The sequence below is a fragment of the Bos grunniens genome, chromosome 14, assembly GCF_055505025.1.
Source record: "Bos grunniens cultivar Pamir isolate PY7600 chromosome 14, Bosgru_T2T1.0, whole genome shotgun sequence".
Taxonomy (NCBI): domain Eukaryota; kingdom Metazoa; phylum Chordata; class Mammalia; order Artiodactyla; family Bovidae; genus Bos; species Bos grunniens.
The window spans coordinates 50423833-50912912 of record NC_141178.1 but is presented as its reverse complement, the minus strand read 5'-3'; the positions used below and the strand labels follow the sequence as shown (position 1 = coordinate 50912912).

Genomic DNA, 489080 nt, shown 5'->3' with positions numbered 1-489080 from the left:
GCAGTAGCAGCAGGTTAAGTCAAGATCACATGTGACTTAGGAGCTTGCAGTATATAGTAGGGAAAAAGATACTAAACAAGTAAATCATTAGTGAATATATAATTAAAAATGTATTATTAAGGTGCTATGAGGAAATCTACTTTAGATTTGGGGTTCAGAGATGATTCCCTGAGGAAGTAACATTTAACTGAGGCCTGAAGGAAGAGGAAAAATTAGTCAAACTAAGCCGGAAAAGAACATTCCTGGCAGTCTCTTGGGGTTGGGGAGAAGTTTGCAAGTTTCAGGAACCAAAATAAGGCAGCATGGCTGAAAGTTATCAAGGGGAAATGGTGCTAGTAAAGATAAAGAGGGAACCAGGTCATACAGGCATGTTAAGGATTATGGACTTCATGTTAAGGGTTTAGGATTTCATACCACTAGCAATGGAAATCTATTGAGTTAAGTTATCAAATTGGCAATATAAAAGTAGCCCCTCTATCTGTAGAATGAATTGGAAGGGGATGAGTTTGTATGTGGACAGAACAGTGAGGAGATGGTTACGACAGTGCCTCGTGGTTTAGGCTGGGGTCCTGGACTATCATGCAAAGCTTGGGAGACCACACCCTGCACAGAGCAAAATGGGGCTGGACTTGAGCCCCAGCATCTGCCAAGGGGAAGGGGCTCCTTTTTCTAACTTGGATAAATGTTAGCTCAACCAGTACTGTGAGTGATGGCAGTGGCGATGGAGCAGAGTGGACAGATCTGAGTTGTACTTTGGTAGCAGAATGGACAGGATCTAGTAATGAATTGGAGGGAAGATAAGAGAAAGGAAGAGATCACAATGAATGCCATGTTTCTGACCGGAATCCATGGATGAGTAGAAATGCTGTTTATAGAGAGGGCCTAGACTGGGATAAGAGCATGTCTGAGGGTGAGGGTACAATTTTTAGAAGAATCTACACCTGTGAAACATGACCTGACCATCAGAAGTAATGGCCTCCACCCTCCTTTCTCCCAGAGGACCATCCATCTTCCCCTTTGCTGAGTCTAGGATGTCATCCAAAATGTGGTAGGGATAGGGGTGGGATGGGGTGGGTTATGGGGGGTTGGTGCACAGCCTTGGGAGTTGGAGACCTGTTACCCAACTTGAAACTCAAGATATTAACTCTTACCTGTCTGGAGCAAAAAGTAAGTATGACGCTAAAGCAGGTGCCTTTTAAAGATAAGGGAAAGATAATATTTTTACTCTTTTATTCTCAGTTGTAGTGGAAGGGATGTCAGGCTCAGGCAAATTTTACACTAAATTTGAGTATATTTCCCTGTACATATGTTTCCTTTTTTTAAAATTAATGTCGCTGCTTGGTGCTTATCTAATCTATTTAAATAAGTTCAATTTCAGTATTTACTTATATTTGACTCATTGTTTTCCACACACTTAAATTCTACCAATTTCTATCCTTTAAATGTTAAAATATATATTTTTTATACATGATTGCTTTACTGAGTCTATTTTTGCCTCTGTCTGCAATCTCACCTTCCTATCATTAATTACCACTCATCATTTTCTCTTTCATCTATAACTTTGTTGTATATTAGTTGCCTTGACTTTTTGGGTATTAGTCCCACCTTGGTTCTAGATCGTTAAGTAATATCAAACAATGAAAGACTTTGACCCAGATCTTAGAGTCTTGGTTGCTTTATCATCCTTTTAAATATAGATGTAGCATGAAAATTAAAATGTGAATAAAATTTTAATTAATGCTGAGTATATCTGATGTTAAAAGCCAAGACTGGTTAACATCCAAAAATAGCATCATATTCACTTGACTAAAAAGAAGTTATGATGCCTCCAGTAGTCTCACATGATCTCAAAACATTCTGTAATCTGACCCTTCTCTGACCTTCCAACTAATGTCTCAATGGCAATGGCAATAATTATTAACATTTATATAGAACTTAATATAGTATAGGCTTCCCTCATAGCTCAGTCAGTAAATCATCTGCCTGCAATGCAGGAGACCCAGCTTCGATTCCTGGGTCAGGAAGATCCCCTGGGGAAGAAGATGGCTACCCACTCCAGTATTCTTGCCTGGAGAATCCCAGGGACAGAGGAGCCTGGCAGGCTACAGTCCATGGGTTCACAAGAGTCAGACACAACTTAGCGACTAAACCACCACCACATTATAAGCCAAGCACAATAACTCAAATGAAGTTTCCATTATTATTTCTGATTTATACATGAAGAAACTGAGACATAGGAGAATTTAGATGACTTGTCCACATCATGTAGATTATATGTGGTAGAGCCAGGATTCCAGTTTGGAAAGTCTGGCTCCAGAGCCCATACTCTAAACAACTAAGCTATACTGCCTCTGAACAGTCTTGTAACCTCCTTCCTTGTCCACTCCCTCCTCCACTGAAGTACAGATGTAGATTTTCAAGTTCCAACCCATTCCTCCTTCATGCCCACCTCCTTCCTTCCTCTCATCCCCACACCACACGTCCATACAAACACAAAGCTTTCCTGCCCCTGTATGCCTTTGTTCATCATTCAGCAATCCAGAGCACCCACCACCACCTCTCTTTTTTTGCTCTCCCCAAAGTCTTCCCAACCTTCCAAACCTCAGTGAAATTCATCCACTTCTAAGTTTTCTCCTTTTACCTCCAACAGCACAAATCCCTCCCTTTTCTAGCCTTGTATAACTTTGTCTGGGCTTCCCAGGTGGCTCAGTGTTAAAGAATCCACTAGCCAATGCAAGGAGACCTGGATTCAATCCCTGTGTCAGCAACATCCCCCAGAGGATGAAATGGCAACCCACTCCAGTATTCTTGCCTGGGAGGGGTTGCAAAGAATCGGACACAATTGAGCAACTGAGCACACACGCATATCTTTGTCTACCTCATACTTTATTCCTAAGTATATAACCATAGTGGCACTTAATCAGACTGCAAATTTTTGAGACCAGGGATTTAAGAAAAGATAAAGAAGGCAACAGAGAAGGAAATGGCAACCCACTCCAGTATTCTTGCCTGGAGAATTCCATGGACAGAGGAGCCTGGCAGGCTCCAATCCATGGAGTTGCAAAGAGTCAGACAGGACTGAGAAACTAACACACACAAAGAAGGCAGCTTAGTAAAAGATGGGAAACATGGATTAAATCCAGAAACATGATCAGTTTTGCTGAGACCTCGATAATGACATGAATGAGACAGGCCATCTCCAAAGTCACTCGTCTGTTTTCTTGCTTTTCATTTAGAGTTTAGTCTGAAAACTTGATATTCCTTATTTATCAATCTGCTTGTTTTCATCTTGTTTATTAAGGAAGTAAATGAATAAAATTTGTCTTTAAACTCAGAGGTCCTGCTCACTATTCTGCAGAAAAAATGTCAAAATACACTGAACAGCACAGATAAAAGAAGAGCATGGTAGGCTGAAGAAATTCATCTAGAAAATATAAGAAGAGCAAACAAATTTGTAATTAAATTTGTGTCTATATTAAATACCAAGAGGTGGTATTTGATAAAGTGAAGTTTCAAAAAAATTAAATGTTGTGGTTAAAAAAAAATTACAAATCTAGAGCTGGAAGTCGGAAGTAATATAATTTTCCATAAATTTTAAATCATTCAGTGCTAAATATTTACAGAATAATAAAACTGAAAATATAAGCACTTAGATTTCATAAAAACTTTAAAGTTATATAATTCTCTCTAGAGGGATGGAAAGCACTTACTTTCAATCCATGGTACAGTTCTTTTCTGTATACATTGTTATAATTTTTCCTGTAAAGTCACACTAATGTTAAATACTACTTATTAGGTGTTTACTTTGTATGAAGCCCTTGACAAGCATTAACTCATTTAATTCTTACAACTCAGCCATGTACATGTTATTATTCTTCTTTTACAAACGAGGAAAAAATGGTTAGAGAAGTTAATAGTACCAAACATAAACTTGTCCCTTGCCCAAGTTCATGCATGTTCTTATCCATTGTTCTATACTTTCTTCTTAGTCACACATTTGAATAATCCATTTGAAAGTGCTTTTTGGCTAATGCTGTGCCATAATTATATTAAGGCAGGCCCATATCTTTCTTTCCTTTGAAAGTACTCTCAATAACTAGTAAACATTAATTACTCAGTTGCTTAGTCATGTCTAACTCTTTGTGACCCCATGGACTGTAGCCACCAGGCTTCTCTGTACATGGGATTTTCCAGGCAAGAATACTGGAGTGGGTTGCCATTTCCTTCTCCAGAGGATCTTCCTGACCCAGGGATCGAACCCATGTCTCCTGCATTGGCAGGTGGAGTCTTTACCACTGTGCCACATGGGAAGCAGACCCATATCTTTTATTTCCTTGGAACAACTGCCAACTACAAGTACACATTAATTACTAAGTGAGAATTAATTTTCTGGAGGTCAGGTTTTTTAAGAAAATTTTTACATGGAGATTTTCATTTAAAGCCTGTCTTTTAAAGAAACTGTAATCTGAAGCCTACTGAAAAAAGAAATTTCTAGGCCCAGATAGAATTTACTAGTGAAACTATCAAACATTTAAAGAAGAAATAACATCAACTCTATCTCCTTCAAAAAATAGAAGGGGGGAACACTTCTCAAATCGTAAGGCCAGCATAAACCTGAAACCAAAGCTAGATAAAAATAATACAAAAAGACAATTATAGACCATATCCCCTATGAATATAGATGTAAAAATCCTCAACAAAATATTAGCAAATCAGATTCAGCAGTATATGAAAGTTCACCACAACCAATAGGAGGGGTTCATCCTGAGGATGCAGGTAGGTTCAATATTAGAAAACCAAGCAATGTAATTGATCACAGACAGATGAAAAGATAAAAACTACATGATCTTATCAACAGGTCAGGGGAAAGCAAGTGGTAACATTCAACACTCATTCATTATAAAAACTCTGAGCAGGCATCCTCAACTCGATTAGGGACATCTTTGAAAAAAGCCAACTATTACCCTCCAATTTAAAAAAAAAAAAAAAAAAGGTCACTGCTCAATGAATATTGAATAATGAAGAAAATTGAAAAAATATATATCCTTGGAAAAAAAATTTTTTAAAGCTATAGTCAACATCATACTCAAATGTGAAAAGATTCAACAGTGAAAACCTGAATGCTAATATTGGAAACAAGGCAAGGGTATACATTCTCACTACTCCTATTTAGTATCACACTGAAGGTCCTAGCCAGTACAGTAAAACGAAGCAAACGGCACACAGAATGGAAGAAACAGGCTTTCCTCGTTGACAGTCAGCATAATTGTCTATGCAGAAAATCCCAAGGAATCTACCCAAATATATCTAGAACTTATCACTGAGTTTAATAATGTCGGATACAAAGTCAATGTACAAAAATCTATTTTATATTTACATATTATTCATATGCATTGGAAACCAACATTTTAAAAACACCATTTAAAATAAAGGCAGAAATAAAAGGTTTAATTGTAAATCTAACAAAATATACAAGATCTTATGATGAAAATTTTGAAGTGCTCATGAAAGAGCTCAGAGAGGACCTAAAGAAATGGGGAGACATCATAGTCATGGATTGAAAGACAGGTGTAAAGATGTCATCTATAGGTATAGTATAATTCTAAATCTGTAGTTATAGAGAAGCTGATTCTAGGATTTATATGGAAAGGCAATGTAACTAGAAGAGTAATAAATTTTTTTTAAAGAATAGAAATGGATGAATCATAATACCCAATATGAAGTCTTAATATAAAGTTGTGATAATCAAGACATACAGCATTGGCTAGAGGATAGAAATTCAGGTCACAGAACAGAATAGAAAGCCCAGGTATAGACTCATAGAAATATAGCCAGTTGATTTTTGACTAAGGTTCAAAGACAATTCAGTGAAGAAAGGATAGTCTTTTCAATCAATAGTGTTGAAAAAATTAAGACATCCATATGTGGGAGAAATAAACAGCCTCAACCTAAAGGTCATACTTTGTACATAAATGAACTCAAAATAGGTCATAGACCTAAATGTAAAATACAAAGCTATTAAACTTTCAAAAATAAACATAAGATAAAATCTTCATGAGCTAGGGTTAGGCAAAAGTTTCTTCTTCATGACACCAAAAGCATGATCTATAAAAGAAAATAATTAACAAATTGGACTTGACAAAATTTAAAACGTTTGCTCTGTGAAAGACATTGCTAAAGGACAAGTTACAAAATGGAAGGAAATGCTTGAAAATCAAGTATCTGACAAGTAACTTGTATTCAGAATATATATTTTTAAAATTCCTGAAACTTACTAAAAAAACAACAACCCAATTTTCAAAAATGGGTAAAAAACTTGGACATTTCACTAAAGAGGATATACAATGGCAAATAAGCTTTAAAAGGGCTTCCCTGATGACTCAGTGGATAAAGAATACACCTCCAATGCAGGAGACAGAGGAAATTCAGGTTCAATCCCTGGGTCGGGAAGACCCCCTGGAGAAGGAAATGGCACTCACTCCAGTATTCTTGCCTTAAAAACCCGATTAACAGAGGAGCCTGGCAGGCTACAAATTAACCTGGCAGGTCACAAATTAACCATTAATACAAATTAATCAAAATTGTTTTCTTTTCAAAATATCACCACTGATGTGCAGCTAAGTAAAATCTCTTAAGTTTTTTAAATACTTAAGACAAATTAAAACCACAATGAGATACTGCTGCTGCTGCTGCTAAGTCGCTTAAGTTGTGTCCAACTCTGTGCGACCCCAGAGATGGCAGCCCACAAGGCTCCCCTGTCCCTGAGATTTTCCAGGCAAGAACACTGGAGTGGGTTCCCATTTCCTTCTCCAATGCATGAAAGTGAAAAGTTAAAGTGAAGTCACTCAGTCGTGTCCTACTCTTAGCGACCCCATGGACTGCAGCCTACAAGGCTCCTCCGTCCATGGGATTTTCCAGGCAAGAGTACTGGAGTCGGTTGCCATTGCCTTCTCCTAATGAGATACTACTACACAGCTATTAAAATGACTAAAAAAAAATGACAATATCAGGTGCCAGAGAGCACGTGGAAGAATTTGAACCCACATTGCTATCAGAAATGCAAAATGTACACAGCAACTCTGGAGAAACAGTTTGGTAGTTTCTTATAAAGTTAAACACTTACCCTGTGACCCAGCAATCCCTCTCTATTTATCCAAGGGAGATTAACAGTTATAGCCACAAAAAAAGCATGTACACATATATTTTTGCTTCCCTGATGGCTCAGACAGTAAAGAATCTGCCTGTAATGTGGGAGACCTGGGTTTGATCCCTGGGATGGGACCATCCCCTGGAGAAGAGAATGGCTACCCACTCCAGTATTCTTGCCTGGAGAATTCCATGGACAGAGGAGCCTGGTGAGCTATAGTCCATGGGGTGGCAGAGTCAGACACGACTGAGTGACTTTCACTCATATATCTAACACACATTTATAGAAATTCTATTCATACTCCCTAAAATTGGAAACAACTCATATCTTTTTCACTGCGTAAATGGATGAACAGTAGTACAAAACTACTGGGGTGAAAATCTGTGTTTATGGACATATGGACAGCACAAAAGAGGTTTTTAATTTTATTTTGTTTCCTTTTGCACAGGGAGAGAGGATGTCAGTACTTAAAATGTTCTGTATTCTGATTATGGTGGTGATTACATGAATCTGTACATACATGTGTTCACATTTATAGAAATGCTCACTGGAAAAAGTCAGTTTTACCATATGATAATTTAAGAAGCCCTCTTATTTGCTCAGCTGTGTCCAACTCTTTGCAACCTATTGGCCTGTAACCCGCCAGGCTCCTCTGTCCATGGGATTTCCCAGGCAAAAATACTGGAGTAGGTTGCCATTTCCTTCTCCAGGGGATCTTCCCAACCCAGGGATTGAATCTGAGTCTGCTGTGTCTCCCGCATTGCAGGGGGATTCTTTATCTGCTGAGCCCTTGGAAAAGCCCTCTATTTTTAACACCAAATATCAATTTTACCTCAATGAAACTACTAAATCAGGACCCATTGGACAGAAGATAGAGATAAATGACATTCTAAAGATATTTTAGGTACTTGAAAGAAACAGATTTGCTGTCTCAAGCAGTAAAAAAAAAAATGTAAGTAGGATTGGTGAGGGCAGGTGTCTGGTTAATAAAATCATCATCTCAATCATCCAGATAGGCCATGAATGGAATGTTTTGGATCATTACACAAGATCCCACTCACCTGTAAGTAAAAAAGACTCTTGAAGTGCATTAATCATTCCACAGCAATCAATTATATTTTTTGAAACACCAGGTGGCTCAGTAGTAAAGAGTCTGCCTACCAAGCAGGAAATGCAGGTTTGATACTTGGATTGGGAAGATATCCTGGAGAAAGAAATGGCAACTGACGCCAGTGTTCTTAGAGAAGGAAATGGCAACCCACTCCAGTATTCTTGCCTGGAGAATTCCATAGACAGAGGAGCCTGGCAGGCTATGGTCCATGGGGTGGCAAAAGAGTCAGACATGACTTAATGACTAAACAACTACAGGAACACTTACTTCCAAAGCTCATTTTGGTGATTTACCACTGTTTTCAAGCTGAAAGAGTTTCTGCAATTTCCTAACACACTATTCATAATCCCAAAGGAATTCCTTAAATACTAGAAGATATCAAAATTGTTTTCTTTTCAAAATATCACCACTGATGTGCAGCTAAGTAAAATCTCTTAAGTTTTTTAAATACTTAAGACAAATTTGCATTTATTATAGGAACAATTTAGTCTTTATCTCGTGTATAAATATGTTTCCTCTGTGGTTGGAAAACTGAATTATAATTGTTTTCATTTGCAGTTTTTAGAGTTGTCAGTTCCAATTATATTAATTTAAAGCTACCTTTTGAGACTAGTTAAATAAACTACGGCACATGCATCTAATGGCATATTCCAAAACCATAATAAGGAATGAGAATGCTTTTAATGTACTGATATGAAATTACACCTAATACATATTAGATGTAAAAAAAGCAAACCAGAATAGTAGACTTAATACACTATGAATTGTGCAAAAACGGGGGAAAAGCTTGTATATATACATACACACACATGCATGTGTATTTATAGTATTTGCTTAGACTGTTTCTGGAAGAATATAGAAGTGGAGAATTAAGCGTTCAGGAGTGAGAGTTGGAATATACCACTGATGACCATTTTATGTATTTTATATTTTAAACCCTGTAAATACATTGCTTATTACAAAAATAAATGTTATTCCCTCTTCTTTGCAAAGAATACCTGTGCATTTTATAAAAACTGCCTAGAAAAAGGAGAAACAATAATTTGATTTCTTTATTGGGGCCAAAAATTCTCACTCAATAGAAAAATGCTGAAGAATAGATTTCTCATAGTGATTCCAGTACTGAAAAGCTGGAATAAGGACCTTGGTTCTTATCTTCTTTGAAGAAGGAATTCAGCAAAGAGACCAAGATTATGAAAAAGATAAAAATTTTTATCAGCAGCAAAGTACGTTTGGAAAAAGCAAAATATGTATGAAAGAACACACAGGTGAGCTCAGAGTGAGTTGCACCCAATGGGGTGGCTTAGATTGCTTACCCGGGGGCAGGTTTCCGGGTTATCTTTGGCCAGTCGTCTCCACATTTGATCCTGGTGTGAGCACACATCTCTCAGCTAAGATGGATTCCTGCTGGCCTCTCCCTCCTTTTGTCCTTCCCCTAGATTAAGGGCCTTCTCTGTGCATGTGTTGGGTGGGGAAATTCACGAGACTGCACCCAAGTGGGGCCGATGCTCCTCCTGGTACCCCATCTTGAAGCATCGGCAGGAGGCCAGCTACAGCTGCTCAGCCTGGGGCCTCTCTACCTACTACCTCAATTGCATACATTTGTCTGATTTTTTTTCTTCACAAAAAGAATATCTAAAGTGTGTAAAATCCTTTGAATCGTATTTTGCTCTTCAAAATATTGGCTGAGGATAGATAGTACTGGGAGCTGGCTAGAAATGCAGACTCCTTGTGACCTACCCCAGATCTACCAAATCAGAATCAGCATTTTAATTAAAGACCCTCCTAGGGGATTTATGTGCACCTTCAAGCGTGAAAAAATACAGCCAAAGGAAAGCTGGAGTTGGAGGAAGATGGTGCCAACAGCCCTACATTATTAGGCAAGTTGATAATATATCAAAATAGAGAAAGGTCAGTGAGCAGACTTTGTGAAATTTACTGAAGAACCAAAAGGAATCCAGAAAGACCCAGAACCAAAGGTCAAAAAAGAAAATCCAAGCTCCTGGGTGTAAGTGTGTGTGTGTGTGCACGCGCGTGCTAGCATGCATATGCTCGATCACGCAGTCATGTCTGATTCTCTGAGGCCCCTGGACTGGAGCCCATCAAGCTCTTCTGCTCATGGAATTTTCCAGGCAAGAATGCTGGGCTGGGTTGCCATTTCTTACTCCAGGGAATCTTCCTAACCCAGGGATTGAACCCATGTCTCCTACATTGTCAGGGGGATTCTTTACCACTAGCACCACCTGGGAAACCCTGGATGTAAATATATAGTCTCCTTCATTTGAATAACCCAAGATTCAAACAAAATCACCTTTGAAGACTCCTAAAGACATGTATCCATTAGCTGTTTCAAAAGTCAAGCCAAAATAAATAAAATCACTTAGTTTAAGAATAAGCCCATCTCCCTATCTTCCATCCAGTCTCCCTGCATATGGCCTTTTCCCCATCCACCACCATTTCCCCAGCAGTAAGAACGATTCTCCTAACATAGAAATCAATCTCATCACTCCTGCAGTCACAGCCTTCAATGGTACCCATTTCTCAGAGTAAGAAGCAGAGTCCTAAAGCAGACCTAGTTGGCTCTGTGCATAACTTGCCTCCCCCAACCAGCACGTAACCGCTCTTCTTGGCTGGCTTAGCTCCAGCCACCTGGCCTCCTTGCTATTCCCTGAACTTGTCAGCTTCCAGATCTTTGCACTTGTTCCTCTGCTTAGGATCCTCTTCCTTCAGAGAATCCAAGGCTCACTTCCGGTCTCTGTTGGAGCTTTATCTGACCACACTGCATGAGACACCCACTTCCCACTCCTCTGTCCCTCTCACTCTCCTTTATTTTCCTCATGGCAGTTACCATTTCTCACACTACATATTGCTTTGATTTTTGTTGGTTTTTTTTGGCCTGTCTTTAGAATATAAGCTGCTCAAAGGCTGGAACTTTATTTCCAGAGTGCCTGAAAGAAAGATAGTTGTTGAATAAATGAATGAACAAACAAATGATCCTGTCTTAGCTCAGGACGCTGTAACAAAATACCATAGACCATGTGGCTTAAACCACAGAAACCCATTTCTCACAGTTCTGGAAAATGGAAATCCAAGATCAAGGTGCTGGCTGATTTGGTTTCTGGTGACGACGCTCATTTCATGCAAAGATGGACTTGATAAAGGACAGAAATGGTACGGACCTAACAGAAGCAGAAGACATTAAGAAGAGATGGCAAGAATACACAGAAGAACTGTACAAAAAAGATCTTCATGACCCAGATAATCACAATGCTGTGATCACTGACCTAGAGCCAGACATCCTGAATGTGAAGTCAAGTGGGCCTTAGGAAGAATCACTACGAACAAAGCTAGTGGAGGTGATGGAATTCCAGTGGAGCTATTTCAAATCCTGAAAGATGATGCTATGAAAGTGCTGCACTCAATATGCCAGCACATTTGGAAAACTCAGCAGTGGCCACAGGACTGGAAAAGGTCAGTTTTCATTCCAATCCCAAAGAAAGGCAATGCCAAAGAATGCTCAAACTACTGCACAATTGCACTCATCTCACACACTAGTAAAGTAATGCTCAAAATTCTCCAAGCCAGGCTTCAGCAGTATGTGAACCCTGAACTTCCAGATGTTCAAGCTGGTTTTAGAAAAGGCAGAGGAACCAGAGATCAAATTGCCAACATCCGCTGGATCATGGAAAAAGCAAGAGAGTTCCAGAAAAACATCTATTTCTGCTTTATTGACTATGCCAAAGCCTTTGATTGTGTGGATCACAATAAACTGTGGAAAATTCTGAAAGAGATGGGAATACCAGACCACCTGACCTGCCTCTTGAGAAATTTGTATGCAGGTCAGGAAGCAACAGTTAGAACTGGAAATGGAACAACAGACTGGTTCCAAACAGGAAAAGGAGTACATCAAGGCTTTATATTGTCACCCTGCTTATTTAACTTATACACAGAGTACATCATGAGAAATGTTGGGCTGGAAGAAGCACAAGCTGGAACCAAGAATGCTGGGAGAAATATCAATAACCTCAGATATGCAGATGACACCACCCTTATGGCAGAAAGTGAAGAGGAACTAAAAAGCCTCCTGATGAAAGTGAAAGAGGAGAGTTAAAAAGTTGGCTTAAAGCTCAACATTCAGGAAACGAAGATCATGGCATCCGGTCCCATCACTTCATGGGAAATAGATGGGGAAACAGTGGAAACAGTGTCAGACTTTATTTTTGGGGGCTCCAAAATCACTACAGATGGTGACTGCAGCCATGAAATTAAAAGATGCTTACTCCTTGGAAGAAAAGTTATGACCAACCTCGACAGCATATTAAAAAGCAGAGATATTACTTTGCCAACAAAGGTCCATCTAGTCAAGGCTATGGTTTTTCCTGTGGTCATGTATGGATGTGAGAGTTGGACTATGAAGAAAGCTGAGGGCTGAAGAATTGATGATTTTGAACAGTGGTGTTGGAGAAGACTCCTGAGTGTCCCTTGGACAGCAAGGAGATCCAGCCAGTCCATCCTAAAGGAGATCAGTCCTGGATGTTCATTGGAAGGACTGATGCTGAGGCTGAAACTCCAATACTTTGGCCACCCCATGCGAAGAGTTGACTCATTGGAAAAGACCCTGATGCTGGGAGGGATTGGGGGCAGAAGGAGAAGGGGACGACAGAGGATGAGATGGCTGGATGGCATCATCTACTCAATGCACGTGAGTTTGAGTGAACTCTGGGAGTTGGTGATGGACAGGGAGGCCTGGTGTGCTGCGATTCATGGGGTCGCAAAGAATCGGACACGACTGAGCAACTCAACTGAACTGATGACCCTCTTTCTGGCTCATAGGTGGCCACCTTTTTGCTGTGTCTTCTCTTCTCACAGCCTTTCCTCAGTGTGTGAGCATGGAGACATCTTCCCCTCTCTCCTTTTTGCTTCCTTCCTTTCTTTTTATCTTTTCTCTCTCTTTCTCCCTCTCTCTCTTCTTATAAAACCACTAATCCTGTTGGATTAGGATTCTACCCTAATGACCTCACTCACCCTTTGTTTCAGTCGCTCAGGTGCATTCGACTTTTTGTGATCCCCATCGACTGCAGCACGCCAGGCTTCCCTGTCCATCACCAACTCCCAGAGCTTGCTCAAACTCATGTCCATCAAGTTGCTGATGGCATCCAAACATCTCATCCTCTGTTGTCCTCTTCTCCTCCTGCCTTCAATCTTTCCCAGCATCAGGGCCTTTTCCAATGAATCAGCTCTTTGCATTAGGTGGCCAAAGTATTGGAGCTTCAATTTCAGCATCAGTCCTTCCAATTAATATTCAGGACTGATTTCCTTTAGGATTGACTAGTTTGATCTCCTTACAGTCCAAGGGACTCTCAACAGTCTTCTCCAACACCACAGTTCAAAAGCATCAATTCTTTGGCCCTCAGCTTTCCTCATGGTCCAGCTCTCATATCTATACACAACTATTGGAAAAACCGTAGCTTTGACTATATGGACTTTTGTCAGCAAAGTAACATCTCTGCTTTTAACCTTAACGTTCAACCTTAATTACCTCTTAAAGCTATATCTCCAAATAGTCACATTGGAGGTTAGGGTTTCAACACATGAATTTCAGAAGGACTCAATTAATTCAGTCCTCAGCAGATCCCACAAAGAATTCCACTCCCACGATCATCAAAGAAATTGCCTCTTAGCCTACATGTCCTTTGGAATTCTTATCCCAATCAAGACTGTGCTTGCTCTTTGCACACGTGTGTGCAAAGTTGCTTCAGTTATGTCTGACTCTTCGTGACTCCATACACTGTAGCCCGCCAGGCTCCTCTGTCCATGGGATTCTCCATGCAAGAATGTTGGAGTGGGCTGCCATTCCCTTCTCCAGAGGATCTTTCTGACCCAGAGATTGAACCTGTGTCTCTTAGGTCTCCTGCACTAGAAGGTGGGTCCTTTACCCCTAGCACCACCTGGGAAGCCCCGTGCTTACTCTTTATTTAAACATAATTTTCCTGAACAAAAATGCTGCAGCCAGGGGGTGTCACTTGGTCTGCTTTTCCCTGGGAATGTATAGCAGTGGCTCTGGACTTGGGAGACACAGGGGCTTGGCCTAGGTCTTCCACAGTTAGCAATCACATGTCCTTAAGTAAATATTTTTAAATATTGGGAAAAAGGTTCAGGGTGGTTTTGGCAGTTACTTCTCAGTCCCTTATCTTCCTTGACTTGGAACTTCTTGAAATGTTATTTTATAAAATATAAGGTGACTGTAGCTGCTCTGAAATGCTATGTGTCCACACCATAGAGAAGTGCAGAAATCTTTCCTGTTTGCCAATTACTCCTGAAGTTGTGTAAGTATTAGGAACAACTTATAAAAGAAATACATCAAAGCAAACATTACCTCTCATCTAGAACTGTAAATCTCCTTATTGTACGAATTGCCTTTCAACCCTGGTCATTAAAATAATCTATGGACAGTTTTCACAGTTTCAATGTACAGATGCCTGCACTAACAAAGATTCTTTCCTTGACCAAAGTCCAGTCAGGCTCTTCTGATGCCTGTTCTTAACCAGACTCTCAGCATAAATGATTTGCTGTCTCCCACCCCTTAAACCTCATATTCTAGAGAACTGAAGAAACACTATACTAGTTTCTAAAAACTCAAGGCTGTGTCCCCTTAAATTCCTTCCTGAGCAAGCTCAGGGCTGCCAGGACAATTTACTGTTTGTTCCAACTCAAACTGGTGATAGGCAGATAGACTCCCTAAACTCCTTCTTAGAGCAGTTACTTTAGGAAAAATGTTAGTTGCTCAATCGTGTCTGACTCTTTGTGACCCCATGGACTGTAGCCTGCTAGGCTCCTCTGTCCATGGAATTCTCCAGTCAAGAATATTAGAGTGGGTTGGTTGCCATCCCCTTTTCCATGAGATCTTCTTGACCCAAGAATTGAACCCAGGTCTCCTGAATTGCAGGCAGATTCTTTATCATCTGAGTCACCAGGGAACCCCAACTTTAGGAAGCTTGCAATTATAAATCCTCTCACTCCCACTTTGAGCCATTAATCTCTACCACCCAGAATTATTTTCTCAAGAATCTCAAGGAAAAAAAAAAGAAGTTGTGGGTGGAAGGATGAGGAGGGGAAAAAAAGGAATCTCAAGAATCTTTCTTTGAAATGTAAACTTTTAAGGAGCTACCTTTCAATCTGGCTCCCAGTCCTTCAGGGAGAGTAAGGGCGGAACTTTGGTGGGTTCAGGGCATCAACTTGCACCACTGCCTCCTGTTTTTTTTAAGACTTTTTTTTTTTTTAATGTGGACCATTTTTCAAGTCTCTATTGAATGTGTTGGGCTTCCCTGGAGTCGCAGTGATAAAGAACCTGCCTGCCAATGCAAGAGACACAGAAGACTCGGGTTCGATCCCTGGGTTGGGAAGATCCCCTGCAGCAGGAAATGGCAACCCACTCCAGTATTCTTGCCTGGAAAATTCCATGGACAGAGAAGCCTGGTGGGCTACAGTCCATGGGGTCACACAGAGTCAGACTTGATTTAGCCACTAAACAACAACAATTGGATTTGTTACAATATTGCTGGTTTTTCACTCTATATATTTTGTTTTTTTGGCCATCAGGCATATGGGATCTGAGCTCCCCGACCAGGGATTGAACCAGTACCTCTGGCATTGGAAAGCGAAGTCTTAACCACTAGGCCACCAGGGATGTCCCAACCTCCTGTTGTAAAGCGAGGAGAAGTTTGCTTCTCCCCTGGGTAAGCACCACTTAACAAACCCAAATGGCCTAGTCACGTGGACCCTTAATGCCACTTGATTCCTCTCCCTATGATACCCTATCTTTAAGAAGTCTCTTAGGTTGTTTCCATGTCTGGCCTATTGTAAACAGTGCTGCAATGAACACCGGGATAAAGAAGATGTGGTACATATATGCAGTGGAATATCACTCAGCCATTAAAAAGAAAGAAAGAATGTTACTGCCATTTGCAGCAACATGGCTGGACCTAGAGAGTGTGATACTAAGTGAGGTCAGTCAGTCAGAGAAGGAGAGGTATCACAGGGCACCCCTTACGTGTGAAATCTAAGAAGAAATGATACAAATGAACTTACAAAACAGAAAGAGAGTCACAGACTTAGAAGATGAATTTATGGTTGTCAGGGGGAAGGGATAGCTGGGAAAGTCACCTACACACTGCTATATTTAAAATGGGTAACCAACAAAGACCTATTGTGTAGCACATAACTCTGCTCAGTGTGCCAGCCTGGATGGGAGTTTGGGGGAGAATGAATACATAAATCAAGGCAAATTGGAAGTGGTCAAACAGGAGATGGCAAGAATGAATGTTGACATTCTAGGAATCAGCGAACTGAAATGGACTGGAATGGGTGAATTTAACTCAGATGACCATTATATCTACCACTGTGGGCAGGAATCCCTCAGAAGAAATGGAGTGGCCATCATGGTCAACAAGAGTCCGAAATGCAGTACTTGGATGCAATCTCAAAAACAGAATGATCTCTGTTTGTTTCCAAGGCAAACCATTCAATATCACAGTAATCCAAGTCTATGCCCCAACCAGTAATGCTGAAGAAGCTGAAGCTGAATGGTTCTAAGAAGACCTACAAGACCTTTTAGAACTAACACCCCAAAAAGATGTCCTTTTCATTATAGGGGATTGGAATGCAAAAGTAGGAAGTGAAGAAACACCTGGAGTAACAGGCAAATTTGGCCTTGGAATACCGAATGAAGCAGGGAAAAGACTAATAGAGTTTTGCCAAGAAAATGCACTGGTCATAACAAACACCCTCTTCCAACAACACAAGAGAAGACTCTACACATGGACATCAGCAGATGGTCAACACTGAAATCAGATTGATTATATTCTTTGCAGCCAAAGATGGAGAAGCTCTATACAGTCAGCAAAAACAAGACCAGGAGCTGACTGTGGCTCAGATCATGAACTCCTTATTGCCAAATTCAGACTTAAATTGAAGAAAGTAGGGAAAACCACTAGACCATTCAGGTATGACCTAAATCAAATCCCTTATGATTATACAGTGGAAGTGAGAAATAGATTTAAGGGCCTAGATCTGATAGATAGAGTGCCTGATGAACTATGGAATGAGGTTCGTGACATTGTACAGGAGACAGGGATCAAGACCATCCCCATAGAAAAGAAATGCAAAAAAGCAAAATGGCTGTCTGAGGAGGCCTTACAAATAGCTGTGAAAAGAGAAGCAAAAAGCAAAGGAGAAAAGGAAAGATATAAACATCTGAATGCAGAGTTCCAAAGAATAGCAAGAAGAGATAAGAAAGCTTTCTTCAGCAATCAGTGCAAAGAAATAGAGGAAAACAACAGAATGGGAAAGACTAGGGATCTCTTCAAGAAAATCAGAGATACCAAAGGAACATTTCATGCAAAGATGAGCTCGATAAAGGACAGAAATGGTATGGACCTAACAGAAGCAGAAGACATTAAGAAGAGATGGCAATAATACACAGAAGAACTGTATAAAAAAGATCTTCACGACCCAGATAATCACAATGGTGTGATCACTGACCTAGAGCCAGACATCCTGGAATGTGAAGTCAAGTGGGCCTTAGAAAGCATCACTACAAACAAAGCTAGTGGAGGTGATGGAATTCCAGTTGAGCTATTCCAAATCCTGAAAGATGATGCTGTGGAAGTGCTGCACTCAATATGCCAGCACATTTGGAAAACTCAGCAGTGGCCACAGGACTGGAAAAGGCCAGTTTTCATTCCAATCCCAAAGAAATGCAATGCCAAAGAATGCTCAAACTACCGCACAATTGCACTCGTCTCACATGCTAGTAAAGTAATGCTCAAAATTCTCCAAGCCAGGCTTCAGCAATATGTGAACCGTGAACTTCCTGATGTTCAAGCTGGTTTTAGAAAAGGCAGAGGAACCAGAGATCAAATTGCCAACATCCGCTGGATCATGGAAAAAGCAAGAGAGTTCCAGAAAAACATCTATTTCTGCTTTATTGCCTATGCCAAAGCCTTTGACTGTGTGGATCACAATAAACTGTGCAGACCACCTGATCTGCATCTTAAGAAATCTGTATGCAGGTCAGGAAGCAACAGTTAGAACTGGACATGAAACAACAGACTGGTTCCAAATAGGAAAAGGAATTCATCAAGGCTGTATATTGTCACCCTGTTTATTTAACTTATATGCAGAGTACATCATAAGAAACGCTGGACTGGAAGAAACACAAGCTAGAATCAAGATTGCTGGGAGAAATATCAATAACCTCAGATACGCAGATGACACCACCCTTATGGCAGAAAGTGAAGAGGAACTCAAAAGCCTCTTGATGAAAGTGAAAGTGGAGAGTGAAAAAGTTGGCTTAAAGCTCAACATTCAGAAAACGAAGATCATGGCATCCAGTCCCACCACTTCATGAGAAATAGATGGGGAAACAGTGGAAACAGTGTCAGACTTTATTTTTCTGGGCTCCAAAATCACTGCAGATGGTGACTGCAGCCATGAAATTAAAAGACGCTTACTCCTTGGAAGGAAAGTTATGACCAACCTAGATAGCATATTCAAAAGCAAAGACATTACTTGGCCAACAAAGGTTCGTCTAGTCAAGGCTATGGTTTTTCCTGTGGTCATGTATGGATGTGAGAGTTGGACTGTGAAGAAGGCTGACTGTCGAAGAATTGATGCTTTTGAACTGTGGTGTTGGAGAAGACTCTTGAGAGTGCCTTGGACTGCAAGGAGATCCAACCAGTCCATTCTGAAGGAGATCAGCCCTGGGATTTCTTTGGAAGGAATGATGCTAAAGCTGAAACTCCAGTACTTTGGCCACCTCATGCCAAGAGTTGACTCATTGGAAAAGACTCTGATGCTGGGAGGGATTGGGGGCAGGAGGAGAAGGGGAGGACAGAGGATGAGATGGCTGGATGGCATCACTGACTCGATGGACGTGAGTCTGAGTGAACTCTGGAGTTGGTGAGGGACAGGGAGGCCTGGTGTGCTGCGATTCATGGGGTCACAAAGAGTCGGACAGGACTGAGCAACTGATCTGATCTGATCTGAATACATGTATATGGATGGCTGAGTCCCTTCACTGTTCACCTAAAGCTACCACAACATTGTTAATCGCCTCACCCCAGTACCAAATAAATGCATACCAAAAAAAAAAAAAGAAGAAGTCTCTTGCCTTTAGTTTCAACAAAGTTGATTTCCATTCATGCTGAGCCCTCTTCCCTGTTACAGCTGTTATTACTGAATAAACTCTATCCTTACAGCTTTAACTGGTATATAGATTTGTCTTTGACAAGAGTTACCCCTGAGATTCTATTTCTATGGATCTAAGGTGGGGCCTAGGAATCAGGATTTTATAAACCCTCTAAGAAGAATCTTCTGATGCAAGACAGGATTGCAAATAGCTGCTGCTAAAGGACAGCAGCTCTCAAAGTGGGGCCCCTGAACCAACAGCAGCAGCATCACCTGGGAACCTGTTAGAGAGGCAGGTTCTCTGGCCCTGCTCCAAATCTGCTGAATCTGAGACTCCGAGGTTTGCCGTTGTTTTAGTCACTAAGTAGTGTCTGACTCTTTTGTGACCCTATGGACTCTAGCCCACCAGGCTTCTCTGTCTATGGGATTTCCCAGGCAAGAATGCTGGAGTGGGTTGCCATTTCCCTCTCCAGGGTTCTTTCTGGCCCAGGGATGGAACTTGTGCTTTCTTCATTGGCAGACAGGCTCTTTACCATTGAGCCAACAAGGAAGTCTAATTCTGAGAGTAGGGCCCAGCTGTGTGTTAATAAGATCCTGTAGTGATTCTGATGGTTTGAGCACTACTGCTGTAGGGGGTTAAATTTGCTCCACGAAATATAATTAGGACTTGGTTAGTTAACCGTGACTTGGAATCTAGTTATGTTAATAAACATTAGCCTGAAGAATACGGCTGCAAACTTTCCTACTCCTGCTCCACTCCTTCCCCTTGCTTTTTTCCATTTTTCTTTTTCCTTCTAAAATGAAAGCTAGAAGGATCCTGGTCCACCAACACTCTTGGAAACCATTCATTTTTGAAATTGTAACACAATTGCTAAATGACAAAATTGGCCATTGGCAAGGGTGAGTAGAATCTAGAGTTCATAAAATGGACTCTCATTTTCCTTTCCTTTAAAAATTCCTCCATATTCTAAAATGTGCCCAGGGCTAACATGTGTATAACTGGTTATATATTTCAGAGAGAAAGACTGGGGAAGAAAGATGGTGGTATTCGTATGTGATTGCCTTTCCTTTCTGCTTTTATAGTTGAAGATTAAGTATGTGTTGTTCCAGAGAATTTAGCACCAGTTCTTTGTCAGCCTCCTCCTTCTGACCACAGAGATCAGGGGGCATGGATGCTAGGATAATCATGCCTTCCTGATGGAGAAGAGGAGGTCACTGAGAGAGTGTAGAGGGAAAAAAAATGACTGTTTTTTCCTACTTTCTGCTCTAGCCAGCAACAGACAGTTATGGCTCTTTTAATTCATTCCTTCTCGCAAGTGGAAAAACACATTCCACAAAAAGAAGTCTCTGTTTCTGGAAACACTTGTTTTAGGAAAAAAAAAAAAAAGTCTGGTATGAGGAAGCTTTATTTTTGGGGAAATATATTCTCTTTTTTATTTCTAATTTAAATATTTATGTAGTTTTGCAAAATACATGATATGGTAAAATAAATGAAAAAATATTTACTTTTACACACATACACACAAAGAGAGAAAGAGGAAGAGAAAAATTTCAAAGCATAGAATTTAACCCTGAACTTTGGAAACAAACAGATTTTGACAAAAGAGCTATCTCTTTGTGTTGCTTATGTTAGAATTTTTATTTTGTAAATATGTACTTGTTTCTAGGGTCTTGCCTCACTTAGTGGCAAATGAACAAAATAATTTGGGGAGATGCCATTCCTGAAAGGCATCTACAAATTATTTCTTCTAAGAATGATCAGACCCCCTTGCTCTTCAAATGATGGAAAATGTTTGTGTGAAATTGACATGTTAATAGTTTTCATTTATATCAGTGCTGCTTTTAATTGGCTTTGAATCTCTTTCATTTCCCAGGTGGCACAGTGGTAAAGAATCTGCCTGCCAATTCAGGAGACACAGGAGATGTGGGTTCAATCCCTGGGTCAGGAAGATCTACTGGAGAAGGAAATGACAACCCACTCTGGTATTCTTGCCTGGAAAATCCCATAGACAGAGGAGTCTGGTGGGCTATAGTCCATGGGGTCACAAAGAGAATCTCTTTAGTAACTGCGTGCAGAGTCTCAAATCTGGTTTGTACTTCCGTTGCTTTTATTAGTCTGAATATTAGAGCCAACAGGTTAAACCAGTCTCCCAGAATCTGTCATCCCCAATCCCTTCTTCCCCGACATGTTTTATAAGAGAAAAGTAAGTTCAGCTGGTAGGGGTGGGAGTGGTCTCTGCTTGGTTATTGAAGTTAATTATGCTGCGTCGGACCGCGCAGAAGCGTGGCCGAGAGGAGCTACCCCATGTCCAAGGAGCTGTGGCCGTGCGGGCGCAGGAGGGCCGGGAGGAGCTACTCCACGTTCAAGGTCAGGAGGGGTGGCCCTGAGGAGATACCCCTCATTCAAGGTAAGGAGCAGCGGCTGCGCTTTGCTGGAGCAGCCGTGAAGAGATACCCCACGTCCAAGGTAAGAGAAACCCAAGTAAGACAGTAGGTGTTGCGAGAGAGCATCAGAAGACAGACACACTGAAACCATATTCACAGAAAACTAGTCAATCTGATCACACTAGGACCACAGCCTTGTCTAACTCAGTGAAACTAAGCCATGCCGTGTGGGGCCACCCAAGACGGGAGGGTCATGGTGGAGAGGTCTGACACAATGTGGTCCCCTGGAGAAGGGAATGGCAAACCACTTCAGTATTCTTGCCTTGAGAACCCCATGAATAGAATGAAAAGGCAAAATGATAGGATACTGAAAAAGGAACTCCCCAGGTGGGTAGGTGCCCAATATGCTACTGGAGATCAGTGGAGAAATAACTCCAGAAAGAATGAAGGGATGGAGCCAAAGCAAAAACAATACCCAGTTGTGGATGTGACAAAAGCAAGGTCCAATGCTGTAAAGAGCAATATTGCATAGGAACCTGGAATGTCAGGTCCATGAATCAAGGCAAATTGGAAGTGGTCAAACAGGAGATGGCAAGAGTGAACATCGACATTCTAGGAATCAGTGAACTAAAATGGACTGGAATGGGTGAATTTAACTCAGATGACCATTATATCTGTTACTCTGGGCAGGAATTCCTTAGAAGAAATGGAGTAGCCATCATGGTCAACAAGAGTCCAAAATACAGTACTTGGATGCGATCTCAAAAACAACAGAATGATCTCTGTTCGTTTCCAAGGCAAACCATTCAATATCATGGTAATCCAAGCCTATGCCCCAACCAGTAACACTGAAGAAGCTGAATTTGAACGGTTCTATGAAGACCTACAAGACCTTTTAGAACTAACACACCAAAAAGATGTCCTTTTCATTATAGGGGACTGGAGTGCAAAAGTAGGAAGTCAAGAAACAGCTGGAGTAACAGGAAAATTTGGCCTTGGAGTATGGAATGAAGCAGGGCAAAGGCTAATAGAGTTTTGCCAAGAGAATGCCACTGGTCATAGCAAACACCCTCTTCCAACAACACAAGAGAAGACTTTACACATGGACATCACCAAATGGTCAACACTGAAATCAGATTGATTATATTCTTTGCAGCCAACGATGGAGAAGCGCTATACAGTCAGCAAAAACGAGACCGGCAGCTGACTGTGGCTCAGATTATGAACTCCTTATTGCCAAATTCAGACTTAAATTGAAGAAAGTAGGGAAAACCACTAGACCATTCAGGATTGCTCTAAATCAAATCCCTTATGACTATACAGTGGAAGCGAGAAATAGAATTAAGGGACTAGATCTGATAGACAGAATGCCTGATGAACTATGGAATGAGGTTCGTGACATTGTACAGGAGACAGGGATCAAGACCATCCCCATGGAAAAGAGATGCAAAAAAGCAAAATGGCTGTCTGAGGAGGCCTTACAAATAGCTGTGAAAAGAAGAGAAGCGAAAAGCAAAGGAGAAAAGGAAAGATATAAGCATCTGAATGCAGAGTTCCAAAGAATGGCAAGGAAAGATAAGAAAGGCTTCCTCAGTGATCAATGCAAAGAAATAGAGGAAAACAACAGAATAGGAAATACTAGAGATGTCTTCAAGAAAATTAGAGATACCAAGGGAACACTTTATGCAAAGATGGGCTCGATAAAGGACAGAAATGGTATGGACCTAACAGAAGCAGAAGATATTAAGAAGAGGTGGCAAGAATGCACAGAAGAACTGTACAAAAAAGATCTTCACAACCCAGCTAATCACAATGGTGTGATCACTGACCTAGAGCCAGACATCCTGGAATGTGAAGTCAAGTGGGCCTTAGGAAGCATCACTACGGACAAAGCTAGTGGAGGTGATGGAATTCCAGTGGAGATATTTCAAATCCTGAAAGGTGATGTTGTGAAAGTGCTGCACTCAATATGCCAGCACATTTGGAAAACTCAGCAGTGGCCACAGGACTGGAAAAGGCCAGTTTTCATTCCAATCCCAAAGAAAGGCAATGCCAAAGAATGCTCAAACTACTGTACAATTGCACTCGTCTCACATGCTAGTAAAGTAATGCTCAAAATTCTCTAAGTAGGCTTCAGCAATATGTGAACCATGAACTTCCTGATGTTCAAGCTGATTTTAGAAAAGGCAGAGGAACCAGAGATCAAATTGCCAACATCTGCTGGATCATGGAAAAAGCAAGAGAGTTCCAGAAAAACATCTATTTCCGCTTTATTGCCTATGCCAAAGCCTTGACTGTGTGGATCACAATAAACTGTGGAAAATTCTTCAAGAGATGGGAATACCAGACTACCTGATCTGCCTCTTGAGAAATCTGTATTCAGATCAGGAAGCAACAGTTAGAACTGGACATGGAACAACAGACTGGTTCCAAATAGGAAAAGTAGTCCATCAAGGCTGTATATTGTCACCGTGCTTATTTAACTTTTACACAGAGTACATCATGAGAAACGCTGGACTGGAGGAAGCACAAGCTGGAATCAAGATTGTTGGGAGAAATATCAATAACCTCAGATATGCAGATGACACCACCCTTATGGCAGAAAGTGAAGGGGAACTAAAAAGCCTTTTGATGAAAGTGAAAGAGGAGAGTGAAAAAGTTGGCTTAAAGCTCAACATTCAGAAAACAAAGATCATGGCATCTGGTCCCATCACTTCATGGGAAATAGATGGGGAAACAGTGGAAACAGTGTCAGACTTTATTTTTCTGGGCTCCAAAATCACTACAGATGGTGACTGCAGCCATGAAATTAAAAGACGCTTACTCCTTGGAAGGAAAGTTATGACCAACCTAGATAGTGTATTAAAAAGCAGAGATATTACTTTGCTAACAAAGGACCATCTAGTCAAGGTTTTTCCTGTGGTCATGTATGGATGTGAGAGTTGGACTGTGAAGAAAGCTGAGCGCCAAAGAATTGATGCTTTTGAACTGTGGTGTTGGAGAAGACTGTTGAGAGTCCCTTGGACTGCAAGGAGATCCAGCCAGTCCATCCTAAAGGAGATCAGTCCTGGGTGCTCATTGGAAGGACTGATACTAAAGCTGAGATTCCAATACTTTGGCCACCTCATGCGAAGAGTTGACTCGTTTGAAAAGACCCTGATGCTGGGAGGTATGGGGGCAAAAGGAGAAGGGGACGACAGAGGATGAGATGGCTGGATGGCATCACCGACTCGATGGACATGAGTTTGAGTGAACTCTGGGAGTTGGTGATGGACAGGGAGGCCTGGTGTGCTGTGATTCATGGGGTCGCAAAGAATCAGACACGACTGAGCGACTGAACTTAACTGACTGAATTCCCTATACTTCCTCCAGTGATGTTATCTCTGACTCCACCTTGAAATCCTAGAGCCATTTCTCCAAGGTTCATTTCTCCACTTCATTAAGCAACAGGTCTTACTGGCTCAAGGCTTTACACGAAACAGTAGCAGCAAGCAATCGTTTTAGTACCATTTCCTGACTCCAGTGTGTGACACATCGATGAACTTTCTACATTAATTGGCAGTGGTAGCACAGAGGGAAAATTCTAACCTTTTTGAAACCTTGTGACTCTGTCAAAGTTCATGGTTACGAGAAGAAACTGGAGAAGAAACCCCTGATCTATAAATATATTTGTGTTTTCTTTGTACGCGTGTATCACCAGTGGAGTCCAAAGGGAGAATGCAAATATGTAAAATGGTAGCTAATTATGAAGCAGTGTAAAATCAGTGATAATACTTATACCTTGAGCTATGGGAGCAAAGAGGAAAGAGAGACCCACTGAAGGGAGATTTTGTGCAGCCACAGGCAATAGGGGACTGATCCCAGGTTCGAATAAACACACTGTCGGATGAGAAAGCAACACTCAGATCGAATGGATCCAATCATACACTGGATATCAAAGTCCTTGGCACACGGTTTAACTTACTGTTGCAAGAAGCCATTGGCATTGGCGTTGAGCAGCTCCGAAGGATAAAATAATTCTTGAATAGGGAGAAGGATATTCCAAGCTGAAGGAACAGCCTGGAGACAGAGGACTGAATGTGTGGGGCTCAGGTGTGAGGGCTTGAGGGGTTGATGGTGTCCTTTCACCAAACGGTGCCTGGAGAGAGAAGACAGGACACGGAGAGTTGTGGGCCTGAGAGACAATGAAGAAAAAGCTAGTTACCCTACTTCTGCCTTCAGCCATCTCATTAGCTTCCCTCTGGTCCTCCTGACCTGGCCAGAAATTACCAAAGGAAAGTAAGGACATCCACATGTTGCCACAAACAAGGCTATCTTGGAGGTGCCTTTTCAGTGTCCTAAATAAGGAATTATGAAACAGTCCATCATCTCTGCTATCCCCTCTCCTGCCAGTGCCTTCACCCCGTGCCATCACCTCCTCCTCTGTCCCAAGAGCATCGACTCCACCCCTGGCCATGACTGACAACCTCTTCCCCCAGCAGCTCTGACTGCTGGAAGCACCACCAGCCACCGGGCACAAAGCTTAGGCACTGGAAAGATGTCAGAAAGCGGCTGCACACTGGCCTGTGCAGAGAGAATGTTACATTCTGTCCTTTAAAGAAGTCTGTTAAAAAGATACCCCTGATGGATCCAGATAGTGTCTGATACCCAACAGGTCCTTGATAAATGTCTAATAAATTGAGTTTTATTTGTTTATGAGCTCTTGATTAAAATAAACTCTGCCACTTGTCGTTTCGTGAATCTTCATAAGTTGATTTTCTCAGTAAATGACACTAGACTCTAAGGACTGGAGTGTTGTCAGTTTGAGTCTCAGTGCTTAAAACTTTCTACCACAGCTCCCATTACCATGTTAGTATTTTGGGAGAAAATAATAAACCTGATATTTTTCTGATTATGAAGGTAATGCATACATATATGTGTATACCTGTGGCTGATTCTTGTTGATGTATGGCAGAAACCAACAAAATATAGTAAAGCAATATCCTCCAGTTAAAAAAGAAGGACTTCAGTAAAAAATAAATAAATAAATAAAAGTAATGTATATACATCATGGGTATACCTAGGAGATATTGCAGTTTCAGTTCTAGACCAGACAATAAAGCAAATATTGCAATAAAGTAAGTCACACATTTGTTTGTTTGTTTCCCAGTGCATATAAAAGTTAGATTTACATTATAATATGTAATTTAATATATAATGTAATAATTACATTATTCTAATGTAAATTAGAATTCTGTCTAAAAAACATAGTGGACATACTTTAATTTAAAAATACTTTCTGGCCAAAAATTGCAAACTATTGTTGGACAATGCAGGGTTGCCACGAACCTTCAATAGATTAAAAAATGCCGTATCTGCAAAGCATAATAAACTGAAGCACAATAAAATGAGATATGTCTGTATATAAAATCTGAGAAATATCAAACTCCCTTTCTTTCAAAACCCCCAGGAAAGATAACCAGAATTACCCATTGTACTAGTTTCCTACTGCCATAGCATATTACCACAAATTTCCTGCCTTGAAACACCTTAGTTGGGACTTCCCTGGTGGTCCAGTGGTTAAGACTTTGCCTTACAATTCAGGGGATGTGGTTTGATCCCAGGTGAGGGAGCTAAGATCCCACATGCCTCGGGATCAAAACACCGAAATATTAAAAAAAAAGAAGCAGCAGCAATATTGTAACAAATTCAATAAAGACTTTAAAATGGTCCACATCAAAAAGAAAAAAAAGAAAATGTTAAACAACAACACTTTAGTTATAATCAATAAAGCTACTTTGGATGTAAGTGGTCAGTCCAGTTGGCCCTGCATGTTCTGAATTCCGAGGCCAGTGGAAGTAGAGTGAATGTGTTAGTGTGTGTTGAGTTATGAGTTGACCGAATTTTGGCAAGAAAGGTTGCAAACTCTCTTTCTGGGAAGAATCAGGGTTGTTCCAATGAAAACAGCCGCCATTGGCAGCCGTGAAACCCTTCTGTGTCCACACTTGTAACATAACCTTGTATAAAGCATGCTTCAGCCTATCGAGCTCTGTGAAAATGAAGAGACCCAGCTTATATACTTATTCTAACAATTTATGTCTGACTGGGCAACTGTTTCCTTCCTCCTGAAGTGATCTAAGATTACACAAATGTACAGAATAGTACTCTTGATATCAGATATTTTTCTCCTGGCAGGTCACTCATGAGTCATCATCAAAGATCTTCATAGGACTGTCCTTACAGATTCCCTAGGTAGGGAGCTGAAAACAGTAATGCAATTCATACTCCAAAGAAATTTCCAAGTGGCAAAAATCTGTTTGAGTAATCAAGTAAAATCAAGAAAACCATGTGGCATTTACTTTAAGTAACAATTATAACTGCAAAGGATACGCTGCTTATTTATAGAGTACCTTTCCCCAAAAGACGTTCAACCACGAAATTGCTATGTTCTGTCTTCTAAGACAAGGAGGAAGGGACTTGTTAGTGAGGCTGAGTTTATCTGATGATAAAAGAAAAGGGTCTCTCATTCCTTTTTTTCCTTTCCCCATTTTTCTCAATCTTTCAGACCCCAAATTCCACATTGCTGAAAGGATGACTGCAACCTAAACCAGAACTGGGGTAATAAGTAAGAGGAGTCCCTGGTTGTTTTAATCCAGGGGTGTCCCTGTCCCTTGAGGTCTGTGTGGAATGAAATCAGTTCTCCAATTCCAAGGCTTGTGGCTGGTTTCCTTAAATACCTAGGCAGTTAACTGTCTTAAAGTCCTCTGGCTCCAAACTTTTATTTCCTCAGTTTATGGATTGTTCTGGTGTCTCATGTGTTTGGTTCTGTTCAGCAATGTATTGACTCAGATGTCACATTCAGGCTCTTTCCCAGTTTTCTTACCCACACACAGCTCCCACAAGGTGATTTTCACGGTGTGTTCATATGTGTTCAGTCATGTTCGACTCTTTGCAACCCCATGGACTGTAGCCACGAGGCTCAGGCTCCTCTGTCTACGGGATTTCCCAGGCAAGAATACTGGAGTAGGTTGCCATTTCCTCATCTAGGGGAACTTCCCAACCCAAGGACTGAAACTGCGTCTCCTGAGTCTCCTGCATCAGGTAGTGTTCTAAGATTACACAAATGTACAGAATAGTGCTTTACCACTAGCACCATGTGGGAAGCCCCAGTTTGCATAGTAAGTGGACCTTACTGAAAATCTAAGAGAGAGATGGAAGTAGAGAATTCCAAGGGAAATTTTACTCTCTCTCACTCTCCCCATCTTACCTGGTGCCCTGGTTTCACATTCTCATCACCTGGGCTCCTCCTGCCACTCTGAAGCAAAACAAATTCCTCTTGCTGTGTCATTCAGAACCTGTAAGTCATTTCTGTTGTCTCAGCACCTTCCCACAGACCGCAGGTGTTCACCTCCTCCTCCTTATCAAGGTGTTTCCCTTCCTAAGAAGAGTTCTGGTGCAGCTTTAAGAAAATAAAAATTTCGACGCTTTATAATTTATTTTTAAACCCCAGTGTTTTCAGTCAAAAGAAGACTAATCTTTCTTTCATTCAACAAGTAAAAGAAATTTCTGTGTACTTATTTCATGCCAGGCATTATTCCTGGAGCTGGGAACTCAGCAGGGAATACAACATAGTCTTATTACAGAGTTTTGGTCTCCTGGAGGAGAAATGTTTTAAACAAATGATGATGTGAATAATCTAGTAACCACTACAGTGGTTACCACAGAGGGAAATTTCTGAGTATTATCTGGAAGGGTGTGGCAGTGGCAGAAAGGAGAGAGGGGTGAGGAGTGAGGCAAGGTTTTCCTGACATATTTAATCTGCCCAGGATTAGAAAAGGCTGGTTTACTCCTAAACCAATGTGTTTTTCTTTGCAGTTGCTGCCTCTGAGGAGACAATTAAAATAAGAACAACAGTATTTGTTGACTTTCTGTCCTGAATTAACTGATTAATTCAAACACGTGTGTGTGTGTGTGTGTGTGTGTGTGTGTGCACGCGCGCTTAGTCATTCAGTCATGTCTGGCTGTTTGCAACCCTATGGATTGTAGCCCACCAGGCTCAGGCTCCTCTGCTTATGGGATTTACCAGGCAAAAATACTGGAGTAGGTTGCTAGGTCCTTCTCCAGGGGATTTTCCCAACGTAGGGATTGAATCTGGGTCTCCTGCATTTCAGGTGGATTCTTTATCATCTGAGCCACCAGGGAAGTCTGATATTCCACTAAGAGTACATATAGCATCTTATATGTAACCTAGGGAGAGTGACAGAAAATATTCAGAAAATTAAAATAAATAAATATGGTATTATCAGGCAGTATGAAGTAAATAACTGAAAAGAGGTGGTTGGGTGGGTAGTCAGGAAAGGACCCACAGGGCACAGAGGCCTGGATGGTGAGGAGCTTGCTACAGAGTGTCTGGTTAAAAAGTGTGTTCAAAGGCCCTGATGCAGAAACCATACTGTTGACATGTCTGACCACAGAGAAATGTGAAGCTAGAGTAAATAAGTGAGAGGAGGAAGGGGAAGAGGTTCTTGGCCAGGAGCCAGGGTTCTATTTTAGGTAGGGTTTTATAGGCTAAGGGAGGAGTTAGTCTTTTTCCCAAGAGAAAAATGAAATGATCAGTAGGGGAATAACTTACCTAGTTTATGTTTTAAAAATTCATTCTGGGTACAGAATAGAGGATTGATAGATTGCTTATCACAGTTTTATAATAAACAACCTAAAAATCTACTGATGCAGAATTGGTTAATAAAACAATGGTATGATGGTTTCTCAGAAAACTAAAAATGTAAATATATGATCCAGCAATTCCACTCTTAGATATATTTCCAAAGAAAATGAAGGCACTAATCTGAAAAGATACATGGACTCCAATGTTCATAGCAGCATTATTTACAATAGGCTAGATATGGAATCAACATAAGTGTCCATCAATGGATAAATGGGTAAAGAAAATACTACATATATATATGTGTATATATAAATACACACACATATGTACATACATACACACAATGGAATACTATTTAGCAGTAAAAAAGAATGAGATTTTGCCATTTGCAACAACATGGACAGTCCTAGAAGGTATTAATGCTTAGTGAAATACAAACACTTATATGTATAGAGAGTGACGAATGCTGAATGTTATCACTCATGTGGAATCTAAAAAATAAAATAAATGAACAAATATAACAAAACAGAAACAGATCCACAGATATAGAGGACAAACTAGTGGTTACCAGTGCTTAAGAGATACAAACTACCATGTACATAGTAATAATACACAAGCAACAATTATAATTATTAATACCATGTATTAGTAAAATAAGCAACAAGGATATATCCATTATTTTATAATAATTTAAATGGATTATAATCTTTTAAAATGTTGAATTACTATGTTGTACACCTGAAACTAACAGTGTAAATCGACTATACTTCGATTTTAAAAGAAGGAAAAAAATGATGGTGTGTCTATATGCTGATATGGAAAGATGTTCATATTGTAGTAATTGGGGAAAAATCAACGTACAATATGATGAATGTATTGAGCTTTAGTTACTCTGAAAGGACATAAATAAAAATGTTTATATTGCTTATCTCTGGATGGTAACAATATACAATTTTTTCTTTTTTGCTTGTCTATATTTTCTAGTTTTTCCATGTGAGTATTTTTTTAATGGTCTAAGGTTTCCAAAGTGCTTCGCATACATCGTGGATAAAATGTTTTCAAAGATGTCCACGTCCGTTATTGTGAAAGCCTGAACTGCTTAGCTGCCGTGTAGTTTTTAATGTTTGCCTGTGCTGGGTCTTTGTTGCTGCCAGGGCTTTCTCCAGCTGTAGCGAGCGGGGGCTACTTTTTAGCTGTGGTGCACAGGCTTCTCATTGCTGTGGCTTCTCTTGTTGCAGAGAATGGGCTCTAGGGCGCTCCACCTTCAGTAGTTGTGGTGCGAGGGCTCAAAAGTTGTGGTTCCCGGGTTCTAGGGCACAGGCTCAATAGTTGTGACGCAGGGGCTTAGTTGCTCCAAGGCATGTGGGGTTTTCCCAGATCAGGGATGGAAACCATGTCTCCTGCATTGGCTGGACGATTCTTTACTGCTGAGCCACCAGGGAAGCCCTGCCACGTAGTTTTAAAGACCATGTGACACAGACTCACTATTCTTATAGTTGTTATTAACCTAAACATCAACTTAGCAGGTTTTTACTCCAATCAACAAACATGCATTGAATATTTGCTATTTCTAAGCACCAGCACATAACTTAAGGGGTACAAATATGATTAAAATTAATGGCTGCCCTCAAGAGACCAGCAATATGAAACATTTTAAACAACTAATCACAACATGAAAATATAACGAAACATATTCAGTAGAAGTACATTTATGGATATAAAGTGGAGAGGACAATGAATTTTGACAAGAAGGATCAGAGAAAGCTTTATAGAGAGGTGGTCTTTGATCTAAGTCATATTAAAACAAAATAAAAACAGAAAACAATGACCAGAGTGGTGCATCAAAGATCTGCTTAGGAGACTAAATTTCCATTCCAATGTCTGGACTGGTGATCAAAGTATTTTAGAGATTACCTCTAGAGCCTGTTTCTGTGTTACCGGATAACCAAGCCCATTTCACTGTAGTCACTCTCTAGTTTTTCAATATGCTGCCCTCCTGTCAGCTCCAGCAGGTAGGGTTTCTCCCTTCAGAGGAGTTGGGACTTGTCTGGAACCAGGGACTCCTGGCCTCTACTCAAGAAGGGATGATTCTGAGAATTTGCAGATCGTGAAGCTTTTTTTTTCTATCTGTCATTGAACCTGGATGACCTGTAGAATTTCAGAGACAATTGTTGGTGTGAAGGAGGCCAGCCTGTCTGAAGAGGACATATTTATTTTGTCCTGGACAAAATAAATTAGGGCTTCCCAGGTGGTTCAGTGGGTAAAGAATCTGTGTGCAATGCAGGAGACGTAGGAGTTGTGGGTTCAATCCCTGGGTAGGGAAGATCCCCTGGAGGAGGGCATGGCAACTCACTCCAGTATTTTTGCCTGGAGAATTCCCTGGACAGAGGAGCCTGGTGGGTTATAGTCCATGGAGTTGCAAAGAGTCGGACTCTAGTGAAGTGACTGAGCACTCAACGTAAGTTAAGAATCAAGGAGGCTCCAGAGGGAAGGGATATATGTATACTTCTCGCTGATTCACATTGTCCTATAGCAGAAAGTGACACAACATTGTAAAGCAGTTATACTCCAATTTAAAAATAAATAAAAACAGATGGTGGAACTCACAAGAGATTTTCGAGGAAGGGAAAACAGAAACTTGAACAGAGTTAAGAGATTTTTATAAGATGATAGATCTTATATATAATAGTGGAAACAAAATCACCAATGCATTCTTTGATCCTGTATCACCTTTCTAAAAGTTACATTGTGTTTTTTTTTTAATTTTATTTTATTTTTAAACTTTACATAATTGTATTAGTTTTGCCAAATATCAAAATGAATCCGCCACAGGTATACATGTGTTCCCCATCCTGAACCCTCCTCCCTCCCCATATCATTCCTCTGGGTCGTCCCAGTGCACTAGCCCCAAGCATCCAGTATCGTGCATCGAACCTGGACTGGCATCTCGTTTCATACATGATATTTTACATGTTTCAATGCCATTCTCCCAAATCTCCCCACCCTCTCCCTCTCCCACAGAGTCCATAAGACTGTTCTATACATCAGTGTCTCTTTTGCTGTCTTGTACACAGGGTTATTGTTACCATCTTTCTAAATTCCATATATATGCGTTAGTATACTGTATTGGTGTTTTCCCTTCTGGCTTACTTCACTCTGTATAATAGGCTCCAGTTTCATCCACCTCATTAGAACTGATTCAAATGTATTCTTTTTAATGGCTGAGTAATACTCCATTGTGTATATGTACCACAGCTTTCTTATCCATTCATCTGCTGATGGACATCTAGGTTGCTTCCATGTCCTGGCTATTATAAACAGTGCTGCGATGAACATTGGGGTACACGTGTCTCTTTCCCTTCTGGTTTCCTCAGTGTGTATGCCCAGCAGTGCGATTGCTGGATTGTGTTTATTAATAAAATGTTCACCCTAAATAAAAAAAGGTTGAGGGTTGTCAGCCATTTCCACTGAACTTTGCCACAGGTGAAGGACAGAAGAAAGAGGATCTGCTATTGCTTTGTATACAGTTAAAACAGGCTGGTCTTCTCTCAGAGAAGTACTTGTTGAAATCAGAAAAGTGTGGACAGAGCATAAGTTTCCCAACATTGTTAGATCCTGCACTTCTCACCATGCTGCCACAAGGGATGAGAAAGCTATTGTTTTCTTTTCTTTTCTTTTTTTCCTGTTTGTGACTTCTATTCCATACAAAATGAGTCAAAGGTAAAGGGCAGGGCTTCTCTGGTGGCTCAGTGGTAAAGAATCCACCCGCCAAGGCAGACGACATGAGTTCGATCCCTGATCCAGGAAAATCCCACATGCCTTGGAGCAACAAAGCCAGTGTGCCACAACCATTGAGCCTATGCTCAAGAACCCAGGAGCAGCAGCTACTGAAGCCCCACATGCCCTAGAGCCTGTGCTCTGCAACAAGAGAAGCCACTGCAATAAGAAGCTCGTGCACCGCAACTAGAGAATACACTCCTCTTGCTGCAACTACAGAAAAAGTCCACAAGCAATAAAGACCCAGAACAGACATAATAAGTAAACATTAGGAAAAAAATAATAAAGGGCCATCTGAAATGATTTGGACATGTACTTTGAATTCATGTAATGTCCAGTTAAGACATCTATTTCTGTTTCATTGACTACGCTAAAACCTTTGATTGTGTGGATCACAACAAACTGGAAAATTCTTAAAGGGATGGGAATACCAGACCACCTGACCTGCCTCCAGAGAAATCTGTATGCAGGTCAAGAAGAAACAGTAATAACTGGACATGGAACAACGGACTGGTTCAAAATTGGGAATGGACTACATCAACGCTGTATATTGTCACCTTGCTTATTTAACTTATATGCAGAGGACGTCATGCGAAATGCTGGGCTGAATGAAGCACAAGCTGGAATCAAGATTGTCAGGAGAAATATCAATAACTTCAGATATGCAGATGACACCCATCTTACGGCAGAAAGTGAAGAGGAACTAAGAGCCTCTTGATGAAGGTGAAAGAGGAGAGTGAAAAAGTTGGCTTAAAATTCAACATTCAGAAAATGAATCACTTCATGACAAATATATGGGGAAACAATGGAAACAGTGACAGCCTTTATTTTCTTGGACTCCAAACTCATGCAGATGGAGACTGCAGCCATAAAGTTAAAAGACACTTGCTCCTTGGAAGAAATGCTATGAGAAACTTGGAAAGCGTATTAAAAAGCAGAGACATTATTTTGCCAACAAAGGTCCATATAATCAAAGCTATGGTTTTTCCAGTAGTCCTGTATGTATGTGAGAGTTGGACCATAAAGAAGGCTGAGCTCTGAAGAATTGATGCTTCTGAACTGTGGTGTTGGAGAAGACTCTTGAAAGTCCCTTGGACTGCAAGGAGATCAAACCAGTCAATCCTAAAGGAAAACAATCCTGAATATCCATTGGAGGGACTGCTGCTGAAGCTGAAACTCAAATACTTTGGCCATCTGATGGGAAGAGCCGACTCACTAGAAAAGACCTTGATGCTGGGAAAGATTGAAGGCAGCAGGAGAAGGGGATGACAGAGGATGTTTGGATGGCATCACTGACTCAATGAGCATGAGTTTGAGCAAGCTCCTGGACATGGTGAAGGACAAAGAAACCTGGTGTGCTGCAGTCCATGGGATCACAAAGAGTAGGACATGACTGAGTGACTGAACAGCAACAAGCACAAATTAGGGCAAGTGTGAGTCTGGAGGATTCTGACATTAAAAAGGGGGTCTTTTCATTAACCAAAATTGGGAAATGTTGCTCTAAACTGCAGTGGAAAATTGTTATTACCCCAGTGGCTAAATAATATCAAATTATGGACCAATACTATTAAACTAGAAAGTTCTGTCAAATTTGAATCATGATAAAATAGCATGGAAACATATACACTACCATATGTAAAATAGATAGCCAATGGGAATTTGCTGTATGACTCAGGGAACTGAAATTGAAGCTCTGTAATAACCAAGAGGGGTCAGATAGGGTGGGAGGTGGAAGGGAGGTTCAACAGAGAGGGGACACGTATGTATACCTGTGGCTGATTCATGTTGATGTATGGCAGAAACCAATACAATATTGTAAAGCAATTACCCTCCAATTACAAAATAAATTTAAAAAATTGAATCATGATTGAGTTTTGGCTTTTTAAAAAATTACTTCATAGGAGTTTTGTATTCATTTTCAATTACTATTTAGGGGCAATGGGTCTTAATAGCCTTGCTTTAATTTTTTTCTCCTTTTAGTAGTTCTGAAAACAAATTGTTAGTGATAAAAAGTACTGACTGTTTAAAATGTCCATTCATTATTTTAGTAATGTTGATATTTGTCAAATGGAAAGTATTGCCAGTCAAATTAGTTATGTAAATTTATATTATTTATAAATTTATATAAATATTAAGTATATAAATGTGTATGTTTATAATAAATATATAAAGCAAATAAAATATATACATACATTTATATATGCAAATTGATTATTATAGATTGATCAATAGATCTAGATAGATAAATCATGATTCTTGGGCTTGAGAAGCTCAAAATTTAGCAGATGAGATAATGTAAAAACATATAATTACAAAACAATAGAAATTATTGCTATGATACATATGTGGACTGAAGTAAAGAGAGAAATCAACTTTGCCTGCAGGTGGAAAAGAAGGAATTCACTTGTATTAGGACTTGTCATTCCTCTTACCTGTGTTATAAATTACGATTTTTCACATTCCAGAGTAAGAGGAGAACATCTGTGTAGGCTTTTTCAGCTTTATTGAGGTACTATTGACATAGAACATGTAAGTTTAAGGTGTACAGCATAGTGAGTTGATGCGCATACATATTGTGAAATGATTACCACGATAAGGTTTGTTAACATCTTCATCCTGTGTAGTGTTTAAAAAATTTATCTTATTAAGGAAACAGGCCTGCAATAGCGTTGAGAATATGATACAAGAATTTGCTTCCCATGATAACAATTGCATAATGTGCCCAGGAAATGTTGCAGTGGCTCCTATCACATAAACCACAGCTTAATTGTATGATGGCAGATGTAAATAGAACACAGTGGATCATATGAGGCACAGCACAAATGATCACTTCATTCATTCATGCCTTTGAAAAACTACCTTCTGTTGGCAAAATGTTGCATAGGTGCTAATGTGAAAACAAAATTTAAAATAATTTTATTTTATATTGAAGCATAGTTGATTAACAATGTTGTATTTGTTTCAGTTGTACAGCAAAGTTATTCAGTCATACATATACATATGTATATTCTTTTTCAAATTCTTTTCCCATTTAGGTTATTACAGAATATTGAGCAGACTTCCTTATGCTATAGACTTCCAACAGACTTCCTTGTTGGCTATCTATTTTAAATATAGCAGTGTGTATCTGTCCATCTTAAACTTCCAGTCTATCATTTTCCCCCACACTTCCCCCCTGGTAACTGTAAGTTTGTTCTGCAAATTTGTGAGTCTGTTTCGGTTTTACAAGTAAGTTTATTTGTATCGTTGAGAAAACAAAAACTAATAAGGCATTTTTCCTACTTCAATGAGATTGTAAGCTAGTAAGGAAGGTAAAAAGATATTCAAGTGACCATGATCCAGAGCAGATTGTTTTAAGTGTCCTAAAAACCATGTAATCAAAATATGGAGAAGGCCAGAGAAAATGCTCAGTTTGGGCATGTGGGATGGCATCTTGGGAGAATTTGGATCTGAGTGAGGTTGTTTGGGATGGGCAGAATATTGTGGAAGACTTTCAGGGAGACAAGATGGATGTCCCAAATGTAAGAATCCTTTGAATCACATGAGCACATTTGTAGAGGTGGGAAAGGAGAAGTCATGTTTCAAGAACAGCAAGAGGTCTGACTGGGTTTGAGTACAAAGCACATGTAAGCAGAGTGGTGGGAAATGATTTTCAAAAGATCAGTTAGCAACAGGTCATAGATGGCCTATGAAATCTCGGGAAAAACTGTCCTACAAACATTTATTGAGGACTTGTAATATCTCAAGAATTGAGAGCTCAAAGAAGCAAACCTCTCAATATCTCAGACACACAACCTTTGATGCCTTGGAGATAGCAGAGTGCACTGATTACCTGTTGATGAAAGGAGTACGTCAAGGCTATATACTGTTACCCTACTTATTTAACTTATGCAAAGTACATCATGAGAAATGCCAACCTGGATGAGGCACAGCTGGAATCCAAGATTGCGGGGAGAAATATCAATAACCTCAGATATGCAGATGACACCACCCTTATGGCAGAAAATGAAGAGGAACTAAAGAGCCTCTTGATTAAAATGAAAGAGGAGAGTGAAAAAGCTGGCTTAAAACTCAACATTCAAAAACAAAGATCATGGCATCCGGTCCTATCACTTCATGACAAATAGATGAGGAAACAACAGAAACAGTGACATACTTTATTTTTTTGGACTCCAAAATCACTGCAGATGGTGACTGCAGTCACAAAATTAAAAGACGCATGCTCCTTGGAAGAAAAGTTATGACCAATCTAGATAGTATAATAAAAAGCAGAGATAGCAATTTGCCAACAAAGGTCCATCTAGTCAAAGCTATGGTTTTTCCAGTGGTCATGTATGGATGTGAGAGTTGGACCATAGAGAAAGCTGAGCACCGAAGAACTGATGCTTTTGAACTGTAGTGTTGGAGAAGGCTCTTGAGAGTCCCTTGGACTGCAAGGAGATCAAACCAGTCAATCCTAAAAGATATGAATCCTGAATATTCATGGCAAGGACTGCTGCTGAAGCTGAAGTGCCAATACTTTGGCCACCTGATTCGAAGAACTGACTCATAGGTCAAGACCCTGATGCTGGGAAAAATTGAAGGCAGGAGAATAAGGGGACAATAGAGGATGAGATGGCTGGATGGCATCACTGACTTGATGGACATGAGTTTTAGCAAGCTTTGGGAGTTGGTGATGGACAGGGAAGCCTGGTGTGCTGCAGACAAAGAGTCGGACATGACCGAGTGACTAAACTGAACTGAACTGATTACAAAAAGTGAATGTGTTAACTTACATGTTGTGAGAAGGAACCCACTCCAGTGTTCTTGCCTGGAGAATCCCAGGGACGGGGGAGCCTAGTGGGCTGCCGTCTATGGGGTCACACAGAGTCGGACATGACTGAAGTGACTTAGCAGCAGCATGAAGATCCATCTGAAGAATTTGGGAGCAATCACCTCTCATGGGGAGAGTCAGAGAAAACACCAGAGAGGAGATGCCATTGTAACTGGGTCTTGATGAATGAGTACAGAAAAAATAAGAACATAGCATTTCTCCTGCATACAAAGTCCCAAAGACCATGGCCGGCTTAGTCAAAGAGCAACATGTGGTCCCATGTGACCCAAGGGGAAAGTGTTGGGAGCTGAGGCAGGAAAGGAAGGTTGGGGTCAAAGTGAGAAGCGCTTTGTGGATTGTGGTAAGGAATTTGGACTTAAGTCTTACTGGCCAGTGATTCTGTCTTTTGAGTTGGTGCTATAACTTTAAAAACTAGACTTTGTTGCAGGACAGTGGAAAAGATTAAAAGTCTAGGAACAGTAAACAAGCCAGCAGCACTTCTAGCACAAGCCATGGTGTGGTACAATGAAGGTCTAACAGTGTTTATGAAAGCATCCATAGATACTGCACTGCTCACTTGGTTGGCCTTCAGCGTGTTTCTTTGGTTTACTCTCACATGGTGCATCTTAAATACCTGCTGATGTCACAAGTTCCAGTAAGCCCAAGATCATTCCCTTGGCATATTCTTGATGTTACTTTAAGCCTCTTGCCTCCCACTCAAGTGGTCCTCTAGGTAACACCGCCCCCAAGTTGCTCAGATCAGCATTCTGTTTGACAGAAACTGCTGTTAAAAGTTTGAATGCTGGGGAAACCAACATTTACCTTATTGGTCAAAAGGTGGCAGGATGTTTGCAAAGCATGCAACGAACAGGGACAAAGTGTTGTGTGTTATCAGATGAAAAACCTTGCTGCAGAAAATAGAAAGTCCCGGGGCTTTCCTGGTGGTCCAGTGGTTAAGAATCTGCTTTGCAGTGTAAGAGACACTGGTTCAATCCTTGTGCGGGGAAGAACCCACATGCAGAGGAGCAACTAAGCCTGTGAGACAACTACTGAGCCTGAGTGCCCTAGTGCCTGTGCACTAGGAAACAAGAGAAGCCAGCGCAATGAGCAGCCCTCCCACTGCAACTAGCCCCCTCTTGCTGCAACTAGAGAAAGCTGGCATGCAGCAATCTTCATAGCTGCAAAAAATAAATAAGAACAGCCAAAAATAAATAAGTAAATCTTAAAAAAAAAAAAAGAGTCCTGAAGAACTTTTAAACACATGGGTCCTAAAACCAAAATGATGAAACGGGCAGATTAATCAAACTGCCATTTGCCAAATGGAGGTAGGAAAGGCCTGGAGCTGGGAGACCATTTAAAGCCAGATAGGATCAGAACTAGGGTATTAGAAGAAGGGAAGACTATTTTATTAAGGAATCAGGGGACTTGATGGGGCTTTGCTTGTGGGTCGGTGGTAAAGATTCTGCGTGCAATGCAGGAGACATGGGTTAGAACCCTGGGTTGGGAAGATCCCCTGGAGGAGGAAATGACAACCCACTGCAGTATTCTTGCCTGGGAAATTCCACGGACAGAGGAGCCTGGCAGGGTACAGTCTGGGGGGTCGCAAAGAGCTGAACATGACTGAAAGACTCAATTACCACCACCAGGGGATTTGACAACTGATTGGGTGGGGAAGGGCCTCATGAAGAGGAGTCAGAGATGATCTGATACTTTATGCCTGGATGAACAAAAGAATATTGGTGCCATTAACATAAATACGATGATTAGGGATAACAGCTATTTGGAATTACATGAGAAATGTGGCTCAGGTAATTGAGTTTTAAATGGTACTTATGAATTGGTCAAGGGGCTTCCCAGGTGGTGCAATGGCAAAGAATCTGCCTGTCCATGCAGGAGATGCAAGAGACGAGGCTTCAACCCCTGGGTCAGAAAGATTCCCTGGATAAGGAAATGGCAGCCCACTCTAGTATTCTTGTCTGGAGAATCCCATGGACAGAGGAGTCTGGCAGGCTACAGGCCATAGAGTTACAAAGAGATGGACACGATTGAGCACAGCACACAAATTAGCCAAGATTAGGAATTCTAGTAAGTCGACTTCTCCTGAGAAACATGTATGTAAGCCTGTTTCTGTGACCCTTACCTTTCCACCCTGGGGTGGGGCTTGTGCAGATACTGCTCTAGAGAACCCGGGAAAGTACCAGCCCTACTAGGCAAACTTTAAGCAAAGTGGAAACTAGGTGACCCTCATTTTTGAGTCCTGTTATATTACTTTTCTTACTACAAATGAAGAAGTTAAAAACAGCTTTCCCTTGTTAGTTATTTCCCCAATTTGAAAGGATAGAAGCGAAACTCCCAGAAGGCTTTATCTGGCTTAGCCCAGAATAACCCAAACCCACAACTAGTGGACATAAGCACCACCCTGAATGACTGGTAAGAGAGACTTTTATTAGGATGCGTAGACCAGAGATTTCCTTGGGGTACCTGTGATGGCTTTGTCAGTGGTCCTCATCTTATTACCCAAGCACACAAGATGGTGCTGGGGATGATGTCATTGGTCTTCACACCACTAGATCAGATTGCAGCACAGAACATGATGTATATCCTTGACAGTATGGGATCACAGCCATCTTCCCTGTTGGAGCTGTCAATGGGATCCTGTAAGGGGATAGGAATTTGGAGGGGAGGTAAAAGACCCTGCCTTATAGAATAGGGAAGATGAATAGGGGAGGGAAGTATTGAGACTGGTGAGTTTTCCTTTTTTCCTGAACTGTTTTTGTTTTCAACAGCATTTCCCATTTCTCATCCACCACGGAATCTAGAGTTCTCTAAATGAATGATCTAATTAGTCAAGGCTAATGGTTTAACACAATTTCATTTTTCCTGGCCCCTGAGCTATCATGAAGGTTATTGGTGGAGTGAGAGTTACAATTGGCACATGAAGCTTTGAAGGAGAAGGTACCTTGCCGTTCCAGCTTTGTGGTAAAAAGAGGAGGTGGGGCTTCCCTGGTGGTGCAGTGGATAAGAATCTGCCTGCCAATGCAGGGAACTTGGGTTCGATCCCTGGTCCGGGAAGATTCCACATACCGCAGAGCAGCTAAGCCCATGCACTACAACTCCTGGGCCTGGGCTCTAGAGCCCATGAGCTGCAACTACTGAAGCCCTTGAGCCTAGAGCCTGTGCTCCATAAGAGAGGCCGTTGCAATAAGAAGCCCACACACCACAAGGAAGAGTAGCCCCCACTCACCACAACTAGAGAAAGCCTGAGAGCAGTGGTGAAGACCCAGCATAGCCCTAAACAAACAAACAAACAAACAAATTATTGAATAAAAAGGATAGATGGGTGCCATTGACAATGGCCAAAATAGAGAACATGCTAGGTCATTTCTGCATTTCCCACTCCTCTGTCAGTAGTTCTTCTGTGTGTTCTTGCCACTTTTCTTAAATATCTTCTGCTTCTCTTAGGTCCATACTGCTTCTGTCATTTATTGTGCCCATCTTTGCATGAAATGTTCCCTTGGTATCTCTGATTTTCTTGTAGAGATCTCTAGTCTTTCCCATTCTACTATTTTCCTCTATTTTTTTGCATTGATCACTGAGGAAGGCTCTCATATCTCCTTGCTATTCTTTGGAACTCTGCATTCAGATGGGTATATCTTTCCTTTTCACCTTTGCCTTTTCTTCTTCTTTGCTTCTTTCTTCACTTACTCCTTGGAAGAAAAGCTATGATAAACCTAGACAGCATATTAAAAAGCAGAGACATTACTTTGCTGACAAAGGTCTGTCTAGTCAAAGCTGTGGTTTTTCCGATAGTCATGTATGGATGTGAAAGCTGGAGCATAAAGAAAGCTGAGCTCCGAAGAATTGATGTTTTTGAATTGTGGTGTTGGAGAAGACTCTTGAGAGTCCCTTGGACTGCAAGGAGATCCAACCAGTCCATCCTAAAGGAAATGAGTCCTGAATATTCACTGGAAGGACTAATGCTGAAGCTGAAGCTCCAATACTTTGGCCACCTGATTCGAAGAACTGACTCATTGGAAAAGACCCTGATGCTGGGAAAAATTGAAGGCAGGAGGAGAAGGGATGAGATGGTTGGATAGCATCACTGACTTCATGGTCATGAGTTTGAACAAGCTCTGGGAGTTGTTGATGGATAGGGCAGCCTGGTGTGCTGCAGTCCATGGGGTCGCAAAGAGTCAGACACGACTGAGTGACTGAACTGAACTGAACTGTGTCAGTAGTGGAGGCAGCACTGAAAGCCTGAATAAAGCTCATGGGAGTTATCTACCCGCCTCCCAGAGCCCCAAGATACAGATTCTGGTTTGAGCCTTAGTAAGGGGAGTACAGCATAGGTGCCAAAATTATGAAGATATCCTTTCCTCCAGTTATTAGAAGACTCATCTTTCCTCTTTTCATGTTGCTTTGATTAATGGTATTTTCATGGTTCCTGTTTCCTTCTTTCAAATGTTGGAAAAAATAAGGAAGGCAGATTAAGATTGAATAAAATGTGCAATGTTCTCTTAAGCCATTCCAAATTTTGGAATGTTTTGGCTAGACATCCTTTTCTTATTCAACTTTCCACCTAAATTGAGCTCTGGAGCCAGGGTGTGAGGTGAAGGGTGCTGCTTGGAACACAGACACATAGCGCTGAAACCTTGGGGTGATCTCATGGGTCACCATGCCATCAGGGACTGAGGGATGGAATCTACCTCCTGCATTTAACAAAAGGTTCATTTCCAGCAGGAACTCAGCCCTGTACATGTGTGTGTTAGTCACTCAGTCGTGTCCGACTCTTTGTGACCCCATGGACTATAGACCGCCAGGCTCCTCTGTCCCCGGAATTCTCCACGCAAGAATACTGGAATGGGTAGCCATTTCCTTCTCCAGGGGATCTTCCCGACCCAGGGATCAAACCCAAGTCTCCTGCATTGCAGGCAGATTCTTCACCATCTGAGCCACCAGGAAAGCCCCTAGCCTTGTGCATATGCTATCTCAAAAATCAGTTGCATATTTTATCAACATAAATCTGATTTCAAACATGAGAGTCTTTGACTTTAGTTAATTTAAATACAAGCGTTCAACTAGTTTTGAAGTGAATAGAATACATTATTCCTTCTTTCCCTACTTCTTGGGCAGGAGGAAGTATTTCTTGTACCATCCATTAGTGAGGTGACTCTGGCTTCCACCTGGCACACCAACCTGTTGCCTTTGGCTAGAGATGCTTATTATTTCATGATATCCCCACTACTGGGGCTTTCTAACAGCTGCTTCTGTTTGTTACTTTGCATTTTTTTCAGTTTCTCTTCATGATCTCATAACCAAGTAAGAGTCTATTAATGCATTTATTTTTTTTCAGCTTATTAATATACTGCCATGCCTTCTGGCTGCAAAGACATGATAGAATCACTGGGAAAAAATTCAATAATTAATGAGAGTTTTTATTCCCCCCAGCTTACAACATTCAGAAAAAAAAATCATTCAAAATGTTGAAATGTAGACTCAACCTTCAATTCTTAAGGATGGAAAACATATACTATGGACTAGAAAAACTATGCTTTCAAATGGATTTTTTTAAGCCTAAGAATTGTTAACAGGATCATGCTGGCCAGATGTAATTGACATGAGCAAGGTTGTATGTTTGTGTTGGTTACTTAGTCATGTCCCACTCTTTGCAACCCATGGACCGCTGCCGGCCAGCTCCTTTGTCCATGAAATTTCCCAGGCAAGAATACTGGAGTGGATTGCCATTTCCTTCTCCAGGAGATCTTCCCGATGCAGGGATCAAACCTGCATCTCCTGCATTGCAGGCAGATTCTTTACCATCTGAGCCACTGGGGAAACCTGAAGCAAGATGGAAACAGCCTAACACTGTCACTCTGATTATCCCAGTCTTCAGCGCACCAGTCATTTCAGGAACACTTGCCTTGTGGCTCAGCTGGTAAAGAATCCACCTGCAATGTGAGAGGCCTGGGTTTGATCCCTGGGTTGGGAAGATTCCCTGGAGAAAGGAATGTCTACCCACTCCAGCCTCCTGGCCTGGAGAATTCCATGGTCTGTATAGTCCATGGGGGTCACAAAGAGTCAGACACGACTGAGTGACTTTCACTTTGGCCTTAGACAATGAAAGAACAGTCTCCCTTTGTCTATTCTATTTAAATAGGCCCAGTTCTAGGGGACAGTGAAGCAGTTCTCAGAGCACAGACCTTTACTAAACGGAAAATATTTATTTGACACATTTTATTTTAACATCTCCCATGTGCCATAAACCATGCCCTCCTGTAATAATATTTTATTTGTGCAAATATTGTGGGATCACAGATAGAAGAGGCCACAGACCTTGTCTGGAAAGAAGGAAAACTATCAAGGTCTGTGAAAAATATGGGATTTTGCCCTACTTGGAGGGGCTTCCCTGGTGGCTCAGTAGTAAAGAATCTGCCTGCCAATGCAGGAGACTTGGGTTTGATCCCAGGGTCTGGAAGATCCCCTGGGAAAGGAAATGGCAACCCACTCCAGTATTCTTGCCCAGGAATCCCATGGACAGAGGAGCCTGGTGGGCTACAGTCCATGGGATTGCAAAAGAGTTGGACATGACTAGCAACTAAACAACAACCCTACTTGGAAGTTAACAGGCTAGACTGGTAATGTTTCATAGTTACTGGGAGAAGATACACGATTTCTAGGACAGAGGCAAATGACTATTAATCACAGCACAGTGACCAGCACTAGCATGACATTGACATCAGAACCCCTTGCCTCTGAAATCCCATGGGGCATGCAGGTGGGGCTAGACGTATGGACGTTTGCACATGCCAAGTGTTGTGTTATAGGAGAGGAACCCTGAGCTTAAGGAATTAATCTTTTTTATAGTGAGCAGCAAGCAAGATGCTGCATCAGCCCTCAAGACGGCTCTCTGTAAGCACAAAGCTGAGAACTTAACCAGGGTAAAGAGCAGTCAGAGATTTTGTGTTCTTGGCATCCCTGGCAAAAATGCAACGGATGGATGCTCGGCACCCAAGATGGATTAACTCTTCTAGCAGAAAATTCACTGAGATGGTATTTAGGATGGATTGAAATGATAATTGATGAGGACAAACAGGACAAGGGAAGAGTGTTCACAAAGGCCCTGAGGCATGAGAGACAATGGGATGTCTTAGGAACAATGCAGAGTCTTGTCTGATTGGGATGCTGGTGATCAGGCTTTCAATCCTCCAGGGCTTTGCAGGCCATTGAGATTACGGAGTGTGGCTCTTCTGTTTTATTTTAACCTAACACTTTTTATTAGAGCATTTTAAGCAGGGGAATGACAGGAGTGAACTTTATCATATGTTACCTGGTGACAAGGTGGGGAATGAACTGGAGTCAGAGATAAGTTACATGGGCATTTTACCAGATGTCCCTGGAACATTTTCTTTCTTTTATGTCTGTAAACCCCCTTCCTTTTTTTCTTCTTATATTTTTCTAAGACCTTATCCCACCCTGTGTCCCATTCTCATCTTTAGGAACCTCACACTCTCCCCTTTATGCCTGGCAGCCCTCTTCCTTCAACTCACATTGAATTTGCTCAGATATTTGATTATATGTAGTAGGAATATTTCTGTTTAATTTACTGAATTTTACACTATTTTTAGAGTTGTAAACATGTTATTTTCATGGAATTCATCCATTGTTTTTTCATATGTTAACATTACAAGAAGAATATTTACTTGGCATGACAAGATTTGTAAATCCAAAGCCTAAATTTCAACCTTCAATTTATAAAATTTTTTAAAAAGCACACACACAAATACTTTCAAGTCATATTTATTTTAAAAAGGAATCATACAAAGAAAGTAAAAGTATGGTATTTGAGGAGATTAAAAAATAGATTAAGTACACCCAGGTACAAAAATCTTATTTTCTTTATATTTAATTTTTAAGATCCTTTCAGTAGGGGATTACTGAATCATACAGTAGTTCTATTTTTAGTTTTTAAAGGAACCTCAGTAGTTTTCCATAGTGGCCGTATCAATTCCACTCCCACCAATAGTACATGGTGTTGTTTGGTCATTAAACTGTGTCTGACTCTTTGTGACCCCATGTACTGTAGTGTCCACCAAGCTCCTCTGTCCATGGGATTTTGTAGGCAAGAATACTGAGGTGGGTTGCCATTTCCTTCTCCAGGTGACCTTCCCGACCCAAGGATTGAACCCACGTCTCCAGCATCGGCAGGCAGATTCTTTACCACTGAACCACCAGGGAAGCACATAGGGTTCCCTTTTCCCCACACCCTGCCTAGCATTTATTGTTTACAGATTTTTTGATGATGGCCATTCTGACTGGTGTGAGGTGATACCTCATTTCAGTTATGATTTGTATTTCTCTAATAGCTAGTGACATTGAGCATATACCCCAAGAAAACCATAATTCAAAAAGATACATGCAACCCAGTGTTCACAGAAGCACTATGCACAATAGCCAGTACATGAAGCAACATAAATGTCCATCAGCAGAAGAATGGATAAAGAAAATGTAGTACATGGTTGGATGGCATCACTGACTCGATGGACATGAGTTTGAGTAAGTTCTGAGAGTTGGTGATAGACAGGGAAACCTGGCTTGCTGCAGCCCATGGGGTCGCAAAGAGTTGGACACAACTGAGTGACTGAACTGAATATTCCATTATATATATATATGTATGTATGTATATACACTCAGTTCAGTATATATATATACTCATCCTCTGTTGTTCCCTTCTCCTCCTCCCTTCAATCTTTCCCAGTATCAAGGTCTTTTCCAATGAGTTGGCTGTTTGCAAAGGGTGGCCAAAGTATCGGAGCTTCAGCTTCAGCATAAGTCCTTCCAATGAATATTCAGGACTGATTTCCTTTAGGATGGACTGGTTTAATCTCCTTGCTGTCCAAGGGACTCTCAAGAGTCTTCTCCAACACCACAGTTCAAGAACATCAATTCTTTGGTGCTCAGCTTTCTTTATGGTCCAACTCTCACATCCATACATGACTACTGGAAAACCATAGCTTTGATTAGACAGACCTTTGTCAGCAAAGCAATGTCTCTGCTTTTTATTATGCTCTCTAGGTTGGTCATAGCTTTTTTTCCAAGGAGCAAGCATCTTTTAATTTCATGGCTGCAGTCACCATCTGCAGTGATGTTTGAGCTCAAGAAAATAAAGTCTGCCACTGTTTCCATTATTTCCCCACCTATTTGCCATGAAGTGATGGGACCGGATGCCATGATCTTTGTTTTGAATGTTGAGTTTTAAGCCAGCTTTTTCACTCTCCTCTTTCACTTTCATCAAGAGGCTCTTCAGTTCTTCACTTTCTGTCATAAGGGTGAGCTCCTCCATAACAAGGAACAAAACTGGGTCATTTATAGAGATGTGGATGGACCTAGAATGTCATACAGAGTAAAATAAGTCAGAAAAACAAATACCATATATTAAGTCATAAATGTGGAATCTGGAAAAATGGTATAGGTAATCCTATTTGCAAAGCAGAAATAGAGGCACAGACTTAGAGAACAAATGTATGGATAACAGGGTGAAAGGGTGGTTGGGAGATATTAGGAGATCAGGATTGACATATATATGCTATTGATAGTTTGTATAAAATAGATAATAAAAACATACTGTATAGCACAGGGAACTCTACTTAGGGCAGTGTGGTGAGCTGAATGTGTAGGATGTCCAGAAGAGAGCAGAAATGTGTATAAGTGTGGCCAATTCATTTTGCTGTACAATAGAAACTAAGACAACTTTGCAAAGAAACTTCAATATAAATTAATTAAAAAAAAAGACTCTTCCAAAGATTGCAATGTATTCTGGAAAAGAAAGGATGGCAATTTTTTTTCAAACCCATTTTGGGAAAGTACTCTCCAATGGTCCCTGTATTAGTTTCCATTACTACTGCCACAGGTGATGCCATGGTAAAGAATCTGCCCGCCAGTACAGGAGATGCTAGAGACTTGGGTTTGTTCCCTGGGTTGGGAAGATTCTCTTTTCCAGGGAATGGCAACCCTCTCTAGTATTCTTGACTGGGAAATCCCATGGATAGAGGATCCTGGCAGGCTACCATCCACGAGGTTGCAGAGTCAGACATGACTGAGTATATGGCACCAGTGCCATGCTGCTGCTGCTACTGCTAAGTCGCTTCAGTTGTGTCCGACTCTGTGCGACCCCATAGACGGCAGCCCACCAGACTCCCCTGTCCCTGGGATTATCCAGGCAAGAACACTGGAGTGGGTTGCCATTTCCTTCTCCAATGCATGAAAGTGAAAAGTGAAAGTAAAGCTGTTCAGTCGTATCCGACTCTTAGCGACCCCATGGACTGCAGCCTACCAGGGATTTTCCAGGCAAGAGTACTAGAGTGGGGTGCTGTTGCCTTCTCCCTACCACTGCCATAAACTACCACAAATTTAGTGGCTGAAAACAAAGTGCATTTACCCTGTTACAGCTGTGGAGGTCAGCAGTCTGCAGTCATTTTTAATGGACTAAAGTCAAGATATTGGCAGGACTGGTTCCTTCTGGAACCTCTGAGGAAGGATTGTGTTGTTGCCTTTTTCTCCTTCTAGTGGCGTTCATACTCCTTGACTGATGGCCCCTCGCTCCATCTTCAAAGTACATCACCCTGATCTCTGCCTCTGTGGTCATAATCTCCTTCTCTGGCTCTAATTTTCCTTTGTCCCTCTCATAAAAATTGTGAGATTGGGACTTCCTTGGCAGTCCAGTGGCTAAGACTCTGTGTTCCCAATGCAGGGGCCCTGGGGTTAGATCCTTGGTTGGGGAATTAGATCCCACGTACTGCAACTAAGAGTCCACAGGCAGCAACTAAAGATCTCAGATTCACAACTCCAGAACCCTCATGTATGTGTGCTAAGTCACTCCAGTTGTGTCCAACTCTTTGGGATGCCATGGCCTGTAGCCTACCAGGCTTCTCTGTCCAAGGGATTTCGCAGGCAAGAATACTGGAGTGGGTTGCCATTTCCTCCTCCAGGGGATCTTTGCAATGCAGGGATCGAATGCACGTCTTTTATGTCTCTTTCACTGGCAGGCAAGTTCTTTACCACTTGCACCACCTGGAAAGCCCGTTAAAGAACTCTCATGCCACAACTAAAGATCCTGCATGCCACAACTAACACCTGATGCAGCCAAATAAAGAAATAAATATTTAAAAAATAAAAAGCTAACCCTAAATACAAGTGTGACTCTATTGAGCCCACTTGGGTACTTCAGGATAATTTCCCCATTTCAAGATCCTTAATCTAACCACACCTGTAAAGTCCCTTTTACCTTAAAATGGAACATTTGCAGATTCTGAGGATTAGGATGCAGACATAATCGGGGATGTTGGGGTCCTTATTCTACCTAAAATCCCACTTTGGTCTGAATGCTTTGTGCTTGTCTCCTTCCTCAGCTTTTCTTGATTTGGGGTTACAACTGAGATAAAGGGACTCCCCAAACACGTCATCCATGTACTGATCTGTTTAGGAATACATTTATAAAGATAAGTTCTTAGATTTGGAAGCTTCTAAGTGAACCCTCCTTCTTCACAGAATGGCTCATCTGTGAATATGCTGGGCAGGTATGTGAGGTCCATCTCTCAGGTACCAAATGCAGCAGGTCCTATCTGTGCCCCACCTGCAGCCCCTCATCCCTGCCATTTCAGTACATCCTGCCTCCAGACTACAAGTGCTGGCTGGTACCTACATCTCTTTGCCAGAGGGCACCACTGGAGAAGGGAATAGTTATCCACTTCAGTATCCTTGCCTGGAGAATCTCAGAAAGAGGAGAAAGAGGAGCTTGGTGGGCGACAGTCCATAGGGTCGTAGGACTCAGACACGACTGATGACTAACCACACACACACAGCCCTGACCTCAGAGTCTGTTCTGCCTGAGCTTGAATGAGCTGTGGAAATAAACATCCCATTCCCCAGTAGCCCTGATTATTGAATGGAGCTAATCCCATGGGCGGAGGAGCCTGGTAGGCTGCAGTCCATGGGGTTGCTAAGAGTCGGACACGACTGAGTGACTTCACTTTCACTTTTCACTTTCATGCATTGGAGAAGGAAATGGCAACCCACTCCAGTGTTCTTGCCTGGAGAATCCCAGGGACAGGGGAGCCTGGTGGGCTGCCGTCTATGGGGTCGCACAGAGTCGGACACAGCAGCAATGTATTAATATAAATATAAATATCCCAGCTCCCTCATTTATTTATTGCAATTTATTTTTATTGAGATATAACTAACAAAACATAAAGTTACCAAGCAATGTAATAAGCATAGAGGAAATGTTCAGTGTATATATCTGATAAATGGATTACTTAACTGGATATATCTAGTGTTCGGTTTAGGTTCTCCCAGAAGCAGATCCGAAAGCAAGGATTTGAGCCAAGACCTTTCTTTGAGACATGATTCTAGGAAACATGGGGGCGGGGTGGGGGTGGGAAGTAGGAGAATGAAATCAGAAAAGTAAAGCAGCCAATTAACTACCCATCACCACTGTGGGTGGGGCCTCCCTGGTGGCTCAGCAGTAAAGAATCTGCCTATAATGCAGGAGTCGCAGGATCAGGTTCAATCCCTGGGTCTGGAAGATTCCCACAGAGGAGGAAATGGCAATCCACTCCAGTATCCTTGCCTGGGAATCTAATGGAGAGAGGAGCCTGGTGGGCTACAGTCTGCAGGGGTCACAAGAGTCAGACATGACTTAGCAAATAAACCACCATCACCACACCACTGTGGGCAGCAAGCTTCATCCTCCTGGGGAAATCTGAGAACCAGTGCTGGACATGTGCCTTGAAATTACATGCCCAGAAATGAGTGACCACTTACTATATGATTCCATCTATCGGAAATGTCCGAAATAGGCCAATTTATAGAGACAGAAAGTAGATGAGTGGTTGCCAGGGGAGCAGGGAGGGGAGGGTTGGGCATAATTGCTTACAGGTATGGGGTTTCTATAGTCAGCTCCTCAGGTGTGCCTCATTTCCTGAGCTGATTGGCCCGAGATTCCACCCTTCCTGGAGCTGCCTGCATGGGGTGATGGGAGAGAGAGGGATCTGGAGACAGGGCAGGGGTCAGAGGCAGGGGTCAGGGGTCAAGGAGTTCTCAGCCCAGAGTTTTCAGCCATGTTTGCTGGGCTTGCCTGGTTGTTCTCCTACTTCCTCTAAGTCAGCTTGTGCCCCTTCCTTTCACAGCTGTTGATCCTTGACAAGCATCTTGCTCTACAAACTCTGCCAGAACGCTCTCCAGGAGGACTCAGCCTCTGACAGCAAAGAAGGAGGAAGGCTTTTTGTCTTCTGTGATGGTCCTACAAGGCCTCTCCTCTGACCTAGGGGAGGTGATGGTCTTGGGAACCTGACAGAGATAGATTCTACCATCCAGTGAGCAAGAACAGCTTTGGAGTTTTCATGGAAGGAGCCACAGGTAAGTCTGCCTTTGGGAGATTCTAGAAGTCTGAGAACAACTCCGGGTTGGGGGGCAGAAGGGCTGTTGATTATTTGTGATGAGCGTCAATGTCGTGGGGGGGTGTCTTTAAAATAATTTTATTCTTTGTATTTTTCTAAATTTGCCTCATATATAACATGTGTATACACCAATTTAAATTAACCATTCCAGCAATGTGTCTGTTTGGATTTATATATTTTTTCATCCCTGGATTCCCCCTGGGGATGTGAACAAAAGTGAAATAGAGGATAATATTAGATTACATACTTCTGGTATTTAAAATTTTATGTTCTGTCTGGGTAGTAGACTTTTAAAATAATAATTAGAGACTACTCCAGTGGGTACTTTGAAAAGCACTAAAATATTAAATAACTCATATGTTTAACTTATATTAGCTGGAGCAGGGGCAGCTACATTTCTCTGCTGTTGCTGTAGGGAGTCTGGTCTGGGCTAGTCTGTCCCCAAAGTACAGACATAGGAACACACTCCCATGCTGCAGAGTCTGGTTTTCATTGCAGATACCATGGAGTACACGGGCAACCGCTGTAGGCCTAGAAGCCTAGTGATGGGAGCTGACCTAAAGGCGATGGTGCAGTACCTCACGCAGCCCACGGGGGCGCTGGAGGAGCTCCCCATCCAGCACAGCCCCTAGACGTTCTCTTTGTTGATTAGTCGCTGGTCTCGTGTCAGATTCTTTTGTGACCCCCTGGACTGTAGCCCGCCAAGCTCCTCCGGTTGCCATTCCTCCCCCGCCCCCCTTCCTGGGTTCCCTGACCCAAGTGCTTCTTGCCTTGGGAACCTGTCTCAGGAGGCCATTAGGGAACCCTGGCCTATTTCTGTTCCTTTCAGACCAGAAAAATATCCAGCACCCATCCTGCCTCTTGAGAGTGAGGCCTGAGATCCTAACTTTATATCTTTTCAGAGAATTTCAGAGGAGAGAAATAAAAACACATTAAAAGTCCCCTGCCACAGAGCCAAATGTTTTGAATATGTGAAAGGGAAAGCAGTTCTGTTTATATGAAGTTCTAGAACACACAAAACTAATGTAGGGTGATAAAAATCCGAGCGGTGGTTGCCTCTGGGGGGTGTGTGGTGGTTGACTGGAAAGGGACCTGAGGATCTTTTCTAGAGAGAAGAAAATAAAATGTTCTGTATGTTAATGGGGTGAAGATGCATGTCTGTCAAAACATATTGAACTGTGTATTTAAAATCTATTTTATGTAAATTCAAAAAGGAAACAGGGTGACAATTCAAAAATGAAAAATGAGTATAAAACCAATTTGGGAAGGATTTATGTTTCACAGTTGCTGGGTTTTGGTTGTCTGACTTAAATAGAACAGTTGTAGGAAAGAACCCACCGTCAGCATACAGCTCTGCTAAGAGATACACAAACATTTTTCATCCACAGTTAATTATTCCTTATTAGTAATCCAGAATCATGCGTGAAATGCAAAGCTCTTTAAACAGAAAAAAAGTTTTTCATTAATTAAAGTTAGCTAGGTGAAATTTGGTGTATGTTTCTTTAGCTCTTGTCTTCAGCTGACACCCAATATTTCTACCTCCAGAGTGGTCACAAGTATAAACGTAGGTGACTCTGTTCTGTTTGACCATGTTAGATCAGATCAGATCAGTTGCTCAGTCCTGTCCGACTCTTTGCGACCCCATGAATCCAAGCACGCCAGGCCTCCCTGTCCATCACCAACTCCCGGAGTTCACTCAAACTCACGTCCATCGAGTCAGTGATGCCATCCAGCCATCTCATCCTCTGTCGTCCCCTTCTCCTCTTGCCCTCAATCCCTCCCAGCATCAAAGTCTTTTCCAATGAGTCAACTCTTCGCATGAGGTGGCCAAAGTACTGGAGTTTCAGCTTTAGCATCATTCCTTCCAAAGAAATCCCAGGGCTGATCTCCTTCGGAATGGACTGGTTGGATCTCCTTGCAGTCCAAGGGACTCTCAAGAGTCTTCTCCAACACCACAGTTCAAAAGCATCAATTCTTTGGCACTCAGCCTTCTTCACAGTCCAACTCTCACATCCATACATGACTACTGGAAAAACCATAGCTTTGACTAGACGGACTTTGTTGGCAAAGTAATGTCTCTGCTTTTCAATATGCTATCTAGCTTGGTCATAACTTTTCTTCCAAGGAGTAAGCGTCTTTTAATTTCATGGCTGCAGTCACCATCTGTAGTGATTTTGGAGCCCAGAAAAATAAAGTCTGACACTGTTTCCACTGTTTCCCCATCTATTTCCCATGAAGTGATGGGACCGGATGCCATGATCTTCGTTTTCTGAATGTTGAGCTTTAAGCCAACTTTTTCACTCTCCACTTTCACTTTCATCAAGAGGCTTTTTAGTTCCTCTTCACTATCTGTACCAATTAGTGTGCATACTCTGACAGGCGAGGGAAGGTCACTCTGAGAGCAACCGTCATGTGACCCCTGGGGTGGTGAGAGGCTGGTAAGGTGATAAACTCTAAAACGGGATTGGATGATGTAACCCTGTGGAGAATGCCGAGGGCTGGCCAGATCAGAACATCCTTGGGTGTGGAGGCCAGAAAACCTCAGGACACAGGATGAAAAGTTCAATTTGAATATCAGATAAGCAACAAATAATTTTTTAGTATAAGTATGCACAGAGATACCTATATATCCCCCTGTATAAGTGGTGTGTGTGTGTATATATATATATACGTATATGGGACATAACTGCAAGAACATAATTATACTAAAATTTTACGTTTTTATTTGAAATGTAACTGGTGTCCTCTTATTTTTATTTGCTAAATCTGGCAACTATGATTGGGGTGTGCAGAAAGGGCAGGGTTTGGGGTTTGTTTTTGTGTTCAGTGAAAATCAGGCACAAATAATGAGCCTGTGGTTATCAAACCATAGCTTGCATTAAAATCACCTGCTGCTGCTGCTCTAAGTCACTTCAGTCGTGTCCGACTCTGTGCGACCCCATAGACAGCAGCCCACCAGGCTCCCCTGTCCCTGGGATTCTCCAGGCAAGAACACTGGAGTGGGTTGCCATTTCCTTCTCCTGTGCATGAAAGTGAAAAGTGAAAGTGAAGTTGCTCAGTCGTGTCTGACTCAGTGACCCCATGGACTGCAGCCTACCGGGCTCCTCTGTCCATGGGATTTTCCAGGCAGAGCTTGTTAAAACAATTGAGTCCAAATTTCTGATTCAGTAGGTCTGGGTGAGGTCCTGAAAATTTGCATTTTTAATGTTCCCAGGCATTGCTAATTCTGTTGATTCCAGGTATTGCTAATTCTGTTGATTCCAGGTATTGTTTGAAAACTAATGATTGGCGTCAATGCACTGCAGATGTATGTATAAGACTTGCTAGAAATGTGGCGTTAACGTATCCTAGTATCCTGTCCATTGCCAGTCTGCCTAACACACTAAACTATGCATCATTAATGAAGGACAACATTCAAACATAATGTATTGTCACGTCATTTCAATAAACCACTTATATATGGTTGCCTCCATTGCCAGGCATTATGGCTACTCTACAGGTCAGTTATTTGCCTCTGTAGTGAGTGAATTTCCTTTTTAAAAATTATAAAATGTATTTCTAGTTGAAGGATGATTGCTTTAGAATATTGGTTTAGTTTCTGCCATACAATAATATGAATTAGCCGTGCTGTTGCTGCTGCTAAGTTGCTTCAGTTGTGTCCGACTCTGTGCAACCCCTAGACGGCAGCCCACCAGGCTTCCCCATCCCTGGGATTCTCCAGGCAAGAACACTGGAGTGGGTTGCCATTTCCTTCTCCAATGCATGAAAGTGAAAAGTGAAAGTGAAGACGCTCAGTCGTGTCTGACTCTTAGCGACCCCATGGACTGCAGCCTACCAGACTCCTCCGTCCATAGGATTTTCCAGGCAAGAGTACTAGAGTGGGGTGTCATTGCCTTCTTCATGAATTAGCCATAGGTATACATATTTCTCTTCCCTTTTGAAGCTCCCTTCCACCCTGGATTGCCTTTTAATGAGTGTGAAATGAAAATTCCATACTAAAATGAGAATAAATTGAAAATTTGATAAACTCATAAGACAGTAATATCAGAGAACCTTTGTTAAATTATATACCAAATATTTAACAAGGTGACACACTCCGGAATTATTTACATTTTATTAAATACCTCCATAATTTCCATACCCAATTATATATATATATAGCTTTGATACAACCTTAGGAGTTTTGAAGTACCCAGATAGGCATTTCCACACATGACTTTTTCCAGGGACCTGATTTCTTGGAGGGAAATGGTGGGATTTGCTTGCACTTTTCATGGAAATGGAACATATTAAAATGTTTTAAAATAACCTTAAAGCTGACATTTTAAATTTCTACCATCAAGATTATTGCATTTTATTTTATTTTTTACTCCTCTGTTTATTGACCCATTAAAATTGATTTGGTCTCCCTGTTGTGAGGGAGAGAAGTACATAGAGGGAAAAAAAGTTCGGAGAAGGCAATGGCAAGCCACTCCAGTACTCTTACCTGGAAAATCCCATGGATGGAGGAGCCTGGTGGGCCGCAGTCCATGGGATCGCTAAGAGTCGGACAAGACTCAGCGACTTCACTTTCACTTTTCACTTTCATGCATTGGAGAAAGAAATGGCAACCCACTCCAGTGTTCTTGCCTGGAGAATCCCAGGGACGGGGGAGCCTGGTGGGCTGCCGCCTATGGGGTCACACAGAGTCGGACACGACTGAAGTGACTTAGCAGCAGCAGCAGCAGTAGCTGCTGATGTAGCGTTTGGTCAGATTCCTATGTGAGACTAGGACAGCGGGAAAAAAAGTAATGTCACACACACATCTTGGCTCTTTCTCTATTCTGATGTACAGGCCATGCAACCTTTAAGATTTCTAAACACCATCTGTATCTACTACAAGGTAATATAATTTAACTCCCCCAAAGGCAGGTAAAGGTAGAAGGAAAAGCTTACAAGTTAAGAATACGCAAGTTTGTCTGTTGCTGTATATGCACAAGCATAAATGATTTAGAAAATTTGGAATACGGGCCAGGCATGGCTGTATGGTGTACTGCCAGACTAGGGGACATGATGTACCCCTTCTTATTTGTGGACTTATAGTCTTGGCAAAGTTCAGGACCAGAGATGACCTGTGGCCTGAAGGTCTGGGGATGGAGTGTGTGCCTGCGTGCCCCGCCATCAGTGGAGTGGTTTATTGCATATTCTTGACCCACACTGAAGAAGCGGGAACAGTGAGACAGCTGCAAACCAGGATGAGAGTGAGCCTTGCACCCAGTGGAGTCAGGAGGACACAGGGGCCATGTGAAGTGAAGGCTGTACTTCCCTCCTGTTTTGTTGTTCAGTTGCTAAGTCATATGCGACTGTTTGTGACCCCATGGACTGCCGCATGCCAGGCTTCCCTGTTCTTCACTACCTTCTGGAGTTTGCTCAGACTCATGTTCATTGAGTCAGTGATGCTATCTAACTAACTATCTCATCCATTCCACTTTCTTTTCCTCCTGCTGTCAATCTTTCCCAGCATCAGGGTCTTTTCCAATGAGTTAGCTCTTCACATCAGGTGGCCAAAGTATAAGAGATTCAGCATCAGTCCTTCCAATGAATATTCAGGATTGATTTCCTTTAAGATTGACTGGTTTTCTCTCCTTGCTGTCCAAGGGACTCTCAAGAGTCTTCTCCAACACCACAGATCAAAAGCATCAATTCTTTGGTGTTCAGCCTTCTTTATGGTCCAACTCTCACATCTGTACATGACTGCTGGAAAAACCATGGCTTTGAACATAAGGACCTTTGTTGGAAAGTGATGTCTCTGCTTTTTAATGTGCTGTCTAGGCTAGTCATAGCTTTTCTTCCAAGGAGCAAGCATATTTTAATTTCATGGCTGCAGTTGTTGTCCTCAGTGATTTTGGAGCTCAAGAAAATAAAATCTGTGACTGCATCCACTTTTCCCCCTTCTATTTGCCTTGAAGTGATGGGACCAGCTGCCATTTTGAATGTTGAGTTTCAAGCCTTTTTCACACTTTTCTTTGACTCTCATCAAAGTTACCCACTGAATCACTAGAAATTCTTTCCCATGGTAATTGAGGGATTATTCCCTGCCAGAAGGTGCATTCTGTGCAAAGAGGGCTAAAATCCTTTCATCATGTGGTTTATTTGAGTTAACTGTATGTCTTCTGTTATCTGAATATGTGTGTTTCCAGCCTCTACAGATTCATATGTTGAAGCCCTAACTCCCAGTGTGGATGTATTTGGTGATGGAGCCTCTGAGGAAGCAATTAAGGTTAAATGAGGTCACAGGGGTGTGGCCCTGATTGAATAGGATTTGTGTGCTTATGAAAAGAGATACCAGAGTGTTCACTCTCTCTGTCTCTTCCCCCCACCCCGTGTGTGCTTGCATGTTATGTTCCTTCAGTTTTGTCCAACTCTTTGTGACCCTGTGGACTATAACCCACCAAGCTACCATGCATCAAGAAAGGCCAGGAACTATGATCTTAGAATCCAGGCTCTGGATCTGTGAAAAAATGGGTGCTATTTAAGTCACCCAGTCTGCAGTATTTTGCTATGGTTGCAAGAGCTGACTAATAACCTTTCAAAAGACAGATAAGAGGACTTCCTTCGGGGACAGAAGATTTGGTCTTTTCAGGAAGAGGAGTGGAGAGAGATCTAGAGGTAGAGACCTATCTGGAAAGGCAGGCCATCGGTGGGTGCTTCAGCTGGGGCTCATGGTGGTGGTGGTGGGATTTCTTGAGCAGTGGGAGGCAACAGAGGGAGCTGGATATCTAGAGGAGATAGAGGTAGCCAAGAGAGGAGGCACTGTTGATAACTTTATACCTTCTTGATTTTGCTCGTGAATCATTTGGGCAGGAGGCACAGAGCAGTTGCTCAATAAACCTTTGGGTAACTACATTAACTCCTTTGAGGCATGGATTTGCTCTGGCATGATTGCTTATTTGTCACACATGCAGAATGGTAAATGTATCCAGTAACTGGTTTAGTCTTGTTAGTTTAAGCTTTTAAGAATAAAATCTTTATTATCCCCAGGAATACCAAACAGGGAGATTTCTTCTCAGCAAAGCCTGTATTTAAATCATTTCCTCCTTTTTTTAGATGAGATAGTTACTGAAATGTTTTTCTTCTAAGTTGACTTGCATTGTCAACAGTGTGCTATACAAAAAAAAAAAAAAAAAGAATTTCCTTTGGCTAAACAAGGCAACCAGTAGCTTGACTATGCTAAAAGTAGATCAAGGTGAAATCCTAATGATCATTTACCCATAATCGATGAGGACCTCTGCAAGCTTTGATTAGATTAATATCCTCCACCATCACCATACCCACCCCTTGGTCCAGTAAAATTTGCCTGCATCTCCTACCCTGTGTTTTTACATATTTGTAAAATTTGGAGACTGTTGCTTGGTAGGAATGATATGAAGCTCAGGTCCTGCGTAATATGTGCTTATTGCTCAGAAAAATATTAAAGGAAGACTCCTCTGGAGTATGACTAAGAGACCCAGTCAGAATCTTCTCTTTCTAAATATAAAGCCAAACATACTTCTTGTCTCACTGTGCCCTCTCTTTATGAGTAGTTACATTTGGAATTTTGAAGACACTTTATTCCATGGTATACTCATGCCATTTTCATTAACATTGTGGAAATACAATCTAACTTTGAACTAAAAGCCACTGATTAAAATCTCCAAGTAATATTATGCAGCAAATAATGCCTGGGTTAAATATAAAAGCAGAGTAACTATGGAAAACTGGGCCATTCTTCTCATATGCAACCCCACAAGAGTTTTAATAAAATGTTTTGTATGGCACCAGAAATTGGTGCTGGCTGATCAAACAGGAAAGGAGTTTATTGTATAAATATTTATGGGAGAACAGGCTCACAGCTAAGAATCTGGGGATGATGTCCAACTACAGGCTGCAGAACAGGCCTGCTGAGTTTAACCATAACCTTCACTGTAGCTGCCCCCACCCCACCACCACTGTTTCTGTAGCGTGAGTTTGGCTGCTATTTTTAAAAAAATTATTTTACTGAAGTATACCTGACTTACAATGTGTTTAATTTTGGCTGTGCAGCAAAGTGACTTAGTTATACACATGTAATTTTTCCATTATGGTTTATTATAGGATATTGAATATAGTTCTCTGTGCTTATACAGTAGGGCCTTGTTTATCCATCCGTATATAAAACTTTTATCTGCTAACCTCAACCTCTCACTTAGTCTCTCCCTCAACCCCCTCCCCCTTGGCAACCACAGTTCTGTTCTCTATGTCTGTGAGTCTGTTTCAGTTTTATAGATGAGTTCATTTGTGTCCTATTTTAAATTCCACATGTAATTCATGATATATGGTATTTGTTTTTCTCTTTTTGACTTCACTTAGTACGATAATCTCTAGGTCCTTCCATGTTGCTACAGTTCAGTTCAGTTGCTCAGTCATGTCTGACTCTTTGTGACCCCATGGACCACAGCACACCAGGCTACCATGTCCATCACCAATTTCCAGAGTTTACCCAAACTCCTCTCCATTGAGTCGGTGATGCCATTCAACCATCTCACTCTCTATCGTCCCCTTCTCATTCCACCTTAAATCTTTCCCAGCATCAGGTGGCCAAAGTATTGGAGTTTCATTCAGCTTTAACATCAGTCCTTCCAATGAATATTTAGGATGGATTTCCTTTAGGATGGACTGGTTGGATATCCTTGCAGTCCAAGGCACTCTCAAGAGTCCTCTCTAACACCACAGCTCAAAAGCATCAATTCTTCGGCACTCAGCTTTCTTTATAGTCCAACTCTCACATCCATACATGACTACTGGAAAAACCAATGCCTTGACTAGATCAACCTTTGTTTTCAAAGTAATATCTCTGCTTTTTAATATGCTGTCTAGATTGGTCATAGCTTTTCTCCCAAGGAGCAAGCATCTTTTAATTTCATGGCTACAGTCACCATCTGTAGTGATTTTGGAGCCCCCAAAAATAAAGTCTGCCACTGTTTCCACTGTTTCCCCATCTATTTGCCATGAAGTGATGGGACCAGATGCTATGATCTTCGTTTTCTAAATGTTGAGTTTTCAGCCAACTTTTTCACTCTCCTCTTTCACTTTCATCAAGAGGCTTTTTAGTTCTTCTTAGCTTTCTGCCATAAGGGTGGTGTCATCTGCATATCTGAGGTTATTGATATTTCTCCCAGCAATCTTGATTCCAGCTTGTGCTTCCTTCCTTGTGCCCAGCGTTTGTCATTATCTACTCTGCATATATGTTAAATAAGCACGGTGACAATATACAGCCTCGATGAACTCCTTTTCCTATTTGGTATCAGTCTGTTGTTCCATGTCCAGTTCTAACTGTTGCTTCCTGACCTGCATACAGATTCTCAGGAGGCAGGTCAGGTGGTCTGGTATTCCCATCTCTTTAAGAATTTTCCAGAGTCTGTTGGTGGTCCACACAGTCAAAGGCTTTAGCATAGTCAATAAAGCAGAAATAGATGTTTTTCTGGAACTCTCTTGCTTTTTTGATGATCCAGTGGATGTTGGCAATTTGATCTCTGGTTCCTCTGCCTTTTCTAAAACCAGCTTGAACATCTGGAAGTTCATGGTTCATGTGTTGTTGTAGCCTGGCTTGGAGAATTTTGAGCATTACTTTACTAGCTTGTGAGATGAGTTCAATTGTGCAGTAGTTTGAGCATTCTTTGGCATTGCCTTTCTTTGGGATTGGAATGAAAACTGATCTTTTCCGGTACTGTGGCCACTGCTGAGTTTTCCAAATTTGCTGGCATATGGAGTGAAGCACTTTCACAGCTTCATCTTTTAGGATCTGAAATAGCTCTACTGGAATTCTATCACCTCCACTAGCTTTGTTCGTAGTGATGCTTCCTAAGGCCCACTTGACTTCATATTCCAGTATGTCTGGCTCTAGGTGAGTGATCACACCATCTCAGTTATCTGGGTTATGAAGCTCTTTTTTGTACAGTTCTTCTGTGTATTCTTGCCACCTCTTTTTAATATCTTCTGCTTCTGTTGGGTCCATACCATTTCTGTCCTTTATTGAGCCCATCTTTGCATGAAATGTTCCTTTGGCATCTCTAATTTTCTTGAAGGGATCTCTAGTCTTTCCCATTCTGTTGTTTTCCTCTATTCCTTTGCATTGATCACTGAAGAAGGCTTTCTTATCTCTTCTTGCTGTTCTTTGGAACTCTGCATTCAAAAGGATATATCTTTCCTTTTCTCCTTTGCTTGTTGCTTCTCTTCTTTTCACAGCTATTTGTAAGGCCTCCTCAGACAACCAGTTTGCCTTTTTGCATTTCTTTTTCTTGGGGTTGGTCTTGATCCCTGTCTCCTGTACAGTGTCATGAATCTCCGTCCATAGTTCATCAGGCACTCTATCAGATCTAGTCCCTTAAATCTATTTCTCACTTCCACTGTATAATCATAAGGGATTTGATTTAGGTCATACCTGAATGGTCTAGTGGTTTCCCCTACTTTCTTCAATTTAAGTCTGAAATTGGCAATAAGGAGTTCATGATCTGAGTCACAGTCAGCTGCTGGTCTTGTTTTTGTTGACTGTATAGCACTTCTCCATTTTTGGCTGCAAAGAATATAATCAATCTGATTTCGGTGTTGACCATCTGGTGATATCCATGTGTAGAGTCTTCTCTTGTGTTGTTGGAAGAGGGTGTTTGCTATGACCAGTGCATTCTCTTGGCAAAACTCTATTAGCCTTTGCCCTGCTTCATTCTGTACTCCAGGGCCAAATTTGCCTGTTACTCCATGTTGCTACAAAAGACTTTATTTCATTCTTTGTTATAGCTGGGTAACATTCCATTGTATGTGTATGTGTATACACACCACATCTTCTTTAGCCATTCATCTGTCAGTGGATATTTGGTTTGTTTCTATGTCTTGGCTATTGTGAACAGTGCTGCTCTGAACACTGGGGTGCATGTATCTTTTTTGAATTAGAGTTTTGTCTGGTTGGCTGCTATTTTTGCCACCTCATGGATGCTGAGCGGTACTTACTCTTCCTCAAGTTGCTCACTTAAAAAAAAAAATTCCTGTATTAAAAAATTGTTACAAACATATAATATGAGACTTACCCTCTTACTGCATTTTTATGTGTGTAATCCAGTATTGTTAACTATAGGCATGATGTTATAAAGAGATCTCTAGGGCTTATCTTACATAACTGAAACTTAATGACTATTGAATAGCAACTCTCACTTCTGGGCCTATTATCAGGGGAGCCTAAGTCACATGCTTGTATTCTGTGTGTTGGGCAAATGATACTAAGCTTATTTCTGGGTTTCACCTTGGGAACCCAGGATTTTTACATCTTCATATTTCCCTAGACATGGGCAAGGGTATTCTAGGGTGCTAACCAAACAGAAATTATAATAAACATCCAGTATAGAGTTTAATGTTTTTAACTAGGATCCAAATGGTTCATTTTCAAATAATGTATATTTATATATTCAAACGAATAAGGCCCAGTAATTTCAAAGTCCTTGTTGACCAAGACAAAGCCATGTATAATCTTCAGCAATGATTCTTTTTTATAAATGTATGTATTTAATTCTTTATTTTTGACTGCACTGGGTCTTCGTTGCTGTGCATGTGCATTCTCTAGTTGTGGTGGGTGGGGGCTACTTTCTAGCTGTGCGCTAGTTTCTCAGTGTAGTGGCTTCTCGTTGCAGAGCATGGGCTCTAAGTGTGTGGGCTCAGTCATTGTGGCCCACAGGCTTAGTTGCTCCCGGCATGTGGGGTCTTGCTGGACCAGGGATCCAACTAGTGTCCCTTGCATTGCAAAGTGAACTCTTAGCCACTGAGCCACCAGGAGAGCCCCAGAAATGATTTCTAGAATTCCTTCTTTACTCTCCTATCCGTTATCCTATGAACTGCAGCTGCCTGTGCCTCCTGCCCTCAAAGGCCCTGGGAAAGTTCCCATCTGTCAAAGGAGCCTCCCACTCCTCTTCTGCTTTCTTCACTTCTTCCCCCAGTTCCCTATCGCAAAAACTTAAGAAGGGTCTGCTAGGGAAGAATGCACGTTGGAGGGAGGCAGAGAAAAGAGACTAAGACACATGAAGCTAGAATTCTCTTTAGCCTTTAAAAGAAGGGGAATAGATAGGGAAAGACAGTGGTATGCTGAAAATTTGTATCCAGGTATAAGAGAAACACTTGTAGTAGTATACTTGGAATGATTAATTGGCTAACAAAATATGCAGATTGCTATAAGATCTGTGGTTGAAATGTTGTTTGTGACTCAAAGTCTTCTATATAAAAGCAGCTTAAAGATGATAAAAAAGAACAGACTGAAGTTATTGTAAAGGAAACATAAAGGCTAGTGTTCATATTTGAAAGTCTTTCAGTTGTGTCCAACTCTTAGTGACCCTCTGGATTGTAGCTCACTAGGCTCCTCTGTCCATGGAATTCTCCAGGCAAGAATACTGGAGTGAGTTGCCATTACCTTCTCCAAGGAATCTTCCTAACCCAAGGATTGAAACCTTGGCATCCTGCATTGCAGGCAGATATTTTTTACTGTCTGAGCCACCAGGGAAGCCCAGTGTTCATATTTATGACAGTAAAAAAAAAATTGATTTCAAGTTCCCAGTATAGAATTCTTTAGTTAATAGTATCTCAGAGTTACTATTATTGTTCTAAATGATTGATTGATTCTTGGACACTCCTGCTTAGCTCGGTTCTACCTCTTTAGGATCTCCCCTGATAGTTGGTGATAGGTGCTGCAGTGGCACTTACTTCAAATATTCATTCTTTTATGAAATTCCCTTGACACTGGCACAAAGCCATTGAAGTGTCTCTTTATGTCTGCTGCTCTACCAAATGAAAACCTTACACAAGATTTCAGACCACTGTTGCTTGAGATAGGACAGCTGGATCTGAAAACATCCAGCAACACAATTTCTACTGAGCAGATGTCAGATAGCTTCCTTTAGAATAGTGGATACAGCTTTACATTACTGAAGAATTCTACCTAGGGTAGCAGAGATCTGTGCTTCTGCCAGAAGTATAACTGCAGAAATAGAAATTCAATAACTGAACCTAACAGTAGTCCTTTGGTTGTTGCAAATGATTTCTTCCAGAGCATTTGCCCTGAACTGTTGGCTCATTTTCTTGGGGTGGTGGGGCTGGGTGTCTTTGTTATCTTTTAGATCTTGCCAACTGGGGCAGCATTTACTTGTGAGACAGTTTAAACATTCAAACACACTGTTTCAGTGTTTTGTGGGAAGCTCTCCTGTTAGTTGAACTCATAAATTATAAGGTGAATAGTACTCCAGAGTCTATATGCTATAACATCTCGTGTTTCTGATATGGTTCTCTCCCCTTGCCTGGGCTGGTGGAATAGGCATTGATGCTCCATGGCAGAAACTCCCGTAGTGCCTCTCCTGGGGAAAGAGGAAGTGGTCCTAAAAGTGATCATTGTGGAAATATGCGGGGGGTGGCGGTTGGGATTGGCAGTGCGTAGAAATGAAGAATGGAGCCTGCTTCAGAAGAACTTCAAGTCGCCTTTAGGTTCATGCGCATTTGTTCAGATGTCTTTGCAGTTCTCAGTGCAATTTGTTTTGTGAAATATATTTGGTATTCAGTGTAGCTGTTTTCAGGTTTATTATGCAATATTCTGATTCATAAAAATATTCCATTAAATGCAATCGCTCATGTAATTACTTTGCTTAATCTGCAGCATACTTTAATTAATGTTGCACAGAATTCTGATTTAATCAATTAGATTTGATCTAGTATAACTTAGCTATAAATACTTTTTATGATGCAGCAACCCCTAATAATTATTGGGAGCTAAGGTAATATGTGACCCTACCTAAAATGAACAAGCTTCCTATGTTAGGAAAAGTAAATCATCATTTGAACTATAATTTTAGTGTTTTAAAAAAGTAAACTATGAAGAGTGGATTGTTCTATTTCCATTAATCGTCTACTAAAAACAACCTCATTGGTAGTGTTAGGACTTAAAAATATGCTTATTTGCATCTATTCCCCAGCAACCTTGAGAACAAAATATTAAGCTCAAGCAAGATTCACCCACTTCCTTTAAAAAAATTTTTTTGGCAATGCCACCCAGTTTCTAGACTTGGGTTTGAACCTGGGCCACAGCACTGAAACCCTGGACTCCTAGCCATGAGGCCACCAGGGAACTCCCAAGATCCATCACTTCTGGGGTGTGTGAACAGTATCTCAGGATGTTTGTTCACTGTCCTGGGTTGAGTTTTCTCTTCCTCCCAGAAAAGATACTTTGAAGTTGTAACTCCCCTAGTACCTGGGGCTGTGACCTTGTTTGGAAATGGGGTCATTGCAGATAGAACTAGTTGAGATCATACTGAAGGAGGGTGGGTCCCCAGTGGCTGGTGGCCTTATAAGAGGACCGCCATATGACGACAGAGACACATGGGGAGAAGGCCATGTGAAAGAAGCTGAGTTTGAAGTTAAGTACTGCAAGTAAGGAACACTAAAGATTCTAGCAACCCACCAGAAACAAGGAAGAGCCAGAGAGGATTCTCCTTCAGGTTTCAGAGGGAGCACAGTCCTGCTGACACCTTGATTTTGGACTTTAGCCTTTTAGAACCCTGACACAACAGATTTCTGTGTTTGTTAAGCCACCCAATTTGTGGTGTTTTATTATAGTATTTCTTGGGAGTAAAAACAACCCAACATAACCAGGATTTGTTAAATTATTAACAAAAGTGAAGGATGGGGGTGTGTATCTTGCTAAACTATTAAAATTCAGGTGCTAAACTATTAAAAATTTTTTTAATTTGAAGTTAACCATTTACATTCCTAAGCAAGTATAGATGTAATTATAACACTTTTTGTTTCCAGCACACCCTCCTCACGCACACAGCACCTAGCAAAATGCTTTGAACGTAAATTATCCAACAGTACGGAATTTTAAAGCTCAGTTTAAAAAGATTAAAAAATGAAAATAGCCTATAAATATTAAAATACCCGCTTATAGAACTTGAGCTGTAAAATATATAGTGCTCCTGAAATGTGAGAATAAGCATTGAAAAGAATTTACATGAGGTTCATCAAGGCAAAATTTCATCTTGAATCTATTTGTGGATAACAAATTATATACCCAGCTAGTTTGTGGATTATTCAGATTCTATATTTTCTGTCACCCTTGTTTTGACTTTGAAAAAATTACCTTTAGCACCTATGCTATATGAAGGGCAGGGATAAATAATAAAAATTTAAGTTCTAGGTATTAACTTGCTAACAGATCTTATTTCAGAGGATATAGAAAAAGTAGAATTAAAAAAAATTATTTATTTGGCTGTGCTGGGTTTTAGTTGCCACACGTGGGATTTAATTCCCTGATGAGGGATCAAACTTGTGACCTCTGCTTTGGTAGCATGGAGTCTTAGCCACTGGACCACCAGGGAAGTCCCTAGAAATTTAAAATACAATGAAAAATGAATTTGGGGGATTATCTGTAAATTCTTTTTTTCTCCCTGAATATTCAAGAGTTGACTGTGGTTGGTTGTCATAGGGGTGATAAAGTTTGGAAAGGTATCAGTAGGCAAAGCATCTGGATCTAGACACAGGCAGCCAGCAGAACAAGGGCAACACAGCAGATTCCCAGTTGAAAGGATAAGGGTCCATGAAGGCCGCCAGAGGCCTCCAGGTGATGGTGTGCATCTTTGCCAGATCCTTTGAGAAGCAGCCCCTTTGCATTCTTGGGTCTTTATGACTTAGGGTCTCCTGGTTGCGTCTGGACACTTTGTGTGTGTGAAAGCGTTATTCTCTCAGTTGTGTCCAGCTCTGCAATCCCATGGACTGTAGACCGCCAGGCTCCTATGTCTATGGAATTCTCCAGGCAAGAATATTGGAGTGTGTTGCCATTCCCTTCTCCAGAGGATCTTCCTGACCCAGGGATCAAACCCCGGTCTTCTGCATTGCAGACAGATTCTTTGCACTTTGGCTTTTGCCTATTCTCTGGGTAGAAGTAAATAGTATAAACTAACCCCCAAACATACATGATTTCTGAACATTTACTGCCAGAAGGAATGAGTTGAAGTTTAAATTCCCAGGTGCAATCATCTTTAGCAGGACTGAGCCCCAAACCTGCCTGAGATTCATTTCTACAATATATAACTGGGACTATAAGATAAAAAAGATAAATCAGTTTTGTAAAACATAGATAAAGCTACTATTTCCTGTTTTTCTACTATAGTCTAGGTTCTATGCCAGGCATTCAACGGATAACCTTATTTAATATTAAATTAAATTTTGATTATTTTTTATTGAAATAATGTCTATTTTACAAACATCAACAGACAGGAAGGTGAGTAGTTTGAGAGTTTGTTTTTTAAAAAAAATACTCTTCCTAACTATCACAGCATTGTTAATTGGTTATACTCCAATATAATACAAAAAATTTTTTTTAAATCTTCCTTTTAAAAGGGATATACTTCATGATATTTTTCATAATTAAAAAGAGTCAAATAATATGACAAGTGAAAAGTGAAAATGTTAGTTGCTCAGTCATGTCTGACTCTTCGCGACCCCGTGGACTGTAGCCTTCCAGGGTCCTTTATCCATGGGATTTCCTACGCAAGAATACTGGAGTGGGTAGCCATTCCCTTCTCCAGGAGTTCTTCCCGACCCAGGGTTCAAACCGTGTCTCCTGCGTTGCAGTCAGATTCTTTACTGTCTGAGCTACCAGGGAAGCCCTAACATAACAAGGCTTATATCAAAAACAGCAATACCCTGCTCCATCCTCCTTATTTCCAGTTCTCTGTTATTAGTCCAATAATTCTTAATCATTAAAATTGCCTTCTAGAACTTACTTTATTATTTCTAAATAATATATGAATACTGATTTTTAAAAATTTTTTTGTTTGGTTTTAGATCTTGTCTATTGACCTATTACAGCAGACAAAGATTTAACTCTGTACACCCTCCTCTCATATACATTCACCTCTTTCTATCCTTCTCATATATTTATATCAGTTTTTGGTTAAATCAGTATTTAGAGCTGACATTTTAATGATATAGGTATTATTTATAGCTAAGTGACACAGTTCAGTTCAGTTGCTCAGTCATGTCCGACTCGTTGCGACCCCACGAATCGCAGCATGCCAGGCCTCCCTCTCTATCACCAACTCCCTGAGTCTACCCAAACCCATGTCCATTGAGTTGGTGATGCCATCCAGCCATCTCATCCTCTGTCGTCCCCTTCTTCTCCTGCCCCCAATCCCTCCCAGCATCAGGGCCTTTTCCAATGAGTCAACTCTTCGCATGAGGTGGCCAAAGTATTGGAATCTCAGCCTCAGCATCAGTCCTTCCAATGAACACCCAGGACTGATCTCCTTTAGGATGGACTGGTAGGATCTCCTTGAAGTTCAGGGGACTCTCATGAGTCTTCTCCAACACCACAGTTCAAAAGCATCAATTATTTGGCATTCAGCTTTCTTCACAGTCCAACTCTCACATCCATACATGACCACTGGAAAAACCATAGCTTTGACTAGACAGACCTTTTTTGGCAAAGTAATATCTCTGCTTTTCAATATGCTATCTGGGTTGGTCATAATTTGCCTTCCAAGGAGTAAGCGTCTTTTAATTTCATGGCTGCAGTCACCATCTGCAGTGATTTTGGAGACCAAAAAAATAAAGTCTGACACTGTTTCCACTGTTTCTCCATCTATTTGCCATGAAGTGATGGGACCAGATTGACTTGTTTTCTGTGATTATGGTTTCAGTGTGTCTGCCATAATCACAGAAAACTAATCTATCTGGTCCCATCACTTCATGGGAAATAGATGGGGAAACAGTGGAAACAGTGTCAGACTTTATTTTTTGGGGGGCTCCAAAATCCCTGCAGATGGTGATTGTAGCCATGAAATTAAAAAGACGCTTACTCCTTGGAAGAAAAGTTATGACCAACCTAGATAGCATATTCAAAAGCAGAGACATTACTTTGCCAACAAAGGTCCGTCTAGTCAAGGCTATGGTTTTCCCAGTGGTCATGTATGGATGTGAGAGTTGGACTGTGAAGAAGGCTGAGCGCCGAAGAATTGATGCTTTTGAACTGTGGTGTTGGAGAAGACTCTTGAGATTCCCTTGGACTGCAAGGAGATCCAACCAGTCCATCCTGAAGGAGATCAGCCCTGGGATTTCTTTGGAAGGAATGATGCTAAAGCTGAAACTCCAGTACTTTGGTCACCTCATGTGAAGAGTTGACTCATTGGAAAAGACTTTGATGCTGGGAGTGATTGGGGGCAGTAGGAGAAGGGGATGACAGAGAATAAGATAGCTGGATGGCATCACTGACTTGATGGATGTGAGTCTGAGTGAACTCTGGGAGTTGGTGATGGACAGGGAGGCCTGGTGTGCTATGATTCATGGGGTCGCAAAGAGTTGGACACGACTGAGCAACTGAAGTGAACTGAACTATACTGATGGGACCAGATGCCATGATCTTTGTTTTCTGAATGTTGAGCTTTAAGCCAACTTTTTCACTCTCCTCTTTCACTTTTATCAAGAGGCTTTTTAGTTCCTCTTCATTTTCTGCCATAAGGGTGGTATCATCTGCATATCTGAGGTTATTGATATTTCTCCCGGCAATCTTGATTCCAGCTAGTGCTTCTTCCAGCCCAGCATTTCTCATGATGTACTCTGCATTTAAGTTAAATAAGCAGGGTGACAATATACTGCCTTGACGTACTCCTTTTCCTATTTGCAACCAGTCTGTTGTTCCATGTCCAGTTCTAACTGTTGCTTCCTGACCTGCATACAGATTTCTCAAGAGGCAGATCAGGTGGTCTGGTATTCCCATCTCTTTCAGAATTTTCCACAGTTTATTGTGATCCACAAAGTCAAAGGCTTTGGCATAGTCAATAAAGCAGAAATAGATGTTTTTCTGGAATTCTCTTGCTTTTTCCATGATCCAGCGGATGTTGGCAATTTGATGTCTGGTTCCTCTGCCTTTTCTAAAACCAGCTTGAACATCTGGAAGTTCATGTTTCATGTATTGCTGAAGCCTGGCTTGGAGAATTTTGAGCATTACTTTTCTAGCATGTGAGATGAGTGCAATTGTGCAGTAGTTCAAACATTCTTTGGCATTGTCTTTCTTTGGGATTGGAATGACAACCCTTTTCCAGTCCTGTGGCCACTGCTGAGTTTTCCAAATTTGCTGGCCTATGGAGTGCAACACTTTCACAGCATCATCTTTCAGGATTTGGAATAGCTCCACTGGAATTCCATCGCCTCCACTAGCTTTGTTTGTAGTGATGCTTTCTAAGGCCCACTTGACTTCACATTCCAGGATGTCTGGCTCTAGGTCAGTGATCACATCATTGTGATTATCTGGGTCGTGAAGATCTTTTTTGCACAGTTGTGTGTGTTCTGGCCACCTCTTTTTAATATCTTCTGCTTCTGTTAGGTCCATACCATTTCTGTCCTTTATCAAGCCCATCTTTGCATGAAATGTTCCCTTGGAATCTCTAATTTTCCTGAAGAGATCTCTAGTCTTTCCCATTCTGTTGTTTTCCTCTATTTCTTTGCATTGTTCATTGAGGAAGGCTGTTTTTTTTAATCTCTCCTTGCTAGTCTTTGGAACTCTGCATTCAGATAAGAATAACTTTCCTTTTCTCCTTTTTTTTGGCTTCTCTTCTTTTCACAGCTATTTGTAAGGCCTCCTCAGACAGCCATTTTGCTTTTTTTGCATTTCCTTTCCATGGGGATGGTCTTGATCCCTGTCTCCTGTACAGTGTCACGAACCTCTGTTCATAGTTCACCAGGCACTCTTGTCTATCAGATCTAGTCCCTTAAATCTATTTCTCACTTCCAGTGTATAATCATAAGGGGTTTGATTTAGGTCATACCTGAACAGTCAAGTGGTTTTCCATACTTTCCTCAATTTAAGTCAGAATTTGGCAATAAGGAGTTCATGATCTGAGCCACAGTCAGCTCCTGGTCTTGTTTTTGCTGACTGTATATGATTATATTTCTTCTCAATTGCTGCTTGTTTTTGGTTAGCTTGGTTTCTGTGCTTTTATTACTAACTCATCCCTGAATTTTTGGATATAAGTGAAAATTGCCTCTGAGCATGTTTAAGTGTTCTGTTTCATATATATCTTGGAAAACTTCCTCTGAAGTCTTTAGTTTTCCTTCCCTTATGCCAAGTTAATCATTCTCTAAGGCTGGCACATGCTGTTGCTGGAAAGTTTCCCTTCACCATTATCTTGATTTTTTTTTTAAATGGAGAGGCAAATAATAATTTTATTTATTTTTAAACTGAGGTATAATTTATTTACAATGTTATGTTAGTTTCAGATGTACACCAAAGTGATTCAGTTATACGTTTATGTATTTTTCAGGTTGTGTTATATAATTTTGTTTGTTTGTTTTTGGCTGTGCTGGGTCTCTGTTGCTGTGCACGGGCTTTCTCTAGTCGTGCAGAGTGGGGGCTGTTCTCCGTGGGGTATGCCGGTTTCTCTTGCTGTGGAGCAGGGTTCTAGGTGCATGGGCTTCGGGAGTTGTGGCTCAGGGGCTCTAGCGTGCAGGCTCAATCGTTGTGGTGCACGGGCTTAGTTGCTCCATGGTAGGATCTTCCTGGACCAGGGATGGAACTGGTGTCCCTTGCATTGGCAGGTGGATTCTTACCCACTGTGCCACCAGAAAAGTCCCTTTTTCAGATTCTTTATCTTGAGATTTGTTTATTCTTTTTTATTTTTTAAAGCCAAATATAAATATTTATTAAGCAACCAAGCACAAGGCATGGACGTTCAAATCACACAACTGTAGAGATTTTTTTTCATTCTTTCCTCCTATGTTGAATTTCCTATTTTCTAGGATTTTACATTTTTATCTTCATTTAGACCCTTACTTTGGTAGAGCATATCCTTCAGGAGTTTTCAGAGAAAGATAACTAGGACTTCAGTTATATGAAAATGTCTATATTTTAGCCTGACATTTCATTGATTGTTTTGCTGGGTATAGATTTTTTTTCTGCTCGGCATGTGGGATCTTAGTTCTCCAACCAGGGATCGAATCTGCAACCCCCTACAGTGGAAGCACAGTCTTAACCACTGGACAGTCAGGGAAGGTGTGTTACAGATTTTTAGAATAGATTTTTCCTTCAAAAGTCTAAAGACATTTTTCTATCATCCAGCATCTGTGGTGCTGTTGAGACGTTTCCTGACACTCTGGTCCTTGTTTCTTTGCCATCACTTCTTTTTCTCTCTGGAACTTTTAAGGCTCATCCCTTTATCTTGGTGTTCATGATGTGTTTTGGTCAGCTAAATCCTCTGAGAGGATTTGCTTCTATCACATACTTGGAATGTATAACCAGTCTGGGATTAGTCAGAACTGAACTCTTGGCTAGAGGCCTATCAGACCATCTAGGTAGTCTGAATTGGGGTTGCAAACCTGGGTGAGGGCTCAGTGGCAGTCTGTCCCCTCTCTACTTTTGTCAGAATCTGAAATAATTAATTTGCCTTGGGGATCCATTGGTGGTAGTTTGGGCATTTATTTACACTGAAGGATTAGCACTTTGGAATTCCAGAATTTTGGTCAGAGGAGAATCTGCTATTAGATTTCCCACCCTGGACTCACGGTGGGCTTTGTTCTCTGTGACCACTCTCTGAAACGCTGTGGAAATCAGAGTCTGCACTCAGCTGATCTGACAGATGTTCTCAGTGGACCCCTTACCTTTCTAGGATCCTGTCTTCACTCAAAGCCTGCCCTGAGGTTTCTGTACTTCTTGATCTGATGTTTTAAATATGATTTTTAAAAATTACATATTGTCTAGAAGCTTGAGTTATTTCCACCAGTACAGATACTTATCCTATCATATTCTTAAAAATGGGAATCTATATCACCTTTTTAAAAAACATTAAAAAAATTTTTTGTAACAGTTGCTTTCCAAAGTTGTGTTAGTTTCTGCTGTGTAGCAAAGTGAATCAGCCACACATATACATATATTAATATCTCCTCTTTTTTGGATTTCCTTCCTATTTAGGTCAACACAGCACTGAGTAGAGTTCCCTGTGCTATACAGTCATCAATGCTATTAGTTACCTATTTTATATATAGTAGGGTATATATTGGAGATGGAAATGGCAACCCACTCCAGTGTTTTTGCCTGGAGAATCCCAGAGACAAGGGAGCCTGGTGGGCTGCTGTCTATGGGGGTCACACAGAGTCAGATACGACTGAAGTGACTTAGCAGCAGCAGCAGCAGGGTATATATGCCAATCCCAATTACCCAATCTACCCTATCCCACCCCCTGCTTGATATCATCCTTTTAAACCACAATTTCCTCAATTGAAAAATGGGAATGACAGTCGTGTCTGAAAGTGAAAGGTCACTCACTCTGTCTGTCTCTTTGTGACCCCATGGACTGTAGCCTGCTGGGCTCCTCGTCCATGAAATTCTCCAGGCAAGAGTACTAGAATGGGTAGCCATTCCCTTCTCCAGGGGATATTCCTGACCCAGGGATCAAACCCAGGTCTTCTGCATTGCAGGAGCTGGGACTGCAGATTCTGAGCCACCAGGGAAACCCAATAGTATTTGAGGAATTGGTGAGATTGCTAGTAAGTGTAAAGCTCTTAACACTGTGTGGCTCCTCAATTAATGTTTACTCTATTTTTTTTTAAGTGGAATTCTTAAAGTCTGAACATAACTGCCCTTCCTTGCTACATCTTTATAGGTGTTTGGTGCACTAATGCCAGCAGGTGATATGAATAATCTGAGGTCTTATTAGCCTGTATATTTATGATATTAAGAAATATATTTCTTTCCATTCTAAAATTTTCATTTTACATGAGAACCAAGTGATAAAACATGATTAGTAGCCTAGATTTTAATTGAGAACATGAGATTTATTGAAGTAGAATCCCCAATTTGTACATTTCTTGAGACAAATCAGAAAACATCCCCTCCCCACTTAAACAAATAAGACTGTAAATGGATAGAAAATGGATGTCTTCTCTTACAACAAAGTAGGCTATATATATATATTTTAACCATTTTTTTAAATTGCCACAGAGAATGGGATTGCATGAGAAGATTTTAAAGTCCACAGTTAGGTTCCCTCTCAGCAGTTGCCCTTCTCTGTAACAATATCCACCCACTTTCACATGAATCTTGCACAGAATCGGCTCTTTCTGGTGGTTGACCTGCCCCTTGGGGTGGCTCAGGGGCACTTCTTTAGTAGGTGCATTGTGATGTTCTTCACAGCCAGCATGGTCTCTGTACAGGTGGGTTTGATGAGTGTCTCTGGGAGTAAAAAGCCAAAATGCCCAGTGTCACGTAGTTCAAAAGCAAACGTGTAGGGTATTCCATTTTTGTAGGCCCAATCCATTGAGCTACCAGAACTCACATCTAAAAGTTAAAAAAAAAATGTCAACTTCACTAGAGTATGTAATTTTCAAAATGTATATATAGTACTTGCTTACTAAGCTATACTAAATCTTTCCACTTAAATACCCTTTCAACAGGAGCAATTTAACCAGAGTTCCTTAACATTGAGCTCATGGAACTTATAAATCATACCTGCTACCATCATAAATCATCCTAGCCACTTTCAGTCTGGTTCTTGCCTCTGACATTTATGAAAACTTTGCTCTTGGAGGATCTAGTCTATGCAGCAATGCTTTTCCAGTACAATGACCTCAATTTCTCAGCTTCAATTTCAATATCATTTCTCTCCACCCTCACTTCATTCACCAAGAAACATACCCATATTGTGGGCTTTTTTCTTCTCTTCCAAGGTCTAGAATATTGAAATTGTGATCTCAGAAAACCTCATTTCTTCTATATCCCCTGTTTTTCACTCCTGATGAACTTGTTCTTTGCCTTTACTTATTGCAGTTTCTAAGACTGCCCACAGGCTTCTTAGAATTTCATTGAACTCTCTAGCTGACTATGAATTACACCACTAAATTTCTCACTAGACCCTTCTTTTCTAGCCCTTTTCTGCTTTTGATTTACTAATTCTCAATTCCGAAGTCCAGTTTTTCCATTTTCGATCTCAATAGGGAGATGGAGAAAATCTGTTGTTGTAAATTCATTCATTCTGAAGTTTTTCTCCATTACCAGTGGTATTATAGGTGCCTTTTTCTAGACCTTCACTTACAGACCCTTCGTCATTCTCTTCTGGCCCCGCCCCTTACTTTATCACTGTTTCCACTCTCATCATCGGTAGTTAACTCAGCACCTCCTCTGCTTCCATCCCACTCTTCACCTTTATCCTAGCTCAGGAAGAAATGCTGCTGTCTTTTACACGTGACATTGTCTAATACTATTTTTTGTTGCCTTCTCTGGTAGTGAGAGGGTCCCTTCTCCAGGACCTTGTTTTGCTAATAGACCACCCCTTCTCTTGCATCCTCATTGACCAAACTGTCCCAGCCCTACTTCCTTAGAGCACTTCCTTCTCAAGATCCCTATGATATATTATCTTCTTTTTCTTCTTTCTTTTGTTTAGCTCTCAAAAGATAATCTATATATGTTGCGTCTACATCCTCAACCACTTTCAATCTGGTTCTTGCCTCTACCAGACTATGAAGCCTTTGTTCTTGAAGGTCACCTCTGACAGCGGGCCTAATCTCCTTTTTTTGTTTTTTCCTTGCTCAGATCACACTTTTAGCCTCTCAGCAGCATTTAACCTAGCTGATAGTCCATTCTGGCAACTCTCTCCTTCTGGCTTCTGTGACCTTACACACTCCAGCTTTCCGGCACAGAACTGAAAGCCCACACTGTGGGCTTGTACTGTGTCCAATCCCAGCACCTTCTGGGATTCTCTGTGCCTCAGTCTTCCTTTTGAAAAAGGGATCATAGTACCTCCTGCATAGAGTTGTTTTGAAAATTAAAGCAATCAGGATGCATTTGGTGTTACTGTTTAGTACCTTTAACCCCAAAGTGCCTAGTATGCAGTTTTTAGCATAACATGTTTTTAGTAATTAACTCATAAATGAATAAATTTTCATAGAAGAATCTTTATATACTTCTTCCTGAAGTTTATATGATCCAGCCTAACATAACACCATTATTTTAAAATTTTGCCTCTCAAATGATACCACTTTTTGATGCCATTTTTGCTAGGACAAGTTAGACAGAATTACATGACGATGACAATCAAATGACTCTGCTGTTTCCAAGGACCCCTTTGCTTCAGTTGGGGCCAGAAGGTAGGCTGCGGCTTCCTTGTCCCTCTGGGTTAGAGTCAGTCACTGGAACTGCAAATAGTAGCCATAGTAGCCGAAGTCAGAGACAATATTTGCCAACCCTTACATCATGGCGATATGACAGCCTCATTTCTATGGTAACAGGTTGCTCTCAGTAAATATAACACTATGACTGTCTTAATACCAAGCTGAAAGGTGAACTGTGAGTAAGGCTTTTTAAAAATTAATGTTTTTAGATTGTTAATATATATTGTATTGGCATTAACTGGTAATGTTAAAAATGTTAAAAATGTTAAAAATACTATATTTCCCCTTTCAAAGTGGCTCTTTTAAAAGACAGTTATAGAAAGGTCAGCAATAGACCAATGATCATTAACTTAAAAAAAATTATTTCTGATACTTAAGATATCACCATTACCAGGATAAACTTATAAACAATGTTAATTAACAAGTCAAGCATTTCTTCTGAAGGCTGAAGAAGTGATTGGTTAGAAATGGATAAATTGGTTATAATGGATAAATTAAAGAAATTGAGAAATCTGCTAGCTCATTGAAAAGTATAATTGAATGTCAATGTCTGTACACCCACATATAATGTACATTATATGATCCACTATATGATCATGGTGAGCTTCTAGAATGATACTAGATATTCAGGAATATATGGTTTCTCACTAGATTTTCTAAATCATATAGTCAATGAATTTTACTTTTAAATTTATTTTCGGCTACACTGGGTCTTTGTACATGGGCTCTCTAGTTGTGGAGAGTGGGGTCTTCTCCTGTGGTGTGTGGACCTCTCATTGTGGTGGCATCTCTCGTGGCTCCCAGGCACTAGGTGCTCAGGCTTCAGTGGTTGGGACACTTGGCCTAGTTGGCCCAAGGCATTTGGGATCTTCCTGGATTAAACCTGTGTCCCTGGCATCGGCAGGCAGATTTTTAACCACTGGGTCACCAGAGAAGTCTGTTAATGAATTGCAGAGTTTGAAAGACTATGGGAAAGGACCTAGTCCCATTCCTCATGCATCAGTCGTGCAAACTGAAGCCCAGGATTATCGTCTTTGTCAGGATTCCATCTAACTAGTGGCAGAATTAAGACTAGAATCCATGTCTCCTGGTTCTATATATGTCCAAGTTATGTCCATACACTGGAAAGAACTTGTTACTCTTTATTTCACATGAAATAGATATTTTAATTACCGTTCAAGAAGAAATTCAGTTGACGGTGTTATGTAAGAAACAGAATGTCATAACAAGAATGGTGAAGGAAAGGGATAAAAAGGAAGCTCTTTCAGAGCTGAAACATTACTTCATTTTCTTCTCAAGGCCCATTACCATTTCACAGGAGTTACACCTGCTTAAGGAGCCCATTTGGGTACTTTGTACTGTCATGAGATCTCAGTTCAACTCTGTAGTCTTTATTATGTGCTTAGCATATTCTCTGTGTAGGATTTATTTGAATTGGGACAGTCATTTCTATCAAGCAGCGTAAAACTAGTCAGACATAAACTTCTGTCTTCCTTGGCTAATTTGGTAGTCAAAAATTTCATTTTGGGGAGTAGGGAACGTATTTTCTCTCTCTCTTTTTTTTAAAGGGAAGTCATTACACAGGATATTGTTTCAAGAGATGATTCCAACACAGCATCCAAAGGAAACTTACACAATGTGCTGGAGGCAGGCCCGTATCGGTACTGTACCCCATGAACTGACCGAAGTGCATTCACAGCCTTATAAGCTGCAGATTCCTATTAATTTAAATGGAGAAATTATATCACATACATCACTGCATTGAAACCTTTAGAAACACCGACATGTTGTCTGAGCATTATCAGTACTCAATTTAGAGAACTCTGGGCACACTGATGAATAGCTGTATTTAATAGTAATATTGTTATTCTTTGTTGCATATTGCATTTTGCAATATGTTTTAGAGCACACTATTTCCCTTAATTTCTACAGTGAGCCAGTGATCAGTAATATTTCCATATAGACAAGGAAAGGAAGGCTCATCAAGGTTCAGTGGTCAGACTGGGGTTACACTGCACAGAATGGTTGGGTTGAAATAAAGACATCTTCCGAGACTGATTTAGTGTTCTGCCCTCTTTATTTCGAACTAGTTCAGAGACAGCATTTCTATAAATTACAAAATGCTCGACAGGGCAGAGCTCATGTCAGTCTTACTCATAGCTACATACACACCATTTAGCAACATGGTTGTATATAACAGATGCTTAATCACTATTTTTAAGAGAAATTAAAAAAAACAGATTATTTTAATTAAAATTTTTTTTTTTAGCCACACAGCATGAGAGATCTTAGTTCCCTGACCAGGGATGGAACCTGCGCCCCCTGCAGGGAAAGCATGGAGTCTTTGCCGCTGGGCCATGAGGGAAGTCCCCTTAATCACTATTTCTTGCATGTATGTTGAATAAGCATAGATCTGCAAGAGCATCAAGATAATCTTATCAGTCCTTAAGTACATACTTCAGTGGCTAGGTTCAAGGTAGTTAAAACCCATTTGAATCAGTTCCCAAACCCTTTAATTCAGTGACTGCTCTTGTTCTGTGTGTTTATCCTTCGTGGGAATGGAAACACTTTCAGAATGCTTCCTGACTTCTAAGGTTACACACTCCTCTGGCAGAGCTCAGCCAGGTGTGGCTAAGATGTAGAAATTCTAAGGTGGAACTTCCTACCTATGCCAAAAAGCAGGAAAAATAAATGCCATCAAAATACCTAAAGGTGAATAGCCTAAGATGAACTCAAATGATAAAGACTACCCTGTGAAAACATTTTCAAATGGTGTGAAAGGACTAGTTTCAACAAGGAGTTAGAGACATATTGAGTGACCAGTGAGGGGAAAAGAAGTATGCTGAGACTGGTATATGACTCTCCCATTTCCACTTGCCTGTGAATAATTGAATGCAGCACACTGAAGCACTCTGGGCCACGTGGTGTTGTATGTTGGGCCCGGCTTCAGCCTGCTGTTCTCGCTTACCTCTGGGATGCAGAGAGCAGCATTTGCAGCAAACGCTACACAGGGCTATTTAGGGACCAGGCAGTAGGACCTGACAAACATTTATTATTGATCTTCCTGATGATGACATTCTGTGCGTGGGAGCCAACAGAATAGGAATGTAAACACCATAATGAGGTATCTTTATGGAGAATGTGCAAAGACTTAGCATTTTCTCCAATGGCCTCAGCAATAGTCCATGGCAAGGGCAGATATTTCTACATTTAGAAGATTACTGCATTCTGATATGAGCAGACGTTTTTCCCTTATTATTTCAGATGACTAAACCCAAGGGGGGAAAAAAAAACTATTGAGAGAAAAAAAAAAAGATAACCACTCTGCCTGTTTTCACAAAACATAGTTTTAGCCTTTTGTGATCACTGGACTTCTGCGACTGGGGTGTATGTTGATAAGAGGTTTAGGCATATTCCTTCCACAGAGTAGAAACTTCATCAAATTTTCTAAGAATTATTTTCCAGGGTGGCATCTATTTAGATGAGTTTAAGTGATTCTTCCTTTCTCCATTGCCTTTTTCCCCCCAGTTGTTCAGAAGGACCCAGGCCTCCTTTATTGGATCTCAGCTAAGTAAGGAGTATATTTGTTCTTTAAATATTTTTATATTTAAAGCAAGTTTGGGGACTTCTCTGGCAATCTGGTGGTTAAGACTCCATGCTCCCAGTGCAGAGGGTACAGGTTCCAACCCCAGTTAAGGAACTAAGATCTCATGTGCCACATGCTGTGGCATAGCATGGCCAAAAATAATAATCATTTTTTAAAAGTTAAAAAAAAAAAGATCTTCATGACCTAAATACGTTAGCAGAACCACAGACTCCTACATATTGATGGAATGCTTTTGAACAAGTTGAACAGAATTGAATGGTTTCTGGTTAACATTCACAGACTATCTAGTTTCTGAGAATTGTAATCTTGGTTTTAGCGATTTAGCTTATCTGCAACCCACGAACAGGATTTCTCAATAGGGTTGCTGCTGACAGTTTGGACTGAATTGCTCTTTGCTGTGGAAGACTGTCCTGTGTAATGTAGGATATTTCATAGCATCCTTGGCCTCTACCCACTAGATGCCAGTAACATCTTCCACCCCTGTGGTGGCAATCAAAAAATGTCCCTAACATTGTCCAGTGTCCCTTGGGAGGAGAGTTCATCACTGGCTGTGAACCACCGATCCAATTTTCATACCATATCCTCTAATCCAAGACAAAAAGAAAGTAATTTAACTGCTGGTGGGAAAATAAATTCAAAATATGGAGACCATTCTCATGTGATAGTTTGAATACATTGCATATTCTATATAATCAGTCGTGAGGATACAAACAGACGCTGTGCCCAGTTTAGAAAGGGATGAACAATTGCCTATAGAAATATTGCAGTACAAGGTGCTAGGCTGCCAGGTCACTAACACCGAAAATGAAAAGCGTCTTTGATCCACTGAGGAGCTGAAGAATAGCACCATCTAGCATCACTCCCACCTTTACAGTATTTCTCAAGAGAGAGAATTTGCTCAGAATTCTTGCACAAAATGCTAAGAACAGAGTTCCTCTTTTGGATAGGAAACAAGCCTTCCCCAGACCACCTTCTGACCACCTCATGTTCCTCATTCCTCCTAGGTCCTGGATATCTAGATCAGGGATTCCTGCAACCCCAAGCAACAGATGCAGGATTTGGAGATTGAGGTATAGGAAGAAAGGGGATGCTTTTATGAAAAAAACTTTTAAGTGTAACATACTTACAGAAGTGTATACAAATTAAATTTATAGCTTGATGAAGGATCACAAGTTGCACACACTCATCCAGTAACCAGCATCCAGACAAAGAACAGAACATCAACAGCAACCCAAAGCCTGCCTATGCCCCCTCCCAATCCCTTCTCCCTCCTTGTTCCTTACTTGTAACACAATCTATTAGCTTGGCCTGGCTTTGAACTTCATTGGCCTCTAGATACTATAGGCTCGGAACCAGACTCATTTACAAGGAATTAATTCCTGTAGTGGATAGCTTGTTGGGTTTCTGAGATGAGGAGAGGAAGGAACTCTGCTCTTTCACTTTCAAGTAATCTCATGCTTGAAAAGCTGTTCATTCTAAGCACCAACTTGTCAGATACATGCCCAGAGACTTAGTAGCATTAAGCGAATAGCACTTATAAATTAAAACTTGCTTTTAATTAATGAGAGTCAGACCATAATTTATGAACAATTATTTACTCAATAAAGTTAATTACACTCCTGCATATGCGACCGAAGCTGTAAAACAATCAAATCTATCCTGACATTTTCTAAATAACATGTGGTAAGAAAGTAAATAGTTTCAAATGATAGCATTTGAGAAGCAGTGTAGCACAGTGGTTAAAAGCAACAACATTGGAGCTAGATTTGGAGTGAATCCTGGGTATGACAGTGAGTAGTGGTGTGTTCTTATTTTAATTATTTAGTATGTTTAGGTTTCAGTTTCCTCATCTGTAAAATGAGGATAATAATAGTTACTGTATGTGATTAAGATCTTTCTTAATGTATATGTTATATATATGTAGCTATATATACTATATAGTTATATATATAGTATAGTATATAGTATATATATAATAGTTACTGTATATATATATATATACTATATATGTACTATATCTATATAACTATATATATGTATAACTATAGTTATACATATACTATATATACTATACTATACTATAGTTATACTATATAACTATATAGTATATATATATAGTATAGTATAGTATATATAGTATAGTGTGTGTATATATATACACAATGCTTGTTGCATCATTACATAGGACCATCTTAGCATTAGAAAAGCATGAAGCCCAACACACATATCCAGCTTCAAGTACTTACCACACAGCTAAAATTGGGGATTGTTGCATACTTGTAAGAATATGGATACAGCAACATCTGAGCATATGCGTGAAAAGATAGGTAAGCTGTGATGTGCTTCCTGTGTTTTCGGAGGAAGTTAGCTACAGCTTTCACTTCCGGCTCAGATTCTGGGAAAGGTCCACAGTATGTATCATCACAAGGATGCATGGAAGCTCCTTCATCTGCAAGTTAGAAAAGAAAATGGGGTGTAGGCACGGGCAGGCAAGAAGCAAGAAACGCAAATAGGCATTGTTAAACTGATTCTTCTGTTGTTTCTGTAAACACATGATATTATTAAGCAGTTCGTCTAACTTGTCATTTACTGAAATTAATACTGAAAAATCCAAGGTGCCTCAGGCCTCCATGTATATAATGGCCGGGCAGCCTGAATAGGAACTGGATGCTGCTTGTTTAGCTAAGCCTGCATAAAACACCCTAAAAGGAGGGCTCCAACAGTTGGAGAACTAATTCTGTATGATCCCCCCAGAGCAGGTAAGGCCTCTTGTTTATATACTCCATGACACTTGCACTTTCCCACTATAACACTCAACCCACTTGTCATAAGGGTCAATAGTTTACTCATTTAATATGCAGTCAATATTTACACTGACCTGGGTACCTGAGATATACTGGAAAACAACATAGGAAGAAATCCCTGCTATAACAGAACCCGCATTCAATCTGGATTCTTTGTTAGACTCTAATGCTCTGTGAAGGCAGGGACTGTGTCTTTCTTTTTGGGCACCTGACAACTAGAACAATAATATGCAAGTGTTCAACAAACAGTTGTTGAATAAGTAAATGTCAGATCAAAAGAAAAGGCTAAACAAAAGGGTTTATAAATGATAGCAAAAAAAAAAAAATAAAGTATGACACTAACTTAAAAAAAAAAGAAAAGGCTAGACATCTGTATAGATGTCTGGTAAGATACAAATATTGATATATTAAGAACAGGGAGGCAAAACAGAAATAATTCCACAGAACACGCCAATTTCTGTTATATTTTTAGATCAGCTATGGTCAAACTGGTTTAATAAAACCCAAGAGAGCTCTCTAGTGATCTTCAGGGTCAGTTCAGTTAAGAAATCCTCAAAAGTAAATTTTAATATTTTTGAATATTTTGAATATTTTGAAATTAAAAGATTATGCAAGTCCATGAAGGAGAGGGAGGAAAATAAGATTTACAGTAATAATCACAGAGGATTAAGGTTCCAAGAAATTTTGGAAATAATGGCATTTTCCATAGTGATTTGCCATTCTGAGTCCTTGCCATCTCTCCTATACCTGGAACGCTGTAACTCTTTCCATAAACAAATGGAAAATGGTTGGTAGGTCTATGACCTAGTCTAGCACTACTGAAAATGAAAAAACTAAGACCAGGCTAATTCTTGAGGACATTATGTCTCATTTATGCCTAAGCAGAGTCAGGATAGGGAACTTAAAGCAATTGTGGTTTTCTTCCTTTGAGTCTAATTTTGGACTCAAAGCCTCGAAAGCAACTGGGATATAGTTGGAACTCAGAACTTAATATAAAAACTATAGCTAATGCTCCAAAAGGAACAGAAAAAACTAGACCTTTGAGCAACACTGATGTAAAGGAGAGATCACAAACTGAGCAACTACTTCCAGAGGGAACAGAAGTAATGAGCTAGAGAAACAAGAGCTCACAACAACCATAATAAATATTCTCAACGGCATATGGGAGGGCACTGGAAACATTAGACAGGGGCAAGAAGTTATAAAAAAGAACCAATAAGATATAATGGAAAAAACTTAACTCATGGGTTGCATGAATGCAATCAATGTGTGAATTGATGAGATGGAGTGGATTTTGAAACATTCCCAGAGGTATTGAGAAGGGAACAAATAATTGTAAAAATGAAAAAAATGTTAAAGGACATGAAAAATAGAATCATCGCCAACATCTGATTAGTAGGGCTTCTAAATGAAAAAAAATCAAGTTAAACATTTGAGGAATTGCTAATTGAAATTTTGCCATGATTAAAGGTTAAATGGTCTTATTGTGTACCAACATGAGAGAGAAAAGGGAAAATATCAACATGATATAGTAAAGTGAAATTTAGGAGCAAGGAATCAATTCCAGAGAGAAAGCAGCAGACCATCTATAGAGGAATGAAATTAGATTCACATCTGACATTTTAAATAGCAGTACTTGTTCAGTCACTAAGTTGTGTTCCAATTCTTTTCGATCCCATGGACTGCAGCATGCCAGGCTTCCCTGTCCTTCACTATCTCCCAGAGTTTGCTTAAATTCACTAACTCATCTCCCCTGAGTTAGTGATGCCATCCAACAATCTCATCCTCTGTCGTCCCCTGTTCCTCCTGCCCTCAGTCTTTCCCAGCATCATGGTATTTTCCAGTGAGTCAGCTGTTCACATCAGGTGGCCAAAGTATTGGAGCTTCAGCATCAGGCCTTCCAGTAAATATTCATGGTTGGTTTCCTTTAGGATTGATTAATCTCCTTGTAGTCCAAGGGACTCTCAAGAGTCTTCACCACCACCATTATTTGAAACCATCAGTTCTTCAGGGCTCAGCTCATCTGACATTTTAAACAGCAAAACTAGAATAATATTTGCAGTTTTTTTGAAACAGGAAATTTGAGTCTAGACTTACAGCTGAATTCATTGAAATGCGAGAGTGAAATAAAGATGTCATAGTTATTGTCACATTTTCATTGGTTATTTTTTCATTTTATATGTGTACTTTTTTCACTTACAGTTTTTAAATTTCATGTATTACATAATTTTAAAGTTTTAAAAAGATTTTAGTTATCATCAGTTTTGTCAGATTGCTTACAAAGATTGTTATTGTTGATATTTTCACAAGCAATGGTCAAGAGCACTATCTCTTCTCTGCCAACAATACCCTGAAAGTGCATCAACTTTTGGTTTTTGCCTTTGATGGCAAAATTTAATTTGCCTTCCTTACTGCAAGTATGTTTGAACATTGATTTATAGGTTGAAATTGGATTGGACATGCCTCTGAATTGGTTAATCTTGTCTTTAGCTCATATTATTGTTGGGCTGTTTATCTTTTTTTGGTTGGTTGGTTTAGTTGCTAAAGTTATCTCCAACTCTTGCAACCCCATGGACCGTAGCCCCCCAGGTTCCCCTGTCCATGGGATTTCCCAGGCAAGAATATTGGAGAGTGTGGCCATTCCCTTCTCCAGGGGATCTTCCCGACCCAGGGAGCAAACCTGTGTCTCCTGCATTGGCAGTGGGGGAATGAGCCACAAGGGAAGCCCTACTCATGTATAAAAGAGCTCTGTATAGATGTTTGTCATCTGCACTGCATTTTATCCTCATATTTATATTTTCCAATTGTTTATGATAGCTTTTTGTAATTTTAGACATCTTAAATTTTATATAATTACTATGTCTTTTTCAATGGCTTTTGGGTTTCCTGTCCTGGTTAAGAATTTTTTCCTATTCTGAGGGATTATAGCTTGTTTATAGGTTTTCTTCTAAGAATGTTGTCATTAAAAAAAAATTATTTTTGGCTGTGCTGGGTCTTTGGTGCTGCGTAAGCTTTTCTGTAGTTGCAGTGCGCAGAGGCTGCTCCCTAGTTGCAGTGCGCAGGTTTCACTGCTGTGGCTTCTCCTGTTGCAGAGCATGGGCTCTCGGCGTGTGGGCTTCAGTAGTATGGCGCGTGTGCTCAGTAGTTGCAGCTCCCGGGCTCTGGAGCACAGGCGCAATAGAGGCGGCGCATGCGCTTAGTTGCTCAAGAGCATGTGGGATTTTCCCGTGTCAGGGATCAAGCCTATGTCTCCTGCATTAGTAGATGGATTCTTTGCCACTGAGCTACCAGGGAAACCTCAAGAATGTTATCATTTTATTTTATCGTTTTTCCATCTAAGTCTTTAATCCTTTTGGATTTATTTTTATACATATGTAACATACAGCTTTGTCTTCAGTTTTTCTATATTGATAGATAATTCATTCAGCATAATTTATTAAATATTCTACCATTTTCCCACTGAATTGAAACACCACCTTGGTCATATATTAAAATCTCTTGCATTTGTTCATCTATTCCTGGATTCTCTGTTCTGCTGTTCTATTAGTCTCTTTCCATATTGTCACCCTATTAGTCTATAGCAGCATTAAGATATGTGCTGATATCAGACAAGTTCCCTTACTGTTATTCTTTTTTTCAGTGTTTTTTAGGGTCTATTTGCTTTCCATATAGATTTAATGATCATTTTATCAGTCTCCCAAAACATAAATGAAAAACCCTGTTGAGACTCTAATTGGAATTGCACTAAATTTATACTGATTTTTTGAGGATATTATAATACTGAGTCACCCAATCCAAGGACATGTTACACCATTCCATTTGCTCAGATGGTGTTTTATGTTCATCATCAATATTTTATCACTCTTTTCTTCAGTATATCTTCTTTATTGTTATTATTACTATGAATTGGTAACTATTTCTTTTTAAAAATGTTTACACAATTTTAATGGTTACCTTTCATTTACAGTTATTATTAAATATTGCCATATTCCCCATGTTGTACAGTATATCCCTGAATTTATCTTACACCTAATGGTTTGTACCTTCCATTCCCTCATCCCATAACTGCCCCTCCATCCTCCTCCTAGTAACTATGCTTGTTCTCTATGAGTCTGCTTCTGTTTTTGTTATATTCATTAATTTGTTGTATTTTTATTTTACACGTATAAGTGGTATCATTCAATCTTCCTACTTCTGTATGACTTATTTAACGTAGCATAATGTCCTCTAAGTCCACGCATGTTGCTGAAAATGGCAAAATTTCATTATTTTTATGACTGAGCAGTATTCCAATGCATATGTATATCACATCTTCATCCATTCATCTGTTGATGGATACTTACATTGCTTCCATATTTTGGCAGTTATAAATAATGCTGCTCTGAACATTGGAGTGCATTCCTTCTTGAATAAGTGTTTTTTGTTTTTGATATGTACCCAGGAGTGAAATTGCTGGGTCATATGGTAATACTGTTTTTAGTTTTTTGAGAAACCATACTGTTTTCCCTAGTGGCTACCATTGGTAGCTATTTTCCAAATGGTCCTCTAAGAGTGTGGTGGTAGCAGTCACTTCATGATACCATGAGAACTCCTCCCATTCTCCCCCTTCCTGTCCTCTACCAGATCCATCAGATCTAACTAGGAATTAGTTGTCCAAACCATATGTTTAAACTTCATTTTGGAGCCTTCTGTGCTGTCAAAATAAAAAAAATGTGGCCCATTAAACAAATTTTATATTAAATATATATGTTATTTACATATATAAATAGTGTTTTCTGATAACTGTATCCTTAGATAATATCATAATTGGGATAATGAGTGACAGCTCAACTGACATTTCTTTAGAAAATCAGACCCTCTTCTAAATAACATTCTAAGTTGCTAAAGATAAATTACTGGCTTTGTTCAAACTGTCAAGAAAGAAGGCCCATAATTCTTTAGTATTCTCATTTTCCATTCTTTCTATAGATTGTGAAGTATTTCTAAGCCATTCCTGAATCTGTAGAAGCTAGAGATCTACTTGTTTTTCAGCTAATAGTGGGTAAGGATTGCCGTCTTCTATCCTTTATAAGGTAAGAAAAACCAAACAATGATTTTCTTTTTCAAGAAATAAAATTCTTCTGAGTAGCAAGAGGGATAAATACATTGTACTGAAGACAGAGCCAGTGCTATTATTCCTTTCTGGAATGGGGAGCATTTATGGCTAGATTGAGATAAGAATGGTGAGAGTCTTGTGTCCCTGGCTATGTGGCCACAGGGAGACACTATTCTTGACCTGAAGCACTTGCTTTCCCACATCTTCACTAAATCTTCTCTGGGTATATCTGAGGTTTTTGTAACATCGCTTACTAACATAGGTGCTACAGATCTAACACAGGATGGGAAGAACAGCAGGGTTTGGAATATAGAATAATTCTACAGATGACTATGTCTGGCTGTAAATTCAGTAGCATAAATGTTGTACTGTAGTTATTTATTTTTATAGACTCTACCACTTCTGTAGAGGGTGAACTCCTCTAGGACAGAAGTCATGCCTTATTATTCCCAGTACTTAGCAAAGTGGACACCTTTGCTCCACTCTAATTGTTGTTGAATGAATAAGCTGAGCTGACCCTCCTCATGGGGGGTGCTTATATCTTGGACTATTTCATTGAATCCAGGTTTTTGCTTAGACAACAACAGTTCATCTCCATGGAAGGCTGAGGACTCACCAGGGCAACACCACCACCACCACCACCACCAAACTACCTTCAAGAAGCCTGTTGGCCTATGAAAACACTCTATTACCTAAGCATTTCTTGAATAATTTCAAATCCGAAATTCTGAGCTTTCCCAAGATTGCTATTGCTAAGTCACTTCAGTCATGTCCGACTCTGTGTGACCCCATAGACGACAGCCCACCAGGCTCCCCTGTCCCTGGGATTCTCCAGGCAAGAGCACTGGAGTGGGTTGCCATTTCCTTCTCCAATGCATGAAAGTGAAAAGTGAAAGTGAAGTCGCTCAGTCATGTCTGACCCTCAGCGACCCCATGGACTGCAGCCTTCTAGGCTCCTCCATCCATGGTATTTTCCAGGCAAGAGTACTGGAGTGGGGTGCCATTGCCTTCTCCATTCCCAAGATTATACCTTAATAAATGTTTAGCAAGGAAATGGGATACTTCAAAACTTCTTCTCTATGGTGATGATCCCCAATTGTTTACGCATGTAGATGCAAATCCTCCCTTGCCCCTAACACAAGCTATCCTGAGTGATAGTTTCATGAGTGAGCTTTTAACAGGTCATAGCCAAAAAGGGCCATTAAGTTTCCTCTTAGACTGCATAAAAGCTGTGACAGTGTGCTGATACGTTTCTTTCAGAGGATGGATGGAGAGATATTCGTAACTGGAGGGGAGTGTTTACAACAGGAAGGCATTTTTTTTTCCTTTAGCCTCAGACTTTATTGTTTGAATATTTGCGACTGTTATTCTATACACAAATGTTAATTTCTTATAAAACTGTGTATTCTGTATTGCTTGGTCACCTCACTCTCCATTTTATGCCACATTTCCATCAAGAACTATTTCCTCAAGGAACGTGCAGAGAGAGCAGAGGGGTGTGGAGGGTGGACAGGGCCAGAAAAGGTATAGGCTGGCCAGCGAAGCAGGAAAACGGTCCATGGCTTAAGAAGGACCAGGTGATCCTTCAGGAGACCAGAAGCCTTACCTGGCTTCTCACAGAGCTTGAAATATTTTCCTCCCTTGGCTTCTGATACACTCTCCTCCTTTTTCCCATCTCTACTATTTTTTTCCATTTATTAATATCTTTATTGGAGTATAATTGCTTTACAATGTTGTGTTAGTTTCTGCTATACAACAGCATGCGCCAGCTATGCGTGTACATATATCCCCTCCCTGCTGAACCTCCCTCCCCTTCTCCCTGACATTCTCCTCTTATATTTTTCTTCCAACAACTATATTATTTCCTTCTCAGCCCTCTTTATGGGTTTGTCTTCCTCTTTTAGTCCTTGAAAGAGAAGTACCCAGGTGTTCTGCCCTTAGTCCATTTTCTCCAATAATCTCTCTTCAATGACGATGTCTTCTTCAGCTCCTGCTTATGTATTGATAGTTTCATTCATTTAGTTCTATGCACCTCAAACTAGGATGGGTCAGTGAACAAAATCAAGTTTTCTGCCAAATAGAATTTACATTTTAACGGTGGCAGTGACAGTGATGGGGAGAACAACACAGTGACTAAGTAATTGCACTGTGTAGTAGAAATGGAACAGAGAAAAGGCAGAGAGGAAAAGAAAGATCAGGAGTTCTGGGGATGTGAGTTGCGATTACAAAGATGGCACTGAGAGTTATTCTTAGTAGCTGAAGTTGAGCATTCTTGAAGAACACAGGGAGTCAGCCACTGCACCTGGGGAAGAGTGTTTTGGGTAGAGGTAACAGCCAATGTGATGGCTCCACAGCAGGCCTGGTGTGTGCCTGGCCAATGTGGATGGAGCCAAGTGTCGAGAGTGGGGTAGAAATCGATGAGATCAGACAGTCAACAGGGGACCAGGTCATGTGAAGTTTTTTTTTTTATTTGATTTTTATATTGGAGTACAGTTGCTTCACAACATTGTGTTAATTTCTGCTGTGCAGCAAAGTGGATCAATTATATGTATACATATATCCCCTCTTCCTTGGGTTTCCTTCCCATTTGGGTCACCACAGAGCACTGAGTAGAGTTCCCTGGGCTATACAGTAGGTTCTCATTAGTTATCTGTTTTATACACAGTAGCGTATATATGTTGATCCCAATCTCCCAACCATACCCCCTCTTTGGTACCCATATATTAGAGTCTGTGTGTCTGTTTCTGCTTTGCAAGTAAGTCAGAAGGAGACAAAAAAATACTGTATATTAATACATATACGTGGAATCTAGAAAAATGGTATATGTGTGTGTTTGTCTTAGTCGCTCATTCGTGTCCGACTCTTACCCCAAAAAATTAGAGTGAAAAAAATGACGAGGAAACCAGTGGGTTAGGAAGAGTTTTATATTATGGAGGTCAAGTGAAGCTAAATGTTTTGAAAAATAAAGCATGATTCACGTGGTCAAAGCAGCTTAGAAACTAAGTAAGGTGAGATCAAGACGTGACCATTGTATTTAGCAATGTGGGATTTGATTAGAGTATAATACATTGTGCAGTGACTTTATATAGTATAATATTATGTGTAGAGACTAGGAGAGGATGAGACTCTGCTAAAAAGGAACAAAGGCATGGGGCAGTAGCTGGTGGAAGAAGGGGAGACAGGATTTTTTCAGATGAGAGGAATAATGGCATGCTTTCATGCTGATGGGGGAAAGCCCAGTAGAGAACCAAACACACCAGCAAACCAGACAAACAGACAACAAAACAATAGAGATGGGAAAATTCCTGGAGCAATATTCTTGAGTAGGAAATATCTAGTTCAAGTCAATGTCTTGAATCTCTATCTCAAGCTTTCTGCATGTCTCCACCGGCTGGTCTCAGAGGCACTGGAAGCTCAAGCTGTCCTTGGATGAAATCATCTCTGTCTTTCCTACCCACCAAAGTGACCTCGTGCAATGTTTCTTAACCTATATTTCCCTCATTCATCAAGTGGCTCAAGTCAGAAACTTAGATGGAGAGACCCTGAAAGTTGCCCTCTTTCTAATCCCTCCATCCTGTTGGAGAGGAAATTCAGTCGATCCCATCTGTTCCACCTCTATGTGACTCCTACGAGCAAAGTGCAGACCCTCAGCATTATTCCCCTGCATTACCACAATAGTTCGTTGCCTTCAGTCTGGCTTGCCTTGAGTTCAGCCTTCTCAACAATGTCATTGTAATCTTCTAAAAACGTAAAACTGATCTTATTGCTCTGCTGCTTAAAAGCCCTTCAGTGGCTGCCTTCTAGATAAAGTTCTAAAGTCTTTGAGTGGGTGCTAAGTCACTTCAGTCGTGTCTGACTCTGTGCACCCCCATGGACCATAGCCCGCCAGGCTCCTCTGTCCATGCGATTCTCCAGGCAAGAATACTGGAGTGGCTTGCCATGCCCTCCTCCAGGGGATCTTCCTGACCCAGGGATGGAACCTGCGTCTCTTACATCTCCTGCATTGGCAGGTGGGTTCTTTACCACTAGCACCACCTGGGAGGGCTTTACTACGGCTTAAAGGCCATAGAGGTAGTGTGGTCAAGTGTCTGAAAATAGTAGAGAAAGGCATTACAGTCCATCTTGTTGTGTGTTTTTCTGTCTTAAAAAAAAAATGAATTTATGGGACTTGCCTGGGAGTCCTGTGGTTAAGACTCAGCACTTCCACTGCAGGGGGCATGGGTTCAATCCCTGGAAGGGGAACTAAGATCCCATATGCTGAGAGGCATGGCCAAAAATAAAAAAACCAAAACCCAGTTGGTGATTTGTATCCTGTTGCTATACAGAGAGCACTGTGATTGGTATTTAACCATTTACCAGATGATGTCATGGACCTTCTGTAGTTCTATAATAGTTTCAAGGTTACATAGTTCCCCCGTTTTTGGAATTCAGAATGTCAGAGGGTTATGCTTTCTCCTTCTGACCAGATACCTATGGGATAAGGCCCTTCATGATCTGTTCTGTTGATTTGCTTGAAATTTTAGGTTCTACCAGTCTGTCTTAAACATTCTACTTCTACTTTTAATACACTACACTCTTCACTACACTATTGGTCATTTTCCTGATATTCCACACACCTTTGTCTCATGACTTTGTACGTGCTGTTCCCTTGTCTGATGCATCTCTGTTCTTCCCAGTCTGATTTTACTTGTTCTTCAGATACCACTTCTTCTTGGCATCTTTTCCAGTGGCCCCCAGGCTGGGTTAGGTGCCTGTACTTTGTATGCCTGTAACACCCTTTATCTGCATTTGTCATAAAACTTAGTGCCTATGTTAAAATGTATGCAAACCCATTTCCCTACTCGATTAGGCAAAGCAGAGTGCTTGACCAATGTTGGGTGCAAAATAAACTCAAAAGCATTTTATTTCATAATTATCATATATAAGCTAAATGGTATAATATGGAGAAGGATTATCCCTCAATTTAATGCTGTTTGCCTGAGAAACACATTAGACACTGGAGTATTCTATAGCACTTTATGGTTTAATTTTATTGATTGGCATCCTGCCAAGGTTATTTACCACAGATTACGTATTGATTCAGCAGCAAAATGGGATATCACATTGAGAATGCTTTCTGCCAGTGTATCTCTAATTTTTTGCCTTACTCATTTGTCTTTAAAAATAAAATCAGAATCCTGAATAGTGGGGCTTCTAAGATGGAAATAAATTAATTCAGGTGCAAAGAAAACCACTAAAACAATCTAATTTTATTTATAGCCTTTTGGGGCACTATCCAGGCTTTACTAAAATGTGAAGAAACAGCTCACAAATATTATTGAACAGAAAGTCCCCGGCGGATTTTAAGTAACCATGTTGGATATACAATTTGAAGAGTCCTGTCCAAACCTAGCCTCAATTACACAGATTCTGATCAGAAATAGCTGCTGTACTCCAGAAGATCAAGATAGCAGAAAGCTAAAGTACCAGGACACATTTCAAAGAAACAACACCATAAAAGAATTCCATAGCCAGGAAACAATGATAAAACAGGCTTCTGAGGGAGAGGAACAAGAATCATCTAAGCCATCACTCTAGGTTTTAGGAGCATGAGAATGTACAGGTTATTAGTTTTCTCTCAGTTTATGGGAGCCAATATATTGTTTCTGAAGCTGAAACAACAGTCTCTTTCCCATCTTTACATGCAGAACAACTGCAGAATATATAACAGGATCTCTGCAGTGCAGAGTGGGGAGATGGTAGTCTCGCCAAAAAAGCAGCAGACATCTCTGTTCTGAATGCTTCAGCAGTTTAACTTCCACACCATAGATCACCTCTTTCATTTCTGAGGAATGAGATGCAAAACTCTACAAGGACCTCGTAAATCTAGGCAGAAGACAGTGTGTGCACATATAAGGAAACGAGAGGAGAAGACAACGTAGGATATAACAGTCATAAAGTGCGCGGTGCAGGCTGAGTGCATAGGAGCACAGAGGGAGGAGAGAGAGCGCGGGAGACCAGGGAAGGCCCACTGAGGCTGTAATAGCGAAGAAACTCAAGGGACTCAAGACAGATGAAACTTGAAAAGATACTACTTTACTGGGGAAAAAAAAAAAGACAAAAAATAAATTCTGTTGTTTCTATGAACCTTAGTCCTTGTGGATGGTAAAATGAGGTGGAAGGTAGTCTTTAGAGAAGAAATGGAGAAGGAACTGATACTAGAAGCAGCAATGGGCTGAAAATCACAAGACCGGGCTTGGTCAGAGCTGTCCTAATGAGCTCAGTGAACAGGCGTGTCACTGCTCTGGCTTCACTGGTCCTGGGTGGATTAGGGACCGAATTAGTGATTCTTATGTGCTGCTGTGATGTAACTGAAAGTGGGGTCTGGCTGCTCACTGCTCAAAAGCCAATAAAGAGGCCAGGTTGGTACAAAGTTTGCTGTATTTTAGATGCCAACAAACTTTCCACTTTGGAGGCTGGGGGAGTGAGGGAGAAGGCAGATGCCTGTCCAAAGGCTGACTCTGTTCACCCCCAACCAGTGGGCAAGAGTTTTTATAGACAGAGGGAGGAGGCTTGGTTACATGCAGAAACAGCACAGTCATCTCTGACAAGCATTTTGAAATTGGTCATCAGTGGTCTGACCAGCGCCATGATGATTGTTTTAAGTACAGTTAATCTTCAGTTCCAGGGTTTGTTTGTTTCCATTTCTTTGAGGCTGGTTCTCAGAATTATGGGAGCTTATGTCATGCTTATAGTCTGGCCTTCAAGTACTGCAATAGTTAACTTCCACCTTGTGGGGGTTTCAGTATCTATAAGACAGATCACAAGATATAGCTCAGAATATTATTAGTAGCTCTTGAGAAGGAACTAAATGTCCTTGACTATGCTTAGTGACTGTTCAGACACTGAGTCGTGTCCAACTCTTTGCAACCCCATGGACTGCAGCACACCAGGCCTCCCTGTCCTCTACTATCTCCCAGGGTTTGCTCAAGTTCATGTCCATTAAGTCAGTGATGCTATCTTTAGCTTAGTGACTAAATTATTATTATTTAGTTTGGTTGCCTGTTTTCCTTTGTTTCTGCGTTTTCTTACTTCTGTGATTCAACTTATCCTTTGGTTAAAGTTTTTTTTTTCACAGACCAAAGGCAGACTGAGGACACAAAGGGGTGGGGGAAGAGGGGCCAGGACCATAGGATCCTGCTCTATTTCTGTGACAATGTGTTGCTATCAGTCCTGGGGTTTGTCTGACAGTAGCTGGTTCTCACATTACAAAATTGTTGAACTAAAAGAATTGGTTTATTTATCCTGATAAATAACTCAATTTATTCTAACATAAGCTTGTAATGGGGGAGAAAAAAGGTCAATTAGAACATGTGTGTTGGAATGAACCAAAAGGAGTGTGCCCCTCTTTTCAGCTGGGCATGTAGCAGTGGAAAAAATAAACTGAGAACTATTGGATGAGAAAGATCGCTGTGACTCTTCACAGCATTCATAGTTTAGGGCAGGGGTCTCCAACCTCTGGGATCTAATGACTGATGATCTGAGGTGGAGCTGATGTAATGATAAAAGAAATAAAGTGGACAATACATGTAATGGGCTTGAATCATCCCCAAACCACCCCTGATGCCCCCAGTCCTTGGAAAAATTGTCTTCTATGAAACTGGTCCCTAATGCCAAAAAGGTTGGGGACTGTTAGTTGCAGATTCCAGGCCAGATGAAAAAAAATTCAGTATAATTACATGCTTATTTTTCTTTAACATCCGTAGATTATGTTCTAAGGATATGAGGATAAAACTTACTAACACAAGTAATGTAAATTGATTTCTGTTTGCAAGCACATTGTTTAATTCTCAGATTAGAAATACTTTTCTTCAATAAACACTTCCCTCCTTGCCTAAGGTCCTCCAACCCCTTTCCAAATCTGCTTCTCTTCTTGTATTACAGATTTTCATTTGTGGCACCTGATTGCCCAAACCAGAAATCATTTATTGTATCCAGCAGTGTGCAAAGGGCTGTTGGTGCCATCTTAATTTCCCACCAATACACCCAACCCAACTACTATGGTTTCAATCAAACTTTCCAGAATTATTGGAGGGGTTCCCTGATTCCAGGCTCTTCTTCTGCATCCTCAGAAGTTCCAAGTTAATCTTACTAAAATTCAAATCTTACCACATAGTTCCTTTGCTTAAAACTCACCACAGCCTTTAGGAGAAAGGGGCTGGTTGAGAGGCTTTTCTTCTATGCCCCTTGTGGTACGCTGAATAATGACCACCAAAGATTGCCAGGTTCTAGCCCATGGAATCTGTCAGTTTCCCCAAATGGAAAAGGGCCTCTGCAGATGTGATACACTGAGGAGTCTGACACGGGGGTGATTATCCTGGATTATCTGGGTAGGCCCTAATGTAATCACAAGTATCCTCTAAGAGTGAAATTTGATTAAAGACAGAGGGCATGTGACAGCAGAAGAAAGCCGAGTCAGAGAAGATGCTATGGTGCTGGCTTTGAAGGGGAAGGAAGAGGTCACAAGGAATACAAGAGGCCACTAGAAGCTGGAAAAAGCAAGGAAGTGTTTTCCTCTATAGTCTCCTGCAGGAATGGGGGCTTAGCACACCTTTAGCCTGGTGAAATCTGGCCTCCAGAACTGTAAGAAAGTAAATTTGTTTTGTTTTAGCTACTCAGTTTGTGGCAATTTGTTAGAGCAGACACTAAATGAAGTGAAGTGAAGTCGCTCAGTCGTGTCCAACTCTTTGCGACCCCATGGACACCAGGCTCCTCCGTCCATGGGATTTTCTAGGCAAGAGTACAGGAGTGGGTTGCCATTTCCTTCTCCAGGGAACTTCCTGACCCAGGGATCGAACCCAGGTCTCCCACATTGTAGACAGACGCTTTACCGTCTGAGCCACCAGGGAAGTCAATAGGACACAAATACACTCTTATAATCATCCTTTATTTATCCCTAAATAGCATTTATCATAGTTTAATTTAATTTTATTTTCACTTAACTGTCAGTCTTTTTTTATACTCCATTTATTTTTATTATAAAATATTGGCCATATTCCCTGTGTTGCACAATATATCCTTGTAGCTTATTTCATACAGTATAGTTTGCACCTCTTAATCCTCTATTCCTATATTGTCCCGCCCCACTTCCCTTTTCCCACTGATAACCCTAGTTTGTTCTTTACATTTCCTTTATCCATTCATCTCTTGTTGGACACTTGGGTTGCCTTCATATCTCAGCAATTATAAATAACATTGCTGTAAATATTGGGGTGCATGTATTGTTTCAAATTAGGGTTTTTGTTTTTTTCAGATATATACGTAGGGATGGAATTTCGGGGTTCTATGTTAGTCCGGAGAAGGCAATGGAACCCCACTCCAGTACTCTTGCCTGGAAAATCCCATGGACGGAGGAGTCTGGTAGGCTGCAGTCCATGGGGTCATTAAGAGTCGGAGACGACTGAACGACTTCACTTTCACTTTTCACTTTCATGCATTGGAGAAGGAAATGGCAACCCACTCCAGTGTTCTTTCCTGGAGAATCCCAGGGACGGGGGAGCCTGGTGGGTGCCGTCTCTGGGGTCGCACAGAGTCGGACACGACTGAAGGGACTTAGCAGCAGCAGCAGCATGTTAGTTCTACTTTTAGTTTTCTGAGAAACCTTCATAGTATTTTCCATGGAGGCAGCACCGATTTACATTCCCACCAACTATGTATAAAGGTTCCTTTTTCTCCACATCCTCCTCAACGTTTATTATTTTGGTTCTTTTTGATGATGGCCATTTTGACAGGTGTGAGGTAATATGTCGTTGTGATTTTGATTTGCATTTCTCTGATGATTAGTGATGCTGAGTGTCTGTTCATGTACCTGTTGACCATCTCTATGTCTTCTCTGGCAAATGCCTACTCAGATATTCTGCCCATTTTAATATGGTTGTTGGTTTTTTGATGTTGAGTTGTATGAGCTATTTATATATTTTGGATAAAATTAATCACTATTGGCCATATAATTTGCAAATATCTTCTCCTATTCAGTAGGTTGTCTTTTCATTTTGCAGATGGTTTCCTTTGCTGTGCAAAAGCTTTTAAGTTTAATTAAGTTCTATTTTTTATTTTTGATTTTTATTACTTCTGCTTTAGGAGACAGATACAAAAAATGTATTGCTACTATTTATGTCAAGCAGAGACATTACTTTGCCAACAAAGGTTCGTCTAGTCAAGGCTATGGTTTTTCCTGTGGTCATGTATTGATGTGAGAATTGGACTGTGAAGAAGGCTGAGTGCCAAAGAATTGATGCTTTTGAACTGTGGTGTTGGAGAAGACTCTTGAGAGTGCCTTGGACTGCAAGGAGATCCAGCCAGTCCATTCTGAAGGAGATCAGCCCTGGGATTTCTTTGGAAGGAATGATGGTAAAGCTGAAACTCCAGTACTTTGGCCGCCTCATGTGAAGAGTTGACTCATTGGAAAAGACTCTGATGCTGGGAGGGATTGGGGGCAGGAGGAGAAGGGGATGACAGAGGATGAGATGGCTGGATGGCATCACTGACTCGATGGACGTGAGTCTGAGTGAACTCTGGGAGTTGGTGATGGACAGGGAGGCCTGGCGTGCTGCGATTCATGGGGTCTCAAAGAGTCGGACACGACTGAGCGACTGATCTGATCTGATCTGATGTCAAAGAGTGTTCTGCCTATGTTTTCCTCTAGGAGTTTTATGTATGCTCAGTTGCTCCCATGGACTGTAGCCTGCCATGCTCCTCTGTCCATGGGATGTTCCAGGCAAGAATACTACAGTGGGTTGCCATTTCCTCTTCCAGAGGATCTTCCTGACTCAGGGATCAAACCCACGTCTCCTGCATTGGCAGGACGATTCTTTAGCACTGAGCCACTTGGGAAGCCAGGTCTAGGACTTTTATAGTTTCTGGTTTTATATTTGGGTCTTTAGTCCATTTTGAGTTTACTTTTGCATATGCTGTTAGAGTTCTAATTTCATCCTTTTACATGAAGCTGTCTAGTTTTCCCAGCACCACTTACTGAAGAGATTGTCTTTCTTCATTGTATATTGTTGCTTCCTTTGTCATAGATTAATTGGCCATGACTGTGTGGGCTTATTTGGGGCTCTCTATTCTGTTCCATGATCTGTGTATCTGTTTTTGTGCCCGTACCTACTGTTTTTCATTACTGTAGCTTTGTAGAATGGTCTGAAGTCAGGGAGCTCGATTCCTCCAGCTCTGTTCTTCTTTCTCAAGATTTTAACTATATTCTTGAGGGCAAGAATCATGTCTTTTTATTATTTGTATCCCTTTACATAGCATACTGCTTTTAGAAATATTAAGTAAATGAATGAATTTATTAATATGATTCAGACCAGAGGATGCTTCTACAAAATTATTATTTTTTCTCTCTTTTGACATTCTTTGGTTTGAGGGTCAAAGTTCTTTAACTGGATATATAAGGAAGCTAATTTTCTGGCTAAAGATCTGAGTTTTAAACTCCACTGTGCTCCATCCCTCCTCCAGTCAGTCACCATGTTTTATCCCTCCATCTTTCCAGTGTCCGCTTTCTCTCCTCTTTGGCTCTATCCTAATTTTGACATCCCTCATCTCTCACCTGGACAACACCATGCCCTCTCAGCTAGTCTCCCTGTCACCACACACTTTAATCATCCTTTCTACTGCTATCGGAGCCCTTTTCTAAAACACAAATAGATGGTGTTATCCTATCCAGCTCCCCTCCCCCCAGTTCTCATTGGCTCCTCATGGACACCACCACCAGCAACCACCCTCGGCACGGTGCCCAAGCCCAGGCCGACTGAACGTTTTTAGACTCACGTTCTCTCCTGCATACCCCACAGGCAGCCCCTGCTCTTTCTCGTCAGTTCCCGCTTCCTCATCCCCCCACACCTCCTTGCCTTTGTTCCTCTCCTTCAGCCTGGACTGTCTGGCTCCTCTGTTGCAACCTATCAAGGTCCTTCCACACCTGAAGGCTGAGCTCAAAAGCCACTGATCTGCAGCTTTTCCATCTCACGCTGGTCAGAATTTCTCTTCCCTCTTGCCTCTGTAAGGGGACACTTGTTCCTCTGTTTTTCAGTTTTCACTCAGTCTCAAAGCACAGCTGGTTGTTTACCTGCAATCTCCCTCATTGACCACCAGTTCCCAAGAACAAGAACTTGATAGTATTCCTATTTGCCTATCAGCCATAGCAGGGACTCAATAAATGTTTATTAAGTCAATCTGCCCTACAGCAAGGTCCCTCTTAGTCTATCACATTAAAATTCTACTTGTGTTTTATATTTTAAGGTCAGTTTTATTATAACTTAAGGTTGTAATAGAAGGTGAGAGACTGAACAAGAGCTGAACAAAGATGTTGCTTTTTAGCTTTCCAGTGTACTCTTAAAATATGTACAAATAAAACCATACCTGAGAATAAGAATAAGAATATACCTGAGAATGAGAATAAATTAAAAGGGAATCAATAGTTTTAAATCATATTACTGCTTTGTCTTTGATTGTTGCCCATGTCCTTCTCAATCTAGGGGTGATAAATGAAATGGATTAGTGCTATTTTGTTGTTGTTATGGAACTTGTTGGAAGCCCATTCTGGGATTTCTCTTTCAGAATTACTTAGTCTGGAATGACATGCTGGAACCTGATTTTAAACAGATGTCAGTGTAAGAAAATAGATATTGTATCCTAATGGAATATGTCACATTAATTAAAATATTTTTTGCTGATGTACATTTTCTGTATAACAAAGCATTTTTGTAAAATGTTTTGAATCAAAGTAAAACTTTTTCTCTCAATCTCTTTCACAGTCAACACTTCTAGGGTAGTACTGAGAGGGATGATGGGGAAGGCCAGATGGGTAGAGGACCATGCATTTGGTGTTAGATTTGTTGTTGTTGCTTAGTCATTAAGTCATGTCTGACTCTTTTGTGTCCCCATGGACTGTAGCCCATCAGGCTCCTCTGTCCATGGGATTTTCCAGGCAAGAATACTGGAGTGGGTTGCCATATCCTCCTCCAGGGGATCTTCTTGATGCAGGGATCGAACCAAGTCTCCTGTGTTGACAGGTGGATTCTTTACCACTGAGCCACCAGGGAAGTCTGTGTGTTAGATTAGATAGTCTGTGACTTACTACTCTCCACCCCATGTGGTGGGGCAGTGAGTGGAGGCAGTGAGGTATGCTGGTGGAAAATGTATGATATGACTTCTTTATAGGCCCATGAACTACTGCTTTTTGGCCTCACTCTCCTGTGTTTTACTAATAATAGTACCTTTGGAGCTTGATTTAGTTGAAATTTTATTTTGTTTTTTCAGAAAAGAATCTTATTTTTACTGCTTTAATTTTATTTTTGAAGGGCCAGTGGGTATACATGGTTTGCCATGTCAAGTGCTCCCGTTTCATCTGTCTAGCCATCATTTCTTTTCCTGAGAAGCAATCACTTTTACTACTTTCTTGTACTGTTCCATGGTTAGGCTTTGCATTGATAAGCAAAAAGCCAGTTAAAATACCCATTTTTGAGGAAAAACCCTTTTTTAAAACAAATAGTAGTATTCTTTATATATATTAATCTAAAGCCTTATTCTGTTCAACTGTGTGTGTTGATATGTGTAATTCTGGAGATTTTTCCATATCAGTCCATAAAATAGTTGTCTAATTCTGACAATTGCACTGTATAATTATAGCCTAACTTCCTTAACTAGTCCTTTGTTGGTGGAATTTGATGCTTCTGATCTTTTGTCATGACAAAAGAGTGCTGCAGTGGATATCCTTGTATATATGTTATTTTCTACACATGTGAATATAGCCATAGGACATATTCCTAAGAGTAAAATTATTTATTCAGTCAAAATGATGTGTATTTTAAAACAATTTTGGTAGACATTGCCAAATACCCTTTCAAAGAAGTTCTACTCATTCACATTCTTAACAGAAATGTATCAGATCAGATCAGATCAGTCGCTCAGTCGTGTCCGACTCTTTGCGACCCCATGAATCGCAGCATGCCAGGCCTCCTTGTCCATCACCAACTCCCAGAGTTCACTCAGACTCACATCCATCGAGTCAGTGATGCCATCCAGCCATCTCATCCTCTGTCGTCCCCTTCTCCTCCTGCCCCCAATCCCTCCCAGCATCAGAGTCTTTTCCAATGAGTCAACTCTTGGCATGAGGTGGCCAAAGTACTGGAGTTTCAGCTTTACCATCATTCCTTCCAAAGAAATCCCAGGGCTGATCTCCTTCAGAATGGACTGGCTGGATCTCCTTGCAGTCCAAGGCACTCTCAAGAGTCTTCTCCAACACCACAGTTCAAAAGCATCAATTCTTTGGCACTCAGCCTTCTTCACAGTCCAATTCTCACATCCATACATGACCACAGGAAAAACCATAGCCTTGACTAGACGAACCTTTGTTGGCAAAGTAATGTCTCTGCTTTTGAATATGCTATCTAGGTTGGTCATAACTTTCCTTCCAAGGAGTAAGTGTCTTTTAATTTCATGGCTGCAGTCACCATCTGCAGTGATTTTGGAGCCCAGAAAAATAGTCTGACACTGTTTCCACTGTTTCCCCATCTATTTCCCATTAAGTGATGGGACCAGATGCCATGATCTTAGTTTTCTGAATGTTGAGCTTTAAGTCAACTTTTTCACTCTCCACTTTCACTTTCATCAAGAGGCTTTTTAGTTCTTCTTCACTTTCTGCCATAAGGGTGGTGTCATCTGCATATCTGAGGTTGTTGATATTTCTCCTGGCAATCTTGATTCCAGTTTGTGTTTCTTCCAGTCCAGCGTTTCTCATGATGTACTCTGTGTATAAGTTAAACAAACAGGGTGACAATATACAGCCTTGACATACTCCTTTTCCTATTTGCAACCAGTCTGCTGTTCCATGTCCAGTTCTAACTGTTGCTTCCTGATCTGCATACAGATTTCTCAAGAGGCAGGTCAGGTGGTCTGGTATTCCCATCTCTTTCAGAATTTTCCACAGTTTATTGTGATCCACACAGTCAAAGGCTTTGGCATAGTCAATAAAGCAGAAATAGATGTTTTTCTGGAATTCTCTTGCTTTTCCCATGATCCAGTGGATGTTGGCAATTTGATCTCTGGTTCCTCTGCCTTTTCTAAAACCAGCTTGAACATCAGGAAGTTCACGGTTCACATATTGCTGAAGCTTGGCTTGGAGAATTTTGAGCATTATTTTACTAGTGTGTGAGATGAGTGCAATTGTGCAGTAGTTTGAGCATTCTTTGGCATTGCCTTTCTTTAGGATTGGAATGAAAACTGACCTTTTCCAGTCCTGTGGCCACTGCTGAGTTTTCCAAATTTGCTGGCATATTGAGTGCAGCACTTTCACAGCATTCTGTATCCTTCAAATTTTATTTTCTTTATGTCTTCTAACACACAGAAATGTAAATAGAATTATAAGAATATCAATAGGTCCAAGTTGGATAGTCAGCAAAGATGTTTTTATTTAAAGTGTCATTTGAACACAGATAAGCAGAGAAAAATACTTTGAAGAAGAAAATTGGAAAGTGTTTCCTTGATCTGGGGAAACATTTATTCCAAAATAGAATCCAAATAGAGTATCAGCATGTAGTAGGTGTTCAATAAATTTGTTGAATAAATTCTGTGCCTCTACTGAGTTTTTCTAAGTTCTCAGTAATAGGATGGGCTTATTTAAGGTTTCATTAGTGGCAACAAGAGCATATATTTAAATGACACTTATTTCTGGGATTCTTTTTCAAAATATACATCTTTAAAAAAACCCATGCCACTTGATTGGTTATTTGGCTTATCACTTGCTGGTTGTATGGGAGAAGTAAATACAGAATATACATTATTAAAGGCAAATTTATTTCTTAAAGTGAAATTCTAAAATTAAGTTTAGAAAACATTTAAAAGAAGAGAAAAACACCACTAGTCCTTTAATTCCAGCATTTTGGCATATTTTCGTCCAGTCTTTTTTCTCTTGTGTTAGTATGTAAATGTGTATATGTCATATACACGTATCTGTCATATGTACACATGGAATCATCACTATATGTTTTATAGAATTGTAATCACAGTGAAAAATTAGAATCCAACTCAATATTGTATCATAAGCTTTTTGTTATTTTTATTTTGTTTATTTAAAAAATTTTATTTTTTGGCCACATCATGGGCTTGTGGGATCCTAGTTCCCCAACCATGGATCAAACCCTCACCCTTGGCAGTGGAAGCACAGAGTCCCAACCATTGGGCCACTGGGGCATTCCCTTTTTGTTATTTAAAAATAAAAAAGTTTATTTATTTACATTTTTGGCTGTGCTGGGTCTTTGTTGCTGTACCAGCTTTTCTCTGGTTGCAGTGAGCCGGGGCTATTTTTCAGTTGCGGTGCACTGGCTTCTCACTGTGATGGCTTCTCTTGTTACAGAGTACAGGCTCTAGGGCACACGGGCTTCAGTAGTTGCTGCATGTGGGCTCAGCAGTTGTGGTTTCCGAGCTCTAGAGCACAGGCTCAATAGTTGTGGTGTAGAAGCATGTGGAATCTTCCTAGACCAGGGATCGAACCTATGTCTCCTGCATTGGCAGGCAGATTCTTAACCACTGAGCCACCAGGGAAGCCTCTCTCTTTTGTTGTTATTTTTAAGTGAACTTTTAATCCATTTAATGGTTTCCTAAAATTTCACCAAATGGGCATATATTAATGTGTTTAATCATTGCCTTGTTGTTCAACATTGGGTTGTTTTCAATCTTTTGTTGTTATAGATCACATTGTGATCAGCATCATCTTCTGTTTCCTTATAATGTGTTTTTAAAATGGAATCCTGAGTCCCAAGGGTATGCACAGGTTTAAGGTTCTGCTTTGACTTGCTTCTCTTTCTACTGTTCATGTGTACTGATCTAATCTGTCCCTGAAGTTTCAATTACTCTTGATGTGCTGAAGACCCACAAGCCTGTTTGTTCAGACTAGACCCCTTTCAATGCTCCAAGCCTATATCCAGCTACCTGCTGTACATCTTTCCCTAGATTCCCACAAGCATTTGAGATCTGTTGCCCCAAACTGGACTCTGATTTTCCACCAAATCCTCACCTCTTGGTAGATGCCAGATCTTGGCAGGTGATAACCCCATCCACCAGCCAGATCCTCTAACCAGAAATGGAATCATCCTAGGCTGCTCTCTTTTCCCTCTGACTTCATCATCTACATCTTACTGGGGTCCAGTGAGTGCATCTTTCCTCATTTCTCATGTGTGGGTTTCCTCTCCATTCTTGCCACTCCCCCAGGGTGATGGTCCTGCTGTAGTTTCATGACTGATCCTTTGTCTGACACTCCTGTTCAACTGACACTCAGAGATCAGTCATTTCCTTCCCAGCTTTAAAAGCTCCCAATGATCCTTCCTTTAAAAGGCCCCCAATTATCCAGTGTTGGTCAAACTTTCCCATCAAAATGCTCTGAGGAGGCAAAATCAACATAGACTCTGAGTCCATGACTTCTTTGAAATCTTTATTTTATGTTCAAAATTCATGTGACTTGTCTGGTTGACTCAATTATGTATTTGTGTTTGTTCTAACATAAAATAATAATTCCCCTTCTGAAATCTTCAAATGAAATTGATATGCCCTGAAGGGGTGCTATGGCTTTTTGGTGACTTTCTCTAGGATGTGTATCTATAAGCATATAACCTCAGTTCAGTTTGAAAAGCATGGCTTCTAGAATAAAATCTATAGAGCCCAGCACAGCCTTGAATCTCAGCATGTCCTTCATGACCTGTACACTGGGACCTTTTCCTGCCTCATCTCTCACCTGTCTTTCTAGGCATCCTGTGCCCTAGCCACCCAGGGTCACGTGATGCTCACATCCAAGCCTGTTTTATGTTACATGATGTGCTTAGTTGCTCAGTTGTGTCCGACTCTCTGTGATCCCATGGGCTGTAGCCCGCCAAGCTCCTCTGTCCATGGGGATTCTCCAGAAAGAATACTGGAGTGGGTTGCCATGCCCTCCTCCAGGGGATCTTCCTAATCCAGGGATTGAACCTAGGTCTCCTACATTGCAAGCAGATTCTTTACCGTGCTGCATATTCTTTTTTAAAAAAATTTCATACATAGACTTTATTCATGTTCCTGCACAAAATTCTGTAATTTATATTCTCATGAGTTTAAGACTCACATGAAAACAGCTACTTTTTTTCCTTTACTCACATTAAGGAATTTGAATTATTAAATGTTTATAAATGATTTAATGAATTGAGAGAGAGAGTATTGGCCATGATTGTTTTTGAAACTGAATTGCTATTAAAATCTAACAAAAACTTCAAACAGAGCAATTTATTACTTTCTATACTCTATTTTGATGAAAAACTATTTTAAAATTTAAATTAATATGTAGTTGAAAAATCTCATTTATTTTTTCTCAAGAATCTTACAAATTCACTATACTTATGACCTTGTAAAATAACTTCAAATATTGTGAAAGGTAGAAATGAAAACCACAGCCTAAGAACTGATGATAATTTTTCATATCGTAAATCATAATTTTTATTTTAATAGTGCCAAGATATTAAATCTATTTTCACATGTCATTAATTGCCTACTTATTCTTCTCCAGAACATACCTGTTTCCCCTCCCTGAATTCCCTTATAACTCTCAGTCTTTGCTGTGTTTACCTTTGCCCCACAGTTCAGTCTACCTGATGACAAATATATTTTTAATTTTTAAATGTGCTATTATCTCTTCTGTGAAGACTTTTCTGACTTCATCAAATAGCACTGGTTCCTTTTTCCTTTATAGCCTTACTATACAGATCTTCCCAGACTTCAGTGAGGTTACATGCAGATGGCATTAAACCCATCATAAATTGAAAATATTCTAAGTTGCAATGCATTTAATATACCTGAACTACAGGGCATTGTAGCTTACTTAGCCTAGCCCACTTGGAATATGCTCAGAACACTTACATTAGCCTACAGTTGGGTAAAATCATCTAACACAAAGCCTATTTTATAATAAGTTTTGAAGATCTCATGTAATTTATTGAATAATGTACTGAAAGTGAAAACTGGTTTTCTGGGCATACAATAGTTGCAAGTGTATCAGCTGTGTGGCTGACCTACCCACTGTCACTGCACAACATCATAGGAGAACATCATACCACGCATCACTGGCTCATGAAAACATCAACATTTAAAATTTGAAGTATATCCTTCATTAAATGTGTATTGCTTTCACACCATCGTAAGGGTGAAAAATTGTAAGTGGAACCATCATAAGTTGAGGATCATCTGTATGTGTGTATGTCTCTCTAGACCAGTGGTCCCCAACCTCTTTGACACCAGGGACTGCTTTTGTGGAAGATACTTTTTCCATGGACCCGGGTACAGGGGGTGGTTTTGTGATGATTCAAGCACATAACATCTCCTGTGCACTTTATTTCTATTATTACATCAGCCCCACCTTGGATTATCAGGCATTAGATCCTTGAGGTTGGGGACCCCTGCCCATACTATGTATATCTCTAACATTTTGCTCCTTTCTTCTTCTGTCCCTCCCCCCCTCCCCACCCTTCACTCTTTCTCCTTTGTCATTCTTCTGTTCACCTGCTTCAATCTCAAAGATTTCTAAACACCATGAGGGCAGGGAAACTGAAGGATTCATCTCTACTTGCTGGGTGCCTAACCTAGTGTGGCAAAAAGAATGCATGTGGTAACCTTTTCTTTTCTGAGTGAATAGAAGAATGAATGGCATTCTGGATGTGCGATCAAACTGCTTTCTAAAACCCACTCCAGTGTTCTTGCCTGGAGAATCCCAGGGACGGGGGAGCCTGGTGGGCTGCCGTCTATGGGGTCGCACAGAGTCGGACACGACTGAAGCGACAGCAGCAGCAGCAGCAGCAGCAAAGCCCCCAGAGGTACATGCTTTCCCAGGTTTACCATTGTTTCCAGTTTAGGTTATCACATCAAACAATTTGCGGAATAATTTAATGGATGGCATGGTATCTTATTTTACTTTAATATTGTTCTTTGATTACTGGGAGGTTGCCCATTTTATCATATGGCTTTATCTTCATGAATTATGACTGTTTTTAAAATCTCAGCCTCTAGAGTCTTTTTCTTTACGTTTTACGTGGACGCTTAAAATCACTTTTTACTATGTAATGTTTGATTCTGAAGTGTTTATGTAAAAATGATAGTAAAACTTTCTCTGCTTTATTTACTGCAAATATTTTTTCTCACACAGTTGCTTATCTTTGGTTCCTTAAACAAACACTTAGTTCTTTATATAATAAAGATATGTTAACATTTAGAATTCATTGTCGTATATGCCATGGTTGTCAATGGGAATAATATTCTTAGGTCAGACTTTTTTAAAGTTATATTTTAAAAACTAATACAATTATGTAAAGTTAAAAAGAAAAAAAAGCAGTGTTTTTAAATGGAAAAGTATTGGGTTGGCCAAAAAGTCTGTTTGGGTTTTTCTGTGACATCATACGGAAAAACCGGAACGAACTTTTTGGCCAAGACAATATAATTTGAATCCAAATATCTGTCTTCAACAGGGCTTCCCAGGTGATTCAGTGGTTAAGAATCCACCTGCCAATGCAGGAGAGGCAAGAGACGCAGGTTCGATCCCTGGGTTGGGAGGAACTCCCGGACTAGGAAATAGTAACCCACTCCAGTATTCTTGCCTGGAAAATTCCATGGACAGAGGAGCCTGGTGGGCTCATGGGGTCAGTTCATGGGGTCACAAAGAGTCAGAGACAACTGAGCATGCACCCACATCTGCATTCAGCAATCAATACCTGCTCTTAACAATCCATTTGATATAGAGAAACCAGAATAATTATCTTCAAAGTTCATTAGGTCATGTCACTTCTCAATTCAAAACTTTCCAGTAATTTTTTTTTTCCCCATCCCATTCAGAACATCATCCCAAGTCCTTCCTAAGATACTGGACCTACATCATCTCCCCTCTGTCTGCTTCTCTGATGTTATCTTCTACCTGTCTCTCCTTTCTCTTCCTCTCTCAGTTCCAGGCACGCAGCCCTCATTGCTCTCCCTTAAAAGATGCTCCTGACTCAAAGATTTTACACTGTTTTTCTCTCTACCTGCTTTTTCCCCAGCCCTCCTTCACTCTCAACTCTCATCAGATGAGATCATCTTCCCCATGTCACCTAAAAGTTAACCCACCCTCACTCTGTCACTCTCTATTACTTTCCTGGCATTTGTTTCTTCATAGCATGTACGACACTTGACTTTGTTTATTGCCGTTCTCTCAGTAATTAGCTCAGCAAATAGTGGTTACATAAATGAATGAATGAATTTGGTCACTCATCTGATAACTTCTGAGATGACAACTATATAAAATATAATTGGTATTTTTTCTTAGGTTGTGAAATAAAGTCTTTTTTTTTTTTTACAACCTAGAAATACTACTGGCCATCATCAAAAAATGAACAAACAGTACGCGCTGGAGAGGTTGTGGAGAAAAGGGAACCATCTTGCACTGTTGGTGGGAATGTAAATTGATACAGCCACAATGGAGAACAGTATTGAGGTTCCTTAAAAAAAACTAGGAATAAAAAATACTACCATCATTAGTATCAGTTATTGCTCTGGTTTAAATATTTGTGGTTCCCCCCTCCAAAGTTCATATGTTGAAATCCTAATGCCCAATGTGATAGTGTTAGGAGGTGAGGCCTTTGGGACAGAATAAGGTTATGAGGGCAGGGCACTCATGGATGGATAGTGACCTTATCAAAGAGAACCCAGAGAACTCTCTAGAACCTTCCACCAAGTGAGGACCCAGAGAGAAGCTGTTACTTATGGACCAGGAAGCCCTCGTAAACTATGGATCTGCTAGGAACATGATCCTGCACTTGCCAGCCTTTAGAACTGTGAGAAATAAATATTTGGTTTTTGTAAGCCACTTCATCTCTGGTACAGTTGACCCTTGAGCAACACGGGTTTTGAATTGCATGGGTTCACTTTATATACAGATTTTTTTCAATAGTAAGTCCATAGCACTCCATGATCCCTGGCTGGTTGAATCCTCTGATGCAGAACCTTTGATGTGGAGGAGCCGCAGATAAAGAGGGCAGACTATATGTTGTACCCGGACATCCAGCTGTGTGAAGGGTTGGCACCCCTAACCCCCATGTTGTTCAAGGGTCAACTGTATTAGGCTATGGCAGCCTGGAGAGACTAAGATAGTTTTTTGTGGGAGACACTTAATAACTTCTGGACCACTAGGGTTTTGCAGTTCTCTAGGATTTTTTATGGCTGGGGAATGCTGCTGTTTTGTGTAATTTGGGGAACGCTGTTCAAGAAGATGGTGTGAAGGCAAGGTAACTGCCCATGTGCTTCATGTCATTATTCAGCACATCACAGCTCTTCAATTATAAAAAGAATATCATTGTTTTCCTATTTCTTCATGTAAGAATAGCATTCAAAAGAGATTGCTTTAGTAACAGAAAAGTTACTTCAAAAGGAGTTTTCATTAAAAATAAGCATATAGACAGAAAGGAAACAGGAATCTGAAAACAAGGGAAATAACAACATTAGTGACCCAGAAGGAAGCTAATAATGTAGTAATGCTTATGTCATGTTAAAAACAGTAATGAGGACCCAAAAATTCAAAGTGATTAGATATGCATGAAATTTATGAAAATAAAAAATTACGTGACTTGTCAAATGCAAATGCTAACAGCTGGAGGAAAATGATCAGAGAGATATAGTTTGTTTCTAGTGAACTCAGAAATCCAGTAATGCTGAAGAGCAGCCAGCATAAGGGAACAAGAATAAGTTGATAAAAACCTTAAAATCCTCACTCTTATGCCCAGCATGGGCTTCCCAGGTGGTGCTAGTGGTAAAGAACTGCTTGCCAATGCTGGAGACGTTGAGTTTGATCTCTGGGTTGGGAAGATCCCCTGGAGGAGGGCATGGCAACCCACTCCAGTATTCTTTCTGGAGAACCCCATGTAGCCTGGTGGGCTACAGTCCCTAGGGTAGCAAAGAGTAGAATAATGACTGAAGTGGCTTAGCACACATGCCCAGCACAAGACTAGAAGTCTCCTAAAGATTTAGCAGCATGGGAGGCTTACCTGCTGAAACAGGTACAATAAAATTACTGGACTAAAAAATCAGTGCCAAATGAAAAATCAGGAGGTCAGTGTCCCAGGAACCAAGGGAGTAATTCTGAAACGTCCATCGTGCCTCACTTCATGCTACTTTCTTCACTGATTTTCGAAGATGAGCTGTTCATAAAAGGTTTCTAAACTTTGTGATGTCATTTTCAAAAGCTTCAACAAAGATATCTGAGCATGATGTTGGAAAATATGTTAAAAAATAAACTAAGATATTTTCATCCACCTTCTAATTCCTACATATTTATTCAGAAGAATGATCAGAGAAATAAAACAATATATCATTTTGTGTACAGTACACTCATGCAATCAATATCAAATGTTATTTAATTTGTTGTTACAAAAAACTAATTTTTGGATGTGCCTTGCACAAAGAACATGAAATATAAAATAGGGAGATGAAGTCAGTTTTACATATAATCAGTATCTGGATTAGGAAAAACTGGATTTACAAGTAATTTGCCAAAAGGTAAAATAAAATAGCTCTTTTTAGTGGTGCATTATTGGGAAATGTGTTTGAATTATGACAGAAGAAAATGAAGTGTTTTTTTGCATTTTCCTAAAGTGTTAGAAATAGGAGGATTTGCAGTTTAGCTTTGTGATCTTCTATCCTGGAAAGAAATAAGGTGCTCAATACATTTGTTTTGATTTAAAATTAGATTTATATACATACTACAGCCTCTTTATCCACTCATCTGTCAATGGACATCTAGGTTCCATGCTAGATGTCCATGCTTCCATGTCCTGGCCATTGTAAACAGCTGCAGTGAACATTGAAATACATATATCCTTTAAAATTATGGTTTTCTCAGGGTATATGCCCAGTAATGGAATTGCTAGGTATATGTGTGTGTGTGTGTGTGTATGTAATATTACTCAGCCATACAAAGAAATGAATGTGAATCAGTTGTAGGGAGGTAGATGAAATTAGAGTCTGTTATACAGAGGGAAGTAAGTCAGAAAGTGAAAAACAAATATATATTAATGTACATATGGAATCTAGAAAAACGGTACTGATGAGCCTGTTTTCAGGGCAGGAATAGAGATGCAGACATAGAGAACAGACTTGTGGACACAACAGGGGAAGGAGGGGCTGGCAGGAACTGAGAGAGCAGCACTGACATATATACACCACCATGTGTAAAATAGATAGTTAGTGGGAAGCTGCTGTATAAGCCAGGAAGCCCAGCCCAATGCTCTGTGACAAAATAGAGGGGTGGGATGGTGGTGGGTGGGAGGGAGGCTCCAGAAGGAGTTTCATTTCAGTTCAGTCGCTCAGTTGTGTCCGACTCTTTGCAGCCCCATGGACTGGAGCACGCCAGGCTTCCCTGTCCATCACCAACTCCTAGAACTTGCTCAAACTCATGTCCATTGAGTTGGTGATGCCATCCAACCATCTCATCCTCTGTCATCCCCTTCTCCTGCCTCCAATCCCTCCCAGCATCAGGGTCTTTTCCAATGAGTCAGTTCTTTGCATGAGGTGGCCAAAGTATTGGAGCTTCAGCTTCAGCATTAGTCCTTCCAATGAGTATTCAGGACTGATCTCCTTTAGGATGGACTGGTTGGATCTCCTTGCAGTCCAAGGGACTCTCAAGAGTCTTCTCCAACACCACAGTTCAAAAGCATCAATTCTTCAGTGTTCAGCTTTCTTTATAGTCCAACTCTCACATCCATACAGGACTACTGGAAAAACCATAGCCTTGACTAGATGGACCTTTGTTGGCACACTGCTGTCTCTGATTTTTAGTATGATATCTAGGTTGGTCATAGCTTTTTTTCCAAGGAGCAAGTGTCCTTTAATTTCATGGCTGCAGTCACCATCTACAGTGATTTTGGAGCCCAAGAAAATAAAGTCTCTCACTGTTTCTATTGTTTCCCTATCTATTTGCCATGAAGTGATGGGACCGGATGCCATGATCTTAGTGTTTTGAATGCTGAGTTTTAAGCCATATTTTTCACTCTCCTCTTTTACTTTCATCAAGAGGCTAAATTTTTAGTTCCTCTTCACTTTCTGCCATAAGAGTGGTGTCATCTGTGTATCAACCAGTCTGTTGTTCCATGTCCAGTTCTAACTGTTGCTTCTTGACCTCCATATAGATTTCTCAGGAGGCAGGTAAGGTGGTCTGGTATTTCCATCTCTTGAAGAATTTCCACAGTTTGTTGTGATCTACACAGTCAAAGGCTTTGGCATAATCAATAAAGCAGAAGTAGATGTTTTTCTGGAACTCTCTTGCTGTTTCGATGATCCAACAGATGTTTGCAATTTGATCTTTGGTTCCTCTGCCTTTTCTAAATCCAGACTGAACATCTGGAAGTTCATGGTTCATGCACTGTTGAAGCCTGGCTTGGGGAATTTTGAGTGTTACTTTGCTAGCGTGTGAGATGAGTGCAGTTGTGTGGTAGTTTAACATTCTTTGGCACTACTATTCTATGGGATTGGAATGAAAACTGACCACTTCCAATCCTGTGGCCACTGCTGAGTTTTCCAAATTTGCTGGCATATTGAGTGCAGCACTTTTACAGCATCATCTTTTAGGATCTGAAATAGCTCAACTGGAATTCCATCACCTCTACTAGCTTTGTTCATAGTGGTGCTTCCTAAGGTCCCCTTGACTTTGCATTCCAGGATGTCTGGCTCTAGGTGAATGATCACACCATATGGTTATCGGGTCATGAAGATCTTTTTTTGTATAGTTCTTCTGTGTATTCTTGCCACCTCTTCTTAATATCTTCTGTTTCTGTTAGGTTCATACCATTTCTGTCCTTTATTGTGCCCATCTTTGCATGAAATGTTCCCTGGGTATCTCTAATTTTCTTGATGAGATCTCTAGTCTTTCCCATTCTATTGTTTTCCTCTATTTCTTTGCACTGATCACTGAGGAAGGCTTTCTTATCTCTTCTTGCTGTTCTTTGGAACTCTGCATTCAAATGTGTGTATCTTTTCTTTTCTCCTTTGCCTTTAGCTTCTCTCCTTTTCTCAGCTATTTGTAAGGCCTCCTCAGACAACCATTTTGCCTTTTTGCATTTTTGGGGGTGTGTGGTTTTGATCACTGTCTCCTATACAATATCACGAACCTCTGGCTATAGTTCTTCAGGCACTCGATCAGATCTAATCCCTTGAATCTATTTGTCACTTCTACTGTATAATTGCAAGGGATTTGATTTAGGTCATTCTGAATGATCTAGTGAATGAATGGTCTAATATCCCCAGAGGGAGGGGATATATATGTGTGTTTGTGTGTATGACTGATTAGCATTATTGTATGGCAGAAACCAACACAACATTGTTAAGTGATTATCCTCCAGTTTTAAAAAATCAATTGGATTTACCTAGGTAGTGCTCAGAGAAGGCAACGGCACCCCACTCCAGTACTGTTGCCTGGAAAATCCCATGGACAGAGGAGCCTGGTAGGCTGCAGTTCATGGGGTCGCTAAGAGTCGGGCACAACTGAGTGACTTCCCTTTCACTTTTCACTTTCATGCATTGGAGAAGGAAATGGCAACCCACTCCAGTATTCTTGCCTGGAGAATCCCAGGGACAGAGGACCCTAGTGGGCTGCTGTCTATGGGGTCGCACAGAGTTGGACACGACTGAAGTGACGCAGCAGCAGCAGCAGGTAGTGCTAGTGGTAAAAAACCTGACTGCCAATGCAGTATCCTTGCCTGGAGAATCCCATGGACACAGGAGCCTGGCAGGCTATAGTCCCTAAGGTCACAAAGAGTCGGGTATGAATGAAGCGACTTAGCACATAGCACACAGAACGTATTAGAATCACCATTAACAGAGGTGGCTGGAATCTCAAGGATCTAGTTTGATCACCTAGTTGACATTTAATCCATCAGTCTCCACTCAGAATTATCCAACTCTTGTCTGTACATCTCTGATGATATAAATTCACTTGCACTCCTATTGTGTGTTCCATGCCTCTGGAACATTCGATGTGGAATAGTCTCTCCCTGAGCTTACCTGGAGGGCAGACTCAGCACTTGCTCATAGCCCCAAACAGCAGACCCAGTTCTGCAAAGCCTTAGTAAGTGAAGTAGATGGTGCTGAATCTGAACAATGGTGGTGGTTATGGAATACATACTGAAGACAATTTACATACTTAACTGCAAAATTTAATTAAAATCCTCATTAGATATCTTGGGATTCCAACCCCCTTTCTAGATATCGTAGCAACATTGCCTTTCTTTCCCTCTCCTTTCCCCAGTCCTTTGAAGTTTCCTGTCTTGGTAGCAGTGCAACCCGGGTTCTCAGCTAGAACAGCTCTCTAAAAACTAAAGCCCTTCAGCTGCAGAAATTCCCAAAAAACCACCCAGTGACCTTCTCTTGTACTTTCACAGGCATTGGCCGGGAACAACCACTAAGTGGCAGTTTCCCTTTTCATCTCAGGTGATCTGTCAAAATATTTGCCCTGTCAAAACATACCCCTCTTATTTTGATAGAGTGAGGGAGTGTTGGGAGGAGAAGGGCATATGTGGAGAGGTGCATATGTGATTGGGCTCCTACAAAATGTGGTTTTTCTCCATATGACATGTAATTTACAATATTAGGTAATGGAGTCTGCTACAAAGAGTAGTTATGTTTTAGTAAATGCCTAATTTCATCCTAAATGATAATTAAAATTCTTTAACAGTTTAACTGTAACAGTTTTATTGAGCTATGATTACATCCCATAAAACCCACTCTTTTGAAGTATACAGTTAAATGAATTTTAGTATATTCATTATCATTGCCACTATCTAATTAAAAAACATTTTCATCATCTCCCCCCCAAAACCCTTACCCATCACGGTCACTACCCCATCTCCCTCACCCTTGGCAACCACTTATCTACTCTCTGTCTATGGGTTTGTCTATTCTGGACATTTATATACATAAATGGAATCATACAATATTTGTTATTTCGTAACTAGTTTATTTCGTGTAGCATTCATGTATGAGTTATTTTATGGATGTGTGTTTTCGTTTCTCATGGGTATATACCTAGGAGCAGAATTGCTAGGCCATATGGCTACTCTGTATTTAACTTTTGAGAAACTATTAAAACATTTTTTCCAAAGTGGCCACATCATTTACATTCCCACCATCAAGTACTGAGTTCCAGTTTTTCCATACCCTCACTAATACTTGCTATACTTTTTTTTTTGTATTATAGCCATCTTAAAAAAAAAAAGTATATTTGCTTAACAATGTTGTACTAGTTTCTGGTATACAACAACGTGAATATATGAATACATATATATACTGCAAGGCAGCTATATGTATACATATATTCCTTCCTTCTTGAGCCTCCCATCCATACTCCCATCCCACCCCTCTAGGTCATCACAGAGCACCAAGCTGAGCTCCCTGTGCTATAGAGCAGCTTCCCACTAGTTACCTATTTTACACATAGTAGTGTGTATATGTCACACCTACTCTTCCAGTTTGTTCCACCCTCCCCTTCCCACCTTGTATTCACATGACCGTTCTCCATGTCTGCCTTGAAAATAGTTTCATCTGTACCATTTTTCTAGATTCTATACATATGCATTAATATACAATATTTATTTTTCTCTTTCTGACTTTGTATGACAGACTCTAGGTCCATCCACATCACTGCAAATCACTCAATTTCATTCCTTTTTATGGCTGAGTAATATTCTATCATATATATATTTCAGTTCAGTTGCTCAGCCGTGTCCAACTCCTTGTGACCCCATGAATTGCAGCACGCTAGGCCTCCCTGTCCATCACCAACTCCCAGAGTTTACCCGAACTCATGTCCATTGAGTTGGTGGTACCATCCAGCCATCTCATCCTCTGGCCTCCCCTTCTCCTCCTGCCCCCAATCCCTCCCAGCATCAGGGTCTTTTCCAGTGAGTCAACTCTTCGTGTGAGGTGGCCAAAATATTGGAATTTCAGCCTCAGCATCAGTCCTTCCAATGAACACTCAGGACTGATCTCCTTTAGGATGGACTGGTTGGATCTCCTTGCAGTCCAAGGGACTCTCAAGAGTCTTCTCCAACACCACAGTTCAAAAGCATCAATTCTTCGGTGCTCAGCTTTCTCCACCGTCGAACTCTCACATCCATACATGACTACTGGAAAAACCATAGCCTTGACTAGACGGACCTTTGTTGGCAAAGTAATGTCTCTGTTTTTGAATATGCTGTCTAGGTTGGTCATAACTTTCCTTTCAAGGAGTAAGCGTCTTTTAATTTCATGACTGCGCTCACCATCTGCAGTGATTTTGGAGCCCCCCAAAATAAAGTCTGTCACTGTTTCCACTGTTTCCCCATCTATTTGCCATGAAGTGATGGGACCGGATGCCATGATCTTCGTTTTCTGAATGTTGAGCTTTAAGCCAACTTTTTCACTCTCCTCTTTCACTTTCATCAAGAGGCTTTTTAGTTCCTCTTTACTTTCTGCCATAAGGGTGGTGTCATCTGCATATCTGAGGTTATTGATATTTCTCCCGGCAATCTTGATTCCAGCTTGTACTTCTTCCAGCCCAGCGTTTCTCATGATGTACTCTGCATATAAGTTAAACAAGCAGGGTGACAATATACAGCCTTCATGTACTCCTTTTCCTATTTGGAACCAGTTTGTTGTTCCGTGTCCAGTTTTAACTGTTGCTTCCTGACCTGCATATAGGTTTCTCAAGAGGCAGGTCAGGTGGTCTGGTATTCCCATCTCTTTCAGAATTTTCCACATATATATACACACACATGCATATATATATATATGAAAAATCTTCTTTATCCATTCACCTGTTGATGGGGTACATGTGTCTTTTTGAACAATGATTTTTTCAGGGTAAATGCCCAGAAATGGGATTTCTGGGTCATGTGGTAGTTCTGTATTTAGTTTTTTAAGGAACCTCTGTACTGTTCTCCATGGGTGATAAGTCGCTTCAGTTGTGTCCGACTCTTTGTGACCCCATGGACTGGGGTCGCCAAGCTCCTCTGCCCATGGGATTCTCGGGGCAAGAATACTGGAGTGGGTTGCCATTCCCTTCTCCACTCTTCTCCATAGTGGCTGTATCAATTTACATTCCCACCAACAGTACATGAAGGTTCCCTTTTCTCCACACCCTTTCCAGCATTTATTATTTGTAGATTTTTTGATGATGGCCCTTGTGATTGGTGTGAGGTGATACCTCACTGTAGTTTTAATTTGCATTTCTCTACTAATTAGTGATGTTGAGCATATTTTCATGTGTTTGTTGGCCACCTGTATGTCTTTTCTGGAGAAGTATCTGTGTAGGTCTTTTGCTCATTTTTTGATTGGGGTTTTTTTTTGTTTGTTTGTTTGTTTGATATTGAGTTACAAGAGCTGGTTGTATATTTTGGAGATTAATCCTTTTTCAGTTGCTTCATTTTAAAATGTTTTTTCCCATTTTGAGGGTTGTTTAGCCATTTTAGTGGGTGTGAAGTGGTACCTAGGTGTGAATTTTCCTTATGGCTAATGATGAGCATTTTTTTATGTGCTTATTCCAATTTGTATATCTTCTTTGGAAAAATGTCTGTTCCCAAATCATTTGTGTGTTTTAAATTTGGTCATCTTTTTATTGTTGACTTGTAAGAGTTCTTTTAATATTCTGAGTTCCTAATCAGATATATGATTTGCAAACATGTTCTCCCATCTGTAGGTTGTCCTAATAGTAATTTAAATTTAGGCAACACTTGAATTATTCATAGATTAAAGCTTAGTATGGGATTCATCCAAACTCTTTGGTTTTCTCCTGGATTTATTGCAATTTGGAAAATTATGTACTCACAGTATTCTCTAAAAAAGAGTGCATAGAGGAAGGAAAAAACAACAACAAAATGTCTAAGAGAGTGTATGTGCTCAGTTAACTTTGGCAAATGAATGAATGAAATTTATTCTTGGTTCCTACACTACTCTGCCTTGTTAAGTCCCTCTGCTGGACTTCCAGAAGAGTGATATTTATTTTATAGCCTGAAAGCCCCTGGGGGGTGCTCTAAAGTATTGGAAGTGAAAGTACTAGTCACTCAGTCATGTCTGACTCTTTGCCACACATGGACTCCTCTGTGCATGAAATTCTCCAGGCAAGAATACTGGAATGGGTAGCCGTTCCTTTCTCCAGGGGATCTTCCTGATCCAGGGATTGAACCTGGCTCTCCTGTATTGCAGGGAGATTCTTTACCATTTGAGCCACCAGGGAAGCCCAAGTATTGGACAGGTATACCTATTTCCATGTATATGGTCTAAGCTGTATTTTCCACATTGTATTCAGACTGTTATTTGCATGTCTACAGATTTTTTTTCATGATAAAACCATAGTTTCATGTTCTCCTCTTTTTAAGTCTGAAACTCACTAATTTCAGAGAAAGAAATACTGGTTTTTGTCAGTTCAGTGTTGACTCTATAGTGTTTTCACTGGTCTTGGGCTTTTCTATATTATAGATATTAATTTGAAGGTTCACTTAGGATTTGATTTCAGGTACCAAGATGCCCTTGATCTATGAGTGGTTCCCTCAGTGAAGCAGATGGATTAGATGCTGTGAGGGAGGAAGCCACAGCTGCCTGCAGGTCAGACCAGCTGAATCCACTTGAGAGACCTTGGTGGGGAGAAAGGTCCAGCCACACCTGCATTCCTGCATCACCTACAATGGTCCACCAGGGTCATTTTGCCACTGACATTTGACAAAATCCCCTGCACATCGTGAGTGCCAACTCATGGGAAGAATCATGGAGAGGATCAAAGGAATTCCAGCTGGGACTGTAGTTTGGAACTAAGAAATCAGAGAAGGTGCATGGCTGAAGGAAACAGTCTGGAGAAAGGAGGAAGCACAGGGGAGCGAGCCGCTTCTTTGTAACTGGATATAAACAAGAGTCTGGCTTTACCCTGCAGAGCTGGCTGGCCTGCTAGTGTGACTTGACTCAGTTACTATCCTGGGTGCTCACTCAGGTGATTGTGGGCATCTTGGCCATGACATACCTATGGATGCGGGCACCTGGCAGCTACTGAAACAGCACACATAATTATGAGCTTGCAAAAAGTTCCCATCTGAGAGATGGAAAAAAGGGAATTTTTAAAAGTTAGTGATCTCAGGGAGTTAATACGAACAAGTTTGCTTTCTCAGTCCAGGTTGAAGAAAAAAAATCTAAATAGGCATCAATAGTATCACTTTATAGTATTTTTTAAAAAGATTTTTTTGGTGTCTTTATTGAATTTGTTATAATATTGTTTCTGTTTTATGTTTTTGTTTTTTGGCTGTGAGGCATATGGGGTCTTAGCTCCCTGACTAGGGATTGAACACGTATTGGAAGGCAAAGTCTTAACCACTGGATTACCAGAGAAGTCTCCACTGTATAGTATTTATGTAATGCTTTTCTTTCTCTCATAAGTGCAAATACTTTAAAGCTTATCTCACGGCTCATCACCACAACAATCCCCTGAAGGAAAGAGGTAGTTTTACAAACAACTGACCTGAGGCTGAGGTGAACTGAGTGTTCTGGAAGGTGGGGAAGAATGGTTGGGTCACTGAGATGTCGACCCGTTTGGAGCTAGGACCGAATCATCTTTAAACATATGTTAAGTCCTTTAATTCCCTTAAGAACACAATGAGGTGGGTATTATTATTATTACTAATTTGGTAGGTTGGAGAAAATCACCCAAATCAATCTGCTAACAAGAGTAGAATGAAATTGTGAAAGTGAAGTGAAGGTATTTAGTCGCTCGGTCTATCGACTCTTTGCAACCCCATGGACTGCAACCCCTGCCAGGCTCCTCTGTCCATGGGATTTCCCAGGCAAGAATACTGGAGTAGGTAGCCATTTCCTTCTCCAGGGGATCTTCCTGACCCAGGGATCAAACTTGGGTCTCCTGCATTGCAGGCAAATTCTTTACTGTCTGAGCCACCAGGGAAGCCATCTATCTGAGATATTCTAAACCATATTCTTTCTGCTTTATCATATTCTGATTTGCCAGTTCTAATGGATTAAAGAGTGTTCTGTGGAAGGAGTCTCAAGCACACCCAGTTATCCTGCCTGATGCTGGTGGAGATGGAAGGAGTGGCATCTGGTACCGAACCAAAGCCTCACAGAAGGAAAGACTGTGATGAGCTTCATTGCTAAGAGACTCTCGTGAGACATACTATTGCACAACACTCTGGTCTGTATTTTGAGGGCGCTAGGGAAGGACTCTGAGAAAGGGTAGCTCTTTACAGCTGCATGTGGCTTACACTTGTTTCCCTCCCTGCTGTTGCCAACTAGGATACCTAGCAAAGTAAACCAGAATATGTCGCTTGCCCCCAAATATTGCCTCTTTGACATAAAAATTAATTTGAGTCCAAGGCAATTGAGCAGCAGCAAATGCAGAAGTTCTGTTCACCTTCCCCCTTTCTGCCTAAAGACAGGATATAAATTCTTCTACTGGAGAGAGGCCTTTAGCCCAGAGACAACACCAGAGGAATCTGCAAACAAACCTTCCCGCTTGAGTTTCTTCTCATATAATTATTTCCCAAGGTTGGCAGCCCTTGGAAACTTAAAACTGTTTTCCTTTGTCCTATTGTTTCTCTACAAGTTTATTGCTCTTCGTTGAAGACTCTGTATAATTTGGTGTTCTAAGTTGCCACTTGGAGTTACTTTTCATGAGCTTTCTCCTATGTATCCTGTGCAGAGTCCATTAATAAACTGTTTTTCCTTGTTAATCTGTCTTTCTGTTTAAGAGCCCCAGCTGAAAACCCAAGATGGGATGAGGTCAAGTTTTGCCTCTTCTATACTAGCTGTGGCTAATTTTCTGTTTCTCTCTTTTGCTGTCTACCTGCTTCTTTATTTTGCCACAAGAGTTTCCTTTCTTAAAATGATATCCTTTCCTTATTTAAAAGGTTACTGTCATGAAACATGGAATGTAGTGAAAATATATTTGCCAAATGAGTGCCCAGTCAGTACATGATTGGCAGGTTGGTAGAGTCTAGACAAGGATTTGGCAGCTGTGATCACCATAGACAGATGAAAACAGGATCAGCCTTACTCTCAGTGAAAGGATAAATTATGATGACTGGATTTATACCACAAACCACATTTCCTGTTTTAGTTTCTGAATGACAAATATCCCTTAGTTTTCTGCTTTTATGTCTGTGTTTAAATTTTCAATTTTCAGCATGAGGTTGCCAGATTTGAATCCTTTATGAAAATGCTTTCATTTTCTTTTGTGAATTACAGCTACAGTACATAACATAGGAGGTTTTCACATACACAAAGACATCAATGTTACATCAGAGCCCTAATGGGTTCATCATTTTTGAGAGTGAACGCGATGGATACCTCCGAATCCAGATCCCAGTTAGTCCCCAACATACCACACCATTTCACCCTCCAGTTTCGATTGGCATCCACTCCACGGCAGCGAAACCTTGAGTTCCTTGACCTTGTTTTTCTCCAAAATCGATCCTAGATGTAATTAAAAGAAAAGAGGTGCAGAATAAACACTTAAGAGCTTATGCCCATGCATTTTAGTAGTTCTTCAGTGAATGAATCACAGCAGTGAGGGGTGGGGGATTCCCTCCAGGAATAAACAAGTCCGTGGAGTGAGAAGAGGACAAGATGAGCATTGGACGCCCAGGTTCATGCTCCAATTCCTGCCACAGACTTCTCTCTTAGTTTCTCTTGGCCTCATTTCTTCACAGGCAAAATTGAATAAGCTGGACTAGACAAGTGACTTTTCATAATTTATTTGGAAGGAGACATCTTTCTTTAAACATGAAATCTTATGCAAAAGACAAACATATATAAACAAAATCAGAAGGTTGATGCTGTGCTAGGGAAGGGAGTGGAAATCTTTTATAGCTCTGGAAGTACTAGGCTGGCTGCCCACCAAGCATCCTTCCTGCTTTAGGACAATTTTCCATGTTTTTTTTCAGGTGGATAGGCAAAATGACTTACATTGGTCCAGCTAAAATGGTATCCATCGACGTTAAACACAGGCATGATATAGAAATACAGATGATTCAATGTTTTTCTCATGGTTGGGTCACTCCTATATGTTAGAAGAGCCTAAAAGACAGAGGTGACATGTTTCCTACAAATCAATCCCAAATAAAGATTTCAAAAAATAATATGAGAAATATTTTATATCTATGGGAAATACTAAATATATTGAGTTGAAAAGTAATAAGCTAATATGAGTTATAATTTGACATCACATGTTCTTTCTTGAGACTTCTGTCTCAAACTATTTCTGATAACATTTTAGCAAGGGTGCAAAACAGATTAATCGGGCAGCCTCTTGTAATATTTCAGATCTGGCTAAAGTTTAGGATGATTAAGAAAGCAGCAATTTAGATATGATTTTGTATTATCAGTTCTTTTTAAGATTCCATTCAGTTGTGGACAAAACAATTACCTAAATATTTTGCTATTCTTACATGATACATCACAACACAGGATAGTTATATGTGCCACTTAATTGTTTATGCGTAACTGGTAGCAGACTCAAGTTTTGGAACTTACTGCATGGACACTCTGTTCTTTCCTGACTTTTCTACAAAGAGTTAATGGACAATTATTTATTGTGTCACCTTTATCATGGTTCCTTTGAAATCTTGCTTCTGTGTGACTGATGCCAGGCTTGAAGATTTGGCCTCAAATAGAAAAGCATTAAATATGCTAAGCCAAGTTAAGAATATAAACATTTTGAAATACCATTCCTATGGAACGGACTTTTTAAATAAATCCTTTTTGATGCATATTTGTCTATTTATAAAGTACCTTAGACAAACATTTAGGATATTTGTAACAATGGCTGCCTTGGGGGAGGAGGCCTGGGGGACAATGTATAGGAAAGATTACCACCTCTCATTTTATATCCATTTGGATTGTTAGAATTTTACCATATTAAAATAATTCAAAATAATTCTTAAATTATATCTTGCTTTGGAAAATTTAATACTTGAAAGTTTCAATTTTCTTTTACATCCAGGTATGTAGAATTTCTGAACCAATCATAAGCAGCATTCTGTATTTATACAGTGAGAATTCTGTTAATAGACAGCAGCACTCCAATAATGCAATCTATTATGAGAAAGTCTCACTATATTAGAAATAATACTGAAAATATAGGAATATATTCAAGAACATAAGAAATGAGTTAAATACTATTTTATTAAATATAATTTAAATACTTATAAATTAATACAAGTCGATAAACATTGTTAATACAATTCTCTTTTGTTCTCCTTTAAGATTCAATAATTTGCTGGCCAAATAACTTTGGTAGAACTTTTGTATGTGCTTGAATTTCTATTAACAGTCCAATGTCTCAAACTAGAGGAAAGTTCCTGATATGTGATCAATTGTACATACCCTGGAATTTTGTTTTCCTCTAATAAAAGGAGGTCCCCCAAAGCCTGGAGGAAGTCTGCTGGTGGGATGGCAGAGACAGTTATATGATTAGCTAACTTTTCTCCCTTAACGTTAGAGGGTTGTGGTTTTCCATGCCACTCTAGAGAGGAAGAAGAGATGGAAGGAACGGAATTTGGAGCAGCAAGGCAGGAATGAAGAGATAGGAAAAGTTGTAATTTCTCTCCCTTCTCTCATAGCACTGGGATCCATGACTCATTCATCTCAGTCCAAAGTGGGGAAGTCTCACCTCTTCCAAGCACAGAAAATGTGCTACATGTTAGCACATTAAGCACTAGATTATGCTGGAGACTTGCATGTGGACCTTCTCATTTTATTCTGCCTTCTCCTCCTCCAATGCAATTGACTGCCATGCTTTTGTATTGGAGAAAATATTACTAACTTCCTTTTAAAAAAATCACAATATATTTTAAGCAAATATAAAAAATACAGAGAAGAAATTACATCCACTGCATCTTGTTGTATTTATCAAATATTTTTAAAAGAATATCAAGACATTATAGGTAAAACTAGAGCTCCCCCCCCCTTTTTTTTAATCACTCTCAGATCCCATTTTCCTCCCCTCCTTCAATAAGTGTCCTCAATTTGCCATTATCATTTCCGTGCATGATTTTCTAATTTAGTACATATGTGCGGATTCATGAACAATATATAATATGTGTATGCTTTGAAATTTCATGCAAATGAGATCATGATACGGCAATCTTCAGTTTGCTTTTCTCTCCAATGTTATATTTTGACACTTATTAAGTTGATTTGTTCATTTTTAACTATTACATGGAATTCCATTATAAATGGAATGCACACTATATCTATAAAGGTATATAGAGGCATTTATAAAGGTAAATGCACACTATATCTATCCCTTATTTTGTTGATGTATGGTTATGTTGTTTCTGATATTTCACTGTTACAAGATTGGCGGTGAACATTCCTGAACATTTTTCCTAGACATGTGTGAAAGTTTCTTTATTATATAAATCTAGGAATACCTTGCTGGGTCTTGGATTTCTGTGCCTTCCACTTTACTAAATGTTGCCATTTTCTGTCTAAATCAGTAAATATTTTCATTATCAGTAATGAGAATTCCCATTGCTCTACAACTTGCCAACCCTTGGTTTTGTTAGGCTTTCAATGAAAAAAAGTTAATGGGTATGAAAACATGTTTTGTCATTTTACTTCATATTTCCCTGCATACAATTTATATTGAACAGCATTTATATAATGATAGGCCATTCTAGGAATTGCTCACTCATATTATTGCCTATTTTTTCTATTAAACTCATTCTTATATTCTGAATATTAATCTTCATTTGATTATGTGTGTCATGATCATCTTCCTTTCTTGTGGCTTATTGCTTATGTTCATGTCCTTGTTGTATATAAGTTTTCAATTTTATTACCATTAAATATATACGTGTTACTTAAGAACCCATCTCTGTTTTAAGATTATAAAGCTATTACCTTGTATTTTCTTCAAATATCTAAAGTTTCTTTTTAAAGACCTTAAAACTGCTAGAAATGATTTTTTACATGATGTTCAGTTGAGATTTATTCATTAATGTTTCCATTATGGAAGGCCAATGGCTCTCTCGTACTCATTTGGATAAGTTGTCTTTTCCCCAATGAGTTAGTATGTCACCTCTGTTGAGGATCAAGTTTTCTTTCAAGGGAAGAATTGTTTTAATGCATTTTGGTTTATATCTATTCACCAAAACCACATCATGGTTTACCTAGAATCTGCCGAGTCTCGTTGAATGTCTCCCACATTCAGTTCCATTTCAAAATTAGCTTGGCTATTATTGACTCTTCTCCATTTATGTTAATTTTGAAACTGAGGTTGAGTACATGACAAATGTTCTCTTCTATATAAGGTTGTTTTTTTTTTTTTGCCATTAATTGATACTGAATTTTAACAAATAATCTTTCTTCATATAGTAACATAATCATGTTGTTATGGTCAATTTCAATAAGTAACTTTCTAACATTAAATTATCCCTCTATTTCTGGGATAAGCCCACTACGTTATGATATACACTGATATTATGTTGGCTGGATTTAGGTTGCTAATATTTACATCTATATTTTTGAGTGAGATAGACATATTTTTCTTTCTTGTTTTGGTATCAGAGTTATTACTCTATTATTTGGGGAGTAAACCATCTAGGCCTACAGCAGAAAGGAATTAAATACAAAATAAAGATATAGTAGGGAAGATGTATCTTTAATTTCTGTTTCATTGGTTTCTGCTCTTTATTCTTTCTTTCACTGACTCTTTTTCTAATTTCTTAAGAGTGGAAAGCTTAGCTCATCAACTTGGGCATCTTTATTCTTTTTCTAATATATTTATTTAAAATGATAAATTCCTCTTCAGTAGTACATTAGCTACATTTTATATGTTTTGGTATATAATAGTTTTGCTTCCATTCAGTTGTAAATATTGAAAAATTTCCTTGATTTCTTTAAACTATGAGTTATTTGTAAAGGTCTGTATATTTTAAATCATGTAAATTAACCATCTTTTTTATGTGAGCTTTTTTAAAGTCATATTTTTATAAATAATTTCTAACAACTGCATTGTAGCCAGAGGAGATGATCTATCTGATATAGGTTCTTGGTATCTCTTGATCTTGCTTTCGGCCTAGTATGTAGTCAATTTTTGCAAATGTTTCAATGGTGCTTGAAAACAATATACATTATCTAGTCACTGGGTATGTGTTCTATGTGTGTTTATTAGATTACGCTTATTAATTACACTGTTTTTGTCAGCTATATTCTTACTAAAATTTTTGCCTGTCTGCTGTCTTAATCACCGAATTGTGCTTAAAAACTCAATTATTTTATTTTTAGATTAATTTTTATCAGAGTATATCTATATTAGGTATATTTTTATCAGAGTATACCTATATTAGGCTCTACCGTACAGCAAATACATATCATATGTATTCATATGTATCAAATACATATGAATCAGCCATACATATACATATATCCTGTCCCTTTGGGAGTTGGTGCTGGACAGGGAGGCCTGGTGTGCTATGATTCATGGGGTCACAAAGAGTTGGACACGACTGGGCGACTGAACTGAACTGAACTGTCCCTTTGGACTTCCTTCCCATTCAGGTCACCTCAGTGCATTAACTAGAGTTCCCTGTGCTGTACAACATGTTCTCATTAGTTATCTATTTTATACATAGTATCGATAGTGTATATGTGTCAATCCAAGTCTGCCCATTCCTCCCCCTACCTTTCCCTTGGTAGCCATACATTTGGTCTCTCCATCTATCTTTATTTCTACTTTGCAAATGGGATTGATCATTTATACCATTTTTCTAGATTCCACAGACATGTGTTAATATACAACATTTGTTTTTCTCTTTCTGACTTACTTCTCTCTTCATGACACTGTCTAGGTCTATCCATGTCTCTACAAATGACCAATTATGTTCCTTTTTATGGCTGAGTACAAGGCTGTATATTGTCACCCTGCTTATTTAACTTATATGCAGAGTACATCATGAGAAACGCTGGACTGGAAGAAACACAAACTGGAATCAAGATTGCCGGGAGAAATATCAATAACCTCAGATATGCAGATGACACCACCCTTATGGCAGAAAGTGAAGAGGAACTCAAAAGCCGCTTGATGAAAGTGAAAGTGCAGAATGAAAAAGTTGGCTTAAAGCTCAACATTCAGAAAACGAAGATCATGGCATCCGGTCCCATCACTTCATGGGAAATAGATGGGGAAACAGTGGAAACAGTGTCAGACTTTATTTTTGGGGGCTCCAAAATCACTGTAGATGGTGATTGTAGCCATGAAATTAAAAGATGCTTACTCCTGGGAAGGAAAGTTATGACCAACCTAGATAGCATATTCAAGAGCAGAGACATTACTTTGCCAACAAAGGTTCATCTAGTCAAGGCTATGGTTTTTCCTGTGGCCATGTATGGATGTGAGAGTTGGACTGTGAAGAAGGCTGAGAGCCGAAGAATTGATGCTTTTGAACTGTGGTGTTGGAGAAGGCTTTTTTTTTTTTTTTATTTTTAAACTTTACATAATTGTATTAGTTTTGCCAAATATCAAAATGAATCCACCACAGGTATACATGTGTTCCCCATCCTGAACCCTCCTCCCTCCCCATACCATCCCTCTGGGTCATCCCAGTGCAGTAGCCCCACGCATCCAGTATCGTGCATCGAACCTGGACTGGAGAAGACTCTTGAGAGTCCCTTGGACTGCAAGGAGATCCAGCCAGTCCATTCTGAAGGAGATCAGCCCTGGGATTTCTTTGGAAGGAATGATGCTAAAGCTGAAACTCCAGTACTTAGGCCACCTCATGCAAAGAGTTGACTCATTGGAAAAGACTCTGATGCTGGGAGGGCTTGGGGGCAGGAGGAGAAGGGGATGACAGAGGATGAGATGGCTGGGTGGCATCACTGACTCGATGGATGTGAGTCTGAGTGAACTCCAGGAGTTGGTGATGGACAGGGAGGCCTGGCGTGCTGTGATTCATGGGATTGCAAAGAGTCGGACACAACTGAGCAACTGAACTGAACTGAATATTCCATAGTATATATGTACTACGTCTTCTTTATCCATTCCTCTGTTGATGGACATTTATGTTGCTTCCATGTCCTAGTTATTATAAGTAATGTTGCAGTGAACATGGGGGCTTGTGTATCTTCTTGAATTATGGTTTTCTTTGGGTATATGCGCAGTAGTGGGATTGCTGGGTCAAATGGTAGTTCTGTTTTTATTTTTTTGGGAAAACTTCATGTTGTTTTCCATAATGGCTGCATCAATTTATACTCCCACCAACACTTTTCCCCACACCCTCTCCTGCATTTATTGTTTGTAGATTTTTTTATTTTGGCCATTCTGACCAGTATGAGGTGATATCTCATTGTAGTTTTGATTTGCATTTCTGTGATAATTAGTGATGTTGAGAATCTTTTCCTGTTTTTGTTGACCATATCTATGTCTTTGGAGAAATGTATATCTAGATCTTCTGCCCATCTTTCATTTGGGTTGTTTTTTTAATATTTAGTTGCATGAACTGCTTGTATATTTACGAGATTAATCCTTTGTCATTTGCTTTGTTTGCAAATATTTTCTCCCATTCTGAGGATTGTATCTTCATCTTGTTTATGGTTTCCTTTGCTGTGCAAAAGCTTTTAAGTTTAATTAGGTCCCATTCGTTAATTTTTGTTTTTCTTACGCTAGGAGGTGGGTCAAAAAAGATCTTGCTGTGATTTATGTCATAAAGTGTTTTGCCTATGTTTTTCTCTTTGGGTTTTATAGCATCTGGCCTTACAGTCAAGGCTTTAATCCATTTTGAATTTATTTCTGTGTATGGTATTAGGGAGGCATTTCATGTGGCTCAGTGATAAAGAATTTGCCTGCCAAGTAGGAGACGTGCATTTGATCTTTGGGCTGGGAAGATCCCCTGGAGAAGGAAATGGCAACCCACTCCACATTCTTGCCTGGGAAATCCCATGGACAGAGGAACCTGGCACGCTACATCCATGGGGTCACAGAGAGTCAGATGGGATTGAGGGACTAAAACAGTAAAGAACATGGTGTAGGGAGTGTTCTGATTTCATTCTTTTACATGTAGCTTTCTGGTTTTCCCAGCACCACTTATCGAAGCCATTGTGTTTTCTCCATTGTATATTCTTGCCTCCTTTGTCATAGATTAGGTGGCCACAGGTGTGTGAGTTTATCTCTGGGCTTTCTATCATGTTGTTGATCTATATTTCTATTTTTGTGCCAGTACTATACTCCCTTGATTACTGTAGCTTTGTAGTATAGTCTGAAGTCGGGGAGCCTGATTTCTCCAGCTCCATTTGTCTTAAGACTTGTTTGGCTATTTGGAGACTTCTGTGTTTCCATACTAATTGTAAATTTTTTTGTTTTAGTTCTGTGAAAAATACCATTGGTTGTTTGATAGGGATTGCATTGAATCTGTAGATAACTTTGGGTAGTGGTCATTTTCACAATATTCTTCCGCTCCAAGAACATGGTATATTTCTCCATCAGTTCATGTCATCTTTGATTTCTTTCATCAGTGTTTTCTATGTACAGGTCTTTTGCCTCCTTAGGTAGGTTTATTCCTAGGTATTTTGTTCTTTATTCCTAGGTATTTTATTCTTTTTGTTTCAATGGTAAATGGGATTGTTTCCTGAATTTCTCTTTCTGATCTTTGTTAGTGCATGGGAATGCAAGATATTTCTGTATATTAATTTTGTATCCTGAGACTTTACTTAATTCATTCATTAGCCCTAGGAGTTTTCTGATGGCATCGTTAGGATTTCCTATGTATAATATCATGCTATCTGCAAAGATAACTTCTTCTTCTTCCAATTTGGATTCCTATTTTTTTTTTCTTTCCAATTCGGATTCCTATTATTTATTTTTTCTTTCCTTGTGATGGCAAGAACTTCCAAGACTATGTTGAGTAAAAGTGGTGAGAGTGGAGCTCCTTGCTTGTTGCTGATCTTAGAGTAAATGCTTTCAGCTTTTCACTGCTGAGAATAAGGTTTGCTGTGAGTTTGTCATATATGGCCTTTATTTTGCTGATGTAGGTTCCCTTTAGGCCCACTTTCTGGAAAGCTTTTATCATAAATGCTTGTTGAATTTTGTCAAAAGCTTTTTCTGCTCTATTGAGATGATCATATGGTTTTTATTCTTTAATTTGTTAATATGGTGTATAATATTGATTGATTTGCATATATTGAGTCTTTGCATCCCTGGGATAAATCCCAATTCATCTCAGTGTATGATCTTTTTAACATATTGTTGGATTTGGCTTGCTAGTATTTTGTTGAGTACTTTTGTGTCTATGTTCATCAGTGATATTGGCCAGTAATTTTCTTTTTTTTGTAATTTTGTCTGGTTTTGGTATCAAGGTGATGGTGGCCACATAGAATGAGTTTGGGAATATTCCACTTCTAAAACTTCATTTTAAAACGATTTATCACTTTTAATTATAACTGTCAAGTGTTTTTGTATATTTTGAGGCCATTAACATGGCTTGGTTTTAAATTTATTCATTTCCAAATAATGTATTAAGTAAGGAAGCTGTTTCCTAGCATTCTTTTCTGGAGTGGATTTAATATTTGAGATGTGCCGGAACATGTTCTTCCTCTGACAAATAAACAGAGTGTCATTGTTTTGCATATGCTATATTTGTGATTTTTATAACTCTAAGAATTGCAGCCATTCTCCATCTGGTCAGACAAAATGAGAATGATCACAATGTGATGACTGTTCAGAGCTGAATAGGACAATTCAGAAACCCCTTTCTTCAGTGCTTTAAATAATGGCTGTAGATGGCTTCTTGTATGGTTTAGGTGAAGTTTCTAGGAAAAAAAGATGATCATGTGACATTCTATCATACTCTAACATGATCATACTATCATACTTAAAAGATGATCATGTGACTGTCTATCATACTCTAACACAGGATAACCATAAAGAACACTGGGGCGTGCTTTCCTTCTAACACGTGGGACTCTTTTTAGCAATCAATTCCCACCATCCATACACACAGGAAAGGAGATACCTACTAATCGAGTTCCTTCCTGGTTTTCCAAGTTTAATTTCTTGACTACTGTTGTTGCTTAGAAGGAAGATTTAAGTAGGCATGACCTGAAAGCCAGTCACAAAACCATGTTCCACACGCCTCATTGTGGCAGTCTTTAGGTACTACACTCACCTCCATCAATTCACTTAAAAGTACTTTGCAGAGATGCATTTTAAGTTAAAAGGTACAGTTTTGAGTATAACATTCTGCTAGGAAAGTGATATGTTGGTATTAGGTTATGGAATTTCTGAACTTAATGAAGGGAGACAAAGAATGAATCTATTTGGTACCTACCAAGACTACTTTGGTTTCTGCATAAAGAGATGCATGTCATTTACCAGAATCAGAATCAGAATTCAGGAAATCAGTCCTGAATATTCATTGGAAGGACTGATGCTGAAGCTCCAATACTTTGGCCACCTGATGCGAAAAACCGACTCATTGGAAAAGACCCTGACGCTGGGAAAGATGGAAGGCAGGAGGAGAAGGGAATGACAGAGGATGAGATGGTTGGATGGCTTCACGGACTCAATGGACATGAGTTTGAGCAAGCTCCGGGAGTTGGTGATGGACAGGGAAGCCTGGCTGCAGTCCGTGGGGTCACAAAAAGTCAGACACAACTGAGTGACTGAACTGAACATATACCAGAATTCACCAAATAAACTTCAGTTAAATTCAAAGAAAAATTTTGCAATTATGAAAGTCTTTGTGTGGTAAGAGAAGGTTAGGCCCGAGAGTTCCCCCTTTTCATTGTTTTTGGATTTATTTGGTTGGATGTTGCTTTCTTAGAACTCTATGGCAACCTGGAATGTGACACTGTTTTTAGGATCAGTGGTGCTGGCTTTTAAAAAGGCAGCTTTAAAATTTTTTCCATTATTTTTCTTCTAGAATGACTACAGAAGACCTAAAAATACTCAGCTATTAAAAAGAATACATTTGAATCAGTTCTAATGAGATGGGTGAAACTGGAGCTTATTATATAGAGTGAAGTAAGCCAGAATGAAAAACACCAATGCAGTATGCTAACGCATATATATGGAATTTAGAAAGATGGTAACGATAACCCTATATGTGAGACAGCAAAAGAGACACAGATGTATAGAACAGTCTTTTGGACTCTGTTGGAGAGGGCGAGGGTGGGATGGTTTGGGAGAATGGCATTGAAACATGTATAATATCATATGTGAAATGAATTGCTAGTCCAGGTCTGATGCATGATACAGGGTGCTCAGGGCTGGTGCACTGGGATGACCCAGAGGGATGGTACGGGGAGGGAGGTGGGAGGGGGTTTCAGGATGGGGAACACGTGTACACACGTGGCGGATTCATGTTGATGTATGGCAAAACCAATACAATATTGTAAAGTAATTAGCCTCCAATTAAAGTAAATAAATTTATATATAAAAAAAGAAGACCTAAAAATAACAAGCACATATTGAGTGAAGTGCATGCTGGGAGAACTAGCTGTTATAACTGAGGTCAAAGGAACAGCACAGTCACCAGTCAAGTTGAAGGTTCTCACCTAGACTGGAGTGGAGTAAAACTATTTACGGTAGAAGAGTTGAAACACCAAAGTGGGTGCATCTTGACACAAAGGAGTTATTTATGATGCAGTAATTGGAGAATGAATTAGAGCAGGAGAGAGTTCCCAGGGAAATTTTTAAAAAGGGAGCTTAATGTATAATGTATTCAAAGTCATACTGTGAGAAGCTCCTTAAATACAATATGGTAACTAAATAATAGCTTGGAAGCAACATGAACAAAGGCTCTGTGAATGAATGGTGGAGAACTGGAAAATCATACGCAAATCTAGTTATTTTTATACTTAATTAATTTATACTGAGAACCTCTCAGAGACTGGCTAGTCTAACAGGGCAGGTGACTATTGAAAAATGTTATCTATTAATCTATATTTTCTATTAAGAGATATAGATAAACATTTGAAATATTTTGTATTAAGAGTCGGACATGACTGAGCGACTTCTCTTTCACTTTTCACTTTTATGCATTGGAGAAGGAAATGGCAACCCACTCCAGTGTTCTTGCCTGGAGAATCCCAGGGACAGGGAGCCTGGTGGGCTGCCTGAAGCGACTTAGCAGTAGCTGCATTACTTTTTCCTTAAATAAAACCACTTCACAATTCTAGAATTTTTGTACTGAGATAGCCTAATAACAATGGTTGGTTGTATTTAATCAGGGCGGTGGCATTGTTAAAATCTACTATGTAAGAATCATTAACCTACAAAAAGAAAGCATAGGCATCTTCAATCTGCATGGCTCTGATATACACAAATATCAGTAACCATGGTTTAGTTAAATAATAGCAGTCCTCCAAGTACAGTTCAAATTTGTTACTAGTGCTAGGTCTTAACTCTGCAAACCTCTTTGTAAATTATAGCTGTGCATCAAGACCTGTGACAAATTGTGCCACTTGTTTTAAAGTCTGTAGGTGTGTGATTGGCCACTGTGTGTGTTTACTCAGTTCATACACAGACAGAAAAGTGTGTAGCTGTGTTGCTCCCTTGTCTTCCGGTGAAAAAACTCATGTGGCATTTGGCAAAAATGGATATGGTTAGAGAGTATTGGCCAACAAGGCTTAAAGTGAAGCAGTAATGCAGATAATGCAGAAGGAAATATGAATCAAATGTAAATGGAGTTATAGTAGAAATAGCTGACCACAGGAATATGGACACTGCCTTAGGTAGCCTGAGGAACTAAGTGAAGACAAACTCACTGACATAAATGAGGGAAATGGTTGTAATGGAAAGGAGGAAGGTGTTCCAGAAAAAACGACGCTGTCAACATTTCACATTAAAGCAACAATGATTATAGTAAAGTTGCAGGATATAAAATCAACACACAGAAATCCCTTGCATTCCTATACACTAATAATGAGAAAACAGAAAGAGAAATTAAGGAAACAATTCCATTCACCATTGCAACGGAAAGAATAAAATACTTAGGAATATATCTACCTAAAGAAACTAAAGACCTGTATATAGAAAACTATAAAACACTGGTGAAAGAAATCAAAGAGGACACTAATAGATGGAGAAATATACCATGTTCATGGATTGGAAGAATCAATATAGTGAAAATGAATATACTACCCAAAGCAATTTATAGATTCAATGTGATAAAGATTTTTACAAAGAAATGACATTTAATTATCAATATCTTTAATGTTTTAAATTACAGTGTAATAAGCATTAGTTTCACTATTTTTGGTCAATGTCTTACATGCTTACAACAGAGTAAGAAAGTCTTTAATCTTTTGACAAAAATACATAAAGATCATAGAACAAACTTAATTTTCCATATTAGTTATCAAGATAGATTTTTATGGCTTCAGTTTGCATGATCACTTCTACAGTTGTACACACTTTTCTGTGCCAGAAAAGTGAAGACTGCCTGTATAAACACTGCCTGTATAAACAGTGCCCAAAACATTCTCAGATGTTGAATAGTGGAGCACGATGGATGCAATGGCTTTCAGTTTAATTAAAATGAACAAACATTAATATAGAGCCTGCTATATATAAGACATTACAAATTGAATTAAAAGGAAGAAAGAGCTTGGTTGGAGGATGCAAAGGATTAAAGAGAAGACTGGGGAGGGGGAGAAGGATAGGAGAATATAAGGAATTAAAGGTACTAAAAGACTGGCAGAAAAATTAAAATATTGCAATTAAAAGGGATGGTAGTGGACAAAATCAGAGAATTTTTACAAATGCAGATCTATGAACTGTTTTTTATTATACCATTAACAACAAAGACTTATTTGCTTACTCAACTGAACTTATTAGAAGTTTGGTCTGGAGTTAGTAACCCTCTCAATTACTTATTTATTCCCCAACCTTTGGTATATTTTATACAAAAACTTAAATTCTCTTCCTTAAAAGGTTTATTCTGATTTTAGTGATACATTTCTTAACCAAGACTTTGAGTTTCATGACTACATTTGAGGGTTTATATTGGTTTTTACCTTTAATTTCCAGTAATACATAATGAGGGGCTTCCTTCTAATGGTAAAGAAAAGTGAAAGTGAAGTCGTTCAGTTGTGTTGGACTCTGCGACCCCATGGACTGTAGCTCACCAGGTTCCTCTGTCCATGGGATTTCCCAGGCAAGAATACCGGAGTGGGTTGCCACTTCCTTCTCCAGGGGATTTTCCTGACCCAAGGATTGAACCCAGGTCTCCAGCATTGGGGACAGATGTTTTACTATCTGAGCCACCAGGGAATCCCAATGGTAAAGAACCCGCCTGACAATTCAGGAGATATAAGAGATACAGGTTCGATCCCTGGGTTGGGAAGATTCCCTGGAAAAGGCCATGGCTACTCACTCCAGTATTCTTGCCTGGAGAATCCCATGGACAGAGGAGCCTGGCATGCTACAGTCCATGGGATTGCAAAGAGTCAGACATGACTTAGCAACTCATTAATACCACCACCAACAATTACATACTACCCTGAATCGCATGCCAGGTTTTGGCACCAGGATTAGCCATCCTTAGTGCCTATTGTAGATGGCTAGGAGCGTGGAAACGGAGTTGGTTTTCCAGTGTAATCAGGTTGGGCCTGAAAGTGTGAGGTTTCATATTGTATAATAGCAGAAGAATACCATGATCCACCTGGGACATTAAGGAAGTTTTTTTTTCTCTCTCTCTCTTTCCCCCCTCCTTTTGGCTACCATTCTGTTAAAGGACCAAATTAGATCCACCTATATATTATGCCTCTTCAAAGTCTGGAAGAACTTTCCATTTCAGAGCATTCTTGTCCCAATTTTCCCATGGATCATCTTCTCACAAACCCTTGCTTTCTTTATCTTTGGTCTGCCGCTGAGTTAAATTAAATTCAATCACTGATTTTAAAATGAAGTGAAAGTGAAAGTCACTCAGTCATGTCCGACTCTTTGCGACCCCATGGTCTGTATAGTCCACGGAATTCTCCAGGCCAGAATACTGGAGTGGTAGCCTTTCCCTTCTCCAGGGGATCTTCCCAACCCAGGGACTGAACCCAGGTCTCCCACATTGCAGGCAGATTCTTTAACAGCTGAGCCACAAGGGAAGCCCGATTTTAAAATACCTGCAGGAATATACGACTCAAGTATAAATGAGTTTAATTTGAGAATGAAACTATTCAGTTTTGACTGGGTTAAATTCGTTTAAAACATGTCATTTTGGGTTCTGTTAATATAGAAAATATGGAAAATTCAAAAAATAAGAAAATAAAAATCATAATTTTTTAGTATTTAGTACATTTCTTATGTATATGTATCTCAAATATAGATTTTACAACATGGAAATTATAATGTCCATGCTGTTTTTCTCAGGTTGTAATAAGTGTAAAAGTTATTTAAATTTTTTTTTAAATTTATTTTTATTGGAGTATAGTTACTTTACAATATTGTGTTAGTTTCTGCTATACGACAGTTAATCAGTAATGCATATACACATATCCACTCTTTCTAAAATTCTATTTCCATATGGGTCATTACAGAGTATTGAGTAGAGTTCCCTGTTCTATACAGTAGCTTCTTATTAGTTATCTGTTTATATATTATAGTGTGTATACGTCAATTCCAATCTCCCAATTTATCAGTCCCCTGTCTCCAATCCCCCTTGGTAACCATAAGTTTATTTTCTACATCTGTGACTCTGTTTTATAAATAGGTTTATGTGTACCATTTTTTTAAGATTCCACATATAAATGATATTATATATCATTATTATATATAAATCATATTATATAAATGATATTTGTTCTTTTCTGGCTTACTTCACTCAGTGTGGCAATCTCTAGGTCTATCTCTGTTGCTGCAAGTGGCATTATTTTATTCCTTTTTATGGCTGAATAATATTCCATTGTATATATGTACTGCATCACCTTTTTCCATTCCTGTGTTGATGGACATTCAGATTGCTTCCATGTCCTGGCTATTGTAAATGGTGCTGCAATGAATACTGGGGTACATGTATATTTTTGAATTATGGTTTTATCTGGGTATATGTCTAGGAGTGGGATTGCTGGATCATATGGTAGCTCTATTTTTAGTTTTTTTAAGGAGCCTCAATACTGTTCTCCAGAGCGACTGTACCAATTTATATTTCCACCAACTATGTAGGAAGGTTCCCTTTTATCCATATCATCTCCAGTCTTTGTTGTTTGTAGATGTTTTGATGATGGCCGTTTTGACAGGTGTGAGGTGATACATCATTTAATTTGAATTTCTCTGATAATTAGTGATGTTGAGCATTTTTTCCTTTGCCTCTTGGCTATCTGTATATCTTCTTTGGAAAAAATGTCTATTTAGGTCTTGTGTCCATTTTTTGATTAGGTTGTTTGTTGACATCGAGTTTTGTGAGCTGTTTGTATATTTTGGAGATTACATTCCTGTTAGTCTCTTCATCTGAAAATATTTTCTTCCATTCTGAGGGTTGTTTTTTCATTTGCTTTAGGTTTACTTTGCTATGTGTCCATGCTGGCTTTTATTTATTTTTGATACAACAGCATGTCACAGGCATTTTTCCCATCCTAAATACTCCTTTAATATATTTAATGAAGTCAGGGCTATCAACCATTTCCTTTATACTTTTCTGCTTTACTTTGATATTTGGAGACATCTTACTTGGAAGTCAAATCAACGTTTTCCAGAGTTACTTATTTTATATTCTTTAAAAAAATATTTATTAGGCTGCACGTGATCTTCATTGTGGTATGTGGGATTTTTAGTTGTGGCATGTGGATTCTTAGCTGTGGCATGGGGGATCTAGTTCTCTGAACGTCCCCTGAACAAGGGACTGAGCCCCCAGGCCTTCTGAATTGGGAGGGCAGTCTTAGCCATTGAACCACCAGGGAAGTGCCACTTATTCTATATTTTGTAAGTAAAGACTCTGGTCAAATTTGCCCTAGTGCACTCAAAGCCGGTGCATTGGGACAACCCATAGGGATGGAATGGGGAGGGAGGTGGGAAGGGGTTTTGGGTGGGGAGACATATGTACACCTGTGGCTGATTCTTGTCAATGTATGGCAAAAACTACCACAATATTGTAAGGTAATTAGCCTCCAATTATAATAAATAATTTTAAAAATTTTGCTCTAGCAATGTAGAAATATTTGAGGCAAAAATTAAGTTATGTACATAACTCTGAGCCAGCTAGCCCCAGCTGTGGCTTGAGATACCCAGCCCTGGAGATAGACAATTTTAAACTCTCAAAAGTGCACAAAGCCCAGACGACCTCATTTGATTGGAGATGATTCTGAGAAACGAGCAAATGCTATTCCATCTGCACTGCCAACAAAGAATTAAGTGGCTTTTCCACAATTAAGAAAAAAACATGAAAAATTAAAAGATGTTAAATATAGGCTGCTGCTAAAAATTGCTTGCCTACCTCAACTACCATTATGATTCCCCTGAACTCGTGCCAGAGCTCAGAACAGGAGTGGTGAACTGTTTCAGTCCTCTACCTTTTTCCTGTCTCTTATCAGGTGGAGTAATACACTCAAGAAAAATATTTGAAACAATTCTGTTATGGTTGGCTAAATCACTGGGATGTTTTCTTGGATTTCTGTTTCCAAATTAAACCTGTAAACCAAGTATTGATTCTTTTGGTTGAGATACTCAACTCTGTTTACAGAGCCTCTTTAATCTCTCATCAGAGAGTATTTCCTCCTTTTGGTTTAGGAGAATCAAGCTGTAATAGAACAGAGTTTTGAAAATCCTGTCTCCCTCCCCACTACACACCCTGCCTGGGCTGGTGCATGATAGACACTTAGTAATTACTTGTTGACTACATCAATCATTTAACTTGCTTAATGGAGTGTGGTTTTGGGTTCTTCCCTTCAGACTAATAAAACTGCCAACATTTCAGCTGATGCTCCCACAGTTTCATCATTCTCTTGAGCATCTTGCCATCTTTGACTCATCCTGCACTTTCATCCCCATATCAAGCTGGTCATCAGTTCCTAAAGACTTTCTTTATTGCTGTTTTCTGTGTTTGTGTCTCATCTCCCCAGTAGAATTGTAGTAAAAGAATTGAGGGAAGCATTAATGTAACGTACATTACAGTACTTGTACTGTTCTAGAACTTTGCAAGCTGCCTTCACATAAAAAGAAGAGCTTAATAAGTCTTTGGTTGAATGAATGAATGATTTTTTCATTTGAACTATATAAACCTTTTCTTTACTTTCCATTCCTACATCCACTCTCCCTGTCCATGTGTGGAATTTTGCCCTAAACACTTCTAGTTAGTTGCCTCACTCTAGGCTCCTACTTCCTTCCATTCATATATCATTGTATTTCTCCTTTAAACTCTCATTTAATACTGATATGCTTTTCATGCATGAGAGTATTTTCTCATTTTTCTTTATTGGACCAAACTCTGGCTTCCAAGGCTAACTTTAATAATTTTTCAGTCAGTCTCAGATTGCACTAGAATCTACTCACACAGACTGTAGGATTTGGTCTTACTAATATATACCATGTCCTTAACGTTATTGGTCTTTTTTTTGAACATGATTATATCTCCCTGGTCACATTTCCATTCCTGAGTCAAGGTCTAATGAGACTCACTTCCCCAGAGATTTTTCCTAAAGCTTGTCATCTTTCAAAGTCTAATGGATTTCTCTGATTTCTTTTAAAGAATTTTTTTTTTTTTTTGGATGCGGACCATTTTAAAACTCTTGAAAACTATTTTTTTAAAAAACTATTTTTTTTTAAAACTCAAAACTATTGAATGTGTTACAATATTTCTTCTATTTTATGTTTTGTTTTTTTGGCCACGAGGCATGTGGGATCTTAGCTCCCTCACCAGGGATCGAACCCACACTCTCCTGCACTGGAAGGTGAGGTCTTAACCACTAGATCGCCAGGAAAGTCCGTCTCCGATTCTTGAATTCCTTCAGCTATTACAGTTAGTATAATTTAATCTCCAAAGATACACTGTTTTATGTTGTTTACTACTTCCTGCACACAAATATTTCTCCTCAAATAAAATGTAGACTCCTTGAGGGCTGGACCATGACTTACACTTCTGCTGACCCCACAGTGTTAAGAGCTGAAAATGTAGTGACCAACAAGAAATTGTTGGCTGATTAATATAAACATTCTCCAACAGGACCCTATTTAACACTGAGTTAAAGAAATAACAGCTTTATCAGGATATAATTCACACATTCTACAGTTCATCTTTTTAAAGTATACAATTAAGTGGCTTTTAATATATTCACAGAGTAATGCAACTGTCACCACTACCTAATTTTAGAATATTTTCATCACCAAAAAAGACACTTCATATCCTTTAGGTATCAACTCCCTGACCCCCCTCATTTTCCTAGCCATAGGTAACCACTAATCCACTTTCTGTCTGTAAATTAGCCTGTTTTGGACGTCCTGTACAAGAGGAACTGTGTACTGTGTGGTCTTTTGTGGCTGCTGTTTTCAGTTAGCTTAGTGCTTTCAAGGTTCATCTATGTTGTAGCATGTATCAACACTTCATTTCTTTTTTTTTTTTAATTGAGTGTAATTCATTTAAAAATGTACAGTTCAGTGGTTTTTTAGTATGTTCATAAATGTCATGTCGTCACTATCTAATTGCAGAACTTTTCCATCACCCCCCAAAAGAAACATGGTAGTCATTCCCAATTCCCCTCTCCCCGCATCCTCTGGCAACCACTAATCTACTTTCTGTTTCTATGGATTTGCCTGTTCTTGACATTTCATATATATTGAATGATACAATATATGGCCTTTTACTTCTGGTTTATTTCACGTAACATGTTTCAAGGTTCATCCATGTTGTGGTTTGTATTGTACTTTATTATGGTTGAATAATATTCCATGGCATGGATCTACCATATTTTGTTTATCCATCAGTTGATGGACCTCTGAGTTGCTTCCATTTTTTTGGCTATTAGGAAAATTTTGCTGTGAACATTCCTGTACACATTTCTGTGTGGATATATGTTTTCATTGTTCTTGGTTATATATACAGGAGTGGAATTTGGGGGTTGCATGAGTAACCATGTGTTTACTTTTTGAGGAAGTGCTAAACAGTTTTTAACTATTTTTAACTTGTTAGTTTCCTTTGCAATTTTATTTTTAACTCCATTACTTTTAAGCTTTGTGAGTGTTGCTTTTTATAAGTCTTGATTAGCTCTCTATTTTCTTTGTTCCCTGCCCTGTGTCTGTCCTCATATTTAAGTCTCTTGTGCCATGCTTAGTTGTTCAGTCATGTCTGACTCTTTGCAACCATGGACTGTAGCCCACCAGCCTCCTCTATCCACAGAAGTCTCTAGGAAAGAATACTGGAGTGGGTTGCCACGCCTTCTTCCAGGGGGTCTGCCCAACCCAGGGATCAAACCCAGGTCTCATGCATTGTAGGTAGATTCTTTACCGGCTGAGCCACTAGGGAAGCCCATTTAAGTCTCTTACTCATCTGCAAGTAGTATCTGTTCACTTTTGCAGACAGATAACTTCCAAGTTCTATATATTTACCTCTGTTTCTTTCCCTTTCTTAATCTATTCTAGTTTTTTTTCTTTGATGAATTTAGTATCTGTATCATCCCTTTTGGCCCATGACAAATTTAAGAAAACTTTATCACCAAAAGATAGTGTTTCTTAAATTTCCTTTTTGGATTCATGGTGAAGTGACATCTGTGATATGCATTTCAATAGTACATCTACCATGTTTTTTCCCCTTGGCTTCCTCCATCCGAAACCAGTTGTTGTGTTCAGTTGTTAAGTTTTGTCTGACTTTGCAACCCCATGGACTGCAGCACGCCAGGCTTCCCTGTCCTTCACTTTCTCCTGGAGTTTGCTCAAATTCATTTCCATTGATGCCATCCAACTGTCTTACCCTCTGTTGCCCCCTTCTGCTCCTGCTCTCAGTCTTTCCAATGTCTTTTGGACATTGGAATCAGGGTCTTTTCCAATGAGTCAGCTCTTCACATCAGGTGGCCAAAGTATACCCCTGAAGTGTAGTAATACCAATGAATTGAAAGTCACTCAGTCGTGTCCGACTGTAGTCCATGGAATTCTCCAGGCCAGAATACTGGAGTGGGTTGCTGTCCCCTTCTCCAGGGGATCTTCCCAACCCAGGGATCAAACCCAGGTCTCCCGCATTGCAGGAAGATTTTTTTACCAGCTGAGCCACAAGGGAAGCCCAAGAATACTGCAGTGGGTAGCCTATCCCTTCTCCGGTGGATCTTCCTGACCCAGGAATCGAACTGGGGTCTTCTGCATTGCAGGTGGATTCTTAACCAACTGAGCTATCTGCTGTACTATAAATACAACATTAATAATGGTTCTGTTAACCTGGTATAAAGACACATTGAAAAAGAGAAAGATTTTGCAACCCAAGCATATCTCCATTGCTTTTCTTTATTTTGCTTATATTAATAAGATATAAAAATTTATAATATGAATACTATAAAAAATAAGTGACAGGTATTGAAATTGAAAGTGATAGCTCTCTATTTTTCAACATAATTAAAAGATTTTCAATTTGAAAGATAAAACCCACAATCTTATCATGCATTTTGCATTTTAAAAACATCTGCCAGCCAGCAGTTATTTGTTGAGATAATGAATACAGTTATCAGTTATGTGTTGAGACAGTGAATTCACTTGAGCAGTTTTTAAAGTAAAATAATCAAGGCCATCTCACCAGTGAAGCAAGCCAGGTAGTTTGCTTCTCTGTCATTGCTTTCTAAGCTTTGTGTGTCCAAGACTCAGGGACTCATCCACTAAACTGGAGTAGGCAGCAGCAGTGGAAGTGGCTCCCAGGGCCTGACATGGGAGAGTCAAGCTGACTGAAGAGGAGAGGGACAGTCACAGCCACAACCAACACTCCTGGTGTCCATGGTGGAGTGAGTCAGGGTCAGTTGATGAAGTTTATACATAGCGGAGAGGAAAGGGCAAGAATAAACTTGGCTTCTGACCGCCCAGGAAGGAAAACAGTACCTGGTTCCAAAGAGAATGGAATCCAGGAGTATGGAGACCTGGTTACTCTTTTTACAATACATTTAACATTTTGAGATAGATATAGATTCACATGGGGCTTCCCTGGTGGCTCAGATGGTAAAGAATCTGCCTGCAATGCGGGAGACCCGGGTTTGGTCCCTGGGTCAGAAAGATCCCTTGTTGAAGGGAACGGCTACCCACTCCAGTATTCTTTCCTGAAGAGTTCCATGGACAGAGATTACAAATTCACATATAAGAATTAATACAGAGAAATCCCTTGTACCCTGGACCCACTTTCCCCCAATGGCAATATCTTATAAAACTATAGTATGAGGTACCATTTCACACCAGTCAGAATGGCTGTGATCCAAAAGTCTACAAATAATAAATGCTGGAGAGGGTGTGGAGAAAAGGGAACCCTCTTACACTGTTGGTGGGAATGCAAACTAGTACAGCCACTATGCAGAACAGTGTGGAGATTCCTTAAAAAACTGGAAATAGAACTGCCTTATGATCCAGCAATCCCACTGCTGGGCATACACACTGAGGAAACCAGAAGGGAAAGAGACACGTGTACCCCAATGTTCATCGCAGCACTGTTTATAATAGCCAGGACATGGAAGCAACCTAGATGTCCATCAGCAGATGAATGGATAAGAAAGCTGTGGTACATATACGCAATGGAGTATTACTCAGCCATTAAAAAGAATACATTTGAATTAGTTCTAATGAGGTGGATGAAACTGGAGCCTATTATACAGAGTGAAGTAAGCCAGAAGGAAAAACATAAATACAGTATACTAACGCATATATATGGAATTTAGAAAGATGGTAACAATAACCCGGTGTACGAAACAGCAAAAGAGACACTGATGTATAGAACAGTCTTATGGACTCTGTGGGAGAGGAAGAGGGTGGGAAGATTTGGGAGAATGGCATTGAAACATGTAAAATATCATGTAAGAAACAAGTTGCCAGTCCAGGTTCAATGCACAATACTGGATGCTTGGGGCTAGTGCACTGGGACGACCCAGAGGGATGGTATGGGGAGGGAGGAGGGAGGAGGGAGGAGGGTTCAGGATGGGGAACACATGTATACCTGTGGCGGATTCATTTTGATATTTGGCAAAACTAATACAATTATGTAAAGTTTAAAAAAAAAAAAAAGACTATAGTATAATATCCAGCTAGTATACTGAAATGGACAGTCAAGATACAGACCCTTACCATCACAACAAGGACCCCTCATGGTTGCCCTTTTATAGCCACATTCACTTTCCTTTCCTTAATCCCCAGAAAACACTAATATGTTATCTATTTCTATACAGTTGAACCTTAAACAACACGGGGATTGGGGTGCTGACCCTCCAAAAACAGTGGAAAATCCATATATGCGACTTCTCGGGAGGTCCAATGTTTAAGACTCCATGTTTCCAGTGCAAGGAACACAGGTTCAATCCCTGTCAGGAAACTAAGATCCCACAGGCCACACGGTATGGCCAGAAAAAAAAATCCACATATAATTTTACAATTGGTCCTCCATGTCTAGTGTTCCACACCCCTGGGTTCAACCAACCAAGGATCATGTACAACTGTGGTACATATTTATTGAAAAAAATCTGTATGAGTGGACCCTTGCAGTTTAAATCCATATTTGTTGTTGTTGTTCAGTCACTCAGTTATGTCCAACTTTGCGACCCCATGAACTGCAGCATGCCAGGCTTTTCTGTCCATCACCAACTCCTCGAGTTTGCTCAAACTCATCATGTCCATTGAGTTAATGATGCCATCCAACCATCTCATCCTCTGTTGTCACCCTCTCATCCTGCCTTCAATCTTTCCCAGCATCAGGGTCTTTTCCAATGAGTCAGTCTTTGCATCAGGTGGCCAAAGTATTGGAGTTTCAGCTTCAGCATCAGTCCTTCCAATGAATATTCAGGACTGATTTCCTTTAGGATGGACTGGTTTGATCTCCTTGCAGGCCAAGGGACTCTCAAGAGTCTTCTGCAACATCACAGTTCAAAAGCATCAATTCTTTGGCGCTCAGTTTTCTTTATGAGACTCGAACTCTCATATCCGTACATGACTACTGGAAAAACCATAGTTTTGTCTAGACAGACTTTTGTCAGCAAAGTAATTTCTCTGCTTTTTAATATGCTGTCTATTTGAGTCAACTGTAATTTTATCACCTCAAGAACATCCTATAAATGAGTAATGGCAACCCACTCCAGTGTTCTTGCCTGGAGAATCCCAGGGACGGGGCAGCCTAGCAGGCTGCCATCTATGGGGTCGCAGAGAGTCAGACACGACTGAAGCGACTTAGCAGCAGCAGCATAGTATGTGTCTATTTGGGACTAGTTTTTCATTCAGCATAATTCTCTGGAGATTCATTCATGTTGTGTGTTTCCATAGTTTGTTCCTTTTTTGCTGAGTAGTTTTCCATGGTATGCATGTACTAGTTTGTTTAACCATTTGCCCATTGAAGGATATCTGGATTCTTTCCAGTTTTTGGCTATTACAGATAAAGCTGCTGGAAACATTTGTATACAGTTTTTGAGTGAACACAAGTTTTAATTTCTCTGAGATAAATGCCAAGAGTGCAATTACTGGGTTATATGATAGTAGAAGCTGAAACTCCAATACTTTGGCCACCTGATGTGAAGAGCTGACTCATTTGAAAAGACCCTGATGCTGGGAAAGATTGAGGGCAGGAGGAGAAGGGGATGATAGAGGATGAGATGGTTGGATGGCATCACCGACTCAATGGACATGAGATTGGGTGAACTGCGGGAGTTAGTGATGGACAGGGAGGCCTGACGTGCTGCGGTTAATGGGGTCACAAAGAGTCGGACAGAACTGAGCGACTGAACTGAACCGAACTGATGATAGTTGCAAGTCTAGTTTTAAATGAAAGTGTTAACTGTTTTCAAGAGTAACTCCACCATTTTACATTCTCACTAGCAGTGTGTGAGTGATCCAGTTTTCCCCCATCTTCCCCAGCACTGGTTGGTGAGTCAGTCCCTCCCTGTACCTCCAGGGGTATGTGTGTATGTAATTTTAGCCATTCTGATGGGTGTCTAGTGATAGCTCATTGTGGTTTTAATTTGAATTGTCCTAATGGCATCTTTTTTCCTGGGCTTTCTTTATTTTGGCCATCTGTATACTCTTTGGTGAAATGTCTCTTCATGTCTCTTGCCCATTTTCTAATTGGATTACTTGCTTTCTTATTGTCAAGTTTTGAGTTTATATTCTCCAAATAGGGATCATTTATCAGATATGTGGCAAAGTTTGTAGCTTGTCTTTTTTTTCCTCTTAACAGGGTCTTTCACACAGTAAAATTTTAAATTTTGATTATGCTTGATAATGTTTATCAACTTTTCCTTATATGGAGCTTGCAATTGGTGTCAAGCCTAAGAACTTTTTGCCTAGTTTTAGATCCTGAAGATTTTTTTCCTATTTTTTTAAAAAAAAGTTTTTATAAATTTACATTTTCCATTTAAGTCTATGATCCACTTTGAGTTAATTTTTGTGTAAGAAATGAGACTTAGGTTGGAATTCATTTATTTGCCTATGGAAGTCCACTTGCTCCAGCACAATTTGTTGAAAAGCAAGTCTTTCCTTCACTGAATTGCTTTTACATCTTTGTTGAAAATCACTTGGGCACATTTTGTAGATCTGTATCTGAGTCTCCTGTTCCATTTTTCTGTGTGTCCCTTCACCAGCACTATATACTTTTGATTATTGTAGCTACATACCTTGAAGTTGAGTAAAATGATTCTTTTACAAAATAGTTTTAACTCTTCTGGTTCCTTTGCCTTTTCATATAAATTTTAGAATAATTTCACCTATATCTACAAAAAGTCTTGCTGGAATTTTTATAGGAATTATGTTAAACATTGGAGAAGGCAATGGCACCCCACTCCAGTACTCTTGCCTGGAGAGTCCCATGGACAGAGGAGCCTGGTGGGCTGCAGTCCATGGGGTCGCTAAGAGTTGGACACGACTGAGCGACTTCACTTTCACTTTTAACTTTCATGCATTGGAGAGGGAAATGGCAACCCACTCCAGTGTTCTTGCCTGGAGAATCCCAGGGACGGGGGAGCCTGGTGGGCTGCCATCTTGGGTCACACAGAGTTGGACATGACTGAAGCGACTTAGCAGCAGCAGCAGCATGTTAAACATTGATATCAATTGGAGAGAACTGATATTTTTCTATGTTGAGACTTCCAGTCCATGAATATGGCATATCTCTATATATTTAGATTTTTTTTTGATCAGTGTTTTATAGTTTTCAGCACATAATTCCTATACTTGTTTTGTGAGATTTATGCCTAAGTTTATTTCATTTGTTGAGTAAGTATAAATTATGTATTTTTAATTTCAGCATCCACATGTTCACTGCTAGTATATAGAAATACAGTTGATTTTTGTATGTTTATCTTGTGTCCTGTGATCTTGTTACTTCCATTTTCCTATAGATTCCTTGGGATTTTCTATGTAGACAATCATGTCATTAATGAATAGAAAAATTTTATTCATTCCTTTCAGATCTGTATGTCTTTTATTTCTTCCTCTTCTACTGACTAGAACTTTCAGCACTATGTTAATTAGGAGTGGTGAGAGTGGACATCCTTACCTTGTTCTTGATCCTAGGAGGAAGCATTTGCTTATCTACCACTAAGTGTAATGTTTGCAATATGATTTTCATAGATAGTTTTTATAAAGTTGAGGAAGTTCCACTCTATATCTGCTTTTCTGGGAGTTTTTATTATGAATGTCTATTAAATTTTGTCAAGGTATTTTTCTATATCAATTGATAAGATTAAATAGACTCTCTTCTTTAGCTAGTTAGTATGGTAGATTACATTGATTGAATTTCAAATATTAAGCCAGGTTTGGGTCTCTGAAATAAACCTCACTTGCTTGTGATGCAGAATTATTTTTATAGATAGATAAATTCTATTTGGAAATATTTTGTTAAGGATTTCTGAATCTATTTTCTAGTTTTTTTTTTTTTCCCTACTGTCTGTCTGATTTTGGTACTAGGGTAATACTAACTTTATAAAATGAATTGAAAATGTTTGCTCCTATTTTGTGAAAGTGAGTGTGTAGAATTGGTCTTATTCTTCTTTAAACATTTGGTAGAATTCTTTAGTGCAGCCATCTGGGTAGGGAGATTTATTCCTTTCTTTTTGAATTTTAAAATTATGAATTCACTGTCTTTAATAGTAGAGATATTCAACTTGCCTGTTGCATAATGGATGAGTTGTGAAAGTTTGTGTTTTTCCATTTACTGGTATATTTTTGCCTAAGTTGTCAAATTTATATGTGTAGAGTTATCCATAGTATTCTTTTATTATCCTTTTGATATCTGCAGGGTCTGTAATCATATATTTCATTCCTAAGTTGGTAATTTGTATGTTCTGTCTTTTTCTGTCTCTCTTGCTAGAACTTTGTTGATTTCACTGATCTTTTCAAGAACTAGCTCCTTGTTTCACTGATTCCTCTAACGATTTTCTGTTTTCAGTTTCATTGATTTTTACTCTTGTCCTTATTACCTCCTCCTCCTTGCTTTGCCTTTATTTTCTCTTTTTCTAGGTTCTTGAGTTGAGAGCTTATTGTTTTGAGAATTTCCCTCTTTTTTAATGTATACATTTAAGTGCTATAAATTTCCCTCATAGCATTGTTTTAGATGTATACCACAAATTTTAATATGCTGTATGTATTTTCATGTTCATTCAGTGCAATTTACTTTTTAAATTTCCCTTGAGATTTTATCCTTAACTTATAGGTAATTCAGAGGCATCTTAATTTCTCAGTGTTTGGAGGTTATCTTTCTGTTATCAATATCTAGTTTGATTTCCTTGTGGTCAGAAAACACAATCTGTATGATTTCACTTCCTTTAAATTTGTTGAGATTTGTTTCTTGGTGTGTGATATGGAATATTTTGGTATATGTTCTGTGTGTGTGTTCAGTTGTGTTCAATTATTTGAGACCCTATGGACATACCCACCAGGTTCATCTATCCATGGGATTTCCCAGATAAGAATAGCAGAGTGTGTTACCATTTCCTTCTTCAGGGAATCTTCCCAACCAAGGGATTGAACCTGTATCTCTTGCATCTCCTGCATTGGCAGGCTGGTTCTTTACCAGCTGAGCTGGGGTAAAGCCCCAGTATGTTCTGCAGGCACTCGAAAAGAATGCATATTCTGCTGTTATTGGTTGGGTGATCCATAAATGTGATTTAGATCCTGTTGGTTGGTGGTGTTAAGTTCTTTCACATCCTTGCTGATTTTCTTTCTAATGATGCTCTGGTCATTTTAAAATATCAACTTGCTGATACTACTCCTATTAAAAATGAATTTATTTTATTAACTGCTTATTATATGCCAAGCACTCTTGTCTTTTATAAACATTATATAATTGAATCCTCCCAATAACTGAGTGTGTCACATATTATGATTATGATTATGACTTGCCCACCAAGATCACACAGCTAGTAAATGGCAGAGCTGGCATTCCAACCCAGGGCTGTCTGACTACTACATGTGTTTATGTAACCTCTGTGCCATCTGCTGTTCTAGCAGGAACTTAAAAGGCTTGATAAGTTTTCTTCCAGTTCATGTTGAAGTAAGGATGCAAACATTACAGTGATGGCTACGGAGAAAGTCCCACCAGGTACAGCCGGCAGCCTCTAAGGTGCCAGATGGCCCCCAGTGATTCTCACTTCTTGGCACTTGTGCTCTTGTCTAATGCCCTCCCCTTGAATGCAGTCTGGACCTAGTGATGTATTCCATTGGACAGAATATGAAAAAGTGATAGGATATCACTTCTGAAATTAGGTTAAAAGAGACGTAGCTTCCATCTTGGGCTGCTCGCTCTTTCTCCGCCTCATCTTTTCTGAGGGTAGCCATGTGCTGGGTTGTGAGCTGTCCTGTGGTGATGCCCACGTGATGGGGAACTAATATCTCTGGCTCACAGCCAGTGAAGATGGAAGCTGCCAACAGTCACGTGACTGAGCTCTCAGATACAGATTCCCCACACAAGCCTGAGATGGCCCAATCTCCAGCTGACATCTTGACTTACCCGAGGCACTTGGCTAAGCTGCACCTGGATTGTGACCCACAGAAACTAGAAAGTAATCAATGTTTGCTGTTTTAAGCTGCTGAATTTGGGGAAAAGCACCAAAAAAGAGAGAGCAAAAGTTCAGTCACTCAGTCATGTCCGACTCTTTGCAACCCCATGGAGTGTAGCATGCCAGTCTTCCCTGCCCATTACCAACTCTCAAAGCTTACTCAAACTCATGTCCATCGAGTTGTTGATGCCATCCAACCATTTCATCCTTTGTCGTCCCCTTCGCCTCCTGCCTTCAATCTTTCACAGCATCAGGGTCTTTTCAAAAGAGTCAGTTCTTTGCATCAGGTAGCCCTAGTACTGGAGCTTCAGCTTCAGAATCAGTCCTTCCAATGAATATTCAGGACTGATTTCCTTTAGAATGGACTGGTTTGATTTCCTTGAAGTCCAAGGGACTCTCAAGAGTCTTCTCCAACACCACAGTTCAAAAGCATCAACTCTTTGGGACTCAATTTAGCTTGGGTTCTAGGGCTGCCATGTATGGCTATACATATTGCATACTGCAAAGTCCAGGTAGTACCATTCATATCCTTAGGAGATGAATTCCAAGTCATCTCCCAGAAATTTCTCATTATCATAACCACTGAATTCTCATTATCCCCATTTATTCACAGATAACTGAAGTATTATTGAGTTCCAGATGGTGTTCTAGGTGCTAGGGATTTGGCAATGAACAAGATAGGCTCTGTCCTCGGCACTGGGATAGGAAGAGACACAATTACCACATGGACATTAAGTTTAGGTGCTATAAAAAGGCTGCACATGTGAGGGTGAGATTAAATGTTTGGAAGATATATTTTATGTTCTATAATAACACACAGGACCATGCGTGCATGTGTGCTAAATCGCTCCAGTTGTGTCTGACTCTGTGCTACTCTATGGGCTACAGCCCACCAGGCTCCTCTGTCCATGGGATTCTCCAGGCAAGAATACTGGAATGGGTTGCCGTGCCCTTCTCCAGGGGATCTTCCTGACCCAGGGATCGAATCCGTGTCTCTTATGTCTCTTGCATTGGCAGCTGGGTTCTTTACCACTAGCACCACCTGGGAAGGACCATAGTCTATAAACAATAGATGTTCTGTTCTTAACCATTTATTCCCTTTTCATTTTTGAAACTTGAGACAGTAGAAAATGTTATATGTATATAATGGATATTTATACAAGATGCTAGGGTTAACAGTTTGTTAGCTTTTGCATTTGTCCTACTGGATAAAATGGTGTTTTAAGAGAACATGAATTGCTGAATACACTGAGTGGGAATACTTTGAAAATTTTATTATTACATTATAAAATGGATACTTGTGTGGGCTTGGTAGTAGTGGAGAAGCAGATTTTACAAATTTAGTACAGCATTGACATTTGTGAGGCATATTTTCTAAGACTAGGGGAGTCTTCAAAATCACAAACCGCACTAGGTCACTTTCCCATAAAACATAGTGAAATATAACTGAAATATTTCACTATCTTGTATCATTAATGGTTTTCCATAAATAATTTTTAGGGTTATTTTCTGGCTTAGAACCTCCTTTCCTTAGACTTTTTCACTTTTATTACCTGTACTAGTAGTTTGTTTTCTTTTAGGAGTCTTTAAAAAAACAAAACACTAAGAAGTTGAACTGAAAAAGAAAGCCATGAAAGTCATTACATTCTTGACAATAGAAAGATATCAGAACGTATTAAGATGTTAGCCCCTGAGGCTGACCCACTCTTAGGATAAGAACACATTCAATATACTAGCCTCATAAGGCTTATGGCTTAAATGAAGCCTCCAGAAAATGAGAAACCACTGTGAGTCACCAACCATTAGTCACTGAAAAGCACTGAAACAGCGAATGTTACATCCGCAAATGCTAAAGGTCTTTGGTGTCTAAATCACAGATCCATAGCAGGAGGGCATCTCTTTATTGCTATAGCATATGTGAGATCATTTTGAAGGAGAACAAAAGTCACGTAGAATTTTCCATGCTGAATGTCACATGATAAAATGTTTTGGAACACCATACGTTGAATTTTTAGCGTTTTGTCATACATCAGCTCCTATGGTTGGTTCCTAATTTGTCATAAATTCATAAACACTCTGAATCTCAAGTTCTTTCTCTTTAATGAGGGTTGGTAATTCCAGTCTCCAAGGGCAGAGGTGAAGCTAATCTGAGCCAGGGTTTTGAGAGGCCTTCATAAACATAAAAGCAACCCACAAAATTATGGTGTTATTTTCAGGTATCACTCGCTTCACATTCCCAGTTTTGTTCCTTGAGCAGAATAAAAACACTGGCTAGCTCAAATGGATACTGCATAAAGGGTTTAACTTACTTCTTTTACAAACCACTGACAGAAGGCAGGGCCAATCCATTCTCTTGCATGAATGCCACAGTCCATCCAGACAGCTCTTTTGTAAGCTCGTGATCTTCTGCCCAGCTGAAAACAAGAGTATTCATAGTTACCAAAGCAAGCTTTTATTTTTGGATTCACTGACCTGCATAATTTAATATGGTTTCAGCATAATACTTCACTAGAGTTGGGTTCATTAGGTAACCCATAAAAAAGACAAAGAGAGTTCCTATCGATTTCAGAAGTCAAGGCTTGTTTATGCAGAAACTGTAAATTTATTGCCTTAATTACAAATCAAAGGAGTGGAAAATACATAAGGCAAAGGCAGTTGGTTAAATAGGTGTGCTTCTCCATTTTAGGGCTTCCCAGGTGGTGCCAGTGGTAAAGAACTTGCTTGCCAATGCAAGAGATGTGAGAGATGCGGGTTCGATCCCTGGGTCGGGAAGATCCCCTGGAGGAGGGAATGGCAATCCATTCCAGTACTCTTGCTTGGAGAATCCCAAGGACAGTGGAGCCCGGAGGTCCCCAGTCCATAGGGTTGCAAAGAGTTGGACATGACTGAAGCGACTTAGCATGCACACATTCCATTTTAATATAGTATGTGGCGGTTAAGTAAGAAGCTGAATTTTTCCCTTCCTTTTCCTTGTCCTTGCCCTCTTTTTCTCAACCCCCCCTCCCCAGGCAAGGTAACAGAAATATTCCCAAGCAATATCTATTAAAGAAATAGCTATGTCTTATAGGAAGACAAAGTCGAATTTTATTACAGTACATAAAGGAAACACAAAACAATTTGATTTGTAGAATCAAGCAATAAACTTTTCTTTATAATCTTGTTATATAAATTTCATCTATAACATGGTTTCTTACCCACTAATTAGTAGGTGGCTTTTGACATTGATGGGAGATCTAGTTTTCATTCATTCATTAATTCACTCAACTTATATTAACACTTCAAGAAATCCTTTTAAACATCAGATACGGTGCTTGGCCTTGGAGATTCTGAGATGAGAAGATGAGGAATTTATATGGTAGTGGAGAAGGCAGAAATACCAGCAATTCATCACTATAATGTGAATATGCAGGAGTTACTTTGGGGACATTGGGTGCTATGTGTCATTTGCCTGTGGAACAAACGAGGGCTTCTCAGGAGAGAAAGACTTTGAGTAGGAGAGTAAGACTTGAAACTTGCTTGGCAGACAAGTGAAAGAAGACATCTATCTCAAGCTTGGAAGAGAAGCTGAGCACACCATATTTGAACCACTGCTTCTAAGATCTGAGGAAAGAAGGGAGATGAAGCTGACACAGAGGCAAGAGACAGATGACATTCCTGGATATGACATACAGATAAGGCTTCATCCTGTATTCTATGGGAGGGATGTGGGTGTGTGTGTATAGTTAGGTTAGAGGATGAGAGGATGGGGACTCATGAGGAAGTTCAGTCCTGAAGCCATGATTGTAATAGTCCAGGGAGAATAGATCCAGAAACAAGCCTAGGTCAACAGCAGTGAGGACAAGAGGAGAGGTTGTGATAAATCCAGAAGATAGAAGGAAAAAAAAAAAATAGTCAGTTCTTCATGTTCGATTTGAAGTGGTTAGAATAAGGAAGAGGAATTCGGGGTGGTTCATGTTTCCTGATCTGGAGCACAGTGGTGTCATCGTGAGTCTGAGGTGCTTTGGTGAGTGTCGAGATGAGGATGCCCAGCTCTAGAGAGCAGAGTCCACTGAACAGATAAGTCTGGAATGATAGCTGAAACCATGCGGTGGATGTGCTTCCGAGACAGCAGGTAGACACAGAGCACAGCTGGGGAGAGAACCCTGGGGTCACCAGCACGTATAGAAAGGACAAGGGAAGAGGATGCTCTGAGACGGGAAGAGAGCCAAGGAGAAGTCATGCAGAAGTTCTAGAGTCATCGTCGGGGCAAAGGTCAGGGAGTCCAGGGTCTGAATGGTTGGTGAGGAAGTAGAGACAGTGATGTAGGACAATCTTTTAAGATGTTTGGCTGAGAAGGAATGGAGAGCTATAGGTGAGTAGCTGGAAGAGAATGCAGGCTCAAGGGCTGGGAGTGACGCACACCTTCTGACACATTTATATAGTTTTGCTTCTGTTCATTGTAAGCAGCACCAGCCCACAAATAATTTTGAAGGTCATTATTTTTGAAGTTCATCAGTCACTCTGAATAAGTTAGAAATAGTATTCTTTGGAATACTTAAATGGCAAAAATTAAATATGGCTCAAAAACTTAAGGGAAAAAATATTTTTTCTTAAATTAGTGGAAAAAAAGTGAAAGTGTTAGTCACTCAGTCATGCCTGACACCTTATAACCCCATGGACTGACAGCCCACCAGGCTCCTCTGTCTGTGGTATTATCCAGCCTGGATACTGGAATGAGTTGCCATTCCCTTCTCCAGGGTATCTTCTGCACCCAGGGATCAAACCCGGGTCTCTTGTTTGTAGGCAGATTCTTTACTATCTAAGCCACCAGTCTTAAATTACCAGATGATGTTAAATACGAGACACTATGAAATATCATTTTGCTTCTTTTCCTTATAAGTCAAAGCTGAAAAAGATGAATAGTAAATATTCAGTTGCTAATTTCTTATTTTTTTTACCTTTAAAACATAAAGAGATCTTCCCTCATACGATTTTCCAATAGAGAACATGTGAATGAGACCTGAGTGTGTTTTATTCAAATGATGCATCCAATTTTGAATCTAAAAGCAAATAAATTAAAAACCATATTAGACTCACACAATTATGGAGCTTTTAATAAACAAAAGGTAACAGAAAGACAATAGGTCTTGGAACTCAAAAAGCATGTATGGAGTATAAAATTTAATGAAAAGCCAATTTTGTAGTCTTAATTTTCTTCAGGATACTAAAAATTACACTTTATTTTCTGCTCTCGTATATAGCTGCTTTGTCTTCATATTGTTCCCTTTTTAAAGCATACCTTTCTACTACTATTTGTCATTAACATCTTAATGGCAAAATTTTACAGAAAGTTAATCAATGTATTCTGGATTCTGTTTAAAAATAAAAATTTATTTCTTTCATCTCCAAGTGTTTAAGAGGAAAAGAAAGAAGTAAGCTTCAGAAAAACCATCCCAACTATTGGAAAGTGTTTAAGTCCTATACATTGTAATTTACCACTGAACAGAAGATGCTAAGAAAAAGGCATTATCTTTTGCATTTAAGATTTAGTCTATCCAGCCACACATCAGAGGGTATACCATGAATAATTTCCCCAGTAATAGCAATATACTGACACTGATCCATTCACACACATTTATCTGTCAGCAGGAAAAGGTATATTTGAGGTAGATAAATAAGGTATTTAGAAAGATGGGTAACATTTCTGACTTAAAAGCCCAATAGGAGAGGAAGGAAGTCACAAAAAAAGTGTCCCACTGTTTCAAGATGTGTACTGCTGCTGCTAAGTCACTTCAGTCGTGTCCGACTCTGTGTGATCCCACAGACGGCAGCTACCAGGCTCCCCCGTCCCTGGGATTCTCCAGGCAAGAACACTGGAGTGGGTTGCCATTTCCTTCTCCAATGCATGAAAGTGAAAAGTGAAAAGGAAGTCGCTCAGTCGTGCCCGACTCTTAGTGACCCCATGGACTGCAGCCTACCAGGCTCCTCCATCCATGGGATTTTCCAGGCAAAGTACTGTAAGAGTCTAAAAAAAAATTTGGAAAGTACTCATATTTTCCTTTTTTTTCTATCGCTGTTTAGTCTAATGAGCACATGAACACACATATATTTACGTATATGTATGTATGACTGAGTAACTCAACACACACAGGTATATGTACTTATCTATATTTATATATTTTAAAATTTTGACCTTTTTCTAGTGCATGTTAATAGCACTTTAATGTATCAAGTTATCGAAATCCTTTCCATTGCTGCTAACTCCAAGCTTCTAAAATGTATGTTAAAAACATAAAATATGTGCACGTAATTTTAAAAGTCATTATCAAGAGAACCAAACATTCTCTTAAGAATATAACAGGATCTCATTACTTCTATGACTGGCATTCCTTTGCTCAATTCAGAATTCAGGGGAAGAATGAAAAAATGTATGTACTCATTCATTTATTCATTCTGTCAACGACCCTCTATTTGGAAGTCTCTGCTTGACACTGGAGATACAGTGGTGAACAAGAAAGCAATGGCCAGCCCCCAGGGCCCTTGCAGCTTATTAGGAGAGGAAGGCATTAATCAAGTACTTAATCATAATTAAAAATTATGTTAGGTCTCACATCCATGTACTATGGGTGCAGGTAATATGCTGGGGCTGGGACAGGGAGTTCTGGCCCATCTGGGAGAGTAGAACCAGCTGTCTTCTTGCACAAACTGAGATTTGAAGGATAACTAGTTGTTGCCCAGATGTACAGCAGCAGCAATAGGATGGGTCCCTGTGTTTTCCAGATAAAATAAGTAACAACAAGCTAACAGGCTCTGAGGAGCCACACATGCCGTTTGGCTTTAGGGGGACTCAAATTTGCAGAGGGTATGGGGCCAACATCAAAATTTACTCCACTGCTCAGCCAAACCATTGCCCTCAAACTCTGGCTAGCTCTACATTCCATGGATTTCCAGTTAGGGTGTTTATTACTGTTATTACAGTTGGCCCTCCATATCCTTGGATGCTGAACTGGTGGATACTGAGGGCTGACTGTACCATGCCTTTGTACACGAGGGACTTGAGTATCCACGATTCTGGAATCCACAGGGGGTCCTGCACCCAATGTCCTTTGGATGCCAAGGGCTGACTATATAGCAGCATTACCACATTCTTCCATTGCACTTCTCCTGGCCATTGTAGGGGTGGGTTGGGTAAAGCACGTGAAATTAAAATTTTTTGCTACTTCTCGTATATACTTCTCATATAAAATGCTTAATGGAAGAGAACTGAGGTGCCTGGACATTGTAAGAGCTTAAGTATTCTTCACATAACTTCTGCCTGTGTCCCTGTGCTTCTCCCCAGTCCTGAGACCTGAATGATAAAGAGGCACTTGAAAAAAAGCCACAAAAAGTCCTTTGATTACATACTTCTTCTAAGGAGTGATAAACTTCATAATTATATCCAGAGAGGGATCTTCGACTTCTCCAGGCTGGCAAACTGCTTCCCTTTTCCAGTACTTTCTGAAGATCTTCTATGAGGATCCTGGATTTGAAATGATAGACATGATTACAGTTAAATGGAGAAAATATAAAAATGAGTCAAAAGAAAACCAGGACTGACATTTCTAAAAATACCAAATGTGGGGAAGATGTTCTTTTTCAGAAAATAACAATTCTTAAATAAATGGTATAATGAATATTAAATGTAAAATTACAGAACAGATGTTCCCAAGTAATAATGATACTAATAATAACCACCATTGATGGAGTAGCTACAAGAATGGAATGATGGGAACACTTATATTTACTGGGCATCTACCAGGTGGGAGGCACTGTGCTGTGTATTTTATTGGGTTGGTCAAAAGGTTTGTTCGTGTTTTTCCGTAACATCGTACAGAAAAACCTGAATGAACCTTTTGGCCATCCCAATACATACATCAACTGAGTTAATAAAACCTACCTCATATGGTTATTTCCACTTTGCAAATGGGGACACCAAACCTCAAAAGGGTTAAGAACTTGCCAATTGTCATTCTGCTAGTGATGCAAAGCCAGAATTTGAACTTGGAATGTGAACTCAAAACAGACTCAAGTCTAGTGCAACATTTTGAAAAATGAAGCTAGACAAGCTCCTCCACTCCCTTGCCGCAGCCTCCTTTTCAGCTGTTTCTATGTTTCTGTGCCATTTGTCACTGAAAGACTTTCCTTATGTCATTACCTAGCACACTTGACCCAGAGCTCAGAAAAGGGAAAGAAGAAGCTGCCAGCTTCAAGAGGAAACAGAAGAAACAACCAGAGTCAGAAAAAGCTACTTTTACTGCCTGACAGTATCAAGGATGCCAAGAGAAGACAAGTTCAGGTAAGCAAAGCGAATGCACTTGGGAACTGAAGGCTGTGGCGAGGGTCGGGGATTCCAGGGTCCCTGAAATGTGTGGAATAGCTCCAGCTGCAGTCATTGATATCCTTGATGAGATGTCCAAGCTAGATATGGCTCGTTCCCCCAGTGCTCACTCACCTCCACCAACTAGAGCACCATGAAGTAACAAGGTGCTCATTTATTTACTTAAAGATGTTAAAGAGCCTCTCACTGATTTTCCTGGGCTGGACAGGTAGCTAAAAGAAAAAAGAAAACCAAAAACTTTGCTTTCTTATTTTATATTCCAAAGAACTTGTTGCTTGGTGGTTTCAGGGCTATTAAAGCAATATATAATGGCATCTTTAAATGACTTTCAAAGCTGACCCATGAAAGCCACTTTATTCAAGAAATTCAAGACAATTTTTTGGTCTACAAAAGAAGTAGATTTACTTAGGGTCATGCTGGGTGTAGGACATTCCTTTTGATTTACTCATTCGTTATTTACTGAGGACGCACTGTGGACAAAGCATTTAATCGGGAATTTATCATCAGCTTACTGTCCTTTTGGTTTCAATGTTTGACTTCAGAAACATCAAAAATTAAGGTAAGGTGGCATGGCACAGAATTGGTAAACTTGTTTGGTAGCTGCTTGCTGGGGCTCAAAATATGAGTGGAGTTTAAATTGTCAGTCTGAACATGATCTGTATTAGTTCTTTCTTTCTTCCCTCAAGGAAACAAATTATAGATGAAAGTAGCTTTGCATGGGTAAAGAATTTTACAGTATTGCCAGTGTGGCCGTAAAGAACCAAATGAACGTCTTTGTCAATGTCCAGTCTTCTTGTGTTGTGAGCGAATCTGGGGTGGTCAAGAAAAATGCAAGTTTGATTAGAGCTGAGATGGTTATAAACTATCAACAAATTCCAGTTACTGCAGGCAATCTTTAGCTATGATTCCCTTACCAGTACCATCTATCCATTTCTCCTGGATACTTCTATCTCTTTCAGGAAACTAAGTGGGGGACGTTGGGGGTGGATAGTAAATAGATTTGTCAAACCCAGCAAACTACAGAAGAATCTCTGTGAAGTTTCAATTTAAAAACATAAGACACACAAACACACACAAGTTTTCAAAGGTATAAAGACCTTTACAGAATGTTTACAAAACGAAGCTCTAGTGTCCTGTTTTTGTATTATTTCCAAAGTGCGCAGACTTTTTAAACATAAACAAGCACAGATAATTTGTCTCCCCTTAAGGCAAGAGTGGGCTTCCCAGGTGGCTCAGTGGTAAAGAACCTACCTACCCATGCAGGATATGCAAGAGAGGCCAGTTCAATCCCTGGGTCTGGAAGGTCCCCTGGAGAAGGAAATGGCAACCCACTCCAGTATTCTTGCCTGGAGAATCCCATGGACAGAGGACCCTGATGGGCTACAGTTCATGGGATTGCAAAGATCAGACACGACTGAAGCGACTGAGCAGGCACAAGGTCATTCTTCATATTCATCCCCAGAAAATTTCTGAAGTTCTGATGCTGGTCCATCTGTTTGTTTGGCATTGTACCCCTTCAAAAGCTAATATTTTCCCAGGAGTTTCAGTATGAAAAATCATGCTTCTGAATGAATTCTTTATCATTATCAGTTGATAAATGACTTAACATATTGCTAATAATATAATGAAATCCCCATTCAGAGAATAATCAGAATAGTTCTAATTGATAATTGCTCCTATACAAGATTTACTGTAATATTTTCTAACTAGTGTTGTAACCAAAGTAAGAAAATTATGAAGTTTTTCAGTTTGAGGTTGTGGAATCAATCTAGTTGAGTATTAACTTCTTTGATGAATCAACACTTAAGCGCTTAGTCTTGTTTTAAAATTTCCAGGTGCCCTCAATTGAGCTGGTCTTTGGAGCTCTGCTATCTATCCATTCATTTAGGCCAGTGATTCTCAAGATAGGCTGCTTTAAAAATCACCCACGAGCTTTTAAAAAATATGCCACACTGAGCCCTACTTACACAAGAATCTCTGTGTAAAGGTATCAGGCCTTTATGAAAAGCTCACAAGGTGATTTTAATACATAGTTGAGCTCAAATTTAGGCTAACAATCTGGAAACCAGTAATTTAGGCTAATTAATCTGGAAACTGCTCTCAGTCTTCTCAGTTTCCACATTAAATAAAAATGGAAGAAAGCATTAGAATATGACTGGTCCGTGCATCCTCTTTGCTCCTGAGTGTCCGTGCTGGGTGTGGTCAACAGCATCTATTGTAGCTATGGTTCTGGGTACGAATTTGTGAACCCTGCCAAGAGAGGAAGTTACGAATAGGGCAGAGGCCATCTCTTGCTGGTGTGACCATGTTGAGGTGGCAGAAACATGACTGTTTAGAGGTTGTCAGGTGTCTGGACTCAGAACTCTGGGGTCCAGTCACCAGCTTCTTGACTTGAGAGGCAATTATGGTCACAAGAGTGGGAGCAGTTGTAGCCTGGGAACAGCTTCCTGACCGCCGCGCTGTCACACCAGGTCTGGCCCCATTTTTCTTGTCAAAGTGGCCAATGGAAACCAGCAGATTGACGAGAGGCCCATGAAATGGGGTCCAAATGGCTTTTTTTTTAAAAAAAAAAAAAAAACAGCTGTAGTTTCTTAGTTTCCTTATGGCTGATTACTCTTTCTACTCTAATCACGTGTGTGCTCAGCTGTGTCTGATTCTTTGCTACCCCATGGACTGTAGCCCTCCAGGGTCCTCTGTCCATGGAATTCTCCAGGCAAGAATACTGGAGTGGATTGCCATTTCCTTCTCCAGGGGATCTTCCTGACCTAGGGATCGAACCCACGTCTCTTGCATCCGTGCATTGGCAGGCAGATTCTTTACCACTGTGCCACCTGGGAAGCCCCAGTGTATAGCATATACTTCCTTAAAAAGTCAATGAACATGCCAAAGTGTACTGTTTCAAGCTTTTTTAATATGATTATATTTTCATTGAGTTGTTTTCCTTTTGAAATAGTCAAAAAATTTTTTTCTAGATCTATTAAGAACTATATATAAGTGATATTATCACTTAGTACAAAATCACCTTCCCAAAGCTTCTAGGGTGGACAAGGGAGTGTGTGTCAAACTTTGAAATTCCATTACCATTTTTTTTAAAGGTATTCAATTTAAAAAATTATTGAAATTTTTTTGTGGCAAAAGGAATCATTTCCTAGGTCATGTTGTTAAGAGGGGTTGATCACCCAGGGGCCAGACACATAAGGCCACATAATCTCTGCTATAAAGATGAGTATATCTATACATTATGTATAGTTGTACAGAGTAAATTATAATCTTTGGAAAATATCCCAGGCTACAATAATATAACTCAATTAGAATGATCTATACCTACCAGCCCTGGGGAATTTAATTGACCTATGTATTATTATCTTCATGCCAACAAAATGAATAATTCTAAATGATTGCTCTCCAGGAGGAGACCACTGGTTTAAAACTCTCATTTTTTAAAACTCTATTCTCTGTGGTATAAAGGGTATATTTTATTCTATAGCAGTTCCACATGACCTATGTTGAATGGAAATAGAGACTTGTTAAAATAACTGGTATATTCTTTTCTTCCAAATAATAATTAATGAGGCATTTGAGTTTTTTATTGAGGACCTATAGAAATAAGCTCTTCCCTGCTAGGCATTCAGAGAATCAAAGCCTGCCTTCAGAGCTACAGCAGTGATTAAAATGTGTTCAATGTGAACAATGGTTTTATGCATAGCTGTGACTCTGCCCTGTTATGGAGGCACAGATAAAATACCTTTCTGCAAAAAGCCCATCAGTACTTTCATAAAGCTGTGCCTATCGCTCTGAGAGCCAAATATCTCTGGGGCCAGGGAAGGATGTTACTGTCCCATTGAACCCTCTGTGCCAGGCTTTCACAGAGACTAGAGCTCTCTCCCTTGACTGAGAGAGCCTTGAACCCTTCCTGGGCCTCACCGGGGATCTCTGTGCCAGTTCTGGCAGTAAAAACACTAGCTTAAAAGTTGGAGTAGTTGAGAGGCTGCGTGTGCTCAGTCATGTCTGGCTCTCTGCGACCTCATGGACTGTAGCTGGCTGGGCTCCTCTGTCCATGGGATCTTCCAGGCAAGAATACTGGAGTGGGTTGCCATTTCCTTCTCCAGGTGATCTTCCTGACCCAGAGATCGAACCTGCATCTTTTGTGTCTCCTGCACTGGCAGGCGGGTTCTTTACCACTGGCAGCACCTGGTTAGTCATTTACAATTGTGGCCAAAATCATAGGGTTCCAAACCAAGAGCAAGTCACTCCTTCCCATCTCACTCATTCACTAGCCTGCATTTCTCCCCCCAGATTTTGCACTTTCTCTCCATCTCTTCCTCCCATCCTTTGCTTTTGTGCCCTCTGGAATTCTCTTTGATTGTAAATAAAATTCCTACATTCTCCAATCTCTTTAGAGAACTCCCTCTTCTCATATTCTTGCACCAGCAGAAACTGGACTCTTTCAAGGACACAGACTCTTCGGTGACTTTCTCTTCTACTTTGTCAGCATCCTTCTGGGTACCATTGGTACTGCTCCATTAACCTTCTAACTTCCAGGAAAAGTTCATCCTCCCTTCAGCATTGTGTCATTCCTGGTTGCTTACCTCTAACTCCTGGCTCCTCCCTGCTACTTCCTGTCTCAGGCATACATTCTCTTTCCCCACCTCTAATCTTGCCATCAGCCAAGGAAATTCAAGATTGCTGAGATGGCTTTATGGTGATTAACCTCACTCTGTCTTGACTGCATCAGCCTCAATGCTCTCCATTCCACTTCAGCCATCTCCTTCATTGCTCCCCCTATAATCCTGTCACCAGTCACAAGTATTCTACTCCAGAACTCTTAATGTCCAGCAGCCTACACTTTATCAAAATGCATTTTGTTCTAACTTGTTGCCCTCAGTCACACTAAACCTGTTTTCACTGTAAATATCTTAATGCCCTGATTCTTCCATTCTGTCCCATCATTAAAAAAATTTTTTTTTAATTGGAATATAGTTACTTTACAAAGTTGTTGGTTTCTGCTGTACAGCAAAGTGAATCAGTTAAACATATATCCACTCTTCAGATTCTTTTCCCATTTAGGTCATTACAGAGTATTGAGTAGAGTGCCCTGTGCTCTACAGTTAGATATTAAACAACAACAAAGGACCTAAGTCATGTCCAATACTTCTTTGACCCCATGGACTGTAGCCCTCCAGGCTCCTCTGTCCATGAGACTTCCCAGGCAAGAATACTGGAGTGGGTTGCCATTTCCTTTTCCATGGGATCTTCCTGACCCAGTGATTGAACCTGCATCCCCTGCATTGGTAGGCAGATTCTTTACCACTGAGTCATCAGGGAAGCCCCACAGTAGGTCCTAGTTTATTTAGTTAATTAGTCAGCTAGTTTATTTATAGTACTGTGTATGTGTCATTTGCTATGGAGAACAATATGGAGGATCCTTAAAAAACTAATAGAGTTACCGTATGTCCAGCAATCCCATACCTGGACATATATCTGAAGAAACCATAATTCAAAAAATAACATGCACCCCAGTGTTCCATCATTCCTCCTAGATCCTCCTCTAATCTAGACTATCCAGATTAGACCCCTCAGATGAATACTTGAGCTAGCATCTCACTAGAAACCTTAACTTCCTTATCACCTTGAGCTTTTTGTGGTTCTAACCAACAAAACGTCAACTCTGTATCAGTGCTACAATCTTTCTTCTCGGCAACAACCACTTTTATTGGTTCCTACCCCCATTTCTTTATTCTAAGTGATAAGTTTTGCTTCTCAGTTCATCCAGAAAACTGGGCTATTAGTTATGATCTCTTGCCCTGTTTCCCTGGTGACTCAAATGGAAAGAATCCACCTGCAATGCACAAGGCCTGGGTTCGATCCTCGAGTGAGGAAGATCCTCTGAAGAAGGAAATGACTACCCCTGCAGTATTCTCGCCTGGAGAATTCTGTGGACGGAGGAGCCAGGCGAGCTAGTCCACAGGGTCACAAGAGTCAGACACGACTGAGCCACTAGCGCCACTACTACGACGACTACTATCTCTTTAACCTGTTGACTCTCTTCCCCACAATCTTAACTAGACCCACACTTACCTCTTTGGTCTTATAGGATAAAGTACTTTTCCTACCGTTTAAAACTACTCCCTCACCTGTGCATTCTGTCTTTCATCATCAATTGCCTCCTTCCCTGCTGGTCACAGCACTTTCAGCCCCCTACCCACACTCCAAATCTCAGGCAGTCACTGAATTAACATCTTCCTCACCTCTGCCCTCTCCCTATTGTAACTTCTAAGAGTCACAGAATAGTCTGCTCTGCTGCTGTGTTCTCACCTCCTGTTCACTTCTCTGTCTTCTGCTCCTGACACTCTAATCCTACCATTAGGGTTACCAGTGAAACTTCCATTGCCAAATTTGAAGGTAACTGATCAGTCCTTTTCTTGCAGATCACTGTGGCACTGGGCACCACTGACATCCCTTATCTCAGAAGATTTTGTTTCTTATTTGATGATTGGGACTATCTTCCAGCTGTTTCACACTCACTGCTTAACTAATACTGTAAAAAAAACTCAAAGTATTCAAATCTATCCACTTGGTCACCAAAGACAGAAGACTTGGAATCACCCAAGAGTTCTTCCTCTTCCATCTACATCCCAATAAATGTAGAGTCCAGGTGGTTTTGCTTCTGAAATATTTTTTGGAATTCTCTTTTGATCCCACCACTCTGGTCCTGACTCACAGTCCTCATACTCTCACTTGGATTGCTGCTGTGGTCTCCTCCTACCCCACCACCCAGTTACACGTGGCTCCCTTGCTCACATCCTACGATTGTGCAGCGTCACCCATAAGATGAGGTCTGAGTTCCTAACTCTGAACAGCAGCTTCCCACAACCTGGCCCCTCGCCCTACCTCTCAGGCACCTTTTCTTCCTACTCCCTGACCTGCACTCACTGTGTTGCTTCTCGCCTTTGCTTGCATTTTCCCCTCTGCCTTCAAGGTCCCAAGTCTCACCCTTTGTCCAACCGATGCAGCTCCTGCAGAGTCTGGCTTTTGTCTGCCCACATCCACCTTCTAGGCGTGGATAAACTACTCTCCTCTTCCCACACAGTAAAACCCTCCCATGTGTACACTGATTACTTAGGTGAATGATAGAGAAGTGTGATTGCTCCCCCTCCACCGTTACACTAAGAAAGAAGCTCATGGCTGGTAAATAGAACTGTTCCACATCCATGTTGCCTTCCCCAACATGAAAAACAGAACCTGAAACCCTATTGTTGGCACTTAACACATAACCTAAATACAGTTGCCATTCAGTTCAATTGGGTATAAATGAATTAAGCAATGAAAAAGCACGCTTACTTGTACTGGATGTTGGCTTCCTGCAGGAAGGTTAACAGGGCTCGGGAGCCATTGTGGGGAATGTGGACATCGGTAACTGTTCCCTGTGATATCTGGGAGACACCTCCGGGCTGCCACAGGTCCACCTGTAGTGCAGGAACCAACCTATAATTCACAGTCAATGTCGGTGGGGAAAGATCCACGTCACAGTGTCAAACACATCATCTTGTTGGCTTACAGCAATACCAAAGCCATTTTAGAATTAGACTCAAGGCTTTCATCATCAGGGTCGAATTCTCAGTTGATTCTGAATTTAGTGTCCAAATGATATCACATCCATATAGAATCTGATCATAATTTACAAGTAATAAATACCAATCTATTAGTCATAAGATAAAAATGAGATAAACTAGTTTTAAGTATGACTTTGATATTGTTTAAAATTATTTACTGCACTAATATTTGTATAATAGCAAGAAAGAGGAATACATAGATGACCCTTCATCTTACTATAAAGCAGACTGTGGTCCCTTGACAACATTCGGTATCTTTAAATGGAGTGCTCTCCTAATGCTGCCTCCTCCCATGATGCAAGTTTGTTCACCGATTCATACTCAGCTTTCACATGCCAATAGAAACATCCCTTTCTCAGGTATGGTGGGTACTTGTCAGCCAGGGCAGGGCTCCTTGTCACAGTTCTTAGAGAATCTCGTGTGTCTTTCATCATGTGTGTCTCTTCCCAGAATGTAAGCTCCATGAGGGCAACAGATTTGTCTGCTTAGTTACCAACCCATTCCAAGTGCCTGGCATGATGCCTTGTGCATCTTAGCAACTCAGTCATCATTTGCTGCATAAGTGCAGACCCTGCAGGGTAACTGACCACGTGTTCATCACTCATTCAGTGTTTTGCCGGAAAGCAAAAGATCACTGTTTGGCTTACAGTAGAGTCTGTGGTACCCTGTCTAGTGCTCCATGCCTAGTGGGAGCTGCTCATTCATTGAAAGACTGAATTGGACTCAGCTGGGATGGAGGAGAGCCTCATTGCTATACAAGCCAAGAGCTGCACTTTCAGTAAGGCACAGTTTGTCTTTACAGGTCATGTCCATGTCTTCTGTTTGGGACTCCCTCTTCCTGCATTTCTGGTCTTGATCTGTTGCAGGATCATGCAACCCTCAGTTGTGTCTTTGTGACCCCATGGACTGTAGCCCACCAGGCTCCTCCATCCATGAAATTCTCCAGGCAAGAATACTAGAGCAGGTTGCTATTTCCTTCTCTAGGGGATCTTCCCAACCCAGGGACTGAACCCAGGTCTCCTGCATTGCAGGCAGATTTTTTACCCTCTGAGCTACCAGGGAAGCCCCCTGAAACAGAGGCATTTATTTTGGGGACAAAAAGAGTTTACCTGTTTTCTTTCAGGCAGCTGCCTCCTCCACTAACTTGCAAGGGCAAGTCTAATGCAGCTAACGTGCTAGTCCAACAAGCATAGGACGACAGAAGTGTGGGGCTGGGAGGGATGCTGAGAGGTCATTTGATCCATCTGCCAGCCCTTGGGCAAGGATATGTCCAGGCCTGGACCAGACTGTCCCCAATTGATGCATCTAAACCACATCTTTTATGTTTCCCAAAGATGAGAGTCGACACTATCCTGATTTAACTCATATCCACATTTAACCAGATTTTCAGACATTTTCTTAATCCCTACACTGAAGCACACTTTTTTTTTTCCTTGTTCTGTTCTTCAGTGGGGAATGACTGGTTTCTTGCTTTTGTGAGACAAAGTACCTTTCTGTCTTCTACTTTTCTTTATATGTTAAGACTTTCTAATCCTTTAATCATCTTTGCCTCTAAACCCATTACAGAGAGAGATCTTGCTATTAAGGTGTATCACCTAATACCTGTGGAGATGAGGAAATAGTGCTGTATTTAGAGGGTGGAGAGCCACAGGAACCTGAAATATCTGAATAACCACTCTGGTGATGAGTCTGTGAGTGCTGTTTTCTGGGGCATATGCTAAAATAAGAATCCTCACTCCACAGAAGAGCGTAGCTTCTCCATAGGAAAATTCCATGGAAGAAACGTCCCCTACTGCCTGACCTGGAGAAGCCTTCCTAGGAAACGTCACCAGAAAGCAGTTGGTCTAAAACAAACCAACAAAAAAGAATCTGCAAAAATCAGGAAGTGTATTTTGTTTTGGTATTAGTAAACTAAAACGAATTACCAGACTTTTCTCCAGTAATGTTTTAGGGAAAAGGTACTTGGGTAAGTAACATGGATATTTCAGTCTTGGGTGGCAGGCTGATGCCTACACTAAGATGCGGGAGACTCCTATGTCTAAGTTATAGTAATACCCCTGTAATACTCACATGAGCTTTGTAAAGTGCCACCCACCTTATAGGTAGTTCTAATTTTTTCTATAAGACCTTGGGAAACGAGTTGATTGTACATTTCATGAACAAGAAGACTCAGGTTCAGAGAGGCAGAGTCCTTTCCCAAGGATGCAGGGCTACTGAATGGTATTATAGAATGTGTTTAACTCCATTACCATCATTTACTGACTGGGTAAGTATCTCCAGGATTTCCTGCAAATATCCCAGAACTAGAAACAACTTCCAGTTTCCTGCCTTAGTGTTCAAGAGGATCTGCTTGGTGGCTTTCACATCCTGGTCTTTACCATTAAGGGCTTTTTGCCCTATGAATTCTATATGCAGGTATTTCAAAGTTCAAATCAGCCCACTGTGGGCAGGTTACCATCAGTCATTTCCTTAGGGCCTGATCCCATCTGGATGAAGCGATGAACCGGCTCTGAGCAGAAAAGCTGGGTGACCCTGGATACTGACCACAACCTAGAATCAGCAGCCTGGTCAGGATGGCCTAAGGCTGTTTGCAGACCAGCTGCCTCAGGTCTTTACTGCCATGGCCAACTGATATTCCAGGAAAGGATGCTCCTCTGCAGAGTCTCTCACCTTGGAACTGGGTGGGTGTTCCCACACATTCCTTTCCTTCTATGACCACCAGTCATAGCCAGATCTGTTTAAGAGGTGGAGGAACTTTAAAGTAAAAGTTCACAGCATGGACTTGGGAATCCAACGACTCTAGGCTGGAATGCTAGTGCTGGCAGCACGGGCTGTGTGACTTTGGATGAGGTTTTAACATTTCTGGGGGCTCCCCTCATAGTTCAGTTGGTAAAGAATCCGCTTGCAATGCAGGAGATCTGGGTTCAATCCCTGGGTTGGGAAGATCCCCTGGAGAAGGGAAAGACTACCCACTCCAGTATTCTGGCCTGGAGAATTCCATGGACTGAATAGTCCATGGGGTCGCAAAGAGTTGGACACAACTGAGTGGCTTTCACTTTCACATAACATTTCTGAATCTTAGTTTCCTCATCCAGTCTGTGAAGGTAAATCTAAAACCTACTCACAGGTTTTTTTTTTGTAACATTAACTGGAACAATAGAAGTAAAATACATAGCAGAGAGCCTGTCATAGTGACAGCTTGAAAACCCTTAACTACTTGTTGTTATTGTTACTTGAAAAGTACCTGGGTGGCCAACATGGTGGAGTAAGAGACCCTGCTTCACACAAGGGCACAGCAAAATTACAACAATTTATAGGGCAGCTATCAATGAAAATGACAGGAAATGCAGGAAAGAGTTTCTATAAGGAAAGGTATAGGAAGGAACCACAGTGAGACAGTAGGATGGATGGAGATGCTGTATAGTCACGACCACACCCCTGGGTAGGTGACCCACAAGCAGGAGGATAATCACAACTGCAGGAGTTCTTCCCAAGGAACAAGGGATCTGAGCCTCACTTTGGGCTCCTGCAAAGGAAACTGAGCCCCCAGAATGTCTGGCTTTGAAGGCCAGTGTAATGGGGACTCTCCCTGGGGACGCAGATACTGGTGGCAGGCCTTTGGAGGACCTCATGGCGCCATGAGGACACGGCTGCTCGCAGACTCTTCCCTCTAGCTTATCAGTGCAGGGTGCTCGCCTGCCCACGATGTAAGCAGTCCAGTGAGCTGAGGCAGGGCCGTAGCCCTGAAAGCAAATGCTTTAAAAAAGGAACAGTTAGAGAATAAAAAAGAGCAGAAACTTATAATCCAATATAATCTTAGAAAAAAGTTTAGAAAATTTCCCAGAATGTAGAGCAAAATAGTAAAAAGATAGAAAATAGAGAAAATACAGGAAAATATATCATATGCCCAACATCTGGTGAATTAAGAGCATAAAGACAGATTAGAGAAGAAAGGAGAACTCAGATCAATATATAAGGATTTTTAGAATACCAGGAATAAAGACAAGATCCTAAAAGTTTTTAGACAGTGTATGCTAATGACCCTGCTCCCAGTGCTAGGAGACCTGGGTTTGACCTTGGGATGGGAAAACCCTCTGGAGAAGGAAGTAGCTACCCACTAAAGTATTTGAAGAAAAGTTCTGACCAACCTAGACAGAATATTAAAAAGCAGAGACATTACTTTGCTAACAAAGGTCCATCTAGTCAAAGTTATGTTTATTCCAGTAGTCATGTATGGATGTGAGAGTTGGACCATAAAGAAAGCTGAGCACTGAAGAATTGATGCTTTTGAACTGTGATGTTGGAGAAGACTCTTGAGAGTCCCTTGGATAGCAAGGAGATCCAACCAGTCCATTCTAAAAGAGATCAGTCCTGAATATTCACTGGAAGGACTGATGCTAAAGCTGAAGCTCCAATACTTTGGCCACCTGATGCAAAGAACTAACTCATTTGAAAAGACCCTAATGCTGGGAAAGATTGAAGGCAGGAGGAGAAGGGGATGACAGAAGATGAGATGGTTGGATGGCATCACCAACTCGATGGACATGAGTTTGAGCAAGCTCTTGGAGTTGGTGATGGATAGGAAAGCCTGGCGTGCTGCAGTCCATGGGTTGCAAAGAGTTGGATATGACTGAGCAACTGAACTGAAAGTATTCTTGCCTAGAGAATTCCATGGACAGAGGAGCCTGGCAGGCTACAGTCCATGGGGTCACAAAGAGTTGGACACAACCGAGCAACTAACATTTTCATGCTAATGACCAACTTGCCATGGGATTTACTTTTCCAGCAATAAAGAGAGCTAGAAAACTTTAACACTCTTCTGCTGCAAGATAGCTAGAAAAAGCTGAATAAAATATAGCTACCATTCCTTCTAAAGTAGAGCGAAATGTAAAGCAAAATTCCCAGGGGCCTAAAATAAAGAAGAAAATGCCATTTAGAGCTGTGTGTACGTGAGCTGTGATGGTATCAGAATTGTGGGAATCTGTCACAACCACATGGGGAATCAGGCTGAGATCTGGGGTCCAAAGTTCAGAGCTGGAACCAAGCTTCTAGTATAAAACTAGACCTTCAAAGGACAATAGCCTCGGTTAAAGAGTAGGAATTAACAACTACACACCAGTAAGATTTGATAAGGTACTTTGTAGTTATAAATGCAAGACTTCTCCAGACAAAGATGTACCCTCAAGTCAGGCCATGCAGAATTCTTTCATCTGAAACTTTGCTGAAGAAGAGTTCATGAGAAAAAAATATGTAGAACACATGATCAAGGTATCTACTATAAGTAAAAGCCAACATATCCAACTCATAGCTAGAATGCTCAACTCGAGATCTTCATAGGGTCTGGCCATAAAAGACTGGCTAGAGGAAGTTCCTGAGAAGGAAAGGAAATGAAAGATACTTTGATGGGGTTATCAATTCCATATAGATGAAATATTTCAGACAAACAGGAGAAAGGTAAAGGAGTTCTGAGGGAAGTACAATGTCTGCAAGGCAGAAAAACACAGAAAAAGCATCAGGAAAAAATAGTTTCAAGAAAAAAATAAGACAACATGTCAGTAAATATAGTTAATTAAAAAGGATTACATTCTCCAGCTTAAAAGAGCCTGAATATTGAATAATAAGAAGTATTCTCCTAAGTACTGGTTACAAAAGACATAAAATAGAAACAGTGAAAACTAGCTCAGTTGGTAAAGAATCTGACTGCAATGCAGAAGACATGGGTTTGGTTCCTGAATCGGGAAGATCCCGTGGAAAAGGAAATGGCAACCCACTCCAGTATTCTTGCCTGGAGAATCCCATGGACAGAGGAACCTTGCGGGCTACAGTCCATGAGGTTGCAAGAGTCGGACACGACTGAGTGACTTTCACTTCACTCACTATACAAATACTAAAGGAAAAAAGCTAGTATAACTATATTAATAGCAAAACATTTAGGGCAAAACCATTTTGGGGGGATAATATATTAATATATATATATACATATCACTATATATAATGTAGAAATATAAAAATATCTTTATACATATGTATGTACATATGTACATCCCTATATACTAATAAAATTCTCAGTTTACTGGAAGACATAAATGCTACTAATCTGAATGCATTCAATTAAACAGCATCAAAATATGTATCACAAAAATGGATATCATAAGGATTTTAAATTAAAAATCTTATATCTCAGTAACCAAAAGATCAGACTTGCTTCGCAAGCACACTTAGAATTTTTATGAAAATTAACTCAATACCAGGCTACAAAATAAGTTTCAACAAATGTCAGAGACTTCATGTCAAACAAATGTTCTCTGATTACAGTGTAATTAAATTTAGAAATCAGTGACAAAATATATCTACATTTAGAAATTGAGAAAACAGACTTTAAATAACTTGTGGGTTAAGAAAGACACTGTAGTAAAGTTGCAACCAAATCAAAACTAAATAGGACATTTCTAAGAAATTTATAACTGTAAATGATCCTGTTGCAGAAGAATAAAGATGAGAAATTGATGTGTCTTACGTCTAAATCAAAACTTAAAAAAAGAACAATAGTATAAACTACAAAAGAATAGAATACAGGGCATTAGAAAAAAAGAGCATACATTAGTGAAAAGGAAAAAAAAAAAAAAAAGTAATCGTGAGGCTCACCAAAACCAAAGTTGGTCTTTGAAACATATTTCAAATAGAAAACTTGTTAGCACAATTGCTTAAGAGCAAAAGAATGAAGGTTCAGGTGACCAATATTATTAACAGTGATGAGACAGTCATAGCCTGAGAAAAAGAATGATAAGCCAATTTTATTTATAAACATGGGTGCCAACCCTAGAAATGTATGTTAGCAAACTATAGAAAAAGGTATTAATGTCATGACTGAATGCAATTAGTTTATCTTTAGTGTATTTCCTTATGTCAATGGTAATATATTAGAGAAACTATATGAGCATATCAATATACTCAGGAAGATAACTTTTCAAAGTCCTATGTCTATTAATTATAAAATATATATATAGAAATTAATACTGAAAAGTATACTTCCTTAGTCTATTAAATACTATCTACCAAAAATATATAGCAGGCACTTGCATACAGGAGTAGCATTAGAAGCATTCATTTTAAAGTCAGAAACAAAGTAAATGTACATTAATGCCAATTCCACAGATTTTCATACTGAGGCAGAAGTATATTCTTCACAGCCAGCAGAAGAATAAAGAAAAAAAGGCTAAGAGCTAGAAGGGAAGAAATAAGACTGTCATTATTTACAAATCACTGTGTACAGAGAAGGCAAGGGAGTCAACACAGGTAAACCATGAAAATTCAATGATCAGCAGCATTTAGAGATATAATATCAAAGTAAATATATACACATACATTAATCTAAGGCCAGACACTATAAAACTCTTAGAGGAAAACATAGAACATCCTGACGTAAATCCCAGCAAGATCTTTTTTGACCCACCTCCTAGAGAAATGAAAATAAAAACAAACAAATGGGACCTAATTAAACTCAAAAGCTTTTGTGCAGCAAAAGAAACCATAAATAAGACAAAAAGACAACCCTTGGAATGGGAGAAAATACTTGCAAACAAAACAACTGACAAGGGATTAATCTCCAAAATACACAAATAGCTCATGCAGCTCAATAACAAAAAAACCAAACAAACCAATGAAAAAAATGGATGGAAGACCTAAACAGACACTTCTCCAAAGAAGACATACACCTGTCAACAAATACATAAAAAGATGCTCAACGTGTCTAATTATCACAGAAATACAAATCAGAATTACAATGAGGTATCACCTCACACCAGTCAGAATGGCCATCATCAAAAAATCTCCAAACAATAAATGCTGGAGAGGGTGTGGAGAAAAGGGAAGCCTTCCCTACATTGTTGGTGGGAATGTAAATTGGTACAATCACTGTGGAGAACAGTATGGAGGTTCCTTAAGAAAACTAAACATAAAACTACCATATGACTTAGCAATCTCACTCCTGGGCATATTCTCAGAGAAAACCATAATTCAAATAGATACATGCACCCCAGTGTTCATTGCAGCACTATTTACAAAAGCCAGGACATGGAAGCAACCTAAATGTCAATCAACAGAAGAATAGGTAAAGAAGATGTGGTATATGTATATACATATATGTACACACATAATGGAATATTACTCAGCCATAAAAGGAATAAATAGTGCCATTTGCAGAAACATGGATGGACTTAGAGACTGTCATACAGAGTGAAGTATGTCAGAAAGAGAAAAACAAATATATAATATCGCGTATATGTGGAATCTAGAAAAATAGTACAGATGAACTTATCTGCAAAGCAGAAATTGAGACACATGTGGGGAACAAACGTATGGATACCAAGGATGGAAGTGGGGGTGGGATGAACTGGGAGGTTGGGATTAACATATGTGCACTACTATAGATAAATAATGAGAACCTACAGTACAGCACAGGGAACTCTACTCAAAGCTCTAAGGTAACCTAAATGAAAGAAATCTAAAAAAGGGAGGAGTATAGCAGAAAGTGAAGAGGAACTAAAAAGCCTCTTGATGAAATTGAAAGAGAAGAGTGAAAAAGTTGGCTTAAAACTCAACATTCAGAAAACGAAGATCATGGCATCTGGTCCCATCATTTCATGGCAAATAGATGGGGAAACAGTGGAAACGGTGTCAGACTTTATTTTTTGGGGCTCCAAAATCACTGCAGATGGCGATTGTAGCCATGAAATTAAAAGACGCTTATTCCTTGGAAGGAAAGTTATGACCAACCTAGATAGCACGTTGGAAAGCAGAGACATTACTTTGCCAACAAAGGTCCGTCTAGTCAAGGCTATGGTTTTTCCAGTGGTCATGTACGGATGTGAGAATTGGACTGTGAAGAAAGCTGAGCGCCGAAGAATTGATGCTTTTGAACTGTGGTGTTGGAGAAGACTCTTGAGAGTCCCTTGGACTGCAAGGAGATCCAGCCAGTCCATCCTAAAGGAGATCAGCCCTGGGATTTCTTTGGAAGGAATGATGCTAAAGCTGAAACTCCAGTACTTTGGCCACCTCATGCGAAGAGTTGACTCATTGGAAAGACCCTGATGCTGGGAGGGATTGGGGGAAGGAGGAGAAGGGGACGACAGAGGATGAGATGGCTGGATGGCATCACTGACTCAATGAACATGAGTTTGGGTGAACTCTGGGAGATGGTGATGGACAGGGAGGCCTGGTGTGCTGCGATTCGTGGGGTCGCAAAGAGTCGGACACGACTGAGCGACTGAACTGAACTGATATGTATATGGATAACTGATTCACTTTGCTTTACAGCAAAAACTAACAACATTGTAAAGCTATATATTCCAATAAAAAATTTAAAAATGTGTATTTGATGGGTCTTGAAATATCTCCATAAAATAGCATTAAGTGAAAAAGTGGGTTATTAGAAAAGTAGGTTTAGGTGATGTCACCAAAATGGTGACATAGGTAACCCCAGACTCCATCTTCCAACAAAAATCAACAGTTAGCCAGATATCCATGAATAAAAACAGCTCTGAGTGAGCTCTTGAGTCTACTTAAGAAGTTTCAGCAACACAGTGGAACAACAACAACAAAATGGGAATAACTGCACAAGAAGACAAGAAAGTCAGCTTCATTTTGCCTGCATCATCCCAGCCAAAACCCAGCACTGCTCAGTATCAAGAGGCAACATGGCAGCAAGACAGAGTTCTCCTTCTCTTTACCGTCTGAGATCTTAAAGAGAAACTGAGCTGTATTTACCACTGAAGAAGGAACCAATGGTCAACATGGCTGCCGCAGGCCTCCTGCAGATTTCACTGGCTTTTGCCCCCATAGGTATTCATACATACTAATGCCAGCTGAGCCCCTCCTGCTCCCCTTCCCCCACTCCGCACTCCAACATCGGCAGAGCCTAGTACACCTCCAGCTGCAGTAGCAGCCAGCTCAGGCCCCTGTGATGGTGCAAGTACGTGCATTTGACCTGCTTTAACTCCTGTGCCTGACCCCACCACTGTGCATGTACTTGGGGCTGCACCTCCAGCTGGGCACTTGCATGTGACTGAACTGAGGCCCAATACCAGGCTGCAGAGTGCACACCTTGAGGGAGATGGGACAGCCACAAGAGAGCATGCTGACAGCCACAAGCAAACCCCTGTGGCTGCTTGTGGGCACAGGTCAGGCCCTGTCTTCTGTCACTGGCCTGCACCATGATACTCATCTGGAGTTAACGTCTCCAGCTACACTCCTGCCTGGCCCAGCCCTGCCACCAGCCTCACTGTAGTACACGCACCTGGGAGAGATGGTGTAGTGACGGGAGGGCACACCAACCCGTAGGGCTCCTATAGTTGCCAGAAAGTTCACTGTTAACCCTGATCCTTGCTGCCTGCTTTGGCCCCTGTTACTACAAGTATATCTGCATTGAGCTCCTGCCACCACACAGGTTGGGCCTTTGCCTTCCCTAGTGGCTTAGATGGTAAAGAATTTGCCTGCCAGTTCAGGAGACATGGGTTCCAACCCTGGGTTGGGAAGATTCCCTGGAGAAGGAAGTGGCAACCCACTCCAGTACCCTCTCCTGGGAAGTCCCAGAGACAGAGGAGCCTGGAAGGCTACAGTCCATGGGGTCACCAGGAGTCAGACATGATTGATCGTAGGCATGCACACATGCGTGCACACTACAGAGGTACCTGCAGCTGGCCCCTAGAGTTGAATTTGTACATGCCACTGGCTCTGGTGACTTAAAATTTGTATGGAACCACAAAACACTTCAAATAGCCAAAGCAATCCTGAGAAAGAAGAACAAAGCTGAAGGTATCACACTTTCTGATTTCAAACTATATTATAAAGGGATAATAATAAAACAGAATGAAATTGGCATAAAACAGACATAGATTAATGAAACAGAAGAGAGCCTTGCAATAAACCTATGCATATATGGTCAATTAATTTACAACAGAGTAGCCAAAAATATACAATGGGAAAAGGACAGTCTCTTCAAACAAATGGTGCTGGAAAACTGGACAGCCACATGCAAAAGAATGAACTTGACCACTATCTTATACACGAAAGTCAACTCAAAATGGATTAAAGACTTGAACATAAGACCTGAATGCCATCAGGGAATAGATCATTGAAGATCATGTCTTCCCTAACATTCCTAATATTCCCAACAGTATCAGGCAGCATTAGCCTAAGAGTCGGACATGACTGAGCGACTGCACTTTCACTTTTCACTTTCCTGCATCGGAGAAGGAAATGGCAACCCACTCGGGTATTCTTGCCTGGAGAATCCCAGGGATGGGGGAGCCTGGTGGGCTGCCGTCTATGGGGTCACATAGAGTTGGACACGACTGAAGTGACTTAGCAGTAGCAGTTTCTTGTAATGCCTCTACCTTATCCAGAGCCTGTCAAAAAGATGTATCAGATTCTTAAGTAGTACATGCTTTGAAAAATACATTGTTAAACAGCTATTGCCTACTCTGTCCCTTTGCACCGTCTGGCAAGAGACCATTATGTTACTGCCTTTGAGACTTTAGAGAGTATCAGACTTATTAGCCTGATGGATAGCTTGACAATGAAAGACTTGAAGAAATGAAAGTCTTGAAAATGAAGACTCTTGGGACCGACTACCAGAAATCCTAATTTCAAGGGTTCCAAGAGAATCTGACTTTTTAACAAGTGCAGTAGGCAATTCTGAAATAGTTATTCTGAGGACCATGCTTTATGAAAGTCCCATGTGAGGACTGCTCTTTCAAGTGGGTGTTAATGACAACACCAGATTTAACTATAGTTCGAAGACTGAAATTTTCTCTGTTTACTTTGTACATCAAGAAACCCTTAGCAGCCCTTAATCAGCTACTCTTTTTCAGTGACTCTTAGAGAAAGCTTGTGTCTGGCACCAGTTTTAGAGGAAAAGTCATTTGTTTGGCAGCAGAAAAGGATATGCACAGAGATGTGGAGGCAGGAATAGGAACCAAGTCCATTCTCAAATTTTCCTGAGTCAAATCTACAAGTTCTCTGCATTTTCAGAAAACATTCAAATTCAGGTATAGTCTGTTTTTGTACGATGTGCATTTCCATAATTCAAAATAGCTTCGACATGACTGGAAATTTCTATAATGGACTGAAAGTTGTGAAATTGTTAGTTGCTCAGTCATGTCTAACTCTTTGTGACCCCATGGACTGTAGCCCACCAGGCTCCTCTGTCCATGGGATTCTCCAGGCAAGAGTACTGGGGTGGGTTGCCATTTCCTTCTCTAGGAAATACCCCAACCCTGGGGTCGAACCCGAGTCTCCCCTGTTGCACACAGATTCTTTACCGTCTGAGCCACTAGAGAAGGGTGGCTTATAAATGGTAAACATTTATTTCTCATAATTCTGGAAGCTGGGAAGTCCAAGATCAAGATGCCAGCAGATTAGATGTCTGGTGAGACCCTGCTTCCTGGTTCGTAAGTCTTATTGGTATGTTCTCACGGGATGGAAGGGGCAGGTAAGTGTTCTGGGCAAGGTCATGAGTACCATGCATGAGGGCTTCCCCTTCATCACCCAGTCACTTCCCCAAAGCCCTATCTTCTAACACCATCACATTGGTGATCAGTTTCAACATACGAATCTGGAGGGGACAAAAACATTCATTCAATAGCAGTAATCCAGGGTAATGTAAAAATAAAACTGAATTTGCATTGGTTCCTATATGATTTTCCCAGTGTGTTAATGTTTTACACTGACAAGTAATAGGAGCTGAACATAAGGGTACCCTGCAGAGGAACACAGCAAGGCTCAGAGGAATTCAGGACATTTCAAAATCCCATTCACCCCATGTTCTCACTCTTGGCTCAACTCGATCACTGCTTCGCCTTCAAAGTCCCCTTTGCTTGTTTTTTTCTGATCCTTCTGAATGTTGTCCTTGTCACTGTGAAGCTCAGTGGACTCCTGTCACCCCTTTCCATCTAGCCACTCTTATTTCCTGCGATAAATACCTATATTTACTGTCCCTGTGTCAACTGTGGTATTTATTCATTAGGAATCTAACATACCTTTTAAATCACACTAGTATTTTATTGTTTTGTTGTTGTTTTTGTTATTATTCTCTGTATAAAGTTGCATGGGTTTGAGTGGTCTGTCAATAATCTAATTTTCTTAGAAGCCCTGTTATTTTTAGTGTATAATTTTGTATAATGCAAGGTTTTCTGGAATGTAAATATCGTGTTCTAGCAAAAGCACCTATGTGTATATATGTGTGTGTGTTAGTCACTTACTCGTGTCTGACTCTTTGCAATCCCATAGACTGTAGTCCGCCAGGCTCCTCTGTCCATGGGATTCTCCAGGCAAGGATACTGGAGTGGGTTGCCATTTCCTTCTCCAAAAGCGCCTATATTCTCACACAAAATAGAAATAGTCATCTGTCTATGTGGTGTTTGAAATCATTTATGTCTTTGATCGTCTCTGTGAAGAAGAATACAGAAGAATGGGCAGGTTTTGGCTCTGAGTTTGGAATCACTAAGCATTGCTTTTCTGCACCATGCCATGGGATTTGGTTTAGGATCTCAACTACTTACAGTGGCAGATCCACACATCTTCTTTTAACCCACCTTTAGAGTGTATGCCTGTCAGCTGAACATGCTGCCCATCTGTTTGACAAATACACAGTTAAAGATCCAAGAACCAAACCAGATACTCTATACAAAAACAAGTATGGAAAGAAAGAGGTGGGTTTCTTTGGGTGAATCTTGAAACTGAATTACCCAGTGAGGGCCTGGGGCTTCTTGTGGCATAAAGTATGATGTAGGGCTTCCCTGGTGGCTCAGACAATAAAGAATCTGCCTGCAATATAGGAGACCCAGGTTCAACCTCTGGGTCAGGAAGATCCCCTGGAGAAGGGAATGACAACCCACTTCAGTATTCTTGCCTGGAGAATTCCTTCTTGTGGCATAATGTGTGATAAGAATGACAAATTTTACTCTATTTTTTAGACTGTCTTCACCATTTTTAAGTGCACGCAATTTAGTAGGGTTAACTACAGTCAAGCTGGGAACAGGTCTGCAGAACGTCATCTCTACCCATTAAACTATAACTTCCCTTTCCCCTCTCTCCACCATAATTTTTAAAAATTCCTGACCATTTGCCAATTGAACAGGTGGTAACTGTATGGTTATCTAAAATCGCCTTTAGCTTGCTGAGTCATAAAAAATTCAAAGAACCAAGGGAATTAACTTCAACCAGGTTTGAGATAAATCCAGGAAAAGAGAGAAATAACTTCTAATCCCAAGAGTAGAAATGCGGTCAGGATGTATCAATTCTTAATTCACAGCAAGGAACCCTTTGATCAGTATTAAGCTGGCCTGAGGACTTTCATGGCAATTCAGGAGCCTCCATGGCTGTTTTCTGTCTGGCAGCCCCATGGCTCTGCAGAGTACAGACTAGTAGTGGGGAGCCCGGGCAGCAGCTTGCCCCCTAAATGGCCATGAATAAATCATGAAGTCTAACAGGCTCTTCGAAGATCATGTACCCAAAACAGATGTCCTTTATCCTCAAGGAGTTTACTCTTTCAGAATAATCTCAGTGAGAAATCCTTGAGGGGTATTTAGATGACCTTCTTCTTGAGACATCATGCTGCTTTATGCTTTGCTAAATGTCTAATCCATATAATTATATCAAGGCGCCAAATCTGTCTTGTGTTCTTTGATGTGGAGTGCAAATATAATTCGCTGCTCTGTCACATATATCTCTGATATGGAACTTTAAACTTTCCTCCACCAACCTCCAACCTCCACTGGGCCCAAGCAGAGCCTACTGTTAACTTCTCCCCTTTACTATCCATTTAATGATATAAATGGACCTCTTCATCCTAGAAACTATTTGCAGATACTTTAGAACCATTTTTATAGCCATCCTACTGGAGTGGGTAGCCATTCCCTTCTCCAGGAGATCTTCCCGACCTAGGGATTGAACCCATGTTTCCTGCATTGCAGGCAAATTCTTTACTGCCTGAGCTACCAGAAAAGCCCTAGCCATCAAAGATTGTGCTAAATTATTTTAAAGGCTATTCAATTGATATGTAATCATCAAGAGAGACTGCTGCCTATGTATTTATATCCCATATTTTTTTGGAAATAACTAGTTGTTTAATGACCAAAGAATATAATTTTTAGAATAGTGATTCTGTGTAATTATAAAACACTGGCCCATGTCTAAGTGACTTTTCTTTTAAATGTGTAGTAGCTCTTTTCAAAAAGCATTTGGTTGAAATGATATATGTATTTCAGGATGATAGAAGCATCATGTAGAAAAAATCAGATGATTGAAAACGGGGCTCATTGTTTTTTCCATGAAACTCACTGCTCCTCTAATATTTTTCTTTGAGTTGAGAGGTTTATTGTCCACATTAAGGCACCCAAGCCACTCAAACTTTAAATCTAAAGTGTCACCTTTAACGCCTCTTCCCAATCTATCGGCCCCTAGGTGGACTGTCTCTTTGAAATGTCCCTCAAATTCACTCCTACTGTCTGTATCTGTACCTTCAACATTTCCCTCCTGGTTGGTTTCATTATGCTGCTGACCGATAACTCTGGTCTAGTCTTTCCCTTCACCTATCTGTTTTCTTGCACAGTTGCCTTTATTAAATGCAGGCACCTACTGACAAATCCCTAATGTTGTCTACTGCATAGAAGATCAGGTCCAGATCCCTTGGCAGCACATCCAAGGCCCCCGGTCATGCACCTGTTCAGCATCACCTTCCCCCGGTCACCAGGCAGGCTTGTCATTCTTGGCCTCCATCCCCTGGCATATACGGTTTCCTTTGCTGGAAGGTCCTACTTGCTTCCTCACTATTTCTCTCCTACTCCCAAACATGGCAAGTGTGAGACCGATCCAGGCTTTGTGGGGAACCTGAGGCTTATACAATCTGGGGAGTCCAGTGTAAGAAAAAGAAAACACTAAAGCAACTATACCGTAATAAAATTTTTTTTAAATGAAGAAAAAGAAAATGGCAACTCACTCCAATATTCTTGCCTGGGAAATCTCTTAGAGAAGCCTGGTGGGCTACAGTCCATGGGGTCGAGAAGAGCTGGACATGACTTAACTACTAAACAATAACAACAATGGCAGTTCTGGTCATTGTGTGAGAATATAAAGTTGTAAGGAATTGGGAGTTGGGGCTAAAACAAAAGTCCTATTGCTTACAGATGTGACTATCTATTTGGAAAAAACAAAAGCTACAGGCATATATATAAACTAAATTTTTTTTAATGAAAAAAGAAAAAGAGTACACAATTATGCCTTCTTGCATGTGTGTGTGTGCTCAGTCACTCAGGTATGTTCGACTCTTTTGTGACCCCACGGACTGTAGCCCGTGAGGCTCCTCTGGTCCATGGGATTCTCCAGGCAAGAACACTGGAGTAGGCTGACATGCCATCCTTCAGGGGATCTTCCCAACTCAGGGATCGAACCCGTATCTTGTGTCTCCTGCATTGGCAGGCTGGTTCTTTACCACTAGTGCCACCTGGGAAGTCTTGCATTCTCAGATTTTTGTATAATTATGAAAATAGGGGCAGGCATTGGTAGGGTTCCAGACAACTGAGGAAGCCCGAGCTTAAGCTTGGTTAGCTTCTTGGTAAATCTGCCTCTGAGCTATTCCTCAGTGACTCTTTTTGAACTGTTGTTTGTTAAACTTTCTCAGTCTGGTAGAGTAATGAGGATAGAGTGTGCTCAATAAAGATTTATTGAATTAAAGAATAAAATTCTACTCCCACCAAAGTTTGGGTCTGTCTTCCAGAATTTTCTCAAACAGTTAAATGTTGATTCTTCCTTTTCTCCAGGGTGCTTTGTAGACACGTTTAACATGGCACTTTGAACAGCAAGTCGCAATAGTGTGTTTTTATTTCTTGTGGATTGGGGACCTTATAATATACCAGTAAATCCCTAAACCTTATAGTACACCTGAAACAGCTTGAATAACTTGTGACTCTCACTCCCAGAGTTCCTGATTCAGTTGAGCTGGATGGAGCCGAGGATTTACGTTTTTGACAAGTTTCTGAGGGTGCTGGTGGCCAAGTTCTACAGGAATTACACCCCATTCACTCTAAGCTCATTCATTCTGAGCTCATGCTAGGTGCTTGAATATATATTAAACTGAAAAAGAATTAAGCATCTTATAAAATTTTATCTTTCTATACTTTCAGCAAGTAAAAAATTATGGAGTCTTACATGTAGTTTTTAAAAATTGAATTCTCTATTAATAATTAATGTAACTAACAAAATTTATTACATAACTATATATTACTTTGCAAATTAATAATCCTTTGTTGTTCCATTCTTAGATCATGTTTTAAAGGGAAGGAAAATAAAAAGAATTTTAAAGGTTCAGATTGTTCCTTATATATTTGCTATAGTACTTGGGGCTTTCCTGGTGCTTCAGATGGTAAAGAATCTGCCTGCAATGCAGGAGACCTAGGTTCAATTCCTGAGAAGGGCATGACAACCTATTTCAGTATTCTTGCCTGGAGAATCCCATAGACAGAGGAGCCTGGTGGGCTATGGTCCATGGGGTAGCAAAGAGTTGGACATGACTGAGCGACCAACACTACAAAAACTACTATAGTACTTGGGGAAATATTTAACAACAGTTACCAAATCTTTATTCTAGATTAGGGTGTATTGTTTTTCTTATTACAAAGATAACAACCAAAGACTAAAGAAAGGGAGAATATCATGAGGTTATTAAAATCGTATACATAATGACATGAGTTTTTACTGTTAAAATGTTAATATTTAAAAAGGTGGTACTTGATTAAAATCATACCCATAAGGATGTGAGTTTTTAATATGAAAACTGTTATATATGACAAAACATTTAATTCCACAGTACTTAAGATGTATACAATAATACAGAGACTAATATAGTTTTGAAAAAGCAAAGGAAGATGACAGAGTAGAGGCAAAGTAGAGCATAATGTTAAGAAAATTTTATGAAAAAATATTTATTCAACAAGGAAAGACTTTAAAAATTTTAGAGTAGTAATACCGGTGATTTGCTTTATTTATCTAAAAATTTAGATGAGTTTCTGAGGACCAAAAGGAAGAAAAGAGGAAAGACACACACACACACACACAAAAGGAAAAGGAAGAAAGAAAGAACTGAAAAGAGGCTTTGAAAGGTTATAAAGCCCAGGGAGTCCTTGTTGTTGCAGTGATAAAGAATCTGCCTTGGGAGCCAAGATCCCACAAAGCCTGAGCTCCACAACTAGAGAAACCCACACACTACAACTAGAGAAGCTGTGCACAGCAATGACGACCCAGCACACACATGCAAAAATTATGAAGCCCAGGCACTCTTACTCATAGAATCATTTCAGAAAGAAATTACCAAACTTTCTACCGGGAATAAAAGCTCTTTGTTTACCTGAAGCCTTGAGGTTATTAGGGATTAAGGACCAGGACTGCTCACCGTTCCCCATGGGGTGCATGTCCATGTGTGGAGATACCCTGGATGTGGAGTGGACTGGGCACTCTTGCCCAGTGTGCTGGCTCCCCCTTTAAGAGATCTTAGCATTTTTTTAACATCAAAATTGGAAACTTATAGGTAAAGTTTTTAAAGACCGTATGTATGTTAGTCACTCAGTTGTGTCTGACTCTTAGGCTCTAAATTACTGTTGAAACCCAAATCTAGAACTAAAGTTTAAAAAATTTATTAAAAATTTAATTTCAATTTTAATATGCAATAGAAGTTTGTATTATGTGAACTCATGACACGCCTGCAGCTGACAAAATGGTCCAGGAAAGACTTTCAGTGGGCATTTCTGATCATCTGCTATCAGAAGCAGATTGTTGCTTTAAGAATCAATTTTTTTTCTTTCATTTTCTTTCTTTCATATTTCATTCACAACATAAACATACTTAAAAAAATGCCTGTTTCCTTTCTTCTAAATCCTTTCAAATTAAACAAATGTGGTCATGCAGTTTATAATGAAATCTTTCTTCCCTCTAGCTATTGAAACAACCAGGCTTAACAAGTGGAGAATTAGAGAAACAAGGCAGTACATGCATATAAGTACACTTACAAAGAAATTCACAAAGAGAACAGAAGGGCAGCAGGTTACTAGTATTAAAGCCTGGGAGTGTGTGGACGTCACAATGTAGTGACCATTGCTTCACTTAGACAACTGTGAGTTGTTTATAGAGGCTTTGCCTGTGTCATAAGGGCCTCAGGTGACAAGGAGACGTGGGGATAGAAATATAACTGCACCTTCTCCCACCCGTCACCACGGCCATGTCTTTTAGCAGAATGTGTTACTCGCTCTATGTGTACTCAATATATGGACCATATCTGATCCTGGCCCCAGCTGAGCATGTACTGATCACGTGGCTGATCATGCACTGATCACGTGACTGAGCATGCACTGATCACGTGGCGATTAGCACTTGGATGTTAGAGAAGAATGAGACCTTTTTGTGCTAAGGCCTGAAGGAGTGAAGGAGAGATATTCTAAGCTACCTCTCTTTACCATGGTCCTACCAAACCTTGCAAGGACTTTCCAGGTAGGTCAGTGGTAAAGAATCTGCCTGTCAATGCGGGAGACATGGGTTCAATCTCTGGGTGGGGAAGATTCCCTGGAGGAGGAAATGGCAATCCACTCCAGTATTCTTGCCTGGAGAATCCCATGGACAGAGGAGTCTGGTGGGCTACAATCCATAGGATCACAGAATCAGATGCAACTGAGCACGCACACACACCAAACCTTTCAAGGGTAGGGAGGCAGATTGGATAACTAAAAGGAATTTTTACTCCCAGGTCTCATTTATAGCTCTTTACTTGTCCCATGTAAGTTGGAAGGCTTCACTGCATCTTTGACTGTTAATAGGACAAATGGTGAGGCTTGAGCAGGACCAGCAGTTAGTGCCCAAAACAGACTTAATTGAACTGATGTTAACCAGTTGCCAGATTAATGGATGGTCTCCATGCTCTCTGGAAAGGACACTGACTAAGGCCCAAAACTTACTGGACAGCTGAAGTCTGCAGGTTACTCTCTATGGAATATCTGTGCACCACTGCCCTGCTATTTGAATTGCACACTCACCAGTAATTAGTCATATTTCTTCTGAACCCTGTTGTTGCCTGTCATACCAAGAGAATAGGAGTGGAAGTGAGGCATGCACCTTCCATCTCACTCTTTAATGATGAAGTGGCTGCTGTGGGCCCCACCCCCCACCAACTCCCGCCACCCCATGTATCTGTTCCTGTAGCAGTTGTTTTTAGCAATAGCAGCTGGATTCAACCTGCAGTTTCTTCTGTCTTTTCAGCATATGTGTCACTGTACATCAGAGAGATCAGTACCATCTGCTCAGCAAACCCCTCCATCCTCAGAGGTCGGATCTCAGGTCTGCAGAGTGTCTGCCCAAAGCTCCTGGGACATCAGCATCAGCCAAGCAGTGGTCTGAATCCTCAGACTTCTGCATTCTGGCTCTGAGGGAGGCTTTGTTCGAGTCTCAAGTCTAATGTGCTGTGCTTAGTTGCTCAGTGGTGTCCAACTCTTTGCGACCCACTGGACTGTAGCCTACCAGGCTCCTCTGTCCGTGGAATTCTCCAGGCAAGAATACAGGAGTGGGTTGCCATTCCCTTCTACAGGGGATCTTCCCAACCTAGGGATCAAACCCTGGTTTCCTGCATTGCAGGCGGATTCCTTACTGTCTGAGCCATCAAGGAAGCCCTCAAGTCTAATAATCCGTACCTATTCCCTTTGTTCATATGTCCATGGATCAGACACTAAGCCCCTGTTGTACTGAATATTCAAGAGAAAGTAGACTTCTGATCACAGCTGTTGAGCCTTGGGTGGACCATTTTCAGCACTGGGTTTTGATTATGTCTAAGATTGTCCATTCCTGGAAGAAAGAGTCTTTTGCTTTAGATCACATCGTGCATGTGTGCTCTGTTTCTGACTTCTTGACTCCACGAGCTACAGACTGCCAGGCTCCTCTGTCCATGGAGTTCTCCAGGCAAGGATACTGGAGTGGGTTGTCATTTCCTTCACCAGGAGATCTTCCCAACCCAGGGACTGAACCTGCATTTCCCACATTAGTAGGCAGATTCTTTTTTTACTGAACCACCTGGGAAGCCTAGACCACATCATTCCTCAGCTTAAAAAGTCAGCTTTCCACTTTCCTCAGAACAAACCCCAGTTTTATATGGTTTTCTCCCAGGCCTTGAATGACCTTGCCCTGGGGTGTATCTCAGACCTCATGATTAACTCCTCTTCTTTCTATTTATTGCAATCCAGCCACACTAACTTTTTTTTCCATAAAGCAACTAAGCTCTGCTAGGCAAATCTGCCTTTGTGCTTACAATGGTATTTGTCTGGAATGTTTTCTTTTGAGACCTTCGCATGACAGGTTACAGTCTTATTATCACCTTTTAAAAGAGGCTTTTACTGAGCTTTCAAAGAATTCCATTCTCTCAATATAATCCCCTTTATTTCTCTCATAGCATTTACCATAATCCTTAATTACCTTGTTTTCTTCTGTATTTGCCTATTTTCTTCTCCATGACTAGAATATAAGCTTGTAGGAGCATCTATTTTGTCTACCTTGTTGATTACTTCTTTAAATAGCTATTGGATTAAAAAATAAATTTAGCTTTTGGCACTGTCTAAAATATGCAAATAAATGCAAATTATGAGTGTTATCCTTCAAAGGAACATAGAAATTCAAAGTACCTAAATATAAAGTTTTTATTCTTCTAAGTCTACCCAGAACAAGTGGACAGCTGTTTTCACAGGTTGGACCATTCATGTGCTACACTAAATCCTCTTGGAAAAAGAGATCAGCAGGAAGGGGGTTAAGCATAGTTTTGATGCAAGACTCTGTCAATGCAAAACAAAGTGAGGAAGAGCAGTTGCAAACCATTCACCAATGCATTTGCTCTCAGCAAATGAATATCACAAATCTTGTGGGCTTAGGCCGTTCATTCCATATGGTCACACTTCATCATCAGCCCGAAGGTGTCTGCAAACATGCTCTGAACACTGACTCAAAGGAAAAAGGTATAATCTTGTCACATAAGCAAAAATTTAAGGCAGAGTACAAGAATCAGTAAAACTGATGACATTTTCTTTCATGAAGCCCTATCAAGTTATATTAGTCCAAGGGGCTTATCAGACTGTCTGATATTGACTCATCTTCCTTTTCCAAACACATCTGAGGCCCCCCTTGAATCAAATGGTTGACCATAACATGTCATGCACCAAAGTCTGGGGTCTGACTAAAGACATTACACTTCTAGAGAACCGTATTTCATTAGGAAATTTCTCTTTGTCCCCATATCTTGGCACAGTCTTATAGTACCATAACTATACTATCCATGATATAGCATTTATATACATGTGAGTTAATAAAATCCATATGAAACTTTATCTAGACTACTCATAGAACGATTTCCCAATTGATAGATTATCCAACTTTTATACTTCTCCCACTGAAAGTATTTATTACCCCTCCTTGCAAATACACATATAATATACAGGGAAATTGGGTGGACAAAGTCAACAAGACGAATCTCATCTATGAATTCAGTCTCAGGAAGAATGATGCTAGCCTGCCCACAGCCCCGCTCACTACTCCATAGCCATGCTATCCTACAAAATTACTCCCTGTCGAGGTGGAGAATTTAGCTGTATAAGGACACAGTCTTCAGATTTCTGCTCATGTTCGGTCATTATGACCCTACCGTAAGAGTAGAACCGACTTTCTCCACTGTCAACATCCCAAGTCTATTCAAATTTTACAAGTGTGGAGATACAGGCAAGCTTTCTTCCTGATCCTACTGTTTATCTTTTTAAGGTCTTGACGAAGGTTAGTATAAACCTCTCCTAAATCACAACCTCTCACAACCATAGACGTCATGCTCTGAGTCACTGAGGGAAAGCAGTAAAATGAGAAACTTGTCTGTAACTTCATAAACAGAGGATTTAACACTAGGGCTTTCTACTGCTGATGATTTGGACCAAAGAGTCCTATTTCCCAGACGGACATTTGGCAGGACTCTGATTCTAAACCACTGCACAGTGAAATGGAGAGAACACAGTTGTTACAAAAGCAATGATCCTTCTCTGTGCTTGCTAGATGCCACCATTTATGACATTGGGGACATTCCTGATTTACATACAGTCTCCCTCAGTGGGACGAGGGCTACCTTTCTCAAGCTTGGACTTCTCAGACTTCCTATCCTTTAGTCCAGGTATGTGCCAGAAAGAAAGACAAAGCTTTCAAAAGCAGCAGACAGTTAACAGTGTCCTGCAAAACCTTATCTTCCCAGAGTTACACAGCCACGGTCCCTATGGATAGGAAAAGCCTTTGTGAAGAGCAGTAAACTGCATTGGTAAGAGGTGGGTGGGGGATGGGGCTCAAGGGTGAAGGGCCCTAGAATCGCTACTCATTCATTCACTCATTCTTTCTTCTCCTACCAGAAGAGGTTCACATTGGGGTGGGGTAAGGGTTGACTTGAAGGAAGCTGAGGTTTGCCAACTTTTCAAGTGTTCCTGACGTTTTAACTTAGGTATTGACATCCCCAGCAGTAAAGAACCCACCTGTTAATGCAGGAGATGCAGAGACATGGGTTTGATCCTTGGGTCAGGAAGATCCCCTGGAGGAGTGCATGCCAACCCACTTCAGTACTCTTGCTTGGAGAATTGCCATGGACAGAGGATCCTGGCCAGCTATGGTCCATAGAGTTGGCAAAGAGTTAGACACGACTGAGCACATTTGCGTTCACGCGTGCACACACACACACACACAAATGACTGAGCACATATGCATGTGCGCATGCACACACACACACACACACACGAGCATCTTAAGTGACCAACTGACACCAGGACTTTAAGCCAAATGGAAACTGTCGACTAGGTCCTCTCCCATTTTCCTTCTAGATCCCCTTTCCAGCCAGTTTTGTGAGTCAGAATCTTTATGGGAATTTCTGCTTAGCCCCATCCCTTATTCCTCATTCACCCTGACACTGCAAAAAAAAACACACACACACACATCTATCCACTCTTGCTGAAAACAATTATTGTTTAGAGAGTAAATGTAGTTTGGCTCACCAAAGCCTGATTATTTGAAACCACATTATAAACATGCAAATGTGGAAGATTCTATATAGTACACCAAATAAATAGACAATTTCTAAATCTCCACCTTCCATTCCTCTTGTAATTCATCTTGTATAGAACCAACCAATTAATCACTCTTTAACAACTCTTCCGATGTCTCTGCCATACCCTCAAATTTATAATGACTACAAATTGCCTATAGAACAAAACTCCCAGATTTTAATCTTGGTAATTTAAAGCTCTCCATTAATTTAGTGAAAAAAATACATGCCAAGAACTTCCCTAGGCATTGCTGAAGATACAAAATGAGCCTAAGAAGATTCCTGCTTTCAATGAATTTACAACCTAATTGAGAGAATGTAAGGGCAGAATACATGTGCCACACAGGAGGCATCCAGAAGAGCAGCGATTATACACTAAGCATTTATTTGTGTGGTGTGCCAGTGGTTCACATCTCGTATCATGAATCCTCATAACAACCCTAGAACCTGGAGGTTGATATCTCCATTTACAGATAACTATAGCAATAGCAACTGCCAGTTCCGGCCTGCACCAGGCACTTTGTATACAGCATCACACTTAACCCCTCTCATTTCACAATAAGTGTAGGTGATTTGCCTGAGGTCACGGAACTAGTCAGTGGCCACAATGTCTGAGCATGTGTGTCTGCCTCCCATACACACGTGTTGAAATTCTAATGCCCAGTGGGATGGTATTGGCAGGTCGGGACTTTGAGAGATGATTAGGTCATGAGAACAGGGTTTCCTGAAGGGGATTAGTGACTTAATAAGGAAGTCTGAGAGCTCCTGAGCCCCTTCCCACCACATGAGAAGACAGTGAGAAGCTAGCAGCCCGCGAACCAAAAGACTTCACCAGAACCGGACCATGCTGGCAACCTGGTCTTGGACTTCCAGCCTCCAGGACTGTGAGAAATAATTTCTGTTGTTTCTTAGTCACCCAGTCTTTGTTATTTTGTTATAGAAGCCTGGATAGACTGAGACAGTGGCAGAACCTGGTTTCAAAACAAGTCTCTGACTCCAAAGTCTTTCTTCCTTAGACTATGCCCTCTGCCTTCTTAGGGATAAAGCTCAGAGATGGTCAGCAGCTTTGCCAGAGTTCATCAAGCTCTTAAGCGGTGACAGGGATGGAAAGGCATATTTATTTTACTTCCAAGTACATGCTTGTTTCCTTTTCCTCTTTCTCCTTGTCTTCCCTTCCCTTCCTGAACAGTTCAACCCTAAGACCCTGAGGTGGGGCTGAGCAGCCCTGTTTGGGGGTGGGGGATGGAAACCCAGAACCTGGGCAGGATGTCTGTGGTAGGAAGGAGGGTGAGGAGGGTATCCTGCTGCAGCGGGGAGGGAGTGTGGTGTCAGAGCCTGGGCAGGGTCATGAGGGTGTCCACATATAGAGGGCTTGGCCAGGAGATGGATGTTGGAGCCCATGGAGGGTGAGGAGGGTGCGCACGTGGATAGGTGCTCACTCTGAGCATCAGCACTTGCATAGATTAAGAAGGGATTCTATATGGGGTAATTGGTGGCCTGGCACAGGGTTTTAGAGCCCAAATAGGGTGAGGAGGATGGTGTGTGTGTGTGTGTGTGTGTGTGTGTGTGTGTGTATGTGTAAAGTTGAGGAAATGATATGAGTAGGTTATACTCAAGGGGATTGGTCAAATAAGTAAATGCATTTCAGATAATGGGAGGCTGGTTTCTCAGTACCAAAGAAAGGAATTACAAACAGGACAAAAAATTAAAATAGGCTTTAATGTAAACCAATGCTTTTCAACATAAAAGCAGATACAAAAATAAATATTCAAATAAAAGTTGGAATGTGTGTATATATGTGTTTGTGTGTACACACACAGACACATATAATACATGCCTATGTTCCTTAGCTCTGTCTACCAGCATCAACGAGCATACCCAATGTCTAGACCTTGACTTCTAAAATACCAATTTGCACTAAAAGGAACCAGGACTCTTTGGAGAAATGGCTAATTCCAGGACTGGGGCAAGGGAAGTACAAGATGAATTGGGAACTCCCTCTTGTGCCAGAAAGAAAATAACCAAAGTATGATTAGAAGGATGGGAAAAGACACAGAGGCCAACTTAAAAGAGTTCCCACTGGTCTAATACAGAACAAATTTAGCATCACTATAGATCATGGTAATAATAGATTAGATCTCTTGAATAAGATAGGAAAACATGAGCCCATATTAATATATATTATACATAGATTAAAGTTTTATGAGAAATGGGAATTACACAGTTTCAAAATACCTCTCTACAAAGCACTTAGGAGAAGAAACAGTGGAGAAGCCTGGCAGACTCCTTTTCAGTTAATAGTTGCCGTGAACATCATCCGCCATGGGACACACAGAAATTTATGCTAGTAGATAGGATGCAACAAGAACACAGAGATGTGCTCTGATGTTTCTGCTGAAGAAGCATAACCAGATTCTAGACCCAAGGAAACATGAAACAAAACAAAAAATATTCTACAAAATAACTGACTTGAAAACTTCAGAAGTCTCAACGTCATGAAAGTTAAGGAAAGACTTGTTTCAGACTGAGGGCAACTAGAGAGAGATGACAATTTAATCCAATCACGTGACTCTGTACCAGATGCTTTTACTATAAAGGACATTTTTGGGAGAATTGGCAAAATCTGAGTGGGGCCTGAAGATTCAATGGTAGTAAGATATTAGTGTTAATTTCGGAGTTTGAGGGTCCTATTTTGGTTATTAGGAAACTCCAAATTGTTTGGAGGAAATATACTTGGAAGTGTTCAGCATAACGGGGAAACTTAGTTTCAGATGGTTTAGAAAAAAACCCTTTGTATTGACTATACTTCCATGTCTTCTGTAAGTTAAGACTGTTTCAAAATACAAATGATCAGAACAGTATATTCTCCTGTGCGCTATTTTGCTTTTCTTCATGGAAGAGATGGGATTGAGGGAGAATTTAAATAGGTAGTGATGTCTAGGAGGAAAACTTTTCATGTAAAGTGGTGTGTTCAAACACACTTAGTGCTTCCCTGTTGCCTTACAAATTCTCAGAGAAATGGGAGGAGGCAGGATAGAAAAATGGCTAAGATGAACATTGGAGTTAGACCCAGATTCAAATGCTGACTTTGTCTTTTTAATAAGCTGTGTGACTTGTGACTATTTAAATCTCAGTTTCATCATCTGTTGGAGAAGGAAATGGCAACCCACTCCAGCATTCCTGCCTGGAGAATCCCATGGACAGAGGAGCCTGGCGGGCTGCAGTCCGAGGGGTCGCAAAGAGTCGGACATGACTGAAGCGACTTAGCAGAGCGCTAGCACTTCATCATCTGTGAAGTGGAAATAAAGCTGATGTTTGTGTGTGGCAGCATACTTCCTGCCACATTCATCACTGATGAAGATGCAGATATGATATAATAATGATGATCTGAACTACAGTTTACAGAAGGTAATCTGTGTTGTGTAGAAGGGACGGGAGTTGGTGCAGAGCGACCTTGAAAGAAAGCAGAGCAGTTAGGAAGCTAATAGTGATTGTCTAGATGAGAGTAGAGTAATGGCTATTGGAATGGGAGGACTTGGGCAGATAAGAGTTTGTTAGGGTAAATTCTTCAGGTTTAAAACAATGAATTAGATCTCCAGGTGATCCCTAGAAGCGCCAAGACTGTTCTGAGATCCAGTCTCTGGTGGAGAGCAAGGAACAGTGCCCTTAGTGATTAGGGGAGCCAGAAGTTACTGGGGTTCCTTAAAGGAGAGCTCTAAGTCCAGTTCTCCACAACCAGCCCCTTCCGGCCTAAGTGAAAACATACAGACATACACTTTTCAGCTTATTATGTCCATTCTTCTGCTGCTGCATCTTGCCTTTCCCCACGTTTCTGTCCCTTTCTCCCTGAATATTTTACTCAGGCACTCAAAGCCCTATACTTTGTTGAGGTCTTGGCCAAGGTTTTGTGCCTTTTCTGGCTCTAAGAGAATGTCTGATTCAAGCGCCATAACAAGTGTTGATGGTTGGGAGCATGAAACTTCCTGATGACTGTTCAGTTCAGTCCCTCAGTCGTGTCCAACTCTTTGCGACCCTTGGACTGCAGCATGCCTGGCTTCCCTGTCCTGATGACTGTTAGGAAGACTTAGTCTGTGGGTACTTTCAATCAGCAACTTACTCCTTGCTCTGCAGTTCTACATGCAGCTGGCATGACACCGTCTTGCGTTTGCTGATACAATATATTGCAATTGTATGGCTCTCTCTTTCCTCTGTATTCATTTTGTCCCATTCACATGCTCTTCCTGGGCAGAGGCTGTGTTTCCATAGGAACACTGAATAGTTGCACAGAGTAGTTGCTCAATGAATGTCTGTAGAACTGAACTGAATCAAAAACTAGAATGATGACAAGAAAAAGAAAAGCAATTCTAAGCGAGTTGTGAAATCACAGTTTCCTTATTTAAATAAAACAGAAGCTACAGAAATAAATGCTTCAGCATTAGCAAAAACACAAAGCAACTGTCCCTTGGAAAATGAAGCATGTTTGAGAACACAGGCCTGGGGTCAGCTCCCAGGTTACATTTCGATCACTGCTCTGCTGCTTCCTAGCTTCAGAACCTGGAAATTAGTAATGTTTGCTGCCTAAGACTTTTGCATTAAATGAGATGACATAGGTAAAGAACACTGTGTGTTTGACTAATAATTAACAACTCGAGGACTGTTAGCTATTATGATTAATTTTTTCCTAAAATTTTTGAATAGAAAATGAAAAGATATTGCTCTGAAGTTCTCTCAAGGAGGTCAGGCTTCTCTAAGAGGATTCAGCTGGAAAGCCAGCTATTGGAATAACCCATGTAGTTCTAAGAAGGGAGAAGTCATCTCATATCCAGTTCCTTTCCCAGACTACAGTTATACAAGGTGGGTTGGGGAGTTCAGGCCTGAGTGTGTGTATATGTGTGCTCAGTTGTGTCCGACTCTTTGTGGCCCCACGGACTGTAGCATGCCAATGGGATTCTCCAGTCAAGAACACTGGAGTGGGTAGCCATTCCCTTCTCCAGGGGGATCTTCCCGAACTAGGGATCAAACCTGCATCTCTTGCATTGGCAGGCAGATTCTTTACCCCACTGAGCCATCAGGGATGATACCATATGACCTGACACTAACAGCCTTAAAATCCCATTCCTCTCCCACAGTAAGGCCACTGCATTTCGTCATGTTTCCATGCTTCTCTCTATGGGGGAAATTCTGCATGTTCAGCCTGTGTCCTTCAAGGATGCACTCAGTGCTAACTTTAACTGATCCCCACTGCATTCTCTGAGGCACGATTTAAATGATTTATTCACTTTCCCTTCCTGGACTCAGTTATCCTTCCTGGAGCAGTCATCCTGGGCTGGAAGACTCCTCCATTTTTGAGGGTTGGGGAGCACACTGGTAATCTACCTCTCCAGTTCTCTCAGTATGGGAGAGCTCCTTACTGGTTCAGGTTACTTCTACTAAGTATAAGTTAGGGGTCCTAGGACTTTGCATAAAGCTTTATTTCCAGTACTTAAAATTGAAGGAATGATATAACTGCCCCAGAGGAGGTTATCCTCTTGTTGGCAGGACAAAATGTATGTATAAGAAACAAAACCATGCAATTAGTCTTGCTTCTAGGAGTAAAGCTTGCTGAAGTCTGCAGTGGTCAAACCCACATTTCTCTCTCTATTCTCTGCCTATTTCCCCGCCCTGGCCCCCCCCTTTTTTTTTGGCAGCCTGTGCTTTGGCTGGGATACAAACTGAGCAGTGGCTACTAAAGATAATTTTTTGGAGATATAGGACAGTACCTACGGTATTAGTTTATTTAATTCAGACTTCCTGCTTGTGCAAGGATTCACCCTTTTGCAAAACTGTATTCTTCTCTTACATGAGTGAGTTCTGACAATAGCACATAGAGCTGTATCAAATATACAGAATGTTCTTGTAACCATCACATCAGTAAAATGGTTATACCAATCAGTATCCATTAGAAGGGATCTGTGTCTGTTTCCAACCATTATCCCTGCATAAAGTGAATTTTCTCATTTAAAAAGGCTGAATTGAGCTCATTATATACACTAAGTATGAAGTCAGTGTCCAAAACTTTGGCTGCCTGATGTGAAAAATGGACTCATTGGAAAAGACCCTGATGCTGGGAAATATTGAGGGCAGGACAAGAAGGGAGTGACTGAGGATGAGATAGTTGGATGCCATCACTGACTCAATGGACATGAGTTCGAGCAAACTCAGGAGACTGTGAAGGACAGGGAAGCCTGGCGTGCTACATACAGTCCATGGGGTTACAAGGCGTTGGACACGACAGTGACTGAACAACAGCAAAACAAATGAAGTCAGTGTATTTTAATTAGTAATTAAAACTGCCAATATACTTTTATGAGTTTCTTCAGATGTAAAATGATCCATAAAGTGGCAACAAGCTCATCCTAAATAAACAATGATGAGAATAATCATTGCAAATCACAAAGGGTAATGCTGCCGTCCTCTGAAGGAATCTTATAAGAAGTATTTTGACTCAGTGTCAAAAAATGATTACTACCGAGAAATGAATTAAGAATCACAGTGTGGTCTCCAAATCATTTAGTATGTGACATTTGGTCAGATTGGTCATGCTATTCTAATTAAAGCTAGAGACAAATTTAAATCTGCACGACCCCGAAACAAATATGCTGGGTAATGGAGAGCAGGTGGGAGACAATTAGATCTGGGATCATGGTGTGTCTTTCTTTTTTTTTCCCCCCAGAGTATCTTGCTCTGCTGTTAGGTATGCTGTAAACTACTGCAGAATCCCCCTTAAAACCCAGATGTAGAGATGGTGAGTAAACACTTCAAAGGGGGAAGGCTGGAAGGATAATGGGACATAGAAAAACAAAACCAATGATAAAGTTTCTGTCAGCGGCATGTGATTAAAAAAACCCATACAGACCCATTAGTGTGCTTATTTCTGAGAATGACAATCACTTTGAAGTCTGTCCTTTGAGGCAGACCTCTGATGGGCTAAGGGGCTTCCCTGACTGCTGACATGATAGATCAAAGGAAGCTCCTTGCACTGCACACAAGGTGCAGGGCTACCATGAAACACCCTAGAAATGGAGCAGCAGAGGAGCTAATGGACATGGAGCCAAAGCATTAGTTGCTCAGTCCTGTCTGACTCTTTGCAGTCCCATGGACTTCAGGCCACCAGGCTCCTCTGTCTATGGAATTCTCCAGGCAAGAATACTGGAGTGGGTTGCCATGCCCTTCTCCAGAGGATCGTCCCTGCCCAGGGATCGAACCTGGGTCTCCTGCATTGCAGGCAGATCCTTTACTGTCTGAGCCACCAGGGAAGCCCCAAAGTACAAAAGCACTATTTTTTTTTTTTTGCTCCTAAAGGATAAACTGCTTTGAAAAAGACCTTTAGGACAGCAAATTCAATGGTGATTATTTGCCAAGTTGCTATTAGATTTGTTCCCCCCACCCCCAGGGGAAACAGAATGAACAAATCATTTGTATGTATCAGTCAACTGTGGGAATCTACTGAAAACATGGTTGACTTGTGAAGCAGATTTTTCTCAGGTACCTGTACTCTCAGGCAGATGAGCTCTGTCTCTAAGATGCCATCTCTACTTTGCCAGACTTTTCAAGAGTACCAGGCTCCTTGTGTGCCACTCTGAAGAAGGCCTCCTGCAAACACTTGGACAGCAAGAATCACCATGACAAGTGGACCCTTCCTTTGCTGTTGCCAAGACTAAATTAAACTTTCAGAGAGAATTTCATTCGTAAATGGTTGCAACTGATTCATGATTTTCATTTCTTTGCCAGACACACAAATGGCTTCTGAAAAGCCTTCTAGAGCAAAACTAAATCCTCATATCTGGATAAATAGCTCAAATCTCATGGAAGTAATAGCCAATCTTCCATTTCTTCTCCTGCTTGGTATTTTCCCAGGTCCCCCTTATGGCTTCAATGCCTCTACTCTTTAGTTTTCTTCTAGAAGAGGAGTATCTTCCTCCAAAGATAATGCTACATGGATGCACTGCCATCTGTCCTGACTTGGTGCTGCCCTCTGCTGACCTTGTGGTCATTTTCCCTCATGCACTGGGATGGGGCACTTCCTCATGGTGTGCAGTCAGTACCCCACCTGCAGACAATATTCTAGAAGCAAGACAACATTCTAGAAACATCCGTAATTGACACCTGAACCTTCACCATCTTGACTACAATGATCCAGATCTCCACTCCACTCCAGACATGCACTTTGAGGACATCTTATGACACTTCCAAAATCTTAACCACTCATGGACCACAACAGATCCTGAGCCATGCTTTCACCTTTCTGAGTTTTAATCTCATTTACATATTGAATCCCTAGATTCTATTGCTTTCTCCTGGTTTCCAGTTCCCTTGCAGCCTTCACTCTTTCTTTACCAAACCCTATATTGTGGTTGACAGCACTTACAATCACCTCACTATGTGACCTCATGCCACTGCACCCTTACCAGCCAACCCCAGCCCTGGACCAATGCTGCAGCTTACCTTCTCTATCCCTACACCCAGAGAGCCAGGGCTGCTGGAGAAGGGCAGGGAGTGTGTGGATTGGCTCTGCTGCAGGTTCTCCAGCCTCAGTAGGGTACTCAATGCTGCTCATCAAGCCTCTTTCATATTCATGTACTGACTGGAGAGATGATTAAAGGAGATGCCCAGGAATACTGGTGAGGCTCAGAGTTGTTCTTTACAAAGGAATGGCCACTGTTTGGAGCAAAAGGGTGGTTACTCCATGGGCTCCTCAATAACCTATACTGTAGCCTAGAAAGAAAAGTTGAGTTAGACTTCTTCATGGGTAATTTGAAATTTAAGAATGGAACTAAGTCATCAGCTGGGATGTGAAGAGACTGAAAGAGGAGCAGATTTGTAGATAGTAAGAGTCACAGTAATAATAATAGAGTCTTTCCCCTACACCATCTTTCTCACAAATGTGTATTATTTATTATTTAGACAACAGAGTAGACCAACCAGTGCAACTCCTCTCTCATATTGGGAATCAGATGAGTGGACCTGGCCAGGGCAGGTATAGGTCTTGTGGATGCTTACACAGTTTGAGGTAGTCTCTTAAAAAATGCAAAATTAACATGGTTCACAAAGGCAATCCAAGAATGTCTTAAAATCACTCTTCCTTTGTATTGGGCTACAGTCAAATCACTCTTCAGTTCAGTTCAGTCGCTTAGTCTTTGTGACCTCATGGACTGCAGCACACCAGGCCTCCCTGTCCAGTGCCAACTCCCGGAGTTTACTCAAACTCATGTCCATTGAGTCGGTGAGGTCATCTAACCATCTTTATCCTCTGTCGTCCCCTTCTCCTCCTGCCCCCAATCCCTCCCAGCATCAGGGTCTTTTCAAATGAGTCAGCTCTTTGCATCAGGTGGCCAAAGTATTGGAGTTTCAGCTTCAGCATCAGTCCTTCCAATGAATATTCAGGACTGATTTCCTTTAGGATTGACTGGTTTGATCTCCTTGCAGTCCAAGCGACTCTCAAGAGTCTTCTCCAACACCACAGTTCAAAAGCATCAATTCTTCAGTGCTCAGCTTTCTTTATAGTCCAACTCTCACATCCATACATGACCACTGGAAAAACCATAGCTTTGACTAGATGGGCCCTTGTTGGCAAAGTAATGTCTCTGCTTTTTAATATGCTATCTAGGTTGGTCATAATTTTTATTCCAAGGAGTAAGTGTCTTTTAATTTCATGGCCGCAGTCACCATCTGTAGTGATTTTGGAGCCCAGAAAAATAAAGTCAGCTACGGTTTCCACTGTTTCCCCATCTATTTGCCATGAAGTGATGGGACCAGATGCCATGATCTTCATTTTCTGAATGTTGAGTTTTAAGCCAACTTTTTCACTCTCCTCCACTTTCATCAGAGGCTCTTTAGTTCTTCTTCACTTTCTGCCATAAGGGTGGTGTCATCTGCATATCTGAGGTTATTGATATTTCTCCAGGCAATCTTCATTCCAGCTTGTGCTTTATCCAGCCCAGCATTTCACATGATGTACTCTGCATATAAGTTAAATAAGCAGGGTGACAATATACAGCCTTGACGTACTCCTTGTCCTATTTGGAACCAGTCTGTTCTTCCATGTCCAGTTCTAACTGTTGCTTCCTGACCTGCATACAGATTTCTCAAGAGGTAGGTCAGGTGGTCTGTGATTCCCATCTCTCTAAGAATTTTCGACAGTTTTTTGTGGTCCACATAGTCAAAGGCTTTGGTATAGTCAATATAGGAAAAGTAGGTGTTTTTCTGGAACTCTCTTGCTTTTTTGATGATTCAACAGATGGCAGTTTGATCTCTGGTTCCTTTGCCTTTTCTAAATCCAGCTTAAACAATTCTCAGAGGGCTCAAACAAAGCTTGTGCGCACCAGGACCCAGAGACCCCACAGAGACTGAGGCAGAACTCTGAGTGTCTCCTGTGGAGGTATGGGTCAGCAGAGGACTGCCACAGGGGCAGGGGCTCTGGGTGCAGCAAACATGTGTATGGCATAAGCCCCCTTAGAGGAGGTCGCCACTGAGCCCACCATACAGCCACCAGGACTTAGGCAGGACTAGGAAACAAACTCTTGGTGGGCACAAACAGAATCCTGTGTGCACCAGGACCCAGGGGAAAGAAGCAGTGACCCCACAAGAGACTGATCCAGATGCAAGTTTATAGTTGGCCTCAGGTAAATAACAGGGAGGGAACACAGCCCCATCCATCAACAGAAAATTGGATTAAAGATTTACTGAACATGGCCCTGCCCATCAGAACAGGACCCAGTTTCCCCCTCAGTCAGTCTCTCCCATCAGGAAACTTCCATAATCCTCATACCCTTCTTCATCAGAGGGCAGACAGACTGAAAACCACAATCACAGGAAACTAACCAATCTGATCACATGGACTACAGCCATGTCTAACTCAATGACACTATGAGCCATGCCCGTGTAGGGCCACCCAAGACAGATGGGTCATGGTGGAGAGTTCTGACAAAACGTAGTCTGCTGGAGAAGGGAATGGCAAACCACTTCAGTGTTCTTGCCTTGAGAACTCTGTGAACAGTATGAAAAGGCAAAAAGATAGGACACTGAAAGATGAACTCCCCAGGTCAGTAGGTGCCCAATATGCTACTGGAGATCAGTGGAGAAATAACTCCAGAAAGAATGAAGAGACGGAACCAAAGCAAAAATAACACCCAGTTGTGGATGTGACTGGTGATGGAAGTAAAGACCGATGCTGTAAAGAGCAATATTGCATAGGAACCTGGAATGTTAGGTCCAAGAATCAAGGCAAATTGGAAGTGGTCAAACAGGAGATGGCAAGAGTGAACATCGACATTTTAGGAATCAACGGACTAAAATGGACTGGAATGGGTGAATTTAACTCAGATGACCATTATATCAGTACTGTGGGCAAGAATCCCTTAGAAGAAATAGATTAGCCATCATAGTCAACAAAAGAATCCGAAATGCAGTACTTGGATGCAGTCTCAAAAATGACAGAATGGTCTGTTTGTTTCCAAGGCAAATCACTCTTTCGTGGCAACTACTAACTTACTGAAGAATATATAGTTTTGCTACAAAAACAATGGTTTCTTCAAGCTACTTAACTGAGTTAGTGGTAGTTTTGCAAAGCATATTGTCTGGAACCATGAGCCTTAATCAGGCCACGATATGCTAAGTATGCACTAGGATTTGCTATGATACAGTGGAAGGCGTAAGACATGTGACCTATCACATGAATATACTCACTGCTGGCAGAAGTGCTACAGATTCATGCTTTAAAAACACTACTTTTGATCATATATTGACACATATATATGGAATCTAGAAAGATGGTACTGATGAACCTATATGCAGGGCAGCAATGAAGATGCAGACATAGAGAACGAACTTGTGGACAAGGGTGGGGGGGGAAGGAAGGAGAGGGTGAAATGAAAGGAGAAAGTAACATGGACATATACACTACCATATGCAAAATAGATAGCCAAAGGAAACTTGCTGTATAACTCGGGGAACTCAAACTGGGGCTCTGTAACAACCTAGAGGGGTAGGAAAGGGTGGGGGTGGGAGGGAGGTACAAGAGAGAGGAGACATATGTACACCTATGGCTAATTCATGTTGATATATGGCAGAAATCAAAACAATATTGTAAAGCAATTATCCTTCAATTAAAAATAAATAAATTAAAAAAACACAAATTCTGAAAACACAGAAATTTTACTTTAGATGCTGCTCGTTCTAAGTCACTTCAGTCGTGTCCGACTCTGTGCGACCCCATAGACGGCAGCCCACCAGGCTCCCCCATCCCTGGGATTCTCCAGGCAAGAACACTGGAGTGGGTTGCCATTTCCTTCTCCAATGCATGAAAGTGAAAAGTGAAAGTGAAGTTGCTCAGTATTGTCCGACTCTTAGCAACCCCATGGATTGCAGCCTACCAGGCTCCTCTGTCCATGGGATTTTCCAGGCAAGAGTACTGGAGTGGGGTGCCATTGCCTTCTCTGACTTGACTAGATGGTTAAAAAAAAAAAAAAAGCAAATCTTATGCTTACAACTATGCATGTCTGATGACATGAAGACTATTCTATAGAGCAGAATCTGGCTTTACACATCTTATACCCCTTGAATCCTACTTCCAGTCCTGGACATTATAGGATGAGTTTGTATCACTTTACTTCACCTGTCACAGAGTCATTATGTTGGCAGAATGGGTTGAAAAAGACAGCTAACAAGTATAGATCAGGTAACTCAAGTCATATAAATATAATCCCACTTATACCGAACTAACGGAGAAGGCAATAGCACCCAACTTTAGCACTCTTGCCTGGAAAATCCTATGGACTGAGAAGCCTGGTGGGCCGTAGTCTATGGGGTTGCTAAGAGTCAGACATGACTGAGCAACTTCATTTTCACTTTTCACTTTCACGCATTGGAGAAGGAAATGGCAACCCACTCCAGTGTTCTTGCCTGGAGAATCCCAGGGACAGGGGAGCCTGGTGGGCTGCCATCTATGGGGTCGCACAGAGTTGGACATAACTGAAACGACTTGGCAGCAGCATCCTGAACTAAACATAACCCAAATTCTACCTCCCTTTAGATGGATCCTTCAAGAACCATGGCCCTTCCAAAGACAAGGAGGTAGGAGTGACAGAAGGAATGTTCAAGTGGATTGAAGCATTGGTCTCAAAAGATTAGTTAAAAATCTTGCTTTTCCAATACAGATGAGCATGGAATGCATCAGAAATAGGCTGTCCTTCACTATGAAAAACAGCATGGATGTTTCTCAGAAAACTAAAAATAGAACTACCATCAGTTCAGTCGCTCAGTCGTGTCCGACTCTTTGCGACCCCACGAATCGCAGCACGCCAGGCCTCCCTGTCCATCACCATCTCCCGGAGTTCACCCAAACTCATGTTCATTGAGTCAGTGATGCCATCCAGCCATCTCATCCTCTGTCGTCCCCTTCTCCTCCTGCCCCCAATCCCTCCCAGCATCAGAGTCTTTCCAATGAGTCAACTCTTCGCATGAGGTGGCCAAAGTACTGGAGTTTCAGCTTTAGCATCATTCCTTCCAAAGAAATCCCAGGGCTGATCTCCTTCAGAATGGACTGGTTGGATCTCCTTGCAGTCCAAGGGACTCTCAAGAGTCTTCTCCAACACCACAGTTCAAAAGCATCAATTCTGGTGCTCAGCTTTCTTCACAGTCCAACTCTCACATCCATACATGACCACTGGAAAAACTATAGCCTTGACCAGACGGACCTTTGTTGGCAAAGTAATATCTCTGCTTTTCAATATGCTATCTAGGTTGGTCATAACTTTTATTCCAAGGAGTAAGTGTCTTTTAATTTCATGGCCGAAGTCACCATCTGCAGTGATTTTGGAGCCCCCAAAAATAAAGTCTGACACTGTTTCCACTGTTTCCCCATCTATTTGCCATGAAGTGATGGGACCAGATGCCATGATCTTCATTTTCTGAATGTTGAGTTTGAAGCCAACTTTTTCACTCTCCTCTTTCACCTTCATCAAGAATGACCCAGCAATTCCCACTCCTGGGTATATATGTGAAAAAGTCAAGAATACCACTTCAAAAAGATGCACATATCCCAGTGTTCAGAGCAGCATAAATAATAACAATTACCAATATGTGGATGCAATCTAAGTGTCCATTGACAGATGAAAGGATAAAGAAGATGTGATATATATGTGCAGTGGAATACTACTGAGCCATAAAAGAAGAATGAAATTTTTCCATTTGCAGCAACATGGATGGACTTGGAGGGCGTTATGCTAAGTGAAATCAGTCAGAGAAAGACAAAAACTGTATGATGTCACCTATATGTGGAACCTAAAAAATATGACAAACAAATGAATATAACAAAAATGATGCAGACTCAGATACAGAGAACAAGCTAGTGATTACCAGTCACAGGGAGACATTATACGGGTAGTAGGGAGTACAAACTATTGGGTGTAAACAGGCCTAGGGAGGTATTGTGCACCACAGGAAATAAAGTCAATATTTTGTTTCAACTGTAAGTGGAAAGTAACCTTAAAATTGTATAAAAATTAAAAAAAAAAAAAAAGGCTATCATGTGAGCATGCTAAAGTTCACACTTTATTAACCTAACAGTAAGTTCATATTTGCATCTGAACTCATAAGGCTTGACTGGCATATAACTTGGAGGTTCCTATTTGGGAAGATGGGCTACTCTAATATTAATACTAATTAAAGAACAAGAATTTTCTTTATCCTCTTTGAAGATGACTTGAATAAGAGGTAGTGGAAATCCAAAGAGTAAAGATTAAAATGTTTTTTGAGTTAAATGGGATACTAAAATTTCTTGAGAGCAAAGGTAAAGAGATTAGCTTTAATCTGCTGCTAACTCTCACAAGAGAGTAACTTAATCCGGGGAGAGGCCAACCTGCTTACATATTAATAACATGAATGAGGAGTCGCCTGGTGTCATGCAGAGCTGCCTGCCTGTTTGCAGCTCCAGGGGTTAGTTCCCCACCTCAAACCTCTGGCCAGTAAATCATCTCAGGCCACCTGGGATAAGAAATACGTGGTAGCCGTGGATTGTCCACGCAGCACATCAACTCTCTGGAGGTGATAAAGCTGTCCCACCTAGAGCAGGGTCTGGCAAACTTTATGAAGGATCAAGTAGTAAACGTTTTAGGTTTTGCAGGCCATATGGCCTCTGTCGCATCTGCTCAAGTCTGCCATTGTGAAACCAACACACAAAGCCAAAGAATGAGCATGGCTCTGTTTCAATTAAACTTTGTGATGGATGCTGAAATCTAAATTGGGTGTAATTTTTATGTGTCACAAAATATTATTTTGCTTTGATTTTAACTTTTAGAGATATAAAAACCATTTATTTTTTATTTTGAGGGCTGTACAAAAACAGGTGGCCAGCCAGATTTTGCCCCAGACTATAGTTTTGTGATCTCTGTTCTTAAAACATTCTCAGGAAAGCTTTGGGATTCGACTCATGGCAGGTTTAGACAAACACCACTTTCCTGTTCTACATTTCTATGCAGACGGTATTTCTCAAGTTACAGGGAATACTGTGCTCCAGCTACTTGGTGGCATCATGCTGAAGATCTAAAACATCTGTGGGTCTCCTTCCTCAAAGTGCTCAACAGCAACACTGACATCTTCCTGATCCATGACATTTGATTGGCTACTGGTGGCTTAGCTTGGCTATTGCTTGGGGTCAAGAGCATATCTTATGGAAACACATTACCAGTTAGCATCATGGGCACAGACCCAGTTGGTACAATATCATTGGCACCCTCGATTGTCAACGTGGACTGGCCAGTTTTGCTATCTGTACCTGGTGTCCTCTTCCTGTCATTGTGCTCTTTATGGGTCCCTCTTATCATCATGAGTTTTGAAGTTCAAGAAGCTTTTTCACAGAAAGGATTAGTCTCAGTTGTTCTTTCATTAATGTTTAGTTAAGTTGCATAGGATGTGTGCATGTACGCCCAGTCATGTCTGACTCTTGGTGACCCTATGACTATCGCCTTTCAGGTTTCTCTGTCCATGGGATTCTCCAGGGAAGAATACTGGAGTGGGTTGCCATTTCCTTCTCTGAGGGATCTTCAGGATAAACATCCTTAAATAGTCTTTAGTTTATCCAGTGTGTTTAAATATTTTACATTGTATTTATAAATGTACTCAATGAATTTTATTTCAATGTCTGACCAGGCAAGTTTACTACTTAAACAGATAAGTCCTTTTTACATACTTGAACAATATAAATTAAACTTGTAAATTTTAATATAAACTATTAAACTTATAGAGACTAAAGTTCTTCCAAGCATTTTGCTATCATTTGAGTGTAAAGTCTTTTCCAACTTTTAACTTAAAATCAGAAGTCACCTATAATCAATCATACATTTTAATTGGAATCTTCCTAACTAATCCATTAAATTCTCTATCACATCAAACATTACAAGTAAGTAAATATCAGATACACACAGATTGCCCCAATGAATTTAACACCTACACCTAAACTTAAACCCCAAAGTACAGGCACTATGGGTCAATCCATGCTGTGCTATGCTAAGTCACTCAGTTGTGTCCTACTCTTTGAGACCCCATGGACTGTAGCCCACCAGGCTCCTCTGTCCATGGGAATCTCGAGGCAAGAATACTGGAGTGGGTTGCCATGTCCTCCTTCAAGGGATCTTCCAGACCCAGGTCTCTGTCTCTCACATCTCCTGAATTGGCAGGTGGGTTCTTTACCACTAGCACCACCTGGAAAGCTCCAGGTGGGTCAATCTACCTTCATTAATTCTTAATTATTTTTATGTTATCTTGAAAATGTTATCTTGTTGTGTTTTTGATGTGCATTTTTTGACCATTAATAAGGTTATGCTTTCTTAAAAATAACCTCAATTTTAAAGCAAAAAGATCTTACTTTTTAAATCAAGGGTTAGAAAAATATGTATAGCTCATTGCCAAATTTGGCCTGCTGCCTATTTTGGTATGACCCCAAGCTAGGAATGGTCTTTACGTTTTTAAAGATAAGTGGAAAAAGAAATAAAAGAAGATTTCAGAATCCATAAATAAAGTTTTATGGGAACACAGTTACGCTCATTTATTTAAGTATTATCTATGACGGTTTTTGGGCTAAGACGTCAGTGTTGAGTGTTTAAGACAGAGACCATATGGCCATCAAACCTAAAACATTTACTCTCCCGCGCACTTTACTGAAAGTTTGCTCCCTATTACCTCCCCACCCTCCTTGTTTTTTTTTAGAAGATGCAAGTCATGCTGTGTCTTGAATTTCAAAAACCCCAATAAAGGATCATTGTAGCAGAAAATTTTGCCTGAAGGGTGTTTGGGAACTAAGAGAAAAGAGCTTCTTTTAAAAGATTGTTTATCCTCATCCTCCATTTACCCAGAGAACAATAAACAGTAAAGGCTGAGGATAGGAAAGCAGGGAAGGGAAAGGGCAGAGAAGTGTTTTTTTTTGGGGGGGGGGTGTGTGTATAAGGACAGAGGTTCCCTCTCCCCCTCATCTACCATCTTTATTGTTGCTGTTCAGTCGCTCAGTCATGTCTGACTCTTTGCGACTCCATGGACTGAAGCATACCAGGCTTCCCTGTCCTTCACTATTTTCCTGGGTTTGCTCAAACTCATGTCCATTGTCATGTATAGATGTGAGAGATGGACTATAAAGAAGGCTGAGCACCGAAGAATTGATGCTTTTGAACTGTGGTGTTGGAGAAGACTCTGGAGAGTCCCTTGGACTGCAAAGAGATCAAACCAGTCCATCCTAAAGGAAATCAACCCTGAATATTCATTGGAAGGACTGATGTTGAAGCTGCAGCTCTAGTACTTTGGCCACCTGATGCAAAGAGCCAACTCATTAGAAAAAACTCCAATGCTGGGAAAGATTGAAGGCAGGAGGAGAAGGGGACAACAGAGGGCAAGATGGTTGGATGGCATCACTGACTCCATAGACATGAGTTTGAGCAAACTCCGGGAGATGGTGAAGGAGATGGCTGCAGTCCATGAGGTTGCAAAGAGTCAAACATGACTGAGCGACTGAACAACAGCAACAAATGTCCGTTGAGTCAGTGATGCCATCCAACCATCTCATCCTCTGTTGCCCCCTTCTCCTCCTGCCCTCAATCTTTCTCATCTATCCTCTCACCCACCCATCAACTAAGATGCAGGATCCAAGTGGAGCCGCCCTGCCCAATGGTGAGGGTGCTTCTCCCTGAGCCCAGGAAGTGTTCTAGAAGCTTAGGAATCCACAAGTTCACTTTTTAGACCCAGCTCTAAAGCTCACATGCAGGGGATTCTGCTTTTCCTTCCTAGCCGCCTATAGGACCATTCATCCATCTTCTCTGTATTTGGTTCCTCTTGCCTTGACAGATGGTTTTAATTAAGTATCTCAGCTAAGTCTTTCCCTGTGTAGCATCCCAAACTCCAGTTTAATCTGAACTTATGACTGTCCTGTCCTCATATCAGGAAGTCTTAAAATGTAGTATTTGCCTATATGTTTTTAATATGAAATACAGGCATATATTTGATTCATTGAGTTTACAATTTGGATTCTTAGCCTTTCCTCAGAAGCAATATTTCTACAGCATTTCTGGACCAAAATTAAAATCACAACAAACCGATGTGTCATCTAGACAAGAACAGAAAAGGTTCTGGCTCTTCCATTGCTGTTAGCTTTGCCTTTCAGTTACCTCATAAAAAGAATTGTTGAAATGCCTCCAGACTTTTAAGGAGTCCAGTTTTCATATTCCAGAAAATCTAAAGTCTTAAAACTAAAGAAACTTAGAGAAGGAAGGAGGAAAACATAAGATAGAAGATAAAAATTTGTATGGAAAGGAAAAATAAGCCTGAGGATTAAAATAAATGTAATTTCTAATTGCAACACTGAAATCATGGCAGGAATCCTATTAAGCCCCTTTCACTGCTTAAACAATACTTTAAAAGAGAGAAATAGCCAGTGAACGGGCAAAACTCAAAATGCCCCCCAAACAGAAAATTATTCTCAAAGAAAAATCAGAGTAATTTGTTGAGTCTGAATGTCAAGTGTTTCTTACTTTTTGAGTTTTCACTTTGGCTCAGCCTGAAGGTATGGTTTGTTTATCAAGATCATGAGTGATGGAGACCAGAAGCCAGAGCTAGATTAAAGACTGATGTTGGGATGTTGTAATTTTTGGGACTTGTACAAGGAAGCTTCAGGTATGTTAGCTTGGAATGTGGTAGTTTTATAAGGTTTGAAACATTTCTTTGGCTTATTTCAAAATTTCTGTAAGCCTGTTATTTATTTTGCTATTTGCAGTTTTAGTTTTTTGTAGTGAGAACATTTAAGATCTATCCTTTTAGCAAACTACTGAAATAGTGTCTGTCAAATCTTTAAAAAATGAAAAAGTCTATTTTTTAAAAAATAGATCTGATCAAAACTCCTCCACAAATAGTTCTAGGCAGCACAGTGCCCTCACTTTTAGAAGGAATTTGTGTGAATGAAATGATAGGTTTTCTAATGAATGAAATACCTTGTTGAGAGAAAGCTTCACAGAAGGAAAAGGGAATATATAGATAGACATTTAATATCAAAGCAAGGGCGTAGTTTATAGAAAATCAGATCTTTCATGGGGTGTGGGTGAGAGTTTTTCTAAACTTTTTCTGATCCTCAAATGTACCTTGTGAGATCTTTCAGGAGTTTCAGGGGCCATTTAATCATTTTTATGTTTCTTGCAATGAGGCTGAGACAGAGTTGTCAAGTTTTAAAAACATTTTTGCTGCAAAAGAATACACCAAGCCAAACATAGCGCTTAAAGAATTATTACAATGTGAAAAATCCATGTAACCATACCTAGGTTAAGAAACAAAACCTCAGTAGCACCCTAGGACCCCTAATGAAGACCCTTCCCCCAATTTTTATAGGAATCACTTTTTTGTTGTTGTTCATTTCTAGTTTTAATCATCTAACAAGACAATTCTTTCTAATTGTCTCACCTATTGTGTGGTCAAGTCCTTCAATATAGCTATTCTCTTACTCTCTGCAGAACCCCTGCTTGACCAGTCCCCACTTCACTCACACAATTATCCAACCCTCTTATTATAGGACTTAATAGGTAACTGCCTAAATGCTTGTACCGAGCCCTAGTGGCTAATTGTCCTGGTAATTGATGAGCCAACTTAACATCCATTCCCCTTATAAAAAGGGGCTTCCCTGGTAGCTCAGACAGTAAAGAATCTGCCTGCAATGCAGAAGACCCAGGTTTGATCCCTGGGTCAAGAATACACCTGGAGAAGGAAACGGTAACCCACTCCAGTATTTTTGACTGGAAAATTCCATGGACAGAGGAGCCTGGCTGGCTATAATCCATAGGGTTGCAAAGAGTTGGACACAACTGAGCAACTAACACCCCCCATATAAATGGTAGTCTCCTTCTCCAAAGATTGTGGTTATGTCCTGCCTGCCATTCATGGTGGGGTGTCGCTCCAAGACCTTTATTTGGACATGAAGATCCCAGGTCCAGTAAACTCCTGCTATCTCTGTCACTGTCTCTGGGCTCTTTCTTTGGTCTGGAGGCTGGGCCTATGGGGTATAGCCCCAGACCTATTCCTTGATGCTGTTTTTCAATATTCTTGTCATTTCTGGGATTAATTTTTTGTTTGTATGCTTGTTCTATTTTTTCTCTTCATTAGTTTGGAAGTTACACCTTCCCCTAAAGAACAGCCTCCAACATTTCCTTTAGTGAGTGTTGCTGATGAAGTCTTCCAATTTTGTCTGACATACTCCATCTTCATTCTCAGAAGATATCTTTTGCTGGGTTTGCACTTAAAGGTTGGCATTGATAAAGATAATTTATTATACAGGACCCACAAAATGGAGGCTGTCCCAGTGGCCTGACCCACATCACAAGTCTAGACTAAGTCAGCCCATACTCACTGGAAACACCTGTCAAGGAAAGCTAACATGATACTAATCATGGTCCTCTAACTAAGCTCTAGCTAGGTTACCTTTGTTGTTTAGCTACTGGGTTGTGTCTGACTCTTTGTGTCCCCATGGACTGTATAGCCTGCCAGGCTCTTCTGTTCATGGGATTTCTCAGACAAGAATACTGGATTGGGTTGCCATTTTCCTCTCAAGGGTATCTTCCCAACCCAGGGATTGAACCCACATCTGTATTGGTAGACAGATTCGTTACCACTGAGCCACCAAGGAAGCCCTAGGTTACCTTACCCTGGAAAACAGGACCTACTAGCCTTGTAAAGAAATCCCTGACCTCCTAGTCAGTCGTGCCCATTGACACATTGCCTTTTTATTGTAAAACTTGCTGTTATCCAAAATTACTGGGCAGAGCACTCCACTGCCTGCGAGGCAATGTATTTCTCCAATTCATGCCTTGTTTTTCCTTGAATAAAAGACATCAAAATTTTATTACATTGCTTTAGTTTTGTCATATGACAGAATCTTATTGTTATAGTTATTATTTTGCAATTTAAAGCTGTTATCCCACTGACTTCTGGCTTCCAATTGCTTCTACTGAGAAATTAAGCAATTTCTCAAGCAGGCACACCTTGTTTTATTGTGCTTCAGTTCTCTTTTTTTAAACAAATTAAAGGCTGTGGCAACACTGCACTGAGCAAGTCTATCGGTGCCATTTCCCAGCCAGAGTTTTCTTACTTTGTGTCTGCATGTGACATGTTGGTAATTCTTTCAGTATCTCAGGCTGTTTTCATTATTATTTGTTACAGTGATCTGTGATCAGTGATCTTTGATATTACTATCCTAATTGTGTTTTTTAAAATTAAGGTATATATTTTAAAAACAGTGATATCACACACTTAATAGACTGCTGTATACTGTAAACATAACTATTATATGCACTGGGAAACCAAAAAATTAGTGTGATTCATTTTATTGTGATATTCGCTTTATTGATAGTCTCAAACTGAACCCACAATGCCTCCACGGTATGCCTCTATTAGGGCTTCCCTGGTTGCTCAGATGGTAAACCATCTGTCTCCAGTGCAGTAGACCTGAGTTCGATACCTGGGTCAGGAAGATCCCCTGGAGAAGGTAATGGCAACCCACTCCAGTATTCCTGCCTGGAGAATTCCATGGACAGAGGAGCCTGGCAGGCTGAAGTCCATGGGGTCACAAAGAGTCTGACACGACTGAGTGACTTTCACATTCACAGGACTATTGTAAAGTATTATTTACCATTATTAATATCACACTTGAGTGGGTTATGGGATCTGTTGAAAATCATCTTCAACAAAAGTTGTGTCTGAGTTAGTAATACTCCATTTTACCTTGTGGAGGTACCCTTTTTAAACTGAAGTAATATTATATTAATTTCAGGTGATTTAATAGTGATTCAATATTTTTATAGATGATACTCCATTTAAAATTATCATAAAATAATGGTTATGTTCCCCTGTACTGTATAATATATACTTGTAGCTTATTTATTTTATACATAGTGGTTGTATCTCTTTAATATAAATTTATTTTAATTGGAGGTTAATTACTTTACAATATTGTATTGGTTTTGCCAAACATCAACATGAATCCACCACAGGTATACACATGTTCCCTATCCTGAACCCCCCTCCCTTCAGAATCAAAAGAGACACATATACCCCAATGTTCATCGCAGCACTGTTTATAATAGCCAGGACATGGAAGCAACCTAGATGTCCATCAACAGATGAATGGATAAGAAAGCTGTGGTACATATACACAATGGAGTATTACTCAGCCATTAAAAACAATACATTTGAATGAGTTCTAATGAGGTGGATGAAATTGGAGCCTATTATACAGAGTGAAGTAAGCCAGAAAGAAAAACACCAATACAGTATACTAACACGTATATATGGAATTTAGAAAGATGGTAACGATAACCCTGTATGCAAGACAGCAAAAGAGACACAGATGTATAGAACAGTAGTTGTATCTCTTAATCTTCTACCCCTATATTACCCCTTCACCTTTCTTTCTCCCTGCTTGTAAACACTAATTTGTTCTCTATATCTGTGGGTCTATTGCTGTTTTGTTATATACATGCATTTAAAGTTTTTTTTCAGATTCCACATTTAAGTGATAATAGCATAATACCCCGGAGAAGGCAATGGCACCCCACTCCAGTACGCTTGCCTGGAAAATCCCATGGACAGAAGAGCCTGGAAGGCTGCAGTCCATGGGGTCGCTGAGGGTCAGACACGACTGAACGACTTCACTTTCACTTTTCACTTTCATGCATTGGAGAAGGAAATGGCAACCCACTCCAGTGTTCCTGCCTTGAGAATCCCAGGGATGGGGGAGCCTGGTGGGCTGCCGTCTATGGGGTCGCACAGAGTCGGACACGACTGAAGCGACTTAAGCAGCAGCAGCAGCATAATACCCTCTAGGTTCATCCCCGTTAATGAAAATAACAGTTTCATTCTTTTTTATAGCTGAAAAGTATTCTCTTGTATGTATGTATGTATGTGTATATATGTGTGTGTGTGTGTGTGTGTGACATCTTCTTCATCCATTCATCTCTTGATGGATGTGGTGCGTGCATGCTCAGTTGCTCAGTCATGTCTGCCTTTTTGTGACCCCATGGACTGTAGCCCACCAGGGTCCTCTGTCCAGGAGATTTCCCAGGCAAGAATACTGGAGTGGGTTGCCATTCCCTTCTCTAGGGGGCCTTCCTGACTCAGAAATTGAACCCATGTCTCTTATGTCTCTGCATTAGCAGGTGGATTCTTTACCACTAGCACCACCCAAGAAGTCATGTTCAGTTCAGTTCAGTCACTCAGTCGTGTCCAACTCTTTGCGACCCCATGAATCGCAGCACGCCAGGCCTCCCTGTCCATCACCAACTCTCAGAGTTCACTCAGACTCACGTCCATTGAGTCAGTGATGCCATCCAGCCATCTCATCCTCTGTCGTCCCCTTTTCCTCCTGCCCCCAATCCCTCCCAGCATCAGAGTCTTTTCCAATGAGTCAACTCTTCGCATGAGGTGGCCAAAGTACTGGAGTTTCAGCTTTAGTATCATTCCTTCCAAAGAACACCCAGGACTGATCTCCTTCAGAATGGTCGGGTTGGATCTCCTTGCAGTCCAAGGGACTCTCAAGAGTCTTCTCCAACACCACAGTTCAAAAGCATCAATTCTTCGGTGCTCAGCTTTCTTTACAGTCCAACTCTCCCATTCATATGTGACTACTGGAAAAACCATAGCCTTGACTAGATGGACCTTTGTTGGCAAAGTAATGTCTTTGCCAACAAAGTAACGACTTTGTTGGCAAAGAAGTCATGTAGATTACTTCTATATCTTGGCAACTGTAAATAATGTTGCTATAAATATTGGGGTGCATGTATCTTTTCAAATTAGTGTTTTTTTCATCTATAGACCCAGGAGTGAAATTGTTGGGTCATATGGTAGTTCTTTAGTTTTTGAGAAGCTTCCATACTGTTTTCCATAGTGACTATACCAATTTAGAATCTCACCATGGATGCACAAGGGCTCAATGGTTCCCTTTTCTGTATAAAAGGCTCTTAAGTTTAATTATATCCTATTTATTTATCTTTGCCTTTATTTCTTTTGCCTTAGGAGACAGATTAAAAAAATTATTGCTATGATTTGTGTCAAATAGTGTTCTGCCCATGTTCTATTCTAGGAGTTTTATGGTTTCAGCTCTTACATTTAGGTCTTTAATTCATTTTCAGTTTATTTTAAAAATTCTTAGTATCTAACTCAAATGGTGTCAAGGAATATTTGGTATTATAAACGTTTAAGTGAGAGGCAGTTTTTATGCCATATGAACTTCTAGCAATACCAATATAGACATGTTTTAATCTTTCCTCTTTAATATAACCACAAGAAGATTTCCTCAATAGCCTTATTTTGTAAGAACAAAGATTTTCAAGAGAAGGCCTTGAATGAATAGTGAACTTTTGTTGATATTACAGTATTAATCAAGTATTTTTACATTACTTATCAACGTCTGATACTTTAGAGCTTTGTCAAACACTACTTTCTGCGTAAAACAGCAAGGCTCTGGGGGCATACCTGTCCATACGTGTGTATAATAAAATCTTGAGAATTTCCTGTAATTGTAAATGGAGAGAGCTATTACAAGATATCTGTAACATAATTTATGGTTGAGTGCAAGTCCACATTTAGAATATTAGACATTTTGATTATATCTCTGCAAATGCTATATACATAATGTATAGTATACAGCAGGCTAGCTCTGTTGGAACATGCAACATACATTTAAACATCTCATAAAAACACTTCTCACTTGGCAGAACTTCACTGCACTTCAGCTTGTAATATCACAAATCCTAACCCATGCATATTTTAAAATGCCTACCCTGTACTACAGATACATACTTTAAATACCATATATGAAATAGTATTTTCTACTTTTCACTAGATTCAGGCATCCACATTTCCCTGAAAGTGACCACATTACAGTATAAGAGGCTCCAATATATTGTTCAGAATCTTCAATAGTACTAGAAATGTTTTCTATCAGATATTTATTGAAACAACTTGTTAGCTTGTTAAGGTTTAGAAATCTGACACACAAAATTGTTTCAGCAAAGCTATGTTCATAGAATTGATGCTTTTGAACTGTGGTGCTGGAGAAGACTCCTGAGAGTCCCTTGGACTGCAAGATCAAACCAGTCTATCTTATAGGAAATCAACCCTGAATATTTATTGGAAGTACTGAAGCTGAAGCTCCAATACTTTGGCCACCTGATGTCAAGAGCCGACTCACTGGAAAAGACCCTGATGCTGGGAAAGACTGAGGGCAGGAGGAGAAGGGGTGACAGAGGATGAGATGGTTGGATGGCATCATTGATTCAATGGACATGAGGTTGAGCAAACTCCTCGAGATAGTGAAGGACAGGGAAGCCTGGCATGCTGCAGTCCACGGGGTTGCAAAGAGTCAGACACGACTGAGCGACTGAACAACAATGGTCACAGTGCATGGGGTAGAGCTGTACTTATAAGCAATTTTACCTCAAGTTAAAATTTTTCAAAAACTTTTTTTTGAAAATAAGTACACAAGTTATTTTAAGTGTGTGGGCCTGTGGAAACATAAGATAGCCTTTGATGTATCAAGTATTTCCTTTAAGAATTGGGAACTCATTATTTAGTCTATATATAATTTGACTGAACACTATGTTGCCATGGATGTAGAGAAATAGAAATTCTTAGACATTTCTGGTGGGAGTGTGAATTGATAAATTCTCAGTGAACAATTTGAAAAATATCTATAAATGAAAGTATATATGCTCTTTGACCCAGTAATTCCATTTCTGAGAAATTATCCTACTGGTAAATGTGGGAAATGAATTTCCTATCAAGTCCTTCATTGTGACAATGTTCATAATAGCACAGTATTGGAATCAATCTTAACATCATCTGTGAAAGACTGGTTAAAGACAGTTTGGTATGTTGACACAATGAAAACTACAGAGCTACAAAAAAAGAATATGGGAGCATTTTTTATTTTGTTATGGAATGATTGCTAAGATATCTTAAGTGAAGAAAGTGCCTAGTAGAACAATGTGTATAGGTCTGTTATAATTTATGGAATATCTTTATCTATCCCTTCCCCTGCTACCTCCCTTCCTGGATTTGTGTTGAATATCTCTGTAAGAAACTGCTAACACTGGTTGCCTCTGTGGGAAGAACCTTATGATAAGAGAGGTAGGAGAGGATTTATTTTCATTGTGTCTCCTCTAAATATTTTGAATTTTGAACACTATATGTATTGTGTTTTACATTAAAAAAAATCCAACTTCTAATGAACATTTGAACCCTACATATGTCACAACAAAGAAGAATTCATCGTGTACTGAGACCTAGTACTCTGAAGCTATAACTACCCATAAAACAGAACAAAGCTGGTATCTTCTAAAAAGCTTTTACTTGCCTTCATCTCATCAAATCCAACATGGAGGCATAGACTATGACACTCCATTGCGAGACCTTAGTGAAATAGAAATAACAGCAAAACTGGAACATAACCACCCAACTCGGGGAGGTAGAATGAGTCAGATCAACTGCATATTAGGAAAGTATGGCTCCATTTCTGCTTCAAGAGTAACCATGACTCACAGTAGAAAATGAGATAAAGCCCATCACACATACCACTTGTCACTTCTTTACCTGCTTGGGAACTGTGATAATTAAACCAACTAACATTTTATAAAGAGTTTGGAATCCCTTGATAGCAAAGTGTTATATAAGAATTATATAATCTCATGAAGTTCATATAAGAATTTTATAAGCTTTCTAGTCTTTAAAAAAATGAAGTTAATGTTCTCATTATAAGCAAGAAATTAAATGTGACCCAAAATGGATCTCTGTGTTTCCGTCCTAGAAAAGAGGTAAGTTTCTATTTTAGAGGTTTGGTCTGAGTTTTGTCTATTATATCCTCATACAAAATGCTTTTATTTCCAAGGATCATTCTCTTTCTACGAAATATCCTTCTGTATGTACAAGAACTGCATTCCTTAAATGTTTGCGTTTAAGTACAGAGGCTCACTTTGAGCTTGCAATTATATGCAGGTACTCTTTACCTCCCAGGCAGAGATGGGTGCAGGATTTGTCCTTGAGCTGTTTTAATTTTAGCAATTATTCTTACAAAATTCCTTGAGAAGAAACATTTAGAAATCCATTCAAATTTAAACTACAAACTTATTTATTCTTGAAAGAGTTTGTCCTGTACTTTAACATACTTCTTTCAGGATTATGGTTTTCCAAGAGGAATGAGGTTGTTATTAAAAGAAAGAAAGCCTCTGTCAGTTTCAAAATGGATCCTGAATGAAACTGACAGCTGCTAAAGCATGTCCATGAATTTTTGTTAAACAGCATTAAATAAATAATTAGAGATTCTTTGAAGAGTATTGGAAACATTCAGATCTGTAGTCAGTATTTACTAAGTTTCCTTTCAGACAATCTGGAGTTACTGGTGGTGTATATTCAGTGAGACTGTCTGCAAATGATTCCCAGGCAAGTGAGATTTTTTCCCTCTACCCTTTTTCCTTTGAGAATAAGCAAGGACTTGAATCGCTAAGCATTATCTTCTCTCTAAAGCCTTCCTGTTAACCTCAGATTAAATTGAACCTAAATTCTGTAATTGCTTTGTTTTGCTCTGCTTTTGCCTTCACACTGTCTTATTGTAAGTCTGTCTCTTTTTGCCTATATACCATTCTGTCCCCTTGACTCAAGTTAAGCCTGTGGGTGTCCTTAACATTTTTCATCCTTTGTATTAACAAACATAGTATACATTTCTAAAAACGCGTGTTCTTTTTATATGTGTATGTACTCAGTCACTTAGTCCTGGCTGACTCTGTGACCTCATGGACAACAGCCTGCCCGGCTCCTCTGTCCATGGATTTCCCAGGCACAAATACTGGGATGGGTTGCCATTTCCTCCTTCAGGGGATCTTCCCAACCCAGGGATCAAACCCATGTCTCCTCCATTGGCAGGCAAATTCTTTCCCAGTGAGCCACCTGGGAAGAACATTCTTTGTATATGAGGCAGGGAAAGGTAGTATTTGTGTGGAATGGGTGTATAAACAGCAGTTTGGTTGGAAAGGTAAAAGGATGTTGAGAAATGTCAATCATCAATATCAAAATACATGGAGAGGTGATGGAGGTTGTGTGGTTAAGGAAAAGAGAGCTACAATTTATTAACCTTAGGTTATTCTTATTAAGTTGGGTGTGTCATTCTCCTATACTCACAAGTGAATGAGAACACGTGTAAGAAAACAAGAATGTGAGGACAGATTGTATGAGAGAATAACAGAGTTCTTCATGGGCTCAAGGAGAATGCATGCATCTAGTCATGGCAGTTGGCAAAAGCTTCTCATGAGTTAGCATCCAGGATGGTCCTTTTGACAGGTAAATATGAAAGGGGTGGGTATTCCCAAAGGTGTAGGAGTAAAACTCACCCTTACCTCCTTTAAAGCTTTGCTCAAAGGCCATCTTTTTAATGATATCTTTCTGACCATTCTATTTAAAATTACACTGCATGTCTTTCAGTGTTCTTCCTGCTTTACTTTTGCCCAACAAATATGACCATTTGATATTAATATTTTTTTAAACATTTTTTTGGATCAGGTCTATGATATTTTGGGCTATCTCTCAGAAACTAGATTCCGTAACCAAATCCTGAATCTAAACATAATTCTTAAATCTTATTATAATTTTTGGCTTCCTAGTCCTGGTCACTGTCCCCGCTCCCTAACTCAATGGGAGCCACTTTGAGGGTATTGGAAAAAGTAGGCTGAAGTGGAAAGGTAGAAAAAGAACTCGATCTAAGTCACTTTGCAGGAACTTCCCTGGCAGTCCAGTGGTTAAGACTTGGCCTTCCAATGCAGGGGGTGGAGGTCTGATCCCAGGGCAGAGACTAAGATCCCACTGCCTTGGGGCCAAAAAAACAAAACATAAAACAGAAGTGATACTGTAACAAATTCAATAAAGACTTTAAAAATGGTCCACATTAAAAAAAAAAAAAAAACCTTTAAAAAAAAAGTCACTTTGCAAATCTGAGAAATCTTAATGAACCCTTTTTTCTGAAAAGCTCTTTCAGTTTTATTTTCCTCTGTTTAGAATTTAGAAGCATTTTTCTTGCCTTTTTATTCCCCCAATTCCTTTTCATTTCTGTTTGTAAACTGGTCAGTTCCTGCCTGAATTCAGCTCCTTGTGATACCTTTCTGTAAACAAAGAAAAGAACCAATGCATGTTAATATTCTGGATATTTGCAACTACTTTCCTTAGAGCTATAGGATCAATGTAAAAGTCACTCAGTTGTGTCCAACTCTTTGCCACCCCATGGATGGTAGGCTGCCAGGCTTCTCTGTCCTGGGATTTCCCAGGTAAGAATACTGGAGCGGGTTGCCATTCCTTTCTCCAGGGAAACTTCCCGACCCAGGGATCAAACCCAGGTCTCCTGCATTGCAGGCAGATTCTTTACTGTCTGAGCCACCAGGGAAGCTGGATCAATAAGTACTTTTTTGGGGACAGCCTTCCAAGTTTAGCTGATAGTTTAAATGTTATTGTATAACATTGGTCTTTCTCTCTCCAGATGGTGATGTCTAGGTTCCTTCCATCTACTGCCCAGTTGCTAAGCTAATGCCATATATTTTTGTTTAAGATAGCACTCTGTTGTACCACCTTCAGTATTAGCTGTGATGATGCTGAAGGGCAGAATATACAACCCAGGGTGGTCTGGCTAAGACTCCATGTTCCCAGTGCAAGGGGCCAGGGTTTGATCCCTGGTCAGGGAACTAGATCCCACATGCCACAACTAAGACCCACTGCAGCCAAATAATTGAATAACTGTTTAAAAAAGAATATGCCATCCCAAAATATGAGGAGTTCAGGACAAGCCACTTTCAGGGGTGCTGCTGTTGTATTTTGATTATTTTAAGCCTTAAGCACTTGAAAACAGCAAATGCAGGGAGAAACTTTTTTATTTTCCTTATCTGCCTAAAAATATTAACACATTCTCTAAAAAAAAACATTCCTGTCAACAGTCATAACTCTCTTCCCTAGGAGTTTCCTCAACCAGGGAAGACTGACTCTTATCATAAGAGAGGAGACTAGAAACTGAAGGACAGTCAGCCTTGCACCCTAATAGGCACATCAACTTACAGACGTTTAATTCTACATTGCTTGTTAGTGATAAACTCATGTTTCACTATGGTCTTTGATTTTTTCCCCTTATGTGTGATATAGTCTAAAAGTTTGTAAGCATACTCTGCATTTGTCCTTAAGATAACTCTGGCTTTGTGTTTCTGAGTGCTCAGTTGCTCAGTCATGTCCGACTCTGTGCAACCCCATGGACTGTTGCCTGCCAGGCTCCTCTGTCCATGGAACTTTCCAGGCAAGAAAACTGGAGTAGGTTGCCACTTCCCACTCCAGGGGATCTTCCCGACCCAGGATCGAAATTACATCTCTTGAGTTTCCTGCAATGGTAGGCAGATTCTTTACCATCTACTATTTAATTACAGTTATCTGGAATTCTGATTATAATCCCAGCTTCCTGGACATTTTCTGGAGACCATAAGCATAGGTTTGATGAAGAGAATGAGGCTAGATATTATTCTTCAGAGAATTAACTTTTACGGCTATGTTTCTTACATTCCTTATCTGAGATGGAATCTACTTATAATTGTATGATATAGATGTCATTTGTATAATTTATGGAGAAATAAATTATCCTAGGTAATATCCTTAGTCCTGTGAAAGTCAACCTTTAGTATACATCATTTATCTTGATCAACTCTGATCAATTGATCTCTTGACCATTAAGGGCTCTGATACTCTTAAAAGAGATCAGGTGACCCCAAGAGATTGTTATGCCAAAATTAATGTTTGTTTCATAGTCTATAAATTGTTTTGCCTGATATTTTTGAAATACATATAATAAATAAGATCTGTGATACGTAGAGTCAACTTCACATTTGCTAAAATAGAAAGACCTCATTTGCTGCCACTATTTCTCCTCCGGTCTCTTAGCTGCTTCTCCCTTATTCACATAGTCATAGTAGAAAAATAATTTTTTAATGTTTGATGTCAATTATTTAGATATACTAAAATAAAATGTGCTGCCATGGTTTGAACACATTATTAATCAATAAATAAAGAAGCAGGCTTGTTGCTGGGGACGGCAGGAGAGATGGCTCACTGGCCAGGCCGTCAGCGCTTCTGGATAATATTGTGAAGGGAGCCAGGTTGGTCCGTGGCAAGCCCCCAGTTCCTTCCATCCAGACTCCTCCTTTTAGCACATCCACATCTCAGTGTTCTTTCGTGCTGTCAGCTGGCTGCTCGAATAATTTCAGCAAAAGTTTTTTTCCAAACCTGATCAAGATTTCAGATGAAACCTCCTGAAATCATGTTCAAAAGGAACTCCTTTAAATTAAAGTCTTTTGTGAAATGGATGCAGGATGACTCCATTTTTTTTTCATCTAAAAACTGGGATAATAATCCCAATCTTTAAATTGCAGCGATTACATGATAAATATTTGATACTTAGAATGTTTGGCACATAGTAAGTGAAGAACTGTTAAATCCCTTCTCTCTCTTTTTTTGGTGGGTGGAGGGATTCAAAGTCATCCTTTAATACGGCTTCCCTGGTGGCTCAGATGGTAAAGACTCTGCCTGCAGTGAAGGAGACCTGGGTCCAATTCTTGGGTTGGGAAGATCCCCTGGAGAAGGAAATGGCAACCCCCTCCAGTATTCTTGCCTGGAAAATCCCATAGACAGAGGAGCCTGACAGGTTACAGTACATGGGGTCACAAAGAGTCAGACACAACTGAGTAACTAACATTTTAATAGCTACTCCCTGCCATGACCTTTTTACTTCTATTTCTCTTCAGATGATAAGGTTAGTGAGAATAAAGACCTTAATTTATCTTGTTAACTACCATATCTCTGGAGCTAAAGCAAAGGTGCTGTGTTATGAATATACTGCCTTTTAACTGCAAGTCCACCCTCTTTTTGTCCTGCTTTGTGATACTCAAGCTGGGCCCTGCAAACATGTCTCCTCTGATGGCTGGTCAGTGCAGGCTTTGTCAGGAGAGGGCTGCAGAGATACAGCAGAGGAAGGAGCCTCTTCTGGTTCCCACGTGCTTTCTTCCCTCCCATGCTTTCGGTGGCATCTATGAGTCATGTCTGTGTGTGTGTGTATGTTGCTCAGTTGTGTCCGACTATTTGTGACCCCATGGACTGCAGCCTGCCAAGCTCCTCTGTCCATGTGTTTTCCAGGCAAGAATACTGGAGTGGGTTGCCATTTCCTTCTCCAGGGGATCTTCCCAACCCGAGGACTGAAGCCAGTTCTGCACTGCAGGCAGATTCTTTACTGTCTGAGCCACCCAACTTGACTCATGTGAGTCTGAGTTGCACTTACTCTGTCGGGTTTTTTGGACCCCACAGCTAACAGTTTCCTTTGGACCAGCTCTGGCCTGCAGGTATCCCGGCTCATTTCTCCACCCGTCGGTGAGCCACTGACTCCAGGGAGGACTGAATCTCTGCCTTGGGGTTGAGGATGGTGAAAAACACTGTCAAGTTCTTAGTCCCTTCGTCGGTTTCCTTCCTATCCCAGGGGTAGAGAGCCCAAGTGCAGTACTCTCTGCCCTTGTATTTGCTCTCTTATGCCTTTTAGTAGTTAGTCATCCTTTACTAAGTTAATACTATTGGGTTGGCCAAAAATCTCCTTTGGATTTTCCCATAACATCTGATAGAATGAACATTTTGGCCAACACAATACTTTACATAAAATTTTTCTGTTCAAATTATTAGTGTGGTTTCTGACTGGACCTTGGCTGATCTTGTTGACTAAACCAGTGGACTGTCTATTCTAAGCCAGACTCCTGATGTGGTGACTGAGGTTCTAGGACAAGGAAGGGTGGGACTACTGAATGAGAGAACACATCCTGCCCTTCTGTTGTTTATCCTCGCATCTAGTCACTCCTTCCTGAGAGCCCAGGGCTTGCTCCCTCATCGGATCACCGCCAGGCTCAGACTTGTCCACCAACACAGAGATGTCTTTTGCCTGTGATCCCAACGTTCTCTCTCTAAGGGGGTGAACAAACAAGACATGTGACTTCTTAAAGATCACTGAGCCCTGCACTGGGTCAATATCTTCTCCTTGTGAGAATATGATTGTGCCCTCTGAACCATCTCCTTTCTTCTTTCTCAAAAATCTGAGGCTGAGTCTCCGCCCAGATCACAGTCCACTTTCAAAATGTGACTAAAATGTGAGAGAACAGAAGAACACTCATGATCAGATAGCCTCAAAGCAAATGCAATTATCAGGAAAAGATCTAAGAGATATATCTGTGGGACCATGGGAATTTCAATCACTCCACAGTTACACAGCTATGAAAACAAAATGGTAGAAAACAGGAAATGTCTTTAATCAACTCAAATCTTTGTGGCTGATGAATATGCAGAAGCTGCTCTGAATTTCTTTAGGGCACAGAGAACTGCCACATAGGCATCCCTAATAACTGTTTTTAGGTTATAAGAAAGGCATGGATTTGTTCATCAAGCTCATCAAGGATGTCAGCACCTTAAAGAGATACAGACACTTTTGATTAAACAGAACAAATAGACTCCGAGAACACCTGAAATCTGATTTTCAAATTGAAGTATTTCTGGCTATTACCATTATTGCAGTCACTGAGTGAGTCAACGCCTGAAGGCAAAATTCTAACGTGACCTGAGACTCTAGCAGAAAGTGGCAGAACTTAAAGATGATTCTCTCAGAAAACTTACATCAAGCTTTTAGAGACATCCTACTTCCTTCATCAAACTTCCTTTTTAATTGAAGAGACAGATAATTTCCTTTACCTCACACCTTTGCCTATTTCTTGATACTCCCTTTAACCCATCTTTCTATCCAAAAGATGATCTATGATGATAATCTTTTGGATCCTGTTTAAAATATATTCAGTCATACTTATGTTCTTAATTAGAATCCAAGTTAGAGTTGCTTGCATTATAATCTAATAGGCAAGTAGATGAATGAATGACATCTGTTTATTCCTACAAGGTTTGTTGAGTGTTTACTACAGCCAAGTATTAGGGAGTGTCAGACATTGACTCCACCCAAAGAAGAATGGCAAGTACTCTCTGCTCTCAGAAGGTTCTCAGTCTACTGAGGGAGACACAGCATGTCAAAAATAACTGCAGTATACAAATATATTAATACATGTGCCAGCTATAGGGTAACCCAAGTGTGCAAATAATCAACTTTTTCTAAAATGTCCTACACTACAGGTTAGGAAGTAGGGGCACAGATAAATCAGATAATTTGCTGACACATACAACACGAAAGGGGCTTCCCAGATGGCTCAGTGGTAAAGAAACTGTCTGCTGATGCAGGAGATGCAGGAGACATCGGTTCAGTCCCTGGGTCGGGAAGATCCCCTGGAGAAGGAAATGGCAACCTACTCCAGTATTCTTGCCTGGGAAATCTCATGGACAGAGGAGCCGGGTGGGCTACAGTCCATGGGGTCACAGAGTCGGACATGACTGAGCATGCGCACATACAACATGAAAGAGCCTAGATATGAACCCAGGAAGTCTATCTCCAAGGGTTATACTCTCATTCATCACCATGCTAACTGCTTTCCCCAACTGACCTGTATAAGACCTCACATGGTTAAATATTTAATACATGTGTTTGGATGGTCATGGTCCACTCCTTTGAGTCACTGGTACTCATTTATATGCTGGTGCCCATTTCTTTAAAATGGGGTTCCGTCTTTCTCACTGAAAATGATCTCTAAAACCATGTAAGGCAGGGGAAATCACTCGACATTTATGTAACTAGAGAAAAAAATATACTAGAAAACAGGAAACTTCTAAAACCAAGCAAAGTCTTTGTGGCTGATGAATAGGCTATTGTAAGTTCATGGGTCTAGGAAATGGCACCAAAGTGTAGTCTATACATTTGGTCGGAAAGCTCTCAGCCACTAAGAAGCTTCATCTCTGCCCTTTAAAAGGAACTTACACATCCTTGATCCCATGTTCATGTTCTTTAAAAGCAGAAATAAATTCACATTTGACAAAGCAAAAATCACACCCTTCAATTCTTATTATTTTTGGGGTGAAATTATAAGAATAAATACAAAGGGTGATTTACAAAGGACAGGAAAAAAAAGTGGAGCCCAAAAGGTGGGTCTGGAAGGAGTAATGGTCTCTTGCATGTTTTGGCTGGGCTGCGTTCCTAGGAGTGCGTGCCTGGCTATGCACTTCTTTAGCACCAATGGAAGGCTCACTCGCTTCTCTCCCGTCAGTGCCTCCCTGTGTGTGTGTGCTTAGATACCCAGTCGTGCCCGACTCCTCTGACCCCACAGACTGGAGCCCGCCAGGCTCCTCTGTCCATGGGAGTCTCCAGGGAAGAATACTGGAGTGGTTGCCATTTTCTTCTCCAACCAGGATCTTCCCAACCCAGGAGTTAAACGCACTGACTGAAATTCAGGGATCTACTAAATTGCAGATCTGTAAGCAACTCGTTGCACTGGGGATGGACTGGGGGAGGGAAGATGTTGGTTAAGTACAAAGTGACATAGATGCCCAGATATACTGTCTGTAGAGGGTCAGAATTCAAGGAGAACCCTAAGTGTTAGCCTAATCTTCAGAGGTGTGTGATGTTTATGAGTAGGACAAAGAGGAGAAGAGCATTCTAGATAAGAGGAATAGCTTAGAAAAAGCCCCTCAGAGAGAAATGACAGGTCAGTACAGCAAGGGTTCTGAGCACTGAGCCAAGGACAAAATGGATGATGAGAAATGCTTAAGAGGCAGGCCGGGTGGGGTTTTCAAGGGATCTGTGTGTCATGCCAAAGAGTTTGAAGTTTATACCCTTGGCCAGTGCTTGATTCTCCTTACCACCTGTGAAGGCACCTAAGGAACTTTTCAAAACACTCTAATAACCAAGGTTCATCTGGAATTTGAGCCTTGGTTATCAGAATTGAATCTGAACTTCTGGCAGGTGTGGGGGCCAGATACCAGCTTTCAAGAAGACTCAGTGTACAGCCTGGACTAGAAATACTGCTACTGACAACTCATTGTCAGTAGCTCAGTCTTGTCTGACTCTTTGCGACCCCATAAACTGCAGCATGCCAGACTTCCCTGTCCATCACCAACTCCCAGAGTTTGCTCAGACTCATGTCCATTGAGTCAGTGATGCCATCTAACCATCTCATCCTCTGTTACCCCGTTCTCCTCCTCAATCTTTCCCAGCATCAGGGTCTTTTCCAGTTTTGACAATGGGGAACACTTCAAAAGCTTTAAGTAGAGATATGACACGGTCAGTTTTCAGTTCAGAAAGATCACCTTGACTACACTATCGGGAACAAATTGAAGTCATAAGTGAGTGATGGGAAGGCAGTTTGGGAGATGAGTGCAAACCAGGCTAGAGACCATAAGGCCAGAATCAAGGTAGTGGCAGCGAGACTATAGACAAGGTAGGGGCTGTCATCTTTCACTTCATATTTGGTGCAGACTGGAAAGGATATGTATGTGTGGGGTCTGAGGTTGCTTATAAAAATGACCACACATTTTTCTCATGTCTGTATTCACACCTTACATGCATACATCACTTCAGTCATGTCCGACTCTGTGATCCCATGAATTGTAACCCACCAGGCTCCTCTGTCCATGGGATTCTCCAGCCAAGAATACTATAGTGGGTTGCCATTCCCTTTCTCCAGGGAATCTTCCCAACCCAGGGATTGAACCTGAGTCTCATATGTCTCCTGCATTGGTTCTTTACCACTAGCGCCACCCAAAAGCCCACAGTTCACACCTTGAAATCATCTAATCAAGAACTGGAGTCTGTTGTACCTTGAGTCTGGATTGGCCATTTGACTTCCTTTGGCTGATGGAATGTGGAAGAAGTCCTGAGTTTTGAACTGGGTTTAAGAAGATTTGTAAGTTTGCTTTCAGATCCCCATGACATCCAGACTAGCTACCTAGACTAAGAGACACATGGTCCAGATGTCCTGTCATTCCAGCCTACAGCCAATCCCTAGCCATGAGAGTGATGGTAGGTAGATGAATGAGCCCAGTGGAGATCACCTTCTATGGGAGATTGCGCTGGATCTGGCCGCTTGAGCTGTCCAGTTTCAAGCACTTTAGGAATAACGATTACTATCATCCAACAAGAGCAACTACTTTTAAAGTTTAAAAACTCATCTCAGAACAGGTTGTTTAAAGATCAAAACTAAGAAGTCTTACAAACAGAAAAGAAACATGGTAAACTTAAAATACAGTGGTATTCCACCTTCTAAAGTAAGGGAAATAAAAATAAAAATTAACAAATGGAACTTAAACTTAAAAGCTTTTGCAAAGCAAAGGAAACTATAAACAAGATGGAAAGATGATCTTCAGAAAGGGAGAAAATAATTGCAAATGAAGCAAGTGATAAAGGATTAATTTCCAAAATATACAAGCCATTCACACAGTTCAATATCAGAAAAACAACCCAATCAAAAAAGAGACAGAAGACCTAAACAGACATTTCTCCAAAGAAGACTTACAGATGGCCAGTAAACACATGAAAAGATGCTCAACATCACTCATTGTTAGAAAAATACAAATCAAAACTACAATGAGGTATCACCTCACACCAGTCAGAATGGCCATCGTCAAAAATCTACAAAGAATAAGCCCTGGAGAGGATGTGTGCAATCCTCTTGCACCGTTGGTGGAAATGTAAATCGATACAGCCACTATGGAGAACAGTATGGAGATTCCTTTAAAAACTAGGAATAAAACTATCATATCACTCAGCAATCCCACTACTGGGCCTATCCTTGAGGAAACCAGAACTGAAAAAGACACATGTGCTCCAATGTTCATTGCAGCACTATTTAAAATAGCTAGGATGTGGAAACGACCCATATGTCCATCAATGGACAAATGGACAAGGAAGATATGGTACATATATACAATGGAATATTACTCAGCCATAAAAAGAAACAAGTTTGAGTCAGTTGAACTGAGTTAGATGAACCTAGAGCCTGTTATACCCAGTGAAGTAAGTCAGAAAGTAAAACAAATATCATATATTACTGCATTTATATGGAATCTAGAAAAATGGTATTTATGAATCTATTTGGAGGGCAGCAGTAGATATGCATACATAGAGACAAGACTTGTAGACACAGTGGGGGAAGGAAAGGGTGAGTTCAATTGAGATAGTAGCTTTGAAACATATACATTACCATGTGTAATATAGATAACTAATGGAAAGTTACTCCATAACACAGGGAGCTCAACCCAGTGCTCTGTGACAACCTAGAGAGGTGGGATGGGGGTGGGGCAGGAAGGAGGTTGAAGAGAGAGGGGATACACACACACGCACACTTATGACTGATTCACGTTGTTGTACAACAGAAACCAACACAACATTGTAAAGCAAATGTCATCCAATTAAAAATAAATTTAAAAATACAGTGGCATTAGTCCATGGTCATGTTGTCAACTTGAGTAAATTAAATGAAGGAGCAGGGTAATCAGAATAAGAATACTGTAGGATTTCTTTTTTTTTTTTTTACTTTTGAAAGAATGTTTCCAACGTATTCCTGTCTTTCCCACAGATTGTATTATTTCTCTTAATGTTTCTGTTATTGAGTTTACTAATTACCAATAGCCACAAAAAGGGAGGAAAAAACTGCATACCACCTCTGAAATTTGTATTCCTGAAATGTAATCCATAACTGCATTTGAACATCCTGCCTGGATTATAAGAAGCTTTCTTTCAAAAATCATGCCAGAGAAAGCAAAAGCAAAGTTGCTTCATTGCTTTACAAAGCCTTTAACAGAAAAATGTAAATGCTATTTCCTGCCCCAAACATTTTGACAGATTAAAGTTTTGGTCTCTTCTTCACATTTATCTTTCAATATCATTCAGAATGCTTGTGTGTATCATCAGCTAACTTACTGAGTCACTGGCTGTTTGAGGTTATCCTATTAGATTTTTATTGCTAAGTTACCATAAATTTAGTGGTGCAGTTTTTTACTTTACCATTTCTGTAGGTCAGAAGTGGCTTGGCTTTCTGCTTAGGGTGTCACAGGGCTGCAACTAAGGTGCCAGCTTAAAATGCAGTCTCATCTGGGGTTCAGGATCCTCTTACGTTCTCACCAGTTGATGGTAAAATTTACTTCACTGTGGTTGTAGGACTGAGGTCTCTGTTTTCCTTCTAGTCAACTGTCAAAAACTAGAGACCTCCTGCAGTTCCTTGCTACGTGGCGGCTCTCAGCCTAGATGTTTGATTTCCTCCAGGCCAGCAGGAGTCTTTCTGATTTCCTCTTTTTGCAATCATGTGGGGGAAAGCACTGTTTTTAAAGTCTTCATCTGATTAGGTCAGGCCCACCTGAGCAATCTCCCTACTTTAAGATCAACTGACTTGGTACCCTACTTACATTTGCAAAATCCTTTAAAAGCAGTGCCTAGATTAGTGTTTGATGGAATAGCTGGGAGAAGGTGTGTATATACCAGGGCTAAAAATCTTAAAGATCATCTTAGAATTCTGTCTCTCGTAGCAAGGCTTAAGAGATCCTCTAATGGCACAGTTTCTAATGAAACTCAGAACAAGTAACTCCTGCAGCAAGAATTCTATCATTTATCTTCTTCCTTACAAGTTCCCTAATCCATTAAACCGTCCAGTTGGATGTTGGAACTTGTGAGCTCCTAGGGACCACAGGTGTTCTGGACTCCTGTGGGTCCAGCTGCATGACTTGGGCGGGTACCAAGAAGGATTAAAAGAAGAGAGTGGTCAACTAGAGCACAAAGCTGAGGAGGGAGGTCACACCTGGGCAAGGCAGCAGCCAAGTTCACAACTGAGCAGAGAGAAAGGATAAAGCCTGCCTCATATGAAGTGCAGCTTTTTCCCCATGGAAATTTATGACTCTAGATATGTCACTCAAAGAAAACTAATATTTTTGAGGATATGTTTTAGTTGGAAAAAAATGATAAACTTTCAGACACAGGGCAGTTTTTTATCCTACAGATCTCTGAAGAGAAAATTGGAAACAAACATCATTAGTTTTTCTTTCACCAAGGCTGTGTCAATTCTCTAAGAGAAACTTTGTCTGTGATCTTACATAAAGCCATTTTTGTTTCTTCAGAGCACAGCGAATTTGCAAGGAAATGTAGGCAGACCATGGTGTTCAGACTTTAATTTTACTCACCTGCATACTGTCCCCTCTCCATCATAATTTTATTTAAATCATGATTATGCTCTTAATTAACAATTTAATTGGTTGGTGCTTTCTCAATCCAGTTCTCTGGAGGCATGGTTTTCTGTTTAACTTTCTTGTTTTAATTCTTCAGCGAAACCATGAAATTTAATTAGGAAAGTAACCAGCTTTGTAACAGCAGTTCTCTGTCTAATTAGCTATGCTCTGACAGTACCTTCTCAGATTCCATTCAGCATTGCACACACACTTTGCATTTGTTCAGGTTTCAAATGAGGCATTGTGAATTTAGCCTAAGCACATATTCCAATTGTTTTTCATTTTTCCATAAATGCTTGGTTATAGCCAGTGAAAACAGAAAAAGTAACTTAGAGCATTCCTGTGTGCATGTGCTAAGTCACTTCAGTCGTGTCTGACTCTGTACAACCCTATGAACCATAGCCCGCCAGGCTCCTCTGTCCATGGGATTTCTCAGGCAGGGATACTGGAGTGGGTTGCCATGCCCTCCTCCAGGGGATCTTCCTGACTCGGGGATTGAATTTGCATCTCTTAACATCTCCTGCATTGGCAGGTGAGTTCTGTATCACTAGTACTACCTTGGAAGTTCTAAAGCATTTATATATGCTGTTAAACCAAGAGCCATCAAAGCCCAAGATATAGAAACGTTACCTTACTGTGCTTATTCATTTCTATTGCTGCAGAACAAATGACCACAAGCTCAGCTTAAAACAATCCCTATTTATCATCTTACAATTCTATAGGTTGAAAGTCCAGATGCAGCTGGCTGGATTTTTTTCTTGAAGATTTCCCCAAGCAAAGATCAAGGTACAAGCTGGGCTGGAATTTCATCTGGACCTCAGGGTCGTTTTCCAAGCTTGTATGCTTGTGGCAGAATTCTTAATGGTTGTGGGACTGACATCTCCATCTCCATCTCCGTGCTGCCTATCACTGGGGAGGGCTCTGATGTCCTAGAGGCCACTCTCCTTATCACATGGCTCCCATGTGCGGTTCACAGCACAGCAGCTTGATTCTACGCCAGTGGGAGCACTTCTCTGACTTCTTCGTCTGTGAACAGCTGGGGAAAACGCTCTGCTTTTAAGAGGCTTGCCTGGTTAGGTCGGGCCCACCCTGGTACTCTCTCTTCTGCCACATAATACATTATATATCAAGACAATGACTATCTTATCGTATTAACAGGTCCCCCCGCCCCCGCCTCTCCACACACACACTCAGAGGAGGGATTATGCGGGATGTGTACACCATGGGGTAGAAATTGTGGGGCCACCTTAGGATTCTGCCCACCACACTATGCTGCAGGGAAAGAAGGCAACTGAAAGCCTCTGGCAAACTCTCCTCTCTCTCCGTGGAGGCAGTGCACAGGGTGTGCTGAAGAGCTGTTAACAATGGCCCCAATTCTGTCCCGCCAGCTCCACAGGGCATCGGATGGCAGACTGTCACATTCTTTCTTCTCTGCAGGCTGCTTTCTCTGCCTGGCCAGAATTGCCATTTTCAGCAGTGCAAGAGGATCACGGGATGAAATCACATGAATTTAAAAATTACATCAAGTTAACATGACACTTTTGGATAGAAATTTATTTAAGCTCCGGGCCTCAAACTTCAGCCCAATAAAACAATTTATAGGCTGAGCCATAAGAGTCTTCCAGCAATCACTGAAACTGGAGGTGGTCTTGGTGACCCCCTGACTCAAGGAATAAAGTAGGTAAGAGCATGATATTGATCACATTCTGAGACCAGGCTCCACTGCCCTGCAGACTCAGCTTTAATCCTCTCCATTGTGACTAGGATCAGAGAACACAGACTAGAGTCAGGAGGTGGGCTGACCTGGGCTCTAGAAGGCTTGGCACTGCCTAGATGTGTATTCCAGTTCTGCCCTGTGACATGGGCAAGTTCCTCAACCTCTATCTGTCTCTCCCAGTTTCTCTGTCTGTTCAGTTCAGTTGCTCAGTCATTCCAACTCTTTGCGACTCCATGGACTGCAGCATGCCAGGCTTTCCTGTCCATCACCAACTCCTGGAGCCTGCTCAAACTCATGTCCATCGAGTTAGTGATGCCATCCAACCATCTCATCCTCTGTCATCCCTTTCTCCTCCTGCCTTCAATCTTTCCCAGCATCAGGGTCTTTTCCAGTGAGTCAGTTCTTTGCATCAGGTGGCCAAAGTATTGGAGCTTCAGCTTCATCATCAGTTCTTTCAATGAATATTCAGGATTGATTTCCTTTAAACCAGTCAAGATTGACTGGTTTGATATCCTTGCAGTCAAAGGGACTCTCAAGAGTCTTCTCCAACACCACAGTTCAAAAGCATCAATTCTTCAGTGCTCAGCCTTCTTTATGGTCCAACTCTCACATCCATACATGACCACTGGAAAAACCATAGCTTTGACTAGATGGACCTTTGTTGGCCAAGTAATGTCTCTGCTTTTTAATATGCTGTCTAGGTTGGTCATAACACAGCAGTAATAACAATACCCAATTCATTGTGTTGTTGAAATGAGGCAATTCTGGAAAGCACTTAGCACTGTGACCATCACATGCTGACTGTGAGGGGCCGGATGTAATTGTCTGTGACATGGACTCAGAGTATCATCAACACTTGAAATATTAACTCCAACTCCCTCCCCTTCACTCTGCTCCCCTCTTTCCTCACCAGTCCCTTCCCCTAAGCCCCTTCACATCCAAATCATTTCCTTCCCTGGTTTACTCCCTTTCCTTAAGGACCTAATGAAAACAATATACAGGAACGTATTTTTCTGTACATATTTTTTCTGTATATGATTTTGTGTTTTTCTTAAGTACCAAAAGTCATGATGTGAATGTGCTGTTATCAGGGTCTACGGTCTTGTCTGCGCTTAGCATCTTTTGGTTTCATCTACAATGACTGATGAGTTTATGAGGAGTCCCCACAGTTCCCACTGATATAATGCTATTGCTTTTGATAATGGTAAGTGATTATCACATATAGAACTATGCAATTTCATTTTCATAACTCTATAAGGCCTACCAGGTAAATATATTAACAAAATGGGGGAAAAAGTCCTTTGATGAACAATTTTTTCCCCAATATTTGGTTCAGAATATTTGTTCCCTGAAATACTGCACACTAAAATGTAAAGGGGGCTCTTTTGCTTTTCTAGTGATATGTCTGTTACTGCTGCTGCTGCTAAGTCGCTTCAGTCATGTCCGACTCTGTGTGACCTCATAGACGGCAGCTCACCAGGCTCCCCCGTCCCTGGGATTCTCCAGGCAAGAACACCGGAGTGGGTTGCCATTTCCCTTTTCCAATGCAGGAAAGGGAAAAGTAAAAGTGAAGTTGCTCAGTCGTGTCCGACTCTTCGCGACCCCATGGACTGCAGCCCACCAGGCTCCTCTGTCCATGGGATTTTCCAGGCAAGAGTACTGGAGTGGGGTGCCATTGCCTTCTCCGAGTGATATGTCTACCACACGTCAATGGAGACAGACGCTTGTATTTGAACCTTGCTTTGTTTCACTGCAACTTTTGAGTCCCTGGGGTACTGTTCAAAGAGTGTTCAGGTATTGCTGCTAAAAAATCTATAATGGGGTTGATGATCATATGTAACCAGAGGTAGCTCAATGTCAGTACCCAGAATCAGGGATTCTTTTGAAGGGGAGAGGAGATTTAGGAAATGCCTGGCAAGCTCAGCCTCGTTGGTATTGGAGAAAATCACAAGAGTTTGGAATAAACTCCTGCCTCCTCATTCATGAGCCCTTGTCATGAGACTCCAACTTAAATTGGCACTGCCTGTGTAGGAACCATGGATGAGGAGGAAGCAAGCAATCAATAAAAGTTCAAATAAACTTCCTTTGCAAATAAAGTCAGTATCTGAAGGGAAAACGGCAAAGAGAAACATCAAACCAAAAATAAAACACCCCAAATCTGATAATTATACATATCTCCAGAAGCTACCGAATTTATCCTTCCTCTGTCATCCCCCTAACACCATCTCCAGGTAGAACTGTATGCCAGTCCTAGGACACTTGTTTGTCTATCCCACACTGAGGTTAATGAGATGCCCTGGTAAATATGCTTTGCTTTCCATTAAAATGAAGCTAGAGCACCACAAACTTTATGGGATGCTTCTGTGCTTTGTAGGCTTGGAAAAGAGACCATCAACCCCATTTCTCATCATAACCTTTTAGCTAAAGTTAACACTGAATTATGTATAGTAATAGGGAGATGAGAAATCCTCTAACTCTAAAATCCATAGAATTCATCAAAGATTGAATAATCAAAGTCATTCAACCTTTACCAACAGAATCCTCTTATCGGACTCACTGAAACATAGCAAAATTAATTAACTTGAGTTTCTAGCTTATTTTCCTCCGCTCACGTCTGCTTGAAGTTTTAATTAGAAGGAAAGTGTCTAGATAATCAGCAAGAAGATTTCAAGGAGGAGAAGTGAAGCTCTGGAAAATTACTAACTAAATTCTCTCATTCGTTAAGAAAACCTTACTGAGCTTCTAATGTTCAAGACACTCATTGAGAATAGAGCATCAAACAAAAATAGACAAGCTCTCTCATGAAGCTTACATGCTACTAAGGGAGATGGAAAATAGACTGGTAAATAGAAAACTGGTCAGATATATACAATTTGGAGTAACCTTAACTGTACGTTCAAGGCACTTCCAGGTTAGCTCTTAGCATTTTTTTCCCATGGCTAAGAGTCCAGTGATTTTTTCCCATGAGTCCAGTGATTCAACCTCAGTCAGCAAAGCCTTGTAAACACATATGAGCATAATGACAAATGAGTGGACACTTGCTTACCTTCAGTTGGTGGCATATTTTCTTCAGTACAAACGCTTCCTCTTCTGTATTGGGAGTAAGTCTTATCACCTTATCACTATAATAAAGGGGAAAAAATGGTGAGGTATACCCTTTAAAAATAAAGATACAGCCATTTCTATATATATATATATTTTTAAACTGCCTTTGCATTTAGAAAAAACAGCAAAATATTAGACTGGCCTATAGGAATTTTATTGCATTCTTGGTACTCTGTGATAGTTTTCATCTTTTTTTCCCCTCTGTCTTAAAACTATTAATTTATTTTTTCATCAGTTTTTGAAGATTACAAATTTACACTCAAGCAGAGAAAGGTAAAAAAACCAGTGACAGTGGCAACAGGACAAGAACTTCCATGATATCTCAGAGCAGACACTGAGAAGGAAAATTCCCGATGACAGGGAAAAAAAAAAAAAAGCAACAAAGCCTACTTAAAATTTTTAACTTTATGCTGAAAAGGAACGTGACTTTTGATAAAAGAACCCATGACATCCATACACAGTGGAACATTTCTGATTTGGATTCTTCCCCCATTGAGAACATAAAGATAAGCCCACCTCTAAGGGACACCTTATTTCTTGAGTACACAGCTTACCAACTGGTATGAGAGACCAAACTGGAGGGAACCCCCTGCCCCCATTGTTTGTGGCCATTAAATACCAATGGCTATAAAATTTTTGTTATTTAATTTTTATTTTTTAAAATTATTGAGGTATAGTTAATGTACAATGTTGTGTTGGTTTCTGGTGTACAGCTGTCATTCAGTTATATATATATATGTATATATATTTTTCTTTTTCATATTATTTTCCATTATGGTTTGTTACGCAACACTTTGAAAGTGATAAAAACTTAAAATTAATTTTTACAGCCATTAAAAATTTTCCACGGTTAAAATTACATCTGAACAGTCTACACAGATTCTGAATTGCCTAGGAAGACTAGAGGTGTCATGCTTTCCACCAGTGAGCTCTCTGCAGTGGTACTTTTCCCCCAGGTGTGCCAGACATGTATTATCACTTTCTAATTTTGTCATGATGAGCTTGAGAAGCACAGCGCACAACTATACATGTATAACCGAATGACTGTGCTGTACACCTGAAACTAACACACTGTAAATCAACTACACTTCAATAAAAAAATTAATTTATCATAGTAAAAAACCCCACAACTGTTCAATGAGTTTTTCATGGAGTAGAAACTTACTAAATATTTATTAGCAGATTGGTATAAAGGAGATCATTGAGAATAATTGGCTTCCAGAGGAAATGTAAGGAAAAATGAAGTATAAGAAGAATGAGTTTTTTCCATCATCTTCAATGGCATTTTACAATGACTGCAGACAAAATAGAATGTTATCAATACCACATATATAAAGCACAAAACAAAAACTCTAGCAGTTCAGCCACAGCTTCTTTCTCCAGCCTCAAAGTTGTATCAGAAGAAGGATGGAATTTATGAGCTTTTCCATGGTTTTACCACTTAGATGAATTGCAGTCTCAAAGACTAAGTTAAGATGAATATGGAGGACATCAGAGCCCAAGGGAGACTTTGGATTTGTGGGACAGTCATTCTTTAAGGCTGTGTGTCCATTTCCCATAGTTTTTACTTTATGCTTTCAAATGACCCTGTTATACCTTCCTTAGGCCTATGAGTTAAAAGACCCCTGGCTTGCTGAGTGATAATTTAGCATGTTGTACACACTCCTACTCAGTATGGTTTTGTAGCTTTTGCTTTTGTATGCCTCAAAAACATCATACAGAACAACCTCTTGATACCTGTGTCATAAAGTCCATTTTCCTGGAAAGAATAAAAAAGTAGAAGGAAAGGAAAAAAAAATTAAGTCACTATAAAAAAAAAAACTTCGAATATGACCTTTGGAATTTAAATGCAATTACACCTTTTCTTTCATTCTTTTTTTTTTTCTATTACACATTTCTCTGACCTTTGTTTTTTCTGGATTCATCATATCCTGGCCTCTCCCACCTGACCCAATATAATTCTTGGCAAAGAACAACTCCAATGGATGATACAGTTGTTTTTTGAGGGATGGATCGCTTGACAGGTTGCTGAAAAACACCTCCATCTGGGGCCCTGTCAGCTCCTCAAGAGTGCAAAGAAAGCAATCTGTAGCTGTTTTACAGCCATGGGTTGTTTTTTTTTTTTTTTTTAAGATGATGGATAATTCAACCTGGCAATTGGTTCCTCCTCTGTGAGTACAGTATAAAAGGGGACCACCCCTGGGATTATTAACCCTGAAAGTGATTGTTCAAACCCAGTTTTGTCATTTTTACCACAAGAACTCCACTTCATCTCAGCTTGTAGAAATTTTCAGGTGTGACTTGAGAAATGTGTTTATTACCATTTGATTACTTATCAAAGAACAGAGAATAAGGAAAGCTATTTTGCAAAGCCCATGAAATGTCATACTTTTTTGTAAGCTTATAAATTATATTGGTAACTAGCCAGTAACCAAAACCCAACAGCTCTTTATTCAGCATGTAAGACCAGTGCCTCCCAAGTGCCCCATTTGTTTTACCAAACAGAAAGCTTATTCTCCCTAGATCTGTTAGCTAGTCTTTTTCAAAGTGGTAAACAATAATTCTTGGACTGCAAGGAGATCAAACCAGTCAATCCTAAAGGAAATCAACCCTGAATATTCATTGGAAGGACGGATGCTGAAGCTGAAGTTCCAATACTCTGGCCATCTGATGCAAAGAGCTTCTCATTAGAAAAGACCCTGATGCTGGGAAAGACCGAAGGCAAAAAAAGAAGGGAGCAGCAGAGGATGGTTAGATAGCATCACCAACTCAATGGACATGAGTTTGAGCAAACTCCGGGAGATAGTGAAGGGCAGGAGAGCCTGTGTGTGCTGCAGTCCATGGGGTTGCAAAGACTCAGACATGATTTAGCAACTAAACAAAACCAGCAAAACAAAAATTCAGGACCACAAACAGGAAAGTTTCAGGAAGTCAAGTAGCTACTGAAATTAGGAAAACTAGCTGTGCACAACTATCAGAGAAGATGAACCGAGGCTTCCTTCATAAAGTGAAAGTGTTAGTGTCTCAGTCATGTCTGACTTTGCGACCCCATGGACTGTAGCTGCCAGGCTCCTCTACCCATGGGATTCTCCAGGCAAGAATACTGGAGTAGGTTGCCCTTCCCTTCTCCAGATTTTCCCACTCCTTTATAATGTATCAGTTTTTTTTCAACCACTAGGTGGCAACATCATTTTAAGGCCCCTTGGGATTAAAAACAGTGACTCAAAGGTCTGAATGCAGGTTAAGGTTAGAGGCATGAGTGGGCAACCAGCTACTCATACATATGGGCACTTGTAAGTCAGAGATTTCTAACTCAGCCTATATAAAGTTTCCAGAAAGATTGCACAGATGTTTTTAATTACAGTTTAAGGATGTAGTATAGACAACAGGTAAGTAATCTCCCAATATTTATTAATATGCATTCACTAATGCTATACTGATGTTCTGTCCCTTTATCTTACAGGGCAAATGAGGTTTTTTTGTAATGTTAGCATCAAGTCTGGTTGTAAATTTGATGACTAATTCTTATGTACCATGCGTGCATGCTAAATTGCTTCAGTTGTGTCCAACTCTTCACAACCCTGTGGACTGTAGCCCACCAGGTTCCTCAGTCCATAGGATTCTCCAGGCAAGAATACTGGAATGTATACTATGCCCTCCTCCAGGGGATCTTCCTGACCCCAGGGAGTGAACCTGCGTCTCTTATGTCTCCTGCATTGGCAGACAGGTTCTTTACCAGTAGCACCACCTAGGAAGCCCTTATGAACCATAGCAACCATATGAATAAGAATAAATAAACTTAATTGATTTAAAAACTATTATAACCTAGAGGGGTGGGATGGGTTGGGAGGTGGGAGGGAGGTTCAAGAGGGAGGGGACATATGTATAACTATGGCTGATTCATGTTGATGTATGACAGAAACCCATACAACGTTGTAAAGCAATTATCTTTTGATTAAAAATTAATTAAAAAGAAACTATTACTGAATGTTTAATGAGATACTAAGTGAAGCCAAACAGAAAGACAAATATACTGCTTATATGCAGAATCCAAAAAAAAGGATACAAATGAACTAATTTACAAAACAGAAATAGACTCACAGACACAGAGAACAGATTTATGATTACCAAAGGGGAAAAGGGTGGGATAAATTAGAAGATTGGGATTAACATCTACACACTATAATATGTAAAATAGATAACCAACAAGGACCTGCCATCAAGCACAAGATACTCGACGTCTTGGGCTTCCCTTGTGATTTGGCTGGTAAAGAACCCACCTGCAATGTGGGAGACCTGGGTTTGATCCCTGGGCTGGGAAGATCCCCTGGAGAAGGGATAGGCTACGCACTCCAGCATTCTTGCCTGGAGAATTCCATGGACTGTATAGCCAATGGGGTCTCAAAGAGTCAGATGACACTGAGTGACTTTCACTCAATGTCTTGCAGTAACCTTTAATGGAAGAGAATATAAAAAATGCGTGTATGTGCATAACTAAATCACTTCACTATACACCTGAAACTAATACAATATTGTAAATCAACTATATTTTAATAAAAAATTGTAAAAATGTCTAGTGAGAATATAATCTTAGAGAAGAGAATTCAGAAAGAGATTCCCATCTCAAACTTGTTACCATCAGTCTGGGTCTCAGGGTCCTTGTTGCAGGAGTGGGGGATGAACTCCCAGTTGCCTTTTCATTATATTTTAAAATTAAGTTTAATTATATATACATTTAAAAATTTTTGAAGTATGGTTGACTTACAACATTATATTATTTTCAGGTGCACAACATAGCGATTCAATTTTTTATATAGATGACACACCAAAGTTACAGAATATCGACTGTCTTCCCTGTGTTGTGTATCTCTGTGACCCATTTATAACTAGTAGTCTTTTTTAAACCCCTTCACTTGCTTCTCCCCTCTGCCCCACCTCTCTCAATTGTAACCACTAGCTTGTTCTCTGTATCTATGAGTCTATTTCTGTTTCATTTGTTCACTGGTCTTGTTGTTTGGAGAATCCCATGGATGGAGGAGCCTGGTGGGCTACAGTCCACGGGTCGCAAAGAGTCGGACACAACTAGCGACTTCACTTTCACTTCACTTGTTTTAAGTCACACATATAAGTCTCCTACAAGTTGCAATGCAGGAGACCCAGGTTTGATCCCTGGGTCAGAAAGATCCCCTGGAGAGAGCGGATGGCAACCCATTCCAGTGTTCTTGCCAGGAGAATCCCCATGGACACAGTAGCCTGGTGGGCTTCAATCCATGGGGTCACAAAGAGTCAGACATGACTGGGCAACTAGGCACACAGGCACAGAAGTGAAAACATATAGCATTTGTCTTTCTCTGACTTTTGTCACAAAGCAAAATAACAAAGAGTATATTGTTTGAGTTCAGTGCCTGCCGTAGTCATTGCTATGCCTTGATCACACCACAACTATAGAAGAACATCTGTTTATGTCAATTTGGGACTTCCCAGGTGGCTCAGTGGTAAAGAATCTGCCTGACAATGCAGGAGATGCAGGGTTTAATCCTGGGGTCAGGAAGATCCCCTGGAGAAGGAAATGGCAACCCACTCCAGTATTCTTGCCTGGAGAATCCCACCGGCAGAGGAGCCTGGTGGGTTACAACCCATAGGGTCACAAAAGAGTTAGACATGACTTAGCAACTAAACAACAACAAATGGGTGATTTGAGAGTCCTTTTCCTCAGCCTCTTTTTGAAAGACACAGATGTGAAGCTCCAGATTTTTCCTCTGTTTCCTGGCATGACCTTTCACAATTAATGCTTACATCAAACTCTACATTTCCTTGTAAGTTAACAGAGCTAGTATATGAATCCATGTTTATAAAAATCAAAATATTACAGAGGTACCTCTCATACCCACTTCCCTAGGAGACCAAAACCTTCCTCAATTTCTTCCAGCTGAGTGGAAAGTTTTTCTAGCTGCTTTGAGGTTATCTGCTTTATACACACTTGCTTCTAGAACCCCATTCCTGTTCCACTGCTGGCATTAGAACCCCATCTTCAGTTTGAGGGCCCCATTTCAAAGTCCTGACTCCCAGACTACAATGCATCAGTTTTTCTTTCCATTTCAGCTTTGGTTTTTCTTTTCCCTCAAATGTTTGGCACCTGTAAGTTTTCTCTTTTTTTCTTTCTCCAAAGCTCAGTTATCCACTAACTGATAGGGCAGTAGCATCATGCACTCTGAGGGCAAGTTGCCAACATCACCTGTGTGGCCTTAGGCAAGGTTCTTAACTTCTCTGTGTCTCAGTCCTTCTCTCAGTGGATTGGGGAGAATTGCACTTAATTCATGGGCTATTCAATGAGTAGGGTTAAAGGAGCATTCAAGTCAAGTGCTTAGAGTAATACCTGACATATAGTCAGATATCGGAGAAGGCAATGGCAACCCACTCCTGTACCCTTGCCTGAAAAATCCCATGGACGGAGGAGCCTGGTAGGCTGCAGTCCATGGGCTCGATAAGAGTCAGATACGACTAAGCGACTTCACTTTCACTTTTCACTTTCATGCATTGGAGAAGGAAATGGCAACCCACTCCAGTGTTCTTGCCTGGAGAATCCCAGGGACGGGGGAGCCTGGTGGGCTGCTGTCTATGGGGTCACACAGAGTCGGATACAACTGAAGCAACTTAGCAGCAGAAGCAGCATAGTCAGATATTATAGATGTTTGATATTATTATTACATTTTGGCATTTTCCCACTTTATCCAGTATTAATACTTTGAGAGTTCCTCACGCATCCTTCCTTCATATTCTCTCCTGTCCTAATCTGTCGAGCGGAAGAATGAATAAGTTTCTCAAGAAGAAACGGCTTGAAGCAGGCCTTCGGGGGGCCTCAGAATGTGTGACCTGTCTGCAGTCTCCCTTCCAGCTGTCTTTTTCTTGGTAACTGCTTCCCTGGGGACCATACCTAACTTGACACCTAACTTAAAGACAATCTGTGGATGGTAGGGTGGAATGACAAGTGAGTCCTGCCCAGCTGGGCTCCCTCTACCGCCAGCGGCAACAGGCGATCAGCTGACACAGTCAGATCCTGTCATGGGGAGTTTGCGCTTGAGACCTAGAGAACAGAGGATCAGTTAGCTTGTAGGGTCTGGAGCAGGGCACTGGACTCAGAACTGCCGAGTGACCAAAGTCATCAAGCAGGAAGCTCCGGACACAACCCTTCGTGATGATCGTTTGGTTTCAGGACCTGTGTTAGAAGCAGTTCCCCTCCTTTTGTGTTTCCTTATGATAAACTTCTGGGCTTCCCCGGTGGCACTAGTGTTAAAGAACCCGCCTGCCAGTGCAGGAGACATAGGAGCCACAGGTTCGATCCCTGGTCGGGCAGATCCCCTGGAGGACGGCAGGGCCACCCACTCCAGTTTCTTGCCTGGAGAATCCCATGGACAGAGGAGCCTGGCCGGCTACAGTCCATAGGGTTGCAAAGAGTTGGGCATGATTGAAGTGACTTAGCAAGCATGATAAACTTCTATCATCTGATGTATCGGGAACATGTCTTTTCTAAACCTAATAAATGCACCAGTATTAAGAACACAAACTCCAGTAATTCAGTTTTTCATTCCTGTCTCTAAGTCACTGAATTTATCTTTTCTGATCCAGTTCCCTCTCATTCAGGGAAGAAAAAAGACTAAGGTTGGATTCCAATCTGGGCTTCTCCACTTGACCAAGCTGTATAAACATTTAGAGCCAACAATACCTGATCCTTAATTGGGGAAACACTAAAATATTGTCATATAAGGTTTTTGTGAGAATTTTTCTTTTTTATTTAAAAAAATTATTTATTTTTAATTGGAGGATAATTGCTTTACAATGTTGTGCTGGTTTCTGCCTTACATCAGCATGAATCAGCCATGGGTATTCATACGTCCCCTCCCTCTTGAACCTCCCTCCCCCACCTCTAGGTTTCCACAGAATGCCAGGCTGAGCTCCCTGTGTTATAAGCAAATTCCCACTGGCTATCCATTTCAAGGATATGTGGTAAGGTATATGTCTCAAAGTTCCTTTCTTGATTCCTCCCAGCCTCTCCTTCCCCCACTGTGTCTACAAGTCTGTTCTCTATGTCTGCATCTCTACTGCTGACCTGCAAATAGGGTCATCAGTACCATTCTTCTAGCTTCCATATATATGTGTTAATATATGATATTTGTATAACAGACTCTAGGTTCATCCACCTCAACAGAACCGACTCAAATTCGTTTCTTTTTATGGCTGAGTAATATTCCATTGTGTGTGTGTGTATATATATACACACACACACACATACTGCAACTTCTTTATGCACTCATCTGTTGATGGACATCTGGGTTGCTTCCACATCCTGGCTACTGTGAATAGTGCTGCAATGACACTGGGGTACATGCATCTTTTACAACTGTGGTTGTAAAATTTCATTTGACCACACTTTTTAAAAGTTATGTTATATGCCAGGCCAGAGAAGGCAATGGCACCCCACTCCAGTACTCTTGCCTGGAGAATCCCAGGGACGGGGAGCCTGGTGGGCTGCCGTCTCTGGGGTCACACAGAGTCGGACATGACTGAAGTGACTTAGCATAGCATATGCCAGGCACAGTGGTGGGTGCTATGGATACAATAGTTCCTACCATGATGGGCTTATACTCATAGTCCTGGAGAGAAACACCTGTCTGAGATACACCTAACTTCTCACAGCCTTTCAGTGCATAGCTGCTGCTGCTAAGTCGCTTCAGTCGTGTCCGACTCTCTGCGACCCCATAGACGGCAGCCCATCAGGTTCCCCCATCCCTGGGGTTCTCCAGGCAAGAACACTGGAGTGGGTTGCCATTTCCTACTCCAATGCATGAAAGTGAAAGTGAAAGTGAAGTCGCTCAGTTGTGCCTGACTCTTAGTGACCCCATGGACTGCAGCCTACCAGGCTCCTCTGTTCATGGGGTTTTCCAGGCAAGAGTACTGGAGTGGGGTGCCATTGTCTTCTCCATCAGTGCATAGTAGCTACTATTATTACCTCTACAGAAAAATATTTTTCTCACCCTTTCAAACTTAAAGGGCTGAAATAGGTTGCTTTTCCAAGTGTGTTTCACTGTAAGTATCAGAAGCAACCCATGACTTAGTTGTGTGTATTTTTAACTTTCTTTGGTTATTGGTAGTGTTTTTATTTCTTAACATTTTCACATGTATTTGAATCTAATCATTGATCAGTTTCTCTGTTTGGGACTATTTCCTCTCTTCTCATTGGCATCTGAAACACACATACGGATAGTCTCATTATTTTCTACAACCATGATTTATATATAATGAAGAGGGAAAATTTCATAGTCTTGTAGTAATGGATTCTTTATTGGTACAAGCTACCCATGTTCAGTTTTTTAATAAAGGCAATTTACCAGATGTGGAAAAGGGCTTCTAATGTTGCCCTTCACAAGGTATTAGATAAGATGAGTGTAGTGGATGTTTTTGATTGCCCCTCCTAAATCTATTTCCCCTCTTTAAACCCTAACAGAACTGACTTGCTCAGAGAAACACCCCCAGCCCCATATCAGGAATGAGTCTTGTCAGTCAATTAGAGCTTGGATATCCCTTGCAGCTTTTGTTAGTCTGGAGGTCTGGAGATGGCCACGTGCTATAAATGGACTCAATCAGGTTTACGGGAAGGACTGATATTCCAAGGTTTAAGGGAAAATAAGATCCATTCTGTTGTTGGGCATAAACAATGTGTAACCCTGCTTGCCGTGGCAGCATAATTAAGAAGAGAGTGAACTTTGGGGAGAATCAGATTCTTTGGACCATTGGATAGAGAGACAGAAAACCCAGGTCTTTAATGATCTTAGAGAATCAACCAACTTTCAAGCTTGTTCTGCCTCCGGACTTCCTGTTATATAGCGTAAAATTTATAGTGTAACATTTTTCTTTATTCTGTAGGCCAGTTTGAGTCATCTGCTTGTAACCAAAAGCATGCTGCACAATAACAGTGATTTTACTTATGGCTCTTTGTAAGAATTATATAAGGAAAATCAATGGAATAATTACATTTAATGTTATTTAACAGTAAACACTCATCTCACACACTAGCAAAGTAATGCTCACAATTCTCCAAGCTAGGCTTCAACAGTATGTGAACCATGAACTTCCAGATGTTCAGGCTGGATTTAGAAAAGGCAGAGGAACCAGAGATTGAATTGCCAACATCCGTTGGATCATCAAAAAAGCAAGAAATTTCCAGAAAAACACCTACTTTTCCTTTATTGACTATGCCAAATCCTTTGACTGTGTGGATCACCACAAACTGTGGAAAATTCTTAAAGAGATGGGAATACCAGACCACTTGACCTGCCTCTTGAGAAATCTGTATGCAGGTCAGGAAGCAACAGTAAGAACTGGACATGGAACAACAGACTGGTTCCAAATAGAAAAAGGAGTACGTCAAGGCTGTATATTGTCACCCTGCTTATTTAACTTCTATGCAGAGTACATCACGAGAAATGCTGGGCTGGAGGAAGGACAAGCTGAAATCAAGATTGCCGGGAGACATATCAATAACCTCAGATATGTAGATGACACCACCCTTATGGCAGAAAGTGAAGAGGAACTAAAGAGCCTCTTGATGAAAGTGAAAGAGGAGAGTGAAGACGTTGGCTTAAAACTCAACATTCAGAAAACTTAGATCATGGCATCTGGTCCCATCACTTCAGGAAAAATAGATGGCAAAACAATGTCAACAGTGACAGACTTTATTTTTGGGCACTCAAAATCACTGCAGATGGTGACTGCAGCCATGAAATGAAAAGACACTTGCTCCCTGGAAGAAGCTATGACCAACCTAGACAGGATATTAAAAAGCAGAGACTTTACTTTACCAACAAAGGTCCATCTAGTCAAAGCTATGTAGTCATGTATGGATGTGAGAGTTGGACTGTAAAGAAAGCTGAGCACTGAAGAATTGATGCTTTTGAACTGTGGTGTTGGAAAAGACTCTCGAGAGTCCCTTGGACTGCAAGGAGATACAACCAGTCCATTCTAAAGGAAATTGGTCCTGAATATTCACTGGAAGGACTGATGCTGAAGCTGAAACTCCAATATGTTGACCACCTCATGTGAAGAACTGACTAATTAGAAAAGACCCTGATGCTGGGAAAGATTGAAGGCAGGAGGAGAAGGGGACAACAGAGGATGAGATGGTTGGGTGGCATCACCAACGTGATGGACATGAGTTTGACTAGGCTCCAGGGGTTGGCGATGGACAGGGAGACCTGGTGTGCTACGGTCCATGGGGTGGCAAAGAGTTGGACACGACTGAGCAGCTGAACCGAACTAAACTGTAAACAGGTGGCGCTAGTGGTAAAGAAGCCATCTGCCAATGCAGGAGCCATATGACTTGGGTTTGATCCCTGCGGGAATATCCCCTGGAGGAGGGCATGGCATCCCCCTCCAGTATTCTTGCCTGGAGAATCCCCATGGACAGAGGAGCCTGGTTGGCTACAGAGAGTCACATAGAATCAGACACAACTGAAGTGACTTAACATGCACACAATAGTAAACAACATATTTCACATGTGGGAAAACACATATTGATATTCTTTCTTTCCTCCCTGAATACCGTTCTCTAAAACACCCGTTTAATTTTGATGGCAGCTTAAAAAAACTGTGTGTGTTTTCAAAAGGGGAGATATACTCAATAGCTAAGACTCATCTTTCATTTGCAAGAAAAATAGGACAGTTTAAAATATTTGCTGAATTTTCTGAAAGCTTGTATCTTGTGGAAGAATGAATAATAGGCTGTTCACTTATTGAACAACAACAACAAAAAACCCCTCATGCCCAAGGACAAAGAAGTCTATTAAGTAATCCCATCTAGAAAAATTAATGTTCACATGTAGATTCTATATTAGAGAGGTCTCAGAGCTGTATTTCCCTTGTTGAAAGATTGTGTTTTGATGCACATGAAAAATTTCATTAAAAAGCAATAAATAAGAGGCAACTTGGCAGAGAATACTCAAGAGAGCTAAATGGAGACTCCCTTCTTTGGTCATAGTTTATAGTTGCAATATAAAGTACTCAGAACATGAAGAAGCTCCCTGTGGCAGTTTGCCTAGAACATGAACATTTAGACTTCACTCTTGGATCAACATTAGGCAGAAGTGACGACCTTCTTTTTGTTGTTGCTACAGTTATTTTCCCGAGAGAGAAAAGAAAAACATAATCTTCAAAAGCCTTACTCTTGTACTTCACTTTGTAGCAGACAATTTCTCAAGAGGTTGAATGCCTACCCTGACATCTCATATGTAATGGCTGATCAAGAAATATTTGCTGAATTGAAATTGGCTTTGTGTAAACTGCTTTTAAATTTCTGAAATTGGCTTCCATTGTGTGGTTTGAAAATTCCCTGCTCTCTTATTAGCACAGGTTGGAGAGGGAAAAAGCAATGAAATGTAACCCTACCATGAAGTTCTTTTTTTCTTACAGTAAAATATTATCTTTATTATGTCTCAAGGACTTTTGTGTATTATTGTCAAATAATTATTTGACAAGTTCTTGTGATATTGAATAGGACTCAATCAGAGAAAACTTTTACCACAACAGAGAACAAACCATTCATTCAACAGGTATCTATCCATGCAAGTCCCAAGGTGGCTATAGCCATGAAATTAAAAGACGCCTGCTCCTTGGGAAAAAAAAGCTATGACAAACTTTGTGTATTAAAAAGCAGAGACGTCACGTTGCAGACAAGGTCTGTATAGTCAAAGCAATGGTTTTTCCAGTAGTCATGTACATATGCAAGGGTTGCATCATAAAGAAGGCTGCACACCAAAGAATACTGATGCTTTTGAACTGTGGTATTGAAAAAGACTCTTGAGAGTCCCTTAGACAGCAAGGAGATCAAACCAGTCAATCCTAAAGGAATGCAAACCTGAATACTCATCGGAAGGACTGAAGCTGAAGCTGCAGCTCCAATACTTTGGCCACCTGATGCAAAGAGCTGACTCTTTGGAAAAGACCCTGATGCTAAGAAAGATTGAAGGCAGGAGGAGAAGGGGGTGACAGAGGATGAGATGGTTGGATGGCATCACTGACTCAATGGACATGAGTTTGAGCAAGCTCGAGGAGATGGTGAAGGACAGGGAAACCTGGTGTGCTGCAGTCCATGGGGTTGCAAAGAGTCAGACAGGACTTAGTGACTAAACAAGAAGGACAGAATTGGCTTACAAAGGGAGAGAGAGAGGCTAGATCCAGGTTAGACTAGAGGTAGAGACCACAGAACTCACTGCTGAGTTTATATATAACCAAAGCAGAATTAGAGAACAATCACAGACGTTTGGCCATTAGCTGAGACTGAGAAGACCGGAGGCAGGTTTGGTGGAAAGATCAAGCTCCTTTTTCTTTCTGGACATGCTATATTTGAGATCCTATCAGGCATTGGATAAGGTGATGAGTCAGTTGGATTATATGAATTTGGGGTTTGGCAGGGAGCTGAGGTCAGAAACGAAAATTTAGAATACATTAACATATGGTTGGGGCTTCCCAGGTGGCTCAATAGTAAAGAATACACCTGTCAATGCAGGAGATGCAGGTTCGATCTCTGGATTGGGAAATGGTGGGAAATGGCAACTTGCTCCAGTATTCTTGTCTGAAAAATCCCATGGACAGAGGAGCCTGACTAAAGTCTAGGCAGTCACAAAGAGTCAGACGCAACTGAGCAACTGAGCACAGGCATGTGCACACGCATGCACACACACAACATATGGTTAGTATTTAAAACCCCGATATGCATTTCTCCTAACTAGGGCAAAGAATGTTTAGAGAATAGTAAAATGTTGTAAATAGGATTTGGATTTCCCAGAAGCTGTTGGCCAGACTTTCTCTTTTCCTAGTTATTACTTCATTCTGTTTGTAACCTTAGGATTTGAGAGTTCAGTAGAAATCGTATGAGGCAGGAGAGCTGGGGAGAGAACAGCCCTGCTACTATGCCACAAGACACACCTCATACATACAATGCTGGTTTTTTATTACAGTGTCTCTCTCCACATACCTCAGCTCTAAATCTGAGTCAGGGTCAAATGCAACTCAAATCACATATGGAACCAAGGGAGCTTAGGTTTTTGTAGCCTTTGCTGGCCAGAAAGACACACAAGCAGAGGCTGCAGGAGGTGCTGAGAGAGCCAATCTAGTGTCCGCCCCGCTGATCAGCAAAACATGGGCACTGGCTTTTAATGAGGCTTTAATTCTACAAGAGATTTGAAGAACACTTATTAGAAATTTGACATGCAGAAGTATTTTTTCCTTCTGGTGCACTACTGGGATGAAGCAGTTATAGAAAGCTGTGGCAAATTTCCCTTGGAAGCTATGAGCCAGTTTTCTAAATTAGACTTTAATTTGTTAATCAAAAACAAGAATTGACTGAAATTACTGGGAACCGAACTGGGAGATATAGTCAATGAAACGGGAAAAACACAGCAAGATCTGTTTACATTCTTGCCAAATGTATTCCTCGGTTTGGAAATTTGGAGTTTTTGTTTTTTTGGTTTTTTATGATGTTAATTTTGTTTGGGAATGCTTTTTAACTGGGAAACATTCTCATATTGTGGAAAGGGATTGGTCTTTATATCTTTGGAGGTGAGTGAGTTTATTGCTTTGTGTATATACAATTAAGACAGAACGTGGGATTGAGAGGGCAAACTCATAAGTTCATTGCAGCATCATTCACAATAGCCAAGATGTGGAAATAACCCAAGTGTCCAGTGCTGGATGAATGGACAAAGAAAATGTGGTATGAAGATGCAATGGAGTAGTATTCAGCCCTAAGAAAGAAGGAAATCTTGCCATTTGCCACAATGTGAATTGACCCAGAGAGCATCACACTAAGTGAAATAAGCCAGACAGGGAAAGACAAGTACTATATGACCTCACTTGTGAATGGAAACTAAAAAAGCCAAACTCATAGAAATAGCAAGTAGAATGGTGGTTGCCAAGGGCTGAGGGGTGGGGGGCATGGGAGATTCAGGACAAAGTGTACAAGATCTCTGGGATCTGGGAATCTAGTGCACAGCTCTAGGTGACTATAGATAATAATATTGTATTGTATACTTGCAAGTTACTGAGAGAACAGAACTTTAATGTTCTTCCCACCCATAACAACAACAACAACAAAATTGTAATTTATGAGGTAAGGGATGTGTTTAACTAGCTCTATCATGGTAAACATTTCACATTATCATATTGTGATAATATGATATCACATTATGATATCATATCATTATGATATATAAATATGATATCACATATTTAAGGCATATTCACATTATGCCTTGCTGCTGCTGCTAACTCGCTTCAGTCATGTCTGACTCTGTGTGACCCCATAGATGGCAGCTTACACAAATTTAACATGTCAATTATATCTCAACAAAGTTAGAAGAACATCAGAAGTGCAAGTCTTGAATTTTTTTTTGAACTTTTTTTCTTTCTTTTTTTTTTAATTTTATTTTATTTTTAAACTTTACATAATTGTATTAGTTTTGCCAAATATCAAAATGAATCCACCACAGGTATACCTGTGTTCCCCATCCTGAACCCTCCTCCCTCCTCCCTCCCCATACCATCCCTCTGGGTCGTCCCAGTGCACTAGCCCCAAGCATTCAGTATCGTGCATCGAACCTGGACTGGCATCTCGTTTCATACATGATATTTTACATGTTTCAATGCCATTCTCCCAAATCTTCCCACCCTCTCCCTCTCCCACAGAGTCCATAAGACTGTTCTATACATCAGTGTCTCTTTTGCTGTCTCGTACACAGGGTTATTGTTACCATCTTTCTAAATTCCATATATATGCGTTAGTATACTGTATTGGTGTTTTTCCTTCTGGCTTACTTCACTCTGTATAATAGGCTCCAGTTTCATCCACCTCATTAGAACTGATTCAAATGTATTCTTTTTAATGGCTGAGTAATACTCCATTGTGTATATGTACCACAGCTTTCTTATCCATTCATCTGCTGATGGACATCTAGGTTGCTTCCATGTCCTGGCTATTATAAACAGTGCTGTGATGAACATTGGGGTACACGTGTCTCTTTCCCTTCTGGTTTCCTCAGTGTGTATGCCCAGCAGTGGGATTGCTGGATCATAAGGCAGTTCTATTTCCAGTTTTTTAAGGAATATCCACACTGTTCTCCATAGAGGCTGTACTAGTTTGCATTCTCACTATCTGGCTCTATAAATGTAACCAATTCTGGAACACTTCAGTCAGGGGTTAAGAAATATGATTGTGTAATTAACACCTCAGTTAAGATGCTTTTGGTTTCAAATAACAGACAATCCATCTTACAATGAACTAAATCCTATGGGAAATTATTTGCTTATCAATGAAAAGTCTGGCAATAAGTCAGCAGAGTTTGATCAGGGCTCCAGCTTGATTTCTCCACAATTCTCTTAACTTTGTTCACCCAAGCCCCCTTTACTCACTGTCACAAAATGGTTGCAGCAGGCCCAGGTCTCATATCCATACACCACACTGTTACCAAGAAGGGCTTGCTTTTCCTTTTCAACTACTGAAAGGAAAGAGTCCTACAGATTTGGATCATTAAGATGCTAAGCTCATCCTTGAACCAATCATGGTGGAAGAAGAATGTATTCTTCATGTTGTCTAGGCTCACTCCTGCAGATGATGATGGGAAGGTGGTGGTGATGGCGGTGGAGGTACCGTAAAAACACATGACTACTTCACGATGAGGAAATACACAATGTTTGTGTGTATAAACCAAGACGCAATCCCAAGTGCACTTTCTTTCCAATCTCTTGACAACTGCCTTTCCTAGATTGCACCCAGGATTAGTGGGATGCTCAGGGGGTGGAGCGTGGGTGGCAGTGTTGATTTGGCAGTTTTTAATGTCCATGCACATGAGGCACAAACTATAGGAGTGGGAGTGGAGAATATTTTTACAGGCTCCTACAAGCCAAAGCCTTCTGGAAGAATATTCTGAGGATACAGACATTTTGGCATTTAACAGTGACTCAGGAGTAAGTTTAATTAAGAATAATCAGTGAGGGGATGTTAATATTAGCAGTCTAAAATTAACCACACAAAAGCTGAAGAATCAAAGGATTGTCAGCTCTTTCAAAGGCAAAAACTAAACTGTATTTCTTTTGTCTCCCCAAAAGGAATTTACATGAAGCTTAATGGCTTTGTGATTCTATAAAGGCCTTGACTCTGCAGTGCCACCTGTTCAGGCTGCACTTTAGTGTCTTCTTACTAGGTACTTAACTTTCCCCATTCGATGGATAAAATCTATATGATGTAGGCTTTTTGCTTTATGAATGGCCAGATCTTGGGAAGAAACACAGATCTAAAATGTTATTGAAGTCTGGAAATTTGGAATAGTGGGGAATTTCTGGAATTCAAATGGCTTTATTTGTATTCTGCAGCACAGAATATGAAGGAGGCTGCTGCTGCTGCTGCTGCTGCTAAGTCGCTTCAGTCGTGTCCGACTCTGTGTGACCCCATAGACAGCAGCCCACCAGGCTCCCCTGTCCCTGGGATTCTCTAGGCAAGAACACTGGAGTGGGTTGCCATTTCCTTCTCCAATGCATGAAAGTGAAAAGTGAAAGTGAAGTTGCTCAGTCGTGTCTGACTCTTCGAGACCCCATGGACTGCAGCCTACCAGGCTCCTCTGTCCATGGGATTTTCCAGGCAAGAGGACTGGAGTGGGGTGCCATTGCCTTCTCCGATGAAGGAGGCTAGGGCCCCTGATTGACAAACATCAGAGACCTCAGCCCTCCTACTGGCTTCCCTCCTGCCCCGAGCCACACCCCTCTACCTTTTGTAATATGATATGGGTTGGAAGAGGATTGAAGGCAGTTGATGAAGAGGGTTTGGTACAGGGTGGGTGCCAATTTATGTAATCTTTTTGACGATATCCTTCTCTGAGTAAGGCTAGGATCAGAGCTCTGTGGGAATCATATTATTCTGACATGTCTATGCTGGCCTCTTCCTTTTCTACGTTACCCCAGGCCTGGAGGGCTCACAGCAACAGGAGCCCAGATACACCTCAACTTCCTCTTCTGCACTTTAAAATTCTAGTCCTGGCTTTCCCATCACTAGCTGTGAGACTCGAGGTGAATGACTTCACCTCTGTGATCTTTCTGTAAGACATGGTTAATGTTGCCCTACATTGTAGCACAGCCAGTTGGATCAAATTAGGGAGCATGGAGGCATTCTCTGCAAATTGTCAAGTTACACAATGGGAGAGAGTTATTTAGTCTCTCCAACACCAGCAATGGTCTGCAGTGTTTCAACCCTGCAGTCTTTCAATGTGCCTGAGGGTTTCTTTGTTGTGGTAGGAATTCTCATTGCAGTGATACAATTTGCTCATTCTAAAAAGCAAAGCACTAAGATGCTTCTACTTTATAAAATTAGATACAGGAGAAAAAGGCACATGCAAGTCTTTGAGCTGTTATCATCCAAGTAGAATAGCAGTCACATCTCTGATAAGAGGGTTCTGACTCTAGCATTAGCATGGTTTCTGCGATTTCAGTGGCTCTAATGAGATGGACAGAAAGGATGCCTACTGTGAAATACGTAACAGGAGTCAGGAGACATGGAGTTTGATGGAAGGATATGAGGATATAGTTCCCCTTTGAGAGTAATTCTAAAACCTCATTATGGTTGGCCACAAAAGACATTTCAAGTCCTTCCTTACTCAAACTGCTTAAATGTAACATTTTAGTCTGCTGCAATCTTTTGTTTTGCATTAATCAGGGTTCCTGAAGAAAAAGAAAGTGAACCAGCTTCTCTATCTCCACCTTAAGGGGGATCACATAGGCTGACTCTGATGCCCATTCAAAAGAGGAGGACGAGCTCATCTGGGAATGTGTGACTGTAATGGCATCAGTAAAAAGCTACGTTTAATCCCTGCAATCCTTGACTTTAAAACAGTCACACTGTGTGAGTCAGAAGACACAGCCCTGAGGAGGGATGGTGGCAAAGACAGAATTTCTTTTTTAAATACAATATATTTTTGTACAGAATCCTTCCCTGAGTTCATCCTTAGCTCTGCTTTCCCTGAGGTTATTTCTTGTCCATCTCCCTTCCTGGATGTAAAACACTTGGTCTTCATATTACCATAGGCTTATGGGTTTTGGTGTGTGTTGGAATCCAACTCCTTTGAGTGTCTGTGGAAACAGAGAGGCACACAAGGCGGGCGATTGGAGGAATTATTATTACTGCTATTTATTTTTGCCTCCTCTGCTGGACTATGCATGGAGTTGGGTGAGAAAAGGACTCTGGAGGTGAAAGGGCAGGCTGGATGTCCTTGCTTACCTAGCCCAGATCTACCAGAGCTGTAGCTGCTTCCCACCTCCAACCCTGACTTCAGAAGCCATTCTACCTCCCCATGAAAACTGCAACTGTAAATAAACATTGTTGAAGTGGTTTCTGTCTGAGACATTTCTATTTTCAGTACCCCATTCTTCTGCCTTCCAATATCCCCACAGCTGCCAGGGAGCAGGAAACATGGATTGATGCAGTGATGACTGATTAACCTCAAATCTACGTGATTTATAAATACTTGTGGAGCACATATCATGACAAAGAACTCACAGGAGGATGAAGAACCAGGAGGTGATGTGATCATAATTAACAACCGACGCCCAGTTGTAAACCTGACCTTACCAATGTGGAGGTGACAAGCGCCCTTGAATCCAGGTCATCAAGATGGATTCAAGGCTTGGCTCAGTTGCTTCACCTTCCCAACACCTGATCATCCTCACTAAGGAATGGAGTTTCGGGAGGGCTGAGTGAGAATAGAAATGAGGTTCTTTGTAAAGCAGTCACATGTCCTGTAACAATGAGGTTCTGTTTGGGCCTATAGCCCTTGGGATTTTAAAGATGGCCTTAATGGTCAAGAATAGTGTGCCAGAACCAAATAGACAGGCCCCTGTGCCTGGATCTCTGGATTCATGCAAAGTATCTCCAAGCAGTTTGGTCTTGAGGATTGAGTTGGGGAAACTGAGGCAATGTGATGCTCTCTTATCCTTTCCTCTCAAATATAAAACCAACAAAATAAAGAATACTACCCCACCTTCTACACCTACCATGTGTCTCTCCACCTCTTACCACTAGGTATGTTGTTATTTAGTTGCTAAGTCATGTCCAGCTATTTTGCGACCCCAGGGACTGTAGCCCACCAGGCTCCTCTGTCCATGGGATTTCCCAGGCAAGAATACTGGAGTGGATTGCCATTGCCTTCTCCAGTGAATCTTCCTGACCCAGAAACCAAGCCTGAGTCTCTTATAGCTCCTGCACTGGCAGGCGGATTCACCACTGAGCCACCCAGGAAGCCCAGCAATGACGACTGGTCCTACTTCTTTGCTATAGGGAAGCTCCATGCACACCTGAGGCATTGTGTTCACTGGTATCCCTCAACAAGTCCTGTCCCTGGTTCATGGGAGGTCTTCAGCAAACATTTGGTGAATTAAAGCTTCTTTAAATCTTGGAGGTTCTAAAGCTTTTGGTTTTCTTTTGTCTGTAGGTGGGATGATGATAGCACTCGGGCTGCCTATAGCTCTTCCGCAGCCCTGTCCCCTCTCCCTGACCCTCTGTCCACCTTCCTGTCTCTCTCTTATTGGTCCAAGCAAGGGCTCAGCTGGCTCTGCTGGTCTTGCTCCACTGTTTCCTTAGGCCCATGTTCTCTCTGCCGCCACAAGTGGGGTTTTGTGAAATGTAAATCTGATCATGTGTTCATTAAATCAACATTTACTGACTTCCTGTGCCTGCTAGCAACTATTCAGATTCTAAAGATCCCCTTGAACAACTTTCCATCACACGTGGAACTGCACGGTAACCAGGCTCCTCTCCTGGTTTCCTCCCCCATCTCAATGGCCGGCTTTTCAGCCACACCAGAGTCCTTCTCACTGCCTGAGAGCAGTGCTGACTCATCCCTTTCTTGATTTAGCTGTTCCCTCTGCAATGAAAACCCTTCCCTGCCTTGTTGGTCTGAAGAACTCCTATTTACCCTGTGACACCCAGCTACAGAGCTTTTCTGTAAAGGCCTCTCTGACTGCTTTTCCTACCCTAACCAGAATGATGACACCATTGTATCTTGCATATCCTGAATGCTACAGCTCTGCCAGCACATGCTTGTGTGTTACATCTGTGTATTGCACATACAGCATTGAATCTTAGTGCTTTCCTTCCCTGGCCATCTCCCTGGCTGCAGTGCCAGCCTCCTGAGGTCAGGCATTAGTTCTAGTGCATGCTGGCCTGCCCAGCACCTAGGGAGAGATGGAATACACATCTGCCCAAAGAATCACAGCAGAGGTGTAGCTTAAGAGATCAGCTTTCCCCGTGGATCCTCCTCCTGTACCAGCCTCTAAACATCCTTTCTCAGGGTCTCATTCCCTTTTCACCCTAAGACTCTTTCCCTTGACAATCTCACCTAATCCTATGACTTTGAAGCATCTGTATATTGATAGGTGAAGTGAAAGTATTGGTCGCTCAATCCTGTCTGACTCTGCAACCCAGGGACTGCAGCCCACCAGACTCCTCTGTCCATGGGATTCTCCAGGCAAGAATGCAGGAGTGGGTAGCCATTCCCTTCTCCATTGATAACCACCCCCCAAAAAAATTTATCTCTGCATCAAACCTTTCTTCGCAGTTCCTGCTCACTTCTCTGACTGTAGATCTAACTTATTATCTCTTCCTGGGTGTTTCCCAGACATCTCAAATATAATATCCAACAGCAAAGTTAATCTTTCCCTCAAATCCACTTATCCTATTTGTTAAATAAAACATCCAACTCTCTACTGTAAGTCAAGGCACCAAGACAAAGTCAGGAGCCATGACCTTGTCTTTGAAACTTCCTTCTCCTTTAACCCAATGTTCAACCCATTACCACATCTAGTTCATTCCACTTCTCTTACAGATCTTGATTCTTCCTCGCTTTCTTCATCTCCACTGCTTTTCCCTCCCTCCTCTCTCCTGCGTGGCCCACTTTCCCAGCCTCATGACTGGAGTCTCTGCTACCATCTTGCTCCCCTGCTTCCCCACAAGGCAGGTAAACCAATTTAAAGGAAAATGCAAACAGCATCCCATCTTTCCTTGCTTAAAACTCTTCAGTACCTTTCCACTCACAAAGAGAGAAAATTCTTCTAAAAAAATCTTAGCACGATCTGCAAAACACTATCCCAATAGGTCTCTACCTTCCTCTCCTTTCTTGCACTCCTTACACCCTCACTTTGTAGGTTTCAAATATACAGGCTTTGGGCTTCCCAGGCGGTGCTAGTAGTAAAGAACCAGCCTGCCAATGCAGTAGACATATGAATTCGATCCCTGGGTTGGGAAGATGCCCTAGAGGAGGGCATGGCAACCCACTCCAGTATTCTTGCCTGGAAAATTCCATGGACAGAGGAGCTTGTCAGGCCATAGTCCATGGGGTCGCAAAGAGTTGGACACGACTGAAACAATTTAGCACACGCGTACACACAGACACACACACATACAGATTTTACTTTTTGCTCTTAATTGGCCAGGAATCTCCGTACCAAATGGAAGCAGACATATAATAGAGTTCAAATTCAGATTATATCAGTTATCAGGGGATGCTGAGATTCTCCTAATTAAATTATGGCTGCCAGTCATCACTCAAACTAAGGATATTGTTAATTAAGATACAAAACAATGTGATACATATGTATAACTGGGCACTACCTAACATGGGAAAGGAATATACCAACCTATTTATTTCAGTTAGAATTAACTGGGCTCATTTTGGATATAGTTTATCTTGGGGGAAAAATGGAATAGATTAAGTTACAATGGCTGTTCTAAGATAGATAATTTTTTCTCTGATGCACACTAAAAAAAAAGATTATCACTTTTTTTCCCAGTCTCATTCAGAGAGTCTCCTGGCATCTGTATTATTATTCAAAATATATTATATATTGGGGAAGTTTGAATCTACATTTTAATAAGCTGCAAACCTAATTATATTTGCAAAACTGCCCCAAGGTCCTTACTCTACTTTTCAACAAAGTATTCAACCGGCTGAATGCTAGAAGCAAGACTTCACTTTACCAAAACTGTCTTATTCATGAATTCCACAAAAACAATTTATTCTCACATTTATCATCAGTAATAAATAAATCACATTGCTATCAAGATGCAAAGCACATTTTATGATACATTGCCTTTCTTTTTCATTGCATTTCTTTTATTACTTAGAGATTTCCCCCAGTGATAAGCCAAGATGATCTTCAAAACATGAATTGGAAAAGATAAGAGCCTTTGAAATATCATTTCCTTCTGCTGTGGAAAAGTTTCATCACTGTAGTCAGTGTTTTAGTAATACAGGTAGAAAGTTGTTGTAGAGGCTTGGTCATTTCAAATCTAGTTCAGGGTCAGCAAAAACAAATCCCAAATGGTATGATTTTATTATCTTTGGGAAGGCTTTGGATGGTAGATTTAGAAAACCTAAGTTTGAATCACATGGCAGAATAAATTTGGGAAAATGACTTCTGAGCCTCAGGTTTCTCTGAAGAATATTCCATCTACTACAGGGGTTTGTTGTTTAGTCACTCAGCTGTGTCTGACTCTTTTGTGACCCCATGAACTGTAGCCAGGTTCCTCTGTCCATGGGATTTCCCAGGTAAGAATACTGGAGTAGGTTATCATTTCCTTCTCCAGGGGACCTTTCTGTCCCCAGAGATCAAATCCTTATTTCCCAAGTCTCCTGCATTAGTAGGAGAATTCTTTACCACTGAGCCACCAGGGAAGCCCCCATTGGGGAGGCATAAATGATCTTACTGTCAGTGTAGAGTTGGGCAGGTGACAAGGGTTAAAAACTGCAGTTTCAATGACTTGTAATGATGCAAATTTTCCTGTCCTCTCCTGACCTTATTTATTTGCAAAAGAAAATGCCAAACTTCAGAGTTTGTATCATTGGAGAGTTGCAGTTGATAAGGAGACTCGATTCCATTAATTTCCCAGAGCATGTGGGTTTCCTGGGAAAGTTGGGTTTATTTTGCATTATGGTTCACTTGAAGGTCTAATGATTTTTACATTATTACTATTGTCAGTAATCTGGATTAACATACCCTGGTTGTCACAGAATTCTGGAATCACTGTGGACCTGTACAGATTCCATTTATAATTCCATTCTAAAGAGAGAGCATTTTGTGCAGCAATATGACTTCTAACCATTCTAGGGAGCAAACACTAGTTCATTCTTTTATTTAGTAATTTATTCAAATATTCACTGAGTGTGTACAACACACCACACACTGTTCTAAGCAAAGAGGAAACAGAAATGGTCAAAAATTCAAAAATCTCTGACCTCCATCAGGGAGGAACCATTCATACTTAATACATAAGTAAACCATACAGTCTGTGGATGGTAAGGGCCACTATGGAGACCAGAAGGCAGGGGAGGGTTCTACCAAGTGCCAGAGGAGGGTTGTTGAATTTTACATATGACAGTCAGGGATTTGCCTGATGGTCCAGTGCTTAAGAATCTGCCTTGCAAGGCAAGGGGTGTAGGTTCAATCCCTAGGTGGGGAACTAAGACTCCACCTGCTACAGTGCAACTAAGCCCATGTGTCATGACTAGAGAGTCTATGCACTGCAAGGAAAGATCCTGCATGAGACAACGAAGATCCTGCATGAGGCAACTAAGACCCAAAGCAGCCTATATGAATAAATAAATGTTTAAAAATATGGTGGTCAAGGAAGGTGTATTTGAGGAGGCAACACTAGCAAGAAAGCCATGTGGATTCCTATGGAAGGAATGTTCCAGGCAAAGGGAGGCCAAATGCAAAGGCTGAGGCATGGAAGCATGCTTGGGGATTAAGGAGTTAGGAGGAGCCTGGTGTGACTGGCAGAAGTGAGTCGTGGGCACCAGAAGGAGGCATCTGAAAGGCAGGGCCTTGAAGGCCATTGTAAAGATTTTGGCTTCTAATCTGAGCCAGAGATGAAGTCATCAGAGAGTTCTAAGCATAGGAATGATCTGATCCGAGTGCAGTAAGGGAATTTTTTTCAAAAGTTACCCTTTTCATGCAGCAGGAAGCATCCTGCCCCTACAGTTTCTGTAGCCCACCATGGGAGAGGCTGGTCCCCAAGCTGGACTCCTCAAGGCTCAAGCATCTGATAAACCCTTGGGCTCCAAGTACATGTCACATAACTTATGACCCGTTCCAACATGAAGACTCCTTTGTTACAGCACAGGAGAATCTGGGGTGAATGCTACAGGTGTCGATTACACAGCTCAGAGAGTATATTCTAAAAACTCCTGAGAGATGGGAAACCTGAAACAGAGCACACAGGGGCAGAGAGAACAAACACCAACTCCCCACATCTCCCGCCTCCCCAGGCCCTGGCAGCCACCATCCTACTTTCTGTCTCTGGATCTGATGACCCTGGGAATCTCATTTGAGAGGAATCATATGATATTATCTTTTTATGTCTGGCATTTTACTCAGTGAAATGTATTCAGGTTTCATCCATTCTGTAGCATGTGCCAGAATTTCATTCCTTTTTATGGTTGAATAAAATGTTCCTCCGTATGGGTAGAGTTGGCTTCCCAGGCTGTGCTGGTGGTAAAGAACCTGCCTGCCATTGCAGGAGATAGAAGAGACATGGATTCAATCCCTGGGTTGGGAAGATCCCCTGGAGGAGAATATCTGCTGTCAGAGCCCTGAGATTTAACTTTTCTGGTAGTGGTTGCCCCCCAAGAAGGGAGGGACTTCTCTGGTGGCTCAGATGGTAAAGAATCTGCCTGTAATGAGGGCAAACCGGGTTTGATCCCTGCATTGGGAAGATCCTCTGGAGAAGGCAATGGCAATCCACTCCAGTATTCTTGTCTGGAGAATCCCATGGACAGAGGAGCCTGGTGGGCTACAGTCTGTAGAGTCTCACAGAAGTGACTTAGCACGCATGCACACACGCACACATGGGTATATCCTTCAGCACTGCATCACCATCTTGGATATCATCCCTATGGGTCACTGCAACTTCCTCAGACAATGATTTTGGGGGTGGGAGTTGGAGGAGGCAATTAGTTGGAGTCAAGGCAGAGGAGTTCCACTCTTTCCTTTCAGAGGATGGCTGGGATTGTGGGCAACTTTAGGAGGGTAGCATGTGAGAATGGGAGCTCTTGATGGCTTCTATTTCCTCTTGTAGGATGTTGTTGTTTAGTTGCTGTCATATCCAGCTCTTTTGTGACCCCTTGAACTGTAGCCCACCAGGCTCCTCTGTCCTTGAGCTTTCCCAGGCAAGAGCACTGGAGTGGGTTGCCATTTCCTTCTCCAGGGAATCTTCCTGACCCAGTGATCAGACTCACATCTTCTGCATTGCAAGGCAGATCCTTTACCACTGTGCCACCCGGGAAACCCAACTTTGTAAGATGAGGGGGAATTTAATCTACATATAATGCATGAGGAGTTTGCAAGCCAACAACTTGCTGTGGGCAGTCCATCCCAATTCTATCTCCATCTCTGGTTCTAGCATTCATCTCTGGGTAGGAACAAAGTTACTACTCATGATACAGCTCTAAAAATATGAGATTGTGACTACATAGCTACTCAAAAGAAGTGAATATTACTCCTGCACCTAATGATTTATTGCTGATTTGGTCCTTACGATAAAGTACTTTGCTGTTGTGTTATTTTAATATGTGTCTCAAGGTAACACAATGCTCCACAGCCAGCACCTTGGAGAGTTATTTGGTGTCAGTAATACAGAAGCACATCTCTCCTGTCCTCCATATATCTTCCAAAAAATCAGTTTCTTGACATTCTCAATTAGAGCCGAATTATACTGAGGAGAAAGCGTGATGGGAGGAAAAAGAACTGGTGCCGTCAAAAGGCTCTCCTCTGGGAAAGGGGCTCGTGAGGCTGGTGGCTCTTGGTGGAGCCCCTAACACTCTCCAGAAAAGGGACAGGCAGGTTCCTACTATCTGCCCGTCCTATGAAGAATTCTCTATTCAGAACCTGAGAAATAAAACCCAATGTATATAGTACACTGCCCCAGAGAACAAAGCTCTAAACCTCAAAGCAAATACAAAACAGAGATGAAGCCATCAGCAAACACCAGTAAAGATCATTCTTCAGTTACAACAGGTAGGTACAGAAGATTCAGTTAAGTCTGGATAGTAGAACTCTTTTAGTCTATTATTAGCCAGTTATAAGAGCTATCTGACCAGCCTCTTCGAACTGCTTGATGTAGTGGGTGCAATTTTTATGAACAAGCTTGAAAGCCTGTTCATCAGCCTATGTTCCCACATCATGTTTTAGGCTATTAAGCAATGAATTCATTAAGACCCACTGTCCATGTAGAAACATAGGTTATGAGATGGAAGTAATGGACACCCTTTTCAAAGTAAGGAGGCAGAAAGGAACTTTACAGGGAAGATACTGGGTTGTCTATAGAATTTAAGAAGATGAGCAACCAAGGCTTGGATAGTACAGGAACTAAGGTGCTTCTAAGGTCTCATTCCAAAAGTCTGTGGACTATGCTTGTTGGCCCTACCATTGATAGCACTCAGGTCCTACATCAGCATGTTCTCAGCTTAAGTGGTCTGCAGAAGCTAAGATGGTCGTACCCAACTCCATACCCCAGGTGAGAGAATCACATTCAACGGTTTTGAGTCAGGTGTCAACCCAGACCCCTAACTTTTGATGGGCCTCAGCCAAGAGTCTAAAGGAGACCCCATGCCAAGCAAGTAAATACTAAAAGATGTAAATCAAGATGAAAAGATAATAAAATGTTCTATCCTCCCAGGTTGAGTGGCATACCTTTCTAACAGTCTGGAAATCCAGATTGAAATTTACAAATTAGATTCCAGGGGGTGCTGGGCCCAGACGTAGGAGCACAAGAGAGTGTTGGCTGCTAACATGCAGCCTTCTCCTACTCCTGGCTTGTGGGTACCCCAGTCTGCATATCCATGCTCCAAGAGCAGCCTGCACAAATATCTGCCTCTCTTACCATTTGGGTCTGGAGCTGGCAAATCTTATGTGGGCCCTGGAGGTGGGAAGGAGGCTGTTTGGGCATGGATTCCAAGGCTCTGGATTCCCAAAACAGTCCATGGAAAAAGGGTACACTTTGAGGAGGATGGAGATACAGTTGGAGGGGAGCCAGAGCAAGACACCCAGGGCAGATGATCCTCTCACCTAGCTAGTAGGATGTAATACTAGCTGTAATATCAGGAAATAGTATTACTTTGGTTACAGTTGGGTAATTATGGCTCATCTGATTGAAGAGCTAGTTGAACATGTCAAAGGCTAGGGAAGGAACATATATATATATAAATACTTGGTTTACTGTATCCTAAACCAAAAGAGATCAACATTACCTATCAACATTACCATGCTGTCCAGGAAAGGCGAAAATAAAATGGTTTCAGTAACACAATAAATCCTAAACAACTTATTTTCTTACTTCTGAAGTAAAAAACTGCTTATTCTTCTCCCAAAAATACCAGCAAAGGTTTCACTTTTAAAGGTCACGTAGACTGTCAGTACCAATCTTGTGGCTTTGTTCTACAAGATTTTTATTTCTGCTCAGGAAAACAAAACACAACAGCAGAACACAATTCAGGTTCAAAGTGTGCTAAGGTTTATTCCATTACTTTCCCCTTCTGGGCTCCTTAATAGGCATATCTGTGTGCAACTGAGATCTTCAGGACCTTACATGACTGATTCTCTACATGCAGTTGTAATTTCCTATTTTCTGACCTCAATTTCCACTGCTGAAATTGAATAGTATGACACCAAGAGAATGAAAAAAAAGGCACAGGAACAGATCTCTCAAGAAACAGGATAAGTATCTCCAGATATTGGGACTGAAAAGATGGAAAATACAGTTTGTACAAAGCTGTTTTGAAAATATTTTTAAAATTAAAAAGAAGTCCTTTAAAATTAATCATATATACCCATGGTTTCTCACTGCCTAAATAATGAGTCTGAATTCATTAACATTTTTATTGTTCGTCTCTTCTTGCTTCTTTATAGCCTTGCATGTACACTTTTTTCTATGGGTCTGTTTTTATTTACCATTCTTGTTTGAGAATCGTCAGTGGGGCCCAATTTGCTACAGCAGTGATTTTCAAGGATACAGGCAATACAGTTTGAGTATGAGCTTTAGACTCCAGAAAGACCTGGGCTTGAGTTCCAGTTATTCCACTGACAGAATGATTCTAGACAAGTTATTTAACTTTTCTAGTCTCTAGTTTCCTCATCTGTGAAATGGGAGTAAGAGTGCCTCTCTTATTAGATTGCAGTAGATATTAGATGAATTAATACAGGCACGGCCATAAGGCAGTGCCTGGAAAATATGAACGCTTTCACAGGTAATTAATAAAATATATGTGTCCTTTTAGGCTTTGTGGTCCTCTGCCATCCCTAGAGACTCATCTTTTGTTGTTTCCAGTCTTACAGCTTATGTTTCAGAACCACTGAACTACCTTGAGTTTTGCAAACATGCTAAACATGGCTTCTGTGTTGGGTGGCAGATTCATGTTCTTCCCAGGCGGGAACACAACCTCTTCAGTTCCCCCCTTTACCTAGGAACAAGTAACAGTTCCATCCTTAGGGCTAGTTCTATATGTACTCTCCTGCTACACTTTCTCAGTATAGAGGATTGTAAGCCCTTGCTTGGTGAGGAGAGTCACAGAAGTAAGCAAAACATGTCCATAAAGTCCTCCAAAGTAAGGTGTTACCCATTCCCTCAGAAAAACAGGTCCAAGGAGACCTTGGGGATTGGTGACAGAGGGAAAAGATGGTCACTCTCTACAATGGAGGAAAGACAGTCTCTTCAATAAGAGTATTGGGAAAACTGGACAGATACTTGTAAAAAAATGAAATTAGAACATTCTTTAACATCATGCACAAAAATTAACTCAAAATGGATTAAAGACCTAAAGGTAAGGCTGGGCACTATAAAATTAGTAGATGAAAACATAGGCAGAACATTCTGACACAAATAGCAACAATATCTTTTTTGAGCTGTCTCCTAGAATAATGGAAACTTTTATTTAATGTAAATTAAGCAACTGGGACCTAATTAAACTCAAAAAATTCTGCACAGCAAAGGAAATCATAAGTAAAAAGACAACCCACAGAATGGGAGAAAATAATCGCAAATGATGAGACTGACAAGGGATTAGCTTCCAAAATTTACAAACAGTTCATGTGGCTCCCTATCAAAATAACAAAAAACCCAATCAAAACATGGGTGGAAGATCTAAATAGACATTTATCTAAAAAAGACATACAGTTGGCCAAAAAGCATGTGAAAAGATGCTTAACATCCTTAATTAGAGAAAAACAAATCAAAACTACAATGTGATATGACCTAACACCAGTGAGAATGGCCATAGTCCAAAAATCTACAAACAACAAACGCTGGATAGGGTGTGGAGAAAAGGGAACCCTCCTACACCATTGGTGGGAATGTAAATTGGTACATCCACTGTGGAGAACAGTTTGGAGGTCCTTTAAAATGCTAAAACTAGAGCAACCATGTGACCTAGCAATCCCACTCCTGGGCATATATCTGGGGAAAAACATGTTTCAAAAATACACATGCACTCCAAGGTTCATCAGAGCACTATTTACAATAGCCAACCATGGAAGTGACCGATACGTCCATCAACAGAGGAATGGATAAAGTAGATGTGGTACATATATACCATGTAATATTACTCAGCCATTGAAAAGACTGGAAGAATGCCATTTGCAGCGACATGGATGGACCTGGAGATCATCATACTAAGTGAAGTGAGTCAGACAGAGACAGCTATCCTATGATATCACTTCTGTGAAGAATCTAAAAAAATTGATAGACATGAACTTACTTACCAAACAGAAACAGATTCACAGACTTAGAGAATGAATTTATGCTTACCAGTGGGGAAGGGTGGGAGAGATGAATAGATTGGGAATTTAGGATTGACATGTACACACTGCTGTATTGAAAAAAGATAATCTACGAGGACTTACTGTATAGCGCATGGAATTCTGCTCAGTAGTCTTTAATAATCCATAAGGTAAAGGATTTTAAAAAGAATATATATATATATATATATATAACTGAATCACTTTGCTATACATCTAAAACTAATACACCATTGTTAATCAACTATGCTTTAATATAAAAAAAACAAAAACAAAAAAAAACAGAGGGTTACTCTTGCCAGTGGAGGGCTCCGGTAGTGGTCAGTAAAGCTGGGCAGAGGGAGACATGACTTGGGGCCCTATAGCCTTAGTACCTGGACAGAAAGTCCCCCCTTGGCTCCTCCTTGTTATTGGTGATTAGAAGAAGGAAGCATTTGGGGTCAGTGGTCCAAAGAGAGGCAAGTCTTTGAAAAGCTTTTTACTTCAGAGCCCAGAACAGCAGCATGGTTAGGCTGGTGCTGGGGGGCCTCTGTGCTACTCTGATCGGGGATATGGGTTGCCTAGTGATAGGACTGTGAGGCTTGTCACTTATGACACTGTGGCCCTGGGTGAAGCCTTGCTACTGGGGGCAGTGGCAGAAAGGGAAGGGCCAAGTTCAGGTTCATGTCCATCTCTGGCACACACACATACAAGAACAGGAAATCGCTTTTGTTGCCACATATTGGTAAAATAGTTTCTCAAAGTAATTTCAATAGCCTCAAATTAATTAATCTATATTCTCTATTCACAACAGTTCCTAGAGCCATAAAAATGAATTTACACCCAATAAAAGGCTTTGGCATCACAGCTCCTCATCTGTTCTCCATTAGTTACACACACACAGGCAATTCTAAAGTACTTTGCTAGTGTGAAAGAATTGCTTCAATTAAAATGAGTTAAACAATGTCTCTAAATTAAAACAGGAATTACATTTGACCTTTAACAACACGAGTTGGAACTGAGTCCACTTTATGCAGATTTTTTTTGTTTCAATAAATAGGTACCACATCATCTGTGATTGCCTGGTTGAATCCATAGATGTGGGACCAGGAATCTGGAGGGCAAGCGGTAAAGTTATATGTAAAGTCTTGACTGGATGGGCCCTTCATCCCTGTATTGTTCAAGGGTCAATTGTATTTTTATTGGGTTGGCCTAAAAGTTCATTCAGGTTTTCCTGTAACATCTTACCACCATTCTTCCCAATAGAGTAATAGCTCCTCTCTAGTTACTTAGTATTTAAAAATAATATATTACAGCGAAAAACAGCATATCCCACTGAAGTTATGTTCTATTAGGAGAAATGGATAGCTGTTGGAAGGTATGATATTGATTTACTTCGGAAGTCCTTCTGGAGACTTAGGATTACAAAATCTCCCATTATTCAGTCATTCAAAAGACATTTCTAAGTGCCTCCTTGGCACCCAACAATACAACATGTTTTAAGTATGCAACAATGAAGCACGTAATTTAGAGAGGAAACTGACATGCAAATACACAATGACATGATGATATGTTTGTGGAAGTGGAGTACCATGGGAGCACCGGAATCCTCCTGAAAGGAAAGTTTCTTAACAGAGGCAGTCTTTGAGCTGAGGCTAGAACAACAGGTAACTGCTCCTTTGTAGGTAGATGGCGAGGAGAAGGTATAGGTTAGGGAGGTCATGGAGGAAGGAGCACTTCAATGTTAGTGGAAGGATGCACTGGAGGTGGGTCCTGGAGAACAAGTGCGGTGAAGGTGAGGTGAAAGTCGCTCAGTCGTGGCCGACTCTTTGTGACCCCATGGACTGTACAGTCCATGGAATTCTCCAGGCCGGAATACTGGAGTGGGTAGCCATTTCCTTCTCCAGGGAAAACCAGTTTAGATGTCAATAAGCTTTCTTCCCCCATTAGACAAAGATATATTGCCGAAGTCATCTAGAAAATCACCTAGGAAAGATGCTCTGAATTATGACCTGATTTATTCCAGTGCTAATTGCAATTGACTGTTCACACTATCACAGTTTTAAGTAAGTGCGTTTATTACTAGAGGCTGAAAGTAGTCCCCAACAAGAGGACTGTTCTAAGTGTGGCAATATATAACTGTAAAGAAACAACTCATTATTGTTTCAGAATTTTCTTCATATGCAGACTAAAGAGAGGAAAAGGTGAGTTTAAAAAAAATAGTCAGATGGTTAATTTAATCAAATTATACACATATCTCTATAGACAAATATGGTCTTTCCAGAACTCATCCCAGGAGTAAGAAATAAACAAAATCATCTCCCAGTTGCCAAGGGCAATATTATAGAATCTGTGCTGAGGTAACATAATTCAAGAACTTATTTACATTTAATTTAGAGATAATTCTAATAATTAGTAATCTAACTTCTTAGCTAATAACTTCCTTCCTGCCCTCTCCTTTTCTCTTCATTTCCTCCTTTCCTTCCTTCCTTCCCTCTTTTCCTCATTGGGTATCTATAATGTCCTATTACCATGCTAGAATAATAACAAGAGTAGACATTCAAAAGGGAGTGAAGAGTTTACTATAGACCTTTGGTGCTTCTTGCTTGTAATAGATATAACTAAGAGCCAAAAAGGATATAAGATACCAAAACTGACGTAAGGACAAGAGACAGCATCTGGGAGCTATATAACATGGAAGCCAGGAGACCACAGCACTTCAGTGCCTCTAAATAACTGACACTGACTATAGTCCGTCTTGGTTATAAAAGGTCAAGTATTTGCCTATGTTCAGTTAGGGCGTGTTATAGTTTAGAATGATTTCCTGCTAGAATAGTTAATGTAAAACATTGATGTTCATGTTGCTCCCAGCTCCTTTAAAACTAGTCTATATAGAAGAGCATTTTTCAAGGGGTCTGGGGAGTCTCTCCAGTTACCCATCCAAGACACAAGATACATCCCTTTTAGCAAAGTTAAACATAATTCTCTTTAACTCAAAGACTTATTATAGATTAGATCCCTGGCAAATAATTTACTACTGGTTTAAGCAAACATCACCCTTCCCATGTACAATGCTTCCTCAGATCTGGAAGTCCAACACTGACTTTACAAAGAGAGTAAAAGAAGACCCAAGTTTTCCACTATTACCAGAAGGAAAACAATGCACATGACAGTATCTATTAATAGCTTGTCTACTAGCATGATCTGTGAACACACACCTCTGTGTGTGTTGTGTGCATTTACAGGGAAGCAGTCAACACCAAGTACATGTCTTTGTCCGTTTTTCTTCAGGTTACCTGAACTGCTCTGTGGCCTGGAAAGTAATTCAGAGGAGTCCTGCATGGAGACAAAAATAAAGGCAGGGAAAGCTGCAGAGGAACCTAGTAGGGGATACTGCAAATAAAACATCAAATACCAATTTTAATACATTTAATCTATATTGTTGACATGATTCTGAATGTTCTGAAAAAGGAAACTCTTCTATGTTCATGATGCATCAAGTTCTGGTTCACAATTAAGAATTGAGGACCCTGAGCTCACCTTTTCCCATGGACATACCATCATAAGCTACATATGGAAAAATTTCTCATGAAAAACCCCCCAAACTGAGTGACTCCCACATGTTGGGTGAAATAATAAACCCACAAAGAACTAAAAAGAAAAGAACAAGTAAAGCCCATAGTTACTAAAGAAAGGATATAACAAAGAATGGAAATAAAACAGAGACTAAAAAGACAATAAAAGGATCAATGAAATTAAAAGTCTTTTTTTTGAAAAGATAAAACTGAAACACCTTTAGCAAGACTCACCAATAAAAAGAGAGAAAAGATGCAAAGTCATCAATGAGGAGACATTACAGTTGATTCTACAGAAAAATAAACTACAATGAGCAATTAAATGCCAACAAATGGAACAACCTAGAAGTGGATAAATTCCCAGAAACATACCACGTACTGAAACTGAATCATGAAAAAAAGGAGATCTGAACAAATTCATTACTAGTAAGGAAGTAATCAAACACTTTCCAACAAATCAAAGTCTAGAACCAGATGGCTTCACTGGTGAATTCTACCAAACATTTAAGAAGAATTAATACCAACTATTCTAAAACTTCTCCAAAAATAGAATAGGATGGAATATTTCCAAACTCATTTCAAGAGGCCAGCATTACTCTGATACTACAACCAGACAAGGATGCCACAGGAAGAGAAAATTAGAAGCCAATATCCCTGCTGTTGGGCTTCCTGGTGGCTCAGATGGTAAAGAATCCACCTGCAATGCAGGGGACCCAGGTTTGATCCCTGGGTCAGGAAGATGCCTTGGAAAAGGGAATGGCAACCCACTCCAGTATTCCTGTCTGGAGAATCTCAGGGACAGAGGAGCCTGGTAGGCTACAGTTCACGGGGTCGCAAAAGAGTCAGACATGACTTAGCGACTAAACAACATCCCTGATGAACACAGATGCAAAATCACTCAACCAAGTATTAGTGAACTACATTCAAACAACATCCTGAAAGAATCATACATCATGATAAAATAGGATTTATTCCAAAGATACAAAGATGCTTTAAGATCCACAAATCAATGAGATACATTAATGTGATAATGTGATATCCACATAATCCTTATTATAAAATAAGCATTAAAAATGGTATGCTCATCTCAATAAATGCAGAAAGAGCATGTGATAAAATTCAACATCTATTATGATAAGAACTCTCAACAAAGTGGATACAGAGGGAATATACCTCAACACAATAAAGGCCATATATGATTAATTCATAGCTAACCTCATACCCAATGGTAAAAAAATTTTCCTCTAAGATCAGGAAAATAACTGGGAGGTCCACTCTGCTACACTGATTCAATGTCATTTCTGGAGTCTTACCAGAGCAATTAGCCAAAATTAATTAATTAAATAATTAGAAAAGAAATTCAAATAGGAAATGAACTAAAATTGTCACTATTTACAGATAACATGATATTAAAACTGTTGGAATTAATAAAAATCAGTAAAGATGCATCTTACAAAATCAATATGCAAAAATGTGTTGTTTCTATATACTAAGAACAAACCATTAGAAAGAAAAATTAGGAAAACAATCCCACTGACAAGTGCATCAAAAAGAATACTAGGAATAAATTTAATTAAAGGGGTGGAAGACCTGTACACTGAAAACTGTAAGACACTAATGAAAGAAATTTAAGACACAAATAAATAGACACATATTCCATGTCCACAGATTGAGACAATTAGTATTAAAATGTTCACGCTACCCAAAGCAATCTACAGACGATCCTAAAATTTGTATGGAACCACAAAAGACTCCCACTAACTAAAGCAGTTTTCAGAGAGAGCAAAACATCATGTCATGCATTACAAGATTACATTAATTCACAACAAAGGAGCCAAGAATATGTAACAAGGAAAAGACAGTCTCTTCAGTAAATGATGTAGGGAAAACTGGACAGCTGCACGCAAAAGAATGAAACTAGGCCACTGTCTTACACTGGACACAGAAACAAACTCAACACAGATTAAAGACTTGAATGTAAGACTTGAAACCATAGAATTCCTAAAGAAAACATGGGGGATAAACTCCTTGACACTGGCTTCAGCAACGATATTTTTTGGATTTGACATCAAAAGCAAAGGTAACAAAAGCAAAAATAAACATGTGGGAATACATCAAACTAAAACATTTTTGGCACAGCAAAGGAAACCATTAGTAAAATGAAAAGGCAACTTATTGAATGGGAGAAAATATTTGTAAATCGCATATCTGATAAGGGATCCATATCTAAAATTGATTAAATACATGTAAGTCAATAGCAGAAAAACAAGTAATTCAATTAAAAAATAAGCAGAGGATCTGAATAGACATTTTCCCAAGGAAGACAGCTGGCCAGTAGGTAAATGTAGTCCTCAATACAGCTAATCATCAGGGAAACGCAAGTTGTGATCACCATGACTTATCACTTCATACCTGTTAGGATGTTTATTGTCAAAACAGCAAGAAATAAGTTTCGGTGAGGATGCAGAGAAAGTGGAACTCCTGTACCCTGTTGATGGGAATGTAAATTGGTACAGCTGCTATGAAAAACAGTAGGGAGTTTCCTCAAAAAACTACAAGTAGAACTACCATATGATCCAGCAATTCCACTTCTGAGGATTTATCCAAAGGTAAACACTAACTCCAAAAATAAAAGAAAGAGAGATGCACCCCCATGTTTGTTTACTGCAGCACTGTTTACAACAGCCAATACAGAGAAGCAACCTAAGTATCCACCAATGGGGGAATGGATAAAGAACATACACAAAGATAAAATAGAATATTTTTTCAGCCATAAAAGAAGGGAATCTTGCCATTTGTGACAACTTGGATGGACTTTGACGACTTTATGCTAGTGTATTAGGTCTGACAAGTCAGACAAAGACAAACAGTATATATATATACTGTCTCACTTATATGTGTAATCTAAAGCCCCCAAACAAACAAAATAATAAGCTCACAGATACAGAGAGCAGATTGGTGGTTGCCATATTGGAGGGGTAGATGTAGGGGGTAAGTAAAATGGGTGAAGCTCTTCATAAGAGACAAATTTCCAATTTCAAATAAGTCACGATGCTTACAAATAGCTGTGAAAAGAGAAGCGAAAAGGAAAGGAGAAAAGGAAAGATATACCCATTTGAATGCAGAGTTCCAAAGAATAGTAAGGAGAGATAAGAAAGCCTTCCTTGGTGATCGGTGCAAAAAATAGAGGAAAACAATAGAATGGGAAAGACTAGAGATCTCTTCAAGAAAATTAGAGATACCAAGGGGACATTTCATGCAAAGATGGGCTCAATAAAGGACAGAAATGATATGGACCTAACAGAAGCAGAAGGTATTAAGAAGAGGTGGCAAGAATACACAGAAGAACTGTACAAAAAAGATCTTCATGACCCAGATAATCACAAAGGTGTGATCACTCACACTCACTTAGAGCCAGACATCCTGGAATGTGAAGTCTAGTGGGCCTTAGGAAGCATCGCTAAGAACAAAGCTAGTGGAGGTGATGGAATTCCAGTTGAGCTATTTCAAATCCTAAAAGATGATGCTGTAAAAGTGTTGCACTCAATATGCCAGCAAATTTGGAAAACTCAGCAGTGGCCACAGGACTGGAAAAGGTCGGTTTTCATTCCAATCCCAAAGAAAGGTAATGCCAAAGAATGCTCAAACTACTGCACAATTGCACTCATCTCACATGCTAGTAAAGTAATGCTCAAAATTCTCCAAGCCAGGCTTCAGCAGTATGTGAACCGTGAACTTCCTGATGTTCAAGCTGGTTTTAGAAAAGGCAGAGGAACCAGAGGTCAAATTGCCAACATCCACTGGATCATTTAAAAAGCAAGAGAATTCCAGAAAAACATCTACTTCTGCTTTATTGACTATGCCAAAGCCTTTGACTGTGTGGATCACAATAAACTGTGGAAAATTCTGAAAGAGATGGGAATACCAGACCACCTGACCTGTCTCTTGAGAAACCTGTATACAGGTCAGGAAGCAACAGTTAGAACTGGATGTGGAACAACAGACTGGTTCCAAATTGGGAAAGGAGTACGTCAAGGCTGTATATTGTCACCCTGCTTATTTAACTTATATGCAGAGTACATCATGAGAAACGCTGGGCTGGAAGAAGCACAAGCTGGAATCAAGATATGCAGATGACACCACCCTTATGGCAGAAAGAGAAGAGGAATGAAAGAGCCTCTTGATAAAAGTGAAAGAGGAGCGTGAAAAAGTTGGCTTAAAGCTCAACATTCAGAAAACGAAGATCATGGCATCTGGTCCCATCACTTCATGGGAAATAGATGGGGAAACAGTGGAAACAATGGCTGACTTTATTTTTCTGGGCTCCAAAATCACTGCAGATGGTGATTGCAGCCATGAAATTAAAAGATGCTTGCTCCTTGGAAGGAAAGTTATGACCAACCTAGATAGCATATTAAAAAGCAGAGACATTACTTTGCCAACAAAGGTCCGTCTAGTCAAGGCTGTGGTTTTTCCAGTGGTCATGTATGGATGTGAGGGTTGGACTATAAAGAAAGCTGAGCGCCAAAGAATTGATGCTTTTGAACTGTGGTGTTGGAGAAGACTCTTGAGAGTCCCTTGGACTGCAAGGAGATCCAACCCATCCATCCTAAAGGAGATCAGTTTTGGGTGTTCATTGGAGGGACTGATGTTGAAGCTGAAACTCCAATACTTTGGCCACCTGATGGGAAGAGCTGACTCATTTGAAAAGACCCTGATGCTGGGAAAGATTGAGGGCAGGAGGAGAAGTGGACGACAGCAGATGAGATGGTTGGATGGCATCACGGACACAATGGACATGGGTTTGGGTGGACTCTGGGAGTTGGTGATGGACAGGGAGGCGTGCTGTGGTTCATGGTGTCTCAAAGAGTCGGACACGACTGAGAAACTGAACTGAACTCAACTGATGGTATAATGCACAGCATGGTGACCATAGTTAACACTATATAAGTACATTTGAAAGTTGCTAAGAGAATAGATTTAACAAGTTCTCATCACAAGAAAAAATTTATTAACAGTGTGGTAATGATGTTAATTTAACTAGACTCACTCTTATCATTTCAAAATATATACAAATAACAAATCACTATGTTATATGCCTGAAACTAACATAATGTTATATGTCAATTATCTCAATAAAAAAGCATCACCCTTGAATTAAAAAAATAATTCACCTATCCTGTATACATAAACACAAACTCACATATGTTTCACCATCTTTGTTTTATAGTCCAAGATGATAGCTCAGGAAATATCAGTTTTATTTGGGGAGGAAAAACAGTATTTTTCTATATGTTGATGTGAGTTCTTATTCTGACTACTGATTGCAGTTGCTGTGGAGCCAAGAATTGTTTTAAAAAATGAAGTATTGGCTGGCCAGCCTTGAAAGCCATCAGCCCAGTCTTGCTTACAGCCCACAAACGTGTTAAGTTCATATTAGGGTCTCATTAAATATTTTTTGGAATTAAAACCTGCCTGTACATTTATCTTTCAGTTGTCTGTAAATCTTGTACCTTCTCCCTGATCCTGGGCTCTGGGTCCCCCTGACAACATTTTATCTTCTCTTGTTAGGCCCCAGTCCCCACCCCAACACTGTAGCTCACTCAGCAGGAAGTGCTGTTCACAAAGGCCCTTCTCAGTGGCATCATATTACTGTATACATCTGTCCAAAACTAGCAGACACGCTATATTTTGGCTTCTTCATGTCAGCCAGTGTTCCATAGGGTTCATTGGTGATGCTAACAGAAATGATTCAGACTCAGGCTGAGATGCCTCAAATACAAAAATACATGAAACAAGATAGAATACTGCTGTCTCCCTATATGTCTTCATTCTGGCCTGTTATTTTATATAAATGTGGTACCAGCTCTGCCAGCTCACTAAAGAACATGATGTCCTTGAATCTGAAGCCCACTAGTGTGTACTTTGCTGCAGAATCAGGAGGTTTTGGAAAAGGCTTTCACTTTTTGATTGTTAAGAAAACAATTTGACATCAGATCTTTGTATAGGCTAGAATATTACCTTGGCTTTTTCCTGCCGTGGTCTTCAAATATTTTTGCTTACTTACACAAAAGAAAATTTTGAAGAACTATCTCCTCACATGTTTTAAAGTTGCCATCTAATATTTTCACAAGTTTAAATAGCCACAATGGATACAGTTTTAGTGTATCATAAATATTGACATTTTAAAAAATACATCACATTCAAAAATTATCTAAAGGAATCCAAGTATCATATAACAACGGGAAATTTAATAATCTTTTCCCTCTTTGAACTCACTTAAATTCCAATTCTACTATAAAATACTCTTCTTTGTGTGCATGCTAAGTCACTTCAGTCGCGTCCAACTCTTTTTGACCTTATGGATGTTAGCACACCAGGCCCCTCCATGGGACTCTGTAGGCAAGAATACTGGAGTGGGTTGACGTGCTCTCCTCCAGGGGATCTTCCCTACCCAGGGATCAAACCTGCTTCTCTTACGTCCCCTGCATTGGCAGGCTTGTTCTTTACCACTAGCACCACCTGGGAAGCCCATAAAATGTTCTTTGCTGCTGTTGCTGCTGCTAAGTTGCTTCAGTCGTGTCCGACTCTGTGCGACCCCATAGACGGCCTCCCACCAGGCTCCCCCGTCCCTGGGATTCTCCAGGCAAGAACACTGGAGTGGATTGCCATTTCCTTCTCCAATGCATGAAAGTGAAAAGTGAAAGTGAAGTCGCTCAGTCGTGTCGGACTCTTAGCGACCTCGTGGACTGCAGCCTACCAGGCTCCTCCATCCATGGGATTTTCCAGGCAAGAGTACTGGAGTGGGGTGCCATTGCCTTCTCCGAAAATGTTCTTTGGTTACCTGCAAATCATATAGATCACCCTTTCATAGTTCCATGCAACCCAAATGGTATCACTATTTAGGCAGGTCCTCATGCCAGTAACTTCAAAGTCATCCTTTCTTTTGTCTTCCTCACTCGTCCTATCCATCATCAAGTCTATTTCACCCCACCTCCAGTATCTAGAATCAAATTCATCCAAGTACGTCTAGCACCCCAGGGGTTTGCAGAACTCCTAAGAGGTGGTTTGTCAGTGAGCTGAGGTCCAGAAAGAACATGTAGGGACAAAAGCCTGAGCAATTTATATTTCATTTGTAAAGCATCATAGCGAAAATGCTATTAACCTAGGTACCAACCAGTCTGAATTCCTGCTCAGAACCCAATCAAGATGCTTTATTATAAGTCCCCAAAATGAGGTTTTGCTTTTAAAGCTGATGAAATATCAAATCAGAGGCTCTTTTGAACAAATATGCCCTAACTGCCTTGCTTTCTTTAAGCTTATAGCATGCTTATGGCACTAGAAGGAAGACATTATTCCTCTAAGTTTAAAAAAAAAAATCAAGTTTTTATGTAACAAAGTGAGTTTCAAAAGTGGTAGATTATAGCGAGTTGGGAGCAAATCTACAGTAACTAATAAGGCAACTAGCTGTGATTCGCAGGTGTGGGTACACAGGACAGCTAATCAAATGTAGCCCAGGGAGAAATAAAAAATATGAATTGTGATATACAGCTTTTATTATGTTGAGGTATGTTCCTTCTATTCCTGCTTTCTGGAGAGTTTTTATCATAAATGGATGTTGAATTTTGTCAAAGGCTTTCTCTGCATCTATTGAAATAATCATATGGGTTTATTTTTCAGTTTGTTAATGTAGTGTATTACATTGATTGATTTGTGGATATTGAAGAATCCTTGCATCCCTGGGATAAAGCCCACTTGGTCATGGTGTATGATCTTTTTAATGTGCTGTTGGATTCTGATTGCTAGAATTTTGTTAAGGATTTTTGCATCTATGTTCATCAGTGATATTGGCCTGTAGTTTTCTTTTTTGTGGGATCTTTGTCAGGTTTTGGTATTAGGGTGATGGTGGTCTCATAGAATGAGTTTGGAAGTTTACCTTCCTCTGCAATTTTCTGGAAGAGTTTGAGCAGGATAGATGTTAGCTCTTCTCTAAATTTTTGGTAGAATTCAGCTGTGAAGCTGTCTGGACCTGGGCTTTTGTTTGCTGGAAGATTTCTGATTACAGTTTCAATTTCCATGCTTGTGATGGGTCTGTTAAGATTTTCTATTTCTTCCTGGTCCAGTTTTGGAAAGTTGTACTTTTCTAAGAATTTGTCCATTTCTTCCACGTTGTCCATTTTATTGCCATATAATTGCTGATAGTAGTCTCTTATGATCCTTTGTATTTCTGTGTTTTCTGTTGTATCTCTCCATTTTCATTCCTAATTTTATTGATTTGATTTTTCTCCCTTTGTTTCTTGATGAGTCTGTCTAATGGTTTGTCAATTTTATTTATCGTCTCAAAGAACCAGCTTTTGGCTTTGTTGATTTTTGCTATGGTCTCTTTTGTTTCTTTTGCATTGATTTCTGCCCTAATTTTTAAGATTTCTTTCCTTCTACTAACCCTGGGGTTCTTCATTTATTCATTTTCTAGTTGCTTTAGGTATAGAGTTAGGTTATTTATTTGACTTTTTTCTTGTTTCTTGAGGTATGCCTGTATTGCCATGAACCTTCCCCTTAGCACTGCTTTTACAGTGTCCCACAGGTTTTGGGTTGTTGTGTTTTTGTTTTCATTCGTTTCCATGCATTTTTGATTTCTTCTGTGATTTGTTGGTTATTCAGCAGCATGTTGTTCAGCCTCCATATGTTGGAATTTTTAATATTAAAAGGGGTAATAAAGTCTCCCACTATTATTGTGTTATTGTTCATTTCAAGGAATGGTAAGGGGAGGGAGGTGGGAGGGGGGTTCAGGATGGGGAACACGTGTATACCCGTGGCAGATTCATGTTGATGTATGGCAAAACCAGTACATTATTGTAAAGTAATTAGCCTCCAATTAAAATAAATAAATTTATAAAAAAAATTAAAAAAATGAATTGTGGACAAGGAAAAAGACAGAAACTTCTGCCAAATAAAAGAAGCAGAATGTCACATCAGGCCTATATTCTTTGGTCCTGCTGTGGTTCATCGGTACAATGGAATATTACTCAGCCATTAAAAAGAATGAAATAATGCCATTTCCAGTAACATGGAGAGACCTAGAGAGTATCATACTGAGTGAAGTAAGTCAAATGGAGAAGGAGGAATGACAACCCTTATATGTGGAATCGAGAAAGAAATGATACAAATGAACTTTACTTAAAAAACAGAAGCAGACTCACAGACTTGGAGAACCAAACTATGGTTGCCAGGGGCAGGGGAAGGATGAGGGGATGGTATAGCTAGGGAGCTTTGGATAGACATGTACACACTGCTGTATTTAAAACGGATAACCAACAAGGACCTACTATATAGCACGGGGAACTCTGCTCAGTGTCATGTGGCAGCCAGGATGGGAGGGGAGTTTGGGAAGAATGGATACACATATATGTATGACTGAGTCCCTTCTCCGTTCACCTGAAACTATCACAGCATTGTTGTTAATTGGCTATATCCCAATACAAAAAATTTTTTAAGATAAATTCTTTTGTCCTGTTTGTCTTACATCTATCCCTTTCTCTCTATTTGGCAGCATTAAATCAGATCCTGAAGGGGCAGAATAAATGATGCACAAATTTTCTGACTGTAGGATATAAAAACAGTTTAAAATTTGAATATTCAAGGTTGTATTATTTTTATTTTTTAAAATTAATTTATTTACTTTAATTGGAGGTTAATTACTTTACAATACTGTGGTGGTTTTTGCCATACATTGACATGAATCGGCCACGAGTGCACACATGTCCCCCATCCTGAACTCCCTTCCCTCCTCTCCCCCAATCCCACCCTTCTGGGTTGTCCCAGTGCTTTGGCTTTGAGTGCCCTGTTTCATGGATCGATCTTGGACTGGTCGTCTATCTCACGTACGGTAATATACATGTTTCAATGCGATTCCCTCAAATCATCCCACCCTCACCTTCTCCTACAGAGTCCAAAAGTCTGTTCTTTACATCTGTGTCTCTTTTGCTGTCTCACATATAGGGTCATCATTACCGTCTTTCTAAATTCCATATGTATGCATTAATATACTGTATTGGTGTTTTTCTTTCTGACTTACTTCACTCCGTATAATAGGCTCCAGTTTCATCTACCTTAGTAGAACTGATTCAAATCCATTCTTTTTAATAGCTGAGTAATATTCCATTGTGTATATATGTACCACAGCTTTCTTATCCATTCGTCTGCATCTAGGTTGCTTCCATGTTCTAGCTAGTGCTGCGATGAACATTGAGGTCATGTGTCTCTTTCAATTCTGGTTTCCTCCATGTGTATGCCCAGCAGTGGGGTTTCTGGGTCATATGGCAGTTCTATTTCCAGTTTTTTTAAGGAATCTCCACACTGTTCTCCATAGTGGCTGTACTAGTTTGCATTCCCACCAACAGTGTAAGAGGGTTCCTTTTTCTTCACACCCTCTCCAGTGTTTATTGTTTGATAGCAGCCATTCTGACTGGTGTGAAATGGTACCTCATTGTCATTTTGATTTGCATTTCTCTGATAATGAATGATATTGAGCATCTTTTCATGTGTCTGTTAGCCACTTGTATGTCTTCTTTGGAGAAATGTCTGTTTAGTTCTTTGGCCCATTTTTTTGATTGGATCGTTTATTTTTCTGGTATTGAGCTGCATGAGCTGCTTGCATATTTTGGAGATTAATTCTTTGTCAGTTGCTTCGTTTGCTATTATTTTCTCCCATTCTGAAGGCTGTCTTTTCACCTTGCTTATAGTTTCCTTTGTTGTGGAGAAGCTTTTAATTTTAATTAAGTCCCATTTGTTTATTTTTGCTTTTATTTCCAATACTCTGGGAGGTGGGTCATAGAGGATCTTGCTGTGATCTATGTCAGAGAGTGTTTTGCCTATGTTTTCCTCTAGGAGTTTTACAGTTTCTGGTTTTTATTTTGTAGTCTCTTTCAATAGTTTTAATATTTTTTACCCTCAGAAAATAACATTTTAGCACTTGCAGGGAATGGAACAGACTTAATTCAGCAAAATTCATTGAACAAAATATTATTATATGCCTCCTATGCAAGAGGTACTATTTGAGGCATTGAGCATCTGATGTTGGTCAAAGACATACAAGATGGAGACAAAAAATACAAAGGCCTTTCCCCTCAAGAAGCTTTTCATAAAATTGTTATATATAGAACATTCTAGAAGACTTGCTTTATGAGGTAAAGGTAAATAAAGGGAGAATATTCAGGTAGATAATAATAATAATAGCTACTGACATATTCCATACTATTTTCTATGTACCATTTTTCTTAATTTTTAGAACAAGGCTATGATGTAGGAACTGTGAACTCTATTCTATAGTTGTAAAATCTGACAGAGGGGTTAAGCTGATGCCATCTAGCTAGGGAGCAGCTGAGCCAGGATTTGAACCGAGGTCTATCTGACTTCATGGTTCAGACTCAGGCAGGTTGTGCTGTAGAGGCTAACTGGACGTTTTCCAGGAACAATGTAGAGAAGATGCCCGCCTTGGGTGTTAAGATTGAGCTAGAACTCCAAGGTTGCTTTCATGCTAATTTCCCACAACTGTAATTAAGGCAAGCCTGTTATTTGCTTCTTAAGGCTCTCAACTGAAAACTACTGTTGACCAGCATCATATCCATATGATGCTGGAATCATGTGGATATCTGACTCTACTTGAAGTCTTCTGGGTAGGGATAGAGATTGTATGGCTGATTTTCTTTGCAGATTTACTGATCATTGAAAGCTTCCAAATAAATATTCCAGTATCACCAGAGTGAAACTGGCTCTGGGTTTGTTTTCCCACCAGACATATCCTGTCCCATTACTGGGCTGGTTGCCCTCCTCACTCCTGCTTGGACCTTCCTTTCTCCACAGAAGTGGGGGATTGCTTCCTTCAATTCTGAAAGCTATGATGAAAAAACATCTATTTCTGCTTCACTGACTATACTAAAGCCTCTGACTATGTGGATCACAATGAACTGTGGAAAATTCTTCAAGAGATGGGAATACCAGACCACCTTACCTGCCTCCTGAGAAATCTGTATGCAGGTCAAGAAGCAACAATTATAACTGAGTGTGGAACACTGGACTGGTTCCAAATTGAGAAAGGAGTTCATCAAGGGTGAATATTGTCACCCTGCTTATTTAACTTATATGCAGAGTACATCATGCAAAATGCTGGGCTAGATGAAGCACAAGCTGGAATCAAGATTGCTGGGAGAAATATCAATGACCTCAGATATGCAGATGATACCACCCTTATCTCAGAAAGTGAAAAACTAAGGAGCCTCTTGATGAAAGTGAAAAAGGAGAGTGAAGAAGCTGGTTTAAAACTCAGCATTCAAAAAACTAAGATTATGGCATCTGGTCCCATCACTTCATGGCAAATAGACGGGGAAACAATGGAGACAGTGACAGACTATTTCCTTGGGCTCCCAAATCACTGCAGATGGTGACTGCAGCCATGAAATTAAAAGACACTTGCTCCTTGGAGGAAGAACTATGACCAACGTAGACAGCATATTGAAAAGCAGAGACGTTACTTTGCCCACAAAGGTCTGTCTAGTCAAAGCTATGGTTTTTCCAGAAATCATGTATGGATGTGAGAGTTGAGAAGAAACTCTTTTTTCATAAAGAAAGCTGAGCCCTGAAGAACTGATGCTTTTGAACTGTGGTGTTGGAGAAAACTCTCGAGAGTCCCTTGGACAGCAAGGAGGTCAAACCAGTCAATCCTAAAGGAAATCAGTCCTGAATATTCATTGGGAGGACTGATGCTGAAGCTGAAGGTCCAATACTTTGGCTGCCTGATGCAAAGAACTCATTGGAAAAGACCCTGATGCTGAGAAAGATTGAAGGCAGGAGAAGGGGATGACAGAGGATGAGATTGTTGGATGGCATCACTGACTCAATGGTCATGAATTTGAGCAAGCTCTGGGAGTTGGTGATGGACAGCTAAGCCTGGTGTGCTGCAGTCCATAAGGTTGCAAAGAGTTGGACACGACTGAGCAACTGAACTGAACCGACGCCTGTATGATGGCACCTGTCGGAGATAGTTTTGTCCCTCTTTTTACTCATCCTATTTTCCCCCACAATTTTTATTCCAGTTACACTCTTCCCATTCAGTTCTTACCACTCTGGTACCCTGGTTTTTCACCCCTCCCCTATTCCAACAAAACAGACTCTATCTGACCCACTACTTTTCACTGGAGAGGATCTGATTACCTAATTCACTCAATGCTTCCTTCTCTTAGGCATTTGTCTTAAAAGAAGGCAATCCCTCAACCAACTGAACTGACATTTTTTTTGCAGTGAAAAGTCAAGGGTGATTTGATGTGAGAGCCATTTGTGGGGCTGGGGAAGAGGGGCTTTGTGTGAACCCTTAGATCACACCACTAATGCCTTACACACTTGTAATACTTGTTGTTTAGTTGCTAAGTCATGTCTGACTCTTTGTGATCCCATGGACTGTAGTCGGCCAGGCTCCCCTGTCCATGGGATTCTCCAGGCAAGAATACTTAAGTGGGTTGCCATGTCCTTCTCCAGGGGATCTTCCTAACCCAGAGATCAAACCTGGATCTCCTGCTTTGCAGGTGGATCCTTTACTGTCTGAGCCACTACAACACTTACACTGAAGGGCATCTTTGCTCTGAAACACATTTGCTTGTTTGGCAAATATCAAGGTCTTATTCATTTTAAGACCAGAAAAATCTTGTTTTTCTGCTGAGCCACATTCCTAAACTCAGTGCTTTCAGATATGGTGAGACACACTCTATTTCTATGTCAACCGTATAATTAGAGGAATATTTTTTGTTTTGCTTTTTTGGTCTTTTGCTTTTTTAATAGGGTTATGGGAGCATAAGCAGCAGAAGGTGAGAACATTTATTATTATTTAATGTGCCCAGTTACGGTTCTCTTGGACAGCTCATAAATACAGAGGGGCGGCTGTGCTTTCACTTCCCACCAAATGGCATCCAAAAGAGTCTGCATTTATAAGGTTTAACGCTCATTCAAATAAGGCTTAAAAGAAATCAGATCACATTTACTAAAATACCAAGCTTAGGCAAGCCTACAACTTCTTTTAAACCGCTGGTCTTAATTACTCTGTATGATTGTTTGGACATGTCAGATATTACTTTAGTTTTTAAGCTGATGATGGTAACTGCAGGAGCTTCAAAGGTATAGCTTCTGTCAGGCCACTATTTTACTGCATTGCCATTTAGTTTTCAACTTGGACACTCAGCTATGTTATAAAATTTTTATAGATTAATTGCAGAGAAATAACTGGTACTAGTTATAATAGGTTCATTTGAATTCTTTTCCTTAAACAGGCTTTTACATGCCTAGTGAACATTCCTTTAGAGCCCTGAACTTTAGCATCAGAAATAGTAAAAGAAGTTTGTGTTACTTGAAGAGTTATAGTGTATTATAAATGCTATCCTTTTATAAAAGTATATTGCTATTTTAAATGCTTCCAGTATAAAAGCCTTTGAATACTGAAATCCTTACTTATAACTATTAGTAAGGATATTATGTCTGCAAATTTTGACATTTCAATTTTAGCAACTACTCCCCCTGATACCTGAAAAGTTTGTATGGCATATCTATCTCCATAGATATATCTGTTTCCAGCTCAGCGGGACAACTGTCCTAAATTGTACTACATAGCTCTATAGGTACCGTTCAAGTCTGCCCCCTTCCCACAAGGTATGTAGCATAGTCTTCACAGTTTACCATGGAGGGCCTGGAATCTGCCAATACAATTTTTGCCTTGCCATGTGAGGCACTTAGTATTTCTCAATTCAGAACACTTGGGAAGAGGCAAAGACTTTGCTATACAGAAGTTATTAATGCGTTGTTACTGTTCCATGGTACCTACTTCACTCTTTCACACACCTTCCTGTTGAAGTCTATCTCTTTATTCACTCTGAAAGCACTATTTCATCTTGCTGCCAGCGAAATGGAAGATGTCCTGGGGTCCAGAACTGGAATTTGACTGCATCTTATACTTCACTGGAACAATGGGTGCCAACGAGGGTTATATAAGCTGTCCTGGAAATTAAATATTGATAACATTGGATGTAGAGGCATAAAAAACACCGCCTCACAAATGAATGTTTGCAGCACAATCTGCACCTCAACATATGTGTGTATAAATCTGTACATACATATGTGGGTATATATAAATATCTATATATTTGCACATACATATGTTATTGCAACTTACTGTTCTTGCTCCACTAGAGAAATAATCAAATGCCCAGACTGATAAATATCCAGGCAACAATGGATAGCCATATAGAAAAAAACAACTCTTGACTCGGTTTTCATAGTACACAAAGATTAATTCCATGTGGACTGTAGCTCTAAATGAGAAAACAATGATTTTGGAAAAAAAATAGAATATCTTCAAAGTCTCAGGGTAGGCAAAGATTTATTAAAAGGAACAGAGAAAGTGCCAAACCTAAAAAAATCTGATAAATTAGACTACAATAAAACAAAAAAAGTTCTCTTCATCAAAAGATACCATAGAAGGACCTACTGCATAGCGTAGGGAAATATACTCAATATTTTGTTATAACCTATGAGGAGAGAGAATCTAAAGAGTGTATATGTGTATATGTGTGTGTGTGTGTATTCATATATATACATAACTAAATCACTTTGCCATATACCTGAAACTAACACAACACTTTAAATCAACTTTATTTCAATAAATAGATAAGCTTTTTTAAAAGACAACTTAAAATGCAAGAGGAAATTTAGAATTTATTACAAATCATTATTACAGTTGGGCTTCCCTGGTGGCTCAGATGGTAAAGAATCCACCTGCCAATGCAGGAGACCCAGGTTGGATCCCTGGGTCAGGAAGATTCCCTGAAGAAGGGAATACAACCCGCTCCAGTATTTTTGCCTAGACAATCCCATGGACAGAGGAGCCTGGTGGTCCACGGGGTCGCAAATTTCTGACATGACTAAACGACTTTAAAAAATTATTATAATTACTCTACATGTAGCCAATAAAACCATATATCCAGAATATATAAAGGATTCCTAGAGCTTAACAGAAAACAATAATCCATTAGAAATATGAGCAAAGGATTTGAATAGGTTCTTCATGAAAGAAGACATCCAAAATAGCCAATAAACATACAAAATGGCATTTTGTTAGTCATCAGTAATGCAAGTCAAAACACAGAGCAATATCACCACTTGTTCACAGAAATAGCTCAGATGAAAGGCAAATTATGTCAAGGATTTGCCAAATTGTGCAACTATAACGCTTGCTGATGGAAGTGTAAATTGTTGCAACTATTTGAGAAAATTGTTTGTAGTAGTATCTACTAAAGCTACCCAATAACTCAGCAATTCCTACCATATTCCTGACAGAATGCATTCACATGTTCAGCAGAAGACACATACCGGCATGTTCATAGCAGTAATATTTGTTAGGCCCCAAGCTAGAAATAACCCAAGAGCGGGTATATTATTATATAAAAATAAAACACAATGACAGTGCACAGACATGGACACCCTTCCTGAATGTTGAGAGAAGGAAGCCCAGATACTAAGAGTATGATTCCCTTAATATAAAGTTCAGACACAGGTAAAACTAAGCAATGATGTTAACCTAGGATGCTGGTTATCCTTGAGGGGAGGGGCAGGGACTGAGAGGTGCTGGTAATACTCTGTGTCTTGGTCTGGTTATCAATTACATGGATCTGGTCACTTTCTGAAAAGTCATTCAACTGAACACCTATGGTTTGTGTGTATGAAACTTCTTTTTCGTATGTTATGCTTGCATACTATATGCCAATAAAAAGCGCACAGTAAAAAATAGCCTCAAACGTTCTAAGAACCAAAAGCATATCACATGTATTCTATCCATGAGAGCTTATTGATTAAACAGTTCTCGGTGTTACCCTGCTTTTTTGTAGAAAGGACATTTTTGCTCAGCTCAAACATATGCCTCTGTGTTAAAAACCTTACTTACTATTTGGAAGAGAAAACACTCTTGAGACAAAATGATTCTAGGCATCTGTTTTGAATGGATTTTAATGCCTCTGAAAGTCTTTTTATTGATAATGTGCTAAGCTAAACATTCTCAATTTTGCATCATTGACTTGAGTACTGCACACTATGCTTTTCACTACTAAAAGTTCAACAAAATGCTTATGCTAGTCGGTTTGATAGTTGGGATTCCAGAGTGGAAATCTCTTTACCTACGTAAAGTAATCAAATGGCAAAATAGCCAGGGATGTCAACAGCTATCATGATTTTGATGGATAGGAAGTCACAATCAAGAACTGTTTAGCCAAAGCACCCTCACCAAATTAATCAGCATTCTAGCGGGTTTTAGTCTGTTCTCCTGTGAATGGCTGTTTACTGCTTATAGAGCATTTCCTCACATAGCTCAATCTATTGTTAGGCTTAGATCCAAGAATGTTAGGACTTAATTGTCTCATTTCCTCAGTAAGTGGTGCATCCTGTTATTCCTTGGCTGCAATTGTTGATGGTGATCATAATATAGACTTGGAGGCGGGCTGTGCTGGGGATTATGCGTTGTTTTTGATGGAAGCCATGGAGTTGAGTACATGACACACATATAAAACTAACTTGTGTGCAGGCTGGACTTAAAGCTATTCATTGTCCTTTTCTTAAAGATTAGTATTAAAATTCATTTTCCCCAGGATTCCCATCTTTATGTCACTCTGAACAGAGGAATAGATTAGACATGAGTTGAGAATGCCATCTGTTTCCATTCACACAAAGTGTAATTTAACATGAGTGTTTGCTACTTTCAAGGCAGTAGGTAAACTTACAAGCCTTTCACATAACTATATATGTGAGCATACATGAAATACACACATACACATATATAGAAACATCTATTATCAAGAAAGAAATCATTGGGTATCGATTTTTTTTGTTTCTACTTTTAACAATTATATGTTCAGACGTCACCTGTCTTCCTAGTTCTAGTCTTATTTTTTCAATCTGTCTGTTAGATATTTCCACCCTGAATGTTTCTGTACCACAAAAGGAACACATTTAAAATTCAACCCTACACCTCCAGCCCTAATTGGCTCTCCTACTTTAGCTGTCATGTATACCATTTAACCTTTCTGTTATCCAAGATCCAAAACTTGAAGTCAACTTAACTGTCATTGTAGCTGTAATTAATCTCTGGCGTAGCCAATTATGTTGAATGCTTTTTTTCATGGGCTAATTTGGCCATTTGTATGTGTATCTTATTTGGCAAAGTGGTTAAAATTTTTCCAGTTTGTACACATTTTGGGCCACTATCTCTTCAAATGTTTTTTCTCTCTTCCCTACTATTTCCTTTCTCCTGGCCACTGGGGACTTTGGTTACATGTATATCAGGCTGCTTGATATTTTCTCATAGTTTACTAATGAGCCATTTTTTTCGGCACTTTTATCTCTGTTTCATTTAAAATGGTTTCTATTGTCATGTCTTCTTCAAGTTCACTAATCTCTTATTCAGCCTTATCTAGTTTGCTATTCATCTTATCCAGTGGTTTTTTTTTTTTCATTTTAGCCATTATAATTTTCATCTCTAGAATTTCAAAGTGTCTGTTTCATATTTTCCATGTTGCTACTTACATGCTTTATCTTTTGTCTGCCTTATTGAACACATGGAATACTGTTATAATGACTGGTGGCATTTGTAGGTCTGTTTCTATTAATTTTTCTCTTTATGGTTCATCTTTTTCTACTGTTTTTTTTTTTTTTTAAGGAGGCTAATTACTTTACAATATTGTAGTGGTTTTGCCATACATTGACATGAATCAGCCATGGGTGTATATGTGTTCCCCATCCTGAACCCCCCTCCCACCTCCTTCCCCATCCCATCCCTCTGGGTCATCCCAGTGCACCAGCCCTGAGCACCCTGTCTCATGCATCGAACACTCTTTTGCATGCCTGGTAATACTTGATTTGGACACCAGTCATTGGGTAAAAAATTCCAACTTGGGGGTCTTGGACATTTTTTGTATTCTAATATTTTTAAGTTCTGTCCTTAGAAGTTAAGGTACCTGGACACAATTCGATTCTCCTGTCTTGCTTTGAAGCATTGCTAGTCAGGATTAGAATAGCTTCTGTTCTACAGATCTTTTTTGTTCCACTACTACAGGAAGATCCTTCTGAGTTCTGTCCCTGAGGTCCTGTGAATGAAGAGGATTTTTCTACTCTATCCTCTGGGATACAAAGGTTCATATAGTCAAAGCTATGGTTTTTCTAGTAGTCATGTACAGATGTGAGAGCTGGACCATAAAGAAGGCTGAGCACTGAAGAACTGATGCTTTTGAACTGTGGTGTTAGAGAAGACTCTTGAGAGTCCCTTGGACTACAAGAAGGATCAAACCAGTCAATCCTAAAGGCAATCAATCCTGAATATTCATTGGAAGGACTGATGCTGAAGCTGAAGCTTCAATACTTTGGCCACCTGATGCAAAGAGCCAACTTATTGGAAAAGACTCTGATGCTGGGAAAGATTGAAAGCAGGAGGAGAAGGGGATGACAAAGGACGAGATGGTTGGATGGCATCACCAACTCAATGGACATGAGTTTGAGCAAACTCTGGGAGATGGTGAAGGACAGGGAAGCCTGGTGTGCTGCAGTCCACAGCGTGGCAAAGAGTTGGACACAACTGAGTGACTGAACAACAACAACAATCCTTTGGGAAGATAAACTATTCCTGCATTCCTGCCCTACCTGGAATACAGGGACTGTTCTCTTTAATCTTTGTGCTGGTTCTTTCTCCAAGGTTGAGTAGTTTCACATTGATTTGTTGATTAATACTCAGTGGAAGATTTGAAGAGCTCCCCGCAGATCTCTGAAACTTTCTTGTTTCCTGTATTTTCCCCATAAGCTATACCTTCCACTGCCTTTGTCTCCTCAACTCAGGGAGACTTTTAGGCTCTGCCTCAGCCCTCCCCCCACCCCTCCCCCCACTGCTTCCTGGCAACTCTCTCTAGTCAGGAAGCTGGAGCAATCAGACTACTAACCTTATTTGTTTCTTCTCATTGATCATTGTCAGGTCTGATGTTCAGTATCTGAATACCATTGTTTCATTTTGTTTTCTTAGTTGTTCTAGGCAAGAAGTTAGTTATAGCCAATCTCTGCTAATCCATCTTGGTTAAAAGTAGAAGTTGCGGTGCCCTGTTCAACCACTTGGGTCAATCTTTGTCCAACTCACCCAACTTGAAACATCATGTCTTCTGACACCTGAAACTACCGACTACAGTAATTTTTCTAACAACTCTTCTAGCTTTAGGTTCTGCTATTTGTCATCCCTTCCCTCTAACTCAGTCTCAGTAAATCTTTATATACCATGGCTTTCTTCAGAACCAGTAGCATCTGCCCGTGGCTTTAGGATGCAACTCAAATTCCTAGTCTGGCACACATGATCGTCCACCTTCTGACCTCCAATGTTTATTCCAAACTTACTTCTTACTATTACAGCCAGGCTGAACTAAACAGGTTTCCAACATTATCTGTGAATCATAGTCTCTTTGCCTGGTTACAATATTCTCCCCATGAGGAACACTCTCCTTTAAGCCTATTCAAGTTTACCAATTTTCAAGAAGCAGTTAAGTCCTATTTCCTTAATGGATCCTTTAAGACTCTAATCCATGAAGCTCCTGTATATATTTTTGCTTTTATTGCCTGAATTATTGACTTTGCCTACTAAGACAGAAAGTTTGTAAGTAACTTAATAGTTTTCCTAAGTTATCTAGAGCTTCTCAGAACAAAGCTCAAAAGTTCAGGTACTTTTCATCCTTAATTTTTGATAGGCAATTCTGATTTCTTTTTACACTGGATGAGAGTTCTTGACATCAGAAGCTTGTCTTATACACCATTCCCCTAGTGTTTAAGCTTATCACTGTCATGTGTCATGTTCAGTTCAGTTGCTCAGTCATGTCCAACCCTTTGTGACCCCATGGAATGCAGCACGCCAGGCTTCCCGGTCCATCACCAACTCCTGGAGCTTGCTCAAACTCATGTCCATTGAATTGGTGATGCCATCCAACCATCTCATACTCTGTCATCCATGTAGGAGCTTAATAAATGTTTCATGGTCATTTTCCATCCTGTTTTAGTCTCTCACTGAAAATGCAAATACAAGTTTCTTATCTCTGATAATCTGTCAGTTCTGCAAAGCTTCAAGGTGATGAGCTGTTGGAACTCTAAGTTCTTGCCTCCCTGACCATCAAGAACAAATCACCAGTATCCTCCCAAGTGGGATGATTTTTTACGACAGGCGAATGGATGCCAATGGAACAACCAAATGCCAACGAATTAGTGTAAAGACCACAGATTCTCCCCTGATCAAGACTGACCTGATGCCCGGGAAATCTATGCACTTGTACAGGTCTCAGCCAGCATCAACCCTAGAGAGTCAGGAACTTGTCCACTCTCTTTCAGGAGCAGTGGACACCCAGAGCAGGGTACTTTCTGGCTGGGTATCCAGATGTGTCAAAGAGTGATTGCTTGTGTGTGAAGTTGCTTCAGTTGCATCCAACTCTGTGATGCTATGGACTATAGGTGGTCAGGCTCCTCTGTCCATGGGATTCTCCAGGCAAGAATACCAGAGTGGGTTGCCATGCCCTCCTCCCGGGGATCTTCCCAACCTAGGGATCAAACCCACATCTCTTATGTCTGTTGCATTGGCAGGCAGGTTACCACTAGCACTTGAGAAGCCCCGTGTCAAAGAGTACCCTGTATCTTACAGGGATTTCTTTTTGTATCTCTATTTTTATATTGTCAGCATCTTCCTGATGTAACTCACCCTATGGCTACTTTTTGTACTATGGCACACATTTAAAGACCAGAATCATTAAATGCCATTATGGAATAACACCTCATGGTGTCTGTAAAAGGATCCACAGGTGCCATTCTCATAGTTACTTTCTAGCCATTTTCTAGTCTGTGGGATATATCACTATCTCCTTGAGTTGACCAAAGGTACTGATCTATATTCTAACTTTCTTTCTGCCTGGAAGATTCCTTCCTCAGACACAGGCATAGCTTACTTTCTCACTTCATTCAAAGTTCTAATCATTTCATTGGAGAAGACTTCTCCAATCTCAGTAGCTACAGTAGCCCTCCCTGGGACTTCCCTGATGGTCCAGTGGTTGAAACTACAGGTAGGGAGTATGGGTTTGATCCATGGTTGGGTAACTGGGATCCCACACGCAGTGTGGTATGGTCAATAAAAATAAAATAAAATAATAAAATAGCCCTCCCCCTCTATCCTTAACTTTATATCACCTTATACTGCTTGATAATAGCACATACATCTGTTTGATACATTTGTCTATTGTTTCTCCACCATAATATAGGTGAAGCCTACATGGCTAGAATGAAGCCAGGCACGTAGCAAATGCTCAGAAAAGTATCTGTTGAATGAATGAGAATCAGGAAATGGCTGGAACATGTTTTGCTTTGGTCAGGCTCTCATTTAGACTCATGAGGCAAACCTTTCTCATGTTCTGCTTAATACACAATCATTTTGATACCAGTACAGCATCACATGACCCTCTTCATGACTTCTCTTATCAAGTAGTACCCACATGAGTAGTTATCATGGGAGTGACCCAGCTCAACTGTCTATTTGAGAGAGATCATCATGATAGGAGATCAAGCCATTAGGATCTTTTTTGGGTCACATTCTCCCCTTAGCCAGGGCTGCTACCACCATCTGTCATTTAATTAATCAACTCTCATAAAACCCTGGTTCAGATCACTACAAATGACCCAATTTTGACCCTTCTTATGGCTGAGTATCTGATTTCAGTGTTGACCATCTGGTGATGTCCATGTGTAGAATCTTCTCTTGTGTTGTTGGAAGAGGGTGTTTGCTATGGCCAGTGCATTTTCTTGGCAAAACTCTATTAGTCTTTGCCCTGCTTCATTCTGTATTCCAAGGCCAAATTTGCCTGTTACTCCAGGTGTTTCGTGACTTCCTCCTTTTGCATTCCAGTCCCCTATAATGAAAAGGACATCTTTTTGGGTGTCAGTTATAAAAGGTCTTGTAGATCCTCAAATTTGGAAAAAGGTCTTGTTGGTCTGCAAATTTGGAAAACTCAGCAGTGGCCACAGGACTGGAAAAGGTCAGTTTTCATTCCAATCCCAAAGAAAGGCAATGCCAAAGAATGCTCAAACTATCGCACAATTGCACTCATCTCACATGCTAGTAAAGTAATGCTCAAAATTCTCCAAGCCAGGCTTCAGCAATACGTGAACCATGAACTTCTTGATGTTCAAGCTGGTTTTAGAAAAGGCAGAGGAACCAGAGATCAAATTTCCAACATCTTCTGGATCATGGAAAAAGCAAGAGAGTTCCAGAAAAACATCTATTTCTGCTTTATTGACTATGCCAAAGCCTTTGACTGTGTGGATCACAATAAACTGCTGAAAATTCTGAAAGAAATGGGAATACCAGACCACCTGACCTGCCTCTTGAGAAACCTATATGCAGGTCAGGAAGCAACAGTTAGAACTGGACATGGAACATCATCTGGTTTCAAATAGGAAAAGGAGTACGTCAGGGCTGTACATTGTCACCCTGCTTAACTTCTATGCAGAGTACATCATGAGAAATTCTGGGCTGGAAGAAGCACAAGCTGGAATCAAGATTGCCGGGAGAAATATCAATAACCTCAGATATGCAGATGACACCACCCTTATGGCAGAAAGTGAAGAGGAACTCAAAAGCCTCTTGATGAAAGTGAAAGTGGAGAGTGAAAAAGTTGGCTTAAAGCTCAACATTCAGAAAACGAAGATCATGGCATCTGGTCCCATCACTTCATGGGAAATAGATGGGGAAACAGTGGAAACAGTGTCAGACTTTATTTTTTGGGGCTCCAAAATCACTGCAGATGGTGATTGCAGCCATGAAATTAAAAGATGCTTACTCCTTGGAAGAAAAGTTATGACCAACCTAGACAGCATATTCAAAAGCAGAGACATTACTTTGCCAAAATAGGTTTGTCTAGTCAAGGCTATGGTTTTTCCAGTGGTCATGTATGGATGTGAGAGTTGGACAGTGAAGAAGGCTGAGCACCGAAGAATTGATGCTTTTGAACTGTGGTGTTGGAGAAGACTCTTGAGAGTCCCTTGGATTGCAAGGAGATCCAACCAGTCCATTCTGAAGGAATTCAGCCCTGGGATTTCTTTGGAAGGAATGATGCTAAAGCTGAAACTCCAGTACTTTGGCCACCTCATGCGAAGTGTTGACTCATTGGGAAAGACTCTGATGCTGGGAGGGATTGGGGGGCAGGAGGAGAAGGGGACGCCAGAGGATGAGATGGCTGGATGGCATCACTGACTCGATGGACGTGAGTCTGAGTGAACTCTGGGAGTTGGTGATGGACAGGGAGGCCCGGCATGCTGCAATTCATGGGGTTGCAAAGAGTCAGACACGACTGAGTGACTGAACTGAACTGATGGCTGAATAATTTTGTATTGTACATATGTACTTCATCTTTTTTAACCATTCATCTGTCTATGGACATCTAGGTTGTTTCCATGTCCTGGCTACTGTAAATAGTGCTGTAATGAACATTGGCGTACATGTGTGTCGTTTTGAATTATGGTTTTCTAAGGGTGCATGCCCAGTAGTGGGATTGCTGGGTCATATGGTAATTCTATCCTTAGTTTTTTAAGGAACCTCCATACTGTTTTCCATAGTAGGATGGACCTAAAGCCTGTCAGACCGAGTGAAGTTAGGAAAACAAATATCATATATTATGTATGTGGAACTAAAAAAAATGGTACAGATGAAGCTTGTTCCAGGATAGGAATAGAGATGCGGACATAGAGAATAGATATGTGGATACAGTAGGGGAAGGGGAGGGGGTATGAATTAGGAGATTAGGTTTGACACATATACACTACCATGTCCAAAGTAGACAGCTAGTGGAAACCTGCCTTATAGCACAAGGAGCTCAGCTTGGTGCTCTGTGATGACCCAGAGAGGTGGGATGGGGGTCCAAGATGGAGGTGATTTTTGCATGCATATAGCTGATTCCCACTCCAGTGTTCTTGCCTGGAGAATCCCAGGGACAGGGGAGCCTGGTGGGCTGCCGTCTATGGTGTTGCACAGAGTTGGACACGACTGAAGTGACTTAGCAGCAGCAGCTGATTCATTTCATTGTGCAGCAGAAACTGGCACAACATTGTGAAGCAGTTCTACCACAATTAAAAAAAGAGACCTGGTTCATGCATACACTAGTATTTTTAAAAATTACCTCTTAATCATATGAATATACATATGAGTAGCCAAAAAGCAAGTAAGAATTATGTATGTATAACTTTGGGGAAGTCCATGGGGTCGCAAAGAGTCGGACACCACTGAGCGACCTAACAACAACAACTTGGGGGAAGGCAAGTGCTGAGAGCAGGAATTATGAGTTTCTGGACTGAGGGGTTCTATCTTGGCTGACCACAACCCACTCTTGACTGCAAAAGAAAACTGTCAGAGCTTTTGCTTTAGTATGTAGGCTCTCAAGCAAAATGGTTATAAAACAAAATGGAACTTTATTCGTCTGGGGGTTTACATGTTTAATGGTTGGGTTCCAAGCTGGGATTTGGGGATTTTGCAATTTCAAACTGTATGAAAGAAGAGTTTACATGCTGCGGTTATTCTTAGAGGGCATGTCAGCTAAGGAATAAATTTATGAACACTGCTTAACTACAAAAGGGGAGAACTTGGGAGTGGTGTCTCAAAAATATAAAAACAAATACAAAATTTTTAAGAGGTTAGGGGATGGGAAACTATATGAGGAATGACTTTTACATTATCAGTGTAAGAGAGTTCAAGAAAAGAATTTTGAAGAACAAAATTCAATTAAACTGAACTCTGCTATGTAATGGATACTCATTGCTATTTAGTTGCTCAGTCATGTCTGACTCTTGAGATCCCCCCAGGCTCCTCTGTCCCTGGAATTCTCCAGGCAAGAATGCTGGAGTAGGGAGCCACTGCTTTCACCAGGCGACCTTCCTGACCCAGGAATCAAACGCATGTCTCCTGCATTGGTAGGCAGCTTCTTTACTGTATGAGCCACTTGGGAGGCAAGAGATACTCATACATAGACTTTACTCTGGGTTTTCAGAGCCCAAAAGTCTCAGCCTACCCAAAGTTATCTGTACCTGTCAGTGCTTAAATTCCTCCTTTCTTTCTTCTTAGAGGTGACATCTTAACAGCAAATTGATAAATTAGCTCTTCTAGGAAACAGAACAGCAAATTAACTGGGATAATGATAGGAATTTCCCATAGGACACATTCATGGACAGAAGAGTACCAGATAATTACAGTGACCAAGTCATCCTGGTTCATCCAGGACTTTCTGGTTTTAGCTCTAAAATTGCCATCACCACGGAAACCGCTTATTCCTGGGCAAACTGGGATTGTTGTTATTTTTTAGGTATCTACTTGTGGGATGATGAGCCCTGAGTTCTCAGATAAGATCCAGGACTGTTTTCTGGGTCTTGTGAAGTCATTGCCTGATGTACCAAGGGCAGAACAATAGACTCAGGGTCAGAGGACCTAGGCTGGATGGAGGAATTTTGGGGTCTGGCAGATATTCTTTTTTTTTTCTCAGATCACATTTTTTGCATTTTCTAGGCTTGTGACCTTTTGCAAACCACTTGACTGTCTTGCCTCTCTAACAGAGTTGTTGGTGATACAAAATTAAACATGGAGACATGGAATGTCTTAGTGCTGGGCCTAGTATTTAGTAACCATATATTTAATAAGCTGCAGTACATGGTAGTTCATCATCATCTTTGGGCTTTAGTGTCAAGGTTCAGGTTCTGGCTCTTTAGTCGTCTGTCACTATGACCTCAGCCAAGTCTCTTCACTTCCCTAAGCCTTGGTTTCCTTATCTGTGAAGTGAAGACAACTACAGCAGCTGTCTCTGTCTCAAAGGGTTATTGCAAAATTGAATAAATGTGGGTTAGGGGCTTCCCAGATGGCTCAGCGGGTAAAGAATCTGCCTGCAATGCAGGAGACACAGGAGACCTGGATTCAATCTCTGGGTTGGGAAGATCCCCTGAAGGAGGGAATGGCAACCCAGTCCAGTATTCTTGCCTGGAGAACTCCATGGACAGAGGAGCCTGTCGGGCTACAGTCCATGGGGTCACAAAGAGTTAGACACAACTGAGTGACTGAGCATGCAGGTGGGAATTGCATTTATCTTTATGGGATGTTTATCTTTGTATCTCACAGGTACTCAATTAATCTTGATCAAATTCCATAACATTTCATTTGGTAGTTAAGACTTGGCTGGTCTTGATAGATCAATGTCTAATATATCAGGGATTACTATATTTAAAGTCGTCAAAGACAACAGAAATAAATAACTTAAAGTAACATGATTATTAATGACTACCCAAGATTAGAATTTAAAAATCTGTATAAATAATTATCCTTGTCAAATAAATTTAAAATATGAATAATTTGATTCTAGCAATCTATTGGAGACATGATATTTTTAGTCAAATGATCACAGTGCTTATTCAAAGGCATGTTATTTTAAACCACAACTGCATGTAAAGCAATACTGGTGTTCAGGAGTCCAAAGTTCTGAAATTAAGAGTCCTATTAAATGCTCAGAAGCAAGACAAACAGCCGTATCAACCAAAGGAGCTGATACAGGACACATTAGAAAAGTAACTACAGAAGGAAATTCTTACTAAATTAAAAATAGGAGTAAGATGAATGGATAAGAAAGCTGTGGTACATATACACAATGGAGTATTACTCAGCCATTAAAAAGAATACATTTGAATCAGTTCTAATGAGGTGGATGAAACTGGAACCTATTATACAGAGTGAAGTAAGCCAGAAAGAAAAACACCAATACAGTATACTAACGCATATATATGGAATTTAGAAAGATGGTAACAATAACCCTGTGTACGAGACAGCAAAAGAGACACTGATGTATAGATCAGTCTTGTGGACTCTGTGGGAGAGGGAGAGGGTGGGGAGATTTGGGAGAATGGCATTGAAACATGTGTAATATCATGTATGAGACGAGTCGCCAGTCCAGGTTCAATGTGTGATGCTGGATGCTTGGGGCTGGTGCACTGGGACGGCCCAAAGGGAGGGTATGGGGAGGGAGGAGGGAGGAGGGTTCAGGATGGGGAACATGGGTATACCTGTGGCGGATTCATTTCGATGTTTGGCAAAACTAATACAATATTGTAAAGTTTAAAGATAAAATAAAATTTTAAAAAAACATAAAAAAAATAAAAATTAACTTAAATATATATTCAACTTATGGATAAGTTGCAGGGACAATGTTATTACATATTCAAATGTGGGATATATCTCAAGAGACAACAAAATGCCAAAGAATACCAACTTGTGATGGCAAGTATAACTATATCACATAGTATGATCCAAGTTGATCTGCAACATATTTATTGTACAAATCATTTTTATAAACAAAATAATTAAGGATGAGTGACTAATCTAACTAAATTCTATTTCCTGAAGGATAAAATACATTAACTTGAAAATTACATTCTGATAACTGCAAGCATTTGTCACTTTACTGTTTTCACTTAATAATACAAAAGGAACCTTATGGAAATAAGACAGGAAATTCACATACGGACCAGCTATTTGTCTCTTTTTAGAAATAAGACATGTTGGCCTCATACATCTGTTTAGAGTGTCTGTTACAGGTTTACATAAGCCCAGAGCTCTAGTTCCGTGACTGAGGTTAGTGGGGCTCAGTATTTTTGTTTTCCACCCTCTCTTTGGCACATCACAGACTGTATTTTTCATCTGCTGACATCTACGTGACCCTGAGTGACCAGTCTGGTTGGCATGTACGTAGAAATAATGTGTGCCTCTTTCAGGTCTGGCCCCTGAAATCTCTCTTAAAATCCTTTCCACCTCACTTTCCCCATTTGCTGAAGGAGTGCAGAGGGTCCATTGCTAAACCCTAGGGCCAGAGAAGATGGCAGGAAAGATGGAAAGAGCTTGGACTTCTGAATAACTCTGAGAGAGAGCACCCCTGGCCCCCACACTGTGTCATGAGCAACAAACAAGCCTTTTTTTTCTTTTTTCTAATATAAATCTGTAATATTTATTAAGGTATAATTTTATACAATAAAAGTAAAGATCTCATGTTCAGTTAGGCAAGAGCAACAAATCTTGAGTGCTCCACATATATTTCTGTGCCTGTGATGGTTTGTGATATTTAAATTTGAGATATAAATATCTCTTTCACTTTACCAAGTTACTTCACAGTCCCATATTTTTCAATTTTTTGAATGTTTATCTACATAGCACCCTGAAATGCTGAACAGACTTCAGGAAATTGGCTTTTAGTGAAAATAACCTAATACAGGCCCATTTTAGACGGAAAATATTACCTTCAGGGACCAAAACATGAACTGATAAATTAAAATGAAACTCCAAACATATCTTTGGCATCAACTCCAAAAACCTTTTTGGTTGCTGGAGGATAATTCCCTCATGAACTATCTGGAGTTGTTTATTTGACACATCATCTTTTTGTCCTAGCAGATGCTGTGCAGAGACAAAAAACAGATTTTTAAAGAACAAGAGAGTAGAGAAACCTGAGTGTGATTAAGGGCTATTTCACTTATTAAAGTGTGAACTATGTGCTGGCAGCTGCTTGAAAATATAATTTATCTTCATAAGTCTGGCATAACGCATTTCATCACCATACTATTTTTATTGAAACTGTTCTGTAGAGCATTTTAATGATGAAAAGTAAACATTTTTACTCTATGGAGAATTTTAACAGTGAAGTTTCTTGCTCTAACTTATTATGTGTACATCATATATTCCTTAGCTATATGATTTCTAGAGTGGGCATGCTAGGCTATTTTTCTTTAAACCTAGTATCACACAGAAATGCTGACCCTTAATTGATGGGTTTATTAAGCAGCAACAAGCTCTATTAATGGGAAGTGAGTGTACTTCTCCCTTAAACCATAGGTCTCCTTAAAAGTGTTGACCTCTTTGCTTCAAACTGCGCACAGATAATCAGTACAAATTAATACCCCAAGTAATTCACATGTAATCTTTATTGGCTGATAATATGCTAGAACTATGAATGTAAATATATACTCACGGAGTCCTACCAATTAGCATAGACAATACTAAGCTAAGCCTAGGACACAAATCTTAAGCCTAGGACACAAAGAACTCTACTGAGGGGCCAATTCAAGCAGGAATAGAAACCTGAATAAAAATTCCACCAATGACTCAGAGCCCCACCATGATGTCCATCTCTAGTTAATGAGGCTGATGGCTGCAATGGTATCGGTGCGCAGATGACTGTGAAAAGACTGGCCCCAAACAGGAAAATAACTGTGGAACGAAATTCCTTCTGTTTACCATGCAGCGTTTGTACACTGTGTAGACCAAGATAGCTTTCTTTTTTTTTTTTTTTTAATTTAATTTAATTTTATTTTTAAACCTTACATAATTGTATTAGTTTTGCCAAATATCAAAATGAATCCGCCACAGGTAAACTTTCTTTTTTAAAATTCTACAGAACTAATATGGCACTCCCTACAAATATGGAACAACAGATATGATACTCAGAGCTATTATTGGAGCTCCCCCTGCACATACACCCTCTACCCACTTGTCTTTGGTAAAGCCAACAAACTCAGTTAGGGACTTTTAAATTACCCTGGTGCACAAACTGAGCTTCCTAGGTTGCTCAGTGGCCAAGAACCCACCTGCCAGTGCAGGAGACGCAAAAGACATGGGCTCGATCCCTGAGTTGGGAAGATCCCTTGGAGGAGGGCATGGCAACCCACTCCAGTATTCTTGTCTGGAGAATTCCATGGACAGAGGAGCCTGGTGGGCTACAGCCCACGGAGTTGCACAGAGCCGGATATAACTGAGCACACGTACACATTGCATAAACTATCAGGAGAAACAGGACACTCATAGAAGGTAGAGCATATTATGGACCATGGCGGGAGTCAGGACCTCTGCTTTACTCCTGAATTGGTGGAAGTTGGGCAAAGGGGCCTGGCACATTTCAAGTCATCCAGATTACTTGCTGAATGGATGGTCTTATATGCAGATGAACTCCTGTTCTAGAGAACTTTGAAAATATTCCTTAAAAGATTTGTTCCCAAAAAGCCTGCTTGAAAGCTGACCTACAGAGTCCAATCAGGCCCTGACTCTGGGCAGTCCTTAAGAGTAGTGCTTTTTAAACCTTTCCATGTCACAGCACATGTGGACAATGAGAGTATTTGTATGAAATATTTGGGTAAACTGAGGAATTTGGACTCCTGCATGAGGAGGAGATGATAGGCAACCTCAGGGTTGGTAAGATGGATTTCCCTGCATCTCGTTTAGATGCTCTGTTCCAGAGGAGAAAATGAATGAGAAATGCTGGGTGCCTAGTGAGGAGGTCTAGAATCTATTAAGTAAAAATAACAGTAACAGAAACAACTATTATTGAGTACTTACCATGTGTCAGCCACTATACCCAACGAATTGTGTGTGTGTTTGTGCTCAGTCGTTGTCTGATTCTTTGCGACCCCATGGACTATAGCCTTCCATGCTCCTCTGTGCATGGAATCCTCCAGGCAAGAATACTGGAGTGGATTGCTATTTCCTTCTCCAGTGGATCTTCTTGACTTAGGGACTGAACCCAGGTCTCTCACATTGTAGACAGATTCTTTATTGTCTGAGCCACCAGGGAAGCCCAACCAATACATTATGTACAGTATTTCTTTTCATCCTCAAAATAATCCTATAGACTCTACTTCTGGTGATTACAGCATGAGAAGGTCAGATGACTATTCTCCATAGAAAATGACTATGCTGCTGCTGCTGCTAAGTCGCTTCAGTAGTGTCTGACCCTGTGCGACCCCATAGACAGCAGCCCACCAAGCTCCGCCATCCCTGGGATTTTCCAGGCAAGAACACTGGAGTGGGTTGCCATTTCCTTCTCCAATGCATGAAAGTGAAAAGTGAAACTAAAGCTGCTCAGTCGTATCTGACTCACAGCGACCCCATGGACTGCAGCCTACCAGGCTCCTCCGTCCATGGGATTTTCCAGGCAAGAGTACTGGAGTGGATGGCCACTGCCTTCAATGACTATGCACTAGACTAAGTTATTAATGACAGTCTCTTCAAGGCGCTGGAAAAACAACCAAATATATTCAGCAAGTTGATAAATGTTTATTCATGAGAAACTGATATTGCACGGAATAAGAACTATGGGTTGGCAGCTGTTTTTTTTGGGTGAGGGGAGGGGGTTGGTCCTCGGAGTATTCCTATCCTCCAGCAGCTCCCAGTGTGGGCACTGAAAATCTGCACATTTATCAGTTGAAGGTGACAGACTCCACTAGGTGCTGGTGGGAAAGCAGCTAAAAACTTAAGAGAGATTTTGGATATGAAAGAACTGTAGAAGAGCAGATATAATAAACTTCCCTGGCTGACTGCTAAACACTGTGTGTGCTCATCTTATACTCCAGGGAAACTAACAAAAATTAAAAGCAGGAGGGCTTGTGCATATGCCACACCTCTGAATGTGTACTGCCATCCACAGCAGTAGAAGATAAAAGAACGACTGCCTTGAAGTCTCTGAGCCTAGTTCTGATACTGTTAGTCACTCAGTTGTGTCTTTGGACTGACTGTAGCCCACCAGGCTCCTCTGTCCATGGAATTCTCCAGGCAAGAATACCGGAGTGGGTTGCCATTGCCTTCTCCAGGGGATATTCCTGACTTAGGGATCGAACCTGTGTCTCCTGCATTGCAGGAGATAATGGTAAGATTCCTTACCATCTGAGCCTCCAAGGAAGCCCTATCTGAGCCTAATCTTTCCCCAAATTATTGTCTGGCATCTAAATTGAAGGTGCAGGGAGAAATTCACCCACAGCCCCTCAAGAGACTCTGGTTTAAAAAAAAGAAAAATGGCACTTGGGGACTTCAATTTAACTCCAGACATGTTAATAATAAAAACTCCAAAATCTCTCCAAAGGAGAAAACACATTCCAGAGTCACTACAGGTATTATCTACAAATATTTACTAATTCTAAACTGAAAATTGAGATGTGAAAAGGAACTGGAAAGTATGCCCCATATTTAGAAAAAAGGTAGTCATTAGAAACTGACTTTGAGTGGGCTCAGATGTTGGATTTAAGATGAAGATTTCAAACAGCTATTATAAATATATTCAAAAACTTTAATTATGTTCAAGAAATTAAAGAAAATTAATAACAGATAGTGAATACAGAAGAGAAGAAAACTATAAAAAGATCCAAATGGGCTTTTAGAAATGAAAAATGTATTAACTAAAGTGAAAAAAAAAAAAACAAAAAAACCCAAAACTTGATCAGTTAAATTTTTGAAAGCCAAAGGTAAAAAGAAAATCTTTAAAGCAGGCAATATAAAAATGACTCAGCACATAGAGGGTCACAATGATGTGAGTAATGGCTAGCTTCTCATCAGAAACTATGAAGACCACTGATATTGGAAAGACATATTCAAAATGCTGAAAGAAGAAAACTTTGGTCAAAAATTCTCTTTCCAGGGAAATGACTCTTTCAAAATGAGGGTGAAATAAAACTATTTGCAGGTAAAACAAAAACTCAGCAAATTGCCAATGTACCTACACTACAAGAAATGCTTTTAAAAAGTCTTTCAGACTAAAGGGAAGTGATACCAAAAGGTTCAGTTCAGTTGCTCATTTGTGTCCAGCTCTTTGTGACCCCATGAACTGCAGCATGCCAGGCCTCCCTGTTCATCACCAACTCCTGGAGTTCACTCAGACTCAAGTCCATCGAGTCAGTGATGCCATTCAGCCATCTCATCCTCTGTCATCCCCTTCTCCTCCTGCCCCCAATCCCTCCCAGCATCAGAGTCTTTTCCAGTGAGTCAACTCTTCCCATGAGGTGGCCAAAGTACTGGAGTTTCAGCTTTAGATTTAAGATTTAGATTTTCTTTGGATTCCTTCCAAAGAAATCCCAGGGCTGATCTCCTTCAGAATGGACTGGTTGGATCTCCTTGCAGTTACTAAGATCCAAAGGAGGGAATTAAGAGCACTGGAAATGTGGAGCTATAGGTATAAGTATATGTGGTATGTTTTTATGTGCATATGTGTATGTGTGTATATGTATATATAGGCACAAAAATAGGCCTACTCATATGCACACATGTATTTCTACTTACAATTTTTCTTTGATTTCTGAGCTTCTTTTAAAAATATGACTTCTTAAAGCAAAAATAATTAAATGGTGTCATTGGGTTTAAAACTTTCATTCATGAAGTGTATATGACATAGTAGCAAAAAAGAATGGAGTACAGATCTATATCAATATAAAGTTCTCATATTTTATGTAAAAAAATAAGTATTAACTTGAAATAGGTTATCAGAAGTTTAAAAAGGCATATTGTAATGGCAAAGAAATAGAGCTACAAATTTTAATAGAGAAATTAAAATGTCATATAAAAATATTAATTTTACAGAAAGACTATAGAAAGTCACAAAAGAAATGGAAAATAAAATGGACAACCAAATCCAATCATATCAAAAGTTATGAATTAAATAATCAATAGGCAGAAATCATTAGATGAGATTTAAAAAGTAAGATACAGACACTTTGAAGTCAAAAACAGAAATAGATTGAAAGTCAAAAGATGGAAGAAATGTACTGAACAATAAATATGATAACTGGAGTAAGTAAAATAGACTTAAAGGCAAATAAAATTAAAAGAAACCCAGAGATACATTTCACATTTTTTCAAAGGGTCAATACAGCAGGGAAAATTATAGATGTATATGTATCTAACAACAGAGCTCCAAAATACATGGAGCAAAAACTGCCAAAATTAAAGGAGAATAAAAAATCAACACTTGCAAGAGATCAACACTCTCCCCTCAGTAATTGACAGAACAAGTAGAAAAAAAAAATCTGTAAGAATACAGGAAACCCAAAACACAGTAACAACCCTGACATGTACGAAAGTGAAAGTCACTCAGTCGTGTCCTACTCTTTGTGACCCCATGGACTATACAGTCCACGGAATTCTCCAGGCCAGAATACTAGAGTCGGTAGCCTTTCCCTTCTCCAGGAGATCTTCCCAATCCAGGGATCAAACCCAGGTCTCCCGTACTGCAGGCGGATTCTTTACCAGCTGAGCCACAGGGGAAGCCCATGTATAGAACCTTTCATAAATCCAAGAGCAAAATAAGCATTCTTAAAGTACACATGAGATATTCACCAGATAACCAAATGTTGGGCCATAAAAACCTTCATAAATTTCAAAGAGCCGAAAGCATACAGAATTTATTCTTCAGCCACAATGGAATTAAATTAGAGACAATAAATTACAGGGAGAATTAAGAAATAGTCTGGAACTGAATGGAAATAAAAAACATAATATATTAAAACATGTGGCATGAACCTAAACAGTTCTTGGAAGAATATGAATAACTTGAAATGTTTATATTGGGAAGGAAGAATGATTGAAGACAAATGATCAAAGATTCCACCTTAAGAAACTTTATAAACAAGAGCAAATTTGATCCAAAATAAATAAAAGAAAAAAATTAAAAATCAATGAAAAATGAAAGATATAAATGATAAAGTCAATGAGAAAAAGTTGCTTTCTTGAAAAAATCAATAAAATAGAAAATGATAAACTAATCAAGAAAAAGATGCATATGTTACCAGCATCAGGAATAAAACAGGATATTGCTGCAAATTCTAAAGACATTAAGAAGCTAATAAAAGAACATTATGAATAACTTTGTGCCAACAAATTTGACAATTCAGAGGAAAGGGAAAATACCTCAGAAGATCAAAATTACCAAAACTGCCTCAGGAAGAAACAAAAATTTGAATATACTTTTATTATATAAAGAAATTAAATCAGTAACTTAAAACTTTCTTATAAAGAAAGGCCAAAGCACAGATAATATCACTGTGAATTGAAACAAATATTTAAGACGACTGCAAATATCAAATAAAATCGCAAAACAGAAAAGGATACTCTCCATTTATGAAGTATTATTGAACATGAAAACCAGACAATATGAAAGAGTAAAGACACAATAGACAAATATCTCTCCCAAATACACATGCAAAAATATTTTTTAAATATTCAGCAAGTCAAATCTAATAACGTTTGAAAAAGATATAATGCGTGACAAAATAGGGTTTATCCTACAACTAAAAAGTTGTCTTAATAGTAAAAGAAAAAAATCAAGAAAAGAATAGATTATATTAATGAAGCAAAAAAGTCATATGACCACATAATAGGTGAAAAAACTCATTTGACAATTAACATCCATTCCCAATTTTAAAAAATCTTAGCAAATTAGTAATAGATGAGAATTACTCAATCTTGTAAAGAGCATCTATAAATGTCTGTTGATGATTTAACAAACTTCTCAACAAAGTTGGTAAAAGGGGAATGTATTTCAACATAATAAAGTTTGTAACATTTGTGACAAATCTACAGCTAACATTATACTCAACAGTGAAGCACTGAAAATATTTTGTTTAAAATAAGGAGCAAGACAAGATACCCACTCTCATCCTCTTATTCAACATAGTTTTGGAAGCTCTAACCAGAGCAATCAGACAAGGAGGAGAAAGTGATCAAAATTAGAAAGGAAGAAGTAAAAACTTCACCATTTACAGATAACATGATATTATATCTGGAAAACCCTAAGGACACCCAAGACGGACTGGTCATAGTGGAGAGTTCTGACAAAATGCGGTCCACGGAGAAGGGAATGGCAAACCACTTCAGTGTTCTTGCCTCGAGAACCCCATGTATGGTATGAAAAGGCAAAAAGATAGGACACTGAAAGATGAACTTCCCAGGTTGGTAGGTGCCCAATATGCTACATATTGGAAACAGTGGAGAAATAACTCCAGAAAGAATGAAGAGATGGAGCCAAAGCAAAAACAACACCCAGTTGTGGATATGACTGGTGATGGAAGCAAGGTCCGATGCTGTAAAGAGCAATATTGCATAGGAACCTGGAATGTTAGGTCCATGAATCAAGGCAAACTGGAAGTGGTCAAACAGGAGATGACAAAAGTGAACATCAACCTTTTAGGAATCAGGGAACTAAAGTGGACTGGAATGGGTGAATTTAATTCAGATGACCATTAAATCTACTACAGTGGGCAAGAATCCCTTAGAAGAAATGGAGTTGCCCTCATAGTCAACAAAAGAGTCCAAAATGCAGTACTTGGGTGCAATCTCAAAAATGACAGAATGATCACTGTTTGTTTCCAAGGCAAACCATTCTATACAACAGTAATCCAAGTTGACGCCCCAACCAGTAATGCCAAAGAAGCTGAGGTTGAACTGTGGTTGTGTGATGACTTACAAGACCTTCTAGAACTAACAGCAAAAAAGATGTCCTTTTCATCATAGGGGACTAGAATGCAAAAGTAGGAAGTCAAGAGATATCTGGAGTAACAGGCAAATTTGGCCTTGGAGTACAAACTGAAGCAGGGCAAAGGGCAACAGAGTTTTGTCAAGAGAACACACTGGTCATAGGCAAACACCCTCTTTCAACAACACAAGAGATGACTCTACACATGGACATCACCAGATGGTCAATTCCGAAATCAGATTGATTATATTCTTTGCAGCCAAAAATGGAGAAGATCTATGAAAGAAAGTGAAAGTGAAAGTCTTCCCTGGTGGCTTAGACGGTAAAGCATCTGCTTACAATGCGGGAGACCTTGGTTCGATCCCTGGGTCGGGAAGATCCCCTGGAGAAGGAAATCTCAACACACTCCATCATTCTCGCCTGGAGATTCCTGTGGATGGAGGGACAGAAAAGATCTATACAGTCAGCAAAGACAAGACCAGGAGCTGAGTTTGACTCATATTATGAACTCCTTATTGCCAAATTCAGACTTGAATTGAAGAAAGTAGGTAAAACCACTAGATCGTTTAGGTATAACCCAAATCAAATCCCTTACTATTGTACAGTGGAAGTGACAAATAGATTCAAATGATTAGATCAGATAGAGTGCCTGAAGAACTGTGGACGGAGGTTCGTGACGTTGTACAGTAGGCAGTGATCAAGACCATCCCCAAGAAAAAGAAATGCAAAAAGGCAAAATGGTTGTCTGAGGAGGCCTTACAAATGGCTGAGAAAACAAGAGACGTGAAAGGCAAAGGAGAAAGGGAAAGATATACCCATTTGAATGCAGAATTCCAAAGAATAGCAAGGAGAGATAAGAAAGCCCTCCTCAGTGATCAATGCAAAGAAATAGAGGAAAACAACAGAATGGGAAAGACTAGAGATCTCTTCAAGGAAATTAGAGATACCAAGGGAACATTTCATGCAAAGATGGACTCAACAAAGGGCAGAAATGGTATGGACCTAAAACAGAAGCAGAATATATTAAGGAGAGGTGGCAAGAATACACATAAGAATGACACAAAAAAGACCTTCATGACCAGATAACCCCAATGGTGTGATCACTGACCTAGAGCCATACATACTGGAATGTGAAGTCAAGTGGGCCTTAGGAAGCATCACTATGAACAAATCTAGTGGAGGTGATGGAATTCCAGTTGAGCTATTTCAAATCCTAAAAGATGATGCTGTGAAACTGCTGCACTCAATATGTCAGCAAATTTGGAAAACTCAGTGGTGGCCACAGGACTGGAAAAGGTCAGTTTTCATTCCAATCCCAAAGAAGGCAATGCCAAAGAATGCTCAAACTACTGCACAATTACACTAATCTCTCATGCTAACAAAGAAATGCTCAAAATTCTCCAAGCCAGGCTTTAGCAATACGTGAACTATGAACTTCCAGATGTTAGAGCTGGTTTTAGAAAAGGCAGAGGAACCAGAGATCAAATTGCCAACATCTTCTGGATCATCAAAAAAGCAAGAGAGTTCCAGAAAAACATCTATTTCTGCTTTATTGACTATGCCAAAGCCTTTGACTGTGTGGATCACAATAAACTGTGGGAAATTCTGCAAGAGATGGGAATACCAGACCACCTGACCTGCCTCTTGAGAAACCTATATACAGGTCAGGAAGCAACAGTTAGAACTGGACATGGAAAGATAGACTGGATCCAAATAGGAAAAGGAGTACGTCAAGTCTGTATACTGTCACTCTGCTTATTTAACTTCTATGCAGAGTACATCATGAGAAATGCTGGGCTGGAAGAAGCACAAGCTAGAATCAATATTGCCAGGAGAAATCTCAATAACCTCAGATATGCAGATGACAACATCTTATGACAGAAAGTGAAGAGGAACTAAAAAGCCTCTTGAAGGAGAGTGAAGACGTTGGCTTAAAGGTCAACATTCAGAAAACGAAGATCATGGCATCTGATCCCATCACTTCATGGCAAATAGATGGGGAAACAGTGTCAGACTTTATTTTATTGCAGCCATGAAATTAAAAGATGCTTACTCCTTGGAAGGAAAATTATAACCAACCTAGATAGCATATTAAAAAGCAGAGACATTACTTTGCCAATAAAGGTCCATCTAGTCAAGGCTATGGTTTTTCCAGTGGTCATGTATGGATGTGAGAGTTGGACTGTGAAGAAAGCTGAGCACTGAAGAATTGATGCTTTTAAACTGTGGTGTTGGAGAAGACTCTTGAGAGTCCCTTGGACTACAAGGAGATCCAACCAGTCCATCCTAAAGGAGACCAGTCCTGGGTGTTCATTGGAAGGACTGATGCTGAGGCTGAAACTCCAATACTTTGGCCAATTATGCAAAGAGTTGACTAATGGGAAAAGACCCTGATGCTGGGAGGGATTGGGGGAAGGAGGAGAAGGGGACAACAGAGGATGAGATGGCTGGATGGCATCACCAACTCAATGGACATGAGTTTGAGTGAACTCCGGGAGTTGGTGATGGATACGGAGGCCTGGAGTGCTGCGATTCATTGGGTGGCAAAGAGTTGGACATGACTGAGAGACTGAACTGAACTGATCTATGAAAAACTTACAGAAAATATGATACCTGATGCAAGATAGACTGCTTTCCTGCTAACATCAAGGAAAAGGTGTCTCTCACTATTTGTATTCAATATTTTACTGGAGGCTTTATCTGTTGAAATGAGGCAAGAAAAAAAATAAAAGCATACAAGTTGGAAAGGAAGAATTAGAACTCTTTATTCAGAGATCATATTATTATACAAGTAGATATCTTAAAGAATTTACTTAAAACCTACTAGAACTTATAAGTGAATTTAGCAGGGCCATAAGGTATATTGAGTAATGCCCCTCAAAGACATTCAGGTTCTAATATCTGGAACCTGTGATTTTTGCCTTTTATGGCAAAAGACATTGCAGATGTGATTAAGTTAATAATCTGGAGATGGAAAGATTATTCTGGATTATCTGGGTGGGTCCTAACTAGAATCACAGGTGCCTTTATAAGAGAAAAGCAGAGAGAGATTCGACTACAGAGAGAAGAAGGTGACGTGGTGATGAAAGCAGTGTTTGAAGATGAAGGAAGGACCATAGCCAAGGAAGACAGGTTGCCACCAAAAGCTGAAAAAGGCAAAAGAAGTTTTTTCTTAGAGTGTTCAGAAGGAATCAGCCAGGCTAACACCTTGACTTTAGCCAATGAAACTGAATTCTGACTTCTGATTTCCAGAATTGTTGACAATAGATTTGTGTTGTGGTAAGCCACTGAGTCTGTGTGATTTGTTATAGCATCAGTAGAAAATTGACACAGAGAGCAATACAAAAATTAAATTTCTATATACTAACAATGAAAATTCAAAAATAAAAGATAATTCCATTCATAACATGACAGACTCAGGAATAAAACTGTGTATAAAACCTCACAGAAAACTGTAAAGTATCACGGAGAGAAATTAGGACATAAACAAATGGAATTAGATACTGTATTCATGAATGGAAAATTTAAGATAGCAACTGTCCCCAAATTGATGTATAGGTTCAGTACAATTCCAGTCAAAATCCTAGTGTGCATTTTTGAGAAACTGATAACATCTAGAATACCAAAACTTTTTAAAAAGAGGAGCAAAGTTAGATGACTTATACTCCCTGACTTCAAGATTTAATAGAAAATCATGTAATCAAATAGCATGGTATTGTCATAGGAATAGAAGTATAGATCAATAAAGAGAGTAGAGAATCTAAAAAAAGACCCACATTTATATAATCAATGAATTTTTCAAAGGGGCCAAGTAATTTAATAGTGAAGAAATATTTTCAATAAATTGTGCTAGAATAATTGGCTATCCACATGCAAGAAATGAAATTTGACTCTTCCCTTATACTATACAAAAAAGCAAAGTCAAAATGGATCATAAATATAAATGTGAAAAATTTAAAACTATAAAACCTGTAAAAGAAAACCTAGGAAAAAAATTTTTATGAATGTGGTTTTCTTAGCTGTGACACCAACAACATTTTCTTTTCTGAGTTGTGCTGATTGTGTTATAGAAGAAAGAAATTGATAAACAAGATGTCATCAAAATTAAGGACCAGCTTTTTGAAATACACTATCAAGGGAATAAAAACCCAAGGCACAAACTGGGAGAAAATATTTATAAAACGTATCTAATGATAGATTTCTTTCCAAAATAGATAATGAACTCTTAAAACACACAGTAAGGGGACAAAATTTAATTTTCGATTGAACAAAATACCTGAATAGACCTTATGCAATGGAAGATATATATCTTAAAAAATCCTTTTATGAATAAATACTTCATAAAAGAGGATATGTAATTTGGACTGAACATCCACAGAAGAAGATAAATGAACTGTCAACAAAGCACAAAGAAGCTCAATACCACTGTGCATTAGGAAAATGAAAATTAAACCCATACTGAGAAACTACCACAAGCCTCCTAGAAGAGTTAACGTTGAAGGCTGGTAACACTAAGTGCTGGTGATGAATGTAAAGCAACTGAACCCTTTATGCCCTGTAAATGAGGATGGTACAAATACTCTGAGCAGTATGACTGCAAATTATAACATTAAACATAACTTATAACATGGCCCAGCAGTTCTACTTCTGGCTATCTACTCAAGAGAAATAAAAATGTATGTCTACAGAATTATTTATATGTTCATTATTTATAGCAGTATTATTCGTAATAGCCAAAAAGTAGAAACAATCCAAATATCCATCAACTGATGAGATGAAAAATGTGGTTATCTATGCAATGAAATACTACTCAGTAATCAAAAGGATGAACTGCTGATAAAAACTACAAGCAAAATGAAAGAACCATAAGACAGCATATCAAGTGAAAGATAATAAGCATAAAAGACTATATACTGTATATTTCCAATTATATGGTATTCTGGAAAAGGCAAACTATTATTATAGAAAGCACATAAGTGTTTTCTAAAACGAAGGGTAGGGCTGGGAATTAAAAAAAAAAAAAGGCTCTGTAATACTTTATGGGGTGATAGAAATTTTCTAAAACTAGATTCTGGTGGCAGTTGTCCCATTAATGACTTCTACTAAGGTCACTCAATTGTATTTTTGAATGATTTTATTGAATATAAATTATACTTCAATAAACCTGTTAATGAAACCCACACAATTCTATGAGCAGGCATTATTCCCATTGTGAAACTGAGAAAACAGTGTCAGAGACTGGGCAATTTACTTAAGGTTACGGGGCTAGTCATTATCAAATCTAAGCTCACGTTGGCAATCGGTCCTCCACACTGCTTGTTTGGGCTCTGGGAGACGCTTGGAACACCATGACGCTGGTGGGAGTTCCTGAGGTCAGCAAACTTTCACCAGAGCTGAAGCCACTAGAGGCTGCTGCCCTCTACAGAAATGGTCTGTTGCCAGGAGTGAGGAGGGAGTCCTGAGCTAGACACAAGGTGTCTAGAAATTCTGCTCTTCTCAGAGGCAGTATTTTCTCATGGGGAAAACAAGGTACAAAAGGAGGTTAAAACTCTGGCTTTTCCACTTAACAGTCATAAGACCTAAGTAATCCATTCAACTTCTTTCAACTTTAGTTCCTTAATCTATTAAGTATCTTGTAAGACATGATACCTCCCTTATTAAGTTGTTTTGGGTGTTAAGTGAGATAAATGACAAAAAAGACCAGACCCTTAGTAGACCCTCAATGAAAGTAAATTCCCTTCCCTTTTCTCTCTTGAGATGAAACAAAAATCACTCTTTAATAATCAGAAGAAGGATACAGATTACTTTTTTAAAAGTATTCTTTAAAGAGGGAAACCACAACAAGAGTCCGTATAGTTAAAGCTATGGTTTTTCCAGTAGTAATGTATGGATGTGAGAGTTGGACCGTAAAGAAGACTGAGCACCAAAGAACTGACGCTTTTGAATTTTGGTGCAGGAGAACTCTTGAGAGTCTCTTGGACAGCAACAAGATCAAACCAGTCAGTCCTAAAGGAAATCAACACTGAATATTCATTGGAAGGACTGATACTGAAGCTACAATATTTTGATCACCTGATGCAAAGAGGCAACTCTTTGGGAAAGACCCTGACACTAGGAAAGATTGAGGGCAGGCGGAGAAGGGGGCAACAGAGGATGAGATGGTTGGATGGCATCACTGACTCAACAAACATGAATTTGAGCACACTCCAGTAGATAGACAAGGACAGAGGAGCCTGGCATGTCGGTGGGGTCACAAAGAGTTGGACATGACTTAGCGACTGAACAACAAGGACCAAGTTAGGACCCAGTAATAAGTGTTAAAAAAAATAAATAACCGCTGAAGATTTTGGAGCAGATTATTCTGGGCCATACATATCCTACCTATTTCTCAAGATCTTTCTCCTTTAGGATAATTTTTCATGATAATTCTAATTCAGGTTCCCAAGTGTGCTCTCAGGATAGTAATTGGTGTTATAAAGTAGGATTTACGGCCAAATAAGTTTGAGAACACACTCTGAGAAACACTCATTAAGTTTATAATGATGTACTTTTATACTTGCTGTTAGAATCAGTTAGCACATATCAATGTTTCCTTATTCTGTGTCAATACTGAATTAACTGTTTTCTTGTTTCACTCCAAGTTTCAGGTGTAGATCTCCTTATTGTAACCTGAAAGATCCTTGAGACAGGCATATGTATTTCTTCAGTTCTTTGTGTCACACAAGGCCAACATGATAACTGATACTAAGAAAGCAAGGGCACTGATACACAGGCTGTTTTAGCAAAATGATCCCACAATGGCATTAGTTGTGAATGACAAGAATAGTGTCTAAAAGTTCCACTACTACATTCTGGGTCCAGTTTCTTTTTTTTTCCCCCCCGAATATGGGTTCAAATAAGTTTCCAGAGAAAATCATATATTTGAAAGACTAGAAGCTCATGGCAGGCCACTCCACATAAGGTAGGCAATGCAAGGTATTATGTAGTTGACAATTAAAAAAGAAAGACCTGAAGAATGGCATGGTATCAACTGCCACATTGTTGGAGTAAACTTTTCCCAAATGCTAGATCATTATGGCTTCTGGGCATTCATAGACATTCAAAGGTAATAAAGAGGTTAACACAGAAAAACAGACAAGGAAATTAATCCACTAGGAGTAGTACTGTTAGTTGCTCAGTCATGTCCGAGGCTTTGTGACCCCAGGGACTGTAGCCCACCAGGCTCCTCTGTCCAAGGGGTTCTCCAGGCAAGAATACTGGAGTGGATTGCCATTCCCTCCTCCAGGGGATCAATTCACTTGCAGATGACACCACCCTTATGGCAGAGAGTGAAGAGGAACTAAAAAGCCTCTTGATGAAAGTGAAAGTGGAAAGTGAAAAAGTTGGCTTAAAGCTCAACATTCAGAAAACAAAGATCATGGCATCTGGTCCCATCACTTCATGGGAAATAGATGGGGATACAGTGGAAACAGTGTCAGAGTTTATTTTTTTAGGCTCCAAAATCACTGCAGATGGTGATTGCAGCCATGAAATTAAAAGACGCTTACTCCCTAAATTATGACCAACCTAGATAGCATATTGAAAAGCAGAGACATTACTTTGCCAACTAAGGTCAGTCTAGTCAAGGCTATGGTTTTTCCAGTGGTCATGTATGGATGTGAGAGCTGGACTGTGAAGAAGGCTGAGCACCGAAGAATTGATGCTTTTGAACTGTGGTGTTGGAGAAGACTCTTGAGAGTCCCTTGAACTGCAAGGAGATCCAACCAGTCCATTCTGAAGGAGATCAGCCCTAAGATTTCGTTGGAAGGAATGATGCTAAAGCTGAAACTCCAATTTTCTGGCCACCTCATGCGAAGTGTTGACTCATTGGAAAAAGACTCTGATGCTGGGAGGGATTGGGGGCAGGAGGAGAAGGGGACGCCAGAGGATGAGATGGCTGGATGGCATCACTGACTCGATGGACGTGAGTCTGAGTGAACTCTGGGAGTTGGTGATGGACAGGGAGGCCTGGTGTGCTGCGATTCATGGGATTGCAAAGAGTCGGACATGACTGAGCGACTGGGATGCCTGGTGTGCTGCGATTCATGGGATTGCAAAGAGTTGGATACGACTGAGCGACTGAACTGAACTGAACAGTTTTAAGTCCGGGTAGGCCTGTGCCTAAGAATTGAAGTGATATTTACATTTTTAACTGAGATGGATGAGCTTCAGAGATTAGAGAATCCTTGAAAATTGTGTGTAAAATTTTCTACCTATTTCCACTGTGGAGGAGCAGATATATAATATTCATCACAAAAGAATTCACAACTCAAAAGGAGTTTATCACTCTCTGATATAAAGATTTTATTTTGGCTAAGACAACGACAAGGCTTACCAAACCAGAGTTTTTCTTATGAGTTTCTCTAGATGACATTTTAAAAAGTTCATTTCAAATAGTCTAATACAGTGGCTCTAATAGAGAGGCAGTATTTATAGACCTGAAGCTGAGATGTCTTTGCTGATCTCTGGGAGCCAGATGTTTGTATACTGAAAGAGGCTCACTGAATAATCTTGGTTACAAAGTAGCAGAGCACACATTCTTTTAGTTTCCTAAGTATCAGGGAGTATATAAATGCTGAAAGAAAAACCACTATTGCTGGTAATTAACCTCAAACTGTAGTTGCCAAGCTAATATAAACTATCATTCTCAATCAACATGGCCATTTTCTCCAGCAATCATTGGACAGCATTTCACCCAGACAATGCAAGTCTCCTGAAGTTCTTAGGTGAGCAAAAGACTTAAAAATCAATGGGTATTATAATCCTTTTGGTATTTTTTAGAGACGAGGGAATCATTAGATCTACAATTCCAAGGTTTAAAACAATGTGTATCATCAACAAATGTATGTATACTTATGGCTGATTCACATTGTCTAATGGCAAAAACCAACACAATACTGTAAAGCAATTATCCTCCAATTAAAAATAAATTTAAAAAAATGTTTGAGTAAAGTGACACAATGTTTCCCTAAGGATGATATTTATAGCCTGGGTCTTCTGCTTTCATCTTTCCTTCTTGTGATTTATGTTGGGGCTTCTAGTAAACATATTTTTATGCTGTAAAACATCAAAAACTAAATGTATTGACAAGAGAAAATGTAAAATAACTTGACTTCAAGGAAGTTGCATTTTATATATCATTATCTGGGAAGAAAAATATTCCAGAATTAGGTGAATTTTTGTAGCTCTGCTGAAAACAGGTGGGGCTTCCCGGTAGCTCAATGGTAAAGAATCTGCCTGCTAATGTAGGAGACATGAGTTTGATTCCTGAATCAGGAAGATTCCCTGGAGAAGGAAATGGCAGTCTACTCCTGTATTCTTGCCTGGAGAACCTCAAGGAGCCTGGTGGACTACAGTCCAGGGGGTTGCCAAGAGTTGGATATGAGTTAGTGACTGAACAGCAAACAATAGTAAAAACAGGTAGTATTCAAACATAAGATTCTGATCACCCCTCCCTCCCCACTAATCACAGACTTGTGATAACTTAATTCCATATTCTCCAGCCAACATTCTTTATGCCAGGAACACATAAAGACAAGCCAATGGCTGGGAATATACATATACTCTATGACAGTAGACGGCTGTATACATATTAATTAGTGCGTATGGAAACAGTTATCTCTTCACTCAGGCACAGAACACATTCCAGGGTAACATCAGAGGAAACATGGTACAGTGGAGAGTGTACAGACTTTGAATTAGACAGTCATTCACTTATTCCTTACTTACATATTCCTCCTGGGCCCATTTGGTGCTGGAGAATAAAACAGGAAACATAGGAACACAGTTTTGCTGCCTAGAATATAATAGCTTCCATTCAGAGGATGCAACTTGTGAACAAAGGTCTGTATAGTCAAAGCTATGGTTTTTCCAGCAGTCATGTACGGATGTGAGAGTTGGACTGTGATGAAGGCTGAGTGCCGAAAAATTGATGCTTTCGAACTGTGGTGCTGGAAAAGACTCTGAAGAGTCCCTTAGACTGCAAGGAGATCAAACCAGTCAATCCTAAAGGAAATCAACCCTGAATGTTCATTGGAAGGACGGATGCTAAACCTGAAGCTCCAATACTTTGGCCACCTGATGTGAATGAAAAATTGTCTCACTGGAAAAGACTCGGATGCTGGGAAAAACTAAGGGCAAGAGGAAAAGGGGATGACAGGATGAGCTGGTTGGATGACATCACTGACTCAATGGACTTGAGTTTGAGCAAACTCAGGGAGACAGGGATGGACAGAGAAGCCTGGCGTGCTGCAGTTCATGGGGTTGCAAAGAGTCGGACATGACTTAGCGACTGAACAACAACTTATGAATCAAGTATTTATTTTGTTGTTATCAGTCTCTAAGTCATGTCTGACTCTTTGTGACCCCGTGGACTGCAGCATGCCAGGCTTTCCTGTCTTTCACTATATCCTGGAGTTTGTCAAACTCACATCCACTGAATCGATGAAGCTATCCAACGATCGCATCCTCTGTATTTACTTGGCTGGACCTCAGTTACGTCATCTGTAAAAGGGGATTAATAACACTCATTTCTCAGAGCATTGTGAAGAGCACATATGAAGAGGTACCTGATTCAGTATCTGACAAACAGGTAATATTTAAAACTGAATTCTTATTAGATATCCTGTGCTTTGCTCAGATGCTCAGTTGTGTCTGACTCTGTGACCTCATGGATCGTAGCCCACCAGGCTCTTCTGTCCATGGGATTTCCCAGGCAAGGATACTGGAATGGGTTGCCATTTCCTCCTCCTGGGGATCTTCCTGACCCAGGGATCGAACCTGAGTCTCTTGCATCTCCTGCATTGGCAGGCAGATTCTTTACCACTAGGGCCACTTGGGAAGCCCTTTATTATTAGATAGTTACTTAATTTTGGAGGGATAGACACACCATGACTGTGAAACTGTGGCAGATCAGAGAACATGTTTCACATTATTTTTTTCCAATTTTTAAAAAATATTTATTTTTAATTGAAGAATAATTGTTTTACAATGCTGTGTTGGTTTCTGCTGTACAACAACGTGAATCAGCCATAAGTATACACATATCCAGGCAATGGCACCCCACTCTAGTACTCTTGCCTGGAAAATCCCATGGGCGGAGGAACCTCGTAGGCTATAGTCCATGGGGTCGCTAAGAGTCGGACACGACTGAATGACTTCACTTTCACTTTTCACTTTCATGCGTTGGAGAAGGAAATGGCAACCCACTCCAGTGTTCTTGCCTGGAGAATCTCAGGGACGGTGGAGCCTGGTGGGCTGCCATCTACGGGGTCATACAGAGTCAGATACAACTGAACCGGCAGCAGCAGCAGCAGCATACACATATCCCCTCCCTCTGGAGCCTCTCTCCCACCTCCCCATCCCAGCCCTCTAGGTCACCACAGAGCACCGAGGTGAGTTCGCCATGCTATAGAGCAGCTTCCCGTTAGCTATCTATTTTATACATGGTTGGGGTTTCCCTGGTGACTCAGTGGTAAAGAACTCACCTACCAATGCAGGAAACATGGCTTAGATCCCTGGATTAGGAAGATCCCCTGGAGAAGGGAATGGCAACCCACTCCAGTATTCTTGCCTGGGAAGTCCCATGGACAGAGGAGCCTACTGGGCTACAGTCCATGGGGTCACAAAAGAGTTGGACATGATTTAGCAACTAAACAACAACAAGTGTATATATTTCAATGCTACTCTCTCAATTTGTCCTACCCTCTCCTTCCCCTGCTGTGTCCATAAGTCCTTTCTCTAGTCTCCATTTCTACTGTTGTTCGTCTCTATTCCTGACCTGCAAACAGGTTCCTCAGTGCCATTTTTCTAGACTCCACTTAAAAAACAAAGGGTGCAACAGCTCTTCATGATGGTTTCCTGAAAGTGTTTAGAGTCTAGTGATTATTTTCTTGCGCTAAACTACATCTAACTTCAGATGCCCTATACATAGCAAGAGAAATGAGAAAACATTGAAGGTTTTAAACAGATCAAAACTTCAATTTAGGCATGTGTGAAGCTGTGGCTAGAACCAAATTCAGAGGAGGTGAGCAAGAGAAGGCTCATTTATGAAGGCTCATTATAAAGAACTGTAACTCTCTGTTAAGAAAATGTTTTTACTTCTGCATCAAAATTACTGCAATGCTGAACAGTAACTGAAGATCTAGCTCAGTGGCTCTCAATCTTCTTTGGGACTTAAATGCCTCTTCCCCCCACTCTTTCTTGAATTCCAGGTTTGGAAAGATCATAGCTGCCATGCATTGGAGAGTGTAGGCACACAGAAAACCCTGCATAAGTGCTTGCCATTATTACAACTGCTACTGTATTGGGGGCTTCCCAGTTGGCACTAGTGGTAAACAACCTGCCTTCCAAAGCCAATGCAGGAGACTTAAGAGATGGGGGTTTGATCCCTGGGTTGGGAAGATCCCCTGGAGAAGGATATAGCAACCCACTTCAGTACTCTTGCCTGGAAAATCCCACGGACAAAGGAGCCTGGCATGCTACAGTCCATAGGGTTGCAAAGAGTTGGACACGACTGGAGGGACTTAGCATGCACACACACTACTATATGCAGCTTATTAAATAATTTCTCCATTGTCTAGTAAAAGAATATTTTGTATCACAAATAATTCTCGTGAGGACACAGAAACACTTCCACATGATGTTAATACCATTTTCCACCCCCAAAGAACAAAGAAACTCAAGGTCCTAATGATTTGCAGCAGCTTTATCATAGCAAATAAATGAAAGCTTTTGGAAATACTGAAGCAGTGGAACATGCAGAGGCCCTGTCTGTATGTTTATGGGTCCAGGGAACCCAAGTTCAGAACCACCAGGTTTACTTTAATGGTTCCTTTCCTTTCTGAAAAGGCATTTTAAATAGTCTCATATGACCTAGGAGTTAAAGTTGTTGTTGTTTAGTCACTAAGTTGTGTCCAACTCTTTGCGACCCCACCAAACTAAAGCACACCAGGCTTCCCTGTCCTTCGCAATCTCCCAGAATTTGCTCAAATTCATGTCCATTGACTCAGTGATGCCATCCAACCATCTCATCCTCTGTCACCCCCTCTTCCTTTCGCCGTCCATCTTTCCTAGCATTAGGTTCTTTTCCAATGAGTCGGCTCTTTGCATCAGGTGACCAAAGTATTGAAGCTTCAGCTTCAATCCTCCCAATGAATATTCAGGGTTGATGTCCTTTAGGATTGACTGGTTTGAGCTCCTGGCAGTCCAAAGGACTAACGAGATGTCATCATTCGATCATTAGAGTTGTCTCAATAATATAAAATGATGAATGAATGCTCCCTATGATGGATATTTTTTGGAGTCTTATCCATAGACCTCTCCACCGTGTCTACAGGGCTGAGCCCCAAGCATTTGGTTTGAATGACCTGAATCTATATCCATGATCTTGACTGGCTGGAATGTGACCGAATAGACACCAAATTCTTTCTGCCTACAATTTAGGATTTTAACTATAATACAGGGACTGCAAACAAAGATCAGATGAACACAGAGCTCTTAAAGAAAGGTCCATGATCCTGCCTTGAAGTCCCCAGAGCCCTGCCTGAATCCTTGCAACAAATTTCCCATTTTGGTTTAAAGTAGCTCAAATTGGCTTCTGTTACTCACAAACAATAAACCCTTAACCAATATGCAATTCAAATGCTAATTTGTTAGAAACCCCAGACTATCTATGATAAAAAACAGAAACTATCAGATTCATCAGAGTGTCTATGGAAAATCTGAAACAAATTTATAAGTACCAGCATTCTTTTCCAGGGCCCCAGGACATAAGAACAGATGCTGTGTTTGGGCTGGTGATCACACTCAGATTAATCCAGTTTGTGGAACTGGACACCATGTCTCCTCCTTAATATGTTTGCATCAGCTCATTGACACAAGCCTAAGAAGGCTCCAGGTTTATAGTGGACGAGGGGAGGGGGAATCCAAACCTTTCTCCAACATAAGTGTGTGTGTATACAAACACTTGTGTGTGCATGCACATGTGTCTGTGCGTGTGCACACACACACACATACATGAAAGATAGAGAGGCATTTCTCAAAGAGGGAGGTCAGATCCTATGGGGGTGGTTGAGGGGAAAGGGAGAAGGTGTCTGAACCAGTCAACAGTGAGTATTGAATGGTCTGAGGGAGGGGGCAGTTGAATGAAAGACAGTCTTGTAGCAAAGCAGTCACCATCCCAGCGGCATGGTTTCCCCGAGAAGAAACAGTGGTGGACAGGCTCACAAAGCCATACAATCCTTCAGAGTCCAAGCTGACCCGCATTGATATGGATCTCAGATTCCCAGATCCTCAGAAGAGGAGGGTCTCTCTCGCTTTCTTCCCCTCCATTTTCCCCTGCCTCTGCATCCCACCAGTGCTTTGGTGTGGTAAGTGTGCAGCAAACCGCACTGATATGCGCACTTGGGCTGCTCCCTGGAGCTGCTGGAACAGAAGTGAATCCCAGCGCAACCTGGGTGGAGATGACTCAGCCACAGGGGACAGCATCGATCGAGGGTCAAAACAGGAATGTAGCGGGAGCAGAGCTCCCTGACCAGGTCTTGGCACAACTTAGGTGGAGAGAAACACTCAGCTGGGCAACTGGGGCTGCAACCTTGTATCCTGAGGGGGTCTAGCAGCATCAAGGACACCACTGTCCAGTTGGAAGACACACATTCCCACTCTCAGTGGACAGCCAGCTCTGTTGGGGCAATAGCAGGCAGAATTTTGTCAGGGACAGCAATCAGCCATGCATGTGAATCCACACAGCTTCCCATGCTACACAAAGCATGGAGACATGAAACTCATTGCAATTGTCTGTGGCTTCGCCACAGCGTAGACATTATCTTGCACATAAGAAGCAGGATAAGGATCCCACTGAGATCTGTTTTGAGAAACTTAAAGTGGAAGTATGAATCCTCATGAGGGCGAGTTCTGAAATGGAGATGATTAGGAGCTCAGAAAGCTTTCTTTCCCAAAACTAAACTAATTTTAGAAACTAACACCTGCTCTTTCTTTGAAAGACAACTTTGAAATGACAACTCATCTTTCACTAGCCATGCTGGTCATTTTAATAGACAAAAAATAATTATCTGAAGTTTTGTCTTGGCAAATGAATAAAGTCTGAATAGAGAAGCTAATTAAGTAGCTTGTCTTCGGCCGATTCTTAGCCAGGTCATTTCCTCATTTCAGATTCTTATGGGGGACTCTTAACAAGTCATTTAGTCCTCATGGCTCTGTTTTTCAAAAAAGAGGAGGGGAAAAAGTCTGCTCTAGCAATTAAACTTTGTGGAACTAACAGACACCTTCTGTGTAACAAGAAGACAGACATTAAGTGCCCTGGGAAGTTTATAGGCAGCCTGGGAATAGCTCACCCATTGTTTCTACGTCACCCAGATTTATAATTGCAGTTTCCATCATAGGCATTTGACACAATGAACATTTCTAAAGTGCTTCCCAGTCTCCAAATGTTTTCATTCAGTTTTTCTTCATTTTGAAAAGAAGATTGATTTTATAGTATACTGGCTAGTGGGAAACTAATATTCTATATTAAACTAACTTCTGTTTGTATTTCTAGTTAATAACTGCATTCAAGTCTGTTTACTTTCTGCTCCTTTCTCTTAGCACAGGAACTAAGGTGTAATTCAGGTGCTCTGATTTTTAAATGCCAGCCACATATGAATTTTAATCCTGTTGGTTTTACACAAGCTCCAGATTCAATTAATTGTGGTCTCAAAAGTAGTTTTAAAATCTCAAAGCTAAGATTATTGTCTAGAAATGGGGCTGTCATTAAATATTCAGAATTTTGAATTCTGCCCATAAACACACCTGATTATATACACTATATCATGTATAATAAGCAGATTAATATATGTATATGTATATCTATGTATCATAGCAGGTCCTGGGGTCCACAGATAGACCATGGATCTCTTCACCCACACCATATCCAAAGATGCACAGCATGATACCATGGGTAGAAGGTGGAGTATACAGAGTATACTAAAACAGAAGGGATAGTGAGGTTGGAGGGGCGAAAAAAAGGTGTGTTCAGGTGCTGACAACTCCCCAATGATCTTAGGGTATCTCTTATTCTAATACAGAATCATAACTGGGATTGATGGCAGATTTAGGTTAACTTTTTTTCAGTATGAAAATATCCTTTACTTACAGAGTGGGAAGAGAGTGAGAAATTTTTTGTTTTTCAATTGAGTAATGGTTGATTTACAATATTACATTTAGTTTCAGGTGTACAACATGGTTCAAAGCTTATATAGACTATACTCCATTTATAGTTAATGTAAAATATTGGCTATATTGCCTTTGTTGCACAATATATCCTTGAAGCTTATTTAATTCTATACATAGTATTGAGTTTTTAATTCCCTACCCCATGGTGAGTCTCCCTCTTCCTCATCCCACTGGTAACCATTAGTTTTTTCTCTGTATCTGTGAGTCTATTTTTTGCTATATTCACTACTTTGTTTTACTTTTTAGATTCTGCATGTAGATCTTTTCTGGTCTTTCCCATCTTTTCATCAACAGTTGTTCTGTAAATAGTTGTAATTCTGGTGTGCCCATGAGGGCAGGTGAGCTCAGAGTCTTTCTACTCTGCCATCTTGGGAACTCCCTCAGTCAACATTTAAAGTTTAGGATTAAGTGCCTTCCTAAGTAACATCAGTTGTTTTATTGGCAAAATCAGCAGCTCATAGACTGGGCTAACTGGAAATGTTTTGTAGAAACAGAGCCATCATAATATTCAATTAGAGGCACATTTGATTAATATTTAATATGCATCCATTATCGGGATCCTGTTTCTGCTCTCAATGAGTTTACAGTATCATTTGGAAATTTAAAACACACACACTAGGCTTCCCTGGTGGCTCAGTGGTAAAGAATCTACCTGCCAATGCAGAGGACACCGTTTGATCTCTGGTCTGGGAAGATCCCACATGCCCTGGAACAGCTAAGCCCGTGTGCCACAACTATTGAGTCTGTGCTTTTGAGCCTGGGAGCCATAACTACGGAAGCCCACACACCCTAGAGCCAATGCACTGCAAGAAGAGAAGCCATTACAATGAGGAATCTGCACACTGCAACTGGAGAGCAGCTAGCCTCTGCTTGCTACAACTAGAGAAAAGCCTGCATAGCAATGAAGACCCAGCAGAGCCAAAAATAAATAAAAACTTAAAAATACATACACTTTAAAAATCCAGATTAAACAAAGCAACTGAAAATCTATTGTAGGTTTACAATATCAGAAAGACACCTCTGGACTACAGCCGCTGTAAGTCTCCCTAAAGGAAAGTCCTATTTGGCACCGAAAAGGACAAGGTATGAGACTTCAGTCGTCTCAGGGCCAAGATTTATAATTGGGTTGTTTTCTCGATTTCACAAAAGCAGTGGCCTTGGGTTGACTGACCCCTCTCGGTGTTTCCAGTCTACAAGATGGACCCCAGCAGCAGCGCCAGCAGCACCCTGGGGTCTGTTAGCAATGCAGAATTTTAGGCCTCAGACCCCCTACATCAGAATCTGCATTTTCACAAAATCCCCAGGTGATTCCTATGCACACGAAGTTTGAGAAGCTTGGCTGTATGTTTTTTCTACAATTCATATATTTAGCTTTTCTCCTATGTTCTTTTAAAAATGTCTATTCTGCTTCTGCCTTTACTGTCAATAAAATTAGCCCCTCCCTACAGTGTCTAAATTGAAAAAAGCAAGACAGTGGCAGATTTTAACAGATTTTCCACCTCCTTCTTCCAGAGTATTTCAACCACATGCACATACCAGCTGTTTACCTCTGTGAGTAGACAGTATAATAAATGCACCTAGTGATCAATCAAGTTGATCTAATTAAATGCCTGATTACAGATACAGGTTAAAACAGTTGGTTATTTCACAAAAACAATGAAAAATGTCCTATGTCACACGAAACTGCAAATTCTTTGATTAATATGGCCTCAAAACACAATAATGGTTCTAATTCATACATTTGTAGAACAGTTCTGGATTTCCACACTTGTTCTTTAAAATAATGAAATGTCCTCTAGAGAGAAACGACACTCTTGTCTAACTCAAAATGTTTCTTTTTTTTGGTTATCAGATAGATGGACTCTTCAGACTTTGAGGCCTTTGTAAAGAAATCGAACGTTAGAGAACAGAGAGATGGAAGAAATTAGTCATCAGTCAACTGTATGCATATGGCCTTGATAGAAGACTGATGAAGCGGAAAAAAATGAGGTTTTAGAGCATGGCCTTTTTCTTATTCATAACTGTATTCTGAGCTACCTCAGTTTACAGTTGAAAACTATCAACTGCTCCAAGAACAGAGGTTGAAAATGTGTATCATTCCTTCACGGTTGGCAGCATAGAAAAACAAACCCCAGTCCACAAATGACACGCTTTTAGATATGAAGGAGGAGTGGGTCTGCCCTAATTAAGTGGTGGGGCACTGCAGCCCTTATTGAGAGAAAACCAAAACCAAAATAATCTCAGCACACAGGTCAAAAAAGAAGTATTCTCTACTTTTCCCAGTTCTTCTCCTTGTCCCCTTCCTTCTGGAAACACCCTTCTTTGGTCTTTGAAGGAAGAAATTAGGAAAAATAGCCAGCCTGCAGCAGAGAAAACAGCAGGGACTTTGAAGCCAAGCAAATCCGAGCTTGGATGTAATTGCCTTAAGTGTGTTTTCAATCCAAATGGCATAGATGAGATGAAGAACAGCCGCACAGGGGGTGGGGGAAGGGAGTCCTGGAAACAAGTGCTGTAAAATACAGAGAAAAGGTACCTCATCATGGCACTGCTTGTGGCTCTAGGGTGTGTGGGCTTCCGTAGTTATGTTTCAATATTGCTGAAAGCATCTAAAAAAATCTGTATTAATTCTTACAGTTTTATCCCTAAACACAAACACATCCATCACATGCCTCATTGTAAAAGAGTTGTTGTCATGTCCAACTCTTTGCAGCCCCAAGGATGGTAGCATGCCAGACTCCCTGGTCCTTCACTTCCTGGAGTTTGCTCAAACTCATGTCCATTGAATCAATGATATTATCTCACCATCTCATCCCTCTTCTCCTTTTGCCTTCAATCTTTCCCAGTGTCAGGGTCTTTTTCAATAAGTTGGCTCTTTGCATCAGGTGGCCAAAGTATTGGAGTTTCAGCTTCAGCAACAGTCCTTCCAATGAATATTCAGGGTTGATTTACTTTAGGATTGACTGGTTGGATCTCCTTGCAGTCCAAGGGACTCTCAAGAGTCTTCCCAGCACCACAATTAAAAAGCATCAAATCTTCAGTGCTCAGCCCTCTTTATGGTCCAACTCTCACATTCGTACATGACTACTGGGAAAACCATAGCTTTGACTATATGGACCTTTGTCTGCAAAGTGATGTCTCTGCTATTTAAGCAAGTAAAATGCTTCAAAAGAATGAAAGTGAAATTCTGCCAGCCTTCCACTCCTAAGAGATAACAACTGTTAGCCATATGCTGTATGTTCTTCTAATAAATTCTTGATGCTTTATAACTTTAAAATTATGTAGTATTTGATATAAACAAAATATTAATAATCATTGTGATAGGCTGAATAATGTCCCCCCAAAGATATCCATACTTCATCAGGCCCTCTATCTGTCAGATCTAGTCCCTTAAATCTATTTCTCACTTCCACTATAAAATCATAAGGGATTTGATTTAGGTCATACCTGAATGGTCTAGTGGTTTTCCCTACTTTCTTCAATTTAAGTCTGAATTTCACAATAAGGAGTTCATGATCTGAGCCACAGTCAGTTCCCAGTCTTGTTTTTGCTGACTGTATAGAACTTCTCCATCTTTGGCTGCAAAGAATATAATCAACCTGATTTTGGTGTTGACCATCTGGTGATGTCCATGTATAGAGTCTTCTCTTGTGTTGTTGGATGAGGGTGTTTGCTATAAACAGTGCATTCTCTTGGCAAAACTCTATTAGCCTTTGCCCTGCTTCATTCTGTACTCCAATGACAAATTTGCCTGTTACTCCAGGTGTTTCTCAACTTCCTACTTTTGCATTCCAGTCCCCTATATTGAAAAGGACATCTTTTTTGGGTGTTAGTTTTAAAAGGTCTTGTAGGTCTTCATAGAACCGTTCAGCTTCAGCTTCTTCAGCGTTACTGGTTGGGGCATAGACTTGGATTACTTGATATTGAATGGTTTGCCTTGGAAAGAGAGATCATTCTGTCATTTATGAGACTGCATGCAAGTACTGCAGTTTGGACCCTTTTGTTGACCATGATGGCCACTCCATTTCTTCTAAGGGATTCCTGGCCACAGTAGTAGATATAATGGTCATCTGAGTTAAAACACCCACTCCAGTCCATTTTAGTTCCCTGATGAACTGTGGACGGAGGTTGGTGGCACTGTACAGGAGATAGGGATCAAGACCATCCCCATGGAAAAGAAATGCAAATAAGCAAAATGGCTGTCTGGGGAGGCCTTACAAATAGCTGTGAAAAGAAGAGAAGCAACAAGCAAAGGAGAAAAGGAAAGATATAAGCATCTGAATGCAGAATCTCAAAGAATAGCAAGGAGAGATAAGAAAGCCTTCTTCAGTGATCAATGAAAAGAAATAGAGGAAAACAACAGAATGGGAAAGACTAGAGATCTCTTCAAGAAAATTAGAGATACCAAGGGAACATTTCATGCAAAGATGGGCTCGATAAAGGACAGAAATGGTATAGACCTAACAGAAGCAAAAGATATTAAGAAGAGGTGGCAAGAATACACAGAAGAAATGTACAAAAAAGATCTTCACGACCCAGATAATCACGATGGTGTGATCACTGACCTAGAGCCAGACATCCTGGAATGTGAAGTCAAGTGGGCCTTAGAAAGCATCACTACGAACAAAGCTAGTGGAGGTGATGGAATTCCAGTTGAGCTATTTCAAATCCTGAAAGATGATGCTGTGAAAGTGCTGCACTCAATATGTCAGCAAATTTGGAAAACTCAGCACTGGCCACAGGACTGGAAAAGGTCAGTTTTCATTCCAATCCCAAAGAAAGGCAATGCCAAAGAATGCTCAAACAACTGCACAATTGCACTCATCTCACATGCTAGTAAAGTAATGCTCAAAATTCTCCAAGCCAGGCTTCAACAATACATGAACCGTGAACTTCCAGATGCTTAAGCTGGTTTTAGAAAAGGCAGAGGAACCAGAGATCAAATTTTCAACATCCACTGGATCATGGAAAAAGCAAGAGAGTTCCAGAAAAACATCTATTTCTGCTTTATTGACTATGCCAAAGCCTTTGACTGTGTGGATCACAATAAACTGTGGAAAATTCTGAAAGAGATGGGAATACCAGACCACCTGACCTGCCTCTTGAGAAATCTGTATGTAGGTCAGGAAGTAACAGAACTGGACATGGAACAACAGACTGGATCCAAATAGGAAAAGGAGTACGTCAAGTCTGTATACTGTCACTCTGCTTATTTAACTTCTATGCAGAGTACCTCATGAGAAACGCTGGGCTGGAGGAAGCACAAGCTGGAATCAAGATTGCCGGGAGAAATATCAATAACCTCAGATATGCAGATGACATCACCCTTATGGCAGAAAGTGAAGAGGAACTCAAAAGCCTCTTGATAAAAGTGAAAGTGGAGAGTGAAAAAGTTGGCTTAAAGCTCAACATTCAGGAAACAAAGATCATGGCATCTGGTCCCATCACTTCATGGGAAATAGATGGGGAAACAGTGGAAATAGGGTCACACTTTATTTTTTTGGGCTTCAAAATCACTGCAGATGGTGATTGCAGCCATAAAATTAAAAGACGTTTACTCCTTGGAAGGAAAGTTATGACCAACCTAGACAGCATATTCAAAAGCAGAGACATTACTTTGCCAACAAAGGTCCGTCTAGTCAAGGCTATGGTTTTTCCAGTGGTCATGTATGGATGTGAGAGTTGGGCTGTGAAGAAAGCTGAGCACCAAAGAACTGATGCTTTTGAACTGTGGTGTTAGAGAAGACTCTTGAGAGTCCCTTGGACTGCAAGGAGATCCAACCAGTCCATCCTAAAGGAGATCAGTCCTGGGTGTTCTTTGGAAGGAATGATGCTAGAGCTGAAACTCCAGTACTTTGGCCACCTCATGTGAAGAGCTGACTCATTGGAAAAGACTCTGATGCTGGGAGGGATTGGGGTCAGGAGGAGAAGGGGACGACAGAGGATGAGATGGCTGGATGGCATCACCGACTCGATGGACATGAGTTTGGGTGAACTCCGGGAGTTGGTGATGGACAGGGAGGCCTGGTGTGCTGCAATTCATGGGGTCGCAAAGAGTTGGACATGACTGAGCGACTGAACTGAACTGAAAGATATCCATGCTCCAATCCTTGCGGTCTGTGAATAAGACCTTTTATGGCAAAAAAACTTTGCAGATATGATTAAATTAAGGCTCTGGAGATACAAGATTACCCTGTATTATCTGCATCTGTGTGTGCATACTAAGCCATATCAGTCATGTTCAGCTCTTTGTGACCCTATGGACTGTAGCCTGCCAAACTCCTCTGTCCATGGGATTCTCCAGGCAAGAATACTGAAGTGGGTTGCCGTGCCCTCCTCCAGGGGATCTTCCCAACCCAGGGATCAAACCCAACTGTTATGTCTCCTGCATTGGCAAGTGTTTTTTTTTTTTTTTTTTTTTTTTTACCATTAGTGCCAATTATCTGTGAGGTCCCTAAAGGCAATAATGAGTTTCCCTGATGGCTCAGTGGTAAAGAAATCACTTTCCAATGCAGGAGATTCAGGTTTGATTCCTGGGTTGGGAAGATCCCCCTGGGAATCTTCCCCATGGACCAAGAAGCCTGGGAGGCCACAGTCCATGGGGTTGCAAAGAGTCAGATATGATTGGGCAAGGAAACAACAACAAAAGGCAATCACAAGTATCTTTATACAGAGAGGCAGGAGATTTAACACACATATAAGAGAAGGCAATGTGACCACAGAGCAAGAGTTGGGAGAGAGGAGGTCACCAATCAGCATGGATTCTCCCCTAGAGCCTTCAGAGGGAGCACAGTCCTGGATGCCTTGATTTCAGCCTCATCAGCATCCTCAGTAGAAGCAGGCTTTGGGGAGGAAATATCTTTGGGACTGAATCTATAACACTTGAAGACACAAAGACGTGTGTGTGTGTGTGTGTGTGTGTGTGTGTGTGTGTGTGTAAAACATTATATTCTTTTGTTTTCCAGAAGAGTTACATATGCACTCTCCCAAGCCAGCTAACTTTGGTTCAAGAGCTTACCTGGTGGCTCAGATGGTAAAGAATCTGCCTACAATGCAAGAGACTCGAGTTTGATCCCTGGATTGGGAAGATCCCCTGCAGGAGGGCATGGCAACCCACTCCAGTATTCTTGCCTGGAGAATTCCCTGGACAGAGGAGCCTGGTGGGCTACAGTCCATGAGGTCATGAAAGAGTCAAACATGACTGAAATGACTTAGCACCAGGCTCACCAACTTCTAGAATATTTAACTTCTTAAAACTACTCAGTTCCCCACAGCAAAGTACATTAAGTCATAATCAATCCTGGGTGACACAACTAAGGTAATAATGTATCTATCCAGAAATTCATTCAAGAGTTTTAAGAGTTGTATTTTTCTTTGATTCTTTTTAGGCTAGTTTGGGCTACAGAAAACACAGCCAGTAAAATCATAACTTCTTTTGGATAAGGTCGGGAGCATAGAATTCTTAGTTTTTAGGAAAACCAGATAGGTCTGTATGCACTGACTCCCTCACCTCCACGGGGACCATGGCTTAGGTACTGGCTGTGGCAACGGGTGCTGCGCATCTCAGAAAATCCCCCTAGAGGGATTTTATCAAGCTGGCAAGTCAGAAAACTTCCTCTGGCCATAGTCTCTCCTCCACATCTTTATATGGGCTGATCCCTTTTCCCAAGTACAGATCTCCCGGTTTTAGGAAATGTGGATTATATAAACAGAAACAGATGAGGGTGAAATGCAATTCACAGAACTGTTTTCTTGTTTAACTTTAGACAAAATAAAGTGAAGTGAAGTGAGAGTCACTCAGTTGTGTCTAACTCTTTGCGACCCCATGGACTATACAGTCTATGGAATTCTCCAGGCCAGAATAGTGGAGTGGGTAGCCTTTCCCTTCTCCAGGGGATCTTCCCAACCTGGGGATCAAACCCAGGTCTCCCGCATTGCAGGTGGATTCTTTACCAGTTGAGTCACAAAGGGGAATAAAAAAGGAGTCGAGCTGCCAATATTTTCTTTTGGCAAGGGTTTGTTTGTTTGTTTGTTTCACTGTTTGGGGCAAGCTGAATTGAGAATCTTGATCAAGACAATGGGCCAGGCTCTAAATCTAATCAAAATAAATCTTTTCCAAGCATTTACTATTTATGAAGCACTAGGACAGCCATCTGAAGTAGTTGAAGACATGGGCTTACATGTAAGGTACCCAGAGTTGACAAAAAAGCTGTTGGAGGAGAGAGACATATCTGTGAGCTTATGTTTTGGTCATGATAAAGAACTTGGAACTAGAGGCTGAAGGGTACAGATGTTTCAGATAGGAGGACAGTATGAAGGACAGAATCCTGATAGATAGGATGGGGATAAATGGAGTGTGGCCAAGTGATGGTCAGACCCCTCTGATTTGAACTGAGACTTGTTTCAGAGTGAAAAAAGGAGTGAGAATGGGAAAAGGAAAAGACTATAGAGGGCTAAGTTGTAGAGTGCCTTGGACACCAGACAAATGAGTTTGGACATGATTCTTGGAATGTCGAGGCCTACTGAAGGGCCCTGGATCAGCACAGCAACATCAGAGAACGGTACTTTAGGAAGATTAATTTGCTACTGATGTGCAGAACAGATCAGAGTGGGTAAAACTGGTGGCAGAGAGGCAAGTGATGAGCTTATTATGACCATGATATAATGAAGGTGGCACAAGAGAAATGAAACTGAAGGAGACTGAGGGGGAAAAAAAGGAATGATGAGATGTGGGGAGCACCTGAACTAGGGGAGAAAGAAAAACAGAGGTTTTGACTCAGTGTGGTGGGAGTTCTCTCAACTGAATGAAAATTGGGAACAGAGGCAGGGAAGACTGTGGGGAAAAGGATGAACTATGTCAAAGAAGTTGGCATCCACTTAGAAATGTTCTGCAGACAATTGGACATATGGGACTGAATTAGGGTCAGAAGCCAGGGCTGGAACTAATGGCATGAGACTCATCAGAACACCAGTAATCCTAAAGTCGTGAAATTGACCGGCATCTTTGGGATAGAGAACACAGAGCTCATAGAGACAGGGAGAGCCCTGACTGATGCCCTCTGTGCTGGGGTGGAGGTTGGGGGAGGCTTTGGGGAAGGGTCTAGTGAGGGAGACAAAGAAGTGCTCAGAGAGGCAAGCAACGTGTTTGGAAAATGTCACAGACTTCTAGGAAATAGAACTTAAAGGAGGAGTGGTCTTGGTGATTTTATAATTATATCTCTGCACTATGTACCTTGAACTTCAGAAATAGCTTGCTTTAATGTTTGAATTAGGGACTTTGTGCTCAATTACAACCCTACCCTGGATTTTCTTCATCACGTTAATCATTTCCTTCCTGACTTCCTTCTCCAGTGGAGCAATGTGTGCTTTGTGAAGCTAATTTAACTTTAGAGATCAATGTCAGTTGGTTTTTTTTTTTTTCTAACGGCACAATAAGAAGGTACCAGGTCATACTGTCCACAAATATTTGCCAAGCAAACTCCTAAGGGAAAAACCCCACATTAGAGTCTGAACAAACATCTTATTCACTTATATTCTCTATTTGAATTAAAAAGGTAAGCATTACAAATGTTTAAGTAAATTAAATGCAGGCTGGGGTAAAAAAAAAGAGTCTTAAATCTAACATATGGAGTTAATGGTACCACGTTGATTGTTTTTATAAGCACAAGAGCCTTTAAAGCTGAGCACTCTGGCTATGCCCATTAGGTTACATGGTCCCCTCAGACTTTGTTGTATGACAGCTGGTCCCTTACTGCCTTAGAGGCTAAGGAGAAATACCATGTGTGCCATTTGCTTTGTCTCAATGTTTCTAAAAGGTTCCCATTCCACTTGGTCTCTCTTTTAGTGGTAAAATTCTTCAAGGTTCTCAAATATTGAAGGTCTGGTGTAAATAGATTTCCTTTCAACTTTTAAACAAGTCAGATCCATTACTCAAAATGGAAGGGAATATACAATTAAGACTTGGACACTGGCATTACTCTTGTAAAGTTTTTAAAGGATTGTGTTGCCTAAACAACTGAGTTTTTGACACAAAGTACATGCATTGTGGCTAAAGACTAGGATAAAACCAGGATCAGGACACTGAGAGTGTCAGGTGCATACTAATGGCAGAGACTTTTTAATGGCAAGGCTGATATGTTACTTTAACAAAACCCCCGTATCAAGGATCAATGGCCTCTAGCACATGGGAAAAAAATGAGAAACTTCAAACATGTTCGAGTTTTACACATGCTGCTAGTTGTGCAGGAGAGCCTGGCACTAACATGTACTTTTTAAGTGGAGGTTTTACAAATGTACGCTGCCGTGACTGCTTATATGAACTTTGGCAGGTAGTTTGACTTATTAGATCAATTTGGTCAGTAGTTCACAAACAGTCATCTATAGATAAAATGTGTCAGAATCACTCAGCAATTATTCCCAAAAAATGGATTCCTGGGCCCAGTTTCCAAATAGTCTGATTCAGTCCATTTGGGGACTGTCTAGTGTGTTTGTGTTCAGTATTTACCTTTGTTAGAGCTGCCGGTGATTCTGATCAGTAGCTTTGAGGTAACTCAGTTCTTTCTAGATGTTTCATTCTATGAATTGGAGATGCTGTGAGGTAAACTAGGCTATGACCCAAGGTGAGCTTACATTCTCCATCTGCTAAGTATAAGCATTAAGACACTGAATCTCTGCTAAATGAGGGAATGATAGTCATTCTCTGGTGGGTTCTTTATGACCTTGTAAATCTTGGCCTTGAACTATTGCAAGTGTACAGATCACAGAGGGGAACATGATCGTCTTTACCTATGATGCCTTTACTTCAGGAGCATTTGGAGTATTTGATGTTTTCTTTTTTCTTAACATGTGTTAGAAGGAGATACTAGGAACATAGAGACACACCCAAGACATCTAAGTCAAGACAAACCAGGTTTCCTGCTCCCTGGTCTATTTTGTATGAAATATATAATCACAGGATAGAATTGTCTCCCATGTAGCTATATTAGATCATTTTAATATTTTTTAAAGATTTTCTGATGTGGACCATTTTTAAAGTCTTTATTGAATTTGTTACAATATTGCTTCTGTTTTATGTTTTGGTTTTTTGGAAGGAAGCATGTGGGATCTTAGCTCCCTGATCAGGAGTCTAACCTGCACCCTCTGCCTTGGAAGGCAAAGTCCCCACCACTGGGCCACCAGGGAAGTCCCTAGATCATTTTAATATTAAAAGGGAGAAAGCGATGGTTACCCTCACAAAACAGCACTGCCAACACCTCCTCCCCATCTCCTAAAAAGCAGTGAAGAACACAGACAACATCCCAAAGAACGTCCTTGTAACACAAAACTATCACATTTCAAAAATAAGCACATATACATTCTCTAAAACTTCCTATTTTCATTCAACAATACATCATGCACATTCCTCTGCCAATAATGCATTCTTTATAGGAGCTTCATAATATTTCACAGTATAGACAGATATATGATTTTTTCAATAATTCCCTCATTGATAGACTTTGTCTTCAGGTTTTTAAAAAATTCCCTGTATACAGCACTGCCAGAAACACCATAACATGCTAGTTCTTTTGACAGGTATTTTTCTAATGAATGGGATTAAAACGCAGGACACTCTGGTCCCTTCCCAAGTCCTCTGCCTGCCTTTTTTCTGTGGAAATACTTTAGCCAAAGAGTAAATTTAATCAGAGAAGTGAAAAAAACTGCAGAAGCAAAGGAAACACAGGACAAAATAGCAGCAGTACTTTAGTCAGTAAGCAAAGTCGAGCACCTTCAGCTCCTTCTCAAGGGCTATAGAGAATACTCTGAGCCACGTCCTGTGGGCTGACTTACAGATACTGAAACCAGGTGGAAGACGTTAACTATTTGATGCCATGATAGAAGCGGTCACAATTCCAAGAACTGGCCTCAAGGAAACTGGAACAAAGCCAGGTCTGGAACTGAAGATTAACTGTACTTAAAACAATCAAGATGACGCCGGTCAGACCAATTTCAAGATGACTGTCAGAGCTGACTGTGCTATTTCTACATGTAGCTCTCTCTCATCCTATAAAGCTCTTGCCCATTGGTTGGAAGGATGTGGGGGGAGCCCACCCTCCCCCTCACTCCCCCACCCCAAGCCCCTGGTTCCTAGCATCTCCAAAATAAAGCGAACGTTCCTTTCCTCTTTATCGGCTTTTGATAAGCGAGCAGCCAGGCTCCCACTTTCAGGTGGTGCTGTGCCGGGTGCAAAGACCTTAACTCTTATTAAATTCTGTTGGATTATTTTCTAAGGAACGTGCAAAACTTCACATTTCCACTTCCACTGTACAAGAATTCCTGCTTCTTCCACATCTTTACCAGCACTGAGCACTTTCAATCTTTTGCTGTTGTTCATTCACTCAGGTGTGTCTGACCCTTAGCGACCCCATGGACTGCAGCACACCAGGCTTCCTTGGCCTTCACTATCTCCTGGAGTTTGCTCAGACTCACGTCCATTAAGTCAAAAATTTTGCTACTCTTATAATATATATGCAAAATGCCATTTTATTGCTTTCTTCTACATGTCCCTGAGATTGAAATGCAACTTTTCCTGTATATTGGCTCTTTGAATGTCCTGTTCTGTGAATGGCCATTAGGATAAAACAAAGTTATACTCTTCCTCACATCATGCAAAAGAAAAAAATCCATATAGAATAAAGGCTTAAAGAAAAAGATTGCCAAATCAGAAGAAAAAAAAAATCCTAGAACAAGTGTATAGCTTTGAGCAGAAGAGATAGTTGGCACTTTAAATAGGAGAAATCTAAAAGCCACAATGTGAGGTACCATTTCACACCAGTCAGAATGGCTGCGATCCAAAAGTCTACAAATAATAAATGCTGGAGAGGGTGTGGAGAAAAGGGAACCCTCTTACACTGTTGGTGGGAATGCAAATTAGTACAGCCACTATGGAGAACAGTGTGGAGATTCCTTAAAAAACTGGAAATAGAACTGCCTTATGATCCAGCAATCCCACTGCTGGGCATACACACTGAGGAAACCAGAAGGGAAAGAGACACGTGTACCCCAATGTTCATCGCAGCACTGTTTATAATAGCCAGGACATGGAAGCAACCTAGATGTCCATCAGCAGATGAATGGATAAGAAAGCTGTGGTACATATACACAATGGAGTACTACTCAGCCATTAAAAAGAATACATTTGAATCAGTTCTAATGAGGTGGATGAAACTGGAGACTATTATACAGAGTGAAGTAAGCCAGAAGGAAAAACATAAATACAGTATACTAACGCATGTATATGGAATTTAGAAAGATGGTAACGATAACCCTGTGTACGAGACAGCAAAAGAGACACTGATGTATAGAACAGTCTTATGGACTCTGTGGGAGAGGGTGGGAAGATTTGGGAGAATGTCATTGAAACATGTGAAATGTCATGTATGAAACGAGATGCCAGTCCAGGTTCAGTGCACGATGCTGGATGCTTGGGGCTGGTGCGCTGGGAAGGCCCAGGGGGATGGTATGGGGAGGTTGGGAGGGAGGAGGGTTCAGGATGGGGAGCATGTGATTTTTTTTTAAAAAATAAAAAGAGAAAAAAAAAAAAAAGTAAAAGCCACAATGGAGGAAAAATTGAAGGTAGGTTTGAATTTATAACCATTAAAATTATGTATATTGTTTTTTGCCTTACAGAAAAAGTTGAAAGACAAATGATAATCAGTTAAAAAAAAGCATGTGCTATTTATAGGTTACAAAGGATTAATATCCCTAATACATGAGACTCTTGGAAATTGATGCCAAAAAGGAAAAAGAAAAACAAGCAATAGAGAAATAAGCAAAGGATACCTATCCAGTGATATTTCCACTCACATACTGCATGTATTTAAAATGTAGACAAAGTGTGTGTTTCTATCTGAATAATGAATCCAAGGCTCATCTCCTCCAATATGACCTTCTCACATTCAAATTCATTGCCTGCCGGCAGAGCCTCTTGGCATTTGGATCCAGTTCCTCGTGTGCTGTGTTGCCTTTAGGAAACCTCACCTACCTACTAAATCACATCTGAATTTTCCTTTTGACATTTCCTTCCAACCTCTCCTTTTAATTCTGCAGCCAACTCACAGTAACTCAATTGCCTCTTGAGGCCAAGAGGGAATACTCAGAAAGCTCTAGATGCAAAGCAAAGGGCTCCCCACATTTCGTGATTTCAGGTGTGTCCTACAATGGAAGGACCATGGCCAGTTCTAAAGTTTAGAAACTGGGATAGACATGAAGAACAGACTTGTGGGCATGGGGGTGGGGTGGGGGAGAAGGTGGAATGAATTGAGAGAGCAGCACTAACATACATACACTACCACGTGCAAAACACATTATTAGTGGGAAGCTGCCGTATAGCACAGGTTGCTCAACTCAGCGCTCTGTGATGACCTAGAGGGGTGGGGCGCAGAGGAGGGATGGAAGGGAGGCTCTAGAGGGAGGGGATTTATGTGTATGCTGTGCTGTGCTTAGTCGCTCAGTTGTGTCCGACTCCTTGCAAGCCCATGGACTATAGCCTGCCAGGCTCCTCTGTCTGTGAGGATTCTCCAGGTAAGAATACTGGAGTGGGTTCAGGCCTCCCAGGTAGCTCAGTGGTAAAGAATCTGCTGCTAATGCAAGAGATTCAGAAGACACAGGTTCGATCCCTGGGATCAGGAAGATTCCCTGGGAGAAGGAAATGGCAACCCACTCCAGAATTCTTGCCTGGGAAATCCCATGGACAGAGGAGCCTGGCAGGCTATAGTCCACGAGGTTGCAAGAGTTGGATGTGACTCTGCAACTAAACAAGTAGGTGATTCACATTGTTGTACAGCAGAAACTAAGGCAACACTGTAAGGCAGTTATACTCCAATAAAGAAAGTAAATAGTTGCCTGATAAAGCCTAAAAACTAAGAATTTAAATAAAAGAAAACTGAGTTTAGGAAAGGCACAGCATGTACCCCTGGCTCCTTTCTCCCTAGATGAGAGCACATCTCTCACTAGCTGTCCTCTGCTACAATCACCACTCCCAGTAAACTCACCCTTCAAAGCCCTGCCACACACAACATCCTTTGAAAGCCCTCTCTGGTCTAATACTCACCCCCAAGTTTTAGCTGTCAGTCCCCTCTGAACTATTTGTAGCTTGTACTACTTTTCCTTTGTAACTTTAACTGTATTTGTAATTAACATTTGTCACAACATCCAGAGTGTAAACTCAGTGAAAGGAAAGACACACCTACTTTGTGGGATGCTCAGCACAGTAGTAGGTACAGAGCCGATAATCAAAAAGTATTTGCTGAACAAATAAATGAAAATCATAGCATCTTGTCTATTTACATTATATCTCTTGTAAGCACCTGGAATGATTATTATTTGTTCACTTGCACATTGCCCACTTCCTTCATGGAAATATGGGCTTCACCAGAATCAGGGCTTTGCCTGCCTTGTCCGTAGCCCCTGATACTCCTAATATCTGGAACAACTTGGGACGTGAAAGTTTTAGTTGCTCAGTTGTGTCTGACTCCAAGGACTGTAGCCTGCCAGGTTCCTCTGTCCATGGAATATTTTAGGCAAGAATACCAGAGTGGGTAGCCATTTCCTTCTCCAAGGAATCTTCCTGACCCAGGGATTGAACCTGGGTCTCCCACACTGCAGGCAGATTCTTTATCATCTGCGCCATCAGGGAAGCCCAACTTGGGATAGAAAGGTGCTCAATGAGAGTACGATGAATGAATGAACATAGGTCCCAGACCTATTTTTCCGGATGACACCAATCACCCACAGTTAAACTGCTTACAGTTACAGAGTTAGCTGCAACTTTTTTCAATATTCTTTAAACAAAAGTCTGTTTTAAGACAGAATTCTTTTTTAATATTTTTTTGATGTGGACCTTTATTGAATTTGTTACAATATTGCTTCTGTTTTTTGACATTTTGGTTTTTTAATTCAAAGCAGGTGGGATCTTAGCTCCACAGCCAGGGACTGAACCCTCACTCCCTGCCCTGGAAGGTGAAATCCAAACCACTGGACTGCCAGGGAAGTCCAGAGATAGCATTCTTTTTCATCAGAGTTCTAGAATGCATGAGAGTGAGGAGAGTAAGAAAAACTATCTGCAAGTGATTGAAACATGATTTTTATTCAGAAGTTGTTTTCTTGTAGTTGTGAGGTTGAGGTTTCTGGTTAGGGAGCCAATCAAGCATCCATAGATCATAGGTGATGTATACCCCAAAAGTGAGAACTTCAAAGTACTAAAAAGTTCGATAAAAATTAAGGATGAGGGCTTTTATCAGGCGGCAGTGTAGTAGTAAAAAAATTTATGCAGACACTTTCCTCCCAATCCATGCCCCACAGAGGCAAGAATGAAATAGTCTTTAATCTTCTTCGGCAAGTCAGAAGACATTCAAGTTGGTCTGGGTTTTGATGATCACTGTTATGACAGCTTTATGGTGTGGGAAATTGCTAGCAAATATTTTTCCTGAATTTCTTCTCAAAGTATAATGGGTGAGCTCAGGCAGGGAAAAATATATGTCCTGGGGGATATATGGAAAAATATAATAGATCCCCCCTCCAGTCACTTCAAATGCCTTTTGCTGACCTATTGTATTAACTTTTAAATAAAAATCTAAATATGGATTTAAATGGACTGTGGTGTTGAGACCACTGCAGAATTTCTATTTGAAAACTCATCTACTTAAACACACATATCAGCATGGTGCTGGCTGTTCCTGGTATTATCCTAAACTGAAAAGCCTTAAGCCCGGCTTCTGTGTTTCAATCTTTCCAGCATCTGCATGACGCGCAGCTTGCACCAGTTAATGCTTCATTGAATACCCGACAATCTCATTTTGTTCAGAAATAATAATAATAATAAAAATGAACACACTTGTTTTACTTCTCAGTCATTAGTTTGGTGCTGAGTGGGATATTACTAAACTTACTGACTTCTGATTCTTCTTTGCAATGCTTCTAGAACAGTTTTGGCATAAGGCACCACAGAAGCCCAAATCCTTGCTATAGGGTTGATTTTTTTTTTTTTTAATGGGGTAGGAAGGGATGAGGAAGGGAAGTTACACATGTTTAAAATTACTTTTTCTCTGAATATAAAAGTCACTCATGCTTCATGTAGAATTAGTAAATAGAGGGGAGGGAAGAAGAAAATCACTTAAAATGCTTTCACTTGGTCATAATAATCACAGTATTTTGGAGCATTTTCCCCCAGATACAGTTAACATAAGAAATCATAATTAAACCTGAGCTGTTAATTCAGTTCCATATCCTGTTTTCTCCCCATTTTGTATTGCATCTCAAGAGTTATCTGTAGATGTTTACAATGGATACAAAAGACAGAACAGACATGTGGACATGGGGAGGGCAGGGAGGGTGGCACGAACTGTGAGAGCGGCACTGACATATACACACTAACATAGCCAGTGGGGAGCTGCTGTGTAGCTCAGCGAGCTCAGCTGGGTGCTCTGCGATGACCTATAGAAGTGGGAAGGAGGCTCAAGAGGGAGGGTATGCATGTACACATGTGGGAGATTCACTTTGCTGCACGGCAGAAACTAACAACATGATAAAGCAATTATACTCCAATTAAAAAAATTCCATCACATGCACTGCAAGAAGCCTTTCTCTCATTGTTGAGCATACATATAGTTTCCTTGTTGTCATTGTTTAGTCACTAAGTTGTGTCCAACTCTTTGCGACACCATGGACTGCAGCCCTCCAAGCTCCTCTATCTGTGGGATTTTCCAGGCAAGGATATTGAAGTGGGTTGCCATTTCCTCCTCCAGGGAATATTCCTGACCCAGGGATCGAATCTCCATCTCCTGTGTTGACAGGCGGATTCTTTACCACTGAGTCACCTGGGAAGCCCCAGGTAGCTTCCTAGGTTTTGAAGTAAATTGGTGAGGAACATCTTTCCATATACTAAATCTTTGCCCATATTTCAGAAAATCCCCTTAAGAAGTCTTCCTAGTAATGAAACCCTAAAGAACACCAATGTTGCAATAGAGGAAATGAATTGAGTTTACATGTGCTAGGCTCTGTTGTAAGCACTTTGCATAGATAAGATAATTCAGTATCAGTTCAATTCTGAAGATGGGGAAACAGGCACAGAAAATTTAAGTAATTCCCTCTAAGGTCACTTACCTAGAAAGCGGAGAAGCTGTGAACCCAGGCAGTCTAAGGATGGGGCTGGTGCTTCTATCCTTTATGCTGTGCAGACTCTCTAATCACTTATGTAAACATGATCTTAACAGGTCACAAACTCTTAACAAGTCAGGAAGGAACTGACCTCCCAACTGAACCCTCAGACATCACAGAAAGTAAGGCTCTGGAAGATTAAGTAACTTATTAAAGTCACACAGACAGCTAGCAGCAGATCTAGAACTTATATCTCCTGACTCTTCTTTCTGCGGTCCAAAAACTTTCTCTGCAAAGCATTGGCCTGCAAACCATAGCATCAGCCATGCATGAGAGTCAGCTACAAACACAGTCTCAGGCCCTACCCCAGCCCTCAAGAAAATTCACTGTTAATGAGATCTCCTGGTGATCTATTTTCAACATTAGACCTTTGGAAGTCTGGCAATACATCTGTAAACTTGATAGATCTTGTTTCAAGGAAAATCTGGATATAAGTTGCTAGTATTTCCATAGCATGAAAACAAAATCCTCATTTTTCAGTTAAAGATCCGATGGTAAAGAATCTGCCTGCAATGCAGGAGACAAGGGTTCACCTCCTGGGTTGGGAAGATCCCTGGAGAAGGGAATAGGAACTACTCCAGTATTCTTGCCCAGAGAATTCCGGGAAGGAGCCTGGGGGGCTACAATTTAATAGGTTGCAAAGCGCACCTAATATTTTCATTTCAAAGCTTATATTAGGTTGAACCACATGAAATTGCTGTTATTTTAGATAATATATCTAACAACAATAAATCCTACAGGTATCTGTGCTCTGGGTAGACTGGACTTGAGGAATAACAACAAGATTCTTTCCCCCTAAAGTGTACACAATTAGGAAGAATGAACGATTAAACAGACAATTATAATTCAAAATGATAAGTGCTACCAAAGAGCATTCCGAGACCTTAGGAGGGAGTTAAGTGATGTCCTGAAAGATAAATGCTATGAAAGAAAACAATTATTTCCTTCTATTAGTGACAAGAAAGACTGGCTTGCAAGCTTTAACTAGATTATTAAGTGGGTATCCCCATAAGTTGTCATATTCTGATAAAACAAATAGGTGAGGAATATAAGGTATTTTACAAAATACAGATGACGTGAATCACTGCTTAAACTGTGAAAGCAAGATGCTTGTGTTGTTCTTAACAATGATAGTAGGTAAAGAAAGTTACAGGTCTTATGGCTTAGGGTGTGCTATTTTCATGGGTTCCAATTTGGCCATTTCTATTTTTGAAGTTAACGGATATTTTTAGCTGGGTGAAATGAATTGGCTGCCCAAAGATTCTTTGGAGTAATTAATACTTGAAAGATACAATATGCTCACCAGAAGTGGTGCATAACTTTAAAATAAATTGTACAGTACATTCAGAACACAAAACCTTTGTTAAATACCTACCATAAACTTTTCCTGTTCTCAGCAAGTCACTCCTTTAAGTATCTGCAATTGGCTTTTATACAAATGAGCCTGAGTCATCATGTTGATTTTGCATTGTTCCACTGGTTGGTTTAGAAGGCTTAATTTGGGGAAAGGGAATTAACTGAATGTTTGAATTGGCAATATTCCATTTTACTATTTCCTCTTTTTCTTATTGATTGCTATCCTAGAAAGAACTTAGGTATCAATAGCTGGATCCACAATGCAGTATTCAACCTGTAGTTAAGTACTTTCTATATAAGTTGTATTAAAGGAAAAACCAAATGCTTTTTCACCTGCAAAAAGGAAGCCAAGATGGTGGCAATCCTTTGGCAGTTCAGATCGTTATGTTTTCTTGAGAAACTATGTATTAGTTTCAAAACTGTAGAGTAAATTCTCCAACCTTTAATCCCCTCCCCCTTCCTTCGATTCTTGAGCTGGTTTTCCTCTCTCCCCTTTTCTCCCCACAACTCCTTACTTCAAGCCTTTCTAAGAAGCTAAGCCTCTGTAACAGGGACCAGCTGATTTCACACAGTTTCCATCTGGATATTTACAGATTTTACTAAACTTGACTGCTGCCCTGGGAAGTGTGCTGAGCTCCAAGCAGAAAGTGCCATACATCTCAGGACACTTTGAACCACACAGCACTCTATTTGGTCAATCCTATCTGTTAAATTTTTTATTGTGATCTTTTATAAAGGGAGCCTGCCTCTGGTCTCCAGGGCCATTCTGTTTCTATGGTACTTGGAATTTATATATGGTGATCTAAGTAGGGGAATGGAATATAGGAAATACCAGCAGACATATTCCTATTGCATGAAGACACCCAAAGAGTTAGAAAAAGATGAGCTAAAGGGAAGAACATGGACAATAAAGTTCTGAGAGATCATGCAGATGTATAAGCAGATAGCATTGGGGGTCCCCAGAGAAAGAGTACCAGGCATGACTTTCTTGATATGAGAGAAGCCATTTTTGGCATTTTGTGATCTAAGCCAGACTACAATGTTTGCCCTTGAATAGGTCTCAGTAATTAGTGATCTTAAGGGAGCAAAGCTTCCCTGGTAGCTCACCAGGGAAGAGAATCTGCCTGCAATGCAGAAGACCCAGGTTTGATCTCTGGGTCAGGAAGATCCCCTGAAGGAGGGCATGGCAACTCACTCCAGTATTCTTGCCTGGAAAATCCCATGGACAGAGGAACCTGGTGGGCTAGGGTCAAAATAATGCAGGAACAGACTGGCTGTTATTAGGTAAGCAAAGTAACAATAACAAAGAAAATAAATCAGTTGTAAAGATTGCCAGCTCAAACACGTTCTTGAGCCATTTTGCAGAATTTGACCCTGCTTGACCCCTCAACCACCAGCTCCATTGGAAACTAACAGATGATGATGTTGACCTTATCTGATCCTTGTGACTTCTTTCAACTAAAGCCTGGACTCTGTTAGTCTTTGCCCTAATTCTAGGCTGAATTCTCCTATGCTCAATTACTTTTATGGATATGCATATACTGCCCAAACCCCTTCATGACATATGTATGTAACCTTTAGGCTTCCCTGATGGATCAGATGGTAAAAGAACCTGCCTGCAATGCAGGAGACCCGTGTTCCATTCCTGGGTTGGGAAGATCCTCTTTGGAGAAGGGAATGGCTACCCACTCTAGTATTCTTGATTGGAGAATTCCATGAACTGAGGAGGCTGGTGGGTTACAGTCCATGGGGCCACAAAGAGCTGGATATGACTGAGCAACTAATACACCCATTCTTAGCTTAAAACTTCTCAAATTTTGCTGTTCAGGGAGATATTGCTTAGGGAAATATCCCTTGAGTTCTTTTTACTTGCTGCAAGTAATAAATCCTTCCTTCTCCTGATCATTGCTTGGTTGTGTCTTTTGACTTAACAACCCCCAAAAAGAGGTGAACCCAGTTTTGGGGTAATGGAAGTTCCCTGATTCATAAAAACTATTCAGAGACTTAGAGAAGATATTAAGCTCAATGTGAATTGGTGAGTAAGGAGCAATCTATAATTTCAAATGCATTCACATGTATTTCTTAAAACAAGGCTCCCCCACCTCTGGGATCTAATACTTGGTGATCTGAGGTGGCGCTGATGTAATAATAATAGAAATAAAGTGCACAATACATGCAATGTGTTTCAATCATCCTGAAACTATCCCCTCTTCCACCCAGCAGCAGTCCATGGAAAAACTGTCTTCCACAAAATCAGTCCCTGGTGCCAAAAATGTTGCAGACCACTGCCTTAGAGGATAGAACAATAATAAGAAGGCAAGGATCACTTCTCTAAATTTGGTGAAAGGCAGTAGTGAATAGTCATGTTGACCAGCTGGTGACCATTCTGATACTTGCAGGAAACAACAGCTTTACTGCCAATCTACTGCCCACCCCACCCCAGGAGTCAGAATGCTTTTCAAAGCATTTTAGGAGGCTATAAAACATCTGAGACCAAATTTGGGAAATTGTGTGAGTGATACCCAAGACACACTGAGCAGGGAGGAATATCACACCTCCCTAACAACAGGCCGGATACACCAAGGCACATACAAGTGGCCCCCAGCAACCTCACATTCCTCCTGCAGTCATAGGAGCCAAAAGGTCTCTTTCTCATGACCTTGGTTGATGAAACCTAGTCTGGCAAAACTGCCAGCAGATGTCAGACTCTGATTCCTGGTTTATTAGTTTCTTTCTTTGCCAGCCTCTCTTCCTCCCTTCACTCCTTTCCATCGTCTAAACTTGGACTGAATTTCGTTGTAAGTCATGTTCAACTCTTTTGCAACCCCATGGACTGCAGCCCCCCACCCTCCTCTGTCCATGGGATTTTCCAGGTAAGAATACTGGAGTGGGATGCCATTTCCTTCTCCAGGGGATCATCCTGACCCAGAGATTGAATCCGAGTCTCCTGCATTGGCAGGTGGATTCTCTACCACTGAGCCACCAGGGAAGCCCTTTACTGAATATGCCAAACACTATTTGGGGACTAAGAATACAGATAAAGATAAGATGTAGCACCTTACTTTTAATTTGCATATAACTGAAAAAGAAAGACGAGATGTCCCTGTGGCACATGGGGATGACTATACATGACTGAGCAAGTCTCTGGAATCTCAGAGCAGAAAGCCATCACAGATGGTTGCCAGGGAGCTCTTGCTGGAGGAGCTGTGTCTGAAAGTCTCTTGGAGGGCAGGTGGGCAGGCATGGGGGAGAGAGCCCCTCCCCGCCCCCCACCCCAAGAAATATACCCCACCTAGACATAGGTGTGGAGGAAGTTCACAGTTTGAACAGGTGATGGAGATGGTTCACAGTTTTAAGATGAAATAGAGGGGAGGAGCTAAGATAGTGGAGGAATAGGACGGGGAGACCACTTTCTCCCCCACAAATTCATCAAAAGAACATCTAAACACCGAGTAAATTCCACAAAACAACTTCTAAATGCCTGCAGAGGACATCAGGCACCCAGAAAAGCAACCCATTGTCTTCGAAAGGAGGTAGGAAAAAATATAAAAGACAAAAAAAGAGACAAAAGAGGGAGGGACGGAGCTCCGTCCCAGGAAGGGAGTCTTAAAAAGAGAGAAGTTTCCAAACACCAGGAAACATTCTCACTGCCAAGTCTGTGCCAAGCCTTGGAAGCACAGAGGGCAACATAACAGGGAGGAAAAATAAATAAACAATTAAAACCTACAGATTAGGAGCCCAATGGTAACTCCCCTAGTGGAGAAGCAGCGCGGATGCCTGCATCCGCCAATAGCAAGCGGGGGCTGGGCAGGGAGGCGCGGAGCGGGCTGCATCGCTTTGAGTAAGGATCTGGCCTGAATGCCCCAGCACTATCTGAGCAAACTAATTTGGGCTACAAACCAGGCTGTGGGATAAGTACCATGCGAAAAGCCAGCCCTAACCTAAGACACCGCCAGGCGCACGCACGAAACAAAGGACTGAACAGAGATAGCCGGCTGCAGACCATCCCCCTCTGGTGACAGGCAGCCAGAGCTGGAAAGGGGGCAATTGCAGCCCCAGAGAGACATTATCTACAAAACTGTAAGCAGGTTTCTTTGCTAACTAAGACTTCTTGGGGGTCTGGACGGTCAATATCTGCCCTGAGAAGGTGCGCCGGTTGTACACCTAGATAACCGAGCGGCAGGGAGGCAATAAGTCGCAGCAATCGTGCTCGCTAAACACCTCATCACCTGAGCTGCTCAGACCTGGGAAGGGCACAAAATGCAGGCCCAACCGAGTCTGCACCTCTGAGGACTACCTGAGTGCCTGAACCTGAGTGGCTTAGACCTGGGAGGTGCAGGCAGCCCAGGGCTGGCCTCAGATGGTTCCCGGTGGAGCAACCTAGAGCCTGAGCAGTGTGGGCAGGGAGGCTACACGTGCCGTGAGCGGGGGCAGACCCAGTGTGGCTGAGGCACTGCGAGCACACACCAGTGTTACTTGTTTGCAGTGTCCCTCCCTCCCCACAGCGCGACTGAACAAGTGAGCCTGGAAAAAAAAAAAAAAGTGTCCACCACCGCCCCCTTTGTGTCAGGGTGGAAATCAGACATGGAAGAGGCCAGCAAACAGAAGAAGCTATAACAGAGGGAACCACCTTGGAAGCGACAGGCAGTAGATGAAAACCCTGTCATTAGTACTAACTACATAGGAAGGGGCCTATAGATCTTGAGAAATATAAGCTGGACCAAGGAACTAGCTGAAAATGAGCTGAACCCACAATACCCTCAACAACACCAGAGAAAGTCCTAGATATATTTTAACTATTTTTACGATCATTTTTTCTTTCTTTTTTTTTGTTTAAATTTTAAGTCCTCTATTACTCCTTTAATTTTCATTTTTATAACCTACTATTACTTTGCCAAAAAAAAAGACCCTATTTTCTTTTAAAAGCAAACTTCATATATATATATTTCATAATTTTTGTGACTTTTTTTTCTCTTTCTGTTTTTTTTTCTTCTTTTCTTTAATGTTGTATTTTTGAAATTCCAAACTCTACTCTAGATTTTTAATTTTAGCTTTTTGGTATTTGTTATCAATTTTGTACCTATATTTTTTTAAATAATTTTTGTGACTTTTTTTTTTTTTTTTAGTCTCTCTTTCTCTTCTTCTTTTCCTTAACATTGTATTTCTGAAATTCCAAACTTTACTCTAGATTTTTAAGGTATGCTTTTTGGTACTTGTTATCAATTTTGTACCTATATTTTCTTTATAATTTTTGTGACTTTGCTTTCGTTTGTTTGGTTTTTTTCTCTGTTTCTTCTTCTTTTCTTTAACATTGTATTTTTGAAATTCCAAACTCTACTCTAGACTTTTAACTTTTGCTTTTTGATATCTGTTATCAATTTTGTACCTATATTTTCTTTATAATTTTTCTTTGTTTTTTTTTTTCCCCTCTATTTCTTTTCCTTCTTTTCTTTAACATTGTATTTTTGAAATTCCAAACTCTACTCTAGATTTTTAATTTTTGCTTTTAGGTATTTGTTACCAATTTTGTACCTTTAAGAACCCAATCTTCAGTACCCATTTTTTACTTGGGAACGAGATTACTGGCTTGACTGTTCTCTCACCCTTTGGACTCTCCTTTTTCTCCACCAGGTCGCCTGTGTCTCCTCCCTAACCCCTCTCTACTCTACCCAACTCTGTGAATTTATGTGTGTTCCAGACGGTGGAGAACACTTAGGGAACTGATTACTGGCTGGATCTGTTTCTCTCCTTTTCACTCCCCCCTTTATCCTCCTGGCCACCTCTGTCTCCTTCCTCCCTCTTCTCTTCTTTGTATAACTCCGTGAACATCTCTGAGCGGTCCAGTTGTGGAGTGCACATAAGGAAGTGATTACTGGCTAGCCCACTCTCTCCACTATTGATTCCACCTCATCTCATTCGGGTCACCTCTAACTCCCTCCTCCCTCTTCTCTTCTCCATGTAACGCTGTGAACCTCTCTGGGTGACCCTCACAGTGGAGAAACTTTTCATCTTCAACCTAGATGTTTTATCAATGGTGCTGTATAGAAGGAGAAGTTTTGAGACTACTGTAAAAATAAGACTGATAACTGGAAGCAGGAGGCTTAAGTCCAAACCCTGACTCCAGGGAACTCCTGACTCCAGGGAACATTAATTGACAGGAGCTCATCAAACGCCTCCATACCTACACTGAAACCAAGCACCACACAAGGGCCAACAAGTTCCAGGGCAAGACATACCAAGCAAATTCTCCAGCAACACAGGAACACAGCCCCGAGCTCCAATATACAGGCTGCCCAAAGTTACTCCAAACCCATAGACATCTCGTAACTCATTACTGGACACTTCATTGCACTCCAGAGAGAAGAAATACAGCTCCACCCACCAGAACACCGACACAAGCTTCCCTAACCAAGAAACCTTGACAAGCCACCTGTACAAACCCACACACAGCTAGGAAACGCCACAATAAAGAGAACTCCACAAACTGCCAGAATACAGAAAGGACACCCCAAACTCAGCAATTTAAACAAGATGAAGAGACAGAGGAATACCCAGCAGGTAAAGGAACAGGATAAATGCCCACCAAACCAAAGAGGAAGAGATAAGGAATCTACCTGATAAAGAATTCCAAATAATGATAGTGAAATTGATCCAAAATCTTGAAATCAAAATGGAATCACAGATAAATAGTCTGGAGACAAGGATTGAGAAGATGCAAGAAAGGTTTAACAAGGACCTAGAAGAAATAAAAAACAGTCAATATATAATGAATAATGCAATAAATGAGATCAAAAACACTCTGGAGGAAACAAATAGTAGAATAACAGAGGCAGAAGATAGGATAGTGAATTAGAAGATAGAATGGTAGAAATAAATGAATCAGAGAGGATAAAAGAAAAACGAATTAAAAGAAATGAGGACAATCTCAGAGACCTCCAGGACAATATTAAACGATACAAAATTCGAATCATAGGAGTCCCAGAAGAAGAAGACAAAAAGACAGACCATGAGAAAATACTTGAGGAGATAATAGTTGAAAACTTCCCTAAAATGGGGGAGGAAATAATCACTCAAGTCCAAGAAACCCAGAGAGTCCCAAACAGGATAAACCCAAGGCAAAACACCCCAAGACACATATCAATCAAATTAACAAAGATCAAACACAAAGAACAAATATTAAAAGCAGCAAGGGAAAAACAACAAATAACACACAAGGGAATTCCCATAAGGATAACAGCTGATCTTTCAATAGAAACTCTTCAAGCCAGGAGCGAATGGCAAGACATACTTAAAGTGATGAAAGAAAATAACCTACAGCCCAGATTATTGTACCCAGCAAGGATCTCATTCAAATATGAAGGAGAAATCAAAAGCTTTACAGACAAGCAAAAGCTGAGAGAATTCAGCACCACCAAACCAGCTCTCCAACAAACACTAAAGGATATTCTCTAGACAAGAAACACAAAAAGGGTGTATAAATTCGAACCCAAAACAATAAAGTGAATGGCAACGGGTTCATACTTATCAATAATTACCTTAAACGTAAATGGGTTGAATGCCCCAACCAAAAGACAAAGACTGGCTGAATGGATACAAAAACAAGACCCCTACATATGTTGTCTACAAGAGACCCACCTCAAAACAGGGGACACATACAGACTGAAAGTGAAGGGTTGGAAAAAGATTTTCCATGCAAGTAGGGACCAAAAGAAAGCAGGAGTAGCAATACTCATATCAGATAAAATAGACTTTATTTATTTTATTTTATTTTTTTTAATTTAAATTTTATTTTATTTTTAAACTTTACATAATTGTATTAGTTTTGCCAAATATCAAAATGAATCCGCCACAGGTATACATGTGATAGGGAACACATGTAAAATAGACTTTAAAACAAAGGCTGTGAAAAGAGACAAAGAAGGTCACTACATAATGATCAAAGGATCAATCCAAGAGGAAGATATAACAATTATAAATATATATGCACCCAACATAGGAGCACTGCAATATGTAAGACAAATGCTAACAAGTATGAAAGGAGAAATTAACAATAACACAATAATAGTGGGAGACTTTAATACCCCACTCACACCTATGGATAGATCAACTAAACAGAAAATTAACAAGGAAACACAAACTTTAAATGATACAATAGACCAGTTAGACCTAATTGATATCTATAGGACATTTCATCCCAAAACAACAAATTTCACCTTTTTCTCAAGTGCACACGGAACCTTCTCCAGGATAGATCACACCCTGGGCCATAAATCTAGCCTTGGTAAATTCAAAAAATTTGAAATCATTCCAAGCATCTTTTCTGACCACAAGGCAGTAAGATTAGATCTCAATTACAGGAGAAAAACTATTAAAAACTCCAACATATGGAGGCTGAACAACACGCTGCTGAATAACAAACAAATCACAGAAGAAATCAAAAAAGAAATCAAAATTTGCATAGAAATGAATGAAAATGAAAACACAACAACCAAAAACCTGTGGGACACTGTAAAAGCAGTCCTAAGGGGAAAGTTCATAGCAATACAGGCATACCTCAAGAAACAAGAAAAAAGTCAAATAAATAACCTAACTCTACACCTAAAGCAACTAGAAAAGGAAGAAACGAAGAACCCCAGGGTTAGTAGAAGGAAAGAATTCTTAAAAATTAGGGCAGAAATAAATGCAAAAGAAACAAAAGAGACCATAGCAAAAATCAACAAAGCCAAAAGCTGGTTCTTTGAAAGGATAAATAAAATTGACAAACCATTAGCCAGACTCATCAAGAAACAGGGAGAAAAATCAAATCAATAAAATTAGAAATGAAAAAAGAGAGATCACAACAGAAAACACAGAAATACAAAGGCTCATAAGAGACTACTATCAGCAATTATATGCCAGTAAAATGGACAACGTGGAAGAAATGGACAAATTCTTAGAAAAGTACAACTTTCCAAAACTGGACCAGGAAGAAATAGAAAATCTTAACAGACCCATCACAAGCACAGAAGTTGAAGCTGTAATCAAAAATCTTCCAGCAAACAAAAGCCCAGGTCCAGACAGCTTCACAGCTGAATTCTACCAAAAATTTAGAGAAGAGCTAACACCTATCCTGCTCAAACTCTTCCAGAAAATTGCAGAGGAAGGTAAACTTCCAAACTCATTCTATGAGGCCACCATCACCCTAATACCAAAACCTGACAAAGATGTCACAAAAAAAGAAAACTACAGGCCAATATCACTGATGAACATAGATGCAAAAATCCTTAACAAAATTCTGGCAATCAGAATCCAACAACACATTAAAAAGATCATACACCATGACCAAGTGGGCTTTATCCCAGGGATGCAAGGATTCTTCAATATCCGCAAATCAATCAATGTAATACACCACATTAACAAATTGAAAAATAAAAACCATATGATTATCTCAATAGATGCAGAGAAAGCCTTTGACAAAATTCAACATCCATTTATGATAAAAACTCTCCAGAAAGCAGGAATAGAAGGAACATACCTCAACATAATAAAAGCTATATATGACAAACCCACAGCAAATATTATCCTCAATGGTGAAAAATTGAAAGCATTTCCTCTAAAGTCAGGAACAAGACAAGGGTGCCCACTTTCACCATTACTATTCAACATAGTTTTGGAAGTTTTGGCCACAGCAATCAGAGAAGAAAAAGAAATAAAAGGAATCCAGATTGGAAAAAAAGAAGTAAAACTCTCACTGTTTGCAGATGACATGATCCTCTACATAGAAAACCCTAAAGACTCCACCAGAAAATTACTAGAACTAATCAATAAATATAGTAAAGTTGCAGGATATAAAATCAACACACAGAAATCCCTTGCATTCCTATACACTAATAATGAGAAAACAGAAAGAGAAATTAAGGAAACAATTCCATTCACCTTTGCAATGGAGAGAATAAAATACTTAGGAATATATCTACCTAAAGAAAGTAAAGACCTATATATAGAAAACTATAAAACACTGGTGAAAGAAGTCAAACGGACACTAATAGATGGAGAAATATACCATGTTCATGGATTGGAAGAATCAATATAGTGAAAATGTGTATACTACCCAAAGCAATTTATAGATTCAATGCAATCCCTATCAAGCTACCAACGGTATTCTTCACAGAGCTAGAACAAATAATTTCACAATTTGTATGGAAATACAAAAAACCTCGAATAGCCAAAGCAATCTTGAGAAAGAAGAATGGAACTGGAGGAATCAACCTGCCTGACTTCAGGTTCTACTACAAAGCCACAGTTATCAAGACAGTATGGTACTGGCACAAAGACAGAAATATAGATCAATGGAACAAAATTGAAAGCCCAGAGATAAATCCACATACCTATGGACACCTTTTCTTTGACAAAGGAGGCAAGAATATACAACGGATTAAAGACAATCTCTTTAGCAAGTGGTGCTGGGAAAACTGGTCCACCACTTGTGAAAGAATGAAACTAGAACACTTTCTAACACCATATACAAAAATAAACTCAAAATGGATTAAAGATCTAAACGTAAGACCAGAAACTATAAAACTCCTAGAGGAGAACATAGGCAAAACACTCTCCGACATACATCACAGCAGGATCCTCTATGACCCACCTTCCAGAATATTGGAAATAAAAGCAAAAATAAACAAATGGGATCTAATTAAACTTAAAAGCTTCTGCACAACAAAGGAAATTAAAAGCAAGGTGAAAAGATAGCCTTCAGAATGGGAGAAAATAATAGCAAATGAAGCAACTGACAAACAACTAATCTCAAAAATATACAAGCAACTCCTACAGCTCAATTCCAGAAAAATAAATGACCCAATCAAAAAATGGGCCAAAGAACTAAATGGACATTTCTCCAAAGAAGACATACAGATGGCTAACAAACTCATGAAAAGATGCTCAACATCACTCATTATCAGAGAAATGCAAATCAAAACCACTATGAGGTACCATTTCACACCAGTCAGAATGGCTGTGATCCAAAAGTCTACAAGCAATAAATGCTGGAGAGGGTGTGGAGAAAAGGGAACCCTCTTACACTGTTGGTGGGAATGCAACCTAGTACAGCCACTATGGAGAACAGTGTGGAGATTCCTTAAAAAACTGGAAATAGAACTGCCTTATGATCCAGCAATCCCACTGCTGGGCATACACACTGAGGAAACCAGAAGGGAAAGAGACACGTGTACCCCAATGTTCATCGCAGCACTGTTTATAATAGCCAGGACATGGAAGCAACCTAGATGTCCATCAGCAGATGAATGGATAAGAAAGCTGTGGTACATATACACAATGGAGTATTACTAAGCCATTAAAAAGAATTCCTTTGGATCAGTTCTAATGAGGTGGATGAAACTGGAGCCTATTATACAGAGTGAAGTAAGCCAGAAAGAAAAACACCAATAATGGATGAAACTGGAGCCTATTATACAGAGTGAAGTAAGCCAGAAAGAAAAACACCAATACAGTATACTAACGCATATATATGGAATTTAGAAAGATGGTAACAATAACCCTGTATATGAGACAGCAAAAGAGACATTGATGTATAGAACAGTCTTTTGGACTCTGTGGGAGAGGGAGAGGGTGGGATGATTTGGGAGAATGGCATTGAAACATGTATAATATCATTTATGAAATGAGTCGCCAGTCCAGGTTCAATGCACGATACTGGATGCTTGGGGCTGGTGCACTGGGACGACCCAGAGGGATGGTATGGGGAGGGAGGAGGGAGGAGGGTTCAGGATGGGGAACACATGTATACCTGTGATGGATTCATTTTGATATATGGCAAAACCATTACAATATTGTAAAGTTAAAAAATAAAATAATTTAAAAAAAAAAAGATGAAATAGAGGTCCACTGGCAGGGCAACAGCAAAGAGCAACTATTTCCTCAAAGGTTCAATTCTAGCTGTGTCACTTGGGTGCTGGCTCTCCACGTGGTTCTCTGACTTTAGCTTACATCACCTCCTTACAGCCCAGATTGCTAGGCCACCACCCCTTGCCCCAGAGTTCCTCACAGTGGTGGTGTTGGGGGGCTGCACATTACATTTCTATCAAGTTCCCAGATGATGCTGATGCTGCTCGTCCAAGAACCACGGTCCCTGCTCAGGGACCAGTCAAACAGCCTCCCACTCCACTTTGCTTTCTCCCATGGGCAATGTCTGCCCTCAGATACTAACGTGATTCCTGGTCTCATTCTTTTCATGATGCTTTCTATCCCTTCTCTATGCTTCATCTATCTTTAAAACCCTTATCAGAACTTAACACTATGGTTTATGACTTTCCTGTCATCTCATGAGGATGTAAAGTATTGGCCACCTGATGTGAAGAGCTAACTCATTGGAAAGGACCCTGATGCAGGCAAAGGTGGACGGCAGGAGAAGAGGGTGGCAGAGGATGACATGGTTAGATAGCATCACTGACTCAGTAGATATGAATTTGAGCAAACTTCCGGAGATAGTGGAGGACAGAGGAGCCTGGCATGCTATGGTCTATGAGGTCACAAAGAGTTGGACATGACTTAGCAAGTGAAAAACAACAACATGAAGATATAAACTCCACGGGAGACTATTTCATTCACTTGTGTCTCAGGCAGTGCTGTATTCTGAGCACCTAAACTCCTGTATTCCTAGTACTTCAGATAGTTTTGGCACACAGTAGCACTCAGTAAATAGCGCTGACTGAATGAATGAGACATTGTCTAGACGAGAGCCAGATAGAGGACCTTGTGTAGATTGAGGTAGAAACAATGGAAGCAAAGATGACTCAAGATAGAAGCCACATTGCCTTGATCTTGAAGGGAAAAAATATATTTCTTTGCTCTTGTAAGTAAAAGGCTTGGGTTTTGGAGTGGGAAGAAGAGAGGTTAGGTAGACTGGGGACTTGAGGTAATTGGAGAGTTTTTAGGGTAGCTGTTGTGGAGTGTGAACCACCTCAGCAAACTAGGCTCCTAGGGAAAAAGAGAAAGAAGAAATCCTCATTTGAGACAGAGGAAACAAGGCAGGCTACATTTCTCTCTGGAATACTGATGTGGTTTTCCTATCAGATATCATATTAAGATTCTTCCCTACCTGCCATCTGCAGTCTATTCCCTGTTACACCTACACAGAAACTTAAACACTAAGGGAGAACTGGTCTCCCCCACATGTGTCCTCCTTCTAGGTCCCATAAGTCAATGGCTTATTTTTTTTTTGTTCTGGCAGCAAATTTATAACTACTCCAAATACTGTGCTACACAGGCTTGTCTCAAATATCTCAAACCTTCCATATGCTTAGTTAGTTTGATGCCAAATATATTGCTAACACATAATCGTACACACATTACATATGTTCTGTGGAAACATGATTGACAGACTCTAAATAGGACCCCAACCATCTCATGACAAGCTTTGTAACCTCGTTACATTCACAAAAATCACCAAAAGGAACTTAGTAGAAACTTAGGTGATTCCATGTCTGATAAGAACTGGACCATCTAAAAGGTAGATGGGGAAGTGCAAGTATGGTAAATGAGGTCCCAAATGCAATGGCTACAGAGTCTGTAAGTGCAAAAATAGACCAGAATTCTCACCTGAGGATAAGACGTGTGATCTTATGAAAGTTTCATCTGTCAGTGGTTAGTAATCTAAGGCTGAAATGCTATCCAAATAAATGATACGTGTGTTTAAAAAAATTAAAAAACAGGTCACGAAAGAGCAGGAAGAGGGTGGGTTGACCTAATATACTTGAATTTTCATTTGTTTTTTTCCAGTTTAGATTGTTGGATTAAAACATAAGTCCTCAAGATGCAGGGGCTACTGCTATCTCCTTTGATAATTCCTAACCTTACTTGGTTACACATTCCTAACACTGGGAAAGATTGAGGGAAGGAAGAGAAGGAGGCAGCAAGGGATGAGATGGTTGGATGGCATCAATTGACTCAATGGACATGAGTTTGAGCAAACTCAGAGAGACAGTGAAGGCAGAGAAAACGTGCAACCTACTGCAGTCCACGGGGTCACAGAGAATCGGACACGACTGAGTGACTGAACTATAACAATAGCAATCTTACTTGGGGATAAGGAATGATAAGTTATCATCCATCAGTACTCTTGGTTCTTGATCAGTAAATGTTGTGAAATGGGGGAGGATGGAAAGTCTGGAAAGATGGAAGAGGAGACAATTCCTCCTGTTCTCAGGTAACTGACAGGGGGAGGTAGAGAGAGGCTCGTTTATTTGATTAAAGTGAAGTCACTCAGTCGTGTCTGACTCTTTGCGACCCCATGGACTGTAGCCACCAGGCTCCTCTGTCCATAGAATTTTTCAGGCAAGAGTACTGGAGTGGGTTGCCATTCCCTTCTCCAGGGGATCTTCCCGACCCAGGGATCAAACCTGGGTCTCTTGCATTGCGGGCAGATGCCTTACCATCTGAGCCACCATGGAAGCCCCATATTTATTTGATTAAGAAGATCCATTTTCAGGGGTATTTTAATGCCTCAGGAAGATAGAAGGTAATGGAAAGGTAATCAATTTTGTAATAGGATACATCTACACAAGAGCCTTTCTAACTAATATTAAACATAATCATTTATCTAATAAATATAGTGCTTTATAATAGATTTTGATTTATAAAGCACTTTATCATTTTGTTCGATGCTAGGGAAATACGTATTAGTGACAGCCTTTACTTTATCCTCTCTTCCATTGCTAAATCATTTCTGCTCTCTTTCATTTTGAGCTCCAGAAGTTGCTCTCACACAAATGTCCAGAGTTAAACACATATTCTTTCTGCTTTCAATTCCAGCTTGGTTCCTCACTAACTTAGAGGTTATCGATTCCTGGGTCTGAAGGAAGGGACAAAGGAAGAAAGGAAATTATCCTCCTGGAGGGCAGGATGACCTGGCCCTTAGAGGAGAGGCTGTCTTGAAGGAGCCTTATATAACCATGGAGGCTGGCAGCTACTGTCAGAACTGTGGCAATAAAAGCAGAAAGGAGGGATGGGGAAGATAGACCCCCATCTTTCTCTCCTTTCCCCAGTTCACTCGCTGGGAAAGGGAGCTGGACACAGAAGCAGAAGCCCATCTTGCAGGTACAGAGAAAAGAAAAGTGGAGGATGGCTGGGGAGATTTCTGACACTAACCTTCCTGACTTGCTTTACAGCTTCCTAATAGCTTGTTTAAAGATGTATCCTCACCCTTTCATGAAACTGTGATAGACTGAATGAGGAGGGTCCACAATGGCAAGATCTAGATAACATGAGGAAACCTAGGATGATCCTCAAGAAAATGATGGAGCTGGATCATGGTTCCTTTACAAACATCTCTACCAGAGCTGGACTCTTAGTAATGCCTGGTGGTCCTTCTTAGGGTTCAACTCATCTCTCCGAGGAACACTTTAAATCTAAATCTCTCTCTCTTTTAAATTGGAGGATAACTGCTTTACAATATTATGTTGGTTTCTGCCATACATCATGAGTCAGTCACAGGTATACATATGTCCCCTCCCTCCTGAAGCCCTCTCCCATCTCCTTCCCCATCTTACCCCTCTAGGTCGTCACAGAGCATGGTGTTGAGCTAGCTCCCTGTGTCACACAGCAAATTCCCACTGTGGAGAAAAGGGAGCCCTCATGCACTGTTGGTGGGAATGTAAATTGATACAGCCACTATGGAGAACAGTATGAAGATTCCTTAAAATCTAGGAACAGAACTACCATATGCCCCAACAATCCCACTACTGGGCATATACCCTGAGAAAACCATAAATGAGAGAGACGCATGTACCCCAGTGTTCATTGCAGCACTTTTTACAGCAGCTAGGACATAAAAGCAGTCTAGACGTAAATCATCTCTCCTTTTATCAGGTTTTCTGTCTATGGTATTTTCTAGGACTACGACCTCTCCACCTACTTTAAAGAGAAAGGAGAGACCTGCTAGCATTGTGTCTTCAGAGACTCAACTCTATCCTTCCCCCCTCCCTCTTCTTTATCTGTAGTCTTGTTTTCTCTTTTCATTCCTACCACCTGGTATAAAATATGGCCATTTATTTCCTAAGAAGTAAAAGCAAAATAATTAAAACTCTTCAACTCTAGTCATTGACCTCTCTTTCCACCCCTATCATGGATAAGTTTCTTGAAACTATGGTCTACACTCACTGCTAACTTGCTCACATCCCATTCATTCCCCAACCTACTGTGCTCTGGTTTTCACTCATTTTTCCACCAAAATCATTTGATGACAAATATGATTTCCTTAATAGACAAACCAATGGATACTCTTCTGCAGTACTTGATGTGACTGACCTCTTCCTTCTTGAATCTCTTATTTTCCTTTAACATTTCTTGGGTTTCTTATTCTCTCTGTAGGCCTTTCTACTTGTTTCTTCTCTGGTTTTCCCCCACTGTTCTTTTCACATAATGAATACTTCCTGGGTGTTTCATGGTACATTCAAAGTTTAAAAATTCCTTACACATGAGTTACTGGAATCTATGTCAGTTTAGATTCGACCCATCTATCAAATTGGGACTTCCCTGGTGGCCCTCACAGTTAAGAATCTGCCTGTAATGCAGGAGACCCGGGTTCCTTACGTGGGTTGGGAAGATCCCTGGAGGAGGGAATGGCTACCCACTCCAGTGTTCTTGCCTGGGGAATTTTATGGACAGAGGAGCCTGGTGAGCTACAGTCCATGGGGTCTGACAGAGTTGGATACACTGAGGGATTAACACTTTCACTACTTTCTCATTTATCCAACTGGGCACTTTATTGGAACCTCAAACCATACATATCTGAGAAAGTACTAACCTTCTCTGCTAAGTGCTCAGTCCTGCTAACCAATCCTGAGAATCACTTTATAACTACTTCCTCTTGCGTCTCCCCTTTGGCTTACCCAATTGTGAAAATCCTACCTTCTGAATACTTTTTAAATTGGTTTCCCTCTTTTTCCTTCAATTGTCACTACCAGAAGCCAGGCTCTTCTGGGTATTACCATGGTCACCATAGCATCCCAGTCTTCTTGCCCCCAAATCTTCAGCCCTCAAGCCTCCCCTTCTCAATGATGGCAGAGGGAACTTTCTTCAAGAAAATCTATGTAAATTCCCTGCTGAAAAGTCTTCATCAGCCCAATCACCTTCAGGAGAAAACAGCTTCATATTATGGGGCTAAAGTGATTCATGACTTTGAAGCCTTTCATTTTAGCTATGCTTAATTTTTTAGACTTGACAAGTTCTCTTACCTGTAGTTCTCTGCGCATTCAATATATTTCCTGTATCTGGAAAACCTTAGCCTGATTTCTACCTCTTCTTTATGACCAAGGTCAGGGTCATGTCCTCTGAGTACCAACCATTTGAAAGAAAACTACCTTGCATATTTAATAATCCACTCAAATTTCTGTTTGTTTTTTAAGACCCATCTTGCAATCAAGAAGCTTCTTTGACCTCTCTCCACCCTTCAGTCTGGATTAAGTGACCCTCTCTTGCACTTACCCAACTCCAAGAGTTCTCTCTGAGGGCACCATGATTGCGGAGTTGGAATTGCTTGTTTTCTTGCCTGAATACTCATTATGCTGTGCACATGTACCGTTCTTTTATCTCTGTCATCCCAGACTAGCAGAGGGCCAGATTCCCAACAAATATTTATAGAAATGAAATGAAAATCCTCCCTCATTAAACATATCTCAGCGTTGCCAACTCACTTTACTTCATTCCCAGCTACTCTAGGGAATAGAAAAGAGAGAGAAGTTTTCTGGATTCAAAGTGTTGTCAACTGTACAAAAAAAAAAAAATGCTGTGAACTTGGCTGACCTGGATTTTAGTTCCAACTCCACCACCAGCCCTGAAAATCCCTTTACCTTTCTGGAGTTCTGCTTCCTTATATATATTAAATAAAAGGATTGGGCTATGCTTTTTTTGTTTGTTTGTTTGGTCTCCTTCAGCTTTGACACTCTGACTTAAAAAGATCATATACAGAATAAAAATGCACACTTTCAAATTACCTTGAAGTGCAAAATCCTGAATGCTTATTTGGATGGATTATTTCTTCAGAAGAACCAAGTGGGAGGGAGAATGGCGGCGTCACGTGGGCATTTATTAAGTAACAGAGTGACCATTGAGGCCGATTGCTATTTATATCACATATCTGGCCATTATTTCATAGCCTCCCTTGCAGCTAAAGGGACTTACCTGATGGCTCAGTTGATAAAGGACCTGCCTGCAATCCCAGAGCCCCACTGCAATACAGGAGACCCGGGTTCAACCCCTGGGTCAGGAAGATCCCCTGGAGAAGGAAATGACAAACCACTCTGGGAAATGGCAACCCAACCCAGTATTCTTGCCTAGGGAATTGCATGGACAGAGGAGCCTCTTGGGCTATATAGTCCATGGGGTCGCAAAGCATCAGACGTGACTGAACGACTAACACACACACAGCTTCTGAGCACCATTCTCTCACATAGAGAGCCAGCTCAGCCATAAGACGGACTGCTGTGACATTCTAAGGTTCTTGCAGCTAAGGGCATATAATTGATTCTAGCCAGTAGTGAGTGATATTTGAACTTCTGGGCTGTGATTTTAAAAGGAAAGAGGAGAGCCCATCCCTTTCTACTTTCCTGCAGGCTGGACCCAAAGGCTGGAAGACTCCTTCCTGACACATCTGGGAGTTGAGTGTTGAGCACAGCAGAGGCATAGCCCAGACAGACCCCTGAGTCTCTGTCACCATCAACCATACTAGTTTTGGATTTTTCACATGAGAGAGAAATAAGTTTCTTGTTTAAGCCACTGAATTTTTGGTTCTTTATTCTAACAAAAAAGAGAAAGAAAAACAAGACAACCTAACAATATTAAGAACACATATTAAGAAATTATTTTACTATTTTCAAAGTATACTGAGAAAAAAGAACAAAGATGGTAATTTTGTTGAAGAAAACCAGAAAAAAGTTTGCTTCAACCTGTAATAAGAAAACTAATTCTTAAGGAAATTTACTATACTACCCAGAAAAAGATCCTAAAGCTTCACATGCTGCTTTATTATAAAGAAGTTAATACCCAGAAGGCAGACTGGAAAGGCATTTATTTGGCAAAGCAAATGCTAATCCTATATACCAGTTATCTACCGATTGATCATAATGAAGACTGTAAAACAAGTCATCAAAAGAGTTTTTATTTTCCATTCAGTAATTCCATTTATAAAGACAGAAAACACAATGCTTTTGTAGCCTGCACAATCTAAGCTGTAAAGTTATGAAACATTAACATCCTTCACTGCTTTTCATGGGGTGGAAGTGATTAGGCTTAATGGCATTACCCAGAAGGTATCCTGGCGCCATAAAATAAAAGCTCTGTCATCAGATTGGGCTCCACTGGAAAAGCAGTCCAGAAGCACAGGAAATGCTCCTCCTCCCACTAGCTCACTGGCAGGAGGAATGCTGATCCCCATGGAGTACCATCGACCTGCCAGGTCAGGTCAGCATCGATGTCCTTCAGAACCAAAGCTGGCAGCCCCAGTACACAACACTGGGCAGGGAAGAAAACTTTTGGTGTAATGAGCTGATAAACAATCCACAAGGGGGTGCTGTACTCTGTGCTAGTGCCTAAGGAAACCAAAAATAGCCTCCCACTAACCAGGGTCATGGCAACCCACTCCACTGTTCTTGCCTTGAGAATCCCAGGGACGGGATGGGGTGGGCTGCTGTCTATGGGGTCGCACAGAGTCAGACACGACTGAAGCAACTTAGCAGCAGCAGCAGCAACCAGGGTCAAGTGCTAAAAGAACTTCCAGAAGACATCAAAGAACCATTCCATTAATCACATGCCAACCTGTGGGGACAAAGTTTCAAAGCAACCTCAGAGCCTACCATACACCCTTCCTAACACCTGATGCCCCAAATCTATGTCTTTCACACACATTTAAAAATAAATTTTTATGTGGACCATTTTTAAACTATTGAATTTGTTACAATATTGCTTCTGTTTTGTGTTTTGGTTTTTTGACTGCGAGGCATGTGGGAGCATAGTTCCCCCACCAGGGTTTGAGTCTGCACCTCCTACACTGGAAGGCAAAGTCTTAACTACTGGACAGCAAGGGAAGTCTATCACACACATTGTAATCCATTATTCACGATCTGAGATGGCTCCTTCTTGCTTTTGGCTCTTATTATGAGCGGGGCTTGCCTGCCTTGCTTGTTCAGGATGAGCAAGGCTGAAGCTCTCTATTCTCATTACAGAGGAGTTTTAGGACTGAGCAGAGTGAAAGAGAGGCAGAGGAACCAGAGAGTCTGATGATAGAGGCCTTGAGAGCCTGGCAGAGAATGGATTTGATGTATTTGGCAATAGGTGGCCAAAGTAGATCTTTGAGCAAGACAGTAACACAACAGAAGTCTTATTTAGTGAGGTCATCAGTACGGGAAGGACTATAGGCAGGGAGATCAGTTAGCAGGAAGTTACCTTTATCCAGGCTGAGATAAAGACATCATAAACATGGCTGGTAGCTATTGTAAGAGAGAGGACAAGGAGGATATTTTTTATAGGTATGGAAGGAACTATAGAGATAGACTTGCTCTTCAGCAATGAAATAAGAAGGTAGTTGAAGATCTAGAGTAAAGCTCATCAAGGAAACAGACACAGTGAAGAATAAAAGGCAGAACCCACAATTTTCCACCCAAATCAGGATCCTTCTGAGACTGAAAGAGGAGCACTGGCAGTTACTACCCCAGAACAGTACTTACAGACAGGGCCAGTCCACGGCAAGCAAGGATTCATGGTCAACCCATCTGAAAAGAACTTTAACCACCAACATAGAAGATAACTCTTAAGATTCGTGAGCAACTGGATTGCTTGAATTCTAGCCCTAGGTTTCCAAAAGTTCAGAACATTACTAGGAAGCCACCAGTGAAACTGAAGCTGCAATTTTTTGGCCACCTGATGTGAAAAGCCGACTCATTGGAAAAGACCCTGATGCTGGAAAAGATTGAAGGCAAAGAAGAAGAGTGTGGCAGAGGATGAGATGGTTAGATAGCATCACCGACTCAATGGACATGAATTTGAGCAAACTCTGGGAGATGGCGAAGGACAGGGGAGCCTGGTATGCTGCAGTCCATGGGGTTGCAAAGAGTCGGACATGACTTAATAACTGAACATCACCCCCACCCCCACCATCAGAAAGGTAAAAGACTTAAAAGCTGCTTTGAGCAATGGAGGGGACTACCTAGAGAGCTAAGATGGAGAACAAGAACGACATCCCTGAAGTCAAATCTATTCCCCCAAACCTCTACTTCTCTGCAATATGTGCTGTGCTAAGTCACTTCAGTCGTGTTCGACTCTTTGCGACCCCATGGACTGCAGAGTGCCAGGCTCCTCTGTCCATGGGATTCTCCAGGCAAGAATACTGGAGTGGGTTGCCATGTCACATCCCAATTTGGGGCCTCTCTGCTCACAGGATTTTAAGGACCAAATGCCTTTAAAAATCTCATTTTCTTCAAGTCTAATTCCTGGATCTCGATATTCCATTCCAATGGATGATTGGTGAACTTGACCAATAACTGGGTGTCTGAGTAGGTGGGGGATGGAAGGGGAGGGGCAGGGATGGGAGGACGAGTGCAGCACGGATGCTGGCTCATCAGAACACACCAGCTGGCTAGTGGGCTGGGACCAGCCTGCACATAGCCATGTGGACCCTGCACAGCGTTCAGTCCCACGTCGTGGCCCTGGTGGTAGAAGTCGTGCTCTCTCTACCCTAGCCCAGGTACCCAAGGCTGCGTGACCAGAAGAGGGGAGGGATTTCTCCCTCCTTCTTGGTGCATTGAGCTCTCTCTTCAATCCCAGAGTAGGCTGCTATCCCACAACACACTCAAACACTGTGTACCTCCTCATGTTACATGTGGGGCTACTGTCTTTACTAAACTGCAAGCTATCAGAGGGCCCTGGCTCTTGTACTCTTGGCGCAAGTAGGTGTTGGAATAATACTGAAGGCATGAAGTGCACACCCATGGCCGCTTTCTGTGCTACTTATTTTGGTGACAATCTAAAGTTCCTTATCTCATATGGTCTCTGCCTGCTTTTCTATTAACAATTTGCCACCTTAGAGAAGACCACCAAGGGTCAGCTCACAATTTTGCCCACATAGTCTACTCTTTTCTTTCATCATCCTATTATCAGTTCCCTTAACAAGGTGAAGTCTTCTGTTTTTCTGAAAAAGTCATTCTTTTCTATACCTGAATGGGGGCACAGTGAGAAGTACAGTTTGTTGAGTTAGGCAGAGCTGGGTTAGAATCCCCGCTGTGGGATAGTTAGCTGTGAACTTGGATTGCCCTTTTGTCCCTCAATGAACCTCTCTGTGAAATGAGGATACCAAAACTCTCATTAGGCTAATTGAGAAAGTAATTTTTTTTATCAATGTTTTATATTAAGTACTGGTAAGTATTTTTAGTAAGTAGTTGACATGGTGTTAAAAAAGCTAAGTGCCAAAAACCATGCAATACTCAGGCTGTTGCATTTAATTCCCATGACAACTTGGCAGGGAATATTGTCTCAGTGTCTCAGATGAAGAAACTGAGGCTTGGAGAGGTTAAGGAATTTACCTTAAGGTAACAGAGCTACTAGGAGTGGGAAAGCAGAAACTGAAAGGCAGGCAGTTGAACTTCAGGACTTATAAACATTATACATGAAGGCAGAACTGAATAGGCAGTTCAGCAAAATATCATAGCCACTTTGCTTCTACAGTATCACCAGAATTTATTGTGTCACTGGCTTAGATCTCTCTTTTACCATCACTAAAAAAAACTACCCTAATTTCATGTCATGCAGAAGATTCTTATTTTTTGCCCTCAATATCACAGTCTAATAAATAACCAAGTCTGCTTCCAGGAATATGAGGGGATAAGGGAAAAGGAGAGAACACTGATGTTTGCCCGAGTTGGAGTCTCATGCACAGACTGATATTTTTTTTTAATCACCAAAATGTTTGCCCTGTATCATAGCTCTTAAAACCTGCTAACAGAGTACCAATAAATGTTATTTGATGTCAAGTTATTTTCCACACTTGGCTTCATCCCTTTTCTACATATTTTTAAATCTTCCTTGTAAGTAATTTGATAGTTACCTGAAAAGGTATTCATTTATGTCAGATTTTCCTTATAGTCTCCCTACACTTTTTTTCCATCATGCTTAAATTTGCCATTTTTCAAGCATCTTATTATACGGCCGCACCACATGACTGTTACTAGTTTGTGTAGAAAGCCTAGGCTCATTAGCTGCTCTTAAGAAGCACACTGGTCTGCCCTGCGTATTGTTTTTGTTCGTGCTCAGAGTCCTGCAAATGATGATCACTTATTATCAGATTCAACCAAGACTCACAAAAAAATTGTTTGTTTTTTAACAAAACTTCAAGAAATAGTGCTACTTCGTAATTACTACCAATAATACCTAAATAGATTACTTAAGGGACAAAAATGAGGTGGTTTAGAATAACTTCAGATGAGAAACAAAAATAATGTTCAATACCATTCTATCATGTGATTTTACCTAGTTCTAGCTAGACTTGCAGAAGGCATTTCCTGGGGAAGTAAAGCAACAGAATCCCAAACCTACGCAGCACTTCTGTCTTTGGTGGTGAGAGAATGACATGTATCAAATGAAGGAAAAGCAAAAACCCCCATTTTCAATGGTGAGTGTGCTCAAAGACATCTCTGGATAAAGGAGAAGCTCTCCTGTGATGGACAGGGAAGGCTCCCTTCCGTGTCTCATTGTTTCATCTTTTCCTTCCGACTTCCAGACACCTCTAATTTATACATTTGGGACTAACTTATTATGGAGCAGCCAGAGAGAAAATGGCAATGACTTTCTTTGCAGAACAACAGAAAAGATAGTGCAACTTCGTCCTAAAAGATTCCAAGTTCTCTAGGAAAGGCCACCACCTTTGGCTTCCTTTCCTCTGCTAAGTGGTGCTTAGGGAAGTGGGCACACCTGCTCTGCTAAGCTGACCTGCTCACTTATCTTTGACGAGGGTCACACACCGAAGTCATTATGGACTGAGCCACAGCTGAGTGGAGAAGCGAGGTCCTATGTGACATGAGCACATCTAAATCTGATATATGTTTATCATGTAACTAACATCCATTAAAGAGTCAGAGCAAACTCCTCCACATCTTAGCTGGCATCATCAGTCACTAAACACAGCTTCCATACCCAGGTCTCCAAGGGCGGTGACTACCAGGGACAAGATGTAAAGCCTGGATGATGTATGTTCAGGAGACAGAAAAGCAGCTGTCAGATGTAAACTCTGAATACTCCCAGGAACACCAGGGTGGAAATTTTGGGGATGTTACTATCTATAGTCCTCATCTCCACCAACACCCCCTCTTCATCATCCTGCATCTCCTTAAACTGAGAGCACATTGTACAAAATTTCCTCTGTAAGCACTGTATTCAGAGGGAACTCTATAGCTGTGCCCAGATTCTTCAGGAGAAAAAGAGAAACAATTCTCTTTTCCAGGGTCACACTTACAAATTCTTCTCTACATGATTCCTAGAAAGAACAACTGCTTTAAGACCTGGCCTTCATCCAGATTGATATGAAAACTTTCCTCTACTGGTCCTCACAGAGCACTCGTAGACTATTTAGAAAGATTTAAGACTCTAGTTTTTCCTTCTCTGTAGAAAGGAACTGAATTAGAGGAGCTATTTAAGGTTCTCCCAACCCTAAAATGCAGGAATGCCAGCATTTCCAGATTCAGAGAACGACGGACCCCCTGCAAATTCAAGCAAAGCACACGCTGTATATTTCACAGTAAGCCTTTAGGATAAGACATGCGCAGTCCCACACGGTTCACACGCAGCCCCGCGCCTCCTCACCGAAGGCAAACAAAGCATGCTAACCCAGAGGGGGAGAAACGCACACGGCGTTCCCCCTTTAGGTTTCTCCCTTCAGAAAAACCCCCATAATTTTGCAGTTGGCTACGTTTATTTGGCTTATTTTGAGTTGACTCATTTCCATTGCTCAGATTTGAAAATCTTTCTAATAACCACGCTGTAGGCTAACAAACACTCAAGAGAAAATAAAAAGTCACACCCGATTCTTAATCACTGGTGAATTTCCACCCACTGCTCCTGCATACACTCCTCAAGGGGAAGATTTAGTTTTCAGGCCACAGTTCATTTGGTACAGCATCCCCGCGGCCGAGCATACCCCAAGGCAGATACCGTACACACTGGCCACAGTGATTCTAAAGACAGAATCCCAATCAACACTGGTCCACGGCTCAGGTTGGCACATCATAAAGAGTATGAGAAGCTAGACGTGTGCCCAGCACATTCTCTCCAGAGAGCCTGGGACTGCATGGACATTTAAGATTAGGTGGCCAGGAAAGCATACAGATTCACACAGAGACCACAGACCAGAACAAGTGAGGCTCACTCAGGACCAAACCAGCGCCCTCCCCTGACCCTAGTCCAAGCCGTGCAGGGCATGAAAGTCGCTCCACTCACCCAGCATAGCGGTTGCTGTAAAGGTTACTGTGTCCTAGGCTCAGGCTCTTCAAAAAGAGCAGGCAGAGAGGCAGAAAAGCTGCTGTCTGGCTCCTGGGCTTCCCGAAGAACTTCATAGTGTGAGGATGAGAGGGCTGCAAAAGTTCCCCTGTAGTTAAGGCACCCCCTCCACACGGCACACGGTCCCTGGGAGAGGTGGAGGCGTGGGCTTGGGAGGGAGCAAAATGTGACACTTCTTTCCAGCCTCGGAGAACAAAAAAAAAGTTCAAGCAGCTGAGGGAGGGAGGTTGCTGCTCAGACTTGGTCCTGGGATGAGAAGCAGCAGCACACACAGCCCTGCCCTGAATTGAGCTGATCCTTAACCAGGCTCCCTCCAAGGGGCTGGGCCTCCCCAGGCTGACTCACCACGGCGGTTTGCTGGGTGCTGCTTCATTTGGGTAACTCTTTTTATTTTCTTGTTTTTGGAGGCTTTTTTTTTTTTTTTGCTTTCCAACTATAGGATGCTAACTTTTTACGACAACCTTCCTCCTACCCTAGAGCTTCCCCGATGACTCAGCAGGTAAAGAATCCACCTGCAATGCAGGAGACACAGGAGGTGCAAGTTCAATCCCTGGATTGGGAACATCCCCTGGAGGGAGAAATGGCAACCCACTCCAGTATTCTAGCCTGGAAAATCCCATGGACAGAGGAGCCTGGTGGGCTAGAGTCCAAAGGGTGGCAAAGAGTCGGACATGACTGAGCATAAGCATGAGTGTGAACTGCAAAAGACTTGTTTGAGGATGAGCTAAAACACACAGGTGTAGAGCATTGCAGGCTTTGTGTTTTGCTCTACCAAGGCAAATTTCTCCTTGGAGTCCACCTCCTGAAATGCACAATGAATTCAGTCTGGATGAACTGGGGACCTCAGGTGTGGCCGGCCAGCCCAGGTCCCCACTCCTACCTGACCCAAGTCAGGGCAGCCACTTCCCTGTGCTTCAGGGAGCCCCATGCTGATTTCACATGTCATCAGCAGCACCCAGGCCTGAGGCCAGTGCAAAGGTTCTCCTGGGGAACTAGACGACTCTGGGTACTGAGGCACATTCCCCACACATTTGGAATCACTTAGGGAGCCAGGCTATTTAAATCAATTCCCCGGGGGTGGGATTAGTTGTTGAAAAAGCCCCTCAGGTGAGTTGGAGTTCAGCCCCCTTGCTGGTCTAGAGCAGGCTTCTCAAATTTGGGTGTGCACACACATCACCTGGGAATCTTGTTAGAACACGGCTTTGAGGCAGCAGGCTGGGGTTGGGGCCTGAGATTCTGCATTTCTAACAAGATTACAACTGATGCTTGTACTGCTGGCCCTTCAGTCACACTTCGAGGAACAAGGCTTTACTTTACAATGAGTTCTGCTTTGGCTTCTCTCTAAAAGCTAGGGGGTGGAGGAAACCTTGAAGGAAGCCAGTTCCTTCTTGGTTTTCCCAGGTTGGTGATGAAGAAGGCTGGTTTTGCATTTACTTGCTTCTACCCCTGGGGTTCCCAGGTGGTGCTAGTGGTAAAGAACCCACCTGCCAATGCAGAAGATATAAGAAACTTGGGTTCAATCACTGGATCAGAAAGATCCCCTGGAGAAGGAAATGGCAACCCACTAGAGTATTCTTGCCTGGAGAATCCCATGAACAGAAGAGCCTGCTGGGCTACAATTCAGATGGTCTCAAAGAGTTGAGCATGACTGAAGTGACTTAGCACAGCAGCACACTTCTACCCTCATACACCAGAAAACCCATCTTGGGGGAGGATGTGCTTTGCTTTAGTAAATAAGAACATGGCTATCTAGGGTGTCTCCTGCTGTCACCCACGACCAGTTGCCGTCAAGAGCTCCTGCACCTTCTAACATGACAGCCAGAACCCCTGGTAGAAAAGAAATGACCAACTCTTCCTCCTGGGGACTTTAACCAAACACATAGGCATTTGGAGCATAACAGCTAAAAAAATGATTTTCGTCTAAGATGATTTTCTAAAGTTTCCTCCAACTTCTTTGTTGCTTTACTCTCGCTAAGTCATGTCTGACTCTTTTGCAACCCGCCAGGCTCCTCTATCCAGGGGCTTCCCCTGTAAGAACACTGGAGTGGGTTGTCATTTCCCCCTCCAGAGAAATCTTCATGACCCAGGGATCAAGCCCACAGCTCCTATGTCAGCAGGTGGCCCAGTGAGCCACCTGAGAAGCCCCTTTCTCCAACTACCCCAGGATTACTTTGGTTAATCTCTTCTCCATGTCCCCCTTCCTAACACCCACTATGTCTGCTACTGTAGGGCACAGCATGTCGATTTTAAGTGTTGGTCTGCTTTTCTCAAAAGTCTGTCTTCTCCCTGAATGCAGAGCTGTGTCCCTCTGTCTTTGTATGACTGCCTCTTCTCTCCTTGAGAGAACAACGTTCACCGAAGGAATGATCAACAGTGTTTGTGCTAAGCTGAGAAGGGATTCATTCAACAGACATTTACTCTGTGGCCTCTCTATCCAGATAGAGGAAAGCCCACCGGAGCAGCTGAGAGTTGCATGGGTGCCTTTGAGAAGTGGCCGTACCCAGCCTCCTGGATTTGTTTCCTGCTGGTTTATGTTGATTTCTTCTGTCTTGACTTCCTGGCCTGGTGCTTTGGTCTTTGTGAACTGGCAAGGCTGCTCTGCAAGCAAGGCTCACAGTGATATTTCCTGGGGCCTTTTCGACAAGGCCACAAAAGCCTATACAACTGCCAGTGAGCTGTTGAAATAAGAGGTTACTGGGTAAATAAAAGACTTCATCTCTTTGCATTTCGTTATGTCAGAACAATGTATAAATCTGTCATATTATATCACAACATTAAACTAGGAATGTTCAGTCTCTAACTGGGGATTAAGCTCATCCTCAAATCATCCTGAAGGGCTAGACCCAGAGAGCCTGCTTAGCAAATGCTCTCCAGACCCTGAGACCAGGGTAATCATTTCCTGGGCCATCAGAAATGCAAAACACCCTGGAGACATTCTATAACCTTCCTAAAAATTTAAGATCAAAGAAAGGTTCCCAAACAATAGAAGCCCTTCCTAACAATCTTCCCCTGCTTTTCTAAAGACCAGGTTATCTGATCAGACTTCCCTTAGAGTAGATAAGCGCCCATAAAATGAGGGATAAATAGAGTCCATTTAGCAAGTGGGAGGAGAAGAAGATGGTTTTATAGATGGATTCAAAGATAAAAGTCCCCCTTTTAAGGCACTGAGGGAGTGAATTATTAAACCAGTTAGAGATTTGGAGATGGACAGAAGGGAAATTCTGATTATTGGCTATGCCTTTGTCATATTTTAGTGGAAGGGTGAGTTTTATTAAAAGAAATATTATCCTGCAGAGAGAAAAAAAAGAGGAAACTACAGTAGGGAAAGGAAGACATCTTCCTTGACGTGGGTTCATTCTGGTGGATGATTAGATAAATTTTAATGTCTCTTCCAGATCTGGGATTCTACGATGCTACGAGGGAAGACTTTGTAAGTCCCTTTCTTAGGCTATGAGTGAGAACCATGTAGACAGACTTTGGTAAAGACCTCATGAAGAGAAGGTGGACGACCGGGGTTGGGCTCATGGTACAACAATCCTCTCCTCACAGGTGGTTTTGTGCTCATGTCTCCACGTCTTACTGACAGAGATGTTACTGCTCACCCGGTCTCTTCTATGGCTTTCTGCCATTGTTCCAACACCTGAGGAAAGAGCTGATGTGAGGTTAGCTGCCATATGTGGTCTCAGCAGTTCTGTGAGGAATGTGCTGGAGCTTCCTTTCACAACATATTACTAGCAATTCTCTCCCAACCATCTTCTCCAGCACCATCTTGCCCCCACATTTTTAATCTTTCTCTTGTCAATTAGCCATATCTCTCCCTCAGACACCAGCTACTTCTTCTGATTCCTCCTTTTCCTCCTTCTCGTCCTCCCTTCGCTGTCCCTCTCCCCTCCCCTCTCCCACCTCTTCCTCCCCTCCCCACTCTCCCATTCTCCATCCTGCTTTCCCCTCCTTCCTAAAGCCTGTCTCCAAGGTGATTATAAAGTAGAGAAAACATAGATAAGAATACTTTAGAGACTGTCATTGCAAACAACAGAGAAAGGATGTTTGCTACACCATTTGTGACATTAAGTGTTCTAATGAAAATTAAGAGAAAGTTGAGCTGGAATGGAGCATGAGACAGAGATTAAGAAGGCTTGATGAGGGTAAAGTCAAAAGCAAAAATAACAAAGGATTGAAAAACCACTCTCCAATCCATTTGCCTAGGACAGTGAAAGATGATGAAAAAAACAAAAACAAATAAGAATGGAAACTATATAACAGTGGAAAAGATTAGATTTTAAACAAAACCTTTATGAAAAAGACTAAGGGTGGGGGTAGAAATTTGAGCTATAATGATTGAAGAACAGGTGATGAAATTTGTTTAAGAAGAAAAGCTGTCATGAGGAGAGAGGTCAGATAGACAGTAATGTTCCACTTTCAGACATATTAGATGCTCAAAGGTGGAGAGATGAGAATATTGTCTTAGTGCTGAAGGACAGGGAAAGAGTAAATAGAAAAATAAAGGAGCTCTGATCGAATTGGCTTGTAGAGATAGATAAGTATCCTTTCAATGTCCCTAAATTCCAAGAAAATAGGGAACTTGAACTAATAATACTTTCAATATGCTACAATTAAAACAAAATGTACTCTTGCAGAAACTAACTCTGAAACATTTTAAGACTCCAAGTTCATTCAATTAAGGTAAGCCTTTGGCAAATAAGATTAGTTGAATAATATTGGTATAATAAAAAACAGCAATGTTTTTCTCTGATTCATCAATGTCAAGTACAATGTAAAAGCACATTTTTTATTCTATTTGAATGTACTTTCTCTAAACTTATACAGTTGTACTGATTGGTTATGAAAAATGTCAATTTGTCTACAATTATATTGAATTATTTGGGCAGATGCTTTATTTTAATAAGAATCATGTTTTGAAGTATGGCAGCTTGAAGATAATTTCCAAGATCTTCAGGGAATTTAATAATAAAATGATAACCAATTGAAAAATGGGAAAAATCTGAGTAGACATTTCTCCCAAGCAGATATACAGATGGCCAATAAGCACATGAAAAAGATGCTCAACATCATTAGTCGTTAAGGAATTGCAGATCAAAACCACTATGATATATCACTTCATGTGCCCCAAGATGGCCAGAATCAAAGACATAATAATGAATGTTGGTGAGAATGTAGAGAATTTGGAACCCTTAGCTACTGTGGGTCTGAATGTAAAGTATGCAGTTGCTGAGGAAACAGTGCTATAGTTCTTCAAAAATTCAATATAGAGTTACCCTGTGATCTAGAATTACACTCCTAGGTTCCACTCAAGAAAGATCAAAGCATATGTTCATGCCAAAACTTATACATAAATAGTCAAAGCAGCATTATTCATAAGAACCAAAAAGTGGAGACAACCTCTATGTCCACCAACTGATGAATGGACAAATACTAAATTTGGTATATCCATACAATGGGATATTATTTGGCCCTACAAGGCATGAAATGCTGATACTTGCTGTAGCATGGATGAACCTTGAAAACATTATGCTAAATGACAGGAGCCAGACACAAAAAGCCACATGGATATTTTATTTACATGAAATGTCCAAAACAGGTAGAGCAAAGAGACACAAGGTATAGCAGCAGTTGCTGAAACGGGAGGAAAGGGAGTTAAAGAGAATGACCACTAATGGGTATGAATCTTCCTTGGTGGGGGTGATGAAAATATTCTGGAATTGGATAATGGCGATGGTTGTACAATTTTGTAAACATACTAAAAACCACTGAATTGTATACATTAAAATGGCCAACTTTATGCTATGTGAATTATATCTCAATTTAAAAAAGAACTCTAGGGAATTTAAAACCTTAGAATAATTAAATAGAGCTAATTAATGGATCATTACTGGATATCTAAATTATTTCAAAGGAAGATAAACCCCTGAAACATTGATATCTAAGCATAATTTTATGTTTATATGTTTTCTTTTAATATGCTACCAATAGGCTATATCTTTCATTAATTTTTGCCATTTTCAGAGGGATATAAAATTGTAGCAAGTGTATCTTAGAAAGTTGCATTAGATGTATTTATGAGTTCTTGTTGATTAAAATGCTTATTTTTGACAGACAATTCTCAATTATCCACTTAGAAATTTTTTCTATGAAATAGATGTTAGTCACTTTGGTTCAGTTTAAAGTTACAATAATACTGGTGTTTGAGACCATTCTAGGAGTAACAATGACAGAGAAAATATAACTACAAATGAACTTCTATGTTTCAAGGAAAAGATGGTTTTCCTCTAAAATACTGTTGTTTTCTGTTTTGTTGTTGTTGTTCTTCAGACCAATTTACACTCTTGAAACTTACTGAGGGCTCGGAAGAGTTCATTTATGGATAGGTACTGATGAATAGCTACTGATAATGACTGTATTAGAAATTGAAACTGAGAACTTCTAAAAAGGCTTATTTATTGTTTGTTTGAGGTTAGTAATGATGAAAGCATTGTATGCTAATAACATCTTCTGAAATTATTTCTCATGGTCTTGTAGGATGTATCCTAAAGTGCCAGTATGTTCCAGAGAATAAAGAGCACAAGGAAAGGCAAAGCTTGGAATGTAAATTTTGTTTGCCTTGGTTTATAATACCTGAACCTGAAAAGCTATGGAATGTGTTAATGGCTTAGCAAAGTTTGCTCATGTTGATGGAACTGCTTCCTTGGCTCACTGTTTATTGCTTTCGCTTACAATGTGAAGGGTTAATCTTTCAGTGTCATCTACCTACATAGCAAAGATTGTCCTAAGAGTAACCTTCTGTGCTTTATGCTGACTTTGTCACATCCTGCATTATTTAAGGAAACAACAACAAGAGAAGAATCCTCACTTCTGAAAGACCTAACGTTTTTACCATTATGCTACCTTCAACGTTTATTGTTAATTTTCCTGTCACTTCAACTAAATAGGTAACCAGTATGGTTTCTTAGGCACCCACTTAATCAAGTGCTTTTATCTCCTCTGATAATATTTTTTATTTTGTCTTCCTCGAGTTAGACACTAAGTATAGAACAAAAAATAAATAAAGTAAAGCTATCAGGATATCTTTTGTATCTAAAACTATACTTATGATTTCCCAGAGAGCCCCTGCAAAACCACAAAGATGTATTCTTTCACTGTGTAAAGCACTAGAAATAATTAGATTTTTAAAAAAATCTATATTCCTCTTGACAGACTACATGAGAGATGTCAAATTGAAAGAGATGTGTATCCTCCTCTAGGTAAATATTTTATAAGTAAAATATTAATATAAATATTTCAGAAACTGTATCCTCTATGAGAGGTTCCTGGGAATTTGTCAATGTCCTTGTGGTCCATGACATGTTTCTATTTATCAAAGTCTTGGTGTGGTTTTGATTGAGGGTTTTAGGCGTCAATGGTCAAGTGTTGTTAGTCATAAATTTCAGTTATTATTTAAAGTGCTTATTTGCCACAAGCTTATCCTTCATTTGAATCTGACATCTTCTAGGCCAGTGGTTCTGGTGATGTCCATCAGAGACACGCATGCATGTCATTCAGTCTCTGAGTTGTGTCTGACTCTGCAACCCCATGGACTATAGCATGCCAGGCTTCCCTGTCCTTCACTATCTCCCAGAGTTTGCTCAAATTCATGACCATTGATTCAGTGTTGCCATCCAACCATCTCATCTTCTGTTGCCCCTTCTTTTGCCTTCAATCTTTCCCAGCAGCAGCAGGGTCTTTTCCAATGAGTTAGTTCTTCACATCAGGTGGCCAAAGTATTAGAGCTTCAGCTTCAGCATCAGTCCTTCCAATGAATAGTCAGGGTTGATTTCCTAGGTTTTATAAAAAATACAGACGTCTAGACTCTACTTACTAAATCTCTTTACTTGATAATCTTGGGATAGTTTTAGCATATGCTTTGCATATTGTTGATTTATTATGTGTCTTTTGTCTCAGGAATATTTTACATATTAAAATTATATCCTCTGTAAAAAGTATATTCATCTAGTTTTATAAATCAGATGTAATATTTCACTAACTTCTTTGAAAATGGGCTTAACTGTGGTCCTTAGCAGACATTTCACCAAAGTTTTTCAAAATGGCTTGATTATCTTATTTTTCATGCCATTATGTACAACTGGATTTGCTTGTCAGTTGCATCATCCTTGTTATGGACACTCATGAGACCTTTCACATTGGCCATGTATCAGTAATAAATTAACCACAGCTATTTGAATCTCTGTCATCTACAGACAGTTTTTGTATTATTTTGATGTTTTTCTGTTTAGGTAGGACAGTTTGAAAAGTCACCAGTGGTGGCAGAAAACAGCGGGTTTGATCATATTTCCTCCTTCACATCAGAACCTGGGCAGTCTTCTCCCAGCTTCAGCCCCAACACTTCATCTCTGGTTCTGTGCTGGTTCCTTTCCTTTTCCTGACCAAAGGTTTTCATGTTAACTGGCTTCTTATTCCTTTTCTCCCTTGTTTGGGGACTGTCCTCTTTTTCTCTTTCTTTTGTTTCTTATCTCTCCTGTTCCCAATGATTAGTTTATTATTTTATGGATCCTCTTCTCTCTGATCAGGGATCTGTCTCCTTCCCCTCCCCCCCCAGGTCTTTCCTATTTCCACCCCAATTCCTGTCAGCACCCCCCCACTAATCTTTGAATCCTCCTGTCAAATCAGGTCACTCCCATCAGACTCCATCCACCTTCCCTCCTGATTTTGTCCACCTTTTCTTCAGGATAAACTCCTAATTTACAGGGAACTCTACTCAAAGTTCTGTGGTGATCTAAATGGGAAAGAAATCCAAAAAAGAGGGAATATGTGTATATATGTAGCTGATTCACTTTGCTGTACAGCAGAAACTAACAGCATTGTAAATAAATACACTCCAATAAAAATTAAAAACAAAAAAAACCAACCCCCCTCAAAAAAAAAAAAAAAAAGCTCCTTATTGCATCATAAGCAAACTCTTTGTTCAGAATGCATTTCTAACACCACTTTACCTGCTTACTAGAGCAGAAAACACTCACATAATGTTACTGAAACTCTTTCTGAGTTGCTCTGTGGACAGGGGGTTCCCAAGCTGAAAATCAATCTGGTGCTTTCCTAAGTGCTTTAAGTGCTTTTCCGAATTAAAGGAAAGAATCAAATATCCAAGCAGAATTTTAACATAAAAGTTAACAGCTGGTGGATAAAGAATCTCTGAGAGCCTCTTGTTATCTGAGTTAGACGTTCTTTATTGAACTTCATTTATAACATGCAACTTGGCATTAAATTCACAGCTGTAAGATTTCTAGGAGGGAGAAAAAAAAAAAAAAAACAGTCTGGATATGGTTACATCGGCTCCAAAAGAAAGACAACTATCTGTGGTCTTACTCTTCAGGTAGTCGTAAGTAGTGGTGGGAATCGCTTTCGTATCGCTTGGGAGGCAGCACTACAAACAGTCGCTGGGACCAAGGGTCACTCTGTACTGGCTTCCTTCAGTCTGTGCCTTTGGGATCTGGCCCACCATTTGGAGGCTTAAGTCTCACTCTTGGAGATATTTTCTTTGCTTTTTCTCAGTTGCATCATTCTTGTTATGATGCAACTAACAAAAACAATTTCTAGCAGAAACAATATCTACTTAATTTTGGTATAAGGTCCCAAAATTTTGGTGCACCAAATGTAATTTGTAATGTAAATTTTTTCAAATATAATTGCCTTTGCCAGCACGATGCTTGAATAACAAGCACTCAGTTTACAGTTATGCTGTCCACATAATTTGCTAGTTGCACACTGATCTCCCCCGCCTCCCTCCCCTTAAACCCTCTCTCTTCCCACAAGCTTCCTCAACTTCATTTACTCTGAGAAAGCTTCTGATACACTGGGCATTTTTCTAAACTAGCGTGTCCCAAACTTTGCTTCACAAAGAATCAGCTGAAAACTGTTGGTTGCTCAGTCGTGTCTGACTCTTTGTGACCCCATGGACTGTAGCCTGCCAGGCTCCTCTGTCCGTGGCATTTCCCAGGCTAGAATACTGGAGTGGGTTGCCATTCCCTTCTCCAGGGGATCTTCCTTACCCAGGGATTGAACCCAGGTCTCTTGCACTGTAGACAGATTTTTAACCATCTGAGCCACCAGCAAAGCCCCTTAGATTCAGCTGGGAAACGTTAAAAATTCCTCCTCAGGATATCTGGGGGAGTGGGCCAAGTATCACTATGTTTAGTTTAGGTTTTCAGATGATTCCAAAAATGAGATGAAGCTTGGAAACCATAGTTCTAAGTGATTTATCTATAGCTACTCATCATCTTGGCTATTACTACTCAGAGCTATCAGACTATCCCAGATCACATGGATTGGGCAATCTGGGTCATCTCGAGTTATCGATGATGATTCATCATCCTTAATCTCCTCACTCTTCTCACTTATCCTCTAGAAAACTGCACTTGTACCCTGATTTTCTCTTACTCTTTTTTATAGCTTCCCTTCTCCTTTCTGTCTTGCTAATATGGTTATGCTCCAGAATTCAGGCCTTGATCATCTCTTATTTATCTAACACTTACTCTCTTGGTGATCTCATTCAGGCTTGTGGCTGAAAATACCCTCTATAGGCTGACAATTCTCATATTCTCACATTTGTATTTCTGTTCCAAATTTTTTCCTAAATTCCAGATTCCTAAGGCCAGCTCTCTATTCCATATCTCTGCTTGGATGTCTAATAGTCATGATGATTGACATATTCAAAACAGAATATATGATTATTTTCTAATTATCCCTCCAAACCTACTCCTTGTACAGAAGTTTCCATTTGAACAGATAGCTTCATTTTTTGAGTTGCTCAGATGAAAAAGAAATCACCCTTGACCCCTCTTTCTCTGAGCACATTGAATCTGTCAGATAATCCTGTTGGCTCTATTCTTCAGAGTACCTCCAGAATCCAAACACTTCTGACCGCTTCCGCTGATACCACCCTGGTCTGAGCTGCCATCATCTCTCAGCTACATCACTGTAAGCACCTCCTCACTCTTCTCCCCTCCCCTTGTCAATCAGACCTCCCTGCAGTCTCCTGTCAGTACAGCCCCCAGAGTCATCCTTAAAGACACAGTTCAACAGTGTCACTCCTCTGCGTGGATTGCCACTTGTTGTTCAGTCATGAAGTTGTGTCTGACTCTTTGTGATCCCATGGACTGCAGCATGCCTGGCTTCCCTGTCTTTCACCATCTTCTGGAGTTTGCTCAAACTCATGTCCATTGAGTCGGTGATGCTATCCAACGATCTCATCCTCTGTCACCCTCTTCTCCTCCTGCCCTTAATCTTTCCCAGTATGAGAGTCTTTTCCAATGAGTTGGTTCTTCACATCAGGTGGCCAAAGTACTGGAGCTTAAGCTTCAGCATCAGTCCTTCCAATGAATAGTCAGGGTTGATTTCCTTTAGGATTGACTGGTTTGATCTCCTTGCAGTCCAAGGGACTCACAAGAGTTTTCTCCAGCTCCACAATTCGAAAGCATCAGTTCTTTGGTGCTCAGCCTTCTTTATGGCCCAACTCTCACACCTGTACATAACTACTGGAAAAACCATAGCTTTCTCTGCTTTTTAATATGCTATCTAGATTTGTCATAGTGTTCCACTAAGGTGGAACCCAAGATTCTTAGGATGGCCTTCAAGGCCCATGTGATTTCGTTCCCAATTGTCTCTCTGACCTCATCTCTAACAACTCCCCACCTTGCTCATCATGCAACAGCATGGCTGGGCTGAATAACGACCCCCAAAGATGTCCATGTCCATCTCTGGAGCCAGTGAATGCTATTCAATGTAGCAAGAGACTTTGCAGATGGGATTAAGTTAAAGATCTCAAGATGAGGGGATCATCTTGGATTACCTGGGTACACCCAATGGGATCACAAGTTTCCTTATGGGAGGCAGACAGGAAGATGTGATTATGGAAGCAGGAGGTTGTAAGGTGACTTGGGAAAGTCACTAATCTGGCAAACATCAATATCATCATCTGTAACATGGCAAAAATACCCACCTCACTGGATCACTGTGAAGATAAAGTAAAAAAAACATTAAAAAGTCTTGTATACTTGCCATCTGAAACACTATGTAAAATTTTCTATTTAACATGTCATAAGTTTCATCATATTTATTTTGGACCCAATTTTCCACCAGTCTGTGGGAAAAAGGCAAAAATATTTTAAGTATGTATTCTTTATGTACTTTAATTATTTAGCAATTTGAGGAGTTAATCGTGCAGCTGTGATTTATGTCTTTTTGGGTGCTCATTCAGGTCACGGACAACATTACAGAAAAGAACTAGACCAGGTATGAAACTCCTTATACCCTAAGTGAATTCCTATCCATGTTTAACATTATTCAACCATTCAGGAATTCACCTACCTTGAGTATGCAAGTATACCCTTGGTTCATGAGGAGTTTTTTGAGCTTTTAAACTGCATTGCTAAAATCCTGGTATACAGTGTCTGTGACAACTTCTTAACTGATGGTTAGTTGGGTAATTTTTTTCCCTTAGTGAACTCACTTGAATTCTATGGGTCATCCTGATCTCCTCTTGGCAGTTTCTTGGGTTTATGTTTTGGAAGAGAGGGGCATTTCTTCCCCTCAAGCCTTAGGACTGCTGTCTATTTCTCTGTGATTTCTCACTAGTCATCTATTTGGGTCCTTGACTGCACCTTCACATTCCTTTTATAGCCCGAATATAATCTATCTTGGTCTGAAGGGGTGTTAACACTTACTGTGGCCAAGTACTCTTTTACTCCTCTCCGTCTCTTGGGGTTCGATTCCCTCTTGGCCATGTTTGTCCTGTCTGCACAGGTGGAAGACCATTCTCTGTAATAGACATGGTAGAAGTTATGAACATTGCCAGATAATTTTGTACTTGCAGTTTTTGTAAGGCATCAGTCTCAGTAGAGAACTAGGAGTTCTCTATTTTCCAATATGACTGTGCTGTGTGTGTGTGCTAAGTCCCTCCAGTCGTGTCTAACTCTTTGCGACCCTGTGGACTGTAATCCACCAGGCTCCTCTGTCCATGGGCTTCTCCAGGCAAGAATCCTGGAGTGGGTCAGTTGTCACTGACCAGTTGTCACTAACTCTTTGTGACCCTGTGGACTGTAGTCCACCAGGCTCCTCTGTCCGTGGGCTTCTCCAGGTAAGAATCCTGGAGTGGGTTGCTGTGCCCTCCTCCAGGGCATCCTCCCGATCCAGGCATGGAGCCCACACCTCTTCTGCCTCCTGCACTGGCAGGTGAGTTCTTTACCACTAGTGCCACCTGATCAGATTTAACTTCATGAGGCAAATTTTATATTTTTCCCTATAAATTATATTTTCACTCATTAGGTTTCATTTTCCTCACTTGGCTTTATTTTTCTTTTCATATAAAAAACTTCATTTAGCTTAACTTTTGGGTTCTTCGTATGTTGCATTATTTAGGATTTTAGTTACAGCCCTGAGGTTGAATTAGTTCCCATATTTTAATATATTCAGCTTCTTAATATGTGAAAATGTAAAATGTGTACCTGGCACAATTTCTCAGGGGAAAAACTCAGTGAAATGTGTTGATATTTCCCTTTTTTCAGCTCCCAAAATAGCTGCCTTGTGTTCCTTTACTCTGTGTGTGAGAAACACCTGCCCTCCCTCTGCAGTGGTCTCTCAGGACATCAGTTCTGTCTAGTGAACTAATTTCATTACCTGGACTGCTCGGTTTTTGTGTTTTTTTTTTTAACTAAACAAGGAAACTATGAAAATAAAGACAGAAAAAGGAAACTTTTCTTTAATTGGTTCACTCCAAAATTAATGTTCTGACAGTCATTTTGGCACATTTATGTTGTCTTACTGGTAAGTGGAAAGCAATGTCTCAGTTACCCATACCTTCCCTCTTTTTTGCTTTGTACAGAGATATTCAGTTATAAAAAGACTAATTGCATGGCTGTCCTCCACTCTATGGGAAGGAAACATCTAGAAATCCAACTCTTTAAAAAATGCTGATTTACACAATAAATGTGAAAACGTTACCCCTGGGATCCCCATTTCGGGCTGTCTTGTCTTTCTGATTGGGGCACATCAGTGGTGTCATTTTGATGGTGATGGTGATAGTAACACAGTGAGCACCTCACTCGGTGTCAGGGACTGCAAGAACGACAGGAATGTGGTTACACTCAGTCCTCATGGCAGACCGTGATGCAGGTGCTACTGCTATCATCATCTATAGAAAAGAGAAGCAGAGGTTGAGAGAGGTTAACAAAATTATCCAGTCCAGACAGATATTAACTGGCAGAATCGAAGTGCATTTGACTTGGAAGTCTGCTTCCATTCACAAGGCAATATGTTTTTCTGAAATTTGCCACCATTAGAGAGTTCCCCTCAAGTGACTCCTGCATTCATTCTGGGATGTGTCCCAGGATACTCATTAATAACACTCTGGAGTTAGCTCAAGGAATCTTTCATTTATCCACTTTTAGTCTTCTTCTTTTTTTTTCTTTTTTTACTGAGGCATTATTTAGCATTTTATTTATTTATTTATTTTAATTTAAATTTATTTATTTTAATTAGAGGCTAATTACTTTACAATATTGTATTGGTTTTGCCATACATCAACATGAATCCGCCATGGGTGTATATGTGTTCCCCATCCTGAACCCCGCTCCCATGTCCCTCCCCATACCATCCCTCTGGGTCATCCCAATGCACCAGCCCCAAGCATCCTGTATCCTGCATTGAACCTGGACTGGCAATTCGTTTCTTATATGATATTATACATGTTGTAATGCCATTGTCCCAAATCATCCCCCCACTCCCTCTCCCGCAGAGTCCAAAAGACTGTTCTATACGTCTGTGTCTCTTTTGCTGTCTTGCATACAGGATTATCATTACCATCTTTCTAAATTCCATATATATGTGTTAGTGTACTGTATTGGTGTTTTTCTTTCTGGCTTACTTCACTCTGTATAATCGACTCCAGTTTCATCCACCTCATTAGAACTGATTCAAATATATTCTTTTTAATGGCTGGGTAATACTCCATTGTGTATATGTACCACCGCTTTCTTATCCATTCATCTGCTGATGGACATCTAGTCTTCTGTCAGGCTTCCCCAGTTGCTTAGCAGTAAAGAATCTGCCTGCCAATGCAGGAGACGTGGATTCTATCCTTGGGTTGGGCAGATCCCCTGGAGAAGGAAATGGCAACCCACTCCAGTATTCTTGTCTGGTAAATCCCATGGACTTTGACAGATGAATGGATATGGAAGCTGTGGTACATATATACAATGGAATACTACTCAGTCATAAAATAGGAATGCATTTAAATCAGTTCTAATGAGATGAACTGCTGGGAGGGATTGGGGGCAGGAGGAGAAGGGGACAACAGAGGATGAGATGGCTGGATGGCATCACCGACTCAATGCACACGAGTTTGGGTGAACTCCGGGAGTTGGTGATGGACAGGGAGGCCTAGAGTGCTGCAATTCATGGGGTCACAAAAAGTTGGACACGACTGAGTGACTGAACTGAACTGAGCTGAATGAGGTGGACGAACCTAGAGCTTATTATACAGAGTGAAATAAGTCGGAAAGAGAAATATAAATATTGTATACTGATGCATCGGAGAAGGCGATGGCACCCCACTCCAGTACTGTTGCCTGAAAAATCCCAGGGATGGAGGAGCCTGGTTCACTGCAGTCCATGGGGTCGCTGAGGGTTGAACATGACTGAGTGACTTCATTTTCACTTTTCACTTTCCTGTATTGGAGAAGGCAATGGCAACCCACTTCAGTGTTCTTGCCTGGAGAATCCCAGGGATGGGGGAGCCTGGTGGGACACACACAGAGTCGGACACGACTGAAGTGACTTAGCAACAGCAGCATACTGATGCATATATATGGAATCTAGAAAGATGGTACTGATGAATTTATTTTCAGGGCAGCAGTGAAGAAACAGGCACAGAGGACAGACCAATGGACACGGGGAGGGAAGGAGGAGAGGGTGAGATGTATGGAGAAAGTAACATGGAAATTTACAATACCATATGTAAAATAGCCAATGGGAATTTGCTGTATGACTCGGAAATCAAACAGGGGCTCTGTGATAGACTGAAGGGTGGGATGGGAGGGAGATGGGAGGGAGGTCTGGGAAGGAGGAGACATAGGTATACCTATGGCTGACTCTTGTTGATGTATGGCAGAAAACCACAAAATTCTGTAAAGCAATTATCCTTCAATTAAAAATTTAAAAAACAAAAACAACAATCCCATGGACAGAGGAGCCTACAGGCTACAGTCCATGGAGTTGCAAAAGAGTAGGACACGACTGAACGACTAAATAACAAATCTTCTTTCAGTAATAATTATGCCATTGCTGAAGTCTACAGCATCCTCAGAATCTTCTGAAGGGCCCTCTCCACTGCGCCTCCTTCTGCTCCCCCAGGCACTTTATGAGAACTGTTTACCAAATGTGCCAAAGGCAGTAGACATCCATCCTGCCTGATGAAGCTGCTCTCCCCAGCTGGGTGGGCTGAGAGTTTGGGGCTCCATCACCACCCATGTGGACCAAGGGAATGGGTCCCATCATGGAAACAGCAGATGTACTAGAGTAACAGGAGATCTTCAGATGCCAAGACCTCGTGTCTCTTCTTTGTCCCTCTGTGCCTCCCAGCAAATGTCTCAGCAACACCACCTGTGCTCTTTTCTACTTGGAATTCCCCCTCCTCCCTCCAACTCTCCTTTACCTGACAAGGTCTTCTTCATTGTTTAAGACCCAATTCATGGGCCACCAGGTCTCAGAACTCTTCCCTGACTATTCCCTACAGCTTGTTAGTTGCCCTCCACTGTGCTTCCATAGTATCCTTTACTTGTGTCAAAAGCCCCCTGATATGCTGTATTATGAATATTGCATATGAATCTTTTAATCTCACTAGGCAATTGTGTGCAGGATACAGTTAAAGAGTAGGAATGATTATCCATCTTTGTGCCCCAGCCCTGCATCTGGCACGTAGTATCGGGTCAAAAAATGTTAAAAAATAAATCACTCTTAAGTTTATAGCTAGAATAAGTCAAAGGATGGATGGTTCAATAAATCTTCCTTATTAAGTTTCCCTTGACCTTTCCCAGATTCATGTCTAATCATCTCTTCCCTGGATCCCTGAAGCAGTCTCTCACCTCTTTTTATAGTGGTAAAATATACATAATATTAAATTTATTGTTTCATTTATCTTAAAGTATACAAAGCCTTTCCACTCTTAACCTGTGTCCCTGACTTCAGTAAATCCTCCTTAATACCACCCTTCACTTAGTTGCCCAAATGAACTATAAATAGAACTGTCATGATCCAGCAATTCCACTCCTGGGTATATATCAGAAGAAAATGAAAACACTAATTCAAAAAAATACATGCACCCTTATGTTCCTAGCAGCAACATTCACAAGAGCCAAGATATGGAAGCAACTTAAATGTCTATTAACAGATGAACGGATAAAGAAGATGTGATACATATATACAATGGGATATGACTCAGCCATAAAAAAGCATGAAATTCTCATTTGCAACAATGTGGATGGACCTAGAGAGTATTATGCTGTTATCTCTTAAATGTGGAATCTGAAAAAATTTAAAAATGATGTATATAATAAAACAGCAAAAGACCCACAGATATAGAGTAAAAACTAGTGCTAACCAATGGGGAGAAGGAAGCGGGGTGGGGCAAGATAACCACTATGTATAGAATAAACTACAAGGATATATTGTACAGAATGAAGGATACAGCCAAGATTTTATGGTGTTTTTAAATTTAAAAACTTTGAATATGTGGTACACCTGAAACTAATATAATACTGTAAATCAGCTATACTTTCAACAAAGGAAAAAGAAAGAAATGTCACATAAAATCCACGTTTGCATCTCCCTGGACCTAAACATGTGTGTCAGAGTCCACGTGGGTTTGCTGTGTGTATTTATAACTGCCTACGGGTCACCTCCACTGGCATGTCAAGTCACTACATCAAGGCCAATTCATCCCAGACGATCACAGTGTCTCTCAACAAGGTGACTTCTCATCCTAACTTTTTCAGTTTTCTCTTTCCCTGTGTTAGAATCCTGAATATCGTCCTTGCTTCTCCCATTCTCTTATAACACCTAAACTAGCTTCAAGCTGTGATTCTTCAGCCTTTGAAATTTCTTTTATAGTTTACCTTTAATCTCTGCTACTTCCTAGCTCTGTGACCTTAACCTCTCTGTACCTCAGGTTCCCCTTACATAAAATAGGATTTTTTTTTTAATCTTCTAAGCTGGGGTTGTTAAAATCTAAGTTACACATTTGAAACACTTGAGGACTTGTGGTGGCTCAGTAGTAAAGAATCTGACTGCCAATGTAGGAGACAGAGGTTTGATTTCTGATCCAGGAAGATTCCACGTGCCATGGAGCGACTAAGCCCAGGCACTACAACTACCGAGCCTGTGCTCCAGACCCTGGGAGCTGCAACTACCGAGCCCACGTGCCTAGAACTGGTGCCTGCAATAAGAGAGGCCACGACAATGCACTTGAGCACTGCAACTAGAGAAAAAGCCCACGCAGCAATGAAGACCCAGCATAGCCAAAGATAAATAAATAAAACCACAGTAAAAAAATTATAAACAAAACTGCTTGATATCTGACACATAGCAAGTGCTGAACAAATGATAGATATGATTGTTACTATTATTATTTTCTACATCAATATGGGATTATTATGATCGTCTCATAGCAGGTGTCCTCACCCATCCCCTGTCATTCTTGAACAAAATTTTCCAACCGTCTTTATAAAACCATGTGTATCATATTTTATGCCAAGAATATATAAGGGCTTCAAGCTACTTATTTTAAAAGCATAAATTTTCTGCCTCATTTTTCCCACAACTTGGCTTCACCTTCCTTATTATTCATTTATTCATCCATTCAACAAATATGTGACAGGTGCTGTGCTAAGCTTTAGGGATAGGATGACAGATAAAAAATAAGGCATTACTTCTGCCCTGAGGGAAATTATGGCCCTTATTATATATATACATTATATATATATTTTCACGATCCTGACTATATATATACACAGTGTGTGTGTGTGTGTGTGTGTGTGTGCGCGCGTGCGTGCGCTCAGTTGCTCAGTCAAGTCCAACTGTTTGCAACCCCATGGACAGTAGCCCGCCAGGCTCCTCTGTCTATGGGATTATCTAGGCAAGAATGCTGGAGCAGGTTGCCATTTCCCACACCAGCGGATCTTCCTGACCCAAGGATTAAACCCTCGTCTCTTGTGTCTCCTGCATTGGCAGGCAGATTCTTTACCATTGCACCACCTGGGAAACCCATATATTAATATATATGGTCCTTTCAGCTATAGGACAGCCTTGATGGAAGCATATAAGATGCCCGTGGGAGCCGATAGGAGAATATATAGCCAAATTTGAACTCAGTCATAAGGTGTATAAAGGAATTAGCCAAAGACAACAAGTAGAGGGGGTGGCAGAAAGGGGGTTTCAGGGAGTGGTTCAGAGAAGGACATACCAGCTAGTGGAACAACTCAGAGACTAGCAAGTAGTATGGACTGAAAATTTTTGTTCCCCTCTCCCAGATTCATATTTTGAAACCCTAACTCCCCCAGTGTGTTGCCATTTGGAGATGGAGCTTGTGTGTGGTAATGAGGGTTAGACTGGGACATGGGGATGAGGCCATGATCCTACAGGATTAGTGTCCTTATAAGACACACCAAGGAGCTGGTTCACTCACCAGCCTTTTCTCTCCACAGGCATGCACCAAGGAATGGCCATGTAAAGACACAGCAAGAAGGTGGCTGTCTGCAATCCAAAGAGAGAGTCCTTACTGGACATCAGTCCTGCTGGCACCTTGGTCTTGGACTTCCAGTCACCAGAACTGTAAGAATATACATTTCTATTATTTAGGCATCCAGTCTATAGCATTTTGTTAGGCTAACCTGACCTAAGAAGGACAGAGGGTAATTCAGATTCTGGGGAGGGGGACAGGGGATAAGAAGGGGCAAGGCTAGGCTGAGGGAAAGTGACAACTACAATATGCAAGGTCTTGTGTGCAAGGATGGGGCCTCTTCCTGGAGGTACTAGGTGAGTCACTGATTGGTTTTAGCACAAGAGTTAGTTACATGGTCATTTATATCAGGGGGGCCATTCTGTGGAGGACGGATTTGAAGAAGGCAGTAGTGGAGGCAGGAAGAGCCATACAGTGGCTGTAGCAGGAATAGAGGTAAAACCTGATGAAGTCCTGAGTTAAGGTGGAGACTTGAGGGGTATAGGGAAGTGGATGGATTTGAGGTTCAATCTGATGAGAGCTACAGCTCTGAGTGGGAGATGTGGAAAGATGCGTGGAGACACAAGGGAGCAGCCTTAGTCAGTCTCACTTTGAAGGGAGTCTGTGGTGGTTTAGCGATCAAGTCGTGTCCGATTCTTATGACTCCTTGATCTGTAGCCCACCAGGCTCCTCAGTCTGTGGGATTTTCCAGGAATGGGTTGACATTTCCTCCTCTAAGGGAAACTTCCTGACCCAGGGATCAAACCTATGTCTCCTGCATTGCAGGTGGATTCTTTACCACTGAGCCACCAGGGAAGACCCTTAAAGGGAATCTACCCCTCTTCAATATGCTTGTCTTTATGACTTTCACCTGTTAACACCTCCCTACTCTTGGAGCCTCCCCACCCTTACAAAATGTCTCAAGACTAATATGAAATCATTCCCCCACCCTCTTTCTCTCACTTATGTAGTCTAATCTCCCTCAGTTTAGCTGTGAATTATACATTATCTGTATGGTTATCAGATATATCAAGCCAGTTGTATTATAAGCTCGTTATGGCCAGGAGTCCAGAGCCTCATTGCATGTGCCAGGGCAGCTCTTCTCAACCCCTCTTTCTCTCTGTGACACTCATGAATGGTGATAGTCACAAATCCTGAATGCAGAACCTAGATGTCACTGTAACTCCACTCACTTCCATCCCACTAAAGGAAGCAAATCAGAATGATCACAAGTGCTTGGGGGATGACTTTAAACGGGATCTAATTTACTAAGGGGCTGCCCAGGTGGTGCAATGGTAAAGAATCTGCCTGCCAATGCAGGAGACACAAGAGTTCAATCCCTGGGTCAGGAAGATCTCCCGGAGGAAGGCATGGCTACCCACTCCAGTATTCTTGCCTGGAAAATTCCATGGACAGAGGAGCCTAGCAGACTATGGTCCATGGGGTCACCAAGAGTTGGACATAACTTAGTGACTAAACAGGAACAGCAATTTACTAAGAAAGTTATTGTTGTTCAGTTGCTAAGTCGTGTCTGACTGTTCGTGATCCCACAGACTACAGCACACTAGGCCACCTTGTCCTTCACTATCTCTAGGAGTTTGCTGAAAGTTATGTTCATTTGCTCAAACTCATTGAGTTGGTGATGCTATCTAACCATCTCATCTTCTGTCAACTTCTCCTCCTGCCCTCACTCTTTCCCAGCATCAGGGTCTATTCCAATGAGTTGTCTCTTCGCATCAGGTGGCCAAAGTATTGGAGTTTCAACTTCAGCGTCAGTCTTGCCAATGAATATTCAGGGTTGATTTCCTTCAGGATGGACTGGTTGGATCTCCTTGCAGTCCAAGGGACTCTCAAGAATCTTCTCCAGCGCCACAATTCAAAAGCATCAGTTCTTCGGCACTCAGCCTTGTTTGTGGTCCAACTCTCACATCTCTACATGAATACTTGAAAAACCATAGCTTTGACTAGATAGACCTTTGTCAGCAAAGGAAAGTAAATCATTCATTATCATCAGTATGTCAGTAGTGGTATCACTGATTGTAACAATTTACATTGTAACTTGTGTGTTGTGATGTCAGTATCAAAAACTGGACCAAGAGAGTAATTCCTTGAACACAAGGACTGTGTTTCATGCCTCTTTGTATGGCCAACGCAATACATACCTGCTGTGGAGGTAAACACTTATGGAATAGAGGGTACGAGCCCAGGGCTAACAATTGGGGTGAGATGCTATCAGGGAACCAGAATAAAACCTGCTCTGGTGTCTTCAAAAGTTTCAGGGAAAAAGTTTTCTGAATTTTTAAACAGCATTTCTAGTGTAATTTCTGGGAGTCTCATATTGTAGCTAGCAGAATGTATTTCCTGTGAATTAATTTCAGATAGAGAATTTTCCTCGCTGTAAGACAGTGGTGAGAATAGTATTAAGGTTGTCTCATGCCTATGAAGGATAATAATAGGTTTTCTCATATTTTAGAGGAGAGAAAGAAAAAATTGTTTTCTCCTGTTCCTCTGCCCCACCCCTCAAAGTCTGAAATGGTGAGCACAGGAAAAGGAGTTAGAGGTCCTCTCTCAGATTAGCAGGGTTTATACATCAGTGATGAATTTCCACAGAGTTGTTATGTGCTTGGCAGTTTGGTGGTGCCAGTGGTAAAGAACCCACCTGCCAATGCAAGAGACACAAGAGACTCGAGTTCGATCCCTGGGCTGGAAAGATATCCTGGAGGAGGGCACAGCAACCCACGCTAATATTCTTGCCTGGAAAATCCCATGGACAGAGGAGCCTGGGGGGCTACAGTCCATGGAGTCGCAAAAAGTTGGACACGACTGAGTTTTATTGGGAGTTTTATAGGAAAAAGGACTCCTAGGCCATTTTGCCTCTACTTTTCACGTGATTGTAGCTTTTAATCCATCCCTGATTAAGGAGGCAGTCTGAAAGGATGACTGAGGAAAAACTAATACCAGCCCTGTGGAGCGAGGGCAGACAGATGATTCCGAAAGTCCTGATTAGGAACTCTGTAAAACAAAACAAGTATGGGTTGTTGGCTACCAGGAATGCAGGTCACAAAGATCAAACAAACCCTCACAGGAGCTACTACTGACGCTTACCAAGCTCCTGCTTGAATAGCCCTGAGGGTGGGGAGCTCAGTGTTTGAGGAGCTAGCAACAGGGGGTTAAAAACCCTGGTGCTTAAACATCCACAACTGTTTTCAGGGCAAAAATATCCTAGGAAGACCAAGGATATTTTTAAGTGCTATTATTTTAAGAATGAATTATATTTTAAGAAATTATAATAGAAAGACTTGTAGGATACACTGAGAGTGGAGACAAGCTTGATGCTTCCAAACTTAAGAAAGGCTGGGAGAGGATGGACCCACTCATCAGTAATTAACAAGAGCTGAAGTTAGATGTGATGAAGGTTCCACAGAACACCCAGGTGCTCGTGGTTTTCAGTGCCAACTTCGTTAACACACAGCACCTTCACATGCATTCTTTCACTTACTTCACTCACAACTATATTTAGAGCCATGGCTGTTATTTACATATTTTACATGAGGAAATTGAAGCCCAGAGAGTTAGGTGGTTTGCCCAGAGTTGCTTGGGAGATGAGATTGAATTGCAAAATAGCTCTCTGAACTCCAGTCACTCCATAGAGCAGGGAGTGGATCTCTGGGTAGAATGGGCTTCCCAGGTGGCTCAGTGGGTAAAGAATCTGCCTGAAATGCAGGACACAAGAGACTGAGGCTCGATCCCTGGGTCAGGAAGATCCCCTGGAGGAGGGCACTGGCCATCCACTCTTGTATTCTTGCCAGGAGAATCCCATGGACAGACAAACCTGGCGGGTGGCAGTCCATAGGGTTGCAAAGAGTCAGACATGACTGAGCACTCACACAAGTTGTTTAGAAAATACTAGGTGAGCTGCATTTAGGGGATTCCATCCAGTCTGTTTCACTTATTGCACAGCTTCTTTCTAGTTCCCTTCTGTACATCATTACTAGGGAGTGATAATGAAGAACTTCTCTAGGAGTTGGAGATGGAAGAAATGATGGGCTTTGTCAGCCATGTGTTGTTGGGAGCCATGTGCTGGCATGACCAAGAAATGCTTTGTGATTATGCAGTAGAAGAGTGGGAGGGAGACTCAGGAGGGAGGGGATGTATGTATCCTTCTAGCTGATACACGCTGTTGTATAGAAGAAACCAACACAACATGGTAAAGCAATTATCCCCCAATTAAAAATAAAACTTTAAAAAAATTCAACAGAAGAGTTGGAGATTTGTCAAACTCCAACCAAGGCAATCTAAAAATAATACAGTAAGGCAGAATGTGAATTTAATTTGGTAAGGGGAAACCTAATTGATTTCATTATCCCTGATTCAGAGAAAGGCTGTATGAATGAGTCAGGTTGCAGGGGATCTTAACCTCAGTGGGTTGGACCGTGTTTCATGATAATTGGCTTCATTTGTAATCCTATGTATTATAGTATGCATTGAAAATATTATCCTGAGAAGGGATTCCTGGGCTTTGTCAAACTGCCAAAGGAACAGGCCAACAAAGTTAATGTTTCCAGGCTTCATAACATAAAAAAGGGACAAGAGAGGCCAGAACTGGATGATGGTGCCATCCAACCCTGCTTAGAAAAGAGGTGTGCTGCCAGGCCAGTGTGAGGACCATACACCTGGCAGAAATCTGCCCATTTTAGAGATGGAACCAGCAAGATAACACGGCTTGCTGCCTTGAAACTTTACCCCTCCTTCCTTTGATCAACTAAAGAACCCTCTGGAATCACTCTGAGCACCTCTCGGGTGGTTGCTTGAGCAGATGTGAATGCCCCGCCACCTGGTGGTTACATTGTTCATGTCCATTATTAACTTGGCATTCTACTTCCTCTACATCCTTTGGCCTGAGTCTGCAGAACTGAGGATGAAATCCTGTGCTGCTGGGGAATTCAGCTCTCATTGCAATTTTTGTAAGGGGCTGGTCAGCCAGCCAGCTTTCTCCGAAAGGAGAATTGCTTCCATTTCAAACCACAGCACTGTTTTTACTAAGAAACTGGAGGAAGTTATTTTTCACTTGCTTTTCATAATGAGGTAGATGCTAACAATTATAATCAAAAGAGATTACTCATTCTTTTTTTTTTTTTTTTTACTGATTTACAGGTGGGGAAATCATGCCACCCAAATCTAAGGCAATCTATGGTTCCATGGCTGCATCTTCCTAAATACCTGACCGTGTACCTTGACAACCCAGACATAAGAAGCGCTGACCAGCTTCACACAGTCTGAGGTGTATGCAAGGTCCTGCCTAGGCACTGAGAGCGATAAGACACATTTCTGGTGCTCAAGGAGGCCATGATATAGTTGTGTTTGTATAAATATTATAGTGTTATGCCCAATAGGAATGAAAATCTCTAACACTTCATGTTTCTTCCAAGATTTTTGCCACAGTTTCCCCAGATTGGGACCAGTTTCATCCTAGCAGTTTCTGGCACTGGTCAGTATGTGTTGGTTTGGCAGAGCTGAAATGCAATGCTGCTTAGGTGTTAGAAGTTAAGTTCTCCCAAGCCCCATACTCATCCTTTGTTGTTCTATATGTGCAAAAAGAATATTCCTGGTGGGGATAAACTGTCATTTGTACAAATGTGGTTTCAACACAAAATCTCCTGTCTTTGGTTGTGTTTTTTTTTTTTTTTTTTAAGTTGCAAGACACAGAGATGTGCTCAGAGACATCATGTGCTCAGAGATTTCACAGAGCCATCTTTAGTGGTAGGAATTTCTATAAGGATACATCAGGAAATGATGCACACAACCTCATGAACATGATAATCCCTCAGTGATGTCCGAGTCTTTGCGACCCCATTGACTGTAGCTCCTCTGTCCATGGAATTCTCCAGGCAGGAACAGTCAAGTGGGCTGCCATTCCCTTCTCCAGCCACAACCTCACAGTCAGGCATTAAGGAAGTGAGATGCCATTCCTGGCTGTTCAGGCTGCTGCAGGAGCCATATCAGAGTCAGGCATCTGTCGCTCCCCGCCCTCCATTCTAATCTCAATACAACACTACTGTAGAGCCTCAGTGTCTATTGCTGTGCCCAGTGCCAATCTACAGCCTCTCTGCCACACCCCAGCGCCTTCTTCCCTGTTGCCCTGCGCTCTATGTCAGAGTGGCTTGTGTCTGCTCCTGGAGGCTCTTGCCCCCTGGCTTCAGTTTCCACTGAGACTTCTCCAGAGAGAATAAGTACTTGAATTGAGTTGACACTCCTTAGTGATGAGCAGTGTGAGGTTCTCGGGCTAAACCACTCTGTGGGCTTTTGATCACAGTCACTGACTCAGACCCCAGCTGCTGATCTCATTTGCTCATGGCCAAGATGATGGGGGTCACATAATATCAGGTAAGAAACATGTGGGTCAGAGAGGACTACCAGCTGCTTGGAGGCAGACGGGAGTGGATGAGGAAGGCATTTATCATTTTGAGGCTGTTCATGACAGTCACCAAAGCATCAGTGTTGCCTCAGACCAGAGCCTGACCATATATGAGTCTGTTTCAGAGATAAACATACAGCGAAATACATGCACATTTAGGTGTTATTATTGAGAAGCCGTGTCCTTAATTATAGACTGCATGCTGATCATTTACTGCACCATATGTTCCAAAGCCAGAACTAAAGCTGTCGGTTTCCACTTTCACTCACGTGTGGCTCACACTGAATGTTTCCCAGAGGACCCGTTGCCCAGCGTGTAGGCGGTGAGGGCTCCCGCAAAATCTTTGGATCATATAAAGGGTTTCATTGGCTTCTGTAATTACCTATTTTGGGCTTGATGGAGGAACTGAGAAGCAGGAAAAAAAGATGTTTTGGCTATAAAGTCCATATGTGATGATTTGCTTGTTCCAGCAAAAGTGATGATAATAATAAAAATAATATTTCGGTCTTGACATTTCCCATTTGGAATGTATGGAATCCTTTAGCCTAAATGCTTCCTGTTGAAAACTTTTCCACCACCTTTTAGGGATGTCTCTTTGGGGCACAAATCCTGCAGGAATTGCTGGCCATCCTGAAAGGTGATCAGACTCCTCCCAACTTTAGCGTTCAAGATTCGACTTTAGGGACACACTGGACCTAATCTCACTGCCTGGGGTTATATAAGTGACAGAAAAGGTGTTGTTTAGTTATTAAGTTGTGTCTTTGTTTTGGGTTGTGACCAACTTCTTATAGCTCAGGGCAGGATACTATATGCTGCATGTGACTGGTGGGAGATGGGGTGAGGTTGCTTAGATTTGAGTTTTGAAGCCTCCTAGCCTTATATACTGGAGAAGGCAATGGCACCCCACTCCAGTACTCTTGCCTGGAAAATCCCATGGACGGAGGAGCCTGATAGGCTGTAGTCCATGGGGTCGCTAAGAGTCGGACACGACTGAAGCGACTTAGTAGCAGCCGCAGCAGCAGCCTTACATACATATGTTACTGGTGAGTGTGATGGTTATTCTGTCTCCCAAGGCCTGGGCTGTCCCTGGTTCTAGGAAAGCCTCTCTCTTGTTACACCTCAGGCCTGTGGGTGGTGATGGTTTCTAGCTGCTGCTAGTCTTTGAGCACGCTTCAGCACCCTGACTACAGGGTCCCTTAACCCTGTCTGTTTGCATATGTGCTCAGTCATGTCCTACCCTTTGCAACCCCATGGACTGTAGCCTGCCAGGCTCCTCTGTCTGTGGGATTTCCCAGGCAAGAATACTGGAATGGGTTGCCACCTCCTTCTCTAGGGGATCTTTCCGAACCAGGGATTGAACCCACATCTCCTGCACTGGCAGGCAAATTCTTTACCACTGAGCCACTGGGAATCCTTGTCTGTATTGCTGCAAACAATTCCTTCACTAGAAAGGCTTCCTCAAAAATCCCAGGCTATAACACCATCTGTCTAAGTTCAGGACCTTGACTGAAACATCTAATATACAAACATCTTTACTGTAAGATAGTTGGGCTTCCAAAGTAGATGCCTCCCATTTTCATTTCCGAGATTTTTTTAATGTGACAGTATCTTACATTTATCAGCTTAAAATATGGTCTTTATATTTTTAATAGTATATTTATAGACAGCTGCAATTTTGCTTCCAGTTTTGATCCTGGCCAAAATGAAATGAATGTCTTAAGGAAGATCATTACAGTTCAATCTCTGAAGGCCTGATTTCCTTTAGCAATATTTTTTCACTAATAAATATTTCCTTATACAAACGAAGTACCTGTTTAACTCACAATTGTTAGATATGTGCATTTAGCATTTCATATTGCATTCAGCCAGATAAAAAGAAGCTCAAAAATTCAGATTTTCAGGAAAGGGGACAAGTGGAAGGACAGAACAGAAAATAAGCCAATTATATTGTAAACTTTCATGAACTGGTCATTGTATAGTCCGAATTTCTGGTTATCATGTCAGGGCTGAACTCATCTCTTGTTTGCAAATCCACTCTTCACAGTGTCCAGGTTTTCAGGACTTCCTTCCTCCCAGAATTCTTGTCCTCCCCACGTGCCTCAGCAGCACCCAGGAGCTCTGCGTCCGATCCTTGTGGCTGATTCATGCCCTGGGACTGGCCCTTCCTCACTGCTCCTTCTCTCACGCTCCACATCATCATCCAGCTTAATCAAATGCAACCTCCTCGTGAACTCATTCCTGATTCTCTCAACAGAAGACTTTTTTCTCTTTCTTCTGAACCCCCAAAGTGCTTCACGGTTCCTCTCTTCTGACCCCCATTATGTTCGAGCTTTCTTTATAGGGCTAGTAGTTAAGTTAAATTCTTATGTGAATATTTACTAGGTAAATGACCTTGTGCAAGTTACACAATTTTTTTTTGTGCCTCAGTTTCCTCATCTGAAAAAAAAATCAAGCATAATAATTGTGACTAACATGGTACTTATAAAGATGTAAAGTATGCATGACATCAGTGCCTGCACATTGAAAATGTTCAATAAAGGCCAGCTATCGTTTTTTGTCATGGATTATCTTACCTTTTAACCATAGGTTCCTTACTGGGAAGACCCTACATATATGTATCTTCATCTTCTCCATAGTTCGGTGCATGGCTCTGAGTAGGTGCTCAGTAAACTTTAATGAAGCCGGCAAGATCCTACATCCTGGTAAAACCAAGAATAGATGTCAGGCCAAAACGCAGTGAATATCAAGGATGAAACGGTACTCTCTTCACTTCTTCATGTGCATTCCCCTCATTTCACTGTAACCTGCTTCAGTACCACCTGTGCTACTGGGATTGCCATCAGGTCACCAGAGATGTCTTACCTGCTGGGTTCAAGCACTGCTGTACTGGCACTGGCTGCTTCGTTTCTCTGGAATCTCTCTTCTCTTTTACGTTGCCTGCACCACACTCCACGGCTTCTTCAATTAATCTCACCGACTTTTCCTCTTCTGGACCTTTTGTGGGGTTTCTTTCTCTCCATGACTCTCACGTTGCATACTCAAGGGTTTAATGTAAGATTCCTATTTCTTTTTATTCAACATATTATTTCTGGGAATCACTACTACCCTCATGATTTTCACTACTCTGTATATGCCATACGCCAAGGATGTCCCTATTTATACAATATAAACATCTCCCCTGCATTTCAGACTCAAAAATCCAGCTGAGCACTAGACAGCTGATCCTGGATTCTCCATAGATACCTCAAATTCCATAGCATATGCCAAAAATAGCACATGACCCTCTTCCCCACTACACAGCTCTTCCTTCTGTGTATTTTCATCTCTGTTGGCAGAACCACCATTTACTCTGACCCTGGGAGTTAAGCATGACCATGTAAGTGTGTATATCTGTGTGTGTGTGTGCTCAGTCCCTCGGCTGTGTCCAGCTCTATGGAATGCTATGGACTGTAGCCTGCCAGGCTCCTCTGTCCATGGGATTTCTCAGGCAAGAATACTTGGGTGGGTTGCCATTTCCTTCTCCAGGAGATCCTCCCGATCCAGGGTTTGAACCCTAGTCTCTTACATCTCCTGTATTTGGCAGGTGGATTCTTTACCACTGAGCCACCTGGTGACCCTACCTCCCATTCAAATCCCATATCATATTAATCATTAAGTTCTGCTGATTTCATGAGCTAAATATCAGTTCGATTCATCCTCAAACAGATAGCATTATCTTAGGTTAGGTATCACATCTTACCTGGCTATCTACATGACTATTCTAACATTCCATCTCCCTTGAATCCTTTTTCCTTACAGCTGTAAGAATGATCACCTGTGAAGCACATGCTTAAACTTTAAAACTCTGCCTGGTGGTACACGAACAGCTCCCCATTGCCTACAGGTGAAGGTGGTATTTAATGTGGCATTTGTTTCCTTGCTTTGGTCCTGGTTACCTCTCCAGCCTCATTCTCTGTACTCCCCGCCACACTTTATGCTTCACAACACAGTAGCCTTCATCTTCTTTTCACATAGCATACAACTTCCCGTCTCTCTGCCTTCACTTGCACCATCCCTTCTGCCTGAAACAACTCCCATTTGTTTTGGCTAACTCCTCCTTCAAGACTCTGTTCAGGCGCCATCTCCTACAGGAAAGCTTAGTGGAGCTGTGGGTGAGCTGGGAGGAAGATGCAAAGCTAAGGCACTGGATGGACCCTGGAAAGGGGACCTTTTCATCCCATCAGCAGCGGCCAGGTGCATCTGTTTCCTAGGATGGCCAGATAAATTCCCACTAACTTAGCAGCTTAAACCACACATGGGTATTATCTTACAGGTCTGTAGGTTGGAAGGTAAATATTTCTTCAGCTGTCAGCTGAGGGCTGTTCACAGGTTCCAGAAGCCTTTCCTTGGCTTATGACCCTGCTCCTACATCATCAAAGCCAGCAACTGTGGGGCACTTCCCTCTCACGCTTCTAATCTCTCCTCTGCTGCTTCCAGTTAATCTTTCTGGCCTGGTCTTCTCTGCTTTCTTCTTCTGATTTTAAGAGCTCATATAGTTAGACCAGCCCACCTAGATAGTCTGGGGCTTCTCAGGTGGCTCAGTGGTAAAGAGTCTGCCAATGCAGGAGATGCAGGTTTGATCCCTGGGTCGGGAAGATCTCCTGGAGAGGGAAACAGCAACCCACTCCAGTATTGTTACCTGAGAAATCCAATGGACAGAGGAGCCTGGTGGGCTACAGTCCATGCGCTTGCAAAAGAGCTGGTAGCAACTAAACAACAACAACCTAGATAGTCTAGGAAAATTTCTCCCTCTTGAAGTCATTAACCTCAATTATCTCTGTAAGTCCCTTTGCCATGGAAAGTAACATATTTGCAGGCTCTAGGAGGCAGTTATTCTGCCTACCATACCAAGGTTGAGACAGGCAGTAAAAGCCTGAGATAATCTGATTTGAATTCTATGTTCACAGAATTCATAATTGATCATTTATTTTCCTTTGTATTATTTTGTTATGTAGATTTCCAACTTTAGATTCACATTTTGAATCTAAGGCATGTAGGCAGGGACTCAGCTCTGTCTGGTTCATTTTCTGTTGTTTTTAGTCACTAAATTGTGTCTGACTCTCTGCAACCCCATGAACTATAGCCTGCTAAGCTCCTTTGTCCATGGGATTTTCCAGGCAAGAATACTGGAGTGGGTTGCTATTTCCTTCTCCAGGGGATTTTCCAGACCCAGGGATCGAACCAGCATCTCCTGCATTGACAGGCAGATTCTTTACTGCTGTGCCACCAGAGAAGCCCCTGGTTCATTTGGTAAGTACTTAAAGAAATGTTAAGTGTGCATAACTTCTCAGGGTATTTACTTGGAGGTCTTGTGCAGGAAGGTATTCACAGGTGTGCCAGTTATGGAAAAATGCCAGGAAAGCCAGTTTGGAAGATGACTGCAAATCAATAGATGGAATTCTATTATTAAAAATTTACAACATTCGCTAAAGATTCAATAAGGTTAAATAAACTTCAGAAAAAACTTATTACATGAGGAACAATCACAACAGAAAGCAATAAAGAATTTTTTAAGCAAATTAGAACTATTAAAAGACATATTATTATAGAAGAAAAGTTTATTTAAAAATTGCCATCCAATAGGATTTTGTATTTCTTTCCTATAAAAATTGTTAAAGCAGAAAGAGTTGAATTTATTGGTGCTTATGAAGTATTTGCTAGGACAATATTTATTTAATGAATTAATTCCTTCTTTTAAGAAATCATTATGATTCGCTAAATATAATACTTCTACCTTTAAGGGATTTTACAAACAATGTACTTTAATTTCCTGCCCTCTAGTGACAAAAATAATGTATTCATGCCTTTATATGGAACAAATTCTGTTAGTATCAGGAAATAAAGTTGCATAAGAGGGTTTGGGAACAAAAAATAGAAAGTTTGGCTATCATGATTAATGTACAATAACCATTTTAGTTTGGCAAAAATTTTTATTCAGAGTCAAATACATGACTTTAAACTGTGAAGCAAATATCAATGTGTTGTTTCTAGCTATCCCTTGGCCTATATCTTTATAATTAGAAGGTATATACCATGGGCAGAGGAGCCTGGCAGGCTACAGTCCACAGGGTTGCAGAGTTGGACACGATGGCATCGACCTAGCATGCACACGTGCACTATAGAGAACTCGGTATCAACCAGAAAATTTACAATTTCAAAATGTTTAATCTTAAATAGCAGAAATGAAGGAAATTTACTGATTGTAAAAATTCTCCCAGGGCTTCTCTGGTGGCTCAATGGATAAGAATGCCTGCCAATGCAGGAGACATGGGTTCGATCCTTGGATCAGGAAGATCCCACATGCCACGGAGCAACTAATCCAGCGTGTCACAAGTACTGAGCCTGTGCTCTAGAGCCTGGGAACCACAACGAAGAAGCCCACGTGCCACAACTGCAGAAGCCTAGAGCCCATGCTCCACAACAAGGAAAGCCTCTGCAATGAGAAACCCACATACTGCAACAAGAGTAGTCCCTGCTCGCTGCAACTAGAGAAAAGTCCGTGCAGCAACACAGACCCAGCACAGCCAAAAATAAATAAATTTCAAAAATAAAGTCAAAAACTAAAAATTTCTCCCAATATTGTTTTTAAGTCCAGGCAATAATCAGTTCGATAATCAGGCTGGGAGTTAAAGCCTGAGATAACAAATAATCAAACTGGCTGACTATTATGATAAGACTAAACGAGAGAGAGTTACTAGATTTGATTAAGTGTGACATTAGAATTTTTGGTATTCTAATTACAGACTGCATTATTGCTTTCACTGTCCAAACATTTTGGTGTTCCTGGGGTACAGGAATGTACCTGGCACTTGTGCAATTATCATCAACAAATGCACTGAGTGTCTACTCTGTGCTAGACTGTCTCAGTTGCTCAATGACGGAGTTAAAAGAAGAAGGAGCTCATTCCACATGCCACACTCCCAGACTTTGATGGAGCTCTGGGCTCCTGCAACCCAGATGGTGACTCTGTGTTCTGATGTAGTATAGACTAGGTCACTGCCTCTCATCTGTGGTGATCTTCTAAACTCTATTTCCCTACCTTGTGGGGCACATGGGATAGGAGAGGACAGGAATATGTTTCGTTGGGGCTGGAGGGCCTTGCTGAAAATGTGAGCTCCAGGGCCAGCTATTTCTGTAGCCACCCATCATTGTCAGTCACAGTGCGGTTCCAGTGCCTCTCTTTACCAAGCACGGCCAGAAGGCCCCTTGGAAGTGTGTGAGCTCTTCATTGGCTTTCCAGGTGACTGTCCCTGCGTGAACAGTAGGGTAGAGTAGGATAAAAGGTGAAAGAGTTAGTCACTCAGTTGTGTCCAACTCTTTGTGACCCCATGGACTGTAGCCCACCAGGCTCCTCTGTCCATGGGATTCTCCAGGCAAGAATACTGGAATGGGTTGCCATTTCCTTCTCCAGGGGATCTTCTTGACCCAGGGATTGAACCCAGGTCTCCTGTAATGCAGGCAGATTCTTTGGTGTTTGAGCCACTGGGGGAGGGGCGACTCAGATGGTAAAGAGCAGGATGACATCCTCCCCAAATGTGATAGGTTGCGGACTGGCACACTCTATGCTGGGCCCTCACTCACTGCACGTTTCCTGTGGACCTTACTCTACTCCTTAACAGCAGCCTCATCAGGTGGGTGTTAACATCCCCACTTACAGACAGGTAACTGATAGAGAGAGGCTATACCTATAGTCATGCTCAGAACCCATGTCTGGACCATTATTTATGGATTTAGTTGACTTAAAAGACAATGGCAGATGGTGTTAGTGAAAAGGGTAAGTAATAGTTTGGCATCTTTATAAATGCTAACTTTTAATCTTTAATATAGATTTTATCTCAGTTTTCAAGTGAGGAAACGGAAGTTAAATTGTCCAAGGCCACACAGCTAATACATGGAAAAGCCTGGAACTGAACCCAGATTGACCTGACTTCCCTCTGCCAGAGATCAAGTGGTGTATGTGTGAGTGTGTGGGGTTCCTCACCATCCAAAGGCCAATTTTCATGCCCAATTCAACAATCAATCATGGCCCTCTTGTTCTGGAACTGGGATCTTCTCCTTGGACTCTTCTCCTGGCACTTTCCGGGCAGCCCCTATACAGCTTCGGAGCTTTGCAATGAGCCATGACTGTTCCTCACCTTCTGCCTCTCCACTCAGATTCAGACTGGATTGAAGGACAATTTGGTCTCCTGTAATGGACCTCGTGGGGCTTCCCTGGTGGCTCAGTGGTAAAGAATCCACCTGCCAATGCAGGAGACACAGGTTCAATCCCTGGGTTGGGAAGATCCCCTGGAGAAGGAAATGACAACCCACTCCATGGACAGAAGAATCCCACGGACAGAAGAGCCCGGCAGGCGACAGTCCATGGGGTTGCAAAGAGCTGGACGTGACTGAGCAACTAAGCAACAACGGACCTCATGACCAGAATAGGACAGTGACAAGAGCATCTGCTTCAAAAAATGAAAAAACAGACCTCACTTAAAAGGCACATTGGGGCATGTTAGAGAGAACATTCAAGGAAAGAGAAAAGGAGAGAAAGAGGCCACAGACAGCTGTTCTTAAACCTCTTCAATACTGCCACGGGAGCCAGAAACAAGAGAAGCGGGGGCTTCTGCTGTCTGGAACTCACTGGGGCTTTTACTGCCAAGAATGAAACATCTGCAAATTTCTTGATTTTTTTTTCTTTCTTAATGACAGTTTGGTCTCTTGAAAGCCAGAAGAAGCAATGAGAGGAGCTGCTCCTCCTTATAGAATTCCAATAAGAAATCTTGTAAGTAGGTGATCTTATGGACTGTAAATGCATCTCAAATGCTGCCTCCTTGGCATGAAGACCATGGGGCTCAGTTAGGGTGGAAGGAGGGAAGGCATTTACTTTTGGAGCTTAGACATTTTGCCAGGCTGGGGTGGCTTGTGACACAGTCACTCTGAGGACAGGACCACTAGTAAACGGTGGAGAGATGCTAAATGAGAGGTGAGATAATGGCCAAGATGCCCTTAACCTATGTATTAATAATATATTGGGCTGGCCAAAAAGTTCATTTGGGTTTTTCCATAGGATAATAAGGAAAATCCTGAACGAACTTTCTTGCCAACCCAATATAATAATATTAATACTGAAACAAAGCAACTCTACTGGAAGGGACAGACATATGTCCATCAGATCTTAAGTCTAACGCCCTAACCACTCAGCCAGAGGAAGAGATGGTAGGATGGCATCATTGACTCAATGGACATAAACTTGAGCAAACTCTGGGAGATAGTGAAGGATAAGGAAGCCTGGTGTGCTGCAGTCCATGGGGTCACAGAGAATTGGACACAACTGAGTGACTGAATAACACCAACAAAACAAAGAGGAGAAAACTTCACTGTATCTTCTTTCTTCCTAGTCTACCAAAAAGGTTCTATTACCTGGACCTAGAATCCTGCTGCTGTTGGAACAATGGCCCAGGTATGTCATGATCTGGCTTAACTGTTGTGAGCCATCCGGGAAATTATCCACCATTTATTTCCACAAGAGGATACATTCTGAGTTCCAGTTAGTCAACTTTCCAATGCATTTTTGGGAAGGCAATCAGGTTTTAAATTGGGAATGGCCTGAAGCGCCTCATTAGCATTCCTGTGTGCCAATGCATGTAATCCTATTGAGAATGTGCTTTAAGAACTCATTCAGCAAAAATCAGAAATTCATATATACTAAAGAAAGTAATGATCTTTATCACATTGTAAGGGTACAGGGAAGATGTACTGGTTGGGGCAGGTATTTCTGTATTAATAGTTAAAGGAGACTAACTCAAGGCAAAATAAGCTGAAAGACCAATTATAATTTCAGAATACTGAATGGCATGTCTATTTTAGTTAAGAGTTTCCGTATGTAGCTGTAGGATAGTTCTGCACTTTTGGAAAGTCCTCAATTTTTTTCTTCGTAAGCTTAACATACATCAGTCTCTCTCTCTCTCCCCCTTCACCCACTGGCACCCATTCCTGTATGTTTTGGCTTAGCCTTTCCCATAGTACATAGCTGTGACTGTGAAAATTATGTGCAGTGGTTTAAAAAATTTGCAAGGAGACATATAATGTTAAATGTTAAGTTGTATTCCATTTACAATGTTGCATTTCCAAGCATAATATGATACAAAAATACTGATTACTAATTTCTAAATCATAGTTCTTTTTATCATCTACCTTATATTCTATGCATTTTTATTCTTTTTCATCTGACATCTGCTGGTAATCTGTTTGTCAATTAAATTTGACGTCTCTTGAGAGTCCCTTAGGCTGAAAGGAGATCCAACCAGTCCATCCTAAAGGAAATCAGTCCTGAATATTCATTGGAAGGACTGATGCTGAAGCTGAAACTCCAATATTTTGGCCACCTGATGTGAAGAGCTGACTCATTTGAAAAGACCCTGATGCTGGGAAAGATTGAGGGCAGGAGGAGAAGGGGACGACAGAGGATGAGATGGCTGGATGGCATCACTGACTCAATGGACATGGGTTTGGGTGGACTCTGGGAGTTGGTGATGGACAGGGAGGCCTGGCGTGCTGCGATTCATGGGGTCACAAAGAGTTGGACACGACTGAGCAACTGAACTGAACTGAATACTTCCTTTAGTGTTGTCTATTGAGGGATTTTGCTTTTTTCAAATAAAAATGTAGTCCTCCCAGGCCTTTTCATTTAGATAACACTGTTCTTCATTTGATGACTTCCCAAGTGGCGCAGAGGTAAAGAATTCGCTTGCCAATGCAGATGCAAGAGACCTGGGTTTGATCCCTGGGTCAGGAGGATCTGGAGTAGGAGACAGAAACCCACCCCAGAATTCTTGCCTGGGAAATTCCATGGACAGAGGAGCCTGGCGGGCTACAGCAGTCCATGGGGTCACAAAGAGTTGGACATGACCAAGCACACACGCATTGCACGCACTTCATTCTATTGAGAGAACAAAGGCCTTCTTCCTAAGTGCTTCTGAGAAGATAGCGTTATACACACTGATTTTTGTTTTTAAGATGATATCCTAGGAAACTGCCTGCCAAGCAAAGTCAAGACAGTGGGGGTCAAGGTCTATGGTGTGGTCGTGGCAACTGTGTGAGACCTGCAGGACACAATTCACCCAGGACACCTTAAGTCTTCCTCTTACACTCTCTTCATTGGCCAATTCATCCTCAGAAAGTGACTGCAAATTTTCTGTCTGCAGGAAGAGAGAAAAGTCTAACCTGTAAGGAATGTGCAATTATTTATAACTGACTTTTAGCTGTTTGTTTTTGTTTGACTTCCATATACTCTCATGATAAGAGGTGAGTGATCAAAGCTCCATCTTCCTCCCCTCATCACTCCCCATCGCTTGCATTATCACTTGCACCTCCTTCTCCTCCCCCATCCATGGAAAAACTGTCTTCCACAAAACCGGTCCCTGGTGCCAAAAAGGTTGGGGATCGCTTATCCATTCTCATCGTTCTTTTTCCTGTCTAGTGTCTCCATGTCAGTTTTTGCAGACTTCTACTAGGGCATTTAATGACATTGTATTATAACTTGTTTTTATTCAAATATAGTTTGGTATGCACCCTTTCTCCTAGCTAGAATGTAAGCTTCTAAAATGCAGAAACCATAATTTTTTTTTTCATTTTTATATCATGGAGCTTCATTCACTATATGTCTTAACTGAGAAAAATAAGAAAAGATGAACTATTTTCCAGGTAAAACTATCATTGCTTCACTGCTACCTATTCATTGCAGTATAGGTTTTGTCAGAGAAGCAAGATGATACCAGGGTTCTAAGAGAGGAATGAAACAGAATATACAACATTTGATTGCATGAATGAGGGGAGAACATAATCTTTCTTATTCAGATAACCAGGTGCTATGCAGGAAGGACAAATCCAGCAGGACCCCTCTACCCACCCACCCAGCCACCTGAAGTGGCTGTCTTCAGCTGTGGCTGGGGTGGGCTGGCAGCCTGGATGAGAGGAGGATTCTGAAATGAAAAGTGGGAAGACAACCAAGGGAGACCTTATCAACCTTAGTCCTGTTCTGCTTTAAGTCTTTTTTTCTTTTTTTGGTCAAGTTTTATATTAGGGTAAATTTCGTTGGAAAGATAGTGCTAAGTCGTGTCTGACTCTTGAAATCCTATGGACTGTAGTCCCCCAGACTCCTCTGTCCATGGGTTTCTCCAGGCAAGAGTACTGGAGTGGGTTGCCATTTCCTTCTCCAGGGGAACTTCTGGACCCAGGAATTGAACCCAGGTCTCCCGCATTGCATACAGATGCTTCACCAATCGAGCCACAAGGGAAGCCCTTGGTTGGAAAACCATAGAAGATGACACCTGCTCTATATCCCTGTATGTGTTCAAATAAAGACACTGAAGCTGGGAAGCAAGATGGCAGGACAGATGGCCAACTTTGGATGGCTGCGAGGGGGTGGGATGGGCTGCCTTCCTCCACCTCCTGTTTCTCCTGGAAAGTTTATGCATTTGTCACGGTGTGAAAAGGTGGGAAAACAATGTCAGGGAGGATGCTTGAATATATAATTTGAAGGCAAAAATGTCATGACACTACGTAAAGCAGCGAATGCCAAAGGCCACTTCCTTCAAGTACAAGAAGATGCTGACTTGGATCGTATTCTGATATGGATATTCTTACTGCGTCTTAGTTGTGAATTTGAAGTCCTGGGGTCCCGGGTGTGTCTAGCATGTGACTGGGTGGTCAGCAGGGGTGGGGAGTGAGAGGTGCAGGCAGGACATACTGAAATTGCCAACTGTCTTTAAGCCGGGAGGAGAACCAGCCTCCAGGGTCTAGGCTCTGTCCCCACGGAGTTTGTGCTCTGGGGGATTCCATCAAGAGGTGCATGGAGATGGGAGTGGTATTCCCTTGGATTTTAACCTGTAGAATCCCAGTGGGATATGATTGGAGAACCAGGTGCGGGAGAGTAGGGGACTCTGGGGCCACAGAGCAGAAATCCTCCACTGCAGTCCACAGGGCTCAGCAGTTTAACCCCTGAGGGATGCTAAGTGGTGGCAGAGGCCCATGACCCATCATCAGCTCCTTCATCTTTAGATATTGATGGGATGGAGTTGAGTGATTCTATAGCCCCATCAAAATGATGAGCATCTAGTACCGTAAAGCATGTATATCTGCGGAGATTTTTTTTTAAGCCCAATATTTTGCTTCTTGCTACAGGAACCAGTTTAGAAAGCAGCCCTGTGCCTTCAGACTTTAGTGATCTGGGAGGAAAGCACATGGAGCCACATGTTTTGCTCCTAGATTGTAAGGGAAAAGCATTCCTGAGTCAAAGGAGCAGCGTGTGCTTCACTGAGGGCAGAGGGTGTGAATTTCATCATCCCTCAAAACCTGCTATGGGGCTTAACTGGATATTGCTTTCTGGATAGAATGCCATCAGAAGAGAAGCAAATCCCTCATGAATAAATTCATTCTCTTGTGAACCTAACTGCAAAGGTAGTATGGCATTCATTTAATAAAGGCAGACTTCAGCAGTCCAGAGTTGTATCAATCTGCTGTTAGCTCCTTCAGAAAACTGTTTCAAGTCTTATTAAATTATTAGATATGTGCTCTTCTTACCCCTGAGCAAAGAAAACACCTGGAAGTGTGGCTGGGATGTCTAGGACTAGGGCATATATTATGCAAATGTGAAAACGAGACCCGTTAGCAAATGCCACAATCTTGGGACAGAGACCCAAGAATTATTCATCTCTCTGATTTTTCGCTACCAGGGTCTTAAAAATAAATCACAGCTTGAAATCCTTCATCATTAGAAGATCATTCCTAAGTTTTACTGTTCATGAGGTTCTCAAGGCAAGAATACTAAAGTGGTTTATTGTTCCCATCCCCAGTGGACCACAATTTAGAAAAGATAGGAATCAGGGATCAAATAGCCAACATCCATTGGATCATAGAGAAAGCAAGGGAATTCCAGAAAGGCATCTACTTCTGCTTCTCTGATTATATCAAAGCCTTTGACTGTGTGGGTTACAACAAACTGTGGAAAATTCTTCAAGAGATGGGAATACCACACCACCTTTCCTGCCTCCTGAGAAACCTGTATGTAGGTCAAGAAGCAACAATTAGAACTAGACATGGAACAACAGACTGTTCCAAATTGGGAAAGAAGTACGTCAAGGCTGTATAATATTACCCTGTTTATTTAACTTATATGCAAAGTACCTCATGTGAAATGACAAAGTGGATGAACTCCTGGAATCAAGATTTCCAGGAGAAATACCAACAACCTCAGATATGCAGATGATACCACTCTAATGGCAGAAAGCAAAGAGGTACTAACGAGCCTCTTAATGAGGGTGAAAGAGGAAAGTGAAAAGGCTGGCTTAAAACTCAACATTCAAAAAACTAAGATCATGGCATCCAATCCCATCACTTCATGGCAAATAGATGGAGAAACAATGGGAACAGTTACAGAGTTTATTTTCTTGGCTCCAAAATCACTGCAGATGGTGGCTGCAGCCATGAAAATAAAAGATGCTTGCTCCTTGGAAGAAAAGCTATGAATAACCAAGACAGCACATTGAAAAGCAGAAACATCACTTTGCCAACAAAGGTCTGTAGAGTCAAAGCTATAGTTTTTCCAGTAGTCATATATGGATGTGAGAGTTGGACCATAAGAAAAGCTGAGTGCCCATGAATTGATGCTTTTTTTTTCTTTTTTAAATTTTATTTTATTTTTAAACTTTACATAATTGTATTAGTTTTGCCAAATGGCAGCGCGTCAGTCTCATAATCTGAATTGATGCTTTTGAACTGTGGTGCTGGAGAAGACTCTTGAGAGTCCCTTGGACTGCAAGATCAAATCACTCAAATCCTAAAGGAAGTCAGTCCTGGATATTCATTGGAAGGACTGATGCTGAAGCTGAAACTCCAATACTTTGACCAACTGATGCGAAGAGCCAACTCATTGGAAAAGACTCTGATGCTGGGAAAGATTGAGGGCAGGAGGAGAAGGGGATGACAGAGGATGAGATGGTTGGATGGCATCACTGACTCAATGGATGTGAGTTTGAGCAAACTCCAGGAGATGGTGAAGGACTGGGAAGCCTGGCGTGTGCAGTCCATGGGGTCACAAAGAGTGGGACATGACTGAGTGATTGAACAACAACAACAAACCCCAACATTATCTGCAGGTGCTATGGAAGGGCTTCTCCTAGTAGAAGCAGGGCCGCCATATAGCACAACTCCAAGGCAGCACTCCGGAAAAGGCAATGGCAACCCATTCCAGTACACTTGCCTGGAGAATCCCATGGATGGAGGAGCCTGGTGGGCTACAGTCCATGGGGTCGCTAAGAGTCGGACACGACTGAGCAACTTCACTTTCACTCTTCACTTTCACGCATTAGAGAAGGAAATGGCAACCCACTCCAGTATTCTTGCCTGGAGAATCCCAGGGACAGAGGAGCCTGTTGGGCTGCCGTCTATGGGGTCGCACAGAGTCGGACATGACTGACTCGACTTAGCAGCAGCAGCAGCAGCAAGGCAGCATTCAGTTTGCTACAGTATAAGAGATGGAATGTTTTTTGCTATTTCCTGGAAATCTAGTTGTCACAATGACTCCTCCTATTCAATCCCATCTATTTTCTTTCAGTATGGATATAATACACCCAAATCCACTCTGATAACAAACTAAGAAAATTAAATCACAATGAAAACTTACAGAAAATGTGGGAGAAAAGAACTCAAAGAAACTAAAAGTTATCTCTAACCTAGGTCTATGGTTTCAGAGATGAGAAAACAAAGGTCACACAAACATCCATTAAATACCTATAATACTCCACTATGGGCTTCCCAGGTGGGGCAATGGTAAAGAATCCACCTACCAATGCAGGAGACGTGAGTTTGATCCCTGGGTCAGGAAAATCCCTTAGAGTAAGAAATGGCAACCCACTCCAGTGTTCTTTCCTGGAAAATTCCATGGACAAAGGGAGCCTGGTGGGCTACAGTCTATGGGGTCGCAGAGTTGAACACAATTTTAATAGCTGCATAGTGGCCTATCCTATTAAATAGATATAATAATTAATGAATTACATCTTAAAGAAACTTAAAACTTTTGAAAATTTTGTTGTTACGACAATTCCTCAGACTACTATTCATTGAAGAGTTGACACAGTGCTATTTGTATATGTGATGGACCAGAAGTTCAATAATATATCAGCAATGGAATTTTAGAACCGCACTTTTAAGGTATCAGTAGTCAGTAACACATAAAGCATGCATAATGTTTTAAGTAGATATTTTATTTAAGAATTACCCTCCTTAAGTGTTCAGTCTGAGGCAGGTCCTATGCTAAGAGATCAGTGCATAGCGTCTCATGTAATCCTTATACTTGTCCTAGGACTTAGGTTGGATAATTACAAGATATCTAATAGATAATGTGGGTTTGGCTCCAGACCTCAGCAAGAAAGTGAATATTGAAATAAAATGAGTCATAGGAATTTCTGTTTTCCCAGGCATAGGGTATCGTGTGCGTCAGTATTAAGTCTAAAAACACAACATACATACATTAAAATACTTAATTGCTAAACAATGTAACCATCATTCGAGCCTTCACCCAGTCATAATCTTTTTGCAATGGTAACATGAAAGATCACTGATCTCTTTAAAAATAATAACAATGAAAAAGTTGGAAATATTGTAAGAATCACCAAAGTGTGGGACTTCCCTGGTGGTCCAGTGGCTAAGAATCCACCTGCCAATGCAGGGGACATGGGTTCGATCCCTAGTCCTGGAGGATTCCACATGCTGCAGAGGAAGCAAACCTATAAGCCGTAACTACTGAGCCCATGTGCGTAGAGCCCATACTCTGCAAAAACAGAAGCCACCGCAATGAGAAGCACGTGCATTACAGTGAAGAGTAGCCCCACTCACTGCAACTAGAGAAAGCCCACGCCGCAATGAAGCCCCAGTGCAGCCAAAATAAACAAATAAATAAAACTTTAATAATAAAATAAAGAATTACCAAAGTGTTACACAGAGAGAAAAAGAGAAAATGAGATTAGAAAAATGGTGCTTATGGACTTTCTCAATGCAGGGTTGCCACAAACTCTCAATTTGCCAAAAATACAGTATTTGCAAAAACACAAATTGAAGTGAAATAAAATGAGATACACCTGTACTCCCAATTAGCCAGATGAGGAAACCAAAGTGACAGCGACCAAAAGACTTGCCCCAGGTACACAGGTAGTGAGAAGCATGTTCAGGAACCAACTCAAGTCCTCTAACATCAGGGCCATTGTCATGTTGCCACTTCTTGCCTTGAAGATAATAAAGCAGAGTTCCTAGCAAGAAAAAAATGTAAACACAGGACAATGAAAACAGGGTCGGGGGACAAAGTTTATGAGGCCCCTTTTTCTTTTCTCATTGTATTTTCAAGAAAATATGGATATTATATTAAGAAATTAATGGTTTAGATGTTTTGAGTTCACTTAAATTCGTATGACTGTTATTTATTAAAATACTAATAACCCATTGGGTATCCCAGGTGGGTCAGTGGTAAAGAATCCTCCTGTCAATGAAGGAGACACAGGAGACATGGATTCAATCCCTGGGTCAGGAAGATGCCCTGGAATAAGAAACAGCAACCCACTCCAGTATTTCTTGTCTAGAAAATTCCATGGACAGAGAAGCCTAGCGGGTTACTACAGTCCATGAAATCGCGAAGAGTAAGAAATGACTGAGCATGCATACACTCATACAATAATCCATTAAATTTAAATAATCAAAAACATAATAAACATAATACACCTAAACATTAAAAATGTAAATTTCAATATCAACCCTGCCTCCCCCCAGATAAAGGCAAACCATTATATTTGTCCTATAGTGGACTTACTGGGTGAAGAAGTGTTGGTTCATATACTTGGGAATTTCCTGGATGAAATCTGAACTGGTCACTGGCCACAGAGGTCAAGGAGAGACAGAAGAGAGAGACAGACCATGCTCCGTTTGAGAGGCTCCATCAAGAGGCTCCATTGAGAGGCAGCAGGTGGGATAAGGCAGAAAACTTAAAAGTCTCGCCTCCAAGGGGCTGTGCAATGAATAGATCTCCACATCTGTCCACCAAATCTTAAAAGCTTATAGAGAGGCCTCATTGGGGTTCAGACACCTACTCAGTTTGGTAGGTCTCAACAACGTGTCACTCTCTGAAGGCGAGTCCCTGAAACCATCTCCTACCCGGAGCACTGGGCAGAAGGTCACTCCAACAACAGAGGAGAGTGTGGTCCCTCCCACTGCCCGTGTGTAGCTCGTCGGGGGAGGGCGGGGTCAGCCCACCATCCTGTGCCCTGGATGACCTCCTCCAATGAGGATAGAGGTACAGCTTAATATTTTTAATATTTGTTGCCAAATTTTCCTTCAAAAAGTTTCTATTTTCCTTCTAATTTTTCTTGCTGACACTCTTGTCGAATTGGGAGTAGGTCTTTTTCTTAGTTCCTCAAAAATAATTCCTTAGGAGTACCTCTTTAAAATTTTTGTTTTAATTCTGTGCCCATTTGATAGTGGAAATTGATCCTCCTTGTTGTTTGAATTTGAATTTCTTGACTAATTATGAGGTTTGACTTTTCTTGTTGTATGTACTGGTGTTTGTTCCTGTGTAAACTTCCTATTCTTTGACTTTGCTAAATTTTTTTACTGGGGTGTTTTATATATTTTTGTCCTTGTTGTAAGAGTTTTTCCTAAATGTATTGAGGATAATAGCGTTCAGTTTGACATACATATTGCAATCTCCTCCTACAACTCCAAGTTTGTTGTTTGCGTTTTATTTTTATTTATAGTGTTTTGTTTCTATATATGCTTTATAGTTTTAAGGGTCAAGTGAACGCTTCTTGAAAGTTATTTCCTTTCATGAATTCTGCTTTTGCATGCAGAGCTGATTTTTGGTGGCTCTATTTTTCAAGCCTTCAGTGTGTTAATTTACATAATTACCTGGGGCAGATGCTGTTTGGGAGAACCTTATCTCATTAAAATGACCTGTTGGTTTTCTTTCTGAGGTTCCTGTGTCTGCCCTTTATAGTGAGGTACACTTTTATTTTTCTTACAAATGCCCCAATCCGCTCTTAATCCCAGAAACACCAGTTAGTGGAGCAATGAGCAATTACTTTTTTGCTGAAGATTGCTGCCTCGAAGTCATTTTCAGATTATTAAGAAATGAGGGAATTAGTTGAACAGGCTGGACCTCTTTTGGTGAAGATTAGAGAGAGAATGTACACAATTTCTGAAAGGCGATCTTGCCTGAGAGAAATGATAATGCCTGAAATAAAAGGCTGCCCTCGCATCTCCTGTGGGCCCTCAGCGCATTTTAATCCTAATTAAAGAAGAAGTCCAAGAGAGAGTTTCCAGAAGGAGCTGATTATAACCACAGCTCCATATGGAACTCATCAAGGGTTACCACCGCAGCTGTGGCGCATTAGCACATGAGACGCACACTGGAAATGTCTCCATGCAAAGCATCCACTGAAAAATGGTTCGTTAAACTTGGCTGTGTGGGAGTCCTCTGGTGTTCTTAGTACCACAGGGACAAGTTGTGTTCTACCAGGAGGCCCCCTGATTCCTTTAAGCGTTGTTATGCATTTTTGTGCGTTGATATTGCATGAAACCTTTTGGATTGCTAGAATGCCCTGGTTGTGTGCCTGATAGAGGGCATGGTACTCAGTTTTAGATCTTTGTCTTGGGGCAGTGGGCTTGGATTGTTATCCATGAAGGGAAGTTGGAAAACAGAAATGCAGTGGCTTCTGGGCCTCATATTGCCGGGGGCTGGTGAAGTGCATAATGAGATCAGACAGTCACTGGAGATGAGCATGCATGTGTGCATGCTCAGTCACTTCAGTTGTGTCCAACTCTTTGTGACATTATGGACTGTAGCCCACCAGGCTCCTCTGTCCATGGGATTCTCTAGGCAAGAATACTGGAATGGGTAGCTATTGCCTTTTCCAGGGGATCTTCTTAACCAGGGGACTGAACCTGTGTTTGCCTGCATCTCCTGCCTTGTTGATGGATTCTTTACCCACTGAGCCACCAAGGAAGTCCATAAATATCATCAAATCACCCTGGAACAATTTGGTGGGCTTCTGCCACTCACAATAGAGAGACTAGAGATCCACTTGTTATTTCAAAACTGGAATAAGGTTTTGGCATTGCCTTGGCAGCAAAACATAGGTGTTTTAATGGTTAAGATTTTTTTTTTCTTCTCTTATCACTCTAACTGGGACATTATTTTGCACCAGTAGTAACTCAAGCGAACAAAGACCAGTACAAAACGGACAGGAGAGAAAAAGCACATGTCACTGAGAAGTAAAGATCATCTCACATCTCATTTTAGCTAATATTTCCTTTTCCCACCTTCTCACCAATCAAACTCTTAAAGGCTAAGCAGTAGTGTTAGTCTCAACTCCAAGGTGAAGTTGAGGGCAGAAGAAGCATGAGATTACCAACATCCTAACACCCTCCTTCTCTCCTAGCCACTCAGAGTGCTGGTAGATTCAAAGGGAGATGGGGAGAGAGGACACCCATGGGCAGTGGCCAGGACAAGGAGACCAGAGTGGGTGCTGACACCCTTTCTGGGTCTTGAGGGAGGATATGCTTTTTATTCTTCTCTGGGGCTTTGGGTTCTAAGCACAATTGTGAATTTGGTACCTGGAGACATACTGAGGGGGTTTACTCTGGTTAGACAGGGCCCAGTGTCATGGATGACCCCTTTCTCTAGGCCAACAGCTTGCCACTCATCATTCTTGGATAAGAAGGGTTGTATGAAACCTCCCAAGTACAAGGTGACGTTATATATGAGTTGGGACAGTCCCAAGGCAAGTAAGGATGCATTGCCACACTGGGTTTACAGAGTCAAGGCAGGCTGGCAGACATTTGAGAATGGAGGGGATACTCCAGACCCCAAAATAGTTGTGCCTGTGGCCTACATTGCTATGTAATGCCACCAACTTTCCAAAACATGAAAGGCTGAGCTTGTGAGATAAGCAATTCAGAGGCCTTATGTTAATCAACAGGGAAAAGATGATGTTTTATTTTAGTTATGTGTGGTGAGGCATACCTTTTCTCAACCAGGTGTCAAACAGCTAAGTTAACTGCAGAGATTCTAGTCAAAATATCTTCTGATCTTGAGAATGAAGGGCTAACAGGCTTGGGCATAAGCTTTTAGGGCATAACTTCTGAGAAACCTACTCATGAATTTAAAACAAAATATCAATAGGTGTTTTATAAATTTATTTCCAACGGATATTATACTTTTAAAACTTCATATAAGTCTTAAGTAGGTTTTCATAATTCAGAAGAGGAACTGCGAATAATCATATCAAAGATATAACAGTCTTTTAAGATGTTTTGTTTTAAGGACCTACTTTATAGCACAGGGGATATCTGCTCACTGTTATGTGGCAGCCTGGATGGGAGGGGAGTTGGGGGAGAATGGATACATGTATATGTATGATGAGGCCCTTCACTGTTCACCTGAAACTATCACAACATTGTTAATTGGCTATACCCCAGTACAAAATAAAAAGTTTAAAAATAAAAACAACAAAAAATAAATAAAATAACAAGCTATAGCTACACATACTGGGCTTCCCTGGTGGCTCAGATGGTAAAGAATCTGCCCACAAAGCTGGAGACCCAGGTTCAATCTCTGGGTCGAAAAGATCTCCTGGAGAAGGAAATGGCTACCCACTCCAGTATTCTTGCCTGGAGAATTCCATGGACAGAGGAGCCTGGCAGGCCCCCAGTCCATGGAGGTCACAAAGAGTCAGAAAGGACTAAGTGACTAATGCTTTCACTTTCATACATATTGTTAAAGAATTTTCAAAGCCATACTGTTAAATTGAAAAATAAATGGAAGGATAATACATAAAAAAGAAATCTTGTTTTAAATTCATTTGAATAAATGTAAGAAGAAAAATCATTGTAATTTATTATTTACTGTAAGGAATTAGCTTTCACAATCATGGAAGCCAAGAAGACCTACAGTTATCTGCCAGCCAGAGACCCAGAAGAGCCAGTGCTGTACTTCAGTCTGAAGTTCTGAGTCTGAGGTCTGAGAACTGGGGGAGCCGATGATGTAAGCCCTAGTCCAAGGGCAGGAGAAGATAAGTCCCAGCTAAGCCGTGAGGCACAGAATAGGGTCAGGTTCTTTCTTCCTTCATCTTTTCTTCTATCTCAGCCATGAATGGATTGGATGATTTTGTACCCACATCAGGGAGAGAATCTGCTTCACAGGGTCCATGGATTCAAGTGCCAATGTCTCCAAAAACTCCCTCCCAGACATCCCCAGAAATGATCTGGGGGTGATCTCGGTACCTCGTGACCAGGTGAGTAGACACAAAATTAACCATCATAACCATGTTTGTGATAAAAGTTCTTAGAAGTATTTTATTCTTTGGATTATAGGAGCAGCATATTTCAAATGCGAGGATACAGGAGAACAGAATCTTTCACATCGCTGTTGTTGCTGTTTAGTTGCCGAGTCACGTCTGACTCTTCGCGATCCCGTGGACTTTAAGCCCACCAGGCTCACTTGTTCACGGGATTTTCCAGGCAACAATACTGGAGTGGGTTGCCACTTCCTCCTCCAGGGGATCTTCCTGACCCAGGGATTGAACCTGAGTCTCTTTCATTGGCAGGTGGATTCTTTACCACTGATTCACCTAGGAAGCCCATCTTTCACATTAGAGGTACTAAAAACTTCATTTGTGCAGATCCAAGTTACATACCATATAATTAGAGGAAGTTGAGTTTTTGCCAGTGTAAATTATTTTCTGTTTTAATAAGGACCTTGTGATGGAATTGACTAGCATCATGGAAAGTAACATTTGTTGAAAGTCATGACTTTATAATGCAACTATTTATAATGCACTATTATAAACATCATCAGTATTACTGTTGTGAACTTGACCAGTTGCTTTCTCAAAAAAAAAAAAAAGGAAAGGTCTGCAGTTTAGTTAACTGTATTTGTTATACAAATAAAAACACCCGCCAACCCCCAAACTAATGGCTGAGCAAAATAGATGCTTCTGCTCCAGTAAAAGTCCAGTGTGTATGTTCATCATGGTTAACTTTCCTTGAGCTGTGATTTGGGGATAAAGGCTCCTTCAGTCTTTAGGCCTCAACATCCCCTATGGTCTTAAGTCTTTCTCTCCTTGTTGAAGGAGGAAAAGGCAACCGAGAAGGCTCATCTGCTTCTGTTCAAAATATTCAAAATGGCCTAGCCTAGTTGATGCTGGTGCACATCCATGGACAAGGTCTTACCAGAGTCACACCTCCTCTGTGAGCACCTGCACAGAGCCACCTGCACCCCACTCTTCACTTTCGGAAGGAGAGCCTGGATCATATAGACCCTTGCCTCTCGGTTGCTGCCTGACTCCAACGGATTGGTCAACACTTTATCGTTGCTGTTGTTGTTCAGTTGCTCAGTCATGTCCAACTCTTTGCGACCCCGGGGACTACAGCTGCCAGGCTCCTCTGTCCATGGGATTTTCCAGGCAAGAGTACTGGAGTGGATTGAGCATTTGTCATAGAGTGTAACTTCTGTCCTAGAGTCAGGGTAGAGCATGGTGTCAGTGAGTAATTGTCCTCCTGAGGAAGATTTATGAACACATTGCCTGGGAAGAATAAGCTTAATTTAAAAAATAAAAACAAACTAAATACTCTTCGATAAGAATTCTAATCTAAAAGATGATAAGGGCTATGGATTTCATTTTATTTTTGAGACAGAGAGGTTGTTTTGTTTCATACTTTTATTCTTGGCTTTACATCAGGTGATTATTTATCCATCATGGATAAATATAAATCTATCAAGGTATTTATCCATCATAAATATTTCATTTAGATATATGCAACTTAAGGAATTAGTAATAATAGTGAGGTACTGTGTGTAAAGAATTAACATTTTTATTTATGAATAATGCTAATAATTTAAATTATACTTGCAAAATTAGATTATTCATTTTTCTGTGTGTTGAGTACATCACTTAAAAAAAATGTCTGTGTTGGCCTAATGCCATTTATATACACCTTAGTAATATCTAGCCTGTATTTTTCAAAGTAGTAGATTTCAAAATTTTCTGGCAATATGATGGTTTTGCACTCAAAATTTTTTATTTTGGTACCAGACTCCTACTGCCATAGGTTAAGTGGTCACACTCTTTTGAAATCAGAGGAGGAAAGTTAGTCTACCAGTCACTGAAAAGGGGAATTAGAAAGGCATGTTGAATAAATTAAATACTTCAACATTTTTAATAACCTCCACATAGTTGCCATGTTTATAATTCAGGGCAGGAAATATTTCAGAGCTATCCATTGATTAAAAATTATTCTGATCATTTAGCATTATATTCATAAAACCACACACACATGGATAGTACCTGAAGTAACAACAAATGCAATATCTGGGTGACACCTAAACACCATGTAAGTAGAGAATTTAGAACACAAATGAAGCTCTAAGATATTCACAGTCTCACTTCTGGGTGGATTTCCCTTTGAGTGTCTTTGGACTCTTTGGCTTCTCAGAACATTTTAGTGGCCATAGTCTCTAGTTTTCAATATTAAAACTTGTATTCTTTCAACTCTTAATTAGGATCTTAAAGAAATGGAAAAAATAAAAACTATCAAGAGTTTTTTTTCCTTATGGTAATAGAACTATTTAATACATAAAATTCTAGAAGGAAAAAACAATAACATAAATGTGGTTTGGAAATTTTTTTGCCACGTTTGGGGCAGTGATGTTTTGCATTCTAGGGAAGTAATGCATATTTCATTCTTCACTGTTTGAAAAACCTATCCTGACTAAGGTAGGTTTCTTAATTCAGAAATTTGAGACCCTCAGAGTGTGTCTTTGGCTCACATAGTCAGTCACACTCTTGAAGATTATGGAAGAAACTCTAAAGACAGGAAGTAAAGATGCCTTAAAAGAGGTTAACCTCCTGACGAAATTTTGTGAACAGTTGTGAAACCAAGGGTCATCATCTGTCAGCTATTAATACATGATGAATTGTCACCTGCTTTTGCTGATCAAGCTACCTTTGTTTTTCAGAAACTTGTATGTCCTCTGTGCATCATGTAGTCTTACTATTTAAACATAAATAGTAAGATGTTTGCCCCAATTGTTTTTTCAGAAACTTGGACTCAGCTGTGTCCAGTTTGAGCTGGTTGAGACTGGCTAGGACAACGGACCCTCCCACTGGGCATGTGGCAGTGTCCTCTCTGTGACCTTTGACGTCAGAGGGCCAGGAGCTCCACCCTCAAAACATGGCAACACCACAAGTTCTGGGCATGCAGGCCTGGTTATGTCTGCACAGAACGATGATGATCACAGCTTTTCCTTATTCCCACTTACCTTTCCCCAGGCTCCACACACATTACAGCTCCATCCCATAATTATCCCTAGCCCCTCGCTTTCGGAGAGGTGGGTTTGGGATCAGTTCTCCCATCTCCTCTCTTGGCTGCAGTGTGAATAAAGTCTTTGCTGCCAACCTCAGTGTCTTAGCCCTTGGCTTGCTGCACATTGGGTAAGTGAACCTGGTTTGGTAACACTTATAAAATACAGATTCTGTTGGTGTCAGATGCATAACAACTACACCACATATCAGATGATAATGTTCACTTTATATAACTTCATAACATCTTTGAAATTTTTACAAACCTGATTGTTTTCTAACTAGGAAGGGATGCCTGTATGCTCAGTCTCTCAGTCGTGTTCCACTCTTTGCAACCCATGGACTTTAGCCAATCAGACTCTTCTCTCTATGGGATTTCCCAGGTAAGAATACCAGAGGGTGTTGCCATTTATTCCTCCAGGAGATCTTCCTGACCCAGGGATTGAACCCTGTCTCCTAATGCCTCCTGCACTGGCAGGCAGATTACCACAGAGCCCCCTGGGGAGCCTAACCAGGAAGGAATAGAGACTTTCATTCAGGAGTGAGGGTGGGATAAAGCAGCCTTCAAAAGCCCCAGGAAGAGCTGACACAAATATAGGCAGGTTTAGGTTTGGAAGTATTGGTGTTCTAGAGCTGTAATGGGGGTTGCAGGAAGAGCTAAGTGAGGAGAGGGTATGCCTGGAAGAGTCGGCACCCTGAGGAGCTCTAGACTGTGCCCATGGAGACTTCATTCCCATCAGTGGTCTTTCTAGTTGTATTTTAATGCAAGATGTTGAGTGGCCGTGGCTTTCCAGCTGCACTGTTGTGCTTCAAGATGGCAGGGCAGTATAACGAATAGTGGTAGTCCGTTTGTCTCTGTAGGCAAAACCCCTTCCAGCAATGAGGAATGAGTGAAACTTTCAACAAATGGCCTCACGTATAAAAGGGGACTATGAATGTATGATATAGATGATACAAAGCGGTTGGAGAGTAAGATCATACAAAATAAGTCATCTATATTTTGAAGCCTAGTTGTTATTTAATAGCAAGAGGATATGGAGAAGGCAATGGCAACCCACTCCAGTACTCTTACCTGGGAAAATCCCATGGACAGAGGAGCCTGGTAGGCTGCAGTCCATGGGGTCGCTAACAGTCGGACATGACTGGGCAACTTCACTTTCACTTTTCACTTTCATGCATTAGAGGAGGAAATGCCAACCCACTCCAGTGTTCTTGCCTGGAGAATCCCAAGGATGGGGGAGCCTGGTGGGCTGCCATCTATGGGGTCTCACAGAGTCGGACACGACTGAAGCAACTTAGCAGCAGCAGCAGCAGCAGCAGAGAGTAAAATCAGTGAAAACTGGCATAACTGAGAAAGGCATTATAGTTTATAGTGAGACTCTTGGCCCCAAGTCTTGCAGGACAGGTAGGATTTACATAGCTGAAAAGAGAGGGTCCTGGCTAGACCTGCAGATCCAGAAACAACAGGAGAAAAGTCAAAAAACTGATAACAGGCATGATAATTTACATGCAGTATTTAAAATAATAATACTTAAACCCACAGCAGTGCATGTTCAACCATGCATATCTGGAGTTAGAAGTGACCCCTTAGGTGCCAGGTTGCAACCTCTGAGTCAGGGGTGGAATCAGGCTGCAGTTTTGTTTGTTCTTTGCTCATACATATGACTATCAACAAGGTCGAATTTGGGCACAAATGGGGAAACCAATAGTAACAACTACTTTAGAGAAAACTATAAAGAAGAATTTTAGATTCTTTGAAATTTGGAAAGGTGACCTCCATCAAGTATATTTAATTATTTAGCATCAAAATTCAAGAATATATGAACACAAACCATTCTGTGTTGCCTCAATATTTTGGCGATTCCATAAACCATAAAACCTTTCCCTTGAAGCATGAGATAGATAAAGTGTAATTTCTTTAAAATATCCAAATTCCCTCAGTAGGTTGTGAGTGTCTTTAGAGGAGGTCCTGTCTAATTCCTCGAAAGCATTAGCATATAGAAACTCTTCAATAAATGTGTTTGGTGATGAATAGATTCATAATAGGTTTAAAATTTGATAAATGAATAATCAGATTTGAATTGAGGGGCTTGGAAAGAAGTCCTTGGTTAGAAATGATAATGTTGATGAATAGTAGATATTTTTTAAGGGGAGCATACTTGGTAACTTTGAGCATCAAGTAGAACACAAGGAAGATACAGAAAATATCAGAATGAGTCAATGGGGGAAGTTTGAAGAATAATTCTGATCAAGGTAAGGGATAGATAAAGTGACAGACCTGGATGAATTTTAGAAAGGAAGAAAAAAGTCAGATGGAGTTAAGGGATAGAGATCATAAGATGTATGGGAATGATGAAAAGAAAAGTTATTATCATCACTTGCAAAAGTGCAGTTCCTAGATTAGGTAAAATATAAGAGATAAAATCAGATTGAACTGATTTTTATTATGCGTGTGTGCTCACTCGTGTTCCACTCTTTGCAACCTCATGAACTAGAGCCTGCCAGGCTCCTCTGTCCATGGGATTTTCCAGGCAGGAATACCGGAGTGGATTGCCATTCCCTCCTCTAGGGGATCTCCCTAACTGAGGGATTGAACTGGCATCTCTTGCATTGCAGGCAGATTCTTTACTGCTGAGCCACTGGGAAAGCTGATTTTTTTTTTAATAATAATATTGTTTAAAATTTTACAACTCAGCTTAGTTTATATGAACATATACCCAAACATGAACTACATAATTTATATTATAGATATACTATTTGTGCTGTATAAGTAATTGAGAAATAAACTTTTGTCAGTACTTTATGATAAAATGATCTGTTTGCCTTGGAAAAATAATAAATCTGTCCTTTTTCCCTTGCATAAAAACTGGAGAGTACTTACTGGTTTTTTTTCCCCCTTGGATTCACTCTTGTCTCACAGAATATGCATTTTCAGTTTTATTTCAAGAGAACATCCATGAATTTTTATTTCTTTGTCTTCATCAACATTTTTATTTCCCTGGGGGACATTTCTGAGAATCCATTTTTACTTGTATGCAACCAGAGGACCTCTATTGGTCAAGGTCACGAACATCCCCAGTGTAATTTCCTCCTGAAATTACGGAGAACACAGGAGGTCTGCCACTTTCTTGGAGGGAAAAATATTAACACCCTCACCTCTTGCTCCCAATATAAGATTCTGAGTAGGAGTGAGTTACATCCTTAAGGGACATTAATTCTTTTATACCTCTCTAGTCACTTGGTAAATTACCTCTTCCATTACCCAGAACAGTGCTTGGAGATTTAAAGGAATGAATACGTCTAAAGGAGAGAAATGCTTAGAAACCCATTATAAAAGTGGTTTCTTTCAAATTTTGTTTTAAATACAGATTATTATATGTTTGTATGTACACATATCTGTAGCTATTATGAGCATATGTATGCATTTATATGGTATTAGAGATGTCAATTATACCTTTGTATTAGGCTCTCCATTTTTTTTCTATAATAGAAATCAACATAAATGTAGCTAAATGAGATCAGGGCTTTTCAATCTTGGCACTGTCAGCATTTTGAAGCATGTGATTTTTGGTAGTGGGTGTTGTCCTGTGTATTGCAGGATGTTTAGCAACATCCTTGGGTTGACAGAGAATGAGGTGGTTGGATGGCATCACTGACTCAATGGGCATGAGTCTGAGCAAACTCCAGGAGATGGTGAAGGACAGGGAAGCCTGTGATGCAATTCATGGTGCTGCAAAGAGTTGGACACGACTTGGCAACTGAAAAACAATGACAACTGGGTTCTATACGCAAGTGCCAGAAGCAGCCACTCTGTCCCAGCTGTGACAACCCAAAGTGTCACCTGACACTGCCAAATGTCCCCGAAGGGCAAAGACTGTCTTTTATTGAGAATTACTGAGCTAGATAGAAACATATGTCTCACATGGGGCGTCCATGCTGGCTTGGTGACTCTGCACTGGAGCCCAGGCTCCTTGCTTTGCCATATGTTGGACCTGCCCTCCTTGAATGACCCTATAGATCTCATTCAAGTATCCCAGTTCTAGTGGGGCAAGGATGATGTGTACTGGTAAACTGACTTTCAGAAAAAAATAATAATAACCTGACTGGGAGTTTAGTGGGGAGGGGGGACTGCTTTGTAGTGTTGTGTATTTCTTTGCTGTAAATATTCCTTCCAAGGCTGCTGTTAAACTACCAATTGTCTAACAACTGACTTGCAAAATTCTTGCATATTTAACAATCACTTCTCATAAGGCAGTGTTAGTGGGTGGCAGCATACCACCCAGAGATGGAAGGGGCAGAGGAAAGAGAGGGTACAACCTTTTGTCTCAGGGCGAAATGAGGTTCCACTTCTGTTCACCTCCATAGGTCAGAACATAGTCACATGTCCATCCCAGCTGCGAGGGAGACTGGGATGCTGTGTGTATTCTGGACAGCATCTACCCAGCCAAAGAACCAGGAGAATCTATCCCTAGGAGACAGAGACAGAGAGAATGTTTACTGCAGGAAAACCATCAGCCTCTGCTATGGTATCATTTAAAAGCTGACTAGAAATCTGAATGAATTTTATCTAACAGGATCTTAGGAATTTCAGCATTTAAAGTGTAATAAGTGAGAAGAGATACATCACAGACTTCCTTGAACAGTTGAAGATTCCCTCTGCAGCTAACAACAGAGGATGTTAGGTAATTGTTCTCACAAGTTCTTTTTTAGCTCAAGTTGTTTGAAGTTGGTAACCTGGGTACTTCACCTTTTGGACACACTAGAAAATAAATATCATGGGATTTTAGAATTAGAATAGGATTAATGATAATAGTAATTATTATAATATATATATAATAGTATGTACCAGTCACTGTCTAAATACTTTACATATTTTTATGCTCTTTTAATCTTCACAACAACCCTATGTAGTAGGCACCATTATAATTCTTATTTTTAGACAATATTGAGGCACAGATAGGCTAAGTAACTTACCCAAGGACACACAGCAATAAGAAGTGGGGCTAGGATTTTTAGAGATCATCTCTTCTAATGATCTCTTGTGCATTCTTCTCTATTTAGTTTTCCATCTTCCCTTGTAGGGAGGAGAGGTGCTGGAAGGATTAAAAACTGCATTTCCCAGATTCCTTTGCAGCTGAGGCTTGGGTACACTTTACCTTCAAATCATCAGCTTTCTGATGTGAAGTGGCTTAGTGGCAGCAAGGTTAGCCAAAGGAGCATTTATTTCCTGACTACCTCTAAGGTATTGTGAACTTACTGGTTCTGAAAACGTGATAAGTTTTACATTTTTTTCCTCATTTGAAATATGATAATAGCATTTTCCTTTTAGGATTATTCTGAGGATGGAATGGCTTATTCGGATATTGGTTTGGTGCTAATAACAGAACCAAAGTAATAGTTGCTTAAACAAGATGAAAATTTATTTCTCTGTAATATTGACGTCCTGATGTGCATGCATGCTCCCTTCCAAGGGCTTCTCTGGTGACTCAGTGAGTAAAAGTCTGCCTGCAATGCAGGAGACACGGGTTCAATCCCTGAATTGGGAAGATCCCCTGGAGAAGGAAATGGTAACCCACTCCAGTGTTCTTGCCTAGAGAATCCCTTGGAGACAGAGTCTGGTGGGCTACAGTTTATAGGGACTCTAAGTTAAATAATAATAATAATCCACACTATTATTCTTAAGGAAATTGTAAAGTGACTTGAATGCAGACATTTAAGAGTAAAAACCTAGACATTTTCTTCACAGTGTGGTTTTCTTTTGTTTTAGCCAATGTGCTATTCTTGCAAACTTTTAATTCTTTGGGAAATACCACTCTTCTCTGCAAAGAAATCACTCGGGTGCATGGTGTCTATAGTCTGGAGATTATATCAATATACAATGTGTATGAATAGTCACCAGAGAGAAACTAGGCTGGACATAGGTAGGCAGGAGTTTCGCCTCACTCTGCAGACTGGCAGAAATCCCCAACCTTTTTGACACCAGGGACCAGTTTCACAGAAGACAGTTTTTCCACAGACCAGGAAGTGGGGAGAGTTGCCAGATGATTCAAGTACATTACATTTATTGTCTGAAAAAATGTGAAAGTGTTAGTCACTTAGTCATGTCCGACTGTTTGTGACTCCATAGACTGTCGCCCACCAGGCTCCTCTGCCCATGGATTCTCCAGGCTAGGATGTTGGAGTGGGTAGCCATTTCCTTCTCCAGGGGATCTTCCCAACCCAGGGATCGAACCCGTGTCTCCTGCATCGTAGGCAGGCTCTTTACCGTCTGAGCCACCAGGAAAGCCGATTTATTGTGTACTTAATTTATTTCTATTACTATTACACCAGCTCCACCTCGGATCATCAGGCTTTAGATCCCAGAAGTTGGGAACCCCTGCTCTATAGGAAATACACTCAGAATTACTTGGCTAAACTTAACCTGGGATTAGATTCTAGAAGGTTCCCCACACCAAAAGCGGTCTGGTCCAGGGTTTCACTAGTGCCATGAAACCCTGTTACAGGAAGAAACTAGGCCTGGTTGGGCTAAATATTGTGTCCAAGGACCCACAGCCAGCCCGAGGCTGAGCAGGGCATCACTCCCACTTGGCTCTGGAAAGATTGGTTTCTGCACCCAGTCTATGATGCAGGCTCAGGGGCCCTTAGGTCATGATGCCATGCCCAAGTTTGACTTTTTCCCATCAACTAAGCATTCTTGCTAATTTTGCCATACCATTGAGTTCAACTGCTGTATAAAGAGCTCGGTGGGTTTTTTTCACCCCTCCAATACAATTTCGTTTAAGAATTGAAATTGGGCTTATTTGAATTTTATTTTTGGCTGTGGGTTGAAGTGCTTTTAGAAATGGTTCTCAGGTTGGCTCTGTCTAATTAAGGATGAGTGCATTCTGTTCTAGAATATTTTCAGTCACTGTGGAAGTACCCATGTATTGTCCTAAGTGTCTATCACTGTCTCTTGTCACTTTTTTTTAAATCAATTCATTCCTTCCACTAATTTTTATTTCAGAGATATCTTTTGGTTCATGAGTATGAATAATCTTTGAAATCATGAAAATAACCTAGAAATGATTGGATGTACTTGAGAAGGCAAGATTCAGTTCTGATTATAGGTTTGACAAATTAGAGACATGACCAGATACAAATAGATATACAGAATGATACAATATACCATAATATATACAAGGATACAATTGTACATTGTAAAATGTACAATTATTTATCAAGAAAGGAAAAATGAGCAAATAAAGGTAACAACTGCTTATATTAATGCTATGTGGTCATATTTCTGATTAGAAATTCAATTTTACCAGTTTTCACCCAAGAAACCATCTTTAAGAACTGAGGTATAATTGATGCACAACATTATATTGTTTCAGGTGTGCAACATAATGATTCAATATTTGTAGTTATTGTGAAACATATAAAGTTAAGTTAACAACTTGTCACCATATGTAGTTATAGAGTTCTTTCACTGGGACGGGAACTTTTTAAATTTACTCTCTTAACAACTTTTAAATGTACAGTGTAGTATTATTGCCTATAGTCACCACATTGTACATTCAGTTCAGTTCAGTCTCTCAGTCGTGTCCAACTCTTTGCGACCCCATGAATCGCAGCACGCCAGGCCTCCCTGTCCATCACCAACTCCCAGAGTTCACTCAGACTCACATCCATCGAGTCAGTGATGCCATCCAGCCATCTCATCCTCTGTCATCCCCTTCTCCTCCTGCCCCCAATCCCTCCCAGCATCAGAGTCTTTTCCAATGAGTCAGCTCTTCGCATGAGGTGGCCAAAGTACTGGAGTTTCAGCCTCAGCATCATTCCCTCCAAAGAAATCCCAGGGCATTGTACATTACATCTCCATAATTTGTTTATATTATAACAGAGTTTTTACCCTTTAGCTTCCTTCACCCATTTTACCTGCTCTCTAACCCTGCCTCTGGCAACCTCTACTCTGTTCTCTGTATTGATTTGATGAGCTTAGGTTTTTTTTCCTTCTTCTTTTTTTAGATTCTATGTATAAATGAGATTGTGAGGCTTTTGTCTTTCTTTGTGAGACAGTTTCCACTTAGTATAATGCTGCCAAGTTCCATTCATGTTGTTGCAAGTGGGAAGGTTTCATTCTTGTTTATGGCTGTGTAACATTCTGATTTCTCCCCATTAGAATATGCTCCCTGAAATTTAAATCTGATAGTGCCGTTATCCTGCTTACAATTCAACTTTTCCATTAACTTTCCAAAGCGCCTATGGAGAAATGCAAGACTGCCACCAACCTTGTAAATGTCCTCTCCCCCTACAGGCTGCACAGCCTCAGGCCAAATAGAACTATTTGTAATTTCCCTCACTAGCCACCCTTTTCCATTGCATTTGGAGGAAACTCACTGCAGTTTGTGTGCTCAATCAACTCACTTATCTTTTAAAACACAAATAATGCTGCTTTTGTGAACCTGCCCATTCATATATGCCCTGTATGTTCTCCTAATAATCTCTGCATGTCTCTATGACAAAACTTAACTGTATTGGGTTTTAATGATCTATTTACACATCTGACTTTCCTATTGAGTTTTGGACTCTTGTTCATCAGGACCTTGTTTTGTTCATATTTGAATCCTCCATATATTATGCACTTTCTGGTATACAGTTGATGCTCATATTTTGAGAGCAAAAAATTAAATGTGAATATTTGTTGTATATATATATAAATTATACTAGAGTCAAATTTCATCAGTCACTTTCAAGAGCTCCTCTTAACTGACTTAGTCTTTTTAAATTATTTATTTATTTATTATTTATTTTTGGCTGCACTGGGTCTTCCTTGCTGCACTTGGGCTTTCTCTAGTTGCGGCCATGGGGGACTACTTTTCGTTGTAGCACGTGAGCTTCTCCTCGCAGTGGCTTGCAGTGGCTTTCTCTTGTTGTCGGGCATGGGTTCTAGGGCACGGGCTCAGTGGTTACGGCTCCCAGGTTCTAGAGCACAGGCTTGCAGTTGTGCATGGGGCTTAGTTGCTCCACCGCGTGTGGGATCTTCACAGAGCAGGGATTGAACCCATGTCCCCTGCACTGGCAGGCAGATTCTTAACCACTGGACCACCGGGAAAGTCCAACTTAGTCTTTCTTGTTAAAGCATTCTGTAAAGAGATTTATTTCACAGTTTGGTTGTGGCATATTTAAAAATGTAATTGAGGTTGTTATTATAAGCTAACCACTTTCCTATATTCATTTTTGTGGCTATCAAAGGAATATTTTGATAAGCAAACAGAATATAAATGTATACTCAAACTCAAATAAGCATGACTTAAAGTGATGTGCTATTTCAAAATTTCATTGGCCAGCAAGCACACTTGCAGTGTCCAATAATCTGGTGGTAAATTACTACTAGAGCAATATTTTAAATACCTTCTTCTTAAAAGATCTATTATCAATCAGAAATAGAGGCTAGTTTCCACTAGATGATTTAATATTTTAAATGTACATTTAAGAGAAGCTGAGCTTAACTGCAGTCATGCTTACTTTGCAGGAAAAATAACCTTCTTCTAGAAATGTCCTCCTGGTCATTTTCTTGTCCATGTAATTAGTTACCAGTGAGAGCCTTGCTGTTTAGCTAGTATTCATTGTCAATTCCTTCCCTGAAAAATTTCACTGGTTAAATTCACAATTCCTTGTGGAATGTTTGCTGTATAATATTTACCAAAGAAAAACAAGGAAGATAATTATCTTATGAGGAGCTGCCCTACTCTGAGGTATTATTTTTTAGTTTTTTTGAAAATTTAAATGCAGTTGATTTACAATTTGTGTTAGTTTCAGTCATACAGCATGATGATGAGGTATTATTTTGAAACAACAGAAAATATTGTGATTTTCAGATACCAAAGAGGCAGTGAAAAATTGGTAGACATTGAAATGCTGGGATATTTGACAAAACCAAATTCTAAATGGAACAAGTCAAACTGCAGTGTCTTGGAGTCATCTTCTTATCAGACTTCACACATCCAAGGATCATTAGAAATGGGCCATCTAAGTTTTATTTTAAAATTTACCATAAATTTGTGACTTTCACTTGTGAAATGAGAAGAATTAATTGTTTGTTTACCCAGTAGAGTGAAGGCAGCATTTAAAGAAGTTAATCTAAATTCCTTCTAACAGGTATGAAGTCCTTCTTCTTTTACTCAGAATGAATTTAGATAGAAATAGTTGTTGACATGCAGTAATAGGCTGCCAGATATTTCTCCAGCTAAAATGGGTTTATTTGGGGTTGGCAGAGAATTGTAATTCTAGGTCTGCAGACATGGAGAGTCATGTGCAAGTTCTTCAGGGCAAGAGGAGACCACTTTAAAGGAGGAAAAAGGCAGTTAGGAGGGCTGTTCAGTTCAGTTCAGTTGCTCAGTTGTGTCCGACTCTGCGACCCCATGAATCGCAGCACGCCAGGCCTCCCTGTCCATCACCATCTCCCGGAGTTCACTCAGACTCATGTCCATTGAGTCGGTGATGCCATCCAGCCATCTCATCCTCTGTCGTCCCCTTTTCCTCCTGCCCCCGATCCCTCCCAGCATCAGTCTTTTCCAATGAGTCAACTCTTTGCATGAGGTGGCCAAAGTACTGGAGTTTCAGCTTTAGCATCATTCCTTCCAAAGAACACCCAGGACTGATCTCCTTTAGGATGGACTGGTTGAATCTCCTTGCAGGCCAAGGGACTCTCAAGAGTCTTCTCCAACACCACAGTTCAAAAGCATCAATTCTTCGGTGCTCAGCTTTCTTCACAGTCCAACACTCACATCCATACATGACCACTGGAAAAACCATAGCCTTGACTAGACGGACCTTTGTTGGCAAAGTAATGTCTCTGCTTTTGAATATGCTATCTAGGTTGGTCATAACTTTTCTTCTAAGGAGTAAGTGTCTTTTAATCTCATGGCTGCAGTCACCATCTGCAGTGATTTTGGAGCCCCAAAAGATAAAGTCTGACACTGTTCCCACTGTTTTCCCATCTATTTCCCATGAAGTGATGGGACCGGATGCCATGATCTTCATTTTCTGAATGTTGAGCTTTCAGCCAACTTTTTCACTCTCCACTTTCACTTTCATCAGGAGGCTTTTTAGTTCCTCTTCACTTTCTGCCTTAAGTGTGGTGTCATCTGCATATCTGAGGTTATTGATATTTCTCCCAGCAATCTTGATTCCAGCTTGTGTTTCTTCCAGTCCAGGGTTTCTCATGATATACTCTGCATAGAAGTTAAATAAGCAGAATGACAGTATACAACCTTGACGTACTCCTTTTCCTATTTGGAACCAGTCTGTTGTTCCATGGCCAGTTCTAACTGTTGCTTCCTGACCTGCATACAGATTTCTCAAGAGGCAGGTCAGGTGGTCTGGTATTCCCATCTCTTGAAGAACTTTCCACAGTTTATTGTGATCCACACAGTCAAAGGCTGTAGTGAACAAAAAATCCATTGCTTTTCATTGGCTTAGTCCTTGCCAGAAAAGAAGAGACTTTCTCTTTCCTGTTGGGCTCTGCTCTGGCTGGAGTGTGTGAGAGCTCCCCCTGCTGGCATACTGGCTGTATTTAATTGAGGTTCCAATAGTCTTGCCTGGAGAATCCCACGGACAGACGAACTTAATGGGGTATAGTCTACAGGGTCACATAGAATTGGACAGGACTGGAGCAACTCACAGCCTCTCTGTTTAATTTTTTTTTTTAATGTAGTAGTAGGCTCAGGACCTGGTAGCTCAGTGGTAAAGAGTCTACTTGTAATGCAGGAGACCCGGGTTCAATCCCTGAGTGGGGAAGATCCCCTGGAGAGGGAAATGGCAACCTACTCCAGTATTCTTGCCTGGGAAATTCCATGGAGAAAAGAGCCTGGTGGGCTACAGTCCATGGAGTGGCAAAATAGTCGGACATGCCTGAGCAACTAAACAACAACAGACTCAGGACCCCTAATGAGATGGGCCGAATGGAAATAAACTGAGAAAAAGTTAAACTCTGGCTGGAGATGAACAGGTACTTTACAGTCACATCAAGTAATTTAAATATAAGGCTCTTTTTAAAAAAGTTTGGAAAATTATTGTTTTAAAAAAGTTTGGAAAATTATCATTTAGCAAGAGAATTTTAAAAGTTTATGTCAAAGATTGAACATCACTTCTAAAAGAAAGCCTTTGTATGCTGCTGCTGCTAAGTCACTTCAGTCATGTCCAACTCTGTGCGACCCCATAGACGGCAGCCCACCAGGCTCCCCCGTCCCTGGGATTCTCCAGGCAAGAATTCTGGAGTGGGTTGCCATTTCCTTCTCCAATGCCTGAAAGTGAAAAGGGAAAGTGAAGTCACTCAGTCGTGTCTGACCCTTCGAGACCCTGTGGACTGCAGCCTACCAGGCTCCTCTGTCCATGGGATTTTCTAAGCCAGAATAGATTCTCTCAATTTTTAGAGGTTGTGTCTGACAGGAATCCACTGGAGGGCAGTATGTAGTAAGAGTTATGACTTGCCTGGATTATTGATTTGTTTCAGAACATAAACTGAATATCACATTGCAGCTCAGATTTTTACAATGACATACGGTTCTGCTGTTTGTTTCAGGATGGGGAACACATGTATACCTGTGGCAGATTCATTTTGATATATGGCAAAACCAAAACAATATTGTAAAGTTAAATAAAATAAAATTTTAAAAAAAAGAAAAAAAAAAGTTTAAAAAGATTTCCCACATTTACTGCCTGAATAAGTCTGTGTATTTCGATTGGATGTGACAAACGATAGGGCTAATTATATGTTGAAAGCGTTTCTGTCTTACTGGTAAATCAAGAAGCATGAATTCAAGTTTCTGCACTCATTGAACAGTGATGTATTTCAATCTAGCTAGACTTTAATTGATACTCTATTTCCCCCAGGAAGAAATCAGGTTTCCGGAGACAGCTGTCATTAATTGAAGTTAGGTCACACTGCATCACAAACCTTCACCCTAGAACACTGAGTGCAATATTCTGGATTGTATCAGCTGCCTGTGTAGGACCCATTCCTTCCATGACGAAATGTATTTAATTTGATTTCTGAGTCTGAATGACACACCTGTGAGATAGAGTTTGGAATTCAGTCTGCTCATTTAACTGTAAAGAAATACTATATTTGGTTCAAAAGTCATCTTTTGGTTATAATAATACTTGCCCCCTCATCTGTAGTTCCTTCCTTCCTCCATCCACTCACCCATTAATCCATTAATTTATTCAATATTTATTGTTCCTCTACAATTGTGTGTGCTATACAACCTTGTGATGTTTTAGTTCAGAAATACTGAATAGGAAATAAACTTTTCTCAGAATATCAGGACTTGGTAAATTTTGAAAGTGTTAGTCACTCAGTTCAGTTCAGTCGCTCAGTCGTGTCCAACTCTTTGTGACCCCATGAATCGCAGCACGCCAGGCCTCCCTGTCCATCACCAACTCCCAGAGTTCACCCAGACTCACGTCCATGGAGTCAGTGATACCATCCAGCCATCTCATCCTCTCTCGTCCCCTTCTCCTCCTGCCCCCAATCCCTCCCAGCATCAGAGTCTTTTCCAATGAGTCAACTCTTCACATGAGGTGGCCAAAGTACTGGAGTTTCAGCTTTAGCATCATTCCTTCCAAAGAAATCCCAGGGCTGATCTCCTTCAGAATGGACTAGTTGGATCTCCTTGCAGGCCAAGGGACTCTCAAGAGTCTTCTCCAACACCACAGTTCAAAAGCATCAATTCTTTGGCACTCAGCCTTCTTCACAGTCCAACTCTCACATCCATACATGACCACAGGAAAAAACATAGCCTTGACTAGATGGACCTTTGTTGGCAAAGTAATGTCTCTGCTTTTGAATATGCTATCTAGGTTGGTCATAACTTTCCTTCCAAGGAGTAAGCGTCTTTTAATTTCATGGCTGCAGTCACCATCTGCAGTGATTTTGGAGCCCCCAAAAATAAAGTCTGACACTGTTTCCACTGTTTCCTCATCTATTTCCCATGAAGTGATGGGACTGGAATCCATGATCTTCGTTTTCTGAATGTTGAGCTTTAAGCCAACTTTTTCACTCTCCACTTTCACTTTCATCAGGAGGCTTTTTAGTTCCTCTTCACTTTCTGCCATAAGGGTGGTGTCATCTGCATATCTGAGGTTATTGATATTTCTCCTGGCAATCTTAATTCCAGCTTGTGTTTCTTCCAGTCCAGCGTTTCTCATGATGTACTCTGCATAGAAGTTAAATAAGCAGGGTGACAATATACAGCCTTGACGTACTCCTTTTCCTATTTGGAACCAGTCTGTTTTTCCATGTCCAGTTCTAACTGTTGCTTCCTGACCTGCATACAGATTTCTCAAGAGGCAGGTCAGGTGGTCTGGTATTCCCATCTCTTTCATAATTTTCCACAGTTTATTGTGATCCACACAGTCAAAGGCTTTGGCATAGTCAATAAAGCAGAAATAGATGTTTTTCTGGAACTCTCTTGCTTTTTCCATGATCCAGTCGATGTTGGCAATTTGATCTCTGGTTCCTCTGCCTTTTCTAAAACCAGCTTGAACATCTGGAAGTTCATGGTTCACATATTGCTGAAGCCTGGCTTGGAGAATTTTGAGCATTACTTTACTAGTGTGTGAGATGAGTCACTCAGTCGTGTCCAATTCTTTGCAACCCCATGGACCATAGCCCACCAGGCTTCTCTATCCATGGAATTCTCCAGGCAAGAATACTAGAGTGGGTTGCCATTCCCTTCTCCAGGGGATATTCCCAACCCGGGGATCAAACCTGGGTCTCCTGCATTGCAGGCAGATTCTTTACCATCTGAGCCACCAGGGGAGTCCCTAAACTTTAGGTCTTCCTCAAATAAGGTGACAGGTGATTAACTGTCTAAACCAGGTGCATGTTATGAACTCTTTATGTAACAGCCCTGTTAGAAAGTTTCCATCATCAGCAGCATCATCGTCACCCCCATTTACAGGTGAATACATGAGACACAGAAAGTTCAAGTCCCTTGTCCATGCTCACATGGTGTGAGCAGCAGAGCCAGTGTGTGAGATCTGCTCCAGACCAGATGCTCCAAACAACTAGCCATGGTATGTGCTAAGTCACCTTAGTTGTGTCCAACTCTTTGCAACCCCATTGACTGTAGCCTGCCAGGCTCCTCTGTCCATGGGATTCTCCAGGCAAGAATACTGGCATGGGTTGCCATGCTCTTCTCCAATAGATCTTCCTGACCTAGGGATGGAACACGAGTCTCCTGTGTCTCCTGCATTTGCAGACAGGTTCTTTACCACCTGGGAAACTCAGCCAAGGTACATTTTTCCTCAAGTGCAGGGTTTCCAAGTAAAGCAAAAGTCAGCTTGGAAAATAGCTAATTTGAAGATGGCTTTTTGCTTTTGTGGAAGAGAAGATATACTGGACTTAATTAAGGGAATGTTTTTATTCAGGCTTTTGCAATAGAATGTTCATTGAGGAATGCCTCAGAGATGGAATAGAGAGCTTGGGATTTCATAAAACAAGGGAGTCATTGAGGAAAGGTAGAGGGATGTCATGGCTCCTAATCTGCAAGGGAAGACTCCTTTGCCTGGTTGGCCATTTCTTGGAACCCAAAAGAATCACAAAATAGTGGAAGGATCTTGACCCTGTTGCTGCTTCCCAGGAGCACCAGGCTCAAATAAAGCTCAATATTGTCAGTCCCCACTTTTTTTTCAATACATAAAATAGCATCCCTTGCTGAATAACTGAGAGGCGATCATAAACTTCCCAAGTGGGACAGAGTTGGGGCTAGGAGATAGTCTTGACAGGACTCTGGTTGGCAATGTTCCTGCAAAATCATCTGAACCATCTGTTGGGACCTGGTGGCAAAGGTCAGCTGTTTTGGAGTGCTGGGTCAGGTGTCTTCCCAGAGGGATGCCTAAAATGAAGAAGAGATATATTAATAGCAAAGGTTATATTAAAATAAAAAGCCAAGAGTTGTTTGCTGAGAGTAACCAGACGAGTGCATTCCAAAACAATGGTAGATAAAAATCTTATTGGCAGGCAGGATCACTTGTTGAGTTTGTTGAGGATCCAGAGCTGGAATGTCAAGGCTTTTGGTGATGCTGTCCACAGTTCCAGTTGCCTCTCTTATATGTTCACCCATGACCCTAGTATTTCCTGGGACTTCCCTAGTGGCTCAGACAGGACTCTACCTTTGCATCCAGAAGGAAATCTGGCCCATGCACAGTCTGCTGAGGTAGAGCATACTTTGCGGTTTATATCAAGTCCTTGAGCTTCAGCCCAAGGGACTTCTTCATATTCTGGAGGAAAGAACAAGCCGCCAGGCAACCTAGGGTCCCACTAGGGATCTGGGCATTTATCTAGGCAGACTGTGTATGCCATGTGCTAAGTCATGTCTGACTGTTTGCAGCTCCATGGACTGTAGCCCACCAGGCTCTTCTGTCCATGGAATTTTCCAGGCAAGAATACTGGAGTGGGCTGCCATGTCCTACTCCAGGGCCTATTCCTGACTCAGGGATCGAACTTGCATCTCCTATGTCTCCTGCATTACAAGTGAATTCTTTACCCACTGGACAGAGGACATTAGGGAAGTCCTCTAGGCAGATTACACAGATAATAAAGTAACCTTCTACAACTCTTCTTAGAGCTTGCCAATAATCCAAGAAAAATATTCTATTTTAACAGACAGAAGACCAAATTCTGTTTTAATACCAATATACTAATTAATATGAAATCTCTTTTTGAAAATCTCATAAATAAATTCATGATGGGCCGAATAATGACCTCTTTCAAAGACATCTACTGCCTAATCCTTGTGACTTGTGAATATGTTATGTTATACGGCAGGAGGCAATTATGGTTGTAGATGAATGAAGATTGGAATTTAAGGCTGGTCATTTGACCTTAAAATGACCAGAATATCCTGGACTATCTGGTGGTCACAATGTAATCATAAGGATCATTTATTTATTTATTTTTAAAAGAATGTGTGTGAAGCATGTTCTGACACAGTGGTTTTCTATATTTTTTAGATAATATTTATTTATTTGGCTGAATCAGGTCTTACTTGCCTCATGAGGGACCTTTTGTTGAGGCATGCTGACTTAGTAGTTGAGACACAGCGGTATGTGGAATCTTAGTTCCCTGAGAGGGGATTGAACCCATGTCCCCTGCATTGCAAGGTAGATTCTTAACCACTGGACCACCAGGGAAGTCCCACAGTGTGTGTGTTAGTTGCTCAGTCGTGTCCATGTCCTCTTCGTGACCCTGTGGACTATAGCTCGCCAGGCTCCTCTGTCCATGGAATTCTCTAGGCAAGAATACTGGAGTAGGTTGCCATTCCCTTCTCCAGACAGAGAATCTTCCTGACCCAGGGATTGAACCTGGGTCCCCTGCACTGCAGGCAGATTCTTTACTGTCTGAGCCATCAGGTAAGTCCACAAGTCCCAAAATGATCATTTAAATGTAGAAGAAGGAGACAAGGGAGTCCAGTGTTTGAGTGAGGCCCTACGAGAAAGACACTGCTTCTTGCTGACTTTGAAGCTGCAGGGGGACCATCAATCAAGGATTCCAGGCAACTCTACCATCTTGAAAAGGGAAGAAAACAGATTCTCTTCTATAGCTTCCAGGAAGAATTTGGCCCTGCTGATATCTTAATTTTTGCCCAGTGAGACTCATTTTTGAACTTCTGAACCATAAGATAATAAATTTGGGTTGGTTTAGGCTACAAAACTTGTGATAATTTGTTACAGCTGTGATAGGAAACTAATATACCCAGCAAAGTTTAAGCAGCTTTGACTATAAAACCAACAACAAAATTCCCTTTCAGCAAAACTTCCACTGCTTTCTATCCCCATTCTGTATGTGTCCTGCATTTTTCTCTTCTCATTCTAGAACAGTCATTCCCCTTTAGGACAAAACTACTCTCATTTCCTTGATATACACGTACCCCTTATAGCACAACTTCTCAAAGGAGCATTTTTTAAGAGACACAGTGCTTACCATATCTATCTATGTCATAAAAATAAGAGATAAAATATATAAACTTAAACTTTTGCTTAGTAATTAATGTTTCAGTATTCTATCTTAGAAATTATCTAGACATCCAGTGAACATTTATTAACTCAAGTTAATACCAGCACAAAGTTTAAGTTGCCTAAAAATCTTGGAAATTGTCTTTAGGTTGATGTCGTTGTTTGGTCAATAGATCATGTTCAACTCTTTTGTGACCCCATGGACCATCGTCTGCCAGGCTCTTCTACTCATGGAATTTCCCATGGAATAATACTGGAGTGGGTTGTCATTTCCTTTTCCAGGGGATCTTTCTGACCCGGGATCGAACCCGCATCCCCTGCATAGGCAGGCAGATTCTTCCTGAGCCACCAAGAAAGCCCTCAAGTAGATATCCTGGCACCACCTGGCGTGCAGAAGTTCCCCAACCAGAAATTGAACACTCACCCTCCACAGTGAAAGCGCAGAGCCTTAGTCACTGGACCACCACGGAAGTCCTGCTGGCAGCTTTTCAGGCCCCCCTTTCCCTCTGTCCCATATTTGGGAAGGTTGAGCAGGAAGCCCGGGTGCTTCCTTCTTTAGTGCCTGGGGGGTGTAGGACAGAAATTCAATGCAGGAAAACCCCTGCCTGCACATGTGAAGCTGTGCTCCAGCCCCGCCCCTCACTGCCAGAAAACAGAAAGCCAGTCTCCTTGCCATGTTCTTTTTAAAGCCAATTTGGACTTCTTTGGGAGGCCTGCCCTGCTCTCTCTTGAAAGGCATCTTCTGCGAGTAACAAACCTTTCCCTACCTTCTTGATGTTTGTGTGACCTCATCAGCCTCCAATCTGAACCACATTCTGGGACCGCTGCACTGTTAACATAAAATTGGTCAGAACAGTGATTCGATTTTGGTTCAACATATTTACAGTTTTTCATAATCTTAAACATTTAGAAGGCATGCTATCTCATTCAATCAGCAAGCCTGTGTATGTTTAGTAAAAATATACCCAAGTAGAATAACAGTCTCCATGTAAATTATACTTAACAATAATCTAATGGAAAATACATAGATGTTTTTAATTAAATCGAAATGATTAAACTACTCTGGTTTGCCAAGGATATATCTACATTATGTGAATGTGAATTCTTAAAACTTTTCTGAGTTTATTTCTAGAAGATACCTTTTTTAAAAAATATTTGAAACCTTCAATTTCCTTAATATCTGGAAATTTTGGAATATTTTTAATTTAAAAGTGCTTTTCATCACTAAGCCAATCAGAATTTGTTGTTGTTCAGTCGCTAAGTTGTGTCTGACTCTGTGACCCCATGGATGGCAGCACACCAGCCTCCCTGTCCCTTACCATCTCCCAGAGTTCACCTACATTCATGTCTATTGAATTGGTGATGCAATCCAACCATCTCTTCCACCGCTGCCCTCTTCTCCTTCTGCCTTCAGTCTTTCCTGGGATCCTCATCATCTTTTCCAACGAGTCAGCTCTTTTCATCAGGTGGCCAAAGTATTGGAGCTTCAGCTTCAGCACCAGTCCTTCCAATGAGTTTTCAGGGTTGATTTCCTTTAGGATTGATTGGTTTGATCTCCTTACTGTCCAAAGGACTCCCAGGATGTATTTTATGAAGCATTTTTAGAAGCTTTAATATGTCTAGAGGGTAAAAATTCCATTCATAAAACAAAAATGTTGAAATATCAAAAAACAAGGGCAGCAACTTCACAAGTTATCTTTTGCAATAGTATACTATTGCAAAAGATGTTTCTTTTGAATAGTATTTTTCAAATACTAAATACTTTGCATATATTATCTCATTCAATCTTTGTTACAACTCCATGAGGTAAATGTTATTATTTCTTCATTTTATACCATAGAAAAATGAAACTCAGAAATATTGAAAAAACATACTCCAAATCACGTAACTAATAGTTAGAAGTACATTTGAACCTTGGTCTCTGTGACTATTAAATCCATATTTTCATCCACTATTCTATCAAACTGAGTACAAATGGGTGAAGAGCTCTACACTCAGTCAGGTAGTTTTTATAAAACCTTCCTAGTCTTGAACCAGAAGGCTACTTATTACACTTTTAATCTTGGACTAGAGGGATGTTGTCACAAGACTTTGAAGTTCAAAGTCTAAATTCACTTAAAAAAAAAAAAAAACTCTACTTATATCAGAGACTCTGTTGGAGTTTGGTAAGCTCCCATCAGCATTATGCCCATATCTCTTCTTTTGGTCTTTTTGAGATACTTACCCTTAAAGCATTCTAAGTGACAGGTGAATAGGTAGGAAAGAAAAGAGAGATGATAAATCAAACAGAATTTTAAATGGCATTAGCAACTCATGTTTGAGACCCTTTCCATAGCAGAGTTTTGAAAGTGTGATGATGACAAGACTTTTTTCTGTGAGTATGAATCGAAGTTATCATATGACACATGACAGACCAAAATTAAAAGTACATTGAGTAAAGAGAATGTGATTCATTCCTGATAAAGAAAATCATTCTTAATCTGAGTTTGCGATTCCCTGCAACAAACTTTTTATGTATGATCATTACTGAGAAACCTGCAAAGCAATTGAAGACCAGCTTTAAGAAGAAAGGAGAAAATAAAGAAAGGAGTATTTAGAAACTGTATGTATGCAGGGATTTTGAAAAACAAAGAAAATATGAACCAGAGAATTGCCAGTGTTGGTGGTTAATCACTATAACAGGCATGATGCAACAAGCAGAGACAGGAGCCCTGAAGGAGAGCCTGATGAGTGCTTGTCTCTCCAAGCCCTCTTTTTTACAGTGAATGTAGGTTAATCCAGCAATTAAATGAGTGTTGGTCATTATCAAATGTTAAAGTTCCTTCTTTCTCTGTGCCTGTAAAGAAAAATAGATTTCATTTTCTAAGATTCCTCAGTGTTCACAGCTAATACTAAAACATTGAAGTCATTCTACATGAGATCCTTAACATGACATTCAAAAAGTAGCATGCCATTACTATAAATGTTTTTGAGAAATATTCAACTTCTCCTTAATCTGATAAAGATTTTGAAACTGCACTATTACTGCTACTGTCATAAAATGATGGTGTGTAGAAGTAATATATAAATACAATAAGCAGCCTAGTTATTCTCAGTATCTGAACCTTGAGGCTGAGTCACTCTAGGAAATTTCACTTCATATCTGAAATGATCAAGGATGGAGAATGGGTGTCATTAGCATACAGAGATAAGCAGAGTTTTCCGATGTTCTTTGTATGTAGAAGTATTAGAAAGTGGGAAGACAAGGGGACTGAATTCTTGGTGTCTAGTTATGGTTCTATCATCATATACAGCTCCTTTATGTTCTAGGGATGTAGCATTGAATGATTGTGATATACACAGGGGTAAGCTTACTGAAAGGCAGTAATTTCCCATGGGAACCTCTAGACTGACCAGGACAAGCGATCCAGCATTTTGTTCACTACATTAGTTCTTCCACCTTCAAAAACTTGTGCCTCCAGACTGCAGCAAAGCTTTCAACATGGTTCCTGTGAACTCTAGGTCCTACCCAGGGTGCTTGCCATAAGCAGTGCAGTTTCATTCTACACAAGCCATGCAGAGTTCATGGTGCTTTCCATGCTCTAATAAAGACTGATACAAGCTCATCTCTCAGAACATTCACATTGACCTCTTATCCTTCACACATTCCATTGGCAGTATTACAAGGAAATTTAAAAGAGAATGAATTCATAAAAACCCTGAGATGAGAGGAGAGAACAGAAGATCAGAAGATTGAAAGAAGATCAGAGATTGAAGCCTGTTTCTTGAAAGTGGAAAATCAAAGGATTATAAGGGCAGATACACTAGAGCAGGAACTGAATTTTAAAAGATTAGCAGAAAAGTGCAGTGGAGGCAGAAATTAGTGTTGTCGCCATGGAAAGTTTATAGACTGATAGGTGTTGAGAAGAGACGAATTAGAAGGTGACCCATTAAAGAGTTGTTCGAGAAGTGTTGTCACTGGATTAGTTTTGAGCTTGAACTGTTGCCCCCATCTCCTGCCATTGTCAATACTCTATGGTGATTGTTTCCAGGACAAAGCTGTAATGGTAACTTCTAAAAGTGGCAGATGATCTGTCTGAAGAATTCTAGGGATCAGAGTATTGATATGGGCACCCCAACGTAAAGCCCTTTTTGTTGGTATTGGTGGCGATGGGAGTGAGGGCTGTTCTGTCTTGTTAGTTGACAAGGTAGTACCCATTTACATGGAGTCTGCAGTCAACCACGCCATTCAGTTGAGGGAGGGACTTCCTAGGGAAATTAGACTGTACCTATTCAGAAGATATCCATGCCATTACTCAAGCAACTCAGCCCTTTATCCATGAGTGAGAATGAGCACTCCACAATGTTTTCAAGGCACAAAAGAAAAAAAAACAAAACTGACCCTGGAGAAAACAGAGACAATTCAGGGATCAGGAGAGATTTTTTTTTAAGTTATTGATATCCTTTAAGAGACTTTGAAAAACATTAATCTGTAAAACAAAAATAGATTGTCATGTAAAAGAAGTAAAGAGAAATAATTTTCATATAAATAGAATAATATAGAACTTTAAATTTTATGTTAGTTTCTATAAATGAGTTTTTAAATGCTCTAATTTCTTACGCATGTGTCTATGTGTGTGTATAATTGTACACACATAACAAAACATCAATGGTTGCTATCTTTCAGCAGTGGTTTTATAGTCGCAGACATTTGTAACTTCTCTCCCATTCTCATTCTTTCTACTTCAAGCATCATCCGCAGTTCTCATTATAGTATCAAACTCCACTCCTTGCAGCCCTCGTGTTCTGGGAGGTGGGCTTCACCCCTGGTACGCTAAGTCAATCAGTGCACTGAACCTGTGATGATTTCAGGATGAGGCCCATTCAGAGCCAACTCAGCTCTGAAGGCTTTGGTTTCAGCCATCAGGTTCGCAAAGTCTTTTCCTGTGAGATTTGGAAGTGAAGGTCCGGTCGTGCTAGAGCAGTTGGAGGTGTGGCCATGCTGTGGCCCTGAGAGGTGGCCCACCTGAGGCTGCAACCAGCCTCATGGATGGCAAAGTCAGAGATGGTGAGATATAAATCTGGTCCTGGTAACATCACTTGACCACAAATCAACTGGCTTTTGAAGTTTATTCATGTCCAGCTTTTTCGTTTCTAAAAACCAATAGATCCCCTTCATTGCTTAAGCAATTTGAATTGCATTTTCCTGCTACAGGCAGTAGAAAGATTCCTAACACTTAAAAATTATGGATGATTTTTTCTTAGCATTTTTCTATATTTTTCATTTTTCTATGATGGATATAAGCATTCTAAGTAGAATCTTCCTGCCACACATAATAAATGTTATAGAATTATTTTTAATTTTCCAGAATTGTGTTAACAAATTCTTCTATTTATTTTGGGTGTTGAATTTCAGTGTTGCATCTGAATTTTATTTCGCAGGTAAAGGTTATATTCATTAAAAAAAAAAAAAAACTTATTCCTAAATCTTGTTCAAGCTATTTTGGTAACTGACAATACCCAGGATGGTTTTAGAATAAGCTTCATATTTCTCTGAAGCTAACTGGGATTTAAGAAAGCCTCAGTTTTCCTTATCTATGTTGAATTATTACAGGCAACATTTATCATTCTATATAGATGTCCTTCCCAGGCTAGGGGAACTTTTGGTGCCTGTTTTTCTTTTCAGACAACCTTTTTGTAATTAGTTGGTATGCATTTTATTAATACAAGGCCCTAAATTAAACATAAGTTGTCACAGAACAGTTTTGACTATTGAATATTTTCTGAGAAATAGTCTGATCTCCTAATCTTCTTAGTTTAAAAATCTGCTGAACTCAGGGAAGTTGAAGCATGAGTCTAGGATGGAGGTGAGTGATAGCTGTCATCTTTATTTTTAAATTAATTTTAAAATAAATAATTGCTTTATTGGATAATTTGATAATTGCTTTACAATATTGTGTTGGTTTCTGCCATACATCACCATGAATCAGCCATAGGTATACATATGTCCCCTCCCTCTTGAACCTCCCTCCCACCCCATCCCATCCCCTCAGGGTCACAGAGCACCGGGTTTCAGCTCTTTGCGTCATACAGCAAATTCCCACTGGCTGTTGTGCATGTGGTGATATATTTGTTTCCATGCTACTCTCTCCACTTGTCCCACACTCTCCTTCCCCTGCTGTGTCCACAAGTCTGCTCTCTCTCTCTGCATCTCCACTGATGCCCTGCACATAGGTTCATCAGTACCAGATAAATGCCGTCTTTAAATACCAGATGGTCTGCGTGGAAATCTGGAATGAATAAATCACGTCTTGTCCTGAATCTTTCAGGCTGCTATCACAAACCACAATAGACTCAGTGGCTTATAAGTTACAGAACTTACTTCTCACAATTCTGGAAGCTGAGAAGTCCAAGATCAAAGCACCAGTATATCCCGTGTCTGGTGAGGGTCCGCCTCCTAGTTCATAATTGACTGTCTTCTTTTCAGCTGCTAAAGAGTCCGCCTGCAATTCAGGAGACCTGGGTTCAATCCCTGGGTTGGGAAGATCCCCTGGAGAAGGGAAAGGCTACCCACTCTAGTATTCTGGCCTGGAGAATTCCATGGACTGTATAGTCCATGGGGTCGCAAAGAGTCAGACCTGACTGAGCGACTTTCACTTTTACTTTTTGTGTCTTCACATGGCAAGAAGGGATGAGAAAGCTGGGTCTCTTTTATAATGGCACTGCCATCGTGATCTAATTACCTCCCCAAAGTCCCACGTCCAAATACCATTACACTGGGGAGGGACCCCAGCATTCAGTCTGTAACATGTTATGTTCCAGACACTAAATATACATAGATAAGAAATGTCTCCCCATACTCCAGGACCTTAGTAAGTTAGTGAGTGTTGGCTTTCTGTGGGACCCTAACTGGCTCACTCACATGGGAGACCTCTGTGCAGTTAGGGTTCTTGGAAAGCAAGAAAAACTGACTCTAAAGGTGTCAGCAAAAATTAACCTTTGGAAGGATCTGGCATGATTCATGAAACAAAAGATCAGTTGAAGAACCTGCTGGAAAGGACAGAAAGCAGAGATGCTCTGGAATAGCAGGGACTAATCTACAATTTCAATAAATCAGCTTCAAATTTCCCTTTTCTTTGTCTCTCTGTGTATGTATTAAGTCACTTCAGTTGTGTCTGACTCTTTGTGACCCCACAGACGGTAGCCTCGTTTGCCTCCTCTGTCCATGGGATTCTCCAGGCAAGAGTACTGGAGTGGGTTGCCATTTCCTCCTCCAGGAGATCTTTCTGATCCAGGATTCAACCCAAGTCTCCTGTGTCTACTGCACTGCAGGTGGATTGTTTACCCACTGAGCCATCAGGGAAGATATTCCCCAATGAAAAATGTGAAATAGTTCAGGGAAGATATTCCCCAATGAAAAATGTGAAAAAGTTCAGAGACCAATTAAAACAATACCAATTCCCCCATTCATCTTCTTGAATCTTAAAATTTTTATTGGAGTATAGATGATTGACAATGTTGTGTTAGTTTCAGGTGTACAGCAGACTCAATCAGTTATGCATATACACATCTGTGTTGAATCTTAATTTTCAGCCATCATATACGTTGCTTCAACATGTAATTTTCAATAGAGATGAAACACTGGCACTACAGATGAAAGCACTAATCTCTGAGCCCATTTCTTTCTCTAGCGTTATTTTTCTTATGGGTGGGTGGGTGGTTTACATATTCTGGATAATAGTTCTTTGTCAGTTACACAGACTTCGTTTTTCCCAGCCTGTGGTTTTGCCCCTTTCCTTTGTTTATAGTGTATTTTGTAGTACAGCTGCTTTACATTAAATGCAGTTAAATTTTCTGTGTGGCTTGCATTCTTTGTGACTTGTTTAAAAAACCCTTTCTCACTTTAAGATCATACATTCTTTGACATTCTCTCCCAATAACTTTAAAGTTTTATTTTTTTATACCATGGTGCCTTTGCTCTTGAAATTTCATGTAACATTTGCCATCACTTCTCTGCTTGGCTGGTCTGTTCTTGCCTTTCAGCTCTCTCTCTGTTTAAATGTGACTTCCTTGTTAGACCTCTTGATCAAGATGTAACCTCCACACAGCTCTTATTGCTCCTTTAAATTATCCTATTTTATTCTCTTTACTGCGCGAGTTACAGTCTGTACCATCTTCATCTATTGGTTTATCTTATGTCTCCTCCAAGCCAGATGTGGGTGCCAAGAACTGGGGTCTTTATCTTTTTCTTTTAAATTAATTAATTAATTTATTTATTTTTGGCTACCCTGTGTCTTCGTTGATACACAGCATGGGCTTTCTCTAGTTGCAGTGCACAGGCTTCTCATTTTGATGGCTTCTCTTGTCACGGCACACGGACTTAGTTGCTCCAAGTCATGTGGGATCTTCCCGGACCAGGGATCGAACCCTTGTCTCCTGCACTGGCAGGTGGATTCTTAATAACTGGACCACCAGGGAAGTCCTCAGGGGTCTTTATCATTTTCACTGTGGTGTCTTCACCTTCCAAAGGAGATCTGTTGCAGGTGGGGTTTGCGGGGAGCAGACACAGGCAGAGTTTAGAGTTTAGGTGGCTTATTAGAAGAAGCCCTTTGGATGGACACCTTTGCAAGGGAGGAGGCAGAAGCAACATCCAGCCGAACAAGTAGTCTAGCTGTAATGCTGGCTCAGCTCTCTTGGCTCTTGGGGTCAGATGACCTGTTGGTGTCATCCTAGTGGAGCCAGAATGGCTGGACTTCTGTAGCCCGCCTCCATCAGTTTTAGGGGTGACCCACCCTGGGTGAAGAGGTGTCTCTGCAGCTGAGGCCATGCATGCAGGGGCCAACAGCTGGACACAATAAGTCCTTTCATGCAGGGGGACATTGGTGACCAGCTGTGTGCATCACAGGTGTCTTGCATGTAGTTAGCACCTAATACATTTTAAGTAAGCTTTCTCACACATCCTGAAACTTTTCCTGAGCATAAAGTAGAATTTCTGAGTAAGAGGATTTAAAACACTTTTAATGTGAGTCCTGTAGAAATCTCTAGAAATTTTGTGACCAGTCACACTCTCAATATTGGAATGTGATCATTCCTGCTTCTTCCTTTTTTGAGCTTAGCCCAGAAAGGATATTGTTTATATTTTTGTTATTTATTTTTTCTAAATTAAGTGCATGCTAGTAAAAATCTCTGAGTTGAAATTTTTGTTTGTTTTAAAAGACCTCTGCTTATACACAGGGCATTGTATTCCCATTTCTGAATTTTTACCTTTTTACAATTCCTAGAACTATCTTATTTCACATTGTCTCTACACAGAGAGATTTTTGTTTCACTTTACTTGACCTGATGAACCTTGAGTTGGCATCCAGTGGGATCTGAGTTATCACCTCTGCTTCCTTAACTCTCCCACCAAGGGTTTGACTCAGGTGAAATGGAAAGGGGACACACAAAATATGACCAGAACCATGTCTGGATCCCCAGATGGTGCTAGTGGTAAAGGATCCACCTGCAAGTGCAGGAGATATAAGAGATGTAGGTTCGATTCCTAGGTCAGAAAGATCCCCTGGAGTAGGAAACGGCAACCTACTCCAGTATTTTTGTCTGGTGAATCGCATGGATAGAGAAGCCTGGTAGGCTACAGTCCATGGGGTCGCAATGAGTAGGTAGGACACAGCTGAGCTACTAAGCACACATCTGGGTCATTTCTGGGAAGAGAATGGAGGTCACATCGGGTTACCTTGGAGTTTGATTTCTTTTTTCATTTTGCTGTGTGTCCAATATATTAGCATAGTGTAGGAGTGCTAGTTGCTCAGTTGTGTCCAACTCTTTGTCACCCCATGGACTGTAGCCCACCTGGCTCCTCTGTCCCTGGGATTCTCCAGGCAAGAATACTGGAGTGGGTTGCCATGCCCTCTTCCAGGAGATCTTCTCAACCCAGGAATGGAATCTGGGTCTCCCACATTGTAGGTGCGTTCTTTATCATCTGAGCCACTAGGAAGTCACAAATACATGATTTACACATGGGTGTGCATGCTGAAACATTTTTAAGGATAGAGTGCATATTCACAAAGCAAGATGTTAGTTACCTCTGCCACATCTGTTCCTTGGTTTCGTGTTAACTAAGAATTTTAAAAAATGTTTATTTAACTTAATAACCTTAGGACCATGCCCAGAGCATAGGATCTCCTCCATCCTTATTAAATGAATAGATAAATGATATTTTGTTATTTTATGTATCAGGAAGCTTGTGTCACCTCAACAGCACATTCTTTACCAGAAAGTAGATGTTAATTGTAGTCACATTCTAAATAGAAGCTTGCCTGATGAACACAGAGTTAGAGCAGGAAAAGTGTTAACATCCATAGCCATAATAGCCAGATTTGGTCATTTCCACAGTGACATTCTTGCCACAGGGATAAGAATGATCAGATCCATGGGCTGGTGGGTTGACTTTCAGTCCTTTGGAGTTTCCATCCCTCACCATGTAAACTGGACAAGTTACAAAATGCTGGAATAATATTCCTAAGTCACACGCAAGTTCTGCCTCTTAAGATTTTTCACAGGATTTTTGTTTGTTTTTCCTGTTTTTTAACTGTAGGTTTGGTGGTGGTTCATAACTTCTACTTTCCTTTCTTAGGCATTTCCCAATGCAAGAATATTAATTTTCTTGTGGTACCTTTATGATATCATTTTGTGATTAAATTACTTATTGACAGTTTTGTATAGTATGAGGGAGACACGATAACTTTTTCTAAATTGTCTTAAATATGTAATTATTGATTTATGATGCATTCTCTTTATCTTTTATATATTTGATGAGCTCCAAAAGGAAGTGAGAAAAAAAATTAAAAAAAATAAGAAATAATTTATTTTGATGAGTTCAGATTAACACTTTATAGAAAGGATTACATCTGTTGTGTTATTGAGATGCTGAGAAACTTGCACGACACCTCCTCTGCCTCTGATTATAACGTGGGCACAAATAACTCTGTAGCACTGACTTTTTCACTTATTATTTCAGGACCTAGTTCATGTTAAATGCAAATATTCAAGGAAGTCTAAATGTTTTAATGCCCAGTCGACTTGCATGAGTTAGATCTAACTTTCTGTTATTTATCCAGTTTTCTGTTTTAAGTTGTAGTGTGAAATCCCAAAAATGAATCCCAGGAATAAGGTTTCCCAGCTTGAGTTTCATTTGATTAGAAATGTCACTGAGAATTGGACCATGTGGGAGTATAGAAAAATTTCTATCACAAAACGAAAATAGCAATGGTGAAGGAATGTAAAAATAAAATCAGAGTGCATCACCTGAATTTTTGAACATCCCTCTAGATATAGTTTGGGTTTAGAATGAGATTTTGGCACAATTTCAGGATATTTTGATATTGAATAGAATTTTGAATTGGCTTCTTACTCTGATGTCTTAAAAAAGAGTTGTTATTTCAATAAACTTCAATTGTGACTTTATATCCTAGTGAGAATTTTCTACCATATTAGAGAAAAAAAATAAAACAAATTTCCATTCTGAATCTGGTCACAAGAAGCAAATTTGTATTGATTTTTCCTTTTTCCGATGAATGTGTAAGGACTGTTTAGACATCTACAAATGGGGTAAAGACTTTACAGTTTCAAAGGTGCTTAAAAACAGTTCCTTCAAATACCCTGCAGCTAAAGATGGGAAGAGAAATAAGTATCCGTTCTTTTTACTTATTAACTTTTCAATGTATTTCATATACATAGAATTGATTGATTATTACTAATGGGAATTTTAATATTGTATAGAGATTTACTATGTTAAAAATTTGTAATGGGGGAGAAAAGCCAAGGTATAAAATGTTCTTTTATCCAAACAAGGGAGAAAAAAATTCTAAGATATGCTTGGATTTTATGACATTTACTTTACTTTTTCTTTTCATGTAGCAAATAACCGTACGTAATATTATCAGTAAGTCATAAAAGGTAAAGGTAAGTGCTCAGCCTTGTCTGACTCTTTGTGACTCCATGAACTGTAACCTGCCGGGCTCGACTGGGATCTTCCAGGCAAGAGTACTAGAGCGGGTTGCCATTTCCTACTCCAGGGGAATCTTCCCAACCCAGGGATCAAACCAGTGTTTCTTGAGTCTCCTTCACTGGCAGGCCGTTTCTTTACCACTGGGCCACCTGGGAAGCCTAGTCATAGGTGCATATAAATTCTCATCAAAATGTTTTTGAGGGCCTATCATGCCAATGGAGAATTGTGTTTGGTTTTATTGTGTTACGTTAGATGCCCCTCTTTTATGCTTGTTAATAACACTATGTGTATACCTGTATCTTAGCACTTAACATACCAATGTATTTTTTGTCTTCTCCGTCAGCCTCTAAGCTTCTTAATGGCAAGGGCTATTATATGTGTGTTTGTGAGTGTATGTGTGCAAAAACCCAATATTACAGTATATGGGCAGGAAACCCAATATTGCAATCTATTTCTTATGCTATACTTTTATTTTTTAAATTAGCATACAGTACCATACTTCACACACACACACACACATATACACATGCACCATACCATATTTCATTGATTTTGTGTTTCAGTGTTCTGTTAACTCTTTTAGTCCTTTTGAAAAGCTGTAACGAAATACCATAGGCTGGGTGGCTTATAAAGAATACAGTTTTATTTCTTACAGCTCTGGAAGTTGGAGATCAGGGTGCCATCATAGTCAGGGTACCACTCTCTTCTAGGTTTCAGGATTCTTGTTGTGTCCTAATGTGGTGAAAGAGGACAGGGGTCTCTCTGGAACCTCTTTTATAAAACACTGACCCCTTTCAAGAACATTCTACCCTCATGGCTTCAGTACCTCGCCAAAGGTCTCCCTACTAATACCATTATCTTTGTGTGTTAGAATTTCAACATATGAATTTAGAGGGGACATAATTATTCAGACCATAGCAATAACTTAGCCCATAGAGAGAATCAGTAAATATTTTTTGGAAAAAAAAAAAGGATGACCGTAAGCAGTATTTATTCATAAATTCCCTGGTGGCCCAGTGGTTAAGAGTCAGTGCTTTCATTGCCATGGCCCAGGCTCATCCCTGGTAGGGGAACTAAGATCTCACAAGCTGCCCTGTGTGACCAAAAAAAAATTTATTCATTCCACCTACTTGAAATTCCTTGAGTCATACATTTTTAATAAACAGAGAAAATAGTTTTAAATTAACAGCTTGTCTCCTTAAATATTTTACACAATTCTTCTACCCCTTTTCTTTTTAATTCGGGCTATCCATAATAAAATTTTGCTGAGCAAAAATCAACTTCAGCTTAGTCCAAATGAAATAATTAGAAATTTGAAACAAGTGATTGGAATTAATGAGTTTTCACTGTGCTTAGCATAATTCAAGAATATTGAGCCAGAGGAGTGCTTTGCTTACTTATACATTAGACGGTGAATTAGACTCTTCCAGATTGGCTAAGGAAATAGGAGGGGAAAGAGCAGAAACAGCCCTCACCAGGCCATCTAGGGATCATTTGATGACCCAGGGTCATTTGATGAATGTGAGGTCATCTGATTACCACTCACACATCCAGATTCTGACAACAGCTCTGTGATTGAACAATTTCGAGCATTTGCTCCTGGGCCCAAGGTTCCTCCTACAGCTGCTGCTAGTTTTTGTCTTGTCCTGACTCCTTTCCTCCACTACTCTCTTTGCCGGATCTGTCAGGCTTTTGCCTAGACTAGCAAGGGCTGATGCTCTCTCAGATCACAAATTCAAACCAAACTCAAATGCAAAGGATCCGGTTGTTTCAGACGGTCATTCTACTTCCTGCTGGGTGGAGATATTGTACTTGCCCATCTCCTAGGACCCTGACCACCCTATAAATTAGCTCAGGTAAGTACTTTCTTCTTGGGTGAAAATGACAAGAAGGCATGGTCCATCTTCTTAGAGGATCTGTGGACACAGAATGAACTCAAATCACACCCCTGGGAGCACCTCCCTGATTCAACAGAGGCAGAAACAAGCCTCAGGTTATCCCTCTGTTCTACCAATAAATAAGAACCTGAACAAACTGAAAACCAACAACTATTCTTAGATCCATAAGAGGATTAATTTCATAGGGCAAACTGCTTTCTCCTACCCTCCAAATTCAAGAGGCAGATGGTGTGAAAAACACAGTTTGAAGAGAAACAACAAGCAACAGAGTTAGAAATGGCAGGGATGCTGGGATTATCAGACAGGTAATTTACAACAAATATGTGTAATAAGTGAAGGGCACTAGTGGATAAAGTAGACAGCATGCAAGAATAGATGGATGATGCAAGCTAAGAGATGGAAATTCTAAGAAAAGAACTGAAAAGAAATGCCGTTGATATAAACACTAACAGAAATGAAAATTGCCTCTGGTGAGCCTACTTAGTAGAATGGACATGCTGAAGACTCTCTGGACTTGAGAATATAACAAGAGAAACCTCCAAAAGTGAAAAAGTAAAAAGCAAATATTGCAGAAAACAGGACAGAATATCCAGGAACTGTGGGACAACTACAAAAGGTATGATATATATTTAATAGGACTACTATAAGGAGAAGAAAATGAGGAAAAGAAGAAATATTTGAAGCAATGGGAATTTCCCCAAATTAACTGGATTATGCATATGACAGTGCCTGGCACATAATAGTGCTCAAAAAATAGTGTTTTTTTCTCTTTATCCTGTGAGGGCGTTATTAAAGAAAACTACAGGGAAGTTTTAGAAGAGGCAGAGACCACTAGGCAGAGCTGAGGATCAGAGATATTTTGTGGATGAGGCTGATTTGAGCCAAGAACTGAAAAGTAGTTTCACTGGTTCATTCTATAGATGCTCAATATCAATTATGTGGCTCAGCTGGTAAAGAATCCACCTGCAAGGAGGAATACCTGGGTCTGATCCCTGGGTTGGGAAGATCCCCTGGAGAAGGGAAAGGCTACCCACTCCAGTATCTGGCCTGGAGAATTCCATGGACTGCATAGTCTATGGGGTCTCAAAGAGTCGGACATGACTGAGCAACTTTCACATCACACACACACAAAAATACAAATGAACTTCTTTATAAAACAGAAATAGACCTGTAGACATAGAACACAAGCTCATGGTTACCAAAGAGAAAAGGGGGGACGTGAATTAGGAATTTGAGATTAACGTATACACATTCCAGAAAAACATCTACTTCTGCTTTATTGACTACAACAAAGCCTTTGACTGTGTGGATCATAACAAACTGTAGAAAATTTCTCAAAGAGATGGAAATACCAGACCACCTTACCTGCCTCCTGAGAAATCGGTATGCAGGTCAAGAAGCAACAGTTAGAACTGGACATGGAACAACAGACTGGTCCCAAGTTGGAAAAGGAGTACGTCAGGCTGTATATTGTCCTCCTGCTTATTTAACTTCTACACAGAGTTCAGTTCAGTTCTGCTCAGTCGCTCAGTCATGTCTGACTCTCTGCGACCCCATGAACCACAGCACGCCAGGCCTCCCTGTCCATCACCAACTCCCGGAGTTTGCCCAAACTCATGTCCATTGAGTCGGTGATGCCATCTAACTATCTCATCCTCTGTCATCCCCTTCTTCTGGCTTCAATCTTTCCCAACATCAGGGTCTTTTCAAATGAGTCAGCTCTTCACATCAGGTGGCCAAAGTATTGCAGTTTCAGCTTCAGCATCAGTCCTTCCAATGAACACCCAGGACTGATCTCCTTTAGGATGAACTGGTTGGATCTCCTTGCAGTCCAAGGGACTCTCAAGAGTCTTCTCCAATATCACAGTTCAAAGCATCAATTCTTCGGTGCTCAGCTTTCTTTGTAGTCCAACTCTCACATCCATACATGACCACTGGAAAAACCATAGCCTTGACTAGATAGACCTTTGTTGACAAAGTAATGTCTCTGCTTTTGAATATGCTATCTAGGTTGGTCATAACTTTCCTTCTAAGGAGTAAGCGTCTTTTAATTTCATGGCTGCAATCACCATCTGCAGTGATTTTGGAGCCCAGAAAAATAAAGTCAGCCACTGTTTCCACTGTTTCCCCATCTATTTCCCATGAAGTGATGGGACCAGATCTTAGTTTTCTGAATGCTGAGCTTTAAGCCAACTTTTTCACTCTCCTCTTTCACTTTCATCAAGAGGCTCTTTAGTTCTTCTTCATTTTCTGCCATAAGAGTGGTGTCATCTGCATATGTGAGGTTATTGATATTTCTCCCAGCAACTTGTTTCCAGCTTGTGCTTCCTCCAGCCCAGCATTTCTCATAATGTACTCTGCATATAAGTTAAATAAGCAGGGTGACAATATACAGCCTTGACGTACTCCTTTTCCTATTTGGAACCAGTCTGTTGTTCCATGTCCAGTTCTAACTGTTGCTTCCTGACCTGCATACAGGTTTCCCAAGAGGCAGGCCAGGTGGTCTGGTATTCCCATATCTTTCAGAATTTTCCACAATTTATTGTGATCCACACAGTCAAAGGCTTTGGCATAGTCAATAAAGCAGAAATAGATGTTTTTCTGGAGCTCTCTTGCTTTTTCAATGATCCAGCCACTCCAGTACTCTTGCCTGGAAAATCCCATGGATGGAGGAGCCTGGTAGGCTGCAGTCCACGGGGTCGTGAAGAGTCAGACACGACTGAGCGACTTCACTTTCACTTTTCACTTGCATGCATTGGAGAAGGAAATGGCAACCCACTCCAGTGTTCTTTCCTGGAGAATCCCAGGGATGGGAGGGCCTGGTGGGCTGCCGTCTATGGGGTCGCACAGAGTTGGACACGACTGAAGCGACTTAGCAGCAGCAGCAGCGAATGTTGGCAATTTGATCTCTGGTTTCTCTGCCTTTTCTAAAACCAGCTTGAACATCTGGAAGTTCATGGTTCAGGTATTGCTGAAGCCTGGCTTGGAGAATTTTGAGCGTTACTTTACTAGTGTGTGAGATGAGTGCAATTGTGGGATAATTTGAGCATTCTTTGGCATTGCCTTTCTTGGGGATTGGAATGAAAACTGACCTTTTCCAGTCCTGTGGCCACTGCTGAGTTTTCCAAATTTGCTGACATAGTCAGAGTACATCATGCAAAATGCTGGGCTGGATGAAGCAGAAGCTAGAATCAAGATTGCCAGGAGAAATACCAATAACCTCAGATATGCAGATGACACCACCCTTATGGCAGAAAGGGAAGAAGAACTAAAGAGCCTCTTGAGGAAAGTGAAAGAGAAGAGTGAAAAAATTGGCTTAAAACTCAACATTCAGAAAACTAAGATCATGGAATCCAGTTTCATCACTTCACGGCATATAGATGGGGAAAAAATGGAAACAGTAACAGACTTTATTTTTTGGGCTCCAAAATCATTGCAGATGATAACTGCAGCCATTAAATTAAAAGATGTTTGCTTTACTTTGCAGAGACATTATTTTCCCAACAAAGGTCCATCTAATCAAAGCTATGGTTTTTCCAGTATTCATGTACAGATGTGGGAGTTGGACCACAAATAAGGCTGAATGCCGAAGAATTGATGCTTTTGAACTGTGATGTTGGAGAAGACTCTTGAGAGTCCCTTGGACCGCAAGGAGATCCAGCCAGTCAATCTTAAAGGAAATCAGTCCTGAATATTCATTGGAAGGCCTGATGTTGAAGCTGAAACTGCAATACTTTGGCCACCTGATATGAAGAGCTGACTCATTGGAAAAGACCTTGATTCTGGGAAAGATTGAAGACAGGAGGAGAAGGGGATGATAGAGGATGAGATGGTTGGATGGCATCACCAACTCAATGGACATGAATTTGAATAAGCTCTGCGAGTAGGTGATGGACATGGAGGCCTGGCGTGCTGCAGTCCATGGGGTCACAAACAGTAGGACATGACTGAGTGATTGAACTAACGTATAAAATAATGAGCAGGACCTATTGTATAGCACAGGAAACCATATTTACTATTTTGTGAAAATCTATAAGGGAAAAGAATCTAATAAACACACACACACACACACACACACACACACACACACAGTAGCTCAGATGGTAAAGAATCTGCCTGCAATGTAGGAGACATCTGGATTCGATTCCTGGATTGGGATGATCCCCTGGAGAAGGGAATGGCAACTCACAGCAGTATTCTTGCCTGGAGAATCCCATGGACAGAGGAGTCTGACAGGCTACAGTCCAAGGGGTCACAAAGTGTCAGACACAACTGAGTGACTTTCACTCACTCACTCACTCACTCATATATTGGGAATGAGACTATATTTGTGACCAAAAACAAACACAAAAGTTTATAATCTAGTGAGGCAAACAAATGTTCATCAAATAATCTTATAAGTAAACATACATTTACATGACAGGCAACCTAAATGCCCAGAAGGAAAACAGTGAAATAATTTTTTTTTTTAGTGTATATTATGTAGCCACTGAAATTGTTTCAAATAATTATAAAATGTTTATAAGAACACTGGATATTTTAAAAATCAGGACATCAAAGTATAGAGTATTATCTCTTATTTTATAAAAACAAATACGTGTTTGCCTAGGCAAATTGACTATACACCACATGGAACAGCTGTTATCCCTGGTGATGAGATTTTGAAGCACAGGGAATGTTCTCATTAAAAAGCAATGTTTTTGCCAGTAGGCAAGTAGATTTGTTTTTCCGTTGTTGGAATTCACAGTTAGCACCTTTGCATGCCTTATGTGAGGAACTAAGGTTTTAGCACGTGTTCTCTCCCTTGCTTTTGGTTGTTTCTTTTTAGTTTTGATGCACTGGAAAGTAAGGAGAAGGTCCTTGAGAGAATAAACTTCTGAATTTCAAATAAGACATTTTTCTAGGGGTCTTATCTATGTAATAATGTATTGATAGAGTATGACCTTGCTTTAGTTTGAGAGAACCAAAAAGTGCTTGATTTTGCCCTTGGAAGAAACCCAGCTGTAAGAAGATTGCATCTTGGTGAATTTTTTTTTTACCTGGATGGATGTGACAATATTACTACTATTCCCCAATATGTGGTTCTATCTTCTTCTGGGGTACACACAGGGGGACTGTGCTTTCCTGACTGCTTGTAGTTAGGGGTACCCATGGGACCAATTCTGGCCAATGGGGATGAGCTTTTCCAATTGAGATTTTACAAAATACCAATAACAGACCCACCAGCTCTGTCTTCCCTGTGAGACAAATGCAGAAATATATGCTGACATGGTGACTTCTGCAACTTGGGTCCCTGAGTGGGAAGAATAGGGGGAAGAGATGCAGAGTTTGGGATCAACATATACACACTGCTATATTTAAAATGGGGCTTCCCTGGTAGCTTAGATGGTAAAGAATCTGCCTGCAAGGTGGAAGAGCTGGGTTCAACCCCTGGGTCAGGAAGATATCCCAGAGAAGGGAATGGTTACCCACTCCAGTATTCTTGCCTGGAGAACCCCATGGACAGAGGAGACTGGCAGACTACAGTCCATGGGGTCACAAAGAGTCGGACACGACTGAGCGACTAACACTTCACTTCACATTTAAAATGGATAACCAACAAGGATCTACTGTAGAGCACAGGGATCCCTGCTCAATATCATGTGGCAGCCTGGATGGGAGAGGAGTTTGGGGGAGATTGGATATATGTGTATGTATGGTTGAGTCACTTTGCTGTCCACCTGAAATGATCACAACATTGTTAATCAACTATACTCCAATATAAAATAAAAAGTTTTAAAAATGCCAATAGGAGACCAGCTCTGCACTTCCTCTTGAGGCTAACTCAGAAATACATGCTGACATGGAGACTCCTTCAACTTGGGTCCCTGAGTAACCACTGAGGTTACCACCCTCCAACCCCTCTCCCAACCCCCACCCACTATCACCCCAGACCCACACTGAACATGTAGCATAAGTAAAAGATAAACTGCTGTTTAAGCCACTGAAATCAGGAGTGTTTGAAAGGACCACAGCTGGCCTGTCCCAAATGACAGAGAGAGCAGCTTTGGCTCCTGAGTAGCACCAGCTTCTCCAAAGATCAAAAGAGCCTCCTAGTATCCAAGTTCTCAACATGACACATCTTGCTGCTGCCACTTTTGATGGACAGTGGAACTTTTTTTTAGAACAGAAAGACCGCATTGTAGGCGGATCCCACCAAATGCCTGGAGAATGAGTTCCTTCTGTGGTTTCTGAAGGCTATGTGTTTTTAGTGCCAAGCACCCGGCTGACAAATGAAAAATTCAATCAAAGGTCCGTGTGTTCGCAAATAGTTATCTGGATGCTTGCTGTCAGGCAAAATATCTGGTCAACTGCTAGAAATGGAAAGTTTTTTGTTGGATAGTTAGCATTGTCCATAAATAGGCCTAAAGTCAATGATTCGGTCTGTGTTTGGGCACAGAAATCATCTGTTTGGTGAAGTGTACCGGAGATGGACTTAGGCAGAAGTAGACTAGAGGCTTTGTTAAAGGCTTTATAGTGAAGAAGAACCCTCCATGCCCCCACCAAAGATACCCCTCCAAAGTCCACTGTTAGTAAGAGACCACGTTTTCTAAATACAAATTTCCTCTTTTATTTATTTATTTGTATCTATTTTTCTCTAGTTCCAGCGAGCAGGGGCTACTCTCTAGTTGCGGTGTGCAGGTCTCTCATTGCGGTGGCTCCTCTTGTGTGGAGGGCAGGCTCAGTGGTTGCTGCATGTGAGCTCAGCAGTTTCAGTTCCCAGGATCTAGATCACAGGCTCAATAGTTGTGGCAGCCTGGTCCCTCCTGGACCAGGGATTGAACCTCTGTCTCCTGCATTGGCAAGTGGATTCCTTACCACTGAGCCACCAGGGAAGTGCTCAAATTTCCTCTTTTAAAATGCAAATACAGTTGAAGTGATCAAAGGACTTGGTCATATTTATACTCGAAAGGCACTTGGTCATATATATACTTGAAAATAACTGAAGATTTAATGTTTAGATGTTTGGTTAAGATGGAGCAGGCTGTGAACAAGGAAATGGGTTAATCAGAGAGGAATAGGAAGAGGGAAGAGAAAAGTTTTAGGGATGGAAAATAGCTCCTTAAATTAAGTGACAAAGATCTCCCGAAGTCTTTTCTTCTTCATGCAAATGAAAACTTACTTTTTGCTCCTAAAGTGGGATTTTAATAAAATGAATGCACAAATGGATTCTGGAATTAGTGAGACACACTGTAGTGAGAAGAGAGTATTTCTCCTGATCGAAGACTCAGTAGGTAAGCTATGAAGAAGAAAGTTGATAACATTAATTTTGAAAAAAAGCATTGATTTTCACAGGTTTACTTGGGCCAGTTATTCATATTAAATAATATTTTGGTGCTCACCGATGATTTCCACTTTTCAATGCTGACAGACAGTACAGAAAGACAGGGGCTATAATCTCAGCTACAGATCTTCCCTCCAAATCAAGGAGTCCTGGTCTACTTCATAACTGTCAGTATTGTGCAGGCCTGATGTCAACTACTTTCATTCTGGAAAATGTTGCTGTTTTGCTGGTTCATTGCTGTTGGCCTAACCATCAGTTCAGTTCAGTTCAGTCACTCAGTCGTGGCCTCACAATAGAATCACAGAATACTTCAAGGTCATGTGCAGTGTCCTCTGGAACCAAGTGGAGGAAATACCATTTCCTGCTAGAATCAGTGGAGCTTCTGGAACAAAAGGTCACTATTGGCTACAAACTCTTGGGTGGCTCTGGACTTCGCTGAGGGAACAGGGCCAGGCAGACATGGGTGTGGAGCAGGAACTGGTCTGCCACTAATTTACTTGGCCTCATGCTGATGAAAAATGATGACTTACGTGTCACAGATTTTTATCTAATGGGAGCATAAGGGGTTTTAAATCCCCATCTTCCCATCAACCACTGTGCAGTTCACTGAAACTTAAAACACAAGCATTGTTCCTATTGTTTCTATTGTCCCTTAGGAGGGGTATTTAATTGAAAATATGTAGAAATGTTTGGATAAAGATAACATTTTAACTCACTTGATTATAATCAGATTCCTGCATCTAACCCTTCTTCCTGTTCACAATGATGGTTTTACATTGAATCTCTCAATGTGGTTAGTCCAATCTCAACGAATAAGTATTATTAAAACTCTAGGAGACCCATTCCTCCTCCTCTTTCGCTCCCTCTTTTTTTCCTTGTAAGCAAACCACTGCTGCCTATAGAGGTAAGCTGCTAATAAGCATGTTACTATAATCAGCATTTTTTGTAGCCAATGGCGTCATCAATCTCTCTAAATAATGAATGTCTTGATTACTTCTGGTCTCCAAACTTAGTCGTGCTGTCACCTATATGCATCACTTGACTTTCTGCTTCTGTTGAGAGAGACAGCCTTACATGGGCTTCTTGAGTTCCTATATGTCTTGCTGGGTGTGGAGACTGCAGGGCCCATTTTTCACATTTGTTTATGCAGCTGGTAGCCTGTGAGATGAGGTAGGGTATCCCCCTTGGACAAACAGACTAGCTTGCTTCTTGCTGGAAAAGCAGTGTATTTCCCAAGGTCTACTGATGCTTGCTCTGCCGTGAATAATGAAGTCCTTTGTTTCTGTCCCAGGATCTCGTATCTTCTAAGCATCCAGAAAACTGTTTGTAGATTATAAGTGAGATACAATGAAATTCAAACTTGACAGTCTAGAAAATGGGATTGCTTTGTATCTTCCTCCCAAATAGAAAGGCCCTAGAGATCAAGAATGAGTACTCTGAGTTCTCTTGGCAAGCTTATAATGAACATTCAGTAAGTGTTCACTGGTCATGAGGATATCAGTTTATACCATGAAAAGCTGAAGTGTTGATAGCAAGATAATGAGGACATCACTGTGATAACTTGTAACACCATCATAGAACCCCACTCCTTGCTCACCTCTTTCTCACTCTAGCTTGTGAAGCAGACAATGCCACATTATGGAGAGTGCTTTCTGTAAGAAACAGACATGAAGAATTAGACTATAATGAGGAGATGCTAAGAATATGGCGAACATTATAACTCTACCCTTCTGTCTCCACCCTAATGACAAATAACTTTAGGCAGAACAGTCATCTGTCATGAAGAGGAAAAGCTCACTTCAGGGAAAAAAAAAAAAAAAAAACAGAGCTGCTATTTTTTTTTAATGTGGATTGCTTTAATTTTTTAATTAGAGTATGTTGACTTACAATATTGTATTAGTTGCAACACAAATATTAGTGTACAACACAGTAATTTGATATTTTTATAGATTATAGTTTATGCAAAGTTACTATAAAATATTGACTATATCCTTTGTGCTATATATTACATCCTTGTAACTTATTTATTTTATACCTAGTAGTTTTTACCTCTGAATCCCCTTTACCTATTTTGCATCTCCATTACCCCTCTTCCCTCTGGTAACCAGTAGCTTGTTCTGTAGCTTGTTCTTTGTAGATGTGATTCTGTTTCTGTTTTGTAATATTTGTGCATTTATTTTATATTTTAGATTCCATATGTAAGTGAAACATACAGTACTTGTCTTTCCCTGTCTGATTTATTTTGCTTTGCATAATACCCTCTCAATGTCACAAACAGCAACATTTCATTCTTTTTTATGACTGAGTAAAATATGATTTAAGACCACACACACATATAGATAGATAGGTACATGCATACATATTTGGGCTTCCCTGGTGGCTCAGTGGAGGAGACATGGGTTTGATCCTTGGTCTGGAAAGATCTCCTGGAGAAGGGAATGGCTACCCACTCTAGTATTCTTGCCTGGGGAACCCCATAGACAGAGGAGCTTGGCATACTTCAGTCCATGGGGTTGCAAAGACTCAGATAGAACTTAGCAACGGAACAACAACAACATATATATGTATATTTGGAATTAGAGGGTATTACCTAAGTGAAATGAGTCATATTAGAGAAAGACAAACACCATATGATTTCACTTATATGGGGAACCTAACAAACAAAACAAGTAATGAAACTAACAAAGCAAACCGTCATAGATACAGAGAACCAACAGGTAGTTTGCCAGAGGGGAGGGGAGTGGTAGGAGGAGCGAAATCGGTAAGGAAAGTAAGCAGTACAAACGTCCAGTTCAGAAACAAAGGATTGCAGGGATGAGGTGAAGTAGGGAACGTGGTCAGTAGTAATGTAATATCTTTGTGTGACGGATAGCAACCCGACTTATTGTGGTGATCACTTTTTAATGTATAGAAATAGCAAATCACTATGGTTGTACACCAGGAACCACCATAGTGTTGCAGGTTAGTTATATTTCAAAGCAAATAAGCAAACAAAGTCATGTAAAACTAGATCATTTTTTGTGGTTGCCAGAGTCAGGTGGTAGGGGCGAGGGGTAATTAGTTGAAAGTGGTTAAAAGGTACAACCTTCCAGTTAGAAGATAAATAAGTACTAGGGAAGTATTGCATGATTAATGCAATTAACATTACTGTATATTAACATTATATATGAAAGTTGTTAGGAGAGTAAATCTTGAGTCCTCGTTATATTAAAAATATTTTATCTTTTATCTTGTACTTATGTGAAATGAGTGTTTACTAAACTTATTGTGGTAATTATTTTATGATGTATATAAGTCAAATCATTATGCTATACACATTAAACTTACATACTTGCTATGTCAATTATATCTCAATAAAACTGTAAGAAAAACAGAAAAATGATTGAAGACCAGTCAGTTGAGTCTTTAAATTTGAAAAGTTAACTACTTTCTGTCAGCACAGAGCCAGATCTCATCTTTTTGACTTTTTTCTGAACTTTCTTCCAAAGGGAACACACAGCTCTACATTCCATTCTCCATATCAGTGTGTTGCAGCATTTTCTACCTTATCTCAACATGATCCCCCTCTTACTGGACTTATTACGATCTATCAGAATGATTTACGTTTTCATGGGGAGAAATCACCTTTTACTCCCCTGGGATTCACACGACTTTCCTCTGTCTTCACAGGTCTTCTTCTATAGGCACGAGAAATTTAGAGATTTAATGCCTGGACAGCTTTGGAGTGAGAGCAGAAAACAGGACCCTCCTTTCATCTGGACAACAATAAAACTATGGTGTGAAGAGAGAGATTTCTGGCCATATCCAATTTTTTGCTAGTCTTCAGTCCTCCTTTTACTCTCGCTTGCATTTCTGTGTTCTCAAATTGCACTGGAGATTCAGAAGCAGATCAGTGAATTTATCTGCATACAACAGTGTCTCGAACAGTCATTTTATGGCTTTGTGAAAGCATCATCTGAAAATATGGTTGTTCTTTTAAAATATCATGACACAAGCTTGTGCAAATGCATTCAACTGTATTTAGCTGCTGTAGAATAATTTAAATCGTATAATCTTCCAAATTAGAAGAGTAGTAAAGTTGGTGAGAACTAGCCACAAGGTGAGGCATGGTGATGATAGTATTTACCTGTGTCTTATCTATTTCTAAAAAATGTAATCGTTCTCTGTTGGTTGTATAAAATTTTATAAGACATAATTGAACTCATTTTAAAGTCATTATAATAAAATTCTATATTCTTAGGGTGATTCGTGATATTTCTTGTTAGAAGTTAGGCATCTCCCCATGCCCTGTGGGAGGGAGGCTCGGTCAATACTTCTGAGGTTCCTCTCTGGCCCATATATCTGTATAAACAGTACCCTGTTAAAGTACTTGCCTACCAATCCTGGAGACTTGTATTCAGTCCCTGGTTTGGGAAGATCCCCTACAGGAGGGAAAGGGAACCCAATCCAGTATTCTTGCCTGGGAAATCCATGGGCAGGGGAGCCTGATGGGCTACAATCCATGGAGTCACAAAGAGTCAGACACGACTTAGCGACTGAACAATGTAGGCATTTACTGCATTGTTTTTCATCATGAGGATCCATGAAACTTTCCGTGGGTCCTGTAACTTCCATGAGTAGTCAGGTAAGAAACATAATATTCCTCCTTTGGCTTTCAGATCCCCTAAATATAGAACTTTATCTTTCTCTCTTGCTAGAAATCATCCTGGAAGTCAGCAAAATTTCCTTTCTCTGGAACCTTCCCTGATCTGAAATCTCCCAATTTCCTTCCTCTGTTCAGCTTGAAGCATTTTATCAAGCATGGGGAAATTGTGTATTGTGGATGACAGGGAAGGTAAGTTTTATTTAGTTGAAACTTCCATTTTTTGTCTTTTACATCTGAATCTAGTCTTTTGTCCAAAAGCTAGAATTATTGTTGACTTTCTTCTCTGTTTCTTTTATTTCTCTCCCAAGTTCAGAGCAATCAGTGATGCACCACCACATAGAGATAAATTTGTGTATTGGGGGTCCCTATAATAATCTACATGTTGCCTTGCATGTTTCAAGATATGATCTTCAAAACTAGGTTAACTCACACATTATGCAAAAAATAACACAAATGGATAAACAACATAAATATAAGAGCTAAAACCATAAAATTCTTGGAAGAAAACATAGTTGTAAATCTTCATGATCTTAGATTTTGGCAATGGATTCTTAAATCTGACACCAAAAGCATAAACAATAAAAGGAAAATATAGATAAATTGAACTTACTCAAAATTAAAAACTTCTGTTCATCAACAGGCATTATCCAAAAAAAGTGAAAAAGCAACCTACAAAATGGGAGAAAATACTTGTAAATCATTTTTTTTCTGATAAGGGTTTAGTATACAAAGTTTGTAAGAACTTCCAAAACTCAACACTAAAAGACAAACAACCCAATTAAAAAATGGGCCAAGACTTGAATAGCTGTTTCTCCAAAGAGTATGTACAAACGAGCAACAAATACATGAAAAGAGACTCAGCATCCCCAATCATCAGGGAAGAGAAAATCAAAACTGTAATGAGATACTGCTTCACACTTGCAGGATGGCTCTCGTTTTTTGAAATGGAAAATAGTAAGTGTCAATGAGCATGTAGGAAATTACACCCTCATCCTTTGCTGGTGGGAATGTAAAATGGTGTAGCTCCTGTGGAAAGTGTTTCTGGTTCCTCCAAAAGACAAATATAGAATTATCGTAAGACTCAAAAATTATAGTCCTAGGCATATATATACCCTACATCACTGAAAACAGGGGCTCAAACAGATAGTTGTACTGTGATGTACATTGGAACATTAACTACAGTAGCTGAGAGATGGAAAGAATCCAAGTGTCTATCAGCAGACAGATGGATGAACAAAATGTGATATATATGTATATGTACATATGTATATGATATGTATATGATGGAATATTATTAGGCTATAAAAAGGAATAAAGTTCTGTTATGATACAATGTGGATATATGATACAATGTGGATGACCCTTAAAATATTATGCTTAGTGAAATAAAGCAGATACAAAAGGACAACTATTGTATGACTCTCAGTTCAGTTCAGGTGCTCAGTCGTGTCTGACTCTTTGCGACCCCATGAACCACAGCACGCCAGGCCTCCCAGTCCATCACCAACTCCCAGAGTCCACCCAAACCCATGTCCATTGTGTCAGTGATGCCATCCAACCATCTCATCCTCTGTCATCCCCTTCTCCTCCTGCCCTCAATCTTCCTCAGCATCAGGGTCTTTTCCAATGAGTCAGCTCTCCACATTGGGTGGCCATAGTATTGGAGTTTCAGCTTCAACATCAGTCCTTCCAATGAACACCCAGGATTGATCTCCTTTAGGATGGACTGGTTGGATCTCCTTGCAGTTCAAGGGACTCTCAAGAGTCTTCTCCAACACCACAGTTCAAAAGCATCAATTCTTCGGCGCTCAGCTTTCTGATACTATGCTTAGTGAAATATTATGCTTAGCAAAATATTATGCTTAGTGAAATAAAGCAGATACAAAAGGACAACTATTGCATGATTCTACTTATATGAAATATCTAGAATAGGAAAATTCATAGACAGAAAAAGGAGTAGAGCTTACTAGGAGCTCGGGGGAATGGAGAATGTAGAGTTCTATTGAATGATTACAAAATCTTTACTTGGTGTGGTGAAAAAGTTTTGGAAATAGGTAGTGGTGATGGTTGCACACCATTGTGAAGATAATGGATACCACTGAATTGTACACTTAGAAATAGATAAAATGGCAGCAACTAAATAATACAGGTTCCCTTTGGTATCAGAGAAGGCAATGGCAGCCCACTCCAGTACTCTTGCCTGGAAAATCCCATGGACGGGGGAGCCTGGTAGGCTGCAGTCCATGGGGTCGCACAGAGTCGGTCACGACTGAAGCGATTTAGCAGCAGCAGCAGCAGTCTTTGGTATAGGATTCATTTTCCCTATACCAAATAGACTAGCAGCATTGGAAAGATGGGTTTAAACATTACTTTCAGTCTAGAAAAAATGGATATTTCTTCCCAGGGAGGTAAGTTAGGAGTGATTCTGAAGGGTGAAATGAAAGCAGTATTGTTTCATAAGAACCATGAGAAGAAAGAAGTATGTTATCCTTTGTCCACTGGGTTTCTGTTTTTAGTAGAAAATTCTGTGAAAAAGGCCTGGATGTTCCACCTGAGCTTTGTTGTCATTGATGGTTGATTAAGACAACGCACACCAGAGAGTATTTGAGTTGGTGGAAGTTTTCCATTAACTTCATGAGAGTTTTTCTATAGGAACTTTAAAAATTCACTGTGAATTTTTTTGTATATGCTTGTCTTAGATATTAAGTCTTATCTTCTTTGTCAATATTAACAACACATAATAGTTCTGAAGAAGCAAAAGTCTTTGGTCAACTTTTCACCCCCTTTTTGTTCTGTATGAAGTTGGTAGTAGGTCCATTAATACTTTTTAAGAATTCTTTTATTTGGACTTGGATGACCACATGGATTTGGGCTTCACTGGTGGCTCAGCAGTTAAACAATCCACCTGCAATGCAGGACTCACGGGTGCAATCCCTGGGTCAGGAAGACCCCTTGGAGGAAAGCATGGCAACCCATTCTAGTATTTTTACCTGGAGAAGCCTCTGGACTGAGGAGGAGCCTGTGGCTACAGTCCACAGGGTTGCACAGAGTTGGACATGACTGAAGCACCTGAGCATGCACGCACAGCCACTTGGATTGGGACTAAGATTTCATAACCATATAATACTTCCTTTCAGAAAAATTTGAAATCCTGGGATAAGTTCGGTTGCAATGTGTCTTGCAGTCTTAACAATTTTTGGAAAATGAAAACAATGATGAAAGTAGGGAGAAACAGTTAAAAACAGCCAATAATTAACATTTCTATCCACTTATACAACAACTGACTAAGACACTGAAAACATTTTCAGGATTGTGCCTTTTGATACTAAGAAAGCCTTGTTTGTGATTTACAATAAATTTTTGCTGGAAATAAATTATTTGTAAGCTTCTGTCTGTATAATCATAAAAAGGCTTTATAAATAAAATGTGATTAACACTAGGGACAAAAATACATGCAGAGAAAACACAGGCACATCGCAGTCCCAGATAGTCTGTTGATGTTACATCCTGTTGTAGTCTTTGAAAGGGATAGGACAGGTGCCTGAAGGAATGAGGCAGAGGAGGAAGACACACGTTAAGAGAAATTATTTATTATGTCAGAAATCAGGTGACTAGACTTCTCTGGTTGTCCAGTGGCTGAGGGGACCCGAGTTTGATCCCTGGTTGGGGAAGTAGATTCCATATGCCATAACTGAGAGTTCACATGCTGGAACTAAAATCTTGCATGCCACAGCTAAGACTTGACACAGCCAAATAAATAAATAAAAATATTTGAAAAAATTTTAAAAAAAAGAAATTGATAAATAAGGAGGGTGAGCATAAAAGAAGGATGAAGAAAGAAAGATGAGTATCTCAAAACGGGGATTCTTGGCAAATCCATGTAAAATAAATGGGAGGGAGGCACTGATGTCTTTGTTGTATATTTTCAAGTGTCTAGTGTGTTGTAGATTACCTGGGTCTTTGGCTTTTCAAGACTGTTTGTTTACTCTGCCACTTCTGTAAATCCAGGAGCCTCCTCACCCTCTGGAATCTAAAGGCATTCATGTTCTTGTTGCTCTAGTTTCGGTTGCAAAACTATTGAAAATGAGTATGAGGGCTCCACTCTATTCTAAGAAGTTGAAAACACTTCAATACACAGGGATAAATAACTTTTGTAGCAAGTTAGCATTTTGTGAGCCATTTGATTTTGTTTTTTAATTGATTTTTAGTGGAGTACAGTTGTTATGAGGCTTCCTTGGTGGCTCAGTCAGTAAAGAATCCGCCTACAATGCAGGAGACCACTTGCAATATGAAGGAACCCAGATTCAGTCCCTGGGTCAGGAAGATCTGGAGAAGGAGATGGCGATCCACTCCAGTAGAGGAGCTTGGAGGCCCACTGTCTGTGGGGTTGCAAGAGTAGGACGTGATTTAGCAACTAAACCACCACCATAGTTGCTTTTCAATTTTGTGTTTCTACTGTACAGCAAAGTGAAGCAGCTGTAGATATACATGTATCCCCTCCCTTTTGGACTTCCTTACCACTCAGATCACCAGAGTGCATTAAGTAGAGTTCCCTTTGCTATAGTCGGTTCTCATGGAAGCCATTTGAACTGTTGCAGTCAAAACAACTGCTTCATCAGAAGCAAATGACCAATTTGACCACTGTTTCAAATGATCTTCTAATAAGGCTGTTAGAGAAATAGTTGTTTCATCATTGATTTCTCCACTCATTGATACAGCTACACGCTTTGTGATGTGCGATGACCTATCTCACTTAATGAGTGCATAGTTAATGACTTTTCAACATATCTTGAAAAATTATATTGATTTTCAGGCACTGGCTCTTTCTTCCTCCAGAGTCACAAGATTTTCACCGTAAAAGACACTGAATAAACAGGCAATACGAAGTGGTATTTCAGTAATATGATTTAGGGCAAAGAAATGATTGCCAGTTCACTCAAAACAACTTTTTAGTCCGAGAACAGCATGTGGAACAAATTTAAATTGCACACTAGAAAGGATGTACTCGAAATGTTTTCCTTTGTATACATAAGCAAAGGGATGAAAGGCAGCTTCTTCAGCTAGTGATTCACGTGGGCTCTTTTGAAGTGTTTGAAGTGTTCTCATGGTTATTTAGTCTTTATTTTGCCCTAAAGGTATGTTTCTGTGCTATAATTTCAAGTGTAGATTTGAGTACTGGGCAACCATGAGCCTTGAAATGGTTGAAAAATTGGCAAAGAGAATGATGCGGAAAGAATATATCTTCCAAAATATATCTTTCTCACATCTTTCCTCTACCACCCACCATCCGCTATCTCTTATATTACAGTATATTTTAAATGTTAACAGTCTATTTACTTTAATCTGTTTATTATTAATTATAAGCAATTGTTTTTATTGTTCAACTGGTATTTTTCTAAGAAAATTGTTTGGGTATCTTGAGGTTTGGTCTCTGATAAAAGCATCATAATTTTTCCCATTACATTTAATGAATTTTAATTCAACCTCAGCCATGTTACTCATTTATTTGAGTCTTCCTTTCCTCATAATAAATGGAGGATAATAAAATCTTCCCCTGCAGTCGATGTGAGGTTTAAAAAAAAAATAAATGAAAATAAATATAATAAGCTCTATGAGGAAATAGGTTTCAAGCACTTTAGCAGCATTTATTTATATACTGGTAAATGTCATATTAATAATAAATCATTCTTACTTAGGTATTAAAGCAGTTCTTACATATATGGGATATTAAAACTTGATCCTTTGGAAAAACGTGTAATTGATTTTTTTTCTTTTCATTTAATGGCTCTTCACTTGGTGGCAGCATTTCACAAATGAGTTAAAGTCATTAAGTAGAAGAATACTTTTGGTGGAAAAAGAGAGGAGTAAATTATAGTCCCAGCCTTGAAAGAATTTTGCTGTCTTTTAGAGAATATGGATAAATTTGTACTTAAGAGTATGCCACATGTAAAACCTCAAGCAAACTATGAAGAAGCAGGACTGACTAAAAAAAAAAAAGCATATCCGCACTTATCCACCAAAACTATCATTCTCTCTTTTAATAATTCCCTTGGAAAGTGTACACAATCATTTCTCAAAAGCTTATTCGATGAAAAAGTGAGCTGTTACGATAAAGTAAGGGAATTGGTGTCATAGAAAGGATGGGAAATGCCCCGAATATAGATATTTGGTTTCTCTGAAGGGGTGACAGTCCTCAAGGAGCACTTTCCATGATCTATTTAAAGGAGAATATCCACCCTTCAACACTTTCTACGTTAGACAATAACAAGATTCAGAAGAGCTGATAGCAAAGCAGCCTTTGACTGCTAAAGCCCTGTTCAGGAACTTAGGTCAAGCCCACATCCACACTGTGGACATGTTTTGCGATAAGAAACAACCAAACACAGAAGGAAGTGATGTTGAATAATGAGTTGAGCAGACTCATCCTAGAAGATATTCTTTTCCCAGCTTAAAACTGTTTTGAGGAGGTGGTTGTGAGAGTGAGGGGTAGTTCAATGCCTTACTATTCAGCAGAAGTAAGCATCTGTAGAGGATTTTCATGGGCATTCAAGAACATTCAAAGGGAGTTCGATGGCAAAAGAACTGTTGACTGAAAAAATACATTCAGCCTAAATATTGAGAGTTATGTTTTATTCAGGGGAAATTTTTAGAACTTAAAGTCCAGGAGACAACATCTCAAGTAAGCCTGAAAGAACCACCTGGAGGAGGTGAGGGGAGGAGCCAGGTTATACAGAAGTTTTGCAGTAAAAGGCAAGTAGCCTGAGTATCAAAAGTTTTTTGTTAATGAAAGAAAATGAGATATCCCAAGTTAAGAAAGTTAGTGCTTTTCTATGTATGCAAGAGTGTGGGCTCACTGAAATCACTCCTTTAATACAGGTCTCAGCTATCTGGGGCTGGATTCCTGTTTTCATATCCTGAGTTTCTCAGGGCTCACCAAGGGAGTGGCTAAGGTCAGATGGCTGCTAGAGGGCAGATATTCTTCTTTCCTGAGTGCCCTTAGGATTCACCAGCTCACCTTAGAGGGGTCCAATTGCTGATGATTGTGACATCCTTGTTCACTGCATGTTGTGTTCAGTTGCTTCAGTTCAGTTCAGTTGCTCAGTCGTGTCCAGCTCTTTGCAACCCCATGAATCGCAGCACGCCAGGCCTCCCTGTCCATCACCTTCTCCCGGAGTTCACTCAGACTCACGTCCATCAAGTCAGTGATGCCATCCAGCCATCTCATCCTCTGTCGTCCCCTTCTCCTCTTGCCCTCAATCCCTCCCAGAATCAGAGTCCTTTCCAATGAGTCAACTCTTCACATGAGGTGGCCAAAGTACTGGAGTTTCAGCTTTAGCATCATTCCTTCCAAAGAAATACCAGGGCTGATCTCCTTCAGAATAGACTGGTTGGATCTCCTTGCAGTCCAAGGGACTCTCAAGAGTCTTCTCCAACACCACAGTTCAAAAGCATCAATTCTTCAGCACTCAGTCTTCTTCACAGTCCAACTCTCACATCCATACATGACCACTGGAAAAACCATAGCCTTGACTAGACGGACCTTTGTTGGCAAAGTAATGTCTCTGCTTTTGAATATGCTATCTAGGTTGGTCATAACTTTCCTTCCAAGGAGTAACCGTCTTTTAATTTCATGGCTGCAGTTACCATCTGCAGTGACTTTGGAGCCCCCAAAAATAAAGTCTGGCACTGTTTCCACTGTTTCCCCATCTATTTGCCATGAAGTGATGGGACCAGATGCCATGATCTTTGTTTTCTTAATGTTGAGCTTTAAGCCAACTTTGCTTCAGTCATGTCCAACTCTTTGCAACCCTGTAGACTGTAGCCTACCAGGCTCCTCTGTTGGATTCTCCAGGCAAGAATACTGGAGTGGGTTACCATTCCCTCCTTCCCCACCCAGGGATCAAACCCATGTCTCCTGCATTAGTAGGTGGATTCTTTACCACTCTTTGTCACCCGGGAATCCATAGTAGTTTTTTTTTCTTTTAAAACTTATAGGTTTTGTTTTTTTTTAACTGGATGGACATTATGAATGGACAGTGTATTAATACTTATAATGCTAATGGACATTGTATATTCTTACATCCTAATTTGCTGATAAGGATATTCCGTATAGAAGGAACATGCCCATTAAGTAAACATTCTTAGTAATAATCAAGTATTATTACACCATAATTGTGGCTAGTGCTTAAAACATTTTACCCCAAAAACAGATATATAGAGATTTCTTTAGAGACTATACTGGCACATCCCTCTATTTCAACAGATAATCTCAGTCTTAAGTCAGTCATGGCAGGCCAACTAAGATCTTTCTGTGTCCCTGCTGGGCTAGTTATTCTCTGTGTCTTTCCTGACATGTTGTTTGCTCTTCTCCATCTTGCTCCACGCCCCAAAAAGCTGACCTGGGAAGACATTATCCAGGCTCATTTGCCCTCTGAGTTGGGCTTGACAAAATGTAGTGCAGGAGATTAGAGAGGGGGAAGAGGTTGGTGTATTTATTCCTGCTGCTCCCTGTCTGGTTTGGCAGCGTCTCCATCTCTTTACCTGTGGCTCCAGCAGTTGTCAGGTGGCTTCCCTCCCAGAATCACAGCTCCTGTACAGCTCCATCCCTTGCTCCTTTAGGTTACAGCTCTTTGCATCCTAAGGATGCAGCCTCAGCATCCTTTGTTGGTTCCTTATCTTCTGCAATCAGTCTCTACATCTAACCTTTTTCAGTTTCCCCGTTTGAATAAGCCATGGGTTTCCTGCCTGAAATAGGTGCATTTCCCATGCATTTTTTTCCTCATCCATTATTTCATTTAATTTCCATAGCACCTCAGAGAGAGTTAATCACACGAAAAATCCCAAACCAGGATCATATACTAAGATGTTGTGTGTGCATGCGGGCATGCTAAGTCTCTTCAGTCGTGTCTGATTCTTTTGTGACCCCATGGACTGTAGCCCATCAGGCTCCTCTGTCCATGGGATTCTCCAGACGAGAACACTGGAGTGGGTTGTCATTCCCTTCTCCAGGGGATCTTCCTGACCAAGGGATTGAACCCAGATCAATTATGTCTCCTGCATTGGCGGACAGTTTCTTTACCAGTAGCCCCACCTGGGAAGCTCAAAACGCTGTAACAGAGAGTTATATCTAGATTTGACTGACTCAAAGCCCTTGCTCCTTCCACTGTATATAATTTCTTTTTTTTTTTTTAAAGATTATTTATTTATTTGTCTCTGTCAAACCTTCCTGGCACATAGGTTTCTCTTTATTTGTGGCCAGAGCTCCAGAGCGTGCAGGCTCAAATACACACAGTGTTTGGGCTTAGTTGCCCAAAGGCAAGTGGGATCTTAGTTCCCTGACCAGAGATCAGACCCGAATCCCCTGCATTGGAAGGTGGATTCTTAACCACTGGACAACCAGGGAAGTCCCTATACTTTCTTTTTAGGTTTATTAGTACTTACTCAGCACCATCATCTATAAACTTACTATTTTGTTCCCATTTGGCAAATCAAAACCATCTATTCCCAACTCTGCCCCCCCAAATACATTTTGCTGTCCACATTATCATGATTTTACTCTGTCACTGTCTTCATCACAATGCCACAATTGTTGAAGGAAATTTTTGTCCAGAGAGATAAAACTTAAAAATAACTTTAATGTTCCTTTCAGGAACTTCCTGAAAAAATCCATTTTTAATGAACATAAGACTGTTTGGTCTTTCAATACATAGCATCAAATAACGCTTTGCTTTCTAAGACTCTTCCATACCTTTGCTCAAAGCCCTGATTTTGCTGTAGTCAGCAAACCTAAAGTGTTCTGTTTTTCACTATCATTATTCTGAATTCTTTATCAGGTAGATTCCCTATCTCTTCCTCTTTTGTTTGGTTTGGTGGGCATTTATCCTGTTCCTTTACCTGCTGAGTATTTCTCTGCCTTTTCATCTTGTTTATATTGCTGTGTTTGGGGTGGCCTTTCCATATTCTGGCAGTTTGTGGTTCCTCTTTATTGTGGAGGTTCCTCACTGTGGGTGGGGTTGGATGGGTGGCTTGTCAAGGTTTCCTGGTTAGGGAAGCTTGTTTTGGTGTTCTGGTGGGTGGAGCTGGATTTCTTCTCTCTGGAGTGTAATGAAGTGTCCAGTAATGAGTTTTGAGATGTCAGTGGGTTTGATGTGACTTTGGGCAGCCTGTATATTGAAGCTCAGGGCTATGATCCTGTGTTGCTGGAGAATTTGCGTGGTATGTCTTGCTCTGGGACTTGTTGGCTCTTGGGTGGTGTTTGGTTTCAGTGTAGGTATGGAGGCTTTTGGATGGGCTTTTATCGATTAATGTTCTCTGGAGTCAGGAGTTCTCTGGTGTTCTCAGGTTTTGAACTTAAGCCTCCTGCCTCTGGATTTCAGTCTTATTCTTACAGTAGCCTCAAGACTTCTCCGTCTCCTTTCGAAGACATTGGGCTGCTTTTCTGGGTGCCTGATGTCCTCCGCCAGCATTCAGAAGTTGTTTTGTGGAATTTGCTCAGTATTCAAATGTTCTTTCAATGAATTTGTGGGGGAGAAAGTGGTTTCCCCATCCTATTCCTCTGCCATCTTAGGACCGCCCCTCCTAAAGTGTTCTGATCTTACCTAATATTAAGCAAGCCCCACCTCCTTGCCTTGAACAACTTGCCTTAAACCAAACCCCCAAACCTCATAAATATCAAAACTTTGCTCTATCCCCTCCAAGACACTACTAATTCATAATCACAGTAGTATTTTCCCAGGCCTTCCCTGGTGGTCCAGTGGTTAAGATTCTGCTTCTCCACTGCAGAGGCCATGGGTACAAGCAGCATGGCATAGCCAAAAAAAAAAAGCAAAGTAGTGTTCTCCCTTATTGAGGTAAGCAGCAAACTCAGACTTACCTTTTAAATAGGTTATTTTGGTGATATTAATATTTTCAAGGATCTAGCCTTTGAAACACTAACATTTATAGACAAATAGTTGTCAATGTTCCTCAGGATAGGAAGATGTGGGCCTGAGATTCAAACCCATAGTCTGACTCTGGAGCCTTCTCATAAACAACACATTATTTTGCTTCTAGTTAGCTCTACTATCAAAAAAAAAAAAAAAAGGAAAATATGACAAATTACCCAGCACAACTGTTACTACTTGGTCATACCAGTCCCTGATGACTTGCCTAGCAGAGCATAACTATTTTTTTAGCTATTCAGAAATAAAGTTAATGAATAGTCTTTTTACCCCACATCTTTCAAAGCTCAAAATTTTCAGGCTTTTGTGACTTAGATTAACAAATATATTATGGATGCCATTAGCAAAAGTGATAGCTTTTCTTTGTAGCATCAATTTGTCATATAAAAATTCATCCTCACATGCATTTCATCCTTACAGAGAAGTGAGAAAAGGGCCTTTCCTTGACATGGTGTATTAACCAAAGTACCTATTTCTGAGTTGTTTTTCACTGTTCAGCACAGACTATTTTATCAACTAAATGGAATAGGGCAGAATTTTACTTTTTTCTAAAAAAAAAAAAAAGTTGTTACAATAAAAATACACACTTTAAAAAGCAATATATAATTTTATTCTTGAAATACCAAAAGGTATATCCCAGAGAGAATAGAGTGAGCATAAAAATCTTTTAATTACATACTTTAAGGAAATCATAAAAAGGAACTGATGAATATAACCAAAAGGAATCGAGGAAGTTTCTAGAAAATTCTGGAGATGAGTCTTCTTTTTTTTTTAATTATTTATTTATTTACTTGGCTGTTCCAGGTCTTAGTTGGGGCACGTTGGATCTTTGTTGCAGTATTTGAACTCTTAGCTGTGGCACGTGGGATCTCGTTCCCCAAACAGGGATCGAACCCAGGCCCTTGCATTGGGAACTCAGAGTCTTAGCCTTTGGATCATCAGGGAAGCCCCTCCTCTTCCTTTTCTTGTTTTTCATGGTGATCTTGGGGACTTCTCAATAAATGTAGTGAAAAACAGGTAGTTAATGTTTTAATGTCCTCTTAGCCTGATGATGTAAGGAGCAGTTCGCTAAACAGACTCCCATTGAGCTGACTCTCCCAGGTAATTGAGACAGCAATCTGACCTTCATGCTGTTACTCTCCTCCAAGTTCTACTCAAGTACTTGTGCTCCCATCAGTTGAACTGTATGCTTCTCTGGACTCAGTTGTGTTTGATTCCAAATTGTGTCATTATAATAAATTAACAACTACCTGTCACACAACTTGGCAACTTCCTATTACGCAAGATGACAAGTTTTAAAATAAAAATGCTGTGGCTATGAAAACTCAATTAAATACTTATAAAGCAAATTGCTTCTTAAAAATGAGATCAGATCAAATAACTATAAAGAACTAGGAGAAAAATCTTTAAAGGTCTACAACAATGTTTGCTCTTAGATTTAAGTTGTTTTTTCACTTAAGGAACCACACACTGGAAGAAGATAAATTGTGTGTGTGCGCTCAGTCATGTCTGACTCTTGTGACCTTCCCCCCATCTCTGTCTGTGGGATTTTCCAGGCAAGAATACTGGAGTGGGTTGCCATTTCCTGCTCCAGGGGATCTTCACACTCCAGGGATCGAACCCACGTCTCTTAGGTCTCCTGCATTTGCAAGTGGATTCTTTGCCACCAGTGCCAACTGGGAAGTTCTTCTTTTTCACTGAAGGAAACACACACTGAAAGAAGATAAATTATGGGTATAGTTTTGTGAGAAAGGCCACCACCAGAAATTCTAATCACCAGATTCATTCAAATAAAATACTATGGGTCTACTATAAAAGATAGGTAAATGAATATGCATTTATGTTTGATGTAAAATTAAAAGTTCTGGTTCTCCATATATTTCTTTTATGATTGTCTAATATGACTGACATTTTTTGATTAGCCAACTGTAATGGTTAATTTTATGTATCAACTTGACTAGGCCATGGGATGCCCAGATATTTGGTCAAACAATATTCTGGGTGTGTCTATGAGGATATTTTTGCATGAGGTTAACATTTGATTAGGTAGATTGAGTAAAGCAGCTTGTCCTCCCTAATGTGGGTGAAGCTTAGCCTCTTAGTGCAAGGCCTGAATAGAATAAAAAGGCTGACTCACCAATGAGTACTAAATACTTGAGCTGGAATATCAGTCTTTTCCTGCCTTTAGACTCAAACTAAAACATCCTGCCTTTAGACTCAAACTGAAACTAAAACATCAGCTCTCTTTGTGTCTTCAGCATGCCAGTTTTTAGACTGGAACTTATGCCATCAGCTCTCTCTTAGGCCTTTGGAGTCACACTGGAACTACACCATTGATTCTCCTAGGTCTCTAGTTTGTTCATCACTTATCTGGGGACTTGTACTTGAACCTTTAGGAGATGGCAAAAAATGAAAGAGTAAGCAAAGAAGACTGGTTTTTCTCTTTATCATTCAACCCATATCATTGAATGTGTTATCATTCAACCCCATAAAGAGAATTTCACAGAGTGGCCAGTTGTATCAAATGTCAAAAAATCAAAGAGGATGAGGTCAAGGTAATTCCCAATATATAGAGCAATACAGAGGTTGGTTGTGACCTTTATATGAGTAATTTCACTGGAGTGGTAAGAACGGAAGACAGATTATAAGGACTGAAGAGAGAACCGTAATTCTGGTTAACAAGGAACACTGGACACAGTGGTTGTTTCTTTTCCCTTTTATAACAGCATTGAAAAGAACAAAAGGTGATGAACTCAGAACCACAATAACTTAATGAACAATAGCAGGTAAGGGATTTCAACAAGCTTTTGAAAGATGGAAAAAGGATGGATGAGGGCTAGCTGACATAGTCTGGAAAAAGGTAAAAGTGAATGTAGTAGTGTGAGGGGCAGGTCTACAAAGAGCAAGATGATCCACGACTCGTAGCTCTAGAAGAACTTGTAAATGCGCAGTGTCAGGGACCTTTTAAAGATCTGTAGAAAATTTGTTTATGAAATAGGTTCTCACATCCTCTCCTTCGATCTTTAGCTAATGGATATCCTGTGCTTGTACCAGCAGAAGACTAGAACTTCACTCTCTAGAAAGGCTTACTGTTTCCCCAAACAATAGTGAGAATTCTCCCAGACTCACTGACACACACTAGGTAGGAGAATAGAAAATTTCCTTCATGGAAAACTGACTGGCCTTTGGCAAAAGCCAGCTTAATGTCAAGTGCTATTCACCACTGATAAATTCTGCTCATGGAAATAGTCTCTAACATGAAATACAGAAGGAAAAAAAAACCAGCAAACAAGCCAAAATATATAGAGAGGAGATATAAAATGCAAGAAGAATCAAGAAACTTCAAAATGCTTTAATATTTCTTGAGAGGTGCAAAATGATATTGTATTCACAAACCAAGACCAGAACGTTGTAAAAAGTGAATTACTCAAGTACGAGAATGAACTTTTGGATATTAAAAATATATGAGAACTTAATGAATCAGTTGGCTTCTCAGATAGAGCTAGTAGTAATGAACGGGCCTGCCAATACAGGAGACATAAGAGACGCAGGTTCGATCCCTGGGTTCGGAAGAACCTCTGGAAAAGGAAATGGCAACTCACTCCAGTATTCTTGCCTGGAAAATCCCATGGACAGAGGAGCCTGATGGGCTACAGTCCATGGGGTCCCAAAGAGTCGGACATGACTGAAGTGACTGATCACAGCACAATGAATCAGTAGAAAGTTGTCAAGAAAACCTTTGTGAAAATGAATGAAAAAAAAAACTGGTAATAGGAGAAGAAAGTTAAAACAAATTTAGAAGATCTGTGTAAGAGGAACTATGTCTGAATACTAAGAGTTCTCCAAAGAAAAGAGAGAGGAAGATATGAGGATTCCTGAAGCTGAAAAAAGTTCCTGGAACTAAAGGGCAAGATTTCCTAGATTAAAAGGATCCACTGAATCTCCAGCCATATACATAAAAATAGAGTTAGAGACCACCCCCCCCCCCCCCCCGCAAAAAAAATCCTAGAAGATTAGAGAGAGAAAAAATCAGGTCTTAAACAGAAGTTAGATTCTGAATGTCATTCATAGGGATTCTGAAGAGCATTCTGAAGCCTTAGGATGTAAGAAAGAGAGCATCCAATATGGAGGAAAGGGGAGGAAGAGAATTTCCAGGTGCCAGCTGTGTAGCAAGAAAAGAGAAGGTGTGGAATGAGTCAGGAGTCTCAAGTGCCAGGAAATAAAGGGGTAAACAGGATTGAAAGTCATGAAGAACTCACTGCCATCAGGAAAGTGGGCAGTCAGCCTAGTCCTGACTTAGCCCTTGGTGTGGGGGCCTTGCCAGGGCTGTTTGTTCCTTCAGCTCTACTGATGTGGGCAGATGAGGGCTGTAAACTGCTGGGAATGGTCCTGGGGCTCCCCAGCGGAAGTTATCCCCATTCACAAAATACAGTCTTCTCGCAAGTCTTATTTTTTGGATGGCTTTCTTGTATGTGACCTCCAATTTCACTGAGGATTTCCTAAGGTGGGAAAAATCCCCTTAGAGGCACTAGCTATTCTACAACAAACTTTACTCTCAATAAGTGCAGGCTACAGTGAATATTGCTATTCTATGACAGGAGTTTTTTTAAGCAATTGGTAGTCTTCCTTTGGGACACAGCCACTCATCTGAAGTACATGTGTCTTTTAGATTTTGGATTTATTTTCTTAGCAACTGGAACCAGAATGCCTTTTGGGATGGAAGCTATTGATTCCTTTAAGAAAACACCTTGATTAGCTTTTGGATAGGAGGTGGGGCCCTGGGGATGTGGTGTTTAACAAGTCAAAGCACAAGAAAGTGAAAGTCTCTCAGTCGTGTCCAACTCTTTGTGACCCCATGGATTTTTTTTGGTCACTCTTTGTGACCCCCATGCAGTCCATGGAATTCTCCAGGCCAGAATACTGGAGTGGTTAGGCTGGCTAAATTCCTCATCAGAATTTAGAGAGGAATTTCCTTTGTTCTGAGAGGGTGAAGTGGAGGAGAGAGGGAAGAGGGCAGAGATTAGAAAGAGGAAATGATGGTATTGCTGGATGTTGGGGCTTCCCAGGTGGCTCAGTGGTAAAGAACCAGCTTGCTGATGCAGGAGATGCAGGTTCAATCCCTGGGTTGGGAAGATCCTCTGGGTTGGCAACCCCCTCTAGTATTCTTGCCTGGAGAATCCTGTGAACAGAGGAGCCTCGAGGGCTCTAGTTCACGGGGTTGCAAAGAGTCGGACTTGACTGTGTGACTGAGCACGCTGGCATGCTGTTCTTGGGAGGTGGAGCAACCCTTGAAAGCAGCAGGGTGGCTGGAGACTTTTCTCTGCAGAGAGTTCTTGAAGCCTCAACAGAGACTATACACCTTTCTACAACCATACACACAGTCTCCGGCTGGCCCATCCCATACCAAATCTTACAGTATACCACACTCACAAACATGAGGTCAAACTGGCTTGAGGATACAGATGAATTCTTTTCCCCCTTAATAAGTGTATTTTCTGTTTTTAATCGGAGGATAATTGCTTTACAAAGTTGTGTTACTTTCTGCTGTACAACAAAGTGAAATCAGCTATGCTATGCTATGCTAAGTCACTTCAGTCGTGTCCGACTCTGTGCGACCCCATAGACGGCAGCCCACTAGGCTCCCCCGTCCCTGGGATTCTCCAGGCAAGAACACTGGAGTGGGTTGCCATTTCCTTCTCCAATGCATGAAAGTGAAAAGTGAAAGTGAAGTCACTCAGTCATGTCTAACTCTTAGCGACTCCACGGACTGCAGCCTACCAGGCTCCTCTGTCCATGGGATTTTCCAGGCAAGAGTACTGGAGTGGGGTGCCATTGCCTTCCCCGGAAATCAGCTATGTGTATACATATATCCCTTACCTCTTGAGTCTTCCTCCCCACCCCCATCCCAACCCTCTAAGTCATCCCAGAGCTCCAGGCTGAGCTCCCTGGGTCACACATACAGCAGCTTCCCACCAGCTATCTGTGTTACACAAGGTAGCATATATATATGTCAGTGCTACTTTCTCAGTTCATCTCATCCTCTCCTTCCCCCAAAGTATCCACAAGTGTATTCTCTACGTCTGTGGTCTGTGTCTCTATTCCTGCCCTGCAAATAAGCTCATCAGTATGATTTTTCTAGATTCCCTATATATGCGTTAATATATGGTATTTGTTTTTTCTGTCTCAGTCAACTTGATGTTAGAGACAGCAGGCCCAGAAATGTGAAACAGACTTGACATTAAGAAGGTTTGCCCTCCAAGAATGGGAAGGCTTTAAATTTCTACACTGTGCAGAATAAGAGCTCAAGCCTGGACCTGTATAGATCTCAACAGAGTAGGAGACCCCAGCTGATAGGTAGATTATACTTCTAGCAATGCTTCACCAACAAGACAAGGTCTTAAGTGTGCTTCCTTTTTAAAATGACTGATTACCTCTCTTATTATTTTAACCTAAAGCATATTCAGTGCAAGCCACGGCTTGGTTTTCATTTAGTTACTTTCAGAAAACCCTGTGTGAAATTAATTACATCTAATGAATGGCATGCTTTTTTGTGTGTTTCCCATGCTTCAAAAATGAGGCCAGTTCCTTATTAAATAAGGCTTTTGAAAAAAAAAATCTGAGTCCATTATGCAGAGGGTACATTGTTTCCCTTATTTTGTGATCCTTAGTCTCACTTAAAAAAAAAAAAACAACTATTATGTTACACATATGTACTAGATTTGTTTTCTATCTATCCATCCATCCATCCATCTACCCATCTATTATCTATCTATTCATCCATCCAACCTATCTATCAACTATTTATCCATCCATCTGTTATCTATTAGCTAGTAAGCTACCAATTTTTCCTGTTACCTGTCCATTCTCCAATTTTTCTTCTTCATGGCTAGAAAGTTCATTTCTTGGCAGCAAGCCCTCATAGGACAAGTGAAATTAAAGCTTAACTCATCTTCCATTTCCTTTTCCTATGTTTTGTTCTTCACTGTCATTATTTTGCTAGAATCTCACAGATTAATTTAAAAGGCTCCTCTGTGTTAGTTTGTAGTTTTTCTATAGTTAATATTCCTTCCCTTTGTTTCTGATCAAATCTGTCTCCATAATGATATTCATCTCTATTAACATTAGCTGATTTAAAAAAAAAAGACCAGAAGGCATCATTTTACTTTTCTTTATCTCCAATATTAGGGTATGTTCTTTTAATAAGCTGATGCTTCTCACTGCATTTATTGGGACATGCTTATGATAACAGACACGTTCTTTTCTGAACTAACGCACCATTTATTTGGAAGATCCCTGTCTGACTTCTTGACTTGGTAGTTACAGTTAGTGAATCTATTCCTAGAGTGGAATGAGCTCTATCAAGCATAGTTTCATAAGCTCCCTATTTCAACGTTTAGTTCATTTGCAAAAAATGGTCATTTGACTTTGATTTCCTGATTCTATCAACACGACTCTCCTAAAATTACCAGAGACCTCTGTTATTGAGATACATGCTCACTCAGGTGTTTTCTTTTCATCTGGTTTCTCATTATTTTTCTAGAAGATTCTAGAATTGTATTTATCTATGTCCATGTTTATTTTTGGCTGTGCTGGGCGGTCCTCATTGTCGTTCGGGGTTTTCTCTAGTGGCTAAAAGCAGGGGCTGCTCTCTAGCAGTGGTGCGTGGGCTTCTCGTTGCAGCGGCTTCTCTTGTGGAGCATGGACTCGACGGCATGTGGGCTTTGATAGTTGTGGCTCCCGGGCTCTGGAGCACAGTCTCAGCAGTGGTGGGTGCACGGTCTCAGCAGTGGTGGGTGCACGGGCTTAGTTCTCTGCAGCATGTGGGCTCTCCTGAGGTCAGGGATCGAACCTGCGTTTCCTGCATCGGCAGGCGGATTCTTTACCACTGAGCCACCAGGGAACCGTCTGGTTTCTCACTCTCACTCGACAGTTTCCGTATTTCCTTCTGTGAAACATGATACATGTGTCTTCCATTACCACCTACTCCTCTGGTTTTATATTTGTTTCTCTGGCCTTCTTAGCCTCCTTTTCTGGATCATCCTTCTACTTTTTGATTTAAAACTCTGTACTCAGGGCATGGTCCATCTTTCACTCCTTATTCTTCACTCTCTCTTTCATGCCCTCATACTTTTGCAGAGGTTTTATTTCCCATTTTCCCCCCAAAATTAATTTAAATGGCAATGAATATTAGGAGGGTTCTGAAGATTCTTATTTTGGGAGACCCTTTCTCTCTCTGCTTGGAGAAATATTCTCAGAAAAGGGTATATGCTGCAGTTGACATTTTGCCATCCACACACAGATATATAATCAGAATAAGAACGTCTTGAACACATCATGAGCTCTTTGTGGAATTCTGATAGATTCATAATTTTGTTCTTCCCCCAGATCAACGTGATAGCACTCACAGAATTTTGGTTTGTTTTTAAAACTTCTTATTTTAGCTTCAAAAAGGCTAATTCTTACTTTGTATCATTGCTTATTTCACCTCAAGGAGAGGACATATTTCTAGGCTTTCGATAATCTGACTTATTTTTATTACCAGGAAACTTGATAATCATCTTCCTTTTTTTTTTTTTTTCCAGGCATTACCTAATCAAGATTAGCTCTCTGTTGGAAAAACTGTTTAATCTAGAAAATTCCTTAAAACTTTTTAGTGCAATGTAATACTTTGTGGGCTTCCATGATGTTTTGGTGGTAAAGAATTTGCCTGCAATGCAGGAGATACGAATTCAATCCCTGGGTCAGGAAGATCCCCTTGAGAAGGAAGTGGTGACTCATTCCAGTATTCTTGCCTGGGAAATCCCATGAACAGAAGAGCCTGGTGGGCTACAGTCCATGGGGTCACAAAAACGTCAGACACAGCTTAGTGACTAAACAACAGACAACAATATTCTGTTTTTGAATGGAGTAGACAGATGGTTACTTCAATCACTTCAGAAAACTTTACCCAAGAATGTTTCTTAGGACCCCATTGTGTTTGAATGTTGAGAAATGCCAGAGGTATGAAGAATTCCTTTAATGAGGACTTTTTGCTGCTGAGTTAATCAGGCTGCAAGTCTAAGTTTAATGACATGCTTACTATATATCTTATTTGTTCCTTGATGTGAGGAGATTTCTTTAAGGAATATTGACTTTTTCAATTAGTCAGTTTAAAATCACCCACTATAGTGAGCAATTAGGTAGAACAGTAAAAAGGCATGTGCTTTGGAAGGAGGCCAACCTGGGTTCAAGTGCTGACTCGGCTACTTGTTAACCGTGTATTTATTTATTTGCTTGTGCTGAGTCTCCCTTGCTGCGTGCAGGCTTTCTCTAGTTATGCTGAAGAAGGGTTACCCTCTGGTTGTAGTGTGGGGGCTTCTCCTTGGGGTGGCTTCTCTTGTTCCAGAGCACAGGCTCTAGGGCGCAGGCTCAGTAGTTGTGGCACTTGGGCTTGGTTGCCCTGTAGCGTGTAGAATCTTTCCAGACCAGGGATTGAACCCATGTCCCCTCCAGTGGCAGGTGGATTCTGAACCAGTGGACCACCAGAGAAGTCCAACTGTGATATTTCTTAGGAGATGATTTAACTTTCCTGATCTTCACTTTATCACCCAGGTATGAATGTTGTTTTGTATTTTCTTTGAGTTTGGACAAATGTATAGTGACACATATCTAACACTGCAGAGTATTTTTACTGCTCTTTCCATAATTGAGAGTTTTTATCATGAGTAATTGGATTTTGTCATATTCTTTTCCTGTATCTATTGATGTGATTATATGATTTTTCTTTTTTTAGTCTGTTGATGTGATAGATTACATTAATTGATTGTCAAGTGTTCTACCAGCCTTGCATACCTGGGATACGTTCCACATGGTCATGATGTATAATTTTTCTTAAACGATTTTGGATTTGATTTGCTAAATATTTTTGAGGATGTTTCATCTATGTTCATGAAAGATGTTGCTCTATAGATTTCTTTCCTTGCAATGTCTTTGTATGGCTTGTTATTAAGGTCAGGCTGGGCTCAGAATAAATTAGGAAGCATTTGCCCTGCTTCTATCTTCTGAAAGAGATTATAGAGAATTGGTACAATTTCTTCTTTAAATGTTTGATAAAATCCACAAATAAAGCCATCTGGCTCTGACAGTTTCTGTTTTGGATAAATCTGTTTTAATTATGCTATGTCATAGCCCATAAAGAATCTGCCTGCAATGCAGGAGACCCTGGTTCAATTCCTAGATTGGGAAGATCTGCTGGAGAAGGGATAGGTATTCTTAGGATTCCCTTGTGGCTCAGCTGGTAAAGAATCTGCCGACAATGCAGGAGACCTGGGTTAGATCCCTGGGTTGGGAAGATCCCCCCAAGAAGATCCTATTCCTGTGTTCAGTTCAGTTCAGTTCAGTTGCTCAGTCCTGTCTGACTCTTTTCAACCCCATGAATCGCAGCATGCCAGGCCTCCCTGTCCATCACCAACTCCCGGAGTTCACCCAGACTCACGTCCATCGAGTCAGTGATGCCATCCAGCTATCTCATCCTCTGTCGTCCCCTTCTCTTCCTGTCCCCAATGCCTCCCAGCATCACAGTCTTTTCCAATGAGTCAATTCTTCACATGAGGTGGCCAAAGTACTGGAGTTTCAGCTTTAGCATCATTCCTTCCAAAGAAATCTCAGGGCTGATCTCCTTCAGAATGGACTGGTTGGATATCCTTGCAGTCCAAGGGACTCTCAAGAGTCTTAAATATCTAGTGTGTCATCAATTTATTTTTCCTTTTACCACCAACCCACACATACACACATATTCAGAGTTTATTTTCTCATCCATTTACTTGATGGAGCTTTAAACTTTTTGTACAGCACGTAGACAATATGAGAACATAACTGAAATTAAAAGCTTTTTGATGAATTAGACAGTTTATTGTTTTTAACCAGACTATTACAGTCTGAGAATAATGACACAAGTATAAAAAAATGGATTTGATTAGTTTCAAATAGTGTAGTCTGGAATTATTTTAAAAATATAGTGTTCTGTTAGAGAACAAGTTTTTTGAAAGGTAAAGTCATGACTCTTGTTGTTGCTCAGTCACTAAACCATGTCCGACTGTTTTTGACCCCATGGACTGCAGCACGTCAGGCCTCCCTGGCCTTCACCATCTCCCAGAGTTTGCCCAAGTTCATGTCCATTGAATTGGTGACGCTGTGACTCTTATACCAATATAAACTGAGTAATTTATCTTATTAATTAAGTAAGGAAACAGAAAGATGTTACAAGATCTGGTTCAAAGATGTCAAAATCAAAAAGAGGGAATGAATGTGCAAATGGGTGAAACAGTCAGTCCCCTATCTCCTCTCTCCTCTGGGAGTGGGCAGGGACATGGGACTTCCCCAGTCTATTTGTATATCTATAGACAAGCATTATTGCACTGCTCTCAGTGTTCTGCAATTTACAGAGTCATAAAATGGCGTGAAGATAATGAAGGCCACATAGACCTCTTGAAATCAGA

At 40.6% G+C, this 489080-nt stretch overlaps 1 protein-coding gene and 2 long non-coding RNA genes across 19 annotated transcripts; 1 reads left to right on the top strand and 2 right to left on the bottom strand.

Moving 5' to 3' along the window:
- Positions 1 to 52062: 52062 nt before the first annotated feature.
- Positions 52063 to 466263, top strand: LOC147359396 (uncharacterized). Of its 14 annotated transcripts, XR_015140775.1 has the most exons (6): positions 52063 to 52477; positions 75004 to 75072; positions 77582 to 77667; positions 89071 to 89174; positions 160537 to 160673; positions 167144 to 167388. It is a non-coding gene; the product is annotated as an uncharacterized LOC147359396 (long non-coding RNA). The 14 variants fall into 14 exon arrangements; XR_015140774.1 differs by lacking the exons at positions 75004 to 75072; positions 77582 to 77667; positions 167144 to 167388 and adding exons at positions 199180 to 199251; positions 200051 to 200199; XR_015140767.1 differs by lacking the exons at positions 75004 to 75072; positions 77582 to 77667; positions 89071 to 89174; positions 167144 to 167388 and adding exons at positions 390955 to 391081; positions 465688 to 466263 and having other exon boundaries at positions 52064 to 52477.
- CPA6 (carboxypeptidase A6) lies at positions 75340 to 372216 on the bottom strand. 4 transcript variants are annotated; one of them, XM_086336657.1, is made up of 11 exons: positions 371129 to 372216; positions 237968 to 238043; positions 168057 to 168200; positions 159743 to 159857; positions 157297 to 157398; positions 154669 to 154773; positions 124196 to 124306; positions 123613 to 123703; positions 83545 to 83747; positions 79325 to 79409; positions 75340 to 75862 (listed from the first exon to the last, which is right to left on the bottom strand). In XM_086336657.1, the coding sequence occupies exons 5-11, from the start codon at positions 157384 to 157386 to the stop codon at positions 75675 to 75677; spliced, it is 873 nt and encodes a 290-aa protein (XP_086192783.1). In that variant the 5' UTR covers positions 157387 to 157398; positions 159743 to 159857; positions 168057 to 168200; positions 237968 to 238043; positions 371129 to 372216; the 3' UTR covers positions 75340 to 75674. The 4 variants fall into 4 exon arrangements, with proteins under 4 accessions (XP_086192783.1, XP_086192779.1, XP_086192780.1 ...); XM_086336653.1 differs by having other exon boundaries at positions 168057 to 168181; positions 371129 to 372213; XM_086336654.1 differs by lacking the exon at positions 157297 to 157398 and having other exon boundaries at positions 168057 to 168181; positions 371129 to 372214.
- Positions 414350 to 415739, bottom strand: LOC147359397 (uncharacterized). The gene is made up of 2 exons (XR_015140776.1): positions 415265 to 415739; positions 414350 to 414710 (listed from the first exon to the last, which is right to left on the bottom strand). It is a non-coding gene; the product is annotated as an uncharacterized LOC147359397 (long non-coding RNA).
- Positions 466264 to 489080: the final 22817 nt, after the last annotated feature.

Bases quoted from the DNA above. Each gene is read 5' to 3' on its own strand.
- CPA6 (XM_086336653.1), bottom strand. From the start codon at position 371,244: ATGAAGTTCTTCGGGAAGCCCAGGAGCCAGACAGCAGCTTTTCTGCCT. The intron at 157,399-159,742 runs GTATGTAATCAA...ATTTGCTTTTAG, and splicing joins TTTATCACTCCTTAGAAGAA to ATTCAAAATTGGATGCATCA. The intron at 83,748-123,612 runs GTATGTTGGGGA...TCTAACTTGCAG, and splicing joins CTGGAGGGTGAAATGGTGTG to ATGAAGGAGCTTCCATGCAT.